General features: G+C 42.7%; 32 protein-coding genes, 1 long non-coding RNA gene and 14 other non-coding genes across 70 annotated transcripts in view; 16 read left to right on the top strand and 31 right to left on the bottom strand.

Moving 5' to 3' along the window:
* Positions 1 to 108355, top strand: part of cdh4 (cadherin 4, type 1, R-cadherin (retinal)) — a 192765-nt gene extending 84410 nt beyond the window's left edge. For 2 of the 3 annotated variants that reach the window (XM_085776206.1, XM_085776208.1), the window contains 14 exons: positions 30619 to 30845; positions 38629 to 38811; positions 57009 to 57164; positions 61696 to 61840; positions 78939 to 79111; positions 89521 to 89658; positions 94520 to 94705; positions 95024 to 95277; positions 98502 to 98653; positions 101799 to 102035; positions 102815 to 103048; positions 103206 to 103345; positions 105761 to 105925; positions 106421 to 108355. In XM_085776206.1, the coding sequence (XP_085632332.1) occupies positions 30619 to 30845; positions 38629 to 38811; positions 57009 to 57164; positions 61696 to 61840; positions 78939 to 79111; positions 89521 to 89658; positions 94520 to 94705; positions 95024 to 95277; positions 98502 to 98653; positions 101799 to 102035; positions 102815 to 103048; positions 103206 to 103345; positions 105761 to 105925; positions 106421 to 106627 (2597 nt within the window). In that variant the 3' untranslated portion in view covers positions 106628 to 108355. The remainder of the gene's footprint in view (positions 1 to 30618; positions 30846 to 38628; positions 38812 to 57008; positions 57165 to 61695; positions 61841 to 78938; positions 79112 to 89520; positions 89659 to 94519; positions 94706 to 95023; positions 95278 to 98501; positions 98654 to 101798; positions 102036 to 102814; positions 103049 to 103205; positions 103346 to 105760; positions 105926 to 106420) is intronic. The other variant, XM_085776207.1, reaches the window with a different exon arrangement.
* Positions 108356 to 114790: 6435 nt separating this feature from the next.
* On the bottom strand, positions 114791 to 126107 carry taf4a (TAF4A RNA polymerase II, TATA box binding protein (TBP)-associated factor). Its single transcript, XM_085776209.1, has 15 exons — positions 124822 to 126107; positions 124299 to 124432; positions 123875 to 123991; positions 122361 to 122450; positions 122041 to 122163; positions 121799 to 121888; positions 120734 to 120964; positions 120458 to 120599; positions 120263 to 120365; positions 119922 to 120091; positions 119697 to 119827; positions 119365 to 119490; positions 118380 to 118436; positions 118145 to 118267; positions 114791 to 116208 (listed from the first exon to the last, which is right to left on the bottom strand). The coding sequence occupies exons 1-15, from the start codon at positions 125642 to 125644 to the stop codon at positions 116044 to 116046; spliced, it is 2625 nt and encodes an 874-aa protein (XP_085632335.1). The 5' UTR covers positions 125645 to 126107; the 3' UTR covers positions 114791 to 116043.
* Positions 126108 to 128919: 2812 nt separating this feature from the next.
* LOC146987179 (protein LSM14 homolog B-like) lies at positions 128920 to 130915 on the top strand. Its single transcript, XM_085776218.1, has 8 exons — positions 128920 to 129083; positions 129197 to 129360; positions 129433 to 129562; positions 129649 to 129840; positions 129953 to 130030; positions 130207 to 130347; positions 130440 to 130572; positions 130676 to 130915. Exons 1-8 carry the CDS (start codon positions 128957 to 128959, stop codon positions 130830 to 130832), a joined length of 1122 nt encoding a protein of 373 aa, XP_085632344.1. The 5' UTR covers positions 128920 to 128956; the 3' UTR covers positions 130833 to 130915.
* A 51-nt stretch (positions 130916 to 130966) lies between these two features.
* LOC146987178 (cadherin-like protein 26) lies at positions 130967 to 137923 on the bottom strand. Its single transcript, XM_085777893.1, has 16 exons — positions 137649 to 137923; positions 137233 to 137382; positions 135983 to 136124; positions 135727 to 135890; positions 135046 to 135177; positions 134474 to 134656; positions 133949 to 134259; positions 133722 to 133864; positions 133394 to 133618; positions 133066 to 133287; positions 132864 to 132982; positions 132637 to 132750; positions 132120 to 132203; positions 131993 to 132037; positions 131806 to 131886; positions 130967 to 131659 (listed from the first exon to the last, which is right to left on the bottom strand). The coding sequence occupies exons 1-16, from the start codon at positions 137793 to 137795 to the stop codon at positions 131453 to 131455; spliced, it is 2469 nt and encodes an 822-aa protein (XP_085634019.1). The 5' UTR covers positions 137796 to 137923; the 3' UTR covers positions 130967 to 131452.
* Positions 137924 to 139784: 1861 nt separating this feature from the next.
* Positions 139785 to 152326, bottom strand: LOC146987177 (dysbindin-like). The gene is made up of 4 exons (XM_085776205.1): positions 152044 to 152326; positions 141340 to 141492; positions 140413 to 140556; positions 139785 to 140329 (listed from the first exon to the last, which is right to left on the bottom strand). Exons 1-4 carry the CDS (start codon positions 152084 to 152086, stop codon positions 140067 to 140069), a joined length of 603 nt encoding a protein of 200 aa, XP_085632331.1. The 5' UTR covers positions 152087 to 152326; the 3' UTR covers positions 139785 to 140066.
* Positions 152327 to 154236: 1910 nt separating this feature from the next.
* LOC146987176 (uncharacterized) lies at positions 154237 to 159872 on the top strand. 2 transcript variants are annotated; one of them, XM_085776204.1, is made up of 4 exons: positions 154237 to 154631; positions 155026 to 155153; positions 156706 to 157918; positions 159381 to 159872. In XM_085776204.1, exons 3-4 carry the CDS (start codon positions 156845 to 156847, stop codon positions 159795 to 159797), a joined length of 1491 nt encoding a protein of 496 aa, XP_085632330.1. In that variant the 5' UTR covers positions 154237 to 154631; positions 155026 to 155153; positions 156706 to 156844; the 3' UTR covers positions 159798 to 159872. The 2 variants fall into 2 exon arrangements, with proteins under 2 accessions (XP_085632330.1, XP_085632329.1); XM_085776203.1 differs by lacking the exon at positions 154237 to 154631 and adding an exon at positions 154682 to 154796.
* A 2056-nt stretch (positions 159873 to 161928) lies between these two features.
* On the bottom strand, positions 161929 to 171299 carry LOC146987175 (bone morphogenetic protein 7-like). The gene is made up of 7 exons (XM_085776202.1): positions 170696 to 171299; positions 166152 to 166341; positions 163313 to 163461; positions 162823 to 163029; positions 162649 to 162722; positions 162449 to 162559; positions 161929 to 162345 (listed from the first exon to the last, which is right to left on the bottom strand). The coding sequence occupies exons 1-7, from the start codon at positions 171099 to 171101 to the stop codon at positions 162196 to 162198; spliced, it is 1287 nt and encodes a 428-aa protein (XP_085632328.1). The 5' UTR covers positions 171102 to 171299; the 3' UTR covers positions 161929 to 162195.
* A 2124-nt stretch (positions 171300 to 173423) lies between these two features.
* On the top strand, positions 173424 to 179527 carry rae1 (ribonucleic acid export 1). Of its 5 annotated transcripts, none has more exons than XM_085776200.1 (13): positions 173424 to 173551; positions 174129 to 174248; positions 174740 to 174844; positions 175014 to 175106; positions 175206 to 175292; positions 175389 to 175475; positions 175612 to 175683; positions 175783 to 175890; positions 176015 to 176121; positions 176249 to 176324; positions 177490 to 177684; positions 178427 to 178512; positions 179147 to 179527. In XM_085776200.1, coding segments are annotated over exons 2-13 (1107 nt in total). In that variant the 5' UTR covers positions 173424 to 173551; positions 174129 to 174158; the 3' UTR covers positions 179148 to 179527. The 5 variants fall into 5 exon arrangements, with proteins under 5 accessions (XP_085632326.1, XP_085632322.1, XP_085632323.1 ...); XM_085776196.1 differs by having other exon boundaries at positions 174129 to 174257; XM_085776197.1 differs by having other exon boundaries at positions 173424 to 173565; positions 174144 to 174257.
* A 1769-nt stretch (positions 179528 to 181296) lies between these two features.
* Positions 181297 to 393783, top strand: LOC146987151 (RNA-binding protein 38-like). 2 transcript variants are annotated; one of them, XM_085776221.1, is made up of 5 exons: positions 181297 to 181749; positions 184149 to 184272; positions 184788 to 184842; positions 189791 to 190167; positions 393766 to 393783. In XM_085776221.1, the coding sequence occupies exons 1-4, from the start codon at positions 181537 to 181539 to the stop codon at positions 190131 to 190133; spliced, it is 735 nt and encodes a 244-aa protein (XP_085632347.1). In that variant the 5' UTR covers positions 181297 to 181536; the 3' UTR covers positions 190134 to 190167; positions 393766 to 393783. The 2 variants fall into 2 exon arrangements, with proteins under 2 accessions (XP_085632347.1, XP_085632346.1); XM_085776220.1 differs by lacking the exon at positions 393766 to 393783 and having other exon boundaries at positions 189791 to 191707.
* Positions 206041 to 210164, bottom strand: tada3l (transcriptional adaptor 3 (NGG1 homolog, yeast)-like). Of its 2 annotated transcripts, none has more exons than XM_085776216.1 (9): positions 209931 to 210164; positions 209318 to 209566; positions 208908 to 209155; positions 208693 to 208798; positions 208447 to 208582; positions 208253 to 208356; positions 208001 to 208107; positions 206689 to 206880; positions 206041 to 206594 (listed from the first exon to the last, which is right to left on the bottom strand). In XM_085776216.1, exons 2-9 carry the CDS (start codon positions 209525 to 209527, stop codon positions 206402 to 206404), a joined length of 1296 nt encoding a protein of 431 aa, XP_085632342.1. In that variant the 5' UTR covers positions 209528 to 209566; positions 209931 to 210164; the 3' UTR covers positions 206041 to 206401. The 2 variants fall into 2 exon arrangements, with proteins under 2 accessions (XP_085632342.1, XP_085632343.1); XM_085776217.1 differs by having other exon boundaries at positions 209318 to 209569; positions 209931 to 210070.
* LOC146987172 (actin-related protein 2/3 complex subunit 4) lies at positions 210536 to 213244 on the top strand. Its single transcript, XM_085776222.1, has 6 exons — positions 210536 to 210573; positions 211339 to 211457; positions 211785 to 211896; positions 211999 to 212094; positions 212391 to 212561; positions 212708 to 213244. The coding sequence occupies exons 1-6, from the start codon at positions 210571 to 210573 to the stop codon at positions 212711 to 212713; spliced, it is 507 nt and encodes a 168-aa protein (XP_085632348.1). The 5' UTR covers positions 210536 to 210570; the 3' UTR covers positions 212714 to 213244.
* pfkfb4a (6-phosphofructo-2-kinase/fructose-2,6-biphosphatase 4a) lies at positions 214194 to 227728 on the bottom strand. Of its 4 annotated transcripts, none has more exons than XM_085776214.1 (14): positions 227592 to 227728; positions 222385 to 222501; positions 222209 to 222305; positions 222043 to 222109; positions 221872 to 221946; positions 221718 to 221774; positions 221504 to 221625; positions 220744 to 220951; positions 220491 to 220637; positions 220295 to 220399; positions 219217 to 219346; positions 218320 to 218382; positions 218138 to 218202; positions 214194 to 215102 (listed from the first exon to the last, which is right to left on the bottom strand). In XM_085776214.1, the coding sequence occupies exons 1-14, from the start codon at positions 227644 to 227646 to the stop codon at positions 215043 to 215045; spliced, it is 1368 nt and encodes a 455-aa protein (XP_085632340.1). In that variant the 5' UTR covers positions 227647 to 227728; the 3' UTR covers positions 214194 to 215042. The 4 variants fall into 4 exon arrangements, with proteins under 4 accessions (XP_085632340.1, XP_085632338.1, XP_085632339.1 ...); XM_085776212.1 differs by lacking the exon at positions 227592 to 227728 and adding an exon at positions 224001 to 224255 and having other exon boundaries at positions 214980 to 215102; XM_085776213.1 differs by lacking the exon at positions 214194 to 215102 and adding an exon at positions 216048 to 216885.
* Positions 230727 to 246244, bottom strand: mapkapk3 (MAPK activated protein kinase 3). Its single transcript, XM_085776215.1, has 10 exons — positions 245533 to 246244; positions 239309 to 239448; positions 236150 to 236214; positions 235936 to 236015; positions 235713 to 235839; positions 235496 to 235571; positions 235272 to 235396; positions 233699 to 233784; positions 233501 to 233581; positions 230727 to 231459 (listed from the first exon to the last, which is right to left on the bottom strand). Exons 1-10 carry the CDS (start codon positions 245893 to 245895, stop codon positions 231304 to 231306), a joined length of 1299 nt encoding a protein of 432 aa, XP_085632341.1. The 5' UTR covers positions 245896 to 246244; the 3' UTR covers positions 230727 to 231303.
* On the bottom strand, positions 250302 to 254081 carry LOC146987169 (uncharacterized). Its single transcript, XR_015035916.1, has 3 exons — positions 253903 to 254081; positions 252076 to 252182; positions 250302 to 250459 (listed from the first exon to the last, which is right to left on the bottom strand). It is a non-coding gene; the product is annotated as an uncharacterized LOC146987169 (long non-coding RNA).
* On the top strand, positions 266749 to 273114 carry LOC146987168 (netrin-4). Its single transcript, XM_085776195.1, has 10 exons — positions 266749 to 267337; positions 268003 to 268538; positions 268971 to 269294; positions 269576 to 269702; positions 270380 to 270568; positions 270714 to 270930; positions 271696 to 271823; positions 271922 to 271990; positions 272117 to 272287; positions 272572 to 273114. Exons 1-10 carry the CDS (start codon positions 267241 to 267243, stop codon positions 272706 to 272708), a joined length of 1995 nt encoding a protein of 664 aa, XP_085632321.1. The 5' UTR covers positions 266749 to 267240; the 3' UTR covers positions 272709 to 273114.
* On the bottom strand, positions 273672 to 276653 carry chchd4a (coiled-coil-helix-coiled-coil-helix domain containing 4a). The gene is made up of 3 exons (XM_085776194.1): positions 276478 to 276653; positions 275359 to 275457; positions 273672 to 274906 (listed from the first exon to the last, which is right to left on the bottom strand). The coding sequence occupies exons 1-3, from the start codon at positions 276497 to 276499 to the stop codon at positions 274542 to 274544; spliced, it is 486 nt and encodes a 161-aa protein (XP_085632320.1). The 5' UTR covers positions 276500 to 276653; the 3' UTR covers positions 273672 to 274541.
* LOC146987166 (protein transport protein Sec61 subunit alpha-like 1) lies at positions 278152 to 283078 on the bottom strand. The gene is made up of 12 exons (XM_085776193.1): positions 282974 to 283078; positions 282000 to 282067; positions 281830 to 281895; positions 281642 to 281720; positions 281281 to 281412; positions 280983 to 281092; positions 280481 to 280634; positions 280220 to 280380; positions 279833 to 280030; positions 279518 to 279709; positions 279022 to 279098; positions 278152 to 278932 (listed from the first exon to the last, which is right to left on the bottom strand). The coding sequence occupies exons 1-12, from the start codon at positions 282978 to 282980 to the stop codon at positions 278746 to 278748; spliced, it is 1431 nt and encodes a 476-aa protein (XP_085632319.1). The 5' UTR covers positions 282981 to 283078; the 3' UTR covers positions 278152 to 278745.
* Positions 283981 to 284053, bottom strand: trnaf-gaa (transfer RNA phenylalanine (anticodon GAA)). The gene has a single exon. It is a non-coding gene; the product is annotated as a tRNA-Phe (tRNA).
* On the bottom strand, positions 293383 to 316602 carry LOC146987164 (inositol hexakisphosphate kinase 2-like). Of its 3 annotated transcripts, XM_085776190.1 has the most exons (8): positions 316515 to 316602; positions 312721 to 312781; positions 310672 to 310811; positions 298342 to 298848; positions 296295 to 296529; positions 295642 to 295820; positions 295115 to 295290; positions 293383 to 294992 (listed from the first exon to the last, which is right to left on the bottom strand). In XM_085776190.1, exons 4-8 carry the CDS (start codon positions 298613 to 298615, stop codon positions 294243 to 294245), a joined length of 1614 nt encoding a protein of 537 aa, XP_085632316.1. In that variant the 5' UTR covers positions 298616 to 298848; positions 310672 to 310811; positions 312721 to 312781; positions 316515 to 316602; the 3' UTR covers positions 293383 to 294242. The 3 variants fall into 3 exon arrangements, with proteins under 3 accessions (XP_085632316.1, XP_085632317.1, XP_085632315.1); XM_085776191.1 differs by lacking the exon at positions 310672 to 310811 and having other exon boundaries at positions 316515 to 316571; XM_085776189.1 differs by lacking the exons at positions 310672 to 310811; positions 312721 to 312781; positions 316515 to 316602 and having other exon boundaries at positions 298342 to 299089.
* On the bottom strand, positions 321812 to 321884 carry trnaf-gaa (transfer RNA phenylalanine (anticodon GAA)). Its single transcript has one exon. It is a non-coding gene; the product is annotated as a tRNA-Phe (tRNA).
* Positions 322467 to 322539, bottom strand: trnaf-gaa (transfer RNA phenylalanine (anticodon GAA)). The gene has a single exon. It is a non-coding gene; the product is annotated as a tRNA-Phe (tRNA).
* Positions 325303 to 339627, bottom strand: LOC146987161 (G protein-coupled receptor 22-like). The gene is made up of 2 exons (XM_085776188.1): positions 339401 to 339627; positions 325303 to 328966 (listed from the first exon to the last, which is right to left on the bottom strand). The coding sequence occupies exon 2, from the start codon at positions 328850 to 328852 to the stop codon at positions 327305 to 327307; it is 1548 nt and encodes a 515-aa protein (XP_085632314.1). The 5' UTR covers positions 328853 to 328966; positions 339401 to 339627; the 3' UTR covers positions 325303 to 327304.
* Positions 342602 to 345821, bottom strand: cidec (cell death inducing DFFA like effector c). Its single transcript, XM_085776187.1, has 5 exons — positions 345767 to 345821; positions 345490 to 345643; positions 344962 to 345111; positions 344101 to 344291; positions 342602 to 343043 (listed from the first exon to the last, which is right to left on the bottom strand). The coding sequence occupies exons 1-5, from the start codon at positions 345817 to 345819 to the stop codon at positions 342863 to 342865; spliced, it is 729 nt and encodes a 242-aa protein (XP_085632313.1). The 5' UTR covers positions 345820 to 345821; the 3' UTR covers positions 342602 to 342862.
* LOC146987159 (uncharacterized) lies at positions 350164 to 352537 on the bottom strand. Its single transcript, XM_085778009.1, has 2 exons — positions 351830 to 352537; positions 350164 to 351410 (listed from the first exon to the last, which is right to left on the bottom strand). The coding sequence occupies exon 2, from the start codon at positions 351408 to 351410 to the stop codon at positions 351021 to 351023; it is 390 nt and encodes a 129-aa protein (XP_085634135.1). The 5' UTR covers positions 351830 to 352537; the 3' UTR covers positions 350164 to 351020.
* uqcrc1 (ubiquinol-cytochrome c reductase core protein 1) lies at positions 355036 to 361320 on the bottom strand. The gene is made up of 13 exons (XM_085776186.1): positions 361239 to 361320; positions 359951 to 360091; positions 359749 to 359835; positions 359524 to 359653; positions 358745 to 358943; positions 357926 to 358005; positions 357713 to 357828; positions 357444 to 357587; positions 356781 to 356941; positions 356030 to 356115; positions 355846 to 355934; positions 355656 to 355731; positions 355036 to 355567 (listed from the first exon to the last, which is right to left on the bottom strand). The coding sequence occupies exons 1-13, from the start codon at positions 361299 to 361301 to the stop codon at positions 355503 to 355505; spliced, it is 1437 nt and encodes a 478-aa protein (XP_085632312.1). The 5' UTR covers positions 361302 to 361320; the 3' UTR covers positions 355036 to 355502.
* LOC146987158 (small nucleolar RNA SNORA26) lies at positions 359269 to 359394 on the bottom strand. The gene has a single exon (XR_015035954.1). It is a non-coding gene; the product is annotated as a small nucleolar RNA SNORA26 (small nucleolar RNA).
* LOC146987156 (tubulin monoglycylase TTLL3-like) lies at positions 362477 to 368013 on the bottom strand. 4 transcript variants are annotated; one of them, XM_085776181.1, is made up of 14 exons: positions 367851 to 368013; positions 367221 to 367307; positions 366951 to 367054; positions 366682 to 366856; positions 366550 to 366596; positions 366324 to 366452; positions 366116 to 366230; positions 365947 to 366039; positions 365657 to 365849; positions 365427 to 365575; positions 365115 to 365352; positions 364029 to 364288; positions 363765 to 363940; positions 362477 to 363089 (listed from the first exon to the last, which is right to left on the bottom strand). In XM_085776181.1, the coding sequence occupies exons 1-14, from the start codon at positions 367993 to 367995 to the stop codon at positions 362595 to 362597; spliced, it is 2406 nt and encodes an 801-aa protein (XP_085632307.1). In that variant the 5' UTR covers positions 367996 to 368013; the 3' UTR covers positions 362477 to 362594. The 4 variants fall into 4 exon arrangements, with proteins under 4 accessions (XP_085632307.1, XP_085632308.1, XP_085632311.1 ...); XM_085776182.1 differs by having other exon boundaries at positions 362767 to 363040; XM_085776185.1 differs by having other exon boundaries at positions 362947 to 363085.
* On the top strand, positions 369674 to 373059 carry hmces (5-hydroxymethylcytosine binding, ES cell specific). Of its 2 annotated transcripts, XR_015035837.1 has the most exons (7): positions 369674 to 369909; positions 371387 to 371530; positions 371623 to 371850; positions 372157 to 372311; positions 372403 to 372595; positions 372710 to 372986; positions 373029 to 373059. XR_015035837.1 is itself a non-coding variant. In XM_085776179.1 (6 exons), the coding sequence occupies exons 1-6, from the start codon at positions 369721 to 369723 to the stop codon at positions 372899 to 372901; spliced, it is 1101 nt and encodes a 366-aa protein (XP_085632305.1). In that variant the 5' UTR covers positions 369674 to 369720; the 3' UTR covers positions 372902 to 373059. The 2 variants fall into 2 exon arrangements, 1 of the variants encoding a protein (XP_085632305.1); XM_085776179.1 differs by having other exon boundaries at positions 372710 to 373059.
* Positions 373061 to 378526, bottom strand: LOC146987154 (ras-related protein rab7). Its single transcript, XM_085776180.1, has 6 exons — positions 378175 to 378526; positions 376300 to 376362; positions 375997 to 376123; positions 375159 to 375377; positions 374878 to 375006; positions 373061 to 374720 (listed from the first exon to the last, which is right to left on the bottom strand). Exons 2-6 carry the CDS (start codon positions 376350 to 376352, stop codon positions 374625 to 374627), a joined length of 624 nt encoding a protein of 207 aa, XP_085632306.1. The 5' UTR covers positions 376353 to 376362; positions 378175 to 378526; the 3' UTR covers positions 373061 to 374624.
* Positions 381798 to 381870, bottom strand: trnaf-gaa (transfer RNA phenylalanine (anticodon GAA)). The gene has a single exon. It is a non-coding gene; the product is annotated as a tRNA-Phe (tRNA).
* On the top strand, positions 382300 to 387844 carry rpn1 (ribophorin I). Its single transcript, XM_085776178.1, has 10 exons — positions 382300 to 382675; positions 383388 to 383452; positions 384091 to 384397; positions 384501 to 384710; positions 384801 to 384993; positions 385179 to 385278; positions 385383 to 385521; positions 386191 to 386310; positions 386480 to 386725; positions 386848 to 387844. The coding sequence occupies exons 1-10, from the start codon at positions 382436 to 382438 to the stop codon at positions 387028 to 387030; spliced, it is 1803 nt and encodes a 600-aa protein (XP_085632304.1). The 5' UTR covers positions 382300 to 382435; the 3' UTR covers positions 387031 to 387844.
* A 7546-nt stretch (positions 393784 to 401329) lies between the features above and the next one.
* gata2a (GATA binding protein 2a) lies at positions 401330 to 411212 on the top strand. Of its 3 annotated transcripts, XM_085776174.1 has the most exons (6): positions 401330 to 401431; positions 401695 to 402156; positions 403110 to 403679; positions 406433 to 406578; positions 409132 to 409257; positions 409909 to 411212. In XM_085776174.1, exons 2-6 carry the CDS (start codon positions 401928 to 401930, stop codon positions 410209 to 410211), a joined length of 1374 nt encoding a protein of 457 aa, XP_085632300.1. In that variant the 5' UTR covers positions 401330 to 401431; positions 401695 to 401927; the 3' UTR covers positions 410212 to 411212. The 3 variants fall into 3 exon arrangements, with proteins under 3 accessions (XP_085632300.1, XP_085632303.1, XP_085632302.1); XM_085776177.1 differs by lacking the exons at positions 401330 to 401431; positions 401695 to 402156 and adding an exon at positions 402572 to 402963; XM_085776176.1 differs by lacking the exons at positions 401330 to 401431; positions 401695 to 402156 and adding an exon at positions 402757 to 402963 and having other exon boundaries at positions 406421 to 406578.
* A 71233-nt stretch (positions 411213 to 482445) lies between these two features.
* LOC146987149 (inter-alpha-trypsin inhibitor heavy chain H3-like) lies at positions 482446 to 497209 on the bottom strand. 2 transcript variants are annotated; one of them, XM_085776164.1, is made up of 22 exons: positions 497016 to 497209; positions 495571 to 495606; positions 495438 to 495461; positions 490160 to 490317; positions 489866 to 489970; positions 489584 to 489746; positions 489321 to 489431; positions 489061 to 489189; positions 488863 to 488979; positions 488607 to 488775; positions 487760 to 487885; positions 487435 to 487616; positions 487164 to 487349; positions 486662 to 486801; positions 486394 to 486554; positions 486145 to 486174; positions 485970 to 486038; positions 483728 to 483841; positions 483448 to 483649; positions 483055 to 483230; positions 482825 to 482936; positions 482446 to 482732 (listed from the first exon to the last, which is right to left on the bottom strand). In XM_085776164.1, exons 1-22 carry the CDS (start codon positions 497154 to 497156, stop codon positions 482594 to 482596), a joined length of 2790 nt encoding a protein of 929 aa, XP_085632290.1. In that variant the 5' UTR covers positions 497157 to 497209; the 3' UTR covers positions 482446 to 482593. The 2 variants fall into 2 exon arrangements, with proteins under 2 accessions (XP_085632290.1, XP_085632288.1); XM_085776162.1 differs by having other exon boundaries at positions 485970 to 486041; positions 497016 to 497208.
* A 2608-nt stretch (positions 497210 to 499817) lies between these two features.
* On the bottom strand, positions 499818 to 506835 carry LOC146987148 (inter-alpha-trypsin inhibitor heavy chain H3-like). The gene is made up of 22 exons (XM_085776165.1): positions 506707 to 506835; positions 506413 to 506442; positions 506265 to 506288; positions 505386 to 505540; positions 505097 to 505201; positions 504812 to 504974; positions 504609 to 504719; positions 504375 to 504503; positions 504149 to 504265; positions 503615 to 503783; positions 503399 to 503524; positions 503121 to 503302; positions 502832 to 503017; positions 502579 to 502718; positions 502220 to 502380; positions 502051 to 502077; positions 501897 to 501956; positions 501409 to 501522; positions 501077 to 501278; positions 500782 to 500954; positions 500565 to 500676; positions 499818 to 500448 (listed from the first exon to the last, which is right to left on the bottom strand). Exons 1-22 carry the CDS (start codon positions 506818 to 506820, stop codon positions 500310 to 500312), a joined length of 2739 nt encoding a protein of 912 aa, XP_085632291.1. The 5' UTR covers positions 506821 to 506835; the 3' UTR covers positions 499818 to 500309.
* Positions 506836 to 508062: 1227 nt separating this feature from the next.
* On the bottom strand, positions 508063 to 510809 carry mustn1b (musculoskeletal, embryonic nuclear protein 1b). Its single transcript, XM_085776161.1, has 3 exons — positions 510618 to 510809; positions 510345 to 510468; positions 508063 to 508703 (listed from the first exon to the last, which is right to left on the bottom strand). Exons 1-3 carry the CDS (start codon positions 510624 to 510626, stop codon positions 508588 to 508590), a joined length of 249 nt encoding a protein of 82 aa, XP_085632287.1. The 5' UTR covers positions 510627 to 510809; the 3' UTR covers positions 508063 to 508587.
* On the top strand, positions 509589 to 509660 carry trnae-cuc (transfer RNA glutamic acid (anticodon CUC)). Its single transcript has one exon. It is a non-coding gene; the product is annotated as a tRNA-Glu (tRNA).
* Positions 510810 to 512777: 1968 nt separating the features above from the next.
* trnae-cuc (transfer RNA glutamic acid (anticodon CUC)) lies at positions 512778 to 512849 on the top strand. Its single transcript has one exon. It is a non-coding gene; the product is annotated as a tRNA-Glu (tRNA).
* Positions 512850 to 512936: 87 nt separating this feature from the next.
* On the bottom strand, positions 512937 to 527329 carry stimate (STIM activating enhance). Its single transcript, XM_085776160.1, has 8 exons — positions 526271 to 527329; positions 524007 to 524055; positions 523819 to 523914; positions 523512 to 523633; positions 523138 to 523250; positions 521015 to 521095; positions 520678 to 520821; positions 512937 to 515004 (listed from the first exon to the last, which is right to left on the bottom strand). The coding sequence occupies exons 1-8, from the start codon at positions 526503 to 526505 to the stop codon at positions 514891 to 514893; spliced, it is 954 nt and encodes a 317-aa protein (XP_085632286.1). The 5' UTR covers positions 526506 to 527329; the 3' UTR covers positions 512937 to 514890.
* trnar-acg (transfer RNA arginine (anticodon ACG)) lies at positions 515709 to 515781 on the bottom strand. Its single transcript has one exon. It is a non-coding gene; the product is annotated as a tRNA-Arg (tRNA).
* trnar-acg (transfer RNA arginine (anticodon ACG)) lies at positions 517783 to 517855 on the bottom strand. The gene has a single exon. It is a non-coding gene; the product is annotated as a tRNA-Arg (tRNA).
* trnar-acg (transfer RNA arginine (anticodon ACG)) lies at positions 518644 to 518716 on the bottom strand. The gene has a single exon. It is a non-coding gene; the product is annotated as a tRNA-Arg (tRNA).
* trnae-cuc (transfer RNA glutamic acid (anticodon CUC)) lies at positions 520225 to 520296 on the top strand. Its single transcript has one exon. It is a non-coding gene; the product is annotated as a tRNA-Glu (tRNA).
* On the top strand, positions 521570 to 521641 carry trnae-cuc (transfer RNA glutamic acid (anticodon CUC)). The gene has a single exon. It is a non-coding gene; the product is annotated as a tRNA-Glu (tRNA).
* On the top strand, positions 522276 to 522347 carry trnae-cuc (transfer RNA glutamic acid (anticodon CUC)). Its single transcript has one exon. It is a non-coding gene; the product is annotated as a tRNA-Glu (tRNA).
* A 488-nt stretch (positions 527330 to 527817) lies between the features above and the next one.
* Positions 527818 to 546964, bottom strand: sfmbt1 (Scm like with four mbt domains 1). 2 transcript variants are annotated; one of them, XM_085776158.1, is made up of 21 exons: positions 546752 to 546964; positions 542625 to 542682; positions 542429 to 542523; positions 541230 to 541473; positions 539873 to 539961; positions 538822 to 539074; positions 537667 to 537758; positions 537392 to 537493; positions 536910 to 537069; positions 536610 to 536692; positions 535895 to 536021; positions 533516 to 533629; positions 533287 to 533329; positions 533116 to 533183; positions 532871 to 533010; positions 532129 to 532238; positions 531603 to 531778; positions 530742 to 530920; positions 530396 to 530620; positions 529512 to 529640; positions 527818 to 529286 (listed from the first exon to the last, which is right to left on the bottom strand). In XM_085776158.1, the coding sequence occupies exons 2-21, from the start codon at positions 542647 to 542649 to the stop codon at positions 529146 to 529148; spliced, it is 2595 nt and encodes an 864-aa protein (XP_085632284.1). In that variant the 5' UTR covers positions 542650 to 542682; positions 546752 to 546964; the 3' UTR covers positions 527818 to 529145. The 2 variants fall into 2 exon arrangements, with proteins under 2 accessions (XP_085632284.1, XP_085632285.1); XM_085776159.1 differs by having other exon boundaries at positions 533116 to 533180.
* A 1728-nt stretch (positions 546965 to 548692) lies between these two features.
* LOC146987135 (protein kinase C delta type-like) lies at positions 548693 to 570229 on the bottom strand. 2 transcript variants are annotated; one of them, XM_085776156.1, is made up of 17 exons: positions 569942 to 570229; positions 560966 to 561096; positions 560444 to 560716; positions 557315 to 557483; positions 555532 to 555563; positions 555343 to 555428; positions 554761 to 554890; positions 554535 to 554635; positions 554300 to 554384; positions 553990 to 554129; positions 551920 to 552093; positions 551616 to 551707; positions 551248 to 551310; positions 550917 to 551055; positions 550488 to 550676; positions 550244 to 550372; positions 548693 to 550127 (listed from the first exon to the last, which is right to left on the bottom strand). In XM_085776156.1, the coding sequence occupies exons 2-17, from the start codon at positions 561072 to 561074 to the stop codon at positions 549969 to 549971; spliced, it is 2070 nt and encodes a 689-aa protein (XP_085632282.1). In that variant the 5' UTR covers positions 561075 to 561096; positions 569942 to 570229; the 3' UTR covers positions 548693 to 549968. The 2 variants fall into 2 exon arrangements, with proteins under 2 accessions (XP_085632282.1, XP_085632283.1); XM_085776157.1 differs by having other exon boundaries at positions 553990 to 554126; positions 569942 to 570184.
* trnae-cuc (transfer RNA glutamic acid (anticodon CUC)) lies at positions 560032 to 560103 on the top strand. Its single transcript has one exon. It is a non-coding gene; the product is annotated as a tRNA-Glu (tRNA).
* Positions 570230 to 572962: the final 2733 nt, after the last annotated feature.

Genomic DNA, 572962 nt, shown 5'->3' with positions numbered 1-572962 from the left:
CAGGCCTGGGCTGGCATGGCCGGTGCACTGGAGGTGGACGGCTGTGCCAGGGCATTCAGCGGTGGCAGGGCCAGGTCTGCTCTGCTTTGAAAGAGAACATGATCTGGAGAGAAGCACCGTTGGATGAGCTGGGCTGTTACGTTGACTGAATAGGACTCTGGTGTTATCGGAGAGGTAGGCAGTTGTGAGTGTATAGTGTCACATTTACAGTTGCTGATGTATGGCGTAAGAAAACACAATTAGAAAACAACGGTGTCATCAAAATCGAGAGGATCGCTCACTCACATGAAACCAAACGCAAGCTGTCCAATTTTTATTCAGTAAATGGGCAATACGATATGATGTATTCACATTTGGACTATTGTAATTGGACATAAATCTCACTAAATTGCTTCCATGGTGAGACTAAGTACCTCGATATGTGCAGACAGGCAGCTTTGAAGAGTTAGAGCTGAGTGGTTGTTCTTGGTATCCAGGGCACTGAGCGCAGCAGGAGTCATTCTTATTCTTAGTAGTGACATCAATAAAGGAGCAGGCCTGCACAAGGTGAGACACACAGACACTCTCTCCTGACAGTGTGTGTGAAGAGCAACCATCAGTGTCAGGCTGTGAAACAGACATTAATGAATGAGGGAAGAACGGGCTGTGTATCCATGTTCCCGGACCTGCTGCGGTGTGCGTATGTCTGTGTGTGTGTGTGTGTGAAAAGAGAGTGAAGATGAAGAGTGAGGAGCAGAGTCGGGGAGAGGAAGGAGAAGATTGGATGTATTTGTGTAGCTGGCTTTCACTCCTGCTCCTGTGACCTTGTGTGCAGCAGCAACAGTAAAGGTGTTGCATAGTGTGAAGTGGCTGATGATCCAGGATCACTCAGATTGTCACGCAATCCTGTTTCCCACATGGCTTTGCTCTTTGCCTCACCTTTTCCCTGAAGGCACTGCTGCTACAGTGTAGCTGGGTGAATACAGACCAGTGAAGCCTTTATTGTTTCCATGCATGTTTAATGGCTGTACTTGAATTACCAGGAATGGCACTCTCTGGCATGTGTCACCATTGTTCTGTGTTTCTACTGTCTTCCCTGCTTCATACAAATGGGTTCACTCTTGAACATAATGGGGAGCTGTGAACAGAGTTTTACACACTGAATATTTTAAATATAATCAACCAGCGGTGGTGGTGGTGGTGGTGTCACAGTTTCTCAGTCAGAGAGAGCACACAGAGCACAAATACAATTTCATGTTTATTTTAAGAAAACTCCCCCAAGGAGGTTGTCTTCTTCTCCTTCATCCCTGTCTTGCCTATGGAGCCTCATATATTTGTGGCCTTGGGGGGGATTCTCAGCGTGCAGCAGAAACAGGAAGTGTGTTGCCTGTGGCTAAAAGGTAGATACTTCTCCTAGAGTGTTACACAACACACATACACATATGTATACTTATCTCCAATGGGAGTGCTAATCCCCAAGAGATGAAAGGAGACTCCCACTGCTCTCTGATCCCTGTGTCCTGCTGTGACGGATCATTTGGTGCCTGGCGGAGAGAGACAGGACCTAGTTGATGCTCCCACACATGCCGTCCTTGACCAAATCACAGACATGACTTAGGCCGAGCCCCATGCTGATCCAGAAAGTTCCCTATTAGAAATCGATGTCTGTTTGACGCCCCTTTCATTCAAGCGCTCTTTGTGGTGTGTCTGCGTCACCATGGAGAAAGAAAAAAGAGGAGCAGAGAGTGAGAGGGCGAGAAGAAGAGAGGGAGCCTGTGTGTCAGCATGCATACTGAAGACCCCTTCACTCCTCCCTGAATCATGGTGTTTCCTCATGGGAAGCCAGGCGTTAATGCTAGATTAACTATCTCCTCTTCATTATAGGAAACAGAGTCCTCTGCTCAACCTTGGTGCTTTGAAGTGGTGCAAAAGTTCACTCAGAGTCCATTAACCATGTCTGCTTTTACTCTGAGTGTGTGTGTGTGTGGGGGGGTGCTCTGTAACACCTGCACAGGGATGCATATGTGCATTCATGTACAAGAAAATGCTTTAAGTATACACTTCACCGTCACTAAATTTGAAAGAAGGAGAGGGACTACTTCATAGCAGGAAGCTGCTTCAACTTCCATGAGGACACACTCAGTAATTGCCCCCACCCCGGTCCATCCCTGGCCATGCTGAGAGCTGCCGCTGCTGCTGCTGACTGATGTGGGTCTTAGTGGTAGTTCTTCCCCCATGTCATGAATTTTAAAGAACTGATAATAAACCCCGAGGGCTCTTATTCAGCACAACAGCACTTAATAAGGAAATTGCCAACCTATGTCCTCTACATTCAATCACAGATACAGTCCAGATGACTATCTTTCACTCCTTATTACGTCCTTAATTCTCTGCTTGACTGCTAGCCAAAATGGGAACCTCTCTTCAGAAAAAAGGAAATAAAAGAATCAGCAGTAAGGGATTTCTCAAGGTGTCTCTGTAAAGGTTTCTGCTTTTTCCTGCAGCTCAATCCCACACTCAAGCTTCCCTGGTTTTATGGAGCCAGAGGTGCATAAAGTCCTATAGCACAGTGTTTCTTGCGTGAGCACTTCTAGAGGAAAAAAAAAAACAGAGGAATGTCATTAGGAGAGTATATCCACTTTATAAATGTGCGGAAAAATGTTGTCAAAGTGTAAATGCATGTTAAAAATGAACCTCAACTTGTTATAATGGTTGTATGCACTTGTACGCCTGCACACTAATGTCTGCAACTAAATGTGGCATACTGAATTTAATGTGAACATAACGTAGCTACTGTCATTACAGTCAGGAAACAAGACCACGCTTGGCAGACTCTGTTTTTGTCAACCCATTTTCAGACACTGAGTTTAGAATTGCAGACAATATGCTGCATTGTTTTATGTGAAGATCATATTTTGGGTTTTTTCCTCTGCGTGTTAGTAAAAGCTCATGGTAGCAGTAATATTTTTGAGAAATACATTCATTCCCTTTCATGCTGAGAGTTAAAAGAGAAAGCTCGTACTCCTCTAACATCTGTACAGTAAATGTAGCTGGAGCCAGAGGTTGATGCCAAACTGCGAGCAGCTAACTCAAAAGCTCGTAGCCTAGTGCAGCCTAGTTTAAAACTTGTATCCCATTTTGCTGAGTAGGTTAGCTCCACTCACGCCCCTCTGGTTTCACCTTTGCAGAACACATTGCACTGTGCTTTAACCTGCTGCTAAAACAGGTGGCGCGTGGCCTCCCTGCAAAAGGACGCCTTTTGCCAGCTCATAAATAACAATGGTGAGCAGTAGGGCAGCATGGAAACACATGGGGTCACCTCCGCACAAGTAGGGCAGTGTTGTCCGTGGAGGATTGGGGCACATCCTCCCTCCGTCTATCTGCAAGTGGCTACCATCAGCAGGTTTAGAGCAGGAAGCGTCTGGTTAATATTTAGGACGGAGCACAGTGAACATTAGTTTTCCCCCAGGCTCTCCTTTCCTCTCTCTCTCTGGTGCCAGCTATGCGACAGGTGTCTTTTCAGCCCGGGATGTGATAAATGAAAGGCTGTTTGTCTGAGGCAGAAAATAAAATGCACCCTGTAGGGCAACAAATAAAAACAGGGATCGCAGACATCTCGCACTGGATTAATCAAACAATAAAAGGTGCTCTCTGGAGACCCAGTCTCTATTGTCATTTATGAAAACAACTCCTCTATTAGCCACTCATTAACAATATGATTGAGTACCACAACATCACCTTCCAGGACATGTGGAGTCTAGTATTTTACCTTTTCACCAGTGCTACTGAAGAGTTGCTGAAATGCTTCATTTAAACCAGTTTTTTTTTTTTTTGTCGAGTTCTCTCAACGAATAAACTTCATCATGATGCCTTTTAGTGTTGACACACAATGTAGCTTCACATTAATTGCACTGTCAACGCATAAAAATGTTGCTTAACCTCATTACAAGAGTGCATTTTTATCATCATTACTGTAGGAGTTAATGATGCTGAGAGAGAAGGGCAGTGCTCTGGGGCGGCTGGAGGGACAGGAGACATGTACCTGCCTTCTCCTGAGACACTCATTAAGCAGCACAGTGTTCACATCACATCACATCGCTTCCTGGGTCCACAGAGGGCTACATTAGCTGCTTATTTATATTTCATTGCATGCACATGCAAGTATTTGCCTCATGGGGCTCCAAAGCAGTTACCCAAATAGCCTTGTCAAAGAGATGTGGTGGTTCTGAGCTGGTGTAGCTTTGAAAAGTGAACAAAAGTTTTATCTTGAATCAGTCACCAGTCACAGCCTCTCATAGTTCCATCTGCCACTCGCCTGGAAGTGGAAAACAAGCTGCATCCAGGGTGACACAGTGTCAGGTCATCACACTGTGATATAAATAACGACTCAGTATTCAAATTGGACGACGATATGTTTATCGCTCACTCTGGGAAAAGTGCTCTCAATGTTCAAGTTGATGACATGTTATCAGCAGCTTCATGTAACATAACGCCAGCTCTCCACGGATTATTCCACTGTGGCCATGTTATTTTTTCTTTTAAAGGGTGGAAAATTATAATCGTGAAAATGTATTTTTGCATTTTCAGACTACATGCATCACGGTGCAGTCATACATACAAATGCACACGCTTGCACACACACACACACACACACACACACACACACACACACACACACACACACACACACACACACACACATGCGGATGCACATACACACAAATTCACCTCCTTATCCTGTCCACCCCCACACAAATTCACCTGGTAGAACAGAGTGACCTCGTTCTGCCAAAACCCTTCAGTCATCGTCAGTGCTCACACACACACACACACACACACTCACACAAGCTTGCGTCTCACTCAGTCATGCCGTGTGCAGCCTCCCAGTGTGCACGCTCCCTCAGCGGACCTGTTAAGTGATTAGCTCAACACTGCATACTGCCACACACAGCTCATATACACTCACAAGGCCAGCTAGGATCACACAACCTATAGAGTCATATACTGCTCTGATGAGTGAGAGATTACACATACATAGAAACAGCGGCTAATGATCCCATCACTGAGAGAAGTTAAAATGGGGGTATTTTCAGGACGGCTGCTGTTTGCTAAGAGGTCTGACAGCCTGTGGGGATTTGGAGGGCAGTAAAATATTTGGCTGCCTGGAAATGTTTGACTGAACAGGTCAGGATTCTGACATGAATTCATGATTGTTACATGTCGACAAAATTGCTTGATTGTGCAAAAGTGCATGAACATTCATGAGGTAGAGGACGTGTGCAGACATTTTAATGGGCTCTATTCAGAAAATACATAAAACACCTCCATCACTCCTCCTGATCTCCACCTGCACACACAAACCTACATCTGCACTTAGTCCGAGTAATTCCTGGAAGCAAGGACAACAAGAAGTAAAATATTTGTCCGTGAAAACATGCTCACTCCTTAAACAAAAGATACGGAGACAGAATACCTACTGCATAAGAGCTGGGTAAGAGCTGGTTGTTGTTATTGTAATCGTTAAGATTCATTTTATTTAGTAGTTGTTGATTTAAAACCAGCTGTTTAAGCTGCCTCTCTTCTATCTCTATTGCCCTCCAAACACACTGTGTCATAAACTTCATTACAACCATGACAACTAGCTTATTTTAGTATTTGGCAATGCAATATAGGACCATAATAAACTCGGACTCGTAAAGAAAATGGATAATCACTGAGAACAGTTTTGTATATTTGACATTTTAACAGTTTTCTTTTGTTTGTTTGTTTTTTGCGTATACATTTTTACAGCCATTTCAAGGCAACTATTGCTTTTCACCTTCAGTGTAGTTCTTCCATATTAAAGTTTCTTGCTAAACACACTGACTCCATTCAGTGCAGCGTCGCATTGCTTCACGCATTACAAGGGTTCCATTCTAACCACAGAGCTAAACATGTCGACATAGGGGGATACAACCACAAGCTAGTTAATTAGTAAGAACAATTAAATATAAAATGGTCATAAATAATAATCTCAACCACAGGCAAAAATAACAACACCCATAACTGCTAAGAAAATTACCCTCGTTATGATACACAATCACCTCCATTCTGTTTTATTTATTAATGTAGCTACTTAAGCCTTGCTCAGACTGGATTTATTTATTTCAACTCTGTAAAATTAAATTTGTGTGAAAAGGCAAATACTGCAGGTTTTTTTAAAGTTGTATTCAGAAATCAGCATGATGACCAGATAGAGATTAAATTGACCCAGCAGGTGACACTGGGTGCTACAATTACAGTAGATGCTGGTGTTCTCTTCTAAGACCTGTTTGTACCCCGCAGCATGATAGTTGACCTTTTGGCAAAGTGGCACCATTGCACGTCTGCAGAATTAGCTGTTAGCACCTCGGATTTGCCCCCATCGGTTTGTGCGTCTATTCGTCACGCTCTTGTCACTGTGACAACTCAGGGTCACGGAACTTGAAGGAATCTCTTCAGTTTTCTCTACATTTGACATTTGATTTGTGGACAGATGTTAACCAAGTTCATCCATGTAGAACCTGTCATTAGTTGTATTTGTAGCATCAGACATAGACAAATAAACATATGGATGAGTTTTCAGCAGCTCTTTGAAACTGTCCAAATACCTCAAGTTTATTGGGAGACTAATCCAAAGTTTAGGGGCAACTGACTGGAAAGTAAAATCTTTCCTACTATTTCAAGGCATCCAAAGTTCACACAGAAAGCCTCGGGTCGAGGATCTAAGAGCTCAGCTCATGGTGTGGGGCTGCAGAAGGTCCATAAAGTACTGTGGAGCCTGGCTCTGCAGGGCTCCACACAAGTGAGCAACATTTTCAAATAAATTGAAAGAGGAAACAGGAAGCCAGTGCAGACAGGTTAAAACAGGTAATAGGTGTAATATGTGACCAGCTTGGATCGTGTTCAAACTCCACCAGCAACATTTTGTACCTAAAGGAAACAAAAAGAGTGACGGAGACATGTGTCATCATGATAGTGCTTGTCACGCTGAATGATATCACTCCTGCTTTACTGCTTGTTAAAGTATTATTTTTGACTCAGACTCACCTCACCTTCAACTCCCCCAGCCTTTGGCTCGTTCTCTCGTGGCTTGTGTCCTGGGGCGTGTTCCTATTTCAGCCCATCCCGTAATTTCCTGGTGGTTTTGACGATGTCTACAGTAGCTGGAGTGAAGTTATCAAGAAGCACATTGAATAGTTAATTCCACCCCCCAGTGTAATCTGCAAAAGTAATTGTTATGCATTATTTCAGTTTGTTTCCATAGCATTTACAGGTGTGTGGCTATTACGATAGGGCAAGAATTTTGTGTGACTATCAGTTTTGTCATTAGATTTTGAGAAGCAGGTGAAGTTCAGTGTTCAAGCGAATGTTAGACTGCAGCTCTGTGAGCAGGAAGCAACAAATCATGACAGTCTGATGTACAAGGATACACACGTTGGAATGTTAACTATTTCACATTTCTTCTTTTTTCCAAGCGCTCTTTGAGCCAAGCTCTTTGCTCTCTGTATTCCACTGTAATGAGCTTCCTCTGTGTTTCATTCAGCTATGTGCTGCACATTTTCAAGCCTTTTTTGACTTGAATTGCTCACAGTAGGGCCTGTGGTGGTTGCACATTTAAAGTCACGCAGAAAAAGATTTAAAAAGAAAAAAAAAAGGCATGGAAGTGGAGATGAACTGGGTCCTTTCTGCTGTCAGTCATCAATGTCAACTCTCTGCCCATCAAGAGTGATGAGCTGGAGATTTTGGTGAAGTGGACTCAGAAAGTTGACATTTTTTCAGATCATTTACAATACTTGTGTACATCCCATCAACGGCGTTGCTGGGAGACAGGCCAAACATCCTGAGGCACTTCAATCATGTTTCCCTGATGGACTCACTGGGGGATGTGGTGGCACACTCAAAGTGCTCACACACAAAAGAAAAACTCTAGGAAGTAAAAATTGGGCAAATGTAAATAAAGAGTTTTGGGTTATTCATACCCGATTTGTATTTGAGCTTATATAATGCTCGCTATTTTATTCAGTGGTGCTTTGGTGCATTAGTAGCCACTCGGTGAACAATTTAGGTCTTGAAGTGCACATTTCACCATGACCATGAACATGACTTGCCTCTTCATCTATTTTTATCTGATCATAAGCTCCCTAGTGTGTGTGTGTGTGTGTGTGTGTGTGTGTGTTTATAATTTTCATGCTTTCCCCTTTCTGCTTTCCTTCTCTTCTTTCTGCTTCATTATTTTTTATCTTCGCAGATCTCTTTTATTAATCCTCCACGTCTTTCATTCTCCCATTTATTGTTGCCTCCAAAATGCTGTGACGTTGTGCACAGGCTGCAGCATTTTCTTGTGTTAATAACTCTGACCTATTAACTGACAGCAATGTCTCAGGGGAGAACCACTTGTCCTTAAATTATACACGATCTCTCTCTCTCAATTTGTTCTCTTCACTTGCTCTCCCTCTTTCTCTTTCATACACTCGCATGGTCTCTATTGAAATTCGCCAAATATCAGTTTTTCATAAGGTTATATGAAAGATAAATTAATGGGAGGGAAGGGAAGGAGGCATTTCTTGTGACCATGAAAAAAACAACAACCATATTTTAATTTTGATGTTATGTTCCTCTCAAATAAACAGACTGTATTTATTTTATATAGATCTTATGGATGTTATACATATATAGGTTTGAAAAGGTTATATGAAAGATGAAACAATGTTAAGAATGGAAATGAGGCATTTATTGTGATAATACATAAAAAAACATGTTTTCATTTTGATGTTATAAAGAAACAGACTTGATAAACATATTAACTCAAGCAGATTCTCATGGGACTGCCACAGAAAAGGCGCACAGAAAGGTTAAACAATTAAGTATTGAGATCAAACATTCATTTGCACCAATTACTTACATCTTCATATTTGCTGTGGTAACATGGCTTTAGATTTAATTAAATACTAAAATACACAGTATTAAAGTGGTTTACGTTGTTTAATTTAACAAAGAGCAGACTCACATTTCTTTTTTACTTAACCTTCAAATGAACAGTGTCGCCTTGGTTTACTCACATGCCACTCAGACACAAAGCTCACTGAAATTGTTTTTCACAGATGGTAGTTTTTTGTAAATGTGTTCTGTTCACAGCAGCAGCAACATTTTTACGCTTCCATTAACTTTGTACTTGTTTGACTGAATCAGTTCCACTCAGTACCATTACCTTCATCACTTACTGTACCACCACTCTCTGTAAACTTCAGTAGAAACATCCTTCCATGTTTCAGGGATGGTTGAAAATGAAATGTTGACCAGCTGCAAGTGATGGTGTGAGCAAATATCAAATCCTCCCACCATGAGCGGCTAACAAGGCAATGTTACACTTAATAATAATGCTGTGGCAAAGGAATGGTCACTCAGTCTGCACATCAGGCTGCTAATGTAGTCCTAATGCTGCTCTTAAATTATTAAATAACTGCTTCTGGGTCCTGCTCGTAGGCGTTTGACCCTGCACAAACTTTATTCTAATTAAAGGTTCATTATAGAGGTTTTGACCAACAGCAGTTCTGTAGAGCAATGCTTTTTAAGTGTGGGCCTGATGTTGTTTGTACAGTACACGCATCTGAGCATGAGAGTTAACATAACACATTATCTTGCCACAGTTTTCACACTCTTCTGCTGATCAACAGTTGGCAGAGGTAATGCACAACGAAGCAGTCACCAAAGGCAGGGAAGGTGTCAACGGAAGCAGGGAAGAAAATAGCAAACAAGTAAAGGATAAAAACAGTACAGCGGGGGAGGGAGTATTGGATACAAACATTTCATTATGGCCAGAAACAGTGGATGTAAACTTATTTTTGTCTTCACAAAATTACAAGGGCCTTTTAATATATTGTGCGTCCAATGTGTTAGATTTAATCCTATAATGAGAGAAAAGAAAATCCTCACAGCCCAGACTAATGTTGTCCTTTGATTACACACTCAGCTGCATGTCCAACAAACCTTTATTTGGTCAGCAGTGATTTTTATTTAATGGACATGGATATATTCAAATTGTCACCCTACCAGTGGTTTATTAATATGTCAGTGTTATAATTCTGTGCACATTCAATGTTCTTTTGCACAAAAAAATATGATTTTCAAAGATTTTATGGATGCTGGCTGCTTTCTTGCATCTGTAAAGGCCATTATATAGTAGTTCACATAACATGATGTCTTCAAGCACATGTGAGAGCAACTTCCAAGTAAATCAATAAGAGAGTTTTAACTTACTGTATGCCATTTGCATGCAAGCATAGTCTTTGAGGTTTGTAGTTTGTGTGGGTGTGTCTGTGCAGAATGAGCAGCAGCAGTAGCAGTAGCAAACATCGCCTCAGAAATTTCTCTGGCACAGGAACGTAGACCAAGGTGAAGTGAGAGCTCGATCGAACTCCACTGCTGGAAGCCATTTACACAAAAGCAAGATGAAACACAATTTATGTAAAGGTAATTTTACCTCTTTTCACCGAATCAATTTTTAGCCTCTGGCTTATGTGCATAAGTAGTCTGTCATACACCCACTGATGATGCTATTTCTGGGTATTTTATTTAACTTCCTCTGCATTAAAGACTCTGGAGCAGTCTGTAATTCCTAAGAATATTTTCCATCCATAGTATCAGTACTGAGAAGAACTTTTTGCTGCCAATTGGCAAGGGGGTCCTGGACTCACTTTTAGGGCTGGGGTGAGGAGCTCAGATACGCAGAGTCAGCTCACTATGGAGACCCAGCTGAGGTACTTTTGAGCTTTTAATCAGGACACCTTCCATATGCCTGTCTAAGGTGGTATTCAGGTGGTACAACCAACTGGGAGGACACTCCAGGGCAGACCCACAAAATGCTGAATGGACTGTATATCCCATCTGGTCTGGGAGGCCTTTGGGTTCCCCCAGGAGGAGCCAGAGGTTGTGGCTGAGTAAATGGATATTGTATCTGCACCGGTTTGTTTAGCCTGCTGCCGCCAAAACCCAGACTCAAATGAGTTGCAGAACTTGGATGATTAAGAAATGGGTGTCGGCTTGCAGAGAAAGAGTAAAAAGCCTGCACTTACACACATAAAATGTATTTTTCTGCTGCTAGGGTATTTCACAATCGAAACAATAACATTGATGTTGTGAATTAGCTGGATCATGGGAGTTGTCCTGGGAATGGTCATTAGGATTCCTTCATTGTCCATTGTTAAGGAGGTTTTCTTTTCTTTTTGGAAGAGCTCAATCAACCTATCGTGACAGACCTGTTAAACATTTGTTATAATGCAGGGAATCAAATTATTTTTAGAAGTTGGCAAGAGCTAAACTGCTAATTTTCTCCTAACGTTTTTGAGAAGTTTGTGAGACAGATATTGAGTATAAAGATGGCTCATATTCAAGACACATCCCAATAACTGTCCCAACAGGAAAATCTATAGACTCAGAGTTTGTAGTTGAGTATATGAAAGATTAGTTTGAATAATATTGGTGAAATGAGTCACTACAATTTAAAAGCAGGTATAAAAATGTGTCTGGATGCAACTCTTATTCATCAGTTGCGTCAGGACAGCACTCAGTCGCGCCCACTCCACCTGAGCAGCGTTAAGAGAACAGACTGCTGATAACTACACAAATGTTGAATGTTAAGTGCAGACAAAACCATCATTTGACCGTTTTCTTCTGTGGGTTTATAGAGGTGTCCTTGTGTATTCACTCTGAGACAGATCCTCTCTGTGCTTTTCATCATTTCAAGAGGTGAAAAGGTTGTTTTTTTTTTTTTCTTTTGCAAAGAACAGCATCAGCTATGTGATTTAGTTTTAACATTTTCGAAGCTAGAAAAAGCTAAGGATATTGAAAGGTGCATTGTGGGAGGTGAATCGCTCATTTAACTTACATTTCTGAACCGTGTTTGTACCTGGTAATTAACATGCTCACCAGGGAACTCTGCAGGCTGACAGAGCCCCACTCATGCTACCAATATTGCATGAATAGATTATTTTCAACCCACAGACTAGAAATACATTGACATGGAGCTTAAACAGCTTTATACTGAATTGCAAGACTCAGTGAGAATGACGCTGATGATGTATGTTCCATTAGAAGTCTTAACTGTGAAATAACAATGCGTAGTGGAAATTTGGATCTGTGATGCCACTAAATGACCAATGACTTTGCCTCATCTCTTTGAATAGTTCCAGCTTTCACTTAATTTACTGTTGCGCAGCAGTTAACCTTGATCTCAGGGGTTTGAATAGGATGTGAATGGTGAACAATGGCAAAATGAAATGAATAAGAAATGTCTTCTTTGCTCTGAATACATTATGGCCTTGCTCCCTCGTGGCCATTAATTCAGCGAATAATAGTATATGCTAACGGTGCAGGAAACATCGTCTTACTGCTTGAAAAGTGAAAATCTACAGCACATTCTGACAAAGAGGGAAGGTCTGTGTCTGTCTCTCTTTCTCTCTGAATAAATCTCTTGTCACAGCCATTTTTAGCCATGTCTAGACTTACATATCTCTTCAACTGTTGGATGGATTACAATGAAATTTAGTTCAAACATTCATGTTCTACTCAGGGTAAATTTTAATAACTTCTGACTTTTCATCTTGCTCCATCACCAGGTCAAACTGTGAGTGTTTCCAAGATCAACCTGCAAAACTAACACATTCTCATCAAGCGTCAGTTCACTTTGTGTTTAGCGCTATTTGGCATCCGTTAGCAGCATGCTGAAATGCTAAACTAATAGCATGTTAGCACTGTAAATATTTGTGTTTTAGCATGCAGACGTTACCATATGGCTCAAAGCACCTCTCTACCTTACCAAGCTGCTGACATGGCAGTCGACTCTTTTTGCTTTTCGCTGCTTTGAATAACAGAGAAACCCTTTATGTTGTTGTGCAACCACAGTGTTTTTAATCCCAAATGTCAGACTTTGCAGAGCCAGACGCGATTGTACAGATCAAAGCCACAGACAGTCCAGACATTTGCTGGGTGTCTCTCAGGCTGGCCAAAATGCAGACGTGTGCTTTTCATAGTAGAACAATGAATTTTTAATGAGCCTGTATCAACATTCAGCACCGAGGAGCAGAGCTGAAGCTGCTTAAGTCTAGTCCAATATTCCTGGATCACTGTCACTGCCATGTCCTCATCATATCTTCATTATCTGCCCGTCCTTCAGTTTATTTTTATCTATGAATAACCGAAAGACCAGTAAATGAAGAAAAAGGAGGAGGGGCGACTTCCTCCTTGCATCTTTGAGGAACAGAGGAGTTTGATGTGGAAAGCAGACAGGAGCGAGAGAAAATGCACATACTACAAATAGTGCTTCTTTTTGTTTACAGCAGCCAGAGATGGACTCATTCTTCCCTTTGCTCTCTGCGTCTAGCTTAAGGCAGGAGAGAATGGAGAGAGTTTGAAGAGCTGACACAATGAGTCAGAGCGAGGCGAGAGTGAGTGTGAGGGAGAGGGAAGGGCGGTAAAGGTTTAGGCGTCTGCACTGACAGCTTTCTCCTGCAGTCTGACAGAGCTTTGTTCAGGACCCGGGGTTTCAACGCTGTTGCCGCTCCAGGGTTTCACTGATGTTGCTGCAATAAGCACCCAGCCCTGACCTTTTCATGCCCACCGTACAAATATCCATCCTTCACACTGCGACTGTGTTTCTGCAACTTACCCCCGCGTGTCTGGTTCCACATTTATGGGAGGGAAAAGGAAGTTGGGAAGGGGATGTCATGTGTTGACAGATGGCCTTAGCTGTCAGAAAAAAAAAAAAAAACCTCATCACAGTAGACCACTTCTCCCATGAGGCGGGGGCTTGGCGGAGCAGCGGTGAGGATGGCCATTGCCATCCATGGCCCGGCAACAGATGTTGAGAACAATACAGAGGCCACATGTGTCACACCATGTTTCATACACAAAGCTGACTGTAATGCCCCGTGCAGGGTATTAGCCTGGGTGTGTCAGCACGGTGGACCTCGGCTGATGTTTTTCTTTTTTAGCTGCTTCATCCAACAAACTAACTCTGACATATTGGAGCTGTAAACCCCATTCTGTCTTTCTCATTTTTCTTCCCCTCTGCCTGACTCTCTGCCTGTCTGTCACTCCATCATGTCTATCTCTCTGTCTACTACGGTCCCTCCTCCTCTCCATCTTCCTGCCTGCCGTCTCTCTCGCTGTGCTGTGCTGCTCACCGGCTGCAGTTAACAGAGAGCATGAAAAAAGATGAGCAAACATGCCGGCTGCCTTGGATTTCATTTTCAAGCCCTATGTGCTCCCGGCTTCTCCCCATCACTTGCCTTCTCCTCCACCTGCAATATTCCTCCACTGCTGCTCCCACACAGGATTAGACTTAAATGAGAAATGTATTGTTTCCTTCATTCACTCAAGTCAAAGAGTAATTGAGTTAATCTGTCTGGCTTCTGTCTGTTGGGGAGCAGCAGAGATTAGGGCCTCTGTTGGCAGAGATGGAATCACAGCTTTAAAAGATGGAATAAAAATGTCACTGTGTCTTTAATGACAGCCGACTTGACATTTCCCAGCAAGCTTTTCATAGGAAATACTCATTCAGAACTTTTTATTTTTTTCTTTCAGTTCAATGGAGGGAAATGCCATGTCATTCCATTATTTCATTGGGAGATGTCTGTAAACTTTTATGAACACCTAAACCCTTTCAGCTAGAGCTCATCTAGTTCATAAGGCTATCAAATATTCGAAAGAAAAAAAAGATAATCAAAGTCATATGCAGGTAGTGACAGCAACGCAAAACTTTTGACATACAGACTTAAGGACTGTAGAGGCAGGTAAGCACCACTGCGTGCTGCACCTTTTCAGCCCAAAACAAGCTGACTTGATTACATTGACACATAAGTAGAGAGAGATGGATATTTGTCATCTCTATACATCTGACATCCCCGCAGATTTCCCTGTGTTTGCAAAAATTTGCTTATCCCACCTTAACAGTAACCATGCCAACATAGCAATTGTGTCTAATGGATTTCACTGCGGCATTATTGCTGAACTCACAAACAGTTATGGGGTGAATGAAAGCTTTTTTTCCTGTGCACAGCAGAAAGACAAAGTTCAGTTTTACAAGTCCCCACAGAATGATTGGATTTTATTATACGTCCGCTCTGGCCGTCCTGGCCGGCGTTCTCCTTTCTGTCCGTCTGTCCCACTCATGAACTAAGGAAACTTCCTAAACATGCTTGGACTCAAAGATAAACTAACTAGAATCTGTTAATTATAACAAAAATACACGTGATAGCTCATATTAAATTCTTTCACACTGTCATGTCATACATATGAGTCTGGAGAGACCTACAGTAGATTTTAACCGGGTGGTGGAGGCACAAAGCTGTAAGGGACCCTGATGACAAGACATCATCTACTAAAACCAGAAAATAGTTCAGCATTTCACCTATTAAATAACAAAGTATATCAATTTAGACTTCAGTTAAGATTAAACACGATATAACATGTGAACTAAAGAACTTCCTAGCAGTGTCAAAACATTGGTTTATGCTGCTGAATGTATTAAAAAAAAATCTTTTTTGTGTCTTTCTGTATAGTTGAAGAAACTCTAAAATGCAACACTCAGGCCCACGTTGCTTAAGTCTGTGCTTAACCTTGGCTGCCACATTCAGAATGACGCCTCAGGCTGAAAAGGACAAAGCGTTGCTCCAGTTTAGACATAGATGAATGAGGAGCATCTCCAAAAAAAACACCTCTGCCTTTTTGCTTTTCTCTCTGCCTGATTTTAAACATATATTTCCCAAACAGTGAGAAAATTATAAAGAAGTTCTTGGTGAATAGTTAGCCATTATTTAGCCTATCCTTCGCCACCTATCTGGTTTCAGACACATCAGCACTTTCTCCTCCTGTTCTCTGGCCCTTTTCTCCTGGGTTTCTGACAGTGATCAGGGGAGTTGGAGCAATGCTGAGCTGAACAGTGCTGACAAAGCCAAAAGGCTCTCCACTTCAGGCTCCAGAGTGGCTGGATCGATGTAGTATCATCACCGTGGCCTGGGGGAATGGCTGCCACCATCCTTCATACTGCTCTGAATGTCCTCATCTGCCTCCCTGTCACCTCTCTCCCTGCGGCACAACAGAGATTTATGCATAGCAGACAGCTCAAGTCCAAGCATACGTTGTGGATTAGCAAGCTATAGCGCATGACGCTAGCATAGCTGCTGGCTAGCTTAGATAGACTCAGTGTCTCAGTGTCTCAAACTCTCAACGTCTGGAGAGTTTAACTCCGGACAAAAGTTTTACACACATCCAATTTTGCAGTTTTTACTTAAATAATAAAAAAGACAGAACAAATGAATACGCCAGATTTCTGAAACCAAAAATTTGATCTGAAACTTTAACTCAGTCGGCAGCTGAACACACTTGTGATGTTCTTTGGAGAGTGGGAATTAAATATTGTTGAAAGTTCATCTCAGCACTGTTGCAAATGTTCCCATGGACCTGCTTCACTTTCAGTTTATTTTGCTTCTCCGTGTGCTTTAGAGACTCTTCCATCATATGAAGCTGAAATGTTTTGGCTCATTATCTTGATGTAGGATAAACCCCTGACCGCCCAGTCTCTCTTCCCCTTCCTCACCATTCTGATAACAATAAACAGCAGCGCCTCCTGCAGTATACTGTAGTAGTGTCATCCTAATAATGCATCAGAGGGTGGCTCAACATGCTGCTTCCCTTTGTACAGTCTGAGGTTTTCTAAGTAGGGGTTTTGGACACATGTAGGAATTGCCTGCATTCTGGGCTTCATTACTTCTTCTGCTGCAGGAAAGCTTTTTAGTCCATGGTGAAGCCCTATTTTCTATGACATTTACATGATTATTCAGTTTGGTGAAGCATCATTGGTGCTTTGGTACTTTCCTTTGTACCACACAAGGTCTTTGGACTTGAGCTGTTTAAATTTCAATAAAAAAAACTGGAAGAATTAGGCTGTTCTAAAATGTTTGACTCTGACAAATTGATGTTGGCAAGAAAGTCAAACTCGACTGTGGAGCTGGCATAGAAATAAGGCTCAGCAATTAATTTGATATTTCAAAGCCCAAAGCTGCTATCGCTTTAAGGCCGGCTCTGTTGAATGTGCTCCTATACTACAGACTTTGTTTACATTGTGATCTGTAGGTAGGCTATATATATTTTATTTTATGACTTGAAATTTTCACTTGCACAATACAGTATGTGTCTGCACCCTGGAGAAAGACCACTGAATTTCGACACCAACAATTTTATACATCTGGCACTTTGGATGCTTAGATTAACTACACACACACATCCAGCTGCTTTTTTTTCACATCTTTTCATCAACATTGTTGCTTTAAACTAAATAACTGAATCTCTCTTAAAGTCGCATTTCATTGAACACACATGGGCCATGTGTTTTTGCTTTATTTCATTAAATCGGAGGCTGTCTCAAGAAGAAGGATAATCATTTTAGTTGAATAAAGTAAAACCCAGAACCCTGAAACCTGACCATGGATGAAGTAAAAGAGCCATTGCGCCTTGTATTCAGTGCTGTTAAACTGGTAATTCAATAATCCAGCATTGGGAAACAGGCCCTTGGTGTGCTTTTGTGCGGAGCATTCAGGACTGTTATTTCTAGTTTTAGATCCTCAAGCTTTTGTTCCAGTAAAAAAAATTGTTAGCCAACCTCTCCTGGGCCTCAGACTAAATTTTAGAAGCGTTTTGCCAGGCTGGCAACCAGCCATCAGCTTTTTGTTGCCAAATCAACAGAATGGATGGTGTATTTTAATTGTTTGTAATGGGAGTGGGAGATAATGCTTCTGAGTAATTATAGCCTATATTAAATTAATGAAAAATGATACCAAGAATGATTAAACATATTTTACTGATTACAAATGACTTTGTGCTACTCTCGCTTCTCTTTTGGTTGTTGCAGAAAACGCACACACACAGTGAATCGTGAGTGTGTTCAGCTTTTCTGAAGTGAAAACAAAAAACACTCTAATTTTAGGCTGGGAATTATCCAAGAAGGGGAAATTGAAATAAATACCCGCTACACAGTCGATTAGATCTTAAGTTTATGTCCATGTTGGTCAGAAAAAAAGTCTTCTAATTTTTTTTTACAGTGTTAATAAACAGTGTTCATTATCTACACTACACGAAAGACTGTGACTGCCACAGTGTATACAGAGCAAAAATCTGATTGGTCAGCTTGGGCAGTTTGTTTTCTCCACCAAGGTCGAGATGTGAGTACAATGACAGCGAATACAACAGAAAGACTCTGTTGTTATCAGTCGTATGTATTTTATCTCTCAAACAAGCACTTGTGACAGAGCCACTCTTCCTGTAGTACATTCAGATCCAACCCAGATTAGTAAACTGTCACTTAATACCAATCCTGAACCAGATCAATGACAACTCAATGCGGTGAAGTCAACTTTGCTCCAAAAGACAACACACAAACCACTTTTACTACAGTATAGACACTCGCGTAAGAAGGGCAATTAAACCGATTCCCATTACTTGTGCGATAACACGCAACACCCATTCTCACCTGATAACCTAAACAGCCTGATTCTTTATAGATTAATGACTTGTCTCCAGCTAATGTATTTTTATCACAAGGTCATGAGTGATGTATTATCAGTTAATGAGAAATACAGAAATGTCTGGTGTGAGAGAGGCGGGAGGAGGTAAACACACACACTGAGAGACACACTCATTTGACCTTTCAGAAAGGTTTTGTCTGGCCTGCGGTAAGTTGTCCTGCAGTGATAAGAATAATGGTTTTGGCGCCACGGCCCGGGGAGACCGACCTCCCATTCCCTCCTGGTAGATAGTTGAGCAGAGAGGTACAGCCTCTCCTATTGTGCCTCCTACATCTATAGCAGACAATGAGGCTTAGTGCTGCCCACTTAAGGGACAGGCGTATGCTCGTATTAAGGACCACTGCAGATCTCTCTGATAGCCGTCACTAGGGGGACTTGAAGGCTGGAGGAAAAAAAAAAGACCCTTTCATCAGATTATTTATAAATCATACAACATAAAACTGTCTTTACAGGCCTGAAAGACAAAGAGGACATTCATGGCCCGATACTGTAGTACAGTATACCATTCATCTGTTTGGCTTTTGAGGCGTGTTGGATTTCTCTGTGCAGTGTTGTGCTAAAAGAGCACAGTAGGAGTCAACTGATATTCTTCATTATTTCATTTCATTTTAGGGTGCAGCTTCACTTGAAGCACTGAATGAGTGTAAGAGGGTTCTTGTCGAAATCCTCCCGTCCCTATCTCTGTGATCTCAGTATCTACTCAGCGTTAGGTAGTGGGGGACATCAAACACGCTAAAAAGGAAAAGTGGAGAATGTTAGGCGCAAATGTATTAGTCATGTTTTTAATTGATTTTCTGGAACAGGCCAGGGTGGCTTCAAAGCAAATAGCTGTTGAAAGAAACTCAGATTTGTTGCTATTAAGGGAGCGCTGCACTCTGAATGGCACTTTTTTTCCTTTTTAAAAAAAAATTCAAGTACCTGCACATATCCAAGCTCAAAGTGGGATTGTGTTAAGACTGATTCCACGGAATGAAATATTTTAGCTGCATTATGCCAGAGTTAACAAATGTTTTAAATCTAGTGTATGCTGTTATAAGCTGGACATACGCTGCTTACTAAATTCAGAATGTGACTTGAACTTAAAGTTGCACTAGTCAGTACGGTATGTATATATGAATAATAGATGAAATGCCCAGGTGCAGTGTGAGAGTGGTTGTTTGTAGTGATGAACTCACAGAAAAAGGTCACTCAACTCTGCAGTTCCCCATCTTTCACCTCATAGTTTTGGTTTTGTAGCCCACAAATTTACTGTTACTGGCTGGATATTTCTCTTAGAAGTTGATCAAGAGTAAAACTGACTTTAAAGAAGATTTAATTAATCATGTGACCAGACACAGCTTCAAATGAATGCTAATGTTGCTTCATGTCTGCTGGATGTGTGAACTGCGAAACTGCTCACACTGTAATATCAACTTCATAGAAGCTACTCTCCCCTGACACAAGTGACCATAATACTATCAGTTCATTTAACAAAAAAAAGAAAAAGAATAACACAGGTTTAACGATGCAGAGTTGTTAGGTTATTGATGTGAGGCGTGCTAATTATTTTATGCATGTACATAATTTTCCGTTCCTCTCTGCAGTCATGTGTTTCCTTTTGGCTTGTTCCTGGCAACTTTTTCGAACTCTGTTAAATGTTTTCTGTACAGCCTGCGGCACCGGGCATTGATTCGTGTTTTAATACTGTTCCTCGGCTGAAGAAGCAATTACCCTCATAATGACAACATCAGCACTCGCGTCACAACAATTTGTCCCTACGCTCAGTGTACCTGTGCTCCTCAGATGAACATCATGTGCTTTGCAGACTCGACTCGGCCCCTCTGGAGGAAGCAACCTAAAGCCACTTTTGTGTGCTCTGTGATAATAATGGCCCCCAATTACTTTCATTAGTTACTCTGCTGATTGATCGGTACAACGACCTTTATAGTTTCAGATGGCAGGGCTGCAACTGAACAATTACTTTGACTGCATGTTTTCATCTCAGAGTCCCCCTGTTTAGATCAGATGGAGCAGAAAGGCAAAGATCACCCTTTAAACAGCAAGTAAATGCCCGAATGTAGAGTCAAAAAAAAGAAGCAGTGAAACAATTATGAGTACTGTATGTGATGGCAGTTGGTGTAGCTGACCTCAGAGATGGCCTTGATCTCCTCCTAGGGAAAATACGGATGAGTGTTGTCCCTGGTCTCGGGGCCTATAGAGACTAATGGCTGGCCCTGGCCTATCGCTTGCCCCAGGGGGCTTTGGAGTCGAGACAGGATTAGAGAGAAACGGATGAGAGCAACGGATAATGAAGGAGATCTGTCTTAAGTCTAATCATTAGCTTTAGAAGACATAATCTGGGCTGCAGAGAGGGAGAGCGAGAGAAGATAAGAGGTATGTTTCTTGTTGTGATTACACCTTTTATCACGATTGAACATCCAATATGTTCCCATTGTCAGAGGCTCGGCGCGCTGCTTTATTCAGTTAAAGCAAACACCCCATTCATCGATTTACATAAATGTAGTGAAAGTGTACTTCCACTGGACTTGGATAAGGCACCTCATTATTGAGACGAAGTAGTACACCTTTTATCACGCAAATTTAGTGTTGCCTTTTCCTCTGGTCTCTATTCTCTTAAATTAGTCTGTCAGACGTAACAGATATTTCTGCTCCTCTCTAAGTGTATATTTGTAATGCTAATTAGAGCAATTGTGAAGAATCAAATCGAGATGCTGAACACAGCAGCTAAACAATCACCAGGGAGGGATGCACACACTTTTATGCTAATAACAGAAGAGGGAGAAAAGAAAAAAAGGAGAGAAAAATAGAAAAGTGGAGAGAAGAAAGGGACTGCAGGTCGGCTCAGTCAGTGAGTGAGGGTGATGGAAAGCGAGAGCTGAGAGGGAGAGAGATAAAGTGAGAGAATGTAAGAGGAGAAGGGGGAGAAAATTAAAAGCTGATTACCTTGTGAGTGAGTCTTTGGTTTCTCTGAGGACCGGGAGGAGGAGCAGGGGGAGGAAGCCTGTTTTTAGTCGTATAGTATTTATAAAGGCCAGTCCACAGGGTAATGAAGACCAGCTAAAAATAACCAGCTGCAGCCATAAACACTGGACACAGCCCGGGCACTGCCTCATGTACAGTAGCTGGACTCATTTACTCACTCAGCCAATATGTCTCTCCCGTTGGTGGAAGGTATTTCTGCACTGCGTCAATTTTCTTTCTTCTTTTTTTTACGATAAAAGTGTGACCATAATCTAAAACCTGATGTTTGTTTGCTCGTTGCACAATATGTTTAGCAGGGCCAATGTGATTCATCGCAGGAAAAAAATACTTACTTGAGAATAATGGGTTTTCATTACAGTCATTATACGGTCGAGTGAAAGTCATGGATATTTCCCAGAAGCCCCCTTTGTCCCCTGATCCTTGCCCTCAGTTTGCTCACATTCCCCTCTTTGTCACTTGGCCCAGCTGAGGTCCCATCACCTCGCTTTGGGCTATGTGAAATTATTATATTGTACTGGGAGATAACAGACAGTGTGTAGCCTTGAGGCAGTTTCTTTCGCTTCACCTCCTTAAAAAAGATATTGCTGTGATAAAGCGAGGCTCCTTCTCTGCTCATGCTAAATCGAAGGGGAAGCCTTGAAGGCAAGGTCTGGTGAGTGGGAGCCAGATGAAAGAAACAAAAGAAAGAACCGGTTGATATGTTTGTGCAGCTTGGTGCGTTTCAAAAAGGAACATTCTCATTAGCATGAGGCTCAGAGAAGGGCCACCAGCTCCATCGGGGGGAAGTTTGCTGCCTTGATGTGAGTTTTCTGCAAAGGGTGGATTGATGAGGAGCCAGATTTAACTGACTTGGCACAGTCTGAAATTAGTGGGTAGCTGCTGATGAGATGGTCAGTCAAAAGGCGAGAAAAACAAACCAGTGTGTGCCCGTTAAACTTTCCTACAATGCTGCCATGTGAACTTATCTAAACGTTGTACAGTTATGAGTCACTCCCATTTGACAATTCGAGGTGTATGGTCCATTCTTCCTCTTGATGTAGCAGGAAGCCTTTTTCAACTTGGACGTCAAGGGTCAAACGGGGACACATCATTTCTTCTAACCTGTTTGCTCAGGTCACCGGGAAAAGAGGAAGACCTTAAAAAAAGGTTAACCATGGCACACCTGGGGATAGCGCACATTGAGACACAGTTGTGCCCCCTAGCTGCAGTAGGCTTAAGAGATTACAAATTCACAAACAAAACCCCACACACACACACACTACACACACACCCACGCAGAGAGGAGAAAAGCTCCTGGGCTGAATGGTGGTGTATTAATCACACTGACGCCTGGCACTGCGATCTGTGACCCAGTCTTTTAATTGCATCCGCTCTGCTTTGCTCCCTCTCTCCCTCTTTATCTTGCCTCTTTCCCCTTTCTCATTCCTCAAGCCTCCTCATGCCAGTGCCCATGAGAGAAGGCTAATGCAGAGATAAGAGCAAAGGGCCGGGGATGTGCAAGACCCAAATTCTCTACCAGTAAGTGCCCCGGCCAAAACTCACAGGACAGCAAATGCAGCAGCACATTAACACACACAAGATTCGAGCTGTACTGTAATGTGGAGCGAAGCCTTACTGTGTAATGCGATGATGTGCAAGTGATGTGGTGTGCAGAGAAAAACAAATATCTGTGAGGAAATCTTCATAATCCACTGAAGTACCATGACAACCTTTGAAAAACCTCCCATAGAGCATGTGGCCCACACAACATCCTGTACGTGTGCGGTTACATTACACACAGATCTGCAGCATAAAGACTCTGTGGATCCTGACAGCGCTTGTATGGCTCCAACGCAGAGGGGCCCTCTTTCACCGCCGATCCTCCCTGCGTAGAGGAGCCGGAAGGTGACGGAGTGAAAACAAAGGTGGGATCGGGTGGGGGGGGGGTTAGGTCGGGGGTCGTGGGTGGATGTTGGCCACCTTGACTTGACAGTGCAGTAACAGTGTGACAAGTTTTCATTCACACACAACAACCGTGTGGTGTTTAAAAAGTGAAACATGAGCTCTGACGCACACAAATGCAGGTTGACAGCACCTTGTCTTCCCACGTACACACACACTGCTACGGCAACGCAGGGAGTCGATGACACCCATTCCCATTTATGCATTAGCTGTAATAATCGTATATGCAAAAAGCTTGTGTCACACACTCCCACTCCGATGTCCCTCTTCTCTCTCACTCTTTCTCTTTATGTCTCTCTCTCGCTCTCTCTCTCTGGCTCCCTTGCACGCAAAAGCACACATAGCAACACACACATACACTTGAGTCGCAGTGGTTTCCTTTTGTGAGAGCGAGCTGTCAGAGGGAACTGTGTGGGCTTTTGTTAAAACAGAAGTGCAGAGGCAGAGAAATTCATTTCCAACTGCGGCAAAAAAAAAAAAAAAAAAAAATCCTTTTCAGGAAAGTCACATTGTACCTGCAGTGTTTTAAAAACAGCAGCATGTAAATTGAATTAGTTATAAGCATTCCTGTGGGGACACAGTGGGCTGGATTTCAGGAGTTTCAAGGGATGTGGATATTCTGCACAGGGTGCGTCAGGTTTGGCTACACGGTTACAAGATGCTGCGCTTCATAGTAGTGATAAATCAAGACATCAGAAAATAGTTTTCACATCTTTCCGTGCCAATCACAACCATTCTGCTGCAGCTAATTCACCTCCCAGTGAAAGCTGGAAACTTTTTCTTATCTTCTCTTGTAGTTGGGGAGAATATTACTGAACTGAAATGTCTCTGGAAGCTGAACTTGAAGGTTTTTAGCTGTTGTAATGTAACTGCCTGGTGAAAACATAGCACCTTCAGTCTTCTTTCATGTTTAAACCTGCAGTGTAGGATTACATGCACCGTCATGAATCATTTTAGTTCATCAAAAATCTTTTCCCCAAAGAGAACACTTAAACTGAAAACAGGACTGTTTCTCTCAGGTCATGAAAAGCTCACATTTAAAAGATAAAGTACAGGTTTTTTTCACAGAACCTGGTTTATATTTTTATTTTATTTTTTTGATTCATTGTTATCAGCAGTGGATTTATTATGTGAAATTCAAAGGTCTTATTTCTTAGTCTAGTATTGAAGCTTTAGTATTTTGTTTAACAGAACAACATCTGATTAAGTTCAAGTGGGATGCTAAATTAATTCATCTTATTGTGAGTGACACTGAATAGCACAACTCTCAAAAACAAATGCTTGAATAAATAAGCTGCCACAATTTAACTGATATTTCACCTACTATTCTTAAAGCAGATAACAGCGGCACGGCCGTTTCGGCTATTGCTGTGTTCAAGGCAGGCTTTTGAAACCGTAAGTTACAGCTTCAAGTCACAACTACGACTTGGTAGCGTTCCAGGTAACCCGTAGCTCGTGTTTTTACCGTCCTGTTGTCTGTGAAAGTTCCCTATAACGGCCACTCGTAACTTCCGACCCGTGAACTCGTACCAGATCGAACTGGTATGACTTCACAGGAAGGAAAAACACAAAGTACGAGTTTCCTTGAACGCACCATGAGTTAGCAGCCCCCGCCCTTGTCAGGCATCAATTGGTCCTCGTGCTACGTCACCACATTCACGCGCATCCCTTGGCTGCACACACAGCCCTTCATGCTGTTCTCTCCCCTCATTGGATAACACTTGTATCCCACAAGGAAAATTTTCTCCTCGGGTTACAGCAGAGCAGAGTGACGGAGAGACTCGTGTTTAGGCTGAAATACTTCATGTAAGTGATTGCTGACGGAAAATAGGACTATTTAGGACTTATATTAACAAAAACATTCCACTGATATCTGCTTTAATAGTGTTGAGTGAAACACAGTCATTCAACATATTCATTGTGGACTTAACTTCTGAATATTAGCTCACTGATCATATTAAAAAGAGCAGATAATGATCAGTCATATTACTGCATGCTTATGTATCAGCATAGTGCAGCATTAAGCAGTCAGTGTCTTACGTACAATATGTTGTGTATTTCAGCAATGCACGGTTTCTTGTCAGTGGGCTCCGTGCTGCTGTCTATCACATCCTCAGCCTGGCAAAAATACTGTTATTTGCAAATTGAGTGGGTGGCGTTGATTTTCCTGTTGGCTTGAGGAAAGCAGTGGGGTACCAGAGGGAATGTTTATTTAGCACTGTGCCACAACTGCGATGAGCACCACCTTAACAAAAGCAGCTCCATATGCTCGGTCTGGACCTTTTTACCAGCTCCACTCGCAGCAAGTCATCACAGTGACGCTAACCCCACGTTTTTTTAAATTTCTTTTCATGTATGCTCTAGTTTGTCTATATTTAACTGTTTTAGCTGATGTCACAAACTTCATTCATAAATCCACCAAATCACAGGGGAAAAAAAGTATTTTACAGCTCATTAAAAACCGATCAAATCAGGAGGAGAGGCAGTAAATACAAGGTGAGACATTCAGAGTAAAAGCAAGAACTGTGAAAAAGAGGCTCCAGTAAGAGAGGCATTAAAGGTGAAAGAATTATCTGAATAAAATCAGATGTAAAATCACTTCTAAAACCAGCAACTGTGAAAATGTTAAAATCACACTGACTTGAACCTGACCCTTTTTTTGTGATGTCTTTTTTTGTGCCTCTTGTGGCTCCTTTGTGTCATTCTCTCAGCTCGCTTTAACAGTGGTAATAACTGACCCACCGGGGTGCCCATTTTTATGTCTGGCAGGGCTGGCGGCTCAGACTTGGCTGCCCCGGTTTGCATGGGAGAGAGAGAGAGAGAGTGCCTGAGTCTGAAGGGAATACAAGAGGAAGAGGTGGGAGAGGAGGATAGATGAGGGCAGGGGCGGAGGAGGAGGAGGGGGTTAAACAGGGGAGAAATAAGGACAGTGAGAGAAAGAGGATGGGGAGCTGTGACACTGGAGAACAGTGGAGCGGAGGAGACAGGGAGGCGATGGTGACAGGAAGAGGAGAGGGGAGGCGTGCATGGTCGACAGGTGAATGTGGTGTGGGCGGATGCAGAGGGATGAGGGAGGCATGCTCCATGTGGATGCACAAAGCAGCCAGTGCAGAGTTACAGTACTACCTGCCATCTGCATTATGCACATGTAATGTCTCTACACAAGGGCTGCGTTGGCCTCCTCTGGGGTATTGTCGAGGCTCTACAAGCAGGATGAGACAAAGAGCATAAGCGTGTCACTGCGTGTGTACTGTATGTGTGTGTGTGTGTGTGGAGGGCTCGGTGGTCGGTGGTCACGGCTGCTTGCCCGCTCTGTTTTAGGCGCGTCTGTGCTGCGCTCGCTGCTCTGTTGGACAGCGTGTTCTCTGCTGTACGAGTCCAGAGAAGAGCAGCGGAGCAGAATGACACCAGCCTGAGCAGCCTGCCAAACACCGCTGTGGATGGCAAGACGCACTAAAATATACAGGACACACACTGACGCACACAGACACACACAACAGAACACACAAAGTTGCCTGCACACTCGCATACACTCAAATAAGCTTACAGTACAAAGGGGCAGACCAGATCACATACACAAAGGTCCACACATCCAAACTACACGATAGACAAAGAACAGAATACATATAGGCTGTAAACACACATACACTCACACATACTTGACTGAGTGGTTTAGTATTCTTGATAGTTTCACTCTTTCATACACCTACAGTACGGAGGAATAGGGCAATTGATTCAGTAGATATTTTAGTCTGTGTCTGTTAAAAGCTAAGCACAACACTGTTCCTGTTTTTATACAGTGTCTGATCTGCTGACCTTGAAGCAGCACCGTCCACTATAATGCATTACCCACATCTGTGCACTTTCATCTACAGTATATGACATAGTACTATACAAAGATTTCCTTGTATTTCCTGTAGTTCATTCTTCAATTTATTTATTCACATTTAGTTCTTGTTGAAAGTAATATGTTGAAGGCTGCACTGACCGAGTGACACTCTTCACCCAGAGAGACGTACGATGAGCAAACAAGGCCACCCGGTGGCTGGAAATCATGACATCTCCTTTTAGATATTTTATTGTTCTTCCAATCAGACTAAAAGAGTTCATTTTGATGGACAGTCCGTGGGGAAGTCCCTGTCCCTACCCCAAATGCGACTCTGACTGTGACCCAGTTGAAAATAACAATATATTCATTATGTCCAGTGACAAACCATCAATTCATATTAACTTTCACAGTTATAAAAGATGGCAAATGAATGGAGCTGCTTGTCCAGTAAGTGTCTGACAGCAAAGTCTGGTGCCGTCATGTTAGTATCCGATTTTATCTTCAGATCTGAACATCTGTGGAAAAAAAGTGCACTGACAAATGGACGTAGAAGATACAAAGGGGTCAGGTAGTAACATAACTACATGTGGTGCATGTACAGCTCCCACATAGCCAGAGGCAGACCTACACTCAGTCCCGTCTGCCGCCTGATGCAGTTAAGTCCAGTGGTAGCATTGATTGAACCTGTGGTAAAATATGTATGGTTTTTTTAATATTATTATTAAGTTGTTGAAGGACTCACTGACCAGGAGGCCTTCATCTCAGAAAAACCCTGAAGCTACTTCTGTGTTAATTTATTTCAAATTCAATTTTTCATACTTAGGGATGTTCTTTTTTTCAAGGTTAAGATGAAAAAACAAATTACATGCACTAAAGAACAATGACAATGGATACATACAGGCTACTGTTTGCATTTACATCAATGTAACATCAGTTACTAAACTCCTTAGCATGGTTTGTGCGTTAACTTTCCTTGTCTTAAAACTAAGGCTGTGAAATTCGTTCCAATTAGGCTTTATTTTATAAATGTTCTTATATATCTCTATCTCTTTTTTATGTGTGCTACAGTATCTGCCACTTATCTCATGCCTTCCCTTTTTATCCTACCATCTCCCTCTCTCTTTATCTCTCTCTCTCTCTCACAGACACAGTCTCTCTATCAGTAGCTAGTCTCAGCGTTGTCTCTTTCTGCCGCTTTCATCTCCATTTAACAGCGTGGCAGATCAGATCCCACCACCTGATTTGAATGCGCTTTGTGAACAGGATTTTTAATGAATAGCAGAGCATTTATGAATATCTCCACACTAAGTAGATGTGTCAGGAATCAGGGTCACGGTCCCAGCCCCATGTGGGTAGGCGGTGAATGGTAAACCCAAGAGCCGGCGCTCTGCCCTTACAAAGAGCCTAAGACACTCCTCTGACAGAGCTGCACAATGGCAATGCCTTACAGACCACATTTCTGTTCCCATGCCAACTGGCACCACCGCAGGCAGCAGACAGACCCGCAGAGACCTTGCTGGTTTTATTGGAGAATTAACATCGAAATTAATATATGTAAGGACAGACATTCTCAAAGTAGCTGTACTTTGAACTTACTCCTACACATTATGAACACACACACACACACACACGCACGAGCATTCGTATGCAGCGTTTTGCAGTGCACGTGTCCTCGAGCCTTGTTTCTCCAGCTGCACCACAAGAGAGCTGTCTAAGTGACAACAATTAGCCTGCTCAGTTCAAGCTAATTGAAGTCATTTACATAATACATGCCTGCCATCACGATTCATCTGTGGACAATTCAAGCAGGTCTGTGTCATATTGTCACAACCTGATGTTAAATCAACCTCCCCCCGCCCCTCCCCACCGTGTCTTGATAAATGATCCCCAAAAGAAAGCCATAATTTCATACAAAGCTTATCACTCACATTAGGATGTTCTCCACTGGGTTGTAGTTTTTTTTAATGAAAATATGGATTGCATTTGCCAACATAGACAGATGTGCACATTGTCAAAACTGTGTTTACTATCCATCCCATTACGCATGCAATTACTCAGAGGCTGAAAACAAGCAGCCTCATTTGTGTGATGCTAAGCTGCAGTGGCTGTGGAGATCTAATGCTTTATTAGCCTGTTTGTTTGGGAGCTGCTTTTGACAGGAAACTGGGCGATGAATTAAATAGATGGGTTGATAAAGAGCTTGCTGTGCAGAATTCTTCATGCTGAATTTTGGGAAAAATCATGCTGCCATAGCTCTTAACAGCCGATCTGTTCCTTGGTTGATTTATGAAATCAATTTGTCTTGTTATCAGCCGCCAGAGTTTACAAGATAAGATCAGAGCACATGCATTTCAACTTGGGGGTAAAGGAAGATGAGTGATAGAATGGGTGTGTGTTGTGTGTGTATGTGTGTGTTTGCGCTCACAGTATCAGTCATATCGGGCCTTCATGTCGTTGTATCATGCTGTGAATCATGGGATAATGATGCACTGAGTGTTGATTAAATTTGGCAATGAAATGAAAGGATTTTCCAGATTGTTGAATCTGAGACTGTCGATTCCTCCTGTGTTTTGTGTGGTATAATGGCAGATTCATGTCAGCCGTCTCTGGAGAATCTCCTCTGATGCACTCAACAGTCCAACACCATCTCTCCCTGTCTATTTCGGTGTCTCATCTGTCCCAACTCTTTACTCATATGTGAAGTGGAAAAACTTCAAACGCCCCCTGTACCCAAACCCACCCGCCCATACACACGGTACTTTACCCTTGAAGCAGCGTGCGAGTGTGTACGTGTGTGTGTGCATATTCAAACACGAGAGTCCTTTCTTTTGTCTCAGTCAAGCAGCACAACCCTCCAAAATTCATTCAAGGCTGGGCTCCATGAGCTTAGCAGCAAAGGATGGAGCGCAATCGTCCCAGTCAGCCTGATGCGCCTTAGACCTTCTCTTCATGCTTTCCCAGGAGAAGCCAAGGGAAATGCTTTTTTGACATTGCCACCATCTAGTTTGGGGAGAGATTGATATGAAAAAGAATTAAGCCCCCCCCCTTCCACCCGTGTACTCCGGTTCAGGAACAGATAAGCAGTTTGTTTTGCCAAAGACGTCAAAGCAGGGAATCAGAGGTGACAGCAGTGGGGATGAGATATTTCAAGATACATCTTGATGGATGCGGGTTAATCTTAAGCCTGCCAGATGTGTCAAGGATTTGCAAATACCTCATGGAGTAAATCTCACTGTGCTGTTCTCTAATTCTGTATCCCCTTTCCCCTTTCCCTCTCTGTCTCTGCAGTGAAGTTTGAGGATTGCCAGCGTAACAGGGAGGTGGGCTTTATCAGCAGCGACCCCTATTTCAGTGTGAGGCCTGATGGGACGGTGTACACGGAGCAGGAAGTGGCCAACCTGACAGATCCCGTACAGTTCATGGTGACAGCCCGGGGGCTCCATGACGCACACATCTGGGAAACCACCGTTAAGCTGGCGTTGGCTGGACACCCCCATCCTCTACCACTTACTAAGGTAATTAGAAATACCATCTTGACAAATACAGAATCACAGGTATGCTGCCGGGAGTGCTGGAACTGTTTACTCTATGATTTAATTTGATTTAATTGCCAGTATTAATGATTATTCAAATAACTGAGTAGTGTAACTCACTGGTTAATATTAACTGGATGTCTACCACTAAAATCACTGTGTTTGCCATTGTTGGAAACCACTGATCACACTGTGCTGTATATAAATCTGGATGTAGCGTCAAATGTTTCTGAAAAGTTTTCAATCTCAGCGAGGGCTGCCCCTCTGTCACCATCTTGGGACAACAAGCCAAATTATTTATCTGACGTTGGTAGCCTATAAAAAAACATCCTCCACATAAACAACACAAAAACAGCACAAAGGTCATGTTCAGTGAATTAGCTGAGCTGATGCCGAGCAGAAAGCCAGCAGAATCTGATGGCACCAACCTTTCGCTCAAACTAGCAGCCCTGCCCTCAGCTGTGCGTGCCTTAACAAAACTGAAACAATTGAGTTGTAAAAATGTCACACACTTGCATACAGTAGAGACCAAAAACCATTTTGTACCAGGCTGTACGCATGTTTATTTCTGTTGTAAAAGCTGCACATTTCAGGAGTCTATGGGGATTGAGTTGCTTTAGGAGCCAGAACAAGAACCTGCAGTTTGTGGCACCTCAGTGTTGACTTCATTTTTCAGCTGTGTGGAAATGACCTTAACTCATATAGTGAAGTGAGAGGAAGTTTTGCCTCAGTGCTGATTTTATTTTTACTGCTACATTTTTGTTTAGTTGTTTTAGTGCGGGGTTATGATTTTACGATCTAGTTACCAAGTGGCAAAACACCACACTTATCAACCTCAGGGAAATCCTGTTATGATTTTTATACCTCCATGCTGGTGACGTCCAGAGCTGGGTGCATATTGGTTTTGGGTTGTCTCTCCATCTGCCGTATTCTTGTGGACTCCACTGTGGGACAAAACTTTAAACTTGCCACAAATATTCACTAGGAATAAATGATGAATTAATTCTTTTGGGTGTTAAAGGTCAAGGCTGTGATGACCTACAGTAATAAAAAACAGTTTTGGGCTGGACACAGTTTCGCTGTGAAGGAACTTTTTTGTCTGGCACAAATGTATGTTAAGACTAAAGCATTAACAGATTTGGGCAATCAAATATAAAGGTTATGGTCACTTGCCTTGTGAACACAATATTTATAACACCCAGACGGAATTGCTATACATTTGGAAAACCCATTCATCAATTAAACCCAAGTTATTTTCTATTGTTTGGTTCATTTGTTCTCAGCAGGTTTATACTGAGCCAGAGATAAAGATACCTGACTCTTCAATTAGATAAATGAGTTTATTAAGTCATCCGAATAATTTTGCATCAGGAGCTCAGTATTTGGAACGAGCAGATTTCATATTGCATCTTCTCCTGTTCACCTCATCTCAGATTATAGCTACAGGTTTTTGTGAATCACCTTGGAATCCAGTTAAAACTGTTTCTGCCTAATCAGCCAATAAACCATGGGTACAGATCTTTGTTTGAGTTATTTTCAACTTTAGTTAATTTTAAATGTCGAAAGCTAAACCTAATTATATTTGATAGAAAGAAAACACTGGAGGAGGATTTATATTTGATAAGAGGATTTGAAACTGGATTTAGTTTCAATAAAATGCTATTAAAACCCAGGCCTTGACTCTTTCTGTGTAGATATACTTCAGTGCTTGGTGCAGAAACTGTGAAGTGTCTATCTGATAAATGTTCCCATCAATCAGCAAAGAAGTTTACTGAACAAATAAAACATGAACGAGGTGAAATGTGAAACATACTTTAATGATCAGACCCATTCAGTCTTCCTTGCAAGGACACTTTGCCGTCTCCTTTTTGACCCTGTATGCACACACACTTCCTCATCATGTACATGGTCTTTGTGTTGTTCAGCTGTATCCAAGGTAACATTTTTATGAAAGAGTGCATGCACAGCAGTGAAGTAGCAGGACTGTTTTATATGTGACAAGTTGAGACATGACCCTATTTGCTACCAAGGCTCTATTAGCTAACGGAGACTGTAAAATTACACAGGGCCAAATGTAACCACTGTTACTGACTTCCACTGGGGCTGCACTTTGTTGAGTGACAAAGCCATTATCATTTCTCCTGCAGTACTTGTTGAACGCCATTGGGCTTAATGTTCAGTCATGTTTCTAATCATGACAAAAAGCCCAAGACTCATGTAGCTAAAATAATTGCGGAGTGGGGATTAAAATTCTGCCCACTCCTGGCAGTGCAATAATGGAGACTGGGAAATAATTGACATTGATTGAGCTAATGTTCCACTCAGGCGGAGTCTGCGAGGACCAGGTGATGTAGTTTCACTGTATAATTATGATCCCCACATAGTGGAGTTAGAGAAAGATTCAATAATTGAACAAGAAATATGTGTGTTTTTTTAAATTAAAAACACATTATATACGTACAGCTCAGTATGCGTTTTAGTGTCCTTACACATGTCCTTGTCATTTATTCATCAGGAACCACAGTTCGAATCTCCAGTCTCCTGAATGGAAAATTGCTGGTGTGCCCTGAGGAAAAATTAAAATAAATACTTGTTTCATCATGAGCACAGCCATAAAAGATGGAATTATTAAAATAAAGTGTGAGCTTGAGGAAAATATGTGACAGGAACATGGGTGACAAAATTTCTATTTAAGGGACTAAACAAATGAACAGTTTGGTTGGTGATTAATATGATGTTGTATATTTGCATATCTTTGTTGCTTCTTTCATACTGCACAGTGCAAGACTGTCATCTCTCATAGTTTCACATTGTTCCAGTGACATAGGATAAAGGACTTCATTGAAACAGTGAGTGACAACCTCCACAAGGCTGAAAAATCACCCTTTTTAGCAGTTTGTCGTTACCAACATCAACTATTTATGACTTGAGTGGGAAGGGTGACATTTATAAGTGATCACAGTTTTATGGTAGGCTTGTTCAGTCTGGTTGATTCATTTTGTGTTACATTCTGTACTCTCCAGAATTGAGCGTTTATTAAAATGCAACCGCCGTAATTTAACACGATGGCAGAAAATTTGTCCATAGTGGCAGAGTCCTGGGGCGTCACCAGACCCCTTTTACTGGGGCACAACCCCAGTATAAATGAGCTGTGCCCCAGTATAAATAAATGTCATATAGGCAGTACACTTTAATGCTTAAAGAATAAGCAAAGTCAGTTCAGACTGAGTTGTGCCCCAGTAGAGCTTAATGGGTGGCAACACCCCTGGTGGAGTCTGTGACCTGCTGTAATGTCAGGCAGCGCTGCGGACCAGACTCTGTGGGTGAGGTCATGTTGTGAAGTTGGTCAGGACTTCCTGTTCCCTGCAGCCATCCCTGGTCTGCCCCCTCACTATGAAAGTTTGCTCATTGATAAAATACAGTACATGTCTCACCAATCTAAAAGGCAAATCATACAGTACTTAGTAGTGTTTGTGTAGTGTTTACACGATTTGCTTGACAAAAGTTTAAACTTTTGTAAAGTATGAAACAGTACAGTAGAATAGCTGTCATTCTATGATAAACACAATCTTGCTTGTGTTTATTAGCCCTACTTTATATATCTGACAACAACAAATTACTCCAAGAAATTTTTTTTTTTTTAATTCAGACATGGAGGTGGATTTTCTATATTTGCAGAAATGAACCATTTATTTTGGACACTTCCCCAATAAACTATTGAAATGCAACTGTTTCCTAAACAGTTAAACTTTCTGATTTGTAGCAGTAACAGTAACACTGTGCTGTTTGCAGTTGCATTCAAGTTAAAACAGTAGAGTGCATTCCAGTGTTTCTGAACTGTGTTGCCCGTTTTCCTTTTCCAGTTCAGTTAACACAGAGATGAATAGTTGTTATCTGAGCCCATCTCTTTTTTTCTTTTTTCTGAAAGTCAATAGTTGTTTTAGAAAAGAGGTTATCATAATCGCATCAGCTAACCGCAACCTCTCTCGGCATAATCAACATGGCCACGGCAGCGGAGGAGAGAAGCAGCTCAGGATATCCTCTTCTGCCCAGTGGCAATTAAAAGACAGAGTGTGGAGAGACAAATAATGTGAGAGAGAGAAACGCTGCACTCTAACAAATCGCATGCATGGTTCAAATCTCCTCAGATGAACAGGCCTCAGTACACGATATACTCCTGCTTTGTTGTGCAGCACCAGTCACAGTGCATTGATTTGCTTTTAATAACTGGCTTGGTTTCTCTCTGTTCTGTTTTAGTAGCAGGAATTAGCATACTCGGAATGTGCTCCATGGACGACCAGCTCATTTTACTATTTAATTTTCCAGTGTACAATATACCACAGCAATTGAAGTGTAGAGCATCTTTGGCCTGAGAGCCCTTTCTACCGTGTTTATGTACTCAGGCTATCGCACCTCACACAGGTAGGGCCTCTCGTTGAGTGCTCTCCAACTCGTGCTGATTTCATGGCACATTGGTTTGCCTTCTCCACCAGCTTAGAGCCCATCAGTTATGCACCAGTGGATTTGGAGTCGACCGGTTGTCAGAGAAGGGTTTTAGTGCTTATTTGATTTGAATTTTTTTACCGCCTGCTCCCCAGACAGCCTCACCTGTTCAAGGTAGATTACAGCAAAGGCCAGCAGCTGGGTGGAACAGGGGAAGCTTGGTGTTGTTGAAAGGCAACCCTGGCATGTCGGATGGTTGCTCTTTTGCTCTGTGCTCTAACTCTGATTTTAGCTAGATTATATTGAAAATCCACACCAAAAATCTGCATGTCTCAATAGCGGCAACTAGAATTTCAATATTTTTGAATGCAGAGTTAGATTTCAAATTTATTTCTTTTTCATTTCTTCTTCAATCCAGTTGTTGAGAGAAGATCTCGTGGGAGAATGTTCTCACTGAAGACTACTGTAGCACTGGTCTTTTTTATTTTTTTATCAAAGTGAACCAGCAAACTGCAGCTCTAAAGACATAAAAAACATCAAAAGACCTGAATGAAATGTTTTCAGAGCCGCACTGAACAGAGAATGGGGAATGAGCACATGCTCTTTTTGTATTGTTCTGCCTGTTTGTCAGGCTGATAACCTCCAGATGTCAGCTCCAGGGCTCGGGGGTTGCAGGCCTGAAGAATGCTGCAGCAATGCGCAGGCTGCCTGGGAGCAGAGAGCTGCCAGCTGGCCCTTTCTGCCTCTGGGTTTCAGGAGCCCCAGGCGCATCACAGACACACTAACTGAATGCCTGTCATGTGTTGCACACTCACACACACACACACACACACACACACACACATGCATCCACACCCACACACTGGGACACACAAACACACAGACAAATACACCGGCACATATGTTCATGCATTATTTTTGCACATTCGTACGTGACACGTGCGTGCACACATGCTCATATCAAGGCCAGCACGTATGATTTCCCATATGTGCATAGAGGCATGTCGAACTCAATGCACTTGCACATGCTGTAGTATAGACATACACACACACATCCAGACAAACAAAAAAAAGAAATCCAAAAAATCTAATAAGCACCTACAGTAGCCTCCTGGCAGCCCACAGAAAGCATGTTCCAGTTTTTCCTTCTTCCCTTTGTTATTCTGGCATTGTCACGGTGCCAACGGCCTGTCAAATGCCTTGCTATTTGAAAGTGACAGTCACATGCAGCCACTGTGCTGATATCATCCACATGCAGCCTTACAATAAGGGATGTCTCCGTTTCATTGTTTCTCTCCGAGTCGGTCTCTCTGCCTGACCGTTTCTCTTCTTCATTTCTATTCTGGCAACACTGACAAAGGAATGTCGGGGCCTGATCAATCGGACGCTTCACCCCTGTTATCGTAAGGCCTGATGGGTTTGCCGCCGTCAGCAGGCTGATTGGTGGATGGAGTGACTAGTTATTCACTCTGTTTTTCCGCTGATAGCCAGAAAGGCGGATAAAGACTTTATCGTGGCAGCAGTGCACCAGAGTGAGCATTTATGAGGAGGAGGCCTCATACTGTACATGTTTTCTGTATTCATCGCTGCACATATGCACCGACACACAGACAGTCCTGATGACTCATCATCGTCTGCCAGAGAGGGTGTTGTTTATCCTCTGTTGCATGTTTGTTATTTTATATAGTGTTTGTTTTCCCTTTGTTTTTGTTTATTTGTTTCAAATGAGCATCTGCAAATATTCACACACACACACACACACACACACACACACACACACACACACACACAGCCACAACACACACATATTCACAGAGAGAGACTAATTCCACCCGCTGCCCACGTAGGAGACTGGCACGCTCTCTGTCTCACCCATGCCAGTTGGTACCTGTGCGTGTTTTGGATGAGCGAACCTGGAACGAGAGTTATCTTATCTGGGAAACACATCTGGTCCCCTCGTTCCTCTTTCTGTCCTCTAACCATCCACCCAGGTCGCTCCCATCCCTCTCCGTCAAGCTCATGCCCAGATAAACCAACAGACCTGGCCGTCCAGAGACCCGCACTGTGCTTGCAGTCCAGTCCTCTGAGCTGTGAATGCGTAAGGACTTAAAACAAAAGATGAAAAATATGCGCCGTGTTTGCTCAGGTGTAGCTTACGGTTTGCCTCGTTCACAGGCAAAGCAGGTGTGTGTTGATAGGATGAACCTCTGCTCTGTGTTTGGCAACGTGGCGCCGGTCACTCATGTGTACGCGCTGGTTGGTTGTTTGTGCCTGTGCGATGCGTTGTGTGTGTTCCAGGTGGGATAAGGAGGAGAATTTCCACTGTGCTTCAGGTGACAGCGGCACACTGCCAGTGAATGTGTGTGTGTGTGTGTGTGTGTGTGTGTACGCAGGGCGCACAGACAACAATAGGATTAGGTGGATTACAGCAATACAACCATCTTACACAGGAGGACACCATAGAGGATTGGGGGAAAACACTCTTCTTTTACACACCCTTCTAACCCTTATTTCACCTGGCAAGATGAGTAAGAACACAATCTTCTTTCTGCAGCTATAGCCAGGGGGAGTCCTCACAGGGGAAGGGTGTGTGTGTGTGTGTACACCCATACGTTCCCACATAGGAGTTGCCCATAATGCCATGGCTCTGTATGATCTTCAAAGAAGGCTCAACATCAAAAATAACAAGAAGCAACATACATACAAACCTGGGGAATAGAATTGTAGTCCAGGAGTCCACATACTATTTGTGCTTTCCACACTTTTTGAGGAAAATCATTGTTAGTCCATCTGGGCATGTTTTATTCAATGACAGACTTCTATCAGGGTTAAGTGTCAGATTTTTTGTCCTCAGCAGGGTCAGAGAAGGCAGGTACAAGCAGAAATAATGTTGTCTGCATAAGAATACAGTATGTGCAGGGTTGCAGACACAGCAAAGCATCTCTGAACAAAACCCAGCCACGTAAAGCCAGAGGTGGTCTCGCTTTCTTAGGCAGAAGCCGAGGGCGGGGGGTTGGCTCAGGTGTCTTGCCAAGGGCCTAATGAAATGTGATGCAGCAGCTCTCAAACAAAAAGAAAAGGTTTATTTATGTTTGCTTGTGTTTGCTTCTCTGCCACTCTCCCAAAATGGCTTTATTGTTTGTGTGACATCCAGTATTTTAGTTTCAATTTTAGCAGAGAGGGAAACTTGTCATTTCACAACACTTTACAGATTCATCTTCCAGCCTGTTGTGGCAAAATTGCATTCTTCAAATGATAACATGCGCAAGCTATTCAGTACGAGATGTGTGGTGATATGATATATTTGGCTTTTTCTTTGCAGGTTGGCATTGAAGAAATGTTGTCAAGAGTCTGGGAATCCCAGCCCAGAGTTATCAAGTTTGCTCGAAGACATCAGAGAGGCTCCTCTGTCAATGGGCTGAGGCGACAGAAGAGAGATTGGGTCATCCCACCTATCAATGTGCCTGAGAACTCCCGAGGACCCTTCCCCCACATGCTTGTCAGAGTGAGTGACAGTTTGTATAATTTCAGCAAATACCACACATCCTCTCCTGATGTGGAATGTCTTTCTTGTACTGCAGAACTTTTATGTAACTTGTCTTTGCAAAGAAGGTAAGATCTGAACAAAAAGCTAAGTAGACAACCTACATATTCTTTCTAAGTACTTGCTCAGACCAGCTAGAGAGAGGAGTGGGGAATATACTACGTATAATATCTCTTAGAAACAGTACAAGGCCAGGGCTCTCAGCATTCTGGTGTTTTCTTTCAAGCACGCCCAGCAGGTGAAAAGCACGACTCTGGTCTCCGATTTAGTCGTGATGTGGGCATTGTGTAGCACTGCCGCCGTCAAACTCCACACAGAAGGGCATGCAGGTTAGCTTAATTGGCAACTCTAAATTGCCTATAGGTGTCAGCTACAGTCCCAGGATGAGCAGTATACTGTAGAAGATGAATGAAAAAGATTATTATTTGACCAATATAACTGATCTAAGGTTAAGTTATGTGATGTTTCTTGCAGTTAATGTAACTGGTGGAGATTTTCTCACAAGTAAAAAAGTAAAAAAAAAAAAGAAACCGCTTGCATGATGATCGAAACTGTTGCACAATTGATCACGTCGCCTCAAGAGTACCCCCCCCCCCTTACCGGGAACTCCCACCTCCCACAGTGGAAACACGGCTATAATAGCAGATACAGCACAGTCTGTGTTTTCTGATGACATCCAAACGTTAAAGGAATGTTTCAAAAGCAGGAAGTTAGCATTTTTATTTAATCTGCTATGATATATGTTAATGATTCTGCAGATTTAATTTTTTCTGCGGAGGCACAGTTTTGCATCACCATGAAGTTGCAGACAAAGCTTTAAGATGTGCAAAGTCATTAATCATCTGCTCACTTGAATATTTATTCATTTAACATGTAATTTTAGGATTTTTAGATCATTTGTCTTGACGTTTTTGCCCTTACTCTTTCTTATTACAGTATGGGGAGACTTATAGAGAGAGTCATGAAGTTTTTGATATTCATGATTCTGTTTTGTAAATGTTGCTCATTGTGAAACTGCATGCTTTAATGAAGTCCTTTTATATGCCTATCTGTGTCTGTCCACCAGCCTCTCAATGAAAAGAGCAGCAAAGAAAAAGCCCAATTTCACAGAGCAACATTTTTGCTTAAATGAAATGAAATAATCAAACAAATGAAAATGCCGAAGCAGAAAAAAAAGAATAATTCAATGGGGCACACAGCCACCATTAGAAGAAATATTCATTATGATGTACATTGTACATTTGACAACCATCATTTAGATTCAGAAGTGCAGACTAAATAAAAAGGAAATATTGATGTGCAAACTGCCCTTATTTTCCCATCTCTACTTTTCCTCCACAACACATCTTAGAAAAAAGGTGTGGACAACTGCACAAGACTCACAACCACGACCACACGTCTTGTATCACTTATTGTGCATGTGTGTTGTTTATCTAAGATGCAGCAGGATGTACGTGATTCATATCTTTGCAGTTTAAAAGTTGTTAGATGTCTAAGTGAACATCTATGTAACAACTCCATTTTTTAAAACTGTTAAAACACAAATGACTATCAGAAGAAGAATCAAAAGTATGCTGGTCATGGAGGCATCGTAGTACGCTCAGACTCGGTGGTGGGCTGCTTCTTTAAACCCCTGTCATTCACTGCCTCTTATCAGTCTTTCAGACAGATGAGCAGCTTTCTGCCAGCATTTCTGACACACACGCACACACAAATACACACACACGCGCGTACATATACACACAAAGTCCCTTACGCCCATTTGTACAGCGAGGCTTACACCCCCGGATTACGGAAATCGCCTTTCACCAATGTGTTGCAAGAGGGCAGATTTTCCACCAAAGCATTTGAACACTCACCCTCCCAAGCACACACACAGCAGGGCTGTGGGGTGTCAGGGGAGGCACCAAATTGTGCTGCCCTGTTGGAGAAATGGACCCCGTTTTATCCCCTTTTCACATGTCAGGTGTTAGATGGTTGGATTAAACCTCAAGGGCCTCCTTTGTGTGTGTGGCCATGCGTGTGCTGAGGTTGGGTGTGTGTGTGTATGTGTGTTAAAAAGTGCATTTGTGTTTCGCAGGGAGACATCCTGCAGCTTACATTTGTTGTATGTGAACACAGTATAGATGCCTCAGCCCTCAGCCATTGCTAAAAGCAGTGCACCATGGGGGATGTGACTCTGTTGCTCCGTGAGCTCATCTGTCCCCGGCTCTCTCTGCAACACAACTCTCCATTCTGACAGGCAGCTGAGGAGAGGAACACTGGGGATTTTGTGCTTTATCTTGCCGGTCTCAGAAGTGGCTAAGCACAACCTTTAAAGCTTACACAGTCGATTTCAGGACACACCAGCTCTCCTGTGCTGCTCAAACTCTTTGAGTCTCAGCTTGTGTTTTCTCCACGCGAGCCTTCACATAGGCAAGTTCAGCAGGTTTAAAAAGACCAATTAACCTGCAGAATGTAATTACCACCTTGCAACCATCAAATAATGCAAATGACATGCCCAGAGAGGTGTGTAGTAGCCCGGTGGTGCTTTTCTTTTTCATTCAGCGAGAGGCCAATGAACAGGGAGTCTGCTGCTGTAGGTTATTTGATTAATCCCACTTACGCCAAGAGATCCAATTACACATACAAAACAAAGGCTTTGCTGTTTTAACTGTAAATAATAACTGATACAATCGTAACATTTTGAATAATTGATTCATAATTCACTGATTCACTCATTCTGTGATGTTTGCCATCATCAGCAGCAGCAGCCACACACACACCTAGCCATAGCTTCATTTTACTACTGGCCATTTTTACCTTGACATGTGCGATTCAGTCTCAGTTCAGTTGAGGCCCACGAGTGATGCAGCCATGATGGCATTGATTTACCATTGTACTCAAATGGAATACGCTTCCAAGGCTTTGCTGTCAAATAATTTGACATGACAGATGTAAGTGCAGAGGAAATGGGGGGGTTGCAAAACAGCTTGAGTGTTAAATGGATAGTGAGGTGGATGGCAAGAGCTCCTCCTTTTGAGAGACTGAACAGCAGTGAGGGTGGGAGACGGACGGGGAGAAAGGGAGACTAACTGAAATTGAAAGAAAAAATAGAAAGTCTTTCGAGAGTGCTGTAAATCTGCGGGGTGAGGGAGGCCAACATTAGTTTCAGGCCATTTGTGGCATTCTCATCTCAACCGTCTCCTGCAGCACCTATACTGGGGCCAATGAGGCAAAACTGATGGAAAGCGGTCTGAATATAGGAGAGAAAAGATCCTCCTTTCATTTAACCAGGCCTCAAACACTGGCTACCTTGCTGACCCACGCACAGGACAAGGAATCAAGGAAGGAGCTGGAAATAATTGAGCACATTGCGGACAGTTATTTTAATATTATGTGATTCCACAGCCAAGGGAAAGACTAAAGAGACACATCTGTGTTTGGTGTTTCTTTTGCTCTCTGTGTAACTCTGTGCTGTGTCCATGGAGCTGAATGAAACTGTAATGATATCTCTATCACTAATGATAGCCTTATCACACATTCACATCCGTGAAGAAAAATTAAGGTCTCAAGGTGAATAGGTGAACTGGATTATTGCGGGGCAAAATGATTTAGTTTACCTCATTATTTGGAATAGGCCATTATTGTGGCGCTCATGGCTAACACTGAATGAGTCACAGTCGGAAGAACTAGAAGCTGCTCATTTACCTGGATTTTATCAGAAGGAAACAAAAGCACACAAACAGAGTAAACTTTGCAGCAGAGAATTTGACTCTTACTTCAGAAACAGTTGGAGCGTATTGCTTTTTGTTGGTTTTCTAATCTGGTTTACTGGGCTCAACGCCTCGAATTTATGTGCTATACATACACATATAATATGCTTATATACGTGTGATTGTGTGTGTGGGAGCAACTTAGCTCAATGACATTGTAATGTCTGTTCTGCTGTTTGCTCAGTATCCGAAATGAAAACACAATGGTTTATTTACAACCTCATATTGCACAGCGTATTTCATTACAGCTCATAATGAGTTCATAATATGCTTTTTGGATCTGCTTGTTTTGTCTGCAGTTTTATTGCGTCCCCTGTGCATTCAAATACATTGTGTCCACTGTGTCTAGTTTGTGTGCATGTGTGTGTGTGTGTGTGTGTGTGTGTGTGTAGAGACATGGGTGCACGAGGTCGTACGACTGAACTACACCAATATTCTACATTATTCAAGACCAAATTTGTCTAAAAATAACACCTGACAGAAGTTTCCTCATCATTTATTTACTTGTTAATTATTTCTACAGCCTAGTTTCTAGATGGAAAGCACCTCACGCTTCCCTTTTGAAAAAAAAAAAGAGGCAGTGAGAGAGACTGTGGAGGGAACTTCAGTGAAACCAACTTTTCAAACCACTTACTTAATTATTGCACAATTAACTTCTTCCCCCAAATTATTTCCTATCTAGGACCACCTAATTGTGAGGGAGTCATAACTCACATCCTTGGCTACTCTCAGCTTCAGCTGGATATAGCCGGGGGCTTTAATTTCATTTTCTCTCTCCGATTTTTCAGCAGTACAGTACATCAAAACACTGCATTGTATTAGCATAGCATGTTATGACCGTGAGCTCTCTCTATACCGAAAGTGATAACAGCGGTTGTCAGCTTTCTCCAGGTTACACAGGACTTAATCCTAACCCTGGGGAGAGTCTCAAATATGACAAAATATTTTCTGTTAATGTCAGAGCTCACATTATATCTGTGCATCTTGTCACGTTGTCACACAGCAGCAGAGACTGTGCAAGAGCAGAAATGTGGAGGTGAACTGGGTCGGAGATCTTTAAATGCTGCATCAGTTCTGTTTTTAGTATTACTGTTGTTTTCCTATGACGCTACTTCCTAATACATTACAGTATGTACTGTGCTTCCTGTAACTTATTTATAGTTGAATGAAATAACATATACTGAAACTTCAGAGGTGTAAATGTGAGGTCACAGACTTTATACTGTAGCTGCTCTGTGCTAGACTACACCCACTATTATAAGCAAAGCAATTATCACTTGATATCGACAGCAGCAGGTAAAGATTATTGTCTAATTAACCTTAACAATTCCAGTTCTTCAAAATGTCTCCAATTCTGCCCGTAATTCCAGTTACAGCTAATGTCTGCAGAGCCATTAAATTTTGGTTCATACAGTCATAATGTCTCTACTTCCCACAGTTTTTTCAATCATCATCATCGCACACAGTTTAATTTTTCAAGTCTATCTGCAAAAGTCTGCCTGTGATAAAAATTCACTAGTTTCCTCAAGGAGCAGACAGAGTTTGTTGACATGTCTCGTTCTGGTTTAAAGGTTTCTAGGACACCCCTCAACCCCCCCTCTCTTTTTTTTTTCTTTCCCTGATGCGATCCTCAGAGAGCGTCCCAGAATCCAGCAGTTTCTTGGTGCTGAATCATTAACAATAACAGCAAGGTCTCCAGGAATAAAGTTCCTTTTAATCTTGTTCCACATACTTTACTTTTTCATGATGAGGATGTACTGTCTCACACCCCTCCTGCCTGCGAGAGATCTGCCAAAATACTTCTCTTGCTTCCATCACCTTCTTCCCCTATAGGTCTTACTTTTTGGAGGTGTCCAGAAAACACAGTTAAGGACTATTCACTTCCATTGTCGCTGTTGTAATTGGCCTGTCATTCATTGTCGCCAGTTCTTCACACAAGGCTGTTTGTCATTAACCTCACTTAGGATGATGTAGAGATCTGTCAAGGCACATACAGCAGTACATCTACATTTGGGCCATTCATGTGGAAAATCTTTTATCGTCATTTGAATCCAGCTTGTCAGTGTCTTGGCTGTGGACAAACAGAAGCTTTGCCAGATGGTTTGATAACATCTAATTTATTTCATTAGCTGTGCATTTATCTATTCATCCAATTAATGCCGCAAAGTTTTAATTTTATTTTGAGCATTAAATATATTCAGACAAAATGTGTCGAACCAGGTCTGATAAATGTATCACATGAATGGATGGATAGAAGGACTGTTTATGTGTATAAACGTTTGTGCACACTTTGGCTGGTTTGTGCTTGTGGGTGTGTGTGTGTGTGTGTGTGTGTGTGTCCATGTCACTGTGTTTGACTGCATGTGTTTGTGTGTTTGTCAGTCTCAGCATCTCCAATTGGACAATTAGAAGGTGACAGTCCCATTAGAGCCAATCCAGTTGTACAAAGACTGAGTGCTGTTGTGAGTGACACAGAGCTCAGCCTCTCACTAAATAACTGTCAGTCTGCCCTCGTCCACTCTGACCCCTCTGGCAGCCTCCCTCTGAGCCACTCGAGCTCCCCTCTGGACTCTCATTGGCAGCCTTAGCAGCTCACTGAGCCAAGCATGGTCCTCCTTTCAAGCCTGGCCTCTAACTGATTGGTTGGACCTCGGTAGCCTTAGGCATGCCAGAAGGGCTTTCAACCGGCCTCAGGGTGCAGCTGATTGGCCAGGCTGTCAGGGCTGCATGTCCCCTATGGGAGCGTGTGGCAGCAGCTTGGGTTGAAGGATGCAATTTGACAATAGCAGAAATGTGCAACAGCAGCAGAAAGCTCCACTCTGCCCCTCCCTCCATCTACAACTCTATCTATATCTATCTATCTATCTATCGCTGTGTACCCCGTTATTTCCCTTTAGTCAGCCTTCCAGCAGCCAACCATGTCTTCACTATAATTATCTGCTCATGGCAGACCTGTCGCATGGTTTACCTATTGTCCTTGTGTTGGGCAGCTCGGGAGAATGGAGCTTTTTAACGAGTTGAATCTCTCCAGGGTTCTGTGGCCTGTTTGGGGCGGGCAAGACGAGGACGTCAGCCTTTGCCACCTCCATTCCCATCGCAGAATTAGGGAATATGGCTGTCTTTATAAGAGAGACAGAATGGCTGCATTTGCTCTATTCTTCTCCCACACTGTGCATCAGGGGAATTAATGGCATTGTTAATGCACAGAGACCGCCGGTACATTTCAACAGGATTCTCGTCTCTTGCAGAGCTCATCTAAATTGCCTGGCTAATGCCATAATTGGGTTTGTGAGTCACTTCTTAACTTCCATTAATATTTGTTCTCCCTCTAATTGCCCCCCTTTTTTTTCCAAACCTACATTTCATTCCTCTGTCTGGTTAATGGTCTGAGGTGGAGGCAGTTACGTGCGTGTGCGTGTGCGCACTTGGGAAAGCGTTAAATCTATTTTTGAGCAGATACAAAATGTTAAAGCTGTGGGACTCCTTCTTCTCTTCTGGGTAATGATGACTGACATAGAGGAAGGAGATGGAGCGTATTTGAGTGTAAGAGAAAGATGTCAGAAAGGCTCACGGTCAAAATTTGAGGAACAACCTTCAGATATCTGTGATCCATATCAGCACAGGATGAAAAATGTATTTATTCTCCAAAGACTTCATATCTGTTTTTTAAAAGCGTGCCAAACACTTTCATTTGAAGGTTATGTATCGGGTATGCTGCCGGCGTTCAGAATGCTTTCTGCTCTTAATTAAAAGACATATTGCTTGACAATGCCTCTGCTTTCTCAGATGTTTCCTCTACGCTTCCTCCTTCTTTTCACATTCACCTGTAACTGGATTGTCTTTTCCTCTTATACATCACATTAAAACAGCTCCTCTGGAGGGAGAAAAACATTATTCCTAAAAGGTTTCAGTTTTGTTTCCCTAAATTGTCAAGCAAAAAAAAAAAAAAAATCTTACCCTGTTATCTTTAAACCTGGATCCACTTCATGGAAACATTACCTCAGGAAACCGTAGGAACTCAGAGGATTCAATTCAATTGACCGTGTTAGAAATTGGAGAGGAATGGCTGAATAACAGTGTCAGGACCAGAGTAGACCAGCTTTCCTCAGGTGGTGACTCTCACTCATTTGTATTGATGGGACTCTCACAGCTTTTTTCCCACTGGGAGAAATGGGAGGAGGGAGTGCATGAGAGTGAGAGACGGACAGAGACAGACAAACTGATATACCAGCACAATCACAGACAGAATGGGAGAGCACATAAAATGAAAAGGAGGTATATAAGGTTAAAAAAAACATATTTCATAGCTTCATGGAGCGTGCTTCATTTCCCATTCAGTTTCAGATCCATAATGGACCAGCCTCCCTGCCGCAGATGCAGCTGTTCATATGAGTATCAAGGATAACTGTATGCGACGGTGGCTGTCAGTGGCTCTCACTTGAGAGATATTAAACCTGAGCTTTCTGCAGCTTCTCTCTCACAGACCTCCTGTGTGACTATTTTTAAAACCATCCGCACCGTTCACTTCTCATGATGCCACTAAACTGACAGCTTTTACTGCTCTTTATCACCACACTCTTGTGTGTGAGGTTGCTATTATGCCCCTGTGCTGGCGACAGCCGTGGAGTTTCTGGGTTTTCCGTCCATCAATCTGTTTGTCCGTATGCGCGCACAGACAAACGTCTGTCTGTCTGGAATGCTGTGAGGGAATTTCCTCAAATTTGGCACAAAAGTGTCATTTATACTCACAGATGAACTGGCTTGACTTGAATGGCTTGACATGGTCAAAGTTCAAAGGTCAAGGTCACAAAACATGTTTTTGCCACTATTACAAAAAAACATTTTATACATTTTATTAAAATCCTCACCATGAGTGAGTCTGGACAGACATGGGTGTAAACAGCAGCTCGACTGGTTGGCAGAGGCACAGTCTTACAAGGTGGTAATTCTAGCTGTATGTTGCAGGAAGGGAAGTTTGAGGGCTGCCAAAAACTTGAGGTATCACATTTTTCCTAATTGGAAATTTTGTTTCCATTTTGTCAGCTCATCTCTCTGTTTCTTTCATCCTCCGCTTCCTCTTTCCTCCTATGTCATTTTACTGGATGTTTGTGTGGATGGGCTATCAGACTATTTGAATTCCTCTTACCCATCAAAAGTAGGGCACATCAGCTTTGAAGAGTGACAAGCACACAGCAGGAGGGATCAAAGCAATGCAAAACTGAAATTTAAGAGGAAGTTAAAAAGCATGTAGTTTTGCCATTTCCCTCATGTTCAACAAAGAGAAAACAGATACTGTATAACAGCAGGGAGAGATGAGACATTATCAAACACAGCGATTTTCAAGGATGCTTGTGTAGTCTTCAGATGCACAGATCCTTTTGATAATACTGTTTAACATAGCAATTCACCCATTCACAGTGACTCATATTAGCAACCATTCCAGCATCCCCACAAAAAGCAAAGGTTTACTCGCTGATCTGAATAGTTTAACCCCAGAAACTGTGAAGTCAGGTTGTCGCTCTACTCAGGATTGGAAAATCAGCTGTCTATTCCAGCATCACAGTCTCATTTTCTTTCTTTAAACCCACTCACTGAGGTGTCACACCTGATGTGAATATGTCATACAAACATTCAAGAAAAAAAAAAGAAAAAACTAACAGCATATTTTAAAAACCACTAAATAGTTTGCCAGCAATTCCCCCCAAGTTGACAGGCAGCAGTGTAAAAAGGAACAGTAAAGCAAATAGAAATGAGCTTTCAGTGAAATGACTGGAAATTCACACTACTTGAGGGAAATCTGAGCCATTTAAAGAGGGAGAAGTGAGCGCATCAGAAAGCAAATTAGATACGGTTATTTCTTAAAGCCAGTTTAAAAATGTCACAGATTTTCAGATTATTCTCTCATCAGGTGCTTAGAGAACAACATCTCACACTAATGCTGACTCGGAGCAGATATTTAAATTTTGGATGGTAACAAAATCACGCTTTAAGCTCCACTAAATGACCATATTATTATTATGTCTCATGTGCAGACAGTTCGCAGAGGGAGACAGTCTAAAAAGAGAACAGGCCTCTGAGTATATGAGGCATCCAGTCAGTAAGTAGTTTCTATTCAAGGCATCCAGATATTTGGCAGACGCTGTCTTAATTATCGTTGACAGCTATATGACAGCTAAAGCGTGACTGAGAGGCAGCCAGAAGGGTTCAGTCATAGCCTGTCTGTGCCCTGAGTAGTTGGCATCACTTCCTCCCATAATGCATCCCAGTATGGAGATGCTATTAATTTGCCTTTGTTGCATTTACCTGCTGCATATTCACCATACTTGACCATTCCTGTGTTGTCAGTGTTTTCCATGTGATCTTAAAGCAGAAGTAAGCGGAATGTTTGTGTTAATATACTGTAAGTCCTAATCACTTATAGTGTTTGGTCTGAAACACGGGTCTGTCAGTCACTCTGCTCTGCTGTAAGCCGAGGAGAAAACTTTCCTTGTATCCTACAACCTTTATCCAATGAGGAGAGAGAACAGCATAAAGGGGCGGTCCTCTGTGTGTGTGCAGCCAAGGGATGCGCGTGAATGTGGTGACGTAGGGACGAGGGCGGGGGCTGCTAACTCCATCGGCTGACAGGAAGTTAGCCAAAACGACCGGATCGCTTACTTCTGCTTTAAAGGAGCTATTGATAAGTTTTGATATTGCGACATAAACAGCATTAGCATTAAAAGCTGCTCACTCCCTGGTCTTTCCAAGGATTTAGCCATTTCTAAAACATGAAGTCCAGCTCTTACTTCATTCAGGGTAGACTGGACACAACAGTGACTTGACTGTGGAGCTGTTAGCAGACTAGTTTCAGTAGACTGGAGGAATTGTACTGATGGAAATAGAAAGGTTTCTCTCTGTATAGAGCTAATGTTGAGTAGAAGAATGAAGTTTGATGTTCATTTTGCAATAAGTAAGTAAACAGTTGTTGCTATGTATAGCTTAACATTGGTTATATATCAACAGCAAAACCCACAAATAGCTCTTTTGATATGCGCAGTAACATTGGAGTGTAAGAGAAAACAGAGAGACCGCAGCATAACCAACATAATATTGCTGGATGAGACAATAAATGTCACTGATAGCACCAGATGCCAAATATGGAAAACATTAACAACACAAGGATGGTTAATATGCAGTAAAGGCAAATTAATGGCATTTCCATGCTGGGATGCATTATGGGAGGAAGTGATGCCAACTACTCAGGGCACAGACAGGCCATGACTGAACCCTTCTGGCGGCCTCTCAGTCATGCTTTAGCTGTCATATTTGTCAACCATAATTAAGACAGCATCTGCCAAATATCTGGATAAAGTCGTGCTGCTCGGAGGGCGAATTATAACCTCATGCACTGTAAACCTAACGATGGCTGAAGCCCCTGATAAGACTGGTAAGTGAACAGCTGTTCTAACGTTGGCAAAACTTACAAAGAGCTCCATTAGACATATCTTAATTGTTTTAGGATTAAGAAGAAGAACACAGTTATAGAGCGGAAACACCAGAAATAGGACAATGATAACAATTGCATTAAATGTAAGCATATGCTATATGATCAGAGTACATCAGCTTTCTATATAGTGATATTTATGTAAGTTATTGTAACATTAAGTATGAATCACATGGTCTGCTCTGATTATATATCAGGCTTTGTACTCAACACCTAGGTTTTAAATGTTCAGGAGACACAGACTCAAACACACAGAATCTCCAACCAAAATTAAACATGTGCTGACAGCCGTGGCAGGAGGCACTATATGATCTGTCTGTTCCTACGTCCATCCTTTTATCACAAATATTTAAGAAATTCCATCAAATTTGGTACAAATGTCCTTCATTTGTACCAAATTTGATGGAGTTAAGCAAAAAAAGCAAAAAAGATGGAGAAGCACTACGTTATCTGGCAACACAATAGTTGTTGATGCTGTGTCCACAGTTCAATCAGTCTGCAATCAGTCATTTTTTTCTGCACACACTGTCCAGACATTACTCTGAGTCCACAAAGTCCCACACAGTCTGCTCTAAATCCAGCTTCTCTGCTCTTTCATTCTCAGTGCAAAACTCAGTCAGTCCAAGCAGCCCCTCTGGTCTCACTGAGCTCTGCAGTCACCGCACGGATGATGAAAAGCAGCAGAGAGGCGGTGAACACCTCACTGACAGTAGAAGTCAATGTAGAAGTCACAGCTGAAGAATCCAGCATCAGTAGCTCAGCTTTCAGCACTGAGCCAGACCGAAACATGCACCAGTCGGGGATGTTACCTGGCTGGTGTGTTTGATTTGAGACACTTGGTGTGGTCGCCAGGTCACGGGTGCAGTAAATCAGTGATTAAATGAGGAAGATCAGATGCAACCTTATTTTGACCGTTGTCAGTGACTACAGTATTTAGAGCAGCTTCAGTCAGCAGCTACTAGACCACGATGCTGCAGACTCACCAGACTTTTAATTTGTTCTCATTAATTTGTATTCTCACACGGTTAATCATAGCTGGCAAAGTGAGTGTTTAGAGTGAAATTACTGAGTTCACAAAAAAAACACTTTGTTACAGTAACAAGGGTAAATGTAACCCGTTATTTTCACCACAGTTGTTTTCTTAAATTTGGTAAACTCACATTTTTTCAGGCATCAGAGGAACATGTAATTCTGATTTAAACCAGCTTGAAATACTGACTAAGCACATAGGACTTCATTTTAGATTACAGAAAACAACTCATTGTGTAATCAACGTCAGACTTGTGCTTATGCTTCTAATGATTAAGTACACTGTAATCATAGAGTGCTTGAATGTAGAGGAAAAGCTCTACATATAATGTCAATGTTGATTCAACATGACATTCAAATTGACATTACTCAAATGCTTAAAGCAAACTGACATTTGTTTTCATAATGATGATTATTAATACAGACATAATATATTTCATTTATGTAACACTTTTCATAACGATGCTAACATGATCATAAAACATACTAAAGATATACAAGACAACAACATTATTACATATCAAAAGCAGTACAATGAGGTTTGAGGATTTGAACACGGACAGATTGGTGCATGTGTTTGGCAAGAGAGGTCCGGGGGGAGGAGGCAGCATAATACTTCATGATATTTTCTCACTGAAGCCTTTTCAGACAAACATTGACCAGAAACAGGAGACAAAGCAACAGTTCATATTTAAAGATCTGACCTTTTCATAGTGGCGTCACTGGACAGGATCTAGTCGAACTGGCTGTTTATTTGCAGTCATGAAGCTTCCTAGATGACTGTAAGTGCCCATACATACATATGTGACATTTTCACGTTTAACACTCAGTAGAGGGCACTTCTGTTTCCTGAGGCTTTTGATCAATTTAAAAAGTGACCATTAGTGGCAACAACAGGCAGCATTGTTCTCTTGATAATAGTGAGGTGAGTGTTTGTAAATTGCGAGAATCAATATGTGGTCTTGAACGATCTCCTGGATTGCTGGTGTGGCTCCTGTGTAACCTGTGGGGGGTGTTTGATGTGCCTTTAAGGCAAAGTGAGGTGGCCGAGCCCATAAAGAGCTATAAAATAGAGAGAGAGAGACGGAGAGAGAGAGAGGGAGAGTGTGAAGTCAAAGGACCACAACACAGGCCTGAACCACGGAGCACAGACAAGATATAAAAAGAGGCTATCAAAGAGTGTAAACCACAGATTCCCATTATTGTGTGACATTAGCCCATAGCACATAGTAACCCTTAATGATCCCATGGGTGCCTGCAGCACACTGTCCTTTAATAACTTCCTGGCTGAATGATTGTTGTTTCCTGGAAGCAGAATACTGCAGGGGAAAGAGAAGTACAGCTCCACACATGCTTGTCCTTTGCATGGAAGAGAGCTGCTTTGTTCATTATGCAGCATCGCTAGAAATAAGTCCAACATGAAACACATAGTGCCATCGCATAAACAGCAAATTAATCCCTGTTTATGTAGGCATCAGACTATTTATGCAGATAGGGTGATCATACAGGGTTGGATCAATTAAATGAGATTTGGACAGAGTGAAACTTCACAGTGCGCTAATTAGTCAGCCAACCGCTATGCTCAATAAATGGAAATGTATTCCTTTCCTTTCCGTTCCCTCTATCTGTTTGTGTGCCTTGCGTCACCCTGAGGAGATTTAACAGAACACTAATTCTTCATCTAATTTTCCCCAATTCCCCACTGTTTTCGATGCCTGTGTCTCCCTGCCTCCATCCCTCTCCATCTTTCTTCTCACGCTGATAGCTTGTCCCACAGGGTCCCAGCAGTTGTCAGTAATCAAGGAAATCACTCTCAAAGAGCTACAAATAGGTCACTTATCTGATGTCTGGTCTGATCTGACGGAGACAGACAGCCAGTTAAGTCCTTTGCATCTGCCTCTCCTCCGCTATTTTTAGTGTGATTAGTAGCCATTCTATCTGCCAGGAGCTACTAAAGCAAGCGGGAGACTGAAAGATGGCGATGGATATATAGAGAGGGAAAGGAGAAGGAAAGGGATCCCAGCTTTTATCATTAGCATTCAATTCAAATGGCTCAATTTAACAGTTGTCACTCACTGGATTCCCAAGACTCTAACAAGCCATGCTTCTTCATTTATTCAATTTATTGATATAAAGACTCTTCATTAAGAAGACACTGGTGAATGTGACATCAGGTCTCAGGTGGCCTTGATGTGGAATTTTAAACAGGCATCGAAGCACAGGCCGCATGACATTTTAGAGCTCCTTTGTCTCCTCTTGGGGCTATTACACCAACTACACATGGTCTGCTTTGAAGTTCTGGTGAAGAGACAGATTGCACACAAACACACACACACACATTCGGTTAGTGACTGAGCAGACGTCCTGATGCAGACGCAGAATCCCGTGGCAGGTGAGGATTTCATATGTGTGTTTTTCGCATGACGACCGACCTTGTGAATTATTGAACTGAGCTGGTCCTTTTGATCCGCGCTTTGGTGCACACATAGAGAATCTCTTACCTGTCCAACACTTCACTACACACACACACGCGTGCGAGTGGCCATGAGCAGACTTATATCCACCCAAGAAATTCTTACATGAAGAAATGGCAGATGTACTGTAGGGTGGTAGAGTTTTCTTTTTTCTTTTTCTTCTTCATCTTATGTTTTTTATTTTTTTGCATGCTCCTGCAGCTGAAGCAGATGGGACTCTTCATGGTGCGCCTCAGTTCATTTCTTCTTGTTTTGAACAGTGAAGCCTAAACATGTTTGTCTCCTTCACAGATAAAACAGAGGATTTCTCAAGCACGTTCTCATTACTGAAATGCATAATCCAGCTGTTCTGTTGCGCACTCCACACTGATGATGAGGGTGAATGATCAAATTACATTATTATTTATGCCACAGTTTCAACTGGCTTTGATTGACAGATGGTAGGTGTTGTGAATAATACATTTAATTAGTCTTACAGTAAAATCGTCATGCTTCGTGGTTCGATGTAAAGTACAGTGCACCACTGATTGATAGGAGTTATACAATACCGTACTTCTGGACCCACAGGATCCACATATGGATCCACATGGGTCCTGATCCGTGCTTCACAGACAGAAATAGGATCCACACAGTGAAGTGAGCTCAGGAAATGAAAATTGCGGCTGTGAAAGCTCACAGTGGAGTGCTACACTGTGGGTGTGGGAGGACCATGTTGGAAATTAAGAGAGAGGGTATCATGTTCAAACAGAGAGATGTTTTATGCAGAAGCCGCCGTCACTGCTGAACGGATGAAGTAATTTCATTTTCATGCATGATCTGCAGCCCCACAGACCAGGAAAATTGCATATGAGGGGAAGAGAAAGATAGAGAGAAAAAAAAGAGTCAAGCCTTTCCTTTTTCTCCATTTGACTCTGTGATTATTCACTCTGACTTGTAACCATAGTGATGGTTCAGTCCCCTAAAAAAAAAAAAAAAAAAAGTATCACTGTGATGGTTCAGAACCGGAGGGTGAAGTCCACAAAAAGGTGATGTGTAGATATGTGGCACTCAGCTCAGACTGCTCCATGATTCACAAGCCTTTTATGAACATGAGTGGCATCTAGAGTTTGTTTCATTTTATTCAACAAATGAAAATGTTTAATGGTCGTTAGCTCTCAGATCTGGAGACACAATACTTGTCATCATGCAGTAGCACCATGAATATAATTAGATAAGCAGTTTGAATAATGTCACATTTAGCTCTTGTTGAGTATAACCTCTTTATTATTTGGAAAACAAAAACAATCTATTGTGAAAATATTAACAGATCTATCTATTTTTCTGTATAACTAATTGCTGGTTGCTGTCTAATTTACTACAGCACAATCAATTACAGTATTAGGGGCATTTAACATAAGATATTAAGTTATTAACAAATGTCTTTGGAAAATGATTTTTCAGAAGTCAACAACAATTATTTAACAAATACTCAGTAGAGATACTCGGTCATGGGATGATAGGGGCAAGCATTTAAATCTGCCTCACACAATTATCTTTATTTGTTTGACTTTCTTCCAATTTTATCTGTTTTTATTGTGAAATAAAACGTATTTTCATGACTTCATGGCCCTAAATTATTTAGGCTAAACAGTCCAAACAGAGAGAATCACTGCTGAACTGCACAGCTCAAGACTCGCAGACATCTGTTGACATTGTTTAATACTGATCTCATCATAGTTAAATATTTAACAGGAGAGAAACATTTGTTATAGTTAATTTTATTTAGTATTTTATAGTGTCTCAATAATGCAGTAATTTAATGAGTGTTTTCCTGAAGTATTCACATTACGACTGCACGTAGGCAAGGCTTTAGCCCTGAATAGTCTTTTAGCCTCAGATCTTCTCCTCATTCTTTTTTCTCTGGTATTAATCTAGTCTCCATCTAATTACTGACTGAATGATCACTGGTGGTGTTTTGTGATTAAACAAACAAAATGAAAAATGCAGAAAAATGTACTATAATGTTAATTTGACTTGGCATGTGTGTATGTGTAAGTGCCAGCGTCTTGTATTTCTGCCTATGATCAAACTAACACCACTGAAATGACTTGGACCAGAATTCAGTGATCATTTAATTTGGTGGGCTGAAGGATTATATTTTATTTAATTACTGTGTATGCAAATATAAGCAAGTCTTTATTATTAATTTCTGCTGGAGCTTTAATTAATCAAAATGCTATCATATTTGTAATATGATAGTATGGTTGATCCAAACTGATGCCCCAGAGATGCTCTGGCCTACGCATTATATTCTCCAGCTGTAAAGGAACATACTGTTTGGTACAGTACGAGACTCTGTTATACCACATTTTCCTAAATAATCGCAGAAGGATTGACATTTTACACCAAGCTAAAGTAACCAGGTGCAGGCTGTTCAGTACTGTGGATGTGTAACCATGAGGTGTCAATCTTTTGATCTGACTCTCAATCAAATGCTAAAACCCTGTTTCCTTTTTACACCCACACAAATACTACAGTACGATGACTGAATAAATGACGGACTAAGCAGTACTGTACTCTGAAGTACCTAATATATCCAGCTGATTGATTATAAGTTAGATGCAGAGGTGAAATGCTTTGTGTGTCCACTTTGTGATGGCAACACTTTCAGACCCATAATTTCCACAAATGTTTAATTAATGTTGCTGCATTGTTTAATGACACAGTAGAATCCAATAGGAGCCCAGTGAAAATCAATGCGTCTGGATGAAATACTACAGTCCTTTTTGTCTTCTATTCCTCCTTTTGTCCTCTTTAAAGTCAACAAGGTGCTGAGTAAAAGTACTAATATTTTTACTGCTGTGGATGTGGGGGCGTTCATATTGAAACTTGTTCAAAGTCAATATATCACACTTTAAATGTCACATTTTGAATTGCGAGTGGAAAAAAAAAACAGCCAAGTGTTAAAAATGGAACAGGCGCGCTGAGATATTAAACCCCAGTCAGACATAGATGAGAAATCAGCTTCACATCATCCAGGCAGGTAGCTGACAGTAAGGTCCTTTTACACCTGTTCAAGGTCTACTGAGAAACTGTCATGAAGGTGAAATAAACCAGAAACTCAACAGGTCGGACAAAATCTTCTGACAGTGGATCCATTTCCCTCTCTGCACATTATGCAATTTTCGATTTCCACCTTTCATGCCGTACATTTTCAAGTGTCTGCAGCGGAAAAGTATCTATCAAACATCTAATGTACTTTCTGTCCAATTTTTTTGACTTTTCATTTCACAATGTGATTTTGATGATTTATGTAATTTACCATGCTCTGAACATTCTGTGTCTTTTGGTACAAATTCAGCAAAAGCAGGGGCTAAAAAAAGAAAAAAACAGATTTTCCTCTCTGTTGAACTTGTTTCTCTTTTTCTGTGTCTTCAGATCCGCTCCGATCAGGACAAAGATGTTGGCATCCGCTACAGCATCACAGGAGCAGGCGCTGATCAGCCCCCGAGTGGCATCTACAACATAGATCCCATTAGTGGCAACATGTTTGTCACCCAACCCCTGGACAGAGAAGAGAGAGCCTCCTTCCATGTAAGGACGAAACGACTGCCTGTCTTGTCTGTTTCTGTTTCTATTTCCCCTCTAACTCAATTTACGCTCCATTTATCCCTGTGGAAATGTGCCTTGCCTTTTCTCTTCTCCATCTACCTTTCATGCTCACACTAATGCTGTCTGTCAAATCGCAACCACATTGCGGAAGACCTGTTGTTCCGTTGGCCTCCGTGTGGTGGCTTCACACCAGCCTCTCCAGGCTCTGATTGATACGAAAGCCAGCAATGAAATGAAGAATGCCTTGAGGAAACACACAGCCACTTCAGCTGTCATGTAGATTGGGGTTTAGCTGCACACAGAGCAGCTCAGGATGTATAGAACAGAGAGGAGAGACGACCAAAGTGGAGTGCAGGAAAACTGTTGTCTTTGTTCTTACAATCAGAGCTAATGAGCAGGTGCAGCTTCGAGTGGCTGCATACGCTTGTGTGACCGCAAAGCTGCATATGTGTGTGTGTGTGTGTGTCTGTGTGTGTGTGTGCACATGGACCAAATCGAATGCTGATATACTGTAGGATGAGTGTTCATGTCAGGTCTCTCATTTCTCCACCCCTCACTCTGTGTGTTTGTGTGTGTTTCTTCCGTGTATTGCTGCCCTCTTGTAGCCCACCCCACCTCTCTCACACATTGTTGCACTCTCACCTCATGCACTCTGCAGCTGTGCTGTTCAAAGGTGTGGGCTGACAGCTGTATAGTTAGCCGGCTTATGGCCCATAGGATTTCTTTCTCGTTCTCTCTTTCTCTCTCTTACACACAAACACACACACACACACACACATACACACAGACAAGAAGAGGATTGAGACTGGTTCCTCTGAAACCTTGGGTTAAACAGCTCCGTGAATGTGTGAATTAAATATGCAGACCACATGAGACTTGTGTTAACAATAGGCCATTGGTTAATATACACACATTACAGGTTTCAGTGTATATCAGCAAAGACTAACACCTCGGCTCACAGTGAGCGCCGGTGTCAGACTCACAACACCTGCGTGACTGTCAGCATGATAGATTGCCGCGCTGCTGATAGAGCTAATTCAGAGGCATGCTCCTGTCTCGGAGGACGGGTAGAATAAAGGAGAGTGGATCTCTTCAGTGTCTGTCAGCGCATACACTCAGCAATATGCACTCATTATAAACACCAACACACAGAGTACGTGCAGTGACTGTAAACAAACACAAAGCTCTAAATGATTGTCTTCTTGATTGGCTCGTCTCGTACTCTTGTGCATGTGTTCCACTTAGTTTTAGATGAGTCTCCTGTTCCCTGATTCGCTACGTTCAGGCTCTGGACGCTGCTGCATTTGTGTTTGTTGTCTGTCCATACACTCAACCAGCAAACTGGGATCAATAGAGTAGATAGGCTATTGGTCCCTGGGAAAGGACAGCCACTCTGTAAACATGTCCTTTTTGACACTACCTGTAGTGGAAACGGCATGTTAGGTTGAGGGCACTTAAGGTTGAATGCTGCTGCCATTTAGGCTCCCGTGGACCCATGCTGCTTGTGATGTGATGTATGATTCAGTGTAGGAGAATGTAGGCAGTTTGACCCAGGGGAAATTTAGTCCAATGCTTACTTTCTTTCAACTTGACAAGAAGTTCCCAGAGCTGCTGTGCTCTCGCAGGCCAAACTTTGCTTGTTAGTTTTGGGTTCAAGTAAAAAGAGAGACGAGGCTGCTGTTTCTGTCAGACTAGCACCAGGGGGAAGTGATCTGTGAGGTGAGGAGAGTGGGTGTTAGCCTGAGCTTCGGTTTTGTCAGAGTGAGCTTCTGTGAGTCAGCAGGGCACGAGCAAAAATTGAACAAATATATATGAATGTCTGGGATTTTTTTTTCCCACGAGTTTGCATGAATCCATGTAATTCGGGGTGAAGTGAGCGAGTGTGTGTTTACACCGATGCACCGATCACAAGCCGCCAATAGTGCTGTTAGACGTTTAATTTCAATTGGCACAAGTATTCACCAATAAATACAGATGATTAAGAATGATAGAATAAGGGTATTGATTATTTCTACTCAGAAAGATTAAGAGGCCACTTGTGTAGGGCCTGTTCTTACAGCCACATTGTTGCTCTGAGCTAAATGCTAACATCAGTATGCAAACAAGATAATTCAAGTTGGATTTATTTGCATAATATCTACTATTTAGCATTCAAAACAAAGTGCAGACACTTTAGTACATCTGCTTATAAACAAAAGTATTGAACAAATGTTGAATTCAAAATCCATTATAGGACACGTCTGGGGATGATGTATTCTGCAATATTTTGTGCCAATTTATCCAGCAGGCATTTCAACACTAAATTGGTGTCAAATTTGATCTTCTGTTTGCACTAGGGAAAGATCAGGTGATCATTATCTTCTATCTGTCTTTATCTCTTTTTGTGGCAATCCATCCAGTAATGGTTAAAGTATTTCACTGGTTGAGTGTTGGGCCAAATGACTGACAGGCCATCGGTGCCATGCTGAGCCTGGCTAAAAAATATGAATAGTTATAGCAGCACATCTGGCACGTTTAATCAATCAAAATCCCTGTTGAAACCACTGAGTCACAGCATTTTGTGTGGAAAATGTCTGTAGTTTTACAGTATGCAGTAGCTAGGCAGTCAGGAACACCAGTGCTATGTGCAACATTTCAGCAGAGAAAAAAAAAAGAAAACTCCACAGACAATTGTGTGCAAAATTGTCAAGGGCCTCCTGGAAGTGTGGGACAAGTGGGGGTATATATATTGGGTAAGGAGATCAATGGGGCAAATACAAACTGTATTTCTCCTCTGTGGTTGGTCCAGTCATGCTAAAGCTCGCCCTGCAGAATACTGATGTCGGTTCACACACATGCATTCGTCTGTGCAGCACACACTTCTTCATGCACCTCGGGTCACATTTCTATTTCTTCCATTTCCATTGAGCTCACAAACACAAACATAGACATGCTCCAGCGCATGTGCTAGCACACACACACACACACACACACACACAAACACAAACACGTCTGAGACATACACATTGTTTATCTCAGTAAATAAATAAAATATTCAGGACAAAAATACCCACAGTTTAGCAAAAACTGAACTGCACAGTCATCATCACACACACATGCACGCACAGACACACTCAGTCACACATCCCTAAGTGTGCAACATTCACAGCTGAGAAAACAGATTGGGCTTGTTTGTTTATAGCGTCTCCTCTTCATGTTTGTTTGCTGTGCTTCAGCCAATGGAAAACTAGCATCTTGAGGATCATTAAGTGGCTAAAGAGGGCTCTTTTGATTGGCTGTGTGTGTTTCCCCAGTGTGTATTTGTGCACTTGTGTCAGTATCCATGTTGATATGCATAAACATGTGTCTGAATTGGTGTTTGGATGCCTGTGTGAATGCTCCAGCGGGCGTGTGTTTGGGTATGTTTTGATACATCCTTGACAGGCAAGCACAAAAGGAGACATGATTAGTTTTGTTGTGGCGAAGGCAGGTGCTGCCATTCAATCTTTCATGTCACCCCACAATACATCACGACTTCCTGTAAATGGGCTGGCAGGCAGATTCCCCCTCGTCTGTGTAGTGGCAGACAAAATATTTTGCTGCCAGCGTGTCAGTTTTAGCCAGAATAAGAGCCCTTCTCCTCTTACCAAGCCAGGCCGTGATTGAATAACATTTCTGCAGAGGATATGAATTTCTAGGCAATTGAATGAGAGTAATGTAAGTCACAGTGAACAGTGCCGGTTTGGTTCCAGGGCTATTACAAAGCTTTGCGTTATGTTAGATATCATTAGCGGGGATTGGTGGGGAGCAGAGGGTGTGTAACAGCAGCAGTGGAGATTAAGACATCCCACTGTAGATGATGATTGCTTTTGTCAGTCCTCCCTGTTCAATCCCCCACACCCTCACACTGCCTCTTTGTGTTTTCATCTCTCATTTACTTGCACAAGGCTCAGTCACTCTCCTCCTCTCCTTCCCATCTCATTCGACTTTTCCCCCCGCACCGCTTTTTTTCCCCCCGTCTCTTCAATCTCTCCGTCTTTTGCACTCTCTGTTCTCACACTGTGAATTGTCAAGGAACAGCTCATCATTCGGAGACATCCATCCAAATGGCTGGTTTTGTCAAAACAAATCGAGACAAACATTCTCCCCGAACAAAAAGAAGCCACAGCTTGAGCAGCAACACCTCTCTGATATTCCTTAGGCCTCTGGCTGTGCTAACAACAAAATAGGTGTTGTTTGTGTGTCTGGAACATTTCACTACTTTGCCCCTTTCTGTGTTGTTGTGGTCCTTGCCAAGATACCAACGGGACACTCATTGCCCCATTGGCAGGCAAGAAACAGAATATTTGCCAGTTGAATGAAGTTGCTAGTTAATAAAGTCAAGGCTGTGCCGTGTGCTCGAGTACACAGCAGACTGCAGAGTTTCATATCAATCAACCCCGCAGCCTCTTGTCAGCTGAGCTATATTTGGAGCTAATATTCACAGCATTCAGCGCTAATGATCCTTTCTTTGTGCTTTTGTGTATATTCACAGCTGCGAGCCCACGCAGTGGACATGAATGGCAACCAGGTTGAGAATCCAATTGACCTGTACATCTACGTGATTGACATGAACGACAACAGACCCGAGTTTCAGAATCAAGTGTACAACGGCTCTGTGGCTGAAGGCTCCAAACCAGGTAAGAGTTACAGTACTTCTACCATGACGGTTAAAGTCTGCACTCAAAGACACAAAAAAACAAAACAATTAGAGCTAAAACTGTGACTGTGAGCTCATGGAGGCAATTAAGATGCTTCTCCTCAGATTCATGATACACATATTTAGATTCAGTGAGACTTTCACCTTCCAGCGGTATCATTATCTTTGATGTCCATCATCATGTTTTTAAGTTTTCCTCAGTACAAAAATAACACATGGCAGTTCTCTGGATGCACCATATTTAATGTAAGAAATATAGACTAAGATGAGGCTCAAGTGGTAATTTATCCAAAGCAACCGAGAGGAGATGATGAGGGGTTTTAGAGGGGGTTGCAGTTGTCCTGATTTGGTTTAAGTGTCCACTGTGTGAGACTTTAAAAACCTGCTGCAGAGGAGTAAATCCATGGAACAAAGGAAAACTCTGTGAGGACATCACAAAGTTAATCATGAAGTGATCAGCACAAAGTAAATGATGGTGATTTGTATCTGGCTCTTTAATACTGGCTGATTATTGTCCTTCATATGTGCACAATCATCAGTCTTTTAATATTACATTCATGATTGTTACGACTCTAAATGGCATGAAAACAACAATCCACTTGGTGTTGGTCCACTGGATCCAAAAGCTCAGGTCCAAATTGAGGTTCACACCTCACAAGTGTGAAACCAACACTCAGTTCATGCAGATTAAAATGACCCAGTCTGTTCATTTCTTCCATTTTTGTAAACGTGTCACTCTGAGCTTTTCAGTGCAGCCTCCTCCTGCTCATTTTGCTCCCAATCATTAACACTGAACTAAACACATTATTATGCACTCCTCTCAAGTCACAGATACGTGTGCTGTGACTTTGACGTTGACATTCATTGGTTGTCATCATTTGCATAAAAATGTGAGATATGTTTCAGGTGACATCTGCACTAATTTGTTCAATGAAGGCCCTCAAAAGTGGTAAAACTGTCTTCATTAGCACCAGGAACTATGTTGAATCCCCAACAGATCCTATAGAAATAATAATATAACACAGTCCTTGGCTTCTACTGATATTTTTTGGCAGTTGGCAAACAGCTCATTGCATTATCACCACATTCTGGTGTGTGAGCAGCATTAACTCCACCGTGCTCATTTTTATTATATGAGATTAGATTAGATTAGTTAAGGTCATTTGACCACTCGTGAAAAATAGAGTGCTTTCAATCAAAAGCAATAATTTAGCATGTTCATCTTTTAATTTGAATATTATTAGAGGCCTGAAGCAGCCACAGCCTGAAGAAGTATTTGTGGTTAATATTTTGTGATGAGCAAAAGAAAAGTTTTGCATTTGCACGTAACAGATTCATCCTATACAAGCTCAGAACTTGTATTATGGCTGATGAAGTGAACAGGCAGTGTTGTTGCCTTCGGTTAGAGGAGCTCAAACTGCACTCTGATCACTTCCCATTGGCTGAGCCCTAAATACTTATAACTGTAAATGGGAGCATGAAATCCGCTTACAGTACATGACTCTTTTCGATTCATGAACAGATACAGTAAAAGGTTTTATTGTTAATAACTTTGACATTGCAGTTTTGCTTATGGTCGTTCACTTTGTTCTGATTCAGGGTCCGATACAATACAATTGTTGCATTTTTCTTTTGGGTCAACTGTGTTCACAAGGTAACAGCAAAGACGGCCCCAAGCAGTCTAAAATTGTAAATAAAAGCTGTGGTGGAAAATTTACTGTGATTGGTATTATCATTGTAATAAGTAGCAACATAGTCTTTGTAGAGGTTGTAGTAAAATCTTGTAGCAGTCCTGTTAACTCCATTTGTATACTGACCACAATAAACCTGGGGGCAGAGGAAGGACACTAGGATGACCCACGTACAACCTTGTTTACTAACTGATCTAGGTTGTAAATCCCTGCTACCTGCCATGTAGTTCTGTGTTCTGTCCCCTTCTCTATGGAGAAGGAGAATAAAGTTGGGTGCATGCTACCTCTCCAGTCTTGTTCTTTGACTCTCCACCGGCAGAACCAAAATTTCCACGACAATGCCATGCGTGAGCCAGCTGTTCTCTTATTGGTCAGAAATCTTGCCTGGAAGGAGGAGGAGTTTACCAAGGAAAAACACCAACCATGAAACAGTATGTGTGTCAGTTGTGTCAGCTGCTGAGTTGATTAAGTTTTCACTGCAAGCTAACCGCACTAGGGCTCCACGGAAGCGAGCTGAGACCAGACCACCCCTTTGAGGCGAATTCGGCCCATTTGTTTTATCCTGTATCCGATTGCCATTGCTGTGTTCACATCTGCCCAAACGCACCACCGCTGTTTGGGGTCAAACACTCCCTGTTTCGGAACAACTGCTCCAAACGAGCCAGGTCTGAATACACCCTTTCAGACCCTTTAAGTTTTTAGATGGTGTTTATCTGTGTACGTCGCCCCGTTGGCCTTGAGAGAATTTAGTCTCAGTTCAACCAATCACACTTTTTATTTTCTATCAGAAAACCTTTATTTTTCAATTAAGTAAACTCAGACCTGAACCAACATTTTGAGGTGTGAATTTGCCATAACTTGGATTTTTTTTTTTTATTATTTCCGTCGGTTCAGACAAGGGCAACCTCATGAGATATTTGTCCTACAGTATCTTGGCTGGATGCATCATTATCAGATTCTGCAGAGCATGGAGAGATGTAGACCTTCCCTCCAAATCAGGGAACAGAGTTGCGGTCAGTGCCAAGTGAGGCACAAGAGCAGAATGTGCAAGTAGCTCTCACGTCTCAACTGGAAGAACTCTTGTTCTAACAATCAGACCCCGAGGACCCGTGTTTGTCTTCACAGCACGCTGATATTGTTCTGTTACAATTTTATCTCAGGGGGATTTGTAAACAATATAGGAAAGCATGTTGCGGTGCACGTGTAAATGGATGAGCGAGTATGAGGTTTCTCTATGTGTGTGTGTGTAAGAGAGAGAGTGTGAGAGTGCACTGGTTACTCCTCAATGGAGCGTGGGTCTATATACAGAGCTCCTAATTAGTGAGGGCAACCAGAGATTCCAAAAGCTACTTTCTTGGTTTTTCACTCTGATGCTCTTTGTTTAGTTTAAAATGATAACATGCAACAACAAAAAGTATTTGAATCCTATTTTGTTTTCAACAGAAAAGGGATCTGTTGAATAGAATCCAATTACCAAGAGATATGCTCCAGGATATGCAATATAATTAATTATTCTTCATTAAGTAATCACTGCCAACTAACTTTTGTTTGTGGAAAACACGGTGTCAGATGCTGAGAGTTTGGTGTCAACAGAGCATATTGTTCATGTGGAGCTCAGTGATTGGTCTCTGAATTGCTGTGTTGGCCTAATTGCCTGTTTAGACAAAGAAAACATAAATAAGCCCAATTCATCTTTAATGTAGGTTCTAGAGACATTTTATACTTTTCTGGCCCATTTAAGCCTTTAATATATCTTCCGCTACTTAAACCCTTTACTCGATATTAATGAAGCCAGCCCAGACATCCAGTTAAACATTGCACGGTTTTGCTGAAGTAGATTTTTTTTTTTTTACATCCAGTTGCATTGATTCCCGCCCAGCAGTTAGAGAACGAGTCAGATATCCACCCGAGGTAATGTGTATAACTTTCTGACTTTGACTTAATTCAACTAGACACTAATACAGTATCACAACAAAAATGTTAACATTCACTGAATAATCTATCTAAAGGAAAACAGGGAAGAGAGTCGGAGATACTGGAGGGCATTCTCCATATTTTTTCATTAATGCCTCAGCAACTCTTTTATTTTTCGACACCTACTGAGTATTTTTTCTTTTCTTCAGTCTTATCTTTTGGTTGGTCTATTTGCCCTTAGGAGGAGAGAGACAAGAAATGCAAGATATTGAACTGATGGCCTGCTGCTCAGGTGTCATAAGGCGCTGTGGTATATTGATGTGTTGATGAAGAGAAGGGATCACCGCTGACACGTCTTTTCTTGCATTCAAAAAGAGTTTATTACAAGAAGAAGAACAGTGTACAAAAATGCCGAATCGTGGAGCATCTCTGGTGCCAAGAATTGAGATGACTCTCTCTTGGCCTAAAGCTCTAACCTTATATACGTTTTCTAAAACTCCACCTTCTCCCACAGAAGGATATAACTGACCAGGATGGTCAGACAAAGACAGGATCTAAAAACAGAATCTAACCTATGCTTTCTGACATTTAACCTCTTGACCAAGCTAACTTAAGAATAGATAGTGTCGAGTATCCCCAAAAACTATGACCCACAGAGATGGGTAGATGACAAGAAACACAATTCTCAGGGTACATTCCACACTACTACTAGACACCTAATCTAAACATCTTGCTGTAAATGTATGTGTGTGCCTTTTCTCTTGTAACATCTGAATTTATTCATATTTATTCCATTTAACTTAACTTTTAGGCTAAGAAAACACCATGAAAAACATAAGATAATTGAAGATATTAAAGCAAAAATGTTCAGGTGGAAAATACACTACATATTCCCCCCTTCGAGGCTCGTAGAGTCTCGAAAAATGAAAACAGCACTGTCATGTTTACTAGTATGAAATAACAGCATAATGTTTAACAATACAACAAATTTATGGAGTGTGAGAGTGAAAACCTGTCAGACAGCCATCTTTCTTAAAAATCCCTCATTCAATCAAGACAGGAAATTATCTCACGGTCCCTCACATTAGCACTCCAAACCAATTAGAAAAGAGTTACTAAGACTTTTACATAAAATAACCTAAGCAGATACATATGGATACCTCAGAGAAATAAAATCAAAACAACATCCAATTTCAGGCTGGTCAACCCATCGGATCCTCCATTGGACCTATCCCTGCCTAACTTCAATCTCCCTAAACGCCATAAAAAGAAAAGAAAAGAAAACATCTGAGGTCCCAATATATCCACATACTAACATGGACATTTCATGGACAATGACAAATTTTAATACATAAAAACATAAAATCACATTATCAAGACACTGCAGCTCCTTCGCAGCATCCGGTTCCCATTGTAGACTTCATTAGTTCACGTTCAGTCCATTCTTCATTGTCCACAATCAGATACATCTTTTCAGGAACTCAGGTTCCCTGAAGAATCACTCTTATGGTTGTCTTCCTCCAATATCATCCTAAGAGGACAGATGAAAAAACACAGCAGTATCTTTTGCGACAAACAACAGTTACTCATTAAAACATCAAACGCACATAAACACATTACACTTATATCTCTATTGTTACAAAATCAATTTTGCAATTTTATTCACAAACTCTCATCCATTGTCTAAGAATATTCAATCTAGAAGTCCTCATATGACTTCTCTAGACAAAAACTTTGACAAAAAATTTGACAAAACTTGGCGAACTTGGCAAGTGACTGAGCATTCACCTAGTTATAACCCAATCAACCTATTTAAGCAGATAAAATCCATACTCCTTCATAACCTCCCCCCTTGCAACATGGGCCAACCCATGTGCCTCTTGAATCGTCAGACCTAAGACGTCTGAGGGCGTTATTTTCAATCCTTCGTGATGCATGTTTTCTGGACATCCCTAAAATCTTGGCTCCAGATCCCTAAAAGGATTCACCAGTCCCCGGAATGTCATTGGTTGACCTCTAAAGCCTCCTCTTGGGGCTCCTCTGCAATTTCCCCTGAAATTTCTTCCTCCTATTTTGTTACACTCACGAGCAAAATGTCCAACCAATCCACAGACATGACACACTCCAGGAGCTTGTTGAAAATTTGGATTGAAATTACCTCTTCCTCTACCGAAAGTTCCTCGACCTCTTCCTCTCCATATTGGCTGCTGTGGACCAAAGGTCGGCTGTGTATTATAAGCAAAAGGTACCGTTGCATTAGGCTGTAGTGCCTGGAACTGATTCGGTTGTGGCTGCAGATGTGGCTGTGACTGTAGCTGTGGTTGCAAATGTGGCTGTGGTGTGAACTGATTTGTCTCAGGCTGATTCTGCATAACTAGTGCCTGCTTCTTCTCCTTCTTTTTGAGGATCTCCTGGTCTTGCTCCCTCCTGATTTTTCTATATAGCTCTACTTGGTGCACTATATGATCTATATAAACACTCTTTACCATGCTTCCAAGACCCTCTACTTCTGCCAGTATACTACTCACTGGTATGGGTAAACCCTTCTGTATCTTCATTCGCAGGACCAATTGCGCCATCAGACTCTCCTCTGGATCATTTCCTGTAACATTTCTCCATACCTGATGGGCTCTTGACACATAAGCTCTCGGATTTTCTTCTTGTCCCAATGGCTCGATAAGAATGTCGTCAGGGTGTACATCTGTTGGAAATGTATCTCTTAACGCGCTATACAGTCGACCCCTATTTGATGCAAACAGCTCTGAATCATGTACAGTAGATCCCACATATCGATTATATCCAGCTTTCTGTAAAATCTCTTCCATGGCTGGTACCCCAATAATGTTTACCAAAAGTCTCTTAAAGTCTCCCATGGTAGGGTTTGTTCCCACCATGATTTCTTCCAACTTTAAAATCCAAGGATGTGCTCCATCTTGAAGAATGGGTAATTGCTCAAATAAATCTTGCATAACTGTATCATCCCAAGGTTTATACACCAGATTCTGTCCTCTGATAACCACTGGACAGATCTCAGACTTATCTTCGTTCCTTGGTGATTTTTGGGAGAAGATTTTTAAGAACTTTTTCTTTTGAATTTGCAAGTTCTTTAACTGTTCCTCTAATAATCTCCGACCTTTTGGTGTGGTGTATTGGTCCAAATATTTAAGGCATTGATCTATGCTTTTATCAATCCTACTTAAGGTTTGTTGTTTCTCTTCTTCTTCCCTGGAAACAGGTTTTTTCTTGGCAGGACTCTCATTATCCATCTTTGCCCCTCTTTTTCAAGCAACTGGAAAATTCCAAGCTCTGTTTCTTTCTTCTCTTTATATATATATTTTTTTCCCCCAGTTTTATTTATTTTATTTTATTTATTTAATTTTTATTTAATTTTATTAACTTTTATTATTTTATTTTATTTTATTTTTTCGATCACCTTATATATGGACACCAGCAACTTTATTGTTTAAATTATATCTCTATTGAGGGTTTCTTCCACTGACTATGGTTAGTCAATTTCAGAGCAATGCTTATTAATTAAAGATTATTCCTCTACACTACTTCAACAGGAGTAATCACTTTCTGATTTTATAATGTATATCTTTAACACTGTAATGGCTCTTTTTTGTTCTCATATAAAGAAAAATCACAATGGCACAAGTTAACACTCAACACACAATTCATCAAATTACCAGAAAAAGTGTCCCCAACTCATCTTCAAGGAGAATAAACCCTAAACCTAAAACAGTTATAGCCCTTAACAGCATTTAAACCAAATGCTAATATTGTATTGATTGATCAGTCCATTGCCAAGTCTTCCTTCTAAATTACTACAGCATATAACTTACGGTTTTATACTGTACATGAGTAAATGCATGTAGCCTATTAATCCAAATCAAAAAATTGTCTTACTACCAATTCTTTTTAAATGTGTATCAACAACTATAACCAAATATATACACATTCATTAAAATGCAGATATTTTATTAAAAAGAGTTTGTGGATAGAATCACACTGGCCTTGTCACTGGTTTCAGATGCATGTGCTGTCATCAGCAAGTCTCAATCCATGTGACGCCAGCCAGCTGTCCTCTGTCCATCTCTAGACACACTCCTTGAGCTCTGGTCTCCTCCTTGAACTCTCTCTCCGCAAAAAGAAAAGACAGACAAACAGTTTATTAGGTTACTAGATGCAATAAACACCTCCCTACTGCAAGTCTTTCCTTTCTTTCAAAAATTCTCTATTATAACTCTAGAATGTTATAATTTTTCCTAAAAGATTCTCACTTTAAATAAGTGTTTTCCCAAAATTAATCAGGCTTCATCAAAAAATTCTCCACCACATAAAATCTCATATATTTTATGTTTTATCAAAAGTCCTTTTCAGGCTTATTAAGACAAAATATCTTATACATTAATATTCATGTATATAGTATTATCATTATTGTTATTATTATTATTATTATTATATCTCCTATTCTCAAGTTCTATTACCTCCTATACCTTATTCAACATCAAATCTATCACATTGGACACACACACAAAAATGGGGATCAACAAACAGACATAAACATTTGAATTTAAGTGCACCTACCTAATATCTGCAGTTACTTTCTACTTTTTTAACTTCTATTTCCTATTTCACTGTTATCCTTTTCTTATTTCTTTTTTAGTTTCCTAGTTATTCAACTTTCCCTTTATTTTGTCTTCTTTTTATCTTCTCTTTATCATTTAGATTATTATTTATTGTCCTCTTTTAATCCTTTTAAAGCCAATTTTCACATAGCGACCAAAAACACATGTCTTACTATTTAGGTGTACAGGCTCCTCTACTTAACTCTTTGTGTTTAGTAGTTAAAGGAAACCATATCTAACTCTTGCACGGTATCATTTCTTACAATGTCTTACTAAGTAGATCACAGACGCCGCCACCAATTTTTGCTGCTTTTTTTTTAGTTCAACTCATGTTACTAATTCAAGCTTTTTACTCTTATTTCTTCTTTTCCTATTTCTTCATTCTCTTATTCACTCTTATTTTTTAACTGTAGGCCTATTTTACTTCAAGTTTCCTATTTCCTTAGTTCCTTATTCTCTTTTTATCCTTAGTTCTCCATTTCCTTAATTCTCTATTTCCCCCCTTTTTGCGTTGTTCGCAATGCAAACAAAATCCTAAATTTAGATAAATGTAAAACGATAACCAACTTCTAATCATCAGAACAATCACCCACACAAGAATTCTTTTTAACGGTGTGACCCTCCTTCGAGCAAACCAGCGCAAAATATTGTGAAAAACTCACACTTTTCAGAAGCCTAGGTCGATGCAGGAGCCGGCTGGTAAAGCTGAAGAAAAATGCTGAAGGGACCACAAACACGTCCAAGTTCGTGACGCCAAAAATGTGGTATATTGATGTGTTGATGAAGAGAAGGGATCACCGCCGACACGTCTTTTCTTGCATTCAAAAAGAGTTTATTACAAGAAGAAGAACAGTGTACAAAAATGCCGAATCGTGGAGCATCTCTGGTGCCAAGAATTGAGATGACTCTCTCTTGGCCTAAAGCTCTAACCTTATACGTTTTCTAAAACTCCACCTTCTCCCACAGAAGGATATAACTGACCAGGATGGTCAGACAAAGACAGGATCTAAAAACAGAATCTAACCTATGCTTTCTGACATTTAACCTCTTGACCAAGCTAACTTAAGAATAGATAGTGTCGAGTATCCCCAAAAACTATGACCCACAGAGATGGGTAGATGACAAGAAACACAATTCTCAGGGTACATTCCACACTACTACTAGACACCTAATCTAAACATCTTGCTGTAAATGTATGTGTGTGCCTTTTCTCTTGTAACATCTGAATTTATTCATATTTATTCCATTTAACTATAAACTGTTACTTATTACAAATGAAGTTCCTATCCAAATGGTGACTTACTTCTAACCTATCCCTTAACTTTTAGGCTAAGAAAACACCATGAAAAACATAAGATAATTGAAGATATTAAAGCAAAAATGTTCAGGTGGAAAATACACTACAGCGCCCTTTCCACTCTACCATCAGGATCCTTCACTGCCACACTATTGTCCCCCCTGGATCACCCACTTGCTTCTTACAGTATTTACAATATAGATTTCTTCATTAAATGTTTTGACACATAAGCTGACTGACATTTTCAGTAATTATGAAAGGAGGTGTGGGTCGGATCAATGCAGAGCTTCTCAAATCCCCCAGTGTGTATCCTGCATTTGCATATGACAGAGATTATTCAGTGGAGATCACAAAGTGACCACAGAAATCCCTCGGGTGTTACCCCGGGAGACAGGCTCTCTCCATCCCTGCAACAGGTGGCGTGTTGGAACCTGTCACAGCAGTGCAGGTGGCAGGTGCTGCTCTCGGCAACGATGCTGCTGGAATACCTCGAGTATCAAGCTGTCCACAGAAAGTCTGACCAATGGCTGCACATCAAAGAATATTTAAATCTATTTATCCAATCTAACACATAATGATAAACCGAGCACAACATAGTCGTACTGTATGGCGTTTGTTTTAGTTTTTCCTTTTTTTTTTTAATGTAGCCATCTGCTACATGTGTTTGCTATCATAAAATGTTCTTTATGTTAAAGCAATCTCACTTACCTCTTTCTGTGAGGCACCACAAACTAAGTTTTCTCACTTTTTGTATGGGCACAGTGACAGTCTTAGAAGTGGAAATGACTAAAACCCTGGCAAAAAAGAAAAAAAGAAACTGGGAAATGATCCGCACTACTGCTAAATGTATTTTTGGTAACTTCGAAAAGGTTAAACTGTTCAGTTCCACTCGTTTTAATGGTAAAATGTGTGAATTTATTCAAATTCAAAAACTTCAGATAAATTAAATTCATGTGCTGATGGCACACGGTTAATTCAGCGCTCACGCTCCATCATCCCAGGCACCACTGTCTTAGAGAAAGATGAAATGTGACACATGAGATGGAGAGTTAATTATGAGCTTCTGTGCCACACCAGTGAGGAAGATGTTGAATACACCTATTCACAAAGGAGCGTCTACATTGTGCACAGTGAATAATCCAAGAAACTAGAGACTGTTCAACTGTTAGATGTTTGTAATATTTATAAAAAATCTGCATCATAGCAACAAACCTTTATAATCCAAGACTTGTATTTCTGTAAATGTCATGCAGAGAGGGAGATATGTATAAAGCTGCAACAGTATCACATTTTGTATCGACAGACCCAGATATCAAAGGTTCTCTGAAGCATTACAACACATCTTCACATCTAGCACTGTGTGAAAGCCATCAAAGAGTTAGACCTACAGGGAACCACCCTTATCACCGTCACCAGATGTCACATAGGCCCGAGATCCAGATCAAACTGTCAGTCAGGATCTGTTTGTAACGGCTTCATTTGTCACTCTGCGCCACCGGGTCCCCGCTCAGCACCAAGAACCTGTGACTAATAGAATTTAATTTGTGCTGGTAATCAAACCTAACAAAACAGTACATGACAAAATGAGTTGGCTGATCACATTCAGTTGTTGCTAATGAGGAATAAATGAGATTCAGTGTGAAACTAGGTGGATAATCATGGGGAAACATTATAAACCTGTTAAACGTGCGCAAGTAGGCCAAGACATATCATGAAAAAACACATGAAATACCACTGTGTTCTCATGTGAGGTCACCACAATGATCTAAAACTGTGTGAAATCTTCAAGACTGCGACATGAGACAGCCCTTGCGTTGTGTTAAGTGGCCTCAAATAAAGATTTTTCGACATGGCGTGACTCCTTCGGAGAGCTCTTATGCTCGTAGGCTGCAGTGTACTCAGAACATCAGCCCTGTGATGTTCTGTTCTTCTCCTTCCCTCCCCCACATCCCCGACTCTGACAGCAAGTTGTTCCCTTTTATGGACCATCTTTCTCAAAAAGGTCCTCTGAAATGAGAGTGTGAGATCAAAACCAGCAGCTGAGTGCCTTCTCTCACAGTCGATTTGCCTTCCCAAGGGGGGACAGGGGTGCTGCCTCTGTCTCTCTGTCTTTCTCCTTCGCTCCCTCTCCCCTCTCTCCTGAATAGTTTGCTAACGGTTTCCAAGAGAGATTTAAGAGACTTTCTCTCTCCGTCTTGCCTGCAGGGATAATTAGTGATTGGCATAGGAGGGGAGAGATGGGGTGATGGAGGGGGTGAGCAGAGGTGGAAGAGCACAACAGTGTTTGGACTTCATCTAGGGCAGCAGGTGTTTCTCACCATGTCTCGTACCCTAAGTCGATAAATGTGATGGAGCCAATGCAGACAATGTGCTCTATTTTCCCTTTTGTTCTTACAGGCAAGAAAATCAAATTAATTATGTATGTAGGTGTAAGTGTTGTAAAGGAAGGATCCCATACCCTCACTGGACCTTCATTCAGTGTTATAATCATAATCTTTTTAACAAAGTGTAGCTGATACATAGGTCCTCAATTCTTCCTCTCCTAGTAGTAGCTACCAGGATTCAGTTTCACATACACCCCCTTCACGTGTGTGCATTTGTTTTCGATGAAGCTGGCAAGATGGCAATCCGTGGACAATGTCTACCAAGGTTGTTAACGTTAACAACAGATTACAGATTACCGGCTGTGTTGTGTCGTAGTGTCGTAAAGCAGTGAGACAAGACAAAATCTGGGACACCGGGTCGGAGGCACTGATCTTGCAAGGTTGGTATTTGGCCAAGAGACCCTATAGGTGGGAGGCAGAGAGCCTCCATTCTCCCCATAACAAGTCATTTAACCATCACAATTACTCTGAAGCTGTTTAAATAAAGTGCATATCTTGCATCGTTCCTCTTTAAAGTCTACCTTTAGGTCTACCCACCCACACACATACCGCATGTCTACTCATCCCTTGCCTGAGATATAAAGTTATGACACTACCTCACCATGAAACTCTGATTAGATATACCACATTTCAAAGATTAACCAACAGCCAGCTAAATTATAGGCTACAATAAACTATTATACCACAGTATATTAAAATGATAAATGTGCAGTAAAAGTCAGCATTAAGCAGCACTTCCCCTTATTCAGCATCATCACCATGATATGTTCCCTTAACCAGCTTCTAAAGACAGTAAGAACATGCAACATCAAGGCTAAACCAAACCAGCAGCTGCAATAAATAATCAAAAAGCCACATGAGACATTAAAATGAAAACGTATTCCTGTCTGTTTGAAGGTCTATCATTCTGTATCTTGCAGAATGGATTTTGAATTAATTCAGATGTCATGATAGATGTTCATTAGTGCTCCACATCTTCACTGGGTAAACAGCACCAAACTCCTTGAACCGGTGCCACTGGTAGATACCAATTTATTTAATGCACAGAACCCAGAAACATGTTTTACCTTCTCCCTTTCTGAAACCGGCTGTTTAATGAGCTACTTAATGAGCTAGAGGTGCAGAGCCCACTTGCTTTTGTTGATTTCCATATTAAAATGAATGTTTTTTAATGATCCTGAATGTTCATCTAGATTGAAATGATTTCACAGCAATGTAGGTTCATGTTGTGGCCATCAGGCTGGAGCACACTGCTGAGGGTCGCTGGGGGTGTTTCCATGGCTGCTTTTCCATGTTTCCATGCTGCTGCTTTATTACACCTGGGCTTATAATGAGGGCGGTTGGGTGAACAAATCAGATTGCTTGATGCTCATATACAACATGACATTGTTCAGTTTTAGGATAAGTGTACACCTGCAGTCTTCTGTGATCTGTGGCTACCAAACCCACCTTCTCTTCATAGGCCATCAGAAAAGTGTCTTTGCAATATTCTGATTACAGTTGTAGCAAACTTTCTAATTTATTTTTCTCTTGACTTTGTTCTAATTTCATTAAAGAGACATTAGCTTCTCTTGTTGTCTATTCATAAAAATCGATTATTTTGTTCAAACGTGTATGTGTTTCATTAATTAGTAATTATCCCTGCATCAACAAACTAAAGTGTTCTGGTAAGCTTTGATTTTGCCATTCATGTATACATAGAGCTGGTATAAGCTCAGTGCTGGCTGCCATGTTGTGCCGCCATCTTTTGCGTTCAGTGGCAGCGGGACCGTAACCACAATAACACAGAATTCATAAACTCACCAGAGACACTGGAGCAGTCGGCTGTCGTGTGAGAAATGTGAGAAATGATGGGGCCACTGCAGCCAGCCACAATACAACACCGCCACGACAACATATTGTCACGTGTGTAGCGTTTTGCCTCGTGCCAACAGACCACTTGTTTAAATACGCGTTTGTTCATCCTGTTACGTGCAGCAGCTGTCGTCCGTCTGCCTTCTGCCCGATTCCACATGAATGCAGCATAAACAATACGATTGAGTTGGTTGCGATTGCTTTACACAATGTCCCTTTAACATTTAGAGAGGGAGGCAGAGTGATTGTAAAATTGACCTCTAGTCTGTAATGCAGTGGACAGCAATGCACCAGTTACAAAGGACTGAATACAAATGTTCCCTCAGGTCAGGTAGCTTCTAACATGACAAGTAAACGGATGTGTAAAATGGGAGTGAGAGAGCGTAAAGAACCTGACACATGCCAATGGAGCTGTTTATCTTTTGTGCTGGTGCTTCACCTGTCTGTCACCTGCCACTGTCTGTGGAGAAAATGATCTTGACTTTTACTGCGGCTGAAATGCTGGACATGAGAAATAACTTTCTTTCCCCACTTCACTCTGCACCCTGGTTCAGGCTTCAGCCCCGGTGATGCTGAATACTGTAGAAGTAAGAAGGTAAAGATCAGAGGAATGGCTATCATGCAACAATAGGGATCAAAGACATTTCCTGTGCATTTCATCCAGTATTTTTTCAGTTTTTTCAGATCCGTAGTGAACGGTTGTGAATGGTTTCAATTGTGTGACTGTCCTCAGAGAGCAGTGGCCTCCATTAGAGGGTTTTGTATGAACACTGCCCCCCTTCATCACTTCCACCCAGACTCACCAGGTTTCAGCCTTTTTTTTTTTTACCTCCTTTATACAGCTCAACCTCTAACTCTCCTTCTCTCTAGCTATCTACTGTACTACAGCCACTTTTTCTTTTCCTCTATCTCCCTCCACTGATGAGAGTTATTATCCTCTTATGCCTTCCACCCCCTGCCCTCTCACTCCCTGACTTCCCCTTGTACTTTTGCTTTTAGTGGTCTTTGTAAACCCTCACACCTATACTCTCATCTTGACTGTTTTTTTTTTTTTCAGCTTCGCAATTTCCTCCTCAGCTTCCTATCATTGCATCTGTGTGTGCCAATCTCCCTGTTCCTGCTCTATCGGTCCATCTACTACACCCGTCCTCTCTCCATCTTCTCTCTAATTGGCAGGCAGGTGTTGACTCTGGCTGACTAATGTTTAGGTAGCAGATAGACCTCACCGCTGATCTGCAGTCACGTGAGTAAGGTGGCCGACCACTGAAATTTTCAGCTCCGGTGATTTTGGTGGAAAAGCAATTAGGATTTGGAATTAGTGTTCAAATTAAAGCGGAATTAAACAGGCTCAGAGATTAACCCTTTCAGGCATGGCCTCGCTTTGGATCTCAAAGCACACCGTCATCATATCTCTGAATCCTCCTCACCGAAATGAAAAGGTAGAGCAGTGCCAGCGTGTGATTCAACATCACAACTTCTCCCTCGCCGTGCGACTGGAGAGGTTGATTATATATTGACGCTGTCCTCGGTGGAACAGCAGTAATTGTTTTTCTACTTCCTGTCTTTTCTTGGACTCTATTCCTTTGTTTGTTGGACAAAGTGACAAATCCGGCTTTGAAACTTAATGAAGTTTTAAATTGAAAATCGAGGCTACAATTATCCTGTCCACGCAGGCTGTCACAGGAATGATGGTGCCATCTAGACCCAATTATGGGGATGGAGACACCAGTAGCTGCTCAGACCCACAGGGAGACACAGCCAAAATCTGCCACGAATCCAGCGTCTCCTCTGCTTCGCCCGAGTTATTTACATTTATCATCTGAAAGGTGTTGGAGAAAACTTGACTTTCTTACTTCTGCTGCACCCTCAACGGTATAGGATTTATTTTTGTCGAACAATTTTGATTGCTTTTGACGTGATAATTGAACATTGTTAGTTTCATTCCTCCTCAGCGTAGCACCCACCACCTACTGTACCATCCGAGGTTGACATTAGTTTGCTGAGATTCTTTTCGGTTCCCACATTAAGACGGTGTTGTATTTTTAATATCCATCAGAACTTTTTTTTGTAAAAATTAGTTCCTAATTAATTTAGACAAGGCAATCTAACATGTAGGCGTTGTAATTACCAATTTCTTCTTTTTTCTGGTTCTCCGTCGCTTTTTTATGCTTGAGCTCTATCCTTATCTCCTTAAGTTTTCCTCCTCTCACAGTGTCTTCTTATTCAAGCATGTTCACGCGTTAGCTGTCTGCCGCTGCTGTCTCTGCTGTCCCCCTCCTGCGAGCTGACAGTCTTTTTCTCTCAGCAGCAGCAGCAGCAGTGGCGGCGGCGGCCTGTAAATGGCTGCCTGATGGAAAGTGACATTTTCACAGAACCCTGTGAGAGGGGCGAGGTTATCTCTGCTCTTTCCAGCACAAAGTGCTCCTAATTGCCTGATCGCATTTGTGAGCCCAGCTGACAAACTCGTGCAAATCAATAATTCTGCTTGGGGAAGATGCAGGGACACAGGGCCTGTCACCCTGATACGTGCTGCGAAGACACAAGCACATGCATACAGATGTGCACGCACACACCTGTAAGTAAATGCAGACATACTAACACTTTTTACCGACACACATACTCACACACACCCTCTGCCTTACCACCTCTGAGCTGCCTGCCTTAAATGGCAGTGTTTATCTGTGATTCTAAGACAAATAGGGAGAGAGCATGGGAGCATTAAGGGCAGCCACGGTGCCACTGAAGGCTGAAATAATGGATGGTGGAAATGGCAGCAGACCCAGCGCTGCTCATTACTAAATGGACTCTGCAGAGGTGGAAACTTTGCCCCACTAGCTTGGCTATATATGGAGGAGAAAACAGCACAGTTTAAAATAAGAGCTTATTTAACAGATTTTGTTTGTGTTTTCGTACTTTCCACTGTAATAGCACTCGCTCTCAAAGTTGTTTCCCAAAAAACAGAGAATGTCACGGCAATTTGCAAAGTCTGATTGACTTGTTTCTTGTTTATAAATGGGTTTGATGTTTTCCCTGAGACTTCGTCCTTCTGATATTTTCGACAAATTCATTAGCAGTAATGGGCTTACAAGAAAACTTCAGTACGCTGTATGTGTTTTCAAAATATACAGTATGTGTGTGTGTGTGGAGGACCTTGAAAACATGTCTCTGTACTATAATGAAAATTTCCTGCTTGTTTTTTTCTTCATGCTTTTTCCCGGCTTGACCTCCCCTTCTGCTGTTTGCACCATCAGCTTTTCAGATTATTCCACTGCACTTCTAAGCTAACTATACGCTTCTGTCTCCTCAGGTTCGTCTGTGATGCAGGTTACAGCCACTGACTCTGACGACTCCACCACAGCTAACGGCATGGTCCGCTACCGCATCCTCTCACAGTCGCCACACAGCCCCATCCCCAACATGTTCACCATCAACAGCGAGACCGGAGACATAGTGACGGTGGCAGCCGGTCTGGACAGAGAGGTCAGTGTCAACTGTGTGTCCCTGTTACTGTCATCATTTGATTATTCTGAGTCTAATTTGTGCCCCCACCCCCATCAATAAGATTAATCTTTACCCCAGAGCCAATGGTGCTGTAACATGTTGAAATATTATTGTTATAATAACCTTCTCATGAACTATCAAAAGGTGAAACACTTAAGTTGATATGTCAATTAGTCCAGAGTCAGAAAGAGACAAATCATTTCTGCCTTTATTGGACTGTGGTCGTCGAGTTGTATCAAAGGTTTCCAACTAGACGCAGACCAGCACCACTGCAGATGAGAAGTTGTTTCCCTTTGTTTCCAGTCTTTGTGCTAAGATTAACTCACAATAAATAAGAACATTCTCCAAAAAACTAAGCTGTTCCGTGGGTCTTCTGCTACCGGGACGGCCGCTCTGTATTTTTGACTTGATTCATTCTGGTAGCGACTTGCTCCCTCATGTCCCGCCCACTCAAAAACTAACTTGAAAGCAACACAGTTGTTCCACTCAGTCATTTATTATTTCACAAAGCGTCTCTGCAGGGACAATACCTTGCAACACATCTACCCACCCACACAGGCACAGTCAAGGATTGCTTCACTCCAGCTTGCGTCTCTTATGGTCAGAGAAATGTCCTTTTTTGTCAAATGCAGGTAAGCTGCAGTAGTATGATAGCATGTTAGGACTGATATCTTGATCTGGTTTGTCCATTTAAGCAAATTAACACATTAATTAATTACAATTATCAAAGAAAAGGCTATTTTCAACCAATTAGGATTTCAAATCAGATTTGCAGGTAAAGGCAAGTAAAGGCACTACGACAAAATGTCTTTTCTGTTCCTTGAATACAATTTTTCTGCAACACAATACTATGAAATTACAAAATAAATACCTCAACCTTAAGATTTCAGCTCACAAATTCTAATTTTATACATGGATGATACTAAAAAAAATCAGGAGAACTACAGTATCTGCAGCATTTTGTGTTAAAGTGAAATCAGAATAAACACACTAAGAACATAGTGGAAACATTTTTGTTATCTCATTGTGTAGAAACAGAATGAAATGTAACTCTGGACGTGAAGCAGATCAGATATACAGATATAACGACCACGTATGTCCAGCAGATCAAACTTTCTCATAGTTTTCTTTTGTCTCATCCACCGCCCAGATGTGTGTCTGTTGCTTGTTGGGCAACCCGCACACACCACCAACATCACCACAACACACATCCACACATGCACCATCCCTGCTCCATCTCCCATCTTACTCTACTAATGAGAGAGGTCACGCAGGGTCGACTTTGTTTATCCCAAGCTGGGTCAGGTGACTGTGGGCATTAGTGTTTCATGGCAGATTGTTGATCCTGCAGCTTTTGTCTTTCACACATTCACACATACACACATGCACACACGTGTATACACAAATCAAACCTTCCCTGATCTCCCTGTGGCACAAAACAAATACTACTGGCAAAATCCGGGAAACATTCAAATTCATATGCTGTCATTATGAGGATAATCCTCATCCTCATAACTTAGTTGGCTGATTTTAGTACCGACATAAAGGCACCGATGAGTGTGTCTCATAATGTTTATATTCTGAGAAGTCCCGCTGGTCGCTCTCGACACTAAACCCAGCCATGCAACACTTTGGAAATTTAAGCAGGATTTTACCAACAGTAAGGCGAGCGTATTTGGAGAATAATTAAAGTTAAAATCTCAAGAACAGAACCAGGTTTTGATAACAGAAGAATACAATACATCAATGCTCATTCCTTATCCAAATTTTATACGGCGCTGGCATGGCATGATAGCCTGATACATTTGTGGGACAATATAAATGAGTCTGGTGAATGCGGGCCAACTCTGTGTCCCTGTTTCCAGCTTGGCCCAGGCGGCAGCAGTAGCAGCTGATGTGAGTGAGGGAAAGCTCATTAATCTGGACACATCAAGCCAGGCTGAGTCCCACCTGCCTCTGATCCTCCCACCAAAACTGGGACACACCTGGGAGTTCACCCACCTGCTGTCAAGGTCATCAGCACAAACATAGCAACGTGTTCAGACACATGAGCACGTGTTTTGCGTACGCACTCCCATGCAGTGACGGTGGTGGTGTTGTAGATGCGGCAGCAAATATGATAAGCCTGATCCCAGGTGTCACACTCTGCAGCCACAGTTGTGTATACACATGCTGCTACACAAAAAAACATGAATATGTATACCCACTGTAGAGACACTGAATACCTGTCGCCTCTCCCATCTCTGTCTCTCACACTTAAACTAATCCTCATCCGCCATGCTGGTGTCTAATAGGAATATTCATGTGCTAATTAAGGGGTGAGGCAGGTTCTCTCGTGTTGAGGAGACCAGGGGCCACATGGAGGTTAGCCCAGTATCACTTACCTCTGACACCGCTGAATACCAATTATTCTCCGTCACTCTCCGCCCACAACCTCTTGCCACACATGACCTCACTCTTCCACATGCTCCTTCCCACAGGCTAACAAGCTGGGTCAAGTCGTGTACATGTGTGCTTGACTCTCTATATGCTCGATTCTGAGTATAACATGGTTATTGTGTATGTGTGTTTCTATTGCATTTAACTTCTTGGAGGACAAATTAGACTTGGGGTTACAGGAGGTGAAATCTTGAGGTTTTGTCTACATGATGATTATATTAAAATGATGTTTCTCCAGACTGAAAAAAAAAGTGCATTTGTAGCGAAGTACAACTCCCATGCAGCAGGTAGCAGAGTGAGAGATGTCAGGGTGCCACAGCTGGCGCGGTTGTTCTCCCTTTGTGCTCTTCCTCCGTGGCACCAGCTCCACTGGCAGGCAGAGCTGTTGTCTTTCATTACCCCAGGCTGTCTCAATCTCCCATGAGTCCTGGGTTGGAACAGTTTTGCCTGGGATGGTGTGGCGTGGCCGGGCGCCAGGCTGCCCACCGGGCTGATGCCAGCTTCGCATTGGACCGTCTCTCTGTCAATTAGGACATCGCCAAGACAGCCTCAAGGACATGAGTGCCCACAGCCTGGCTCTATTAGGTTCTGTCGAGCCTGACTGGGGACACAGGCTGAGAGCAGGCGTCCTAAATGGGCCTGGGGCTTTATTGTCTCTGAGATGTTGAGTTATGTTAACTCGCCGCCTCACACACGGGCTGCAGCAGCCAGACAGCAAAGCCTTCGGAGGATTGTGAGTGTGTTGCTGAATGAAGAGTATTGATGTGTATATATGTGAATGTTGACTGTTTATAACATTCAAATCAAGAAAATATCCATTCAATATCCATCCTATTACTGTATGTGCACCGAGTGAGGAATGAACTGGACTTACTTTGTCCCCAAAAGACTGAATTGTTCCACTTAAAGCCATTTTTCTTTTTGATGATACTTTTCTATTCTAATTTGGTCTGGATCAAATATTTGTCTCTTTTCAGCAGCACACCATTTTTACACTTGTTTAAAAAAAATATCAGTTCTTTTGTCTATTCAAGATTCCCTGGGTTTAATATTTTGCCCATGTACATATCCCTTGATGACTTTTTTGATTATGGCTCACTCTTAAGAGAAATCATTTTTAAGATCTTTGCTCTTTTGATTTTTACCTGGCGACACCCGTGGCTACTATTCTGAATGCTAAGAACAGTTTGATAGTAAAGGAACTAAGGCTCCATTCAAAATGACACATTTATTGATCAGTGACTGCAGGAAACACATTTTGTGCAGCTCCTTTGTCAGGAATACAATAAAAGAAGACTCACCCTTATGTTTATATTTCACTCAAACTGCAACTTGAGATAATCAACACATAACGCAATTAAGAAGAGAGAGTCAACAAGATGACAGCATAATTAAGTTACAATGTCTTGTCATCAGAATTTTGTCCCATCACGTCCTGTGAGTCCCTCGGGCCTGTGCACGCTTTCTGAATCTATTGACATAGAGAAACATAGTTAAGAAGGGTTTAATCTCATTAGGAGGAAATGTTTTCATGGCAGCAGGCCTCAGGAAGTCAGAGTTTGTTGGCCCAGCCCAACCCAGCCAATAAACTAACAATGCAAGAAGATGGACCTGCTTCTACCGCCGGTGTTGTGCCGGTTCTGCTCCGTTTGAAAGGCGAAGGAAGCCCGCATGTGGAAAAACGTCGCCTCCGAGATGTAGAATGTGTATTATAGAAGAGAAACAACATTTCAGGACCACTGACTCATATCATGTGCTGTGATTTTCAACCCCTTTAGGCTGCATACTGTACAATGCTGTGAAGTATTTGTCCCCTTCCTGATTTGTTACTTTTTTGCATATTTGTCACACTTGTTGCTTAAGATCATCAAACAACTTTTAATATTAGGCAAAGATGACCCAAGTAAATATAAAATGCAGTTTTTAAATGATGATTTCATTCAGGGAAAAAAAGTTATCCAAACCGACCTGGTCCTATGTGAAACTTGCGCCGGGGTGCACGAAACTTGCAAAATGCACCCGGCCACACCCGGTTGGCGCGGTCTACGAAATTAGAGCCCTGTATCTCATCTCTCTCTCAGGCAACACTGCCAGTCAAAATGAAGATCTGTTCCACAGTTCCACTCATAATGCACCACATCCACACACTATCTCATCTGTCATTTTCACTTTAGAGCACTGATTGCTCTGATATCCACACTCCACACCTTGTTATCGATGAGTTAAACCTCGGCATTTGTTGAATAATCTTCTACTTGAACCCTTCATGTAGTGTACCTCGCATTTATGGCGCAAGAATGTAGCCATTGCATTTATATGTATATATTTTCATAGATAGATAGTAGAATATGTATTGCATCTGTGACTATGCACTGACTTTGGGTTGTAAACAAGATTTGTAAACTATATTGGCATTGTACACCACGAGTTCAGGGTGAAGCTGCACATTAGTCAGTTTATATACTTTAAGTTGTAAAACGCCTGGTTGTTTTTCACCAAATGAACCTCAGAGATGTAGGTATTTTCAACAGACACATGAAGTAGATTTTACTTAGAAGAAGATAAATGTTTCCCAAAGGTAAACAACTTATTTATCATTTCGTTTTCCTTGTTTTTGTTGTTTGAATATTAAACAGTATAATAAATAAGAAAATGAGCAACTTCAGTGCCCAAAGCATTGATCAGAGTTTGGAACACTTTTATTCCATCTGAAAAGTATTGTTATTGTGTCGTTGATGTTATTAAAGAAGACCATAGGGATATTTGAAAAAACTGCAATTTGTTTTGCTGAATAGTGAATGTAGTGGGGGATAGGGATAAACTCTTCAAACACACTTCAAAGGCTTGTGCAGTTCCATGACGATTAATATAGATTGTATAATATGTTACATTTGCTGTACATAAAGGAGAAAAAAAATGAAAGCAAACATCTCTATAAAGTAAACCCGTATGTATTGTTTGAAATGCTGAAAGGGATTTTTCAACATTTGGCAAATTTGCCTATTGCCATAATCCCTATAGTCTCAGGGGTAGGTTCATTACCTTTAATTGTCGGTGCAAGCTGTTTTGAGATCGGCTGGGCAGAGACGTGAGCTGCTCAGCTAAAGCCCTCATCAAACTAAATACACAATCCAGCAAATCCAAAACGATCTCGTTGACAAGTTATGACCTGCACATTCACCATGCTATGAAATAATAATGTATGTAACATTACGACACATGAAGCAAATAGCCTACTCGGAACTGCTTTCGCTTTTGAAGTCACTCTGCTGAGCAGCCATGACGGGAATGTAGTTCCAGTTACCTCAAAAACAACTCTGTCTCGTAACGTTCCATTATTATTTCATAGCATGGTGAATGTGCAGGTCCCAACTTGTCCACGAGAGTGTTTTGGAGGGAAAGCCCGGAAATACAGTGCGCCGTGCAGAGCTCAAAACAGCTTGCACTGGCAATTAAAAGTAATCAACTGGCCCCTAGGAATTTGCCAAAATGTTAGATATCCCTTTAATATGGTCTCATATTGCAAAGACAGACTATGTGAGATAATTCAGTGTAAACCGCTGATGTTGGTGTGTATGTTTGTTTGTTTGTCGGTAGGATTATGCACCAGGCTTGGTTTAGGGATGGGTGGATGAGCCGGGGAAGAACCCATTACATTTTGGTGCTAGTCTGAGTAAAGAGGTTGATAAACAGAGGAGAGATTTTTTTTACTTTTTCACAAAGTTATCTTGCTTAAAAAAATGTATGTATTAAAAAAAAATCTGGTATTTATGGTATTGACATCTACCAACCATTTAATAATCTTCAGGCAGATGTTGGGCTGTTAGGTGTTAATGGAAATATACACTGTAGTGTACAATGTACGAATACATTGTGCAGGTGTTCAATCCCATAAACACCACTAGGATTAAAATACCATTGCCTATGGTTAAATATTCTGTGAGACATGCTCTTCTCCAATAGTAACTCATGTGCAGTATCTATCACACCAAACCCCCCCCTCCCTCATGTGATAGATGTCAACACTTCCCTGTAAAACCACACTGGCATATCCTTAAGTAACTAGCAGACAGAGATTATATCACTATATCAGATATAACTGGGGAAGTAGTTACTCCACACTCTCTTTCTCTATCCATATTATGTAGCGTTTGACACCTTATAGCAAGATAGTGGTGATGATGACATGACTAATTTAAAGCCCAAATACCTCAGCATGGAGATATTAGACTCCCACTCACATCTGCTCCTTGTACTTGTGATTTGACCAACTGCAGAACATGATGCTGGCTGAAATTTCCCCCTTTTTTTAATCTGGATTGTGAATTGTTTAAGACCTGGCCTGGTTTCTTAGTCTATTATTGTATTGTTCATGAGAAAGGTGATACTGATGTACCGTAGTAAAAGAGGTATCGCCTACTATTTGGCAAAACTTTTCATCATGCTCAGTCATGTCCTGCGCATTGTATTGCATTGCTCGGTTGGACGATTAACTAAACCCCTTGCCAGTGTGTCTGTTTTATTCCAGCAGCTTTATTCTTATGTGACTCACAGCCTTTATTTATCCAGAATGTGACTCTGAGCTGTTTGCGTAAATGTGGAGGCGTATCTAATCAAGTGGATTCAGAGTTTATATCTCATATTTACCTACGTATCCGAATGAATATCTCTACAATGGGACTCAGACAAGAGCTCTCGCAGAGCAGTGTGCTGCTTGCAGTAAGTTCCCGCTGGCTTGTGATGTCTTCAAACCAGTCTTGAGCTGTTTGTGTCCTCAACCCAGCCTGAGATATCCCTGCGAGGGATGAAGAAGGGGGGAGTGTGATGAAGATGGAAACAAAGCTGGCTTCTGTGTGTATTTTTGGTGCTGTGATGAAATATGAGAAAGTAGAAAATAACTTTGTAGATGTGTACTGTATCTCAGAGCCAGAACTCCCACATCTGGAGGTACTTGAACTCAACTAAACCAAAATAAATTGAACTGAATTGGACTGAACTAAAAATCTGATGAAATGGAATCGAATAGCATCAAATCAAATCCAGTAAATTTAATTGAAGTGATCTCGGCTGAAGTGAATTGAAGTTGTCAAGATGGGGTCACCGACACTGAGGGCCGGTGAGGTAGAGAGAGCGCGGAGTCGAGGAAACAGAAGCGAGTTGGTCTCCACAGTTTTAGCCACGAGTCTCAGTCCGTTTGAGACAGATTGTAAGTGACAAGCTAATGACTGTGGCCGGTCGGAGCCCGGCAGGCCGGAACACAATTCACAAACGGCACAAGTAAAGAGCCGGTCTCTCTCGCCTGGTTTCTCCCTCTTTACCCCTTTTTTGAGTAGTTCTGTACAGCACACCGAGTGAAAATGCACTCTCAGCTCAGGTATAATTAATTCACCACTGTACTCGTGTTGCCAGAAAACCACTCCTCTCCATTTTCTTGTTTGACATGGCCTTACTTGTTGAGACCATTATTTCCTTTACTGTGTTCTGTGCTAACAGAGTCTCTCTGGAGAACAACTCCATTTGCTTACAAACCAAGAACAGCCAGGTTTTCCCACCTGTCCTGTCTGCTGTTTGGCTTGACTTGTCGAGTACCTAACATTGATAGCCTTTTCCCATTTCTTTCTTTAGTCTCCTGGATGGTAAACTACCTAATTTGGTCCCCATGAAGAAAGGGATTGGCTTTTATTGTTGGCACAGCTCCGTGTACAGGTGTTTCTGTAGCCTCTGATGGCTTTCAGCTTCTGCAGATTAAGTCCGTGAGGCTTAAGGCCTGTGGGGGAGTCTGGGCTGTTGCTGTTGGTCGTGAGACAAGGAGCTGTATTTCCTGCCAGCAGCGGTCTCTAATCTAACAGAGAGATTTTCTGTTCAGCACTTCTATAGGACTCATTAGAGAGCCCTTTACAGGCTTGTTCGGGCAGCCACTTTTGGACAGCAGAGAGTACGCTTGGCTGTGTGTGTGTGTGTGTGTGTGTGTGTGTGTGTGTGTGTGTGTGTGTGTGTGTGTGTGTGTGTGTGTGTGTGTGTGTGTGTGTGTGTGTGTGTGTGTGTGTGTGTGTGTGTTTTTGTGTGTTTGGTTCGCCTATGCTCACATATACCCGGTGTGTGTGTGTGTGTAAGAGTCTGAGTGTCCCACCTGTTCCCACTCACTGGAGCGTTAGCGGATGTGCATGTGAGCACTAGAAGGGCCATAAACTTGCAACTACCCTCAGATGAGTGATATAACCCTGCAGGATAGGACGCATCAGCCACATCCCCTACTGTGTGAGAGCTCCACCTGCTGGCTCTGCTCCCGTCATTCCTCTTTTACCTGACCAAAGAAAAAAGCGTCCATCAAAGCTCAAGCCTATTAGCTTCCTGCAGCCATCTGGTGCTTTTTCTAGATTGATGTATGTGACCGGATCTAAATGAGCCTGTAGAGAGACACAATCATTGAGGTCTTTATTTACTAAAGCGCTCTATGAGGGGAGATGGTATTGATATTTCATTATGAGTCTAATAAAGGTCAGTCTGTATTGAGTTTTCATTAATAGGATTGGTTTGGTGCAGATTAACATGTCTGCGCACTTCATGATGACTTGGAGAGATGGTAAATGACTCCAGATGCTGGCCTCAATGGTTTGACTGATCTAACAATCAACTGCATCCTTCATGACTGAAAAGAGAGTGGGAGGGAACAAGGAGATATAAAGATACACACAGGGACTGGCAGAAGGACAGACAGAGAGATAGACAGATCGAGAACAGACAGGCGGAGAACACCGAGCAACCTAGATGTGATGAGAAAGATAGCGTCAGATCAAAAGAAGCACAGAATGTGAGTTAACAAAGAACACACAATAAACCAGAGGAGAAAAAAAAGAAGAAGAAAGGCACAACTCAAAGAAATGAAAAAGCAAAGACACTGCCATCCAACAGGATGAAACAACTCGCCGACTTTACCTACTAGACCTCTCGGCTAGGTTCGTTCTCATTCCTCCAGGCGGTCCCTGACACCAGTGCCACTGGCTGTCAAGTCCTCACAAAGCATGACCTCGCGGTGAATTTGACGAAACAAGTCTAGCAACAAACGAACATTAGGCTGACGACAGGACGCATTGTGGATGTTGAACAAAGCAGCAGGCCCTATGTGGCGAACACTGGCCTGTCCTTGACGTCCATTCTCTCTGGTTCCCTCACTTTCCTCTGATACAATGGAGGCCTGAGCCAAATGGATTAGTAGGAAGACGAAGAGACCACAAAGCGGAGAAGCTTATACTGTCATGATGGAAAGCACACACACACATGCACTGTGACTCTCTCCAGTGTGTAGTCTAGGGACAGATTGAACTTTCAGAACCATGGACAGCGTCATGATGTTGGAGCAGGGACTCACTGTTTCTTTTTCATCCAGTTGTGTCTAAACAAAGCCTAATGCTTTATGGTGTTTTTGTCATGGTCGTGTCATATTTCAGCGTGTGCTGCCTGGTGCTGCAGTGCGCTCTGGGACGACTCCCTTTCACTGTAACTTGACTAAATAAGGCCCATTCCCCCTCCCGGTATTATCTGCAGCACCATGGCGCATCTTTAAGTGGTGGTGCCTCCATTAAAATGAGTGATGATCCAGGTCTGTTCACACAGCGGAAAGCCAAGACTTTTAGGCAATAATGGATGGGCCTTTTACCAACACACCGCTTTGTCTCTGCAAGTTTGTGTGTGTGTGTTCGTGTGTGCGTATTGTGCTGTTTACCATCTGTTATTGAGCAAATCAGGTTCTCTAAAAGACCCCAGACAATGACTGTGGCTGGTATAGTAGCTAAGGGTTAGGGGATTTTTACTCATGCATTTACTATTTATTCATTTATATGTGTGTCAGTGTGTTCATGTCACATGGGTGAAATATTAATTTGTTGTTTCTTTCTTGTGTCCACACAATCCCTGAGCATGTTTTCTCTTGTTCTGGTTCTTTTTTGCAGAAAGTGTCTCAGTACACCATCATTGTCCAGGCCACAGACATGGAGGGCAACTTGAACTTTGGCTTGTCCAACACGGCCACAGCTCTGATCTCCATTACAGACATCAACGACAACCCCCCAGAACTGACAGTCAGGACGGTGAGTGCAAGACTTTCCCGTGGATATTTTCTTGTTCTGTGTAAGAAACCGTTAGAAAACTACCAGAAGGAGGAAGAACAGGGAGTCTTTTTCTATTGAATTCATGTCTTATGAGATTTATTGTGCAGGAAAAAATGATTCAGATCAAATCAATAATTCAATTAAAAAGATGGTGTTTGTTTGTGCTCCGGGTAATAAAGGTGCTTGTTGGCCATAGACAGAGGACAAAAGCTCTATCTCAGGATTACAGCTGTATTTGTTATTTATTATTTTTTTGCCTCTCTCGGTTGTTTTCCATCATCTTTGTTTGTCTTACTGCCCTTTATTAAAGGAAAATTACCATAAATATCTAATTTTAAGATAATGTGTCTCTAGTTGTTTTTCCATGTCAAGGGCAGGGTTCAAAATATTAATTTAGATAAATGCTGGATGAGGCGCTTCACGTTGAAAGAAGAGGTTTCCATGGAGTCACTAATAGAGAGTATGACTAATATGTCAAAACAGCATGGTCTGATCCTTATTTAGCCACTATGCCACTACACTGCCCCTGAGGTAATGTAGAATAGATTTCTCTTTATGGATACAGCCGACACTACCTGCACAACAACAATCATGTAATAAATGTGCGTTCAGAGGCTTCTGAGAAGAGGTGAATGCTAATACGACAGCTGACAAAGATGTAGAGTAAGAACGGATATGTAAAGAATATCAATTAACACAGAGGCTTATTATAAAAACACTGTCTGAGAACATCATGTGGAGAGACAGGAAGAGGTACTGTGACTGAGTGAGATCGAGAGCAGTTTTGGTGATGGGAGGTCCTCCCCTCCTTCTCTCTCCCCTCCCTCCCTCCCTTCCTCTGTGTTTTCCCTGCCAGCAGGGCCTCTGGTGGCCTGGGTTTGTCTGCAGGCATTTGGCCCTGTTCCCTGAAACCTCCGCACTCCTCTGACAGGAAGCCACTTTCCTATTGCAGTGTATGTGGAGTTGTTTGTTTTTTGAGGGGTTATTGATGAGGAAACAGCGGTTGACAGCAGAAGCTCTGAGCACAAGTGCTGCATACATATGCAACCTTTAAGTTTCTGTTTCTACAGTGCAGCTCCTAGTCTCTATTCTCAGCCTGGCCATAGAACAAAAATCCAACGCTGACCGCAGCCTGACAGACCTAGGCTGGATTATAGCTGCTCTTTATGTGAGCACTTGGATTTCTGAGATTCCAGAGAGAGACAGATGCTGTGTGCAACAGAGCTCAGGGGCAGAGCGAGCAGTGTGTCAGCGTCACACAGTGTGATCCCTGTCTCCTCGGCGGGGCCTTCGTCAGCGTGCATGCCAGTACAGTTCCAGCCGCATGCTCTGATAAGAGCTCCCCAGCTGTCAGGGGTAGAGCTCACCGAACAAGGCTGCCACTCTGCTCAGAACTGCTCTGTCCCCGTCTGTGGCTCTGGCGCCGTCACCGCTCTTCGCTGGGGAGAAGCTCTGGACCAGAGTCCTCCCGCCAGCCAGAAGCGGACATGCTGCGCTTCAACAGACATGAGGAAACACATTGTCCTTGACACACACAGTACACACTGACGAGGGTTGCACAATGCACATACATGTCTGCTTGTGTAGTCGATGAGAAATGTTTGTCATTTCTTCAGGACCTCATTACTTACTTTCTCTGCAACACTCCCATGTAAGAAAAGCAGGTTTGCCTCAGCTTGCCGGTAAAAGAGTGACTACAAAATCTGATGTGTGACTCAAAGATGATAATGAGTTAAAGTGAATAAATACATTTCCGTTCCGTATCTCCTGCACACTGACAACAACACGCTTTCACATGAACATCCCCTGCAAAGAATTGTTCTCCACAAGATGCTTTTTCCGCTGCTTTGTCAATCTCTACTTTTTGTTTTGCTTCCTGCACAAGCAACTAGATTTGTAGTAGTTCAGTAATTATTTGTGTATGACAGACTCGAAGAAAAATTCATTGCTCTCTACGGGTGGCACAGAGAAAATATAAGCACACTAATTAAGTGAAATTGCTTGCAGGCTGATATATTGCATCTAATTTGAAGAAAAAAAGCTAAATGTTTTATTCATCTCACCACATGGGCCTGAATGCACCATGTTAGTGTTATGTTCGCCATTATGTGATAAACAAAAAGACTGTGATACTTGCTACAATCTATCTAATCAAACTATTTAATCAAGTGTATAATACCTTTGCTGAAGTGCGCCCAGCGTCTGTCATTCACCAAACAATAATGAGGAGCAGCCGGAGTGTCGCTTGGAAGACTTGGGCTTGAAAAACTAAACTCCCAGACACACAGGCTGACAGATCTGAATAGAGGGCGGTTTTTAATTCACCTGTGGTGCTGCACACTATTATTGGCTTTCACTACATTTAAGCAGCAGACCACAAAAGAAAACAGCACGATACGTCTGTATAACTAGAACAATAAGGCAGAGGGTATAGATGCGTGTTGCCAGTAGCTGTATCTTTATTTCACAGCTGAAGACATAAGAGCCGTCTTAAGTGGACTGACGTCAGTCTGATATCACTAAGATGCTGTTTTGGAACATTTATTCAACCTAATGTCGTCATTAGCATTTGGTGTTGTTTTCAACGCCCCATGAACGAAGAGAAGATCACATTTAGTCTTGTTGAGCTCTAGCTCTGCCATCTAAAATGGGCCATTTTCATTCGCTGAGTCAGTTCTCAGTAAAAAGGCAGTAGATTTCTCCTGCTGTGCTCTGCACCTTTGATGCAGATTAATTTTTTTCAAAATGATTTTGGGTCTGTACAGCACTGGAGCATCACTAATTTCCCTCGTCTGCGCTGTAGCACAAACGTTTGATGCTAGATGTTTGCACAGTGTAAAACATGAGAGGCAATAAAAGGGTATGACCATGCATAAATGACCCAGTGCAACTGGGATTTGTTTAGAGTTTTGTTTTGTTCATTGATACATGTGAGACACATGGAGAGAGGTCTTTAAATTCTAGCATAAAGTGTCATATGCAAGCTAAAAGTCCTATTATCCCCTGGGAAACCTCTTGTTCACCTGAAATGTGTGCATGTGCTGTTAGTGCATTGACTGGTTAACTTCAGACAGTGACCATGAATCTCAAAACTGAACTTAGCAAAACATTTATGCTTTTGTATCTTACTGTAGCATTTTGGCAATGAAATGTTAGAATATACAAAGTTCTTAGAGGTTTTGTTTTGATCCTGCTCATCCATTTTGCAGACCTTCAGAAGATTTCTATTCAGCCAAGGCCCACACATTAACTAAGATTTGCCTCCAGTAAAACTTTCCTTATTGCTTGTTTACAACAGGCAGAGCACAGAAAGTTTGTATAGAAAGTTGTGTAAAGCCAGAATCTTTAATCCTGACAACACTTTTTGTGACATTACAAGTCAATTTGCCCTGCGTCTTTGTCCATCTTCTCTGTAACTATGAAATCCTTCAGAAATTTGTAGTCTGCGTCTCTAGTGGCTTATCAATACATCCACATTGCTTTGGCGAGAGAGTGGCCATTTTGAAAGCGCCCGCCCCTGCAGCCAGCACTATTGTGTATGCCTCAGAGAGAGCATGTTCCATTTAGCCGTCTCACAGTACGGCCAAACAAGCTTGGGAGGTTTGTGGTGGTGTTTGTGCTAAAGCTTTGGGGTGAAAATAAAATGGAGGAGCCCACACACCAGAGACTGAGAGTGCATATTTAATTTGTTCTGTGCTTATCAGCCTGGTTGTACTGCAGGGGATAGGAGGAGAGGAGGAGGAGAGGAAGAGGAGAGAGAGGAGAGGAGAGGAGAGGAGAGGAGAGGAGAGGAGAGGAGAGGAGAGGAGAGGAGAGGAGAGGAGAGGAGAGGAGAGGAGAGGAGAGGAGAGGAGAGGAGAGGAAAGGAGAGAAGAGAGGGAGAGAGGAAGAGAGGGGGAGAGGAGGGAGAGAGGAGAATCGGGTGGTTTGGACACGGCTTCAATCCCACGGTGATGAAGCCATTAAAGTGAACAGCAGCTGGCAGACACACACCATAAACAAGTTAACGCTTCACAAGAGGAAACACAGATTATCGTCTGACAATGAGAGCTTTTAGTGTGTGTGAGTGTGTATGTGTGTGTGTGTGAGTGTATGAGTGTGTGTGTGTCTACCTTTCAGTGCCCATCCCACTGTAGCCAGATAAATCCCTATAGAGAGAGAGACATGTATCCTATTCCGCTGTAAATTCTTCTCCGGGCTCTGCAGCTGTCACCAAGTTTCCTCCAGAGTTAGTTCAGAGGGGAGTTGTCTCAGATTGCAGTATAATGAAGATCATTACCCAAAGATTATTCCTATCGCTGCCTTAATTACAGTACTTATCTAATTGCTTATTAAAACCTAGATTTGGTGAATGCACAGAACCTAAATTAAATGGGTAAACACTTAATTGAACAAATCCATTAGTTCAGATAAAGAGTTTCATATGAGCAGACATGGCGTGGAATAAGAGACTGCATTAACATAATGCAAGCTATGATTCTCTATTATCCACAATTAAATAAATATGTCTCCTGGAGTCTTCTTCTCTTCCTCTCCTATCTTTCTAATTCCTCCTCCATTTGTTTTGCTACCACTGTTTTGTTGTAATGAGCATTATTGGCATGACCCTAAAAGCAGTTTGTTTTCCTAATCACAATTACACAAAACACTCAAAGATTAATGACGGCATCGGCAAATGTTTAAAATCTCTATAAATCACCTTATTAACATGCATTAGCCGACTGCTGGAACAACATCAGCCTAATGTTTTCCCTCCCACCCTTCCCCTTCACCGCCTCCACCTCCTCTCTCATCCACCTTCCCCCTCACCCTCCTCCTCCCCCTCCCACACTCGCTGTAGTTTTCTGGGGAAGTGCCAGAGAACAAGGTGAACGTGGTGGTGACCAACCTGACAGTGGTGGACAGAGATCAGCCCCACAGCCCCAACTGGAACGCCGTCTACCGCATCGTGAGCGGAGACCCCACCGGACACTTCACCATCCGCACCAACCCCATCACCAATGAGGGCATGCTGACGGTGGTCAAGGTAAAAAAAAAAAAAATGAAGCTGTTTGTTTTGCGTCTCTCTCTCTCTCTCTCTGCACCCATCCTAATTAGCTCTTTTAGTATCAAAGCAACAATTGCTCTCCATTGTTATTCAACGCTGCATCATGTTTCCACCTGCTATGAAGAGCCAGATGCTGATGACTTGAGTACTTTGGTTTCACAATGTTTTCAGAGAATTATGTCATTTCTCAAATTGGTGCACAGTTAGAAACAAATCTTGCAATCAGCTACACTAATTTTCCACCAATCGCTCATTATTTTCCTTTGTGTGTGCGTGTGTCTCTCTCCTCTCTTCTAGCCGGTGGATTTTGAGATGAACCGTGCCTTTATGCTGACGGTGGTGGTGTCCAACCAGGCCCACTTGGCCAGCGGCATTCAGTCCTCCCTGCAGTCCACGGCGGGAGTCACCATCTCAGTTCAGGATGTGAACGAGCCTCCCGTCTTCCCTGTCAACCCCAAGATGATTCGCTTTGAGGAGGGTGTGCCCGCAGGCACCACGCTCACAGTGTTCGCTGCCCAAGACCCCGACCACTTCATCCACCAGATTGTCAGGTACAGTTCTGACACAGCCACCTTCAAATGCTGAAATATATTTTTAAAAATGCAATAAAAACAGGCTGTAAACACCAGGTTTACATATGTATTATAAGTTGATGTGGTAAGTTTGTTCACAAAACAGTTATTATTATTTCCACATTCAGTTATTAGCAAATCCAGCAGATACAGTATGGAGCAACATTACCATTCTCCTCATGTATTATGTATTTCAAAAAGTTGAATATTTACTCTCGTTTTGCCCTTTTGGTCTACACCAACTGGTGAAATAAATGTCTTTTAGCTGCTTAATACCCCACTGTGGTCACCAGGTAACAGTAAAGTCAAGTCAGTAAAGGGTACTGAGAGTGAACCACAACCTTAAAAGTTGTAGGTTGTAAAAACCAACACAAGGGACTGAAATATACTAAAATGCTCCATTTAACAGAGAACTGGATGATAACTCTGTTGGTTTGTACCTAAAAGCCACTTCTCTCCCCTATGCAGGCTTTTGATCAATTGTTGACATGAAATGATGATTATAGCAGTTTTAAGGAGGTATTAAAACAGATTATTTTCCATTAACTCATATTGTATCTATTCAGTATTTCAGTATCTTATTCAATTCTATATTATTTCTTACCCAGTCTCAAGCTGCCTCTATATAAATCATAACTTCTGTAAATACATTCAACATCCAAGGATGCACAAGTGTCAAATGATAAAGAAAAACCTTACAAACAGACATCAAGTTCCTTTCATTCCCCCAGATTTGTTTTTTCATTTCTTTAGATGCTCATGCGACCTTCCCCTACAGTACATGCTTCAAGTTAACAAGTTGTTATGAATGTTTCCAGTGTATTTAGATGGAGATTTTTAGATATATCTCACAATTAAGGACTTGTGTGTGTCAGCTGTCCAAGAGAGGAGTGAAGCACATGCACTGTAGAGGGGTATTTTCCAATATTTTGTCCACCCCCGTCCCTCCCTCTGTCACCAATGTTTAATCAGTGCTGGACAGTTACTTCACAGTTTATGCCTCTTCCGTGACATTCTCCACTGACCCCCCACCCACATCCTGAGCTCCAGTTACCTCCCCGTTGCCAGGCGACTGGCGTGAAGAGGTCATCCTGTAATGAGTTGGACACTGTCTGCCTGCCCTCCTTAGATCCCTGTCTTCTCCTTCTCTTCCTCCTCATTGATCGCTCCCTCCATCCCTCCTAACTGGGATGACACACAGCGGGCATCGTGCCATCCCGGCATCGACCTTGTGCGACAGAAACTCCCACATGTCCACTAAGGTCCAGCGGCACCGTTCCGCTCCATCTGCCATCTCCAACGAGAGATAGATTTTTCTTAATGTCAGCGAGACGGCCTCTCTCACAGAGGAACCAGGAAAAATGTTACTGAATTGATAGCAATGGGGTTAGTTGGGGATGTACTCCTATATGCTCTGTACAGAGGACTGAGCAATATCCACATCCCAGGTGTCTTCTTCTGAAAGGACGTGTCATGCAAAGTAAAGGGGCTGAGCTCTTCTCTCCATTGAGAGAAGCGTCTCATCTTTTACTCCATTTTCTGTCATCCCTCCCTCCCTCTTGCCTCCTGCTAACCCCGTCCCTTCCTCTGTCAGTCTCTGTCTCTGTTATTTGATGGGAACTCAGAGCCGCTGTCTTCTCCGGCACAGCATGCCACGCAGACGTTCAGCTCATAGTCAGACAGCCTCATCTTTGTGGCTGTTGTATTTCTTTCTGGTGACCTTACTTGAACCCCGGGACAGTATTCGCACAAAAGACCCAGAAATGCACAAACGTAGACTCACAAACATGCACATAGGCTCGCACAGAGGAGGAGTGAAAGGCCTGTACTGTGTGTGAGCAGTAGATGGGACGGGAGCCAGTTTGTGTATTATTTTTATGTTTATAATGAGTTCCTTGCCTTTTCTCTCTCAGGAGCAAAGCAACAAGAAGATGATGTGACACTGAGCCTGTTTGCCAGCTGATTTCACTCTGAGATGTGATTTAAGTGGCAACAGGAGCAATTAACATGTGTTTGTTTGTATGTTTTAGCATTTCTTTCCTTGTTAGGGTGAGAAAATTAACCCTGGAATCTGAGGAAGATTTTTTTTTTTTCTTTCATAAACAGCCAAAGCAGTCCTCATGAGTATAGTAAGACACTGCACTCTGTCAGGTGCAGACACACTAACAACAGTGAGAGGTGACATCTTGTTGGCACAGGAAGGAGATGAGAGCACGTGACATGCCTTGTGAACACCACAATCTCAACTGCAGGGCAATTAACGCTTCATGACAACGTCTTGCATGAGAAATCATATTTATCACCATCTGTTTATTACGTTTTCTCAAAAAGGAAACTGTTTAAAATATCATAGATGGAGTTCGAGGTTCCTGTCTCCTTCTGTTGACTGTGTACCAGTGCAGAGGTGTGCATCTTTAGCCGGAGGTGGAATTAGTTTTCTCTGTGCCCGTGAGGCTCTGGCTAACTAGTGTCAGCCTCCAATGCGCTGCTTTCATTAAGCCCCGTATCCCACTCATCACGTTTTCCAGCGATTACTCTCACTTCTAGAAACGTGGCGATAAACTCCCTCATTTTTCTCACTCCCTCTGCCTGTCTCTCTCACCCCCACCGCCTGTCACCACAGTGACACGCTGACCATCTCGCTGCCGGTGAAACTTCTTGCTTGTCTACAATTAACCATTTCTAACTAGAGATGAGAGTTAGGCACTTCCTACGCTCCAGTCAGACGTAAAGACTCGTCATGGTTGTTAATGGGATATATGGACCTTAATTCCAGCTGTCACTTTCCACTCCGTTGATGTATCGACCGGTGACAGTGATGAGAGTTGCCGTGGCGGCTGTGTGGGTACAAAGAGCAGCGAAGTTGTTAAGAGCGTTGCCTGGCTGTTCTGCATATGGGTTCAGGTTTTCATCGGTCTTCATGCTAATGAGCTGCTGTTATGATAAGCTCGGTGAACATATGTTCCGCTCTCCATGTCACTGTAATATTTCAAAGGTGCTTGGCTGGTATTGCTTATTATGGTAATGAACATTGAACCTGATAATGGGCACTTCCACAAATAAAAGGCTCAGAGCTGCTGGAATTCAAGAAACAGTTTGGCTGCAAAAGTTCATTTCTGGACTATGTTGGTATTTAATGAACCTTCTGTCTTTTTGTGTCTGTGGGTCTGTCTGTGTGTGTGTGTGTGTGTGTGTGTGTGCAGGTACTCCAAGCTGTCAGACCCAGCAAACTGGCTGAAGATCAACAGGACCAATGGTCAGATCACCACCATGGCCCTGCTGGACCGAGAGTCCATGTACGTTAAAAACAACGTGTATGAGGCCACATTCCTAGCATTCGACAATGGTAAGTCTGGTAAGTCAGGATGAGTGTGTGTGTCGTTGTGACTTTGATTCAGAGAAATGGCCAATAGAGGCACATTTGCCACATTAATAACCAGTGTAACTATAGGGGCGGCAGTGTGTGTTGGTCCATCACTATGATACAGAGATGCCATGAAATTAGGTTCAGACATTCATTGTCCCCAGAAGATGCGGGTCCTAAAGGTCCCTCAACTTTTCCTGTAGTGGACACCGTGAAAGGTTTGGAGAAATATTGGATGGACTGATCCTGTAGGTGTTCTTTTGTGTGGGTTTGTGTGTGAGGTTCACATAAATAGCTGAGATAGATCCTGTTCAGCCGGGTCCCACTTAGGAGATTCACAGGAGACCAGCATGTGCACAGGGTCACCAGTAAAAATATATTTCTAATGCATTTTAAAAAACACCCACTAGACCAGAGCAGATGTTGTACTGTCACTTGTTTCCCTTGACATCAGAGTGTAGGTGTAAGCTTTTTCACTCGCCTCAGCACATCTCACCTCAACAGTAAAGAAATAATATAAAGTAAAGTAATAATTTATGTTGTTTTGTTGTCTGTCTTGTCACTTTATTTGGCGGAGGCTAATGCCTGTTTACACAAGTCTAATGGACGACGTGATTTAGCTCTAATAAACTCATTATGACAAAACAGAGGCTGATTTACTACCACATTATTGTTTTAAAATCCTATAAAGCAACATAAAAGCAGAACAAACAGATTTTTCACAGCCTGTGGAGTGGATGAGCCATAAGCATACACAGCGCACTGTATATAAGTAAGCACAGGCGGTCAGTGCCCTGTGTCCCTGTAGAAGATAAAACTCTCAGAATAAAACCTGTCAATGAGGGTCATGAGTATCATCCTAAGAACTGAGACAGTGTACGCAGCTAAAGAACTAAAGCACTACAAATAAATGTGCTTGCTCTCTGTGTAAGTAGGTGGGACCCAGGTGTTTTTACCCCGGTGAGAAATGAGGAATTGGTTGCCCCGAAGCACACCAACTTAAGTTGAAAGTGTTGACTGCCTATTGATTCTGGAGCCCAGTGTCAACAAGGGGATATATTCCACTTTGATTGAAATTCTCTTTACTTATTCTATTCAAGCGAAGCGTAAGAAGCAACAAAGCACCCAGCCAATCATAACCGACAAGACGGTCGATGGGCCTTGGGACCCAGGGCAACGGACCTTTACATAGTTGATGCACCAAGTTACTGTCTGATAGAGGGAAAGAAGTTGAAATCCAACACTGATGAGCAACTGTGGTGAACTATCTGTGCTGCACTGCATCAGTAATTTAGTCCAGCTAGCTGACAGTCTGTGTTCAGGGGGTTGTCAACTGAATATCACGGCCACAATATATCACTGCAGTCTGTTTGTTCAACAGAGCAGCACACATATTTTCTTCATCCGTAGTTTGGGGCTTGTAATGTTATTATGTTATGTTATGTATTAATTCAAGCGCAAGTGGAAACCTATAGTGACAAAATGAATAAACTGGCACTGAGGGAGAAGGAGGGTTAATGACTAAATGTGTGCATTTTAATCAAACAACTGACGTGTGAAGAGTTTGTCAGGTTTATTCAGTGGACCACAGCGTATTATATTGAACATTGGTTGTATGTGATTTTTTCAGGCATTGGACAAATATCATGATATTGATTTTACCCATATGACCTCATTCTGCTGCCTTAACTGGTTGCGTTGAGGCTAATTCTTCATATATTGCTTTGCACATGGCTGTAGGCACTACACCGTCCACTGGGACCGGCTCCAGTCCCCCGCAACCCTCAACAGGATCAGCAGCATAGCTCATGATTTAGATGGATATATACAGCACACTGTAACCTTACAACTCGTCATATATTAGAAGCAGCTATGTTGCGTGTGTAAAATCATAATCTTCAAAGTACCTTGTAGCTGTGGGGTAAATTATGTGTAGTGGATTCTTTTCTCCACATATGCCCATGTCAATTGTTACATCAAAGTGTGATTAGTGCATGAAAATCATGACATCACTTATTTCCAACTGATTCCCATTAAGTTTTAACCACTGAGCACGAACAGAACAGCAGGATTACATCACATATGAAATAACCCAAACAGCTGCTAAGTGTAACAAGCTGATTGTGAGGAAAAAAAGGGCCTTTCATCAACAAAAACATAAAGAAATTTAAAGAAATGTTCTCTTATCATTCCATCAGTCAGGGGTTTTAAACAGTCCAGACATTAAATATTTATATTTGCACTTTAGTTCAGCCCCATTACTAATGTTTTCACTGCTTTTGTTGGTCGGCCTCAACTTGCACTGACTCGTAACAATAACTTTGAGTTTGTGTTCCTTTTTGAAAACAACTTGAACGTGGTGCACTTAAAAAACAATGAGGCGCTTACTCCCAGCACCATGATGAACAGAATCAGCAGAAACAGCGGCTGAAAAACAATATTTATCAGTCAGTGTAAGTGCAGTTTATTTACTGTGTCTGCTGTAATCAAAGCACATTAGAGGTTTTGTTCTTAGTGCATAAAACATCACAAATGTTTCTCCCTGAACCCGATTCGGTTCTGTTCTGGTCATGAGTCATGGAAAAAACCTCTGAGTGTGTTATGATGAGCTTGTGTTGTTGGATTCAGCGAAGGGTTCGTGTCCGAGTCTGCTCCCAGTGGCTTTGCAGAGAGCAGATAACAGAAATCTTTATGTGAGCATTGTCCTCTCCAATATGAGTCGAGCCTCAGCCTTTTCAGAAAGCAGCCAGTTCTGAACACAAGGACTGAAACATTATGTCTTTTCATTTGTTCTGGCTGTTTTGTTTGGGTGCTCCACTACAAATGTATACGGTATTGTTCCTCCACTTTCAGCCTCTCTGTAAACAAAACATTTTTTATTCCCAGTTGTTTCTCTGCTTGTACGCCTCATTTTCTCTCTCCTACACATGAATCAGCTGGAAAAATGTCACAGACATGCAAGTATTGTTTTGTGGCCCTCTGAAGCTTTCTCATCACACTCCCTCTTCCTGCCTCCTGCTCCACCTCCACTTATTTCATCTTCCCTCTTCTACCTAACCATTATTCTTCCCTTTCCATCGTTAACATTATCTCACCATCTCCTCCTTCTCTCTATCCTCACCCCCCCTCCCTTCAGGTTCTCCTCAAGCCAGTGGGACAGGAACCCTCCAGATCTACCTGATCGATGTAAATGACAACGCTCCAGTGCTGATTCCCCGGGAGGCCCAAGTGTGCGAACGTGCACGCCCTAACTCCAGGGTCAACATCACTGCAGCAGACGCTGACGCTGACCCCAACGTGGGGCCCTTTGTCTTCGAGCTGCCATATTTTCCCTCCAGCGCTCGCCGCAACTGGACCATCTCCAGGCTGAGCGGTAACTAAGCGCTCTACGTTGTCTTTAACACAGCTAGAATTCAAGATGTGAACCCGTGTGGTGTAAAAAATGGGACGTACGGAGGAATGACATATGACCATTCAGCATCCTGAGGTGAATTAAACCATAAACTAAACAGATGTGATGCAAAACCCCTCTGCAGCATAACAGGGGCCATCAATCGGGGGACCGGGGCTCGCTCTAAGCTGTGAGAGAAGTCCAAGTTTAACAAAATGTCTCACAAAGCTCGCAGTGAGAGACACGGGTGCCATCCAGTGCTGACGTATCATCTCGGCTTTGTGATAAATGAGATCCATTCATCTCTCTGTCCCCCGAGCAACCGATCTGTCACCAAATCCACCCAGATGGATGTGTCACAGCAGTTGTCTTGAGGACAAATCTGATCATATACCTGGATTCCTCTCCCATCGAGGCTCTTGTCTTAGCTTGACTGAGTGATAGATGCTGAAGGTTACACACATTCCTTTTTCTTTTTAATGCCGCCTTGCATACATGCATGTCAGAATGATTGCTGACAGTTTGTTTGGTTGCAGCTTTTATTTTGTGTGTCATTCACTCATACCTACGCACGAGGACACGATATCCTGCAGTAAAGAAAATGTAATTTCTCTGCAGTACACTGTCTAATCTTGTTTTCCCCTTCTTCTTCCTCTCCTCCTTCTCTATGTCTTTTCCCCTCCCACTCACTGCTCTCCTTCTCTTAACGCTTCTTCTCGTTCCACTCTCCCCATCTCTGATGCTACCTCGCTCCCTCCCAGGTGACTATGCTCAGCTCAGGCTAAGGATTCCTTACCTGGACCCAGGTATGTACGAGATCCCCGTCATCGTGTCGGACTCGGGGAACCCTCCTCTGTCCAACCGCTCAGTGATCAGAGTCAAAGTTTGTCCCTGTGATGATAACGGGGACTGCAGCGCCACAGGAGCTGTAGCAGCAGCCGGCCTCGGCACCGGGGCCATCATCGCCATCCTCATCTGCATCATCGTGCTGCTCAGTGAGTACAACGCGGAGGAACAGTCGAAGCTAAACACGTCTACATGAGCTTATTTTCATCTGTTATACAACATGAAAGTGACAGAATTTAGTGCTGCTCATAAACCGAATCCTTCGTCAGCTTGTGTTTGCTATAATGTCATTTCTTTTTCCCACAGTTCTGGTTCTGCTGTTTGTGGTGTGGATGAAGCGCAGAGAGAAGGAGCGGCAGGCGAAGCCCCTGCTGATCGACCCCGAGGACGATGTCAGAGACAACATCCTCAAGTACGATGAGGAGGGAGGAGGAGAGGAGGACCAGGTACCCTTTGTAGCCAGTAAATATACTGTACCAAAGGCACAGTGAGCTGTGGCGTCTTGTGGTGTTTTCTCGCTCTTATACAGGGTATGGACTGACTAGATAGAAAAGATTAGATAACTAATGTCCACAAGGGTGAGAGTCACCCATATACTCTGTGAGGTGGCTCACAGTAACTCAGGAGTCTGTGGAGCTACTGTATAAATGAAAACAATACTTAGAGTGGTTATTGCTCCAATGTATGATTATTTCTTTATTATCAAACAATCTGCCAGTGATTGTCTTGATTTGTCATTGAAAATAGGGTTAGGGAATACATAAGATAAGATGTTCAAGATAAAGCATTGCCATTTACAGTTATTTGGGGATTACAACACAAATGTCAGAAACATGCTTCACATGTGAAGCACAGTAACTCCAAACTTCTAGATTTGTCTTCCTCCAAAACATCTTGGAAGTCAGACCTCTTATAGACTCAGATATATTAAAGATACCTTGGTCTGTGTGACCTTAGATACACAGCTTTAACATTTTCAGACCAGTTCAATTTTATGACAGTGTGAGGATAATTTCAAACTGCTAATTATTCCTGTAAATTGGTGTTCCTGCCTGTTTCTGCTTTCAAAGCTCAGTAATTAGCTCCTTCACGTTGATAAAATAAAATTCCACGAAAGTGAGACACAAAATTAGAGCATGTACCACAGTTTCAAAATTAGCCATGAACACGACTTGGCAAGCTGGACCGCAGAGTGGGAACATATTTTTCGCAAAGCGAGCGAGTGTGTTTTTCAGGCAACAATCTGCCCTCTGCCCTTCGACAAGTACTGGGGCTGAAACGCTGTTTGGCTTGAATTCCACAACTCTGCAGCTCTTTTTATATGATGAACCCTTTTTCTGCTCAGAAATGGATGTGAACAATTTTTTAGTTATAAATTAACTGTACACCACGCACCCTTATTTAATGTTTTTTTTACATAAATAAAAACAATGATTTTGAACGCCATCATCTTTGATTAATTTAGAGATGTAATTAATTATGCCCTTTTGGATACCTGCTGTTTTCCAACACCCACACACACATTAGGTATCTCGTACATCAACACACATTAACATCACATGGCTGCAGTGCATAAAAGCATATAATCGCTCTGAAGCATCTGGGTGAGGATTTAGTAGGTGTAGTGTAGTCATCAGCTGCAGGAGAGCTGCTCATCAACAACCTGCTCTACATATTAACAAAATACAGTTAAACTTCAACTCACTTCAACAGTTGTAAACAATAGATTTGTATTAACAGTGCTGTTTGTCTTTTATGTACCATTTAGTTTCAAAGTTGGCAATGAATGTAAATTGAACAGCGAGCACACTGTGCCGTCAGTATAATTTGCACATAAATATGAGCAGACTGATGCCGCCTGTGTGTGTCTGTGTGTGTGCGTGTGCGTGTGCGTGTGCGTGTGGGTTCCTGAGAGAGAGAGAGCGTTGACTAGTATTACAGACGGTGCAAGAGCTCCACATGCTTTCAAAGTAACAGAACAGTAAAGAACAAGGCTCCTGTTTCTCTTGATTTAATTTACTTCTATAAGAATCTAATAGTAACTTAAAGTATTCAGTAATATTTGATCTATTTCAGTGTTTTTTTTTATCATTTCAGACTGCTATAATGTTTTTCACATTTTTTCACACTATGGCTCGTGTCCTAGATCGATTTCCTAGTTCTAAGCGGGGGTAGGGTGTTCACACTGGGAAATGTACAAAACATATCAATACAGAAGTCAACTCAAAGCAGGCAGCCTGATGCATTAGATATGTACTGAAGGGTTGGTTTTTGTTTTTCAGTGTGTTTTTGATTAATCCACACTGAGACACATAAAGGAAATGGAGGATCTACTATAGGCTGAAAAATAGAAAGAACTCGGTTAAGTGGAAGTTTGACATCACCGATGTTTCAAATGTTGTGCTGTTTCCTGTCACTATGTCTAAATATTGGAACTTTACACTTTACTTTGTTACACTGTGACAAACCAATGTGAGTCTACATTGTCTAGAATAAGTATGTAACAAGGATTTGGGACCAGCTGAAGCCAGCAGCAGCAGTGCACATTTACAAAGGAGCTCAAAGGTTCCTCTTTTTTTTCTTTTTTTTTAGAAAGTCCTATCCAAAGATTTCACAGCAGGTCAGTGCTGAGCCTTCACACACTTTAGGAACACACATCAAAGTGTGAGCGACAGTGAGGGCGCACAATGAGACCTGACCGGGAAATAAAAGTTGAAAACTGAGCCTGATTACAGTCTCAACTCCTGCAGTTTAGAGAAACAGGTGTGAAACAGGAAATGTTTAGATAATGAGGATGATGATTTTTTTTTTTTTCACTATCAAACTGACTCTCAGTTTTTTCCTCCATGGCGTTCATCCAGGACTATGACCTGAGCCAGCTGCAGCAGCCCGAGTCTCTGGACCACATCATCAATAAGCCTGCGGGGGTGCGCAGGGTGGACGAGAGGCCTGTGATCACTGAGTCGCAGTATCCCGTCAGACCCAGTCTGCCCCACCCCGGAGACATCGGAGACTTCATCAACGATGTAAGACGGAGGATGGAGTTGGTGTTTCTTTAATGGTTTAATGGTTAACAGATTGATTATTTGTAAATATTCATAAAGGATAATAGGGATCAATCTTGTTTTCTCCACGACTGAATCCTTGTCACTGCTGGAAATACTGTATTTGGCCACTGAACGCAGCTCAATGTCTGGCTCAGAAACAGCATCCAGGGCATCATGGGACATTAAAAGCCTGAAGGGTGGATGAGCCAGATAGGAAGAAATTTACTGCAACATTTACAGTCTGGCACACAGCACCTGTTAGTTTGCGAAAAACAACACCTCCATTATATTGTTGGTGAAGCACAGCAGCTGGCCTCGATCCAGTCCGAAGACTATAGACCGTCCTGATACAGCGGGTCGGACCACACACACACACACACACACACAGAGCAGTAAGGGAGTATCCTACTGTGCTGTAACTCAGAGCAGAGGGGTTGAAGATCTTTTCTGCCTTTCTTGTCTTTGCCTCTCCAGGGTCTCAGGGCGGCAGACAACGACCCCACGGCTCCTCCCTACGACTCCCTGCTGGTGTTCGACTACGAGGGCAGCGGTTCAACTGCCGGCTCCGTCAGCTCGCTCAACTCCACCAGCTCAGGGGACCAGGACTACGACTACCTCAACGACTGGGGCCCTCGCTTCAAGAAGCTGGCCGACCTCTATGGAGGAGGAGACGACGACTGAGAGCGGAGCGGGGGGGCTGGGCTGGGCGGGGCTGCGGCGGGGGGTCGGGAGAGGCAGGGTCGGATGGATGGATGCTCCCGGTAACCACAGGCAGGGGCCGAGAACATGACGCGGGCTCCGTGGTAGACGACGTGTGAGGAACGGACCCTTAACATGGGCTGGTGTTAGTTTGCTCAAAGCAACCAAGCCTGCAAACATGAATTCTGCTGCAACGCAACTGTATTCTGGCTTTATATTTTTTAGTGGCGAGTTTGTAGTGTGATGTTTCTTTTTTTTTTTTTTTGTTCTCTCACCTTGCTGGACCTGGAGTCGTCTCGGGACAAATCAAGGAAGTCGTGAGAGACACGAGTAGTGAAGTTGTGCTTTGATTGATTGTTAAAACAAAACCATCTCTTGCTTTAGTCTCACACTGAAGAGAATGTTTTTTTGGGGAAGATGCTCTCTGACTCTCTCTTTCACTGTCAACTTGAATTTCCTTAGAACAGAAGCACTGTCATTTTATAAAGTGCCTTTTGTGGTGTGTTTTTGTATCAGACTCCTGCTATCTCAGGATCGGTTGCCATTCGTGCAGTACAGTGGAGGCAGGTTCTCTCGTCGGCCCCCCTGCGCTCCTCAGACCAGCCCTGCCTGTCGCTCTCCTCTCCCTCCCACAGTGGTGCAGACGAACAACCGCAGCAGCCAGTCCCAGGAGGGAAGGACACAACCAGGGCGGACTATTGGACATCATAACCCAATCAATTCTGGCCTAAAAGACGCTAATGAGAGTCGTTTTGGTCGAAAGGCAACCCTCTTCTCCAAGGACCTGCTCAGTTTGACTTTCACAAGCATCACCTGTTAACACAACTACAGCGACACACTGACATTGTGTGAGACCATTTTTATATATGTGGGGGTTTTCTAATTTAGTGGAGAATGCCTGCCTTTCCTCTGTGGACTCATGAGTTTAGGAGCCTTTATGTTGAGACGCTTGCCTGCCATGTACGGTTTTGTGTTGCTTTCTCCACAGTGTAAAGCTTATGTAGGCATGATCTGATTAGTCAGACAGTGTAAGAAAGTTGAACTGGAAATGACTAGGAACAAAGGCATTTGAGAGAGATTTTTTTTGTTTTTTGTCGCCTTGAACATTCCCGTTTTTTATAGGCCAACGAAACTATTAAAAGGTGCATGATTTTTTTTTTTCAAAAAAATGTTTTACTCAAAGCACTTGTTACTATGTGGTGAGAATGTGAAAATAGTCAGCAGAAACTATATGAATATACTCTGTATAAAGACACTGAGAAAATAAAAATACTGTAAGATACCTATTTTTGAAGTATTGATGACATAAACGTTGCTGCTCTCTTTCTCTGGCTCTTCATTGGGCCTAGGGGATTTTTTGGCCTGTTCATTTTTAATATGTGGATAGTTTTGTTTCTTTGTCTTTTGTTGAAGCATAATTCCATTTTTAAAATGCCTGCTTATTCATTTTTCAGTTCAGTTTTCCTTCTTTTTTTATTTCTAAAAATGCTGTTACACTCCTTTTATATATAAAACACAGCCTTCCCCTCTCACTCTGTATTGTCTGACGGATGTGTTCTTCCTGTTGGCCTCTGGCCCCAGGGCAGTGGAGGGTTCATTAGCCATGCCTGCTGATAGTTGTTATATTATTCAGTGTATTGAAATTCTTTTACTCATTCATCTAGATACTGGATGTGTGCTTTAGAAAATAAACAAGACATGTTTTGAAAACGTGCCATCTTTTTCTGAATGTTCCCTCCTCACATCGTGATCAGGTCGTGATCATGCCGCGTTGGTTCGGTGATTTCAAATATAACTCCGTGGTCATTATTCATCACTGACGTGTCCCAGATAACTTAAAGTTAAAGCCACTGTGTGTTGGATTTTAATATTTCTACCATTTGTGCACAGCATTGGCAATGCACCAAGTGTGGTCGACAGCAGCGCTGATGGTAAATGGGCCGAAAACAAGAGACAGTGCATCACTCTTCAAGTTGTTTTCCACAAACACTTACACCATCAGAATCATTTGAAATATGCTAAAATCACATTAAAATTCAACACACACTGGCTTCATATTCACTAGTTTTCCCTCTGTATTTGTTCATGAAATGACTGGTTTGTGTTTGTGCGCTGAGTCATTGTAGCGTCTTTGCTTTTTACCATGGAATAATTTATTTTTAAGTGTTAGAAAGGGCCGTGAAGCAGAACAGACTCCATTTGGATTTACACAGTTAATCTTTGACCCTATTGTTTGGCTACGGCTTCATTTTCTAATAAAACCAACTATTCCTTCTTTTATTGCATCTCAGACCAAGGAGCATTACAGCAGTGTATGGGGGTCAGGAACTATATTTGTGTCCAATCCTGTGATTTCAATTAGTCAGCTGAAGTGCCAAAAAACCCGCTGGGGACTTAAAGGGTTTTAATCCTCTCCGGCTGTGTGTCTATCAATTAGCCACACCATTAATCCCCACGGCGTAATCTCATTAGATAGAGCGCCTTTAATGAGACACCCAGAGAGAAAGCAGAGAGGCAGGCAGTAAGAGAGAGGAAGAAAAATGAGGCGGTGGCAAGATGCAGGTAGGCCGTGTGGAGAGGTGATTAGTAGGATGGAGGAGAGGGTCAGCAGAGGAAGTGAGATCCAAGCACAGCAGGGACAATGCATAACAATTATGAAATGCTTTTAGGAAAAAGATGTTAAATATGAGGAGGGAAAATAGAGCCATTATTAATCTTGGATTATTCACTACGGCCACAAATTTGAGGAGTGGTACAGAAGACAGCAGAGGTGAGCAGAGTTAATGGAGCTTGCCGGACTAGTTGGTGAGAGATGTTTTTGAGTCCCTTGTTAATCTCCACTGGAGTGTCCCAGTAATGAGAACATCCAGTAATAAACCTATGTTAACCTTTACAGTAGAACAATAATGAATTGTCCTGTGGACCCAAGTTAATAACAGAGTCATCAGAGGTTGGGCTGCACTGCTCTGAAATAATAATCAAGATGGTAAAAAGTCGTCTTGGTCGTAGCCACTCGGCTGATAAGGAGATTAACTTCAGGGAGGGTTTCTTTGAAGGGTTTAGTCGAAGTTCACTGGGTTTCCATGTGGCAGAACTGAAGTCGTCCCCTTGATAAACGGCGTATACGGACTGAGAGCTTTGCTGCTGGCTCGAAGCCAGTGGCTTGTGTGTTGTAAATAAAGTTCTCCTCTTCAAACATGTCCAAGCCTGGCTCCTTTCATTTCCACTCTCTCGTACTGTAGCTATAGTGGGTCTCTTGGGTCTCTGCTGGGAGCGGTCCAATCTGAAAAACACCAGCTGATGTTGATGTTCTGATGTTGGCTGCGTGATCAGCTGTTCACAGTTTAGTGTTGATGTCGCTCTGCAGCGGAGGCACCACCCAGGACAGGCTGCTGCTGCTGGCACCTCTCTGAACCTCCTGCTATTTCAGGACTCTAAAATGAGATCAAAGCAGCAGAATAAATTTGATGTTCTTGCTGCAAGGAGGAGGGGGGGGATACTGTTTAATGACCAGCCATTTATGATATGGATGGCCGGTCCAATGGAGACACTCTGCTATTATGAAGACAGGGTGCTCTCATCAGTCAGTGCTGAAACACTCTCTATGCCCTATCAAACAGCATTTAAAAAGAGCATTTCTTACACATCACTGGTGTTTTTTTCAGTGAGTCTTAAAAAAAGAAGCAGTGGTGGAATATTCAAAGGAATATATTGTACTTTTTATTTCTTTACATTTGTTTAATAATAGCCAACTAGTTATTTCCCTTAATTTTTTTATAAATGTTAAACATACCATAAATTGAGATAACCGAGTTCGCTGCTATACATTAAACCCATTAAGAGCCCAAGGCTCACTACGGCTATGTCCACACTGTTACATTTCCATTTTAAAACAGTGTCTTAAAATGAAGACAACTTCTATCAACATTAACACAGTCAAACACTACAAACATGAATGGATGTCAGTGTAGCTGGTGTCTGCAGGCTATGACTCAGTAGCTGATTGGACAACGCATTAAAATCAAAATGGCCCACTTCCTGTGGTATCCCACTTGATATACTAAAGTGAGGGTGGGGTACACCCTGGACAGTTCTCCAGTCTATCACAGGGGTGAAATATAGAGACAAACAACCTTCTGGATTTCAGAGCTTGAAATGAGGAACTCTCTGTAACTAAAACCTTCTTCCACCACTGATGACTGAACCGTTTAATCATGAGCTGTGACCCCGTCACAGTGAATGTTCACACAAATTCAGGGAACATGTGTGCCGTATTCAGGAACACCCGTAATATAATCAGAATGAATGATGCATCATGGGTTCTCCCTTGTGTTATTTGACATCCTTAAACAGAACATGAAACCTGTGCTGCTGCTGCTGCTGCTGCTGCTGCTGCTCTGCAGAGAGCAGCTTCTCTGTGTGATTACATGCTGAAGTGCAGTGGGAAACCAGAGCTGCATCCTCGAGCAGAGCTGCTGCTCTCATCAACTGGATGTTATTCCTCACTGCGGCCACAGGTTAAGTGCTTTCCCCGGGACACTGGCTACATCTCTAAATGGTAGAAGATGATTCCTTCACAGCCAAGTCGGTCTCTGGTGTCCTTTAGGGTACAATCAAGCTTCCATTCCCATCTGCCCCCCAATTCCCCTCTGTCAGCATCACTGCAGGAAGACAGACCAACATTTACTATGAATAATGAATGTACAGCACAGTCATTAGTATAAATAAATAATTGACTACCACACGTGTGCGGCAGCATTAGTCTTGTAAATGTAATGATGACATTATAGTAACATGACGGGGAGTCACGGCAGCCACACGCCCAGTCTAAGCTGATTAGTCGTACTTTTATGACTCTGATCTTATACGTGTGTCCTGTGTATTTAAAGTCCTTATTCCATCGAAAGAGCATGATTTACATACTTTATACTTCATGGTGAAGAGATTATACTTCTCATACATAATTCATTTGTGTCTTTCTGAATTTTAAAAAGTGTTTCTGGATCAGGTGAGAGCTTTGGCCTAAAGGTGTTTTGTGGTCATTCATATCCCTCTTGGTGTTTTTTCCTCCTCTGATTAAAAATGTGCAGATGTTTTATTCACTGTATATTTTTTCCATGGCGGCATTATGTGACCATGCCTGTGGTGCGGCTCTGGGGATGGCAGTGCTGATCTATTTGTTGGTCCAAGGCTGAAATATCCTAAAGATTTTTTTTATGGCTTGTCATGTTTTGTACAGATATTCATGGTGAATCATACCGACTTTCCCCGTGGTGTCAACATGAGCTAGATTTACCATGATTTTTTATGTTTCATTTTGGTGGAGTCACGGGGTCAAAATTTAAATTCCTCTAATACTATGACAGAATACCTGCAAACACTGACACGCTCACGTCTCAGCTCTACTTTGTGTTTAGTGCAAATGTTAGCATGCTACACAGAGATGGCAAACATGATACAGCGCTTATCTACAGCCTCCCCAGCTGCTCTCAATGCTGTGGACTCTTAGTGTTGCAATGTTTTTTTAATGTCTCCCGTCCTAAGTGTGCTGCCAGTATCTGCTGACATAGACTTACATTAGTCACGCAAGTATTTCAAGAGTCTGACCCCAATTTGAGAACAAGATAAAAGATCAGTGGGTTAAAATGCAAATGGCCGTTTTGACTTTCACATCAGCCTGTGTCATGTTGAGTCTCAGCTTATTTGTTTTTTTTGAGCTCGGGAACATCACATCACATCCCTGTGTGTGTGCACCACAGGTGTGTATGCTCAACACATTTTGGTGGCTGTATCGCCTCATAAAGGAGATGACTTTGTAAATGGAGATGTTCCTCTCCTGTGGGCTGACACTGCCTGCTGCCTGACCTGATTCAGCTCCATTAAAGAGGCCAACAGGCTATTAACCCCTGCGTCAATACCTCACAGGTTCAGCCGTGCTTACAAACCCATTTCAGCAGCAGTCATAAACACTGGCCTTATTATAGCATCTCCAGGCCAAAGCAGACTGCCCCGGTCGACCCCGTAACAAAAGAATCCTAAAGTCAGCATTAACCTGGGTGGAACAAGGGTGCAGAGGCACGTGAAATGGAGTCGCAAGGTGATGTAGACTAATGAACTAGTGTTGCATTTTATATGCCAGGGTTTGATTCCTCAGAAGAAGCTAAAAAAACACGCTCTTTCATTTTCAAGTATTATATAGGCCACCAGATTTGTGCATCCTAATGGATGATAAAGGGCAGCCACTGAATCACTCCATGCCACATCAATTCCCCCACATCCCACTCTCATGTCCCACCTAGGAGAGAGTTTTATTCATAAGCTCAAAACTTAATCAACACTATGCAAGGAGGCGTTGAAAAGGATAAAATTAATTAACTGTCTTTTAGTTTTTGCATTTGTCTCACAGCGTGAATACAGTGGGATTATGAGTGTAATTTCGAATTCATTGGTTTGCAAAGTAATGTCAATGAAAAAAATATCACAACCTTCCTATTCATCTAGCTATAGGGGTCTTACCTTAATAAAGGATTTCATAACCTTCCGATCCATGTAAGTAATGGGGGCCGGGGGAGCTTTCATCAGCCTCCAACCATCATTAAAACTGAGCCCCTCTGTGAGCGTAAACAAGCAAAGAAGCAGAGACCACAGACTTATCATAAAAGTGCAAGAGGAACACCAACTGTGAAGCTCTATCTGAGCAGTCAAACCCCATCTTAAGTACAAGATGAACAGTCACAGGCAGGTGTGTGTGCCCACAGACATGCAAACACACAAATAAACTTGCTTTAGATATGGTCTATTATATAATCTCACCCTGGGGTGAAAGAAAAAAATGACAACACTGAATGTAACAAATTAATAACAACCCCCTTTAATAAATGCCAAAGAAGGAAACAGTGGTGTTACTTATCCCTTCTTCCCTCTGGCAGGCTCAGGGTGTTTACCCAACACCCTCAGGTGCAGTGACTGAGACGTCGCTAGGCAACCGCACCATCCCTGTTGTTGCTCTGCCTCTGGCACTCAAGTGGGAGCTTATGTGGACTTAACTCTGAAAGAGCAGCAGTGTTGAGGAGTGGAAGAGGGATTACTAGGAAAAATATTGGATTGGGCCGAGGCACAAAGGGTGAGGCCTTACCTGAAACATCGCCGCCACCAGACAGAGACGCCATGAAGGAGTGTCGAGCCACGCTGATTCACGACAGAAAGCCGGGCTTTTATCAGACTCTGTGCTCTCACAGCAGCACTTCACTTTATTTCATCAACAATATAGACTGCTTCTTCAATCCTTGTTGTTGTGTGTGTGTCGCAAAGTGTACAGAGCGTCTGACAGCTTGGCCTTGTGGTCTGCAGTGTGGGTGTTGCGAACAGCACAAATAGCATAAATATGTGAACAATAGTCAACCAAATGCAACCAGGTAAAGGTAACTATAAAGAACCTGGAGATGCTGCCTCAGTCCATGTCAGCAGTGATGTGGTAAAATGAGCTATTGCCATCTAGTGGCCTCTGGATGTTCTTTCATTACGGGAAACGAATTTGTGGCTCATCACCACTGATGACTCCAAATACACACTTATTGCTCCTCTCTGGTCAACGCAGATACAAAAGCTGCTCCCAATCACTGTAACATCAGGCTACTGTCCCACTGGCAGAATGGCCTAATTATTTCCAGCCCGTGGCTGTGGTGAATGTTAGCAGCTGATGTGGCAGCTGTTGCCAATGCACTGTGTGTTGGGCTGATAATGGAGACGGACTCAAACAAGACAGCCCAACAAAGAACAGCACAGACTGGTAGCAGGCTGTGTGTGAGTGTGCGCTTTCATTTTGGGTTGAGAGCTGTGCGTTGTGCTCATGGGAGTTACTCAGTAGATGTCTGTATAGGCCCAGGGGAGACACGCTGTGTACTACATGTGGCTCCGCAGATGTTAGAGGATTACGTGGAATTATCTGTGAACAGGTAGAGTAAGAGGGAATTAAAGGCATTCAGCTCATTCATGTACAAAGCCTCACTCACTATCCTCTGTAGCACATGCATCACATGTCCAGATGTTCCAACAATGCAATGCTGCCCCCTAGTGCATCACAATAAAATTAAATAAAAATGATTATGACCCAAGGAAATCTCTATGAACGGCAACCCACAACAGTTACTGTAAAATCATTATTTATTCAAACTTTCAATAGAGAAAATGTGTTTTTCTTTATGCTGTATGGGTAAATTCTCAATTCTATACAAAACCGTGTGTAAAACCTTAGGTGTAACATTTACAAATATACAGGAAGAAACTCCAGTTTCTTAAGTTGTAGGTACTAAAAACCTAAGGAGCTGTCCAGTAGCACACAAAAATATAAGCAGGTAAGGAAAAGAGTGGAGGACGCTGTCAGTTACTATTGAAAGAGTAAAAATGTGAGTTGGTGGGCAACTACAAAAATAGAGATCAGTTTGTTTGGTATAGCAGTACAGGTTAAAAGCTTCTGAAACCTGTTGAAGTTTTAGAAATGAACACAGGTCAAACAAATTTTAAAAGAACAATTGAACAAAACAAATAACACACCTCTTCACACACTGAAATCTATACACCCCATAAAATATCCAAAAGTGATTTTTTTTAAATGCACATTTCTGTTTTGAATTTAAGCTACATGAAACAATTGAGGTGTCACATGAAATTAAATAAATAACTAAACATTAATTTAAGCTTGAGTTTAGTAAATAAATACGCTGGGAAATAAAATCAAGTAAAGTATCGGAGATGACAGATAGAGAGCGAGCTACTGCTTCATGTGATACAGCAGGGTTAATTGCTTCGGGATGGCTATATGGCTTATTCATAGTTAGGAAGGCAACTCAGTAGGTTATACAGTTTGGAGCTGAAACTAATTCAGTTGACAAACAAAAATAAAATAATCATTAATAAAATTAGTCGGTGGTCTAGTAAAACAAATGATTTTCATTGCTTTAAAGCCTAAATGTACATACAAATAATCAGAAAATAAACTGTACTGTGCTGCAGTGCATAATAGTACAATAAATCATTTGTTCATACAAAAACCCTTAATATAATCCTTTTTTTTTTTTTGCACCTTCTTCAAAAATAAATTCTACAGGTTAAATAAAGGGGCACAAGTCCAGGACTCCTCTGAAAGACAACAGGCGTTTTTGGAAGAGGGAGGTAGAGAGGCCAGCAAATGTAGCTACTGTTGTATTTCAGGTCATTAGGTACATTTGAAAAACCTTGAAATGTGCCAAGTTGCTGCTCTTCTCCTCTTCATTTCTAAGAGTCTCTCACGCTCTCCCTCTCTCTCTCTATGGTGGAAGCTGTTGGTCTCTCCACACACTTGTCATTTCCCCCCCTCTCACCTCTCCTCCTCTTCTCTTCTCTTCTCTCTGACATCAAGCCTATTTGAGAAAGCCCTTGTAGAGGAAATGGGAGCGACTGGTGAATCTCTCGTTCTCCAGACAGAAGAGCAGGTCCCTGAGATTGACGCGTGTGATGCGCTGCCGTGTGGGTCTGGAGCCCGACGAACCGGCCCCACCCGACAGAGAGGAACCTGTTCCTGATCCCTGCAGGATGAGAGGAGATGGCAGGGTGAAAAACAAACACCTCAAAACCTTGTTTATGCCTGCATGCACTTTTACCAACCTTGCATATCTTGTATATTTTTACATTTAAATTACTGATTTTGACCAACAAGGAGAAGAGAAATGGCTTAGTCTGCTGAATGTTTGAAAGCACCATCTGGCTCAGGCCTGTCTGTGCACAGTCTGCATGTTCTCTTGCAGGTAAATTCATAGAAAAGATTGTGAATTAGCATTAAGAAAAAATCACTTTGCTAAAAAAAATACACACACACACACTAAGATATCCACATTTTGAGTCAGCTGTAACATCTGATTATGATGCAGTTGACAGTGCATTAAAACTAGTAAATGAGTTAAGAGGTGTGGTGAGAGCTAATAGTCAAGATTAAAAGGTTAAAATAGGTAATGATAAAATACTGAAATTAAAAAATAGGCTAAGAGTAATTAATTCAATCACAAATTAAAAATGGATCACTAAAAGTAATGCATTCATTGTTCAGACATTAGAAAGAGATCGAGCTGATGAACTGGTTGAAACAGCTAAGAGCTGGAAACTCCTGCAGATTATTCATGAAGCTGCAGCTTCGGCCTTTGTTACTCATAAAACTACACGACTCAAAATCTCTCCCAGGTGTTGTGCTGTTTTATTTAACTGTTATTACCTGCTGTGACAGCAGAGCTGGTATTGCTTTTACCTTCAGAGTCTGTCTGCGTATGTGTGTCTATGTGTCATCGTGACAAAATGTGGCTCTGGAGACTCCTACTGTAAGAACTATCACAGATTTTCATATAAAGTCATGGATCACCCATTCTCAGTTTCAACCATTCCCATGCCCTCTAGAGGACTAGGTAAAACTCAGAGACATCTTTTTCCCTTGTATTTTCCAAGAAACAATAAAAACAAATCCACGGACTGAAAAACAGCACAACAGCAGCACCGCTGTGACTGGGGGCAGAAGAGGTGCACAAATAAACACTTCCTTTAAATAGTTACCTCAGCCAAAGTCAGTAAATGAAGGGAGATAAATTACACATCGTTTCCTTAACAATCGTTTATGTACCTTTTCCATTCAGAGACACTTAAATGAAACGGGCTCATTTATTTCAGCAACTGGCTTAACAGCTCTTTTGCAGAACAGGTCCTGCTCTTTTAGATGCTCCCCAGCGGGCCAAAACAAGAGGAAGAGTGGAGAGAAAGGGAAGCACAGTAACACTAAACAGAGGAGAACCCAACAAACATGTGAAAAGTAAACATGGAGAGGTGCATGGTGGCCGAGGGAGCCAAGAATCTGGAGGTGTGGTGGTGAAAAGAAAAATCAATAAACTCAACCAGCAACACTGATGTTGAGCCAAGCACAGCCAACAGCTGCAGCATGGTTGGTTAGCACATTACGAAGTCTGCCACATTGTATTGATTGAATGTAACTGGTGACTTGTTTAACTGCTCTGCCAGACTTAAGCAGAAGCTTTATTACATTTTCCATCTCCAGTCTGGCAACAGCGCAGACGCCTGACAGCAGGTGTCTGTCAAGGTAGTGTGGGTCTGTCAGTGACAGACTTTGTCAAACACTGTGTGACTGACACAGTCAATACAGAAAATAACATACAAAACAAACTGTTGATGGTAAACTATGTCTGTTGAAACTATTTTACACTCAAATAGAAGGTCGCTGCTGTTTTAACTCTGGTGAGTGTGAGTTATGAATGGCTTTCCATTCTGTCCAGGCCCAGTTTATTCCAACAGGCAATGTGAAGACATCTCCTCTACAGAGTGAGGATGGCAAGTGTTTATGAGTTAGGAGAGTATCAGACATAAACAATGTACAAAAGTACATGGGCACTTTACAACAGGACTTGACTTGACAGCTCTCCCGGGATAAACAACACTCTCTGGGAAACGCTCAGTGGTTAAAGTTACCTCAGCCACAGCAGAGGAAGACGGAGAGTCCAGAATCCTCCTTTTCTTTCTGGGGCCGATGGCTGCCAGTGCCGTCAGGTTGGCCTCCCTCTGTCTCATCTGAGCCAGCTCCTGCTGCTGCATCTGGACAAACACACACATGCCAACATGGAAGTCAGGCCTACAAGTGATTAAACATACAGAAACAGCCGACAGCTGACTGTAACCCCCCTCCCCACCCTTTCTCTCAGCGTACCTCTTTTGCCTTCTGTTTCAGACGCAGCTGCTCTGGGTCCTCTTGTCGAGCTCGAGACTGCAGAACCAAAAGGAGAGACATGTTAATGTTGGCAGAAGAAAGAGCCAAGATCATTAACTACTTATTTTGGCCGAGTCTGAAGTCTTCTGAATATTCCCACATCCATCAATATTTCGTTCAAAGCTGAAATGTTTTTTAGACTTTACATCAGCGGCACAAGATTGTTTTCACTTCTTTAACTTGCTGTGTAATGCCCACATGATTTATCAAAGCTATGTATCATTTTTATTCTTAATGTCATAGAGTTATTAGACTTAAATCTAATGTTATAAATTTATCCAAAGCGCCATCTGATAAACCACACTATAGATTTGTTAAAATCACTTTGAGTTACATCCTAACTGGCATCCTGAGGGTGAGTCAAAACCAATCACAGGTGGCCATTTGTCAAACTTCAGAGAATATTAATGTACCTCTGGAGAAGAGAAAAGCTGCATCCTACCCAAAACACTAAATGCACGCCAAGCAGATAACTATTCATTCCACACTTGCTATTATAAATACAAGGGCCTTGAATTCATCTAAGCATTAAAAAATAACAGACATCAGAGTTGGACAATAAAATAATAATAAAAGTGGATGCTTGTAGCTGCTGAAAGTCTGTCTGAACCTAGAGGACCATCAGTGACGTGCCTGCTGAATTTTAAACATCAAGGTAACAAAATGCATATCTTGAAGGTTGCATAAGCTGCTCTTTCAATCTCCGAAATAATCTTTTATCTATTCTCAACAGAAAGGTGTTTTCATCCAAATCTCACTGTCTATTCACACATTATTTCAAACACGCTATTTGAATGAACAGATTCTTCTTTATTCCTCACCACAAAGCTGCTGCGTTATGTTTTAATGTGATGGGGACTTTCTGTCATTTCAACAATAGCCTGTGGATGGATTATTTTGAAGTTTGACATTTGTGGTGCCGTACCTTAGCTGCCTTCAGGAGGATCTCTCTCTCCTGTTCCTCCTTTCGCTGTTTTTCTAACTGGTCCAGCTGCTCAAAGAACTTGAGCTGAGCCCGAACATCACTGTTCTGCTCGTGGTTGTCATCCTCCTGCAAACAGGCAACGTTGGAGAACTTACTGTATATACAGTATGTAGATGTAAAACACTGTAGAGATGCAGGTGTTATTTGCATGCTAAAACACATTGGACACATCATAGCATCAGTGCTGCTTCTCTGCAAGAGATTGATGCTGAATTTAAACCAGGATGGGAAAAGGTCACATTGTCATGTCCACAGTGCAGCTGTGAACAAACCTTTAAGTTGACATTTTTCTGCTGGGCCACTTGGGAAACTTTTTCAAGCAGGTTCTGGAGTCGCTGCTGTGTAGCATGAGAGACAAAGTTCACCACCTCAGCACCCAAGTCTGTCACACCATGCCTCCTGCCTGGAAGAGAACAGCCATGTATTTACTGCCTCTGGAAAAGGATGATTGGGTGAATAGATGGATGTTGTGTGTTGTTAATGTTAAAGTGTCTAACCTATCTCCAGCATTCTCCTTTGCAGCGTGACGCAGGAGAGGAAGGTCTCATCCTTACAGGAATGTGTCACCGCTCCTACTAGTCCAGAATTGGTTGCCAGGATATTAGCGCTTTCCTCTGATAGGTTCACTCCAGCCATGGAGGCCACGTCATTGATGTCATCATCATCCCTGCAAACATAAACGCAGTGAGATAAGCCTTAGACAAACATTAGCCTGATGATAATGAATCCACAAGAAATAGAGTATTTGTTAAGGGCTTTTTATTTATTCATTGGATTTGTATTATCCTTTATGTGACACCATCATAATGTTTGTGATGCTAAAATGATAAACTCTTACTTAAAAGTGCCACCCGCCTCCTTCAGCTTGTTCTTTTGAGCTGGAGTCAAGGCTGCAGCAGAGATTTGTTTAGAAGCAGATGGCACCTCTGGCCTCACAGGAACTGGGAGAGACACAAAAATCACAATATTAAAGGTCACTCAGAGAAAGACAGCCACATGCGCGGAGAGGTGGTTGTCAGATTCACATCCTCACCTGGTTGCAGCTCTTTCAGCTGGACCTGTTGCTGTCCCAGCATGATGCGGCCAGGGGCCTGATTCCTGAGAGTCACCATGGGGGTCGCTGGTAAGGTTACCTGAGGTCTCAACACTGCTCTCTGCTGCTGAGGCTGGAGAACCTGGCAAGGTTTCAAGTGCTGATTGTTACCACGGTGACACGTATGGATAATTTCATGTTCACTATATTTTGAAATAACTCAAAATTTTCAAGTTGAGTTGAGCTGACATCTGAGAAACCGAGCAGTGAGTTTACCAGTGGGGGGGTCTGTCCTGGCTTGCTGACAGCTGGCTGTAGCTGGGGCCTGCTGATTGGGCCAGTGAGGCGAGGGGCAGGGCTGCCCAGGACCACTGTGGTGGGGGTGGGGCTGGGGCTGGGGGTGGGTGAGGTGGAGGAGACTGGACTTGAGGCTGGCTGGGGGAGCTGACTCTGCTGGATGAATGCTGCCGAGTCTGGAGTGAGCTGCCTCAAAGCCGGCAGACTTCTCTACAGAAAACATACAAGTAGGTGAGCTCTTTAGAAATGCACTTAAAAGGCAAAGTCAACCTGGGGCTATAGTTTCCTATATTTTAGGTCTAAAAAGATTTGGATCGGAAGATTTCTCCTGTTATGCAGTAGTTCTTTCTGTCCCCGCATCACCATACCAGCATAATGGGAGCAAACAGATCTTAGGCTGTTTAGGCTATTTACATCCCACAAAACCTTTTTTTTTTTTTTTACGGACAACATCAGATGGCTATTCAAACATACACCGAGGGGTTTGTTTACACCAAGAAAGCAGACATGTTTGTAAACGTAGCTGTAATACAAAGTCTCATGATCTCGCAAAGTCTCACACAAGAGTCAAGCTGACGTGCTGCTCAGTGTGTTTATAGGTAGAATAAACAATAGCCAGATTTACTCTTACTGCTAAGAAAACTTTGCGAGATAGCGCAAGACTTCGTATTACAGCTCAGTTTACAATCATGTCCGCTTTCCTCGGTGTATGTTTGAATAGCCATCTGATGTTGTCTGTGAAAAAAAAATCGGTTTTATGGGATGTAAACAGCCTATACAGCCTAAGATCCGTCCACTCCCATTTTATGCTGGTGTGCCGATGCAGGGACAGGCATAACAGGAGACATTAAAAAGAAAATCTTCAGATCCATTCTTTTAGACCTAAAATATTAAGAAACTATAGCCCCAGGTTGAATTTGCCTGGATTTGTCCTTTAAATACGACATCAAGTTTCCCATGGTCCAGAGAGAATAAACCACGCCTTTAACTGCTGTTCTTTGGACGGCGTATCACTGACAATGACAGCAAGATATGTTTTCTCACCTTGAGGAAAGGCACAAGGTAAGGTTGGGGGGAGGAATTGAGCTCTTTGTACAATCTGCTGGTGAATTCCTCAGCTTCCAGTTTGCCCTCCTAGTACAAAATATAAACAAGATGAGGAGTGTGAGCTGTCAAGGGGGTTTTAAAATAAGTTCATATATAATTGTCCAAGACTTTGTCAAAAGTGGAAAACAACAAGGCATTTGACATGTTAGAGTCACTGTCAGTGTGTACAGCTCACTCACCAGCAGGTCCTTGACCAGCTCCCTCACACTGGCTGCAGTCTCTGTTGATTGCTTCCCAGTGGATGCCAGCTTTATCAACGTAGACAGGAAGTTCTTGCATTTCTTCACATTCTCCATGGTCTCCTGTCAGAAACACAAAACCAAGGAATGTCTCATTTGTGAATAACCATGACATAGACCAGAAAACACTTGGCCGTCTTTTATTTTTTACCATATTTGTTAGAAATACAGTTCAAGTTAAGTGTCTACATGAAGTACTTCACTTAACAGTACACATTTACAAACCCAGCATTCAATATTGGATCTCTTAACTCACTCACTTTGCTCACTGTTACTGAAGTAACTGTGGTCCCAGCTGTTTGGGTGACAGTCCTGGTGGTCATTCCTGGTACTGCTGCCCCAACAGAGCTCTGGTAATTGAGACATCACCATCATAACTTGTTATTTTAGTTGTTGAAAGGTTTTAAAACATGTTTGTCAAGTCTTTAATGGAGAGTGTGTGTTCTGGTGCAGTTTCAAATAGATTTCTGATAAGAAACAGTTGTGTGTTTTACTGAATTTCAATTCAGTATTCTTCAAAAAATAAATACAGTGTCTTTAGTTTCCTCAAAGGTACAAGCAAAAAGGTGGCAGTGGAATATGTTTATAATTTTGTGAGGATTGTATGTATTCACTTACTTACATAACCATTATGTTAATTAGCTATTAGTAATTAGTTAGTCCTTCCTCAGTCTGAAGCTAGATTGATCTTAGCGGTGCGATTGTCTAAATGAATTTGCTACCTTGTCTGGTACAGACACTTTGCCAATTTGGGCGACTGTGATGAAATGAAAAGAAATAAATGTCATTCAAGTGTCAGAAAAAAAAATTAAGTGTCAAAGTTCCCAAATTGGCAACTCTGGAAAGGCAAAGCTCCTGTGTACCAGTCAAGGGAGTAGTAGCACATATCCACCCAATCGATGGCACTGCTATAACCAATCCAGCTATGGACTGATGAAGGATGGCCTACTTAATTAACATACTGACACAGAAAGAAATATATGAAAAAATAAAAGTAGTAATATATAAACAAATTATGCAGATATATAATAAGAAAACATTTAGAAATGCATAATTATGCTTACTTATTTCCCACCCTCCCTTATCACACCACTTTGTTATAGTTATTTATAACTCTATAATAGCATTTGCATTAGACTGTGACATAGAAATCTGTGCATGCTTTGGTTTATTTTGGTCTTACTCTGGTCTTCCAGTCTCATTTATTTTGTACTTTTACGCATCACGTCCAGAGTCCAGCATATCCTCAGCTCTCTAGCTGAGAGCATTTATAGAATATTACTTAATAAAACAAGCACAATTCCTTCAAGTCTACGACTCAGCTCTGCCTTACTAAATCCAGGAAACAACATTCAGGACTGCCAATAAGTCCAGGTAAAATGAAAGACATTAATTCACACTATGCGCTTACTAACACATCTAGAAAATTAGAGTTTGTGTCCTTTTCAATGTGAGAAAATGCACTCATAATAGGATCCTTCTGGTGTCACTGGTGACACATTAACTGATAATATTATGGTGAATTATAATGCAATAACATGCTGACCCAATTTCAAACAGTTAATGAGACACTTTGTGTAAATGAGATAAATGTAACTCAGATATATTTGCTCTCTGTGGCTTAAGTGCTTAGTGACATAATGATTCTGTCATGGAACAATGGGTGAGAAAGGCTGCAGCTTATGCAAATAGTGGGCACAATCCAGTGTGTAACAAACTAAATGCATATTCTAAGAAATTATGTGATGTAATCCCCACAGTCAAACAGAGTTACCTGAAGAACAGGAGGCCTGTGAAGAGAAGTGGTCGCTGCGAGTGTCGTTGGAGCTGGACAGCCCGGTCGAATTATAGTGCTGGGAGCCACTTGCCTGCTGATGATGTTTCCTGGGGCCTAAAGGAGGCACAAAGTGAAATGTAATGTGCAACACTCCTTCATCAAACTAGAAAAGGAAACCTCCATTTATTAATTAAAAAAGAAAACACAGCCATATGTTGCATTAAATTGTGCAATACAACAGCACCGCTGTCCATATACCTACAAATGTGCTATAAACTAATTATACTCAACAGGTCACTCTCACAGCTGCAGGCAGGAAGTCAATCTGAGCATGAGCTGCAATAATGCCCTTGCCACTTAAGAAATTTGACGTAATTGACACTGATGTAAAGCTTTTGTTTGGCAGAGTGTGTGATCTTACCTGGCCTGGAGGCACATTTGTTGGTGTGGCAGCGCGGGGCGCCATGCCTCCTTGTGCCTGGGCCTGCATCTGGGCCAGAGTCTGCTGAGGAATCATCAGCAGCTGTCCGCTCTCGCTGCGCACAAGCACCATCCCTGAATCAGATCAGACAAAACATGAGGCAACCTGACCGTATATTGATGAGAAGAGACAACTTAAATATAATTTTATCAGCACCTACACTTGCTGAATAGAAACTTGTCACACCAGTGTTTTTGTCTGGATAAATACAACAGTGCACAGCTGATCCAGAGCAAATCTGATCAAAATCATAGAGTGGTCAGCATTAACCACAGCAGATCAGTGGTTCAGCCTGATTATCATAGGGAGTCTACAGGGACACACATTTGTTAAAGGCTTCTTGGATGAGAAGCAGTCAATAACAATATTATCACGTGCTTATTGAAATTAAAATTAAACATAATGAATTAGTGTGGGGAAATATGAGGAAATAAATTCCAGTGTAACTTCTGACTTGACTCACCCGGGGGGAGCTGGATGTTATGTATGCTGGGCTGTCCTGTGGAGGTCTGGGGGAGTCTTGGGGCCAACATCTGAGGCGTCATAGTCCGGATCCCGGCTGGACCAGAAGCTACCGGAGCCTGAGTCCGTGGGGCGCTGATGGCACCGGGAGTGAGAGCCGGCGACGACCGCGCCGATTGTATTATTGTTGTAGGTGGCTCTGCCTTGATAATGTGCGACCTACCGCTGCTGACAGACGCCGAGTTGGACGGCTGGCCATTGTTTACAAGCGGAGTTTGTATGCCAGCAATACCTGACTGCACCGTTGTATTGGCAACCACAGCAGCAGCAGCAGCAGCGCTCGTATTATTGTTCCCATTCAAAGTTGCACCCGACCCCGCGGTTTGCATAGGCGGCCTGACGAGTGTCACAGTGGGTCCTGTTGGCTGAGCTGCAGCGACAACACTCTGCGAGTTCATGAGAGGCGTCTGGATTACACTGTTGGACGAGGGGGGCATTATGGGACTGGCCAGCCCTTTAGACAACACTGGTCCACTGTTGACAGCTGCGACAGATACCGCAGAGACGCTGCTGTTACCAGTGCCACTTGTCACTGTCGCCCCCCCGAGAGGGGCAGCAGCAGCAGCAGCAGCAGCAGCAGCGCTTCCTGGAGTGTGAGAGTTCATAGTTTGGCTCCCATTGAAAGTCTGCGCTGAGTATGAGCCTACTTTCCCCTGGTGATTAGGGAGAGAAGTTGCACCGCCACTAACAACAACAAGTGTTTTGCCAGGAGGATCGTGTCCCGTGGTGGTGGAGGAGTCCGTGCTGGCCGTCGACGCGTCCATAGTTGAACCATGGGGACCTCGCTGTGATGAGACCCCCTGCGCTTCAACTTGTTTAGACGGAGCACAAACAATCTTGAATGTGAGGATGGGGCAAGAGACTCTGACACATCTACTGGATTCCTCTGACAGCTCCGGTGCTTGGTTTTCGTGTACTACTCTTTTCGAGACAAAGAGGAAAACAACATAAGTAGTTACCGCGTACCTGCTTTAGCAATCGTCTTGACCAAGTCCCCAGCTGGACATTAGCTCTCGCTACCCCCTTGTCCCGGAACTATAGCCATGTAATTACCGGCTGCTTCGTGCCTACCCCAGTGGTTGTTGTGACACAAAACCGATAGTTGTGACTCTACAAACCGGACAGGATGACAAACTACCGCTTTATTCACCTCTGTGTGTAAAAGCAGCTCATCCAGCGGGCCCGGGCGAACCGCCATCTTCACACTCCTGTGAGCTTGTGAGAAGTGAGGTACTTACCAACTGACATGCGCATGCGCACAACAAGTCGACGGGACTTCGGCGAGCTGTGATTGGCTGCTGCGCATTCTAAAAGGCGGTTCCAATGGCTTCAACTGTCATTCCAGGGGATGTACGAGACGGAACAACATCGTACCGGAGACGAAACTGTTTCCATCAAATGTTTCACCGTCGCCTCTGTGTTTACGGTGTCCCGATGACTATTTCGCCCCGGCGTCGTGCGGAGTGACTTTTGGTAGAACAATAACGTGGTTCGCAACAAGCTAACAAGCCAGATTCGAGAGTTTAGTTGGTCCCGATGCGCCGTGCAAGATGGCTGCACCGTTTTGGCCAGCGAGTGAAGTTGCTGTTGTAAAAGAGGCGTTTGAGGGCGCCCCACCCTTCTCTCACAGAGGAAATATTGTAATGTGCTGAGCTGTGCTGTCAGTTACGGGATGTAGTGCGGTCAAACCCCTCCGTGACCTGACTGAATCTTTGTGTTTTCTTTTACTTTCACTTATGCGTTGAAAAAAAAACTGCAAATATGCAGCATGCAATTTATTTCTATGGGCTGAATAGACGAAGGTTGCAACGATTGCAGCAAAATGGACAGGAGGACACTTATGTTTTGAACATGGCAGTGCACTTTTCATTTCAGCATAAATTTATGTAAAATGTGTTGTTTATTTTTTTATTTTTTTTTTCAAATATTTAAGTTTGGCCATTGGGCAAGCTCCAGTTTACACTGAGAATGAGCTTTTCTGCAAATGCTTAAGCACTGTCCCTACTATTTATTTTGTGAACTTTATACAATACAAAAAAATAAAACACTAGTAAATAAGAAGGCCTATAGACTTATCTATAGCTAACTAAAAGCCAATCTTCCTGCAGATCAATTTATGTTTTTTATGTATAGGCTATATAGCTCCCCTGGACCTATTCATTGCATATTTCAGTTTTTTTTTTTTATTGCTATTACTGCCGTATTTGCGATAATGCTACTTTAAGATCATCCACCATTTCTTATTTTTAATTTATTATAGCCTAGCTGTTATGCTAATATTTCTATTAGTAATGTATTTATTTCATGGATGTAGCCTATTATATTATAGGGTTGGGTTCTTATTATAGATCCATGATTTATTTATGCTATACTCTTATAATCTCTATTTCTTATCTCAAATTTAGGCTATTGCCTGCCAAATCTCATTGTAGCCTAAATGAAACAATGAAATGAAAACATAGATCATCAAAAAAGATCACTGACCAACTTTTAGACTGCAGGGACATTAAAAAAGTACCTTGTCTTTCGTACTTAAAAATTTGGAGATCGGATTGTTGTAGGTAGAAGCCAATGTCTTCTTAGGTTCACTTTGCCCACTCACTGTAAGACATTTGTTTCAAGAATTTGCTGCTATTTTGTTGAAACTATTATTCCCATTTCCAAGTGTTTCAAATTCCATCGGAATGCAATATATCAAGCTGAGATTTACATCATTTTATAGCCTCCTTTGCTGTGTAAGCATCAGATAATATCAGTTCCCCAGGGTTGTTGATTGCTACCACAAGGTTTGATGGGAATTCATCGTCAGCAAATGATTTCCTTTGACATGAGCCACTGGAGGGAGGCCAAGTGTTTTAAGCCTTAGGGTGCCCAGACTTTTGCACACATAAATGCTGTTCAATTATGTTTATTTATTAAATTCATTACTAACTTTTGTAGCTGTTCTTCAGATTTTATCTGTTCATATCTAATGGATCACCCTCAGCAGTGCAGTAAACTGACTGAAAACAAATTTGGTTTCTAGGAATTTTAATTTTAACAAAACCACCACATGCATAATATCGGGATAATATGCAATTTAAGCAAAGAATCATAAAATCTATTGATCTAAATGTTTTACTCATTCAGTGGTGATGTTCTTTATATGGAAATCAAATGTGGTTTCTCAACATCATGCAAGTTGGCTTAAGTTCACCTTTTCCCCATGGCATCAAATAACAGACGTTATCCCAAGGCATTCACACTCAGCGGGCCATATGATTATAACTACTCTTGTCGCCACGTTCCTTGTACCGTAGCCTACTTGTTTGTCTTGTTTTCACCTTAGTTGATCCTAAAATACTCAGATGAGTTTGAGTCAGGAGATTACTGCTCTTCTGTCACATGAAGCCACTTGACCTTTTTCCTTTTCTTTCTCAACCAACCTGTTATCCTTTTATCTATTCCTAAAATGTGGCAATAGTGTAGGTACAACCTCCTGAGGTTGTTGTTTTAATAAAGCAGATGTGTTGGTTGTTAAGAGTTTTATTTAAGCTTTGTTTTCATCTCAACAATGTCACAAACAGAAGTTGTGTAGGTCATAAGTAGGAAATGGCTTCAATTAACTGCTGTATATGAAAACTGAGAACTAACCAATTATCTGAAAAGGGCTGTTGTCTATGGTCCTTAAATACTGTTAAGAATAAGCTGGGCTATAGGTAATTAAATCTTTACATGTCTCATTGATTATTGCACATGAATGTAATTACACTACACACTAAAACAACAAACCAAAACAATCAAGCAATATTAGTTGATGCTTAGAGGTTGTAGGCTAATGCACCCCAGCACACCACCATCACCCACTAAAACTATCTAGTTGAACAGCTAACCTACACACCCACAGGACCCCTCCGCGTGCTCCTACCGCAGGTGACCCACGAGCCACAAGGAAGCGTCGAGGCCAATCTGCCAAAGCGCGCAGGTGTTGGCTGATTGCGCACATTGCTTATAAGTCGAGGCGTCGTGTTTGCTACGGTTTAATTGTCAGTGATTCATTTAGCGGCCGCTTCGTTTGAAGACTTTCTACTGCAGCCATGAGTGGAGGAGCTGGGACCCCGTATATCGGCAGCAAAATAAGTTTAATTTCAAAGGCACAGATTCGTTATGAGGGAATATTGTCCTCTGTCGACACGGACAGGTCGACGGTTGCTTTAGCCAAAGGTAGGTTGGTGAGACGCGTTTGTCTTTCTCCGTGTCTAATTCTCCTGCGCTAGTGTGAATTAAAGAAGCTGAGGGTTAAACTAACCTCACTTTTCAATTCATCTCCCCAACAGTTAAATCCTACGGGACAGAGGACCGACGCACAGACAGACCAGTGCCTCCAAAAGATGAAATTTATGAATACATAATATTCAGAGGAAGTGACATCAAAGATATCACTGTGTCAGAACCACCAAAACCTCACCATGGGCTGCCTCGTGACCCTGCAATTGTGCAGGTATGTTATTTAAAGGGATTTGTAGTTTAGGTGTGTGTACAAAAAGTCACTCTCAAACCTGCTTTATTTTAGTCGTCTCTTGGTGGCTCTGCTGCTGCATATCACCCACGGTGGAGTCCATACAGGGACATGATGCCCACCTACAACCAGCTGGCAGCTAGTTCTCTGCTCAACCAGCAGTACAATGCAGCACTGGGTCTAGGTACAGTCAGTGAATGTTGGACACGTCAGACATGTAAATTATAGTATATTATCCAGCTTCACCATGTTTGTTCCATTTGCCCTCAGTACCAGGACTTCATGGCATCCCAGCCAGAAGAGCCCCCATGGTTGAGCAGGCGGTCCAGACTATGCCATTAGCTGCTGGTGCCCAGAAAAGGGGAAAAGCAGCAGCCCAGCTGCAGAGCAGACAGCCCGTCCGCCCAACCCAGCGCTCTGGCCGGGATGGTTCGCAGCGACTGAAGGAGAATGTGCCCACCAGTAAGCAGACCAAACAATGGCATTTAAAATCCAGCAACTTTAATTTCTTACACCACCTTGTAATTCAACTTAAAGAAGCAGCAGCTCTAACATCAAATGTATCCATCTTTAGATCGGCCAACATCTCAGCCTGCTGCAGCTAAGATTCAAAGCCAGAGTACTGAGAACCAGAAGCAAAGGCAAAAACAAGGTATCAAAATAAAAAAAATTATATAAAACACAATTCAAGCTATTTTTTCTTTATGTGTAAGACAGAAGTGCAGTGGGAATGTAGTCTGTTTCCAAAAAAAAGGACTGAGGAGTATATTGTAGATCAGATTGACAAGTATCTGACTGAGCTTCTCTTTCTCTGGTGGTCGTGTCCAGGCAGTCGCAGATCCAGGAACCGAAGCAGAGGACAACTTCTCGCAAAAAACTCAAAGGCTACAACTTTGGAGTTTGAGTCAGATTTTGACTTTGAAACTGCAAACGCCCAGTTTAAAGATGATCTCACCAAGGGGGTTGTAGGTATGTTCAGATTATTCTTTAGAGTAGCTATCAGTGGAAATGATATAAATCACTTTTTAAAAGCTCTTGTGTACCCCCTTTTTTCCCTGTAGTTGAAAATGTGGATTCTGCAGAAGCCCCAGACAGTCAGGGTCTGGAGGAGGAGGAGGAGGAAACTCTTGGTGATAAGTACTATGACAAAACCAAATGCTTTTTTGACAACATCTCATCTGATCTAAAGCCCAGGTGACTATCCTTACCTTTCCCATTAGTTTTTGTCTCATCTGAGGAGTTTGCCATACTCTGCTTTTTGATTTTTTGATTTATTCCTTACTCTTGGCATCCTCAGGAGAACCACGTGGGCAGAGGAGAAAAAGTTGAACATGGAAACATTTGGAGTGCCCGGTCGTTTCCTGAGAGGCAGAGGATTCAGAGGCCGAGGGCAAAGAGGGCAGAGCACTGCCGAGCAGCGACCCCTCCCAAAAGTTGGTAGTGGGAGGGTGTGAAGTCTTTTTTTTTTTTCTTCCTTTTTCTTTTTTGATTTCTGTAAATAATAGATATTGTAGTTTTCTACTAATTTAAAAAACAAGGTACCTCCCTATTTTCCCACTTTTTGAAGCACTTGAAGCATTTTTTTTCTCCATTATCCCAAATGGATTGATATGAAATGGGAGAGCAATTTTATTTTAATCAGCAGCTGTGCACTAAAAGCAAACGTATTCATTGGTAGTTTGGAAGCATGCAATGTGGAAATTGTCATTTGTACAGGCCGGCCGGCAAGCATGCATTTTCTTTTTTTTTTCTTTTGCCAACTGTCTGAAATGTAATCAAATATGTCTACTTGACAGTACAAATGTAACTGCAAATTTGTCTGGGACTGTCTTAAAGTTGAATGGAAAGACAGCTGTACTTTTTTTTTTTTTTCCTATTTGTAAAATGAAAACTGGAGACAATGTGTAACAGTTGCAAATAAATAATGTGATTAACACACCGGCTTTCCCCAATACTTCTGTAAAAATTCCCTGAGAAGAGTTCAACATATTGCACCTTAAACCCCGTCAGGCAGTTTGCGTTAGTTTCCCTGCTCACCAAACACAAAATAGCAGGCTGGCTAAAGAACAAGAGTTCAGTCTTCAGTTTGTGGTGGCATGCAAATATAAGCCAGTTGCATGAATTTAGAGTCCAAGTCCTTGAGTGTTTTCTCGAGTGAATCCTCATCAGTAATGATGATGGAGTCCAGTTCTGAGATGCAGTCCGAGTCCCCCTCCTCTGCGTACAGGTGAGGCTCATAGTCCAGCTGCTCGTCCTCTGTACCCCGGAGGGAAGCAAGTCTCTGCCGACGACAGAAAATATCAACGTCAAACTAAACGCAGTGCCTTTTTTTTTTTTTTTTTTACTGTGACAGGCTCCCACATGTGTTTACGAGAAGACAAGTCACAGCAGTGCTTCTAAACTGAAAACTGTATTTAGACCACCAACCCAGTTTAGCAGAGAGAGAAGAGTCGCATCTGATGTATAGCTGTAGCTCCCTTTGTTCTGGAGATTCACTGAGCTCATGCTCTGAAATAGTCAAAAACAACAAAGATGTCACATTCAGATCAAGTCTCTTTATCTATCAGTTGCCAAAAAAGAAACATTAATCACAAACCAAACACATGCCACTCACCTGCTGGGTGTGGTGGTAGCTGCTCATGAAAGAATTCCTGGTTGACTGATATTGAAGAAAAGGTCAAGTAAGTATTTGCATACACAGTTGTTGTGACTATTATTTGTTTTCACTGATGCATATTTACTTGGTTAAAGTTGCTGGAGTACTGATGGTACTGGTTTTCACTTCTGTAACCCGACTTCTGAGTTGTGAAGTTTTGTTCCATGCCCTAGTTGAAAGAATGACAGGAGCAACTGAGATAGACAGCTTAATTATAGTACAGAAATGCCGTGTTCCAGGCAGGCTTTTGAACCCATAAGTCACGACTTCAAGTAACGACTTTGACTTTGTTTCAGGTAACCCGAAACTCGTGTTTTTCCAACCTGTTTCACAGGTCCGTGAAAATGCTCTGCAGTCAAACCCTACCTGTGAACCTCTACCAGATCGAACTACAAGTTCATGGGTCAGAAAAACAAGAGGGTTGCCTGGAAGGCACCATAAATTCACATATGCCTTACAGCAGTCGTCGTTTTTACAGTGTGAGAAAACTATGTGTGAGAAAAGTTGTCAAGAGACCAACATGCCAAAAACTGAAAAATGTTGCACAGATCCACTTTGATATTTGCAGTTTAACCAGTGAATAAAATTTTCTTTACAAATACCATCTTATTTGAAAAGGCTGCAACAGTTTTCTGGTCCGTTGTGCGGATCTGGTGCATAGATTGGCCATTAGAGTGCTTCTTTTCTGTTGACCCTCCCAGGATACTGTTAGGCACCTAAAAACAAAATGGAAGTGTAAGTATTTGTATGAAATTGCATCACTGTGTGATTAACCCTAACCCTAACCCTAACACGGTGTGTTTCTTTGTAGAGGTTTTTAAGCAGTGACCTTGCAGTCCGTTCCTGGTTCCTCTGTGTTTGTTGTGAGGAGGGATTCTCCAAATGCGTCTGTCTGTAAAGCGGTGAATTCTTCTTTGCAGGACAAGAAGATGGCCATCAACAGCAGGCCTGTCGGGGGGATTGAGATGACAAAGCTTTGAGTTGTCAGAACTGTAACATGCAGTTATACTATAACAAAAGCTGTTTCTTACCCAGGAGTAAGATCAATGCGACAAACACAAGAGCTATACCGCCAGGGGAAAGACTTGTAGTGGGCGGTGGGCGGATTCTGCAGTTGGGGTTTGTAGAGCAGTCACACACGAATACACTGAGGTTGTAAATGCCAGACTCCCCCTGCATGTCGGAGATCTTCAAGTCAATTGTGTATGTTCCAGCAAATGTACCGGACTCCCTCACCAGGTCTGCTGAATAACCTGTGAGAAACAATCACAAAATTAAATGGCTGTTTTTGCTTTTTTCTTTCTCTATTTTAAATTAAACTTTTCCTGTGATATTTAGGTACAAAGATGATCTCCCTACCATAGGATGGATCCAGTTTCCATTTTCCTTTGACGTCTCCCAGCAGTTCAAATGTGAAAGGCCCTCCGAAGGGAGTTCCATCCGGGTCAAAGGCTGTGATGTTGGTGGCGGTGGGGCTGTCAGACAAACACACATCCAACTCGTACACTGTCGGCTGAGGTAAATTGTCATTCTGGTCGGTCACGTGGATGTTCACTGTAGCTGTGCCTGTTTGAGGTGGACTTCCTGTTCGAGAATTGCAGAGGAAGGATGTATTAAGTGAAACATTCCTCCATCATAAACGATGAAATAATCGGCATGTGCCTATATCGAACCCTTGGAGCTTTACCGTTATCCACTGCATGCACTAAGATGGTGTAGACACCGTTTACAACATGAGAAGATTCTCTGTCCGGGGGTCTGATGGTTGTGATATCGCCTGTCTTGGGGTCCACGGTGAACCAGCCAGCAGGGTCATCTCCTATTTTGTACCTGTTGACAGAGAAAGAGATCACTCAGGAGATGACTCCAGATTTTAAAAAGCTCAAAAATGTCCAAAATAAACTTGCCACATACACAAAATCTTGTTGATGACTGGAGTCCGGATCCACCGCGATCACTTTCTCCACCCAGGTTCCGTTGGGCGCGTTCTCCTCCAGCATCGCCTCTTTTACTGTCACGATGAAGCCTGGGGGGTCGTTGACATCCTCCACTGTGATGATCACTTTCGTAGGGGTGTGAGTGGCTTCGTCATCCTTTGTGCTGGTGTCAATTTTCCAGAGGTCTGATCCTGGTGTCTTCTCCTTCACTTTGCAGGAGAAATATGGGACCTCGTTTTCCACAGAGATGGACAGTTCCCTCTGTGCTTCCTCCTCATAGTCTAACGCCTGAAATTACACAGCAGCTGTGTTTAAATTTGAATACATGATTTGTGTATCATGCAAAAAAAAACTAAACAAAAAAAATCCCAAATTCCATTGAAGCATTTTTAAAAACATGAACTTCAAGTAGGGCAGATGCATCTAATAGCCTAAAACATTACATGTCAGACAAGAGGTGGGTGTCACTGAAATGTCAAGTATGCAGCCAAACAACACTCACTTTAACGACTGTCAGGATTCCATCATTGGTATCTGGATCTGTTTCAATCTTAAAGTTACCGCCCTTGTCACCCTCTATGCTGTATACGGCTCTCCACGCCGGGCTGTGTGCGCTGTCTTTGTCAGTCACATGCATCCGCAGAGGAGACAACCCCTCCTCATCTTCTTTCACTTTGCCAGGGCCCTGTGGGCGATTAGTCAGAGCTCATTTTACTGTGGTATAGTGATTCATTGAGCTAATATGAGTTATCTATTATTCACATGAAATTCCTGGATAAACACCGGCATGATGTAGAAAATCTAGAATAAAGGTGAAACCAAAGACCGGAATTTTTGAAAAAAATAAAATAAAATTCAATAAAAAAGCATATTTGAGAAGCAGTTATGTTTTAACTGACCTGCATTTTTAGTTTATTGTTTGATTGACAACAATATGTGATGACTAATAATACTGTACGCACAGTTTGAACAAGCATTTGAACAACTGAAATACAATGTCATGTCAGGTCATCCATCCTGTGCCCTTGTACTGAATGGTGGTGGGTTGGGAGGTTATAACATGTCCATGCCTACCGTTTGACTGGTGATTACTGGGAAGTGGTTGTTCCCGTCCTGCACATGAACGATGACAGTGGTGGAACTGGACAGCTTGACTACGTCCCCGTGGTCTATGGCCTCCACCAGAATTGTGTACATTTCAGCCACCTTCAACATAATCAATTGACAGATTATTAGATAATATCAGATTATGTGATCTCTAACTACAGTCACTGAACCAGTCATATGATATGACTTGATAGTAGTGTACTGAATCCATTTCAGTGCAAAGCAGTTGGATAACTTTGCGCAAGGTCTGTTGTTTTCTTAGCATTGTTTTATTAACGATGGTAGCCTACACACCTTTTTTGTCAAAACCAAAACAATTAACTGTGTTGTTATGCAAATCCAAGAGTCACAAAGATAATAACAGATGCTGTAGTTTTTCGGCGTCTGTTTTTATGCTTGTGACTCACCCTGCGGTTTACACATGGCATTTTATCGTTTTGTTGGTTTGTTCTTTTACAAGCGGTTTAACTGTGTTTTGCTATAAGATATACTGTAGCCAACATTCTTTTATTAATAACGTGTGATATGTAACCTATGATTATGTGATGTGTTATTGTTAGTGCTAATGTCAGAGCAGACCTGAAATTGCTGTTTACAATTCAAGTTGTACCGCACATGTAACAACATGGTTGACACGGAAACTCTTACCTCATGATCCAGACATCCTTTAAATGAAATTGCTCCAAACTTATTCATGGTGAATTCGGTGTCTGGATGGTTTGGAGACACTGATTTTATCTTATAGTTGAAAGTGGAGTTTGGTGACCCTGGCTTGTCAAGGTCATAGGCCAGCACAGTCACAATACTGAAGCCTTTTGGGAAATGTAAAAGAGAGGAAGAAATAGGTGCATGTTACAAAGAGAAGAAAAACAAAGTAAACAAGAAAAAATGCTATAGTCTTTACCTTGTGTGGTTCTCTCATCGATGGTAACTTCATACAAATCTCTATCAAAGAGCGGTGGGTTGTCGTTGATGTCCAGTATGTTAATCTCAAGGCCTAATCTAGTGTCAGTTGATGCATCTGTCTTTTTGGCTTCAAATTTCAGCTGTGAATCGAAAGATATGACTCAATGTTAGTCACCAAATAAAGAAAATAGTACTAATAGTGGTGTGAAATGGGGAAAAACTAAGATTAAAATATACTACAGCTCCACTGGGTTTGCATTTTACATGCACTCTAATCATAGCCTCTGCTCGCAGCATTTCTAACATTTTCAGTTTTATATTTCCATGTTTTTTAACACCTGATGGCAAAAGCAACTATATTCTACACGTCTTTGCATCATGCTTTCACGCATGATGCATCAAGCTCCCTCATTTTCAATGTGACGGAGCTACAGACATAAAAAAAAAATCATTTCCATTGTATTAATTGTGTAAGCTCAGTCCATACCACCACTGACGGACTGTTTTCGCCTCATCAATGTGTAGACTTGCAACCGCCAGGAGGTCATTTTGACCTCCATTCATTGAAATGCAAAAATGGTAAATGGACTGCATTTATATAGCTATATATTATATAGCCAGCCAGAAACACAGCGCAAAACACTTCATAGTAATGCCTCACATTTATGCACACACACAAACACACACAGACACTTTACAAAAAATAACAATAGACGTTGATAGGCAACCAAGATAGAAAGCTATACTGTGAAAGTTCATTATGTCTGTATGTATGAATGTATGTATGTATGAATAATTAGTTTCCTTTTTTCTTTTTCAAGACAAGTAGTTTTGTCTCATACCTTCACGGTGACAGTTCTGATGAAGGCAGAAGAAAACGCCGAAACCGTCAACAAAAAGGTATGAGAAAAAACTACTTGTCTTGAAAAAGAAAAAAAGGAAACTAAGATAAAAAAAAAGCTCTTGGTTGGTTTATTTTTTAAATAGTGTGTCTATAAAAAAAATTTACCCAATTGAGTTTACAATCATTGTGATGGCAATTCTGGGCTAAAGAATTTTCATTTAGTTTTACTTTTTTTCACTCTCTTTTATGCTAGAATCGTCAAAACACATAAGATGATGTAGAACACACTTTTAGGAAAAGTCATCGACTAGGAGACTTAGGGTTTTTACACAAACAGAGTTACATGCATTTTAAGAAGCGAGAGAGGTTAAAAATGAGCTCACGGCGGTTATGTGTAATCTTACATTCAGAACCTTCGTCTCCTCATAGTCCACAGGCCCGTTGATAGACAGAATGCCAGAATCTTTATCAATAGAGATTAAGTTCTTTGGATCCTCATCCACTCCTTGCCCATAGAGATCAAAATATATTCGATGTGCCCGGTCAAGTGTGATCTACGACACAACATCAGATCCTTCACAGTCAGTATGAAGCAGGCTTAGACTCATCATTTGTAAATTTCAATGGTTAAAGAAGAAAAATATTTCAGGTGTCAAAATAAAATTCATTGTGGATAGATGAAAATGGGGGGAAAAAAGGGTTGTCTCAGATTGATTATAACCCACAGGTTTTTAAATTTTAATCTTTGAGTTTCCTTGTCAAACTAGTGACTTGTTGAAATAAAATTTGACCAGAATTTGTTACTTTGTGGTTTTCTAACCTTGCCCAGCTCATATGGGAAAGGTCCTGGATTCCCCTCCTCAATTGTGAAGGAGTCGATGATCCAATTCCTTTTGTGCCGACTCAGTAGCCCTGAGCCTGCTGCACTTGACACACAAACCTGAAAGACGGCCGTAGAAAAGTTCATAGTATGCAAAGCAGGGGTATTTGTTTAAAACAGGAGGCGGGGTCTTGCGATACATCAGCGGGACACAGTTGGAGATCAACATGACTTATTGTCCTCATAGTGGATAAACCAGTTTTCTGGGAAGTTTACACACACACAGGGAATATTACAGAAACAGCAACACCAGACCCTCCTCAGCATTGCTCTGACCATACACAATATTTTGGATGTCTTTGGATTTATAGACTGAGCGATATTAAATGGAAAAAATATATAGAAAATAGTTTGCTTATAATAAAACCCAAAACGTTTCAATCGAATGAGCTCATTTACTGTGTCATACTTCATTCTGTAAATAGAGAAAAAGACACAAACAAACTGACACTAACACTAGATTTTGCCAGAAATTAACAAATATCTATGAAGTTTAAGTAAATAAATGGATAAATGTATTAAAGCAATTCTAGCTAGAGAAAGGTTATTTATTGTCACCTACCAAGAGGAAGTAGCAGAGCATGATGCTCCTCCTGTAGATTCCAGCTCAGAGTGATCGAGAGCTGGCGTCTGTGATATTTGAGCACAGAAAGACAAGACCCAGCCCCCTCCTGTTTCACACACCCTCTCACAGTACACTGTAATGATATGTTACGGCCATGCGCGCATGAAGGTGTGTGCTTGCGCTCAGGTATGCTCTGTGGCCTTCATGCATGTCATGTTTTCTTATGGGGTTTTCTTAAGAACTGAACATGCTTGGTTTGAGTGCACATTTTGCAGTAATTGCAACATGATCCTCACACTTTCAACAGCACTTATTCCACCTGTAGATTTGGTCTTTCCATTGTCTTACCTTTGTTGCCTGCGATTTCAATCAGAGTCCCTCGCTGTAAACTCAGCCGTTTTAAGAATTCTTTTAACCCAACTTCCATCAAATTTCTTAACAATACTGCTTGAGTTTGTGCAATAATTCTTATAGTGCTCTTACTATGGTGAATTTATGAGGTGTATGCTATGTTATGGGATATGTGCAATGCTGTTATGTCTTGTGTTTGCTGGGTTAGTATGGCTGAGGTGTGTCATTTTTTGTCATTGTGGCCATCAAGGCATTTATGGGGCAGCTGAGTCCAAGATAAATTTCTCTGAATGGGACAATAAAGTTTATCGTAACCATGGTGTGTTTTGTTTGTTTTTTGAGGCTGCCCTGCCTTGTTTTGGCAGAGCCTCTGACCTTCCTTGGAAGCATATTTTAATCTTGACAGGAAGTATGCGCTTTATCATACGCAACGTGGCAGCTTGAAACACAAGAAAACTCACAAGAATTCAAGCTTGAAAACTGAGACTTTGCATTGCCAGGACAGGGTCGCTTTCAAAACAAGCACATTTAAAGGGACAACGAGGAGTTTCTATTTGGTTATAAAAAAGTCTCACGTTAATGTGGATGAATCTACGCTACCCACACTTGTTAATGGGCCCATTTTCGATAAATATATCGTTTTGTCTCTATCGTTATTTTGTTATTATTAGTGGTGGCAGAAATGCTGGTTGAGCCGACCAGCGTTTTTTACTTTCGGTTTCGCGGCGAGTTATGAGAATAACACCGCCGAATCGCTGTTTATGGTCGGAACTACGACGGTATGTGATCGTCTTCGAACCTCTGACTTTAATTCTTGATGAATGAAAACATGAGTCCGTCTTGCGCCGGTCAAAGAATTTCACGGTGCGCGGAGGCTCATAAATGTAGTGTGAAAACGCTTCGCTTTTCCAAAACTCCTCATTGTCCCTTTAAGATTCAGAAATCTTCATCAAAATGTGCCTTAAGTCACACCTCATTTGATTATTTTTTATTTTATTTTCATTTCTGTCATTGCTTTACAGCCCTTGATGTGTTAATACTGTACAAAATTCATCGTTCATCAGCTACAAATTGCATGAGGTCAGTAACAGAGGAACAAATATCATCCTTCAGACATGCCAAAACAGGAATGAAAACAGATGAGCAGTAATAGGAAGTCTTCATGGACCTATTTACAGTTCATGGCCACACCTCTACAACACACCAAACCCAACCCACAATTTATAAATCAAAGGTAAGCCAACTCACAATTCATAAGATCAAAGGTAAGCAAAACCACAACTCATGAACCAAACAAGGATTGAAAACAATGATAGGAGTCACTGAACGTGAGTGTGGAGGACACATGATTGACGCCTCTGTCAGTAACTGGCATCACAAAGGCCACGCTTAGGTCTTGGCTAGGGTGCTGCAGGCGGAGACGTATTGCAGGGATCTGCAGCCTAGGGAGACGAGGATGGAGGTTGAGTTTTCAGCTTCTCTTTCTCTGGAGGTGCAGCTCTCCTCTTGACTGTGCTGGCGTGCGTTTCTTCATCGTCTGACCCGACCACGGGGGTGTCTCCTCCGTTGGCATTGGTGGTCTGGCTGTCGGTGGAGGAGTTTGAGGACGTGGAGGACATGCGGGACTTGGCATCAAGACCCTCCAGGACGTGGCGAAAGAGTCCGTTACTAATGACTTCCTCGTTGTTGTTGTTGTTTCCCTGAACTGTAGGTCAGAAGGAAAATGTTGTCAGGGATGCAACTTTGCTGTTAAATTGCCTGTAATCTCTCTAAATCTGGTTTGCATACCTGGCAGTGGGGAAGCCAGAACTCCTTCCTCTCCTCCAGAGCTGAAGAAGACATCCAAAGCCTCCTGGTCAGAGATATCAATCAGCTCCATCTGGTCCAGCAGGTCCACATTCACCTCCATGGACGAGATGCTGCCAATGGGGGCTGCAGGAAGAGAAGAGGATAACAAACTGTTATCTGTCTGTCTGTGTGTCTGCATCTGTGAAAGTGCATGTGTTCACAGAGACTCTTTTCATCTCTGTTGTTCATCTGATGTCCACAGATACATCTGGATGATGATGATGACCTGATGAAGGGCTGAGAAGCCCGAAACGTTGTCAGTAAAATATTCTGGAGCAAAACGAGGTTGTGCGCGCTATTTCTTCTATTTTCTATTGTCCATTTGGCCCAGCACCCCAAGCAAGGGATGTGCGTATATTTTCACAATTTTTTCACAGATACATCTGTCACATTACCATAGCTGGTAATTTTTTATTTTTGTAACTGCGAATTACCATCGTTGGTATTACGTCTGCCACAGTTGCAACTCTTATGTTTTATTTTCACTTTTACCATATTTATTTTTATTATTATCATTACTATGCATAATCATGCTGCTATGAGCACTCTGCACTTTGCCTACCTCATACATGTTTTATTATTATTATTTATTATTATTTATTATTTTATTATTGTCTAAGCGTCGTCTATTGTGTCATTCTATGTATCACCTTTGTATAGTAGCTTGTGGTCTGTTAATTCTGTGTATTTTTAAATTTTTTATGTTATGTGTAGGGACTACAGATGGAAATTAGCTGTGAGCTAAATCTGGTGCAACCATCTCCTCATTGTCTTCTGCAAATGATTAATGTAATTGCACACTGTCCCTTAATAAACTAATAAACTAAACTAAACTAAACTAAACTAAACACCGCCAATCTAACTCACGTCTCTTGTAGTCTCTGATACAGAGGTGCGCCGAGGACAGGTAGGCGTCCACATCGTGCTGGAAGACCTCCTCGAAGAAACGCTGCCTCTCTCTCAGCTTGAGCTGCTGCGCTGCATCCACCTCCGTCAGCCTCTGGCCTCGCTCCGACTCCGCTGGCAAACACAACAGGGTGACAGGAAATCAGACACCGGCTCAGGTAAAGTTATACACCTGAAGCGTGCAGCCTGGAAACCAGAGATCACAGGAAAGTGCACCCCACTCAAGAGGTCAAATGGTGGCGTGACATTTGGGGTTATTTTACAGTAAAACAGGGGTTAAAGGATTTCAATATAATAGGAAATGAATATAATGAGATATGATAGGATTAATGTTGAAATAGCAAGCAGAAGTGACAAGTCAGTCACAAACTTATAAAAGGTAAACAATGTTATATAACTTTGTTCTGTGATTCTTCCCACGAACATGTGATGACACAACTTATCAGAACACTAATTAAACTGTCCTAAGCTTTCACTACACCATCATATTATGTAACCTCAGCTGTCAGCGCCTTTACAATGTTAATCTTGTTTTGCGATACCATGAAATCTCTTCTTTCCCTCATCAGCACCACTGCAGTCGAGCTAAGTGCAAGTTCAGTGTGTGAGTGGAGGAAGAGAAAGGAAACGTTGGACTCATATATCATTTATATACTATAAATTTACTATGAATTTAGTCTCAAGGAACAACGTCTGATCACTTTTCACGGCTGACAGTATTATATAAAGACTTGTTAAGCGTTGGAAACAGGGTGAGGCTCAGGGTGAGTCCTGATTGTAGTTTCATTTTAGCTTTATGGAGACATGAGAGTGTCTGTACACTGGTGGGGACAAATAAAACTCTTAATTTCCTGCATTTTGGTGATGAATTTATATCCACTGATGTTTGGCTTTTCTGCAATACTTTAAGGAGGAAATTTTGTATTATATTTATAGAAAGAAAACAAAAACTCCCTTCCCTCACTGGCCTTGATCATTCTGACTCATGTTTATTGACCTGCATGTGGAGCCAGAGTACAGGAGAGGAAGATGCTGCAGCAGCTGACTGAGTTCAGAACACAACAGATCTATGGAGAGTGTTTTTCATTAGAGCAAGACTGTGTGAACCTCTGCTGTAGATGTAGTTGACACATCACACATCACATGAATGCAGTGCAGTACATAAAATGACTGACTCATTTCCTTCTTTATGTTGCTCAATCATTACGGTAACGTTTGAGTTCTGAGGAGGTTGTGCAACCTGCAACCTGCAACCTGCAACCTGCGGGCAGGGATTGAGCTAATTGGATGAGGCTTAAAGCCATGTCTAAACTGGGAACAATGTGAAGATTATCTTGCCTGTGTTGAGAGCAGCAGTCACAGTAGCTCTGCAAATATACCATTAGGTGACGAAGAATGGAAAGATGTTTACAATACGAGGAAAAGTAATGATTCCAAGGATTCTCACTTGGCTCAGTCTCCATAATGAACTGAATATACAGTATAACTGCTCAGTCAGGGGTAAATCCACTATCACTTTAAATCAAAAAAAAAAAAAATGTAGATATCGGCTAAAATCATCAACAGGTTGCCTTAGTGCTGCATCAGCGCAGTCAGCCCCCCTGAGACATGCCCGGGCACATGTCTGTGGTGAAGGCAGGACAGGGGCCTGTCAGTGCAGCTCTGCTCTGTCCTGTTTGACAGCCTGTGTCCTGGGCACAGGGACCTCGCTTGCTCTGGGATCAGACAGGCAGACAACTTTGGACAGAGGGGAGGAAGAGGACAGCTCATCATGACCCAGGGCTGGAGAGGCTGACAGCACCGCAATAGCAGGTATACAGTATGTGAGCGTGGTTTTCCACAGGCTGAAAAACACTGAAATCTACAAGCATTTTACATGTTTGAGCATTTAATTGACTGGATGTCACATCTGAAAGCTCCATCTTCGTCACAGAAAGCAGGTGTCACTCTAAGCCCCCTATAGGAGATGTCAGTCAGTAAATGAGCGCAACTGCTCTTTCTTAGTTGCACTGCTTATATATTGAAAGGGCAAGCAAGCCATTACAAGTTGTCAGTCTTCGTGGCATTTTGTCTTTGTGCTGCCACTGACTTTGTGAAGATGCAGCTTGAGAGTGTGTGATGAACTGCTCATTGCGCTGCTACAAGTCTTACAGAAGCGAAGGGAGCAGCGCTGAGAAAGCAAGATGTCAAAACCTGCCTGTTTCACATGTGTGTTAAAATGAGAGACGATGTTGTTTACAGTAATGTGATCAGTTTCATATCAGACTAAACACTGACTCTTCTTACAGAGGGAGAGCAGACAGCCGTTAAATTGTGCATTCGTGCTGCGTTCCTCTCGAAGAAAATGATGCTTTTTATTACAGGCGACAGGTTTGAGCAAATTGCTTAACCCTGAGTTTTTTTTCCCCCCCTACTCACTTAAACAGTGATTGATCACATCATTGATTGTTGCTACTTAAATGCCGAGGCCCGTGGAGAGGTAAAGGTTAGCTACAGATGCATATCCTCGCATTGATTTTGCTTCCCTATCCAGTTGTTTTTTCCATTGGATCACCTTCATCAATATGGCTTCCCTGGCCGCGGACGACCCCGGCGACCTCTGTTTAGTGATCACACGGGAAAATCATCTGTCACAAGAAAAGCCCGACCACAGCGTCCACTGCTGATGAGCTCACAGGTCCAGACTGCTACAGCCCGACCACAGCCCAGAGTCTTCAGTTTCATGCCGCAAGATGTCTGGAGTGTCTGTGGCTGGCTGCTCTGGAGAGACGATGGAGAGATAAACAACATGAGCATGAGCTTTATGTGTTTTTTCTGGGGGTTTTTTTTATCTCTCTGTCCTTCTATAAGGGATAGTTCACCCAAAATTCACATTTCACTCATTATCTACTCACCCTCATGTCGACTAAGGGCTGGGAGAATTTTCAGAGTCCTCCGTGCCTTCTCGGAGTTACGGGGGGATCCGCGCAGCAGTATTTGTCCATATAATGGTTGTGAATGGTGCTCACTTTTCTTCGTCCAAAAAGACACACCAAAAAACATCCAAATACCTCCATGCTGCTCGTCTGTAATGTCCCTCTTGTATTGAAGCCCCGACATGAGAAATTGTTCCGCCGGTCTGTGCAAATCACGTGAGATTTGCACTGACAGGAAGAGCAGTGAACTGAGACACTGGGAGCTTAAAGCAGAAGTAAGTGGTCCGGTCGTTTTCGCTAATGCTGCGTTCCAGGCAGGCTTTTGAAATCGTAAATTACAGCTTCAAGTCACAGCTTACGACTTTGTAGCGTTCCAGGCAACCCACTCGTGTTTTTCAGACCTGTTTTACCTGTGAAAGTCACTATAACGGCCACTCGTAACTTCCGACCGGTGAACTCGTACCAGATCGAACTGGTACGACTTCACGGTCGGAAAAATACGAGTTTCCTTGAACGCACCATAACAGTCCTCGTCCCTACGTCACCACATTCACGGCGTCCCTTGGCTGCACACACAGCCCTGCATGCCGTTCTCTCTCCTCATTGGATAAAAACTGTAGGATACGATAAATGTTTTCTCCTCGGCTCAGAGCAGAGCAGAGGGACTGAGAGACCCGTGTTTCGGTCCAAACACTCTATGTAAGTGATTGCTGTCGGAAGATACAACTATTTAAGACTTAGGCTATATTAACACAAATATATCACTTACTTCTGCTTTAAAATATAGACTTTTTTCGGAACAATTTCTCATGTCGGGGGTTCAATACAAGAGGGACATTACAGACGAGCAGTATGGAGGTATTTGGATGTTTTTTGGTGTGTCTTTTTGGACGAAGAAAAGTGAGCACCATTCACAACCATTATATGGACAAATACTGCTGCGTGGACCCCCCCCCCAGGGTGAACTATCCCTTTAATGTCTTACTATCTTAACCAGTCTCCTCCTTTTTCTGTAGGCTACTTATTAAATATTTCACTTGTCTGTTTCTTCTGTCTCTCCTCCTGTGTTTTCCATCTCTCCTTCTGTCTTTCTCCATCCTCTCCTCCTTCCTCTGAGAGCTCTGGGACGTGAGGAAGTAGCTAAAGGTCATAGATCAGGACTCAGGACCAGCTGGATACGCAGAATGACTGGAACGGACAGAAAGATACAAAAAAAAAAAGGACGGAGTGGGCCGGATGTGTCTGCGTGCCACACTGCCTCCCCACATAAAGACAAACCCAGATCCTCCTCTCAGGGGGCAGAGAGAGAAAGAGCCCATTCAGAGCTGGACAAAAGCAGAGATGTACGGGAACAGGACTGGCCTGCACTCCTTCGACACAATGCGAGTTACTGGAAACCTTTTTTGGGGGGGGGTGTAGCAAAGGGAGCATAGACCTAAAGCCAGCCTCTCATTTGTTACATGGAGCTAATTTAGCTTTAAAATAAAATAGAAAACAGCCATCAGATTGTTCAATAAAATAAAGACACGGGTATACAGTGTCTAACTGTGAAAACAGGTTTCAGATGACCCAAACACGGCTGCCAGCAGATGTATGACAACATCATCAACATCACATGATGATACAGTGATCAGTCAATGCTCTTCTGTCTCTCTTTTAGACTATAGCTCCGTTACTAAACTGAGCGTATTTACTAAAGTCTCTCTCTTTGTGTCTGTTCATGATGTGCATGTCATGTGCTTTCCCTGCACTGCCCGGCCCCCTGACACATTTTCAAGGACAGGACCCTGAAAGGCTGCTGTATAGAAGCATCAACAGCAGAGGCAACACATTGATCTGGAGGCTTGATGAAAGGATAGGAGGGTTTGGTGTCATCTGCAGGCTGCCATTAGCCCATCACCGTGCTAAATGAAAGTGTGAGCTCACAGGCAGGGTCCCATGCGATGTGATGTGAGGGAGAGGGAAGGTCGGGGCAGCACAGAGCAAAGAAAACTGCCTGTCTGCATGATCCAGTTGTTTTTGGTTGTCGGAGCAGCATGGTCAAGGACCCCCTCAGCAAACAGTAGTTAAACAGAAACCCCAGTGGGAATCATCGCTTCCTCCTCTGCTTTCTTTACAGAACAGTTGCTCAAATTCTCAGTTTGATTTCATTGCTGGGAGCTGAGGCCTTTTTTTTTCTTCCTGAGAAGTAGTTTCCTCACACAACTGCATGAGGTCATCCCTGTTTAAGTGGCTCTAGTGGTGGTGCATACTTTCATGTGTTGCCACAGCTATTTAGCTTTATATAGCAGAAAGAGCATTAAGCACAAACTGCAACAAACATACAACACCAACAAACTGGCCTGGCAGCTTTTTGTGTGTTCCCTGTAAAGCAGCTTCAATATGGAGGAAAAACACAGACTTATTCAAGCTTAAATAAGTAGGCCTACATGAAGAAATACTGAAGAAAAATTGTACATGGCAGCAAATAAAGTCAAATGTCAAAAATCTAAATGTAAATAAATACTGAGATTATTACAGAGGTGATACAAGACAAATTCTTTGAATGTCTCAAATAATACAAAAATAGGTGCAAAATAAACTAATGTTTATAATAAATTAATTCTTCACTATTTTCCACATTTATTTATGCATTTTTACCCTACTTTTTTTCAAGTATCATAATATATAAATGCAGAAATACAGAGGATTGGTGTAGATTTGTAGGAAAGTTCAAATAAATTACCAATATTTACATATTTCCCATCTGTTCTATTTAATTGTGCTTTTCTTTAATTTTCTTTTATTTATGTGTATATTCATAGACTGATTGTTGCATGTGATAATACTGAATGGGTGACGTGACGTCTGCTCCTGCATGCCAGGACAGACCTAAAATTCTGAGGAAACATTTGTTTGGACTGATGCCAGCCGCGCTCTCCGGCAGACACTTTGTTTTCTCAGAGGGGGGAGATTTTGTTTCGCACAGACAGGTTCCCAACTGCGACAAGCAAGGGGTGGAGGGCCTGGGTGGTTAAACACACACAAAAAGGCATTAGGCGAAGGAGAGAGAGGAAGGAGAGGTCAGTGAGGACAGAAATATTTGCACCAAGGCCGAACATGAGGAGGAGGATGTCTTAAAAATCTACGGTATGATGGGCGAGAGAGGTTAACCAGAAGTGAGTCAACACAAGACTGTGGGTTGTGGACATGGAGAGGATAAGAGAGAGGGAATTCTGCACAAGCTCACTTGTTAAAGAGGATGTCTTGTTATCTTTAAGAGGAAGTCTCTTCCGTACCTTGCAGCGCAACATTGACCTCAGCAGCAGCAGGAGGCTGTTAACAGTCTACAGCCAGCCATTAGTGGATCAGTGTCTAAGACTGTCTCAGTAATTAATGGTGTCCTGGTGGTCATGAGGATGGTGGAGTGACTGGGAGTTATCCTGCTCTATAGCTGCACAAGCAGAGATGCAGCCATGAAATGCAGCACAAATGTATCTCTAACTTGAATAAATATATTATAAAGTCCTGGTCAGCACATCCTGAGGAGCTCTGTAAAGACCCTCCTGCTGTTTTATACTTTTCTATTTTCAGTGCCTGCAATTTAAAAAAAAAAATGTTGCTTTGCCTGTTTGTGTCCATTCTTCAAAACACAACATCCTATATGTGCTGAAGTAGAACAAGGTAGGCACGCTCTGCCACGCTGCAGCAACTTTGCAGACCATAAAGTTGTTTGTGTGTCTGTCTCACACCTTTATTTATCTTGGTTTCTCTTACTCCCTTTTTTCCTCCCATTCACTAGGCTCTGGTTGCAAGGACAGTAAATTATTTATGGCAGCTGTTGAAGTGTGTTTGTGTGTCTATTCTGTGCATGCGCGTTGCCTTCATTTGCATGATAGATCTGGCTGTTTACACTGGGACAAAGCAGTGTCCAGCACCATCAGCCCAGTTTGACAGAGCAACAATGACATCAGTGTTAACCCTCTCCTTCCTTCCCTCTTGCCTGGATTACAATGGATGACTGACAATGGGACTGTTTGTAGGTCAGTGTCATGTCCTACTGCCCTCCATAAGCCCACAAGCAGACTGTCATGAGTTCTGATCAACACAATAGGCTTTGCCAGCTGACAACGTACCGACATTTACAAATCCTCTTATCTAGAATGATCATTAATCAATGGTAGAACAAGGTTATTAACCATATACGACAGCCAATAAAGCACAAATCTCTGCCTTTAGGCCTAAAGAGTGGTAACACAGCCGATAAGTACAACACTGATGAGTTTATTCTGCTCATTGAAAGTAAAGAGCATTGAGTGCTTGTCAACAGACGGACAGAGGACAGGGCAACATAGTTAAGCTCAGAAAATCCCCTCACTTTTTTTTTTTTTTGATGATTAAATCTGTAACAGCTCTAAAAAAAAAAACAACTAAAAAAAAACATTGAATTACCCAGTGACAAGTGACCGAGAATGTCCTCTGTGTCTAATGGACAGGGTCCAGGCTGTCCCGCAGAGAGAGAGAGACAGAGAGAGGGAAACTGTTCTGTTTCCCCCCCAATTAAATCTTCACATGAGCTGACGTCATTAACTGCCACCACTTTAAGATTCACACCGCTCCTTGTTTTTCCTGAGAAAGCCACCCTGCCTCTCCCAGTGTTTGTGGAGGAGGTTGTACGATATTTTGACCACAGATGGAGAAATCTTTCTCAAGAAAGTCACGATGAGATGATTAATCTCAAGGCGCAGCCCCTTAATAACCTTTAGTAGATAGATACAGATCTTTTCTGTTATGTGAGCCAAACACTGGGTTTCATTTATTAAATGTGACTGTTTTCGCTGCACTGTAATGTCACAAAACTTGTTTTATTTATTTATTTATTTTCTATCAAACCCACTTTCCCCCGTCCTTTAAAACTTGCCCGGCACAGGCCTGTGGAAACAGGTGCTTTCACTCTTGACCCTGTACACCTGTTAAACCTGGGCAGGGCTCAGAGATCGTTAAACCGGCCTGCCGGTCCAATAGGCAGAAGTGAAAACACCTGTGTTGAATTGTCTGTGATTGGCGGTTGCCACAGATAAACTTGGCGCCACCAAGATAACAACTGAGATTAATTAATGTCACTAGTTGAGGCTTCTCGAGTGAAGTTTCAGGTGCAGGACCACACCTCAACCACACCTCTATCAATTCCATGAATACCAAACCTAACCCACTGCTTCTTTTCAACGCTTAGACTCTTCACCCCCCCTCGCCCCTATTCTCTCCACGCCTTTCGTCAGTCAACACTTAGGCCTATGTCAGATCTTTCATCTCCAGTCCATTTGCAATTATTTATTTGGCAGACTTATCCGTTTCCTCCCAGACAAATCAAATCTTATCATGAATATTTGAATTTGTGATACATGTATCGCACATCCGTGAAAAGTGTTCACTTGATGTTTCTGTGTGAACACTCAGTTTATGCCTGGAGGCGCTAGCTCTGCCTGTACATGGAACGACTCGTGATTTACTACAGACCTAATGAGGGGAGCTGGTCTTTGTCCCAAGGGGCTGCACTGCTGCATTGATGGGGACAGTATATAGCCTACATATACAGCCCTACGCATAGCTGTTAGATAATCACACACAAATATGGTAATTAACTTTGAAGTCTTTGAGTGACATTGGCATTGTTTGTGAAGAATTGCAGAGCTGTCCTCAACCTGGAAAAAATGACATAGGATTTTCTGTTATCCCTGAAAGCGCATGACAAAGTGTTGACATGCAACAATAATTGCTGGAAATGTGAGTGTTGATCAGCTTTGTTTTCAAAAAACTGTAGCCATCAGTATGTTTTTTGTGTTGCGAATGAATAAATTCCTGTTAGACACCAACTGATCGGTTTGCTCCAACAGTTAAACTTCTTGGATGACTGTTTTGTCATTACTCATTCTGTCATGTTCATGTTCTCCAGCTTTTGTTTTTGTGGGTTTGCAGTGATGAGGGACGTACACAATGGTGGTGGTGGTGGTGGTTGTCGCTAGGGAAAGTAAAAGTGAAATGCGTCATCATGCAAAACAGTATTTACAAACAGCATGCACAGCTGATTGACATATTGATGTTTTCATTCACATAAGCATTCATCCAAAAGCATGCACTGAGCTACTTCTCCGAAATGCCACAAGTAAAGTTCTGGTTGAGAAATAATGTAAATAAAGGTGGAAAAAAATCATCCAGATAAGAAACAAGTGGCAACGTGGCACCACAAGGCCACCCAAAAGTTGCACATTTAGGAGAAGAAGGATGTGACAATCAAACTAAAGTGTTCTGAAGAAATAGAAGTGGAGGAGGTAGAAATACAACCCACATGTTTTGGTTTAAACCTTCTTCAGGGCGTTTAGTTTGGTCCCATTTGTACTCATTCTATCTGAGACATTAAGCTCCAGTGATTTAGTAGCGGATACATACTGTGTGTATCCCTCAGAGTGTCATTAATTAAAGATACAGACAGTTCATGATATGGATTCTTACCCCTCTAATTTGCTCATTAAACAGCGTCTACCTCCTCAGTCTTAAGTGGGTCATGTCCAAGGGGACTGAGCTAAGAATACATGGAGAATATAAACTATTTCTCTTACAACCAATAGTCCACTGACTGTAACATGCTTTCAACAGCTGGTCCGTCCTTTACTCAGTTCTCAGTGCGACGATGTGCCTCTCTCTTCCTGGCACATTCCCACACGAACCAAAACGTGACACAATTGTCTACGAGGGCATTGAGGCCGGGGGGCTAAGCAACAGGTGGGAGGCGTCTTCTCTGAACTGGCAGCCCTGATCCTTTTTAGACTCATGAAATCACACACTGATCTCACTGGGACTAATTCAATTTCAGGTCCTATCTGGGTTGGTGTCTGCGTGGGACAGGCCGCCTGCAGACCTCGCTGCAGTCAGTCGACTCTGATGAGATCTGCAGGCACAATCCCATTAGAAATAAGAGATCTTTGTCTGGAGCTATACACGGTGGCCCCAATCCAAGCCTGCCTCAGTGTGTGTGTGTGTGTGTGTGAGTGTGAGTATGAGTGTGTGTAGGAATGCATCCAGAGCAGAGTGTGACCTATTCACTTGGTATTAGTGAACATTACTCAGGGTGATGATTCAACATTCCTGTCCGATTTTTGGCTTGCACAGCAGTCACTTCAGGCAACATCAACACAACGGCAGCTTTTTAACACAGTGGCTGAGCTGTCACACTATAATGCTTTCACATAATGTTTTCCTGACACACACACACACACACACACACACACACACACACACACACACACACACACACACACACACACACACACATATACATACATATAGCTTATACCTCAGGGGGATCATTTTAAATTCAGTGTCAATCAAAAAAAAAAACTTCCAAGACAGGATCTGGAACAAGTTCAGTTAGGCCTTTTAGTTTACATTAATGTGATGCTGTAACATGAGATTGACATTTAGAAAAGCTTTTCTGGCATCTGACAAGGTGCAACATGCTGTGGACAAAATCAAAAGTTCATATAAACGTGTGTGTGGGTGGATGTGTGGATGTGTGTGTGTGTGCTCTACTTCTAACAACCAAATATGGAGAAGGATTTTCCTCCACTCTAATGTTCTGTTCCACATCTGAAAATAAAAACTGTGTTACTGGAGCAAACCGGCTGTCACATCACATCACAACCTGTCCTGTCCTGAACAACACACACACACACACACAAAAAAAAGATGGAAGTTTTTTGAGAGAATTACTCACAGGGTAGGCGTTTGTTGTGCAGGTTGGATGATGAGGAGCTCATGTTGCTGGAGAATCGTGGGAAATGGAAACAAAATCAGTGTGTGATGATGGCCGGTCAGCCCTGTGAGAGTTCAGCAGAGAGGCTGCCGCTCATCTCCCACCCCCCTTTTTTCTCTCTCTCTCTCTCTCTCTCTCTCCCTCTCTTCTGACTGGAAACTGCTCCAAAGTGAGTGATGCTGCTGCCTTGCCGCCGCCGCTCCCCTTCCCTGCTGCCCTCTCTCCTCTCTCAGTGGACTCTGAGCCACTTAGATGAGGCGAGAACAAGTTTGTGGCTTTGTGGAGCCGACCGGCTGACCAATGACAGGGAGGAGGGAGGAGCAGCGGGAGAGAGTGAGGAAGGGATTGAGGAGAGGAGAGGGAAGGACGGATTTTATGTAACAGAGTGGAAAATACCAAGGAGAGACGGACTCATGCCTTTGTTATTTTTGTCTCCTTACACCCCCCTCCCTCCCCCTCCTCCTTCTCCTTCTCTGTCTCTTGTTCCCTGTCTCTTTTTTTGTTGCAGATTTAAACCCTCTCTGTTTAACCTTCAGGGTCAGTGTGGTGAACAGTTTCTTAACTCACACAGACAGAATATCTGTTCACTTGTATTATCATTTTCATGCCTGCTATTAAATTATGTTCAATAATAATGATAATATTTATTATTATCAGAGCAGTGATGATCTTAAGAATGTATTTGTTTTTCAGGTTTCTGATCCAGAATTTAATATTTTGAGTCGAGAGACATTTAAAAAAAAACACACACTTTATAATATTTTAATAAGATTTGAACAGAACATGCAACTAGCTGCTAAAAAATGCATCGTCTTGCCCTTCACTGCAATTCTTATATGTTTTAGTAAGAAGATGGAGCGTTAAAAATCAATCGTTGATTTAAAAATAGGCTAAATGTTTCACACTTTGGTAAAATAAATAAAAAAATAAATAAATGAATTGAATTAATTAAAAAATATATAAAAACAAAAGGAAAAACTCATATCTTTTCAATTATGAGTGGGGTAGCCTACTTACACTATGTGATGTGAACCAGAAACAAGAAATTGTCAGACCTCTGACTGAGAAGCTGTAGTATCTGAGAGTCTGTGTGTCCTGAACACCATCTAGTGGAGAAAAGATGTCAGTTCCACTTCCTCTAAGCTGGACCTGCTGGTTACACAATATTTGCATGCAGCAGCTTCACAAAACAGCATTACATCACTGCCTCCCTCCAAAACACTGCAATGTCATTTGAGAGAGCGTCTGGCATTGCAAGAAGGAGAATGTGTTTTGAATCTATACACGGGACTAACTTTTTGATTATGCACAGTAACCTTGATATTATATTCTTTAATAATATAAGATGAATTAGCTTCATTTCTAAAGCATTTTTTGCAAACAATAGTGCAAACTCCTCAACAAACCTCGATGTGCTTAAGTCAGCAGATGCATGGTTGCAGTGAAAGTTTCTCAAGGCAATGTTGCACCTGGCATCTGTGCCAAACTACGAAGCGAAACTGCAAAAGCGGGGCTGTCATGTAGCAGTTGGGAAGTGGTGGGAGTGATTGGCGATTTCAATCAATAAAAACACATACTTTGTAAATGTCAATGGTTGTGGTGGTTTTGCCGAAATGTACTCGTCGTGGCAAACACCAACCACACCGTGAACTTTCTCCAGCATGTGTGTGTGCGTGTGTGTGTTGAGAAGGTGTTAAAAAAACTGACAGAGAGAAAACAGAGAGAGAGTGGGCAGAGGAAGCATGAAGTGACTCAAAGTGAGAAATCCTCTTCACCTCAAACTCAATTATGTGTGGGCTTTTCTCATGACTGGGGGTTCACCTGCTGAGGCTCTGCAAGAATCAATAGCTATGGGACACAGTGTGCAAAAGCTCTGTCATCTTTTTTGTATTTTAAATGGAGATGAAAGAGATAGGCATGCAAGCATTCAGAAGAAAGTGAAGGGAAACATATAGACAGCAGACAAGGCAGGAGGTCATAGGTGACGGAAATTGTTTATGTTGTTAGCACGACTATAAAAATCCTATTTTTCCTGCAGAGGATTGGCTTTTGTACTTAATGTTGAACTTTGAGCTCTGTGGTCCAATGCAATTACAAGCCATTTCTAAGCAATCATTCGCAGTTTGCCGTTGCAGTCAGTCAGTCGGGGCGAAACATTATTCACATCTGCCCCCGAGGTGAGAGAAGCAGGAAGAATTAGTGATAAGTGAGATGAGGGTTGTTTTCTATTGCACTGCAGATGTGATAGCAAGATTTCTGATTTGCAATCCCTTTTATCTTGCGCGAGTGTGTCCAGGCTGGTCTAAAGCGAGCGCTTCCCGCCCTCACTACACCGGGCAGAACGCCAAAGCCATCAGGCAGTCATACGCCTACCATCAGCTGAGGAGTTGCACAGCAGTCTCATTTCTAATTATACACCCAACAACAGAGAGCTACATGGAGAAAAGGGAGAGAGTGTGTGTGTGTGTGTGTGGAATATGGAGAGAGGAAGAGGAGGGTGATTACAAATGGAAGAGGGGCTGAGAGTGCTACTCAGCAGCAAAGACAGGGTGAACAAGTTCAGACGTTGAAGGAAGGAAGAAAGAAAGAAAGAAAGACAGAGAGAAAGAAAGAAAGAAAGAAAGAAAGAAAGAAAGAAAGAAAGAAAGAAAGAAAGAAAGAAAGAAAGAAAGAAAGAAAGAAAGAAAGAAATGCATCAAATCTGGCTGAGAAAGGTTAACAGACTGACTGACTGACTGACTGACTGACTGACTGACTGAGTAGAGTGGGAGTGTAAAATGTAAAAGCGAGTAGGAGGGAAGAGAGAGAGGAGGAGAAGAGACAAGAAGAGGAAAGGAGGAGAGTGTGTGTGTATATGTGTGTATGTGTGTGTGTGTGTGTCTGACAAACAGTCTGTTGAGCTTGTCTGGATGTTTCTGCTCATTCTGCTCTTCTCTCCTGCAGCCTGGGAGGACGACACAAGGCAGACAGGTGTGTGTGGACCGTCTGTGTTCATGTTGTGAGCATGGACACACGCACTGTGTGAAGATGGACGCACAGAAGAAAGGATGGATGGATGGACGGAGGGACATGTGAGTAACAGTCTCCTCTCTGACATCCAGTTTGGCTTTGGATTAAGGTAGAAATTCTTTATAAAAAAATGTTGCCAGGTTTGACTTTAGTAAAGAAGCCAGTTATTAAACATGCATGCATTAGTCTAGGTCTGAATGTATGTGTGAGGAACTCTTCTCGGTCTGTGGGATTAAGTGCCAGATGTTAAATTTGATTGTGTGTTTCACTTCATACATAGAAACAAGCTGACTAAGTGTTACCACTGCCGCTATGCAAAATATCCTCACTCAGTACAGAATAATATCTTGATGCCTTCAAACACACTAAAAACCACTGTGTATACATTTCATTTCCATAGATTACCATGTAGTGAACTGTTCACCTCATAAGGTTATTATGGCTGGGTATCATCACATAACAGGCCTGTTTAGGTCATAGTCTAGATTATACCTGTGTGTCGGTCATTGTGAGTAAGTAAGAAGCCATTTGAATGAATTTAAATTTACACTGCAAGCATTGAACTGACAGATCTATTTATGTCTCACGGTTTGATGGTAAGTGCTCGCACAGGAATGTAAGTGTGAGGGTGTTGTCTGATCTCACACACACGTAACAGAGAAGCGGCTCATATTATCAGAGGCACGTCTGTCAGAAAGAGTCAAAGAGGTCCATTCAGCGGCAGCCTGGGCTGTGATGATGACATAATACAGAGCACTGAGACGGGCTTTGCATCGACGGGCTGTAAAAGTCCTCCTCTGCTCTTCACCTCCATGCATCGCTGTGTGTAAATAATGCGTCTGCACAGAGCCGTTGAAGGTTGAAGGAACTGTTGAGCTTGCGTGTGGCCACAAGGTGCTTATATTTAGCCCCTCTGAGTGTACTGACTCACTGTGCATGCACGTAAGGAGGATGAAGGGGTTTCAGTAGCTCGAGGTGTTGGAGATCACTTTCGTCCGACAAGAAAGAGAGAGACTGATGCTGCGGCTGTGTGTTGTTCAACGTCCTGAACTTAGCACACGCTCTCCTTTGTTTCTAGTGGAAAATGTTACACAAAAAGCTGATTTGAAAGAGATTATTAACCTCAAAGGAAGTCAATCGATAACAGCTAACCTCTAACTTTACACCCACCCCCAACCTTTTGCTTTGCCGTGTCCTCAATTTGCTCATTTCTACACCATCCACACTGAGCAGTACTTTGTTACCATAGTTACTTTTTTCTCTTTTTTTTTCTTACAAAGGAGTTGGTAGATGTCCATCAAACCAAACCACATCAGTAGAGATAGATTGGTGGTTGGAAAGCCTTCATTTGAAGCTGATGGTGCAGTTATTGTTGACATGTCTAGGGGATACTTACAGGCAGTGATCTCAGCAGGTGGCACATTCAGAGGAGGGGGTGGTGGTGGTGCTCTGTCATTTATTAACAATATTTTAAAGAAAGTGACAGATGGAGGAAGAGATGAGAGGATGAGTAAAGATGATTTGGAAAAAATTAAAGAATGATTTTCTTCAGCTTTGACACGTCATTTGTAAATTTGACTGTTTGTAAAAATGTTTGTTTCTTCTACTTTTCAGATCGTGACAACCTTGGACCTTAATATCTGCAACGCTTGCCAAGAGACTAATGGAGTCTGCATCACATGATCACAACACCTCCTCAGCTTCTGCAGGAGGCCACGCAGGGCCAGTGTGAGTGACCGTTCAGTGTGAGCCAATGAGCTTCACACAAAACCCGGTTCTGGGCCCGGACAGGGACAGCCTTCCGCTGAAAAAGAGGGACCAAAGGCCGAGCTCGCCATCACAGCAGCAGCAGCAGCAGCAGCAGCAGCAGTGTGATGATGCAACATTCAAGGCACCTTATCCTTACAAGAGCCACAGCGAGTTCAAGACAAAACACACCGGCCCATTTCAGCCAGTGCCGAGACGGGTCCCTGCACTCTACCAGCCCTGGATTCACACACACACATCCACCAGATCGAAGCCTTACGCGCTGTCTGCGTTCAGGGACCACCATGGCTGGGCACAGTCGAGAGAGTTTAACCCCCTGCACCCAGGATGGGGCTTTTCCCACCATCAGTATCAGCACCCTCTGTCCTGCACTCCTGTAGTTCACCCAGGTCCTCCGCACCACCCCTCCAGGTTCAGCCCTACCTCCCTGGTCTTTGACAGTTTCCACAGAGCGGGTGGAGGCTACAGCTGGGAGCAGCTCAAGACATTAAGGGACACAGACAGACAGAGCAGCAGCAGCGGCAGCAGCAGCAGGAGTAAAGGACCATACATGAGGAGAAAAGAGAGGAAATTTGAGTATTTTCCCAGGGTTGCAAAAGCAAGTCCTCCATCGTTGAGCACATGCCTACCTCATTCTCCACATGAGAACCGAGATGATTTGTTGCACAAACCAACAAACGTTGCCAGACATCCTGGGTCTGGACATTCCCTCCCTGTCGATAACTCAACCAGCTCATACACCTCCATGAAAGAGGACACAGTCAGACCTTCTGCTGTGCCTTCGTCTGAGCACTCCTCCTCCTCCTCTTCCTCAACCAACCCTTTCCCCTGGCTGCTCCCTCACTTTGTGGCCGGCTCTCTGATCGAGCTCAGAGACGGGCGTCTGAGGCGAGTGGAGCACCTGCAGACTGAGGACTTCCTGCTGGGATCACTGGCCTGTCCAGACCTGCGTCTGAGCTGCTGCACAGTGCAGAGCATCTCCCCCTCAGCCCTCTCCTCCTCCTCCTCCTCCTCCTCCATCTCACGCCTACTCATGCTGCTTCATGACCAGCAGTCGCAGGTAACGGAAAATCACTCTGTTTCACACATCATTCACAGCAGACCATTCACAAGTAGCTGACATTTTTCTCCTTAAGCGGTTTATTCAACAGACTTTGCATTCAGATCATATGAGAATGAGTATAAAGAATCTTTACATTGCATCGATTGAATGTGATAAAAATATCAAGCACAGATTCCTCCATCTTCCCAATGCCTTCAATAAGGCTTTAAGTGACAGGTTAATAAGGTTGGTACACTATTAAGCATTAGTTAAGCATTAATAAATACTGAATTCTTCATTTATAACGCATGAAAACTCATTAGTTAATGCTTATCAATGATGAGTAAAACATTTTAACCGTGTTTATAAGCTACATATTAATGAGTATTCATGTGTTATAAATGATGAATTCAGTATTTAATGCTTAACTATTGCTTAATAGTATGTACTTATTGTGTGTGTTACCAAAAGGTTTGATAATTTTCTACTGTGAACAAAACCAACCATGAACAACTGATCCCACCAACAGGTATTTCTTACATAATCACAGAAATCAATACCCACACTTGCCTGACTTCATAGGCTACATACATTCCCACGTTCACAATCCTGGCACCATAAAGTGCTAACACAGAAAGCATGTATTAATCCACAGCTGAAAATAGTCCCCAACAAATGCACCATTCTGTTTGAGTAACGTTTTCTAAAATCTGCACAGCCCCTTTTTAAAAAAAAATAGTATCTCAACAGTAAGTATTCAAAGGGAGCTAATGGGCATGTGGCTGACCTCCACAGAGAACAACTGAGAGACAGACTAGTCAGAAAGAAAGAAAGAAAGAAAGAAAGAAAGAAAGAAAGAAAGAAAGAAAGAAAGAAAGAAAGAAAGAAAGAGAGTTTGGCCACAACAAAGAAACATTATTGAGGAATTCTAGCCTGAAGGCCATGTCATGATTTCCAGACAGGTGCAGACTGCAGATGCAGATGCACTTCTTATTATACTACATCTGGGTGTACATTGTGTACACAGACACAGCTCATAAATGCACACACAGAAAACACGCAACCTCCTGACAGCAACAAGCAGAATTTCCTTCATTTGCTGTTTTTGGCCAAACAACTTTTTTTTTTTTAAGTTGCGAGAGACAATACTTTCTGCAACAGCTTAACAAGATAAATCCAAGGATGGGAAATAAACAGTAAAGACAAACAGTATGGGAGTCTGTACTCACACAAAGGACAGTCCACACAGGCTCTGGTTTTGGGCTGTTTGGAGGACACCCATGTCCTAACACCAATCTGAAATCATAAGACACTTCATAAAACACTGTAGTGTACTCACTGTAATCACTGTATGACATGAATTCAGCACAAACAGATTCTCCAAACAGAAACAACACCACCCCCTAGTGAACAAGCGTGCCCACTGCTTGTCTCTTGTGTCTCATCCTTACTGTTTTATCACCTGTGTCCCCTCCATCAGGAGTTGGTGGATGTGTATATGGAGTACCCGTTCTTTGTGCGTGGGCGGGGCTGGTCCTCCTGCAGCCCCCAGAGGACCGCCCGTCTTTGTGGCCTGCAGTGTCGCCAGCTCAGCGTGGGGGACGTCTGCCTGGCCCTCACACCCGTCTCAGCGTCACGGTCTGCACCAACAGCCGCCGTGGAGTCACCAAAAAGCTCACCAGGGAAGTCAGAGGGAGGAGGAGGAGGAGGAGGAGGGTGTTGTGAGCCCGTGAAGGTTTCCCCGGGGCCACAGGGGCCAGCAGGGGGGCAGAGGAAGGGGGCAGCAGACGCAGTGCGGAGGAGACACTATTCAGCCCCTGAGCTGAGAGGTTCAGGGACTAATTCTGGTGAAGAGGGTCAGTGGTTTATGGGCAGGGAGCAGGTCAGTCTCATTTAAGCTCTTCTACATTTTAGCCTATATTTGCTGTCTTTCTACCTCCTTTCTGTGCTTGACTGTCTTTTTCTACTTGTACCCATGGAGTAAAAAAAAAAAAAAAAGCTGAGGAAGAACAATAAGCTTGAGTCTCAGGATTCCCCAGAGGTTATATTATAGCACATACTTGTCAAGGTAAGTCAGGGATCACACACACTGATAATGTGAGCCGAATCAGAATTAAACATTACATCCTCTGTGCGCCCGATCTCTGCCAGGTCTCTCATAACACAGAATTAAACCTTATTCATGTGAGATGAAGAGAGTTTGAGAGCTAAAATGTAAAAAATGTGTCACTGCGGGAGGTGCTTCAGTGACAGAGGGAACCTGAGAAAGGTTTCGTAGGCTCAAAGAATATTGTTTTAGTTTTCAATCTGAGGTTTCGTTACTCTTTCAGAATCGGCTCATGTTCCTTGAAAAGCACATAAAAATAGTCCCTCAGGTCTTTCACAGACGATATCGTCATAAAGTTTTCTCTGCTTAACATTATGTAAGGGTTCTTCGTGCTCACAAACGATACAGTTTCAGAGGGAATTTCACACTGACAATCAACGCCATATATTTGATTGTACCAGTAGGATTTAGTTTTACGCTTCTACCTCTACCTATTTTCTATTTATGGTGACAGATGTAATTGTGTGTTTTTAACAGTGTGGGCTGTGATGTAAAACGCTTTGATGGGAGCATTCAGCTTCTAAGTGAATGTCATTATGAATGCCTTTAGTTGCCACATTATGTAAAGTACGTGCTTTGCCTTTTTGTACTAATGCGTATTTTAGTGGGGAGTGGAGACGCTTGTGCTATTCTGAGTACTTTAAAGGCACAATCTGTCAGTGTACGAACGGCATCATGTGTCTGCACAGCGTTGTTATTTTCCTCTGCGTTCACACAACTGAATGGGACTGAATTCAATTGCAAACTTCACGTCAACTATAACGTCACTGTGCAGACACGCTGCTGGGAACACGACAACAGATTAGGTCTTTAACCTGTGAAACTGTTTTCTCACTGTTAAATAAATATGTTGTCTAAAAGTCAGCTCCTATTTCTTAATGAGTTTTACATAAAAGTGACAACGTGTGAAAAAACACAAGGTAGCTGCTGCTCAGCCACTTTGGAAATATATATATAGCAATGGGAAGAGAGAGGGAGAGAAAGTGTGTGTGTGGTGGAAATATGATGGGATTAAAGGTTACAAAAACTTCCTCGGTCTAATGAGGAAGAAGCTTCAAAGCCGACGCTCAGTGAACCGCGTGAAGACGTTGTTTTGATAACTAATGTTTCCAAAGTCTCAGCATCAGGTGCTTTTTAATGCCACTGCGAGAAAAGAACATTACTGAGGCCAAACCAGGTAAAAACACATCTGATACTTGTTTGAAAATTTTCATTTATTCAACTACTTATATCTGACAAAATAAAATTACAGCCTCTGTTTGATCACCTGCAGCTCTGCTCCGACTCCAAGAAGGCAGCTGCGGTCGAGGGTGATGGTGCACACACCCTGATGTCCGTGTCATGAAGATGAATCACTGACATCTTGCAGACTGTATGCCTTTCACAGGCCTGGTGATATATGTCTGCACCAGGAAACTAGGCCCAACAGCCAGAGCTTTCAATCCCACACACTGTTATTAACAGTCTTGGCTGTCATTCTGCACTGAGCTCCTCTACATCAGCAACACACACAGACACACACACACACACATTAGCTGCCAGATGTCTTACACCTGGCCTGGTCCAACTGGCCTGCTGAACAACCACTTCAACACCAGTGAGGTTTGTTGCAGCACATTTTCTGATCAGGAAGTTCATCCAGCTGTTCCAAAAGACAAGGTGCAGTGGTTCAACAGGAAGGTGGAGATTTAAAGTTTTATGGACTGCTTAAGGCGTTATCAAATGCACATTTCTACCAAGGCAACATTTTATATTCCCGTGCCTGAAGTCACAAGAGAATTCGACTGGAGTTATGTGAGGTACATTATATGATCTCTGGAAAACAGGGAGAGTGGATGAAACTCTTTTGCATTACGTCTTTAGAAATCCATTTTTCTTTGAGCTTCTGAAGTCACTCTGTACTCCGAGACTTTTTAGTGCACTAGTCACACTAAAAGGAAACAAAGGAAATCCTTTGTTGGGTCTTTTTCTCTGTGACCAATAGTTCTGATCGGCCTGTGGTAGTGGTTAATACTGCATGGGCGGCTCAGCTGCCGGTCGTAAAAGCAGTCTCCCAGAATAAAGCTTATTCTGTGGCAGGAGCTCCCTGGTGACCAGGCAGTCAATCGTCTTGTCTCTGCTTCCTCCACCTCTGCCTTTTATAAGCTTCCCTCCAGATTTGCAAAAGTCAAAGGAAGAGGACAGGCGATCAGTGACAGCCACAGGCTCTGACCACCATGTTGCGGTACTTTTTGAGAATGACGTTGGAGCTGTCATCGAAGTAGAGCACCGAGATGCCGTGGAGCTGTGTCGGGGCGCAGCAGGGCTTGGGCACCGTCTCCGGGTTGATAAAGTGAACCTGTGGTTAGAAGAAAACATAAATCAGTTCTCACAGAAAGTGGAAAAAAGAAGGTGGTTGTAGTTAAAGTGCATGTCATCGAGCGGGGCTGTTTGGGACTTACCAGTGTTTGCACAATAGCGTGATTAGTAGCGTTCATGTAGGAGTTGAGAGGGAAAGCACATTCCCCTTCGCAGTAGTACGCTGCGTAGCCCTCTGGTGCTATGATCCAGTCCTGATCAGAGTGAAACCACAGGCAAATGTCATTTCAAGTGAAGTTAGATACAATTAAATCAGTGTTGAAAAAAAAGTTCAAAATCATACCTGCCATCCCAAATCTCTGAAGCTGACATAGAGTTCATGTTTTTTACATCCCTCTTTAGTGATGCCAAGGTTATCTGGAATAAATGAGCAGACACAAATGTATTAAAGGTTTACAAACATAGAGGTCAGTGTCATTTTAGTTATATGAAGGTGGGATTTTAAGCGTCCACACACCTGTTGCTGCCTCCACTGCCTTCACCGTATCCTGAACCGTCCTCTGAGGTTTGGAGCGGTTAGACTGGCGACCCTTGTGGCCGTGGGCAGAGCGGATGCTGCGGAAACGCACCTCGCTGGCTTTAAAGAAGACGACCATGAAGGGTTGCTTGTCCTGGGGCCCGCTGCCCGTCACCAGCCCCGCTAGTCGGGGATTCCTCCTCTGGCCTACAGGGGGAGACAGGGGAAACTAAAGTTAGAGGAGTCTCAACCGACCACTGAGTGCAACTATAACACACATGTGAGTTTTTAAACAACCATTTTGTTCATCTTAATACGACCACAACGACCACAATTGTAACTTAAACTCAAAGAGAGTTTAAGAAGTCGCTACATAGATTTACTCAATGTGTGGTGTTGCTTGTAACCACAGGAATAGACAGAGGCTGCAGTCTTTAGACTATTGTGGCTTCCCTGGATCCAAACTCATGAGTGTTCGGCAGCGACTGACCGTGGCCGTCCTCCAGGACCAGGTGGAGTCCGAGGTTCTGCTCGGGGTTCACCAGCCAGAGGTTACTGGTGGTGGTCAGGTCAAAAACCAGCCAGCCCTCCTCGGCAGCCCAAATCTCTCGCTGGTCCAGCAGCAACAGCTCCACTTCACTGGAAAGAGAATAAATACATTTATTTAATGTAAGGTCTTTGAACTCCTCCTATAAACAGGTGATTTTCTGATATGAGCTCAAATCATGATTCATTGAAGTTTCCTTGGCTGGAAGACTTTCAACAATCCCTGTTTTGCAAGTAGAGGTGATGAGAGATCCACTGTGATTAATCACCTACAGCATCTCTTGTTTTCAAGTTCCTGTGCACAGAATTTCAGTCTATAATAAAATTAATGGAATCCAATGTTTGTCTGGAAGTTATGAAAACAACCTGAAGGCATGTGATCTGCTTAGAAAAATAGGTAGCTGTCATACAAATGATCGAAAATTAGTATGTAATAGGCTGAGAATCCCAGACTACATGTGTGGTCCAGTAATATCTACACAGAGTAGAAAGAAAGTAACGGGACAACTTGTTTTATGTTGTTTTTGCTGAATACATCAGCAGGCTGGAAGTGAAACAACAACTTTGAGATTAAAGAACTTTCAGCCTTGTGTTTGAAGGTGTTTACATCCACACTGGAAAAACTGGGTAGCAATCATAACCATTTTATACACATTCCTCCAGTTTTCTGACAAAGCAGCGGGAAAATAATACATTAATGGCAACACAGGAGTTTTATGGCCAAACACTGGAAGTCAGGCGCCTGACCTCAGAGTGTGTTTCATTTACTCAAATCCAGACTGGAGGCAAAAAAAAAGGCTCCAAAAGGAGAACAAGACGTGAATATGGCTGCAGTTCAGGTCTGTAGAGCATCAACACAGAAAAGGTTTAAATATCTGTGGGCTGTAGACAACAATAAAACCAAATGTTAAACATTCATTTTGCTATTCAATTGTAGATCAAAAAGTGCAAAATAAAGATAAAACAAAGATGTAAGAAAGGATTTTCTGTCTCTTAGTATTAATTTTTCTTTGCTTTGTTTCATAAACTGATAATAAACTGATGGGGGAAAAAAACTAAAAGACAATCACCTCACATGGACCAGCTACTTAAACATTAAATACGATCAAATTTTGAGTCAGCTCTGCTAAAAAAAAAAAAAGTACAGCCATCTAAATGTGCAGAGTAAATTTTCTTAACAGCCTGAATCATGTCCAAGAAGTATTTTTTTAACTTTTAAGAAGAAAATTCTTCTCTGATGTGTCATCTTAAGGGCAGATTTCACAGACAATGGCTTTGTTTACACACCGACGTTCAGGCTCTCAGGCAGACGTCTGTCTTTTTGTCCTGCTGCCTGCCCGTCTGAATGGAGCGGCCTCTGCGTGTCTCTGTGAATGACAATGGTGTTGCCCTTAACACCATCGTCAGCCCCGCTGTCACCGATTAAAGACTTAAATCTACTGACTGAGGCTGAGGTGGATGGATGTGCTGCAGGGACTCTATCAAGTGGCTGGGTGGTGCAGCTTTGATTTATGAGCAAGAGGAGGAAGTGCCACCACTCTTCAGCAGGAGATCTGCCATGTTTCAGGTTTTCAGATGCGTTTTTGGAGACAATGTGAGAGAAACAAAACTGAGCTACAGACAGAAACATGCACTTGTGTAACAGAGTGAGGTGACATCTTGAGGCCTGCGAGTGTTAATTGTGGTCAGAGCTGCGTGTCGTAGCTGCAGGTCCCTGGGGGTCTTGTCCTGTTCGTTCTGACTGCGTGAGAATAAAGTTGCTCTGGAGAGAACCGCTGTGTTTCTGTCACTGACACTAATGTCTGTGTAAACAGCCACAGCGCTGACACTAGCATCAGCAGAAATAACCTGCGGGGAAATGTGTCTACAGACACGACAGATCTGTGTGCAGGCGCAGCAGCTTAACAAGCAGTTTTCACTGAAAAATACAGAGACACATAATCACTTTATTTAAACTCAACCGCGCTACTCGCACTGTCACTAACATAAGTGGATAATCATAGGAAGTAATGACACACACGGCTAGGCGAAGGCTTGGAAGATAATTTGAAGAGAGCTTTAAAGGGTCAGTTCGCCTGAATTACAAGACAACATATCCAGCCATATAGAGTTTATTTGTTCATTTTAAGCTGCTTTTAAATGCTCAGGTTTCAAATATCACATAGATAAATTAAAATATGGGAAAAAAATGTATGTGTTTAAGAGGCTAGTGCTATGCTAGCAACTCCATGAAGTTGCTAGTTTGCACAATAGTGCTTTAAGTTAAATCAGCATGCTAACATGTGATGTGATGGTTTTCATATTCACCACCCAAATTTAGCATGTCAGCATGTTAACATGTGCTAGCCCAGTACTCAACACAAATAAGAGCTGAGGATGATGGGAATATCATTCGTTTTGCAGAAATATTTGTTCATTTGTCACATCAACATCTTGGCGACAAATTAAAACATTGATTTCCTGGTGGTATTATATTTGTGGCAGTTCATCCAATAATGATTGAGATTTTATTTCAACCTGAACAAAGACGACATACAGTCACAACAATAGCATGGTTATAAATCCACCTTCAAGCAGGATAACCCACAAATCTCTCTGTGAACTAATTTTTACTTGTGAACGTCATTCTGTGATGCTGTGAGCACCATCACCAGTGAAATGAGAAAATATGTTTTCAAATCATTTGGTGAAATGACACTAAATGTCCCACAATGTAGAGGTGACACATGGAGCAAGATCGAGCAAATCAATGGAAAACAGAGGTGAAAATGAAAGACTCCGACCTGTTTGGAGGCTCCTGCAGGACCTGGTAGATGCTGACTCTGAACGTCTCGTTCTCGTGGTGTTCCTGGACGAAATCCTTGTAAACCCTGAACTCGGCGGCTGTGACGGCCTCTCCCTCTGGAAACCGGGACAGGTCGAAACGAAATTCCCGCTGGTGCCGCTGGTAGAGAAGATCCTGATCCTGATCAACTGCGATGAGAAGCGAGACAAGAGGATATAAACAGCAGATCTGAAGAACAGGTGGCTTCTGGCAGAGACGGAGGTCAGAGGCGGTAAATCAACATTTGATTGAGGCTTATGTTTCAACAAATCCTCCAACCGTTTGCTACCCAACTGTGATACGACTGTGATTAATGGTTGACTGTTTTCTCCCCAGCTGACACACACACACAGAGTAAAATAATATTTCCAAGCCTCACAGGGAAAGTTTGTATGCGTGGAAAAAGCAAACCGCTGAGTACAATCAGATGGTAAACCAGTCAGCGGCTGCAATATATGTCAAAACTGTCGCTGAGTCAAAGGATTCTCTGATGTGTGTCGCTCTGCCCACATCTCTGAAGCACCGGCAGGAACAGAAAAAAAAAATCCTGCTTCCGTGAGGGAAGTGATTGATCTAAACATCACTTCAGTGGAGTCTGCCATACATGCCAATGCGGGGGAGAAAAAGCGTACTTGGGGCTCAGTTTGGCTCCCTGTTTAAACTGCACACATGTGCTGACCACAAGAAAAGGCCTGTTAAGGCACTGCCCGGAAAACCACAGCAGCCAGTGTGTGCTTTTACAAACACACTCAACGTAAAGTATAGAGAGCCACACCAATTCATGTGCGACTTAACTACCAGAGCCTGTACCACCCACACGCCCCTGATCATTTTGCCATGTATTACTGTCCGGTGATTTCATTCTGATTGCAGAGGTTCTGAGAAGCAGCAGTAGCGGGTAGTGGCACGGTGGGGTTTCCACCCCGCCCTGATCCAGCTGAAGCTCCCAACACTCAGAGTTTCCAGAGGAACGCCGTTCAGAAAAGACCCCAAAGCTCCCTGAAGCTTTCCAGTGTCGTGTTTTTACAGCGTTAGTCAATGTGTTTGTCCTTGGAAAGAGCTAGTGGAGGTCTCTGGTGAAGGTGTGTGCAGAGCAGCGATTAGCCACTTTAAACACATCCTGCCCAGTGGCATACACCCTGACATCATCATGACATCACCCTGCCTTCCTCCTGATGGCCCACTATTGTTTGAGTGCACAGACAGCCATGTGCAGAGTACTCCAACGCCAGAAACATAACATTTTTTTGTTCACAAAAACCCTCTCTCTTACACACACACACACACACACACACACACACACACACACACACACACACACTCAAAGTCTTCTAAAAACACTCCTAACGACACAAAAACACACACAAGCCGTTCGTCGTTAAGAGCGGTGCATTCTGAACCCTGCGAGTCATTTGTTTGACCGCAATTAAATGCTGGAAGGGAACGAGGGGTGTTTTTATGAAAGCAATAATTGCTTGTAAGGACTTGGTGTGTTTACGTTAGAGACCATTAGCTGCAGAGATCAGACCTCAGATATGCAAAGTTCCTTCTGGGAGGCATTTCAACACTTGAGCTTTTTCTGACACTGCAGGGCCACACAGCCATGGAGCTATCATTAACCTACTGCAATTTTATAGTAAGGGAGAGCTGCTTTTTTTTTTTTTTTCAAATCAGTGTGGGTGGTTAGGATTCATCATTATGTCTGCAAAGAAAGAATAATAGTTGGTTTACGTTTTCAACATTATTGTGCATCTCTCTATTCATTTGTCATGTGAGCTTTTCAAGAGTGAATTAAAGTTTGCTCCATATTATACTCTGCCCTTTAGAATCAGAGTGTGTGCATATGTTGCCAAGTTAGTCAACATATTTTGTACTCTACGAGATGCTGCAATGCATGCAGGTTATTAAAATCTGCAAAAAAGTTTCCAAATGAATTTCATAAAACGGCAGCAGATTGCAGAGTAAAGGAGCTGCGGTGAAGGTTATCCCATCAAGGGACGGCGTGCAATTACAAGTAAAAAGAAAGCAATCATTTCGAACGTGGATGTACAAATAATGAGGAGGTTAATGAGATTTTCTGGCAGGGCAAAAGAAATTCTTCATGAGCTCCTTATGCTACCTACAGATCAGCTTAGCAGGACAAACACATTTCTTCCTGCTCGCTCTCAAAAACACAATACTGCCTCTGTTCTTCAGTGAAACGGTCATTCCTCCAACTGTTGGGAGAGCGTTTTGCACTCCTTCGTTTTTTTTTAGTTTTTTTTTTAATGAAAGCCTTTTTTTCTTTACCATTACTGGCCATTAAGCCCTTTCCCATGCTCTGCAGGTGTGCTGTAGTCAGTGCAAAACAAAAAAAAAGCCCATACTGAACGCATGTGTACCCATCTCCAGGCAAAGAGTTCAGCAGCGGTAAACAAGGAGGCCGATGTGAGGACAAGCAGAGCAGAGAGAGGGAGAGAGCTGCAGAACAGCTTCGACTGATAAGACTGACAGCAAAGTCAGACCTCAGCGGTGCGTTCAATCCCTTTTCTCCATAAACAAATGTACAATAGAAACTTGCAAATGCGCAGTGCAATAGCAGCTGTGTTGTGTAATGTTGCATGACAATGAGACTAATGCTTTTTCCTGTGATTCTGGAGCACAACCTGTGGTTTGGCATTCCAGCAGCAGTAAACATATGCAGCCGCGTACATGTATGAGCATGTGTGCAGTGATGTGATACACAGAACGTCTGTGTATAGACTCTACTACACAAATACATCAGATCTAAAAAAGACAATCTAACAAATTAAAATGAGGCGATAAATGCGTCCTTTAAATCGCCCTTGGACAATAATTAATTTCATTCAAAGACATTCAGTAAATGCGGTTGTTTTTATTCCAAACAAGGAACTTAAACCACTGTCCACCTGCACTGTCCACCTGGATTCACTGGGAGAAGGCACTGGGCAGAGATACAGCAACTCTCCCTCACACTGGAAGCTGTGGTCTGGAAAGGAAACAATCCAGTTCGGTCTTGAAGTGATCATCCAGAGACCACCAAGATAGATCCAGTCCAGCACAATGTGGGAGCATGAACTAAAAACTCTGCCAATCATCAGCACAGCAGGTCGTGGTGGCTTGAGAGAGAAATAAAACACACTCATTGTCCTTTTTTTTTTCCTCTTTCCTATTTATAATCAAAATCTTTAGATGTGCAACCACATAAATCTGTTATTGGTTCTCAGAAACAATGTTTCCAGATCTCATTAGTGAAACGCTGTCAGTAAGAAGTTCACGACTGAGGACATAAAATGTTATGTGATGCATTTTTTTTATAGTTTCCAAATGTTTAGTATTAAATGCACGTTTATAGGCTGATTGAAAAAACAACTCTAAATGGCTCCTCGTTTCAAGGGCCTCAGTTCAATTTCAATGGCAAACAAACAGATGGTTAAAGGTTTCTTGAGATGAACAAACTTCCTCTCCTCACGCTGACCTGTAGCCCCTCGTCCAAGCCCCGAGGCGGCAGGCAGCCGTAAAGAAGGCAAGGGTTGGTTTTGGATGTAACTACATCCGGATAAGAGCCACAGGCATCGTGCCATCTGCCTGTTTCACCATAGTGATATCAGAGCCGCCGTAGGATCTCCAAGGGAAACAAAGGCAGGAGTTTCATAAATTCAATAATGTCTGAGAGAGTCCAGACTCCCACCTGTGACCCCCGTGATTTACACCCTACAAAAAACAAACACACAAACACACAAACACACGTAGAAGCAGGAATGCACACGCACCTGCGATAACAGAGATTACTGCAGCAATAACATGAGTTTAGATGCAGTTTGTATCTTGATCTCAACTCAACTTGTCTCCTGCTCCCCAGGGGTTTAGAAATGCCTGTTCAATTCCTAGTCATGCGAAACAAAGCCATGCTAAAGCCTGCCCCCCAGAGCTTTGAAGGGATTCTGGTGCAATCGGATACAGGCATGTTGTCATAACATTTACAGCTCGGGAATGCATGATGCTTTATTTCGAGTGAAGAAAGTGACCTAAAAGCCACAATGACAGAGACACATGTAGACTTTCGCAATGACACATACACTTAATCAATGCACTCTGTTGTGGTGTGGTAGCTGTGATGGGCTTGATCACAAAGTAACAGGCATTTAAAACTGATCCTCACCGGGATTGACTCAGATAAGAAAAGATAAAACCGCCTCTGTAAGACACAATGTGATGAAGTCAGTCTTTGCCGTTGTGGACAGTTTGGCAAGAAAAATCTTTTTTAAATGTTACACATGTGGACCAGGCCTTATGGTATTATTTTTGTAGCCACAAGTGATAAAAGAGGAGCAGAGATTGATTTTGACACTCACATCACTTTATAAAAAGTCATAAAATATGATTTAATAATGCTTCTTAGCCTCCTCACATCTAGTATATCTATACACTTTAGACACACAATGTATTTAAATTTAAAAAAAGTAAATAAAAGGACCTCCAAAAGTCAGAAAGTTAACTTACCGAGGTTGACAAAGCTCATCACCATGTCGGCGTCATCTAGGAAGCGGCTGTCCTGCGGGGTCACAATAGGGGAGGCCTGGGTCGGTGCGACGGGCTTGTAGTAAGAGTATCCCTGCGGTCCGGTGTCCGTGGAGATGGTGTTGTACAGGTCCAGCATGAACATCGGGGCAGCGTTGTTGTGCTTGGTGTGGAAGTGCGGCCGCGGACGCTGCGGCAGCCCCAGGATGGACAGGATCTCCCGCTGCATGTCCCTGCGCTCCTGGCTCCGCAGCCGCCGCTGGATGAAGCTGGAGCGCACCTCGTTGTCCATGGAAAAGTTGGAGAAGGTGACCTGTGTGGACGACACGCAGTAACAGCAAGACAGCAGCAGGGCCACCACCACTGTCGCCAAAGCGCTTGTCAACATTTTATCCAAAAAAATTACGCGCGGCTCTAAAAAGTCGGAAGATGAGACTGGAGATGTGGTTGTTTTATAAAAGAGCCCTCCTTCATGTGGGGAAAGTAAAACACACTGTCCTCAGATCATCATTCCCTCATCATCTGCCGCTGCGCACTGTCTCATATAGCTACTCCTGTGCGCTCTTCTGGATGGCAACTTGGGAATGGATTTTATTGAGGCTGTGTCAGGGGAGGGGCAGGAAGGGTCCAGGATGGGATAAACCAAGACTGGGGCAGAGTGTGGGAGTAAGGCAATGGAAATTAGGGTGAGAATGGATCTTTGTCCTTTCATGAAGTGAATTTTCTTTATCTTGGTAAAAGGTGAACAGGGTCTCCAATCACTCAATCCTTTGTTTTGACATGGGGCTGTTTGGCCACTGATGAAAGGGAGACTAATTAATGGTAAGCACATCTTTTCCATGGCAGCCCTGCAGTTTCTCTCTGTTGCGACCATGCTTCTTCAATTCAAAGGTCATGTGTATTTTTAAATCTCAAACTTTTTTTTCTCTCTTTATAACAGACCTGGCTGGGTGGTTTAAATATATCAGCACTGAGCCTCCACTCTGTGCACATAGAGATACTTCAACACTAAATGATCAGTCTGAAGGTAAAAAGGGGGAAATCCACTAATCCCTTCTTCAACGCAGACACCTTTGAACTCAAACAATAAAATCTGGCCCACCCTAATTGTTGAGGGGAGTGATCGGCAGTAGCAGCCCAGGTACATGAAGGGACATGTCAATGGCCCCTATGATTTACTACAACAATGGGTGGGTACTCCACTGAGGCTGCTTTAATAGAGAGGTAATGGGGGTGGAGGGCAGGCGATGAATGACAAAGGAGGGATCACACAGGTACAGATAGATGCTTAACTCTGGTTTGAGGACAGCAGGGAGTGCACTAAACTCAAGGGAAGAGGTTAATGTGTCATAGCCACCAAACTGAAATACTACTGTGCTTTTCTATTTTTTACCTTCTATTTTCAATCTCTCTCTTTGTATAAAGGGGACCACTGAATAAACAAATTCATTCAAACTAAAATTATCCAACAAAAAGTCAATTCAAAGCCACCATATAGCTACCAGAAAAAAAAAAGTTTTTCCTAGCAGAAGACACTTAACATGACTCATCCCTTGAAACCATATAAACTCAGGAGTCCTCCCTGTCCACTACAAACATTTGTAAACCTTAATAGTAACTATTTAAGACTGTAAAACTCGGCTTTGCTCAAGGACTCTTCATGAGGGTCGTTGCATGTCAACATGTTCCCTAACTAACCTGCTTAAATGTATACACCACCTATCTGCTTAATGTTTACTGACTCAGTCCAATACGGATCATTCCTCACGTCCACACAGGCCGACAGCCACACTGTGTGTCATACAAATTTTAAGGCACAAAAAAGAAGCAGTGAATATAGTTGGTGTTATACTTACCGTATATAAGGGTGTGTTACAATGTGAAACCGTGAAACAGTGGTAAAAATCTTCCACAGGCCAAAGTCTGTATCCTCAACACAGCTGGTCTCATTTTTTATTGACCCCATTTTGCCTTTAAATAAAACTACATCATTTAATATATTGAATGTTTTGTATTCAAGCTCATTTTCAGTCATTATGTAGGTAAACATGCTGGCCCATACAGGCAGAATCTCAATGCATATAGGCCATAAAAGGACTTCATGCATAGACAATTGTTTTAAGTGTTGGAAAGTGCACAATGATTTGGATAATTATGCAAAGTGTTGAAGTCTATAGGCTGTTAATGTTGCTCTCTGTACTACTTCTTCTTTGCAGCTACACTGTGTCCGGTCCACTACTTTAGCTTCTACATTTCAGGTATAAATAGTCCTATACACCACTGTACTAAACTGAGAACTGCTACATAAAGTATAGCCCCATACTATCAATTAACTGCAGCTGTTTAGCTACTGCATCTGTAATAATGAAGGGAACTGAACTGAACTCCTCCACTAAGGTAGCCTACTTGGGGGAGACCAAGGGGACAAGTAGCATATTGCAGCTCAAATATGGAGGATAACTGTGTGTGTTTGTCCATAGAGACTCATGATAACCTACATTTTCTCTCCCTTTAGATCTGCTGGGGTAAGAAGGCAACAGGCAGAAACTAAAACTATAGGCTACATACCCCGCGGGCAGCTTCATCACACACACGCTCCCGACGAGCTGCTTTCAGCTTTCCACTGAACAACAGTACCATCTTTTGGTCGTGCACTGCCTCCAAGCGGCGTCTCCTCGTGCGCTTGGCTTTTTACCGGGTCTGCGACGTCACCAAACTGCGACGACGTAGTGGAGGAAACAAGCGCCACATTTTCTGCTGCGCCAAATAATAATAATTTTGGCGTTTATTTCGGCGTTTACCGCTTTTAGCTACAACCACAACCAAATCAAATCTGGGGTATGTGTATTCGTGTTGTTACGAGGCGGTGCTGGAAATGCTGCTTTATGTAGATTTAGTGTCGGAAAATTGATGCTGCGCCGGGAAACTGAGTTAGCTAACGTGAGCTAGCGCTAAATTATCCTCATTTTCTGATTCAGTTGGTGATTAAATTATGAGCACATGAGTTCCGATAGGTTTTTAAGATATAATACACGATTTAACTGCCCATATACACTTGTGTTAACCGATTAAATCAGAGGCTAGTTACAGAAATTGATGAAGTTATAGCGTAAACGTTAGCTCTGCAACCACGTCCTGTCAAGTGTCAATGCTTTGGTTTACGTTTCTGTTACCAAACTTACACAATTAGTGTGAAATTATGTAACTGAGAGCTATGACAAAGGTCTGGCAGTAACCATAATATAACAATATCGAAAACCTACTGCAGCATTACTTACATACACACCTTGCTACATCCAGGCGGTTTGTTTTTATAAAGTACTTCACGTTTCCTCTGAGCACGGTTCAAAAACGACAACGTGGTTTGCGTTTTTATTATTAAAATGTCACATCATTTGTCTGTCTTACTTCTCAGGTTGCACATTAGGAGTAACGTTAATGCACCATGAGCTTATTTGGGACGAGCGCCGGGTTTGGGACAGGAGGGACCGGTGTCTTTGGGAGCACAACGACAGACAGCCACAATCCCATGAAGGTAAGACAGGCGAGTACATGGAGAGCATTTTTTACTTTATACTTTACATTTACTAACTTCTAAATCTTATTAACTGTTATGGTGTTCAGGGCTCCAGAATGGCGCTAAATGGGGGGATTTTGCCCCTAAAATTTGAGCCAGTGCAAGTAAATGTTTCATCTACCTGCACTTGTGCAACCAGTAAGTTTGCTGCGTTTGTTAGTTTTTTACACTCAAACAATCTTGAATCTGTCATTATAGGTGGCAGGCCAAGGTGTGTGAGGATCATGAATGAAAAAGAAATACGAATATTTGCTTTGCACGTTGATTTGTGCCCCTAATTTTTCTGTTTGTGTTAAAATTTTAAGTTAGGGGCCACTTTGCTTATAGTAAAAAAAAAAAAAAAAAGTTTGTCTGGAGACCTGTTGTTTCACTGAAAACTTTGCCTTCCACTTCTTACTACAAGTGTTATGTTTCATCTTTATTGTTGGTTTTCCCTATTTGTCCCACAGGATGTTGAAGTGACCTCACCTCCAGATGACAGCATCAGCTGTCTGGCTTTCAGCCCACCCACCATGCCAGGGAACTTCCTCATTGGAGGATCCTGGGCCAATGATGTGAGTTATTTATGCAGCCATCAAATGATGTAGTGTGTATTTAGTGAAACAGGATGGATAACAAATTGTTATGTGGGATAGGAGTGAACGTAAAGGGAGCAACCTTCACCAGGCAGGTCCTCCACCCAGGACTACTTCACAGTAACCTGTTGTATCATCTGACTCTCAGGTTAGGTGCTGGGAGGTGCAAGACAATGGACAGACTGTCCCTAAAGCCCAGCAGATGCACACAGGTCCAGTGCTGGATGCATGCTGGAGTGATGTAAGTCTCATCATCATGCATCATGAGTAATTTCATCCCTGCAGAAGAGGCTGGCTGTTAGACCAGAGAAATGTATAATCTGCTGCTCTCTCCAACCAGGATGGGAGTAAAGTGTTCACTGCTTCCTGTGACAAGACAGCCAAGATGTGGGATCTTAACAGCAATCAAGCAATGCAGATTGCACAGGTTGGATGAAAGTCCCCAAATCAACCGAGTACTTTCACCATGGTCATAACGAGAGAAGTGCGGTCGGCTAAAACCTGTTAACATTTCTCTCCACAGCATGATGGTCCAATCAAAGCAATCCACTGGATAAAAGCTCCCAATTACAGCTGTATCATGACTGGCAGCTGGGACAAAACACTGAAGGTTTGTGCTTTTTGTGGCATTTAACATTTACAATCACTGCAGGGTCCCCAAAGACTTTCATCTTTATTCAGCACACAGCTCAATGTGAGGTTGTCAGTACTGAGGTAAAAGACAGCTTTTCTGTTTTCCTCTGTAGTTCTGGGACACACGCTCTCCCAACCCCATGATGTCTCTGCAGATGCCAGAGAGATGCTACTGTGCAGATGTTGTAAGTGTTTTTTAAGGGTTATGCGTTATATTTGAAATACTTGCTGATCAATTGATGGATTAAGGATATTTTTTTCATCTTCCTGACCCTGATGCATAGGTTTACCCCATGGCAGTGGTTGCCACAGCAGAGAGGGGTCTGATAGTGTATCAGCTGGAGAACCAGCCCTCTGAGTTTCGCAGAATAGACTCTCCTCTCAAACATCAGGTGAATACAAAATGCTATTATCTATCATCTTTTTGTTGTGTTTAGTTCAGCAGTGTACATCCAGATTTGTTGTCCTTTTTTGTTCATCGTTGTCTTTTGATCTACTGAACATTTTTTCCGGCAGCACCGTTGTGTCGCCATATTCAAGGACAAGCAGAACAAGCCCACAGGCTTTGCACTGGGAAGTATCGAGGGCCGAGTGGCCATCCACTACATCAACCCTCCAAACCCGTGAGTGGCTTAAAACAATCAATTTCTTACAGGGGAGCTTTAGTATCTGTCTCTCAGCAGCTGTTACTACCTTACTGTTAAAAGCCTGAGGAACAAAATTACATGTTTGTTTGTTGATTTCTCTCAGAGCCAAAGACAACTTCACCTTCAAGTGCCACAGGTCCAATGGAACCAACACAACCACCCCACAGGACATCTATGCTGTAAGTAGTTTTGACTTTCTGAGACAATGTTGATACTGTGAAATAAGCGTATTGTATTTGTTTTGTTTTTAGATTGAAGACAAAAATTTTTTTTACAAGTTTGTGGATTTTTATTGTTGTGACTTTTTGATTTAGATAGATTCTAGGGCTGTCCCGATTATCATATTTTGATCATTGAATATTCGCGGACATAAAATCGATCAAAATTGAAGCTTCGACGGCCGGGGGTGGGGCGATTGTAGCGGAAATAATGAAAGTAATGGCAAACAAACACTGCATATCTCCAAAATCAGGCAGGTTTGCAGGATGCCAAGTAGCCTACTCATTTTAATGTAACAATTGCTGATGAGAACTGGTGTCAAAAAGGAAAAATAAATAAATAAATCGATCACGGACTTCATGATCGATTACCATGGCAACGAACGAAGCTTCGATTTTTTGCTTTTTTGGGTCAGCCCTACATGATTCCCTCTTCTATTTCTGTTACGTAATATATACAGTGGGGAAAATAAGTCAATAGACTTGCATGGTGAGCATGCATAGATGCCATGGTGGTTGAGTGTATTAATCTTCATACTGCCATCAGTATGTCCTGCAACATACATTTCTGAAGGTCTTGAGAGATCTCTTTGCTTTCAACCATCTTGAGATGCCTCTTGGTGATGAGAAACCTTTTTATAGGCGTCAATTTGGCCTAAACCAGCTGATATTACTTTGCGTTGATTGGGGACAGGATGACTTTCTAAATACTGACAGACTCCAGCTGCGTTCTTGGCTTTCCAAACCTTTTTGCACCTCCTCCTTTTCTTCATGTGTTCAACACTTGTTCCCTGTGTCATTTCACTTTATTACACGTAACTTAATTTATGGACATAAATGTTTGGATTTCTTTGTATGTGTGCATTACTTGGGCTGTTGCCAACATCTGGTGAAAATTTTATGTCAATTGATCTATTACAAATATAATTTTTGAGGAAAATGTTGGTGTGTTCAATACTTATGTCCCCCGCTGTATATACTCTTTGTCAGTTTTCCAAACAGTTTAGTTCAGATCATCATGCAGCTGGACAGATTCAAAGATTATAATACAGTCACTGTGACATATTAACCAGCCTACATGTGATGTTCCTGTATATCTAACTTGCTAATTTCCATATTCTATCAGGTGAATGCTATCTCCTTCCATCCTGTCCATGGCACACTGGCTACTGTGGGCTCAGACGGGCGCTTCAGCTTCTGGGACAAAGACGCCCGCACCAAGCTGAAGACGTCAGAGCAGCTCGACCAGCCCATTACCGCCTGCTGCTTCAACCACAACGGCAACATCTTTGCATATGCTTCCAGTTATGACTGGTCAAAGGTAGGAGGTGTCAAAATCTTTACAGAAGTTGTCATTGTGTGTGTATGTTAGTACTCCAGGGCCTTGTCCACACGGAAACGGAGCCTCAACCAAAACAATCTTTTTCTTGTTCGTTTTGAAAAAAATCTCCCTAAACACGGCATTGTTTCAAGAAATATCTGCGTACACACGGATCCACTGAAAATGACTCAAAACGCTGTAGTGCATACTACACTGTAACGCTGCCACATATAAACACCAAAAACAGAAAAGATAAGGAGAGTTCCTCCACTCTATTCAAACTCCAAATATAAGTGGATTAAATGTTGACTGGGAGTCGTGTCAGTGTAAATATGACGATCGATAATGATTTAACGGACACCATTCAGCCGCAGTGTCCGAGGGACCGACAGTAGTCAGCCGCTATTGCTGTTGTTGTTACGTCCATAGACTATGTACTTAAGTTCAGGTTACAGGTGAGAGCGGTGGGGGGTATGACATCGTTTCACAAAAGATCTGTATATGAAAACGCTGGGGCACGTTTTCAAATGTTGCCACTCTGGGACCCGTTTTTTATTTACGCTGTTTTCGCCTGGACGAAACGCCGAAACGATAAAATACTTACGCAGATTCATTAAAACCGTATTTGTGTGGACGGGCTCTAGTTTTGAAAGCTTGCCTTTTCATTCTAGTCTCTACTCAAAATTGTGCATGGGAGTTACTTCTGTTCTCTAGTCACTGACCGACAAACTGAATCCCCCAGGGTCACGAGTACTACAACCCCCAGAAAAAGAACTACATCTTCCTGAGGAACGCTGCCGAGGAGCTGAAGCCTCGGAACAAGAAATGGTGAGAGAAGGGCAGCCACTGTCTGTAAACCTGGAGATCCTGGTCGTCGGGCAGGGCTGCCCCCACTTCCTCTGACCTTGTGACTCGCTCTGGGCCCTTTCAAGGCACCCTCCCTCGCATGCATGGATTTTGGGCAGTGAGGACAAGATTCAGATCTCAGTGCCGCTACAAGTAGCCACTGTGTATAGGATCGGTGCAGCACTGACTTGAGTGAAGTTACTTTGAAGGCTTGTGTGTTTTCTGCTGTAATAGTGTATACAAGCTACGCTAGCACCTCTACGGGGGAAATTGTTTTAGGAGATGAAGCCTACTGGCTTTTTACAGTATTTTGCCTGTTAGTGAGGAGTTTTTACTGTGACATAGATAAAGCTATTTTTTTAAGTTATTTATTTAGGTTATGGTGATAACTGTGATAACAAAAGTCAAGGGAATATTTAACATATGCAAGCACTTGTTAAAAATGCCTCAAGTGTCATTTGTAAGGATTTATTTTTGTCTGCTTAAGAGTGATTTTGTGCTGTTTATTCTGTGCAAAAAAGGGGCACACTAAGAACACCCTTTCAGAAATAAACAAACAAACAAAAACAACCCAAAAAAATGTTCTTTGTGACTGACTGCTCCCTCCTGTCTTTAGATTCGTCGTGCCAAGTCGCATCTCGTGAGGAAATGCGGAAGACCTGCTGCTTTAGTGTGTGTATGCGCTCGAGACAGACTCCTTCCTTTCGGCAAACACCTGGACCAATGCCATGGTGCTGTGTGTACTGTGCATGGACCAATCTGAGGGGCCTACGTTGATGACAGCAGCGTGACAATTGGTGTTAGAGGTCATCAAAGAACGGGAGGGCTTTATTTGTCATTCATCTTGATGTTTTTTTGTTTTCTTTCATGTGTCCAACTCATGTTTTTTTTTACAGCGTTCCAAAGACTTTTCATTCTCTTGATTTGCTGTTACTCCGTGGTTTAGCTCCATTAATTAAACTGGGATGTAAAAATAAATAACAAAGTGCATACTCTTTAGATTTGAACATGTTTATTCCAACCTGAGAGAGTGAATAGGTTTAAAGGTAACCTATGTTTGCTGTAAAATGTTTGTTGGGGATTAATTGACTTGTAATGTGCATGCAAAACCGTGACCACTATCTCATATTTCAGCTGTAAATCTCTCCATCATGTGGATCTCTGACAATGGAAACATGGCAAAATTAGAATGATAAACTTTGGACAGCATCTGTGTCACAATGACCCCCCTCCTCTGTCTGCTTGTTTTAATCCAAGTCAACCAGCAGGGTGAGCATTTTTGCCCCTCGGTTACCTGTAGATAAGACTGGGAGCTGCATGGTCTGGGAGCTAAGCAGGACAGATGAGATCAAAGCAGGGCAATGGGCTTGTTCATCCAGGTTAAGGTCTTTTGATACACTGGGATACACAGCTGGAAATGGGATTTATCAAGAGGATATGAATGAGGTTGCATGGGCAGCTACAAAGGCCACGTGTGAAAAGTGAACCAGTTCATAGAGGAGAGGGTGTGAATTAAATGCCTTTTATTGAGGTCATTAGACTATCACCTCACTGTTAGCCTGACCCTTGGTACTTAGCAGGGAAACTGCGAGGCACCGAGGGCGGGAAGATAAGCAGCTGCCACAATTCACCGGCTCCTCTCAACTCTCCTGGGGTGACACAGGTAGCACTCCTCTAGACCAGCGTCTCCTCTGCTGCTCCATTAGGCTGTGAGTAGCGTGTAGACAGAAAGTCCTCAGGTTGACTGAACTCCTTTACCTACTGTCTCCTATAATCACTAGGGGAGTAATATGTACCTATAATGTTCAGAAATCAGTGAACATGTTGGATTAACCTGTTGCACTGAAGCCTTGGATCAGTATCTCAACACAAAGAGATTATCAGTGTTTGTGAAGAGCCAACATTAACATGACTATGACAGTGGAAACCAAGCCAAGGCTCCACATGCAGTTATATTTGCTCCAATTACTGTAAATGTGCAATTATTTGTTCATATGATTGACTGGGTAATAAGAGGCAGCCTGTCATGGCCTGCCTGTTTATATATATGTCACTGAATTTCCATTAATAAGGAGCTTCAAAACACAGCTACTGTGGTATCAGTAGTTTGACTGTACATGGTATTTTGTGCAGTAATGATAGATAGATTTTTAATGTATTGAAGTCAAACCGGGAAATGATTGTAAGAGTAGCAAAAGGTAAAAGGGCCAAGGAATAAACACATATTCACATAGATAAAAGTAAAGTAATGTCTAATAGGAGTTTACGGTGTGATTTACACTGTCCTTTTGTTTCAGCTCAACTGTGGTTTTTAAAAAAAGACATTGTTCCTCGCTTTTTCAGGCTGTTTGTGCGACACGACGGTGAGCAAGTGAAGTGAGAGTTTAAAAAAAAAAAAGCGCAAACTTGAACCGCCGCTTATTAAATTTCACAAAGGTGCATTAGACCAGAAGATGAAGACAATTGCTCCCCCCCACTTCCTCCCTTTGCCATCAACGTTAACATTCACCATGTGGCTTTTTTTCTACCGTACAGTGCGCCTCTCTCTTTGTGTTGTAATGGACAAAAGCAGGTGCAGCAGCTCAGGCACCGAGGGGGGAAGGGGAGGACAGCCAATGGGAGACGCCGCTGCCCAAGTTGGCACTCGGCGGCCGCGCTGATTGGTCAAGAGTTAGTTTGTGGGCGGGGCTTCGCTCCTGGCGTATAAAACTCCCGGCACATTTTTCTCGCTTAGTCTGAAAGCGCGAGGCAGCAGCCGGTGTTGTTGTGAGGGCCTGAGCCGCGGAGTCAGCATAGCAACGCAGCGAAAGTCGTGGATGTCATCAGGTTGCTGCTGGGAAAAAACAAAAAAACTGAGCGAAGAAGGTCGCAAGGAGAAAGAGGAAGAAACAAAAGAAGAAAACTACAGGTGTTTTTGTTTCACTGATGCCGCGACGCTGTTAGGCATCATCAGCCCGCTTTTAGCTGAGCCTCCGGTCCGGGTCCGGTCCTCTCGTTTCTTGACCAATGCTTCTGCATCAGTTCATGAACGGAGCTCTGGAAGTCATGCATCCCACACCGCTGCAGAAAGACACCACTTTTACCAAGATCTTTGTGGGCGGGCTGCCGTACCACACCAACGACGCCTCTCTGAGAAAATACTTCGAGGCTTTCGGAGACATTGACGAGGCGGTGGTGATAACGGACAGACAGACCGGTAAATCCAGAGGATACGGCTTTGTAAGTACAAACAAGTGTGCAGCACACACATGCACACACACATGCACGCACATACACGCTGACCCCCCCACAGTCATTATATACTTTGTACTATTAAACCACAGCAGCACCAGCTCGCTTTATTTCCGCCGTGCAGCCTAGTTCCTGTTGATTGTCTTTTTTAAAAGCACGTTGAAAGTGTTTGCTTTCTGCATGACAATCACCCACTCACCCCTCCACTTTATGTGCCCCCCCTCCCCCCTTTATCTACATGCGTGCACGTATATGACTAAGTATAAATGCTGGTTATCTGCTGCTGCATGTAGTCATTGAGATACAAGTCAAAAGGAGAGCCCCCCTTCCTCCTCCTCCTCCTTCTCCTCTTCCTCCTCCTCTCTCCCCTCACTGAGGCTTAAACGCACAATTGCACAGCATCTCTGTTTTTTCCCCTGACTGGCTGTTATTTCAGCCTAATGAGGATGAGGGATCACACAAGTTGATGGGTAACTAAGAAGATTATATTTCAACATATGTCTGATGTCCACCACCACCCCCCTGCCCCCTCTAAACCTCCCAAATGAAGTCTCTCCCCCCCCCCCCTCTCTCAATCACCCTTGGCTTGAGCAGCCAAGTCTTATGGCTGTGTGTGTGTGTGTGTGTGTGTGTGTGTGAGAGAGAGAGAGAGAGAGAGAGAGACTGCACTCACATCTTGCTTGCTTTATATGGTTATTTTGGAGCAGTGGGGAGGTTGACCTTGCACACTCTGCCCTCCATTGTCACGGACTGGAGCACTTGGCTGTAGCACATGATTTATATCATATCTTGACTGCTGAGAGAGGAAAATCCAAAATCAACAAATGGCCTCTCTTCTCATCTGTGAATTTATGTTTAATTTTCTCTTTGATGTTTATTTATTTTTGATTTCTTTTAAGGCAGACGACAGTCACCACAGGCTGTAAACTCTTTTTAAAAAAAAACCCAGCTTGTTTATGATCTGTGAACTGCAGTCTGGTCTCAGTGAATGGGACAGACAGGGGGAATAAAGTCCATTTGTACATTAATCACAACTTGATCTTTGGCCACTGTGGCTGCAATGACAAATACCCCTCCCAAATCCCCTGTGATGTCTAATTTGAAGCTACACTAATAGATGACTTATCCCGTTCCAAGCAGATAAAGACTTCCATTCTCTCTTTGACACAAAGAACAGAAGCAGGACAAGAAATGCAAATATTTACCAGAACCTTGGAAAGACACATCAGCGCTAATGTTCTGCCGGGCCAAAGAAGGAATGGAAAACTGTCATGTCTGCATGTTTACTTCTAAAGGCTGAGTTGTAAGACAATTGCTCTTGGTGTTTACTCATCATCTCTCTCTAACCCAGAGGAAAGCGGTCCTGTGAGTCTAGCTGGTATCAAACGGCTGCGCACACACAGGACTGGTGTTTCAGGTTAAACAGGCTCAGGGCGATGTGGGTGCTGCTGCAACCGGGACAAAACATGGTTGAAAATAATCAGCACTTAATGCTCTTTTTTTTTTCTTTGGCGTGAGGCAACCTGCTAATTCTGTTTCCAAGTGTTTCAGTTGGATAGGTAGCTGGCAGCAGCAGCAGGAGGAGGGAGGGAGGGAGGGAGGGAGGTGCCCCAAAGCTGAGCTCACCTTTTTTTTTTTTTTTTCCTTATAAACACACTTCAGAGGTGGATTAGTAAACCCCCCCCCCCACCCACCCCACAGCAAGGCTCTTCACAGTGTAAACACAGCCTCGCTCCTTCCTGTGTGTTCACAACACAGGCCCTGGAGTGGGCTTTGTTCCGAATCCCTCCACTACGAAGAAACCTACTTGCTTTTCTTTTTTCAACGTCCTCTTAAAACAATGCAAGCCATGGCCTACATTCGCTGCTCGGAGGTGACTGAACCCTCCGAGTTGGCAGAACATGGCAATCAAAACAGAAGGACTCGTCTAATGCCAGGAGGGAGGGAGAAGAGGGAGGGCTAGACTAATACCAATCTCCTTAATATTTTGTCCCTAATTGGATAAGCTCCTTGTTGCTCTTCCCAGATCCATATTTCAGCAGCTCTGCCCGTGGCTGAGTGGCAGACAAGTGGCTGACTACTGCTGCTGTGGGCAGTTTTCAAAGCTTATCATTGTGCTTTGTTTGTACTTCCCTTTCTTCTTCTTCAGAGAAACAGAGTCTTAACAGTGGAAAGTCTGTGGGGGGAATTTTATGATAAGAACCAACTCGCTGAAGTCTGATTTATGTGTCAAGTGTTCTTGTTCACATCCTAAATGGTTAACGTGTAAAGAGCTGGGGGGGACGCGGCACTGCTTTTGTAATATGAGACGATGTTTTGGGTTTTTTTTTTTTTTAATGGTCCCGTTTGAGACCTTGTTGTGACTCTGTGCGACTCCGTCTCCCTAGGTGACGATGACGGACCGAGGAGCGGCCGAGAGAGCCTGCAAGGATCCCAACCCCATCATCGACGGCAGGAAGGCCAACGTGAACCTGGCCTACCTGGGCGCCAAGCCTCGCAGCATACAGACAGGTATAGATGATGGTAAATCATTTATTTTTTTTAAAGACGTGAAAATCTCGCTGCCTCCATCCTGCTCAACCTACAGTGAGGACCAGCGGAGCTTATCACGTCGCTGTGGGGAGAACGTCTCAGCCTGCTCAAGCGTACAAACAAATGTGCAATAAATCACCTCTTTTAAGCTCTGTTCAAACTTCTGCTTTTAACTGTTGTGTCACATTTAGGGATAAAAAAAACACAGTTTGCTATCATTTAATGTGAGTTACATACTGTAGTAGTTTGCCTTTCTCACACTAAGGCAATCCATACAGCAGATTGTATATTTACATATCAAATAGCATTAATTTTCCCTAGTTGCATACTTGTTTATACTGCTGTTTACTGCATTTTTGAAACTGTTGGTGCATTATGGGTAGGTTTGAAACAGACTCTGTCTCTCTCTCTCTCTGCCCTCTGTGTATTGTTCTCTGGTCCTCCTCTGTAAATGCAAATGCTGTGTGTCTGACAGCCGGCCTCCTATCTTCCAGGCATATCCATCGGAGTGCAGCCCATTCACCCAGCACTCATCCAGAGGCAGTATGGGTAAGTGAGCGGGGGAGTGGGCTCTTCTCGTTGTGTTCTCTAGTGTTACGCTCTGTGGAATCGCCACTAGGCCACTATTTCTTTGACAAACAGGGCCTCTGGAAAGTACATGTCAGTTTCTATGACCACATGCAATTCCACAAGTGGTCTGTTAGCATATTTGGGTTTTGTAGGGGGCCGGGAGATGATTCACGTATCTGTGATAATAGAAGAGCATTCCAGAGGTGAATGTGTGACTCCCTTGTTAACTTCTGTCAGACGGTCTCTTGACGCGTGTACCTGCCTCGGTCGGCCGTGTTACTGAGACGGCTTCCCTAGCAGTGGCCGTTGTTGTAGAAACAGCCGGGATGGAGTCGATGTGCTGCGGTCTGCCGAGCAGCTAATGAGCATTTCACGGGCGGTAATGATTCCCGTCACCCCCTGCAGCTCTCACATATCACGCCTGGAGCCATAGCCTCGCAGAACCATTCATATTTTACACACGAAAGCCTCAGATATGTTTGGGAGACTGAAATCCCTGTCACCCTTTTTTAAATCAGTTTGGAGAACATGTTTTGACACGCACAGCTCTCGGGGATACACACACTGATACAACTGACACATCTTGACTGCATCAGAAAGCACAATATCGAACCTTTAATTCTTAATTTCTTCCAGTCATATATTCACCAAACGTTGACGAGATTGAGCTTCATGAATATAAATTTTTTCCTTTTTGATATCAGTGTGGTTTGAATATTTTTGGGTTGTACATCGTTCAGATAAAACCTTGAGAATTTTAATGGACCTTGAGCAAATTGCAATATGCATTTTCACAGTTTTTCTGGCATTTTCTAAACTATGTGATGCATCGATTAGCCAGGAAATTGTTGCATGAAAGTGGTAAACCACCCAGATCCTCACTTATCTTATGATCAGTCTTACTGCTTAAACAGAAGACACTCCGTAATTGTGTGATATTTGTTTTGTGAAATAATAACACTGAAGGTTAATGTTTAACTTCATTAAAAAAAAAAAAAACCCTGCAGTAAGTCAACTTGCACATTAATAAATAATGAAAGCATCAGCAGATGCAGTTTAACACAGTCTGACGTGAATGTATTAGGCCGAGCTCCATGGAAATCCCAGGACGGTCCACAGGGACGGGGACGAAATAAGAAACATTCGGTGGTTTTGGAGGTCGCTGAACCCAAAAAGGGAACTGACGAGAAGCGTATGTTAACCATACCCCCTCTGTCGGATCACACTAAGTCTGAATGACAAGTCGGGGGGGGTCCACCGCCGCTAACATGTCCCATCATGTCCCAATGCCGAATGAACGAGGACGCCGGAAAGTCCCCTCTCGTGTCCACGCTCCTGCCGCCACACTGAGCCATGAATTGTACCAAAAAACCCGAGAGAGTTTGAAATGTTGAGCAGCACAGAGCAGCTTTGAGGCATGTGTCTGACAGGTGCTGGATCGAATTACAGCCTTTTACACCCCCCTTAATCTCCCATGACCACCGCCCTAGAGACCCAGAGAGGCGCACGCAGCACCTGTCCGCCTGCCTCTGAGATTTTTTCCCTCTGTATGGCGGGTGACAGACGCAGGCCTCCCTAAGATGCCAGGCGTACAAGTGGCTTTTCTTTCAGCCCCCACCCCATCCCCCCCCCAAAAAAACCTCTTCACAACATATGGTGTGAGGAGTAGGATTTTAAAACCGCGCTAGCATGTAGCTGTGGTACGCTGGTATGGACTCACTGCTGTCTGTGTGTGTGTGTGTGTGTGGCTGTGGTCAGCAGATGCTGAGGACTGTAAGGGCCAGAGGGGGTCACCGAGGCCGCGGACATTGTTTTGATGGGGAGGGGAAGAGTTGTCGTATAGCTTGCAGATTCATCTCCCCTCATGCGTCTCCTCCTCCGCTCCACACACAGACCTGTTTCCTTCCCACATCAATTCATCCTGTCTTTTTTTTTTTTTTTTTTTTAATTCCCCTTCAGTGTTTCTTACTTAAATTTCTCCTATTACAGTTCTGCCTCAGATGGAGAGAGAGACACTGAAAACTGACACCTCTGTGAGACTAGGAGGGAGGAGGTGGGGGGTTTAAAGAGGAGATTGAAGGAAGGGGGGGGGGGTGTTTTGGGACTAATGCTTAATGAGGCAGTGTGCTCCCTAGGAAACGCACCTCTACAGGTGTCAAACAAAACACCTTTTTTTTTTCTTTTTCCTCCTCTCGCTTTGAAAGAATATTCACAACCCTCCTTTTTAAACAAAGGAAGAAAATCAAGTCCTCATACAAGTTTTGTGAGGCGTCGTTTGATTCCTCCAGTCGGTCCTGCCCCCGTCTGTTTTCACACGTTGCGTTGCAGTGAGTCATCCACCGAAGGTCATTCGTGTTATCGCGTAGAAATATTTAGCTGCTCCGTGTGGTATCGTTCAGGCTTTTCACATCGGCTCAATAAGTGGCCTTCATTAATGATGGATACCGTCCTGAATTTTCGAATGTTTACCGGCGAGCCGGTGTTTTCGGGTGAGCGTGCCTGAGCCTACAGAGTGGCACGGTGTCAAACACACCAACCGACCGACCGACCGTCAGCACAAAAGCAGCTGACGTGTGACCCTCCGGCCGTCATCCGCATTCCCCCACCACCGCCACCACTGTCCCACAATCCACTTGGCATCTGGCATCTCTGTGGCCTGAGTGCAGGCGACTGTCCCTAAATCGCCTTTTTTTTTTTTTTCCTTTTTTCTTTTCCATCTCCATCTTTTTCTGTCACACCAAAGATATCATACAGGAAAGCTTCATCTCTCTTTGACTCGCTTCGGGCTCACAGCATTTACATTATTTTCTATTCCACTTTACAAGTACAAGGTCAGTGGATTTTAAGCCCAGGTTGAGGCAAAATGCCCCGTGGCCACAGAGAAGGCCGGCTCATTATACATGATGGCGAGTGAAAGCATATATGCCCCGTGGCATTAATGTATGGTCATCTTTGAAAGCTGTGTGTGAGAGTGAATGCCTCTTTGTGAGCAGCTCAATAGCACTGTGAGGGCAAAGTGTAGATTGCGCTCATGGTGGGGGTTGCCATCATTTGCCTATGCTTACATGGTTACATGCCGCTGTTATCTGTTTTTTTTTTATGTATGCGTTGGCCACTGAATCGCCACATGTCTCAGACTTGAGCCTCTGTTCTGAAAAGCACTTGTTTTGAAGTTTTAATCACAGATATGACTTTTTGCTTTCATTCCAACAGCGAGATTACAACCTTTTTCTTGCATCTTTGTATTGACACAATAGGACCTTTATGGTATTTGCTGACAATAATCATTGTGCCATGGTTGCTCTCTGCTGCCAGTTGACCAGTGCCCCAGCAGAGGATCAGAAGATGCCCACAGTACAGGACTAGTCCCGAGGAGGGGGTTTGACAGAAAATGTCTGCCCACCACCCGCCCCCATCCTCCTCCTCCCTCAGCCAGCCTCTCTCCAAGGTGCCAATAATGGCTTGAGAGTGCAGTGCGGTGTGCTGTGATGGATTGAAGTGCCTTTTTTATCTTTTTCCCCTCTTGTGTGATATGAACTGAAGAGCTTATGCTGATTGTGGTGTGACTCTTTCCCTATTATGGCATGGTTTGGGGTTTGCAGTGGTAACTGGTGTGTGGGTGGATGGGTGGGTGGGTGGAAGATTGGGGGGAGGAGGAGGAGGAGGAGGAGGGGTCAGGGAACTGGTGCGGGTGTGTTTTTGCGCGTGTGTGTGTGTGTTTGAGAGCGTGGTGACATCCCTATCCATGCATGCTTCCTTCCTTTGCTGTGTTGACTTCATGTCTGCTGCCTCTCACTGCTGGTCCTCGTCTTCTGATCTGGACTGAATCTAAAATTAAAAAAAAACATTAAATCCAGTTCACAAAAGGAAGATGTTATCGGCACTGAGATGCAGCTGAAGAGCAGAAGTCAGAGTGACATTTGTTGTGACAATCGTGTCTTTTTGTTTTGAGGTGTGTGTCTGTTTGTGTGGATATCCCCCCCCCCAAAAAAAAGAAGTGTAGTATCAGGAGTAAAGGCTCTCAAAACACAGCCAGTTACATCACCCTTTATATGTGTAATGATGTAAAGCCCCCCCTCCTCCTCTCTGTCTTCTTCTAGACAGCATCTCAGGAGAGGTACTTCAGCTCCTGAGTAAAAATAGACCCTTTCTCTTTCCCTTCCCCTTCCTGCATGGATAAAGTATAAGGCAGACAGAGAGGGGGAGATGGGAGAGTCCCCAGACCCCACAGCTCTAATCAGCTGCATCAGAGAGCCGACCCACGAGGCCTCGCCAGAGCCTGGCACCCAGCCCCGACCAGCTCCCCCGCCACCGCCACCGTTACCCCCCCCCCCCAGCAGCAAGCATCATCACCTGTGATAGTCTGTGTGAGATTTACACACAGAGTGAGAACTAGAGGAGACTGCAACTTCTGCACTGCCTTCATGCACTTCCCCTTTGTGTGTGTGTGTGTGTGTGTGTGTGTGTCTGTGTGTGTGTGTGTTCAGCGAGTGAAGAGCAGCAGCTGTTAAAACACTCCGCTGATGCCTGAACTTGAAAACCTGCCAGTAACGGCTGACTCTATCATTCACTCTCAACCACCACCCCTCCTCCTCCTCCTCCTCCTCCTCCCATCCACCTTTAGGAGGCCCTACCTAACAGGTTTTGTAGGTTTTTTTACTAACTGACACACAGACTGAGGGTTGAGTCACCTTCCCCTCCTGACCTCCTCTGCCTCTCGTCTATTTAGTCTTCAATAACAGAGGATCTGTGTGAGAACGCTCCAAGTCCAGGACACCTACAGAGAGTTTATATTCCCAACACGCTCACCCTCTGGGAGCAATGTAAACAATAGAAGCCAGGCCTTGGGATTTCTCTACTCTGCATCGCCTCTGTCTAACCGCCGCCCCCCCCTTCCTCTCTGTTGGGTCTTTGTGTCTGTGTGCAGGTTGGCCCAGCCGTACGTCTACCCACAAGCCTTTGTGCAGCCCAGCCTGGTGCTGCCCACTCAGGTCTCCACCTCCGTCAGCAGCAGCCCTTACCTGGACTACAGCACGGCCTACAGCCAGTACGCCCAGGCCGCCTTTGAGCAGCAGTACCCGTACGCCGCCTCCCCCGCCGGCTTCCTAGGCTACAGCTACGCCACCAGCCCCACGGCCACGGCCGGCCCGGCCCCCGCCGCCACGGCCCCCGCCACCGTCCACCCCACCCTGCCCTCCGCCGCCGGCCCGGGCCCGGCCTTCCTGCACTACGCCCCACAGCAGCACATCCAGCCAGACCGAATGCAGTGAGCTGGAGAGGAAGCAGGGAAGAGGGAGGAGGGGGGTGCAGGTGGAGGAAGATGAGGAGGAGTAAAAGGAGTTGCAGTCGCTGACCTTTGAGCAGAGGATGATGAACACCCTGTAGGGTGACCCTGCTGTCGTCAACAGGAGCTTTCAGGAAAAAGGGTGGGACAATTGCACTATACGATCAGGATGAGCCATTTGCTCATTGGTTAAGGGGTCAAAGGGGAGGGGGGGGGGGGCTTTGAGAGGACTGTCGATGTTCAGGTTGGGAAGCTAAAAAAGCATAAAGTATGTGGTTGCTTCCAAGGGCTTCCAGAAGCTGACACTTCATTTTTTTTATTATTATTATTATTATTATTATGATTATTATTATTATTATTGTTGTCATTTTTTATTGTCCTTTATTATTGTATTAATGTCATTGTCATGTTCTGTTTATATGCCATTATTATCAATGTTATCATTTGTTGGCTCAATCAGTGGATGTTATGTGTGTCCATGGTACATATCGATGTTTAGAGAGCTATCTGGGACATGTAACACCTCTTTCCTTCCAACTACATAGTATCTGGGGGAGGGAGGGAGGGAGGGGGGGGGGGGTATGAAGGGAGCTGCTGCTTTAGGACAATGGGGGGACGGTCTGAAACGGGGGTGCAAGGGTGATGATTGAGGAAGCACACGGCTTAGCCTCTCGACATATCTGTGGTCCCATCCTGGTGCTATTCACAGTGAGGCGACGCACCGCCTCACGAACAAACCTCCAGCGTTCAACGCCACCCAGGAGGACGACAAGGAGATTTCACCTCAAGGACAAAGCAGAGAGTTTCAGTATGAGACTGCAGGAGCTTCGATGTTTCTGAGAGATGTCAGGACTACACTTTTTTTTTTCATTTTTTAAAATTCTTTTTAATTAAAGAGGCCTTAATAAAGAAAGAACTTTTTTGAAACTCTTGATTCTTCAAGCGCTCGCCCCATCACAGAACCAAGTGCAGAAAGCCCTTTTGTAACTGGCCGTTTTTCAGCAGTCAGTCATATTAATCTTGCTTACTTGGGTCTTGATCATTTCAGATGGATGTAGATAATCACATGCAGTATGTGGGCGATGGAAACCAAGAAAGGTAGCCGACACTGAGCTCAAACACAGTGTATTTCTTTTTCTTTCTTCTTCTCTTCTCACTGAGATTGTCATAAACTGTTGCTCTCAAAAAGGACATTCATGTACAGCATTTTAAAATGTTTTCAGTACATTTACAATATTTATATGTAGGTATTTATAAGAGGTACTAAGTTAAAAAAAAATAGCTTCTTTTTTTTGTTACCATGAATATAGTTGTGGCACTGATGTCATTTAACCTGCAGATCCACAGGTGTTGTATTCATTTTGTTTTGTCCTGTCACCATGTCAGTGGGACGCCCGGTGCATGGAACTACAGTAGAAGCTCATTTGTAGATCCTTGACTGGTCGCAACAGAAATTCTCTAGGTTTTTTTTTTTTTTTTTTCAATAAAGATGTCTTTTACAGTCCCTTCAAAGAAGCCATATCCAAAAAATTAAATAAAAATAAATAATTTGTACTTTAAGGAGCCTCCTGGGTTGTTCTTTGTTTAAATAAAGCACCAAGAGGAGACAACAATCCTGTCGCCTCCTGCAGAATGTAAACCACTTGAGTTATTTGTGTTTACAGTTGTGTGTGTGTGTGTTATTGCAATGTCATTGTGCTCATAGCGACACTGAAATGCAGAGCCTGCTGAGATGATACTGTGAAAAGCCTGCGGGGTGAGAAAGTTCACTTAAAAGTGTGTGTGTGTGTGTGTACGCACTTGTTATCACGGCAGTGTGTGCTGGTAGATCCTGTACTACAGGGGGCCCGGACTTTTATCAATCCACAGCACCACCACCTGCCAGGGTTGCTGGGTGTTCCCTCGGCCAACACACTTGCGTTTGCGCTCTCTGTCTCTCTCTGAAAAGCGGTTTGAAGCCCCATTACCCCGAGCAGCAAGTAACCTTTTTTTTTCACTCTGCCAAACAAGCTCAGCTTGCTCTGTTTCCCAGCAGCGTCTCTACATGTTTGTGCTTACATCAGCTTCTTTTGAAGATGTGTCACTTCTAAACCCCACTTAGGCCCAGACAACAAAACACAGGCAAGGTTGTTAGAACACAAACACATCCATTATCTTTTCTGCTCCTACCCTGGGTGTCATTTATCTACCCAGCCATGATTTACAGCTTGGCCTTCATTTCAGTAGAGGCCTCAGTGGTGCTTTGTTTTGATGGAAATCCTTTCAGACCTTATTTACTCATGACATGCCTCACTTAATCACACAAACATCCTGCCCTGTTACCTGTCGGTTTCCATTCTGATCCCTTATAGCTGTGGAGTTTTTTTTTTGCAAACCATGTGTTTATCAAAGGGTTAAATTAAGATCAAGACAGTAGGACAAAACCAGCAGCTCTGTGAGGTTATACATGTATCCATAACAGGGCTGTAAGCTAAATGCTAACATCAACATGATAACATGAAATGACACTAACACTGACTATGCTATGCTTGTGTTCAGAAGGTTTCATTATAATAATCATTATCACCCTCTGTGGTCCCAAAAATTAGCACTAAACATAACCAAAGTGGATAGGAATGTCATTAGCTCTGTAGGTATTTAATCATAAACAAATGTGTTAGACAGACTTATATGTCCTTATCAAACTCCACAACAGTCTAGCCAATAGTTATTAAGGTATCAGTTTGGACCAACGCCTGAAGAGACAAACTTCAACAGAGTTTGTGTGTCGTCTCAGACAAACAACTTGGCTCAGTAAATTGTGAAGGAGTCACACTAAGCCTTTTTGATGAAGTTTCCCCATGTTTGGAAATCCTGCTTGTATGTGCTAATTATAGTGTAAAAAGGATCTGAGTCTCTAACCAAAACCCCCATGTTTTTTTCCCCCAGACTTTCCAGCAGGAGAGAACTGGATGTGATCAATAAAATTGACACTTCCCTTTTCTTAGATCCAGTAAATTTTTGTTTTTTTTTAATGGTGTATGAAAAAGTCCCATTGTTTTTCAGTGATGACAGCAGAGCTGGAGCTGTGTTGAGGGATGTCACGTGACTTTATAGCAAACAAGTGAGGAAACTTGATGAAAACCATGCAGTGTCTTCAGAGAGACCGCAGGAGATGACAACATAAAGAACAAGTTGCAGTTTTTATAGCCGAATCGCGTCACAGATTTTTAAACACACTTTGCGTTCAACTGAATTGATGTCTGTGCCTCTGCTGTGTTTACTGGTTGTTACAGCTCTGGTCCGTCTGTTCCCTTCACTTTGCCATGTTTATCTTTCACTATCTCCCTCTTCACAGTTTGTGATCTCCCTTGCACATTTATTTACTCAACTTTTCTGCTTGTTATGCGCCCCACACCCCCACCCAATATCTCTCCCTTTCTTCCTCACTTCAGCGCCTGTGGTGCTGTTTCTCCTCACATCCCACTGTGTCTTTCTCCCTCCCTTCTTCCCCCGTGTCTAACATCCCTTCGTTTTCTCTCCATCCTTTTCTCCTTCTTGCTTTTCTCCCTGTGAATCACACCAGAAAGGAGCAAAAACAGAGCCGGGTGTCAGCTTGATGAACGAGGTCATACAGGCCCAGCAGACCCTGTTGTGCTGAGTCATCATAAGGCCCCTCTCGCTCTCTCGCTCTCTTTCTCCCTCTCTCGCTCTGTCTCTCCCTCTCTTTCACTTTCACACGTACATACAAAGTAGACTCAGTCAAATCTCACTCCTAGCACACTTCTCACCCTGTTGTACAACTCTGACGTCAAGGGATTCCACAGAAGTGGCATAAAAACAGACTCACCTTATCAGACCTCAGCCTGACTTTTAATTGCAACCAGGCAAAGAAACCTTGCTCAACTGGCACTGACAGCTATAGGATACCTTGAAGTTGGCCTCATTTAGCATCATGTAAAAATGTGTTTGACTTGCATCATCAAGTTCGTGATGAGAAACATAATTTAAATGATTAGCTTAATGTACAACAAAAAGAAAATATTAAGTTACTTCTTATTTTTGATTAAACAGTGATCATAGACACAGAGACAAGAGATAATAATAATAATAATAATAATGAAAATCGTTATATGCTAACATACAGTACATACATAACAAACACTGTGCTACTAAGCAACATTAGTAAAAGTGATCGTTTAAGGCTTAAGTGAAAATGCAACACTACTAAGTAAGGGTGTTGTGGTACAGTTTTGTTTTGACTTGCTGTTTCGCCTGGATGCTCACTGTGTGCGTAATGTTAGCATTTGTGACAGCATGATTAATTGCATCTATACAAAGGAGTAATGCCATTTCATTTATCAACTCAAATGATATATGACATTTGTGAGCACTCGGGGAAGCCCCATTTGGAAGTTAATGCTATATAGAAAATTGCAAATAGTGAGTTTATGTGCTCATTATTTTGTCATGGCCTGTGATCAGGCATTAGTATTATTTCACGCAAATGTTCCCTCATTTGATGAATCCTTTTTTTTTATGCCTGACTGGCCCTATCTCTATATTCTCCTGCATGTGTCTGTTTGGCATGACAGACTCCTGATCCACATGGTCTAAGGCCTGGGGAGTGTCAGCGCTGTGGCTTCAGATAGGCCACTGATTCAAGTTATATTTACCCAGGCTCACAGAGGAAACGACCAGACCCCATGCAGAAACCCATCGCACACTCTCTCATGTGGCCTTTTTCTGCACCAATACCACATTTAGATACCATGGACAGGTCTGGGAGACAGTCAGTAGGTGGTGGCAGGGGGAGTGTAAAAGGATAAATAGGTGTAAATAGGATAGTCAGTGGTAAATGTAAGTTGAAGGGGGGGTCACGAATACCTGTTTAGAAACACTGTTGCATACAAATGTGTTCATATTTGGTGTATTAACGTTGTTTGTGTATTACACTCTCTGAGCTATGGGAAGTAGGACAGACAGGATTAACTGTAAGCAAGGGGAACAGCAGCTCAGAGCAACAGTCATTAATAGTAATAATAGAGTCATTAATACCAAATTTCCATACAGATGGGATATCTGTGAAGAACGCTATGCTCTGGTCGAGGTTAATACAAGCTTTTGTTGCCTCCACACAGTAGGGGAATGGTGCAATAGATGGTATTACTTTCATTGATGATTTATTGAAGGTTTAAATGTTACCAAAATTACAGTAGAAATGAAATGGAAACATGGGAGTGAAATAAAAATCACCAAATAGCAACGCCTTTTGTTACAACCCTGGACAAAGGGAGAAGAGTAATGAGGAAATATGGATTAAAAGCAGTTCAGATGAGTGTTAAGCTGCCAGTAAGTTCTCGCAAAGCTGAGCAACCTGATCATTCAGAGTAACAAGGAATTCAGCCAGTTCAGCCAGAAAGACTAGCCACGCTGCAGTCTGAAAACAACATACTTGTTTCACCTACATAAACATGTCCCTTTGTCCCTGTTAAATTGTGGTCTAGTCAGTTATTCAGGCTGTTAATGAGAAAAACATGGGCAAGCGGGGAAAATAAAGTTGTCCTAATGGTTTCTAAAGTGAACAGTAGGAACTTTGGTTGGACTCATGGGCTCAAACTAAACACTGACATGTTGTTAAATTCAACACGGTCTGATTTGTTATAACCATTTACTGTTTATTTAAATGGCGACATCATGGCAGCCCCCCAAAAGTGAAGCCAAAACATCTCAAGTGCCCCCTGTGGTAAACGCCACCCCTTCATGTTAGTGCACCCAAGTACACGCCAGATAAATGTCTCCCAAAAGTGGTTGGTGGTGTCAGTGTCAGTTCTTACCACACTGATGTATGTCAAAGCATTTTTTATGATAAGAAAAAGACACTGTGACATCATGATTGACAGCTGTGACTGATTTGTTATAGGCATATGAGGGGCAACGCCATTGGTCATCTTATCTAGTGTAAGATGCCAGTGTCTGTGTCCAGGATATTTCAGCTTGTTTATATACATGGTGCTAACATTAGGTAACATTAGCTGTTATCAGTTACTGGTTGAACCAGAAAAAAGGAGGAGTGGTGGCAAATACTTTGTCTGCATTGAATTCAATAAGATACATTTGGTTTCTTATTTATCCAGCTTTTCATTTGTAAGTGAATAAATCTATTCTCCAAGAGTCCCTTTAGTCCCTTTAGTTTTTCACACAACGAAGGGATAATATCTGCACTCACTTCTTGCCCACCATTCACTCCCCTACAGCAAAAATAAAAATAAACCTCTAAAGATTAATCAATCAGTAAATATTGATCTGAACGCTGTTGTTCTTCCAGAATTATGGTATACGTTTTTATTATACTTTGGGGATTTTGTGTTGCAATGAGCTTGGTAACTTTTGTAGGTCAATAAAAATGTTACTGGAAAGTAACTTGGAAAGTGTACAACCAGGACTGTGGAGCGTGGGCCCGATTAAAAACTGAGATATTTGTGGATCGCCGGTCTGAGTTCTCATGGCTCTCGCAGAAATAGGAGTTGCTTATCCAAAAACAGGCCTGCATCCTATCCCATACGGCCCTACATGCCAGTCTCACACCTCCGGCTCTTTCTGACACTTCCACTGAGGCTGGTGATAATGAGATGAGCCAGAGGAGATAGTGGCACCAAGAACTGATATCTGTGGTTAACTCTATCAGTGATTGGGAGTAAAGGGGGATTAATGACTTGGCCAGACAGAAAAACGCAGACACGGTGACACGACAGCTGGGACAGGTTCCACTCTGAGAAAGATGAAGTGATAAAGTGTCAGACAACGAACGAGGTATCTGTGAATGTGTGGGTTGTGGTTGTCTCCATCTTTCCCTCCAATCGTTTAAGCCTCCACTTCATGTAACATGATCTGAGTTTCTCTCCTGTTGTAATCACCAGCTCAGACCAGACACCCCCTAATGTCCCCTCGTCACCACAACGACCCCCATCCCATCCCGACAGGGCAGAGTTGAGGCGCCACAGACGCCTCCAGGTTCACATCCTCCACTCATGTCCACTTCACACCACACCGCACCACACCACACCACACCAGTCTGGCAGTGTCAGCAGCATGCACACACAGAAAATTATTTCACCCCCAAGCTTTTTTTTTTTACAGAGAGAGAGGCTGCTTGTTCTGTGTCATTCTGCATGTGAGCAACTAATGTAGCATGTGTAACACCCTGCGCGGGGTGAGACGGAGCGGTGGTAGAGTGTGAGTATACAAGAGAGGCGGTGAGAGGTTAAACCCTTGTTTATCATATAGAGAAGAGAAGCCATGACCGGCTCTAAACATCACAACAGGCCGTGCCTTGATCTTTAGCCAACATGTTGTTGACACATTTGTGTGTGTGTGTGTGTGTGTGTGTCGTATGTTCATATGTTCAGCCCAGAAGTGTGTCTGTGTATGTGTGTGTGTGTGTGTGTGTGTCTCTTTATGTGTGCCACATTTCCTTATCTCTGGCCACCATGCTTCGACTAACGAGCAGTGCCTCCACCTCCACCTTACAGCCAACCCCTGTTGGGGGGCAGAAAAGAGAAGGAGGGGGAGGGCGAGCGAGGTTAACTATGACAGGATCAGCAAAGAGAGAGAGAGAGGGAGAGGGAGAGAAAGAGAGAGGGAGAGGGAGAGAAAGAGGCCCAGCGGCTGACAACTACTGACAGCTGAGCTTCCTCTCTCAGTGGGGCTTTCACAACCACAAATTGACACAATCTCTCAGACAACCTCTCTCAGACACACACACACACACACACACACACACACACACACACACACACACACACAGATCAATCCACTTCATCTGTACGCATAGCAACTGAGTGGTCATGCACAAATTACACCCATTTTCTATCTCATGCTAAGTTTGACATTGACTCTGTCAGACTGCGCTGTGCAATTGTCTGTGTCGAGGAGAGAGAGGCTCTTATGTAACAAGTGCTGACGTTCAGTGTGTGAGTCTGTATAATGTGTGTGATGTTATTCAGGTTTTGCTTTTGCCTTTGGAGCACAATCACAGCTCAGACAGCCACAATGAAATCACTCTGTACGTGTGCACTGCATGTGTGTGTTTCCACAACTGTCTCAGTGTGACGACACAGACACACACACACACACACACACACACACACACAGCACGCCACAAGCAACGGTGAGCAACAGGTGTAAAAGAGGATGTTAAGATACACACAGTTGAACCGTTCTTCCTGCGCCTGAACTCTGAACTTTCGCTGTCACCGCTGGCGTACGAGGACAGCTGTGAAAATGACCTCTTGTTTGGCTCTCGGAGCAACAGCTACTGACCTGCTTCTGCATCTCCTCTTGACACACATATATATCTATCTGTGGTCTGTGTTAAAGAGCACATGACCTGTGTATCACCTAGATAGTTATTTAGCGAAAGGTAGGGGCTGGAAAGCAGCTGCTGGTGTCACACACACACACACACACACACACACACACACACACACACACACACACATACACACACAACGGCAGAAAACAGGCCATCGCTGATAACTGCGCTTCAGACGGACAGCAACAGTCTGTAGGACATGGGGGTAAATCACATTAGTCACTTACATTGATGATGCAGCTGTTTGGATTTTTGTTTATCCTCCAGAGGGGGAGGGGTGAGAATGAAGAGGTCACCTGTATGTTGCTCATGTTAGATAGTTTCACTTTAGTGCAGCCAGGAAACACAACTTCAGGTAAAGCAAAGTTGTTTAATTTAAAGGCCAATGCAGCATTAGTAATCTGGAAAATACACTTGTTTACTGAGAAGTAAATGAGAGGGTTATCTCATATCTGTAGATAAATACGAAGGTAGTCGGCAGCTGGTTGCCCTGTCCTACTGTAGCACAAAGACCAGAGACATGGGGGAAACAGGTCACCTGGCTCTGTCTCATTTACTTACATGTGATACCTACTTTTTTTTTTAAAGTTATATATAGTAAATTAGTGTGGTTAAAATCTGGTTTCATGTTGCCACCACTCAAATTTGTTTCAACTTGTGTTTTGTGTATTCACCACAAACTTTGACCTTTGACCACCAAACTCTGCTCGGTTCAAATTTGTGCAAAATTCAAATAACCTCTTTCATAGTGTTGCAGGGATATTGTTTACAAAGTCAAAATTGATTTGAGATGATGACTGGTGACCTCCACAGTCATCATTTACATAACATAGTTTGTGCAATACTTGTCGATCTATCTATCTATCTATCTAGCTTGTTACACTTTTTGCTACTGATATATAGTAAGTACATTAGACACTAGGTTGAGGTAATCTAACCTATCCGCTAGCTGCAATTTGATTTTTGGAAGACATGAGAGTGGAATCACAATCATCCAATCTTGTATAACGAATAACTTCTTTCAGACAGATCCAAGTTTAGAGTATCATAGAGCATAGTGACAGTACAGCACGCAAATAACATTCAAGTAGTTAGACTGAGTGAGAGCCAAACAGGGGCATCTTTTGGACAGAGGATGGATGCTGTGTTTATATTATATTCAAACATATAATCCATCCTCTGAGATTTTTTTGGCTATGAATTAATCTCCATCTCTAATCTTGAGAGGCAGGAACCCCCCTCCAACTTCACTTCACTCATTTCTTTTTGGAGGTTTCCTCAAACTTCTCCTATTTTAGTATGTTCCAACCAAACATGATTTGGCCCCACGTGGAAAAAAAACCCCCCACTAAGCTCCTTGTCCTCTGTCTCTCATAAAACAACGTAGTCCTGTGTGTATGTGTGTGTGTGTGTTTCCATGCACCAACAGTTATGTTCCTGATCCTGGAGGGAGTAATAAGCTCTCAGTGCAGAAAGGAGGATAGTCCACCCGGATTCACCAGCAGCTCTTTATAAGGACAAGGGGAAAAAGGCCCTGCTGCCTCTATATTTAGATGGACTTTATTGGGCCTCTTGTCTTCGTTTTTTCTCCCTTTCCCCTCCTCCTGTGCTGCTGCTGTTAGAAATCTCTCACCAAAGCCATGTGGGCGGTCAGCCCTCCTCTCCATCGCAGCGAGGGAGAGTGAGCCTGATAATGATCTGGGTGATAATAACAGAGCAGAGAAAACGAACCAGAGTTGGAAAGAGGACGGAGGAAGGATGACAGCGAAGTGGTGGGTGGTGAGAGAAGTGTTTTTTCATTGTGTCTCCTTTGCTCCTCAATGACTATTATCCACAGTGTCGGTGATGTCCTCTCTCTCTCTTCCCCACCATCCTCCGTCTCAGAGGAAGTCCTGAAAGGGACATGTTATCCATCTAGCCACACGGGGAGGAGACTAGCGGCCCTGTGATGTCTCAGAACCGCCGGCTGGGTCTCGTCCAGTACCTCCTGCTCCAGTTTACCCACTATATGTTGACGCTGAGGTGACAAACATTGTGTTACCATGTGGAAATCTGTGCATATGTCCATACATAGTCCTCCTGTGGGTCTCCTCTACATACCTCTGGTATCTGGCCTTATCTCCAAAGTGAGGCATATTTCTCAATAGCTTTGACCTCTGCTGTCCGGCGTTCCTGCCAATGACAAACAGCGCTCTAGCATGGCACCCTCTTATCCACCTATCTATGTGTCTCTTATCTTAGTTATTGCCTGGTGATTCTAACAAAGCGTAGTCAAACACTAATGGCATTGTGTCAGCACTTAGCAGATTTTGCCACTGAGGCAGAGGTGAAAAAGAGAAAAGGCTCTGGTACATATTAGCTTCAGATGGGGGATGGGTGGTAAATAAAGACTCATAAAACCTTAAGCAAACATGGGCTTTTGAATATTAATGGCACATTAAAGTGACTTGTCTTGTTCTGGGTGTAACAGCTGTCAGGCATCCACTCATCTTCAGTCTGACTTCATTCTGTTTTCACCAGACGTTATCAGTTGTCAGTGTCTCATTTCCTTCAAATATCATGAACATAATCACTTTCATTCTCATCCACTATATTGAGACCAACATTTAGTGGCTCTGGACAGTCCTGTGTGGATTTGAGCTAATATCAGTATGCTAACACATTCACAGTGGCCAGTGCTGTCATGCTGATAGTTATAGCATGTGTCATTTTCATTGTTTTCATCACAGGAAGTAGGCTAAACAAATAGAAGTACTAAGTGAGAAGGGGTAAGACTAAATACGCCAATGCTTCTTCCTACTCCTTTTCAAACATGCAAAGTTGTATAGACTAAAGTGCTTTAAATGTGTTAAATATTACTCACATGTTTGAAATAAAGTCTTCATTCATTCATTCATTCATTCATTCATTCATTCATTCATTCATTCATTTTGAGCATATTAGTTTAGTGTTTTGACATCCTACAGTATATTTTTCTGATTAGTACTGAGCACAAAGCACAAGAGAGGCTGATGGGAAAGTGAGTCATTTCATTTTCATTTTCATTTTTCAAAAACAAATTCTTAGTGGTACAAGACAAAAAGTCAGGTGATCACATGACTTGTGGTCTGGGAACCTTGAATGTTTGTACAAAATGTTATCTGAATCCATCTTATAGTTGTAAAGACATTTCTCATGAAACCAGAGATCCAGTGGTGGAGTAATCATCCAGAATCTACACGTAAATAAAAAAAAAAATAAAAAAAAAATAAATGAAATAGCCTATTATCATTTAAATCTACTCCAAGTGTGGCATAGGCCTAATTATATTGGTTCTGCCTTCAGGCTGAATCTTTTCTTTGTAGCGAAGTGTTGGATCATTTTGTTTTTCTGCACAAAAACCTGTTGAGAAGAAAAACATCTCCTGCTAACAGACACTGCTTTCTGTCAGGGGTGACTCACAAGCTAGATATGTGGGAAGCCACTGGTTTAATTTCAAACAGTGTCGTGTATTATTCTTATCATATGATCTTAATCCGAAAAGCAACTCCTAACTACAGCTGTCAGATGAATGTGGCGGAGGGAGAGGTAGGTACATTTTCCAGATATGATGTGGTAAAAATTTCACAAAGGTCAACTTCATGGACACATTATAGGAAAATGTCAGTGTCATCGAAATTAATTAGGGTTCATCCTCTAGGCACCATGAATACCTGGCCCAGTTTCTATAGCAACCTATCCAATAGTTGTTGGGATGTTTGACTAGAAGCCAGTATTGCCACCCTTCTCATTATACGTTGGTGTCATTAACTGGAGAACATGAATGTCTCTGCAGCCAAGGTAAAGCTAATCCATCCATATGTTTATTTCAGTCTGTGGTGGCCACTAGCATGGCTAATGCCTTTACAATGTAAAGACAATCCTGTGTCTGTCTGGGTCTCTAATACACTAAGCAAATGGCTTGTCTGTGACCGCACTTACCCTGTACAAATAACTTGCATTCGTGACAGACTGGGAAGGAGACCCAAGATGAGGGAAGCACAAGCCAGCAAGGTGAAGAGTGCAGCTGAGTGAGCCAAAAACATTTGATTTGCATATGAGCTGCCAAATCCAGGAGTCACACAAGAAAGGCATCAACTGCCATGCAAATGAGAGGCAAATGAGATTCAAAACAGGACCGGGGCAAAAAGGAGTGGCCAAAAAGGTGTGTTGTGTATGCAGCCTAGGCTACTACTCGGGACTATCTCAACATCCGTCCTTACAGTCGACTGTGCTCTGACTTCAGGCTAAAAGGTCTGTCAAAGTTTTACCACAACAGCAACAGCAGCCGCCGGGGAAGGACAAACCATGACATCAGAATAGTGGAAGCAGCACCGAAGACAATAGTTCTCTGTGCAGGAGAAGAGCCGAGGCGTAGCCTGGCTGGACAGAGGCTCTTGTCAGTGGACCAGCCGGCCTCAGCAGCTGTCTCAACCTCTGTCTGTATCTCTGTCACATACACTATTTCAATTCAGCATGAAAGCTGACATAGCATTAGGACAAAGGATCAACAGATTTATGTAAAATCCCTTTACCCCTATGTGTGTCTCCCCTCCACCCCATGTGTGTGTGTGTGTGTGTGTGTGTGTATGTGTGTGTGTGTGTGTGTCAGCCTCTCTCTGTCCTCGCTCAGTTCAAGCTCAGGAACGCAGGGACGGAGGTGGAGTAGGAGGAGAGCCCCGGCCGGAGAAAGAAACATTACAAACTGGCAAAACAAAGAGCCATTTGGACAAAGTAGCCCCCACTGACAGGAGATCTGGGGTGATAGTAGCAAAGTGTGTGCGTGCGTGTGTGTGGGGGGTCGACCCACACATTAGCACTACATTTACACATTGATTTCTTCTCATGACTGCCTTGAGTTGAGATATAGAGAAAAGTCTTCCCGACATGTTGCTGCTTCTCGTCTTGTGCCGGAGTACTTAAGTTCAAATTATTTACCCAGACCCTCCAGCTGAGAGCCCTCTTCTTCAAACAGCCGTAAAGGTTTACAGGCCATGACAGTGAGGAGTGAAGAAGCTCACCACGAAGCTGAATTTCACATGGGGAGAGGAGAGAGCTACGTGACCGCGGGGAGCTGTTAGAGCCTCACACAGCTCCCTCAGGGACGCACCACCTGGGCTGTCAAAAGGAGTCTGGCTGGCCTTTAAAAAACAGCTCAATATGAGATGTGCAAACAGCGGATGAGCATCATTGAGCATGTATCAGCAGTGTATCAACACAAAACCCACCTGCCCTTCAGTTTAGGCCTATTGACAACAAATGCAACAAAAGCCCTGTGTGATACGCCCAGCCTCGAGGGGCCGCCACAGCTATCTATTCAGCCTCCATTCACCTGCGAGGGCGATTCAATGGGTCTGTATGTTATTAAAAGCTTTCATACACAGGGGCATGATGGCATTATGAATTTGCGTAGAGGACACTGGCCTTTCCTTTTGTTGGATTGCTGAATGGCCACAAAAGTGATCCAAAATACTAACCTGCTTGAATATAAAATGAGTAGATATCCTTTGTGTTCTGCCTCTGACAAAACCTCGACTTCTGCCTGCTCAGAATATAAACAAGAAAGCTGATGAGGTGTAGTTCAGCACTGATGATGCTGCTGTAGTCTGTGTGCTGTCTAAACATCTCTATAGTCTCATGCTGCACTGTTTTGTCAAGCTCTGATAAACCTTTGTTATTTATTGATAAGGAAAAGATCAGTATCACTAACACAACACCTGAATTTCTTTCATGAAATTAAGTTCTATACACATCTATACATTATAATAAATATAAAAGAACCTTGGTAAAGTGTTACCTTTACTGTTTTGTCATGTATTTATACCAAATGTCTGTTATGAGTTACTGACATCCAGCATCTGGCCTGTGTGGATCAGTTTGTAAAAAGACTTATGATTTACCTCATCAAATTATATACTGTAGGTATATAGTATGTATTTATTTTCTTTACTAAAATCAATAAGGACAGGTCTCCTCACTCCTCGGTATGTCTCGATCCATATTCTACATCCCATGGTGCGGTGGTGGCTGCTTTGACCATGTGATGGTGTGGCGAGGGAGCACTGTGTGTCTGATTGTTGTGTCGTCCCTCTGCGCTGATCTGTCGCTCCACAGGATGAACTGGGCGACCTCTCGCACACAGCTGCACGCTGTGAGACAAACAGTCTCCTGCTTCATCCTGGGATCAACATCAGTGAGCACATCTTCAAATGAAGACAGGACACACACCACACTGACACACACTCTGTTCAGGCAGTTATCACCCACAGGCCCTTGGTTATGTAAATACTGTTGGTCTGGTCAGTCAAAAGAGGATGACTGCCACCTAGTGGTGCCTCTGTTCACAGGAGAGCTTTGCACAGCGTGAGATCATCTTTACCTGAAAGGTTTTCTCAGAAAGGGAAAGTGAACGTAATGAGGCCAAATGATCAAAGATAAGAATGAAGATAATTAAAAAGCATCACAAAGGGTCACACTTTGTAATAAGTACACACTATTAAGCATTAGTTAAGCATTAATAAATACTGAATTCTTCATTTATAATGCATGAATACTCATTAGTATGTAATTTATACATACAGTTAGTGCTTATCAGTGATGAGTAAAACATTTTTAACTGTGTTTATAAACTACCTACTAATGAGTATCCATGTGTTATAAATGATGAATTCAGTATTTAATGCTTAACTAATGTTAATAGTTAATAATTATTAAGTGTGTACTTATTATAAAGCCTTACCCATAAAAGTTGTGCAGCAATGCAGCACGGCCGACAGTGAGTTAGAGGCTAAATATCTTATGGTGTTTGGTTATATTTTCGGTTTAAATGTAAATAAGCATTGCAGTGAGGAAGAATGACCCTTTTTCTATGACCCTTATGTGAAAAGTGTCCCGGGCTACACCTCTGAGGATGGATATCTTCATCTTTTGGATTACGATAGATCGTGTGATGCCTCGGTTGTCTTCCTGAGAAAAATTAAAGTCAAATATGAGTAAGTATTGGGGCGGTGCGTGGCGCAGTGGTTAAAGCGGCCGCTCCATGTAGAGGCTACAGTCCTCAACGCAGGCGGCATCAGGCAGACCTTTCCTGCATGTCATTCCCCCTCCCTCTGCCTCCCCCTTTCCTGTCTATCTCACTGTGCTATCAAATAAAGGTGAAAAAGCCAAAAAATATATACTTAAAAAAAAAAAATATGAGTAAGTATAAATAAGAAGACAAATCATGGTGTTCATATTGTGTATGTTTCTGTCTTATTTAGTAAATGAGGTGAAAATGTCTTCCTGCCAGTGCACAGTGGTGGTAAAGAAATGTTGCAACATAAGGAGTCAGTATTGATCCACCAGTGTTAACTTTTGAATTCTTATCAACAGACTTTTAGATCTTCTGGTAATCTTGCCGGTGGCTGCTCATTATCAGGACTAAAGAAGACACTAAGACACTGCAGCATCCCTTCACCATCACATGTTCGGTACATACAATGTCTAATGTGTTTATCTGTTTCATAGACACACATAGGCCATGTTTACGTGGTAATGATTTATTCAAACATTCATATGAACTGTTTTCGCAACATTACAATGGTAAACAAAATAAAAAGCAACATTAAAAAAATTCCACCGACAAAGAAAAAAAAATCAACAAAAGGAGAAAAAGTCTCTGATGCATAACAAGTGTTTCTCTTTCTGCTGTACATGACATGAAAACTACAACAGAGATGTCCCTATTCCAATCATGTACACCTGCAGTAAACGGTATCATTCATCACAGGCACAGCTGTTCACTGATCATCGAACAGCTGCCACAGCTGTCCTAATATGTAGGGGGGAAACTGCTTCCAGCATGTAGTCTGGGTAAAAACCAGACACACATACCGTTGCCTCTTCTATCCGTCCAGTAGCTTGAGGATGCTCTCCCTCTCCTTCAGCGCTTTCCAGGCCTGGTCCTTCTCCTTCTTGGTCGGAGTGCGTTTCTTCTGCCGCGCTGCCATGATTCGCCGAAATCCCTCCATGACCTCATTGTCGGACACCCTGACCCTCTGCCTCAGCTCCTGCTTGCGCATCTCCTCTTTCGCCAACCTGTGAGAAATAAATAAATTACAAGTTCAGGTGGACAGTTGATCACAGGCAAGACAATTTACTAAATGTATCCACTGTTGGCCAAGATCCTCACCTGAGCAGCTCCTGCTTGCGAGCTCTGTTGTGAGCGCTCAGGGCTTTCAGCTCTGCTTGTCTCTTCTGCAGCTCTGCCAGGACCTCGTCCTCAGAGTCTCCTCCTGGTCCGGGTCGCTCCTCAGAGTCGAGCAGCCCCTGAGCCACCAGCTCCTCTTTGATCCGTGCCTCCAGGGAACGTGTGTGAGGAACGCTGCAGGAGGGACAGAAAGACAAAAGAAAGATTTGCAATGTGTGGCACAAATAGGTAGAAAAACATAGTATACAAATACAATACAAAAACTTCAAACTAAGAAGCAAAGCTGTGGACAGGAAACCTCAATGAGGGAAAAATTAATTTCTAGATAAATAAGGATCAGAACCAAATTGTACCAGCTCAATTCTTACATTTCATCATTTCCACCTTCCACATGTTGAGCAAAGAAACATGCATTCACATATGTACATGTATAATAACACATATATGCACAGACAAACATCCCAACATATACAGTGGCATGCAAAAGTTTGGGCTCCCCTGGTCAAAATTTCTGTTAATGTGAACAGTTCAGCAAATGTAAGACTACATGATCTCCAAAAGGCATAACGTTAAACATCAAACACTCTCTTGCAATATGTTACGCAACATCAGTGTATTATTTGTGTTTTCTACAATGTTAGAGTGAAAAATGGAAAGCAGCAGCCTGCAAAGAATGGGAAACCCAGGAGACTTGAGCTTTCAGATAACTTTGACCAAGGCATCAGACAAGCTATTATACTATTTACACAGGTGCTACTAGGTACCAACTATGCAGGGGGCCCAAACCTTTACTGCAGGCCCTTTTCCTTTTCTGTCATTTTGAAAATGTAAAAATATTACATAGTTTAAAATGTAAAGGGAATGTGTCACCTGTAACTTTGTGCCTTTTGGAAATAATTTCATCTTCCACTTGCTGAACTGTTCACATTAACAGAAATTTTGACCAGGGATGCCCAAACTTTTGCATGCCACCGTATACATACACACAAATAACGCTGCAGTAAATACATTTGTATGTGTTTATAAGCCTGAGTGTTTTGAATGAAATGGCCTGGTATTAAACCATTTAAGCAGTCTGCATTGAATGGCTCCATCATCATAGGCCGTTGATAAGAGGCCTTTATTGTCACTGCATTAAAATGCAATGAAATTGCAACTGCCCATCAAAGTGGTATTCTAGCACACACACTTAGAATCATTGCATATCATAAAAGCAAGAAACTCATAAAACAGAAAAGTAATCTTCAACATTGGACTTTGTGTGAGAAAATGCAGCAGGTTGCAACATAACTACCTAAAAGCTTTTCCTTGGCTTCGAGGAGACGTCCCTGCGCCATCGTTAGCATCCCTCCCTGAAATTTCTGGTATAGGAGAATCCTCCATGGGGGATATAATGTTCTCCTGAAAGTAAACAGGAAAAAATACACACATCTCAGTGATTTTACAATAATTAAGAACAGAAATATACTCGCATTTCAGTTATCCACTATACATTAATGAATTTTTTATTGGTGTTTATGCTGGATCACGAAATAATGAGTCAGACCTCTACAAGAGCCTGGAGCAGACGCTGTGTGAGAGGACCAAAGGGACAGCCGTCCTCCGGAGATTCATGTTGGGACTCTGACTTCTTCAGCAGCGAGTCGACATCTAGTTAAACAGTAGTTACACACAGAAATGAGTGTTGACGCGTAGTAAATACAGTCTGATATGAAGGCGGAGGCCGTAGTCTTCCCTCACCTTTTGCATCCAGTTCAGACAGCGGTCCTCCCATGAGGCTCTTCTTCTTGTCATTGGCTCGAGCTCCCTCCCTCTGCTCCTCCAGCAGATCCTCCTGAGCCCATCGCTGCGAGTAGTGTTTCCCCAGTGCTGGAATCTGCAGTTAACCCAGACAGACAGCACCAAAGCTCAACACACATTTAACACAATAAATACACAAAACTTCGATCATCATGGCCCTGAGTGAGGGCTGAGTTTTCGTCGTACCTTGAAATACTCAGCTTCATCCTCTGGTGGCTTCAGAAGCTCCTCTAGCAATCGTATCTCTTCATTTGTGATATCGGCACAATACGGCTCCACTGATGCCCAGAATCTGAAAATATAAAACATTTACATTTAAAAAATACCTCATCAGAAAATCATCTAAGTGAGGAAAATATAAACAGAGCTGAGAGATGTAATGAAGAGCAGCTGATGCTGACCTGTTTGGGGCATCATTCTTGGGAGTGCGGGGAATGTCTTGGGCATCGTCTGTAAATTCATACTCCTGGACTTTAGGCTGCAGGTTTTTGGATTTGGGTCTGCCAGGACCAGGACCTGGCCCGTGACCGCCTTTGCCATCCAACTTCTGTTTCTTTTGTTTGTGGCGTGGCGTGGCGGCAGGGTCTGGGTCCTTCCCCAGCTTCAGAAAACGCTTATCTCCCTTCTTGTCCTGCCAGTCTGTGAGGATCTGAAACACAAGCAGAGTTTAGACTCACCAAACAGCACCAGGCATGCAGTGAACAACATAAAGTAGCACATCTGAACCCCAGCTGGGGCTGACAATCTGATGGTACTGTGGGACCACACCTGTAAACAACATGCATGGGATTATTCCCATCATTCCCCTTACCTGGCGCTGCTCCTCCAGGGCCCGCAGGCGGCGACTGGCCGAGGACAGGAGTGTCTCCAGCTCCAGCTGCAGCGTGTCCAGCTCCTCGATACCGATGCCATCATCCTCTGAGCGGCCCAGCACCGCCGTGTAGCGGGGGCACACTTTGACATGCTCGACGGGCTTGAAGTCATAGTATTTCAGTGGAGGGCAGTCCTTCAGCTCACTCATGATGCTGTGAGAGAAGAGACCTGGCAGTACCCGGATGAACTGCTGGAGGTGGATGACACTGTGGTTAATAACATGATGAGATACACTGCGGCGGTTCTTCCTCTCTCGCACTGTTAGTGCATATCTGTCTATCACATACACACATTAAGTAGCTACACACTCAAACACACAAACACGCACCCAAACACACACACACGCGCGCGCTGCTTTGCTAAACACAGGGCGGCGCGCGCGGGGCCCAAACTGCCCAAATGACGCTTACATGTTAATATCGGCCGCTAATATTTCATAATTTTGCAAATTAACTTTTAACAACATGTTACTCTAACATTACAAGGGCTAAATGGTACAAACTTAATGTATAAATCTACATCTATGAATGTTTAAGAGCGACGATATATACCGTCAGTGAATGGCGTCCATGATGGAAAAAACCATAATAGCAGGAGAGGGGTCAGAAATATAGTCAAATAAAATTGTGGCCAATTTTCGACACAGTTATAATTCTAATAACGCAATTAAAATAGACCACCGTAACAAAAAATAAACGATATATTTTTTACATGTACAATCTAGTGAAACAAACGTGAAGAGATGTGTACATAATTAGCTTGATTTAGAGTAGTATCATCGGAGCAGACCATATTGTTTTAAGGGGGGAAATAACAAATCGTTAATTCGATATTTCAGCATTTAAAGCTGTTCTACATATATTTTACAACGCTGCTGTGTCATTTTATTTGATTGCAGGCTACAACGGGTCAAAATTGCTCATAAAATCAACGGTTGTTGAACAATTTCTCCCCTATCCACACAACAGAATGGACGCATCGAATGCTCGCTCGTTTCTTAGCAACGCATGGTCCAGGCGGGCGGTGATAAGCGTAACGCGAAGTGTTTTATGGCGAGCGGTTGAACCCCGCCTATTCAAACGAAGCGCTACGATTAAAACGAGCGCACCCTATCTGTTCTCGACGATGTAGGATTTACGGAAGAGGAGTCCCAGGCGTGGCTGAGGAACTTCCGTCTTTTACAGCACAAAAATGGTAAGTCTCCTCTTCTAAATCTCTCAAATATTTGTATTATTTCGCTGCGTATCTCTTCTAACTAATGCTACGTTCAAGGCGAGGTTAGCTAGCTAGCGCCGCGTTTGTCATAGGCGGCGTTGTTTTCAGGTCGGGCTGCAGGGAAATGGAAGAACGGGCATCCTTGACAGGGTTTGCAGAAACTTAAGTGATTGAGCTGAGCTGTCTTTTTCCTCTCGGCCTTTCTTGTTTCTCCTCGGTGCCGTGACTGACTGGTCGCTCCACCTCAGTAGCTCCTGTCAGCACACGACGGGGAAGCTGTGAATATGTCAATGACATAAATAGAGTGATGATAATAATGAAGCTAGATGAAAATGATTAGGATGAGATGAAATCTCGGTCATCTGAAGGCATCTCCTTCATTGACGGTAATGCAACTGAAATCATTCAGGCATTATTACACAGTCACTACCATTTGTTTAAAACCAGTTTTAACGACTAAACTGGCTTTTTATTGCTCTATTTTATTGATATAATGTTGGTATATGAGTGTCGTTATGTCATTACTGAGTTGTGGCCACTGCATCTCTGCACACAGATCATTTTAGTTCCTGATCACACACCTGACCTGCTATTTGACATGTTGAAGCACCCCAACTAGAGTGGGGGAGGTTTACTTTGCATGTACTGGGTCTGAATAACAAAAAACTTTGTTGTGATTTTTTTTCTTTCTTCTTTTTGTGTGTGTGCATTGATCCACATTGATGTTGTTCAACTTCTCCACAGACAGCGACTCTGCGCCCCTACCTAAACGCTGTGAGGGCCACCCTGCAGGCGGCTCTCTGCCTGGAGAACTTCTCCTCTCAGGTGGTGGAGCGTCACAACAAGCCAGAGGTGGAGGTCAGGTATGTTAAATAGCATAAAGGTTGGGGAACTGACAGCCCCCTCCCTCCCCATCCTCCCTTTGCTCTGCTTCCTCCTGTTTCTCATACCCTTAAGCTGTTTGAAGATCGTCACCTGCTGTCATACAAGTATAGACTTGTGCAAACTTGCATAAGAAAATCAAGGAGGGAAAAAAAATGACACAAGCATGGGCAAGGCCGGGGGCCACAGAGGGCTTGCTGCAGCCTGTTTTTCAGGGTCTGAGGCAAAATGATGATTTTTAATATTTTGACACCTGGTAAATGCAATAGTTTAGTTTAATCTGAAAATATGTTTTGCTGTGGTTACAGGAGCAGTAAGGAGCTTCTACTGCAGCCTGTGGTGATCAGTCGTAATGACAAGGAGAAGGTCCTCATCGAGGGATCCATCAACTCTGTCAGAGTCAGCATTGCTGTCAAACAGGTGACTGGTTTGTTTTATGAGTTGTTCACATCGCCACATTAGCCGCTGCAGTCTGGTGATGATGTGTATTAAAATAACAACCTCCGTTCTGACCGACTCTAGGCTGATGAGATCGAGAAGATCCTGTGCCACAAGTTCATGCGCTTCATGATGATGAGAGCTGAGAACTTCTTCATTCTGAGGAGGAAACCAGTAGAGGTAAGAGACTGAGTGGGGGAGGGGTTATCTGGGTCATATATATTGGGATGGAAAAGTGAGTGACATAAGAGGAATTACTGTACAATCAACAGGAAGAATAAAAATAAAATGAGGAAGAGTGCAAACTGTGTAGGTGGCTTTCGTCATATCGCTCTTATTGCACCGCTGTTAAAGAAACAGTATACAAATATAAAATAATACAATGGATATTTCTCATTAAATATTACACAAGATAATTATTTCAAACTCCCAACATGTTGACTCACTTTGTTTTCATTTCCTCTCTGTGATTTCAGGGATATGATATTAGCTTCTTGATTACCAACTTCCACACGGAGCAGATGTACAAACACAAGCTGGTGGACTTCGTCATCCACTTCATGGAGGAGATAGACAAAGAGATCAGTGAGATGAAACTTTCCGTTAACGCCAGGGCCCGTATCGTTGCCGAGGAATTCCTGAAAAATGTAAGAAACTTGGCTTGTTTTTGTTTTGTTTTTTTAAACTGGATGCAAATGTTGGACTGGTTGGTGTAATCGACAAATGTGTTTACATCTTTCTGTTGCTATGAAAGCAGAAAACAGAGAATAATTATGTTCTTTCTTCTCCACAGTTCTGATGAGTGTCTGTCTGTGGTCCCGCCACAAACCACGGGACACTGCAAGGACCAATCAGCACAAGAGTGGAGAACTGAAGGTGTGAACAGCCAATCACGAGGAGACAAGAGGAACGTGACCAATCTGGCGATGACATCCGTGTTGCACCCTTCTCGAGTATTTCCCTGTACTCATGAATATCAATGACTGTATATAATGAAATATTTACCAGTTTCATTTTCAGCCACTTAGAACAAATCCCCAATCAAAGGCGGGTCCTTAAAGTATTAATCGAGTTGATAGTCATGAGTACAGGGGTGTTGAGGATGTGCTGTTGCAAATAAAATGGCCAGGTTTTGTATTTTGTGTATGTGCGTCTGTATGTTCTGTCACTGTTGTTTCCAATTAAATCTCCAAAATTTCCCTGTTCAGGACGTTTGAGGAAATCGTCTGCGTGGTGTTACATCCCACACAGAACAAGAGCTGTCTGTAAAGAAGACACCAAAACCCATGTATGAAAAAAACTCAAAGATAATAAAACTCAGTTGTTTATACTTTTGTTGTTCAGTCATTCTGTGTGAGCAGCTCTGCTGTGGCCATACCTATAAATGGATTTGTTTTGCTTGTAAGGAACTTGTTTTTAGTCAGCACTTTGGCCACATCTCGTTCACAGTCACCTTGTTGTTTCAGCTGAGAGGAAGGGGAAGTAATACCTCTAAGCTGCAGACAGTGTGTGAACTATTTCTGTGTTTCTTCACATTCACAACTAAATTATAGTTTCAATTTTAAAAGTCATCTTCGTTTCCTCAGGGATACTTGTCTGAAATGTAACAAACCTGTTGCTCAAGGCCTGTAGGCAAATAGTCTTGCACAACTGCGCTGAAGAAATATTGGTTGAAGAACATTTTATATTTAACTCAACCACTACGACTAATCAGCCACTTTGGTTCAGATTCAGAGGAGGAATTACGTGATCAAACTTAATGCTTCACTTGTCTCCCATTATGTCAACACATCTCACCAGCAGCCACACAATCCACACAAAAAAAGTATCTTTGGTCTTAACAAACATCATGCCTTGGATTCCTAAAACTGTTTTCACTATTTTCTGACCAACCATTTCATAAACGGATACAAAAAACAGCAGATTAAGTGATTCTGAAAACAACAATCAGTTGAAACTCTAATAATTAAAGCCATTGAACACATCATTTGAAGGCAAAGACAGAATAGAAGATAGGTTTATAAAAATAACATCTTTATTACTGTGGAGTTGGGACATTGATTTTGAAATCATGACACACATCAGCATCAACAGCTTTGAGCTACTGTTGGATTTTCACATCTCCCAATTACTTTGTGTGCTCAGGGGTGTTCACAAAAAAGTAGTAAAGGCAGGTTTTTAAGTCATTGGAGGTCTGAGTGTAGAATAATCATTTAAATAGCACATCTATTCCAGGTGAGATCATACAGTTGCTGTGAATCACACAGCTACAGATAAACTTTGTTTTTACATAATCCATCCCCATGAACTTTAAAATTGAAGTGACTGTTTTCACCATAGAGAACATTAATATTGATAATTAGAATGGCAGAGTGCATTCATTCATACATTAATTCATTCATTAAATCACCACATTGTCCAATAGTATTAGTTCATAGAACAGTTTGGCGAGTAGGTTTGATAACCTTCAGATTGCACATCATCACTAAATACAACTTCGCGTGGAACAATAATTGCACAAAACAGTAACACGTCAAACAAATAGCAGGAAGTCACATGATCATTTGATGAAACCACATAATTAATACTTATATGATAAAATATGTTGCAGTAACCTTCAGTATAAATTCTACTGCTGCACAACATGTCAACACACTGAGACTGCAGTGAATATAATAACAAACAGACAAGAAACCGAAGTGACACCAGTGTTAAAAATTCCCTCTGTGCAAAAAGCTGTTTGAATCTGGGTTTTAACGCCATGTGGCTTTTAAATACGAGCAATGAGATCCAAACGTTGTGTTCAGGTTCCTTCAAATCCCAAACAAACAAACAAACAAAGAACAACAGAGTTTAAAAAGAGAGAGGTGTGTGTGTGTGTGTGTGTGGTAGAGGTGTTGAAGGAGGAGGAGGCACATTAGCCAGACAGATAGACAGCACTGTGAGCAGGTTGTGCAGATTAAAAAGGTGAAAAAAACAAACAACAAGGTTCATCACACAGGAGAGAGAAAGAAAGAAAGAAAGAAAGAAAGAGAGAGAGAAAGAAAGAAAGAAAGAAAGAAAGAAAGAAAGAAAGAAAGAAAGAAAGAAAGGTTCAACTTCATCCTCAGTGGATTGCAGCAGCAGTGTCAGAGGTGAGCAGGGACAGTCTGCAGGGCGTCTTGAGTCGTACGATGGACGTTCACGTTCTGCAAAGAGCGAGACAGCAGCGTCAGATCTCCTTCTGTGCACATACATGTAGGTCAAGTAAATATGGCAACACCAAATCTTTAGATCACACACTCACTGCAAAGGTGTGAGGCTGCATGTCACACTTGTTAACCCTTCATACTCTAGTGTACTCAATGTTACGCCCGTGGTGTTTGTGCAACTGTGCCGTCGGTGTCACTCAGAGCTCACCACGGATGGTGTTACCCTGGTTGTCTCATGTCACTTACAAAAAAACCTTAGATCATCTCTTATTTTTTGCTCACACACGTTTCCGACCAGCTGTCAACAATACGATCCAACTTTGATGCAGAAAATGTAATTTTGTTTGTAATAATTCAAGCACAGTTAATTATGTTTTTTATTCTGCTATTGAACATTTCAAAAAAATTTCCTTTGCAGACTTTTTTTCTGGATTAGTTTTATTTTTACAGTACAGCCAATATCATTTTTATTTCTAAGAGTGTTTTCTGCCCTTTAACAATGTGCAGTATTATATAAGAAGTGTACAGTTTGTAATCAGGCTTACTCAAGGCAGAAAGAAATCTGTGTGTGACACAGTGAGTGTTTTGTTCAGGCTGATGAATGGCAGCACTTTCTTATGCACCCCAGTGGAGTCTTTGCATATGAATGAATGGGGAAAATCTCTGAAGACTTCAGTTTGCACAGCAACATAAAAAGCAGGAAGGACACTGCCTTAACATCTCAGCTGTAGATATCACAGAAAGGAAGGAAATGACAGGGCAGGTTTGATCTCAGAGTAGCAGGAGTAAGAAATGTAAATCTCTGCAGTATTGATATACAGTATTTGATGTTACGGTATAACTTCAAGGTTGTGTTTACCAACCAAAGACCCTAACATTCACATATTCAAGAGGAGACGTGCTTTGATGCCAAGCTTTCTAAAATGAAGCACAAGAAGAGTGTGGGAGAGATACATGAAGTGGTGAAGTGGCGTTTATTCAGGGAACAGTAAACAGAAATATTTTCCTCTTGATTCTCATCAGTGATATGAACTTGATGTGACAACCTTCACATTATTGAACAAAAAAACAAACAAACAATAAAATTAAAGTATTTTTGTACTTCCAGGACCTTCATTAGACAGTTAGACATACTACAAAACTACCAAAGAGACTAAACAGATGATTCTTATGTGCAAAATGTAAAAAAGCACAGTTTTGTTTTGTGCTTGTGCCATATTATAAGGCTATGATTAGAGTGTTCTGACTCCCACCAACACAGATATAGTGATGAGACACTGGTAAAAATTAACATTAATCAACAGGCAAGAACAATGACAGAAGAAACTACACATGGATCAATGCTTCACGAGAAGGTGCTGCAGTTTCATTGCTTCACAGTTGGGATTTACAGCGTCCGTTCGAAAACACAGCCTTCGTCTGCTTTTCATTCATTCTCCAAAAATGGGAGAACATTCACGACACGAGAAGCGTGTCATAGGATTCGTAATGAAAAATTAGAAACTGGATTCCAGTCAATTACCAACATCATCACGTCTTTAAATATATAAGTGGAGGAAAAACAGAAGACGAAAGAGAAGAGAAATTCAATCAAGGGAAGGTGCAGAAAAAAAAAAAAAGATTTCTGAGTTTGGCAGGTACATTGTGCGTCAGAAGAGTATAGTGTGCATAATGAAGGGTAAAGTAGGGAAGGATAGGGGCGGGGGTGAGGGGCACTGCCTCATTGGTGAGCTGGCACTGTTAGCAAAGCCTCCTCTGACATCCGCGACACGTCTACGTTCTGTTTGTAAAAAACACAAACACAAAGAGGAGGAAGGGATCAAAACACACGGGAGACATGAAATTCACCACACACACACACACACACTGAGCGACAGACTTGGAAAGGCGCATTTAAGTTTACTACTTCACGTCTTTGTCCGTCTTTTGGCAGTGTTGTGTTAGCAGTGCCAGTCAGTAAGAAATTCAACCCCTGCACACTTAATCATTCGGTTAGCCTTTAATTTACAGGCCGTTAATTATGTGATAATGTCAAGAAATAGCCTATAAATAACAACTAATTGTGTCATAATGTCTAGAAATAGCCTATAAATAACAACTAATTGTGTCATAATGTCTAGAAATAGCCTAGAAGTAACGGTCAATTTCACTGTAATGAGAAAGAGAGAAATATAGGCAAGAAATAACGATTGATGGCGTCATAATGTCTAGAATGTTTCAGCTAAGCGAGTAATCTTGGCTCTCTCTCTCGCTCTCTCGTTTACTTTCTTTTTTATTCTAAATTTGTTTTAAATTGAGTGATTATTATTCCTTGTTTTGTTTTTATTTATTATAGTATTTATGATTAACTACCGGTATATTGTATTTTACAACTGTAAAGCACTTTGGTAGAAATGTGCTTTATAAATAAACTGTGACTTGACTAGAAATAGCCAAGAAATAACAGTCAATTTCATAGTAATGGCAAGATATAGTATAGGCAAGAAATAATGATTGACTGCGTAGAAATAGCCCAGAAATAACGGTCAGTTGCAAGGACTTGGTGGAGAAAAATTCTGGCTTTTCCCAAAAAATTCAAAGCATGAAAAGCATGTGTAGTCTTTTGCCTTTATAAAAAACGTGACATTATTATGAAATTGACTGTTATTTCTTGGCTATTTCTTGACATTGTCACGTAATCAATGGCCTGTAAACTAAAAGGTTACCAATCATTCTTTTACTTATTAGAAAATCAGGTGATTTCTCAGCTCCAACAACAAAACAAAAAACATCTTATATTTCATAACGAGCTCACTATTCCTTTAAGAATCTGTAACAGGGAGGTATATTTACCTAAAGGGTGTGTGAGTTCAAATGTGAAGCATTGGAAACATTAGTCATTGTTGGTTACGGTATGTTCTTTCATCCTGTAATACTCCAGGACAAAAACCTGCTTCCAGTTCATTAATATTCCACTGTGTGAAACTCACCCATCACCTGAAGCTATCTGTGACCTTGTGTGTGTGTCTGTATGTTTGTGTTGTTATACCCACCTCTGGTCTTTCTCTGTGTGTGTTGACTGCATCCACGTTTAAGCATATGGACTCCACTTTACAGCCTGAATACACAAGAAAGGCAACAATGTTAGTTCAGCAAACAGCAGAGTGCACTGTGGTATTGAACAGAAAACAGACTCGGTGAGAGTTGTGTGCTCTTGCTGGGAGAACAGTCCTACCGTAGGCCACTGGTGTTAGCTTCAGCACGGTGTGCAGCGGGCATTTCAGGTACGGCAGCTCCTCTGTGTGGAAAACAGATGCACAGACCAACAGTTCATGAGATTACCACAAAAACAGAGAAGTCTGATAATTGCTGTTCATTATTTCCACATTTGTCATATGTCATTTTATCATAAAATATTATTTAACAAGGTGGTAAGCTGTACTCTGCTCTCAGTCATGTGACCTGAAGCTCTGCGTTATGTTATACCGTTACAGTTAAAATTCTGAAAACACAAAAAGAGACTGAAGAAAAATAAATGATCGTTTTTAATTTGACACTTTTACTACACTACTCTGGTTTACAATATGAAAATCAGGTCAGTCAGCCAGGAGTGAGACATATTTCTCTATCTGAGCCCTATCGAAGTGTGTCACTGCTTCTCACAATAACTGTTACGTCTATCTTTTTCTGAACAGGGTGTAACTTTATTAAAAACATTACAGACATTCAACCACAGGAATTTTATTTGTGGCTACTAGCCAACACTGACCACTAGATTTTCTTTTAGCATTTCAAACTTCTTTCATTGTAGAGCTGTGTGTAGTGCATTGTTTTGCTCATTTGTCAGAAAGTACTTGGCATTAAAATATTTGCAGGGCAGCTCGAATGCACTCAACCGCCACAAATCGACCTTAATTCTGTCGTAATACTGCGGTGGTGACTGAGCTGTTATTTTAAGTTTATTAAGTACTATTTTTTCTGTTTTACAGTTCCCTCAAATGATTTTGGTGGCTTCTTTCTGGCTTCTCTTATGAAGAAGCGTGCAAAACAGGTGCTGTGCTTGTTTGTGGACATTGTGTCCTAAAGAAGCCAAAATACACACTCCTGCCTTAGGTTCAGCGTACGGACTAACCTGCTGTCTTATCCAGGAAATAGGCCAATAAGCAGCGCATGACGGCCTGATGACAGATGACCAACACGTTCTCCTGCCTCTCCAGCTCCATGATGACCGGCTCCAGTCGCTGCACCAGGTCCTCATAGGACTGAGGGAGAAGAGACATCAAATAAATCAGACAGATGGAGAGCAGGATGCAGCACTACTGGGAGAAGATTTCATTGCAGTAAGATGCTTTACTTTGAAACTGCTGACCGACAAATTATCATCACAAAACAGAGCCGGCATTATCCACATTTCTTTGTACTGAGGATATTTTGAGAACGTGTAAAAATGAACACACACTCAGAGGTCTGTTATTTTTAAACATGCAATTAATAGAGCTGGAAATCTTCATATTAAAATCCCAGTCAGTCGCCTTTTTCACACATTACACTGAATTATTAAATCAGGGATAAACAGAACAACATTTCAGCGAGTGGAAAAACTGATACAGTTTGTCTTAAACTAATTCTGGCTGGAACAAGATTCCCCCCAAAGCGCCACATCAGCCTGTCTGTGCAGACGACTAATGCCCACATCCATCTTCTCGCTTGAGATTAATGGAGAGGTAATGGGATGGACTAAAGGTGAGAACAGACCAGCGGGCATTCAGGCCCACAGTAAACACCCTGACCCAACATTTCTGGCACACACACACACACACACACACACACACAGATTAATGTGAAGTCTTTGTTTACTGTGATCTGGTGTAACGCCAAATCTGTCAGAGAGGCTGCTCATCCGAGCTAAGGCTCATTAGTAAGTGTATGTGGCCAGAAGCCATCTGGATACAATTTAATAGTCTGTGGTGTGTGTGTGTGTGTGTGTGTGTGTGTGTGTGTGTGTGTGTGTGTGTGTGTGTGTGTGTGGTTGCATGTGTGTGTGTGTGTGTGTGTGTTTATGAGAGAGAGCGAGTGTGTGTCATTATGTTCACAATGAAATTTTGAAATTCCAACATTCAAAACAGACACGCGGTCCAAGCTACGTCAAACACTGAATGACCACATTGTTTCTTTAGACAAAAACATAAGATGAAAGTTCAGCAGCTGACCTCTCCTTTGGGGTATCGATAGCGATATTTGTCCTGGTCCCTCAGAGCGAACTCCAGAGGATAGTTCCCCTGGATCTCCTCATACATCATCTCCTCGCACACACCCTGAAATAAATGACATCACACACACAGATTAAACTCCATTAACACTGCACTGATGTCGGCGCTTAGCATTCAAGAGCCTCCTACTACTTACTGCGTCAATCTCGTTCAGGACCTTCCACTGTTCGTAGGGCACGCTGAGCGCCTCGGCTGTCTGGATGGTTCTCTTCATCTGACTGGTCCACACCTTCAGGTCGCTGATGCCCTGAGCCTGGATGAACTGGCTCAGCTTCTTTGCAAACTGCGTGGAGGAAAGAAATAAAATCTACTTTTAGAAAACGTATCTAAAAGAAGAAATGTTTTCCTCTGAAAGAAGCAGCATCTTTTGTAGAAAAGGTTCGATTTACCTCCTTCCCTCTCGGAGTGAGGCCTGAGTCTCCTCCGATGCGCCCCTTCACATTGAGTTCGCTCTCGCCGTGGCGGCACAGGTAGATGGAGCGTGGCGTGATGTGGATGTTCATGAGGTAGTAGACGATGCGGCTCTGGATGTGGTCCAGTACTCGGTTCACCAGATAGCGCTGACCCACATCCATGATTTTAATGTAGGAGAGATCCCTGAGAGAAACCACAGATACATGAGTCACTGAGCCAAAAACAATGGATCTAATCACTGACCAGTCACAACAACCTTAGCAAATGCTTTACATTTTAAATTACTGAAATCATTTCCATCAGTGTTAAGGGATAGTTCAACATTTTGACAAACAGAGTTGTTTTTCGAGGCAAATGCAGAGACTGCTTGCCGAAAACTGCCCCCGAAGGAAACGTGCATCAGTGGTTTTACATGAATTTACCTCAAAAACAACTCTGTCTCGTAACATTCTGTTATTATCTCATAGCGTGGTGAATGTGCAGGTCACAACTTGTCCACGAGAGCGTTTTGGAGTTGTTGGATTGTGTATTTGATGAGGGAAACTAAGAAATCTCATGAGCCTCAGTAGCGTAGCTCTGAGCAGCTCGCGGCTCGGCTCTGCTCCGCCGGGATGGGACAATTATATGCCGATTAAAAATTTCAGCCGAGATAAGATATTAAAGTACAGCAGGAAGCAGAAGAAAATGCTAAAATGCTCCATGTGTTTGCTCTCTGTGCCTCAGCTTCCATCTCACCTGTCCAAAACTTCATCCAATGTCTCGTAGGAGTTTTCATAACACTTGATTCTCTTCATGAAATCCTCCACTGCTTCCTCTGTGTTACAGTTGGTGTAGTCAGGGCTGCCCAGTTTCACTTGCTGAGCGGAGAAACCACAGTGAGTGAGTTGAGTAAGAACATGAACAGCTATTCATTTTCCCCTGAGATAAAATAAACAAGACAAACACTCACCACAATGTTCTCCTGTATGACATCTGGGTCTTCACACACAGACTCCACAAAGAACACCTGAGACGGAAACGGGGAAGGACAACAAGTCAGGATTAGTATGAATGTCATATCAAGTAGTGATTAATGCCAGAGCAGTGATCCAACAACAGGTCACCTTAAAGCCGTTCTGCTCAGCAAAGTTGATGATGGTTTCTCTTCTTTCTCTGGTGGTGTTTGTTGCATCGAATACCTGAAACACACGGCAGGATATAAGACAAGTACAACAGCAAACGTTATACTTTATACAGTATTAAACATCAAATACAACAACCGAGATTTGACTTACAGCAACTTGGCCTCCTTCTTGTGTGAGGTATTGTCGCACATCGTTCAACGCTGCTGAGGCACATTGTCTGTTTGGAGAAAAAAGACAATGTTGGTCAATAATATCACACGGTTGGTGGTTTAATAAAATCAAATAAACAGTCAAAAAGGTCTGCAGCTGTTCTTACCGCCTGATCTTTAACCCTTCCTCATTGTCCGGACGGAAGAACTCAAAGGACTTGTAGATCTTGACACACTCTCTCCTGTACTGGCCAACATTGAACTCTGAGAAGAAAGATGGATGGGCGTCATTATAGATTATAGATGATTATCTCAATGAGCAAAACATCCCGTCGAGCCCTACCTCTGGTGGGCACCCCGATCCAGTTGAGATAGCGGGTCAGCTTCTTGGAGATATAGGTCTTCCCCCTGGCAGGAAGGCCCACGGTCACAATCAGGGTGGGACAGTTGGTCATACATACTGAAATGAGGGGGAGAAAAAAAAAAGCTTGAGTCATCATGTGCTGATACACATAACACAAATTATTCATGCAGCATGCGTAACGCCTCAGTGTGAGGATGACAAGTGACCTAAAGACGTTTTTCACTGTTGCTTCTGTCACCTTTAAAAATACAATCTTATACTATCTTGTATATGACATCATTTCATTATGATTCGACATTAACACTAAATAGATAGGTAATCCAGCGATATGAGCTACGAAGTCACATCACACCACTCTGAAAGCATTGTCACTGAGGAGCAGAGGTCACAGTGGGACCAGGACAGTTGTGAAACACTACACTTTAACTGCTCCAGACATCTGGAGAAAGCCGACAGCTGGTTTCCACACTCAGCCTCAGTGTGTGTGTGTGTGTGTGTGTGTGTGTGTGTGTGTGTGTGTGTGTGTGTGTGCACAGATGACTGGGTGAAGGAGCACAGCAGCAGTTTTTAAATGGGTGGTACTTCACTGTGTGAAATGTCTTGTTGTAAGATGCTGCTGCCCATCTGTGAAAATAGGCAAAAGGACTATAAAGTGTTAGAAATAACAAGGCTCCAGGCTAACTTTCTTTTACTAGGAGCACAGTGGCCCCTCACTTTAAATTTTTGGAGTGCAAACACAGAATCTAGGGGAAACCGATCGACTTGCAGAGCAAATATTCACTTTTCCTTTTCATTCATGATCCTCATACACCTTGGCCTGCCACCTGTATGACAGATTCCAGATTATGCAGCAACAGCAAATTGCGTGGTTGCATGTGTGCAAGTAGATGAAAAATGTACTTGCACCGTCTCAAATTTTAGGGGCAAAATGTCCCCATTTTGGAGCAGTCTGGAGCCCTGAATAAGGTGCAACGGTCTGTCCAACCTCAATAATTCACATTTTAGAGCAGCACACCATCATCAAACTCAATCACCGCCTATGCTTGTTATTTCAACTGCACTTTTGACTCAGTTGGTTCAACAATGCCTCCTCGGTAAGGAGAGAGAGAGGGGCCAAACAGAGGAGGGACCACCGGTGAACCGCAGCAGCAGTAGCACATCCACCACCCGGCACATCGCTCACATGACTGCGGGGATACAATCCCTGTTTACCAACACCTGCCTGGGGCTTGAGTTGGCACACACAGGAACAATGAGAGAGACAGACAGACAGACAGGCATCCCCCCTGTGCCAGTCCTGCAAGCAGCCTTCCCTGCACTGCATTATCATGTGAATCCTTACATAACTGTGAGGACCAGATGGCTAAAGCAGGAGCAGCAGCAGCAGCAGCGAGGCATCTCAACGGATATTGATTCAGACAGAGGAACAGGTTCGCGTTCATTAGTCAAGTCACCGCTGCTGGTTAACGCAGCAGCAGCAACAACAAACAAAAAAACCTCCCGGAAGACACGGAGTATCTATGAATATACACGGGTAAAGCGGCTGTACAACAAAAGACTATCTTGTCGCCACGTCGTCGTCCGTACGTACGCACCCTTCCTCTGAGAAATGTGTTTTTCTGGAAGGCCATTTTTGTACGGCATCCAGATCTTCTTCAGCGGGTTCTGGGTGAGTTCCCGCGGGTTCGACGGCGGCGTTTTGTCCTCCATCATGCCGTCTGGCGGTGAGGCGGAGGTGGAGGTGGCGGCGGCGGGAACACGGGCTCTTTTCCCGTGATGCTGCTCTGAAGGTGACCGGTGTTTCATCCGCGCTGCTGCTGCTCCTGCTGATGGACAGAGAGAGAGAGCGAGCGACTACGGCGCCGGCTAATCGCGCTGCTCGGTCGGTGCCTCTCTCTCCGTGCTCCTCCGCCGTGACGTCACCTGGCCACAGTCGAATTCACCAACGGTTACCGTGGTGACGACAGTACGGGCGCAACGACTATTCCGCCGCTCTACCGTAAGTAACGTAAACTGTGCGCACCAACAAAATACAAGAAATGAGCAATAAGGGCCCTTTTCCAGACAAAACAAGGCAGTTTTTTGTTGTTTATTCTTTCTTTTTTAGCGTAACAACTTAACAGACGCTGCATGGAAAGTGCAAGCCATATGTTTGTTAGTGTCGGGGTACCCACCTGCTCTGCTGTTCTGCGCAATCTGATGCACAGATTTATGTGTAGGGCGTCAGAATCAGAGAATGAATTTATTAATGTGTTGGTTAATCCTGTACGCAGTTCTGTAAGATTTTCGTCCAGACTGTGGAACCATTTTAGAACATGTTTGTATGCAAGCCTACACTGAATAGTGGGGAAAGCTCTGTACTCTGTATTTTGTGTTTTTTTTATTTATTCTGTCTTTGTTTTTATTATCTTATTCTGCTTTTATGGTGATATGGATCCCCTTGGGTCTGAAATAAAGATTTAATAAATAAATATGGGAATGCTAGGACTCTCACATATGAGATTAGATGAGATCAACTTTATTGTGCCCAAGGGGGAAATTTGTCTTGGGCGAAAGTGCATACAGCCACGTCTCCCGTCAGTTACAATAACAGACAATACAGCATTGCCATAATAACATTCACGTCTGCCAACTAAGTCATAATATTGCACCATCCTTGTCCTATAACAATAACAGACAAACCGACACATATGACACACTGACTGACATGTCCTAACAGGAAAATTAACACTAATGATGGCAACATGGAAATAAGAGCCATTGTCATCATATTGTACGACTCCTCAGCCAAATGCAGTATTAGTATACAGTATTAATTAACCTGTATTCTTTTATAGTAATAATTTTCAAGGAACAGAGATTCAGCATTATTATCATAATGAAGAGATAGTGAAAAGTGAGATAAAGTGTCACCAACATACTCACTTTATGATGCTGCTATGGGGAACATGTTAACAAAATGTTGTCTCTTTATTGATCTTAAAGTTGCCTACACCTATAATGGGTGGTTTGGAGACTCCACATTAAACCATATTGTTGTGTTATTTCAAGTAGACATAGCAGTCAGCCTTTCTGTATGAGCCTAATCACTCTTCTTGTTGCACGGACTTCATGTCATTTTCAGTGTAGCTCCGTCTAGGCTTCAACAACAGATGTCTAATCAGGAAGAATAATTCAAAACACCTGTGTGGGTGTGCATGGCCATTAAACCACTTTTAGCACCTCTTCATTGTTTCTGTATTGTTCGACCTTATTTAGCTGACAGAGTTGCTGTAATAATTGCTTAAGACTTGAGCCCTGGCTAAGTTTACCGGTTACACAGGACTGCGCTTGCAACACACAACATTAAACCGGAGGATCAGTGGAAACAGGTCTGTGTTTTTTACTCAAATGTGTCTAGAGCAGCGTTGTTAGATCCAAATCACCTGTATGGGGATCAGCCCTTTCTCTTGGCAGCGCGAGTTCTCACAGATAAAATCACAAATCACTCAATGACAAAAAAAATAAAACGTCTTAATCCTATTCTTATTATTACACATTACATGTGTTCTTTAACACATCAAATCAACTTTTAAATTGGCATTTAGCATTTACACTTACACAGAGGCTAAAACTGTAACTGCTTACAATCACCATCAGATGGCAGCGATAGCCTACTCTCTTCCTCTTTCCCTCTCTCCCTCTCCCTCTCCCTCTGACCCAGGCTTGTGAACTTCCAGTAAGTAAAACACCTGTGATGCTTGTCAGCTCTGAAATGAATCCTTTATTTCCTCAAGTTGTAATTCTTGTAATGTTCAGCAACACAGAAAGAAATCCACACTGCACTGACGAAGTGTCAACAAAAACTGGACATTTTAAGACACAGGATCACAATGCGCAGGTGTAATAAAGTGGAAAGTCACTGTATATTTTCAGGCGACCATACCTATCTGTTCATTTGTGTGTCATTGTGTGTGTGCTCCTTTTGGACCATCTGACACACTCTTTATATTGAGCTTTAGAGTCGGTCTTGGTGGTGGAGCAACAGGGCCTGTGACCTAAATATGATGAGAAGGAGGTTTTCTAATTAAATAGCTCCTACACTCTCTCAAATTCCCTGACTGCTAGTAGACCATAATATATGTCAGCTTCATCAGGTCCACAAATAAATGGCACACTAACCAACTAAAGCCTATATTTTTAGCCTTTTTCAAGGTAAAATAAACACACTGCAGTGCAGAGTTTTGACAGCTCCACACACACAAACAGTGTTTTAATGTAATCTACACAGAGCTTTTGGAGAAAGAAGCTGCAGACTATTAGTCATTCACATACGATCTGCATTGAATGAAATGTGCCAGATAGTTTCCAGTGGGGGTAAATGATTTATCTACCCATGCTGTAGGCTAATACACAACACTGGAACATGAACAGGAAACAGATCTGAGCTCCTCCTCCTCCTCCTGCCCCTAGCCACAGCTGCCAGGCTCTGATTGCAGCCTTCAGCCAGAACCGAGCTGGACAAGTCACTTCCCTGTATGGTCTGTTAACACTGCACTCACTCGGCAGTAAAGCAATGCCCCACTATGAGGGGAGACGTCTTACGCTCATGAACCCACCATCAGTGTTCAGAAATACATGGGTGATGTTGTGCGTGTGCGTGTTGTGCTGCAGAACAGGGGAAGCTGTGCAATCTCATCACAACAAACAGCCATAAAACGCAAAACACCGACCTCTGCAACAACATCCACATTATCATCAGTGTCGCCTATATGCAAAATGACAGTTGTAATAACACAGTGATAACCGAGCAGTCTGCCTTCCGTGTCTACACGAAGCCTGATTTGTTTTTATAAATTCCTCCAGCAATAAAAAGCCCACACATCTGCCTGTCTTCTCCCCCTGCGTGTGTGTTAACGCACAGCTGTTTCCCTCACGTATGCGACTGGGTTTCTATTAAATAACAAAACACAGAGTGTCGCCTGTTGTTGTAATGTGGGGTAAAGGTGACAGCTCCACAACACACCGACAACAGCACATCGACTCTTGTTTACGTCTTGTACGGCTGCACGTCCTGCCCGTCGCTGCTCGACTCTCTCTGCCATCCGCTCCTCCTCGGATGCACAATTAAAAAAACAAACAAAAAACCTCCAGTATGCACACATCTAAAAACCAAAAAAAAAGCCCGTAAAAGCGACTCGTCTCACCCGGTCCCTCCCGGTTGTGTGTAAGCTTGGGTCGGCTGGAGCAGCCTCTCATCATGGGCGTCTGTCTGATGGAGCGCAGTGCCTGGCGGTGCGTACGTGCGTCCAACAGGAGCCTGCCGACAGTTGCACTGATGCTCGCTGTGCACACACCCACCGTGTGTATGTAAGGACCTTGGGCCGGAAGGAAAGCTTTCTCCAAAACTGGATGTAATGAGGCAGCAGCTATACCTGCCCCCCTCGCACCCCTCCCTAGACCCCACCCACCATTTGACAGCTGAGAAATGTCCCAGTCAGTCTTTACAGTACTTGAGAAGTGCATGACATTGATGATTAAATTTAGGATACTGCATATTCTGAAGAAAACCTTACAATGTAGTAATACAGTTTCATCACAGGTTAATCAGTTATAGAATAGGAAGTCATACTTTCAGGTCAGTAGTTAAGATTGTATCTATGTTATTCATATTTCTTATGTACTGTACTGTACTGTACTCATGTCTTATTGTAAATGAGATCAGTGTGACTTCCTTTTCAAAAAAACAAGTACACACCTGACAGGATACTTCCCCGAATGACACAATGTTAAAGGTTTCACTTATTCACAATTTACTGTCTAGAGTTTAGTCCATGCAGGAAGAGAGTAGGAAGAGCTGCAGCGTTTCAGGAACTGTCCAACTTGCAGAACTTGTTTTGCTGTGATGTCTTTGCAAAGTATTCACTCCACTTTGTGTCTGACAAGTTTGCATCAGGATTAATTGGGCTATTGTGACGCAAATAAACCAAACACAGACTGACTGGTGTCATAATTGGAAAGAAATCAATCAACATGCACTCCTGTCTCGATGATTCATTGCAACCAAGCTGTCCAACACGGATCAATCAAGGTGTGTTAAGATGTGATACCTGATAAAGCCTCTGAAATCTCAGACATGTTTAGTGAGCGATACTGTACTAATCACAGTAGAAGTTAAGCACTTAATATACCCCAAAGTACAGGGATATGTCAGATGAGACAGATGTTAGTGATGGAAACATACAAAAGGTCTGTGAGTTAACGTTTCCCCTTCCTCTGTTGACAGAAGAGCCCAGAAGTGGAAAGTGTTTACACCCCAATATCAAAGAGTCATTGTCCCTTTAGTGTCTAAAACATAAAACATAAAAAGGCACATGTGGATGTGGGGCTCTATTTACTCCATTTAATACATTATTAAATGTTATATTACAACTTTGTAGGCCAGGATAATTACAAACACACATGCATGCACGCACACACACACACACACACACTAACCTGACAGCACTGTGACCCTCTGGAGATGATATGAGCACCATGTGACCCGTCTGTGAGGACTTGAGGCTATTTCAGTGGAAGTAATGATACCCTTAAAAGCAGCCTATGATAATACTGACACTAATTGTCAGCTAAGAGGTCTGCGACAGCACATCTGTGAATTAATGAGACAGTCTCACGCACAAACACACCTAAAATACAGTGTATATATCAGAAAGAAAGGCATCAGGTAATAGTTGGGGTCGATGCGAGACAGTGGGGAGCGAAAGGGAGAGGGGCGATTATGAGCTCAGATCAGTTCAGACAACACAGGCCGAGCGTGATAGAGAGGAAGAAACACTTGAAGGTCAGATGGCTCTTGACTGGCCTTCAACACATACCTCCCAAAAGGCCAAAGTGATTCCCTACCACCCTTACCCACCCCACCAAGGCTGCCATCCCCTTATACACCTCCCATTCATGCCTCAGGCAACACTCTGTGTGACAACACTGGTCAGACCTGTCTCACCGTGCTTTATCACAGGGCTTTGCGTAAGATAAGACATTTTAAACAGGCCTGTGCAGAAATAAACTTGAGGTCAACCAAAGTCTTCCACCAAATCAAATGGTACAGTGGCCTGTTTTACTCATTTCTCTCATTTCATATACAATCAGTCAATTACTTTCAAAACAATTAAGAGAATTTAACTAAACATAATGAAACTTGTCCTTTTTCCCTCCCTCCATGCTGTTGCTACACTGTCTGGTGTTTGCAAACCTCTGCACTGAAATCAGTCTCTTATGCGGAATAACACAAGAAGGAAGTATATGACACACTGTTATGTCAACATCATATCAGTGACACAATGCAGGCATCATGACTGGGCTTGTCTCAACAAAATGGCTGACTAACAAAAGAGAAATACACAAAACTGCCTCCAAAACAAGACATATTGCATGTGTAATACTCAGTAAAATTCCACCCACAAACACTTTTGTTTCATTATTAAAACTTTTAGGGTTTTTTTCTTTCTTTCAACAACACATAGCATCAAACGACAGCTGAGAGGTCATGCTCTATTTGGGCCTCAGCTAAGCATGGCTGACATCCCATATTTACAGCAGGGAAGCCAAGTCATTTTTTTATGATTAGCTTCCCCTTAATACTGCAGGGGGACCATGTGATCAAAGTGGGGGAAAGGTACTTACCATGTAATCTAAACATAATAACGTTGACCTTTACGAGTCACACACCAAGTTAAGATGGCTGCGTCCCAAATAACTACTCCACTGCTGCTATTAATAGCAGCCTCACAAAGCCTGAATGGCTCAAACGCAACAAAAAAAAACAAACAATAGGTCTAAGGTCGCCACTAAAATACATCCTCCACATGAATATTCCTGCTTTGCCTTCTAAGGTTTAATTCACAAATGCCGTCTGGTCTGTTGTTTTCCACTGCTCCGTTGCACAGCTGCACTGTCTGTTCATGATTTTAATGTGAAGCGAAACTGTAGCCACTATTTACAGGAAGTGTTTTACTCAACCTTCATAAACACACTCTTACACACACATGCACACGCACACACACACTAACACACTAACGGGCTTACTAAAGAAAAGTGTCACAACGGATCCATGTCGCATAACCATCCATTACCCCACTGCGGTCAACATAAAGCTCTCTGGTCGCACGTCGACAGGAAGTAGTCAGGCAGACTCTGTGCTGCCTCTCATATCCACATTTATAGGACATGATGTCGATCTGTAGCAGTGACACTTATAAATATAAATATAAGTCTTTGTAAGGTGTGTGAGACTGCGTTATTGTTGCGTCAATGGAAAAAAATACTCTCCCAGGTTGATCTGGAGGTCATCATGGAGGCTACGTTTTATTGACAAGACAGTCAGTGTCAGACATTGTTTTTAATCCCTGAAAGGAAACAGCAAAAGACAGACAATATTAAGACAACACAGGTAATATTGAGTGTTATAGTTTCACAGTCTGTCCACAGTTGTTTGTCTGTCTGAGCGTGTGATCTGCACACGAGTGCATAGTTACAAATGAGACCTCAAACAGGCAACCCAGCATTCAAATACACAAAATATAATCCCTACAAATACTTGATGACACTTTGCTGTCTGCAACCAGGATCTAAAAATTACATACATACATAAAGTAAAATAATTAAAAACAGATGGACGACCTGCAGTGAGCGGAGCTGTTGATTTCCACCACTGGCAGGCGACACAGGCGATATCATGTCTTCATAGGTCCTATAAATGTTCACTTCTGACGTTGCTGTTGTTCCTATGTTGTCCCTTTATATGTCCAGTTTCTGAAGAGTCCCGAGCAGCTCTCTCAGTGCCGCTCTCCTTTTCTGTCTCCTTCTCAGCTGCTTCTCTTCACCGTTGGCCGATGTGTCTGGATGTTCGTCTGCGTCTCACTGACTCTGGCACACCGTGGACCCGCTCTTGGCAGCCCTCGCAGCCTTCTTACGTCTCTTGTTGAGCAGGGGGTTGCTCGAAGTGTCGAGATCTTTGATCTTCACCTGGTCGTAGTCCACACGCATGGTGGCTAAAGCGCTGGTCATCTCCTCCTGTGAGAGACAAAGGCAGATGATCAGATATTCAAAGTGTTAGCTCAGTGAAGACGACACCAGTTATATGCTTCAATTGGCTCACAGCTCCACTACTTCCTGATCTTAAGCCAGCTCCTTTATTTCCTGTCTTACATTATTGGACAAACTAATTAATCCAGGTGTGTCTGACCATTGTTGTGAGGTCGTCAGACACACCTGGATTAATTAGTTTGTCCAATAATGTAAAACAGGAAATAAAGGAGCTGGCTAAAGTTCAGGAAGTAGTGGAGCTGTGCATAAAGCCTATTGGCAGAAATCGTACGATAGAGCACACCTGTAATAAATACTCCTTTACTGAATCCAATTCCAAATGATTAACGATACTACTTTTACCCCTGTTATCCAAGAAATGACAAAGTAGCAGCACTACTATATTACAAAATTAAATTTCAAGCATGTGTAAAGCCTAAACATTAAGATGTGTTGTATAATCTTTACTGCTTCTGGACATGAAACAGTCCAGCATGTCACTTTCTAATACAAAAAAAACAAGATGAGACTTATGTATTACTTAGTGAGATGGAGACATAAACCCTTTGACATATATCAGGTCTTTATGGCCTAAGCTAGGTCTATGCTATGCAACCAACTCTCTTGGTTCTTGCTCTTTACTCAATGTACAAACTCTCAACTCTTGCTAAGTAATTGATTTCCCAAAATGTCAAACTATTCCTTTAAGAGCTAAACCATTTGTCATGCAGAGAACAATAAACAAAGGTGACCAGGGCAGAGAAAAACCTGTCTGGGAAAAGTTGTGTGAACCCGGAGGAAAAGGTCAGGTCATCACAGCCCGAGGCCTGGAGCCAGAACAGGCTTCAGACCATGAGAAACGCACTAAAATGCCAGAGGGCCGGTCCGCAGAGTGGAGCTGCTCTATCCCTGAATATATTATGATTATGGCTGGAGGTCACTCGTCAGTCATGGTCTATCTATGTAGAAAGAGTATAACATCTTGTTTTTTTGTGCTTCTTGAGAAGCGGTAGTTCAGGAGTGCAATCTGTGAAATCTTTACGCAACGTTGCGTCGCCAATTGCAGAAGTGAACAGTGGCATAATTGTGTATTGTGTGCGTATCATTTTGGAATAAAAGTTCTTTTCATAAATTATCACTGGAGAGTCGCTCATTCAGCTCTTGTGAAGGAACGTGTCACTCTACTTTACAGCCACTGAAAAAATATATGATTGCCCAACTGAGACATTTTGCAGAGTGCTGCTGCAGAGGGGAGAGGTAACCCCACAGTGACTTGATGAGAGCAAACAGCCCTCTTGCTCTTTAAGCACATTTTTCTTTGTGTAAACTAGAGAAAGAGGCGAGAAGAGCAACACAGGGCAGTGTGCTCCTTTGTCCTCAGGTGTGTGTGTGTGAAGTGATAAACTGAAATAACTCCTAGATCAAGAGATTGTGACCACTGCTTCCCCCTGGTGGCAATCTAATCATCATTATGATGGTGATACCCAAAAAAGATTTTAATTATTTTCATCCTCACAAGGACGTAAAAAGCTTTTCTACTGATAATTCTGCTTTGCTGCCTTCCATGTTGTAATTATTACAATTATTAAAGATGTATCCCGTCGATTTTACATATTGACATCTGTAAAATTTACAAGTTACTGTGGCTGATGGCATAGTGATATCATTAGGTATATTAAAACATACATTATAACAGAAAGCCTTATAAACTGTGGCGCTTAAAGATATCAGCATGTATCAGGTGTGAAGCATCTAATGAAAGATGCTCTTGTGTTGTATTATGGGAAATGTAGGATTCAGTATTTTTAGAGCTTGCACCATACTGCAGAGTAAATGTTAGGATTATTTTGTCCTCTGCTGCTTTGGTTTGTTTCATCTGTCTCCTGTGAGTCTCTAGACTTAATGGAACAGCTGTAACACCAGCCGAGGCCAACCTAACACTGGCTTTACGTAATATAGCAATGGCTGCAGTAACAGGTTGTAATGCCAACATGTGGCCAGATGGGGTCAGTGTTACTCTGCTGCTGACCTTCACATCCTCCCACATCTCTCTGTCCTCAGCCAGGACCCGGGTCGTGTGGAGCGGAGTGGAGGGAACCACCATGGACTTCTGCAAGCAAGCAAACACACACACACACACACACACACACAGATGAAGATGTGAGCAAACAACTGCACACATAGACAAACAAGATGTTTAATCTGTAGTTGACACACAGACACTTACATTGATCCAGGGGTGGTTCATAAACTGAGTGATGGTCATTCTCTCATTAGGGTCTGTCTTCAGGAGCTGGTGGATCAGATCTTTTGCTGGAGGAGTAAAGGAAATGCAAAGATCATTATATTATTAGGAGCACGGCACACACACACACACACACACACTTGTGGTCTCAGGGACAGACTGGCCTATTTACACAGCAAGAGCGCGAATGAAGAGGGAGAAAATAGAAATATGACTCTGTGTGTGTGCGTCTCTGTGTATGTGTGGTTGTCACTGCTTAGGAGGAGGACACCAGGTGGCTGTTGACTCTGAGTTATCAGTAAGAGGAGTCTGGGCATGCTCATTTGTTATCGTCTGTGAACGGGTAAAACTCCAGGAAAAGCACCAGTTAATGGAGAAGATGAGTCACTTTAAACCATTGTTTACCTCAACACACTGAGTGCAGTCCCTGTGTTTACACAGACTTAGCTCAGGTAAGAACTAAAAAGGATTGAAGGCTGCAGCACCAAGATGTAAACGGAGGCTGTTTATTAAGAGCAGCACACTGCGGTGTTCCCCTGCCTACATGATGATGTTTTTGAGCAGCTGCAAATAAACAAGCACTGTGGTTTTCAATATGAGAATTTCTTTTAAGTACAGGCAGTGTACGTGTGTGCAGCATGTTTGTGCAGTCATCCTTCTCTCTCAGATGGGAAACAGAAAAACTGTGCATTGCCACCATCATGTGGTAAAGAGTTGGACTGATTCGACGGCCTACACTACTTTGACAAACACCTTAGTTACTGCACCAGCTCTCAGCGGGAAAAGTTTAGTTTTTTTAACCACATATTTTGTGTTGAATAAAGCTGAACACAAATGCGTGTTGTTACTGATATATCTATCTGTATGTGTTGTTGGACATGACATGGCTGAAAATAAACTAATGATGATATGTTGAAATGTGTGTGTCCACATTTTTACCAAGGTGAAAACAGTGTGCGTGTGTACTTGTACAGCTATACATGTGAGGACCAGTCTGAGTTTTAAACCATCAGAGTGAGGACATTTTGGCTGGTCCTCATTTTCTCTGACCCCTTCCAAGGGTTGTTTGAGGGATAAAATGGTAAATGGTAAATGGACTTGCACTAAAATAGCACTTTTCTAGTCACTTGGACCACTCAAAGCGCTTTACACTGTATCGTCACATTCACCCTTTCACACACACATTCATACGGCTCTGTACGCAGACTGTCTTGGAGGCTAATCATTTCGCACACATGCAAGTGTGGGTTCAGTGTTTTGCCCAAGGACATGCGGACTGGGGGAGCCGGGAATCGAACCACCGACCTTCCGGTTAATGGGCGACCCGCTCTAGCTCCTGAACCATAGCCAGATAAGACTTTATAATAATTAGGATATTATAATTAGGTTTAAGTTAGGTTAAGAGTAATGGTTAAGGTTAGGCATTTGTTTTGGATGGTTAAGGTTAGGGTAAGGTGCTAGGGAAAACATTATCTCAATGAAGGTCCTCACAAAGATAGCCATACAAACATGCATGTGTGTGTGTGTGTGTGTTGATTTGTCGGGGGATTCACACCTTCCTGTGACACCTCAGCCCACTCTGGGTTGGGGAACTCGTACTGGCCCATCCTGATCCTCCTCTTCATGCCGGGGGAAATGGCCTGGCCCGTGTTGGAGTAAAACGGAGGAAATCCACACAAGCTACAAGAGACAAACATGGCGGGTGAGATAGAGCAACTTTAAAACCTCACATTAGTTGTGACATTTACGGCTTCCCACCCAGCGACACGCGGTACTCACAGGATATACATGATGACACCCAGAGACCACATGTCACATGACTTGTCATATTTCTCCGGGCCCAAAACCTCAGGAGCTTATCAATGGTGATATAAGCACACAGAGACAATATACAAGTAGAGATTAGGTTTTATATTGCACAGGCAAAAAATGACTCAGCATACACACAGTTTAAACTTGAGAGCTGAATCATAGTAAATAACACAAAGCAACTTACCCACATAGTACGGTGTATAACAGGGGGTCTGTAGAGGGTTGTGTAGCGTGGTCTCCTTAGCAAAGCCAAAGTCTGTCAACTTGAGCACTGTGTTTCTTTCTGTAGTGGTGTACAGCAGGTTCTCTGGCTGGAGAAGGAGGCAGGAGGAGAAAATAAAGACGTCAAAACTTAAATTACCCAGAAAAGTTACAATGGGCTTTGTGAGCTGTTCATCTCTGCACACCTTGATGTCTCTGTGTGCAATGTTCATGTTGTGGAGATAATCGATGGCCGTGCCAATGTCCCTCATTATCTCAGATGCCTCTGGGAAGAAAAGAGGAAAACACGATCTCTCAAACCGGAAGCAATTCCAGTGTCGCACAACAAACTGCAAAGGTGCATGGTTTGTTCTTTCTCTCTGTTGTGTGAAATCCATCCATCCCACCATCAGTCCTCACCTTTCTCAGTGAAGGCCTGGTCTCCTCTGACCTGGATTCGGCTGAACAGCTCACCTCCCTCCATACTGGAAACACACACACAGATACATGCACAAACACACAATTACAGACTGCATACATGACAATAATCTACAGTATTGTTTGTGACATTATGGAGCATTTTCTACATTTGAATTCAAGTAATTTGTACTCATTTCGATCAAAGCAGTGATGAATAATAAAGTAAAGCAGAAAGAAAAATAGAAAGATCACCATATAAATGACATATTACTACAATATAAATAACATTCTAACATTATTCTACATCACTTTTTATATTAATTCATTTGGCAAATAAGCGAGGGACAATACTAAAGCAGTTGGAGACTCTAAAGTAAGAACCAAGCACTCAATATGTTCAATAACTGTGAGCTAAATCTGTTCACATGTTTTGCAGGAACTCTCACCCTAAATCTTTCAAACCTTTTATTCTTTCACTTTCAGAGTGAAATGATAAGTGAAATTGAAAATCTAAAAATACTGTATGAAAGTCACCCTCAGAAAAAATAAAACAGTAGACCAGGATCAAACAGGGAAGAAGGCAAAAGTACCAACATCTTCTTATTAAAAAGAACCAGCAGGATTTTTGAGAAATGATATAGTAGTGCAATATTTTTTTAATTTATGAAAAGTCTATCAGTAAGATGGCAACAATTCATCTCTGTTGTCTCATTCATTTATGCTTGTGACACAGTTTGGCCAAACAATATTATATAATAATAATATTTGATAATATAATTTCAATTATTATAGCTGAAGGCTGCAACATAGAGAGAGGGCAAAGGTGTCTGAATAGGCTACTCCCTGAATGCACTGTACAAATACAATGATACAACAGTGTTTTACGTATAAACACATCTACTCTGATCACATCTCATAACTGAGACCTGTGACTGACAGGTCCAGACGCCTCTGACCTTCAAACAGTTTCAGATTTAGATGTTTGTGTTTCACATTCCCCATGTTCACAGGTAAATATCAAACACCAGTCTCATGTCTGAAACTCCCCTTCCTGTTCCTCAGAAAAATCTTTGTTGTGCTCAGTGTGACGTGGTCGTGCTCCAAAAAGTGCATTAAGTAAGAACGTAGTTTTTGTGGTCCATGAGTGCACAGATGAACAGATAGCTAAGGCAGAAATGTGACTGTGACTTTGAGCTACAAACTGCACTGCAGTCCCACTCTGACCCACGCTCATATACAGGAAGCAGCACCCACACACACACACACACACACACACACACACACAAGGTCACTACACACATAACAACACAACCACTTGTTGAGTCAATAGATGTGACGGTGAGAGACGAGTCAGTCTTTGTTTAAAATTCCCACACTGACAAAGCAAAGTGTCACTCTGGTTTCTCTTCTCCTTTGAATAACTTAATTAAACTGTTTTTCCCCCTTTTTACAAGTGGAAAAGTGTGTAAAAGAAAAAAAAAAAAGTCCAGAGCTCAGCAACGTGTATGCACATCACAGACACACAGTCTTTTAGCCAGAGTCATATGGGGGTATTATTTTGAACAGCTTTCCATGACATGTGAGGCCCAGATGGGACTCTTTCTCTATCTCACCATGTCGACGTCTTCACTTTGTCAGGTCTTTTGTCTAAACTTTATCACGGGTGAATGTTCAGCTCTAAACACACACCAGAACCTTTATGACCCTGTTGGTACATATCAAAAGATTCCCTATATAATCCAAAGTCCTATTTGTAACATGAGCTTTATTTTGTTGACCATCTAGCTACATAATGACTTATGACAAACAGATGACCTTTGACCCCCATAACATGGTGGAAAAAAAACAAATGGTGTCAGCTGAAGGAAGCAAACCACACACTGAAGACATGTTTGCATTTAGCTGAGCATCCAAAGTCTGGCAGGAAATGGTCTTGAAATCTGGAGATATGAAGTCTTGTGTTTCCTCAGCAGTGTTCAAAAGCTGTTTCCCACATTGATTCAAACAGAAATACAGTGAAGCTGCAATTTCCCTAACAAAACATATGCAAATTAAATTTTTGTTTGTTTGGAGGTGATGAAATTTTACTGAAGAAAAAAAAAGTGTGTGTTTTAAGAATCCGTCACTACAGAGTTTCTACAGTACATGTGCATCTAAATAAATTAGAATATCATGGAAAAAGTTTATTTTTGTCAGTAATTAAATTCATAAAGTGAAACTAATACATTACATAGGTCCATTACAAACAGAGTGGAATATTTCATGTTTTTATTCATTTAATTTCTTTTAATTGTAATGATTATGGCTTACATTTAATGAAGGCCTTCAGTATCTAAAGCAATTTGAATATTACAAAAAACCAATTAAAAAAAACATGTTTAATATGGAAATGTTGGCCTTCTGAAAAGTATGTCCATCTACATGTACTCAATACTTGGTTGAGGCTATTTGACTTGTAAAAAATTTTAGAGAAACATGTAGAAACTGAGCAGAGTCACAAGTTTGGTAAGTTTCAGATTTCAATTCATAAATAACATCGATGGAGGGGGGCCCAACAAATACAGTCTGCCTAGTGTCGTCCATTTATTTAATCCGGCTCTGGTCACAACATAAACACAGTACATGTTTGCTGGTATTTGTTGACCTTTGTTCAAAATAGGTTTGTTAGAAACAGTTTATTTGATAAATTCACTTCACTTTTTAAGATCTGTGCTTTTTAGAGCTGTGACATATCTTTTGGCATTTTTGGCAGAGAGAGGGGGAATGAAATGTACTCTAGTAAAGGGCCGCCCAATGTGGGATTCTAACCCTAACCCTTACCCACTCAACGCCCCGACATCTCAAAATTTATATTCAGTGTGAGGTGCTCCACCAGTTTTGCGCACGATACTAAAATAGCAGAACTCAGCGGAAAATACTTGTCTAGTCATCTGAACTTTTCAATAAGTAAAAACAACAGCAGTTTTATGCTTTAAATAATTTCTTAAATCAAATTTAAATTATTTTTTTTTAGACATAGGAGAAATTCATTCTTCACCTTTAGCCAATAACTTCCATCAAAGACAAAGAGTAGAGTAGGGAAGCAGGTGGTTGCCAGGGGAAAGTATTTAGATGGATCAGGGTGTATAAACAGGTGAAGGGGTGAAATTTGAAACCTACCACTCCATGATGATGAGCAGGCATTTCTTCCCATGGTGCATGTTTTCGTACAGGTTTAGGATGCGAACGATGTACGGCCCTCCTGACACTCGCCAGTGAAGCTCCACTTCTCGTCTAGCTTTGGGGCTGTCGTACAGAATCTGGGTAGACACACACAGACACAAAGACAACGGGATAAACAAACAAAAAAAACACTTTTTACAACTTACAAACTCATGAATCTATGTCATTCAGTTATGCTCCAAAGTTATAGTTTATTCACTTTAAGATATATTATTGTATAAACAATTAATATATTCATTGGGAAAATAACCTTAGTTCAATTAATGATGATTGTTAGTTGCCCTAAAGTCTATATCAGAAGGGAAAATAATGACTAATATACCTATAATAATAATTTCCATATCACTGACACCTATTACATCATCTAAAAACAATGGCATCCACATCACCTAGTCAGATATCATTAAGTCAACAACTCCCTTTTTTGTGACCATTTATCATCCATGACAGGTTCATAGATAAAAAGAGAATATCTCAAACGTATATGTAGCTACATGACACTGCAGGGCCAGAAACTCACAGCGCTCAATGAGAAAACAACGAATACGCAGTGTCATAAGTGATCATTGTGTGAGCAAATTGAAATCAATCAATTTGATTTACTTTAGCACAGATTATCTCTGGCAAATAAGATTACAGTCACCTGTAGAGGGGGATCAAATCCAGAACTAGTACTTAGCACTGAGCTAACATGTTTTCACTTACAGCTGCAGTGAACTGAGGAATAACAACCAACAAAGGCCAAAACCAGGAAAGACGGCCTTACTCTGATCTGAACACTCAGAAACAGCAGCTTTCACACTCCCTGGAGGAGTAATGTGAAGCTTTTGACTAGTCAGTTGTTTTTTTGTTGTTGTTGAAAGGTGTCATAACCATATGAGCAGTTTAAATTTTAAGATTTAAAGATAAAAAGAAAACTTCAATCCTCATCAAGGGCGTTGAACAGGAACCAGACAAGGCTTGTGTAAGCCAGACAGTCTGCAAGTTGTTTCCCATCAAACGGCTTCAGCTATCACAACACTGCACTGATAACACAACCACCTTCTGCAGGGAGTGAACTTTTTTGGTTTGGTTAGCTCATGAGTGATGGGCTTGAACTGTGAACCCTTGTCTTACTGTTACACAGCAGCAGCACGCCCACTGGGAACCTGCTTGATAATGTTAAAGCAGAAGTAAGTGGTCCGGTCGTTTTCGCTAATGCTGCGTTCCAGGCAGGCTTTTGAAATCGTAAATTACAGCTTCAAGTCACAACTTACGACTTTGTAGCGTTCCAGGCAACCCACTCGTGTTTTTCCGACCTGTTTTACCGGTGAAAGTCACTATAACGGCCACTCGTAACTTCCGACCGGTGAACTCGTACCAGATCGAACTGGTACCACTTCACGGTCGGAAAAATACGAGTTTCCTTGAACGCACCATAACAGTCCTCGTCGCTACGTCACCACATTCACGGCGTTCCTTGGCTGCACACACAGCCCTGCATGCCGTTCTCTCTCCTCATTGGATAAAAACTGTAGGATACGATAAATGTTTTCTCTTCGGCTCAGAGCAGAGCAGAGGGACTGAGAGACCCGTGTTTCAGTCCAAACACTCTATGTAAGTGATTGCTGTCGGAAGATATAACTATTTAAGACTTATATTAACACAAATATATCACTTACTTCTGCTTTAAGTAAAGTAAAACTGCACAGATGTTGGACCAAAATTGTTAGAGTACATCCTCCAGAGCAGCTGAGCATGAGAATATACTACAGCGCGCTCACTCAGGCTTAAAATCAAGATCAACACCTCCACACTGTGATTCCTGTTGGTTAGATCTGGTCTAGAGAAAGGAAAAAAAAAAAAAAAACGCCCCACACACACACACAGAGGCTGATCATAAGACATCATGATGAAGACTCTGTGAAACTTTCCACTTTCCTGTGGCTTTAAACTATTTCCACAAGCATAAAACATATCACAACACCTGAGTGTAACTAACTACGCTAGTGCAGCTACTATAATAAAGTAAGTCGAGGACACGTATAGCCTATAGTTAGCCTGGTCACACGACAGGATGTGTGTTTGACATAAGCAGATGCACACACACTCACACGCACATGCACACACAGCAGGTGGTGGACCTTGACATAGCACACGTCTTCAGTCATGGTGTATTTTGGGGACATGACAGTGATGGAGCGATCTCCTTCTATCCTTCCCTTCGCAAGAGCAGCGGGGCGACGACAGTACACAACACACTGTCTGAGGCACTGACTGGCTCGATGACTCACGACAGACACGCAAACGTTAAATCTGTGCTGTGTGTGTGGTGTGGTGTGGTGTGGTGGCAGGTGATTTTGAAGCCATCAAAAATGTGAGGAGAATTATTTATAAACTCTTATGTAGTTATTGTGTGGGTGAGAATTACATTTCCTGGAAACTCCAAATGCCAGAAAAAAAAAAACACCTCAAAACTGTTACTGTTGTGTTTCAGCTCACTAATGTTGGAAAGAGGAAGTGAGGAGTTCAGAGCACAAACTGGGTGTTGAAAGTAGAAGTTGAGGGTTTCCGGTGACTTATATGTCTGATCTGCTACTATTTGTGTCCTACTTAATTCAACCTTGCCCACTGAACCTGACTTGAAACTAAACAGAGGGCAGCCTTATGTTTCTGCTGTGTCATTGTCTTTTTATGGCTTTAATCAAAGCAGACCGGTTGCCTTAATTTCCTGTAGTGACACAGAATTGGCTATAATAAAAAAGAGAAACGTGAGAATTAGACACGCATATAAAATAGACAGAGATCTGAAGACAAGGTTAATCCTCCGATGGACTCTGGATTCTTCTGTGAGGCAACATCATGGAGGGTGAACTGAACTGATCCTGCTCTAAACCAATCAACCACATCTCCATAAGCCCTGTAAACCAATCAGATCTCTGTTCAAAGACACTGCAACACACACACCAACATGTTCACACTCACTCACTCACTCGCTCACTCACGCTGGTCAGAGTGCTGTCAGTATATCTTGATGAAAGGCGTCTTATCTTTACAACAACTATAAAGTGCTGCTCATAAAGTCGACAGCAAAGTGATCTAGGAAGTGGAAAAAGAGTCGATCAATAATCAAAATGTATAGCAAGTTAATGACAACGCTAAAGTATTGATGTTGCCGTTTTGAGAAGCTGCTTTAACCACACTGTGCGTCAGCATCTTAGTTTAACTTGCCAATGTGCTACTAAAGGCCGATGATGCTGAAAAAGTCACATTTGACCAACAAGGTTTTGCTTAAACATTAATGTCTAAATTTAATTTTTCAGAAATCCACCTCATAGTTGTTTAGATAAAAAAAAACACAAAGGCCTAACACACATATATACGTGTCACCCTTTGGTTGTTGATATAAAATTTAATTGAAATAAGTTCAATAGTTGTCCAGTCTGGCCCAAAGTGGTGAGCAGACCACACAACATAGCCATCTGTGGAGCTGCTGATAACGTGGGTAAATATGATAAGAAACAAGGATGTTTTCCTAATAATTATTATGTACTTTGTTCAGTGTCAAAAAACAATTTAAAATCTTAAAAGAAAACCCAAATATCACAACCCCTACCCCACACCCTCCTACTAGATTTTGTATAATTTTCCATGACATTAACACACAGTGGTGCACTCAACACAAAACTTTGTGAGTAAAATCCCCATGAATCTCCCCACAGGACAATAAAAACATAAAGTTCCTCTGTGTTGATGAAGACAGAGCAGGAGTCATCTATTCTACACCAACACAACTTTCAGCTCGTTTGAATACTACAAAATCCCTCACAACCACCACAAAGGTTATTGAGGTTAAACACCCAAATCTGCTGCATTTTTATTCGCGATGACTTCTCAAAACTTCTGCAAAACGACGAGAGAGTCAACAAGCACATTAAGCCAAAAACCTCTGAGACTGATTAAGCTCCAGCTGCCTGACGTGAACCTGCGTGAGATCTGGGTGTTGGTTTTGCAGAATAGATCTGTTTTTCGAGCAGAGTCTGACTAAACAACTGAGAATTTCTCAATGGCATTTTTGGTGTCTGTGGCTCCCAGATGAAAGCCAGATGTGCCACCACCACCAGCAGCAGCAGCATGCCAGTGAACTCATCACAAAGGTGAACATACACAAACACACTGAATGAAAGTACGATTTTGGCTGTGAGTGGAGGAAGCCACACACACACGGACCTGTAGCTCGCCCGGCTTTCCATGCACTAAGCTGGAAGGCACTTCAGACGCTAAAATGGAACAATCTGCAGCCAAATTCATGCAGCTAAGTTAATGGCAGCGCTCAGGTTGACTAAGCTCTCTCTCTCAGGGCTCCGTCTCCTACCTGGAGTCAGACAAATCCAAGTTAAAAGAATCCTGATGAGTATAACTGAATTAGATTAAGCGGATGGCTCCCCCCCAGCTCTGCTGCAAAGTGGATTAAGCCTATACCCATTTATTATGTTTAGTGCTCAGAGCAACACTTAATTAAAAAGCCAGTGAGCTGCTCAGCTCTGCTCCTCCTGCCCCCTGCACGTCCAGCAGCTCCTGATTATTTCCTCTTGCTTTCTATTTGTCTCGAGATTTAAATATAATATCCAGAGAAAGTTGCAAATGGCAATAAGGTACAATAAATAGCTCCATCAGGTGCATTAAAAAAGCTGTCACTTGGTTTCAGTGCGATGCCATTTACAAGCAAACCAACAGAGACGCCAGTAAAAGCTCCAACAGAGACGGCAAAATGTGATTTTTTTTTTTAAGTGTTTCCCCCTGGCATCTCTAAAACCTCTTAACCGGTTCTTCAGAGAGCAGAGGAGGTTCAGAGGCTGAGTGCGGTGAGTTTGTGGTGTTTTCTCTAAGCTGGGGTCACCCTGACCTACTGGTAGCTTTCCTCTGGGGAGGCTGCATGAGGCCTGTCAGGTGCCGTTGTGGATGTCATGAGAGGTCACATGAACACACAGAAAAAGATTTCCCCAGATCAAAAGTTTCTCTTGTACAGATCAATGTTTTCTTATAAATTCCTCCTGTTATATTGGCTCCTCGGGTCAGGTATATAAAACAAAACTCCCTTAGGATTTCCACACGGGATACATTCTTTTTATTCTTTCCTCTGTTGGCATTTTGTAATTGTTTCCTCCCCTCCCTTTTCCCTCGTCCAATACGATGCTATCAACCATCCCATCCCTCCTGGCCTTTCATCATCTTACTATTTTCTGCTGCAGTTTATCTCTCTTTCTCATCTTCTGTTTCTTCTTTCTATCCCTGAGTCTACAGTTCTGCTTGTGACACCGCTGCTGCCGGGTTTGGCAGCTCAGCTCCAGATGGATTACTGTAAGCCACTAAATCTCCCTGAGTCTGTCGCCCGGTGGTGACAGGTGACAGCCTGATGACCTGGCCGTGCATTGCGTGCGTCTACGCCCGTGTGAAGGCGCGGCGAGTTTCCACTGCTCCCGGAATAAAAGGTGTCACCGCCAAAATGTATGTGTCTTCATGAAGCAGGGCGACATATCACAGCTATACCGTGCTCGCATTCAGCACGTGTAGAGCATGTGAGTGCAACATGTATGGTGCCAATGTGAGCAGCAGACACACACATGCAAACACAGCCTAGACATGTGTGTACTGTGTATAGGCTACACCAGACACTGCTGTTCAGAAATGTGTGTGTGTGTGCATGTATGTGGAGTAAAATATCAGTGTAGAGCAGTGCACCATGAGTGGAGAGCTATTCAGCATCACAAAGACTGGGTTTGTTTGTCACTTTCCACAACTCCTCTGCAAAGCTGAGCCCTGTTTATAACACAGAGAATAAAGGTCAAAGGTCTTTGAAGTTGGCACCATTGTCAACCTAGTTTCCAATTCTTATCTGATCTCAGACATAAAAAAAAAAAAAAAAGAAACCTGTTGTGATATCAAGATGAGTCAAGATCAAACGATAGCAGCTGCTCATAAATTCAAAACACAAACCAAAATACCTTCACACAGATTATTTGTGTTTGACCAGACAAGGAAAAGGTTTGATTATTTTTGGAAACATGAAACAACATGAAACAAAGCTGTTGTTAAGATACCATGAGTGGATAACTGAGTTTACTTGTCTTTCTTCTCTACTACAGCCTGGATATAACACAAGTGTCAGGTGACTTCAGTACCTTCAGTGCGCACTTCTCCCCTGTCTTCTTATTGAAGCACTGGAGGACTTTGCCATTGATCCCTAAGCCCAGAACCTGACCAGAGATTTTATAATCGTCCGTGACTGCGTTTCTTTTTATCTCCAGTTTGGGGTAGATGGGCAAGAGGAAGTGGGTGGGCTCGCTGTCCGCGTCCTTTCTGTCAGTTGTAGCCGACAGCTCCGGCTGCTGCTGCTGCTGCTGCTGCTGCTGCTCCGGCTCCTTCTGCTCCGGCTGCTGCGGCTGCTGCGGCTGCTTGGTCTCCCCGGCCGGGGAGTCCGGCTCCGCTTCAGCCATCGGTGCCTGCTGCTGCGGTTGCTCCTTTCCGTTCCCATTTTGAAGCATGTTCTCACCGGCTCGTTGTCACCAGCAGCGCTTCTCAGAAGAGGAAGGCGCGAGTGATTCACCAAAGTAATACGATGACTCCTGCTGCTGCCCTCCCGCCGGTAACTGCGTAAAGCTGCGGCGCGTCTGGCTGTCCCGCACACCGGAGCTCCAATGAGAACTCCCTCACAGCTGATTAAACCAAAAAAAAAAAAAAAAAGATTTAAACTACACAATTTATGTCTCTCAACTTCAACACCCGCCTTTTCCTCTCTCTCTTTCTCTCTCTCTTTGTTTTAAATTGCTCGGTCAGCGGTCACTGCTGTCCGCCCAAAGAAATCCCAACAATCCAGCGCCTCCTAAATGACCCAAGCACCAGGTCCGAGTCCGTCTCTCTGGTACGCTGCTGCTGTCCACTTGGCTGTGTTGATCTCCGTTTCCCGTTAGTCTGGAGCCCTTTGGTTGTAGCCTATTCACATGGCCAGTTACTGTCACTTTCCGTGTAAGCACCACCCACCTTCAGTTCAGTCATATTTCTCAACTGGCCCGATGTGACCGCCTTAAAGGAGCAGACCATAAATTTATACTCCAGAAAAGTTACAGTATTTTATCTTGAAAACCACTGGAGCTGAAACTGAAGCTGAAACATAAATGAAAATATCCCATTAATATTGTATTTTGGGACATTTTAAAAAAAAATCACAAACAACTGATTACGAGACCAACTAAATGGGAGTGGCAACTTTTTGGTAAAGTTTGATGCAGATACAGATAGAGAAAAAATATATGTTAATTATGTTTGTGAGCTTCAGACAGTGTATGAAGAACAATGACAAATGAAAATGTCTGTGTACGTTTCTATTCAGTAGTCCAGTGCAGTACTGACTCTCCAATCCCAAAGTTGGTGGGTCTCTGCTAAAGCACAAAAAATTAGTTGCTTGAATTATTTGTCTTTTTCCACGTCTGCACTTGTGTTTCCAAGCAGTTTGATATGGCAGCACAAGGCGTTGGCTACATGTTGTGAGTGGAAAATACAGAGCTGCACTTTCAAACGCTTCATGAAACAGGATACTAACTGGAGTCTATTTTGGGTGAGTAATAAAACCACTAAAAAGGAGATACACACAAACACATAGGGCAAACACCCAATCACCTATAGTCACACCAGTAAACACGGTGGTACATAACCTAAGCAACAGCCTCACAGACACAGACAGTGGCTAATCTCATTTCCTGGACTTTTGTTTTTTCCTTGAAGAAATGAAAAAAGAAAACTTTCAGAGAAGCACAAACTAAACTTCTGATTGTAGTATAGATCAATTCAACCATGTTCAGATACTGTGACTATACTGACCAGCACGTGACAGTAGCTGTTGGGTTTGGGGATCAGCCAGATGACGGCTATTTAAACGTCCTCAGGCCTGGACTGTGAGCTGCCCCGTTATCCCAGTGAGCCCTGTCCAGGAATAGACTGTGGATGTAGCAACCTGTGTTTGGTTTCTCTGTTATTTCTGACACTGACTTCACCATTACCTGTGGGAGGATATATTACAAAACAGACCGGAAAGAAACAGGTTCATAGTTAACAGAAACCAGACGTTATCCAACCTTGAAAATCTGTTTGTTTTTTTTAAGAAATGTGAGTTGACATCTATTCACTTATGAGGTAGAAACAGTGGCAGTGACTCATTCGATCAGACGTTACAGCTTATACAGTCTGACCCCCAAAGTCAAATCCAGTTGGGTTGATGGAGGGGCTGAAGCGACGGTTGTAATACTGGAGCTTCCAGAGAGAAATGCATGTGGGGAAAAAAGAAGCCGCTCATCCAGAAAACAGGTGGGATGCCAATATAGATCCATTCCTGTGCAGGACATTGATCCTCTGGGGCAGGTCTGACACTCAGAGATGGGTTGGGCCTGGAGGGAAAGAGATATGCAGCCGGTCGAAGAATGTTTGCATTCTTAGAAAGCAGAGTCTTGAATTATTAGAGCAGAAGAGAAATGTCATAAAAAGTCCATCTGATACGTTGTGCACAGAAATCACTCCCAAATGTCAAACGTCTAAGAGCCATGCCTCACTGCAAAGACTAAAACATGGATGAATGCCAGAATATTGGTTTGGTTCGAGGTATGTGTGTGTGGAGTTAGTGTGAGTTGAGTTAGTGTGTATTTCTATTTAAAATTAGCCAGGCTGTGCCATCAGTCCTGCAGCTAAATATAGAGATACATAAACATATGAGGTAGGTATAACCATTTAAATATCAGAGGGCATGTAGTTTAGAGGCTGAGACTTTCATCTAACCAGTGGTTCCTGGTGCTGATAAGGGAGGTCAGAGGGGTGATAACTGGTATGTGTCTGTGTGTGCCGCCTTGCCTCGACTCTCCACATACAGTATCAGGCACAGTGTTGTTGAACAGGCTGTTGGCCATTAGATCCAGCTGTGATGACGTCACCATTAAACCCCTCAGAGTCTTGACAACATCACTAAAGACTGAGACACAAAACACACAAGGACCAGTTACTGAGAGACTTTAAAATTTTAAATGAACCAATCTTAGATGATTGGGATTTTTAATCCATTTAAAAAAGATTTACAGTATGTGCATCACTATTGTTTATTCATGGGATCAGGTTATGCAAAAGCAAAAACCCAACCATTAAAAGTCATAAAAGAGATCCCTGATTGAGGTAAAATGAATGCCAAGGACAAAGATTTACACCCAACTCGGTCAAAATACATTCACATAGAAAAAAAGTTTTTAAAAAAAAATGCTGGCCACCAAAAACATTAGGACAATATCACATTAAGGAAAAAAAACATCAAAACAGTTTTATTACTGGTACATCTGTGAGAGCCTGATGCAACTGAACAGTGACTTACTGTCATTCCCAGCTCTGTGTTACAGCCGTGGAGTCGACAAACAGATGCAGACAAAGGTGAAGTCTAATGCCCCCCCACTCTTATCATGGTCTTTTAAATGCTCTCTGTTCTCCGGTATCTAACCTTGGCGTCCACATTTGTGTTTATCTGCAGGGAGACTCCAGACGAAGAGTAGACACGATCATCAGTGAGAGCAGCGGGACAATAGAAATCCTCCAGCACACTGAGCTGACATCGTCCGTCCCAATCATCTGTCACACAGTCGCCATAATTTATCTCCCCCCGCGGGGTATTTTAGCACCTGAGCAGGTGGAGGACGGAGAGAGAGGAGACAGACAGATGAACACAAACACATTGTCTGACTGAGAAAAACACTCATTGTTTCTCGTTAAAGGGCCTGTTTTCCTCTAAGCCTAAACCTTAAGCATCCATAATGACAAGAAACTGCTCACAGTAGAATAGCAATGGGACGTGAGTAATGCAGGACAGGTTATGGGGACTAAGGAGACATGAGCAGACTGATAAAAGAGCCACAAAACGGAAAGAGCAGCAGGAGAGAAAGAGACAAAACAAGAGAGAAAATAAGATCACGAATAATGGCTTTGCAACTACTGCTCCCAAGAGGCACTTTAACACAGACAGAAGCCTTCTCTCCCACACCTTGTATGGGACGACGTGCTGGTGTTCATCCAGGAACATTTTAAGTTGGCAAATGTTTAGGTCTCTCCATCTGTGAACTTGTAAGGAATGCTGGAGCTCAAAGGGCCAAACTTCCTTCGCTCCAAACCATTTACAGGGAGCAGACGGAGGTCAACCAATAAGGCAGATATATAACACCGGTGTACTGAAGCAGGAAAAAGCCACGAAAAAAAAGCACATTATTATGTGTCGACGCCGACAGTCCAGACAGTTCGGTCAGACCCAGAGGAGACAGTCAGCACGTGAGTGACGCAACACATTTTAATCACAATAAGCCCTTTTGTCCCTGCACGTCCAGTTGAAACGACCATAACAACGCAGGCAGTTCAGCTGCAGAAAGCTCCACTTCTGTGATACAGGACACAGTTCATTTTGTATATATTTTAGCAGGCATGAGTTTATATCAAACGCTATTTAAATACACATTATCCCAGGTACACAGTGGTGTTACTCTTACCTTCTGCAAGGAGATCAATAAGTGCGATGATAGACGATGTAGCCTGACTGCACGACTGGTGAAGGTGGATCAGGCATCAGTCACTACCCCAGCTGATGTTTATAGTTTATAAAACATCTTCTGGTCAAGAGCAGGACAGCGAGGCAAACATAAGGCCACAGCACTGCTCTAAAGTAGATGTAAAACAGAAGAGGCAGATCTTCAAATCAAAAGTAAATGATAGTGAGGTAAATTCAATGAGGAGGAACCAGCTGGGAGACAAGACAAACTTTAATGGAACAGAATAAGATCATTAGTGAGGTTTTCTGTAGTTGACTAATACAACAAACCGTATAAGACAACTCTCATAGGCATCTTTTTTTCAGTGTTTACAGTATGTAGTTTGCTCTTTTGTGTATGCCGATGTTCTGACTTTTACTGGGTTGATGTTTCCGATGAGTCTCTCCGACACAGGCGTCCGGCTGGGAACCAGGTGACAGATCTGGACAAAGCCCCACCGTCCTCTTTCCATGGAAGCAGCGAGCATCATGGTCTCAGCCCAGAGGCCCTGAATCAATCACACAAACCATGGCACAAGTATGGACAGATGTGATGGCAACAACAGTTGTGCCAAAAACAGCAAGCTTAACACGAGACTGTCATTCAAGAGACAACATTTACATTTCCCACAAGTCTGGCACTCGATTCAAAGTAAACAGAATTTGAGAACAGGGTGATGCAACAGCCCGGGGTTAGCCACAATTATAACTCACATAATTACAGCTAATGTGATAAACACATGCTGATACCAACTGAACAGCCACAGGGGGAGTATTTTACAGGGAAATGTTTGGCTGCTCACCAGGTTTTAGGTTTCTGTAAGATGAGTTTATCAATTCAATTCAATTCAGTTCAAAAAACTTTATTTATCCCCAGGGAAAAGTTAATAGCACATAGGCAGCGACATTGATATCAAGCAGGTGTAGGCCTATATATGTGTGGTGGCCTGGGAAAACCCTTCACATGGTGGGATTTTGACATTTTCATTTTTTGATATTTCCATAAACTAGACGTTTTCAGCCATTCATAACTGTTTGAATGACTGAGATAGCCCTCTCAGATCAAAAGTTATGAGCATTTTAATCTATTATGACCAAAAAACTGAAAAGTGAGAAAAATGGCTTTAACTAGAACGTTGCTGTTTTAACCCTCTAAAGACGAGTGTTTTACAAAACATTAAACAGCTTCTGAAACGTTAATATAATACATCCATGCTTCTGAACCGTTTATGATAGAGATTAGCTGTAAACTGTATCTGAATCGTGTGATTTTCTGCTTTCCGAGGGTCCTTGAATGGTGCCTCTGTGACAAGAAGGGACCGTATAGGGTGCGTGTGATCACGTGGTACGGGAACAGACGCTAACCTAGCGTAGCATCGATGCTAATCCGAACGTAGCATCGCCGCTAAACCGAACTCATCATCGGCACTTGCACAAGTTTTACAAAACATCAACAACCGTTTATGATAAAGATCAGCTGTAAAAAAGCATCTGAATCGCGGGATTCTCTGCTTTCCGAGGGTCTTTGAATGCTACATCTACAACAACAACGGACCTGTCTCCTCTAGCGCTGCTGCTGCGGCTCAGCTGTGCTGCGGCTCAGCTGGAAACGAAACGCCTTATACTCGCCACAAAAACAAAAAATAAGTATACTTTCCGTTTTGTTTTCTTAAAATATTTATTCACCACGATGTAGTAGGGAGTTCAAAGTACCAGAATCACACAAAATATCAAAATCGTGGAAATAGTACTTTTCCACCTATTTTGGCTATTTGCCACAATCGAACGTCCGCGACATCCGACGGGTTTTCCCAGGCCGCCACACATATTACAAAATGTAGAAAAACAATATAAAACTATAGAAAATAATAATAATGATGATACAAATTAGATGATGTTTGTGATTGTTTTTGTGAGCTCAATCTGGAATCTGACATCTGGTTAAGCAGTGCGGTCGGTTGTCCCGGCCAGAAATAGAGAAAACAATTAGCACTGAGGTGGCCATTCTTAACAAGACAAATGAGAATGGCCTCGTTCTGTGGGAAAGTGATTTATAAAGACTTTCCCCAGGGTCAGAGAAAGTGTACAAAGACAGAAAATTCCCAGAAATCCCTTTGGCCCTGGCCTCAGCGAGATGGCACTCACGGTCCGATTGAACTGCGTGACGTCAGGAAGCCTGCAGAGGTCGGCAGCAGGGTCAGTGCCAAAGGAAAGGGACAAAAGATGAGACATCTGTGGAAAGAGGAAATGGAGAGAGGAGGACTGGTGAGCTTTAAAAACTTATTATCTTTAACTGCCATAAATATTATTATTGTATGCTGTAATTTTATGTTTGTATAATATTTTATTTAAAGCCTTTTATTTTATGCATATTTAATTTCTTTATAATACATCAGCCTAAGAGGAAACTATTTATTTTATTTGTTTAACAACTAACTTGATTTAATGTGGCACTTCAGTCCACGGAAGTATTTTGTTGTAACACTCAAAGAAAGACAAAGAAGAAAAAGAAGAAGTTTGGCCTCATGGTGGACTGAACTCATTCCCTCAGGGGTGCAGCCAGAGAGGTATTTAATTTTCTTACTGTGTTATGCGTCCGTATATGTGAAACATGTTAATTGTGTGTTGTGTGTGTTCTTAGTTCGACGGTGGTGGTAGAATAAATCATCTGTAAAAACCAAGAGCTGCGTGGTCCATGCCTTCCTGACGGGAGTGATATTATCTGTACTCTAAACATTAATGAATGTTTGCACTGCTGCAGACCCAGCTAAAACAAATGAAGCATTTATTACCATGTTAATATTGCACACACTAAAGCCAAAGGGCCAGAAGTAGGACAGTGTGTCTCCCTGAAGTGCAAACATGTGGACATGCACACTTCATGAGATGTAAACAGCCTCAACATGTGCCTGTGAGGCTGGTTGATGTCAAAAAATCTTTTGATATCCTGCAGATGTTTGGTTAAACTCTGCCAGTTTGCTGAAGTTGTCCAGAGCGCTGAGGCTCAGGAATGTCCTGCCTGGGCTGGACAGACAGACAGACATCCACCCAGGTATAGGCAAGGCAATTTTATTTGTATAGCCCATTTTTCCAAACAGTTTGTCTCAAAGGGCTTTACATGACACCATAACAACATCCTCTGCCCTTAGACCCTCACATCGACTGAGGAAAAACTCCTGGGAGAACCCTTTTAATGGGGAAAAATTGGAGAAACCTCAGGGTGAGCAACGGAGGAGGGATCCCTCAGCCAGGCGCCATGTGCAATAGATGTTGCATACAGTCGGTTTATAATACAGAATATGGAAAACATAGAAATGTTAACAAAAGCTGATTAAGGCAGCAGGTAGCACCACTCAGCCTGACACAGATTTAATAAATGAAATTTGGATTAACTCAACTTGTGAATTTATGAGTCTCAGGGAAAGATTAAACAAAAAGGCAAACACTATAAAAAAAAAAATCTAAACTGTGTTCTCATTCATGCGAGTTCAGAGGAGGAGGGTGGACTTGAGTTTGTTCCTCTCACACAAACTGCAGCACACAGTGTTGTACAGGCTGAAGGTGAATGATTCATTGATGTTGTTGGCAACTCTTCTCCTTTACTGTGTCTGTGAGAAACGTGTCGAGAGAAAGTCAGTGGTAGGAAAACATTTTTTAATATATCTGCCGTCGCTGCCATAAATCAGTTCTCAGGAGTTTGTCCGCTGCAGAGGAATAATTCTCAGTGCAGTCTACCATAGTTTCTTCAGAGCTGGATTTCCTGCGAGGATGCCAGCCATGAGGATCCTATAACAAACCAGTCCAGGAAAATCTGGTACTTTGGGTCAACAATAAACAGGTCCAGTACGTAGATGATCTGCGTGTGCACAGCCACCTGCACATATATGATGAGTAATGCAGCTTTTGAATATGTATTTACACCCACACTCTCGCTGAGTCAGAGCCCACTCACAGTGAAGAGGCCCAGGTATGCTCGGTGTCCTGCAGACGGTCTGTGGACGTCACTTCCCACGTTCTGACCCTCGTTATCCAGATGTTACAGACTGTTTCCTTCCAGCACAGTTTTTCATCTGCCAGACAGTCGCCACTGAGATTACATAAAATGTTATTTGCAGCTACAGTAAAGTTTGAATGTGAACATGTATGTATATCACATATTAAATTCCAATGTATTACTGATATAATACTTATAATATATATTTATGTTATATTGATCATGTTTCAACAATTGTTAAACATTTCAACAATAGTTCAACATTTTGGCAAATTGGCCCATTGCCATAATCCCTAGTTTTAGGATTAGGTTCGTTACCTTTAATTGTTGGTGCAAGATAATTTTAGAACGGCGGAGCAGAGCTGCTCACAGTGGTCAGAGCTACGCTACGGAGGCTCATGGGATTTCTTGGTTTCCCTCATCAAACTCATCAAATACACAATCCAACAACTCCAAAACACTCTGGTGGACAAGTTGTGACCTGCACATTCACCACGCTTTGAGGAACGTTACGAGACAGACTTGTTTTCCAGGTAAATTCATGCAAAACCGCTGATGTTCCCATTGGGGGCGGTTTTTCAGCAAGCAGTCTCTGCATTTGTCTCGAAAAAAAACTCTGTCTTGTAACATTACGTCATTATCTCATAGCGTGGTGAATGTGCAGGTCACAACTTGTCCACGAGAGCGTTTTGGAGTTGTTGGATTGTGTATTGATTAGTTTGATGAGGGAAACCAAGAAATCCCATTAGCCTCCGTAGCGTAGCTCTGAGCTCAGCTTGGCCGTTCTAAAAATAGCTTGCACCGACAATTAAAGGTAACGAACCTACTGCTAAAACTATAGGGATTATGGCAATGGGACAATTTGCCAAAATGTTGAACTATCCCTTTAACATATTCTCAACTATGGTATCTACTAATTTTGCATTATGGGTTTTGCACATGCATTATACTTAAGCACACTAATTCAAATTCAGATAAGGATTTGAAACTTTTTTACTTATTTACTGTTCCTAAACAGTAACTGGTCTGTTCCTTGATCTGCTTGATGCTTCATTTGAATCCTGAGAAGTTTTATCTTATCTTATTATATCTTATCCGTCCTTCTGACCTTGTCTGTTGGGACAAGACAGGCCTCAGACGGTTGATACTTGTTGTCCGGCTCGTCATTCTCGGACAGGCAGTCCTGGTACTTGGCCTGTGAAGTCGGACTGTGGGAACACCACCCACCATTGTCCCTCTACGCCCACCTCAGTAACCAGCTTAACCTCCTGGGGCAGTCCCAATTTAACAGGAATCAGCAACATTCACCTCATATGATGTATGATACACTATATTTCCGATGATTGATCTTGACCAGTCATCATAAAAGTCCCTGACTTTATTGTGACATCATTCTTACTGAGTGACTTGAGGCTGCACTGACTCTCAGGTTTCCTCTCTGTGTCAACATAAAACACAGACTCAAGTTTGCAATTCTGAAAAAGATATAAGCTTTTTGTGTTGCTTTGAAATCTGTTAATACTGTTTTTTGTTATTTCGACGGTCGCCATGGTGATATCAGTTTCCCAAGCAGCGTCCTCCAAAAGAGATCTCATCCTCTTCAGTTTATACTCACATCAGCTAATGAGCTACATGACCACAGCAGAGTCATATTAAAGTGCAAATTCATAAACTACACTTTCATTCAGTTTATATAACATCAATATTGATTTTAAATGAGCCGCACAGTTCTTGTTTCTTTTGTTTCCAGTGAGATCTGGGAAGATTTAAAAAGTTCCACTTAGCTCATCGGTGTGACATATTTGTAGTGTGAAAGCTCGGCCTAGCGCTGTTCACACTTCCTGGCTTCCATCTGGTGGATCTTTACACACACATTGTTTGGAGAAGGAGAATCAATAAGAGAGAGATTTCATTGTGCTAAGTGAAAGTTATTTTTGTATTTTAGACTTTTTTTTTATTCAAAACATTTTTTATTTTTTCATTTTATTGTCAACTGGGATTACTGCCACTGGTCCTGCTGACAAACAGGCAGTGAGAGGTGAGACGTCACAACACTGAAGCTTGAAATACACTTGAAAATCTATTTTTCAAGGCCTTTAAGCGTCAGTGTCATTTCTTTTACAGGCCTTGAGCAACATTTTGCCCTGTAAATGTGCTGTTTACATAAGCCGACATGAAATGACAAGCACCTAAACCAGACATGTCCAAACTCTTCTTCCTCAAAGGGTTGTGTGGCTGCAGGTTTTTGTTCCAACCAACCAAGAGTACGCCACACAGTTTGACCAAATATATTCTCTGAAGACTGAGATCAGTGATTAAATGAGTCAATGAGTCAGGTCTGGCGTGCTGCTGCTGGGTTGAAACCAAAACCTGCAGCCACACAACCCTTTGAGGAATAGTTTGGACATGCCTGATCTAAACCATGTATCTTTATATATTACATCCGATGTATTCATTTAGACTGTTGTGACATTTTATATATTTATATATATTAGCCTATAATTAGCACCCCTTACTTGCTTCCCTCCCTTGTCTCCCTGACTTAACTTCCTGGTTCCTCATATTTCCATCTGAGAGACAACAAAGAAGATTGTGATCTTCTTTTTTATTTTTTGCTTAGTCATATGACGTAAACTATTATTACTGTAATCATGGTGAAACATAATAAAACAGTGTATAATTAGTACAAAAAGAGACTGCACCTCATTGTTCTCATCTTTCTTCTTCCTGTACCAGCCTGTGAGGTTCAACAGGAGGCTGAGCACCGAGCTCCCAACACTGCTGCATTTCAATCAGTGAGGTAGATAAAATACTGATATATTGGAGGAACACATTCACCATTTCAGCCTGACACAAGGACGCATTCGTCATTCAAATGGTGAGTCACAAATATACAGAATATATTGCTGTACTGTAAGTAATGTGTAGCTGTGTGGACAATTATTTATTGTAGATATTTACTTTACTGTTGATGTAATCTTGAGTCTGTATGGCTGAGGCAGAGGACATGAGGCAGTATGTGACGCATTCAGCAGGCAGTTTATCTAACATGGTCAGAGTCTCTCCTGTGCCAGGTGAGTACGTAAATGTTAAGTTTTAATTGTCAGATAATTAATAAGCCTTTCAATATAAAATGTTCTCGGTTAAGACTGATGGGTCTTTTTTTTTTATATCAAGCAAAATGTGTAAAGAACAATCAAATTACTCCCTGGTTTCTGATTAGTTAAAAGCATATCCATCAGGAGAGATGGATGAAATGTGTCAGGAGTGGGAATGATGACGTCAGCATAATTTGCCTCTGGGGGTGATTACATCGCTCTTTGCGTATTTCATCCAGCTGCCTCACTGAGCCAAGGGTACAGGCAAAAAGATGAATGGATCAATATGAGGGGAAAAATGGATCCGATAGTGTTAGCTGCTGCTGCTGCCCATAAATAATCTCTATTTACTTTTCTCTCCTCATCTTTATCATCTTCCTCCAAGTTATTAAACCCTGCATTATCAAACCTGTAGTCATAGACCAGACCATCTTCTGGAAAACATGATGTAATCTGAAGGACAAATATATTTATGCTGATTAAAATGTACCTCGGTTAAGATATAAACCAGCAATTGATACTTATTATATCTGAAATAGCTCATTACTGTTGTTGAAATGCTTTGTGATCTGACCTCCTCCTCTTCCATCTTGTTCTTGAGCTTAATAACGTCTCCTGTGGCTCCTACACTCTGCACCAGAGAAGACAGAAGAAGAACCAGGGCTCGATCAGAGATACAAAAGAACAGGAGAATGAGCTGAAACTGCATTTGCACAGAAATCAACATATTCCTGTGATGTGGAAAAGCAAAAACTGCACACACTTATTCTGTTATGTGAGTGATCTGATAGTTAATTGTGTGTGGAATCAAGACAGACAAGTAGGCCTAAATGCCATTAATAATTTTAAAAAAAACAGGTGCTATAAGTGTTTTCAGGACACTATCACTCTGTCTTACCTGGGAAGGAGCCTTGTTTTTTCTTCTACACAGAGGTGTGCTGCACTCCTTAGGTTGTCCAGTGTAGACAAGCACCTGCACTTAAAAACAGGAACATACATAAGTGGTCAACAAACATTTGGGCATCATTATTATCTGTTCCAAGCACTGTCATCTCCGTTATATTTGCCCCATGTGCTGGTAGTATCTATCTTTAATATCAAGTGGCAGCTGCTGGTTGATATCACCAGAGCTGAGGATAGACTCCATGTCAGATGCTCCTCCAGCACATCCTGCAAGCACCAGAAGAGGGCAGTAGCACAACATCATGTTATATCTGTGCCTGTGTGTGTTTGTACTTAAGTCACTCTGAGCTTCCTTTGCCAGGTGTTGATGTGGCTCTCTTGAAGGGACAGAAGCAGACGCTCTATGTCTTCACAGTGCTGTCATACAGTAACGAGGATGCTTCATCTTGGCTCCTCAGGATGTATCTGCCTGTCTCCTTGTAAGGCACCACTTTTACTCTGTCTTTTCCAGCACCTGGGGGAGAAGGTGTGATACAAAGGCAGCAGCCATGAGTTAATAAAATTGAGACATACTGAACTGAAAAGGTCACTCTATGTCACCATTTTATGGATGAAGCATGCCACTCAAGAGCTCAAACCTAGAAAAAAAAGGGCAGGTTTTGCATATTTTCTATATTGTACCATCATCCAGAAGTAAGAAAACCTGTAATCTGTATAGTGTGGCCAACTAGTATCAAAAAATATTAGCTGTGCTGGAGAAACTGGGGAAATACAATGTAGAAGGACACAATTGTCTAAAGAGCAGTTTTTTTCTTGCAAAGAAGGAGATGTAAAACAAATATAAAAGTTCATAGATGAGGGAGAGGAGTAAGGAAGCAAAGCAGGATGAAAGTTGTGAGTCTGTCAATGTAGAAAGTGACCATTTTCTCTTTTGTCAGTATGGGGTTTTAAAAGTATTGAGTGAAATCATTTCTCATTCAACAGACTCCCCTTAAAGGGATAGTTCAACATTTTGGCAAATTGGCCTATTGCCATAATCCCTATAGTCATAGCAGTAGGTTTGTTACCTTTATTGTCGGTGCAAGCTATTTTTAGAACGGTGGAGCAGAGCCGCGAGTTGCTCAGAGCTACGCTACGGAGGCTCATGGGATTTCTTGGTTTCCCTCATCAAACTCATCAAATACACAATCCAACAACTCCAAAACGCTCTCGTGGACAAGTTGTGACCTGCACATTCACCACGCTATGAGATAATAACGGAACGTTACGGAGTTGTTTTAGAGGTAAATTCATGCAAAACCGCTGATGCACGTTCCTGTCGGGGACAGTTTTTCAGCTAGCAGTCTCTGCATTTGTCTTGAAAACAACTCTGTCTCGTAACGCTCCGTTATTATCTTGAGTGTATAGTATAGTATATAGCATAGTATAGAGTGGTGAATGTGCAGGTCACAACTTGTCCACGAGAGCGTTTTGGAGTTGTTGGATTGTGTAGTAGGCTATTTGATGAGTTTGATGAGGGAAACCAAGAAATCCCATTAGCCTCTGTAGCATAGCTCTGAGCAGCTCGCGGCTCTGCTCCGCCGTTCTAAAAAATACCTTGCACCAACAAATAAAGGTAACAAACCTATACTACTATGACTATAGCGATTATGGCAATGGGCCAACCTGCCAAAATGTTGAACTATCCCTTTAAATCATCTTGCCGACTAATATGAACACCTGGAAAACCAGATAAACAGAAAGTTGGATACATAGGGGGGTACATATAACACCCCCATGTCTCAGATATGCTGAACATCTGGGACCGTGATTCTCAAAGCTAAACGTTTAGGTAACCAACCACAGAAATGTCCCATGACATCGCTCTCCACAGGTAAGCACCATAACACTCATATCCCATGCTGTTCCTGGTGAAGAAGGTGATGCTAATGGCAGTAATGATAATCTAATGGAATTTGATTGGAATGCACACCTTCCTGCGCTGCGCTTGAACCTGCGATCTCTTTCTTTCACACTCATGACAGCTCAAATGTGTCCATAAGGGGGGGAAACCCCATTGACCCGTGCGATCCCCACACTCCTGGGTCACAAGGGCATCATAACCTCGTCTGTTTCCCATGGTAGATCAGACGCATCATGCACTCCGGCCCCTGCTCCTGCCCCCGGCCTCTTCAGTTGAAACCCATCAGAGCAGCCTGACATTGGGTAGCCAAGCACAAACGAATAGTCTCATGTGCCCGAAGCACTCACGTGTCACTTGTAAAGGACATGCTGCCACGCTGTTAGGGATGATTTCGGGGTCGAAAGGGGAGCGGAGAGCAACTGAGGTGATGTGCGGAAAAAATCTGAGCGTACAGGACTTCTTGTGCTTTGGGACCATGAGTACAAAAGGGGCAGAGGTCACCTGTACTGTACTCAGCTCTGTGACAAAGTGCTTTAGAGTGAGGCCAAGGTGTCAGGATTTTCAGGAATTGCAGGACCCAAATGCAGACTCACAGGAACAGGTATATGAGAACAAAAAAAGGGCTTTATTTTACCAGACACAGACACACACCATGGAGCCAGTTACGACAAATGACAAATGAACCAACAAGAGACAATGGGAAACACAGAGGATAAGTAAACGAGGAAACGAGACTCAGGTGGCGCAATAATAGATAGGTGAGACACATGAGGTAATCAAACAGGCTGGAAACGTAACAGGAAGACAGGAGTTAGACAGACTTCAAAGTAAAACAGGAACATAACACAGGAACATAACAGGGAATGAAAGACATACTAAGACAAACAGGACGCAGAACTTCAAAATAACCCAGGAAATAACTACACAAACCATGACCGACACATAACTTCAAAATAATACAGAACTAAAGAAAACAAGAGTCCAAAACAATAGAAAACCGAGCCACTGAGTGGCGGCAGGCTCAGGGCCATGACACAAGGAGCAAAAGCCAAATACACAGAGTGACTTGATATGGATGTTATTGACGCTACATTTTGCACAGCACCGGATCTTTACTCAAGATTGAACTGTTTCGTAATATGCCCCCCCTTCTTCTACGCTTCATTGGCTTCTCCTCAATTGAGCTTAAAGCGATGACCTCATCCTATGAAGAAGCCTAAACCAAATGAAAGACTTCCCCAAAGGGACTGAAAAACCCACATCTAATAATGACATTATCATATCAGAGTGGGCTGAAATCATCCCGACCACAGCACTGTATTAATCACTCGCACATGTCTAATGCCACGGATTGAACCAGCGAGGAGATCCGGGGCCAGAGAGCTTCCAGTGAAAACCCACAGGAGAACCACAAGTCTCTGATGGGGTGGTGGTCTCTTACCAATGTTTGGTTGGCAGCACTGCAGCCATCACTGGAGCCAGCTAGCAGCCCACCATGGTGATGATGGGACTTGATTGGACAGATGTGGCCAGCAGCTCTGGGTGAGTGGAACTGATTAAACCCTAACAAGCTTTGTTGCAGCTTTGATCCACCCTGCGCTCCTCTGTCTCTCCCAGCATGCCTCACTTCGTTCTGGCCTCCAACAGTCCAGCAGCAGATAAATGCTGACATGAAAGATCTGGCTCAACATCAACCACTACAGAACATCAATATTAGTCATTTACATTCACCCAGATGTGTTATCCATCCTATCTCCTTCTCTCTCTCTCTCCTTCTCTACCTCTTTTACAGTGTTGGGATGTTGAGAGGGTCATGCTTTTGTGAATGTAACTCCCATTTTACAGTAATGACATCAGCATGTGCTGCTGCTAACTTTAGCTCCTCCTGAGGGCCAGATGTTGGCTGACGGGATCAAACACGTGCTATCTCCTTCTTACTGTCACATTGTTGGGCAAGCCAGGAGGTTTTAGCGGTCGCACATATTCCCACATTCCTCTTTTCTCCTGCAGAAGCCCATAAGCCAGCCACAAATGTGGGCACACCCTTACGTTACAGTGCGATTTTATTTTATTTTTTTGCATTTGCACACAGGACTGGAAACATTAAGGCAAGCTGTAGTTTCCTTCACCACCTCATTGCCATTTCTTGTATAACAATAAAAAATAAATAAGTAATAGGAAACATGCGGGAATCAATTGCTGCAGTGCTTTTGCTCTTTTAAACGCCATCTGATCTGAGTGCTACTGGTTTCAGTTCATAGATGAAACAGAGCCACCGTGAAGGCAGGATAAGTCATGTTGACATCACGGCGCCTTGTGGCCTTGTATTTTACAAGAGCAATGCAAAAAAAAAAAAAAAAAAACAGCAATAAATGTACAAGGCAGCTGCCGCGTAGATTTGATTTTTGACTTTGCCCGGTCATGTGACGTAGCCTATACTGCTGTTTAACTGTGACCCGAGTGTTTGGCCGTCATGGGTTGGGTGAATCACAGGTGGACTCTTGGCATGCCAGTAAAGGCGTGTTTAATGAGATGAGAAGGGCCTCAAAGCAACAAAGTAGCCAGACATGAGAGACAGACTGAAATCCCCCACCTCACCCCAACCTGTGGCCCGCGACTTCAAACAGCTGCATTTGATTTCTCCTCTCATTTGCTTCATTTCTCAATGTGACTTTTAGGAGACGAACCAAAGTAAGACAACACGGGTCATAAAAATAGTTAACAAAGTCGGAGAACCACTGTGTCTCAGCATTATCTGTTTGTCCACTTGTATTGAACTTGTGCTTATCTTCTAAAAGTGTCCAGTACTCATCCGTCATCTTATGAGGCTGACCTCTGACCAACAGCATCCCTGGTGTTAGTTAGTGTTGTTACTGATGTTTAGCTTTTATGACATTTTAATAAAGTGCCAAATCAACGGCCCCTTTGAATTTGAATCTGTTGATGTTCTTGGAGACATTTAAAATAAATTGTTATGCAAAACATATCATTGCTTTGTCTATGTGGGTGTGCAAATATAAGCTGGAAGAATAAAAGCATTGAGCTGAATCTGTAGCACATGTCTGTGTGTGTCTTTGTGGTACAAAGCCAGTGTGTGTCTGTGTGTCTGTGTGTCTGTCTGTGTGTGTGTGTGTGTGTGTGTGTGTGTGTGTGTGTGTGTGTGTGTGTGTGTGTGTGTGTGTGTGCTGGCATTCCAGTTTGTTTATGTGGGTGGGCGATGGAAAACCAAAGAAAGAGTTATCAGGAAATTGTGTTTGTGTTTGTGTGTGTGCATTTACATGCATGTGAGTGAGCACAGACAACATGTCAAACATCATATAAACAAGTCAGACTGGGACACGGGATTGAGGGAGCCACAACCGGGAGAGAGTGCGTGCGTGTGTGTGTGTTTGTTTCTGGGTACTGAACAGGAGTTTCATCTATAAATAAGTCATCACCACTCAAATGAAGCCTCCTCAAGAGAGCTACTCTTAAACATTCCTGACATTCCTCCTCATTAAGAATTAATAAAAACATAAATTGAAACAGTTCCGCATAATTTCCCCCGTCACATACACACATGTGAGAGTTTATGACCATAACTCTTCGCTGGACAAACACCCACAAATCCACACATAAGCTCACAGATGCACACGTTATTGGTTTGGCAATGAGCCTGAGTGCTTATAACGGAGGCCTTGATTTGTCATCTTGCCTCATCTGGCCTTTATCAGGTCCAGGTCTGACAGCTTAATCAGTGTCATTCATTCTCTCACATCAAAGAGCAGCCGTGCAATCTAAACCTAACACGCTATAGCACAGACGCGCGCACACACACACACACACACACACACACACACACCAACACACACAGGATGGATCTGCATGAGCACATGTGAACAGAACAACTTTAAACTGCCTCTTAACAAAAAGTCACAACAGGAAACATGAGCAGTGAACGGTGACGCTCAAAATAAATCCAAGAAACAAGCTAATTCAAACAAACCTATAGACAAATACAATCATCTTGCTTTTTAGTTTGTTTATTTATTGGACTTGAACTCTGGACCTTTGCATTTGACCTATAACCTTGACCTTTTAACCTCAAGCTATGTTAACTGTCAGCTTTAGTGAGGCTTACTTGTACGATCTTAAATCTAGATTTTCTTGGAAAGACAACAGGACTGTGTGTTTTTTATATTGTAGCTACATGTATCAGCCTTTTTCCAAAAAAATCAACAGGATAATTACCTGTGACTTCACTGCTTAGCTCAACCACAACCCATTAACCACAGCATTTACTGTTTTGCTCTTGCGGCCAGTGGACAACGTCATATGAGGCCCTACTTGTGTGTCACTCTAGCCTGTGTAACAAAAAAGAGATGGAGACTTTTAATTTAGACTGACGTAGGCTTGATTGTTCCAAATCCTCATGCCATGCCCGAAGACGTAGTATTTAGAGAAACAAAATCAAGGTCTGATCGCGATAGGCAATCAGGCCTTCGTGCAGTAAAGTCATGTAAGGAAGCAGCTTAATCCTCTTCATCCCTGAAGGAACATACGAGCTGACATGTGGAACTCAAAGAGACGAGAGGACACGAAGGGAAGGAGATGGAGAAGTGCAGAGTGACACCATGTGCTTGACACACGCATGTATGAGCAGCCTGGACAAACACGGAGGATTATAAGGGTTGGAAAGGGAGGGGAGGGGGTCTCTGTTCGTCTGAGCCCGACTCTCTAACCCCCGGCCCCCATTAAGCCCTGAAAATGAGAGAAAGAGGAGCAATTAGAGAGGCAGTCATGGGGCAGGTAGGAGATCCCCTGTGACCTTTCCTTGCTGGTATTTGACCTCTCACAGCTGGGGGCCATGATGAAGATATACCAAGAACATTGAGAGAATGGATTTGCTGAAAGGTACAACAGAGGATGGGGGTCGGACAGGGTTTTTTTTGCTCCTCTCAGTATTTTGAATGAAACATGTGTTGCCCTGTGGATTCTGTTGTTTGTCCTCTTTGATAAACAAGCACGTTATTGGCTGTGGGCGGCTCTGCATTCCTCGTATCATGGAAAATTACCCTTCATTACAATTTAGTGAATTAAGAATCCAACGTGTGTTTGGCTTATTGGAGCTAAAATGAGAAACCAAAACGCAGTTAACTTGCACTTGAAGCGGCTGCTCGTAAAAATGTTTTATGGCCCTGCTCTGCAAACCTTGACCTCAAACCTCAGTGGCTTATACGTTTACTGAAACTTACAATTTTGCCGCCTTTATTTCTTTTGCAAAAATGTGTCACATACAGTATAAACTTCCTCCAGACCAAGCCTGCTTTTGTCAATGAAGCCAAAACCACAGTTGGGCCACACTGACAGTGTGACTCTATGTTTTATCCATTACCCCCTTCCTTCTCAAACACACAAATGCACACAGGAACTTGGATGTGGATCTCATTTCCATGTGTCGGAGTGAGCCAGAACTGAGTCTAAACCGGCCAGAAGCCGTCTGTACGCCACTAACATTAATAGATAACGGCAAGTCCCTCATAAGTGGCATTACCCTAATCTTCCATGAAGCTGTTGTTAGCATATACGGCACCGCTGGAGTGAAACGAAAGGAGAAACTGAGATGCGTGAAGATGAAGGAGAGCCTCTGGGGTTTTATTGTGTGGAGGCCTGCCAGGCTGTATAGCTGGTGTTAGAGTGGAAAGCAGGAGGACAGAGAGATGAAAGGAAAGATGAGGAGGGGTGAGCAAAGACAAAAGTACAACAGATAAAGATGGAGTGATATATGAGGTGGGAAGCCAATAAAAAATAAAATAAACCACAGCGAGATCTTTTTAAAAACCGTTACAGATGGACAGATTTCACATTAACGAGGACTGATATCTGGGACAAAATGATGCAAGTAATCCACTGTTGGCTGCTCCTAAAATGACATCATATTATATTTTCTGTCAGCGCAAACACAACACAGATTATAATCATCAATGGTCCATATGCCTTTCCTTTATAATTCTGTCTTTCCTCTCCACTCCGGGGAAAAGAAAGCAGAGCAGGCAGGTCTGTAAACAATTTGTAAGGCATTAAAGACATTTATGGAAACCAATCCAATTCTGTGCATCTATTCCAATTTTCTGAGCCCCCTGTAATTGAAGTTGAGCCATAAAACTGAAGAGACATGGTGTTTATTCATCAATGCAGTGTGTGTGTGTGTGTGTGCTGGAGAGGGAAAATATATCAACTTCAGCAAAGGATTGTACTTTTCCTGATGTGTGTGTGTGTGTGTGGTTAAAAAGATTTATAAAAGAAAGACTGTCATGTATCAGACCATGTGTTTATTATAATAAAGACTGGCAGAGTAATCTCTCCAGTCAGGCAGACAGATGGGAGAAAGGCTCTTTTCTTGTCCGGCTCATTTGCATGAAACTCCAAGCTGTCAGATTCTTTCGGTGGCACAATGCGCCATCAAGCTGCAAATAACTGCACCGAGGACTATTTCTGTCTCCCTGCTCGGGTTTCCTTCTGCCAGACTTCAAAGAGACCTGTAACTTGGAATTACTGCAGCTGAAAAACAGGAGTGCAGAGGCAGATAAACTAATTTCCTCGACCTGCTACGAGGCCCTGGTTAGTGGAGGGACCTGGTGGAGCTGGTATGCGCTGTGCGGCTGGTTCACATTAACTGCGTTGACGAGCCCGTGAAAGTCGCACGCCTGCTCTCCTCTGCGCAGGATCTTGGACTGAGCGCTCATGGATGGATGTTTGCCAGACTGAAGAAAATATACATCTCAGCCTGTCCTGGGTTGTTTTGGCTTTTGGTGTTGTTGCAGTACCTCGCCATCACTGTGTATGTGTGTGCGTGTGTGTATGTGTGGGCGGGGGTGGACGGATCGTGGATAAATAGGGCGCACACTGCTGTGCGTAAACGTGTACAGCACCAGACCTGGCCGGGGCACGGAGCTCGCGGGTTGGCTGTGATTTGAAGGAAGTTATTTACATGAATGAATGATCACAGAAAATGGAAAATCAATTTATTCCCGTACACCACTAATGAGGAAAAATTATCAAATGGAAATTAGCAACATTTTGTTATTACGCCAAAGGTGGAGTATTAATTCTTGGACTCACCAGTGATTTTTTTTTTTTTTTTTGCTGCACCTAAGACGCACGTGCCCTACCTAGCTGTCCCGGAGGATGTTTTGAACTTCATTCAGATTTGTTTACAACACTCGCTCCTGAGGGAGGGGAGGAGGACGTCGAAGAAATATTCCTGAATTCATCCGGACGCTTTGCGCATTGCGTAATTCGCAAAGAAATGCGCATGTTCTTTAGACAGGCTACGCATAATTATGTTGGGACTCATCTCTTCTGGAAGGCGTTTATCGCAGCGTGTCCGTTGTAAACACAGAAGAAACGAGGATGATGAGAGTGTCTAGTATGCTTTGGAGAGGTCACCGTCAGATGCTGGTGGCGATCTGTTGTTGGCTGTGTGCGGTTGTGGCGCGGAGCGGAGCAGGTGAGGAGCATCACTGACTCATCCCCTCGCGTTTCTCCCGTTGTGCTTCGGCCGCATGCTACTGATTGAGCACAGTTGTGGTGATGATTATTATTATAGTTAAATGCCAATTAAATTGGTGGATCACTGATCTCGCGCTGTTTTCTGCCGTTGTGGTGTAGGCTATTATCCACAACTTAGGTTAGTTCAGGTCAATTCAAATCTGAAGGACAATAGGAACTTCATTTGTGATGATTGGCAGTTTATATTCAAATAGAATAAATATAAATAAATGCAGATGTTATAAGAGAGGGGGACACACACATACATTTACAGCATATATAAAGATGTTAGATTAGGAAAAGTCATACCTGTTGCAGATAGATTTGATAGTGTGTCTGTCTGCAGTGCATGGCGTCTTGGCTTTACATGTAACCTGAGAGTGTTAATGGTGCCCAGGGGAGAAAGGGCAGGATTGTGTGTCACATCAGAGCAGTAGCACAATGATCAGGTCGATTAAATATTTATGGAAAACACAATGAAGCAGACTTTACTATTGTCCACGACATCTTTTGGATGGTGCTCGATCTTTTTTTTGACTTTTCTGTCACTGGATATTTTAAAAAAAAAAGAAAAAAAGTCTCTAACTACTTGTCACTTTTTCTCTCCATCACCCACAGTGTCAGTTTCCAGATGTGCGGACCGTGCCTGCAGTCCCCCCATAGGGAACCTGGCCAGCGGCAGGAACCTCACCACCCTCTCAAGCTGCTGTGGGAACAGTTCCCTCCACCACCACCACTGCCCTTGCCACCGCCATCCTCCCGTGACCCCTGGCCTCCTCCACCCCGAGGACGTTCACCCACCTGCTCACATGACCGATGATCCTTTCCTGCATCCGGAGACCTGGTGGGCGTCAGGTGCGGGGACCATCCCCATGCAGGATGGTCAGCAGCAGCAGCAGCAGCAGCAGCAGCAGCAGGATGAGATCCGGTTGGACATGGAGACACAGTTCTGTCTGTCCCATGTGGTGCTGGTGTTCAGGTCCCCCCGTCCGGCTGCCATGGCCATCGAACGCTCGTCTGACTTTGGGAAGAGCTGGGAGGTTCTGAAGCTCTTTGCAAACAACTGCAGCTCAGAGTTTGGTTTGTCCGATGACTTCAGTCAGCCTGGGTCACTGTGCACATCTCGTTACACCAGTGCTACGCCCTGCAGTGGTGGTGAGGTGAGAGAATATGCATGAATTTATATATAACAGGTGCATCTCAATAAATTAGAACATCCTGGAAAAGTCCATTTGAGTAGTTCAAGTCAAATAGCCCTGACCAAGTTATGGTGTGCATATAAATGGACATACTTTTCATATTTCCATAACATTTCCATATTAAAAATGCTTTTTTTAATGTGTCTTTTGTAATATTCAGATATTTTGAGATACTGAATTTTAGGTCTTTATTAAATGTAAGCCATAATCATCAACAATTAAAATAAATGTAATAAAAAGAGTGTAATGGGTTGATATAATGTATAGGTTTTACTTTTTGAATTGAATTACTGACATAAATAAACTTTTCCATGATATTCTAATGCACCTGTATCTTTGAGCAGATCCACAATGTGTGATTCTTTGCTGACTAGTATATTTTCTCTTCCCCAGGTAATATTACGCACACTAGATCCCAACAGTGCTAAAACCCTGGACCCTTACAGTCCAGAGGCCCTGGCCCGCCTCACGCTCACTAACCTCCGCATCAGACTGCTGAAATCTCAGACCTGCTCTGCACCTGTGAGCCCCCCAACAGGACGGATGAGCCCCACAGCCTCGGCTCCGACCTCTACATCCGCTACAGAAAACTCAGCCTCAGCAGCACCTTATGCTATTTATACTTTACTGGCCAGAGGGACCTGCCTGTGCCACGGACACGCTGAGCACTGCGCTCCATACAGCAGCAGCCAAGACGCCAGACAGGAGAGCAACATGGTGAGAAGCTTTTTTTTTCCATGTGTGAAGGTGATTTCCAAAGTAAAAGAACAGTCAGAGCCTAGAGGGAAATATTGTAAAAGCGTAGAGCACAGGTGTCCAGATGTCAGGTTTAAATGTAAAACGTACTCAATGGTGGGAAAACTACCAGTTACAGAGCTTTGAATCGCTTAATTTACTCTTCACGCCACCTGTCTGGATCAATCTTTGAGCGGTCTCCAGAGAGCAGGTGTCTGTGAAGTGTGTAAGTGTAAGTGATCAGGCCCAGATGTGTCTTCCAGGTGCCGGGTAAGTGTCTGTGCGCTCACCACACGGCGGGGGATCACTGTGAGAAGTGCGCCCCGCTCTACAACGACCGTCCCTGGAGGCCAGCCAACGGGAGCAGCGGGGAGCCGAACCCGTGCCAGAGTGAGTGACCACCAACAGGATTGCATAACTATTAGGTCACCGTGTGTGTACACAGTCAGTTTTGCTGGTGAAGAAAAGCTAGACAGGAAATAATTATGAAAGTGTGGAGGGAGAAAAAGTGAAATGCTGTGAATTAAATACTGATAGTAGGTTTTAGTATGGCTTCATGTAAGTGTTTCGCTGGACTAGACTATTTTAAGTTTTCTTAGGAATTAATGCCTTTATTTCAATAGCACACTCAAGATCAATCAATTTGCACTGCCCTTAAATCTGCACTTTACTTATGTGATGTCTTTTACTTTTTAAAACAGCTTTTTTTAAAAATGATCTTAACCTAAGTTGGTGGATTTATATGGTTTTACGGTTTTTGTGTTCATCTCTCTATGTATTGTTGTTATTATCTTCGTAATTTTTGCTACCTATGCAAAACAAAATTCTTTCTGTGGGATAATAAAGCTGAACTGAGCCGAACTGAACTAAAGAGAGAGAGGGGTCAGCGTGTAGCAAAGGGCCACAGGTCAGATTCAAACCCATGGCTGCTGCATTTAGGACCAAGCCATGTTACGCCATCGACTAGATCGACTGAGACTAGAAATCTAACACTTCTTCTACTTTGTCTCTGATCCTTGTCCACTTTGTGTCTCCTCCACCTCCTCGTCTCCTCATCTCCTCCTCAGAGTGTGAGTGCCACGGTCACGCAGACAGCTGTCACTTCTCTCAGCGGGCGTGGCTCTCGTCCGGTGGCACCAGTGGGGGCGTTTGCGACGACTGCCGACACAACACCGTCGGGCGTCGGTGCCAGCGGTGTCGCCATGGCTACCACCGCCACCCATCCACGCCCCTCAACTCCCCCAACGCATGTGCACGTAAGAAACTGCCAAAACAAAGTGTTGAAGCTAAGATGCTTGTGAAGGACATTAAAGAGAACCACCAGTGTCTTATAGCTCCATCTACTGGTGCAAAACTAAATGTTTCAGCAGCAGCAAACAGACTTGTTTCTCTGTCTCTCAGGCTGCCGTTGTGATCCACAGGGCTCTTTGCCTCTTCGACCCGGGGAGGGGGGACCCTGGTGCCACCCCCGGAGCGGGCAGTGCCACTGTAAACCCGGTGTAGGAGGCACAAGCTGCAGCCACTGCCTCCCCGGCTACTGGGGCTTTGGGGACGAGGGCTGTGAACCCTGTGCCTGCCCCCTCAGCTGCGATCCAGCCACTGGGCAGTGTCTAGACAGGTAGCTGGAGGCGTTACCCCAAAACACCTGAAGGGATAGTTCAACATTTTGGCAAATTGGCCCATTGCCATAATCCCTATAGTTTTAGGAGTGGGTTCGTTACCTTTAATTCTCGGTGCAAGCTATTTTTAGAACAGTGGAGCAGAGCCGTGAGCTGCTCAGAGCTACGCTATGGAGGCTCATGGGATTTCTTGGTTTCCCTCATCAAACTCATCAAATACACAATCCAACAACTCCAAAACGCTCTTGTGGACAAGTTGTGACCTGCACATTCACCACGCTATGAGATACGGAACGTTACGAGACGGAGTTGTTTTTGAGGCAAATGCAGAGACTGTTTGCTGAAAAACTGCCCCCGACGGGAACGCGCATCAGCGGTTTTGCATGAATTTACTTTGAAAACAACTCTGTCTCGTAACATCCTGTTATCATCTCATAGCGTGGTGAATGTGCAGGTCACAACTTGTCCACAAGAGTGTTTTGGAGTTGTTGGATTGTGTATTTGATGAGTTTGATGAGGGAAACCAAGAAATCCCATGAGCCTCCGTAGCGTAGCTCTGAGCAGCTCACGGCTCTGCTCCGCTGTTCTAAAAATAGCTCGCACCGAGAATTAAAGGTAACGAACCCACTCCTAAAACTATAGGGATTATGGCAATGGGCCAATTTGCCAAAATGTTGAACTATCCCTTTAAGCAGCTGAATGTAACAGTAGCACAATAATGGCTAACAGAGAAGTTCTATTTGTGTTCTATTTTACTTCTGCAGCTACACAAATAATCAGGTGTTCAATGTGCCTGTTGGTGGAAAAATCCCTGATCTGGATCAGTTGTTCCCACTTGAAGAAGAGGTGCAGTGGTCAAAGGAGCTTGCAGTGTCTGCTCTGCATTACACAGGTGAGGTCATACGAGGTTAAACCTGTGGCATGCCCGCGTTTTTAAATTGTGTAATCAAATATAAAGAGATTACATCATACCCTGATGCCTGTACACAGGGAAGTGCAGCTGTAAGGAGAAGAAGCTGCGGAGTGTGTCTGACCTCTGTAAGACTAAACATGACTATGGTAAGAAATAAAACGTACAGTTCTCCCTATTTAAAAAAAAAAACTAAACAATGATCTATATAGTTCTTATTGCTTTAAAATGGCATCTCAGTGTTTGCTAACTCCACCTGTGTGGCCCCACGACAGTGATCAAGGCCAGTGTGCTGTCCGCTCATGACAAGGGTAGCCACGCAGAAGTTCAGGTCAAAATTCGCAAGGTCCTTCGATCAGGCCAGGTGACGCTGCACCAGGGGATCATCAGCATCTACCCGCTGTCCTGGACCAGCCGCGGCTGCACCTGCCCCATACTCAACCCAGGTAGGACAGAAAAGAAATTAGTAGCCTAGTACATGGACTGACGAAAGGAACACATGTCATCAGGGCGCTAAACATAACACACTATAAGGATTACCAATAAAATGTAAAATGTTTATACTTTTATCGACTGATCTGCTCGAATGTATCATGTGGTGTCTAAAGATCAGACTTTATAGGCCTATATAGCTTTATAGGATGATTTTATGTAGGCTAAACAGTTACTAGAACAGAGAGGGAGAACTCTGAATTAATGTACTATATACTGTATTTCCTTTTTAAACCAGGGATGGAGTACCTGCTCGCAGGACCAGAAGAAGCTGGAACGGGCCGTTTGATGGTCACCATGCAAAGTGTGGTGGCGCCCTGGACGCCTCGTCTGGGTCTGCTCATATCAGAGGGCCTGATGAACGGATGTCCGTGAGCAATATGATCCAAAGCTGTCGGAAACACTTCAGACTATTTCACAAAGACATTCATCAGTCGGTGGAGAATTCAGAAAAGGGACTGAAAGCGGCTGAACAACATGTTGTCATCAAGGTCAAATTATCCAAGAGGTCGATGTAGAGGAGAGGCGCTCACCATGAGTAGGTGTGTAACACAAAAAAACTCAAATGAGTCTGCAACAGTGAAAGTGTGATGTACCTAAAATTAAAGGCCTTGTCTAGATGCAACATTGGTTTCTCACTATATATACAGCAAAGCCAGATCTACTGTATGTTGCAAGAAGTTGGTAAGATATTTGGATTTGTCAGGTTGGCTCATTCATTTATCTTTTTTTTTTTAACCAACCAAGAGCTATTTTCATAAATCATAGTCATTTAGCTTTGGTGGGGGCCACCTGGGGTCAATCCCATGCAGAAGAACTTTCAAGTATTCGGGATATTTACCATCATGTCCTATCTCCAAATCATACAGAAAATATGTAACAAGTAAAACTTGTGTTTGTTTTTTGGCAAATTATGTTTCTTAAAAAGTATTCTTTTGTTATAAATGGTAAATATTGTATATTTAGAAAGCTACACCAAGAGGGATTTGATAAAATGCAACAGTATGTAACTATAACATTCAAGATAAGTGAAGTAAAGTAAGTAAAATACAACAGTGTTGTTGAAGGTCATTATGCACAACCACTCATTATAGGGACGCCTTGTTTTCTGCCAATTGCATTGTATTGGCAGAAAACAAGGCGTCCCTAATCCATAACTGATACCGATCGTTTCTGGCATGCTTTGCAGGTTGTCACGTATTTTTAACCCAAAAAACAAAAAAAAACAATAATGATCAGCGCCTGATCAATGGAGGCATCCCTAACTGATTAATATCTTCTAAACAATATTAGCTCACAAGACAAAGATCAAACATGTAACACAATGAAAAGTAGAAGTTGAGATTGTTGGACTATCATTTTAATCTTTGATACATACCATCAAGTCCTTTAAGGCCTGAATGACACTGAACAGTGACCACAGCGTCCAAACTGGAGACTACAGACAGTGTTGAGACAACAAAAACATTAACGCAGCGACAATTAAACGTGACGTACCACTTTGGTCTAGGCCAGATACTGAGTCAATTATCGTTCATTAGACAACACACGTAGCTGGAGACCCTGGTGTTTCTGCAGGATGTCTACAAACTGTTAAAAAAAACAACATTTGTGTTAATATCACCGTGATGCCCACTGCACAGAAACTGTAGCAGATGCCTTGTTTTCTTACAGATTTCCTGTGTTTTGGTCTCTCAACTGATGGAAAGTGAATGGATTCAACTGTCAAACTGTAAACTGCTCAGATCTCTGAACAATTAGTGATGAATCAGTGCTATGTAACAATCCTGATTAATCAGCATTAACAGGACAACACACATAATGAACTCTTCTGATTGACATTACAACACACAGCAAATGAATTTACCTATTGCATATAAAGTGAGTCTTTGAGCTAATGTCCCTGCAGCAAATAGCTTCGCCCGCCGTCAATAAATCATATCCTCCATTGATTTTTTTTTTGAGTGCTCAGCAAATAAAGCAGCCTATACTTTTGTACATATGCTACGTTGTTCTGCATTCACAAAGTCCACAAGTTCCTCCTCTGATGGCCTTTGAAAAGTACTGCCCGTGTGTGCCAGTCTAAGTCCGTTCTGTAGGCTGAAACAGGAGAAGAGACCAATCAGAGAGCTCCTCTTGGCGAGTCATTAACGCTGGGCAGTGTCTGCACACAGAGAACAAGAGCCTATTGACGATGAGTGATTGACCTTAGCTGGCAGCCTGACTGTCTGTAGATGACACAGTGTCAGATGAGAGACTCGAAGTGGACGGGGCGGGGTCAGTTTCGGGGGGTAAGGCAGCGCCCTCGGTCGAGGCGACGGGAGCAGAACCGGCGTCGGACTCTGCTTGGCTGGAGCTTTCTTTGTCTTCCTCCTGAGGGTAGAGCTCAGGGAACTTCTGCATGCACTCCTGCATGCCACGGAAGTAGTCGATGCACTCCGAGCCCTTCACCTCCTCCTTACTGTAGTGGAAGCAGGAAAAGGCGTCTTTGAACTGGGAGCCACAAGGTCCACTGGCCATGCCGCCCAGACACGGGCAGTTCCAGTTAATGTCTCCATTTGGCAAGATCAAGCCTGAGGAGGGTGAAAGAGAGAATCTGTTTAAATTATATATTTTGATACCGTCAACAAATCCGATCCAAAGTCAAAGTTTTCACTTAGAGGATGTTAAATCTTCAAGAATCTGCCAGAAGTAAAATGTTAATCTTTTACAGGGCTCAACCATTTCCTTCAACAGCTGAGCACTAACTCAATCAGGATTAAAATAGCATCTGTTGGGGACTTCTTTATTTGGTTCCTAAGCATTTCCAGGAACCAGAGAGTATGTGTATGATGATGTAAAAATAAACTACTTGCGTATTTTCATGACAATAAAGTGACCTGACATCGGTGTAGCTCCCAAATGTTTGTGAGTCGTATTGCTCAGTTGTTGGGTTTGGTTTTTATGGTGACATTTTCTGACATGTATTTTATCTTTAAGGGACCTTTAGAGGTCTGGTCCAGCTTTGACACAATAAATGACAAACCTTGCTCCTCATATGGATCGTCGGGGTCATCAGCGATCAGCTCGGCATTACTGGGCGCCTCGTGGTCTTCCTTGGTCACAAAGATGATGCGATCTTTGCCTTAAATAAGAGAAAACAGGGGTTACAATAAAATCCTGAGTGAAAATGAGGCCATCCTGGCATAATCCCATAATATAGGATTGATTAATCATTGAAACAACACACACACATAACACTTAGCCTACATGACAGTTGAAAAAAAAACGAATTATTGCCCTAACTGGACAACTGAAGTGCATGTTAACACGTTAGTCCGACTAATACTGGACCCGAAACCGACAAAAAATACATAAAACACCTGGGCTGATGCGTCAGCGCCGATTCAGTGCATTTCATACAGTGCAACCAGCGATACCATGGGTTTTATATTGTAATAAAAATTGTTTTTAAAAAGGTAGCCCGAGGTGATGATGACCCGACCTGACCATTTTTGGAGTATTTTCAGCCCTGGACCTGCTCGTCCGGTCGGCAACTGTAGTTGAGAAGTCTAAGTTATTTATTTTCAATGATTTACTAGTTGACAGACAAGTTAACATGGAAGGAAATCTGTCTGTATTAACCCGTTGAAGCGACGTAACGTTAGCTATATCGCCGCCTATGTTGAGGAGACAGACACCCTGAATTATTCAATGTTCCCTGTTGCCTCTAAACTGGGACATGAGCCAAATGCAGACGAGTCGCTCAACCTTAGCTATGCGTGTAAACATACCGACTGCTGAGATGTCTGGTTGCTGCTGACCCCTGTCTGTCGGTGGTTTTTTTCTGGAGTTAACCTGCCTCCGAGATCGCAGCTAACAGTCTCGATGCTCTCGCTAATTGTCACTTATCTTTTACACTAGGAGCTACAACAGCAGCCGCAGCAGCGAGTCTGTCTGTCTCACAGTTACAACACATAATAACAACAACAGGGTGATCCCACAACATGTAAGATGAACTCGGAGCTGGAGGTTTAATAGCTTCCCCTCGCAGTTAAACGGGTTATCTAACCACCGTTAGCTTAGCATGGTGGCTAACAACTCCGTGACATTGCTCCGCTGCGAGCTGAAGAAGGAAAATGAATGAAAACAGCGCCGACTTTACCCTCTTGTCTGCAGTGCGACATGTTTGCGGATGTTGTTTTTGTCCGTCGAGCCTCGTCCTCCTCGCTAAAAGATCACCAGTGTGGAAGAAGAAGAAGAAATTGGTCAACAACTGCGAGGAGGATTTCATTTGACAAGCTCCCAACCGGCGTCCGGCAGCGGCTCCGTTACCCCTGTGACCTGTCCACATGTGGGCGCGCTGTGATGGCGTCACACGGCCTTTTTTCAAGGAAAGAAAATAAATCGAAAAGTATTATATGTATGTAGCTTTTTTTTCTCCTTTTATTTAATTTATTTATTTAATTTTTTCATTGTTATTATTTTTCTATTATAATTTCTCCTTTTATGACCTTGTTTCGTATCTCTTTCTGTCTGAAAACATGATAGTTCCTTACTTGTCAATAAAGATGTAAAAAAAAATCAAAAAAAAAATCGAAAAGAAGTTTATATTTTACAAAATTAAAGGTAATAACCACACGATTAATAAAATATTAAAAATAAGTACAACAATTATGTACACACAATTATAGACTATTCAAATTTTTTATAAAGATATTGAGCTAATTCACTTGTATATATAAACAGTGCTTAATTTCGTTGCAAAGCTCCCCCTTTATTTTTTTACTATTTAAATTAAGTTAATATGAGCTCTGGGGGTTTTTACAGGAAAAATAATTAATTGATCAATAGAGAAGTTTATCACTATGCTTTTCTGTTGCTTTTGTTTGTTTTTTTGAAGCAACAGATGAACCAGCCAATTAATCTTTTTTTTCCATTATCATTAATTGAATAATAATTGAATATCCATCAGTGCAGATCCTCATAATTCATGAGTCAAGTGAAACTGGACTTCTGATTGGTCTTGGAAGATATCACCTTAGTGTTTCCATTGTCAAATTAAGGCCATGTGCAGTAAAGATCATATCCCAAATTGAGTCTTTTTTTTAAAAAACATACAGGACAAGAAGGTGATTATTCCTGTATGACTGAAGGCTCTCTGCACTAGACTGATAATAACTCATCACCCACCAGCTGACGTTAGCGTCATCAGGAGTTTGGGCCTTTTAATCACAAGACATTCCTCTGCTGAAACAAACACACCACAGGCTAAAACAGGACAGGGCTAAAAAAAAAAAATCATGATATGAATAATTAAGTTAACACACTATGTCAATGTTTGTTGCTCAAAATTGATTTTGTAACCACCATCGCCTTTACTAAACCGTTTTATTGCTATGCTACTATAATATTCATCATCTGCATTTTGTGGTGTTTTCAGAGGATGCCATGACACAGAACAACGACATGAATCAAAACACAACTTCCACATGATTTGGAAAAAAAATCCTGTTTTTTTTAATAACACAATTATGTTTGTTACATAAAGTAAAAACCAAAATGAAACCCCTTTTTCATCCCTATCAAACCCACCCTCATCCCGACCATCTCGGCAGTATTGTGCAGCGATTCAGTCTGGGAATAAAAGAGCATGACAACACACACACACACACACACACAAACAAACACTTTCCTCCGAGGAACCAGAGACAGAGGACAAACACTGTGCCCTACATAAGACCAGAGTGAATATAAACATAGTCCATCATTTAAAATATCAAAATAAAGATAAATGAAAAACCACCAACAGTTTGTCTGAGTTCACCAGAAATCTTACTAGGAGTGTAAGCACACTTTATACTTTTCACATCCTATAGTAGGGCCCTAGAAACCTCAAAGCATGGCTGTTACGTGATGTACATGATGACATGGCTTTCTTTCAACTCCCCCTGAAAAGTCCAGGCACAGTGCCTTCAGTGCCCAGCGTGAAATAAGCACTAACATGTTGTCGCTGTCTGAAGTGTCTAGTGTTCCTTTGTACATGCTGCAATGAACAATGCCTGAGGTAAGTCAGAGACAGCACCTCACACTTGTGTGTATTTTAGGCGATTCTTCTGCTGAGGAGACAGTCAGTGGGGGATTTAGGCAGCCTGCAGAGAGGTGGGTAGAAGCTCTGGAATAAAAGGACTGAAGAGACACGTTCTATGCTCAACCCTGGCAGTAACCCAAACGGTGTTCTCAGCATTGACATGCTAGAGACGTTATGGTGGGAACAAAGGTGGCAGAGAAAAGTTACCTATCCCAGCTGCAAAATGTACTGATTGTGCGAACTGCAAAAAAATGCATTATAAAAAAAAAAAAAAACAATGAGAGGGGTGGATGAACTGTGTCTGGTTGCTGTCAGACTGTTGGTATTTTGTTTTTGTTTTTTTTAGAAGAGCAGTGCTCCCATGCTGCCCACTTCGCTCTGCTCCTTCACAAAGATCTCAAAGTACTGGTAGATGATGGTCACAGCCAAGAGGATTCCCGTACCCGAACCAATGGCACCCAAGAAGTCGGCCATGACAGACAGCCCTCCTATGCACAGACCACCGAAGGCAGCAGCTGTGGGGATGTACCTGCAGATAAAAACATATATATATATATTAACACAAACACTCTGGAAATGTGAGATCTTGGAGTGCTATTCTCTCAGGTTGTATTGTACCTGTTCAGCTCATGCACCATAGAGGTCTCTCTGTGTCCCCTCATCACCATCTGCTGCTCCTTCAGCTGCTTTGCCACCTAAGACACACCAAAAGATATTAGGGGACAGTTTGATACGACACCTTTTAACAACATCAAATGTTACTCACACACACACACACACACACACAGTCACTGTGTTAATTTGTGGAATGAACTGCCGCTGCACATTACACAGGCCTCCTCACTGTCTAATTTTTAAACTCTTCTTAAAACCCACCTCTTTTCTTTGGCTTTTCACACTACATAAGTTGTTGATTTTATGTGCACAGATATTTTATCTGGGGTGGACAGTCTATTTATTTATTTATTTATTATGTTTTATTTTGTCTTTTATCTGTAGTATTTTGCCTTCTTAGTATGTTTTATGGTTTTTATTTTACTGTACAGCACTTTGGAAACCATTGTTTTTATTTAAAATTGTACTTTATAAATAAAATGGAGTGGTTTGGACTCACATCTTTGGCGGAGGATCCCGAGACCTCAATCCAGGTCTTGGAGAAGAAGGCACAGGAGCCGAGCATGAAGACGATATAGATGACAGCATGAACTGGGTCATCTAAAACAGAACCAAACGACTCTGGAGGCGAAAGGTAATAGCAGAGACCGCCCACTGGGTAGGCACGCGCTGGTCCTCCACTTGTGGTGTCCTAAAGAAAAAGATACGGTTTATATCTGAGACTGAGACTCCCTCATACAATCTCTTGGTCTTTGGTCTTTACACATGTTACAACGACAGAGTTTAAGTCCTGGAGCACTCATTATGTACTTACAGACCAGGTTCCTAGGAGGTTCACCAGGAAGTTCCCACTGAAACGTGTCGACAACATCTGGGAAATGACGTAGAGATTGGAGACGAGGGCAGACTGCAGGATGATGGGGATGTTGGAGGTGTAGAACAGTTTGATGGGGTAGGTGTTGTACTGGCCACGATAACGTGCCGACTTGATGGGCAGGTCGACTCTGAAGCCCTGATGAGGAAGCAAAGCACATGTGTTTATATGACAACAGAGCAGCAGCAAAAACATTCCTCAGTGTGTCTGCCTTTCTACATTTAATCAGTGTAGGAAATTCCCTGTACTCAAAATATGAGATTCCTTTAATGCAATAAAAGCAAATAAGACACTGCGCTGGATTTATTTGATGTTTCCCCAACTTACCTGGAAGTATATGACCACTGCAAACACGAAGACGGTGGCGATGAGGTTCATGAGGTTGGGCAGGTTCTGTCTGTAGAAGGCTTCTCTCAGGGCACGCACCTTGTCTGTGCGAGTGGCCAGGAGATGGAAGAGAGCAATGATGGCTCCCTCAAACTCAGTACCTGGATAAAACCAAAAACAATCACAGGGTTGGTCAGTACAACACAAGTTACTATGTTTCTCTTATTTTTGATTATTCAGCCATATAAAAGCTGCCATTACCTCTGCCGGTGTTGACGGTGGTGGGGCTGAAAGCCTTCCACACGATTGTCTCGCAGATGTTTGTTGCAATGAAGAGGGAGATTCCTGAGCCCAGACCGTAGCCCTTCTGGAGGAGCTCATCCAGCAGCAACACAATCAGACCGGCAACAAAGAGCTGTAGAAACAGGCGCAACGTTAGTACCAAGCAGCTGTAATGTACACCCAAACAATAATCCTAGAAATGGTGTTTTCCCCATTTAAACTTCACTTCATTACGTCTCGATTTGTCTGATTGGTGCAGAAAAGTAAGCATAAACAAACTACATAGCATAGATTTTACTAAATATAATTGACACAAGTGTTTACAGGAAATAAGAATGAATTGATCAATAGAAGTTAATCACTTTATGCTTTTCTGTTGCTTTTTCCTTTTCCTAAGCAACCGATGAACCAGCCAATGCTGCCATTTACAGGTACGGCAAATATCTCAAATCGGGAGTTAAAAATATATTATTATATTAACCTGGATGATGATGAGCAAGCATATCCCAGCACCCATCTCTGAAGGATCTCCATACATGCCAGTCATAACATATACAATGGCCTGTCCAATGGTGATGATCATTCCAAACACTGCAAAAGGACAGAGAAAATACATATTTGCAAGTGGAAACATAACAAGCAGAGATGCTGCAAAACAGACGCTTCCTATGAACAGTACCGAGTGAACAAGCTTCAAAGCATAAGACACATTCAGGGCTTCAAAGGTACGTGACAAGATCTAATAAAACAGAGCAGCTGCACTGAGTAATAAGACCTACATTTCTGAGCTCCATTGAAGAGGGCTCTGTCCTTGGGTGTGTCTCCAACCTCAATGATCTTGGCACCAGCCAGCAGCTGCATGATGAGACCTGAGGTGACGATGGGTGAGATACCCAGCTCCATCAGAGTACCTACAAGACAAAGTGGGCAGCATTTAGAGACAATCAGGCTCAGCTACTGCAAGAACAGCTACAGCACTAGAAAACAATGCAAGAAGAAGGCAAACAACTGTTGAACTTTGGCTAGTCACCTGTGATAAAGAGATTATCTCACGTCTGATAACAACACTGGAATTCAGTTATTTCTCCTTTCTGGATTAGTTTAGAGTGACAGCCGATTTAACATATACGATTCAAGTACCTCTGTTGGAAGCCAGGATTACTCTCATCCAGTAGAAGGGATCTGCTGAGTCTGACGACATGATGCCAAAGAGTGGAATCTGAATTAACAAGAAAAATAAAATATTAAGCTTACAGCAAACCACTGTCACCAATAACAGAACCAGTAGGATTGGTTGTCAGTAAGGTTTTTCATCAACAGATACCGACCTGGCAGCAGACCAGAAAGATGAATAGCGTGATGGCAGTCCATAGTACTTTTTCTCTAAACTGAATCTGTAGGGATTACAAAAAAGGATGTAAATGTCAATCATATCCAGTCAGACTTAGGTGCATGAATAATACAATTAAAACAAAAAAGACAACAACTGTGAACATACCTTTCTTTCTGGTTTCTGAATTTCTGGCAGGACTGCACAGAAAGGCTTGATGACTTCCAAAAATTTAACTGCAGAAAGGGAACAGCAGATTACAAAACATTACTAACATTGCATATGCAGTTTACTTCGAGGTTGGTCAATGTCCTTGCAGTTGTATCAACATTTGTGAAGCTTTAGGTGTGTTGTGCACTTCAAACTTGGTTAGCTTTGACGCAACGTCATCACTAACCAGCAGCTAAAACAGCTGGCAGCAAACCTGGACATGTCAGAGTGGACACCTGGACAGTTCACTGCTGGCTCTGTATTTCACAGCAACAACGAAATATACACATATACACTGGTATGGTTGAGATTAGCTCGTATCCAGTGCGTAATAATAATAATAATGTGTGTGTGCGATTTGCGGCTGCGCTGTTGAATGTTTAGTGTCGGCGTTGATCAGCTGTGTCAATCACTGCAAACTGACTATGACAGCAAATGATTTAACATACGCCCATAATGTTCGTTCGTTGTTACAGATTTGTCACAGCACTGATTCAAACAGGGAAAAATACGAGATTAGACCATAATCTCTTCTGCTCTTTCCGTGAAGTTATCCTACATGAACAAATCACACAGCTAACCAACGTTAGCATTGCGCTAACTAGCCTTCAATCACAAAAAACGACTGAGCGACCTCTTAAAATCAGGACACTTGTTTAAAAAATACACACAAAAGACGGTAGGAATCACCTCTGACTGTAAAACAAACCTATCTAATGTGATTTAAAGCCCGTAAAAACGAAGTGTGGCTGCGATACAAACTACAAATTAGCTCCCGTTATAACCTAACGTTAGCTCAAGGTTAGCCAATTAAGTTAGCTTCCTCACAAGCGCTTCGTGTCTCCCGTTACTTTACGAGATTAAAAATTTAAACAATAAAATCCAAAAAAAAGACAGCAGGTGTTTTATATCAACAGAAGAATGTCACGTACTCCCCATGGTTGTCCCGTAAGGCCGAGTCCCGGTGTGTTTCTGGCTCCAGTGAGAGTAGCTGCTCCCGGGTCAGTGTGGCTCCATCCAGCCGCTCCGTCAGAAAGAGCGAGGCGAGCAGCAGAGACACGTCACCAGCCCGGGCGCTGACACACGTCACTGCTCCGCTACACGACCACACTCACACTCACACTCACCGGGTTAACACACTGCACTGCACTGCACCACAGACCTGTCCTCTCACACAGGTTAACCAAAATGGTGAATAGATTGCATCAGTTTAGCAAAATGCACGATTTAGATTTTGCATCCTTTGTAATTTAATCGATTTTTTTTTTTCCAAGTCCACAGTGCTCCCATCCACCAGAGCGCGCTCTAGCCTGGACTCATCCGGTAAAGTTGACCACACACTCCTCCGGTGTGTGGTGTGTGTGTGTGTGACCCCTCCCCTCCCCTTGAACTGATGAGGTATCGATATAATGAATGAATGTTTTGATCAGCACAGTTTAACAGTAGGCTACATAACCTTCATCAAATGTTCAAGCAACCAGAAAGCGATTAAGACTGTCAATATATGTGAAAACTTGTAAATTCCCCCTGGCGTAGGCCTATACCATAGAAGTTGCATATTATTTTTGAAAACCTGTTTTGTAATGTGAAACCACAAAGTTTTGAATTTAAAAAAAGAAAAGAAAAGAAAAAAATCAGCACAGTTTTCAAACTAATCACGGAGGATAGGCTACTTGATTGATAATAGCTTATAGAAAAGTGTATAGATATGAGGATAGCTGCAGGATATCAATAATTTTCTTTTCTTTTTTCTTTAATCAGTATGCTCTTGTGTCTCTGGATTGGTTTTTACCACACCATCCGTGTTTTGCTCAAACATGGATATTTACTGTGTTTGTCTGGTTTGACACGTGTCTTTCCATACTACACACTATCATACGTGGCCTTTAACAGACTGTCCCGACTTTATTCTCGGTCCTTTTAAAAGCATCCTGCCTTCTGCCGAAACCCGGGATCGAACCAGGGACCTTTAGATCTTCAGTCTAACGCTCTCCCAACTGAGCTATTTCGGCGCCTGGTACACCGTAACGTGCTATTTTTCCCAGTGTCCACCAGAGGGCCTTCTAGCCCTTATCTGATGTTATTGACATGTCTATGTTCTTTCTTTCTTTCTTTTCTTTTTTTCTTTTTTTTTTTTTTAAATCTGCTGTCTTTAAGCTGTTTCTTTTGTTGGAGGGAGCAAATACCTTTACATTTCTATCTATATTCCATCACTAAACAACAGGTTTCTGATGCAGGCAAACAGAGCAATGGCTTTAAACTGCTCTTCACATGTAATATCAATCAAATTCGCAATCATTTGGAAAAAGCATTTATCTCTCTGTGATTATACAGATTAGGAATTTAGTTGTGATAGTGAGGGTATTCCCAACACGTGTCCAGACAGACAGACAGACAGAGGTAGGCTACAAGTGTGAGTGTACAGGAGAACAAAACATTAAACTGAGATGATGTAGATGTATTGAAGAGGCTCTAATCCAAAGTGTTTGTGGATAATGTCTGTATCGCTGTCAGATTCTGGGTCAGTGATCGCAGTGATGAATGGTGGCGAGCACCTTTGGCTGCGCAGTGCTGGTGGCACACTTAGCCACTGAATCATAATAATGAAACACAAGCAATGATGACAATGACTGGAGCATTCAGCCATCTGCTCATGCATGTGATCAGTCTAAACACTTTGGACCTACTGTACTGTCATCTCGTCCACCAGTTGATTTGTTGTGGGGCAGAAAACACGCACAGAAGTAACGGTTCTGGAGGACGGTTGAGAGATTTGCTCATCTCCCCCCAGTCCCCAGATAAAGAGATATTTGTTCATGTGGTTATATAATGACCACAGAGCTGTGAGCTAACACAGAGGTGAGGACAAGCAAATACCACACAGCCCCCCCTCCAGTCTCTGCTTTTCACAGCACTTTGAATAGCCTCTTATATCCTAGATCTGATGTGGAGATTTCACTGTCAGTCATGAGGGAAACACAGTTGATGTCAGCTTTATGTTGATGTTAAAACAGAAGTAATAACGGTGAGTTTATTTGACTTAGAATTAGATTCATGAAACTGGATGACCCTAGAAATTAAATTGTTAAATCTGCATGTGCTTTAATGATTTGAAAAAAGACAATAGTGTGATACACCACATGCAAAATGCACACTGCAAAATGACACAAACAAATATTCACTCCCTTTGTATGAAAAAGAAAATACTTGCAAATAAAACATTGAATTCTGATCACATTTTCTGATAACGTTTGCCCTGCAGCGACGGTTTACCTGCGTGTGTCCCCGTGGAGAACATTGTGTCTGCAACCTTCAATTATGTAAACGCTCCACCAGTGTCTCAGCATGTGTCTGAAACATTGAACCCCAGGACATAGAAACAGACCTGTGCTCCACTATTTACACCTTAAATTAGCATAGAGACTAACAGTAAGAGGACATGTGCTTCAGGCTCACACCCCTTATCTGTACCCAGGAATCAGCATGAATCAGCTGGGTTAGATAACGCTTTATAAACCCTTTGGGTACACGAACACAACAACATATGTGATCGATGACCTGGTGGTTGATCTCATGTGTGACCATTTCTAAGCGAATAATCATTATACTGTATGTGGGGTTATTGTAGCAATGTCACTATACAGATAATGGATATTAAGACATCCCAGTGTTATTAAACTATAACGGTGACCTTCTGTAAGTGAAACAAGCAGGGTCTCCCCAGTCGACGCCCCAGTTGCTGATAATTTTGTGTAATTAATCCAAGGAAATTTTTCATGGCATATTAATGGCAAGTGGGAAAAGTAAAGTTTGTTCTGTTTCACACATCAGTCTGAATAGAAGAGCAATTTAAAACCATCCTCATTTTATAAATACGAAGCAATAAAATTAACTTCTCATAAATGCACTAAAAAAATAAGTGCAAGTTTATTGTGTATTGGATTTTTGACTCATAAATAGACCCTGCATTAACAGCACAAGTGCCTGTTACATCGTTTTAGAGCTGCAAGAAGTGATTGACACAAAAATCCTTTTGATTAAAAAAAAAAAAAGAAACATCCTTCACCCAACCCAAACTGAAGTCTCTGCACGTTTTGTTTGACCAGCAAATCTATTATGCCGCTTGCTATCACTATGAATGAATCACAGAAACATTTTTCTGTTAACAAGGTGGAGTCAGCAGCACACCTTAGCTATCACTCAAACGGTGAAAGAGTTTCCAATTATTTTTCTGCTGAATGGAATAACTGACTAATCGTCCTTGTAGCAGAGCTCACTATTATTAGATTTTAGCTTCTTTCTTAATCGCGTCAGCAAAAGAAACAAAGCAAAGGTGTGGTAATTTCCACAACTAAATCCTCTCACTTTCTAAAGAAGAAGCTGAAGCAGACTCTCACTCGCTCTCTCTTGTGTTAATTGACCCGCTCTTAACACACACACACACACACACATAATGCTGCTTGCTGTCGTCATAAAACACATCACATATCATTATATCCAACCAAATGTCCTCTGCTCTGACGACAAGCAACAAACGCCACACATATGCCTCCACAGAGGTGTCGTGTCGTGCTCAGTGACACGGACATGAAGCAGTCTGCTGCCCGAGGTGTGGGAAGCTGAATACTGAACACACACACACACTAATCATGTCTGTACACGGCTAGTTTGGTAATTTGCGCTCTTCCAGATGAGTCAGAGTTTGTGTTCCTTATTCACAGAAGATGAGTCTATGTAAACAGTGAAGTGGAGGCGTGCGAGTCTGAGTTCTGGTTAGTCAGAGGACAGTTTTGTCGTCTGCAGATAATGGACGGCCATGACACCAGGCTACTCATGTCACAGCAACAACGGCACTCATAAATCCATAGGCTTCATCCAGACACACACACAAACACACAAACACAATGTTTTCGTCTCCTCGCTTCACCCTAAACAGTGGGTTTTCAGTGCTGAAACTGTCAGATAATCGTGTGTGTGCCATCAGAGGGTCAGAGGGTTACATCAGTCCTGAGCTTATAGAATTAGCACACATCATACATATGTTAGAATAAACACGCGAATACTATTTATGTATATGAGGGGCTTACATAAACCCACACATGAGCACAGAGACTAGTCCATAAGAAGAGACAGGGGACATTAGTAGGTAAAGACAAGCCCAGGACGGTTTAAAAGGATAGACAGAGCTGAGTTGTCTTCTTTGGTTGCAGTGTTTGATTTTCATTTTGTAATAACTTTGCCTTCATAACATGACGGAGCAGAGAGGTTGTGTTTGGCAGAGTACAGCTACTTATGTGAAGTGTTTCACAATGGTTTTATATATTCCCATTATTTATATATTTTTCCAACCAAAAGCCCCAAACTGCTGTAATCCCTGACTAATCCAATCGAGGCCTGGCACTGTAACGCGAGCCGCTGTAACACCCAGAGACTGATTCGAGGGGGCAGAAAGTCTCCCTTCGTTTGACCTTCATGGGCGAGCTTGAATAAAGAGTGTGTCTGGTGTTAATGTGAGCTTCAGATGGTTCATTATGGTAATTAAGAGGTCAGTGTAAACGAGTTTGACAGAGTGGACCGTCGAGGGTACGGCAGGAGCCTCGGGCCAGCTCGGGGCCCCGGACGGCTGGCAGACAGCGTCACGGCCACCGTTACGCAACACTCTAATTACATCTTGGCTCGATTTGGCCTTGACTCTTCTTCTCTTGCTGCTCTCTTTTTTTTTTCTTTTTCTTTTTTTTTGCTTTCCTCTGGTTCTGTGACTGTGTGGCCATTTGTCGTCGCTATAAACAGTCAGTTTGAAATTATGGTTAAAACCTGCTTGGCGTGGCTCATGGTGGTATTAGCAGGGTTTAACTGCAGGGGCTGCAGCCTGTAGCTACGTACGTGAGTGCAGGATCAAGTGAGAGTTGAATTGAATGATTTAGATGAGAAATGGGTTAGTGCACGGTTTATCTTCTTGTGATAAATAACCATTGGTTGCTGTTACATCATGTTGTGATATTTGTTCTGATTATTTCAAATCATTCCTGGTAGCATCATAATTTCATCATTCTTTTTAAAGAATTGTTGCTTTTTTTAATGTTTTATAATTCATGCCAGAGCTTGTTAAATTCAACCATTTTCAACTTTTTCTTCCAGTCTAGATGTTGACTGTTTCCTTCCAGAGCTCTCAACCCTGATAAATAAAACTGGATATCTCAGCTGTTGTAGTAACAATTCAGATCAGGGGATGGTCCTGCATGTTTTTGTCCACACTAGTGACTCGAGGATGCCAGTGTCAGATGGTCAGACCATCACAGCGGCTCAGACTGAAAATATCCCAATAATTTCTGGATGGATTGCAGAGACATTCAGTACAGACACTACACACATCTCTCCCAAGATGAACTGTGAGTGCTTTCATTGTCCCCTGATCTTTCATCTGATGCAACTGTCTGGTCAAAATTCAAATGTGTCCAAACTTTTGCTTTGTTAGGAAATCGCTTCTTCAATTCAAAAGCATGATTTGCATCATCATCACCCCTGTTTTTCCCTCACAGAAAACTGATGACGCACTCCCAACAAGCTGTACTTTGTGTGTTCACGACTTATTTGCAAATATTAACATTATTAACACACTAGAATAAGGTGATCTGTATGGTAAACATTAGCTGCAAAACGTCAGGAAGTTAACAAAGTCACTGTAAGCATAATTGAGCATGCTGACGTTAGCACTGAGCTGAGTTAACCTCACGGAGACGCTGTGACTGCAGACACATCGTTTCATCACACAAACTGGTAAAAGTAGATACATTTCAGTGTGTTGATAATTTCATCAGGAGAGAAAAGTGAAAACAAGAAAAGATCCTTTGAAAAAAAAAGAGGATATATACATTACATTGTCCTTATTTAACGTCTTTGAACACACAAACAGGAAAGAAAACCTAATTTCCTATAATTGAGCCGAGGAAGTATCTGCTGGCAGAGGATGAAGTAACAAAACTGAGTTGCACAATTGAATTCAAATCCCTTTATTTTCTATGAGGAAATTCATTTGTGCAAGAGACAAACAAGCAAGTTGAATAAATTACAGGGGAACCACAGTCCTACAGCACCTGTACAGTAAATAAGCACAGCACAGTAAGTATTTACAGCCTTTGAAGGGTTTTTTTTCTATAAGACACATCTAGTGCAGCCAGTTGGTTTTAGAAGTTACATAATGAGATGAGTTAAATGATCATCTGTGAATGATGTCCACTTTGACAGTTGCAGCTGAGTGTCAAAAGGTCACATTTACTCTAAATCTGATTGGACATTGTGAAGCAATAAAACCTGAAAACCTCAAAGAAGCATGAGTATGTATGTGGATCAAGCTGTGACAGGGACGGATCAAACTGGTATTCACATGTCAGCTGTCACCGACTGCATGAAGGGAGTGCATTGGATTTATTTGCAGCATATGTTGCTTCTGTCCCGCTGTCTCCTCATCGCACCATCCTGCGTGTCTTTAAAGCACGGCTGCCTAATCTCTACAAAATGACCTGAAAACTATAACTTCACAGAATCTGGACGAGCAGGTGTAGTCATCCACACACACATTTCAGCGGTGGCTCGGTTCTTATCACATCATATACAGATTTAAGCAGGTCAGCAGATTAATCCCACACAGCCATCATCATCTTAATCACAACAGTTTTCTTTTTTTATGCATAATCTTCAGGAATGTAGCAGAGGGTAGAAACTACACTCGATCTGTCTTTCTGCTTTTCATCTCCCCCTCATTACGTTATTGACCCATTTATGTAACGGCCTGTGTGTAGCTTGTCACCATCATGTAAGCTCAATTTAGCACCTGTCAAAACAGCCTTGGCCACGTTCCTGATTCATGCAGCTCTTGCTTTCAGTCTTTATGTCGGCGCAAATCTGCCACGTTTTCATAGTTTTCTACCTCATAATTAGATATAAATATCTTTTACAACATTGTCTCTGTAACTGCTCATCCTTGGATTCATGCATCACCCAATAGGCACTTAGTATTTTTAAAAACCTGGAGGTATATGTGGTGGGTTGTGGTGTAATGAAGCCAAACTAAAACCTTACGAACATTATTTAAAGGTAGAATTTATCACAAGTGTGGATGGAAATACTGCATGCATGCAGAGATGTTGCTGCTATGACTGATTGGTTTTTCCTATAAATAGAGAAAACTGGATAGCACCAGTGTACCTTGCCGGCTGCTTTCAACCCCCTACTCTGCTTTCACAGCCCGAGGCGGCAGCAGCAGCAGCAGCATCCACTACATGCTTGTACGCTAAACTGTGTGACGGACAATGGAGCATTTCTCATATGTGGTGGGGGCACATTGGGAGATTCTGCCGGGATCACATGAAGGATTCATTGGACAGTTCCTCTTCAAGTCATGCAGATTAGCTGACCAATTTCACCTTTGAATCACCCCAACACCACCACCACCACCAAAAAATAGATGCCCTGATATCCGTGTGTTGCTGTGCAAGACAGGATATGCACAACTTTATGCCAGAGGGAATTAGGCTTAAATTATGTGTCATCCATCAGGATTTCATGCAAATATTCACTGGTTGAGAACATTTTAAAAAGGGTTTACACAGGGTATGGAATACACAATTACACACAAACACACACACATAAACAAAAATGCAAACCACCAAATATAAAAATAGAGGTCTGCGGTGTTGTTTTTTCCCCCATGATGTTTGCGTGTCCTGTCAGATGTCTCTGTTTGAGAGACAGTCAAGGACGAGTCTCATAAACATCAAACGGCCAAGAGGGAAACTAGAGCTGAGGTAATGAAATACACACTTGGCCCGGCCTGTTCTGTCCTCCCTCCGCATGACAGAAACACTTTGAAATAGTTAAATGCATCGTGATGTGTGTGAGCCGGGGCTTCACACTTATTAGATAATGACTTGATGGTAGAGAACCACAGTGAGCGTGGGAGGGGATGATTGTTGTGTTTGAGGTGACACTCATTCAGCGACTGTTGGTCCTTAATTATCATCATCATCATCATCATCATGTCTGTGCGTGTAGTTCACCTTGACTGACATGACGTTGGATGTTGGAGCAGCTTTGTGATGAATGAACTCAGTCAGTAGTGATAGAGTATTAACATCTCAATGATGGGCGGAGGTTTGTGGTGTGGTGTGTGGTGTGTGGATCAAGTGGCCCAAAAAACTATGACACTATTTCATTCCCGGGAAAAAAAAAGGCTGCAGTTGCCATAGCGATTTTAACTGCTGTTATGCAACTGCTCTACTTGCAGTGGCAACCTTCAACAAAAGCAACGGGCCACGGACACGCACAGGCACAGGCACACGCACACACGTGTTTAAGAGCGGTAGAGGTTGGGTTTAAGACAGAGCTTAACAGTGAATCTATAGCAATGTAATGTAATGTACATATGCACACGATGACAGAATGGGATCAATTTGATGGTTAAAAGCAGCCCACTGACCCTGAAAATGTTACGCAATATTGACTACCATCCCCACCCACCCCCCCACCGCCACCTCTTCCCAGTAGAGTGGAGATGGAGGAGCTTATTTTCTCCATCTTTCCATCCTCTCATCTATCAATCTCTCTATCCTTGTGCACAGAAACATCACATGAATGTCCTGCGTGCTCGAGGACTGACTGCTGATCTCTGACAGTCTATTAAACATGGTAAATACTGGGGGTGTAAAGACAGTATGTGCTCATAAACCCCCCCTCCTCTTACCCGACCCTGACCTAGACTCTTAAAGATTAGTGTCTGTCTGCTTGGTCAAGCCTTTTACTGGGTTACAGTAAATAGTTTGACCTTTCATTGTACTGTCTTAAACCACCATGGGATTACACAGAATGAGCCAGGACCTAAATAACATGCAGTAGCTATATAAACAATAAGGACACGTACCCACACAGTAAACTAATGACACACTTGAGATAATCGCTACTGTGTTATTGTATTTTACTCAATTGTTCTCAACACATAAGCCACAGAAAACACCCAGTTTCCAATACATTGTCTGATTTCTCATACTAGCTCATTATAGGGGAGTGTGTCTGTGTCTGTGTGTGTGTGTGTATATGTAAGACCTCATCATCAGACAACCTATTCATGTCCAAAACCCTGCGAGCATGTGACAGATGGTGAAACGCAGGAGGTCACTATTTTCAGCATTAACTGAAACAAGCACACGGCCTTCACAATGTGATGTACTCTCTCACCAATATCTGCTGCGACAAGGACCCAGAATAAAACAGCCTCCGTGTGCGTTTAGATAGAAGTGATATTTAGATCTCACTGTAACAGAGTAATGTGAGTGTGTGGTTGGTTGTGTGTAAGAGTGTACAGCACACATTCAAAACAAAATGTCAAAACCAGGTCTGAACATATATAACTTGTGTGTGTGTGTGTGTTTTACATCAGAGCATCACTTGTGTGTCACAGTGATGTCCGTGCCCGTGGTGGTACAGTCAGTACATTCCTCAGACGGGACACACTCCAGTGGTAATGGCCCGTGTGCTCTGTTGACATAAGCCTGTGTCGGCCTAATAGCTTCTCTTCTCTAAGAAACCCACTGCTGCTGCTGCTGCTCTCAGACTCTCAGAGCACATGCCTCCGCCTGCTCCGTCTGCCTCAGACTGGTTGGAGATGACCAGGACTGGCTAAGGCCGCCAAAAAGGGTGCCGTCATCCCTCTCTCACAGCCGGACAACAACCTCCCCCCACACACACACACACACACTTTCCTCTCCCTCTCCTCCGATGTCTCTCTATTTTAACATCACTGCGTCCTGATACATTTTTTTTTGCAGATGTAGGGAAACAAATCTAAAGATACAGTGTTGGTTTGGGGACTCGTGTGTCTTTGGCTGCACTCCACAACATTACGGGATGGATGCTTCTACAGTACGACCTCAGGCCTCGGGCTCGGCATGCGCTCCGGTTATTTTTCTGCACAGCAGGTGGTGGGAGTGGGCAACATATTGAATTGCAATCCTATCATACTTTCCAGCATTATTAATTAATCTTTCATCATGTGCTTATACTGACTGGGTCGTAGAAAGAGGACATTTGCCTCAACATCACACACATGTACACACCCAGGAGCTGAGCTCACGTCCTGGGTATTTACATGACATTTTATTACTATTAAACTATCATTTACATTTTATGTAAACAGGAAATCTGTGGTTCCTTTCTTTGAAGCTCCTGAGCTTTATTCTGCACACTTGGTTCATCATTTATTTACACACTTTCTCGTTTGATGATGTCTGTGTGTGTATTTGTTTCATTGTTTCTTTTCTACAAGCAAATATAAAACCAGACGCAGACGTTAGCACAAACCAAAGTCTTTAATTTTCTCCTCCGACAAACTGTGGACAACACAGATATACAAGATAGAGGTATCCAAACATGTCAAATAACAATATTTATTAATATCATTATTGTAACATTAATAACATGGAATGTAGTACTCTCCATTCACATTCTTTTTTTTTACTTTTAGTTTATTTTATGAAACATGTCAAATAAATAAATAACTATATCATCTGTCTCTGATACCTATATGAATATATTCTCTGAGTGAAGATGAGCAAAGAAGGATGGCAGAATGAACAGGCTAAAGAGAAGAATGGAGGGTGTGAGCTTTCTACCTTCCTTCCCATCGACTCTGTCCTCGTACGCATTCGGCTCCCGCTCTCTCTAGCCCTGTCTCAGTCGAAAAACACACACTCGTTCAGCAGAATGTGTTCAAGTGCATGTTTGTGCGTGCAAAATGCTGACACTTTCTTTGGAATCGGACACAAGCAAAAAAAAAAAACATTTCTACCGTCTCTGACTTGAAACTGCTTTAATTTGCTGCCTACCCTTTCTCCTACGAGTGAAGTGGGTTAAAACAGAATGATGACAACAGGTAAATCACTGCATCAGTCACACAGATGGCTCTTTTTGTTATTTGCAGGTCGGTTTCATGTCTCGATGACAAGACACACACACACAAGACAGGAACATCAAGAAGCACCAACGGCAGGAAAAGGAGAAGGGGGTCCGCTGAAGGCCAGCTACTCCGAGGAGAGGAGAAACCTCCCCCCTCTTCTGTAGTCCTCCTCTTTTCCTCCACAGTTCATTGAAAGTGTTATTTTGTGCCACTGTGTCTGGATGTGTGTGTGTGTGCGTCGCGTTGTTTAGTCTTTAGGCTGTGCTGTGGTTCTCCAGCTCGGAGATGATGGTGATCAGGTTCTGGAGACCGAAGATGTAGCCGCTGTCCTGGCCCTCGTGCACCACGCTGTCCTCGCGGTAATGTCTGCAGGTGGTGTGGGCAAAGTCTATCATCCTCACGTCCACCACGGGGCTGCGGGGGTCCGAGCGCGACATACGAGTCTGACCGACACCTGAGCCCCCGCTGCTGCTGCTGCTGCTGGAGCTGCTGGAGCAACTGCTGCTGACGTCACTCGACGTGGAGGAGCTGTGATGGAAACCAAACGCACCTGCTACTTCACCCTCTCCTTCCTCCTCCTCCTCCTCCTCTTCTTCTTCCTCCTCTTCTTCCTCCTCCATTTCTGGTTCAACCTCTACCGCCTCCTCCTCCTCCTCCTCCTCCTCCTCTTCCTCGTCTTCTTCCTCCTCCTCCTCCTCCTCCTCCTCTTCTACTTCTTCTTCTTCAGACAGTCCGTCCTCAGTGCGTCGGCGTGTGTGTTTGCGGTGCGGCGCGCCGTCGTAGATGATGAGCAGCGAACTGGAGTAGAAGCGGTACGACTCGCAGGCTTCCAGGGCGGCCTGCATGTCTCTGAGTCTGCGCAGCACCGGGGAGAGGAGTTCACGTCGCAGGCGCTGTCCGCTGTGGAAGAACTGGTACAAAGCGTCCTTTAAGTCTTGCAGGGTCAGCTTGCGCCCGTGGTACTTGTTCATGAACATCAGCTGGCCCGTATCGGATTGATACACCTGGGGAGACGGAGAAACACAAAGAAGTTAGAACAATTGATTTTTGTGTCTTACTTGGCAGTGAAGGAAAAAAAAGTACAGACCCCCGCCACCAAATAATCAAACTGCTACCAGCGACCCACCTGCATGCCACAGAGACGGACTCCTATCGAAGCTGACGTGCTCTGCTGGCACTTGCGGATCTGCACAGCCTTCTTCTCCTCCGTGGCGTCATCTCCGTGCTGCCGTGTGCCCATCTTCAGGTCCAACACACATGGCACCGTGTGCCGCCATGTCAGGTTCTCAAGCAGGATGAATTCTGGGAAGTTCAGTCAAGGAAGAGAGTCGAAAAACCACGCCCTCCTCACACACTCATTACAGAATCTAAGCTTTTCTGTGCACTGACTTCTATCCTATGTCTATGCCGATGCACAGGCATGTCAATGTCGTAACAAGTAAGTGCTGTAGAAAAGCGACAAGACAAAGACACTCCTTTCTCACTAATGACTTAGTGTTGAGGTGTCCTGGTGGCAACTGGAACTGTGTCTGGCCTAAAACCCCTCAACAATTAATCCTCTCTCTGTCTATTGTGACTCTGAACATAGGCAAATAAAATAGTCTTCAAAAAGAAAAACAGCAACGGGGCATTTGTCCGTCAGTGAAAGGATACTGTACTGGTTGCGGTGTTTAGCGTTCTCCTTCATCCTCTGCAGTTGTTGCTGGTGACATTTGAGACTCCAGGGGTTGTGTTTGAGCTGCGGGACGGCGTTACTGTGACTGCGCTCCAGTCTGCAGTAGAGCACCTCAGCCTGCTGCAGCCACTCCAGCTCCACGTCCTCCTTGTGAACGCTGCAGACAGCAGAGAGGGAGAGATCCAGTTAGTTATGACTGTGAGTTAAAGTTGAGTATCTGTGTAGTCGCTGGTAAACTGTTACATAGGATGTGAAGTGGAGCCTGCACACGGACTTGCATCCTTTTGTTATGTAAACCTGAGACTGTGACCCTCCCTCTGACTGCCTAGGACAGGGTTCACTCGCTCGCTGTATTTAGAGACTGTTTTTCCCTCAGGCTGTATGTGTAAGACAACGTGTGCGTCATCAGTCGATTAATGTTCAGACAAGAGCTTTTACAATTCATGGAAAACTTGACATTGCTTTAAATATACTGTGGTTGTGTAACACTTCTGCATTGATCGATACATCATCTTCAGTTCAATAACGGTGTGGAAGTGACTCACTTTGCCCCCCCACCATCTACTTTATAATGGTAACAAGTCCCTGAGTGTTGCTGTTATCTGCGCTGGGACATGTCCCTGCATCTCACCTCTTGTCCTTGTCTTTGCGGGAGTGGCGGCTTCGGCCGTCTTTGCCGTAGTTTTCGGTTTCCACGAGCAGCGACGAGGTCACCATTTTGCCCCATTTGAGCATCTTGCTCTTGGGCTCGCAGTCGACCGAGGGGTCTTTGTTCTCCAGATCTGCTGCCGGGTCTCTGTGGAGCGGGTAGGCGATGAGGCACAGGTTCCCTTCTTCATCCTCCTCGAAGCTAACGGACACCACACCTGAGACAGGACACAGAGGACGGCAGAGAGACGCCTGTTAGACATCGGTGTCACGGAGCAGTGAAGAGAATGTGGTAATCAAAACAAGCACATCAGGCCTTATTCATATTCCTCCTTAACAGTTATATTTAGAGAGTGGCTTTTGTGTACGTCCCACATCTCTTCTGAGACATTCGCCCCCGAAAAAATACTTGAACAAAGTGACGAGAGAGAATGGGACTGAGCTCTCAGAGGCAACACAGAAATAGACAGAATGAAAGACCAAAAAAAGAAGAACAGAGGAGGAGCTTGTCTGATGGAAATACACAGAAACAAATCAATCTCTCTTGAGCAGGTCTAATTCTAACAAGCACACAATAAGGTTGGACAAATAATAGGCCAAACACAAATAGTGTGAGGATTCAAAACTTCAGCCAGAATTCTGTTTATTTATCACAGTTTTACCACACAAAAAAATGTGTTTTACATTGCAGAGTAGAGTACACATCATACAGACAAAATGAAGCATCACCCACATGTGCAGTGAAAAACGAATGATGTATGATGTAGGCAAGGTGCTCACTTCAGCAGACAAAGAACATGACAAACAAGCCAGAATAACAGCAAAAATTCAGCCAGCTTACATTACAATTACATTAACTCAAGCTAATTTTCAGTTTCCTCCTTCAGTATCATTAAGCCACACCCTTCCCTCCTCAGTTTGTCATAATTTGGCTGAAGGAGAAGCCATGATTAAGTGGAGGAGAAAAGGACAGAGAAAGCACAAGACAATCAAGATGAAGAGGTCGAAAAGCTGCCATGAAAAAAAAATCCTGGCACAGTGTAGAAAAGAGAGGGATGATAATCTATTTTAATATCACCCCATGATCTGATCACATGATTTATTTTTTTTTTGTTGTATCTCTGTGTTTCTGAGGTGAACTGAAGCAGGGCTTTTAGAACAATCAGAGGAAAGTGGCGGCCGTCTGTATCACCTTTCACTCCTCTGCTGGGGACACAAAGGAAACAGCTGAACCGGCCCGTGATAACATTAAAAGGGGACGTGCTGTGGTCGGAGGAGATGGAGAGCGATAAAGACACATTGCTAAGCTTCCTGGGACCCTGCAGATTCTTGTCTGTCCTCTATACGTCGGCCTTAACGATGCTACTCACCTCACTGCGGCCTTGAACCCTCACAAAACCTGTAGATCTTGTTGAAATATGTTTGACATGTATATGTGACATGAAAAACGAGTCTGTGTTTGCTAAAGTCACTGTGTGCGTTTCATTTTTGAAGAGGGTGTGGTGGCTTCAGTCAGGTTCGAGGACCAATCTGCAGAGATCCCAAGACATTGCAGAGCAGACCTGTGCCGATGATGACGTTTACAGCTGCGGCTCTGAATGAATTTCTGGATGGCAGCGACGGAGAATCTGACAATGTATAATTTTCAACCAGAAAACTAAAATGTCCTCACACCTGCTCGCCTCGACTTACCTGTGTTGGTGCAGCCCCTGCAAACAGGACACAGAGTTACCGTGGCCTGTTTGCAGAGGCCCACCTGCAGTCTCAGCAGCAGCACCCTCCTGTGGAGCAGTTTGGTACAGGCTGCTGGAGAGAACCCGTAAACAACACTGGAGCAGGTGTGGGGACCTCTGTTCCCTAACAATCCTATATTTACACTTTACGTAGAACCTGCAAAAATGCTAAGCGCGTTTGCAACACCTGTTTTCACTGACTTGTGCCAATGGTAATAAACAAGTAGAGAGATGCATAACAACACAACACGACACAACACGACACAACACTGGTTAGAAAAGGCAGGTTTTCTTTACCTCTGTACTGGGGGGTGAACTTCCTCATCGCGGCCGGCAGACTCTTGTAGAACTGATGCTCGCGGGGAATCAGGGGTTTGCAGATTGTCTGCTCCCCGAAGCGCAGGACGCAGGAATGTCCCCCCACCTGGTGCACAAAGGGCTCAAGCATCACCCCTTTCTCCATGTAGCACTGCTGGTGCTGCAGCTGATGCTGTAGCTGGTTCTGCTGCTGCTTTTGCTTTTGCTCTGCATTCATGGCCTCCTGGGCCTGAGCCTCCACGGCCGGACTCATCCTCCTCTGGCCCTGACCACACTACCGCGGGCATTAGCCTCCTAACGCACGCACACACAATGCGGTGGGGGCCCTATCTGGCAGGGACACGCTCACTCACGCACAACAGATCCGCAGAGGACTAGTCCTGGCGCCTTGCATGAATGCCGCAGGATTTTTGCAAGTTGTTCCCACAATGCCTTCACGGGTCTTTGTTGTTACGAAGATCTGCTTCGTCTGTGCTGTCAGGGATTCTGCTGATCGAAAACAAAGAACAGGAAGGAGGAAGCAGGGGAAAAACAGAACAAAAAACTGAGAGTTAGTGGGTGTTTATTCCTTTTCAACTCCTTGTCTGGTAGTTCTTGTAGCTGAGTAAAAAACAGAAAGTCCTTTTATGTCCTTAAAACGTTGAGGTTTGCACTAGTGCTGCAGCGGTGGATAAAGCAAACAGAGACAGATCCTGCCCGTGCCTCCGCTGCAGCCTGAATGCTCTCTAACAGCTGAGAGCTGGCTCATGACTGGTAAAGCTCTCACAAGCCTGACACTGGGCCCGCCCCGTCACAAGCAACCCACCAATCAGGAGCTTCCAAAGCAGGTTGTTGGGTGGTAACCCCTCGAGGGAGAGAAGCAAGCAAACAAAGATAGTGGTGGGAGGGGGGAGTCTGAGGGAAGGGGGAGAGGAAAGAAGAATAAAAACAAGGAGGGAGGGTGAAGCTGAACTCAGCTGTTTTTCTGTCTGTGTGACAACAGCGTTTAACAACCTGAAAGAACAGGCAGCAGAATTTCCTCTTGTGAAACGTGATGTGGAAGGAAAGGAATAGAAAAGGGGGAGGAAAGGAACACAGAGACTGTCATGCAATCCAAAGCACACTAACACACAGCTCACAACGGACTTGCTAACTATATAAAACCTAAGGCCTATGATACAAAGCAAGCTCAAAATTCCCTGAATATATTTTCATCTGGCTTCATTAAGCATAAAAACTGCAACCACACTGAGCTGTCACTCAGAAGAGGTCATCACCTCGATAAGTCAAACTAACAAAAAAATGCATTCGAAAAATGCAAAAACAAACAAACAGATAAACAGATCAGGATAAAAATAACAGAGCTGCAGCTGCCAAATGTAGGAAGGACAGACTGCATAAGTTAATAGGCTTATAATATCACTGCCCCATAATTAGGGCACAAGCAGCAGTTTTGACTATAATTAAATTTATGTTTTCCATTAAATCAATGTGTTATTTCCATGTCCTCTTCTAGCATGTTGGACAATTTTAGCCTCATTCTTTCAGCTAGAACCCGGGTGATGTAAAATAAACTGAAAATAAATATAAAAGCATTCAATGATTTAATGCTTCAATCAGTCTCTGTTAGACAGCACACAAATAGCAGCCAACAGGATTTTATTATATATAGCCGATAAATAATTACTCGATTTATGTTCAAAACTGTAGATCAACACAATATCCAGGGAACTTGGCAATATGCTTGACATACTATGCATTGATCTTTTAAATTTTTAACTGTGGGATAAAATGTTTTGTTATAATATTGTCTGCCTGTGTCTTGTTTTGTAATTGTCTATTGTATACGTTGTAGTTGTGAGGTTTTAAAGTCTTACTGCACTGTGTCTGTGTTGTGTAGGTACCTGCCTTGGGAATATGGATGAAGTAGAAGATGAAGATGTAAATAGGAGAGGTGTTATGAAGATGAGGTGGGGAGAGACGGGCTGACGTGAGAAGGATTGCTGAGAGCTCGTGCTGTGGCCAGACTGGAAACTATAATCCTCATCTTGCACCCTCCCGGCCCTTTTTGACACAGATTATAATAGCAGGCAGAATAACATCTGATTAAACCAGTCACTCGCTGCCGTCTACATTCATGTGAGTCCAACTTTAAACCACTAGTGGGGAAACTACAACTCTGACGAGTTTATGGTGTAAATTTATTATCACTAAAACACTAAAACATACTATCCTCCTGAGTTTTTTTTTTGTTTATATATGAGTGTGTGTGCACGACACGTACAAATGCGCATGTGTGCATGTGTACTGTACATTAAGTTGGTTATGCAGGGAACAGAGTCAGAAAGCCCAGCACTAATCTCTCTAATCCTGCCTCTTGGAACACAAGGGGAAAATAGGCCATGATGAGGAAGAAAGAAATAGCCGCAGTTATACTTAAATACATATACACATATGTTTTGTGTACATAAACATAAACAAAAACATAACCACAGCTTTGTTTTTTCATGGACAGAGAAGTGGGGTTGGGCCTTACAACTCCTCCAGGGCATCTCTAAACATGATGTCCCTGCTCTGAAATCTTTTTCAGTGAGCGTCTTCATTAATAGACCACTCTAACAAGAAAACAAGGGCTCAGCAGTGAAAGCTCCATCCTGTCACCTTTCATTCCCTGTGATCACTTATTTTTACTTCAGTCCAGGTGAACACAACAAACAACAGAGGTCTTGTCCCTAAAATATGCAATCACAGAGAGCTGTATAAGACAAATAGTTTGCAATGTAAAGAGACCAATTTTGAAAGTCAGGATAACATTTAAAACATTATAATGATACAGAGTTCGAGTGACGTAAGGGAGGAAAAACACAAATGAACTGCTCAGAACAGAACATGCAGAAAGGACTGTAATAATTTGCATCCACCTTGAAAAACAACACACGCTATTTGAAGCCGTAAGAGTTCAAGCGCTCATTACATCTCATCGACATCCACAAGCTCACAGTCCAGCTGGCACGGACAATAGGAATCATCATGAATGTAATAACTCAAACAAACAATAGATGATTTATGGTACGAGCAGTAAACCTTTGAATGACTGCGGAGGAATTTAACAGGCGCATGATGAACCGCTGTAGCTCACACTAGAGAAAGAGTCCAAAGGAAATGACATTGAGAAACAGAAAAAAGAACGGGGAGAGGGATGTGAAAGCCATGACCTTGAAAGAAATGGGCCACGTACGGCATGGGGCAGTTAGCATGGGGCTTTTCACAATGCCACTCTGGCGCATGCCAGTCGCAATCTCATGTGCGGCCAACAGAAAGTTGGAATCCAGCACAAGAGACGTGCAGAGAGGAACGCGGCTCCTGACAGGATCAGAGCTTTTCTAGCCTTGACAAAAGCAAGAGGACAGAATTTAATTAGTCTATCAAGACACATCAATGAAGCAAATTTGCCGATGAAACCAGTGAGAGTTTAGTCTCCTCTATGACAACAAGAAAGATTCAGGTCCAATTAGGAAACTAACACTGAGCTGGCTCCAGAAATGTCCATATTAAAAATGTATTATTAAGTATACTAGAGAGTCACAAGGACTGTTACCTTCAAAAAAACCTAGAGATGCTCACAGTTGAGGTCACTGATCCAATAATAGTTAATACATTTACAGAGCTGAGGACTGCTGCATTCTTACATACCAGCATCTCAGCTACCATTATTCAATGCTCATCTGCAGCTGTTGCCATGCAAATGTTATGAACAATAGTAAATGGACTGCATTTACATAACCCTTTTCTAGTCTTATTGACCTATAAAAGCACTTGACAATGTCACATTTATGCCAAATTCATAAACTGAAGGAACAGCCATCAGGACTAAATAGGGTTCAAGAACATTTGGATGAGCCACGGCCACCAATTACGATGCAGTAATTCTGATGGTTTAATAAATGACATGTAACTTGTTAGGAGGGAGAATACAGCGTCTCTTGGTTGAAAAACAACCTTGCGAGATTAGCGCCGACCAGCACCGTGACACAAGCGTGCCCTGTAACCCATGATCTCTTGTTTATGACAGATAAGACTACACAAATATACACATCGTAACGTCGTATATGAAATATAACGTTGTGTACCGCTCTATTGATTGTTTTCTCGCTGGCTTCGTTGTAAACAAATGCACATGGCCGGGAGGAGGGTTGGCAAAACAGCGGAAAAGCATAGTTCCCCTTTAAGGAAACAGCAGTTATCGCTAGATGAGCTAATTATCAGCAATTTATCGCCAATAAAATTGCTAATAAAGTCTTGCAGCGTCTATTTTTATAATAACACTTGGATCCATCTTTATCCTTGTAAACATGACTGAGTGCTAAACACTAAGCCTGCACATCACCTGCATTACAATAATACTCTACCTTAAATACCTTCCAACTGTGCAATATGATCTGCAATATATTTAGAGATTTATTCTGACTCACAAGTTATACAGACAACTGTCTCAACACCCTTGCCGTGATCAACACGTTCACTGACATCAAAGGGGTCACTTAGCAGATTTAATCTGTAAGCTTTTATCTGTCAACAACAACAACAGTTCGGCAAAGGGGCCGGAGTGAGAGCAGGTAAGTCACCGAGGTTATCAAGTGGGTCGATGTTATATTGAATGAAGGCCGCAGCAGCTCCAGAGGGCTTTGCAGCACGTTCAGGCGTCCTAGAAATGTAATTGGCAGCTAAATCTGTATTAAGACGACCTGCGAAGAGGGAGATGTTTGTTGGACGTGAGGGGAGTGCAGGAAGGAAGGGTGGGTACAATTTGTCTTTTGCCCTTGTGTGGCCATGGACATTGGAGGAGGAGACTAATATGGAGGTGTTGAGTGAATTTAGATGTAAAACGGAGTGGAGATATGGAGGCATTAGAGAGGTATGTGAAGGGCAAAGTAACAAAGAGCATGAGGGTGCACCTCCAGTAAACACCACAGAAACTTAAAATAACTTCATACATTCAGTAAATGTCTCCAACAGACATTGTGCATCTTCTCAATATTTTCCCTGGTTGTTTTGTTGTTGTTTTTGTGCTGTTGACCTTTTCTCCTGTGAGAGCCTTAGAAGATTTAGGGATGAGATGAATAATCTGAATGAGGTGGCACGAGTCTGGATTTACCTGTCTGATTTACGCAGTGGCCAAGGAGATACGTGCGTCGACTCATATTCATGTGCATATTCATGTGACATGCATATTCATGTGACATGCTCACAATTCATGAGCATCACACTCGCAGAAACAGAGCAACACATACGCAACAACAGCCACATACAAACACAGACAAACATCACCACCACCAGACATCAAAACAGCATCCTCACACAAAAACAAATTACTACGGTCACACACTAACACAGAAACACACCCCGCCCCCTGTTGGACCGGACACCTGGCGCGAGGTAAGTGGAAAAAGGCTGATCTTACCTGTGCGGTGATTTGCAGGGTCATTTTCCAGACGGATCACCTCACATCACGCCAGATAAACCCACTAACCAAATCCTCATGGGTCACCAAACACCTAAGCCCCCACTAAAAATACCACACGCTGTCTGCAATTCGGGCTGTGGAGTGGCTATTAATAAGCGCAGTGTGCCCCATGCCAAGTGAAAGAGACAAATAAACACAGGGGGGAAACAATTCGGTGGCTGCCACCATGTAAGTCACCGCTGAAGTCACATAGCTGCTGTCCAAACCCTGTTGACAGTTCCTGTCTATACCCTCAGCATTACAACAGCACATATGTGTCAATTCTGTCTCCACTGTGCACGTAAACACATCTAGAAACTTGTATGACAGAGATTTGATCAAATGCTGGCAATGATGATAATAATATGAATAAAAAATCTGTTTAGAATACTTATTTGATTGCATTAAAGCCTGTAGATTCATGCCATACATGGTATAACTTTGACCACTCAAGAAGGGGCAAGACTGCCTCGTGGTGTGACAACTGTGCATGCCTGCGTAATGGATGGGGGTTTCTGTATGAGGTCATCATCCCACCCGTATACACACACACACACACATACACACCTATCCTGGACCAGTTTCCTGTCTGACATCTCTAGTCAGTTCCTGCAGTGGGAGCATAAGATGTCAAAAGGACAAAGGAAAAGGAAACGGAAAAAGGTGGGGAGATAAGGAGAGACAGAGTGGATAATGATGAAGGGAGTACACCAGGTTTTTGGCCCAATCGCTGGCCTAATTAACTGGTAAATGAAGCGCACTTCTAAAAATATCCCAATGTCCTGAATAAATCAGTCTTTTACATGATTTAGTGAGCTATCCCTGTTACCAATATTGTTAAAAACCTGTCAATTAAACTTGATAACAATACTGAACATTTTCTATCTATCTATCTATCTATCTATCTATCTATCTATCTATCTATCTATCTATCTATCTATCTATCTATCTATCTATCTATCTATCTATCCATCCATCCATCCATCCATCCATCCATCCATCCATCCATCCATCCTACAGTCCTTACATATAACAAATCCAGATAGCTGTTCTGAAGAAAAAGGGAAAGTGCAAAAGGAAACTGGAATCTAAGATACTGGAGGTTCGTCATACAGAAGAAGGTGGAGTCTGTCTGAAACAAACTTTGGCAGGACACCAAAGATGAAGATAGATGATAAGGAAGATGGGTTGCAATTGAGAGCAATGTGATTTGGAGCAGGCTCGAAAATTGGGGGGAGGGTAGGATTGGAGCTGTGAGTGCTAAGAGGAAAGGGGACAGAGGACTTAATTAGCCAGTCATTTAGAGCAGACTGCCAAGAGCAAGGGGCGCTCTCCCACATGGTCTTTATATTCATGCTAAGGAGTTAGCTGGAGAAACCCTGTCTATATTGATCTTTATGAATTTAAAAAACAATACCGGCTTGACAAGAAAATAGGATCAACTATGCCTCTCAGACTATATAAGGACATCTTCCTTGCAACCCCTAATCCAGTCCTGCGCCAAAGTTTGTGACTGGATAGTGAGTCATTGAATTAAAGGAGTACTTATAAAGCTATAAGACTCAGCGACACTGTACAGGAAACAGGGATGTGGACGTCACGCACTTCCTGGATTTTAAGCTTTGTCACATACTTGAACTGTCCACACTTCTAAGAATCATTAGACAGAGACTCAGCTGACTTCGGTGACGGTCCATTGATACAATGCAGCTCTCGTCTGAAGCAAAACAGCTAAACCGGCTCTTACACTGCTGATGGAGTACAACACACCGTGGTTTAAATGCAGAAAGGAAATGTTCTCCATGGACTGACAGCAATGTGAGGCAGAAGAAGTACTGGATTGAATAAAATGAGGCCCCTGTAGTGTGATTTTTTTTCTGTTTTTGACACTAATGTGTATCAAATCGGAAAAGTGTACTGTACAGTCACGTCAAACCTTTAATTCTTATGTTGTTTTGGCTCTGTCGCTCTCCTTTTCCATGGCCATTTGGCCGTGTTCCCTCTCTGCAGCTGAGGAAGGTCAAAGACGATTGGCTCACCCCTACTCTTTAGTTCAGTTTCTTGGAAGTTACATAGATAGCACATGCAGAGCAGTCTCCTCTCCACCCTGACAGCACTATGGCGTGGTTGCAGAAAAACCTCTGGCTGACTGCCTCACACACACATACAGACCGTGCTCAAAATCACATCTGCAACTCTACTTTGAGGAAAACAACAAGTTATTCTCATCACAAAATGTGGCCAACAGTTGTGCAGACTATGAGAAGAGAGGAGTGAGTGGGTCTTTCCACGAAATCGCAGAGAACAAGAGGAGTGTCAGAAACAGAAACAATGTGATGTAATTGTTTCTGCTCTAAAATTGCTCTTGCTGATATCGCCAAACATCAGCCCATAAAACATGCAGTCAGTTTAGCGAGATAGTATGCACATGGATTCCTTCATGTCAGACTAGCCTGGACGAGGCAAGGCTGCGGGCAGGTAAAGGTTAGGTCAACCCAGATGCCTTTTAAAGTGTCCCTGTGACTGGCAGGGACTTGGGTTACATTGTGGGAGCAAGTGATACCTGTCAACATATCAGTATCACAAGCCCAGAGTCAGGCTCCTAACTCTGCTGTATTGGGGCCGAAGCCTGCGTTCTGTTAGCCCTGACCATAGGGCCCTTGACAAAGTTGCATGTCAACAATATTCAACACCTTGTCCACGGTTTAACATGTGACAGCAAGGAGGACACTTGAAAGCGTGCCAGCCCAGAGGAAAACACAACATGTTGCAGTGGCAAAGACCAAGGCCAGCGGTGGATGTGTTTGTTTTGAATACTGTGCCTTGTGGCTTGTCCATCCAGCAGTAATTGATTTTATGAATGGATAGTCCATAGCTTTCTCCCTACGTTTTACATCCCTAAAGATTACACAGCCAGCACTTTGCCATTATTAAATTTACTTTACTTTATTTGTTTATTTGACTGGGACAGTGCACATCAATGTACATATAAGAACATGTAAATGTGCCGGATTGTAGCATCGATGCTAATTTCCATCCGGAGTCCCAGAACATAAAAACAATACAGTAACAGGGGAACACAGTTATATACACGACATGACGAAGCAGACAACAAGGTAAAAAACAGGTCAGATAATCAGGCCAGCAATGGAACCTGGACAGTTTGGGAAATAAAGTGCAAGGTGCAAAGTGCTGGGCCAAAGTGACAGGTGCTAAAGTGCAGGAGTACATGGGTACCAAGTTGTATTGCACGGTGCCCTAAAGTGCACTCAGTTTAAAGTGCCAGGTGTATTGCATTGCATGGCGCATCGGATTAAAGTAAAAGTAAAATTAAAGAATGACATGGTATGTTATCTGCATATTATAGCAACTACACATTCTATCCATCCATGTTTCCAAATCCAATCACACTTCCATCATAAAAAGTATTATACTATTATTTTATTATCATAAAAATAAGGGACATACATAAAATGTGAGTGCAATATGGGATCGTGCAATTCAGCGGATTGAATGGTTGGGTTGGGTGTTTGTTTTTTACTCTGTTTTGTTAACATTATTTATTAGCTTGCTATTTTTTAATGTTCTTTTACAGTCCCTTTTGTATTTATCTTGATGTTTGCACCATCTTGTTTGGTATTTTTGAAATTTCGTTGTATGCGACAATGACAATAAAGGATATTCTATTCTAAAGATGTGTTTAATAATTGGTCAAACCTCCTTTGGCAGCAGTAACTTCAAACCATCCGTTCTGGTGGCTGCTACTCAGATCTGCACAATGTTTACGAGGACGTTTGGCCCGTTCTTCCTCCAGAGCTGCTTCAGCTCAGACAGTTTCTTAGGATGTTCGATGTGAGCGACTCTCTTCAAGTCATTCCACAGCTTATCTATTGGATTAAGGTCTGAACTGTGACTAGGTCATTCCAGCAGGTGGATTTTCTTTGTCTGGTCATTCTCACTACACTTTAGAGGTGTCCCACTAACCGTTAATCGCTGTTATACAACTGGTTGTAATTAAAGGAACAAACTATGCAAAGATTAATATATTTCCAGAAATAACAATTGATTTAAATGGTGCGTGGTTGTCAGAAGAGGATGAAGGGGTGGAGAGAGGCCTGGATACTGGTGATATAGGTGTAAACCTAAAGTAATGTCTGGACAAAGTAACGAATTAGTGTGCAGACCAGGTATATGTTTGTCTGTTGCTAAGCGACAGTTCCTTATTGGCTCCTGAAAACTTAGAGCTACCTGTTTGTGCATCCTGCCAGCCGTCAGTCAGGGGAGGATACTCCCATATCTTTGTTTACTAGACTGGATTGTTCTCATCTCAAGACTGTCACTTTGTGGGGACCAGTGATCTCTGTGTATTTGCTGAGACTATTTGCAAATGCTGCTGAATGAAAACCACAAAGATAGGCCTGAGTCTTTGTCTTTTTTGGATTTCTACAGCACCATGATCTGAAGAGAAAAGCAAATCAAGTCTCAAACAAGCACAGGAGGCTTTGTTACTTACTACACTGGTCTGACCTCCATGTGGATGAGGAGAAACTGCTCTTAAAGAAGAAGATAATAACATGTGTTGTGGAGGAACTGTTGCAGTGTTAGAGAAGCAGAGTAATCAAAACAGGGGGCTCTCTAGTCTACTTGACACCTCGAGCTGTCACGTTACAGGGTCTCATGCTCAAGTTGGTTAGTATGTGTGTGTTTGCACACTTGTTTGTGGAGGTTTGGTCATGTGTGTGCGTGCATCCTTTACATTTCTGTACCTCCAAAGTGTGTCAGCTTCCGTCATCCTGTCACCTCAGGTGAGGTGACCGATGGAGGGCTGCGCATATCCTTTAGCACGTTGACACATCTCTCACACCAAATATAACTACACACACCTCTGTCGCCATAAATAACAGCACTCATACACCTTATCACATACTATAAAAAGCTGGGCAATGACTGACTAAACACAATGGCATGCCCGGCTCCTCAGTGTAACTCTCCAAACCAAAGCTCTTTCCAGACACTCACATTGTTGTGCCTCGCCAAAACAGAATTTGGATGCAGTTATTTCTTACCCAAAAAGGACAGGCCACTGATAGCACTACACTGTCAAGGCCTGTGCATCTCTGTCTGTCTTTATAAGGATGGGACAAAGCCGTTCTCATAAAATAGCCAGGCGTTTCAGATAGCAAGCAAATATAAAGACAAAATGGTGTTTGAAAGGAAAACTGGATGGGCTAAGATCAGGAAAGGAACAAGGAAGAACGAGACCCACGTGGGACAGACTGGGAGAAATATGAACCCATGGGTTGAAACCTGACTTCATCATATTAGAAGAAATGTGATCATCATGGTGAGAAGACGAGCAACTACTTCGTCCAGGACACCTAATACTGTAAATCAACTCAGCATGCATGCAGAAGGCATACAGTCACAGCCTCAGTTGACTGCTACCCAGATAAATATTAATCCTTGGAAAAAGCCAGCGCACGTGCAAAAACATAATACGGTAATATAAGGCTCTAAGACAGCGTACAGTTACTGCAACTCAGAGGTTTGGTACTGACTGACCTCAAGTCCATGGACTCTTTGACACACACACAAACACTGTGCCACACACATGGATATGCACCTGAAAGTTAGAAAGTCTATTTATTGTGACAGGAAGAGGAGAAGCTCGGGGCTAGCAGGCACGAGTCGTGTGCTACTGTGGCACTCTGCTGACTGACTTGACTCTGCTGTTCACTCTGCTTGCAGGGCAGGCTGCATCTGAACTCAGCATCTCAGTAAGGAACGTAAACATTCATAAAAACACATTGGAAATAAGTCCTTCTCTGGGCTTGTGTTCAACAACACGTGTTAATTTGTGTTGATTTATCCCTTATTCAACCTGCTTTATATGGTAACTTTACAAAACTGAGGCACTAAAAATATATAATTTATCTTTTTTTAGAGCAAATACACAAAGAACCATTTCAATGATTAATGCAAAACTGCAAAAACTATAAGCAGATCATCAATGATTTGTGTAGTTAATGCAGCCACCCACTACTATCAAAATGCAGGATGACTCACCTCTAGTGTGGTGAAGTTTTTTGTGGCATTTCAGTGGGGCAGCAAAAGATGACTGGGACGACACATAGCTTCACTATAGCCCCCAGGTAGGAAAACAGTGAGGTGATTTATAGTGCGGTCTGTGATGAAATGCATGGTGTGTTTACTGTGTGTGTGTGTGTGTGTGTGTGTGTGTGTGTGTGTGTGTGTGTGTGTGTGTGTGGGCAGAGATGTTGGCAGCCGATACGGAGCCGAGTGGGCTGTGTTCGCAGCAGTGCAGCGTGTTTCTGTGCCATAGACAGCTCTGCACTGCAGTGCTTGTGTGTGCACGTGAGGAAGAGCGCACATGTCAGAGGATTACAGAGGAACCCATCCATATCCCCCTCTGAAGACCCCCCCCCCCACCCCCCCATCCCCCCTCCCTCAGACAAAATCTACACCCCTTGCTGCACTAATGCAGACCTCATTTCTATCCCTTTGTCAAGTGAACATCCAGACCTCAATCTTTCCCTAAATGGCAGCATTTATCCCCCATAATAACACTTCATCCTCTCAAACCAGTGGCATACACAGTAGTCAGATGTGATGTAGACAACATTCAGTCAACTACAGCTGATACGTAAAGAAGGAAAGTTTTCTGGACACAATTTGATCTCGTCATGTACTTTTTCCTCACAGTGTTTCTCCACTGCTGTACCCCGACTGACCTCTCTTTCCCCAGTTCCGTTAAAATTTAAATACCCTCGCTCTGTCTCTCATTCTCCTAAACTAGAGCTCTGTACCTGGATAGTGATCAGTGCAGGTGATAGACGAGCAGGGTGGTGGAGAGGTTGCAGAGACTGCTGGGGTTTGCGGTGGTAGTGCCTGGGGATGGTTTCCTGAGTGGGTGCTGATGGGTAAGCCTGGCCTGACTGAAGGGCACCTGAGGTGAGAAAAAGGAGAAAGCTAAATGGTATAGCCTGCAAGAGTGCTGAAGCTTCTTCAACTTAACACTGCCATAAAAAAAGTGCACACTTGCATGTAGAATATATAGACACACAGCCCCCCCCCCCCCCCCCCCCCCATGATTCATGGGCTAGACAAATAACAAGTGTTTTGGGAAAGCACAAGAATAAACTGCAACCAGATTACAACTTGGCCACTCCTGTTACAAGATTTACAGGAAAATTTGTTATCACAGAAAGAAAAAAAAGTAGCAAAGAAGGTTCTTCAAGGCCCTTGTGGTTACTAACACCAAGCAAAGGCCGACCTACATTGTGACATTGAACTGGTATGTGCACAAATGGGGGCGGTATGACACCTGAATTTTAAAAGGGATACTTCACCCAAAATAGATAATTCAACAATTTTCTACTCACCGTCATGCCAACGAAACGCTTTTGGGGGTCCGGTTGGCAACGGATTTTCATATAATGGCGTGACATGAAAAAGTTGTTCAGAAAATTTTTTATTTGATCTCTGTTTTTGGCCTTGTTGTAGCAGTAGCTCCTAGTGTTTACATCATACATCCAATGGTTTACAGCGACAAACGAACATCTCGCAGCAAATCTTGTGCATCTCACGTAGCCACTAAAAACAGAGATAAACATTTTTTACGAACAACTTTTTCATGTCGTGGCTTCAGGACAGTTGGGTCAGTACTGACGAGAAGTATGGAGGTATTTGGATGTTTCATAGTGTGTGTTTTGGCCGATTCAAAATTGAGCACTATCCGCCGCCATTACTATATGAAAATCTGTTGCCAGCCGCAGCAGCATGCACAAAAAGCCAGAGAAAAAAAACAAAAAGACACTGACTCGTGAGTTGTGAGCTGACGGTGAGATATTTAGTGTGGCAGCCGCCACCAAATTATCTATGCAGGAAAAACCCTGTACATATATGATTTTAAGAGAAAATACTATATCGTATGTATATCGTTATCAGGATATAAATTACCTATATCGGGATATAAAGTTTTGTCCAAATCGCACAGCACTACATGACGGTAAGTAGAAATTTGGTGAATTATTGATTTTGGGTGAAGTATCCCTTTAATATAACAATATAAGAAGCTTGCACTCTTTATTGAGGCCACACAAACCTCTTCTTTTAGTTCCTCTCTGACTTTAGCCCTCTACCACTGTAAACACCAAAACATTTTAAGTTTCTGCACTTATTATCAATTCATTACTCGATGTCATTAGTATTGAATAATAGTGCTAAGTAAGCCAAATGGCATCACAGGCTACAAAAATAACTCACTCAAATTGGCTCCACATGATATTACATTATTAGACTTGGACACGCAGGTGAAACTCAAACAGAGGGTTATATGCAAGTGATTCAGAATCAGACCCACAGTCTTTCCCCCTATTGACGTGTTTGTGAGGCGTTTATCTCAGCCATAAAACAGGGCATCCCGACTTTCTCTCGAATCCATCTGCAATGTCCCACTCACAGAGCCAGGATGATATCTGGCATCCAGATGCTTTCCTCACTGGCTGCCGGTGTTTAGTTACAACATAATAGAACAGCGGCTCACTTTAACACCCTAGTAGGGACGTTTGCAGAACAGCTACACATAGGACACAGTAGCAGGGCAGGCCGCTATATCTGATCTGGGATGCTGGCTGAACACTGCAGTCCAAACTGGATTTACGTAACTCTAATTTGACCTGGCCTAGTGACACCACACCTGAGACAGGGACAGAGACAGAGTGAGATGGTGGTATAGGTGGAGAATAAAACCCAGAGGGAAGACACCGGAAAGACTGATGGCAGAAAATAAAACACAAGTACATTCGCTGAGCGAGAAGACAGCCAAGTGAGGATTAAGTGGGGTCTTGTCCTACCCGAAGATGAACACTTCCGGCTTAGTGTGTTGAAGGACGACTCCCTGTGGGCTCCGTCCACCTGCAAAACATGCAGAATCACATGAAGACCATGAGAGTTATGACTGTCATATGTTGCTAAACAAAGGTCAACAGGATTAAACACATACTCAGGCACAAACAAAAACCAAAACCCAAAAATAGAAATGGCTGTTTCTATGCCACTGACCTCTTCCACCCTGACAGGCAGCGTTTCACCATGAAGGAGTTGCTAAAGTGCTCTTCTCCAGAGGCCAAACCCCAAAACTGCACTCTCAATGAGTCAGTAACAGATTAGAAATTCACTCTGCCAAACTCTCACATGCCCAGTGGGAAGGGAACAGTATGTTCCCCAAACACAGCAGCACACATAAATGAATAAATGTGTCAAACAAGGCATAAAAGGTGCCCGCGTGTGCATGATGTACACACACACACACATTGAGTGCAGTCACGCACAAGAATTTCAGAAAAATGTGATAACTACTAACAAGATGCAGCACATTAATGGGAACCCCCTGAAGTGGTAATTCTCTATTCAGGATGTGCACGTGAAAATGCAGCTGGAGACTCCACAGAGAGAAAATAGGTCCTACGAGGGCAGAAATAGATAATAGAAGACCAGAGTGGATAAAGCAGCACCCCAATTCTATTATAGAGCAAGAAAATAAATCCTCATAATACAGAGATATGAGAGAGAGAGAGAGGTTAAAAGTGTGCAGAGACACCGGAGGGATCAGACGCCAGATGGACACAGATATGGATTGTAAGTGAACTGGCAGCGCCAACAAGTGCTTCGACAGTCCACTGACAGAGGTTAAATATAAACTCAGTAATCCCTCAACAAAGGGGGCACTTAATGAGTCTGCCTGGATGGTAGGATGTGAGGTAGAGGGAGGAATGTAGATGGAAACAGGCCAGGGTTGTGCCACGGCAACTCATCAAGTGGAACGACTTCATACTTAGCGTCCTCTCAATGACAAATACCACACTCTCGTTCTCTACGCCCAACTGGTTTCCCTGGCACAGGCCGACCTATGGAGGCCGAGGAAACCATGCCTCTCTCTCAAACTGGGCCCAGAGCTACTACAAAGGCAAATTAAGATGGCGAGGAGATTATCATATGAAGTCTCAGGATTAAAACTCGTCACACTTTCCACGGCTGGGAGATGGTGACTAACTGGCAAGGTCCAGTCACGTAGCAGAGCGCTCGCTCGCCCCGACAGTCACCCTGCTGGATCAGGGTAAGTACCTGAATTATTCAGTAAGGTCAAAGAAGTGCAGCTGGCTCCAGGCCTACGCCACGCTTTGATACTTAGGCCTCAAATGAGGCGCCAGTGGGGTGTTACTTTCTCTGCACACCACATCCCTGATATGGTTTCATCTTATGCATATCCATGTCAAGTGTCTCTTTCTCTAGAGCTCATTGGGCCAACTACTCGTCGTCTCAGTGTGACCTCATACACTTGGAAGTCAAGGATGTGTCCATGTGTCTGTGATAATAAAAAGTGCATCCTATATACACAGTACACAAAATCACAAATCAGCCTGGATACATTAAAACCATGTCATTAAAAAAGCACCCTGTTTGGCTTTTTCAAGCTAAAGCCCCTAAATCCCAGTTAGCACAATGCCAGAAAAAATGGCAGTGTGTATGAGCATGTGTAATAAGAGCTCTCACATCAGACCTCCGGGAGATTAACAGGGGCTGAATGACTGAGTGCAAGAATCTGCATGCCATTAAGCAAGCAGACAGAGGGACATGCAAGCCGAAGCCCTACTGCAGCTCCAGTAAGGCAACAGAATAAGACGAGACACAACAAAGACAAGAACTGCTGCGATGCTGCTGACATTATGTGAAACTGGCAATAAGAAAGGTCAAATTTTGTTATGCAAAAATACAAATGACTGTGCCATCTCTTCAAATATTTAAAAGTGCATACAAGTCAATGCCTAACCTGCCAAGCACGCTCACGCTGTGTGCTTTGTTACCAAGCACAAATTCATCTTCCCAAAACAGAAACCCTGCAATAGCATAGGTATCGTATCACTTTAATGGGAACAGCATTTACAGCCTCTTTTCTCAAGTAAAGTACCATCCCGTCTCTTCTATTTTAATCGTTTTTATGTTTTAGAGTGTTTCTAATTGGTCTGTCAACCAGGACGAACTGCCAACAGCCTGATCAACATCATAATAGACAGGTTGTTTGCCTTTGTCGGTTTCAGCCAGAGGCTAAACAGAGCCCTGATACAAATAAACAACACACACACCACTACTGCTTTTAAAGAGTTAACTTTGTTTACCTTTTACTCTCCACCTCGGCATATGACCTCACCGGGGGTTATGCCAAAGAGGAAAAGAGCCACAGCAAGTTGGTAATCATTTTTAAATAAGCTTTATTTGCTCACTTGTGATGTTGATTATTAAAGACTTATTCAATAGAAAACAAAATGTTGTGATCTTAAAAAGCCATTGATTATTTATATTTCTCTTTTTTGACATTGACTCTGTATGTCTCTCTGTATTCAATCATACATACGATTAAACATTTTACAGTGAAGAAAGAAATTGTGCAACAGAAAATGAGAAGTGCCTGTGAAATATGTATTCCTAAAAATTTATTTTCAGTCAGAAGACAGCTTGTCATCGTTCATGCAACCACCTGGCTTAAGTTTCCAGTGACAGAGCACTATCACAGCAAGGGGGGAGGTCAGCCCAGCCCGTCAGAAGCCACTTGCGTGAGGGGGAATCCTCTCCATATCCAGTGTTATGTAAGTGCTAAAGAATAGTCCTAGCCATAAGAGGAGATCCCGGGGCTTTCAAAGGTCTCATGTGATGGGAGTATGTTCTCTAGCTGAGGTGAATTTTAATTTTTTTTTAAACTCCAGGATCCAAATTCAGCCTCTGTAAAAGCCACATGTAGCTAGTTTGTCATTTGAAACCCATTTAGTAGTAGTTACCCAACTTTTAAAAAAAAATCTGTAGTAAGAATATGCCAGTATGTAATAAAAGCTTGTCTAGAGCTGATGAAACAGTTAGTCAATTAGACAATGAGTTGATTAAAAAAATAAAAAAATGTTTAAAAGTAATTTTGTAAGCAAATTTTACAAACACTTAGTTTTCAGTTCCTGCAGTGTGATAACTTGCTGCTTTACTCGGTTTTGTGTGATTGTACTTTAATTTGTTTACAGTTAGGACTTTTCTTCTGACAAAAAGGTGGTTTGCCTTTGTTGTGTTAGGCACTGGGAAATTGTAATGGATGAACAGTTTTCTGTGTTTTTCAACTGGTAGCTTACTCAGTTACCATAGTAGTAAAATTGAGATTGTGATACAGACACTGATGATCCTCTGACAACAAAATAGAGTCTCATGTGAGCCCAGTAAAGACGTTATGTTTTAAAGATAAAGGTTTAACAAATAGCTCTCGCTCACACGTAAACAGTCTCTCCTCAATAAACAGTGTTTGACTTTGTATAACCACGCTCTGCCTGTTTGATAACCGTATTAATGTGTCTGTCTCTTCACGCAGCCCCTAGCATTAATTTAGACGGCAGCAGACTGCTCTTTAAAAGCACCGAGCCGTTGATGCTAACGTTATTCACAGCACCGTTAACACCGCTGGCTGGCTGGGTGACTGTTTCTCTTTCAACGACATCGCATTTCAACCGAGCCACCTGTCACCTTATCTCACAGGATAGTCGTGGTAAAGTACAGTTTAATTCTCTAAAAAATAAAAATGTGGCTGCAATATAAAAGTGTAATTTTCTTTAATTACCTCTTCTTCCACCTCCGCTTTTCGGCTTTTCAGTTGCCCACTTCGTTTTCAAGTGTGCATTTTCCGGTGTCGGTCGAGGACGCTGATTGGTCCGCTGTTGCGGAAGTAGCTGTTTGGATGTCATAGCAACAGCGGGGTGGTGTTGAGGGAGGGGGCTGCTGAACATGGATCTCTAGACTTCTACTGACACGAGTGAAAGTTGGTTTGGCTGTGTTGTACTTTTATAGACGTAAATATTTTTCAGTAATATACACTTTGGTATTTTCCTTTGTTTTCTGACATTTCACACATAAGGGGCTTAACAAAAGCTTTTCAAATTAGGTCTTTCCTCAAGACCAAAAGATGGAGAGTGGAAGCTAATTATGGAGGCCCATAATTCCAATAAGTAATTGAATTATCTACCTAAATGTGTAGTCAAGTTGCAGCATTTGAGCGACAGGGAGGCCTGGGGCCTCTGGGAGTTATTGGTTTATCCTTAGCTTTGATGATGTGGAACTTAATGAAGTAAATTTGCAACAAGCAAACTGCTCTTTAGTACAACTTGAAGGCCTATTTACTTTATTTAGTAGCCTACTACTGCATCCTGTACCTCTTAAAAACAATAAAATAACGCAGTGTTAATTTAATGATTCTTCTCCATTAAATTTGTAATTCAAAATGTATGGTGTACCTAACAGCCCCCAACATTGTGAAAAGGCCACCAGCTCTACCTGGACCATTTTTTTTTTTTACTTATAAATATTTTTGTTATAAATAAAGTTAAAAGCTTTTAAATGTATATATTATCATCACAGCATGACATCTGTGCAAAGCAATGGGGAAAATAACTTTCTTTTTGCAGTACAAAATGGTTGATTGGGTGTGATTACATGTTTTGTGAGAAAACGAAAAAGAAAATGCAATCATGCCCACAATAGGTGAGGAACAGGGTTATATAACAGGTCATGAACCTGAGTCTGCAGAGAGAGAGTGGGACGCACAAGCAGCCGGGCTCCAGACAGATATCAATAGACAAATGCTTCAGAGGGACACTCAATCCTGCCAGTAGGTTTTTCAGAATGTGTGTGTGTGTGTGTGTGTGTGTGTGTGTGTGTGTGTGTGTGTGTATGTGTGTGTGTGTGTGTGTGTGTGTGTGTGTGTGTGTGTGTGTGTGTAGGGGTGGGGGGGGGTCCTGAAGAGCTGGCTCTCAGCTGACCCAGCCATACAGTATTTCTCTCTTCGATGTATTACTCAGCTTCTATTTTCAATTTCCTCATTTATTAGGCCTTTGACAGATGGTGGGAAAGCCACAGATGCACCACCCTTGTGAGGAAAAACATACACATGCTCAAATACACACTGACAATGATTCTCATTCACACCCCAGAAGCAGGATGGCAAACACAACAATACTGTCATTGGAAAGTGTGACTGCTCGGCTGACACATGTCGGCATGGAACATTTCGTAACCTAAATAATTAACCTCTGTGACCTCTGTGACTCAAGGGGGAAAGTATATGAAATTGCAGAAGCGTAAGACCTGGTGAATGTGATGCGTGTGAGTTTTCAGACTTCGGAGGTTCACAAAGAGACAGCGCGTAAACTGTGGACTGGTCTGGTGCACCTGTGAGTGTCAGTCTCCAGTGGATCTCCAGTGATGTCAGTGATCTTCATCTGGTTTGGAGCATGCAGAGCAGGGGGTCAGTAAACTGTATACCCTCTCTGAACTACTTCCCGTATGTGAGAGGCAGTGAAAACAAGAATTAAGCTGTTGGAAAAGAACCAGCATGCACAGTCTACTTAGATTACTACATTTTTCAAGTTGCTTATCCTATAATTTACAGGCAGGATGAGTTTAATAGGTAAAACATTGTGATGATATCTGAAGTTATTGTCATTCCAAAAGGAATCAAAGTGCAGCAACGCTGTGCAGTGGAGAGAACAAAAGAGCAATGATTGCAGTCTTTACTCAGTTGCAGCTTCGATTTAATGATGGAGTTCATCGCCCAGGCATTTGTAAAGGTCAGCGCAGTGCAGAGGACGAACAACGGCAATCTGAACGACAACATCTACACTGATTAACACAGAGAAGTGAGCCTCCCCAGTCCCCACTGTCCTTGGAGCTTGTTCAAGGAACAGTGAGTGGGTTTTCTAGTTTCTCCTCAGTCTGAGAAGACAATGCCTCCTTTTTGTCTCAAAGGACAAAAGCGAGGTCATACTCCGTTCCCTTAGACAACCTTTCCTTGTCACATTTGGACTGTATGCATCATGGTGGGTTATGTCACAAGAGCTCCACAACAAAACCATCTTAGAAAAATGCTGGCATGCTTCTCCTCTGTGGGCCAGATCTCTCCAGTTTAGAGACAAGCGTCTTTGAGTTACTCAACAGCCAATGAATATCATTTGCCGTGTTCTCTATGATGACAGAAACGCGTCGAGCCACATTCATTTGCATGTTACGTGAGACGTGCAATTTGTATTCTTGTGTCAACAACTGAGCTCGTTCATCATCATGTTTGGCGACCCGGTGACGATGACAGTGGCTTGAGGCGTCCAAAAGCAGAGGAGGCCAGGAGACCTCTGATGAATTTCTGAACATGCTGTGCATAGTAAAAAGTGTCAACAGGATTTAAGTGCATGTGAAACACTGTTTATGGAGCATTTTCACAGCAGACCCTTTGATCTGTCAAAGTGAAAAAGGCAGAGGTGTAAATAAAAAGTGCAAACATTGATTAAGGGATAGTGTTAGGGTCATTTAAGTGTTCATAATCTGTCATGGCATTGACATACAATAGGGCCCTGGGACCAGTTCATATCATAGACTGTAAAAAAACAAGTGCAGTTACTATTGTTGTTATTAATATCAACTGTGCTTTTCCTGCTTTGACAAGTCAAAATGTCTGCTGTGAAAATAGTTCTTTATCACAGATGCATGATAAAATAGTCAAATATTCTGATTCAACCGATAATGTTACATACGGTAAACAGAGGGTGACATTAATATCTTTAATGTAGAAGGTGTTCGCAACAATAACGCCACCAACAATTACCAACTACTTTGTAATTTCACTGACTAACTAAACAGATGCTTTGTTGAGTGATGTGGTTGTCAACTTTACTCTCATTCTCAAAATTGTTTCGGGCTGCAGCAGTCTGCTGTTGCTGTCTGCAATGTATGGCTCTAAAGCAGCTGACCAAACCAGTACTGGGCTAACCATCAGCCTGTGGCATTGTGATTGTAACTACCTCACAAGATGGTTAATCTTACTACTCTATAAAAAGCTATTAATATAGGGTGGAAAAAGTCTCCATATGGTCTGGTAGTATTACATCAACAACTCTACTACTTGGAGCTCAGGCTGTTATGCAAATAGGGCAGAAACAGGGGTAAAGTTTGCTGGGTAGAAGTCACCACTGCTCCAGTTATGCAAGCCTTTAAGCAGTGCCAAATTGACTAGGACGTCTATGGGAGCTGCTTGGAAGTGGAACTAGACTGAATAGAGTTTTGATTAATTAGAGCAAAAACATCCTCTTCCCGCGTCCCCATCCATCCAGCCCGTTCTCTCGACTTCTCTCCACCTGTGGGCTCCATTCAACCACCAAACTGAATTGGTGCAGAGCTTGACTGGCATCTTCATGCATTCTTTGTGGCTCTCCAAGAGCAGCGGGAACAAAGGTACGAAGAAACCAAACTACCGCAGTGGAAACACAAAGTGCAAGCCACAATGAAAGGGAAAGCAACGGAGAGGTCTTACATAATTAGCGTCACAGGATATTACCAGACAATAAATAAAAAGCAGAATGTTCATCAGATCGGATGTATGGGGTGAGTGAAAGTTCACAAATGATGAAGTCTAGATTAAAGCCTGAACCCTAACCCCCTTAAACACATACACATTCAGTTTTACAAGCAGCAGACATACAATAAGACTTTATATAAGATTAATTTAAAATATAAGATACCTTGAAATAATGATCAACAAACTCATAGCTCATTCCCCCATAACTGCATGTGCATTGTGTCAAATGAACATGGCTTTGAACACATTCAATGAGAAATAAACATTACCATTACAAAACTCAGATTAAACAACACTGTGTTGTTTCTACACAAACAAGGTGAACTAGTCATCTCATGTGTCAGGAAGTTCTATTATTACTGCAGATTTCTATCAGGCCGGTGTCCAAATTAGTCCCATTACAATTTCTTAGTTCCCTTGTTATTTCTCTTCCTATCATTGTGGGCTTTTCTTGGCAACTGTCAGTCTGTGGACACTGAACACACTCTTACACACAGTTACCCTGCAGCGCTAGAACATATTGCACCTTTTCCGTCCCCTGCTCTCCATCTCCTGTGTTGTTAGTTCTCTGAACCACTTTCTGTCTGTTCATTATCAATGCCCTACTGATTAGCACATCACTACAGAGAGCCGGTCGGCCATTCATTCAGGTTTCAATGAGAATGACGCAAATCCCTGACCTGTTTGGTGCCCCGTGGCCTGGACCTGCTCTCTTGGACCGTGGCTCTCCTGCCTCTACACGCCGTGGGCTGGCATTCAGACAGGTTAGAACAGCTGAGAGAGGGCCAGAACCCCCAAATGTACCGTAGGAGGTCCCATAAACATCCCGCAGCCCCGCTGAGGCTCTCCTGGCACGAACTGGTGTCTGATGTGACCTAAATATGCAACACAAGTGGTGTTTGTTGCATAATTACTTATTTTGTGCCAAGGTTTTTTTTTCAGCTAGACCTGACTGGAAACCACTGAACCAAACTCTACTCTTCAGGGCTTGTTGCCGTCATCTCATGCTGAGTTTCCTTCATCTCTCTCTGTGGCTGCAGATCTTTAGGAGTTTTGTTGGCATTATATTAAACTCCCATAGCCTACATCTATCACATGGCAGAGGATGTTGTTATAATGCTGTGTAAAGCCCTTTAAGACAAACTGTTTGTAAAAATGATAGGCAAGACAAAGCAATTTTTTTTTTTTTTTTTTTTTTTACATTTTTACCATTTTTACAAACAGTTTGTCTTCAATGTAAGTGAAGTAAACAGTACATATAACATAGTTCAAAGACACTGGCATTTATTAAAAATATCATGCATGGCTATGTTTGCTTTGTTTTCTAAATATGAATAGAGGAGTCAATTTAAAACAAATAATTTTGTTTACAATAATTTATTCATGTATTAGTAGCAAGGACCGCGGCGTTGTGTAGTTAATTATATACCACAACGTCTCTCATTCGTTCACCCTTGTAAATAGTGGTTCGTACGGCAGCTGAACCTCCGCGTGCATGTAAAAGCGTACCCTTCGTCTGCCGAAACCCGGGATCGAACCAGGGACCTTTAGATCTTCAGTCTAACGCTCTCCCAACTGAGCTATTTCGGCACGATACATATCACTATGGCAACGGACACTAAGTTAGTGATTCCGGTGCTCTGAGTGCAGTTTCCGTTCCTCGCTTGAGATTCTGCCCTGCCACCTACTGCCCGGTAAGTGTAACCACATGTTATCTATCTATCTATCTATCTATCTATCTATCTATCTATCTATCTATCTATCTATCTATCTATCTATCTATCTATCTATCTATCTATCTATCTATCGCCCGTTCTTTCTTTCTTTCCTTCCTTCTTCTTTCTTCGCTCCTGAAGTCACAGTAGTGACTGTAAATAATGACACTTTTAGCGAGCAACTTGCATCAAAATTGAATAAATAAATAAATAATACCCATGAAATGAATCCCTATATTTGGAAATCTGGAAATAAATGTAGGTTATTTATTTAGGCTACTTAGTTATATATTTTTTTATTCCAGGGTCTTTTATTTTCTATTCCATAGTTATTTATTTCAACGGACTTATTTGCATTTGTGTGTGCGCGTGAGATTTACATGATGCCATTTGTCATTTGTTATAACCATAGAGGTTATAACCCAATCTCGTGTGTTTTTAAAAGTGTCCACCTTTCTGCCGAAACCCGGGATCGAACCAGGGACCTTTAGATCTTCAGTCTAACGCTCTCCCAACTGAGCTATTTCGGCTTGTGAAAACTACATCATGCTATTTCTGTATCTACCACCAGAGGGACCCCTGTGTGGTCCTATGTGGTATTGATTAAAATAAATTGAGGTAACTAAAGGTACAATAAATAAAGTCCAATATAATGCATTGTACATACAAAATATGACAACACCTTAAATTAACACCATAAACAGTAATGCAAACATATTCAGAGCTTCACCTCTGAGGGATCAATAATGAACCAGAAACGCACAGAAATCACAAACAAACCCTACAATGTCATTTTTATATTCTTCATTATTAGCAACAAATGTTTGAGCCATTTTAAACTTGTTTCTTTTGTTGGAGGCGGGAAATTAAGAAAATGCTGCCATAAATACAGGCAACAGGGAGTCCACAATGAAAGAGAAAGAGGTCATCATCAGGGATGCTGAGGCCTTTACAGATGCAGCACTTGTTGCAGATGTTGAATGGAGAAGAAGCGACATAAACCTCTAATGCACTTCAAGCTGTTTACTTCACAGCAGGGCTTCCTGCTTCCTCTCAGTACTACATGTTCCATTTTCCCATTCAGCTTGTGCAATACACAAGAAAGCCATGAATGCAAAAAAAAAAAACATGCGCCAGAACATTTGGTCCTCACAGCAACAACACACTGAGTGATCTGCAGCTATTGTACATATTTATGAAAAGAACATTTTGAATTAAATTGTAAAAATGTAAGTTACTATTCTAGTAATGCAACCATTATCTCTGACATATCAAAATGTGATATTTTGTCAGCTTTATTAAATCTTTAAGCTGACACTGAGATGTGTGGCACCAGAACGACCCCATGTTGAGCTCCAGTCTCAGAGCATTTTGCTTAGTGCATCAGTTCTTTAAATTCCTTGGAGTAAGCAGTTTATGTCAGCAAACACCTTACATGAACTCTTCCAGCACACTGTGTGCATATCTGATAATGTTGGCGACAGGATGCTGGTCTGACAGCTCTGCTGCACGTGTGTCCTTAGTGCTTATCACCCTGTTCTCCCGCTATCACTGTGATGAGATTGTGTGTTGTTGGTTTTTTTGTAGCCTACATCAAAATGCATAAATGTTTTTTTCAGTTTGCACAGACAGTATGTGGTTATTCGCTGTGTTGTCACTGATGAGTCATATGTGGAAAGCATAATTACTGTGTTCACCAAGAGTGTACAAGTCAAGTACATGATGTCTCAATAGCCTACCTTAAAAGCTGACCCCATGTCTGCCGAAACCCGGGATCGAACCAGGGACCCTTAGATCTATTTCGGCGTTGCATGCACCTCGTCCTCTGTCAACATCAGAGGGCGCCGTTGAGTCGTGGTCCATCGTCAATACTGTAATACATCTACATAAGCATCTTCTTGACACCCAAACATGTTTGGGATTTAAATATTGTTGTATTTCAATCAATACTTACATCAAAATGCAAAAACAAACAAAAAAAACATCATGTTCTCATGTTCTAGGTTTAAGTGCTGCTGAATTTCTTTGGCCTGCAGGCTCCATCCCACATACATGACCTTCTTTTTCCTATACTGCAGAGGTCTGGGGCGCCTCACACCCACGCAACACGAGGCCCACGCAAAGTTTTTAAACAGCATGCTGGCAGCTTTTGAACCAGCAGCATGCACAGTGTAACTCACTGGGAGGAGCATGACATGAACCAGTGCCAGGTAAGGGGTCAGCGCCTGCCCACTGAGGGCGCCCATACTGAAAACACGGACCATCCCACTGAAATAACAAAAGAACATGGATGATCAGAGCAGATACAGCTAGTTCAGTGGTTAAGTTAGATTTTTTTTTTACCACACAAACAGTGACAGAACAATGCTAAAATTAACACATACCAATAGCCAACACCAACCGCCTACTCACTATATAATTGGCTGCATTCTGATTGTTTTAAGTGAGCACATGCACAGTCGACTGTATCCTGCAAAAAAAAAAAAACACTCTTCAACACATACCACAGAATACTGTTCTTATTCAGGAAGATGCTATTTGCACCCAGTTATCTGTAGCCACCAATATTAATTGAATAGCTAGCCTACTGTGGCTATACACTCAGGTGCAAGCAGAAACTCCTTTTATTTATTGCAATAATTTATGGTTGAACTCTGGAGGATGTGATGTTCTCAAGCTCAGTCATATATCTATATGGACAGAGTTATATATACTTGTACTTTTATTTGTTTATTTTCACAGGGGCAGTGCACATTAATTAACATAACTGTAAATGTGTCAGTATTAGCTAAGTAGCTAGTTTTAAACTGTGGTCCATTATCTCTATGGTTTTTGTGTTTATCTCTCTATGTATTGTTGTTAATGTCTAGTGCTTTTCGTTACCTCTGCAAAACAAATTTCCCTCTGTGGGATAATAACGCTGAACTGGAATGAACTGAACTGAGGTGTTAAATGCCGGCCTGTAGAAAAACAACACAACAAAATAGCATTACATGCATTAGCTACATATTGTATACAAATTACATGGTATATGACTAAAATACTCTCTAAATCTTTGTCATCCTGTTCTTACTACAACAAGTTTCCTACAAAGTCAAATTCCTTGTGAGAAAAAATGTAATTATAGCAGCTTCACCCAAGATCAGGGATTACCACACTTTTTAGCACAGACAAACCCAGGGAATTAACGCTGGCCCCGGGCTCCTCTGTACCTTTCTGTAATTGATACAAGCCTCAGAGCAAACAAGTGTGTATGAATTCTTAAGTTGTGTGCAGAGAGTAAAAGGAGAACATTTTAGACCTTGATATTTCATATTTATTGATATAATTCAACTTTGCATGGTGGTACATTCACATAAAACAACACCATGAAGAAACCCTAGAAAGATAGCATATTCTTGGTGTACATACAGTAAAATATATAGGCTATTTATTTATTTTCATGTGTTTACATTCAGGAACACATCAAGTGTGTGCATGTGTGAAAGAAATCACATGGCCTTAACTGAGCCTCGGTGTGAGAACGGCTTTAGAGAAGTGAACACACAAGCAGGTACAACAAAGTCAACAGCAAACACTAGTCCTATTAATAATCCCACCGACCTGTCAGGGCTCGGCTATAGAGACAGTCACTTGTGTGTGTTGGCTGGATACTAAGGTTGAGTTGACCCATGGGACCTGATGTCTTTGTGCTGACAGAGACGAGCCAGCTGCAACTGAAACACCTCTCTAATCTAGAAAAGTCAGTTTATTACCACATACAGACCAACTGACTGGTACTGTGGACTTCACATAGCTTATAGTACATTCAGATCTCATCAATATTTACACGTCATTTACATGAGCGATATTTCAAAAGAGGACTGCATGAGTTAAGCATGTAAAACCGAGCCACAGGGACACCTCCAATATAATGCAATCCTGAAAAATACGATCAATACTATTGATTGTAACCAGTTTCTTTTATTCTTTATAGAGTGTGTCCGAGAGGTGTTTACTGAGAAGTTATTTGTCAAATTATAGTTTTTGGTTTTGCATTGGACTGCATTATATCAAAAAATATGCCTGTTATTGTCTGTTAGATGTCATCCCAACTAGCTACTTCAGCCAGTTGATTACCCATGGATCTTTTAACACTTGATAAATCATGAGATAAAATGTCAAAGTCAGTTAGACATCTTGGAAAATACATTTAATCACTTTCTTTCCAATAGTCAGAGAGGGAGATTGAAACCACGCCCATGTCGCCCATAAAAATATGAAACTATAACCAGCAGCAGGTTAGCTTAGCTTAGTTTAGACTGTGCACGGGGGGAAACAGATACAAAAATCCATCTATTAATACCTGTAAAATCTTCCCCCTCTATCTAATTTGTTCATCATATTCAAAGTGTAAAACTCTTCTTTTTTTTCTATTACTAATTTTGTTTAGGCAAGCTAGCTGTTCCCTCTGTTTCCAATGCTCGTGCTAAGTAAAGCTAATAAGCAAATGTTCATATTTCCTCTGCCTGCAGTAAATGCAAAACACCAACAAGATATTACGCCGTTTTATATAAACCGGGGGCGTAAAAGAGTTGCATTTATATCACAGAGCTTTGCCAGATTTTATTTAAACACTGAACATTTGAATATATAATATCTAAAGCTAAATCAAAACTGAATTTCATATTTCACACTTTAATTGTCTTTAGATGTTTGCCTCATCTGCTCTCTGTAGAAAACTCTCTCACCTTTTCATGGTGGTCCTTGTCTTGCTTTTTGTGCATGTTCCCTTTTTTTGATCAGACTACACAAGATACCATCGAGCCAAACTTCCAGAGCAGAATTAAGGCAGAGACAATATTAAGTACATTCAAAACAGTGTGTTTGAAGTGTATCAACATTTTTCAAAACTGCCTTGGAGCCTTCGAGGAGCAGGAGGCAGGTCAGATCGTCCGCAGGCCGAACACATTCTTTGGACATCAGCACCACTGTGATAATGATCTATCATACAACTCCATATGTAAACAGATTTCAGCATCGAACGGAGTGCAAATTATATACACATGTGTTTGTTGTTGTATGATCTCATTCACCTGCAATGGCTGTTTCCACTACAGTGATGACTGCATCTTAACTTCTCCTTCTGCCTGAGGTGAAAGTTAGCTGTGTTTAGCATGGGCTTGCTGCTGCTGCTGGTGGTTACATTTAAACATCTCCCAGAGGTGGAAATGTGTTTTTCACATTTCTTACACCGGCTTCACACACCACTGAGTTTCCTAATGAAACAACTCATGATTGCAAGTAATGTAAGTCTCACAGGGCCTCTGCCAGGCAACGGTCAGTACCTTCACTTGCTTCCAGCCGCACCTGCCGGCTGGTTTTTCTGTTTTCCACCCAGGAGTTGTGTATGACAGTGCCCCCTGGCGAAGGGTCCACCTGCAGCAGGGACACCACCCTCTTTTTAACCTTAGCACGGAGGGCGCGGCGCAGCTTCTGACGGGTGAAAGCGTAAAGCAGAGGGTGGGAGACGGTGGTGCCGTAAGCCAGGGCGAGGAACCAGAGGCGCAGGCTGACGAGGGCGTCGGTGGGACCGATGCCGAGGATCAGCACGTTGGTCACGGAGAGCGGCGCCCAGCAACCGAGGAAGGTGGTGATGATGATGAGGGACATCCTGAACACCCGCCTCTGGCGCTCTCTCCTGTCCCTGTGTCGTCGCACCGCCCTGCGCAAGGCGATGATGGCCGACACGGAGGCCTGAACGCCCATGGTGGCGGGCACAGGGGTGGCCGCGCCCGTGTCGGAGATGACCAGTGGGGCGGATGAAGACAAGGCAGGGGGGGAGGTCGCTGTAGGGGTTGGGGAAGGGGAAGGAATGAGGGGCGGGTGGCTGAGTTGTTTGGTACCATCTGTGGTGCACTGCTCCCCTCCTGCCTCCCCGCCGTCGACCGTCCTCGGCGCTGATTTCTTCTTTTTCTGTCTCTTGTGCTGCCCGCCGCTGCAGGAGGGGCCCCTGAACCGCTGGTTCTTCTTCATGTGGGAGCCGATGCGGATGTTTAAAGCCCTCAGTATTCTGGAGTAGGTGAACAGCATGACTGCCACGGTGGTGAAGAAGATCGGTATCTGCAGGATCAGATGGTAGTACATCCCCAGCCCTGTGTGAAAGCCCTGCCCGCCAACACACAGCAGTGTCCGGTTACGCCACGCTGGCACCACTGTGGCACCGGACAAAGGCAGCGGCGATACCTGACCTTTCTCATTTGATCTTTCCTCACCGGACCACTGCTCCTCCAAGAAGGGAATAAAAAACACAGCCACCGAGGTGACCCAAACAGCGACCAGAAGCAGCGCCGCTCTCCGCGTGGTGAGCAGCCTGTTGGCCGGCCGCACTGAAATGTCATATCTGTCCAGGCTGATGACCAGGATGTTGATGGCCGTGGCGATGCTGGCGAAGGTGACGCAGGCTTCGTGGAAGCAGCAGATCAGGGCCAGGTTCGGTCCGGGAGGCAGCAGCACGACCACGAGAGTGAGGGGCAGACACAGCACGCACACGGCCACGTCCAGCACGTGCAGATTGACGGTCACCATATTGCTCACCGAGTCCACTAAATTGGATTGAGAACAGTAGAGCACGAGCACGGTCAGGTTGCTGCTGAAACCCAACACCAGCTCCAGCATGAGGAAGGCTGTGAGCGACACCTGGAAGCCCAGCGAGTACGGCACGTACGAGGACGCCGGGCCGCCGGACAAACCCCCTCCTCCTCCTCCTCCCTGCTCCTGGGGGACGCCCATCCCCTCCAGGCCGGCCGCCGTCCCCGCCCAGTCTGCCGAGGCCGGGCCGAAGGTGTAGCTGTCAGTCTCCATGACGACTTCTCAGTCCTCCTCATATATTTTATCTGTCACGCCGTTGATGAGCTCCCATGATGCACCAGGCTGAGCCTCCATGATACAAATATGAATAACAGCTTGATGACAGCACTGGGGAGACAGGAACACAATGCAGACAAATGAGAAATGGACTCAGGAGGAGAGAATCAAAACACATTATTCTCTCTCATAGCAGTCAGACATCTGTGAAACAGAGATCTATCTATCTATCTATCTATCTATCTATCTATCTATCTATCTATCTATCTATCTATCTATCTATCTATCTATCTATCCATCTATCTATCTATCTATCTATCTATCTATCTATCTATCTATCTATCATCAAAAGAAAGATTTTGCTTTTAGAGTAGGCTACATAATGTACAGGAGGATGATCCGTCATAGATCTATCCATCTTTAAACAGTCTAAAAATGCTTTTATCTATTACTGCGGTTTTAAAGGGATAGTTCAACATTTTGGAAAATTGGCCCATTGCCATAATCCCTATAGTTTTAGGAATAGGTTTGTTACCTTTAATTGTCGGTGCAAGCTTATTTTTAGAACGGTGGAGCCAAGCCGCAAGCTGCTCAGAGCTACGCTACGGAGGCTCATGGGATTTCTTGGTTTTCCTCATCAAACTTATCAAATACACAATCCAACAACTCAAACGCTCTAGTGGACAAGTTGTGACCTGCACATTCACCACGCTATGAGATAATAATGGAATGTTACGAGACAGAGTTGTTTTAGAGGGAAATGCAGAAACGACTTGCCGAAAAACTGCCCCTGACGGAAACACACATCAGCAGTTTTGCATGAATTTTCCTCAAAAACAACTCTGTCTCGTAACGTTCCGTTATTATCTCATAGCGTGGTGAATGTGCAGGTCACGACTTGTCCAGGAGAGCATTTTGGAGTTGTTGGATTGTGTAGGTATGATGAGGGAAACCAAGAAATCCCATTAGCCTCTGTAGCGTAGCTCTGAGCAGCTTGTGGCTCTGCTCTGCCGTTCTAAAAACAGCTTGCACCGACAATTAAAGGTAACAAACCTACTGCTATGACTATAGGGATTATGGCAATGGGCCAATTTGCCAAAATGTTGAACTATCCCTTTACAGTAAAACAGGTGTTGCATTATGCATCATTCCAGCTTTCAATCTGTCTCCTATCAGTATCTCTGATTACCTGAGACCTGCAGCACACATGCTGTCAGAACCACAGGCCGCCACAATATCCCTAAAGTGTGCTGCTGGGGCTCAGGGGAATGGGCAAATTGAATGAACCTAAGTAATCAGACCCGTAGGCAATCAACTGCATGCCCTCTCAGTGGATCAGTAAAAAAAAAAAAAAAAAAAACTTGAGTCAGCATCTTACACAAAACTGGTCGTGATCTCTGACACATGATTTATTTAAACTATAGGCTACGTCCACTGTTTACGACCATTTTTCTCCGTGGCTTTCTCAGATCTGTCACATCAGAAACATCATTCTCACAACTTTCAGAGCAGATCTCAGAACAGTTCATCTTCCTTTCACGCATATTTCCGACTTCCATCATGTCCCCTTGTTATACATTTCTCGTTGTGTTGATGCATTACTCATCAGCTCACTTCGATATAGTTCTGCATTACATCAGTGTTTTCAACTAAAGCGCTTTAAACTTTCTTTGTATTTGTTTAAAAGAGCACACAACAAGCAACCGGCAAACCCACTGACAAACAGCTGGAGGGAGGAAAGATGCAGAAAATGTCGGACTTTATGATACTTTCTAATACGAGTGCTTGTCCTGTGAGTTTACAAAACTGAATAAATTGGGCTCATGGTAAATTAAAATTGAGTCTTTTAAATCATGCACATTCAATCCAAGCTAAAAAGGCAGAGCATGTCAATATTGACAAACGTTTCAGTATTTATATCTTTGCTATGCCGCTTCTTGCTCATGTGATCAGGTTACTGGCAACAAGGCAGTTAAACATGACAGATCCACAGTAATACTGCAGAGTGACGGGCTGTGAGGGCTGAGTCCCCCATTTGGCCACATTAAGTGTGAATTACAGAAATAACCATAGTGAAAATCAAGTGTCTAATTGTGCATGGTTTCTGAGGCAGTTCTCCGCAAAGTGCCAAGCTCACACTTTAATGTTCGGAGCAATGGAGGGAAGTAGAGTCTTCCATGATATTGAAAATAAGAAAACTCAATTTATAAGTTGTTTTGTGCTGTGTTATGCGGGTGGTGGTGCCCGGTTTGTAGGTGGGCAGCACCAGGGTTTTTCATTGACGTCAATAACTTCATAAAACGAAACAAAAAAAAGACTCTGTCATCTGTTTATCTGTGTCGTAAAAGCCACTCTGTCAAATTATAAAGTCCTGACTTCACTTTGATATCTGATTCAGTGGGTGAAGGTGTTATCCAGAGCTGCACCACTCACTGATGACTTGTATCATGTTTTTTTCTTTTTTTTTCTAGCTGTTCGACATAGCTTGTTGGGACTGGTTACACACACACACACACACACACACACACACACACACAGCATTTCCCTGTTGCAGTGACAACCACATGATTAAAGGCAGTGTGTAAAACACAAGTCCCTCGTCATTGATTAGAAGGCAGCTACTGATTTTTTGCACCAGCGGCAAATCGAGTGAATGATTAAATCTGCAGCTTCCTTTTCCCGCTGAATTCACCGGGAGGAGGAAATCTTCATCACCAGGTGTTTAAAACCCTCGGCGGTGAACTTACGAGTCAAGAGTGCAAGAAACGCAACTAATGAACTCTCAACTATGATCCTCTGCACAACTCCTATACTCTGGCAAACGAGACGTTCGGTTGAGTGATGGGCTCATTTTCTCCCTGCTACTGTTTCCACGGCAACCGCACTATAAGGGCCCAGATTAATGAGGGCACAGGTGCTGTAGTATCGAAGTGTGTGATACCGAGCTCTTTGGTGACAACCACGCTGGCGACAGCGAGACGCTGGAGTAGCAGGGTTACAAAATACCTCCAGATTACAACACAGAGAGATTGCTACATGTTTCAGTCCTGTGGAAACAAAAAAAAAGAAAAGATAAAGAAGACAAAAGAAAGTCAACAGACCGGTGCGCTATTGTTGGTCTATTGAGTTGTGAGGCAAAGTGTAAACAGAAAAGTGCAATGGTAAAACCTTCAGTTTCTGATATATTGCCCCCCTAGTTATCCATAATAAAATAGCCTACAGCTAGTTGTCTTGTTGCCTTTTATGTGTTGCTGTTCTCCCTGGGCATTGTAAACAGCAGTATGTGGGAAGAAATGGAAGTCCCCTAATAACAATATCACCCGTAAACTATTTTCAGTAATATAAGCAACTTCGTGGAAACAAGAGGAAAGGTTTTCTGCAACACTGTCAAATGGGGGCAGTTAGCAGATACAGATATGTGGCTTTGTTTAAGACAGTAAGGACAGAGATGTCTCTTGGGACGTCAGGGGAAATGAAAGAAAAGGACACTGGGGAAAGTAGAGTGAAAAAAAAAAAAAAAACAGGGTCAGAGAAAACAGCAAGTGAAGAATTGATGGTGTGCATGTGCAGTGTGCATGTTGACGGTTTCCAGTTGCTCTGAGCGTGAGCAGACTGTCTGACTGGCACCAGAGGCTGGGATCGGGGGGAAAGATAAGAGGAGGAGGTTTGCCTGGAAGCTGGAGAGAAACGGAAATGTAGATTTTATTTTGGAGAAGTAGTGGATTCTTGTTCACGAGCAGTGTCGGCGTCACCTGTAAGTAGGACATGTGAAACGGCTGCTGGTTGGAGAGCTGAGACAGATCACAGAAAATGGCAGAGTGAAGGGAAGGAAGTACAAAGGACGAGCGAGCCAGCAGTACTGGTAAACAAGATGTCCCAGGGAGCAGAGGTGGCAGCTTTTTTTCCACTCTAAAGTCTTACATCAGCCTTCCCCCTAACTGCTGCTGGTTTCCTGGTTGCCTCCGGTCCCCAGCAGACCGCTTCAGTCCCAAAAGACTTCGGTCGTGATTACCTGAGTGAAAAGCTGCATGATGGCTGCACAGGTTAGACGTTTAGCTCGGGAAAAGGTGGATAGCTATTGCCAATCTGGAAGTTGCAGCAGAAAAAAACAGCTCAGAGAAGCTGAGCTCTGTACGATACACTGCTTATAGTTTTAGGTGTAATTTTCACACCGTGCTTTTTCATTGTAGTTGTTAGTCCTCCTTGAAACTAATCGGCTACACAGGTTTCCTACACGTACCGCTGTTTAATCTCTGCATATTAAAAGCTCAAGTCAAAACGGGCATTCACATGAAGCAAAAAGGGTGAAAAATCAATCAATACGACCCTGCGTTGACCCACAGTGCCTCTTGTCTGACCCTGGAGAACAGTGCACTGTTTCCCACTGTCTGTTTTTTGTTTTAATCTATAAGCCTGTTATTGAAAATTTTATCCTTCATGAATGTGACTGATCTATTTAGGTTCGGTCAAATAGGATAGGATGACGCTCGGAGGGCGAAACCAGGCGCATTTTTTAAGATGGTTTCTTAATTAAGTCGCTTACGAGTGGGAGATGTTCACTAGAGAGAGAGAGAAAGTGTGTGTGTGTGTGTGTGTGTGTGTATGACCTTTTTCTATCCAAAGCAATAATCTCACTTGGACTCTGACGTACTGAGGAGCAGGAAAAGGTCACATAAAGGTGATGCATTTAGTGAGTGGATGTACGATCCCATCAACACCCCCGTCTTTTTAAACCTCCGACTGTATAATGAGGTTGAGTGAGAGTGAAAACACATTTTCGTCTCAATGTCTGGCGATGATGACGGCAAGAGCCAAAAAGTGTGCGAGTTTCCTGAAGTTGTAGAGCCCGAGGTTACAGGAATAGTTTTAACACTACGGACCAGGAGCAGAGGGAAACATCCAGGCCGACCTGTCCAAGACAATGTCAGCACCTCTGAAGCTCACTAATTAACATGTAATAGTTTTTAATTATAATTCTGCATAAAAACAGAGGTGTAGAAGGGAAAGTCATCATTTTATACCACCTATAAATAAAGATGGATACTTTTTCTTGAATCAAAAATGCACTGTCAACTTGTAGTCTTTTTGTCAGAGCTACAACATACTGTACTCTCACTTCTGAGCACAACCTTTTCTTTTATAATAAATGCATCTTTTTCCTGGTCATGTCTGCCGACTATTGATGCTTGATCTTTTCAGAAGAAGACACAGAAAATTCCCAGATACTGTATGTAAACATGAATTTTATTCTGCACACAGCACTCGACATAATATCTGGTTTTCTAATCCTTAATCCTTTGTTTTAGATTCAGACTGGACGAGTGTTTGTATTTTATTTTCTTTAAGCTCATTTTGAGCCTTATTTACATGTAAATATTTTCAATGTGTAATGGGCATTTTTTTTTATGTGACCTGTTTATGGTGAAAATCTTTTTCTTGAATTCTAAGTCAAAACATTTCAGCAATTTGAAGTTAAATGTTAGACATCAGGTTGTGCTGTGAGTAACGAAATGTTCTTTTAGTCCAAAATCTCTCTTTTATTTTTGCTCTGATTCCTCTGATCACTATTGGTTTTTCCACCTAAACCGTCAGACTTGAATGGTTTAGTGAATGAAATGACTAAAGCCTGCTATCTGGGGGATGTAGAAAGTGAATAGGAAATCAATACAGGTTGAGGGACAGTGTAATAAAATTTGTGACTCCCACCGAAATCACAAAACTATTCCCCAACACCACAGACAGATACATTTTTACTTTAACAGTGTATCAGTGGTTAAACAAAGGGGGTGAACCAACCTATTCCATATGGATCTAAGTGATGCTCTACCTCCGTTTCCTCACCGCTGTAGGAAGCCTTAAAGTGTGTGTGAGAGAGAGACTGTATGGCATGTATAATTGAACAGCGACACTCTGCTCCCAGAAGCAGCAGCACAGAGATTAAAAAGATGAATGGCAGTAAAGATAATCTTGCTATTCCCGTGAGACAAACTGATGTAACAGGTTGTCAAAATGATATATAGTGAGAAGACAGGGACGCAGAAGAAAAGTACATGAATAGTAATGGGGAATATGTCTTAATGTGGGAAATTAGATTTCTATCAACTGCATTACAGAAACTTTACAATGATTGAATCAGTCTGGTAGCAACATGTGTTGAATATGTTAATTTTTAGCTCCCAGTGGAAAGCTAAACTTCTAAAATGTGCTTTGTTAAGACTTAATTAAGTCACATGGGCAGCTCTGTGGTGCTGTACTTACCCTCTCGGCACAGAACGGTACATGTGTGCACAATGACAATGCTTTCGGATGGATGTTTAGCTGATATAATGTTAAACTGTCCTACTGTAAGTCAGGCGATCTCTCCACCATCAGGGGCTGATATCCCCGAAGCCATGTCATTAAGCTTAAAAATGCATTTCTTATCAAACGTATCCACATTTTTCTCTTCACCAAACACTTGAATGCATTGAACCGCATCTCAAAGCGTCTGAGCAGTTTGGAGAAAATCCGTTTTTCTTCATTAAGATGCAAAGTTATGCCGTATTTTACCTGAAAATCTAATCAGGCCGGCAAGAGAAGCTTGCAGAGAAAGTGTGACGTTTCTGTCATGGGCTATTGTTGACTGTGGTGGCCGGGCAGAGGAAAGACAATGATCATTTTGGGCATTTGATGATTTATCCTAAGGTACAGCATGTATCGTGAGATAATAATCCCATTACAGGTATTTTCAGGTGATCTCTTCAGTCGCTGCAGCAAGAGAGAGCTATTGAAAAACAGACATCTTTCTTCTGGCCATCAGGAGTCTGATCGTTCCTCCTCCTGTGCCAAAAAGGCAGCTTCAATCACTTGTCAAGACAATATCATCACACAGCTTGGCAGAGCCCTGATTCTCTCAAGACATTACTTTAGACAAAGCAGGGGACAAGAATAGAAATTACAGCATTCAAGCCAGAGAGACTGTAGTGTGAGGGGGTGAGTAACGACAAAACAGAAAGGCTGAAGCTATAAGAACGCAGAGCCCCCTATAGTACAGTCAACACCCACTTCCATGTGTTGTGTGTGTGCGTGCATGAGTGTATGTGCACGGGAGTAAATAGACTCCCTATTGAGACATCAAGCTGTTATTTGAGCGCTCTCTCCAGTCGCCGCGCCATGATGGAGACAAAATGTCATGTCAGAGCAAAACACTTGCAGGCCACTGCTCATCCTCAGCACAGTGGGCCTGAGAGACACACATATATATACAGTGCACTGACGCATGCACGCACACACACACACACAAATGTGCAACAGAACCCCTGCTGAGTCTAAGTGGTCTTGTAGCTGTGGTTGAATACTGAAAGGATGAAAGTCTGATCCGATGCAGCGGTGGACCATGTTACCGGGTGGTAAATGGAAGGAATTACTTCCACTTTCCACTAAATTATATGTAAAATAAACACAGGTCAGACAGAGAAGTCCGGATGGAAACTGGCCTCCAGCTGACCTCCTGACTTTCTGAACACACAAACACTTTTATTGCGCTAAACCTGTTCAGGCAGGACGTGACTCTGACCTTCAAATGTCAGGGCAACTACCATGTTTACTATTGTCTAGATCACTATCATCATGTCAAGCATTACCAAGTGCAGTGGACATGATAAATGTAAATAGATGGTTGTGGAAGGGAAAATATGTTTTCTACAGTCAACTGTTATAAAAAACAAAAATCTTGATACACGATTGCATCTGACCAGCATTAGATTGTGAATTGAAATGCTTTTAGTCATTTATGGGAATGGTTTGACCTTTACTTTATGACTTAAACATTATTTTTAGGTTTATGACTCACACAGCTCTTATTGATTATGAAAGCCAGAGCCCAAAACAAGCAGATAAGGTTCATATTATTGCTTTTTTATTATCATTAAGTATTTTGTTGTTCTTTGTTACTGAGATGTTGTTTAACTGCAATGTAATTTTGAAGCAGGTCAAGGGTCAACATGACCATAATGAGCTCGCTCACAGAGTTTGTTTTACTCCGACTGACTCTGTCCAGGACTTTTGCATCTTTAATTGTCACCGTTGTTAAAGCTGCATCGATAAATCTTATTATTAAAAATCTGATAATAAAAACTGTATAAATCTTGGCTCAGTTAATAATGGAGCTGAGAGGAATATATTTACTTGACAACTGAAGCATAACCTAAGAGGAAACTTATACAAAGAGTAAGAGAGTCGACATCTTGCCATTTTAGTCAGTAACCAGAAAACATTTGGTATTGGGAAACAAATCCATTATTTAGACAGACCCTCCAAATGGTAGATGGGCAAAGTATCCTGGCTCTCGCTGAGGGGCTTTGTGTTGTCCTGTTAACCTGAATTATTTATCGCTCAGCAGAAATATGGACCTGAAATAGCCAACCATTGAAAACCTAAGCTCAGAGAAGACGCAGAGAGAAGAAAAGAGTGGGGAAAGAAGAAAATGAGACAGAGTGAGAGAGAGAGAGAGAGAGAGAGAGAGAGAGAGAGAGAGAGACAAGAGAATGGTGCGTGATTGATGCTGAAGAGAATAAAGCGACTTGGTGAAAAATGATGAGGTTATTTCACTGCAGAGGGAGACAATTAGTAGACAATTAAACCATTTGTGTGTGAGAGACAGAGAAGGTAAGATGATGATGATGTATTGACACACACATGCTCATACATACACCGACACACACTCACACACACACACACTTCCTGACTTTGTGTGTCCAGTGGGATTCGGTTTCCCTTTCTTCATGTTCACAATCAAAGCCGTCCACAGCAGAACACGGGGACAGCAGGGTGGAGATAGAGCTCAGACTCAAACGCTTTTATCAAGTTGTCTTCCCTCTCTTTGCTTTCCTCCACCTCCACAATGCTGCAACCCCACCGCTCTCCTTCCAAGTAACCCCAGCCCTCCTTTACTCCTCATCTCACCTGCTGTTTTACTGCATTTAGTTTCACTTTCAAATTCTTCTTTGAACAACCCCCCTCTGATGTTTTGTTCTCTGTCAAACTGTTGCTCGTGCTGAACAGCTGAAATAGAAAACTGCACGATGCAGCATGTGGGTCATATGTGAGTATAAAGCTGATTTATGTGATTCTGTTTGGGTATGTTGCAGTAGTGAAACGCTGAGCAGTACAATGTCCCATGTGACAAAACTATAATGGAAACTGTTCATCTTACTGATTGTCTGACTGCACATGGTTTACAGAATACAACCCTGGCATAAATACTTAAATATTAATAGCAAAATGCATCAAATTATTATTGTCATTATGCTGATTATGAATGAATTTATCATTTGGTCTAGAAAGTGTCAGGTAGACAGTGAAAAATGCTCATCATGAAAAAAAAGATATTCAACTTGCATCCAGGTCTAAGAAATCCATTGACATTTGCAAAGCTCATTCTCTGCATTTTGTTTAAAACTTAATTTGAGTCATTAGGCGATTATAAAATAATTTTTGCAGAAGAATTGTCAATAATCTCAGCAATTTGATTCAATATTTGGGCAATTTAAGTCAAAAACAATGAGCAGTACACAAAATCCTTCAGGAATAGTAAGACATGACATGCCGTAACTGAACAGACCAATCCTAAAAACTCTTCAGTTGCCCTTCAATTAATGCAAATGGTTTAGCTGTCTACCTGAAGTTGCAGTGAGTTGTTATGTCCCTTACATTTTTAAGGAAGGAGAAATAGAGCCATAACTCAGCCACAAATCGACACTGACAGGCAGTGAGAGTGGATTATGAGCGGTATAAGGCATTTGAAAGATATTTAAGGCATGTTTGTCCCCTTGGCTATTGGCACACACAACAAAAACATAAATGCAAAACATGGCAAATGCAAACACCATCCAAACAGACATCCACACTTTGATGTAGCTACAGTATGCATGGTGAGATGTTTCCAGCGGACTGCAGCGAGGACTCCCTCAGGAGCGTGGGAGAAATGCACAGCCTCAGAGCCCGTAACTGTGTCAAGCACCTACTCCCACATACAGCCCGAGGTTTCTAATAAAACACGGATTCCTCTGCTAAATCGATATTTCGTGGAGATCCGTGTGCCAAACAGCGCAGGGTGGTGCGCTAATATGGGCTGCATGTCAGAGAGGCAAGTAGGCTACCAATCAACGGACTGAATAAAGTTGGATTTAAAAAAATGTATTACTGTAAGAAATGTACGAAATGTTTCTGGTTGAAAAAGATGTTGGTGAATATCCGCACGACAGGATAAATATCTGTAACCTGCATCAAACTGCGTAAAAGTTCAACTGAGAGCAAATAGAGGATGTGTGAACAATTAAATGCACGTTCCTATCGCGCCATAACAGTCTTGTTTAATTGGCAATTTAAGTTATTGCTGGTTTAGATTTATGTAGTACCAAGCGCTGTGCAATGCACACTCAAATGTTTCTATCAGATAAACGACTGCACGAATAGCCTAAGTGAGTTATTATTGATAAAAAGAAAGATCTGATAGAATTAACTAATTTACAAAAACAAAAAACAAAAAAAAACCTGCTCTCCTACCTGTGGTGTCGGAGTCGTGTTCTCAGCAGTCCGCGTCCACAACCTGTGAGCGTGTTGATGATGGGAAGCGTTTCTTCTGCCCTGTGGAGCACATGCTCAGCAGCAGCAGCATCGACTCCACTCCACCAGGCGCTGACAACACTACAGCTCCGTGGGACGGACAGACGGCGGCGGTGTCCACAGGAGGAGCTCAGACTCCTGCTGGATCCACTGAAGACCCTGCTGACGGGACGACTGGAGGGGGGGAGGGGGGGAGGGAGGGAGGGAGGTGCTACAGATGCTACAACCAAGGTCATTCACATCAAATCAGGTTTACATCTTCATACTTTCTGCCGTGTTTGTTGAGGCAAAACTTGGAGAAGATTAAGTTTGATATAAATGTACTGAACATTATAGGCTATTAAGGAATGGTGAGTTAAACTTTAAAGGAGAACTCCATCTATTTCACACACCAAAGTCTAGGGACAGATGTTGGGGCGGGGCCAACAACTGTAGCTATGTGAAAAACAGTAAATAAATAAAGATGGGCGTGGCCTCTGACGTCATCCATAGGTTAGGCCTACATGTCTTCTCCCTCTTTTGCTGTATTCACTTTCCCAGGCTGGTTAGTTTCCAGCCACTTCTCTCTGCGCTTCTGCAAATTCGCAGCACCTTCTCTCAGCATCATGCTAAGCCCTGAACTGACTTTATATTTAATGAAATCCTTGTAATGCTGTTTGGCTCCATTGAAGAGGAACTATGCAGGATTCTCACTTTAACTCTGCTAAATTTGCACCTTAATTAAACAGCTTCAGAGCAATTGTGATGGTTAAGTAACTTGTTACAAGGGAGAATGGAGGCTCTCTTCCTTTCACCTAGCGTGCATGGCTGAAAAACAACCTTGTAAGATCAGAGCCTCTGACTCTCTGTCACAGCTCTTGCCTCTGCAGCACCGTTTATGACATATAAGACTACACAAATATACACATCAGAACATCATATATGATAAATAATATTATCCACGCTCCATGGATTGATTTCTCACCAGCCTCGTTGTAAAAAAAAAAATGCACATGGCCGAGAGGAGGGTTAGCAAAACAGAGAAAAAGAGACCAGACTTGTAGCCTATAGTTCCCCTTTAAGTTTATTCCCTCCAAAGCAAATCATGTTTTTGGCAATTCCTGTGTAATTCTCGTGTTATGTCTGTGTAACAAATGCACATGGGCCGTGCGCTAGGCCACACTGTCCTTGGCGCTTGTGGTGGGACTTCATGGGTGGCCGCAATAATAACAAAATCTTCTTTGTCTTCGAACTCAATCCTCCTATAGTCCAAAGTGAATGCCATCATTCAAGCAGCTATCCAGCTAGATGTGTTGAGCCCTCAGCTCCACCATTATTATTACCTTAATTACACAGCCTCGAGAAATTGCCAACATAATTCATACAGTTGTAATAAGTAGGCAGATAGATAAGGTTTTTCGCATCAGGATGTAAACATGTTTATTCCTGATGTGAAGATTGGCATTGAAGGAGTCAGTGGGGATTGATCGACTCACTTTTGGAGAAAGATTTAAGTGGCCATTCAAGGAACTGCAGATTTTGGCATTAAAATATGTTGGCTTACATTTTTCGGCCCCAGAGACTGCTGCTTGGAAAGATATATGAAGCTCCGGAAGAAGCTGTGTGAAGTCTGATGAGTTAACTCAAATGATGTTACTTCAATCTGCATCAAACTTTACTAAAGAAGTTTGAAAATGAAAAGAAAATCTGGACTGTGGAGTTAGAAGAAAGACATGAGAGTACCAGACCATTGTAGGCTGCTCCTCGGCTCTGCTTGCTCATACATTGTGGGTAATAAGCAGCATGTTTTGATAAAGAATCATTTTTGGAATAAGAAAGATTTGGTCCAGTTGTATTGATTGTGATATTTTTTTTCCGGTTGTCCATTCATTGTGATTTTGCAAACAAAGCAGGGCTCCAAGGCCAAAACATTTAAGAATAAAACTGCATTTTCAACATGTTTCACTGTTTATCATCATAAGCTGGTTTTCCTGCTATGTAAACAAACTGATATTCATCAGAAAATACTGTGTTTTGTTGTCATGTTCCATCTTAGTTTTGTTTATCTTTATGTGTATTTGAGTGAATGGCTGAGCCTTCAATTGACCATGGAACATATTATTGAAAGCTCAAACCTTAAGGTCTCCCAAGACAACAACAGTAGGCTACATGGTTAGAAATGTGCAGCTGGAGCATCTGCACCCTGTGAAGGAAAACAAAAACAAACCAGCTGCCAAAAAACCCTGGTCAATACACTGGCAACTTGCTCACAATATAGAAATCAGCCTCACTGTAGATAATTGTATAGCTACACAACTGCCATTTTAGTAATGAGAACCAGTCAGCATGCACCTCATGACTCATTTGAGTCTAAACAAAGAAATGGAATATGACCAGTGTTCGTCTTTATGCATGTGGGCATGTAAATATGTATTCATGTGATGTACTGTAACTGATACAAAAGCCGACCAATAAAAAAACCCAAACATGTTAATGTTAATCTTCCCATGATTCATTAGCTCATTACATTTAAGCCAGATTCATGCCTTTCAATACATTAGAAAACAATGAAGCAGCTGGTACAATGCGGGGTACTTATTGTGTTTCATGCGTGGACATGGACAGAATCAGAAACAACCAGCTCTGGCTCATAATATTTTCTGAAGACAGAAAAGCTAGAAGGGAAAAAAAAGCAGCAAAAACCAACTGATAAGAAAAAAAGTTAATAGTTAAGACTCCTAACACTTGACCTACTGAATCTTCCCTTCCCACATTTCTTCTGCAGGACATCAGACAGCCAGTTTGGTTTAAGATCTGCCCGGCTTTTTGCTGCCACCTTACTCGAAATGATGGCCAAAGTGGCACTTGTGCCACCAGCTGAAGCCTCTCTCACTCTCAGTATAATGGTTTGCTTCCGTCCCCTCGCCCCTCGCAGCTGCTCGCTCTTTCCCCTTCTCTTCCTCTGGTTCTGAGGCAGAGCAGGCTGCTGCAGCTGACAGGACAGCGCAGGCCAGGGGACAATTAGAGAAGCGTGGGAGAGACAGCTGGACCTGTTGCCAATTACACTGGCTGACCAGGAACCACACACACACTGAAGCCTTCTGGTGAACTTCATGCAAGTTAACTTAAACGGACTTTCAGGAATGAAGAATAAAATTTAAAAAGGTTTAGTTTTATTTATTCATCTCCAAAAGAAAAAATGACATAGTGAGTAAAAGTGCTTTCTGAGGAACAACATGTAGTGTTTGCTCCTACGACCATGTGGGGCAATATAATGTAACAGAGCAACAAAGTGACCGCTGCAATTTCTGACATGTCTCCAAACATCACAGTTATCGGTGACATGATCAAGTAGTTTCATGCGTGTGGTAAATCCAAGATGGACAACGTGTCCACTCAACCATCGGGAGTTCAGATCAGTCATCAGTAGGAGATCTTTCCCAGCAGCATGCTCTGCAGCTGCCTGATCCGGCTTTCCTGGGGCAGCACCATGCTCTTCTCTGCTCGCTCCTCCTCCTCCAGCAGCTGCTCGATGTAGCAGGAGGAGCCCAGCAGGATGTGGCCTGTGGCCTGCATGGTGAAGATGGTCCATCGCAGAGCCTCTCTGGAAGCACAGCACAGACAGGGAGAGAGGAGGAAAGTATAAGAGAGTTGGCATTAATAGAAAATTCATGTTTCATGCCCTGTTTTGAAAGTATAGTTAATTGCATTGTCCCTAAATAAGTAAACTAAATACGATAGTGATGTGATGTTTAACCACCAAAATCTAATGAGTTCATCCTTGTGTCCTATTGAATATTTGTGCCAAATATGAAGAAGCTGCATCAAGGTGTTAGTGAGATACCGTGTCTGCGAGAAAGGGGCTTATGCAAGTATGTACAATCCAAAAACAATATGCCTCTGGCTCTGTCTGCTGCCAGCATGGAGGCATTATAACAATGACAAGTTATTTCTTGAGTAATTGTCACAGGAAACAATACAGACAAGCATGACCGACCACACAAGATGATTAGCAAAGTGCTGACAGGAAATATTCACAACCTCAGATAGAAATTTCACACATCAACTGCATGTCATGAAGCTGAAATCTAAGAAACAAACCTCCTCCAGCGCAGAGTGAGCACAAAAGCCTCATATATGACAAGTCTGCAAAATTTAATCCTCTCTGACTGAGGCGCTGTGTCAAAGCTGAAAACCAGCAAATCTCAGCAGCTGTGACATAACTCCTCCCAAAATTAATCTCTGTAAAATCTAGCCTTTGTTCTTCTGTGATCTGACCATTTAACTCTTCCACCCACACAGGTTGTACACACACAACACAATCTGACTTCATGCTCTACATGTCTGGAGCTGTGCAGAGGATATGTAACGTGTGTTGATATGTTATGAAAGTAGCCGACATGCTGTAGGAAACGGACCGGAAAATAGCTAAATCGTTAGTGGGTGGTGGGATAGCCAAAAGGTGATGAGCTGCTTGGAAATTTATGAAGCAGAAACTCATTTAAATGGATCAAATTGCATCTCTAACTGGATTAAACTATTACCAAGAATCCAGATAGCGCTTCAGTGAAGTCACCAAGGGAGACAAAACGGTTACATAAGAGTTCAACACAAAAGCATAAAAATATCAGAAGGTCTCACGTATTTGGCAGGAAACTCACTTCAACATGCTTTTGGCAGCGTAACAGCGCAGGTCATAGGACACAGAATAAGCACCGTACAGGGTCGCTTTGACGTTCAGGCAGCCAATGAAATCTTTGGGATTGTTCTTGTAGAGGTCAAATGTCACCTTGGCCACATCTGTCCGGCGCCGTGGCCGATGGTCACTGAGCTGATCTCTGGAGGGGCTGTTCTGCGAGGGGGACAGGAAGAGAAAACATGAGACGGGTCAAAAGGACACAGACACATTTCGTTGGTAAACACCAGCACACGATTGGATCTCAGACTGAAGCAGCTCCTGTTGATGATGATGATGATGATGATAGAGGAAAATGACCATGAGACAAGGTCCATGTCAGATCACCAGAGTAAATATTCAGACGGTGATTCAAATCATCGCATGCATCATTTTCTTCGGAAAATAATTGCTTTGGGGTGAACATAATTCATATTTGATGATACCCCTGGGTCTCATTAATATTCAAAACCAGCCTTTCATTTTTCCTCTCCAAATTATGAGGGAGGAAACTAATCTCTGGTGTTTGTCTGTGTTCTGCCTCTGCACAATAACTCATTCATTCATCTCGTGTCCAGTTTGAAGGATAAAATATTTGCCATTATTGAATGTCCCTAAATTGTCAATGCATTTCTAATCAGACCAAAGATCATGTCATGTAGCTTCCCCATGCATGGCTGCTTCATTAATGAAACAGACACTTCACAATCGGTTCAGTCATTACATGAAAGAAACACTGAGGGTGGATAAAAGAGACCACCAGTATTTTACAGTTTCCACTGTGCCACACAGCAAGGCATATGATCAAGGGTGACATCTAGTGGTTAATGTGAAAAAAGAGTCATACTGAATGTGGGAGCCACTTCTGCCCTTTGTCCAGGACCATGAGGACGGTGTTGTCGGGCAGCGTCTGGAAAAAATCCTCCGTGTCCACACCTGTGCCGTCTTCATCCAGCACCAATGCGCTGACACACGGTACGTTCAGAGAGTCAGTCACCTGAGGAAAAGAAACACACAGCAGCACGTTCATGAGTGGGCAAGTCATGCGTCATATGACCAGACAGTACACCAGACATTTTTCCTCTATATTAAGACATCACATAAAGACACAGAGACCTCATTCCTCAGCATGAGCTCAAACTGTTACGAGTGTCACAGACGGTGCAGCAGTAAGTGAGTCACAGGCCAGTAAGTCTGTGGTTATTTTAACATTTTAACACACCAGGGTGTCTCCCTGCTTCATCACTTGTGTCGTGTCTTTAATCTAACCTTTCTTTCAACTGACTCACTATTGCTCAATCATTCCCTCTTCTGCGTCACAATTCCTCCTTCCTCATCCTACACCTTACACCCCCTGCTCCTCCCCTCCCTTCACCTTGTTCATCAGGTCTTCTAGCGTGTCTGCCATGATGCCCTTTTTCACGCTACGGTCGTCATTTGTGACTCTGAAGGGCTTCAGCTGAGGAGCTCGACCCGACAGGAGCTGCTGGGTCATGGAAGCGGTGGTAGATACGCCAGCTGTCACACACCTGAGAAAAACACAAACACAGCCCGTTATTGTAGGTGAAGATCAAAAGTTCAAGCTTTCTATGAACTGGTGATAGTGCTGCCGAGTCGACCATCCCATCCAACTCAGGGAGCAGTGGTCTTACTTGGAGAGGGAAGATGGAGTCAAAAGGCTGAGAGACTTCATCGCATAATCCATCTGAGGGCGCCTGGACCTGTGATGGAAGTAGATCAGTTTAGCAACCAGACTTTAACTGTAAGGCAACAAAGTATCAGCAGCAAACAGTAAAATTACACACAGGTCTCACAGATACGTAGGAGCAAGTAAGTAGTAGTTTTGAGTGAACAATGCACCTTGTAAGTTAAATAAATAACATTATATCAAATAAAGGAAAACAATCAAAACTAAATTTGCTCTGTATCTGGGTTTCCAGACATTGCTTATCTGTAAAATAAACCCCTTTTTCTTAATAAACTACAAACATACCACAACAAGAAAGGAAATCTACATGTGAGAAATTAAAACTTACAGTGTCTGAGTTTTAAAAAGCTGACACTTCATCAGCTGTTGTCCCGACCGTATGTGAATATAATCCTCTCCCCTCCTGAAGAGCTCCTAACTCAGCTGCGACCGCTAAACCTGTGACAACACACGCTCTTGTTGCCGTTTCTTGCACCACTTGGTCAATGAACTTTGCGCTGATGACTGTTGAACTAGTTGTGAACCACCAAGCTTTATTGAGCAACTCTCCAGGAACACTCCTACTAACCCTCCCCACAAGATCCCTGGTCTGCAATTTGTTACAGATTAGAAATGCAATGACATCAACTGAACACCCTAAAGGGTCAGTTCATCAAAACACCATCTCTAATGGCATCTTACCACACAGACAATTTGGGATTAATGAATTGCTGTATTGAAGTGGCAGCAAACACTTCTGTCCACATGACTAAACGCAACAAATGTATCTTAGAGGTGCATCAACCAAGTGAATCTAATGTCACTTACACTATGATAATATTAAATAAATGTACAAGAAACAGATAGCTGCAATGATCTGGTTGGTTTCTTCCTTTAATGTTGAAAAAAAAATGATTAAAAGGCGGTGAACATGTAAAAAATACAGCTATTTGGGTGCTGTACTAATTTTTCAACTCAAACATTATTTTTTTAACAAGGGGGAAACCCCCTACTGGCCAACATATAGACCAACTATAGGGCTATGTGACGAAACGAGGCTAAATTAAACTTCCCACATTAGGTCATCGTTCAATGTTCGCCACGTTATCTAGCAGAGGTGTGACTAGACCTCTCAGTGTTATCACATGACGTCAGGTTACACAATCAAATCTATAGGCAGTCTGAGATCACCTGTTTACACGTATGACAACAGTTCACACCCAGCGATTGATATAAAAATGATGTGGTGGCAATCTTACCCAGGTACACAGCAACAGCTTTTATCATAAACAACATCCAACTAGTATTAATTTGAAAACATTTAAGGGTTGTCTTGGGCCAAGTGTGATCTCACGCACCTCCTGTAACAATACAGCCCAGCTAAAAGGCACAATCTGTTTTAATTTAGACTTAAGACCAAAGAACACTGCTATTCTATTACACAACTCATACGCCATAGCCAGTGGCTGTGTTTCACACCGTCTGTGAGCTTGAGACACAGCTGAGCAGCACATCATTCACACCCAGATGACCCCTGTACAACGTGGCATTGGGAGAGAAAATGAATCTTTTCACATCTGCAATGCACACACACAGACTCACATTCACACAGTTCTGACATTAAGTATATTGTTTGCTTACTGACAGGCTATAATCCTGTATTTGTGTTTTTTGTCACACCACTAAACAAAAGCTTTCTGTAAAAAAAAGAGAACGGAGGAGTCAAAACAGAGGAGATGACTCAAAATTTAAATGTAGGATTATCCGTGGAGTTCAGAGAAACACATGATGCAACTGCCAACTCAGAGATGAGGCATGGTCAGAAAACCAACTTCTTGTTTTCTTTGGTTTCTAAGATAATATATGCCGAGCATTGAGACAGATCTCAGGATAATAAAATCCATAAAGAGAGAACTAGATACTAGTACACCAACAAAATCTTTTGTACTTGAAGGTGGAATGGAGGTAGATTAAAGAGAGATGGAGGGAATAAACACTAGGCCTGATACAGAGAGCAGAAGAAAAAAAAGTCTCTTTAATCAAAGGCAGACTCCATCACCCCAGCTTCACCAATCCTTTCAGTAACTCCCATCAGACACTTCAAAGCATCACAGGCCGAAGACAGAGCCTCCAAAACCTTTTTTCATTTCTACTGCAACATCCATCTTAAAACAAGGCCAAATGGACCATCATCACTATTCTTAATGCAACCTTGCAGAACTTCTCATATTTATTTATGGACCTGTTGGGTTTAAATGCAATTTTAAGTGAAGCCTTCCAGGGGTGAGTCCCAAACCTAATACTTGTGAAATGTGTGACACCATGTTGTTTAACGTTCAATGCAATAAAGTTTAGAGTTCAGTGGGAAAACAGTAAAACAGTCAAACTTACCTTTCCCCTATATGTTCCTGCTGTAAAGTCAGTCCACGTCCACGAGTCCACCACCACTGCCTCAGCTCTAATTAACAACACCTGGATTAGACTAATTGGGTCACCTCCGCGCCATTTTGGCTCATTCTTTCTCTTCGAAATAAGAGACAAGGTAGACTGTAACTCTACCTATGTGATTCAAAATATGTGAGTTAGGAGACCCTGTGGTCCTTTCTAATCAGGGTCACCTGTTAAATTCGTCAATTAGCTACGGTGAGCGGTAATGGTAAGTGCAACGCTTAATTTATGCTCCATGCAGTGACGATATGTTGGATGAGCCAACACCTGCAACCGTCCGCCCAGTGTAGAAGTGGATTTAGGGAATATTCTGACTCGATCTGTTCATTTTTAACCAAAATTATGAAACAACATTCATAAAAGGATCATGGATCTCTCTCTCTCTCTCTCTCTCTCTCTCTCTCTCGCTCTCTCAAGGCACAGGTAGAAGAAAGAATGAGGACATCACGTGGACAAATGACGAACTACTAGTTCAGGCTTCCGCAGGCAGCAGGTAAAAAGAAAATGAGCTCACTCTAAATATCCTGAAACACTATGCAATCAGTTTCATTGTGTTGGACAGTGGTTGAAAAAAAAATGCTTTACGTTACCACTAAAGGTGTAGGGAATGGAAAATATACTGCAGTAAGTAAAATGTATAAATAGACGTAACTACAGGGAAAATGCACATTGTTTTTTTTGTTTTGTTTTTTTTTCATGTTATGCTATAGGCCTACATTTCAGACTACAGTCTAACTCTATTCTACTCCACAACATTAGATTTGACATAATTAAGAGATAGGGCCCACCATTAAAGATGACACAACAGAGTCCAGATTGAGATTTTCCAGTCTTAGATGGTTTTATTTGGGCCTATTGAGGCCGAATGGTCCAGTATTTCACACACAAAAAAAAAAACCTAAATTATCTCAGGACCACCAGAATTTATGACCCCTAGTTTGGGAGCCTATATCTTGAAGGACTAAATGCACAAACTGTAGGCCTATAAAGTAGTGAAAACTAGCTCCCTGACCAGCAACCACACAGAAATGCTGGTTATACACTGAGGCATTGGTATTAAATATAGGCCCACAGATGAAATATATGAATTAGCCACAGAACAATTATTTTTGTACATTCACAGATAATTGGCTGTGAATACTTCCATAACCAATGTAGAGATTTGTGCTTGTAATCACGCATTTGTAAAATTTAGACTTCTGACATCCTGAATCTGGTTATGTTTGAGAATAGTTATTGTATTTGTCAAACAAATGTTGAGTAAAGAGAACGATAGTTTCCTCTGAAATGTAGCAGAGTAAAATGTAAAATAGAAAAAAATGGAAATACTTCAACTAAAATATGGTGCCTGTCCTGGATATTATATCATTGGTGCAGCTTATTTTCCGTGTCATTAGCAACTACTGCAGCAGAACTACGTTTGTCCAGGCCGATCTATGAGATGACTTTCAACCCAAACTGAAAAGGCTAAATAAAGACTGTGGCGACTCAGAGGAATACACACATTGCATAAATTGCTTGAACGATAACTGCTGCAACAGAAGCCTGAGAAAACCTTTTAGTCCTCCTCAAATAGAACATGGTCACATTATTCTCATGGCAGTGTAAACATCGTCCTCCGTGTTGCCAGCGGGGCAACAACCAAACACTAATATATCTAAGTAATTGCTGAGTCATTCGTATATTTTCTGGGGTTAGATCATCTGTGTAGCTCAACAGAGCATTGGTGGTCTTATTGATTTATAATTATTATTATTTATTATTTATTGTATTCCAATCCCAATCACTGTGGCGACTTCTGTCTTTAAGTATAGTGCTTAGTTCATAAGTGCTCTACTCTGTTTGCACAGTATTTACGTTGTTTGGTAAAGCTTCGGTGGATTTAAGTGAATAAGTCAAGGTCATGACACCAGTGTAAAACAGAACGAACTCATGTAAATCAGATGAGCAGTTTATTTCACTCTGTTGCTTCACATTTCATGCCCACTGCAGGAGCACAGATGAATCATGCCACAGATATTAGTTTAATGCGGAGCAGATCGTGCATAGGACTTAAAATAGCTGCGACTCGTTTGGAAAATTTATCAAGTATTAGTGAACAAAGGGTCCATAGAAAGGGTCTGCTCCTCTTTCAGAGGTCAATATCCTGCCCATGTCTTTGTCCTGTTATCACACATCAGGCCCCACTGTTGATGGTGACGCATGCTTATTTGGCTCAGACCCATTTATTTGTGCTTTATGGGTTGCTGATGCTTGTAATTATACTAAGCGTGCGTGATATCAGTGCGTGAAATGAATTAGACTTGAGAAAAAAATATCATTATCATAATGGATTTAATTGAACAACCTTTTTCTTTGATTTCAAGATTACACATGCAAACACAAGAAACAGATTTGAGAACCTGATCACAGTTTCTGACCCACGGGTGAATAATCTTAGAGACAAAAGACCAGCTTCATCTTATATCCTTTGACTTTGTTTGCAGTGTCCTTTTGTGCGATTATGTTTTACATCCTTCCTTTTAATTATTAGTATTTCAAGAGTCCGTCCAAGGAGTGTTTGTGTATAATGAGGTAATAGAATAAATAATTTAATACAAATATAAAAGTAACGCAGATCTAAGCTCTAGAGGAAATATACTGACCGCAATGACTGTTTGCACCCAAACTAACATTGTTTCTAACCAAGTGCCAGTGCCACAATGTGTTAACTCCCCTACATGGTGAGATTTTTTTTCCATCGAGCCCCATCGACTGCTCCAAGGGACTTTTCATTTCCTCTTGCCTATTCGTGCCATAAGTTCTGCGTTCGCTGCAGCCTTGGTCCTCATGTCCTGGTTCTTGGCCAGGTCTATGAGGACACTGAGGATGCTGGTGGGAACATCGAGAGACAGGGCGAAGCGGGACCCCTGCTGGGCTCGCTTTGGCACCTGGGAGGCTGGGCGTGGGGCACGCGATCGCCTGAGCAGCGTGTGATGCTCTGACCGGAGCAAGGAGTTCAACACGCCACTGCGGTTTAGGATGTCGACAGCCAGCACGTCCGTCAGTGTGTCTTCATCCAGTTTGGCAAGAGCAGGGGCGCTTCTCTGACTCTGGACACACCAAGGCAACAGCAGAGCCAGGCAGAAACACACACGCGCACGTTTCATGGTCAGAGGCATCTGCAGGGAGAGAAGAGATCACACATCAACCAGTGGCTGAAAATCGCTCAGCTGTGACGCTGTAAAAGAGTTTGCTCAGTGATGGCATACAACAGGAATCTTTTTTCTCCATAGTTAATCGGACAGAAGACACAGCAAATATACTCGTATACTGATTCATGAATGAGGACAGTGATGAATTGTAGAATAATATAAGAAAGAAATAATAACATTCATCATCTGCAATATCCAAACCAAGATTTACATTTCAGGAATCCAAGTCAGTGCATAAAAGGAGATAAATGAGGTGAATAAACACAATTCAAATTTCAAAGTTTTAAATGCCTTGCAGAAAAAGTCACAAAAATCTTTAGTCACTTGTCCTATAAATCATTTAATTCTCTAATATATCAAGTGTAACAATCCTACTCCATACTTACGCAGTGACACCACGGTGAAATGTCAGTAACTTGGCAAAAAGGCACTTCTCCCTCCTCTGGGCTAAAGCCGGACTTTGGTCTTTGGCCGTCAGATCTTGTGTGAATGTATCTTCTGTCGCACAGCTGCTTCTTCTTCTTCTTTTTCTTCTTCTTTTTGCGCTACTGGAGGAGCGACCTGTGTGGCACGCAGTCGGACGTTCAACTGGACTTCTGCCTGCTCGTCCACGACTTTGTCTTCACCCCCATTTGTCTTTGTTGTGACACTGCCCTCTCCACTCTCTGTTTATCTTCTACATTTCTAGAGCCCACCGCCCTCCCCTCGTTTAATCTCATTTCCTCCACACTCATTGCTTGTCTTTCTGTGTCTAAAAATAACACAATGATAATCACAATAATGAATTAGATAGTTGTCTCGCTCTGCTGTCAAAGCACAACTCAGACTTACCACCTCCATTCAAAAGTTATGCTGCAAAAACAACATGCATCAGATTAACGTGGTTCACTTTCCTACGTGGGGGTTATTCATGTGCTGTCAGTCATCCATACAGAGCAGGGTGACACGTTAAAATCAGACACAGTAGTAATTCAAGCAGCATTGTGACTGAAGATGAACAATTTTATGGTGTTAGATGGGCCTGTGATTATCTTTTTGGTCTTTTGTGTGTGGTAGGTGGGTCTAATTCTGTCTTATTGATTTTCTTAAAACGTACTGAATAGAAAAGAAGAAGATTCAGATTTAAGTGTTGAAGCCTCATACAGTTAACACAACTATGATGCCTAATACAACAGTCAATTTGCAGTTTGTAAAGTGAATGGCAGTTAACAAAGATGTGTCATTAACGAAGCACAAAAACAGAGAGCGATTGCATCTCACGTCTCCACTGGATTTGCAGGCCGGTCTCGTCTCACAGCGTGAAGACACGACAGCACTGAACAAAAAGCAACTCACGTCATGATCGTCATACACAAAACATTGTTCTTGTGCATCTAGTTGGCTGCCCCTTGTAGTTTCATTAAAAGATTTACCAAGAAAATTTTCCTTTAACTCATTGGCCTACAGCCAAAACTTGTGGACCTACATCACACCTCATATCCACCATATTATTACTGTGACTGTTTAAACTGAACAGGATGCATTAAGTTGGGAGCAGAGAGAAAGAAACCACTGTGTTTCTTTCTTTATTTTTCTTTTTTTGTAAGTGATGTCAATACAAGACAATGGAAAACAACAGAAACATACAAAGACACAAAAACACGGGTTAGAAAAGACAAATAAACAAAGACGTGCTAGTGCTATACTGGTGCAAACAGTGCTGTGCATATACTATGTGCAAGTGCGTGTCTGTGAGCATGTGTATGTGTTGGTCTGTGCATGTGTATGAGCATGGATATATATGTGTTGGAAATAATGGAGATGAACTGAAACGGTTAGAACACGAGAAAAAGAAAGTATAAGCAAAGAAAAATACGTGCAAGATGGGAGAGAGAGAGAGAGAAACAAATAACAAAGATACAAAGTGTTTTCTTGCTAAGAAACGTTAAATTGCTTTTCTGTTGTCAGTTTTCAGGCTCGTGTGACAGGTGTCAGAGTTGTGTGTGGCAGCGTGAGATGCATTTCAGACACTGCTGGATGCTGCACATTGTTGCCACCTAATGGAACATATTGTATGAGTACATTTAGTCCTATTTAGAGAGCACAGTGCAGGAGGAGGAGGGGGGGGGGTAGACAGAGAAAGCCCTCTGGAGAGCAATAAGGAGGAAGAGGCTGTCAGGCTCAGGACGGCGACTCGCCAAGATGAAGCCTACCTCCATTTCCTGAGTCACCTCCAGTCCAGGCCATCAACTGATTCATCCTCATCTGACTAATGATATGAATATTACAAGTACGGCCCGATTATAATAGCCGGGCCCTCGGGGGCCCCCGGGATTATGAGCCGTCTGAGTTACCCTCAGATAAACAAACTTGGGTCACATAAATGTCACTCAGCAGCGAACAGAGATGTCCTGCGTCGGACCACTAGCATTATTGTCACAGCAGCATCATGACGCAGGATTACACATGAGTGTGAGATGATGTCATCTCTGTGATTCAACATATAGACTCTTTCATAGCAGGTCTCAGTTTATCCCTCATGCAGCTGACTTGACGTATGTTCTGTATTCGATAGACCTCATGTATCAGGGAGCATCTCGTCAGCTCCTCTGAGCAGTGACGTCAGCCACGTTGTCCATTTAAATTCATTCTGGTTTAATCTTACAGGAAAAAAGGAAAATGATCATGTAATAGCAGGAAGCACAGTGACTAAACCTAAAGAAGACGTTGCTGCAAAGGTGAAAAATGAGACAACTGAGAATTTGCCCACAACCTAGCATTACTGTACATCTCAAACTATTGATCACTGATTAGCCTTGATTATGTTCAGAAGACTGAATAGAGAGAAAATACAATTGCGGTGCTGGAAAAAATAAGATTTAAAGAACTGTGAGACTCATCAGTGTGTTATTCACCATGGAGGCCTCTGTCCCGCAGTGTTGAGGTCAACGAGCCACAACCTACAGTTTTCATCAAGACAAGCTGTCTTGAACATTTCATCTATGAACAGCCGTCTGCAGAGCGCAATACTGAAAACAGATATATTATTTAATATTCAATAAAGGAAGGTGAACAAAGTACACAGCTCAGTCTACTATGATCCAGCTGGTGAAACATTACACCAATAACGGTTGAAGTTTAATTTTATGGCAACTAATTGTTGTTGTTTGATATTTACAGAAGTAGCTTTTCATCCAAATTACTTTATTAGAGCAGTTGTATAAAACGAAATATACACTTTGTGCAGCCCGGTGTTGTGGTGGCAGGACAAATTGATGCAGATGTTTTCTGACTTTGTGTTTCGTCAGTTTGCATGTTTTAGGTGTTGAGTTGTAGTGCGTCGAGCTCTCGGGGCCACCAGAGATTTCAGCCCTGCAGGTGAGGTGTCCTCACCATGCGTCCAGTGCTCTCACACATTCAGGGGCCCTGAAGACATTCATTTCATTTTACTCTTTAGTGGTGTGACCGACTGTGCTTTCATGTATAGAAAACTGAATCAGCCAGAGGCAACTTTGCATTTTCATCATTCTTATAGGCTGCATTTTGTTTTCTTTTAAACTGTGTTGTGTACTTGATGACACTGCAGTCTCCCGGTGCAATGAGACAAAACAAATCATTGTTTTACAGTATTTTATTTTCATCGGAATGAGAGCTTCTGTTATGTACAATAGAGGACAGAAACAAATGTTACAGAAATTATAAATATACTCTTGCTCCGAACTGACTGTATTCATTATCGACCGTACTGTGCCCAGTAGATATTTTGAATTTAAGTCCGTCCTCTTTCCCCTCCCCTCTGCAAGTCAGTACCAGGTGATGAGGACCTGTGCAGTGAATTCAAGAGGTAAATCATGTGCACCATGTGCAGCCTAACTGCCCCCCTCATGACTAAGTGTGATCAGTGGGCGGGATAAGAGAGGGAGGCGGGGGAGAAGAAAGAGGATGGATGGCTGCCTGTGCCGTCGAGCCAACACGTGGACAATCCTCAGGTGTTCGCTCTTGTGGCGGTGACTGGAGGAAAGCGGGATGAGGAAGATGAGTAGCAAACGTGGGACACTTGGAGCAACATCACAACACATCTTAAAACCTGAGCCAGTACATGGCACTGCGCATTCTGTTGTAGTCGGGTAGCTGCTCGACGGGGCCTGGAAGAGACAGAGGAGAGACAGATGAGAGAAAATGATCACACCTCTGGCGTCGCCGCAGATGGATTAAAGCAACAGCAGAACTCACCGACGCCTGCCACAGCTGGACACTTGTCGTAGATGTATTTGGAGCAGGTGTCACGAATCATCCTGGGGGTCACAGCCTGAAAAGAGAGATGAGGAGGAAGTCAGGACTCTGATAATCCTGAGACAGACTAGAAAACTAAATTTTAGCAAGTTTTTTTCAAAGGCACTGCATCACAAAAGTGTCGACTCACCTCAATGCGAGCGTCCCACTCGGCCAGAGGAATACGACGTCCGTAGTTCAGGATGTGTCTGCCGATGTCGTCACAAATTGGAGTTGTTCCTAACCACCAACAAACAGTTACATGAATCAGTTATTAATAAGCTTCAAAGTGCACGTGCGTGTGTGTGTATACACTAGACAGACACGTGGCGTACCATTGAGCTGTCCGACCAGGCTGGCCTTCAGAGCGTTCTTGCCTCTGGCTACATCACTCTCTGTTACTGTGGTGCACAGGTTCATCCTGCAGGGAGAAGGAAGGGGGAGGAAATCAGACTTTATCTCTTTCTCTATTTATTCAATAATTATGTAAATTTGACAGATAATACAACAATGATAACTGAACAAACGAGGATGGTCGTGGTTCAAGAAAACTTAAAACTACAGAAATCATCTCACTATGTATGAAAAGCATTTGTGTTTGTTTGTACAGCGGAGAGTGGAGCTTCTTCCCTCACTATCCATCTCTGTTGGGTGTCAACAGCATGATGAGGGCACTAATTTAGGCCTGACGTCAAGTTACTGACAGAATCAACATTAATTAATGACAGCTGATACAATGTACCTCCGGTGCTGTTTGTATTTTTAACAAGTGGGAACAATTCTCAGTGGAGTCTCAGATCACAAGCTGCAGCCCAGTGTTTCGCTGACAATTATTAGCATCAGAGCTTAGGGAAGCTGTTGATGTTGATTGTTTTTACTTGATTTGGTGTATTCATTGAAACCTGTAGTCTACAATTCAAATGTTTTAATTGTGTAATTGCAACTTTATGACATTTAATAAGCTTCTGATTGAGCTTTGTAGTGATGGGCCATTGCAAGAAAGACAGAAACACTATAAAAGTGTATTAATTCAGTTGGCGCTGGTGTCTGTGTGAGCGTGTGTGTTTTTGAGTCTCTACTACTGACCAGGCGTTCTGGGACCAGTGCATCATGTCGTCGATGTTGTTTTTGTCAGTCACAAAGTAGATGCCCAGCAGGCCGGTGTCGCTGTAGGAGGAGTGGAAGGCCTGGAAGCTGTGACACAGGTTCTCCTCCGCTGCCAGACGAGCCAGACGGCTGCTCAGGTGCTGTATGCGAGAGGAAGGAATACATGCTGATATTTTTTTACTGTGTTTAAAGATGTGGTGCATCATCAAAGTGGGATTTTATCACATTATAATTAGATAAATATGACAAAACTGATTTTAAACCTAAAATAGAATACCGGTACACGTATAAAATAGAGTTTTTTTTACTTTACCAAGAGAAAACTGAGTATTTTTATGTGTTTTTAAGACCAAAGTAAATTAACCAAACTGCACAAAGTTATGCGCAGCCAAACATGGTAATTTTTACTGATATGTAATTCAGGTGATGTTCCTCCTAACAGGTCCAGAGGCAGGGATGAGACCCCTGACCCAGGTTACTGTAGAGGGAGGACCATGATCTACCCCTCCATAATGGCCACTTAAAGCATTAACAACCTCAAGTGGGCAAAGCTAAAAGGGGACAGCACTGAACTAAGAAAATTAGTTCAAAATCAGTGGTTCCTAAGCTGCAGACATCGCTATTAAAACATATTACACCAACCTTTCCACCACCAAAGGTGATGTCATAGCTGCCTATGATGGCGTTGGCCACCATGAGAGGCACGATGTCCGGGCTGGCAGCACTGGCACCCTCCACCGCGATGGCAACGTGTGCCAGAGGCAAAGCATCGTCACGCATAGTGATCTGAGGAGAGGCAGAAAGAGGAAGAGAGGAAATATTAATGGTGGGGGGAAAAAAACAGTAGGATGAGCTAAGATACCATGTAACCCTGCGTATATCTCCTGCGTAACAATATCAACACATCTCACCTCACTGCCAGTGAATCGGCATGGTGACAACAAGGGGACGGCATCTCCCTCGTACTCAAAAGACACTCCACTGAAGTGAGACTTGGCCAAAGAGACCAGCTCGTTGTGGCTCACACCTTTAAAAGGAAGCACAACACCAACGAGTCATTCCCCTGAAACTGAAAACTCACCCGTGTGTGTGTGTGTGTGTGTGTTAGGAGGGAGAGGACCTACCTCCTGCAGCAGCCAGCACCATGCGAGGAGCCTTGTAGTGGCTGTTGATATAATCCACTAGGTCCTGGCGGGTCAGAGTCCTGGAGGAATCGAACATGAGCATCACTATTAATATACAATTAAATATTATAGTGTTGGGCATGTTACTATGAAAAAGTAATTAGTCATAGTTACTAGTAACCTTCCCCAAAAAGTAATTGAGTTAGTGCCAATGAATAATTACAAGGAAAGTAACTATTACATTACTTCTTTATAAAATGTTCAAATATGTCAAATTACTTGGGCTTCCCTCCCTAACCCTCGTTTATCTAACTACTGCACTAAACCAACTCACTCAGTATCCCCGCGCTGTATCACTCCACGTCTTCCACACGCACTGATCTAAACAGCTGATAGGTGGAGTGATACAGCGCATCGTGGAGTTGGCAAACTAAAAATAATGTGTATATAACGTCCTACACTTAAACTGGTGTATTATTTTCTGATAGGACTTCTTGAGTCAAGTAACGGCGTGACGGCGCATTTTATTGTCAATAGCGATAACGGCGTTGTAACGGGGGAAACGGTAACTTTTTTGATTACTCGTTACTGAAAAAAGTAGCGCTGTTGGTAACAGCGTTATTCCATCACTGAATATTATACAGAATGGAAATATAAGTGGTGTGGTGGCTGTTTTACTTCTTTACTATATCATCATCACATCCCTGCATTGTTTTAACAGTAATGTGATTTTGAAAACCTTTGAGTTGTTCTGAGATAGTCACTTATATTTAAATGTTCTGTGTGTGTTTGTGTGTGTGTGTAAGCAGTTGCTCCTACCTGGCATTAGCAGAGGGTCCCAGTACGCTGTGTCCCAGAGGAGTGCCCTGGAAGGCCGTGGCATGCAGCAGGTCCAGGCAAACCTCCTGCAGGTTGCCCTCAACCTCCTCAAGCTCACGCAGCACGACGCTCCTCTGCTGCTCAATCTCAGCCTCACTCAGAGCGCAGCTCTGCACCACCTCCGACAGCAACTCCACAGCTGGGAAACAGAGGAATAATTTTTGCTCATAATGCCTTCATCTTCCAAGACGAAAAGGTTTTATTGTACAAGACGAGCCAGGCGGCTGCTCAGGTGCTTTATGAGAGACGAAGGAATACATGCTGATATTTGACTGTTTAACAATGTGGCGCATCATCAAAGTGGGATCTTATTACACTATAGTCAGATAAATGTGTCAAAACTGATTTTAAACCTAAAATATAATACACACTCAAAATGTCAAGTAAATTAAACAAACTGTACAAAGCTACAATGTGCAGCTATTTCATCAAAAGATGTTTTTTTCCCTGACATGTAATCCAGGTGATGTTGCTCCTGACAGGACCAGAGGCAGGGATGAGACCCCTGACCCAGGTTACTGTATAAGGGAGAACCATGATCTACCCCTCTATAATGGCCACTTAAAGCATTAACAACCTCAAGTGGGCAAAGCTAAAAGGGGACAGCATTGAACTAAGAAAATTAGGCAACTTTTATTTTAACTTTTATTATATATTTAAAAGGTTTTATTGTACAAGCAGCCTTTGAAATCAAATTACGGTTAAAAAGGTCATGTCACCTTTGGGCAGATCTTTAGACAAGGTCTTCATGTAGTAGGCGGTGTGCTCCCGAGACGTGTAGGCACTCAGATGAGCACCCATCGACTCCACCTCCTTCTCGAGGGCGGTTTGAGGGTACTTTTTCGTTCCCTGCGTGTGGAGAGACCAGAAAAGGGGGGATTTAAGTGACTGCGTTATGACGATGTGTTACAAACATGCAGGTCATTAAGTTTACTAATGTCTACCTTGAAAGCCATGTGCTCCAGGAAGAAGCCTGCTCCATTGTTCTTCTCACTCTCATAGCGGCTGCCGGTGCTGATCCACAGTCCAACCTGTGAAGGAGATAAGTGGAGCAGCTCTCACTCATGGTGTATCATTTAATTTAAGTGTAATAACAACCCTGTGAATGGTTGTAAAAAAAGGGACGCAGTATTGCTGTGTTCTTACAGTGCACGTGTCATGTCCGGTCTCCTCAGATGCAACCCTCAAACCGTTGTCCAGGGCGGTGAGGCGGGTCTCTGGAGCTCCCACCAGGCTCTGAGCATAGCTGACCGAGGCCTGCCCACGCCTCAAGGACAGCAGGATGGGCTACAAGAGTAGACATCCAACAAGAGTTATTTAAAATAAAATAAAATAACAGAGCTTGTGATTCACATTTAAGTTCTGATAGATGCACTTACATACATGAATATTAAATTACAGTCCCCTTACTAATCACCTGCCTCATGCAAGTTAAGTTAACAACTATCTTGCTGATGAAACAAGCTCAAAACACCAATAAGATAATGTAGCAGCTATTGTTTGTAGTCTATGTTGCTTTAAACCTACTCATGTTAATCCAACCATATGAAAGGCAAGAGCAGGAATATTTGGCACATGACAGCACTGAACCTTAAGGCATCTGACATTGAAGCCACCACCCCCCTCTGTGTGTCTCCCAGATGAAATGACTGCCAAAACAATCAGTATCAGTATATGGTCGGTGTTTTATATGAGGAAAATATTACATTTATGTCTAGCTTATTGCATTATGAAACGGGAGACAACATATTGTAGCTACTACACATTATTCACAGATGATTAGTCAAGATTTTAGATTGTTTCTGAGGCCACTTTATGTTCACATTGAGTATTTATTTTGAATTTCAAGCAGACATTACGAAACGTATTATTACAAAACCTGGAAGCGCTGGTCAAGAAAACACAGTTTCTGAGACGTGTGTAAGATATCCTTTATGTATGTCAATGAGCTTCTTTCACGTTATTTCCCCCACTTGCTTAAGACTTCTTCTCCAACAAACAAACAATCATATCATATTTGACGATGGATAAAACTACAGACTGTCACTGTCAGCGTCTGTCGACCCAAAGTCACCGTGCTAACGCCGTTAGCCAGGAAGCTTAGCTGCGGGGGGCAAGTGAGGACAACAGCTGCCTGCTGAGCCCTTAAATGATCAAACTACGACTAAAACGACGACAGACTAACGTAAATAACACAAACAAAGTCAACATTACATACCAAGTGGCCGCTACAACAGCCTCTGTCTCATTTGACGAGTGACCTTGCATGCACTGCTAGCGGGCTAATGCTAACCGGCTAGCTAGCCTCTTTCCGTGTCTGTGCTGCGGACAAACTGAGCCAGATGTTAGCCAGTGGTGGATAAACTCAAACCGGACTTCATATCCACGCTTAATTTTAAACTTTTCTGTTTGGTCTTTCAAATTTCATACTTACACTGCGGGTTTTAGCGAGGGCTCGACCCACGGTGCTCCCGACTCGGCACACGGACGCCGCCATTTTTTAGTTCGGTTACAGACAGAAGGCTGGAGGGAGAGTTTCTTCTTCCTCTACGTGGCCCGGTGGAAATGTTTAGGCTCGTGTGTTTCAACGCCACCAACTGTTCACAATGTGTTTGACTAGTTTACAAACAGTTAAAAAAAATAAAAAAAAATAAAATAAAGGAAATTAAATTGTTTCCATCAAACATGTGTAATTGAGATAGGACTCTACTCTAATTTCCCAATTTTTGCACGCCTTCAATATGTTCACATTTTCCATCTGAATGCTTATCAATTTTATGCAGTGTTTATGGTCCAGGGTCTCTGTTGTTGCCGTTTTATCAGTGTGCACAGCGCAGAATAGACTAGAGTCGACTCATTAGTCCACACATTTTGTGTTTTACCCTCCTGTTCATTTGTCGTTTTCCAAATTTGTAGCCTAATTCTTTGACATACATTTTTTTTAGTTCTTTTTTCTATATTGAAATATAGAAAAGAGTGCATACAAAAACAGTGAAAGGAAATCAAGACATGATAATCTTATTATTTGTGACTTTTATTATGAGGTAGGCAAAAAATCCCTGCAAAAACAAGGTGCAATCGGAAGGAGCATGTCAGGGCAGGGCAAGGGTCCGAGGCAATTCTGTTTACAGTCCTCAGCGGGACAACACACATGAACACAAAATGTTAAGTTCAAAGCTGTCAGTGGTATTGGCTACATCTGATAGTTGAAGGGAATGAGCTTGAGTAACATTAGTCTTCATAGTGGCGCCTTCCTGAAGGCATCAACACAAAATGACCCAACAAGATGTGGTTTATGTGGTCACGATAAAACCTTTTGCCTTAATTCCTGACAACCTGCTTCTTCCACATTGAAGCCAAGTCACTCAGCTGAAGTCCCAAGACCTTGGAGCAAACCTTGTGAAGTATTACCATGTGTTTGTATGTTTATTTAGCACATATTAAAATTATAAAAATTACCAGTGACAAGAGAACATTATGGAACAGACATGCAAGGAAGTCTGAAAAAAAAGAAAACCCTCAAGGGCTTTGGCAAGAGGACTTCCCTAGATAAGCATAAAGATGGACATAAATGCAAGACATTACACGAAACACATGCGCTGCAAACACACCCTCAGGAATAAAACACGCAGATGCACACTCACATCATCACACACACACATCAGGCTGTCACAAACTTCAAACATCTTATTTAGTTTTTTAACATTCAACATTAGCAATTGAAACATTATCAAACAGCACTGTTGTGAAATATCATCATGTGAATTATTTAAATGTTTTATCTTCTCATTTAGGCACTCAAGCTGCTGGCGACAGCTTGGTGAGGCGGTTTCGAGATGGTAATTTCTGGTGGGAATGATTGATCTTGGTCACAGGATTGTACTTTGTCCATGCAAACTTTTGATTCCTCTAGTCTCCTCTTCAACAAAGATAAAGAGGGAGACTGGGCACTAATAGGCAGGTGGGTGGACTTGTTTACAGTCATTGGCAGGCGAAGCGTGACAGTTTCAATAGGGATGGGCACAGGTGGCTCTGGGGGGAGTGGAGGAGGTGGCAAGACCCCACTGCTGGTGTTTCTGAGCTGAGTTTCTGTGCTGTTCAGTCGCATCTTGGGTGGAGGCTTTACTTTTTTTTCCACAGGCTTCTTCTTCTCCTTGACAGGGCTCGGCTGTTTGGATGCTGAAGTCTTGGAAGGCCTCAGAGTAGGAAGACGGTAGGGATTCTTGATCTTGATGCCTTGAACACATAGGTTCAGTCCTAAATACTGTGTCACTCTTACTGCTGCCTAGAGACCAGAGGGGACATCTGAAGTACAACACTCTCACAATGTGAGTCACTTAAAGGGATAGTTAAACATTTTGGCAAATTGGCCCATTGCCATAATCCCTATAGTTTTAGGCTCATGGGATTTCTTGGTTTCCCTCATCAAACTCATCAAATACACAATCCAACAACTCCAAAACGCTCTTGTGGACAAGTTGTGACCTGCACATTCACCACGCTATGAGATAATAATGGAACGTAATGAGACAGAGTTGTTTTCTAGGTAAATTTGTGCAAAACCACTAATGCGCGATCCCGTCGGGGGCAGTTTTTCGGCAAGCAGGCTTTACATTTGCCTCAAAAACAACTCTGTCTCGTAACATCCCGTTATCATCTCATAGCGTGGTGAATGTGCAGGTCACAACTTGTCCACGAGAGTGTTTTGGAGTTGTTGGATTGTGTATTTGATGAGTTTGATGAGGGAAACCAAGAAATCCCATGAGCCTCCGTAGCGTAGCTCTGAGCAGCTCGCGGCTCTGCTCTGCCTTTCTAAAAATAGCTCGCACCAACAATTAAAGGTAATGAACCTACTCCTAAAAACTATAGGGATTATGGCAATGGGCCAATTTGCCAAAATGTTGAACTATCCATTTAAAATGTACACTACTACCCGTGTTAGGGGATAATTTGTCCTTACCTGCCTATATATGAGCTGAAAGTCTCCAGTGTTTGTGTTGCGGCCACCTCTCCAGTCCAGGATGACTCGTAATGTGTCCTCCTGAACAGCACGACAGAGCCTGGCTGTGACACAGGTGGAGGGACCCATAGCGGGACTAGAATTGACTTCTATCAGCCATGGGTGCAGGTCGCCTCCTGTGCAACACAACACATAACTGATGACAATCTTTCTTCTATTTCATTTTCATAGAAAAGAAGCAGGCCACTGCCATTGTTATTGTACCTAACATGAAGTCAGCACCATAGAGCTCAAATGTGTTTTTGCGTGACTCTATTAGATCCTGTGTTGTCTGTAATACGTGAATGATTGTCCTCTTCATCCCTGGGACGACAACAGACTGCCACTGAGCTTCCCGGCCCTGGCTGGACAGAAAGGCCTTGAACTGGTCGTCTGTCCACATGTTTTCTGCTGGGAGGTCTGGATGTCGTTTTTTGGAGGGCCTCAGGTGCCTCTGGATGGAGTTATTGCACAGGTGCACAGAGCTGAGAGGACAGGGTGCAGGTAAATCAAGATGAGGAAAGCAGACAAAAGGATATGGGTGGCAGAGAGTTAGACATGAGGTGACAGGGCAGATACAGAAATCAGATAATTATTGTTAATATCAAATATGAAGTGAATTGGCTGCTATGCTTTCTAAAATATCACTTTTTTTTTGCTTAATACAGCTTATTCTTGTAATGGAAGTCTAGCAGGCTGCCCTGCACAGTAAAGTCAAGTCAAAATACCATTGTACCAAAATAATTTGCAACTTCTCTTGCATCCATACACACTCTGAATGAGTTGTTGGTTTCAGGAATCATGTTTCCAGCCCATAATGGCCCTGAATAGATTTCTCCCTGGTACTAATCCATTGTAAGAGGGGATAATCCTTGTTCTGTTCAAATATGCCTTTCAGAGTTATGTGAAAACTAATGTACCTCAGAAAAGAATAAGAAACACTGTATAGTTTTCTATATTTCCATATTTGTAAGGCCCATCTGGATGTTTGCTTATGATTTTCATGTAACCAGACCCACAAACATTCTTGATGAAAGCTGAGGAAGCAGCTTACACTTTGGAAATGACTTGAAGTTTGTCTTGCAGATGTCAAGGACATCAAATACACACTAATTTAAATATTCCCACAGGAGATACCTAACAGTTGTTCTCAGGCCATGCATGGACCTAAAATCAGATCTCCCGCCAAAATATATGCATAGTCACCGCACGGTCACAATCTATCTTGCCTTTCCAGTCTCTCACTTCTCCTTTTTTCTCATTTTAATGTTTGTGTGGTTTCACTTCCCTTTATCAGTATGACTGTCTTACCTGTCCAGTGTGTCTAGTGAGTATGGCTGTGTCGAAAAACGCAAATAGCACTTTTTATAGAACCACACAGTCAGAGGGTTCCAGTCGGTGACCAGGAACCACTGGCGCACATCAAACTTGGTGCCATGGACCAACAAGGGACGTTCCAGGTACTTCTGGATCACCCACTTGCTTTCGTGTAGGACTGTACCGTTCACCATTTTTAGGATCTTATCCAGACGTTTGACACATTTAATACCTGGGTGGCAGAGGAAACCAGTCAGCCTTCCAGTCAGACACAATGTGAACTCTTTTAAAGAGGTGACGTCTCACCTCTACCCCTGGACTGCGCTCCAGGTTTGATGATCCACATGTTGTATGTGCCGTCTATGTCCAGCTGTGGCCTGACCTCTCTCAGCCTCTGTAGCATGGCTTTGCAGCTTTTGATGAAAGTATCAATGCTCTCTATCTCTGCTCCACAACTGAGGAAGCAGAGGGAGCAGTGAGATACTGAAAAGCACTTTGATTTTATCTGTCACAGTCTTACGTGGAAGGCTACTCACTGAACGAGGAGGTAATAACTGTCGATGAACTGCGCCCACTCCTCTTTTGTCAATGTTTGTTGTGTCCCCAAGCTCCTGTCTATGTCACCATGATCCAGACTGTCCACGAAGTCCTGACATACTTTGAGTGCGCTGTCGATCATTTGTGAAAGGACTACGGGTCTAGATGGCTTTTTGTTACGTCTGCTCTTCTCTAAAGGTGGAGCAATTAAACCATGTCTCTCTTTAGCTAGCTGCTTTGAGACAGTATGCAGCCATGTGAGAAATAGCTTATATATTATCATACATACCTTCTACACGCCAAAAGTTGTAGCTCATACTCTCTTGCTCCCTCTCCACAATGAACTTCAGTAAACTGGTGCAGGCTGTTATCTTGTAGTCTTCTACAGAGAGCAGAGAGACAGAGAGATAAGCAATGCCAGATATAAAGGAGACATTGTTTAAGTGAAAGGATCTGACCAATGAAAGCCTGCTTCTCATCCTGGGATCCAAGTCTGTAACAGCGAGGGAAGAAGGTGTCTTTGTCAACCGAGTCAAACCAGTGCAGGTTCCTTAGGTTCAAACACAAGCCCACCTGTCAGAGAAATAACAAGTGGCGGGTGTGAGCCTGTGTGAACCTTTGATTTATGCTGTAAGAAACGACAGTAGAGTATACAGGTAAATGTACCTTGGTGGTGAAGCTGCCGGCTCTCGAGAAATGGTTGATGATCTGTTCTTTTTGCAAGGTTTTGTGATCAATGGCATCTCTGCGGTTCGTCCAGTGAAAATAAACCATTTCGTTTTGCACCATGCGAGACTATGGAAGAAGAAGAGAGATCGACTGAGGTTGATGAAACTGTCAAATAAATTTTGCCATCACAAATCTTAAATATCAAGCAAAGTTACTTTTTTACCATGAGATCTAAGAGGTCATCTGGATCCTGCCCTTTTTCAAAATCCTCTGAGAAGAAGGGACGATGTTCATCAATGGAGAAATACAAATAAAGTCAAGATAAAGAAGACGTATGATTTCTGGTCTCGCTTACTGTTGTCGTTGTCGCTGTCACTGGTATCATTAACATCGGTTCTTCTATCACCAGTGGGACACCGCTGGCGTCTATATTGGTTGGGCCGGTGTCGGCGCTGCTCTATCCAGCCTCTGGCCCACAGTGTCTGCCTGATGACAGGGTAAGGGCCCTGGACATGGAAGATCCTGTTCATCTGAAAGGAATAAAAGCAGGTGCTTCAATGTGGGATAACTTCAAGGAACAATCAGAAATGTATGTTTTGCGTTTATCGAGTCACGTTAACTCACCCTGACAGCTTTATCCACACGGGCCTTGGCAGTCTCCAGTTTTACTGGGTCAATACCAGGCAGGCGGACAAAAGTGTGGGGAACTTTGGGCTCTGGAGGTGTAGCTGATACACACGCAAGGTAAATGGAAAACATACCATGCATACAAGGCAGGTTATATTTCAAATTCTCTTGCTAAAGCTCATTAATGATGAAATTGTTCATGTTGTCCATGCGGTACCAAAGGAATAAGCAGACCGCATTCAGCGTGTTGGTTGTCAATGTACCTACTTGTTTGTCGGCTTTTGGCTTCATCTTGGTTACACTGTTGGATCAGAGCTGTGAACTTCTGAGGCTTGGGAAGACCTCTAGCGTTTGCTGCAACAATGGCAACACAAGATTATCATATATACAGTATATTAGTACGAAGGTTTGGGGGAAGAAGGCAGGAGAACATGTGGATAATGTTTTCTTCAAACATAGTGCAGAATGTACTGAAAATAAAGGTCCACAAATTGGTTGATTAAGAACTACAGCTAAATGCATAAAACCTACATCCAATTATAAACGATGTGCACCACATAGTAACCATAAAGACAATGTAACTGAATCTTTAGGGTGGACAAAATTCAGCTTGGCCAAAAAAGGCAAAGTCATGAAACTTTAATGCGCGGCTTCTGAGTTCAAACATGTTTCCACCTCTCCTGAGTGTGACCTCATGATTAATTCAGCATTTGTGATCTATAAGCCAACTGTATAAATATAAAGGCCAAGCCATACAGTAGTGACCTTTCACATTTCAGTTCATAAATGGCTCCCTTATAACAAAAGCTCAATCTGTAAAAAATAAAAAAAATGTTGTCTGGTCGTTTGGATAGTCAGACTCTGACAGTGTCGTCTTTGTTACTGTTTGTCTCTCACCACTGTCTGGACATGGTGTACCGTATCCATCAGTAACCGGGTGTCTCTTCTGGCCCAGTTGGACAAACTGTCTGGACCTTGTCGTGGCCTCCATAACGACATCTGCTCTCATTCTTTCCCAACCCCTCTCTTTGCTCTGCTTCATTATCAAACAAGGCTGAAGAGGAGACAGTCCAGCATTAATGGAGAAACAATCAAACAAAGTGCATAAATGTTACACAGATAATGTATTCATTTTCAGCTGGTAACTCTGTAAACAGCTACAAGTGCAGTGGACTGAGAAGTAGGTCAAGTTGGTGCGGAACAGCTCAATGGCTACACCTGTCAGGTACATGCTTCACACCCCACTTAACACGTGATACAGACTACTCTGTGTGATTTCCTTTTGTTACCATCTGAATAACAGACCCACAACTTACCCCAACAACAGAAATGTTTACTAAAATCACTCAGAAAGTAACTATAGTTTTTCCATGAAGACACCACAAGTTACAGGCTGCAGCATCATTGTCTCAAAGAAACTAATCCACAGACGGTCACACATTTTCAGTAACATTTTAACATACAGTAAGTACTCTCGGGTTACTGTTGGGACAGTTAAGTTTATTTTTATTCTACGCAGAGCTTTTACAATATGGCTTAATGTGTTTTCCTCTTACCTGCTGCCAGCAGAGCCCGTAGAATCTCACCGGAGGAATGAACGGTGCACCCGCCTCTCTACATATTTGGCGTTACCATGGCAACGAGTTTGTAGGTTGCAATGCAGAATGTTTTTAAAGGTTTCTATAGATACCAAAGGTTGGTTATAATATATCAAATCAAATGAAAACACATAATGTTCTCATTTTGTAATAAAATAATTGTTTATCGGAGATCAGTAAAAGTTACGTTTTTGATTAAAAGTCTCGCAGCTTGTGGTGGCTGATGTGTTCAGCAGCTTTGTGCTCTTGTAACGTTAGCCTACCTTGATGCAGATTTCTGTCAACATCTGGAATAAACTTACTGCAGAGAGGGTGAGGAGTTCATGGCCCTGCTGTTGCAACGTTTCCTTTATGTCCTGGACAGAGAGGAGTGATTCGCCGGTGATCTTCTCTCCACTACAATTTACACATTTTTTACAATTTTACACATGACCAATGAGTAACGTTACCTCAGCCTATTCAAGACTTTTCCCACATCTTTATCTTTACCCTGTTGCCTCTGTATGTAATATTCGACGACTCCCTTTTGGAGTTCATCATGTTCAGAGCGCTCTGATCATGTTTTTTTTGTTGAATGCATAAGTAACGTTAGCTGGGTAATCTTCATAAAATGATTTGTTTTTTAATTATCCACTTTTGACCATAATTTTGCGTTCGGCCACTCAAATATATCATTGAATGTGGTATTTTAAGTGTACGTTGTGGTAACTTTCACTAGCGAATAAAAAAAGGTTTTTTTTTTTTATTGTGGCACATTTGAACATTTTATTTTAACTTTTCTTTCGGATGCTGCGCTCGGCTCTGTCGCCATCTTGGCTCAGTGACGCAACACGCTCTGCAGAGGAGGGCGGGGCTTCTGTACGTCACGGGGTCACCAGGCAAATCCCCGCTCCAAAACACACATACATAACTGAACACACACGCGCACATTGTACTAACAACAACACACAGTAAGCGCAATTACACGACACAGATACAGCTGTGGATAACAGGTAAATAAGCCAGTGTTTTCAAACGGTACCTTTGCAGCTAGCGAAGAAGAACATTTCTTGAAATAACTTTTAGCTAACGTGCTAACTCTGTGAAACCTCATTGAGCTATTTTCCCACCTATATCTGAACCGTTTTGCCAGTGTGTGTGTGTGCGACAAAACACGTTGAAGTCGTGAAATGTGCGGAAGAACGGCTTGTACACTTGCTCCCGACGAGGTGAGCCGAGCCTGCTCCTACAGAGACCGGACAGGGCGGAGGAGACAGCCCCGCTGGAGAGATGGAGATGCAGACAAGTATCGGCCCTCCTACAACAAGAGCCCCCAGTCCATGAGTCCCGTCCTGCTGTCTCAGAGACACTTCGACCAGGTAAGAGGAGCCGGATCCTCCCGTACCAAACCTATACTAACACATTAAGTACCAAGAGACACTATGTAAAAGCCTTTGTAGAAAGATCTGAAGGATGGGTCTATCTACAGAGACGTGCGTTTTCTGTCCATAGAGTTTAGAGAAATATTATAAGCTTTGAAAACACATGCATTCCCATTTTTGAGGTAAAATTATATATTATTTGAACAATTAATCATCATTGAGCCATAATTTGGCAATATTTGTTTTTTAATCACTTGTAAAAGCAGGTGAGTGTTGTATACTAAACTCAGAAACTATTTTTTATGATGTAAATCATTCTTTAGTAAAGATTTGTAGCACTTATGGGCCTGTCAACCTTTATCTTTCACATGTAAAATGTTGATTTTTTTTCTCCTACTTTTTATGTTGTGAATTTCTGTATTATCTTTTCATGTTGCAGACCACCGCTGTTGTTTTTACATAGGGGAGGTATTTTCATAAGCGCTTTTTGGCTTCCACTTCTCCTGCACAATGTTTCTCCATGCACAACTAAACTAAACTGCAATAATGTATGCATATAACCATCAATTATATTCTGGAAAAGACATACAAAACCAAAAATGCTATACATATTGTTAAAAAAAATATATATATATATAAGTAGTGGTACCCTGAATTTATGTCACAGGTGTTACAAAACTCTCTACTGGTGAATATGATATGAAGATGGGCATGTTGTAAATCCACTGTTGTTGTTTTTTTGTTTAGTTTTTTTCAGTTTTCTAATTTATCTCATGATTTTATGTGAAGCTTTTGCTTGAAGCCACTGGTATGACCCACTCTATTATTAGTGAAAAGCCAAAAAAATATTAAGGAAAATAACTTGCAGTGCACCACGAGTGACATGTGGTTTGATGCCATTTAGTAAAATGCTTTGTTCTTTAAAATTGCCACTGGTGTTGCCAATGAGGAAGTGACGATATGTGACTCCAGATGTTCAGATGGACTCTATTTAAAGCTGTTACTTCTCTTGCATATAACATACATACCGTATACTGAAATGGTCATAGGTGCTGAAGCGACTGACAAAAATAAAGTAAAATAGTAAGGTCACACCGGTGATGAAATCATTAAGCTGTCCTTTATGTGTATTTATCGTCAGTTAAATAATTATGTGGCCTAAGTGTCAGAAAAACAAAAGACATTTTGATATTTCAAAAGTAGACTTTTCTATGGAATGACCCAAATAGTAAATATTATCAAGCTGTTCAATCACGGTAAAGGTATGTTAGCTCTTGTTAATTCACTTTTGGTAAACTTGTGCAACAGCAAGTTATCCTGTTAGCTAAAATAATCAATGGCATTCATATGTACATCTCTGTCACAGTCATTAGAACATGGTAAACATGGTAAAACTCAGAAAGCTAATGGGTCTGTATTGCAGTGCATTTTACTAGATGCTGATGTTGTGTCCACTCCTTGTGTGTGTCCTCAGGATGCTCCTGCAGATGAGTGTGTGTTGGCCTCGATGCGTTGGGGTCTTGTGCCTGCTTGGTTTAAGGAGAACGATCCCAGCAAGATGCACTACAGCACCAGCAACTGTCGCAGTGAGAATATTTTGGAGAAGAAATCCTACAAGGTGAGATGCTGCAGGCTGATAATCTGTTTACCTCTTACCAGCAGGTGTTGCATGCTGTGGTATCTTATCACTTCTTTTTCTTTTTCACACAGCATCCCATGACTAAAGGGCAGCGCTGCGTCATCCTGGCTGATGGTTTTTATGAGTGGAAGAAGCAGGAGAAAAACAAGCAGCCTTTCTTCATCTACTTCCCTCAAACTGGGATCCAGGGATCCAGTCAGAAAGCAGAGGATGAGGCTGACCCCACGGCCTCAGCTCGCAATAAGAAGAATTCAAACACAGCGTGCCCTGCAGAGAAGGCCTCCCTGCACTTGAAAGAGGTTCTTAGTGGGTTTTCTATAACAATATAAGCACCATGAAAATTGATAATGGATCTTTCATTTGGAGTAAAACCATAGAGAATGCAGCTATGGGGGAAATAACCATGGCTGAAAATTTCCTGTGTGCCAGAGGAGCTCAGGCAAAAATGTGCATGTGTCCACCAGGTGTTCCTTTAGCACTGGCACTTTTATGCAATATACCAGCAGCACCTGGTTTCATTTTAATGTTAGTGTCAAGATTGTTGACTGGAAAGTCACAAAATACCACTGATCAGACTCTTGTGCTCTTTGTGGTGTGTTATCCAGGGGGAAGGAGCAGCAGGTGAATGGACTGGATGGAAGTTGCTGACTATGGCCGGACTGTTTGACTGCTGGACTCCTCCAGATGGCGGGGAGCCCCTTTACTCTTACAGTATAATCACTGTGAATGCTTCCGCAAACATCCATGACATCCATGACAGGTAGAGTGCAGCTGGCGAGAAAACACTTATTTCATTTGTTTGTAAAATTGAAACTAAAATTGCATGTTCATTTCAATTTTTTACTCTTCAGGATGCCAGCAGTCCTGGATGGAGATGAAGAAGTGAGACGGTGGCTGAACTTTGGGGAGGTGAAATCTCTAGATGCCATGAAACTGCTCCAGTCTAAAAACATTTTAACTTATCATCCTGTTTCTTCGCTGGTCAACAACTCACGCAACAACTCTGCAGAGTGCCTTCAGCCAGTGGATCTTGGCAGCAAAAAGGTATCTGATTTACTGTGATTTCTTTCTTCTTTCTTTTTTTGGAAGATCTAGCAGCAGCTACAGTTTGGCAGATAGAGAGGTTTCAGCTGACAAATCTGACTCTTGACCCCCCAGGAGCCCAAGCCCACAGCCAGCAGCAAGAAGATGATGAGCTGGCTGATGAACGGTTCGCCGTCAAAGAGGAAGGAGTCCAGAACATGCGAGAGTAAAGAAGAGCGTGAAAACAACCAAATGTCCAAGCGCAAGTCTACAGGAGCTCTTCAGCAGTGGCTTCAGGGAGCCAGTAAGAAACCAAGAACCTCATGAAGATAGGGATTTTTGAAGATCATTTAGGCCTTATTTATTACACCTACCTGTGTTTATAGTCATGAAACAAATACTGTATGTTCAGGTTTTTGCTTGTATATGTCATGAAATATCTTAATAGTTGCAGATTTCATCAATAAATGTAAGAAATAAAGACAGTTTGCTTTATTCAAGATTTTTATTACCCTTATTACTTGAAACGCAGACATTTTGAAACAATGTAGATGCTATGCATTTATCATATTAATAATATAATAATGATGAATGCCAGTACTCCCACCCTCCCCCACACATTTTTTTTTCTCTTTTCAAAGTTACAGTATGTATGCTATCTTGTAATCTATAATGCATTTCAAAGTTTTAACATAATACGAACAGACAGTTAAAAATCTGATCGGTTAAAAGAAATATCAAGCACTTAAACTGTTCGCCAACACAAGCAACTGGCAGAGTCAGATATGGAGATTTACAGCACAACTTTTTTTTTGCCTTCCCCACACAATGATTGAGAGGTTTGCAAATGTCTTGCAATAGTTGACAGTAAAAAGAAGTGTACTAGCTAATAGTACTCTGTTCTGAGTGATATTGAGAAAGATCTCTCTCATCTCCAGGTCTGTCAGGTAGAATGACATGGCCGTCTTGATTTGGTTCATTCCCGTGTCAAATGTTGTATCAAGGAAAAATGGCAATCAAGATGAACCTTCATTTCTCCAATAAAGGAGCAGCAACATTATGCTAGGAACAGCACTTCTATCAACTGAGGCTGAATTCATACCAACAGGAGCTACAACTGCATGTTTAATGGCTCCAAAATGAGATGGCTGAGTCTTCAGTTATTGATTATAAAGGAAAAAAAAAAATCCGTACACTCTTTCCGATGGCCTTTTCATTCAACTGGATTTTCAGTTCTGTGCCAATTAACACCAACCAGCAGACAGCATACTAATATGATCCACACGTGCACCTTCACACATTTTGCTCTTTTCACTAATTCAGTTCTGACTCCCTGTTTATGTGTCAGAATTTCTTTTTTAAAGGTTGCATGAGGTAATGTGAAACTAGGGTACACATTTTTTTTTAACTGTGAAACAAATTTAAGCCACAACACAAATGAGTAAAATGGGGGGAGCAGTGTTTCCTCTTTTCATGCAACAGTGGTGGGCTGTGAAAGAAAGTAAACAACCACCACTGCGTAAGATACTGATTAAAAAATTTAAAAAAAGAAGAGAAAAAAAACAACAAAACAATAGTTTGTCCAATTTTACTCATAAACACAAACATGTAAAGAGATAATGCTTTGATTTACCACTGGAAGTATCCAAATAAAAGCAAAATTGGGTGTGAAAGCAGCACGATTGTACATGGAACTGAAAAAAACGAGATTAGCCCAAACCACCACCGCTATGAAAAAGAACATGGAGAAACACTGGGAAGTAATAAGCATCATACAAGTAAATGCCATGTTTCCTTCAGGTGTTCTTTGGGCTAGGAGACTCTTTATTTTATAGAAAATGTGTGTGTTTTGTTTACATAAAGAGGTGAGCGCAGCATGTCTGTGTGTGTGTGTAGTAGTATACTCTATGAGTGGGATGCTGCTTGTTTATTGGGCTTTAGGGATTAACACAGTGGGCCATGGGAAAGGGTTTTAGGGATATATAGACAAGGCAAGACAGGGTTGTGTACCCCCCACCCCCACGTTCCCCCCAGATGATCCTCAGTGTCCTCAGCAGCTGCAGGTCTCTGCTGACGGCTTGGCTCGCTCGTTCCTGTCCAGTTTTATCGGCTCAGGGAACTCGTTGTACAACTCCACTTCAGTCTCCTGAAAGCAGACAAATAATATAGTTGAGTGAGATGCTGGCCCTTCATCACCCTGCTTCCATGACAACGGATGTGTTCAGAAAAATGTTATTTATTTCACAACCCTGAGGACACCGGGTCAGGCTGCCTATCAGAATTTCTTGTTGGCTTCCCGTTACCTGTTTAAGAGCATTGCGTGCAATAGTCTGGAAGGCCTGTTCCACATTGATTGCCTCCTTGGCGCTGGTTTCGAAATATGGGATGTTGTTCTTGCTCTGACACCAAGCCTGTGCTCGCTTGGTTGTTACCTGGAACACCAAAGAGCTGAGGTTACACTCAGAAACACCAGACGCTCATCCAAGCTAATTAGAGAATTATTCCAAGTCAAATAACAACAACCATATATTTCCTAGAAAAAAAAGAAAGAAAAAAAGAGTGGAGCCCACTCATCTGGACCAACCTGTCTGTTCTCCAAGTCGATCTTGTTGCCCAGAACCACAAAGGGGAAATTCTCAGGGTCTCGGGGGCTGGCCTGGATCAAGAACTCGTCCCTCCAGCTGTCTAGAGTCTTGAAGGTGTTGGGTGCTGTCACGTCAAACACCAGGACGCAGCAGTCTGCGCCACGGTAGAACGCAACGCCTAAGGACTGGAATCTCTCCTGACCTGCTGTGTCCCAAATCTAGGATGCAAACAGAGACAGAAAGACGAAAAGTGAGCATCTAAGAAGACTTGGGGTTAGGGTGTTATTTACATGCACAAAATAATCTAATTAACCACATTTCCATAATATAGTTTTGCTGCAGCTTTAAAATAATTTGTAAATCTGACATCACTGTTAATGTTGCTGTCTTAATTAGGAAAATAAAACTCAGTCTATTGTCTTAATAGTCTGTGTGTACAGTAAAAAAACGTAGCTGTAACCCAAAGTAACAGTATAAAAACTGATGCGTTATCCTATGTTTATCAAAATTACTGGATTAGTTAAATACTACATGACTGAGGTCATGAAAATAAACATCCAAAGATAAATGCTGGTGGAGCCTAAGAGATCTCTTTGTTCGATGAATGCCAAAGCCTTTTGTGGGAAGCCATTAGTAATACCAAGTAACCTCGAGGCTATGCTTGAATAAACAATTTTCACAGAAAACTCAGAGACATGATGAATTTTCTCAGTGGTAAACCATTCAAACATTTGCTAGTCCATTAATACTACGAGTAATTAGAATCAGCATGTTGTTGTTTTCGCATCACAACAGTTTATTAGCCTTTTTGCACTCTGACAATTATTTCCTCATTACCTGCATTGTGACAAGTCTGTCATCAACCATGACTTCTTTTGTCAGGAAATCGGCGCCTATTGTTGCTTTGTACTGGTTACTGAACTTCTTATTCACATACTGGTTCATCAATGAGGTCTTCCCAACTCTAGAGAGAAAAAAAAAATCACAAGACAATAATCAAACCATACACTGGATGGAAACAAGCCAAATGTGAAATGTCACTGTGATTAACTGATTGGTGAAGCACAATGAGTATATTGCTGCTCTCAGATAAGATACAATGTCTGAACCAAAGAGTCTTCTTAAGCTTTGATCACTCACCCAGAGTCTCCAAGGATGATCACTTTGAGTAGTACTTTCTTCCTTGATGTCATTGTGCCACAGCTGTAAAGACAAAAACGTAGATTACAGGGGATTCAAAAGGTCCTGATAGGAGCACAGTAATGCTGAGGATGGGTACAGCCTTGCCCTGATTACATCCCTCTTGATATGGACCAACAGCTGTCACTGAAAGATGATGAGGACTGTGGGAATCTCAGAACTCACTCCGACTAAAAGGACACATTTTAGGAATGTACGATGTCTGCAATATCAGAGTTTCCCACATCTCGCAAACAAAGAAATAAATACAGTGATAGGATTATAACAATATACTGCACTCTGCTGTACCATGAGACATTACACGCCATTCTATTGGCAAACAATGCATGACTTTTTTTTGTGCAAAACATGTGGAACAATGCTGTGCTGGGTTTGTTGAACTGATCTGGCATCTGCTATTTTTGCCACGCCAGCTGGTCGCTATTGTTTTACTGTAAGGACACGATATGTATGCTTCTGCAAATCATTCAATGGGGAAAAAACGTTGTTGTTTTATTACTGAGCGACAAATCTTGTAGATCTATAAAGATGGACATTACATGATGCATCATAAAATGGAAAACTCTGTTAAATATATTACAACATACTGACCTGTGTTAATGATTACACATTGCAGGGTCAAGGTGATTTAATTATCACCTTGACCAAGATTTTTTTTTAAATATATTTTTAAGATGCAGCAAAGCAAAAAGGTCTCAGCTACCCTCAACTCTTCCTCTTCTAATCCTATATCTCCTTCCCCCATTTGACTAATTATATTTCCTTCATTTAAAATGATCCATGATCCATTATCAAAACCTCTCTCAGACAGTTCATCCCCGTAACTTTTCCATTGCCTCTACACAGTAATCTTTCATCAATGCAAAACACTTGAAACTGCATTCAGATTTTGAGAGTTAATAATCTCAGCACTGAATAGTTTGGGGCTAAAAAAAAAAAAATCCGCGTCTGATCAAACACTCAAGACATCACAAAGCGATTCTGACTTTGGCTGAGTGGGGCTTTGTAATTATAAACCAACTCATACAGCTGTAATGACCAAAGTCCAAACGCTATTACCGAAAGGCTTTAAATCATCATTTCAGTAAAAGTTAGACCTCGGAGAAAGCATTACAGGGAAAAAACAGTCTTTTCCACACATCGCCTAACATGTACAAGCCCTTAAGTGAACAAAAAGCCACTGGTTGAAGATCTATCAGTGCTATTGAGAGGCAAAAGTGGCATAAAGGCTATCGGTGCGGCTCTCATAATCTGCACCCCATGACACTGTGTCAGGGACTGATCACATGGTTTAAAAACACAGGACTAACGGAACCATGACTTGGCAAGCATGATTAGCACAGCGACCACAATAGTTAGATTCACCACACTTACCGGCAAAATCCATGAGCCAGATCAATTCGTTAACCTCTGATATATAGGTCGAAAAATTGCTATATAGAAAATCCTGTCTCGACATTTTTAGCTAACGATCACATACAGATATAAAAAAATAACACTTGCAAAAAGGGGCTAGCTAAGGAGAATGAGAGCCTTACATCTGGAGATCAAAAGCTAATGTCGCTGATGAGCAAACGTAAAGAAAGCACTAGGAAAGACAGCATTGTCATGAAATACAAAATCTTTTCAAAACGTATCGTTATAAATACCGTATATCCTCGCTGCACAGTGGTACTTCTTTATCTAAGCTAACATTTAGCTGTGCAGGGTGTTATTAACAAACGTGAAACTACGTTAACGACAACTATATCGTTAACGTATATGGTTAGTAAAGACAAAACCAAACAAAACAACTTGAAGTCACTACAAACCAACCTGGGCGACGATCCTGTGGTGTAAAAAAAAAATCTCAAAAGTGGACTTTTCCTCTGCCTCGGGTTGGGAGCGTCAGCTAACAGCGCAGGCTAAGTTAGCTAACAGGCTAACAGCTGCCGTGGACAAAACAACACGTCCTGAGCGTCGACAGCTAAATTATCTCAGACAGCTCGACTCGCAGCTAACTCTACCCTTCAGATTCAACACTGACACTGTCGAGCCCGTCTCGTCTCGCCCTTTTCGTGTTAACAGAAGCGTTGATTCCGTACGACGGTCCGTGTCGCCACCGTTTGTTTCCCCCTGTTGACGCTTCGCCTTTTTCCCCCGTCAAGCCGCCGTGCTAACAGCTAACTGCTAACAGCTCGAGCTCCGTCCACTTCCTCCAAAACAAGCTCTGTTGGTGAGCGCTGACGTCACGCGCAGGACACGCCTGGTTGCACACACAGGACCCCGAGAAGTCACACAAACAAATCTGTAACCGATTATATCAGGGCTACAGACTGTCCCTACATGGGGGGCATCATTGATTTTGCCCCTAAGATTTGAGACAGTGCAAGTACATTTTTCATCTAGCCTACTTTTTTTTTTTAATATTCTTTTTATTGCCAGGTGCACATTGGATAGAATACTTGTTAGGCTATTAACAGAGCAATCATAGTTTTACAAGTTTTTTGTAATAGACAACGATACGGCGGCAAAGTCGAACAAAAAAAAAAAGATTGGAAAAAACAATTTGACGGATTTCTACGCAATTTGGGCAGGCCTACTGTAGCTAAACAAAGAAAATGCAAGCCTGAGCTGGCAGCAAAAGCTAAAAATAAGCCATGTATCTAAATTTTTTATCTACTTGCATGTTCATGTGCAACTAGTAAATTTGTTGTTTGTTTTGTTTGTTTGTTTTTTTAAATACTGGGTATGGAAGGGGCGATCAGGTATCTGTCATGACAGGTGGCAGTCCAATGTCTGTGAGGATCATGAATGTAAAGGAAATGTGAATATTTGCTTTGAAAGACAATTTACAGTATGTGCCCATAGATTTTCGGCTTGCGCTCCTAAAAGTTTAAGTTATTTATTCACAGTACATGGTAGGCTATATGTGTGTGTGTGTGTGTGTGTGTTTTAATTACAATTTTTTTAAATTATTATTCATTAGTTTATTTAGCAGGGACAGTGTACACCATTAAACATTTACTGTAGATGTGCCAGAGTTAGCCAAAAAGGGCTATTCTTCATCTGTAGTCCCTGAACAGACGTTACAATGTCATCCTAAAACAGAATATAAGAGGAAGGAGGTACATAATACATGCAAACAATAAAGTGAGTCATAAAAACATTTATAAAATATAGACGAGGACAGCGTACAGTAGACAACAAACACTGAGCAGAGCAAAAGCACAGATGTAAAAAGCATGCGCGCACACACACAGCCCTCAGTTCCACTTCGTTATTATCATTCCACCATTAAAAATAATGTTGCTGTAATTAAAAACAAAACAAAAGCTGCTAATTTGATGATCATGTCATATCAATAGTGATCTGGGCCTGTTGCTGGTAATATGTGAGCATGGTGTAGTTTGGCCAGAATAATGTGACCTATTCCCATTTTCCCTTGCTGCTGTGATTGGTGCCACACTGCTTCACTCTCTGGTCCTTGTCAGCCATCTTTGCTGTCCTGCCAGTGGTGCCATCCTAAGCAGAGTTATTGTCTTGTCATGTCACAGTTCACTCTGCACATCTGGTCTGCAGCCCCAGTATCTGGGCAGCTGATCCCTGGGAGCCAGTTTACTCAGCTGTTCAGGGATGAGTTTGTAATAGGCTACTATTTGGGAATTTGATGATAATCACTGTGGGAAATGTATCGATGACTTTGATTGTGTTCTTTCTTTTTTCCATTTTTATTTTCTTTTATGTAAAATTAATCTATTCAACTATGTTCCTAACTAGGCCCACATCTTATGGACTCAACTGTATCTTACCATCGAGTGTTTTTTGTTTAGCACCGCATCTCATTTACACATGATTGTCAGCTAACCCTAACCCTGCACATAAAATACAATCCATCACCTTAATCCATATTCCAGCCCCCTTTTATTTTTGAGGGCAACCCCTCACTGCTATTAGTGACAACGACCGATAAAACATGGAGTAGCCTATAAGATGCTAGATAGACTGACAAATACGATGCTAGAGATAAACAAACAAATACAGCCCTAATTCTTGGACAAGCCTTGCCAAGGCAACAATACCCTGCTGGAATCCAGAGCATCCTAAATGGCATGGAAGAGGATACTATTTCACATAACTCAATAAAACAATTCAACACTGCATGCTATGTTACCACTATTTAAAAAAAAAAAAAAAAAAACGAATAGAGGGTACATCATTTTCCCCGGGACACGTCCCGTTCATTTGAACTTAGTGGCAAAACAAACCTCCTTCAACGTGGCGAAGGATAGCGGTAGACACAGCGAAACCCGATAAAATATGTAGTAGCTATCAAAACGAATTGATGTCAGAAGGACTCGACAATGATCCACCAGCATCGATTTTACATTTTGGCGGCTCTGTCACTCTTTTTGCCACTCAGTGGGCGTTCTGCAGCGACTTCTGAGTCTATAGTGTAGGAACAACAGATTTTCAACACAAATACAATAGATAGCGAGCAGGCCATGAAGAAATAGTCACTGTATGTCAACAAAGTCTATCAGATTAGAATTGCTTACTCTACCTTTAACCCATGACCAGTGTCCCTGGTAGAAATCAAACCAGACAAAGTATTTTCAGTACAGACATTGTACATGTGCTGTGTGACTGAGAAGAACCTGACGGTCATGTTGGCTTATTTGTCAGCTGTCAGTCCCAATGAGTTTCCCAATCAAATTCATTTATGTCAGACACAGCCTACTGTAGGTGACATGCAGTGATATATTTTTTTAGCACAAGATTTGTTTATAAAGATAATGGGGTGTCAAATTAACTATTTTAGTTTGTTATGTACCATTAGATGTGCTGCCAACTATCATGACACTGATATGTTGAATCTGAGTTGCAGATGTTTTGGTAAAAAAGAAAAAAAAAGAGAAGAAGGAGTGAGTTTTGCACATCGATATTTGATGTCTTATCAAACTATATTATTCATTTGACTTGTTTGGATATCAGTTGAGTGTTTTAATAGATAACATGAGTAGCTTGCAGCCCCCTAGCTCTCAGCCAAATCAAGGTTTAAGACCTCTGGGCTAGAACTTGACTGACTGACTGTGAGGTAACCCTAATGTAAAAATACCTAATAATAAAAATAATTAATAATAATGAATGTTTGTGTTAATATAAGTCTTAAATAGTTATATCTTCTGACAGCAATCACTTATATAGAGTGTTTGGTCCGAAACACGGGTCTGTCAGTCAAGCCGAGGAGAAAACTTTCCTTGTGTCCTACAACCTTCATCCAATGAGGAGAGGGAACGGCATAAAGGGGCGGTCCTCTCTGCGTGTGCACGTAGGAACGAGGGCGGGAACTGCTAACTCCATCGGCTGACAAGAAGTTAGCCTAAACGACCGGATCGCTTACTTCTGCTATACTGTAATAAAAAAAAGAAAAAGAAAAAAAAAAAGCTATACCACACTGCCGAAACCCGGGATCGAACCAGGGACCTTTAGATCTTCAGTCTAACGCTCTCCCAACTGAGCTATTTCGGCGAGATGCCATGCTATATGTACATGAAAGCACTGTATATGTACTGAAGAAGATGACGATGAATCGATTTATTGCGTGCCACTGCCAACGACGGACTGCCACGGGTGCCACTGCCAGGCCAGGCCAGCACGGGTCCATGTCATCGATATTGACGGTATTATGACACGGGTGCCACCATGAGGCCAGGAAAGGTCATTGACACTACTACCACCAACAATTCCTACTCAGACGGTAAAACATTAAACACAACGTAGCAATACAACGCTGAACTTGTTGTGTAAACCCGTTTTGTTTTAAATCTGTGGAAAAAAATTGTCATGCATTTCTGTCCAGCGGTTTCACAGTCGTTTGTTTCCGACCAGACCAGACGGCAGACGCACGGCACGTAATATGAGCGCGCCGTGACGTCATCGCGTCGTACCGAATGAGGCGTCATCCTTTTCTGATGTAGAGCGGCACGGCGGCCTTTCTTCGCTGCTCTACATTTCCCCTCAGTCTTTCCGCCTTTATCCCGGTATTTCAGTTCTTCATTTCTTTTTTTTTTTTTTTTTACAAAAAACAAAAACCATGGCTCTGAAGGCGCCGCTTCTCGCCGCATGCCTGCTGCTTGTAGCCGCCCTGGGCGCTCAAGTCTCGGCGGACGGTTTGGTGAACGAGGATGTGAAGAGGACAGTGGACCTGAGCACTCATCTGGCTAAGATCACCGCCGAGATCGTGCTGTCCAACCAGGGACACTCCGCCGCTCAGAGCTTCGTACTGGCGGTGGAGGCGGACCTGGCCCCTAACCTGGCTTACATTGGAGCCTCGGTGAGCAAATAAAACACCCGTGAATCGAAACAACAACGCCGCTAACTCTTGTTGCTTGTAGCCCGCTAGCCTGTTGTAGCCTGTTAGCTGGGCTAGACGCTCCTTAGCTTTTGCTAAATCCTGCAGCTCTCTACGTTTAATTGCTGTGCTTTGAAGTGACAACAGCAAAGGCGCAGCTGTTGTTATATACACGCTGCCATGAAATGTTACAACGTGCATATTGAATGCATTAAATCTGAGCTATCAACGGTGTGATTGACTGCGGGGCTCTGGAGGTAAAAAAGCCACCGATAATCAGAGGGAGGTAACGTTATTATCTGGAGACGTGTATACTGTCTGTGAAGTGCAATGTTTTCTCATCAGCTCAGTTGTTGTGAGCAGAAATGCATGTACAGAACATCTTTAATAAGACTTGATTCATTTTGAATGGCTGTGTGTGGATGTGAGTAAGGAGGAATCGTTAACTTCCGCAGCGCTGCACGCTCTCTCAGTGGCTGAATGACACGTATGCGCTGGGCAGCTCACTTCCGTGTCTGACTGCGCAGGCCTGCCCCCCTTCCCTTATGAATGACATGTAGCAATCTTCTGTTTGTTTCTGCACAACAACGAGCTACATATTTTTACATCAGGGGTGTGTTATGTATTGGATTGTGAAGCATTCACTCATTTTGCGCACGTATTTGCTCTAACAGCAGCACACATGTTTTCTCAGGTGAAGGGTGATGAGGAGGAGGATGGCATACTTGAACTCCAGCAGACAACAATCCAGGGCCAAAGGTGAGAGATCTATCTAAAATGTATGGAAACAGTGAGGTCTAGCAATGCATTTGTATCATGTTTTTTTTTTATTAGTGTGTCACAAGAGTATTGAACGGATTGTATTTTAAATTTGCGTACAATTATTTTAAGTCTTCCCTCTCATTTATCCTTAACCTTGGATATTATTTATTGAAAACACAAACAAACACATTGCTATCCCACTGTTTGTTTCAGTGGGATAACACATCAAGTTAAAGCAATGCATTTGTATCATCTTTTTTTTTGGTGTTACAAGCTAATTGAACTGGTTGTATTTTAAATTTGTGTAAAGGGAATTATTTTCAAAGTTCCCTCTCATTTATCCATAACATTGGATATTATTTATTAAAAAATTAACACATAAATCTGTTGTTATCCATTGTTAATGGATCAGATCTCACAACACAAACCTTCCTGTCAAATAGCTTTACATCACTTCTGTGGCTTTGTATTTAAAAGCAAATTAATTTTGTTACAAAATCATGCTTGACCAATTGTTTGATATTAATATAAATAAGGATTTAGTGCTATAGCCACTTCCTCCGTTAATAAAAGTAAATGTCCCATGTAGTGTTAAAAATAACCCATGCTCCTCTCTGTCATCTGTTTTCAAACAGTGGTGACTTTTACAAAGTGCAGCTTCCCTCCAGCCTGGCAGCCGGTGCTCAGCTGAAAGTGAAGGTGGAGATGACCTTCAGCCACGTCCTGAAGCCCTTCCCCACACAGATCACCCAGGCCGAGCGCCAGCTGGTGGTATTTCAGGGAAACCACTACCTGTACTCGCCGTACCCCACCCGCAGCCAGACCACACGCGTCCGCCTGGCCTCCAAGACCGTCGAGAGCTACACCAAGCTGGGCAACCCCACCAAGGCCGACGAGATCATCGAGTACGGACCTTTCCGTGACGTGTCCCCATTCAGTGAGGTACAGCTCCGACCTGATTTCACAATCTTCAAATGAAACTGTGAAGAAGTGGCTGGGGAAAAATAAACCTTATGTTGCGTGTGTGTGTTTTCTGTTGTTTCAGGATACACTGAAGATCCATTATGAAAACAACTCACCCTTCCTCACCATCAGCAGCATCACTCGCACCATTGAGGTGTCTCACTGGGGCAACATCGCTGTCGAAGAGACCATCGACCTGAGGCACACCGGGGCCGTACTGAAGGGCCCCTTCTCCCGTTACGATTACCAGCGTCAGTCAGACAGCGGCATCTCATCCGTCAAATCCTTCAAGGTCTTTCTATAAAACACAAACCATGTTGTCTGACTTGGTTTTTCTTTTTCTATAATGATGCTGAATATACGTCTTTTCTCTCTTCAACAGACCATCCTTCCCGCCTCGGCCCAGGATGTCTACTACAGAGATGAGATCGGGAACATCTCCACCTCCCACCTCCAGGTTCTGGATGACTCCGTGGAGGTGGAAGTCAGGCCTCGCTTCCCCTTGTTTGGAGGCTGGAAGACCCACTACATCATCGGTTATAATCTGCCAAGCTACGAGTACCTCTACACCCTGGGTGAGTTGATGGACGATAAGCCAAACAAAAGGATAACACTTGAGATTCCTGGGTTAGGTTACGTTTTCTAGTGTCACCTGGGTGGAGTGGACACTTGACATGAGCAAACAAATCCTTCTTGATTTAGGGACTGATCTCAAATCCCAGGTTGTGTTGCTAATGTGTTACATCTTTTTATCTCCTAGGTGACCAATATGCACTGAAGATGAGACTAGTTGACCATGTGTATGACGACCAGGTGATCGACTCCCTGACTGTGAGGATCATCCTGCCAGAGGGCGCCAGGTCAGTGTTTATGAGGAGCTCTATATCAGGTTGTGTTTTATATCTACAGCAGTTGACAATAATTCCCCACTCCCCATTTTTCCCCTTCTTCCTTTTCCAATCAGAAACATCCATGTGGACACACCTTACAAAATTGACCGTATGCCAAACCAGCTGCACTATACATACCTGGACACTTTTGGCCGACCTGTGCTGGTCGCCACCAAGAACAACCTGGTGGAGCACCACATTCAGGACGTTGTGGTAAGATGAATGATGACGACAGTCCATGTGAATTTAGTGCAGCTAGATTTCTCTGTAGAAGTTTATCAAAATGTGGTTTATTATATGTGTGCATCTCCAGACACAAAGAAATTTTAGCGTCAGTTTTCTTCACAGATTTTAGCAGGCTCTTGGTTTTATTCTGAAAAGCTGTCCGGTTATATACTGGACTAAAGTCGACTAATACTAATGTTAGTATTACCTACATAGCTTGACTGGGTTCTCACAATAAAATCTGAGAAGCTGTAACCAGCAAAGATTAGAGGATGTTTGTTTTTTTTATACTTGATGAATAAATAATTATAGTAGTAATTTCCTAAAGGGCTTTACAAATTTGCGCAGCACACACTGAGTCAGACTAATATCCTTACATGTTTGATCCGGACAAGCACAAATTTTGGAACAGATTGTATCGACACTACAAATTAGATCTGAAGCCGTCTCAAATGGCCGTCGGTGTATGTTTCAGTTTGGGGGGAAACTGTTTCTTATTATCAGTGCTTACACTCCTGCAATGAACTGAAGGAGGTTTTTTCTTCTTCTTTTTTAAGCTAAAGTGATGTGAAAATGTCAACCTCACTAGAATCACACAGCATGAACTATGAACAGGTCCTCAGACCCATATTGATATACTTCTTCCCCTGTGCTCAGGTTCACTATAACTTCAATAAGATCCTGATGCTGCAGGAGCCTCTGTTGGTCGTAGGGGCCTTCTACATCCTCTTCTTCACCGTCATCATCTACGTTCGCCTCGACTTTGCCATCACAAAGGTAAGATGGCGTTCATGTGTTCAAACCAAATCCTGGTTTCTGTTTGGATCTTGATCCTTTTCCCAGCTGCTTTTCCTGAACATATTTATCCTAATTTGTTTCTTTTTACTACTTTAATGAATGTGTTTTAAGTGTTTTAAGTGTTTACATGTACATCCTCTTTGTTCAGGACCCTGCTGCCGAGGTTCGTATGAAGGTGGCCTCCATCACGGAGCAGGTGCTGACTCTGGTTAACAAGCGTCTGGGTCTGTACAGACACATGGACGATGTGGTCAACCGTTACAAGCAGTCTCGCGACACCGGCGCGCTCAACAGCGGCCGGAAGACGCTCGAGGCGGACCATCGCACCCTCACCAATGAAATCAGCTCCCTGCAGGCCCGCCTCAAAGCCGAGGGCTCCGACTTGGCCGATAAGGTGAGAGAGATGCTTGTTTGATATATTATGTCTTGAATAAAAATGCGTGTGTGCAGTGAGTTTTACCTTTTCTCCTCCTCCTCCTCCTCCTCCTCCTCCTCCTCCTCCTCCCGTGTGGTCAGGTCGGAGAGGTGCAGAAGCTGGACGGCCAGGTGAAGGAGCTGGTGTGTCGTTCCTGCCTGGAGGCGGAGCGTCTGGTGGCGGGTAAGGTCAAGAAGGAGGCTTACATCGAGAGCGATAAGACTCTGACCAGCAGGAGGCAAGAGCTCGTCAGCCGCATCGACAGTTTGCTGGACGCCCTCTAAACTACTCCTGCCACACAAAAAACACAACATACAACCGACTGTCTGTATGTATGAGAATTAAAAAGAAATGTGACCCATTGCATAAACCTTTTTTTTTTTTTACCATCCTTGACATGGACTATTAACGTCTCATCCTACAGTAGTGAAGGTTTATCCAAACACTTGTGCCTTTGTGCCTTGTGATAAACTTAAGGTCACTGCATGTTCAGCTCTACAGCAGCTTCATCACAACGTTTTTTTGTTTGATTTTGACTTTGATGAACTTCACTCTGTCACACTCTGCTCTGACTTGACTCTTCATTTTCAAATCTGGACTCTACTTTTGTTTTCCATTCCTAAATGTGTACGGTTATGGGATTTTTTTTTTTTTTTTAATTAACAGCCGAGGGGCCCAAGTGTTTTCAGTCTCATGTCTTTACTCACATATGCCGTGATCTAAGATTGAATCATCTCTAGCTCTTAAGGATGAGGGTGATGACCTTTTCCAATCTTGGCTATCTTCTGCACTTACAACTTATTTTCTACTCAGCCCTGACTGATGTTTATATTTGACAAAAAAAAAAAATTGAAGCTCTGATTCTGTGTCACCTGAAATGCTTGTTTTTGATGTTCCTTGGTCATATTTTCTATATTTTGTATGACTTTGTTTTGTAAGTGGTATTTTTCTTTTTCTTTTTTTTTACCATGAGATTAGTGAATACATGAGATTTGGTTGTATGTGAGAAAAGACATGAGAAATGGGACACAAATGTTTGCGAAATGGGCAATGATTATGGAAAGTTGTTGAATTTGAAATAAAATATGGAGAAACTCATCATTTTGAATGGTTATTCAGAAAGGTGGCTGCATGGTCTGGTGTTATCAGTTCATTTGGAGAAGCAGTACCCTCAGTTAATCACAAGAGGGCGCACTTGTGTAAAAAAAAAAACATAATTATATTGGAGGCTTTTTTTCCACCCTCTCTCATCAACGATACCACCCTGCATTGAGACTCTTTGTCAATACCACTGAATACTCTGCTGACAAACACAGATAAAAAAATTAACAATGTCATCCTAACACCCCCCAAAATAAAAAATAAGCAGCCGTGACTGGTGTCCCTTTTAAAACTGGCACCTCGGAGGGGAATTTCCAGCACATTGTTGCATTCCTTGTTTCAGAGTAACCCCACCTATCACCAGCCGACCTGCCTCAATTACAGTCTGAGCTGAGGACAAACACAGGGGTCAGTCTGAGGTCATCGCTTTCCCTCTGAGGTCACCAGGGGTCCTGGCAGGTCATTTCCTGCTCCATAATAACAGGCCCCGTTCGCCTCACAATGATAATGTTAACATATTGTATGTGCTATACAATAATCATTCTGAAAATACACAGCAGGGGGAAAGCAAAGACAATGTCTGTTAGCGCTGATGCTCAGTGCTGGTGAAAGACCACACAATGACTTTTTTTTTTGTTTGTGTGTTTGTACTCGAGGAGACTTGGAGCAGCGCAGAGCCGTTCAGTCTCATTCTCACAGTGGGGCGCAGCTGGCGGACCGCCGCCGCTGCCCACTGCACACGTCCACCGCAACACAACCGACTGAGTCGACAAAACCACTGAGCTCACGTCTGCAAGTTTCAATCTTAGACTGGCAAGATGGAGAGATTAACTCGGGAGTGGGAAACGTGTGGATTTGATCAAACTGAATCAGACCTTTAAATGTTTCTGAAAATGAATTGATACAATTGGAAATACTTTTTCTTCAATCAAAAATTGTCAAAGATTCAGCTCTCCATCCCCAAATCCACATTTTAACAGACTTTTTAAAGTTATTTTGTTTACAAGAAATATATGTCAGAAAGAAGTTAATAATACAGATGTTAAAAAGTCTTAAGACAGATGTTTAAAATATTTATTTAAGCTTTTATCACTTTGACCACATCCCCAGTGTGTCAGAATACACTGTGTTAGTATTTGGTTATTGCCCTTAAATTGATTAATTTGGGTGAAATGCAAAGCAGCCAAACAACGTAACGCCTCCATATAGTATGTGTAATCCCTTGAGCTTTGAGTGTCAATACATCCCCCAAAATAGGCCTGTTTATCATTGACTGCTTAATTTTAACGGATCCTTTAAAATGACAACAGCATAAACAGTCACACAGCACTTCCCTTTGTTCTCAATAGAGCCTCAGTTCTTCATGTCTTCAACAACATTCAACAAGATCTCTGAGACTCCGCACCATGTTCACATGATAGCATCACATCATTTCTGTGGATCTGTCAGCTGCACACTGATGCTGCCAATCTCCTGATCTACCACATCCCAAAGATGTTCCACTGGATGCAGATCTGGTGATTGAGAAGACGACTGAAGTTCGCTTTCATTTCCACAATCATGAAACTGGTTTGAAAAGACCGTTGCTTTGTAGCACAGTGCTTTATTATACCAGACGTAGCCATTAGTAGATGGTAAATTGAGATCATATCGTGATGCACGTGGTCATCAACAATACTCAGATAGTCTATGGTATTCAAACAATAATTGATTACCGTAGTATTAATGAACCCAAAGTGACCCCAGAAAACAGTCTCCACTGCATAACACCAGCAGCAGCAGCAGCCTGAACTGTTGGTACGAGGCAGGTTTGGTCCATAGGTTCATGTTAACATTAACCTCTGACCTTCCCATCATTAATCCACTCTAATCAGACCAGGCTACACTGTTTCCATCTCCAACCACGCAGTTTTGATGAGTCTGTCTCGAGTGCAGCTTCAAATCTCTCTTACTGACCGACAGGAACTTGACGTGATGTTCTGCTGTTTAAAGGGATAGTTCAATAGCAACTGAACATTACGAGACATAGTTGTTTTAGAGGTAAATTCGTGCAAAATCGCTGATGCATGTTCCCGTCGGGGCAGTTTTTCAGCAAGCAGTCTCTGCATTTACCTCGAAAACAACTCTGTCTCGTAACATTATGTTATTACCTCACGGCGTGGTGAATGTGCAGGTCACAACTTGTCCACGAGAGAGTTTTGGAGTTGTTGGATTGTGTATTTGATGAGTTTGATGAGGGAAACCAAGAAATCCCATCAGCCTCTGTAGCGTAGTTCTGAGCAGCTCACGGCTCTGCTCTGCCATTCTAAAAATAGCTTGCGCCGACAATTAAAGGTAACGAAACTACTGCTAAGACTATAGGGATTATGGCAATGGGCCAAATTACCAAAATGTTGAACTATCCCTTTAAGCTCCTCCACCTTCAAGTTAAAAATGTTCATTCTGAGGTTTGTTTCTGCTCACCACATCAGTAAAGAGTCGTTATCTTTATTATCGTGGCCTTTTTATTAGCTCCTTTCTCACACAACTGCTTCTCACTGGAGATTTTTTTATAAGTCTACAGACTGTCGTGCATAAAAAAAACATGTTTCTCAACAATTTCCTGATTTGATCTGACCTATTTGACCTGTATCTGTAGGATTTTAAGCGTTGCATTGCTCCCACATGATTAGGTGTGTAGGCAGGTACTGTACAGGTACAGGTGTGCTCCTTGAATGTGTGTTTGAATGCTGCTGTTCTCCAGTTATCACACTACAGGACTATCACCTGTATCAATGTGACTGGACCTTTAGCACTTTATCATCCCTTCATCAGTTTATCTCTTGCATTTGCTTCCCCTAAGTGGCTGCTGCTGTATCACTGCTAAGACATTGTCACTGTCTTGTTGTGTGGTATTGGAGGCCGTTCAGCCTCTTCAGTTCCAGCCCCCCGCTCTCGGGCCGAGGGTGTGCGACTACCGGTCGCAAGAACAACTGCGGTTGATCTGTTGGCGTGAACCGAGCAGAATACTGTTTAAACCGGAATTCATGTGCAGCACTGTATCCTGATGTGGCAAACCGTGTGTGTGTTTGAGGTGGATGGTGGGGTATGTGCAGGGTGTTGGGACTGGTTGGGCCATGTGGTTGAGCTGTCATGATACCCCCCTCCCTCCTTCCCTCCCCCTTCTCCCCCCTCCATTTCAGGCATGAAGTTGATTATTATCTTCCTTTCCTGAAGTATAGTTATGATGCAGAGGATGTTCTTTCTTTATCTGCCAGAAAAATAATGAATATGCAAAAAAAACGTGGAGTCAAACTAGGTATCAGTTGAAGGGGTAATCCACCAAGCCCCGGGGCCTTGTGACGTGGTGGTGATTGATTACATTGAGGGCTCACCTGCAGCGCTCTTCCTCTTAATCTTTCTTGCTCTAAAATACACACACACAGTCACACACACACAAAGAGAGAGGCAGAAGTCACCAGTCAGGGAACAATATCCTGCTTAGAAGACCCTTCACAGCACACTCTCATAAATCACTGAGACAGAGCCACCACCCTCACTGTCAGCATGTTATTATGCGCGCACACACACACACACACACACACACACACACACACACACACTCACTCAGGTCCACGTTCCTCACAACGTACATTCATTCATTCGAGTCAATCCTGCTACCCAGCCATAAAAGGATGTCATCGAAAAGAAGAAATATGAGGCGAATCTAAACTCAAAACTCGGCCTCAAGCGCGCACACGTACACACACGCCTCACCTGCACTGATTCCCTCTGGCTCTGCTTAAAACACATATCTTTACAACAGCAGCTCTGTGTCCCTCTCTGCCCCGGCCATTCCTCAATGACAGGGTGCCAGGACGAGATGCTCTGGAGGGAGGGGAGAGGGGAGAGGGGCGGGGGAGAAGGGGCGGCAAGGTGAGGTGGTGGATGAAAGCCTCGAGGGCTCAGGTCCCGGGACCCCGCTGCGTCCTGTGCAGGTGGCAGGTGTGATCAGGCCGGTGTGCGGACGCGTGAGGGCGAGGAAGAGGAGGACAATGAAGGCGTCTGTGGTTCCCCCCCTTCGCCGCTTGCAGCTGCAGGAGGCGGAGAGGAGCGGGGGGGGGGGGGCTGACAGATAAGACGGTCAGACGGACGGACAGATGGAAGGAAGGGGAGGACAGCGTAGGGAGAGAGCAGAGATGCTGATGGGACTTCAAACGGAGGGATTGGGCCCTGGGTGCAGAGAGACGCATTCTTGTCTGGCACGGAGGAGGTGGGGGGACGGAAAGACGGACGGCATAAAGAGAAGGGCGAGCATCAAAGTCCACTGTCGTGCTCGTGTCGTGTGGATGTTTACATCACACGCACACTCTGCCCCTGCTCTGCCTATATCTGTGCATATTGATGTCAACCTCTCTCTCCGTATGGATTTGTATCGATGAGACAGTAATCCTCTTCCCTTGCTGCTCTTGTGTGCAACTGTCCACAGCTCCCACTAAGACCCACTGATCTCTGCCACATGGCGCTCCATCAAAGCACCGATGGTCATGCCTCTCAGGGCAAGTTTTTGCCAAAAAAAAAGCAAAAAAAAAGAAAAGAAAATGCACCCGCGTGGCTCATATATGTCCCTCAGTGCAGAGGATAAGCAGCAGATGAAGGTCTAACACTATACTTCAGACTTTGTATCGTCTTGGATCACATGAAGGCGAGTAAAACAAAGCTGCTCTCTGTTAAAAAAGCACTCTCCTCTGAGCGTGTACACACACACATACAGACACACACACACACACACACACACACACATTTCCTACTTTCTCTGTCGGACCTGATTAGAGTGACAGGGGCACTTCCCATTGGCTGTGAGAGTGGCCCTCTCCTTCCCAGGGCAGCCAATTTCCCCTACTCCAGAGCTGATAGGAAACTTTGATTGTCCACTGAGCTCAGGAGAGACAAAGAGATTTTTCCTCCTGCAATCCACATATCGCTCCATCACATCTCCACCTACAATCTCTCCCTCTCTACTTGCTCTCTCTCCTCTTGCCATCTCTCCCTCTTGAATTTTTCTTTGCCTTGGTTATTTCCATGATGAACCCCATACTATGGGCTTTTTTGTGTTTGTGGTTCTAGCAGATTGCCAGTCCATTAAAGTGGCACTGGCTGCTTTGATGGGCAGGAAGTTTCACTTTATGTGGTGACATCTGCATCCTGTGACACAATCCTGCCCCTGCGTACACACCAACTACTGGAATAGCCTTTCAGATCATTTAAATCCTGTGAGTGAGCACGGACGGACGCTGTTAAAAGCATTTTTTTTTTTTTTTTGTGGACTGGTATGTGCTGGCGTTGGGTGTGTGTGTGTGTGTGACGTGAACCCAGAAAGAGGAGGGGAGGCACTGCGAATAATCGAGGCGTCTAAACATGTGTGGAGGGCCAACAGGAAACATCTCCCTCTCTCTCTCTCTGCCCGGTGCTGAGGACTCACTTCCTGTCAGAGCTCCTCTAACTTCCTGTCCAGCCACTGGGAATCACAGCTGGAACATTCCAGCTGTGCACTTCGCCTCCCTCCCTCTCAGGGCTGCTTCATTATTACTGTTTCTTAGTTACTAAAGCCTTCAGAGACCCTCATGCACACACACATTCACACAGGGCTGCTGCAGCTCTGTCGGTGCTACTGCGGCTCCTGCTCGCTAGGGGTCGCTACATAACAGCACATTTCCCCCCTTCACTCAGTAGTGCGCCTCTCCTGCAGAGTGAAAGCCTCGCTCTGGGTCCTGGGGAGACTGCAGGGCTCCTGGAAACCCTTTGGAAAGACGCTCATTGATATTACTAGTGTTTTTTAGCACAGGAAAGGCGCTGAGTGCTATTAGTCTAATGGTATTAAATGAAACAGCGCATGCATGTTTATGATGTGCACTCTGTAGTGTAGAGAGAAGGAGCAGGAGGAGGAGGAGAGGGGGGGGGCTCACGTAGGGTGGAAAAAAAGCAGGTTTGGTGACTTTGTATATGACCTTTTCGGAAAGAGAGCTAATCCCGAGCTATAATAGACTCCGGGACCGATATGGAAAACTGCTGCACCGTTATCTCGGTTGTCTAGGAGACCATCAGAGCACCGGGGCCGGTGGAGATGCCACGGTATTAAAAGGGGAGTGTGTGCGCGCGCGCGTGTGTTGTGTGTGTGACTGTGTGTAGCCTACGTGTATGTATACTATGTGTGTATGTGTGTGATGGAAAATGTTTTCTTTTTTCTCATAAGTGTCACTCATAAATACTGCATTATATCTGCTGCTTGATTATGGACGTACAACCATTTTCCCTCCCTGCCACCTTTGTCCCGTGGCGTCATTAAACCTGTTTGGGCCTGTTGAATTTATAAATTCAATTTTTGCAGACATATAGGAAAAGGTCAGTGAAGTAGGAAGGTGGATGAGGGGGTTGGTGGTGGTGGGGGGTGGGGGCACACACGCTCGTTTGCTCGGCTTGTTCGTTAAATTAAACTGCACCGGCCTGACATCAATTATAAAATTTTAGTAGCTGCTCTGTGCACTAAATTATAGCTGACACAGCCCGTCGGATCAAATGCCACAGCAGTCTGTTGTTATGATAAGACGGGCCTGCGACGTGAGGCCTAGACTGACCGGACCAGAGCAAATCACAGGAAACTAACGGTGCGTGTTAAAGCGGTTTATTCTGCTGAGAAACTGGAGATAATGGTGTCATGTTTCGATGCGTTTATTAGGAGGGAAACACTTTCAACATGGACAATACACACGAACTGAAAATTGAGCTTATCTCTGATTTTCTGCAGTTAAGTTACACAGATAATCTAAAAGTTATTAAAATCATACTTTAAAAAAAACACACATCCTAACCAGCTGAAAGTTGTATAAGTTTGTAAATGGGTAACTGTGATTTTTCTTTCTTTCTTCTTTTTTTAATTTTAGGCTATATCACAGCACATGAGTTCCCCCCCCAAAAAAGGCGGCCTACATTTAAAAATGGCTTCATCTGTATCCTGGAGCAGTAAATGGGACTAATCAGACAGATAGGCATCACATCACAGTGATATATGTTTAATATAGCTTGTATTGATATGTAAAGTGTGTGTGTGTACCAGTGGTCTGGCCAGGAGACTCCCTCCAGTGCCAAATAGGAGCCTATATTGGCTGCACCGCTGCAGCGCGTAAAACGTGTAAATATTTCTCATTCCCTGCGCCTATCTGTCTCTATCAACCTGCGGGATCTCTCCCCCCGCCCGTACTCACCCCCCCACAAATGATGCATTAGATGCATTGAATGTATTTGTTGTGCAAGTTTGAAAAGGCGGCGATAATCTGGGAGTGAGAGATAAGGAACACCAATTTATTCAGCAGCACTTTGGACCCCGCTTCCAGCCTCGGTCGGTGCTGACACCCCCAGCAGTTTGCTGATAACGATTAGGCCATTTATTATCTTCACAGAGAACAAAGATTGCGTGGTGCCGATGAAATATTACCCCTGGTAATAATCAGAAGGAGAAGGGCCCTGGCATCTAATGCAGTGTGCATATAATATCGTCCCTGACTAAAACTGTGCGCACACACACACATAGTCTATACACGCGCGCACGCACACAGTCTCGTGCAGAACATACAGAAAATTGATTAACAAAACAAGTGCAAGTGGACACAAATATAATATTAAGCAATACTGTTGTGAATTTGATTCACTGATACAGATTATCAGTTTTTAAGAAGAATAAAAATAATATAGATGATGATGACAGTCTAAACGTGCTGGTTGTCATATTCCTACCGGGCAGTGGCTTCAATAAAACCAGCAACATAAAATGTGTAAAACACTTCATTATTTATTTGACCATCTGCTTTGAACCTGATTGATAACATAATCTGAAAGACAGATCACAAAGACCACACTGTCATCATTTCAAACTAATTAGATTCTTGTAACTAGTAATTTCAAAGGCTGTAAATGCTGACTCAAGTGCTTGCGTAATCTAATTATTTTAATAATAAATAAAATACTGTTGTAAACGTCAATAATAGCTACAGAAGTTACACTATTCATGCTGTTTTTGAAGAAAGCTTTTCCGCCATCTTTTCTATCCACACAATGAAATGTATTTAAAAAAAAATCTAAACATCTGTACGTGTAGGTTTGAGTCAGATTTTTTAATTTTTTAATTTTGGACAATCCCAGTGTTTCGCCTCCTCGTTAACAGTGTCAACTTAACCAGTGTTTCCGTGAACAACCATGTTGTGCCAAATATCGATATTTCCAGCCCTCACATCTCTGCTCTGGTGATTTTAAACACTGAAACAAATGTTATTAATTCAGTCAGACTTCGTTTCTTTTTCTCTTTCTGCCTTTTCTTTTCTTTTCTTTCTTTCTTTTTTGTGTGAGTGTGTGTCTGTGTGTACACTCTGGGGAGCACGAGCCCCCCGAGTTGCAGCCGGGGTCCTCGCGCCTCTTGCACCTGCCTGGATCTGCCTGCGCCAACGCACGAGCACAGGTCGCGTGCAGGAGATTTTAGGGGCTTTGCATGTTTTACAAAGTTGTTGTGAGTGTGTGGTGGGATATAAAGCACGAGGAGGTGGGGGAGGAGAAAAATCTCGGTAAGTCAATTAGCACCGAGTCCGTCAGACCTGCCCAAATTTTACAAACTGAGAGTGAGACAGACAAAAGGCAAATATTTAAGAACATGGAATATATATTGGCCTATATGATCCACTTACGAGGCAGTGATCAAATAACAGTGTCTACAAATGGAGATTTTACCCTTTTATCCAGCTAATAATGTAAAGCAAAAATGAGCCATTATTTAGCTTCTTTATTATTTTACTACCTGATAAAGAGAAAACAATGAGTTAACCCCTCATCTTTACCATTAACATGCACTATAGGCTACTTTTAGACTTTAAGTAGCCTATATAATGGTAATAAAAAATACTAACCAACAACATAAAGGCTATATGCTTGTAGGCTACACTTGATCAAAACAAAACAAAACCACGTTAAAAGGCTGGTGCTGTGGGTAAGGACTGGGTTACAGGGTATTGATCACCTCCTGGGAGCAGGTAGCAGGTATCCTCTCTACTGCTGCTGCTGCTGCCCAGTTTCTGTCTATTTAACCGGGACCCGGAAGACGAGCTGCTGCTGCTGCTGCTGCTGCTGCTGCTGCTGCTGGCTGACGTGCCATTACGTTGCTGTGTGGCTGGCTGCAGCCTCTCACACGGCCACAGAAGTTTGTGTTCACATTCACACAGAGGTTCGGATACAACGAGAGAGGAGGCGCGGACACACACTCACACTCACTGTTCACCCACTCACTCTCTCACACACATACACACCGCTGCTCTCTGCCAGGTGATGACACCACCGACACACACCTACTCCTTCACGCCGTCTCGACAGCAGCTTTAGAAGCGCAGAGGCTCCTCTTGTCCGTCTCTCTGGACACTTTTTTTTTTTTTTTTGCCCCATCGGTCGTTTTTCTCTTTGCGCCGTTATTTGTGGAGAGTCGCTCCGTGGCTGTCGCACCGAGCCGGATGGATCCACTCTGAAAGCGCAGCCTCATCTCATCTCACCGGAGCAGGTCAGTCAAAGTCAACTCCAACATTTTTTTACGCATTCGGATTTTACATTTTATGTAGATTTTTTTTTTCTTGTTTAAAAAATTATAAATAATAATCCAAGCTAATGAAAGATAAAGACATGTCAATTGGCTTACTGAAATAAAACCTACAACAGCAACAAAAGGTTATTTTTCTGCAACATTACTCGAGCTGGCTCCCATGAATGTCAAGGAAAGACGTCGGTTTTACGCTTTGTTAATGACATTTCCCTTCGTGGTGTGCGGATATTAACTGTATAAACTCCATAGCATCTGCAGCAGCAGCAGCGGCGCAATATTGAATTAACCGTGTGAAGCACATCAGTAAGCAGACTTATCTACTGTAAACAGGCGTTACTGAGCTCTGCTACTTTTGTTGTATAGGCTATTTATTCACACAATCTGATTTTCTATTCGTAATTTTAGATTAGTAACTTATTGTATTTTCTAAATGACCAAAGCAATGAAGAAATGTCCAAAAATAAATAACTAATGCATCAAAAATAAAGTCCTAAAATATTGTAGTTTCTCTTTTCACGTGAATACTATCGAGTTACAATCTTTTTTTTTTTTATTTAGTGATTTTTTTTTATGTGGCCCACTTTATGTTGCCGTGGGCAAGGTGCTGCTGTATTCCTGGAATAAACCCCTCGATCACGAAATGGATTAGTGTATCATCAGCATGATATTAGTGACGACAAAAGTATTCAATTGTCACGGCTTTAAAATGCATAATGACTGGAGCAATCCTCTTTCATCTGCAGAAAGAGCAATCACACCAGCACAATGGTGGAGCAGAGACAGGGGCGGGCTGGGGTCTCCACAGGCATGAAGGAGCTGGAGTCAGTACATGGCACCTTTTTAAAAAAAAAATATTATTATTACCAGCCTCTCTCTCTTTTATATATCTGTGCTGCTTTATAGACTGTGTGCTGATTCAAATGACACAGTGATTGTTGAGTGTAGCCAATAGGTGAAATCTGAATATGTTTAAAGAGATGAATTACTCAGTTGATGGATGAATTTTAACACGGCTGAGTGTGTGTGGAGGAGCTGGCCGTTTCTTATCAGACAGTTTTTCTATGTGGAACCATCTGGGCATTGTGGTGTGTGGAGAACCTCTCCATCTGATGTTCTGTATTTTATAGCAGGCCCAAGAAAGAGGTTCAGGCCATGAACCTAAGAATCATCTCATGCTCTGTAATCTCTTTTGTCGAGTGTGCAGAGCAGACCATGTGTGACGTCCTGACCTATTCTGAAATGTTATTATTCGGAGCTCTAACTGCTTAAATGGGAGTGAGTGCTGCTCTCATAGCAGCATCCAGGCCCCCTCTCTGTGCAGTTATATGGTCTTGTGTCTGGGTGCTTGTGTCTATAAAGCCCCCCGGTGCCCTGACTTGAACTAATTAGCCGTGAGTAAAGGGGACAATAATGCTTCAGCTGGTTTGTGTCATTCTCTTCTCTCTGGCTCTGCTTATCTTCACAAGCCCCACTGTGGCTCTTCACACACACACACTGAAACACACACACACAGTCAAGCACACACTCACATAGCCACACACCTCCACTCAGGATAATGATGGATGACCGTGCCCAATGGGAACAAACAGGTAGATAAAGCCAATCCCATTTAATAACAGCATGGATCGGAATGATAATCTTGTTGTTCATTAGCCACTGTGGCTGCACAGCCATGCAGTTGTTGCTTGCACACAGTTCTCAAACCAGCACACGAGGTGTTGTGAGGGGGGGGGTGTGAGGTAGTGTGGGATAGCATCCCTATAGGTGAAACAATACTGCTGTGTCCTTGAGAAAGACAAGAGGGAATGCACCACCACCACCACATCACCATCACCTCCCAGACCCACTTGCATCTTTTGTTCCAGCGCAGATACAAACAGGATTAATGAAGGTATAAATTACAGAGAGCTAAATCATGCTGAGTAATCCATTTGGCAAACATGCAAACAACAATGGGCACGCTGCAACTAGAGCCTGAGCCTGACCCACTCTCTGAGGCCCCATGGTTAACAACAGAGAACAACACAGGCTGCTGACCACTGTGGGCTATGATGACATGTTACAGTGTGAAGACATTTTTTTTTTTTTAAAGAGAAAAAAAGGCTCTTTCTAGCCTGAAGATCAAGAGCATCTCTGGTAATCCATTCAAGCTCAAACAGAGGGAGTCGTTGTTGTTGTTTCAGGTTCAAGTATGTGTGGCGGCGATTAATCTGTAGCATAAAATTGCATGTTTTCATTGGACATATTGTGCATTATTATCATTGACTGTGAGTTATAAACAGAGCATATTAATGTAAAGGTGAGCGTGCTCTCTCTCCACCTGCCCACTGCGGCGCTTCTCTCCACTGGAATGTCAGTTATTCAGGTAACCAGCCCTCTGCTGCCCCACATGCACTAATTTGTTGATTTAAGGAGTTGACAAGCTCAAAGGGCTCAGCTCATCAACTCATGGCCGCTGGCAACACGCCAGTGATTTAATGACTTATGACTGACACACACACACACACACACACACACACACACACACACACACACACACACACACACACACACACACACACACACACACATTCACTCTGCAGTAACAGCGTGAATTGTCGCCCTAATGACCAGCGCGGAGGAGTTTATTATAAGGGCTATTTGTTTTTTTTTGTTTTTTTTACCTGGAGACATTGGCCCAGGTATCAGCAGCCTCACGTGACGACCCATCGACCCCCGCTGCAGACTCCCACCCACTGTGATTCTGTGACGTCAGGTCTCGGCGTCGGCGTGGCGGCCAGTGTGTAGGCCCCGAGCACCCTCCAATTATTCCCTGTCAATCACACACATAAACACACACACACACACACACAGCAATAACATCAATGTACAATGCACTTCTTATGAGTATCAACTTTACTTAAAAAAAAAAACAAAAAAAACGTGACTCTCCATGTATGGTGGTGATGACAATGATGATGAAGTTTGCTGAATTAATGCGCCTCAGTTAAGACTTGTGATTTGTGTTTTCATTTGCATTGTGTGTCTCTGAATGAGGGCGTTAGCAGCCGCTTTGATGAGCACCAATTGGTTTTTTTCATATAGAAAATAGGTGAGGCCTCGCGCCCATCCCTGGTGCCGCCGTTAGAGACAAGAGACGCCGTTAGTATGCAAACTGCGCTGTCCAAGAGACAAAACCCTCTGTTTTCACAGGAGGAATGCCCTGCTACTAATTAAAGACAATTAGGCTCCGCGGACAATGGGGCCATCTTCAGGGTCATAAATCGACTCCTCCTCTGTTGGTTTAAGAGGCGCTGAAAACCGCTGTTTATTTACATAACAGCACTAAGAGAAAAAACAACACTAGGCTACAATTATTGATAGTGATGCAAACCGAGTTTGAAATGTTAAAAGGCAAATAAAAACAAATACAATACTCAGCTTGGAGCGAATTTAAAGTCGTTTCCAAATCAGAAAAATGTCCACAATAGTTTATATCTTTGTAGGACTCATACAGGTGGAGGCGACCTACAGCATGATTACATTTTTACATCACTATGTCGTAGCCTATATTGTGTAAAAAAGAAAAGAAAAAAAAAAGAATTCCCCTCTGTTAAGTGTCTGTCTTTATGCTGAGAACTGTCGCTAAAAAAAAGCAGATTATCAGGCACCGATTGTGCATTCAGTGTGATCTTCATGAGAGAGAAAGAGCCGGAGAAATTACACCGCTGATTGATAAGTCTTTTAGTTTTTTCGGTGCAGGGAAATGGAAATTGAAAGAAGGAGAGCAGGGATGCAGCGAGCCAATTGTGGCAGGGCTGACTGTGATTGGCTCAGAGCGAGGCCCCGCCTCATGTGGCTTGATATGGGAATTTACTGGCGCCAGCCGCATCAGTCTGCGCCACATCTCATTAATGAGCCTGAGCACTGCACGGATCAGGAGGTTTTACACATCCAAGCTGTATTTTCCGTCAGCTGATCGAAATTTGCAACAGGTACCCAGAGGAAACATGTCTTTTTTTCTCTCTCTCTCTCTGTCTGTATGCGGGACACGGGATGCATCGCCTCGACACTCACTTTGTGCACTTACTTTGTTTTCGACCTGTAATCACAAGGAGCCTTCAGTGTGCAGAGTTTATTTCACTTGTTAACTGCTATAGATAAAACATATATAAAGAATGCTTATTCTTTGCATGGAGGGGGAGGTGGAGCGGCCGCCGTGTCTGTGAATTAACATTTTGTTTTCGTCTCATTGCAGGTAGAGTCCTATATCTGAGGAGAAAGAAAGAAAGAAAAGAAGGAGACCGGGTTATTTAAGGATTTCTATTCCTGAAGTAAATAAACACAGCCAAGACTTTCACAGCTCAGGAACTATATTGTAAGGAGGATTTAACTGCAACTTGGAGGTAAACATAGCCTAAAAGTAGCCCCCCCGACACACAGAGACGCATTCAAAGGGGGAGAGAGGAGACGGCTCAGCTCAGCTCAGCCATGGAGGTCGCAGCGGCCGATCAGTCTCGGTGGATGGCGCACCATCACGCAGTGCTGAACGGCCAGCACCCGGACTCTCACCACCACAGTCTGAGCCACAACTACATGGAGCCCATGGCGCCTTTACTGCCCCAGGATGAAGTTGACATGTTTCTGAACCACTTGGACTCTCAAGGGAACCCCTACTACACCAACTCCCGGGCAAGGGTCACCTACAGCCAAGCACACGGTAAGAAGATGCTGCGGTTTTACCAACAACCTTCAATCTGACGAGTTGTGTGTGTGTGTGTGTGTGTGTGGACATGTGATGAAAGATTATAATTATGGTTTAAAAAAAAATTACATTTATTGAGGCATTGCTGAAGCTTTTCCCCCCCCCATATAATTAATCTGTGAACACAGTGTTTATTAGGCTATATGCATGCGATCTGAGTGTGTGTGTATGTGTGGAGAATGTGTGTGTTAATTTAGTGCAGTTAATATAAGCTCAACAATTCACACATTGTCCAGTTATTTGTTTTTAAAAAAAAAGAAAGAAAAGAAAAGTCCTTCTTGGTATTTCTGGGCCGATTCTCCCAACATAAAAGGAATTTCTAGCGAATGACAGCGAGAGGAAAGGGAAGTATGTCATTTAACCCCTCTGTGTTGGGGCAGGGGTTGTGGAGAGAGAGAGAGGGAGAGAGAGAGAGAAAAGCACTTCCCGGATATAAAATAAAAACCGCAAATTTACTTATAACAATCTTTAGTCCGCGGGCTGCAGCCGATGAAAAGATAGGGTCCTGACCAGGACACTTTTTGCTGTGTTTTTGTGCAGCCAGGCCCGAGTTACCTCTGTAGCTACTGGGCGACATGACTGAGCCTACTGTCACCTAACGGGAAATATATATATATTTTTTTCGTCGTTGTTGTTGGGATAACTGATCGGTTGTTGGAAAAATCTATTATTTTAAATCGACAATCCTTCCAGTATTTTATCATCATCAAGCCTACATCTGAAACTAAATGTCGGACTTGACTAATCTTGAACATTTGTCAGGTGAGAGCTTTCTGTTTCTGTTGTGTTTTGCAAACTAAAGACTGCTGGTGTGTTGTGTAGGAGGCATTCAAGTAGAATAAAAAAATAAATAAAATAAAATAAAAACACAGCAGGCGGTATTAAAAATAGATTATTTTCGATTTCAGCTCGTCTCACTGGGAACCAGGTTTGTCGACCACACCTCATCCACAGTCCCGGGATTCCCTGGCTGGACCCGGGGAAGGCAGCGCTGTCCGCCGCCCACCACCACAACGCATGGGCGGTCAGCCACTTCAGCAAACCCGGCCTGCACCCCACCGGCTCCGGCTACCCCTGCAGCAGCAACACCGGCACGGCCCCGGTGTCGTCGCTCACTCCGGCGTCCCACTCCAGCCCGCACCTCTACAGTTTCCCCCCCACCCCTCCGAAAGACGTGTCCCCGGACCCCGGCCCTACCTCCCCGACCTCCACCTCCACCAGGATGGACGAGAAGGAGTCGATCAAGTACCAGGTGCCGCTGACGGACGGCATGAAGATGGAGAGCTGTAGCCCCCTCCGCAGCGGCCTGGCCTCCATGAACAGCCAGGCCGCGGCCACTCATCACCCCATCCCCACCTACCCCTACTCGCTGCCCACTCACGACTACAGCGGCAGCCTCTTCCACCCCGGCAGCCTGCTCGGCGGGTCCTCCTCCAGCTTCACGCCCAAATGCAAGAGCAAAGCCAGATCGAGCTCAGGTGAGTCTCTATATGTGTGTTTGTCTTTCTCCCTCAGCTCAGATCAAAGATCAGACGGATAAGGCCTTATTATTAAATGGTTATGGTTTATTCTGCTGGGCAGTGGAGCATTATAGGACACTATCTGTCTATCATCAGGAGATCATGTCTTATTTGTAGCCTACTGTTATTACAGCCTGATACTGCCATATTGTTTGTATGTTTGTGTACGTGTGGGGACTGCCATACGGGGAATTTACCCAAGTATTATTATTAATTTTTTTTAAATTATTTTTTTGTCGTCTTGAATTTTTTTGCTGATGTCACTTCTGCATTGTTGCTGTGTGGTTCTAGATATAGCCTACATACTCACTCCTGTCCTGAGAAAACCTGCCCTGTCATATCTGATCTGTCGCCTAAATGTCTCACATTGAAACCCGTCAGACTAACAGGGGTCAACTGTTTACTAAATGTCCAGTTAAGGTCACTACGTGCGCGATTAGACGTTTCTGAAGTAGCTAGTCTGCTGTGGTGACTGAAGAGAAAAAGGAAGTGGGAATACATCTAATTAAACTAATTGATTTATTGTAAATATGTTGGGAAAAAATAAACGTACTATTCGCGTTTATTAAAGATAATTAAAAAAAAAAAAAAAAGAGCTCGTCTCTCACATCTCACAGTAACTTTACATCAACTTATCCAACTGTCTTCTGACTTGATAATGAAGCGGCCTCTTCTTCGCGCTGTGGGTTTGTTTTCTTTAAAATGTGGCGTTTATTGCACTTAGAAAATGAAGCAGTCACGACGCCCTGGCTCCTGCCATATCCTGTATACCTCCAAGTGAACAAATCACGACCTCCACCCCGCCCACCCGCTCTCCCCAGTACTAACAAAGCACAGGCTACAGAGCCCTGCTGTTTGTGTTTTTAAGCATGGCCTTGGCCCAGTGCACTGACACAAAGTGCAGGCAAAACCAAGTCCACAGTTGATCTGCTTTTATGTGTAGATGAGAGCATATTTAATAACACTGTCACTGTAGGTCTGGAGACCAGTGCACTGCAGTAATCCTGATTAAACATGCACATAATTGGTGTTCCTCTCTTACCTAAAATCCTCAAAGCCGGTCAAATTGTTTGCAATAAAACACACAGCCTATTTTCCTGACTGTCTGGACCAGCACCTGATTCAATATGCTGCATGTGTTGGGAGTAATATTTAGACTTTATGCCTGACATTAATGTGCAGACATTTGAAAAACAACTCAGTCTACTAATGGCTCTGTAATTTCCCTACATTGTTCCAGCTGTTGTACTTTGGATTAATGGACAAAAAGTAACAGCAGACGTCTTAAGACTGTCGACAAGTTGCTTTAAAATGCAGCTGTGTAATTATCATTATTGTCATCCATTGTCCCCATCCATAAGTGTTTTTTTTTTTTTAAATACACCTGAGGGACGCTCACTGGCTGTTAATCTGTGTGAATGTGAGCTGTTGTTGCAGAGAAATGTTATACGCTGACATTTAAAAAGAAGTTGGCGAGACTGTGCCTGAATCAGTAACACAAACATATCAGCCACGGCATTAAAAAGACTCTTATCTATCAAAGTCGATGTCCAGTGCCAGTAATGGTGATTGACTGTTGTACAAAATGCCACAATGACATTTCAGCTGTCAGCACACACACACACACACACACCTTACAGTAGCGTGGCTTCCTGTTGAACTAGCCTCAAACCAGAGTTGCCCCCCCCCCCACTTCTTATCCACCCTAACTTTTCTTATGTAGCTTTTCATCTTCCTTATTTGGTCTTATTTCAACACTATACATTGCTTAAGGCATAATTCAGCAGTCATTGGTGGTGAATAAGTAAAGCGTTAATGATCTTGCTTTAATGTGGTCGTTGGACTTACGAAACACTTAAGAGGAAGAAAAGGGAGGTACAAAAAAAAAAAGAAAAAGCGCCGAGGTGCATTTCAAAAGGAACATAGCTTTTTGCTAAGGTCAGATTCCATTGTCGAGCGAGGGTGGGACTTTGGGTGTCGCTAGCATTATAACAAGAATAATGAGAGGATGCTCTAGGGAGAGAGGGATACTTGAATTAAATGAATCGGTCGCTTTAGCAACAGGCTGTTTGAAGTCAGTCGAACCTGTATGGGAGAGGTGAAACGTGTGGGAATAAGTAAAAAAGCAGGTTTTTCTATGCAGGAATGCACATGAGAGGTCTCTGCCCCCCCCACCCCCCCCTCTCCCTCTCCCTCTCTGGTCCCAGTCCCAGTTTGAGAAGAATAGAAACGTCACCAAACTCACGTCAAGACTTAACACCTTTTCTATATTATTAATTGCAAACAACTGGCATGCAAGTGCAACACGGTCCGGCACATTTAATACCACCTCCGCACACGTATGTTTCCTCTCATGGGTCCCCACTGAGGTGATGAATAATGTAGTTTTAATTTGATGGTGTGTCTCATTCTTCTTGTTGGACACCTCTGGACATGTTCTGGCTGTCTGTGGCCTCCCCTCTCTGGATCGGTTTACATAGACGTGTCTGTGTCCATGACAGCCACGCACACTTTGATGCACCTCCTCGCTCATATGGACGTCGTCCCCGTCGCGAGGCAGACTCGGACTTCATATTACAGTACAGGGGCCATCTGGGGTCATGCAAGTGCTTGTGCGGTTGCCCGGTCGGGACAGCTGTTGCTTCTGACTGAGAGTGAATTTTTTAATTATATAAAATTCTCCTTGTCTCTTTCTCTTGAACTATATGCAGAGGGCCGTGAATGTGTGAACTGCGGCGCCACCTCCACCCCGCTGTGGCGACGGGATGGTACCGGCCACTACCTGTGCAACGCCTGCGGACTGTACCACAAGATGAACGGCCAGAACCGACCACTCATCAAGCCCAAACGCAGACTGGTGAGTTCTCACTCTGCTTGCTTTTACTCTGGGACAAGGCACCCAAATATGAGCACAAAGCAGATGCCGGCAGCACAATTCCAGGAAAGTTATATTTTCCCTATGATCTTCCTGGAATTGTGTGTCCCTCTCACCCCCCGATGATCCGCCTTCATGGCCTGTTACAATACTGCTACTATTGCCATTGTTCCTGCTATCATTATTGCTGGTACTTCTGATACTGTTACTGATACCAATGCCCATGCTGCTTTAGTTAACACCATGCTCGAGTAAATGAAAAGCAGCATGGACACACAACGTTGGAGTTGTTGTTGGTGTACCAACGCTCCACAGCAGCAACGCCACTCCTGAAGCTGGAGACTTTTCCATGTGGCACGATTTAGCCTATTTATTTTATGGCTTTAACATCTATCTATCTATCTATCTATCTATCTATCTATCTATCTATCTATCTATCTATCTATCTATCTATCTATCTATCTATCTATCTATCTATCTATCTATCTATCTATCTATCTATCTCGTCTTATCTCTCCTTATCTTTTCTTATCTTTTATCTTATCTCTTTGAATAGCCTCAATTTAAAAAATCACTTTTAAAGGTTATTATTTTTTACAGTAGCCTATCTTCTGTGCCTTTCATCGCTGAGCCAAAAAAGAAAGTTTTGTTTTACGTTTTTGCTCAAGTGTTGTTTTGACAGCAAACGGGGAGAAAAAATCAGGGTATTTTGTTTAGAAATATACAATAATATGTTTTAAAAAAAGATTAATTAACACTATTTTCTTTGTTCATTGTTTAGTGAATAAAGATAAGTATTCTACTTATACATTAATATTTGTTATTAATAAAATTAAATAGCATTGAGTTCATTTACTACCAGCCTAACTAATAAGGATCAAAATGATAAGGGGGAGAAAAAAACAATAAGGGGGAATTAATGTAAATCAATGTTATAAAATTAAATAATAAAAAGTTTGGCACTGGTTTAACCTTTTCACTTTAATTAAAAAGAGATCTGGGATTTTTCATTTACCCATGCAGGCTAATTATGAGTGCGGAGGCTGCAGCCTGGGTCTAATGGTCTTCATTAACATTAGCTGGTCATTTCACTTGCCTATAAATTGGCCGCTATCAGTCGATCGGTGAAGATGTTTCCAATATAATAATAATTTTTTAATTATTATTATCATCATCACCATCATCATTTTTTTTTTTTTTTGGTGGTGGTGTTCCTTGAACCACCTCCACTTCGTCTGTTCCTCCTCGTGAAAAAAGTCCATTACATTTTCCACTGGGTCGGCCCATGTGGCTGTAGCTTTTTGCATTTTCAGCTCAAGTGTTTTTCAGAGTTGTGTTCAAAGGGGGCATCCAGTTGTTTCCTATCCGGATATCTGCCCGGCCCAGATAAGGAAGTCAGGCTCCCGGCTGTTTCCGCCCTCAACCAGCGCGCTGCATTCTCTATGGCCAGACTGACATATACTGTAAAGAGATTATCACAACACTGGAGGAGCCGCTTATGTGTGAAGAGACAGACCGTGAGGGGCGGGGATTGGAAAATAAATGGATTTATGTTCCTCTCTTGTTTGTCTTTCTCAGTGGGCAGTGTAGGCTACAGTCTTATTACGCAGCGGCTTTTTTATTTTTTTTATTTTTTTTCCAAATTTTTTTTTTTTAGACATTTTATTTTGAAATATAGATTTAACATTTCATTTCGTATGAAATCACCGCAGTCATTGTTGTTGTGCAGGTCAATCGCAAAGAGTCCCACCTGAAATTAATTAAAAGAAAAGCCTGGATGCTGCTCGTGAAGCAAAGTGCCGCGGGGTTCTTGCGTGTAAAGCTAATGTTTCTTATTATGTGTGAAGAATTGATCCGCAATGGACGCAGGAGCACATTGCCAGACAGGACACCGGGTCTTACACGACTTGTAGCCCAGTTTCCCCGGATCAGGGTAAATAGAGGGTTTACACAAGGCCTCTATTATAACCTGTTAATACCAGCATACTTATTTTTAATTCCATAAATATGATAATTACCGACAGGCGTGCACAGTATAAGGCATTCTCTGGAAAAATGTCTCCATATCTTATTGCGCAAATTAGACAATTTGATCATGGTCGCAGCGGTCTGCATACATGCATTTTTAAAAAAAAAACAGAGTATTAAGTTTTGTTTTGTTTTGTTTTTTTTTCCAGTCCGATGTTGCTGCTTTTGATGCTTGTTTCTGCTCGTGGTTCTGTGGTTGATGCCGAAACCTCACGAAAATCCACGTGCCGCCGTTTAACTTTAGAAAAACTTTCTGTCTGTCGGTGACTTTGTGCTGAGGCAGTGAACCACCAGCTCGTTGCATGCGATGTCAGATGTCTAATATGGAGAATCGATGAGTGATAGCCAAGTCTGTGTGATACCGGAGTGTTGCTTGTTTTTCTTTGTTTTGTTTTTTGTTTTTGCAGCTCGGTGTGTCCGCACTGACCTCCGTGTAGCACCTACCTATGCTGCCACATGTGAATGGCTCATTATTCATGATGTATTTTTCTCTCTGCTTCCCCTCAGTCCGCTGCTCGACGTGCAGGCACCTGCTGCGCAAACTGCCAGACCACCACCACCACCCTGTGGAGGCGCAACGGGAACGGAGACCCGGTGTGCAACGCCTGCGGCCTTTACTTCAAACTGCACAATGTAAGTAGCCTGGCTGGAAAAAGGCGCAGAAACTGGGGAAAGGGGAGGGAGAGAAGGGGAGGGGGGAGAGACTGGTCGTTAACTGGTCAAGTGGGCGGACAGTTTGTATCGATTTAGGAGCAGAGAAACTGTGAGAGTGTGGAGGAGAAGCCTGCTCACCCTGTCGAGCAGAACCCACCGGTCGGTCTTTTTTTATTAATCCATCGTTGTTTCAATGGGGGGCGTTGCTCCCAGGAGAGGCTGCAGGGTGGGACTGTCATTCAGTGTAACGGCGTCGGTTACACTGATGAGGATTTGTCTGAGGCTGTTCCTTTCAGCCACCAGCCTGGTCCCTCATCCCCATGTATTCATATTGACCTGGACGGTTCTGTTGGGTTTTAAATGAGACAAAAGCTTAAAAACGCCCCTGACTCGCCTGATAATGGAGCTATATATGCAAAACAGCTGCTCATTATTTACAGCGTTTTTATTTCACACTGGTTTAAACACATGATATTAGACTACCATGAAAAATGTAGATGTAGCATGTAGATCCTATAATGTGACATATTCCTAAAAACGTTTTGGCTCATAAATTTGTAAAACACTCTGTTTACACATCAGTGCAGCTTTTGTCTGCCCCACATTGACCCGACATCCTGCTCTCCACAGGTTAACAGACCCCTGACCATGAAGAAAGAAGGGATCCAGACACGCAACCGCAAGATGTCGAGCAAGTCCAAGAGGAACAAGCGAGTGGGGGACGGCTTCGACGAGCTGTCCAAGTGCATGCAGGACAAGTCCTCTCCGTTCGGCGGCGCGCCCGGCCTCACCAGCCACATGGCCCACATGGGTCACCTGCCCCCGTTCAGCCACTCCGGACACATGCTGCCTACTCCCACGCCCATCCACCCGTCCTTCGCTCACCCCCACCACCACACCAATCGCTCGCCAGTGTGGGCCGAGCCCCACTGAGGGCCCCCCCCCCACCACATCCCTTCTCCAAGACCTGAACTCCTCGTGCCCGTAGTAGGAGCCACCGCCACATCGCCATTAACACTAAAATGGCCTTCACATCACGTCGAGAGCTGAGCAGACTTGTTGCGTCATGTACAGTGGTTCGAAAGTGGGGGGGGGGGGCGCGGGGGACTTTCGGTTGGACTTAATGGCTGAGGGTCACGCCATGCCTGACCTCACTGATGGGACGCTGCAGAGAGCAGGACTTAAGCGGACTCTGTGAAGAGCTAATGTGACGAGGGGCTTCTTAGTCCCGGGGTGACTGAGGCTTAAAGGAATGGAGTGAATGGAGATGCTTGTCATTCTTTTTGCTTATTTTTACTAAGTCACTTTGGTACCCACCTCTCCATGACCCTGTAACAGGAGACTCACGAGAGGTATTAAAAAGAACCGCTGTTCCCACCTCACGACCATCTCATTATATAAGTGAGAGACGTGCACCCCCGTCCCGTCCATCCCCAAGGCTGTCGGGCCACGACTGCTGTGGACAGACAGACAGACAGACGGACTCTTCAGCGCTGGAGGTCTGAAGACTGGCTGACAGCTACAACACACCCGTACGCCCTGTTACCGAGCAGCCAGGCCCAGACTACAATACCCATAAACCAGTGCTCTCCTCCTCACATGCTGGATTGTACACCACCACCACCACGACGCTCACCTGTTTTTAATAATGGACTTTTATGGAGAAAAAAAAAGACACAGTAAATAAAAGTGTTTATAAATGCTTAATTGCTATTATTGTTGTTATATTTGATGTTATAATTATTGCTACGATAATTTATTTTCACTCTTTAAGCTTTCGTCAAAGACACATGGAAACTTTTATGATTTTAATTTCATGGTTATTACGTAAAGAAAAACACTGACCTATCTTAGATTAAAAAAAAGTCCCTGAGCTGTATGTTTTTATCATTTTTCCATCTCACAAAAGTAAAGGAAATAAAGTTTAATACAGACGTACTGCCTCTTCAGTCGAGTCTCTTGTCTTGTCTTTTCTTCTACGCACGTTTACGCAAACATATAGCACTAACCTAAACTCTCCTTTTTAATGAAGACTGCTTGATTATTAAAATCATAAGTGATATCAGATGTATCAAGGAAAGCTCTGTGATCCCTAAAGCGTGGTAATGCTTTGGTCAGGCTCCTCCTCTATCTGTGATGGCGCGTTGTTAAGAGAAGGCCTCTTTGTGGAGCAGAGGCCCCAGGCTGGACCATTGTACCCAGACAGCAGGCTCCAGCGAAGGGCTCCGGAGTCACACACAGTCATACATATGCACATTATCACATGCTCACGCACACACATAGGGGGGGAAAAGACAACCAAAACAAAAAAAAAAAACACAAACTCAAATTCACACCCTTCTTTGACTAAATAACCTATGCAAGATCTCTTATTTAGCTTTTTAAAAATATAATAATGATTATATTTAAAAATCTGAATTCGTATGTGACAAATACTGAGTCATGAGTGTGGTTTGGTTCGGTGGGAGCCTGCCTCTGTCGGAGTAGCCCTCTCTCTTGGCTGCGGTGATTGGAGTGAGAGGAAGGACAGCGGGTCTTTAGTGGGAGAGAGAAGAGGAAGGAAAGGCAATCAGGCGACCTGAGCAAACACGTGGGGGTCTGCTCAGACCCTTTGCACACAGATGTGCACGCAGCTGAGGCTGCCAGGAAGCAGGCGTCGACTCAGTTTCTCCCTTATCTCGTCCTCTTTTTCTTTCTCTTTGTTTTGTTTATCTTTGTTCGTTCTCTCTCTCTCTCTTTATGCTCTCCCCATTTATTCTGTTTGTCTTTCGCCCTCCTTTACTCTCTCTTTTCTGTGTTGGTTATTCTGTCTCTCCCTCCCCATTTTGGACCATTACAGTGAAATAAAAGGGGTTGAAGAAACTTTGAACAGAGCCAGCCACTAATGAGTCTGCTCGATTAGGGCCAATTTGAGGTCATCATCACTGAGTTCAGCATGCCCTCACACACCCACAGCACACAACCATCCGATTAAACAGTCCAGGCTAAAAGTGGACCACTACCCCTCCCTGAACCCTCCACCCTGCTCACATCTGCTGGACTGCTGTGAAGGTTGGTCTGCTGGGTTTTTCCCCCCCAGCGGCTCGATCGGTTCAAATTGGAAATAATATTTATCATGTAGGTGCTGTTTTGCTATCCAGTGTTGCTGGAGCTGTCTGTTGTGCGACATCACAGCTCCGACTGGCTCCTCGCTCATGGATACAGCACTGGAGGACTGCATCTGGGTGTCTATTTTCAGAGTGGGGGGTGGGATCCCCCTGATCCACTTGCTGAACATCAGTGGAAATGTAATGCCTGACTGCCAGTAAGCAGTCTAGCCATCTGTGTGTAGCTCAGCGCTGTGGGTGCTGGGCCGTGTACAGGCCACAGCTCCAGCGAGTTGTGTGTGTGTGTGTGTGTCGTCTGCTGCTGCTGCTGCTGCTGCTGCTGCTGCTGCAGCCGGCGAGCCTGCTCGGCCGGGGCTTGGCCAAAGTCCCGGAGCCTGAGAGGGGGAGACGGAGAGAGCCAGCACTCTTCAATGAGGCCCTCCAGAGGGAAGGAGCAGCCCTCCCAAAAATAATACAGCAGCCTGCCAGGCCAGCGACTCCCAGAGCTGCCCTCGCTCGAACACACATATCCCCACACACACACTACACACACTCGCTGACAGGAGCATGTATTTGTACATATACATACTGGGACGATGTGTAACAAAGCCTCTGACGTAGATGTGGAGGCAGTGTTTGTGTTTGTGGGGAGCTGGGCCACAGGACGTCGAGTAGCGGGCGCATGACATGCACACTTGCCTCTTGCAACCAACTGCTTGTGGCACAGCGTTTTTGTTCGACACGATGAGAATTCATACGGCCTGCAAATCCGTGGGTTTGGTGTAGCTACTTCCTCCTCAACAATGGCTACGCTGAACGAGACGTCGCCCTCCCAACTCACATCATGAATTATGTGACATGAAAAGAGCCATAAAACAGGATGTTACTTATCTCCACTATCAGAGTGGCGTTGCATGGAGAAGATGAAGAGGGGGAGATCTCGGATGCGTCGGCGGGGTGAGCGTGGTGACCACCTAGATCAGAGCACGGAGAGGTTTACGACTTCAACCTGGAACTGGATGTTTCAACTCATCTCCACTCCCTACCTCCTTTTCTTTCCCCCCTGCGCTCTTCCGTTCCCCCCCCTCCCTCCTTCTCCACCTCCACCGCTGCTCCTTCCCTCTTACAACTCTCCATCTCTTCCCTCCCAACCCGACTTCCCCCCATCCACTACTACTCCCACTCTCTTCTTGTCTCCCACTCCCCCGGTGTATTTGTTTTTCCATCAAATTGAATTAGCAGAATCAAAAGGTATCCCGACCATCCCCTCGCAAAGTTGAGTTAGGGAGAGAGACACGTAGAAGATGAAAGGAAGTGGAGCGCAGTTCAGATGCAGGTCTCTTAGTGTGTGTGTGTTGCAGTGGGGGGTTGACCTTTGTCTGGGCCTAACTAAAAAAGCATCCCTCCTTCCTCAGACCCCTAGAAGGATATTAAGGCTGCAGGACGGGACAGTATTTAGATAACACAAACATGGGCCATGTATTCCTGCCTTTATTTGTAGTAAAGTTCTCTTAGTGAGTAGCTTGCTTGTCGTCCTTGAGCAAAAGGAGAACTAATGCCTCGCTATGATGAAGCATTAACTAAGTCTTTGAAATACAACAGCTACCAAGTCATAGTGATTGTGCTTTGAGGAGACCCACATGTGAACTTCCCTCTTTTCACGGATCAACAGAAATTCATAGAAATACCCCTCAGACTGGGCCTGACAGGAAAAGGTGTGGATGTTCAGTAAAACACCTGGTGACAACTTCAAACACATACACACCATCTGACTCTTCTAAAATTAATCAACCATAACATACTATAGCGATGATGTGATCAGAACGCTCTGGCAGGAAAAACTGTCACTCGCAAAAGGGAGCGAGAAGCTGACAGCAGATAATCACTGATGACCTCTGTTGACAGGAAACAACCGCATCCTGACCTGCCAGAACATCGAATCTCGCCGAGGATCTCTCCAAATGTCAGAAATTAGTCAGAAAAAGCCCAACCTGTTTTGATCTTGCATCATTTTTGCTGCCTTCCATGACCTCTATTGCCTGTCATACCTTTTCTTTTCCACTTCGGGCCCAAAATTGGATGGCTCCTACTAGCGAGTTACAGCTGCATACCAAGCATGACTTTTCAAAGCAGAGAGAGAGAGAAAAAAAAAAAGAAGGGAGAAAAACAGGAAGTGAGAAGTTCAAACAGGAAATACTTATGTTGTACTATTAGGGCCAATTAAGACCATAGAGTTCTGACAGGGACAGTAAGAAAGGGACTGTTTATGAGCAGCACTGTGTTTGTAATTCTCCGTACAGTTTGTATCCTGCAGTAAACATCATGTGTAAGTATGAGTAGCCGTGACTAAAACCAGTTTACAGATGGCTGTATTTGTTAATTACTCGGGCTTTTGAACTTTTCTTTTCCTCACAGACATTGCTAGAACACAAGAGCCGAACTTTGACAATGCTAATGTAACCTTGGGCTGACTGTTGGGGATTATGCCCATCAAACTAAATATAATTTACATATATTTTTATATTTCATCTAATAGTCCAAAAGATGTAACTCAGCATCAGTGGGATGTTGTGTTCATATGAAAGTAGAAGTGAAAGACATAAAGAAAGAGGGAGAGTGTTTCATATCATTCATCAGAAGCTGGAAATGTACCGTTTGCCAGACTGTGGTTTTAGAAAGGTTTCTGAATAAAGCTTTTTGACCAAATAAAAGACTCACAGATCTTTGTGGCTGTTTTGTCGCATTTTCCAGTGATTATAAACCGCCCTCTCTCTTTAACTCGGTGTCCACTTGCCTCCCACTGCGGTCTGGGATGCTACTGTCATGCTAATGCATTTCAGTTCCTGACTGTGTTTGCTGAACTGAGGCAGATATAAAAACACTGGCCCTGTTCTGTTTCACCGATCACACGAAAGTACAATATCTATAAATTGGCATCAGTCGTTTTTTTTTTGTGTGTGTGTTTTTTTTCCCCCCAACAGCAGCAGTCGAGTATAAAACAGTGGCTGTCGGAGGAAGGGTGTGGACATGCAGAGCACCCCTCCCACGACTCACCCTGAAAATGAGGTCAGTCTCCTCTCACCTGGGACAGGGAGCATTCAGGATGTTCACCTGGGACAGGTAGTGTTCGGGTCTCATTCATGCCGTGTTCTGCGGCGCTGAGGCCCTCCTGCTCACCTGCTCCACAGACAAATTCATCCCCACTGTCTGAGGACAAATGAGCCCATTCATCTGGAGGCTCCCATTGACAAACAGGGGGGCAAGTACAGTACTAATGCCTAGGAGGGCTCAGGGGAGTGGGCGTCTGGACCTGCCATCCTCTTCCGCGCCCATATAATGTCCCTCGCCATTCCCAGCCCTCAACCCCCCGCTCCACTCGCGTTTTTGCTTTCACTGGCAGGTAACTGGAGAAAGGCATGAGTAGGGGAGCTGAGGGCACGCTGGCTGGCGGCCAAGGAGCGAGAGGAAGGGACCCAGGTGCCTACCCCTGGATGGATCCTCTGGACACTCCCACAGGGACCGATGACCAGACAGAGAATGGGAGGACAGCGGAGGACAGTAGAAAACCCACAGAGACCTGTCGTGGCCCGCTCAGACTCCCAAGCTGTTCAGCGCGCTATTGTGGACGTAACGATGGCCAGCTTGTGTGGTGGATTAAGTGACAGAGCTGCTCTGTGGCTGATTCACTGTAAAGCCGACTTCCTTCTCATAGACCGATTTTGTCCTGAGAACACAGTGCAGCTCATGTACTGAGGTGAGATTAAAGTGCATCTAGATTTCTCGCTTGCATAATACAGTTGCTAAACACCAGCCTGCCTGTGTGCAAAGGTACACCAGAGAAAAAATGCTGACACGATTGCTCAATCTCCTCCTCCTCCTCCTCCGAAGACAGTCGGCTAGGCCTCATTTCATGTCAGCCCCGCTCATCTCGTCTCTCATGCACAAAAAGTGCACGAGGTGAGGGCATTCCTTGGAAATATTCTTCTCAGAACAAGATTTGGTTGTATCTGGTTTTGTTTTACCCAATACTGGTCTGGTTAGTGCTGATCGGAGGACACAAACAAACACAGACATATAAACAGGTCAGTTTTATGAGTGAATGATCAATGAAACACAGTGTGCTTCGTTTTAAAAGAGCATGATATGATTAAACCATTAAAGGACCACAGGGACATTTTGGAGAGGGATGAAAAAAGATGAAAGTGTTATTTCTAAGGGGCAAAATTGTGGATGCATTCAGAGTTTAGTAGATCCAAACAGCTGATAAACCAAGAAGAAAGAAAGTTTTGATATGACTCACTTGCACCAATGTTTTATTCTACCCTAGGAATAAACAAATGTTTAGCACTTTGTAATTGACACCTCTCATTTTTGATCAGCAGTGTCAATAAAACTGCAGCTTCTAAGTGTGTGTTTTACCTCGATGACCCGGACATGCACAGATCGGGCAGATCTTCAACTGTCCCTCCACACTCAACTTTTTGTTTTACTTTAAAGCAGTTTCTAGATAGATGTGTGCAGACCTGCAACCATTACACAGTACATGCCAGAAGTCAGTGGAGACAGAAATTATCAGTGGCATCACACGCGCACAAACTCACACATGCACTGCAGGCCTATCTGTTGAGGATCGGTATGAAAAAGGCATTGTGCTCACTCATTGGCTCAGTGGGATGTTGCAACCCCAGCACCTAACTGGTCCTTATCTCCCCTGAGCAGACTGCACAGCTTGATATGCATCTGTCATATTTGTCGGAAAGAAAGACACCACGGTGAGAGCATGATGAGTCAAAAAAACGGGCCCAGTGACATAAACTCACTTCCCTGCGGTTTCTGCATGATCGCGATCATTTCTTGTCTGTGTCGACTCCCTGGTTGAGAAGACGCTCAACACAAACACATCCAAACGCAGTTATGGATTCACGATGCTACTAAGCGCTCGTATTCACAGTTTTCTTGCATGTGGATGTTATTCACCTGATCGCCGACTGCTGCTGCTGCTTACATGCCTGCGCAGATGTGGCTGCGTTTTGGCAGTCGCGCCGTCATGTAAGAAAAACACGAAGCCGGGGGAACAGATTGTCATCATTCCATCGTGGCCATCACCATGACGACAGATAAGACCCTGTCCTCCTGTCGTCATAGCGGCCTTGCATCAGCTCCATCTTGCTGCTGTGGCTAGCTGAGCCTCTGACTGTGCGGGTATGAGTGTCTATCTGAGGGCTATCTGGCCTGATAAGAGCTGGAAAAGAGACAGAGCGACACGTTCACCACCGAGCTGCTGCTATATCTCAAAAAAAAAAATATATATATATAGACAAGAGTCCACGGTAAAAAAGGGTTTAAGTGTCATCGACAACTCCTCTACTGCTGCCGACACAAACGCACCCCTATATGTGTTTGTGCAGACAGACAACACCTCCCACTGTCCTCATCCTGCTGTGTCAGGTTGTTAAAGGGGCCAAAGGTCACAGGGGCTCGGTTTAATCTTATTTAAGTCGAGTCTCTTTCTCTGTGTTACGTTTATGCCACTGATTGACTTTTAGCTTGCCAAACCATCATTAATTGGCATCACACGCACACACACACACACACACTTACTTACACAATCACATTATACATACACGCGCGTTGATGCATGCACGCACACAAATACGGAGCATCTAATCCAGCTAATCCACCCTGCCAGTTGAACAACTGGTAACATGGTTAATCACCCATGTAAAAATAAAGACAAGACCAAATTGACTGATAGAATTATTCCATTTACCCGTCTGATTAAAACATGTCACCACTGCCATGGTTCACTGGAGATCATCTCAAAAGAATGAAAACAACACATGAAAATTAATTAAAAGTCAGTGGTGTAAACGGCTTCATTCAATATTGGTGCAAATAACAAGCTTCGTAGCATGATAACCGCCACGTACAGACACATCAAATTAGCTCGCAAAGAAAAATAGGTAATCAGGGAGCCACTTTGAAACTCTTTAAAAGGCCAGGACAGACTTGAAACAGGAGACACTTTCTCCAAACAAGGGAAGCACTCTCCTGAAAGAAAAGAATGAGCATTTTACGACACCCGTCCCAAACACAGAAGAAAAAAAAAAATCTTTCGCTGGACACGAGGCTCGTTTCGACCTCGGGTCACTTCCCAACAGCCCTTGCTTCTGGCGTGACATCATAGGCCGCGCGGGTCAAAAGTGAAGCGTGCTGAGACGGTGCACGGGGCGCAGGCCGAACTACGAGCCGGGGCAGAGGCAGAGACAGGCAAAGTGAGACAAAGGAAAAGTGTGGTGGCTGAGAGAGGGCTCTCTGATTCGTTTCCTTGGCAGGATGACAAAACTGTGCGGAATGCAGTGGAGAGGGGAAAGAGAAGTGATCAAGAGCTCAAGAACGAAAAGAGGGGGGAAAAAATAGACGACAGACGAGGGGAGAGAGGCCTTCTGAATAAGCCAGGATGGCAGGGCCTTCCATTGATTCATTTCCCCTTTCCCACCCCATTACCATTCTCTCCCCTGCCGTCCTCTGCACACCCATTAGCTACATGCCGGCTGCTCCTGTCAGGATTTAAAGGGCATCTTTGTGGCCTGATGGAGGGAACGAAAATGAAGGTGAGCCGCTCGATCCCGGCGTATATTCTCTGTGCACCGAAGACACAGGCGATGCGTACGGCTCCGACTTATTCAATAAAACCTACAATTAATTGAGACTTGACATACAAAACATGCACGCTCATGCACAGACACAACAGACTACACATACACACACAAAATTACAGTGCAGCAGGCAACGGGCTGCCTGTCAGCCACATTTCACAGTGGCCTATCATGGCCTGGCGTACCCGGCCTGCGGCCAACCACTGCTTATGCACTGGGTAAACACTACCACCTCGTCCACATGGAGTCTCACACACTCTCTCAGAGTGCCATCCAACACGCAACCTCAGTCACACATACAGGCTGTGATTAATGGGGTGTGAGCATTAGATATGACAGCATTACTACGCTCTCTGTGATAAAGAGCCACACACACACACACACACACACACACACACAGCCACTCTGTTTTCGCTCAGCTGTTTTTTTTTTTTTTGGGTCCATCGCCTGTGTCCATCCTTTGTCCACTGACTCTGGACTCCTGTCAAGCCGGCTCGGGACATTTCGCCCACGAAACACTACCTTGGCATAATTTTTCGTTTTTAATTTGAGAGTGATGAAATGCTTCTGCCTCGGTAAAAGTATTTTTAATACCTCCATTATATTTTACAGGCTCCATAGTGAATACTGGCAACAGATCCAAGCTTTGAGGGCACACACACACGCACACAGAGAGAGAGAGAGTATCAAAGGACAGTGATAACATTAGCAAGTCCAAAAAGTCTCCAAAGTCCATGGCTCCCGGTGGGCATTAGATTTTTCATGGTATAAATGTGAAACTCACAAATTAATTCCGTTCTCCATGCTGACAGAAGTGTATCCTCCGATATGGCAGTTATAGCCGAAGACTGAACAGAAGCCCCATGTTTACACAAGGATAATTCAGGTCATGAGTCATTTGTGCAGTTATTCAACAGTTCGAATGTAGTTTGGCTTCATTATATGCCCATCATGTGACAGCAGTCAGCCAGAGTGCCCCCCCTCCGCGGCTCCATAGCTCCTCTCCTCTTCCCTCCTCGGCTGTCATGGTTTTGAATTTCAGTCTGCTTATTCATCCTTTGATTCATTCAGTGCAGTTGTTTGTGCTTACATGTTCTAATTCTGCCGTCACTTCAGACACGTCCCATTCACGGCTTGCCTTGCATTTCTCACCAGGAGAGTCACCTGACCTCCTCCTCCTCCTCCTCCTCCTCACCTGTTCCCCATTCACACATTGATGTCATAGTATATTAACTGGTCCATTTCCACTTTCTCTCTGCCTGGTTGTCTTTGTACCGTAGCTGTCCACCACTCTGTTCTCTTTTGATCCTCATTGTGTTTTTCGACCTTGCCTGTGTCTTTTGGATTTTGCCTCAGACCAATCCTTTGTACTTTGTTTTGCCTACTTAGATTTTTTTGTATCCTTGTTTTTTTCCCTAAGTAACGACTCTTTTACTTTTACATCTGCCTTCTGAGTCGTGCTCTCGGGTCCCTTTTCTGAGAACCGTGACATCTGCGTCTTCTCATGCCCGTCTCTTACCCCCACTCCCCCACCTTCTACTGGCGCCTGTACGGTTAGTTAGGGATTGCCACAGGACATCATGTGACAAACAAGCTAACACACACAAACACGATGCCATGTGCACACGCACACAGGCACGCACGCACGCACGCACACACACCAGCAGACATGTAAGCATGTAAACTAGAAGCACCAACACATTCGTCATTCTCCCTTCCATTGACTTCTTTCATGTGGGCGAACTTGAATGAGCAGTAGAGCCCTCCAACAATAGAATCCATTCTACTTTCAGCATCGAGGCTGCGTCCATGTGTATTAGTCCCAGCAGTGGCCAGACACACCTTGAGGCAAAATGTTATCAGTTACTTACTGTAGTTACAGCCTTGCCAAATTTAGGATTTGTTACTTGTTTTTTTATGTGACAAGTTAATTTACGCTGGTTATGAATCAGTGTTTCTAAAGTATTTATATGGTCTGTCCTTGACGACTCCGTTGCCATTAATATTTCTGAGAAAGAAGACAGTTTAAGCTTCGAGCGTTTTAATTTATTTGGGGGATTTCTCCATTTTGTGATGTATGGATGTCACAACAACAGGAAATATTAACATCTTGAAAAGAAGCCATTATGAGGATAACACCCTGGTGATCCCTACACTCATTACTCGCCCTCCTTCCTTACCTACGGTATCCAAACCCTCCTCCTCCCCCTCCTTCCTCACTTTCTCTCCTTGTCTGGCGGACCTCCAATGTCTGAAACTCTAGACGGCGCTGGTTCTGCCCTTTCTACAAAATTTAGGAAGCCATTAGCAACATCAAATCATTACTTCAGGAAAAGGGAGAGAGAGCGATGCGTGGGGGTTGGAGTGGTAAAGAACGAGGAAAAGACAAGAGTAAGAACAAGAGACAGAATCAGAGAGAGAAGGAGAGATCGGTTTTCAGTCACTCCACTAGAATAATGTGCAGGGACCTATTTTATTAATGCAAACTGGAATGATCCCCTGTAATAATGAGCAAATCTAATAACCGACCGCGCTATCTGACTGTTCTGTTAGTAGGATTTGCAAGTTTACAAGCAAATAAGTTCATGGATCTTAGAAATGCGATTGTCATGTGAGACAAACTGGGCAAAATATAAACAACTAGCTGTGATGTAGTATGTCTTAATTCGCACTTTATTTGGTCTTTCCCACCTTTCTCACCTTCAGGGTTTGTAAAAAGCACGTTTTTAGTGGTGGAAACAGGCATTACACAAAGATCTGTTTTATCTGGCTTGGGCAAGGTTTTTTATAATATGGCTTTTTTTTATTAACAGGTATTTAGCTGTTGTACCACAGTGTTTTGTGATCGCAGCGCAAGCAGTGCTCTGTCAATCTTCAGTTTATTATTTAACGTAAGCAGCTCCGTTAGCAAGTCAGTCACAAAGTCCAGAGTGTTTTTACTTTCCCCTTATTGAGAGACGACTGATTTCAGAGCTACTGTTGCTTCAAGCTCTGGTCAAACAGTGGCCGAGGAGGTCGCCAGAGTTAAAAAAAAAAATCCAGTATATTGGAAATATTGTAACCCCGGTGGGCGTAACTTCTTTAAATTAACTTTAAACTAACTTTCTTGGCTTATCTTCTAAAGCTCTGCATGGAGCGAACCGTCGGCTTTTATAACCAAGTCTCCAAGTCCGCCTGAAGGACAGAGCTTTATTGGGATCTATGTATGCTTAAGCATTGTATTTGTTTATTTTAAATTTTCGGGCCAATTTTTTGATCAGATTTGTGGATTACAAGAGACAGCGGTGCTCTTAAGTAGGTTGGCGTACTATGAGTTGTATTGTAATTTACCGTTACGCCTCCGATGAATAGCGCCGCGACCACATTTGGCGACTTAAAACTGCACGTTTCTCAAAGGGAAGTCCAGATTCCTCTTTTCATGACCCCCAATACTTCTGCTTTTCCCCGACTCTTACTTTCAGTCACTCTCTCTTTCGTTACTGCACTGTCATCCCAACACTAATCCAGTTCAAATGTAAACAGGCTTAGGTCTTCATTCCTCACTTAAACCGTATCAAATGTATCAAAGCGGAGGCTCAGTGGTGTCCCTGGCTACAGAGGGGTCAGCGCGGGGCCACACGGGGCCACACACTCTACTCAATTAGCCAGAGAGCCAGTTAGTCTGTCTGACCAACACCGTGTGCGTTTCTGCTTGTGTGCGTGCCAGACGGAAACAGTCGCTGGGTGTACGTGCACGTCCATGGCGTTGTCTGTGTACACAGCGCGCTACATGAGTGTGTAATCATATGTGAGTGTGTGTGAGTGAATGTAAATGGCGCTGTGTACTGGGTTAATAGGTCAGTTCACGGTTATAAGGGGCATGAGCATGTGTATATAACTCTGTTTGTGTGTGTGTGTGTGTGTGTGTGTGACTGTGTGTGTGTGTGTGTCTAGCAGAGACATGGAGTCTCAAAGCTCCATCAACCAAAAGGGAAAAAATGTGAAAGGTTGTCTGCAGGCTAAGGACAATAATGCAGTCTGTGTCTGCAGCAACATTATTTCTCTGGTTAAGTCGGTAGCCCTGGAGGAGTCCTCGATGGCCTTGAGAGGGCATTGGCTTTTTTTTTTTTTCCCGCAACCCTGAATATCCTCTTTTTTTCCCCCCAATATGACACAGAATACAATCCCCCTCTCAGATGAGACGCATTATGAATTTGCAAGTTGGTTAAAGCTACTGCTGCCTTTAATTTCTGAGATATCTGACGTCCAAAGTAATTTAAACTATGAGCAAATTTACCAAACAGAAGCAGTTCACAAAACTGCTTCTGTTTGCTGATCAAAATCTACAATTAGTGCATAAAAAAAAAGAAAAAGATAATTCAGCCATCTCATCTTTTTTTTTTTTTTTTCCCCCAGGGGGATATGGTCACTTCTCACATGTGGTGGTTTTCAATAGATAAAATGCTTGAAACCTTTGATCCTTGACATGTTGGTGCATCCATGGTTGGTTTATATGTGGGAATCAACCGCAACTCAAGCTCCCATTATCAAACTATCTTATCGTATCGTGGAACAGGAGGAGGAGGAGGAGGAGGAGGAGGAGGACGAAGGGTCCCCCGAGACCTTAATTAGGGCCCGAGCCTGTGTCAACGACCCAGGGAGGTCCCTATTGTTATTCGACATGCACATTAGTCAACGTGCCAGCCGACGAGTAACAACAAGTAACCAACCAAGTAATCAAGTACTCAAGTGACCTGGCAGGAAAAAACGCTACCTTGAAATGCAAATGTTTATTCTTATTATTAGGCCCGAGCGGCGAGTAGCACTCGCCCGGCGAAGGCCTATTGAAATTGTGCTGTTTATTATTCTTATTATTATTCCGTCGCCTTCATGCCCCAATTTGGCCCCTTTCCCGACTTCGAAAATGCGTGAACTTTTGCCCGGACGTCCGGCCTGATCCGAAATTCGATATTTTGGTGGTGCCGCACATGGGCGGCGCAAAATGACCGAATAGCGCCCCCTACAAACACGTGTCAATGGCATCGCCATCGTCTTACTTTGTCGTACACACACAAAATTCGGTACACATATGTATTATACCCAGATATACAAAAAATCCTCTTGACCTCATGACCTCAACCGAACAGGAAGTCGGCCATTTTGGTTTTGATTTTTCCCGCCTAAACTTAACTCCTCCCACAGCATTCGCCCGATCAAGTTGAAATTAGGTACACCACATCTCCAGACCTAGCTGAGCTTATCTTGTGCTCCGTGAGTCCGTAGGTCAAAGGGCGTGGCTGCCAGCGCTCAACAGACTTTGACGTTCTCGCCATGTCCATACGAGTGGCTCTCACGCCCAGATACTTCATCCAATCAACTTCAAACTTGCTGGACATGATGATGGCTCCGCCCTGAACGTCCCGATATATTAACTTCCCACGTAACTCATAGCGCCCCCCGGTGGGAACAGGAAGTGAACTAAAATTTGGAAAATGTACATACTTTGCCCCATCAACTTCATTCCACTTCTAAAACATGCAGAACCAGTTGGTGAAGCTACATTATGAAGACTGTGAAGCTACGAGTAATGGCGTCCCTGTGGGGGCGTGGCTAACATTCCTCGCTATGATAATACGTTTGCCCTTTGGATGGCTTTATTGAACTCGTATTAACATGAAAATTGGTACACAGGTCCAGGGTCACGACCTCAACGTTTCCATATGCTCGTAGACAATCTCACTCATTCGCCCCCTAGTGGAAACAGGAAGTGCCATATTTTACATCAACATTGTCCGATTTCCACGAAACTTCACATGTGTGATGAGGGGCTGACCCTGAACACACCTGCACGCATCCCATTACTGCCCCCTGGTGGACGAACCTTTAACTGCTCATAATTCCTTCATGCTTTGTCCGATTCACTCCAAACTTCACATGAGTGATGAGGGGCCGCCCCTGAACGCACCACACCACATGCGGTGACTGCCCCCTGGTGGATGAACGAAACATTGCATTTTTGGCCTCCTTCCAGGTTTTTTCTCCCTTTCACCTTCGCGCCACGGCCCCCGCACGCCTCAGGCCCCCGCGGTCGCATGGGTCGAGCGAGGGCCGATCATCGCCGCTTGCGGCTTTAATTATTAGGGCCCGAGCCTGTGTCAACGACCCAGGGAGGTCCCTATTGTTATTCGACATCCACATTAGTCGACGTGCCAGCCGACGAGTAACAACAAGTAAGCAAGCAAGTAATCAAGTACTCCACTGACCTGGCGCAAAATTCCCCGAAATGCAAGTGTTTATTTTTATTATTATTATTATTATTTTTCCGCGACTTTGAACCTCGATTTGACCCCTTTGCCAAGCCGAGAAACGGACGAAATTTGGGACACACGTCGGGACCTGAAAAAATTTCGATCTGATACTATCGCCGTTTGTGGGCGGGGCAAATTGGCACAACAGCGCCCCCTTGAACTTTTGACCCCCGGCCATAGGGACCAAAATTTTTTTTCTCGCAGGCTGCCCAAACTTGGTACACATATGTATCATACCCAGACATGAAAAAAATTTGTTTCGTGCGAAGCCCAAAAACCAACAGGAAGTCGGCCATTTTGGTTAGCATTTATTTTACGCAAAACGAACTCCTCCGAGGGGTTACGCCCGATCGGCTCCAAATTGGGTCCAGAACATCGTCAGACCTAGCTGAGCTTATCTTGTGCTCCGCAGGTCTGTAGCTCAAAGGGGTTGGCCTCTGGCGTGCCCCGAAGTTTGGCGACTGTTTCGGTGCTCGCCATGTAAATACGAACGGCTCTCATGCCCTCATACTTGATCGTAGACGCTTCAAACTTGGTGCAAAAATCTATGGAGAGACCCTGAACAATCCGACATATTATTTGCCGACGTCGCTCATAGCGCCCCCCGGTGGTAACAGGAAACGTACAAAAATTCGTTAAAAATACGTAGTTGACCAAATCGACTTCGTTACACTTCTAGTACATGCAGACCCGGATGGTGAAGCTACATCATGAACGCTTTGACCCTACGAGCAACGGCGTCCGTGTGCCGCCGCGGCGAATGTGTATCATCCCAATTTAAATTTCGTTTGCCTTTCACGCGCACATACTTCGTCGTAGCCACTTGAAATTCAAAGGACATGACGATGGCTCCTCCCTGAACGTTTTGATGTATCGACTTCCTGCCTGGCTCATAGCGCCCCCCCGGTGGTAACAGGAAGTACGCAAAAATTCATTAAAAATCCATACTTCACCCGATCAACTTCATTCCACTTCTAATACATGCAGAACCAGTTGCTGAAGCTACATTATGAACGCTGTGAAGATACGACGAACGGCGTCCGTGTGCCGCCGCGGCGACTGACGATTTTTTATCGTACAATTACGTTTGCCTTTTTCGCGGCTTTAACGAAGTCGTGTCCTCACGAAATTTCATCCACGGGTCAAGAATGGCGAACTCTTTCAGCGGATAGAGTCGTTTCCCATGGGCGTGGCTAAATGCCTCAATAGCGCCCCCTAGAAGTTTTTCCGAATTTCTCCATAGACAAATTTCGCTTACTTTGTCGTACACATACGAAACTCGACACACACGTGTATCATACCCAAACATACAGAAAATTGAATTGGAGCCATGCCCTAAACCCAACAGGAAGTCGGCCATTTTGGTTAGCATTTCTTTGACGCAAAACGAACTCCTCCGAGGGAGTTCACCCGATTGACTTCAAATTGGGCACGGAACATCTCCAGACTGAGCTGATTACGGCTTGTGCTCCGCAGGTGTGTAGGTCAAAGGGCGTGGCTACTAGGGCACGGCCAAGTTCCCGAATTCAGCTAAAAATGTTTAAATGCTATCACGCCCACAGATTTGATCGCAGCAGCTTCAAAATTGGTGCACATGATGAGGGCGTGACCCTGAACGATCCGACATATTATTTTCCTACGTCACTCATAGCGCCCCCCGGTGGTAACAGGAAGTGCGCTAAAATTCATTAAAAATACATCGTTGCCCCCATCAACTTCATTCCACTTCTAAAACATGCCGAACAAGTTGGTGAAGGTATTTCGTGAACGCTATGACGCTACGGCTAATGGCCCCCTTGTGGCGGCGACAGGAATAGCGCTCCACCGTGAACTGCCACCTCCCACGGATTTGCCCGATTGACTTCATATTCGCTACAGATCATCAGGAGACCGAGCTGGTCAAACACTATTAAAAGCTTTTCTCTACGTGAAACGGCGTGGCTGCTAGGGGGCGACAAAGTTGGTCAACTGCTCGTTTAGTCGCCATGCTATTACGTTTGCCTTCCACGCCCACATACTTGGTCGTAGTCACTTCAAAATTTCAGTACATGATCAGGGGCCCGCCCTCTACGCCTCCATTTGATCGTACGCTAGCTCGCTCAATACGCCCCCTTGTGGACACAGGAAATGTCGCGTTTTGCATCGACATTGTCCGATCGGCTCGAAACTTCACATGTGTGATGAGGTCACGACCCCGTACCCAACGGCCCACATCCCGTTACCGCCCCCTGGTGGACGAACCGTAAACCTGCCGTAACTCCATCGTACGTTGTCCGTTTTGCTCGAAACGTCACGTGTTCGACGAGGGGACCGCCCTCGACGCAGCCGCCCACGTCCGGTTGCGCGCGGGGGTTTTCGAAGAGCGGCCCGGGGGTAGCGGGGACGCCGAGTGGCGTGGAGCGAGGGCCCGTCATAGCCGCTTGCGGCTTTAATTAGGGCCCGAGCGGCGACTGCAAGTCGCCCAGCGAAAGCCCTATTGAAATCGCGCTGTTTATTATTATTATTATTCCCACACTCTTAAAACCCCAATTTCGCCCCTTTCCCAAAGGCGAAAATGCGTCTACTTTTGCATGGGTGTCCGGCCGGATCCGAAAAAACGATATTTTTGAGTGGTCGCACATGGTCGACGCGAAATGGCTAAATAGCGCCCCCTACAATTTTGCCAAAAACCCATAGGGAAAAAAATGACGTTAACGAAAGCGGACCAAAATCGGCACACATATTTATCAATGCGAGATGAACAAAAACTCCTCCTATAGCGAAGCCCGAAACCCAACAGGAAGTCGGCCATTTTGGTTCAAAGTTCGTTTACGCAAAACGAACTCGTCCGAGGGGTTACGCCCGATCGGCTCCAAATTGGGTCCAGAACATCATCAGACCTAGCTGAGCTTATCTTGTGCTCCGCAGGTCTGTAGCTCAAAGCGCTTGGCCTCTGGCGTGCCCCGAAGTTTGGCGACTGTTTCGGTGCTCGCCATGTAAATACGAATGGCTCTCATGCCCACATACTTGATCGTAGACGCTTCAAACTTGGTGCAAAAATCTATGGCGAGACCCTGAACGATCCGACATATTATTTGCCTACGTCGCTCATAGCGCCCCCCGGTGGTAACAGGAAACGTACAAAAATTCGTTAAAAATACGTAGTTCACTAAATCGACTTTGTTCCACTTCTAGTACATGCTGAACCAGTTGCTGAAGCTACATTATGAACGCTTTGAAGATACGACGAACGGCGTCCGTGTGCCGCCGCGGCGACTGACGATTTTTTGTCGTAAAATTACGTTTGCCTATTACGCGCACATACTTCGTCGTAGCCACTTGAAATTCAAAGGACATGACGTTGGCTCCGCCCTGAACGTTTTGATGTATCGACTTCCTGCCTGGCTCATAGCGCCCCCCGGTGGTAACAGGAAGTACGCAAAAATTCATTAAAAATCTATACTTCACCCGATCAACTTCATTCCACTTCTAATACATGCAGAACCAGTTGCTGAAGCTACATTATGAACGCTGTGAAGATACGACGAACGGCGTCCGTGTGCCGCCGCGGCGACTGACGATTTTTTATCGTACAATTACGTTTGCCTTTTTCGTGGCTTTAACGAAGTCGTGTCCTCACGAAATTTCATACACGGGTCAAGAATGGCGAGCTCTTTCAGCAGATAGAGTCGTTTCCTATGGGCGTGGCTAAATGCCTCAATAGCGCCCCCTTGAAGTTTTTCCGAAATTCTTCATAGACAAATTTCGCTTACTTTGTCGAACACATACAAAACTCGACACACACGTGTATCATACCCAAACATACAAAAAATTGAATTGGAGCCACGCCCTAAACCCAACAGGAAGTCGGCCATTTTGGTGTAGATTTTTCCCGCCTAAAATGAACTCCTCCCAGAGCGTTCGCCCGATCAAGTTCAAATTAGGTACACCACATCTCCAGACCTCGCTGAGCTTATCTTGTGCTCCGTGAGTCCGTAGGTCAAAGGGCGTGGCTGCCAGCGCTCAATTCACTTTGGCGTGCTCGCCATGTCCATACGAGTGGCTCTCACGCCCACATACTTCATCCAATCAACTTCAAACTTGCTGGACATGATGATGGCTCCGCCCTGAACGTCCCGATATATTAACTTCCCACGTAACTCATAGCGCCCCCCGGTGGTAACAGGAAGTGTACTAAAATTTGGAAAATGTACATACTTTGCCCCATCAACTTCATTCTACTTCTAAAACATGCAGAACCAGTTGGTGAAGCTACATTATGAAGACTGTGAAGCTACGAGTAATGGCGCCCGTGTGGCGACGCGGCGACCATTCCTCGCCATGACAATACGTTTGCCCTTTGGATGGCTTTATTGAACTCGTATCAACATGAAAATTGGTACACAGGTCCAGGGTCACGACCTCAACATTTCCATATGCTGGTAGGCGATCTCACTCATTTGCCCCCTAGTGGAAACAGGAAGTGGCATATTTTACATCAACATTGTCCGATTTCCACGAAACCTCACATGTGTGATGAGGGACTGACCCTGAACACACCTGCACGCATCCCATTACTGCCCCCTGGTGGACGAACCTTTAACTGCTCATAATTCCTTCATGCTTTGTCCGATTCACTCCAAACTTCACATGAGTGATGAGGGGCCGCCCCTGAACGCACCCACCCACAACTGCTTAGCGCCACCTGGTGGACGAACGAAGCATTGCAGCCCCGACATGCCTCAGGCCCCGCGGTGGCATGGGCGAGCGAGGGCCCGTCATCGCCGCTTGCGGCTTTAATTACAATCAGTTTTCTTGTCAAGTTCCAATTTCATCAGCTTCAAATATCTTGTTGCTTTACACACAAGCTTGAGTTGGATACAATCAAACTAATTAGCAAACAAGAAAGAACTCGTAGTTCTCGTTTGGTCCAGATTCCAGTTTAATGTGTCACCAGAGTGTTTTTCCCACTAATTAAGTAATCAGTATCGTTAGGGTAAACATATTTTGAAGGCTCTGGAGGTCCCTCATGGGCCCTTCAGCGTTAAGGGATCCTCCTCCCAATCTCAATCCCAAGCCCATCACTCTTCCTCAGGCACTCAACTGTCAATCTGACCCTGATCTGGGAACCCGGTCTTATCTGATCCCTCAGAGCTCCCTGGAGGACGGAGGGGTAGAGGTGGTGGGGCGTCCCAGCCAAGCCAAGCCAAGCCAAGCCACGTCTACATACCTCCCCATGAACGATGCAGCCAAACTTTCACCCAGTAGGTGAAACCCAACTGTGAGAATGCTTTAATAGAAATGTGTAAAATGCATTTAAATGAGGATTGGGAATATATTAGACATTGGCAGGTTGTCTGTTAACCATAAAATAAGTGAATGAAGGTATTTTAGGATTGTTTACACTATAAGAGGACAAGAAAATACTAAATATAATTTCCAATGGTGAATGTATTTAATCCTAAAAGATATCAAGTGGTGAAAAAACTTATCAGAATTAAATCATTGTTATAAAAATGATAATTATTAGGTCAGAGTGTTGTACTGGTCTATGATTAGTGCAGGTTTTACATACTGAAGCCCTAGTAAGCCCATTGAAAAGCTCACTTCTAGGCTAAGGTGGCATTGGTGCAATAGGCTGTATATTTTATAAAATGCACACTTTTCTTGTATTTTTTGTACTTTCTTTTCTTTTTACTATTTGTATTGTATGACGTGTGATATGGACCTGTGTCTGAAATAAAAGCTTATATTATACATACAGTACAAACAGGCTATTGTTTGTATCTTGTCTATTGGATTTGGTAGGCCACGGCCTTTAATGAGCAGAATTTTCTGGATGTATTAAAACATTGTAGTGGTTTATGGGATTGAACAGTATCAGCATTTTTAGCTGGTGAGCTAGTAGTGTCGCTGTCTGTCTTGAATATTGTAGATGGCTTTCGTTGATCACAGTGTAGTGTATCGCCACCAAGGCCTCACCAGGCTTAGGTTAGGTCATGTATGTATTTATACGTGGACCATAGACGATAAAAAAAACAAAAAACATACATACATAAATTTGACAAATGCCTTCGGTGCGGCCACCTAAATCCACCAACTCACACACCTGGTTCAATGAGTCACTTAATATGTCATCGAGTTGTTGAACCTTAAACACGACGTCATATTTTATAAGTAGCGGTACTTCTAAAATAGTAATGAAAGCTTTGTGTGTACGATCTTCATCTGCAAAGTGAAGCATGGGTGAACAGACACAAAGTCTGAATGTCAAATTGCCAGAGCATCACATTGTGTTTTTGTACAGTACTCGAGAGCTGTGTATCAGACTTTGCCAGTTAAGGAGAGAACAATTAAGTTTTGGATTTATCTCCATTGTCTGATAATGTGAGTAGAAATACTTAGACTGAGCCTTTCATCTGTAAACATAGATTTTACCTACATGACTGACAGTTTTACTGACTGTACCTGGTGCTTTAAAAGTGTGCATCAGTGACGACAGATGGGTCAAATTATGAAGACACGACAGCCTGGAGGAGCCTGGAGAAAACATTTCACCACAGGGTCCACGTAGCAACCGCTCTACAGATATCCAACTTAACAAATCCATGCCGACAAGTATGGCAACATTCAGACGTCAGCGCTAATGGTGGTCTAATTTCTGCACCGTCCTGTCAAAATTAACTTTATTCATATATCCAAAGTGAAACACAACACACCAGCGATCTTCCTCAGCAAAAGGAGCTTATGCTGGTCGTTACAGAAATGTAAAAAAAATAATAAAATAAAATAAAAAATGCTTTCCTGAGCATGTTGGCTGAATGCAGGTTATATACTGAATATTTGCGCTTCATTTTTATTTAAATAGCATGAACCAGTGTCGCAAACCAAAGCATTTGTGGACCAAGCGAATTCAATAAGGAATCCATGAAATCATATGTTATACAGATGTGTCTGTTAAAGAGATCTGATCTGTTTTGATGACGTGTATCTTGACATTTCACTCTCCACACATAAATTGTCTTTCTCAACTATGACAAAAATGCATAAAATCCTTAAAATAGAAGTAAGAGTCCTGTTCTAGAAATGATACTGACCTCTAAGGCAAAGAGTGAAAATAGTTTCTCCTTATGTCCTCAAAAATATCTAATGATGACATACACTCAGGCATTCACCTGAGAGTGCTTTGTCAGTGTTGTTTGTCTGCCTCTCTGTGTTTATGACGATGTATTTATGTGTTGACTCGTCTCCTTCCCTTTATCGACAGATTCCATCATGCAGAAATACGCTCTGCCAGGTCTTGTAGCTAATCGTCCCGAGGCTCGTCCATCAGACACAGATTCAATTGGAGCCTTTTAATTAATAATGCCGTTTATCGGGGGGGACATCAGGCGCTTTGGGGAGGGGGGACATTGGGAGCTTGTCTGTGTAATTGGGACGCCTGATTAGGCTCCGGAGGAAGCTTTTAAGTCAGCAAGGTTATCAGTGCTCCTCCCTCCGCCTGTCATCATCTTCTCAATGTGGGCTCCCGTTTTTCCTTCGCTCCTGTGATCATTTTTTTTTAATTTTATCATCTTTCCCTGCTGGTTCCTTTGTCTTTTTCCTGTTCTAATCTGCTCTTTGCTGCCTTCAACAGGTGTCGGACATGAGATTCCTTCAGAGAGCGGCCTGTAACAGCGTATTAAATATACTTTACTCATTTTACCATCTCCCTGGTGTCTCAGCCTGAGTCTGATTCAATGCAGCAGACACTGAGGCTCAGCACTCAGAGAGCTGGACAGCTCCTGTCCAGCCTGATGTGAATGGAGACTTATTGATCCCAGCAGGCTGTGGTCAGGGGGCCCTAATGCATTTACACCCGGCTATACTCCCTCTTCACATTCGGTTTGTTCCTCTTAATTACAACTACACCATAACGGATCCATGCAATTCCCCTGATACCCAATGACTTTCTCTGCCCTGTTTTTTTTTTTTTAACCCATCCTATTCCTCCCCATTTCCCCCCTTCTTTTCCCATTTGTCCTCCCACCCTCTGCCTCTCTGTCCCTCTGGGATCCCTGGGGTATTATCTCTAACGGCAGCATTTGTAAGACCAGTCTTGTGTTGACATGGCTGATGTATTTTGCTGTGCGATGATGGTATCTTTCGAAATGATTCAAATTAACCAATAGTGCATGACATGCAATATGGAAACACCCACAACTGTCAAACTAAGGTTTCTGTGCTGTTGTGGGCTACACATCGCTTTTTACATGGAAACAATTTCACAACATTAGATAACATAACTCATATGTACAGAATGAGCGGGCATTTTACATTGCAGTCGAATATCACGATTCACACATACTCTTTTCATTTTTAATCCTCCATTACTGTAGCTATATCGCTTATCCCTGTGGGTCACAAGATGCCGACATCCTAATTCACACTCACATTTACACTCTTGAGCAACTTTAGCATCACCAATTAAACTGAATGTGGACTATAAGAGGAAGCCAGACTACCCAGAGGAAACCTGCACAAGCAGAAGAAGAACATGCAAACTCTACCCAAAAGAGCTTCCGACAGAAACTTCTTGCTGTGAGGTGACAGTACTTTTTCCTCACTGATTCATTCTGGGACTTTACTGTTAATAAATATTTACAGGCTGTTGACTTCTTAAAAAACTGCGCTGGAGCTCAACGAGGAAATGAGGAGATTGATTTAGGAATTACGCTAAAAGCTATGGGGGAGATGAAACAGCGTTTAATTTTATTGTTGTGAATTACTGCATGTGACAGATCAAACAACATTTTTGTTAGTGCAGGACCAAAATGTGTCTTCCTTCTCCCTCCCTCAATCCCTGTCTTCCTCTCTCTCGGTATGCTGTGATCTCAGAGGAACGTCCCACCCTGTCTCTGTCTCAGACGCTTACCCCCACCTTTACCTCCTTAAAAACTTCAGCTTAAATTATATTCTTAAATTTCTGCACTGCCCTGACCTTGTGTTAACTCCCGACCCGTCGTTCTTCACATCACATAGGAGCAACGCGGTGGTTTTCACCGCAGCTAACTCAGCAAAATGAAAACATCAGGTACAATGTAGAGATTTTTTTTTTTTTTCTAAAGCCTGATAGTTTAATTTTGCTCTGCTTATGAAAGCAATAGCACACATTCAGATGACTAAGAGCAATAACAAATGAATCATTGTGGATAAAAACAAACCAAGTTTCTTTCCATGTAATAAAACACATTAATGTCCCATGTGACTAATATCTAACAGGGAGATAATGGTGTTAGGGGATGTGCCGGGTAGATCTGTGGTCTTTGTCTCCCTGTTTAGAAAAGACATGTAAATCATCAGAGAACAGTCTTAAAATGTGACACAAGAGAGAGACAGATAAGCAAAGCGAGGAGGGAGGGAGGGCCGGGGCGACGAGAGGAGTGCTCACATACCGCACCGTTTATGACAGTGATCATTCAAACACTTAATCTGACACGTTTTTTTATTCTTGTGGTAAATATTTTACAGATTGTGCTGGTACTAAATAATAAAGTTTTTGTAATAACCAAAAGTAAAAGTTGTGTGTTTTTCCAACTAACATAAACAAATAGAACAATCATGGTTGCTCTGAAATGTAAGCACTCCAGTAAAGTACAACGCTCGTCATAAATTTTTTTTAACATCTCAAAATAAACTCATGTGTTTCATTAACTAAAAATGTTATTGGCTACGTTCAAATGACTATAAATTTTGTTATATTTTTGTTTTGTTTTGTTTTGTCAATGAGGAGGAACAATGTGGGCCAGGTGTTCATTTCTGTGAGGATATTACACTGTGCTTTCCAGAAATCTGCTGCCATTAAATCAGTGTGTCATAACCTTTTTTTTTTTTTTTGTCTTTAGTTTTTGGCGCCACAGTCAGTGGATGAGTACATCACACACACACACACAATTAATTTTTAGTGCTCTTACAACCTATTTGCTCCACCTTTCTCTTAAATGACAAATGAGGAATGAAAATCTGCCATTAGTGTTCAATGTTCAGCCAGATTTAGAAATGTTTTATTTATTTCATGTTAAAAATTTCTAGATTTTTTCCCCAATGCTCTTCTCATTGGTTTGAATTAGGGAATTATTTCATACACTTAAAATGCACCAATAATCAGGATTTTGAATTGAACATGTGGTGGACTTGTTTATGTTGCCTATGATGTCAGATATTATCATTTGGTTATTAAACATTTGACCCAACCCTAACCATAAACTCTTATAATTAATCAGGATTATTCCTCATAACTTAACCTTTCACTTCATTGAGTCATGAATTTTGTTGTCTAGAAGAAACATTGACTAAGTTTTAAGACAATTTTAGGTCCTTCATCCACTTATCAGTGTTGGTGCACAATCACACACAAAATATCTCAGAAGATTAAAAACAAAAAAAACACAGAAAAGAAAAGAATAAAAATAATAATCTGGCAACTTTGACCTGAGTTGAGTTTTACCAAAAGTCCCAAGAGATATCAAGTATTTCCATGAACTCCAGGGAGATGTATGAGTTGGCGGCGATGAGTCATAGTACAATATTGATTCACTTTCTTTTAAGCAAACGCCTACTGCCTACTGGTTTCCTCACATCCAGCCCGGGTCTGTTTTGGTTTGGTGTGGTCTAAAGTGGTTGTACCAGGGGGTTCTGTCCCGCGGCCCATCCGTCGGCCGGTTCCTAATCCAGTTAGGGCTGAGAGGGTCTGGCGTTTCCCGTCTTGGCCGAGCAGGCTGTGCTAAATGAGGTTTTTACTTGCCCTGGGGAACCCAACTTTAATGGACCCTTTCAAATGAATACATAAGGAAGAGAGGCAGACCAGTGCGGGGAAAGGCTGGGCATATCAGAGGAGAAGGAAGGACAATGACAGTAATTAAACAGGTGAAGTAATCAGTCAATCAAATGATCAATCAAATAGAAATCCATCTCTTCTCTGATAATCAATGACACAGCTGCGTCTTAAGGTCACATAACAAACAAATTGTTAATGTCTACTGGCAGCCATGACATTAAATAAGTTAAGTAAGACTATTATAATGCTGTAAAGCTCTTAGTGAGTCAACATGAAGGCGACAGAGGTCTATACACTGGTCAGTGCACTTCCTCTCTCCCACTATTGCCAGAACACTATTGTGCGTATGAATGTATTTATAAGCTGCTGCTGCTGCCACCGCTCCGAGCCCTTTGCTACAGTCAGAAAATAGCTCCATCTATATCGCTGCTGTGCTTTCTTTCCCTCACACTATGCATAGAGGCTCACAAACAAACAGCCCCTCCACTCCACTCCACACCGCTCCACCCTTTCCCACTGGGTCCATGGGATGGGCAGTGGGCTCAGGGGAAATGAGGTAACACACCCACACCCATACACACACACACACACACACACACACACACACACATACATACGCACAAATACACAACGACACATAGAAAACACAGTGGCAGTGTAGCACCATTCAGGCTCCGCTCTGTTCTCCTCTGTCCATCAAAGCTGTCAATCTTAGGGGGCATGTCTCATTACTACCCCCCACTCCCCCCCCCAACTCCCCCCAACCCCTCCCCGCCTCAGACCTCGACCTGCACCTTTTAAGGCCTGGAATATTTGGTCCTGCCGGTTGCCACGGTAACCATCCAGATGTTGGACTCTGATTAGCTGGCGACGGTCAAATGAAATCAGAAGAGGTGTGATAAGATCGCGGGGCGACAGAGACTGGGAGAGTGGTGGCCGCGAGCAGCAGGAGGAGGGGGAGGAGAGTGGGGGGGGGGGGTCGTAGGAAGTCATAGAAAAGGGGGAAGGTGGGCTTTTGCAAGAGGTTTTTGCACACACACACACACACACACACACACACACACATTCAAACACTTGAATGCAATTCACCGGGGAGTGCTATTTTTCGCCCCAAACATTTCCATTTTCAGTCTGTGTGTGTAATCTTTGTCTTTCTGTTGCGGCCTGTAAAAAAAAAAAAAAAGCAGTTTTCACTCACTCAAAACCAAACAATCACACTCACTGTTTGTTTTCTGAATGAGAGTGTGTCCCGAACATTCGCACACTGAGTGACAACAGAGCACCTTTGACTCTTCTTCCCCCCCTCCCCAATCTTCTGGGAGAGTCGAAATAGAAACAAACGGATGTCGTGGCGCAGCCTGTTAATCCCACAGAGAGGTGGATGTTAAGTGACCTATATGCAACTCTGAATTTGCAGCGAGCGAGCGAGCGAACGAACGCCGTGTGCTTTTTTCACTCCCGATCACGCAAACGATTAGCCTACCGGGAGGCTACAGGCTACACATTCACATGGCTTTTAAACAAACTCCAAACAGCACTTCTCTCCTCCCCTACCTGTCCCGCAAGTACCTAATCGCATCCAAAGTCCCATTTCCTGTCAATGAAATTACATTAAACATCTCCCTTTAGGTCCTTGTCCAAAGTGACCCCAAACTCACAGTGACTGATAAGGGTGCTAACTAGGTAAAGGCTGAAGCACTTCCCAGTGTTCGCTCAATGAAAAAGGCTGCAGCGAAGGAGATGCTGGGGGGTGAGGGGGAGGGGGGTGGGGGGGCTCGGCCCTGCCCCTGCTCGCTCCATTTTTCCATTTTCCAATAAACTCCGGCAATCAGATCAGCGCTGCTTTAAATGGACGACTTGATGGCAGCAGGCTGCATTAGCCGCTGGTGTTCTCCCAATCCGATTAGACAGAGACAGTGACAGTTTCCAGCCAAAAGAGGCAGGTAACACACACACACACAAGCACACACACAAACACAAGATTTAATTTAGCAGAGTTAAAATATACAGAAGGTCACACACACACAATAACAGGTCTAATCTCAAGTTTGCAAAAAGGCAACAACTATAAAAGAAAAAGTATAAAATGAAGGAGTATGACAGTGACACATGGAGGCAGCACCTCTCGCTAATTGGATGTTGGGAGGCAGATGTCATTATTGTTGCGCAGTCAGCCACTTGATGTATCCAAGTTGTTGGGGCAGTCATTTGGGTGTATTAGCAGCTCTGTCAGGGCAGAGGTCATACCCCCAAGGTATGTGTGTGTGTGTGTAACTGTGTATGGTTGTTTGTGTGTGTGATTTATGCATGTAAAAACGACTCTCTCCCTCTAATGGCTCCCCCCCGCTTTGAGGAACGGCCTTTTACGGTCATATAATTACCCCTGATTGTTTTTATGCACACAATGGGGTACTTTTTCTTTTCTTTTCTTTTTTTTCCGCAGTGTGTGTGTGCCTGACATGTGAACCTGGCAACAAGCTGCTAAGTGCAACAGGCAGTGTCATAAAAATGGTTGCCATACCGCAGATAGCGAAACCCTCTTTTCAGGGGGGGGGGGGGGCAGTGTCTCTCCAAAACAGGACTCGCAGCAGAGAGAAAGGCCCCTCAGTGCGCTTATCAGGTAAAATAAACCTCAATGATGCAAAGTAAATGGCTGGGTTATATGAGAATGCACGTGTGAGGTAGAGACTAGGAAACTCTGCTCCTTATCACGGGGCTAGACGGAGAGGAGTGAGACTGTACTTAACAGATTTAGACGGTCAGTGAAGCCCAGCACCTGGACAGAGTGAAAAAGGGGAGGAGAGCCGGTATCTCAGGTTACGGTGGAGCCAGCCCAGCCTAAATACAGAGGATACAGGAGAAAAACCTCGACAGGTCGCCGCTGGTAAAAACTTTCAGAGATGAGGCAGACTGACCTGAGACGTTGTTGATATAATTTCAGTGATTCCTTTGCAATTAAATAACTTTAGCAGTTCCACAGTTTAGTCAAATGAAGTTTTTTTTCTTTTGGAGCATATGCCATAGAGTTCAAAACAAGCCTAGATGTAGATGGAAAGATCTTAAATGAGTTTACTCCTGCATAACTCTGTGAGCTGATAAAAGCAGACCACCGGCTGTTTTTTAGTGTTTTATGTTGGAAACACATTTGCGCAGCGCTGCGCTACCTGACGCCTTCTGATCATGTGGCTGATGATGGACTGCGGATCAGCCAGTTAATTTAGGCCAGATAAAAGCCTCTCATCTCCGCCGAGGTAGATTACTGTAATAGCAGCCTTTCTCATCTTTTGATCTTTTTTTACTGCTGCGTCGGTTCATTTGCATGTGTCAGAGATACAGCTTTATTTAGGGCGCTTATTAATGGGAACAGGAGGGATTCTAGATACTAAAACCTGAAGCAGATTAGCACTGACCCCCCTGGATCTTGCATCTGTTTCTTCACATACATTTACGAGAAATATTATCTATGTGTGCAGGTGCACGCTCGCACCCTATAACACTGAAAACACACACACGTATGCGTGAGCAAGGTGTACAAAAACACGTAATCTAATAACGCTGCATGCACACAAACGCCACACAGAGAAGAACACAAACTCACAAGGTGACGCTCAAACGCAAACACGGGGGGAATATTTAGAGATGCACGGATGGAGACGCACAACAACACACACACACTTAAGACAAACACAAACATTCCTTCATCCCTGCCCTCACTGACAGCACGTTGGACTTCTAAGCGTTCTCTCAGGCCTCGGCCTGTCATCCTCCTGTCTCTCCCCGGCTGCTTCACTGCGGCAGATATGGTCGATGTGGACGTGTACTTTGTCCAGATCATCCGTGAGATGAGATGAGAGGAAGTGGGAGGTATTGTTCTTCCTGTGGCGCTAAGCCCCTGGGCGATTACCCTGTCAGGAGGGAAAACTCAGCGCCGGCGCCGACTGCCACAAACCAGCGCTAAATCCCAACTGATCGCAAAAGAGGCCGATTTTACACTTTAGATTCCTCCCATCTCTTAATGCGGCCGATGAGGCAGAGGATCTTCGCCTCTCCCTCATCTTATCCGCTGCTGCTATCCTCCTCAGCCGGTGGCGTCAACCCCTAAGCTTGCGCTGCGGGGATAAGACTCAACGCCTTGTCAGGCCAGATCAATGTGATTTTACAATGCAGTCCGAGGGAGAGGCCCGTATAGCCGAGCGTGGCTAAACAACAGCACACAGGCCCTTCCACATGCCCAGCCGGCGCTCAGAAGTGACTCTCGCCACCTCCGTGTATCTAGCGCGCTCAAATGAGATACCGTAATCTAACAACAATCTTGTACACAAAACCTGCCAACTGCATCTCCTAAATCTGACTACCTCACACATACCTGTACTATCTCTCCCCTTTCCTCCTTTGGTTTATCAGTGAGGTTGATCTCTCTGAATACCTCATTGAACTCCTCCATCGCTTTATCTTATCTGTTTTCTCAGAAACACTCCTCGGGACAGTTCTTAAAATTCCTCCTCAAGTCATCAAAGCATTTCTTCTTCTTCTTCTTCTTTTTTTTCCCCTCGCAAGATCACCCAAGGATACATCCCCTGAAGATGACACTGTCGTCATGTGTGTGTGTATGTGACAGAGGATGTTTATGTTATAAAAGGAATTAACAATTATACAGCAATTATGGTTATTGCATAATGCAGTCAGTCATACAGTCGGTCTCCCTATCATTAGGGCTTTTTTATTGCATCCCCCCTCTGTGGAGGCTGAGGAAGAGAGAGGTGCAGCTGGCAGCGAGGCTCAGGGACAGATTGAGTGAAGGTGAAATGAGAAATAACCGAAATATCGTCGCCCATCAGAGCATCCAGCTGCATGATGACATCCCTCTCCCTGCCAAGTCCTCCGACTTATTTCCTGTTTGGGTTTGATTATCATATAGGGCCACACTAGTATATCATCTCCTCCCTCTGCTCCTCTCTCCTCTCCCCTTTAGTTTTACGAGTGACAGTTGGGAATAAAGAAGAGCGTAAATCTCTGGCAGTAATAAAGCTGCTCAGGCCAATGTTCCTTACTAATGCTGGTTCGTCTCTCCCTCATCACAAATTTGTGCGTTTCTTTTTTTTTTTTTTTACAAGACAAGCCCCTGACTGCCTTTCAATGGTCCCACTAAGTCATCCTCAAGTGTCAGCTCTCAATCCAGGTTTTAAGAGTATTGGGAGATCAACGGTCTGACACAAATACATCCCCGAGTGTGGCAACAAATGTTACGACGAACACAAATATAAATTTAAAGCGTGCACAGCTCGACACACACAGAAGTACCTCCAACAACTTTTAAACACACACACACATACAGTACGCGTGCACACACACAGCGTTCCCTCCGCCTGACCACATTCCTGTAAAGGCCGATCATGAATCTTCGGCAGGAATCTGAGCCCTGTGCTGGTAAAGCGGCCCGTGGCAGGGCAGCACTCCTCCGATCCCCCAATAAAGTCATCCCTCGCTCGGTGGGCAGGAGAACCCCGCACCTCCCTGACCTCCTCCATCCATCAGCCAGAGGGGAGTACTCGCCTCTGCTCACTGACTATAGGTCCCTAATCCATCTGCCGGCCTGCTGCACCAGCCTTCACACACACTACAAAACCACACACACACACACACACACAACTCACAATGAACGGCATCTAACTTGTTCAAGGCCCACAGGTGTCAAAACATGCACTTAAAGCTGCGAGCATACGGCCTACAACCATCTAATCAGTCAACTGTTAGATAATGCTGTCAAGTGGTGAGCGATTCAACCCCCTGACTTATCACTTAAAAATCCTTTTTCTACTCCTCATTTATATTCGTGCAAAGGGGAAAGTTGCCTTTAGTTTAGGGGAAAAAAAACCTGAAGATGATCACAAGAACGGCCTGTGAGTTGTCTCACAGTCGCAAAGCAAGAAAAACAATTATATTTAGCACAGAACATGCTGCTTCTTGACCCCTGGTGCCCCAGCATGTCTCTGCAGGCAGAGGCAGTGACCTCTGGTCGACAGGTGGAGGATCTGGGTGAGCGGCCCGCAGGTAGATCTAGGGGAACTGAAATAGGTCCCTAGATTTTCCTCAAACTGAAATTCATAGAAAACTACAGTCAGATGTGGTTTCACTTTATTCATACCTGTCACAAACACCGTCTCGGTCCAGTGTTTGGTACTGTACTAGTGTTTCTATGAAAATCAAGGATGACACATAATGTTCTTTTGTAATCTTCAAGTTTTGTGTCACTATGTAAGAGTGTATCAGCTTTTGGAAGATGATCATGTAACCATAAGACAATTTTCTGTTGCATCTTGTGTCATTAGTACAGGAATGACTTTGCCTCTGAACAGCAGGCAGCATTTATGAGTCACTATCCAATCAAATTTCTCAAAACATCTGATTAATGTGGCTCTTTCACGTTTATCTGATGTTAAGTTAAATCAAAAAGTGTGTAATCATAAACCCGGTAACTTTTACGTAAAACTTATGAAGGTGGGGAAATAAATTGAAACTGGCAACATTTCTGAATCACTTTCAAAAGATACTGAATGTTGACAGATTACTGTAACGTAGAGGTTCCCTCAACACAAGAGTAAGAGAGATTAAATGCTGATCTTGCAACATCAACACCTTAAGCGTTAATCTTTACCTAAAATAAATCTACAAAAACACATTTTGTACAAACACAGTGACGAGGTGACCCAAGGCCAACTGTGTGGACGAATAAATTAATGAATCAGCAAAACACTACACATACATACAGCATGCAGATGGGATTTAAAGGGATAGTTCAACATTTTGGCAAATTGGCCCATTGCCATAATCGCTATAGTCATAGCAGTAGGTTCGTTACCTTTATCTGTTGGTGCAAGCCATTTTTAGAACGGCGGAGCAGAGCCGCGAGCTGCTCAGAGCTACGCTACGGAAGCTAATGGGATTTCTTGGTTTCCCTCATCAAACTCATCAAATACACAATCCAACAACTCCAAAACGCTCTCGTGGACAAGTTGTGACCTGCACATTCACCACGCTATGAGATAATAACAGAACGTAACGACACAGAGTTGTTTTAGAGGCAAATTCATGCAAAACCGCTGATGCGCCTTCCCTTCAGGGACAGTTTTTCAGCAAGCAGTCTCTGTATTTACCTTGAAAACAACTGTCTCGTAACGTTCCGTTATTATCTCATAGCGTGGTGAATGTGCAGGTCACAACTTGTCCACGAGAGCGTTTTGGAGTTTTTGGATTGTGTATTTGATGAGTTTGATGAGGGAAACCAAGAAATCCCATCAGCTCGCGGCTGCGCTCTGTGGTTCTAAAAATAGCTTACACCGACAAATAAAGGTAACAAATCTACTGCTATGACTATAGCGATTATGGCAATGGGCCAATTTGCCAAAATGTTGAACTATCCCTTTAAACGCCCTGTCATCCAATACTGTAATGTCAGATATTATAAAAAGGTTTAATGAAACTGTATCTATCAGTGGATTCACTGTAAGAAGCCGAGATGAGCATCTCTCACACTGACCAGAGTCATCAATTTGGGCTTTAACGGCAAAATATGTTTTAAAATCAACCAGTTTGAGCCAGCCTTCGTATTTTCTGTCATAACATCTGTAACATCTGTACCCTTAAATCAGATTATATTCTCAAAATTATTCTTTCCCTTATTCAAAGTCTCTAAAAGGCAGCTCACACTTCACAAAACTGTGATAGCAGTTATACTGTGATGGATACTACCGCATCAATCACGTGACCCGACAGGAGTCTTTCAGTAAAAATGGTTCCCTGGAGCATACATTAAAAAAACAAACAAAAAAAAGTCATATGGTCATTTGTCCCGTTAGAACATGTTAGGTCAGACAAACACAGACCCAGAGGCTGCCACGGTGTCAAAGGCCAAAGCACGAGAGGCTCAGCAGTGTTCAGGAAAACCCTCCCACACGTAGTAGAAATACAATCTATAAACAACACAGCAACATACAAACATGGTTTTTCAATCAAATGTAGTAACATTGATGCCTCATACACACACGCATACACACACACACACACACACAGCGATGTCATCGGTCCCCCAGAGTCTGTTACTCACAGGGGTGGGTGTGTGGGAACCGTGCTGTCACTTCCTGTGCCCGCGGGCCTCGGCCAATCGTCATCAGATAAGAGCCGGGGCTCTGCCAATCAGAGCCGGTCCTCGGCTTCACACGAGGGCAGAGGGAACCCGATAAGGACATAACTTGCCAGGGAAAACGTCTTGATCTCAATTGTATCCCCTTCAACCCAACCCCACCTCCTCCTCCCCTCCCCCCTCCCCTCTCCTCCTCCCACCAAAATAGTTATTTGGAGACAAGGTTTCTTTTTGTCTTTTGCCCATAATTACGCTCCCTTTCATCTGCCCCCCTGTTCCCCTTGACCCCCTACTCTGGGGTCAGTGGCCAGGATATCCCACTCTCCTCGGGCCGATAATGTGCCTTTTAGGGTGGATGAAGAGGGGCATTCATGCCAGGGCAGACAGGAGAGCAGCGAGGAGAGTAATCACTCCATCACACTCTGCCCCCATCTGTCCCAGCTCCTGCCCAAACACCCAAACATCTCGCCTCGCTCCTCACATCAAAGACCCCGGACCCAGACGACGGCCTCGGCTTCAGCTCCATGCACCACAGAGGGCAACTGTGTCACCCATAAGGGAAAAAACTAAAGCACAGTAGTGATTCACCAATACAGTTGTGTCACCGACGTGGAAACCCCCTTGAGATTTTTTTTTTTTTTTTTTAAACAACCACATCTGGTGGAGATTCAAAGAATTTAACTCACAGGGAAGCACAACGTAGTAGCACATGCATATTAGAAGGACAAACACACACTGTCATCAAACAGAGCTTTAATAAATAGACCTGCACAATGAGTCATTAAGGAAGTGTGTGAATCGTGGGGGAATTTTCCATTAGCTAGACCTTGAGCCGTCGCACACAGACCTTACATACATTAGTATTGTTCCTGAGCAGCGATCACAGGTGGTGGTCCGGCTTATGAACTAGTCCCTGGACGCTGTCTGAGCTACACTAACCGTTGTCAGGTTATGTCAACAACATGAATGTATTTTAAAGTGCTGCACGCCAAAGGAGTGTCACAGCGTATCTACAGCATGTCTGTGTGTGTGTGTTTCTGTCTGTGTGTGTGCGTTTCTGCATATGTGTGTGTGTGTATCTGTCTGGTTTTACTTTACTATAAATGTCGGAGGGCCTCTCCTGACCCTGCAAAGAACAATAAGCCAAGTGTGGAGCAGTATCTTAAAACATTCCTCAAAAAGAGTTGAAGACTAACTGGAGCTCGGCCAAAAATCTCCCACTCTGTCAAACGTCCCGTGCCCTCACTCATACGCACGGAGCTAAATGTGCTGCAGCGGTACAGCATAAACTCAACCATCAGGTCTCGCACATGAAAGCGGTGGAAGCAAAAACAATATCCGACTCTGCTATTCTACTGGAAGTTTTCAATTTAGGAGATTTATTTATAAAAGACACTTAGAGGTTGTTGTTTTTGGTTTTTTTTATATTTTCAGTGTTGTTAAAATTTAAATTAAATACAAACAAAGAACCACAAAAAATGAACAACAGCGAGCGAGATGCGAGAGGCGAGATGCTCGGGCTTCGTCAGCGCGGCCCTCGTGCAGCCACCGGCCTGAATAGACCTCAACCAGTCTGCCTGCAGCCTCCCAGCCTTTAGAGTTTCACTGTGATCAATAGCTGGATTAATTACTGAAAGGGCGGGGGGGGGAGGGGGAAGGAGGAGGAGAAGGAGGAGAGGGGGGGAGGAGGAGGAGGAGAGCGAGGAGAAGGAGGAGGTAGGAGGTCGTCAGAGCCCCAGGCAGGGGTGGGTTTTAGAAGGTGGGGGTTAAGATGGTGCTGACAGGCAGGGAAAGCTGAGGGGATTTAAAAGGCGAGCGGAGAGAGGAGCTGGAGTTTGGAGCTGTAAGAGCTGGAGAGGGAGCAGCTTCTATACCTCCCTCCCTCCCTCCCCTCCCCTCCCTCCCTCCACCCTACCCCACCCCAGGTCACCTGGCAGCGTGCAGGGCGGCGGGCCGTCAGATTAGGATCTGAGAGGGGTAGATAACGAGTTTATTGCCCCCTGGACAGGGGCTGCTGGAGCCACAGAAGGAGGAGGGCAGGCCAAGCAGGCCGGGGATGGGGAGGGAGGCTGAATGGAGGAGGTGGTTTGTGTTTGTTTTAACCTGGGGAGATAGATGCAGCCAGGCAGGGTCTTTATGAAGGAGCAGCCCAGCGGGGCAGTAAAACACATAGGCAGCATGGTTAGAATACCAGCTCCAGGAACAGAGGCTCATCCATCACTGCCGCCACACTAACACAAACTTGCATATGCGCATGAGCTAGCAGACACACACACACACACACACACACACACACACACACACACTCATGCACAACTTCATAATCTCTGCACACGTGTCTGTGTTTTTCAGTGTGTTAGAAAGTAGCTGCACAAATTGACTGTCAAGTGCTCAGTGAGTAACTGATACTGCAAATAATTGTAACGGTTGCTGTTTCCAGCCACCAAACCCCCCCACCCCCCTAATTTGTGAGAGCTGGGTAAATTCATGTCTGCGGCCGGAGCATGTTAGGAATTCCACTTTCTCATTGATCAACATTGATGTGTACTTTCATGTTATCTCCTGAGTTATTGGAAATGGGATAAGCCCGACTCTATTACAAGCAAACACAGAATAACGTATGAAATCTATATGTATTTCATACCGCTGTGATCTTTGTTCACTGAATTCTGCGCACGTATCGGGAGCCTGTATTAGCTTTGCGTGTCTGGCCCAGGCACTGGAGGAGAGATAAGGGGAGCGGATATGAGAAATATGAAAAATAGCACTGTGATAGGATGATCAGTGAGAATGAGCAACACGGGGCTGCGGTGACAAATGGGACAGAGAGCCAAAGAGGAGAGCAATGCAAAACGGCTTCAGAGCCAAGGACAGAATGATTTTTTTTTTCCAGGAGGAGTGGAAATGAAGCATACCTTCTTAGAACAAACAGGTCAATAATAACCCCCCGATATCAGTCATTTAGTCACTTTCTATTTCATATTTTTTAAGGTACCAGTCATCTGTGAGGTGTTGTTTTCCCACTGAAACTGAAATTCATCCAGCAGCTGCATGCGCGGTTTGGTAACACTGTGTGAACAACAGTCCACAACATAACAAGAGTTAGACATAGAGGAATATGAGCTAAACTACTAGTTGCAACAGAAAATAACTCGTGCTAGTTTATTATGGCTCATCTTACAAAGATAAGATTAGATTACATGATACGTTTTTTGGTTTTAGCGAACAATCCAACCACACAATTGAGAAAATGAACAGACATCCGCAGCATCAAGGGAAGGAAGAAAAACGGGATGAATAGCACGGATCCTTCTCAAACACACAAACCCCCCACTTTCTCCTCGACACTCACACACTCAAAAAGGATTTTGGGGGCCCTGTGGAGCGGCACGTGAGCGGCCCTCTGTCAGCTGTGTTTGCAGTGAGGCAGGCGAGGGGCGCCCCTGCACCTCCGAAAAGAGAGTAGCGACCCAGCGAAATGTGCAGAAAGAGGAGGGGGGGCTGCTCTGTGGAAAAGGCCAAGGCCCAGGGAGAAGAAGAGAAAGGAGCAGGCACAAAACAGCTTTCCTCCAGAGAGAGAGAGACACACACAGACACACACACACACACTGAGGGAGAGAGAGAGAGGGTGAGGAGGGGGCTCTTGGAACAATGCCCCTTCAGCTGCAGGTGCAGTGGCTAAGGCCGTGTGTGTGTAGTGAGCACTTTCTTTTTTGTGTTAATTGAGCTGATCTGTTGTCTTTTCTCTGCTGCAAGTTTAACTCACAGCTGATTAACATGTGGCCTTTTGCAGCTCCTGTGTGTGTGTGTGTAGAGTGTGTGTGTGTGTGTAGAATAACAGAACGAGCCCCGCTGCCAGTGCGAGCAGCAGAGAAATGACACAGGCGCAGGGTGTGTGTAGACACTGGCTAACAGAGAGTGTTAACTCGATTTGCACTTGTATGGAACAGAGAGCAATGGTTAACACATCTGAATAAAGGCTTTATGTGCGACATGTCGTACAATAGGAAGTGCACAGAGGCGTCACTCAGCCACTAGGTTAAATAGCATACTCAGAGGATTACAGGCTTTACACCTAAGAACAGTAACAACCTAGGCTTTCAGCTCGCTTACAGTATCTACTACCAGAGTCATATTTCTTTAAAAAACGACACTGAGTCACTTCCAACGCGGACAAAAGTTCACCATGCAGTGACTTTGCTTTTCTTTACACAACCTCACAAACATGAAAAAAAACAAAAAACAGATCTTACCCAACAAGTTATTGTGTCACTGCAGGTTAAACAGAGAGCAACTTTAATAATGTTGAGTTTCACATCAAACACTTCGGTGTCGAAACTTAATGAGACCCGGGGTCCTGACGCCGAGGGTCTGTCCCTGACAGCTGCCCCCATGGCGAGAGATCCTGATGTTCAGACCGCGCCAGACTGGACGACCCTTGTTTGGACAACTGGTTCCTATCCTACAGTCACAAGAGAGGACCAAAACGGACCACAAGGAGGAAGGACAGCGCCGCAGCCCGAGGGCAACGCCGGGGCCGGGAGAGGTGCCCGAGTACCACCCACCCACCAGCCGTAAGAGGTGGTGGGCTTCTTCGGGAGCAGAATTTGTGAGCACAAACAGTGGAAACACGCCGTGTATACACATTTAAGGCACCTCAAAGTAAGAGCCCGAGGGCCGTCGGCGGGGTGCTCAGACGGCCCCAGTGAGGCAGAAACACAGAAACATGTGTAAGGCCTTAAAGAGAAGACACTCACTTCACAGAGGAGTGTGTGTCCCCCCCCCCCCCCCCTTATTCCACACCTCGGCCCATCCCTTTCATAGGAGATTATTGGGAGAGAGAGAGAGGAGCAGAGGGTAAAGATGGGGAACGGTGATATGGAGGAGAGCGAGCGAGGAAGATGAAGACAGAAACAGAGAGAGTTTGCTCTCCACCCCTCTCTGCAGATATTACTGCTTAATTAAAAGGGCAGCATGTGCTAAGTATTATTCCAGCTGAGATCTCTATCTTCAGCCTATGTAATAAGATCTTCAGCAGGCTTACAGCTAAATTTTCGAGCAAATTTCCTTCCTATTCTTTGCCCTTATTTCCTCATGGCCTATGTCTGTTTTGTGCTGTCGCTGCAATCTTTTTGCATGCCTGCATTGTGAGTGAGTGTGAACGTGAACGTGTGTGCGTGTGTGTGCATGAGCCGAGCGGGACTGTTTTGCATGTTAATTAATGTAATATTTTGTACACCACTCGGGAGCGTGTAAGTGTTCTCTTGAATGTGTTCCAATTAAGAAACATCCCTCGGGCACAAATTGGTTTGGACACACTGAAAATGTTCCCGTATTTTTTATTTATTTTATTTTTTTTACATATTTGGGAGAACACGAAGAACGTGAACAAAATGCAGAGTTTTACACGCCGTGCAAGTGTTGAAAAAAGACGTTTGGTTTCTCCGTGGAGTCTTTACAGAGTAGCCTCCTTCTCCCCTCACTGTCATTCCCCAAAGCCGTCTCTCTCTCTCCTTGTCTCCATCTGCTCTTATATCCCAACGATGATTCACGTCTGCTGCTAATGCTGCAAATCCAGAGATGGTGGCTGGGTTGAGGGTGTCAGGCTGCCTGCTTTTAACTCAACATCTCCAAAAAACATTAACAGTGCAACAGCATTTTTTTTTTAAAGCACCATTAAAACATGCAGCCAACACTGCAGAGCTAATATTACTGTATTTCTCCTTTGGTTCATCTTATATACAGTAGGTGAAGACGGTCTACAGATACAATGCACATTCACTACTCTGTGTTGTGCTGTGTGCAACTGTACACACGGTAAGCATGATTGCCAAGTCATTCATGTATCATGTCTTCTGGAGGTGGGGGGGAGTGGGGTGGCCATGAGCCCCCTTTTTGCATTTTTTTTTCCAAAAGAGTGGCTTTGGACTCACATTCAATCATCTGGTAAATTAGTTTAATCCTGCAGCAAATCTGTCCCTCTCCTGGGACATTTCCAGAGGTGTCAATCGGAGATAAGGCCTGTGTGACAATAAAGCCACCAAACCACAGGGGTGGGGGGTATGGGGGGGGGTGGGGGGGACACTGCTCTTTAACTCTCCCATACATTCGGAGCTATTTGATTTGATTTACGGGAACAGAGGGACAAGACAGCCATTTTCTTTTCCATTAAACTGTTAAAGAAAAGAAAGACGTGATGATGGGGACACTCAATGTGCTTGGGCGGAGGTGTTTAACGTTTAACGCAGCTTCTGAATGCAAGATTTCAGAGAGAATAACATAGATTATAGTAATAATACGCCTTAATTAAATAACACTTCGTTAATATCACTCCTATTAACGGCTGATGAAACTTTACTGTCCAGTATGAAAAGCTTTACCGGTGATGCAGGCATTAATCATAGATACTGTTTATGAAAACATATCGAAACCTAAACACAAAGCAGGATCACACTAACATGGCTATGTACACCTACACACACACACACACACACACACACACACACACACTTTTAACCCACACATTTGTAGACATAAACATGCAGTTTCTGAATATCTCTCTCTGTCTCCCTTCATATTGCACACAGGCCTCTGCAGACCACTTCTGCCCTCTATTGACTCTGAGTGGGACTGCAGCAGCAGCAGACACATGAAGTTACAGGACAGAATTAAAGATGGAAAGATTAACTTACCATTCAGCGCGGCTGTGTACAGAGGATTCACCGAGGCAAAGTACAAAGTCCGTGGCAGCTTTATTAGTGATGGACAACTGGTCGTGGGGAAAATGGTGAAAGAGGAAGAGAAAGAGAAAAATTTACATGATCTGAGTCATAACGATGACTTACAGCTTTGAGTCTATTTTTAGAAAATTAGGGCACTTAAGATAAACTCTTATCACCATTATTTGGATTTAAGATTCCCATGTTCACAACATAACCAACTGCCTCCAAAGAAATGAAACTTTAAGACGGCGATAAAATAAAACAATTAATGTGAGAAAAATAAAATAAGGATAATGAGTATAATGATAATAATAACATTCAGGTAATAGCTAAAATAAATTAAAATGAAATTATTTTAGAGGCTGTGTTTATTAATCATAACCAATTTCACAAAATTTTGTATTTAAAATTGCAACTCTAAAACCCTCCAGGTATTACACCGATGTTTTTCTTTTTAATTGGGTGAACTTAATTATAAAGTAAAAAATAATACCGGTTTTAAAAAATATTTAAGTTCTTTATCAGCCACTGTATTTGTGTCCTGTATTAAGAATTAATTTATGTATCTGTTTCTGTACTATTACTTTCAAATAAAAGGTGAATGCCTCTTCCTCCATTACTTTAAACTTTCTACTTTACACACACACACACGAGCCCACCTACACAACTGATATAGAGATTTTAAAACGTACTCTCTTGACCTATAAAAGTTTCCACAAACAGTGAGCAGGAGAGCTAATGTGTTGCAGAGTGGCATTAGTGAGTGGGGGAGACCCGGGTGATTTAATGTGAGTCATTTTAACATTAAAACAAGTGGGAGACAGAGGAAACAAAAAGAGCAAAAGAGGAAAGGAAACTTCAAAATGCTCTTTGAGGAAAATGAGATCACAGGCTGCAATTATATAATTCTTGTCAAGTGATGGTGGCGATAGCATGAGGAATGCGCACACACACACACACACACACACACACATAAACACACGTGCATGTGCTCACACAGTGGGATTAACTCCAATGGGAGAATAGGCTCCTTGACTGCATTTTAAAATGTTGGAAAGTTATGGGGGTCACACGGGGGTCAGGTACAGGAAGAGTATGCGAAGAGTGTGCGTCGGTCTGAGTGTACACGAGTGTGTGCGTGTGTGTGTGTGTCAGGCCCCTGAACACTGGGCCCCTGATAAAAGCACTTCTTCTGATTTCCTCCTTCGGTTTTTGTTTTTGTCCATTTGGTCGCTCTCTTTCTAGTTATGATGAAAGTCAAAAAGCCAAGCGTTCCCAAGTGTTCCCTGATGCCGAGCGCAGATTTGAGGAGGGAGCATGACTTATGATGCGTGTGTATTGTATACGTACGTGTGTGTATGTGAGTGTGTGAGTGTGTTTCAGTGTCTCCACCAGCTTTGAGAAACAGTCAATCTTGATATGGCTCCTACACATGGACTACAACACAACCGCATGAATAAAAACATATATGATGATGATGATGATGATGATGAATAAGTAACGGTGCAGAGCTGCTGCTGCTGCTGCTTCCAAGTCCAACGTTAAACAGAATAAACCGGGCATTCATACTGTGGCCTACATATCATGGAGGACGCTGCTACACATCTCCACATCTCCCAGTTTACAAAACCCATTTACAACACAGGGACTGGAACACAAAGGTTCCAGTCTGAGCTCTCGTCATCCATCCAAACACACACACACACACACACACACACACACACACACACACACACACACACACACACACACACACACACACACACACACACACACACACACACACACACACACACACACACACACACACACACAGGCTGGTGGTGGGGCCAGGGGGTCTGCTGCTAGGTTCCCAGGGAGCCTCACTGGTCTGATGGAGGCACTTTGTCTGAAGCCGGGGCAGACTACAGCAGACTCCAGAGGAGATGCCTATCAGCTACTGGCTATGCTACGGCCTGAAGGAGAGAGGGAGGGAGCCAGTGATATAAAGAGAGAAAGAGAGAAAGAGAGAGAGGGAGTGTGTGTATGTGTATGTGTGTGTGTGTCGGGGATAAGGGAGGTGGGGGGGGGGGACTACAATACAAGATGCTTAATGAAAATATGGTCAACATCAACATGGAAATCTGAAAAAGTAAATCGCTCACTAAAGACGGAAACAAAAACAAACAACTAACTAACTAAAAAAGAAAAGAGAAACCACCCCGGCCTGAAATGTTGAAGGGCCGCATCAGGTTAAGACAACCCCACAGGAAATAAACATTTCCTGTGGGGTTGCCAGATATTGACAACAGTGTTTTTTTTACAGCATCAGTCAAAAGATTGGGATAAATCCCTCAACGGGCGAATCAAGTTAAAGAGCCCGACTGCGCTGAGTCGCCACTGACAAAACTCTCCCTCTGGCATGTTACACTCTGCAGATAACGGTAGCAGCGGCGGCCATATGCAAGTGTTGACAGGCAGAGTGATGTATAGTGAAACTGAGGGAGAGGCAGGTCAGCGACACACCAAAGATCAACAAGGAGCGTGACCCCTCCAGGTGTGGCCTCCTCCTCCTCCTCCTCCTCTCAGCTCCGACACAAGCTCAGCCACCTTTTACACTTTCTTCATCCACTCCCTTTTCTTTTTTTTTCTCCTATCCTGGTAAATGATCTCTGACAGTTTAAAATTATATGCAATATACAGTTCATCTTTCACTCTGACAGGGACTCTGACAGGTATTGTAAGGTGCTGAGCAATGATAGGAACAACAAAAAGCGGATACGAGGATAAATGCAATTCCTTTCTGCCGTCTCCTTTCCTCTAATCTCTCTCTCTCTGATTACCGAGGCAGCGGCGCGGGGTTATGGACTGGGTGGGTTATAGCCGCCCGGCCCGGCCCGGCGCTCTGGTATAGACAGATCTAATGTGTGCTGTCTGCTGCATGGCGACTTCTTAGTTACAGCGTGGAGGGCACAGGGTAGGATGGAGGGAAAAGGGGGGGGGGTTTGGGCTGGAGGGACTCGCACCATGACCCAAGGATCTCCACGGCCTCTGTCAGCGGAAAATTAGATTACAACAGTCGGACCAGGAGGAGGGGAGGGGGTGACTGAGGAGGGGGCGTCAAGAAGTCTAAATATGGAGGGCTCAGTATGTCCATAATCACTTTATACAAGTTAGATGAACAAAAAAGACTTATCTCCTTCTCGCTGTCCAGATTGCGTATACTACGCTCGCTGGTGTCAAGCCTTATGTGTGTGTGTGTGTGTGTGTGTTGTGAAACCTCTCTGACACAAATCCTAGTCTGCAGTCATCGTGTGTATACCTCTGCTGCGGTGTCTTTTTACAGCGAACTGAGCAAAACAAAAAGAAAAAGAAGAAGAAGAAAGAAAAAAAAAACTACAGTGGAGTATAAATGTTAGTGATATGTTTGAATGGGGGGTTGGTTGGTTTTGACATAGTAGCAGCCAAAACAGAGAAATTCAGATGGTGCCATTCAGAATGTAGCTGTTCTCCGAAAACAGGGCCGAAAAACATCCAGTGGTAGGCTACGTCCGTTTGGATTAACATTCAAATAAATGGACTGATCAACCCAAGGTGGAAAATCAATTTAGCTTCTTTTTTTTTCCTCTTCAGCCTCAGAAACTTTTCCTTTTTTTCCTCTTCCCTCTTAGTCAAAGCATAGGATACATACAATTATGTGGCTACTTACAGGAAAGAAAGATTACAAACTTTTAATTTGATAGACATCAGTCAGGACTCTCAGAGAAAGAGGATTTAAAAAAAAAAAAAAAAAAGCCTGGTGGACTGACAGTGGCAGCGACTGTGGATGAACCGTGGCAGCAGCAGCAGCAGACGGCGGCGGTGACGAGAAGGGAAGGGGAAAAGAGCGGGGTGGGGTGTGGTGGTGGAGAGGGGGGGGTGATGGTCAGAGACAGAGCAGAAAATTGAAGTACATGTAACATGACACAAATGGACAAAAGTATTTAGCTAATGATTTATTATTAAACAGAGCAGGCAGCCCTCCCCGGCCTGATCCCCCAGCCATAGCCCAGGCCCCGGCCCTATTGTAGGGAGATGGAGAGGCAGATAAGCGCGACTGTAATGGTAGTCAGATGGCAGGTGGGCCGGCCGAATCCGGGGTTAATCACTGCTAAGTGCTGTGGAGAGGGGAGGACACAGGGGCCTGGCTGAAACACTGTATCCTGCAGGGCATTGGGAGGCCAGGTAAGTCAGCCCAGGTAACTCACCTTGACGGCTTCAGGGAGAGACAGCTGGACTCTCGCAACTGTTGTGGGCTAATGGTGTTAACTCAGGAGAGTCGCCACAATGATACGTTACATCAACACAATCCTCCCTGCCGTCTCACTCTCTGTCTAGTGCTTTCAAACCATGTTAGGTTCTTTTGTACGCGCTCCATCCTGCCTTATTGCTTGGAGCATTTCCGAGTCACACCAGTGATTTAATCTGTCTGAGAGGAAGGAGGGAGAGAACACAGTGTAACAGAGCGGCTTGTGGGCCTTTTTCAACCGAGCTCATCTGAAGCAAAACAAAACAGCTTAGTAATTCTGTAATTTCTTCTTTCAAAGACGCATGAAATAAAAGGGGATCATTACGCCTATTATTTTCCATCTAAAACACAATGATGATAACAAAAAAGCCCTGAGATTTCACATTCTGTGCGCAGACCAAGAACAACACCACAACCAACATGAATGAAAAATCAGTTTTTTCCCCCCTTTCTTCTTTCTATTCACTCATTTTTTTTTAGAGAGCCCCCTATTGGCGGCTGTTTCCGCACTGTCGATACATGGAAAAAAATGTAAAAAACCTCAACAAGCGGCCTCTCCTGCACCAGCATGAAAATCGGGCCGCTGCGCGTCTAAACAGCGGATGACAAACCCATAATGAAGGCGGTAATTGGAACAACATTTTCAGGTCCACTGTGCATGTCTCGCTCTGGTATCCCTGCCGCCATCAGGCCCTTCTCCCCAAATCATTCCCAAACGTCCGGCAAATCAAAACAAAACACGGGGGAAAGGAACACAACTTTACAGAGCAGTGACTTCTGATGGGCCATTTCTGCTGGAGACTCCAGTCTGCATGGAGGTGGGCCTTTTACTCAGCCCCCCCTTAACATGAAACAGGCTGTTACTCTGGGCTACGTTCTTGCCAGAGCCTGCAAAGGTGCAGTGCATTGGTGTATCAGTGAATTATTACCGCAACACACATAAGCTGTTGTGTTTGGAAAATAAAAATTTGCACAAAAAGGAGAAGGGGGGGGGGCGACCTGCACACAATCTGCTCTGTGATAACAACAATGTGAAGGAATAAACACACACATATGGACGTCCACTGTGACACACACACACACACAAAAACACCTTCATCTTAAAGCAGGCATAGAGACCTATCCCATCAGCCATACAGCCAGCTTATTCCCCTGCCTGATCCCATAAAATGGAGTCGTCGTAAACAACTGATGAAGTCATCTTGTTTTAGAAGAAGAAAAGAGGAGAGGTCAAGTTGAACAGAAAGCCTTAGTTAAATCATCTGCTTGTAGTAAACAGTTGAGAGGAACATCTATCAGCCCGGCACGTGCCACTGACAGTATAATAATAAGGTAGCGAGAGCCGGAGCGTGCGCTGAAAACAGATGAAGAGAGCCACTTCTCTCTCCAGAGACGGAGCGGACGAGCGAAAAAAGAGAGGACAAATAGAAAAGAGAGAAAAGTAGCTCATCACCTTTTCCATCAGCGTGGACGAGCGAGCGGCGCTGGTGTGACTGAACACAGTAACACTGCGCAGCCTGTTCATAATCACAAGGTTACTGTTCTTTGTTCAACGTGACCTGGAGGACATGAGTGACAAGGTGGGCAGCCGGCGCTGTGCTACTGTGCGGATAATTACCTCATGACGACAAAGTGAACTTTGATGTACAGTCTCCTGCGGTAATGCCTTAATGACCTTAGAGCTGGGATTTGTGCACATCGGTGTATATGTTTGTGTAGAAAATGCCCGCACGCGTACACAGACACTCATGAATAAGCACACTCTCTCTCTCATACACACACACACTTTCATACACACACACACGAGGCTTCAGCCAGCCAGTAGGCTTGATGTCAATCAAGTGGGTGTCTAATTAAAAGTAACAGGAGGAAGCTGCTGGGGACAGCAATCGCTATCAGACTCCCATTTTCATATGAATGGCCTTTTTTAATTAAACTCAACAGCTAATAAGCCTCAGTATCCAGACCATGTAGCAGTTTAACAGACAAAGAGCCACAAAGAAAACACACACACGTATACACACACACACACAAGCATAGAGGAGAATGAGGGATGAAAAGTAAAGACAGAGGGATGAATAATGAAGAGTCAGAAGCAGAGTGATGCATTGCCTTTGAACCTGTTGGCTCTCCTTTGTTTGTGCAGGCGCTTTGCCAGTAGCTATTGTTGTCAACAAAGTTTATGTAGCGTTGACGCTATTAAAGAGCAGAGTCCCACAGAATTTGCCTTTGCCATGAGACAGAGAGAAATGAAAGAGAAGTGAAAGAAAGCACACACGGAGCATTATCTCCTTCTCAGATGAAAAGGAGAGTCTAAAAAAACAATTTGGGCACGTGTGTGTGTGTTGTTCTGTCCCACAGCTAAAGGCTAATTATACATTTATTTGAGTTAGGGTGACTGGATCAAACATTAAAAAAAAGCAATAAAATGAAAGCAGCTGTCTTTATTTAAGGCAAGAAAGAGAAAACAATAAGAGTTTTTTTGTTTTGTCTTTTAACCAAATGATTTGGGATATCATAAAATGAAATAATTTACAAGTAAAATGTCACTGTAAAATCCAATCTCATTTCCATCAATGGATTTTTAGCAGCTACTGAAATAAAGTAAACAAAGCGTGACGGCATAATTCAGTGACATGAATTTAATGCTTAGCGGCGGCATGGTTATAAGATGTTCAGACTTGTACTGCCAAGCTCTAACAATGACATTTAGCAGCTCCAAAAAATTGCTTTGTTCATGAGCCAGACATAATTAATGTGTTGATCCTCCTCTATATGAAATTAGCAAGACACTCAAATCTGGTATTTTTTTTTGGGCGGGAAAAAAAACAAAACTAAACACAACAGATTTTCTTCTTCACCATCTCCTCCCTGTCATATCAACAGTGTGAAAACATACGTAATCACACCAGGTTGCCAAGATGTGTGTGGAGAGAGAATGGGGGACAAAAGGCTAAATAAATGGGACGTTATGATTCCCATACTGCTAAGATTTCTCTGTGGAAGAGATTATGCCTCCGTTCTAACAAACACGACAAATCTCCATTTTCCCCAACCTTTTACAGCAGATAAAGGGCCTTGGATCCCTTTTCCACACTAAATCCCAGATCATCTTCTCCTTAGCTATTCAAACCACCCAGCAGGTTGTTTCTAAAAGGCTTGAAAGTGAGCAGAGAGATAGCCAGCTCCGGCATCTCAAATGAGCTCTCCACGCCGCTGTGACACACGCTCGACTCGCTAATTCTCCCTCTTTCTCACTTCTTCAGAAACTTTTAACATCATGACCCCGAGAAACATTTGCAAACTATAACAATAAAATTAACTTGTAATGAGCAAAATAATTGCACATCAAACGCTGCTCGATGGTGGAGCGCAAGCTTGGAAGAAAGGGCCCAATTTACAGATTACATGGCTCATGACTACCGAAGTTCAAAACACAGAGAAATTGGTTGTGAAGTGAGAAAAAAGAGCCCTTCCAAAACGACTCTGAAGCATTCTTTAAACTTGTGTAATGGATACGCTGCGGGCAACTGGGCGAATTTACCATGCAAAGAATCTTCATTCTGCACGCAGCACTTCAAAGGCGAAAGGAACTGAGTTTCAGGGAGCCAGTGGGCACAGGGAGAGGGGGGAATGAACTCAGTGATGCACATTTGTCTCCCGGAGTGACAGAAATTGGCGGGGGGTGTTCAAAATGAGAGATTTAGCTGATCTAGGGCAGAGCAGTAGTTCAGTCAACACCACAGTGCTTCCTCAATCTTCAAAAACAGAGGAAAATCATAATACAGAAAGGAGAAATGCTGAGAAAGTTAAAATGGAAGACGACACACACACACACATACACACACACACACATCAAAACTGAAGAGGAGACTGGAAACATTTTTTCTCTCCTCTGCTGTGAAGTAAAATAGAGTAAGTTAAAGGCAGATAGAGAGATAGACGATAGGGAGATAGATGGCTGGAAAAGACTAGGCCAAGTTGTGTTATATTTTTCTCCATCCAGCAGCAGTCCTTTATTTATGTTGTGTTGGTAGAGGAAGTACAGGGCAGCCAGAGATTACATTAGCAATGATAAAGTGACCAATGCCATGCCGGTCTCCTGCCATCAGATACACACACACTCAAACACACACCATAGCAGATTATGTCAAAAAAAACAAAAAAAACCACCTAAAACCCAGCTCCACTGTCTGTGGACTGCAATGGACAGCTGATATCACCGCTGCAGCTCAGCATGCTGGGAAAACGTGGGATTTTACAGAATAAAAACCAGAGTGAAAGGCTACAGCTACACGGCAAGGAGAAAAAAAAAAGTAAAATTGTTGTTGACATGTTGCCTATTTGTGCTTTTTTTTAAAGCTGCTATCAGTTGTAAAACACCAGAACAAGGTAACAGAAATTTGATGCTAAAAAAAAAGAAAAAAAAGTCAGATAAAAAATGCTCCTCTAACAAATGTGTGGCTATTTATTTAGCTGTCTCAAAACATTCAAAAAGAGACATTTTCTTGGCCACGATGTTTTGTGCTCATTTCTCACATTGCCTCCGCTTTCACCCCCTCACTCATTCTGTCTCTCCTCCACCCCTCTCTGCCTCACAAGACCGTCTCCTTCTCCTGTTCTGGAGCCTTATCTGATGGGAGCGCTGCCACTGTTTGCATAAAACACTGTTTATAAGGGGTTGCATATGTTAAAACATTAAAACACACATTAAGAGTGCATGCACACACATGCACATGCTGCACACAGATGTGCACATACTGACAAGTTGAGCTGTTCTGACCTTACTAAAAAGCTTTGCAACTGACATGCAGTGGATTTGTTTAAATAAGGCTTCTCCTTTTATATTATCAAGGAAACAAGAAGGAGTACACTAAACACACGCACATTTAAGTTATTTGTGGTTTAATAACATGACATGCACATTAATAATATGATTTACAAAGCGTTCACGTTTAGATGAATGCTTTAACTGATTTACTCGTTTATTTCAGAAAGAGTAAAATTACACTAGCTAACATTTAACTTTCTAGTAAATGAGAATGTTACTATTAATACGGGCATGATGTAACTTTACAATTAAAATGACAAGTTAAGAGACACAGCAAATTAAGTGTTGGTACAATTACAGAAGCACCTACTCAGGTCAGCTGAATACTAATGATGATTTATGAGTCAGCTCATATGTGAGTCTCATAATAAACAAGCCAAACAATTAATGCAGCTAAAGGAGAGAGACTGAAACTGACAACTTTCATCACTGATCGACCATTTTAAATGTTTTAATTTCTTATTGGTTATTTTCTGCTCCTCCTTATAGTTTCAGTAAAATAAATTAGGTTTTTATTCATGCTGTGCATGCAAGTAGTTGTTTTGTAGATTCAGCCAAAACACAATTGGAAAATGGTTTTGTTGATGGCCTCATTAAGTTAAAGAACCAATCTCATTCAGGACCTGCAATACTCTGAGAAAGGCTCAACGTGCTCTCAAGGCCGAGAGCAGCCCCTGTGCCATTATCAGGTATTAAGTCATGTTTTGTGTATTTATTTTAATATACCAGCAGCTTTGTCCAATTCAAACTAAAATGACAAAAAAAAAAAAAAAAACCTCAGCCTGAACTATTTAAAAAAAACACTTTTTTCCACAATGTGTCCACCACACGACAAACCGACGGACATAATCACTTGTATAGGTGCACATTTGGGTGCATATGTTAGAGAGTGCCAGTGCTGAAGCGATGGGTTAACTGCAGCTACAATCTTGTGCCATGAGTTCAGTTGTGAAGTCTCTGCCGTCATTATCACATTATCTTTGTTTTGCTTGTTTCAACTTGATTAACTGCATTTCAGTTACTATCACTTTCATCGGTGAGAGTGAAGTGTGACTCCTGTCAGTCACGCGGTGACGTCAGTGCAGCAAACCACGTCGGAGCAAAAACTCACAAGACAAAGTCTCAACGATGCAGCGTTTGTTTTTTCCGCAACAATTGAATATTATTTTAGTTCCTTATTATTCATTGTGCTATGTCCTATGCACTAACACACATTATTTACAAAGTACAGGGCTGTGATAATTCCTGCAGCAGCAGCAGCAGCCTACACAAACCATTAGTCTTTCCATCATCTCGCTTCATTCTTCCCCTTCTGCCTGGTGAGTTGACCACTATTGTGTTCAATTAAAATTCCACCATTTGTTTTCTCTTAAAATTAAGTTACTTCTGCAAATTTACACTAATTTACTTAACTTGCGCCAACCTCAGGCTCCAGCCATTCAAAAGGCCCTGCTGTTTGTTTAACATGCAACTTGAACTCTGTGACTTTTATGTCAACCCTTCCTCCACCCATCGCCCCCCTCCTCCTCCTCTCTCTCTCCATCCATCTCTATTCTTAGATCCCCAGACATTGATCAACGTGGTCCACGTGGTTCAAGCCAGGGACACCTTTCCCTGTCTGGGATTAAAATTGTAAACCTAAGGGGCTTTAATCAGTGAGGTACATCAAGATGTGGTTTCGATTAGTCCACCACAGCACTTCCTGGGGGAAGTTTCCCCCCTCAGCTCGCACCCCTAGAGAACGGCTCCTTCATATCCCAACTGCCAACAATGGCTCTCTATGCTGCGGTCAGTCACGTCAACGTGTCTCTTCCTGTGTGGACAGAGCGCTTTAAAGTGAGCGGCCAAGGAGCGCCGGTTCCCAGGAGGTTGCGGAGTGAGAGTTGTGTATAGATTGGAAAGGGTGCTGTCAACAGAGACGAGCCTTTTGCCCTGACACATGACCTGACTTCTTCCGGGTCGTGTCGTGATATGGCTTCCTGAAGGTTGCTCAGAGTGCCGGTGGTGTTTCACATGACCTCCAACACATCGCATTCCTCAGCACTAATATCATGAAGCGCTTTTCCTCTCCGTCTATTTCTCATACACACACACACACTGGGACACACTCACACTTGCCGACTCAGACTGCTTGCATCATATCCGACCCTGTCAGTCCAACCACACAGACAGAGAAGTGTCGCTTGTGGCTGTTTGATGTGTGAACATTACACTGGGGTGGGGTTAGTGTCAACAGCTGAGTCACAGGGGTTAATAGACACGATGCCGAGCTCAGGGGTCTTAAATGCACCGCTCTCTTTTCTTCGGCCACGCGTGACTGAGGATCATCATCATCATTAGGGCTGATGGGATGCAGCTATGAGCTCATCATGAACTGATGATGGTGCTCGTTTGTCATGTCTATGAAAAGAAATAACTCATTCACTCAGGAAAAGTGTCAGCCTGTAAAACAGTGTCTGTGTAGAGGAGCCTGACTTTCATCGAGGGTAGAAAAAGGTAGTTTGCTCTACTCTTACACTCTGGGTTTGGACAATGCGTGCAAAATCTTCATCATGTTATAAAACAAAAGTTACCTTAATTTTTCTGGAGATATCAATAATAATCATGAACCTTTTTACTTTGTCCTTTCTTTCATATCCAAGTAAATATTAATATTTTTGTGTTTTTGAACTGCTGGTCAGACATAAAAGTTGTGATGGACACTTACTTTTGTAGACAAAATGATTAATTGTTTTATTGTAAATTTAAAAAATGGATAATTAAAACTACTTTTAGTTGTAGCCTTGTTTAAAAAACAAAAAATGTAAAATGTAATAAGAGTAAATAAATGCGAATATGATTTTTGTGAGGGTTTAGATTGTTAAAAATTGCTTTCTCTGTATTCACTGACATCTCAGATTATACTATATTTGCAAAATTAAATAGAGAAATCAGTAACACATGTGAAAGGCCTTATTTCTAACCAGATTAACAGTATAGTCTACTATCATATCACACAACCACTAGTTACATAATTTTGCGTTACATTAAAGCTAATCAAACACACATAATGCGACTATTTATGTTAATATGTGACCTTCGTCTTTCGTATTATTGCAACCATTATTTGTGTTTTAGTCTGACCCCAGACTTGCACTGGGCCTTTGAACCTCTCAGTGAACCCCGACTCGGTGCTCAACTCTCAGCGGACACTGGGAGTTGTGTAGGAAGGTGCAATTGATAGCTTTCATGTGACGTCACGGCCCGTATGGAACGCCCCCCCTGGCGGTCAAAACAATCCACTTCCCCGCTGTCTGCGGCTTAGGACAAGGCAGAAAAACACACACTGCTCCCTGCTGCTTCAAAAATACCGGTGTTATGGCCCAACTGGTGTCTGATTTAACTGGTTACCGTACCGAACAACAGCTGTGCTGCACTTCCGTCCGCAGATTTGTCACAAATTCACAAATCAAGCCGCAGTTCACATGTTACTGCAGCCATATGCTTCTGTGAGTGAACCTGTTCCTCCAATCTACAGTCAGTCAGCGCCACACTGCTCTCACTCTGCACAACACTGCACAGTACGACAAAGCCTGTCATGTTAAAGTTACGAAGTAATGGAAAACACTCTGAAAATACAATAACAACATCGTCCTCGCCGCGCCGCGGTCGGTCCCGACCCCCGTTACCGTGTCGCTGCCCCCGCGGGCGGTGCTGTTGCCGTGTCCGGTGGCGGGCGGTCCCGCCGGGTTACCATCGCCGCCGCCGCCGGTCCCGCTGCTGTCGGACCGCCGTCATCGTTGCCGTCGGTAGCGGTGCGTAGCAAAGCTCCGGGGGGTAAAGGGGGGGCAGCTGGTCACCGTGCAGCCCAGCTAAGGGCTCTGGTTTGTGGGTGAGAGGAGCAGGGAGCCTGGGCTCAGTGAGCTGGAGCTCAGACTGTGGAGCTCAGCGGAGCTGCGGTACCAGGACGGTGTTCCCACACAGGAAAGTTACAGGTACATTTCTACCACTTCAACGAGTTCAGAAACATTATTTTAAGATCAAAAAACTACAAAATGGGGCTTTTAATCAGAAACCAGTTGAGCCATAACACCGGAAATATTGGTTACAAGCGGTGGAGGATGATGGATTCTCCACCAGGTAAATGTAAACATCGCCCAACTCGAGCTTCGGCAGGGAACTGGTCATTTTAAACAGCTCGTATACAGCAGCTGGTGTTGAATATGGGTCACAAGTGCCCAAAACTTTCTTTCTCGGCTGCTGGCAGATGATTTAAGTCATTACTCGGGTGTTTGTCCATAGAAAGTCCATTGCGGGGCCACTTTGGAATGTTGCTTTTGACCGCCAGGTCCCTGGGAAGTGACGTCACTGAAAGCTATCAATTGGGTCACTTCAACGAGGACTAAACCCAAAAGAAACAACTGGAGCACTCGATGTAATGCAGAGATTTAATAAAGGTGCACAACACCTAACGTTTCGACGCAGTGCGTCTTCATCAGAGGTAAGCCGAACATAGGGTGACACAGCTGGTTATATAGTCACTACCTGGAGTTCACTCATTTCTGGTGACCAGAGTAACATCTTGGTCGGTCTTAAAAGAGTCCAGCAATGTCAGAATGTCTGTGGTGTCTCCTAAATAGAAAGGGAGCTGTACAACATGTTTTTTCAGAAAAAAATCAAGATATTGAGAAAGTGGTTCTGTGAGGCAACCAATGCTTGATACAATGGGTCTCAGAGGGGGATTCGTCAGAAATTTATGAATTCATAAATTTTATACATTCGTCAGTGATTTATGAATTTTATACATTCGTCAGTGATTTATGAATTTTGGGAAGCCCATTTTTATGGGCTTCCCAAAATTCATAAATCATAAATCAGTGACCCATTTTTATGGGCCTCCCAAAATTCATAAATAACTGACGAATCCCCCTCTGAGACCCATTGTATCAAGCATTGGTTGCCTCACAGAACCACTTCTCAATATCTGGATTTTTTTCTGAAAAAACATGTTGTACAGCTGGTTATATAGTCACTACCTGGAGTTCATTCATTTCATTGGCTTACGCCGTAAGCCAATGATGTTCTTACACTCACCAAATGGGCGATACTTGATCAAAGGGCAACTTAGGCCCACCCACCAAGAATAGGCTACACAAACAATGTACAAAATAGCCTATAATACAAACAATTAATTAGAGCGAAAAAGAGAGAGAGAGAAAAACATATGGAAATGGGAAAGAAATAGTTAGTCATCACATTCAGCAATATAATTCTAGAGGAAACATGATAAATTGAGTTCTTCGTTGAGTCCGTGCGGTTCCACTGTGTTGAGTGTGTAGATCCAGTGGGCTTCTCTTCTGAGGAGTTTCTTGATGATATCCCCCCCTCTCTGTGAGGGAGAGATTTTTTCGATGGCGCAGAAACGAAGGGAAGCACAGGAGCCATGATTAGCCGATACATAATAGCGTGCTATCGCATAGTCCATGTTGTTTGCGGATAGCAGCCTTATGTTCGGCTATTCTGGCTTTCAGGGGGCGTTTTGTCTGTCCCACATAAACTTTCCCACATGGACATTTCAAGCAATATACAATGTGGGTGGTACTACAGTTAATAAAATAATTAATTTTGTATTTCTTCTCGGTGTGGGGGTGACAAAAGTACTTAGAGTCTGAAGAATTTGAACAGTGAGTGCAGTGACCACATCTTTAAAAACCCGTAGGTGGAGGGGGCAACCAGGTGGTCTTGGGCGGGGGGGGGCTCATAACTGTATGAACCAGTCTGTCCCGTAAGGAGCGCGCCCGTCGAAAAGAGATCAACGGGTGTCCTCTTAAAAGAGTCCAGCAATGTCAGAATGTCTGTGGTGTCTCCTTAATAGGAAGGGAGCTGTACAACATGTTTTTTCAGAAAAAAATCCAGATATTGAGAAAGTGGTTCTGTGAGGCAACCAATGCTTGATACAATGGGTCTCAGAGGGGGATTCGTCAGTTATTTATGAATTTTGGGAGGCCCATAAAAATGGGTCACTGATTTATGATTTAAAATCACTGACGAATGTATACAATTCATAAATTTCTGACGAATCCCCCTCTGAGACCCATTGTATCAAGCATTGGTTGCCTCACAGAACCACTTTCTCAATATCTGGATTTTTTTCTGAAAAAACATGTTGTACAGCTCCCTTCCTATTTAGGAGACACCACAGACATTCTGACATTGCTGGACTCTTTTAAGACCGACCAAGATGTTACTCTGGTCACCAGAAATGAATGAACTCCAGGTAGTGACTATATAACCAGCTGTGTCACCCTATGTTCGGCTTACCTCTGATGAAGACGCACTGCGTCGAAACGTTAGGTGTTGTGCACCTTTATTAAATCTCTGCATTACATCGAGTGCTCCAGTTGTTTCTTTTGGGTTTAGTCCTCGTTGAAGTGACCCAATTGCACCTTCCTACTTACCGGTCCTGTCTGAGAGCACCGATTTACCGGCTGAAGCGCAAGAGCACCCCTCCTTTTGGACTGGGAGTTGTGTGTCGGTCCATTATGGCAGACTGGGGGTATTCAAAGGGTGGACTGAGGTCACGTGATGGGTTCCCACAGCTCCGAAACTCTTGCTTCCCTAAAGCTACGGCAGGAAGCAGAGTTTAGGGACAGACTAATGGACAATCATTATGCTTTCTGGCTCCGTTTACTCTCATTTGTTCCACTAGTGTGAGAACATGGAGCCTCGAGCCCCCCGGCGCAGAAGGACAGTGATATCTGCACTTTGTACATTATGGTGCACAAGTGATAGGCTATTTTCCCATTTCGTGGCTTTTATTCATTTTAATTCATCCTCTGCTTGAGCCATTTCCCCAGCTGCCCTGCTCTGCTCAGTCTCCAGGTCTCTATCTCTTAATTCCCCTCTGTTCCGAGGAACTGAATGAAGCACACAGGAATTAAAAAAGAAGAAAAAAAACTCCCATCTACAAACTTTCCCCTGCACCAAACCATCATTAAAAAAATCATATTCATTCTGCACTGCAGTAGGATGATGTTTAAAATGCATACCGTGGCGGTGGCACTGATGAAAGCAGCTAATCAAAGCATGTTTTTCTTCAAACTCAAGACAACTTTTACCTCCTCGGTTCCCTTTCTCCTTGGATAAGATAACCCAATATTGTTTGTTACAATGGCTGACAGCATTCTGTCTTCCTGTCTTCGCACCTGTCCAGTCCGACTTAAATGGGCCAGAACGGATAGAAGAAAGAATGGGACACAAGCAATATGGCTGCAATTGTTAAAGTGTGCTTGAGAGACAGCCAAAAGAGACAGAGCCACCAAACTGGGCCAAAAGAGAGCTCTCTGAATGGTGTGTGCATGACGTGTGTGTATTTAGGGGGCAGCAAGGATGGGAGATGTCAACATTTTTCCTTCAGTCTGCCCATCTCCATTTGCATAATTTCCATTCGCCACGAGCAACAAAGAAAAGGAACGAGATGCTCATACAAAAACCCAAATTGATGAGGGAACAATGTGGCCTGAAGGGTCATTTTGAGGGGGGCTTAAATTTCCTAAATCATCATTTAATATTTTGTCAGGCCAGTTTTGGAAAATACTATTTTGCCAAAGCTCAGTCACACCGTGGCTTTGTCTGATTTGACGAGCAAAATACATAAAAATGTGAATAGTTCTCGCGTAATCAAAAAAAAACCCCAAAACAAAACAAAACAAAACACAATGCCTTTCATTTTACTTGTCAGTGTCGCTGTGAGCCAAAAGTCAGCAGCAACAGATAACGGCACAGAGGATGGTGGACATATCAATGATTAATGTTCATCCTCCAAAAGTTGAGTTTGAGATGCATCATTTACTAAAGAGCACAACCCGACAACACAGAGTGGACAAACTCACAGTCCAAGAAACTACAACCGTACTACTACTAGTAGCTCAGAAGCACCACATGTGCATGGTCTGAGATGAGTGGAAAGCTTCACAAACTTGGCCAAAACATGAGGAGGGATGGTTGAAAACAGAAATGCAGATTGCTGTGGTTGTTGTAGTCAAAGTTTTGTGAAAAGTCTGATGGTAACCGGGCACACGGCGGGCAGAGGGGGCAGGTGTAGGGAGTGCAAGGGCTGGTGTGAGGGCGAATGAGCGTGCAGGCAGGCAGGCAAAGATGGATGATGGATGGTGTTGATACAGGAGGCAGCAGCCCTGCTTTATCTAGGCAGCACAAGCCAGACCTGCCCGGGTGATGGGTGGGCTGTCAGCCCTTTGTTTATGGACCACCACCCATCTCCCATCTCCTATATGCCCCAAAAGCGTAGATCACTCAAAAATAGCTACTACTTCACTGCTCTTTGTCCCTCCATCTCTGAATCTCTTCTTTTTTCATTTTCCTCTCTTACAAATGGGCGTTGCGTCTCCCCAAGTTTGTCTTTGAGCCATACAGTAGGAGAAGGAAGAGCTGTAAAATCGTCTGTCTCTCTCCACTAGGATAGATACTCGAACAAATTGTGGAAAAACAAACGTTACATTAACTGTAATAATTTCAGCTGTTGAGAATTTAACGTGTCTCCCAGACATTAACGTCCACGGAGGAGGAGAGAGAAGAAAGAGGAGGGGAAGAAGAGACAGAGAGCAAAGGGAAGAAGTGAACCTAATCCAACCATATCCCCACGAGTTGCACGCTTCCAATTAACGACTGGTTGGTTTATCAGTCTCCGACGGATGATTGCTGTTTTTAATCATTTTCTTTCTCTACACGGTTTCTTCCACTCTATCAGTTCTTCCCACTCTTATCATCTAACCCCCTCCTTGCGCTGTCTCGCTTTCCTCCCCATCTCTGTTCCAACGCTGCCTCCGTTTCATCATGTTTCCCACGCAGCCGCACTCTCACGCTGTGTCCAGCATTACAGCCTGGTCTGTATGTATGTAAAAAAAAAAAAAAAAAAAAAAAAACTTTGATGTGTGAGTTTAAAGATGTGCCTGTGGTTTTGCGCCGACCACTGACACAGCACCTTCCGCAATGAATTATCTGACAATACATTAAATCTCCAATACAATACAGAATAATAACTGATTAATAGAGACGCTACAGTCAAACCTAATCACGAGGCCGAGATTAAATCTGTACTGGAAGTTCAGTACAGTATAAAGTTTGAGTCTTTGGTTTCAAGGCAACAGAGGATACGTCCAGGGCCTTTTCCCCTGACTCATCCAGAAACACAGCTGTAGTCCTCTGAAAAAAAACAAACACCACTTCTTTCACCTGCCTTTGTTAGCGTGATTGATTTGGAGACCTGAAATGCGCCTGTCACATTGATCGATCTGTCCACTTGATGCGGGAGGAGGGGCTTTATCCATCCGCCTGTTGGCATGGTAATAAATGAGGGGTGACGGGCTGTTGACGGAGCAGCAGTTATGGCTTCTTTAATTTACCCAACGTCTCACACTGACAGAGACTCATAACAAGGTGACACGGTGCTATAATGGTTACGCTCAGTCACCTCTTGTCGGGCGGGGAAGAGAGAGAGAGGGAGTGGGGGTGGAGTTGTAGTATGATATGTGTGGATTTTAAAGTGTGTGTGTGTGTGTGTTTACAGGCTCACTGATTCGATGTTGCCTCTCCTCCCTCTGGTCAAGGTGTTATTGAGAGTGGGACTGTTATCTCTGTCCATGAGGTCACCCGCTGCCTCACTAACGGGGAGTGTACGCCGGCCTCTACCAATCCCAGGGAGCCGAGCGGCGCGTCCGGGTGGATCGTTTCTAGCCACATCCTCCTGGGTGGGCTATAACTCATCTCCAGATGGGGGAAAGGGCCTTATCTCAGTCCCCCTCCGCAGGCCTGCCCCTCGCCTGCTCTGTCTTAGGGAAAAGATTTTCTGGTGCCCCGGTGTGTGAGTTATGGTTGGGGTTAAGGGGACTGAATCCGCCTTGTCTGTTTGGGTTGTCTTCGATAATCTATGTCTGTGTGGGCAGAGGAATGTGAGGATGCATATGTGCGCATTTATACAGCGTGTGCCGTTGTCTGTGTAACTGAGATTTATTTAGCATGCAAAAAACAAAAGTAGTGTATACGCTCATTTTAATGTATCACATCCGCGTAAGGTGAAACGCTATTGTCATAAGTTATTTAATCATGTGAAGGGCATCGTTACAGTTGCATCTGAGCATTGCCCCCCCTTCACTTCTATGCACACGTACACACGCCCCCTCCACCCACCTACCCCATCCACGCCGCCTCTCTCTGTCATCTCAGCCTATCAATCAAAAATGTATTAAGTCCGGAGTCGGGCCGATCAAAGGCAGAATTCCTGGGAGGAGAGCAGATAAGCCCTATCTCATTAATAAGTGCTTTACCATTGCAGGGGCCCGCGCGCCTCGCCACACCCTGCCTGCCTCCCTTTGATATCTAATTATCCATCCGTTTCATTCTGTCAGAAGAGGGAGGAGAGGGACGACTCACAGTGTCATCACAAGCAAATACTCTTGCGTGTGTGCGTGTCTATGTGTATCAGGATCTGGGCAAGGGGCTGCATGAAAAAAAAACAAAAAACAACCAAAAAAAAAACATCATGACATGCAGCACATCCAAATGTGCAGAGAGTGGCACATGTAAACAAATGCAAATAAGACGTTCTTGCAAAAGGCAACTGGGCCCCTCCTGAAAAGCTGTCATGCAGATACAGCGTTGAGTCTGAGATGGAGAGAGGGGGAGATCTATTTTACAGAGTGTAACAGCCAACTGCAGCTTAGACGCTGAGGTGGCTTTCAAATCAACCTTTTAACAATCTGTAGGGCCAATGAGCGCCGAGAGAGAGAGAGAGAGAGCTGAATACGGATAAGATAGTAGCGAGGAGAGAAACAAGATATTAAAACATCAAGGTAAGATACTGAGGAGAGGGGGACAATGGAAGGAGAGCAAGGGGTTAAGAGGATTTTTTAAAGAAAACGCCGGGTAAAGACTGATGGACAAAAGGAGAAGAAGAAATGAAGAAGGAAGGGAGAGACAGACAGGAGAAATGAGAGAATGGGAAAAAGGAGGGAGAGAAAGAGCAGGGCATTCTTTTCCCTCCTCTCCTTGGTTTTCTGTAAGAGTAGCTCAGGAAGATAAGGCTAAAAGGTCCGTCAGTCTGTTGTGGAACAATCCGTTCTGTGTCTCTCCCCTTCCCCTCGCTCTCCCTCTCTCTCTCAAGATACTGCCTTTCTCTCTGTCTAATGGCACAACTCAGATTTCTAGTGATGCCTCTTGTGATATGGCTCATCTCTGGTGGCATGGTTTACTGACATCAGTTGTCCAATACAATATACTCACATCCCATAAAGAGAGAGCGAGCGAACACATAGCCTCAAGTCCAATGTGACAGAAACATTTTTCAAACACTTTGGGCTATTTCTCTTGAAAGAGCGAACCTTCAATACATCTAATATTCAAACCAGTGTCATTTATTGATATAAAAAGGCGACTATTCAAAGCTACAATAAAGGGCTGAAATTATGTCTTCATTTAACCAAGCTGTTCAAACCCTCGTCCCCTAATCGCTCAAAGCAGAGCTCGGAAACAAACACAAACCAAGGAGGATTTGGAAGAACAAAACCGACACAAAACACAGGCCCACATGCCTCACAAAGACTCCAAAGTCTGCCTCCCAATCCCATGTCCTCTTTTAAAAAGAGACCTTCATCTCTTGGCGTTCCTGTTATGAAGAGACTTTCTTCAAGAGGAGAAAGGAAGCATGTCAAAGACATGGGTCACAATGTTTACAAAGACGACTTTTAATCCAACCACAGCATCCCCCTGCTTTTATTTCCTGTTTCATGGGATTAAAATGAAATAAAACATAATAAAAAGCTAAATTAATTTATGGCTGAATAACTTATTTTCCTGTTTTAAAAGGGATGGGTTTTAAGACTGAGGGGGAATCTACAAAGGAAAATAATAGTAGTCAAAGAACCAAATTAGTTTCTTAGACTTTAAAATATATTTTGTGTTTTCTAAAGGAATTTTTTTTGATGCAAATCCAGCAAACAATGCTCAATAATCATTGAATATTATCCAAAAAGACTTCATAAAGTCTCAGTTCTTACTATTCAAAAGCAGTAGCCCACATCCCACAATCTGTAGTTAAGACAGCAGTTAATCAGTAAATAATCAGCTGCTCTCTCTCTCTCTCTCTCTGCCTCTCTTTCACTACCTCTCTCTTCAGCTTTCTCTGTTTCTGTCTCTGACCTGTTGTGAAGCTGCCTGAGGGTTTGAATAACTGTCTGGTGCCAGGCTGCCTCACCCCAAGGCCTTGTGGGAGATGAAGAAGAGGTCAGTAGAGGGTGGGGGTAGGGGGGCGCGTGTGTGTGAGTGTGTGAGTGTGTGTGTGTTCAGTTCTACGCCCTCGGCTGATGCTGTTCATCAGCCTTAACAGACGGTTACATGGAAAAAGAGGAGAAATTGGAAAAGTGCGTCTATGGAAAAACGTGGGAATAGGTGGAAAAAAAGACGAGTGTTTTGCAGTCATGAGACCCTGAAGACTCCACAATGGAGCGCAAACAGTAGCAGAGAAATCATGTGAAAAAGACGCCATGTTGGCTACAGGATTTATATTCAGGCGTTAATCCAGTATGAATCCAGTTTAGACTCCATCCATCATTAAAATGTAAAGCTAATTTTGCCATAAAAACAGTTTTGACAATTATACAACACGAAGCAAACGAAGAACGAGCAGTTGCAGCAGCTGTCAGCCAACCTCTTCACCTTGTTAATACCTTGGCCTTGCAGCACTACTGGGTGTGAGAGAACAACCTCAGGAACACAAGCAGATGAAAGAGAGGTCAACCTGCAGGAATGAACCTCTTCTAGGCGGCTGACCAGGGGGCTGGAGGGGGCTGCCTGGGTGGCACTGCCTACACACACACACACACACACACACACACACACACCCCAGATGAAGAAGGGGGTCTGGATGTGATTTGGTTCAGTAGACGGACGCTAAGACACAGAAGGCTCTTCCTTCGTTTTCTCTTTTGTTCCCAGGATGCCTTGGCTAACGTGGGCTGGGACGGGGTGACGGAGAGGTCAGGGGGGCTCCAGTTGACTGTGCCCTGAGGGGGAATCATGGGGAGGGATACTAGAGTGGTAGTTGAGAGAGAGAAAGAAGAGAGAGAGGAGGGGAGGACGGAGGGAGGGAGGGAGGGGGTATCCCTCAGGAGCTTGGCCCCTCCCAAATCAAAACAAACAAACAGAGTGGTCCTCTGATCTAATCTGCCTGCACTAAAGCCCTCCAAACAGACCGCTTCAAGCAGCTTCTACACTGAACTTTTATTTTTCCTTCAAAGAAACTCTGAGTAACTGTAACTACAATAACTACATTTGATTTTACAGTATCAATTATTAGGGATCGATGCATCATGCACAGGTTGATTTGCTGGTGGATCAGTATTAATGCCTCTAGTCACCGATCACCTGTGTGTAGGACTCGGGTGTTCACTGCTGAGGCAACAGACATTTTCACCTCACATCCAAATCACTCCATAGCTTTCAAGCAGTGAAAATGGAGACCCAGGAAACCCTGCTTTACTTGGAAAACTCCAGAGACCTTTGGAGATGATGATGTGGACACTCATCGTCCCTGATTGGGTCTAATCCAGGGGTGACAAACGCGTGGGCCGTGGGCCAAAACCGGCCCAGCAGAGGGTTCAATTCGGCCCTCAGGATGAATCTGCCACGTGTGAAAATTACATAGAGGACAGAAGGAGCATAATACTGTTGAAATTATACATATTTTTTATCAAGAAATTTCAGGTTGTTCATATTATGTTTTGTAACTGTAAACATCTTAATGTACTAAAACAAAGGGAAAAACTCTTCTTACTTATAGGTTATCATGCCATTATTTTACTGGTCAGGCCGACTTAACAGAGCCACTGGGAGCTACTACTACAACAAGGCTAAAAACAGAGATCAAATTCATTTTTTCAGAACAACTTTTTCATGTGGCGGCTTCAGGACACTTGGGTCAGTACAGACGAGCAGTATGGAGGTATTTGGATGTTTCATAGTGTGTGCTTTGGACGATTCAAAAGTGAGCTCTGTCCAACGCCATTATATGAAAATCTGTGCCCCCTGGAACTCCAAAAGCGTTTTGATGACTCTGAATGTTCTCCAAACCCTTCCTTGGCATAACGGTAAGTAGAAAATTGGTGAATTGTCGGTTTTGGGTGAAGTATCCCTTCAAGATCAAATTGCAATGTTTGTGGCCCCTGAACTAAAATGAGTTGGACACCCCTGGTCTAATCAGTCTCAATTACCAAATAGAAAGAAACACGAATAATGAATTACTACTGGTCCTGAATGTTGCCTTGTTGCTTTCAAACTTTTCTCAGTGTACGTGATTGCCCAGGTGTGTGAGGAGGAGATAAATCAGTTGTCTGGTTGGACAGAAGCTCTGCGTGCAGTGTGTAAAGTAAAGTAAAATATCCAGGTTTTACTGCGCCTGCCTCCGTGCAACAGGTCAACAAAACAAAACAACATTTTTACAAAGTGTAACGTACACCATCTGCAAAGCATGCCAGCAATGATCGGTATCAACTGTGTATCGGCCGATCTCATGATTATATCGGCATCCGCAGCAAAAATGATCGGGGCATCCCTATTATCTATCTGTTGCTGTGAGTCAGCACGGGTACAATCAGATGAAACCCATTTACATGAATACAGAGAAAGCACTCAGGGGGTTAGCGCCCTGCTTCTCCAGACTGGATGAAGACACAGTCAGGACACCATCGCTGTAAAAACAGATATGATATGTTATATATTTCCAGACATCCAGTCATGCTTGTGCACAGCGGAGGGGAACAGTACCAGGATTATTCTCGCGCTGGGCCCGGGGCAGCGAAACTTGTTTGGCTCTTTGAATTCGCACCCTAAACATTCCTTCTGTTTCTGTACTCTGTGGCTTTGCTATCTATGGCTTAAACAGTAGACTAAACTTCTCACTGGCTAACTGCTACCCCAACACAATGCTAAACAAATTCCTCTTCCTCAGCGGTGCACCCACCAATTGTAGTGCAGCCCTCTGTCAGCTGACCAGCGAGAGAAGATGAGGGTGAGATTAGACCAATCAGGGGTCAGGCTGAGGTTATCACAACCACTCCAAAACTAAAACAGATGGAGAGTGGAGTGCAGCACGACTCAACATCTACTGTTGGACTCATATCTTTAGGCCATGTATTCTCCTGCTCCACTGGACTGGAAGAATGTCAGACTTAGTTTTGGTTTTGAATTCTGGGTCATGTTGCTTTAACAAAATAGTGCGAGGATCAGTGAGTCCGAGGCGCATGATACGACACATGATAAGATGTGTAAATCTTACACAGGGGTTAAAGCTCTCTGTCCCTTAAGGGGGTGAATGTGACAGAGACAACAAAAGATGCTAAATTAAGCCCCCTGACACACACACACACAGACACACGCCCTGTTCAAATCCTTGCCAGTCATCAATATCACACAGACGCATTATCAAATAATTATAATCAGACACTTAAAACTATTACGGTTGTTTTAAAGTGCTATATAAATAAAGTTGAGTTGAGTTAAACTATTTTACTGTTCTAGCAGGAAGCAAGATCACCCACTTTTCTTTCTTTTCTTTTTCTTACATTGATATCAATATAATATAATACATACACTGCACACACAGTACCAAGGAACAAGAGTTTTTATAGATTAGAGATTTGGTCCTTTTTGACTGGAGGTTACTGAACGACATCGCTAGTCATAACTCTTTAAAAATGCATAGAAGTGGTGTGACAGTCTTAGCATCTTTGTTGCTAGATGAATCAACTTTCAAGCACCTAGTGACATGTAAATGAAGGAAAACTGCATATGTCGTAGGTACTTGAGTGCAAGCAGATCCAGCCATATACTAGTTTTTAACTTGTCTTAACTTTGTATAACCAAAACACAAAGCTTTAATCTCACACAGTGCAGACCTTTCTTAAACTGGCCTTTTGGGAGTACAAATTAAAACTTGTCGAGTTTGCCCCAAATATCATTCCTGTCGTCTGTCAGTCTGCTCTCTCTTTTCCCCCCACTTTGTCTATTTTTGTATAATTGTTTGCTTGTTTTCTTCATTATCTCTCCATCTGGAATTCAACTCCCTGCTGTGATAAACATTTAGGCCCCTCTCAGTCTCTTTCTCCTTCTTTCTCTCTCCAACTCCTTGCACCTAGATGAGATGTAATTGTGATTAACAGCGCCGTGACAGGAGGACACAAGACTTTCGTCATGATGGAAAAACAAACAAACAATAACGACAAGATAAAATGTTGGAAATATGCACAACATCTTATCACAGATGTTAATTGTTTCCGTGTGGGAGGGGAGGGTGGCAGAGGGGAGGAGCGGTTCACGTGAGGGAGGGAAAGAGGAACTTGAGAATATCCTCCTTCTGACTCTGGCCTGTGCCTGACTTTAGAGCTAAGCCCTCTCTCAAGAGAAGGTCAACACCAGGTTCAACTTTTCACCTCAGCTGCCTGAGAGAACACACTAAATACCGAGGATTACACCACGGTGCACTGCAATATCTCATAGCCTCCCTCTGCATTTCAGAGCAGACCTACACAGCAGCACGTTTCAAAACCACAAAATTCAATAAAGCACTTTTAATAGAAAGTAAATGCCACAACAATGTGTCCGTTGCCATAGAGTTCAACACACTTGGTATACATTAAACAAAAAAAATGTGAGTGCATGTGCTTGGAAAGCAAATGTATAAATTTGCCTTAATTTCATTACAAATAATTTGCAACAGCAGTAATTAAAAATTTCTGTAGGTTGCATTTTTTTAGTCAGATTATGTGCAAAATACATTTTGATTCAATTCTGGTAATATCCATGAATTCACAGCGAGTAAGCAGAACATCAAAGGCAGCAGTAAAGCCTCCTATACTGAAGAGACAAGAGCGGAGAACATAGTGGAAGGAGTTGGTGACCCTTAAATTGACACTGGGTACCATGTTGGGTATGGTCTTTAATTGTGTGTTTGATTTGTCAAGGAGTGTACATATTTCTATTTGTGCATGTGTCTGTGTGTGTGTGTGTGTGTGGGCATGGCGGTGTCAGTGCTGGTCAGGTGTAACTGAACAGACAGACAGACAGACAGGCAGGCGGCCGGCTGGCGTCAGCAGCCACACGCCTGTCACGACACACCACACGCCGAGGAGCCACATACCGCAGCACCCACACTGCGTACACACAATGAGCGCTCAGTCCCCCGCATCACGCACCAGCGGCAGCAGCAATGTGAAATATTCACACAGGGACAAAAGGTAGAGAGACGTGCGGGGGAGGGAGGGAGACCTGGGAGGTGAAGATGGAGGAAAGGGTTCAAGAAAGTGAAGCCGAGAAGGGGAAGTAATGACATGAAATCATTACTTTTGATCAACTGGAGAGTTCAAGCAAACGTCCCACTGCACAGCTGACTGAGAGCACAGAGAATCATTCAGCACATGCAGCTGTTTCAAAATGCAACATTCGTTTTTGAGATTTTCTTAGATGAAAATATTGAATAATCAGTGAAATGTAATCAGCCATAAACACACACTCTCTAAAGAAATTACAATTACTTTGAATTTCTACTCATCTATTGCAAGAATCATGACTAGAAAAGAAACAGTTGATTAGCTGACAGAGAAAATTAATCGTCACATTTCTTTATGCCTGAGAAACTGTTTTTAAATTGCATATAAAGAAAAGATTCTTTATTCTTAATCTCAAATATGATTATTTGCTGCTCCTGTGTTACCGCAAAACAAATTGCTGACAAGGCTGGACTAAGTCACTTTAGTTACGGATCCAGGTGTTTTACACTATTTTTTAAGGGTTTTTGTAAATAATTAAATTGATTTATCACAGTAAATTAAAATAAAAGAATGTATATAATCAATAATCTGATTAATGCTAAGTAGCAGAACTAATCACAACTTAAATTCAGTCGCTTCCTCAAAATATTGCAGCATTTTCTGTGTAACTTTTTAAGGTAAACAACCTTCTTTTAAAATGTAATTTAATACATTTATACAGAAGAAACACGTACAGTGTTTCTGTGTTTTAATCAACTAGAAAACTTGCATCGACTCTCGGGAAAAAAAAACTATTAACGTACAGTAGTGGCTCCTGACTGGGGGACCTGAGCTCAGGGATACTTGCAGATGTTTTACAGCTCTCTCACGCCCTCTGGTGGCGTTCAGCGAGACCTGCATTAACTCAACGCTTCTCTGCACAAACTCCTTATTAAACTTCCTTCGGCTCAGACTGACCTGATGTTTCAAACCATGTGGGGATCTGGGGAATGAGCAGCAGAGATATTAACTCTCAGCCATGTGTGAAGAAGTTGCTTGAGCATTTTCTACAAGCAGGGGCCGAATGGAGTACAGTGGGGCCCTCTCTCAAGTTTTTTTGCCGACACCCTGAGCCGCGCACATCTGGTGTTAATCAGCAAAGCTTACACAAACACACCATACACACACATACAAAGAGGCAGACACACACAGGCAAACACTTCTGCAAAGATCCCCTTAAGAAAATCCCTCTCAACTCCTGAACTTCCGACATGACTGGGGTCAACTCTCTTGCCCTGGATCTATTAGTACACATGCCACGGCCATGTAATAAGAGCCGCTGAGTTGTTACAGTACAAGGAGTTCTCACACACACACACACACACACACATACACACTGCATTTTAGGTTCACTGCATGGGGGCAAATACAGCACAGAACCACCCATGCGCACGCATTTAAATGAGGGTATAACAAGAGCAGAGAAAATGAAACAATGTGTTCAAATATCTGTTCACAATAAGAAGAATAAATATATCATACTGACTGAAAGACTCAACACTCCCAACGGGTTGAGCGAGCCCTTTGACTTTGACTGTTGTGCTTAATAAGAAAAACTACCACACAATATAATATAGTGCATTCATGGACTTCAACTAAAAGAATAAACTAAAAACAAATGGCCGTGAATGTCTCTTAACATAACAATCATATGGCAGTGACATAATTAGTTGGGAACCCTTAGGTGGATTTAATGACTAAATTAAAATGGGGCATCCCATGTCTTGATCTTTCGCAGTGATTATATGTTATTGTAATTTCATACTTTAGTATTATTCTGGTCTGTTGAATCTATATATCCTATAAATGTGTATGATGTGTTTAATACTGGCTGATCTTTAATTTATTCAGTGTCTGGCTAATTAGGCTTCAGCTCGGCTTGGAGTTTTAATAGAGCTATAAAGTGAATTATAATATGACACCATGCTCTTTCTCAGACAAGAATGACAAAGGTGTATTTCATCCAATATCCAGGTGAAACAAAGTAAATGAAAAAAGTGGGGAGGGGTCAATATGCATTTTTTTCACTGAAGACATTTTGGTATGTCACAGTAGAGAGAGAATTTGAAAAACATTAACGATTGCGACTCCATTGAGCAGCCCCACTTTTGGTGTCTTGGTATAATTAATGGTGACTCGCTGTCATGATTCACTAAGGATACTAGAACAGGACAGAGCCAACAGTAACATTATTAATAACACATGTGAACTTCCTACTATGACAAGTTGAAACGCCTGTTGTGAAGAATGTCTGTCAACCACAGCCTGCGCAGGCCAACAGAGTCCAGACATGTAATCATCCAGTCAAGTGAAATCACCTGTGTGGACGGGTGAACCATATGTGTTTTTAAAGGTTTTTAACGAAGGCCTTCAATTAAATTACACAGGCAGATTCGCTGCTTTCTGAGGATCAAATAACCACAAGAACAAATTCAGACAGATCCATCCTTTCTATTCTGCTCTACTGTCATTTTGGCTCAAATCATTTTGCTTAAACTATTAATAATATCACAGACCACATTAATTGAAAGAGAACAACTTAATATCTTTATGATTGGTGAGTGTTCAGTTGCATAATGTGGTTTCACTTTGGATAATGTGTCAATAAGGATTGCTCCATCTTCATTGACAGGGAAAGGACTTAGCCTATTATTCAACTACTAAACTGTACACGACTGTACTGCACACTTACTGTATGTGCAATAATTTGAGCTAGGGCTGTTATGCACTCTATATATTAAATACTATATTACAACCGCTTTCTCTGGGTTAAACCGTTGTACCTCTTTCATACTTTAATTTATTTTCATCTAGATATATTTCGACATCATTTTATTGTACGTAGGCTAACTTACATGTCTGTTTTGTGATCTCTGCACTGTCCACAGTGACCGTCCAACCTCGGTGCACTTTATGTAGTGTGTGACAATGAAGGCATTTGCATTGTATATTTACCTTAACGCAGCTTTGACACCTCTGTCCACTCGTTTATACGACTGATGTGAAAGATGCACTGGCTCCGTTGTTGCAGTCGAGCTGAGGAGAAGTTGCCTCTGGTTCAATGGGCGGTGACCTGTAAACAAACACTTGACTGACCCATGAGGACGCCCACGCACATCTGTCTACACTGTAACGTTACATCGGTGATGGCGTGTACAGATAAATATGAAGTTATAAATAGAGTATCTTTGGTTATACCATTACCACCACTATGAAGTATCGCGGTATCTTCATTTTTTTTTAGATAACTCGGCTTTGTTTTCCCGCTGGACTTTCAAACGTTAGCTAGCTACTTTGCGTATTTAGCGATAGGCTAGTTTTGGTTCGTGTTGCTTTTTTCATATAAGTTATAGGAAGTCCTGGCTGGCGGTTATTATTATTATTCCGCTTGTAAAGGTGAAACTTAGGAGAGGCACAAAAAAATGAATTAAAACATAGGCTAAATAAATCTTACCTTTCTATTTCTTGTTAAAGTATTTTTCCGACCACAGCGTCTTCTTTACTTCTGGTTATGCGCGCAACAAACGGTGAGCTCAGTGCTGCCCCCCCCGTGGCGGAAAAACAACCATCAGGTTCCTCTTCGCACGGTAGGCTACATCCATGCTTCGCACCCATAGTTGCTGGTTTATAGCTCTACTTACTGGTTGCACCCCAGTCACGACCTGTCAGGCATCTCAAGAGGTTATTAACATTTTTACACTTTTCTTTTATCTTCTCAGTGTGTTGCCTCCAGGTAAGCTTTTCACCTGCGCTTTTTTTCAGTCACCACATGAAAAAGTTAAAAGACTGCAAACAGTTACAGCTCAACTAATCTAAATATAGGCCTAGCCAAATACTATTAAAATACTGCATTTAAAACAGTAAGTAGGCCTACCTATAGCTATATTAGGCCACACACAGTCCATCCTCTTATGGCACTATTTCTCATTATGATTGATGATGGTAGGGCCTACACTGATATAGTGACAGTTGTGTTTTGGCCTCTGCAGCATTAACAATGGCTGCACCAGCTGGATTTTCTCACAGTGGACCACCTCCAAACTCAGCCTCATCCCCAGTGCTCAGTTCATTTTGCAGATCCACAGCTTCAAGAAGAAAAAGAGACATCTGGCAACTACCATAATGTCTGAGGAACAGAGATGTATGGTATCCAAAGAGGCAGGGCTGTGAGCTCAGGCTTTTTCTTTTACTTTCAGGCCTCATGCCCTGAATGGCTGAATTACCAGCCTGTAATCTTGAGGCAAACTGACTGCTCCACACTTGATGAATCTTTTCTTACACAACCTATTATTTACTTATTCAAAAGGCACATGAAGAACCAGTGTCAAAACGGGTATTTTTCATTTGACATGGGCAATATTTAAAATGAATATAGGCCTATTAAAATGATTGCTTTGCTGTCAGCTTTGACTCTTAATCCTCCTGTTTAACAACATCCGATGTAGTGGCTAGTAGTGTCTCAATTTGCTGTTGTTGTGAAGGAGGCTACATTATGCATTCATTCAACTTTTCTTTCTGACATAAACTAATTTTGAAATTGCCATTTAAAATATGTAAAATGAATCTTCAATGGACAATACTCATGGCATAAGAATTTCAACACAATATATGAGAGGACACTCTCACTGTAAGGAGAGTATCTAAAATATTAATGAGCTCCACTGCAGTAAATACCTAAACACACTTGATGCATAGAGTTTTTCTTTCAAGGAAAGGATGCAAACATTTCTTTACACCAAAATATTTATTTTTAATGTAAGGACATGTACAGAAGTGCATTTACCATGTGACCATGACTGCCAAATATCTGAAAGCTTTATTGACCATTTTATTTATATCATCAGTAAATTTAAGTAAACTTGAAATTAACTTTATTATAATCTAACTTTTGCACATTGTCATTGTTATTTCATTGAATTATGGGTAATGTCCAGGTGGGAATTTTAAAGTGAAGTAGTGCTCTGACATAGCCATACATTTATCACAAAATATCGCATTTTAATTGTTTTTTTGTTTTTTTAAAATAAAAATCTCAATATCATAGTTGTTTTTATTGTGTTTATTTGGTGACACATTGTAACTCGTTATAACCTATTTTCTTCCAATATACTAGACTGTCACCATAATGATGGACCCAGTGGCCCCAGTGCAAAGAGACATGTAGTTTTCCAGATTCAAATAGTTTCAAAAAGCCCAGACACAATGTAGTCTGAGGCTCTTCCATCGATGAGGCCTGATCCATCGTTGTCAACAAACCAGCAGGGAATGTTTTCTCCATCCTTTGGGTTTCTGCTGAAGTCCTTCTGCCAGTGTCTGTCGGGTAGAGAAGACCAGTGATGAGCTGTTTACAGTAAACGAGCAACACCCTTAATTCTTACGTGCAGTAAATTCACGATCGTGTGCACCTGGTCACGTTGACTGTTTGTCCCTTCACGTACATGGTGGCATCTAACTCCTCCTGGACTTCACCTGGGCGGAAATCTGTCACCTCATACTGAACCCCACGGTAGAACTGACCTGGAGTAAGAAAAAAAAAGCTTTTCTAATATCTTTTTGATTTATTTCAAACATAGAAACATCAAATAACATAAAAAACAGTGTCATAAGATGTGAATATTTTTCTTTCTGCTCCTACCTAACAGGCCATGAACTGAAGCAGACAGGTGGTGGCCGTCCAGGGTGTAGAAACCAAGGTAGTCTTGTTGATCGTGGTACTTCTTCCACATCTTTGTGTGTTTAATGACCGTAAATTTGATGGAGTGCCTCAGTGTTACTGTTAAGCTGCAGTTCTTTGTTAACTTGAGGTCCAAACTGGGGGAGAGAGAACAGAACAAACAAGAATTTCATTTGAAAAACTGAGCTATAAGTTATTTCATTGTGATTCACAGAAGCTAAATGGAGATTTTCAGTGTAGGTTTCATTGGTTACACTTGTAAGGTGACTGTGTAATTTCATTCATTTTTGTTGAATACATGATGTTGTCTATAGTAACTTAAGATGATATTTGCACAGCAGCAGCGTTACTCACTTGGTTTCTTTGATAGAGGCTGTATCGGACCACAGCAGCTTGACCTCTCCGCCATTGTAGAGGACTGAGATGTCCTGAGTGCTCACATCCAGCCTCACACCCAGCTTCTCATGGCTGATACCAAAACGCCCAAAGTAGGTGTTGACCTTACCCTCTGGAGCAAATTTCTTCTTGCCAATAATTTGGCCATTCACCACAAAGCCTGGAAATAATGATAAATTAGTTTTATTGTGCCTTTTTTTCCCCTTTTAACGGAGTGCGTCAGACGTATAGGACTGACCTGTTTGCGAGTCTCTGACCAGAGTGAAAATGGTTCCTTGTTTGTCGTTGATGTTGAAGCACAGAGCGTCGTCTCTGTCTGGCAGCTCTATCATGAAATGAGGATCTCCATCCACTGCAAGAGCATCATCAAAGTATTATGTGATGTAGAGAGCTCCAAATAATGGCTCTCACAGAAGTAATAGAGGAATTAACAAATTCAATAGATAACAAGGAGTATGCGAGTCTTCATTGACCTAAAGAAAGCTTTCGACACCATAAACCATGACATACTATTACAGAAATTAGAGAGATATGGAATCAGAGGAATAGGACTTAGTTGGATACGGAGCTACATACAAAACAGAAAACAATTTGTCCAAATAGGCGACTAGGTCATCATGTTTAAATATTTCCTGTGGAGTACCGCAAGGCTCTGTATTGGGTCCGAAATTATTTATTTTATACATCAACGATAATCATGGTATCTGACATACTTAAATATGTAGTCTTTGCGGACGATACCAATATTTTTTGCTCAGGTAAGGACATTCAGCAGTTGTTACGGTGGTTTGATAGTAATAAACTCTCATTAAACATAAGCAAATCTAAATTCATCCTATTTGGTAATAAGAAGGTAAATCCAAGCACTCAAGTAGAGTTAAGCATTGAAAATGTAAAACTTGAAAGAGTACAGTAGTATACTTTTCTGGGAGTCATAATCGATCAAAACCTGAGTTGGAAATCCCACATTAACCATGTCAGATCGAAAACGGCTAGGAGCTTAGGCATCCTAAGAAAAACAAGATACATATTAAATTTGAGATCTGTTTTTGATTTATTGTACCCTATTATTACCTTATTTAACGTATTGTGTTGAAACCTGGGGAACACGTACAAAACTAATCTGAATCCCCTCAGCACTATGCAAAAAAAGGCTATAAGAATCGTACATAATATGGGATATACACATCACACCAACAAATCGATTTTTAAATCGAACACATTGAAACTACTGGACATAGTTGAACTGAAAACGACTCAGATAGCTTACAAAGCAAGAAATAATCTGCTCCCTGGAAACCTACAGAAATTGTTTAAGGAAAGAGAAGGGAGATATGAATATAGACATGCACTAAACTTCCAGCAACCTAAGGTACGGACAACGCTGAAGAGTAGGGCTATGTGTATTTCAGTTCAGGGAGTAAAACTATGGAATGGATTACCAGATGAGATCAAAATAAGTAAGAATATTTATCATTTCAAAAAAATGTTTATAAAATCTAAACCTGAAGGATATGGACAAATCTTGGATGCATAGGGGCAGGGAAAGGGTCTTTGAAGGTTTATGTATTTCTATGAAGGTTTTGATGTTGGCTCGTAGCTTTAAGCCTTTGTGTGTTTTGTATATGATGATTGAATCAAATGTGTTCATGTAAATTTACTGTATTCACAGTTATTATAGACATTGGTGAAATTAAGTTAATCATTGTTCTTCCTTGTTTATGAAATTGCTTTAATAAGTTATAAGAAAGCTACCCCTCATTTCTCATAAAGTGTGAGGTATGAATTATGTATGAATTTTGCCAAAACAACCCATACTCATCGTCTGATTTTCTTATTTAACAATGTTTGCTTACTGAATCATGTCTTCAAACTTGTCTCTGTATTATATGTAAGTACCTTAGTGATATTGTCTCTACACCATGATTGATTGTAAATGTAACAGTTGCAAGGGGGTAGGTTCCTCATAAGCCTTTGGCTTCTTACCTATCCGTTTCGTATGTATGTATGTATGTATGTCATTCATACGAAATAAAACAATCAATCAATCAATAATCAGACTCAAGTATAACGGCTGTATCATGATTATGATTATGATATTTAGATATAAACAGTTATATCCTACAGTGTTGTGGCATAGAGCCGGCCATGATTTCTTCAGTATTAAATTCTTGATACACATGTGGTGAATCAAATAAGAACTGCAGTGACAGAAAATAAATAAAACTAGGCAATTAGATATCACAGGCATCATTGTGAAACTGGTTATGACGACTGGTCACTGCAATAATTTCATTCTTGTTTAAAAAAAAAAAAAATTACACATTCATTGTAAATTAATGAGTGAATTATTCTGTGCACCAAAAAGGCTTTCAATAGAAGAAAAAGATGTCAAAGGAAAAAGCAGAATAAAAGCAAAACAGAATAAACATGACAAAAATACATAATGGTGAAACTACTGCTGTATATGAGCATTTCACCATCTGCTTGGCTGTGGGAACCTCGAGCTGGGCTGGCACGGCTGGAACCTTGAACTTGGCTGGCGATGCCTGCTACGTTAATAATAAAATAATAAAATGACACATCATCAAAGTTGTTCAGCCAGAAAGAGGTTGTAAAATATGTTATACAATGAAGGTAAAGGAGATTTGGTACCATTCTTTCTCTCTGCTTTCTGTCGCTGATCTGCAAAACAACAGTTACGAAAACATAACACTGAAAATCAGTTGGATGCCTTCAGGAAATCCTACTCACTGTTTTTTAATAATCAAAGAATGTGTATATGCAAATAAAGAATACACTAGTTCACCAGATAACCTGTGCTCTTTCAATTGTACCTATTTGTATGATTTAAAATAAATCTATTGAGTTTAAGAAATTAAGGATTAAACAGTGATCCCTCACCCTCAGTCAGCTTGTCTGCAATGAGCGGGCTAGCTGGTCCGTCCTCAGTCTCAGGCTTGGTCACCACCATGGAGGTGAGAGGGGTAACGAAGCTGTACCGCAGAGACATGTCCAGTGCCCTGGCTGCCATGCTGTCTTTATCCTGTTGACTACCAATGTTACTAACAGACGAAAGACGCCATTAGTTGGTTGTTTGTTCAATTAGTGACGTATGACGCACATGTTATCAAATCCTTGTGTATCTACGGATAAAAGCTGATGAACAAACCTGTCGTCCAGTAGCTGCTGGGTGGTGAGGTAGGCCCACAAACGCTCTGTGAAATTCCCAAAGATGTACTCCTGTTCAGGGTAGATCACCTTCCAGTTTACCACCTGGGCCTTTTTCTGCTCTTGGAAGTCTCTCTCCGGCTGCAGAAAGAGGAGAGATTCAATGACTGATGCAGGGAGAGGATATTTGCAGTATGATTTGATAACTCAGAGGCAGCAGATTGTTGGGAATGTTATAAGTAAATCAAAGAATTTAAATACAAATTTTTTTTTAAATTGTGATGCATCTTGAGGAAAACTTAAAGTATCATAGGTTTGATTTATCCTGAGAGCGACTGTGTTTCTGATCTGAACTTGTTTTTGAACAGCGTTGGACTGACCATTAGTTTAAAAGAAGGGAAAAGGGAAATTTAATTTAAGGGATCATTATAATTATGATATGTCTAAAATGTTAAAACCATGCTATGTTTTATTCTTGGTATAACTGATGTCTTATCTCTCACCCCCTGCCCGAACACTTCCACCAAGAAGTTGTCCAGATCAACATCATTCAGTCGACCGGCCACCACGATCTCTGAGCCATTAAACAATTGGCTGAAGTGTTTTTTGGTCACAAAGTCCACGGCATTGTCTGGATAACGCAGGTCGACCTCCAAGAGCAAAGGGCTGGCCACTTCATTATAGAAACCCTGGGACAGAGATACACAACCCACATTACATAATCATCTGTTTAACAGTTGCACAGACCTTTAGTGTTTTCTCATTTCACCCCACCTGTAGTTGAAGAGCTGCATCTGAAGCTTCATAGATTCTGCGGGCCAGTCCCTTGTTTTGTCTGCACATCACATTCAGGAAGGAGTAATCCACGTCGTTGCCAAATCCCAGACAGAACAGAGACATGTTTCCTCCAATGGCAGAATGCACATTTTCCTGGATCTGTGGGAGACTGGACACTCCTGTACACATGCGTGCACACACACGTTATGTGAGATCACATGATGCTCTTGCTCTTCTTAAATGGAGATTCATATATTTTATGGTCTTGTCAACCATTTAAAACTTTCAAAGTATTAACATCTTCCAAATGAAGACATCTCACCGGTGTTTGGCATCCCATCAGTCAGTAAAATAATCATATCCACACTCCTCTCTGGGACCCTTTTATCTTTTCTTTCTTTCTCCAGCATTCGCACAGCCTTCAGCACGGCACTATTGATGTTAGTGGCTGAAAGGCAACAACACAGTCAGAAGATTAACATGTAAATATCATGAGATTACATTTATCAGACAGAAAAGGAAGTTGCAGTTACTTCAAGGGATAGTTCAACATTTTGGCAAATTGACCCATTGCCATAATCTCATCAAAACTCATCAAATACACAACCCAACAACTCCAAAACGCTCTGGAGAAGTTATGACCTGCACATTCACCACGCTGTGAGATAATAACGTAATGTTAAGAGACAGAGTTGTTTTCAAGGCAAATGCAGAGAAAAACTGTCCCCGACGGAAACGTGCATCAGCGGTTTTGCATGAATTTTCCTCGAAAACAACTTGGAGTTGTTGGATTGTGTATTTGATGAGTTTGATTAGGGAAACCAAGAAATCCCGTTAGCCTCCAGCGTAGCAGCTCGCGGCTCTGCTCCGCCATTCTAAAAATAGCTTGCACTGACAATTAAAGGTAACGAACCTACTCGACTATAGGGATTATGGCAATGGTCCAATTTGCCAAAATGTTGAACTATCCCTTTAATAGCTTTGGTTCTTTAGGAAGGAACAGTTAAGCATTTGGGGGAATATTAACATCTTTCTTTACAACTACAACTATAGGCGAAATCGTTTTTTGTTTTGTTTTTAACCTGAAATGTTAAATGTGATACAATTAAACAAGATTTCCAGTCATCTAAATAAGGCAATAAACAAAACATTAGGCACTGAAGTCATACCTCCTTTGTCTTCTAGTTTTCTGATGTAGGTGATGGCTTTGGCCACATTTTCCTTCGTTGCTTTGGTGAGATCGTCCTTCCAGGTGACGATGCTAGAATCAAACAGGATGAGAGCAAAGTGGTCGTCCTCATGGAGCTCTTGCAGAATGGCAACCATTGCCTCCCGGGTCTGCAGAGGTTCACAGTGAATGAAGATGTTTATGTACATACATCAGTGCAGAGATCATGGAGCTCACTCAAACAAGGAGTCTGTTACCTGTGCAATCTTTTTTCCTGCCATTGACCCACTCCTGTCAATGACAAACACCACATTCTTTGGGACCCTTTGCAGGTCAGGAGGAGCGAAGAAGTGCACAAAGTATCCATTCACAATCTGAGGACGGGCAAATAATTAGATTTAGAGTAACGTATATGATTCGTACGTGTTGCTGTCAAGTGTTGGCTGGCAGCTGACCTGAATTTCCCCTGGGCCCTCTTGTCGTTTCACGTCGTATTTGATGATGAAATCTCCATCAATTATAGTGCCTTCACATCCTGGACACTTCCTCTGCTGCTCCAGAGTTGGTGAGAAGGAGATGTGTGTCTATAAGGGACAGATAGAGCCATTTCAGTTGACAGCGGATATAGGACACATTCCTTATGATTAATAAATGATAATCCAAAAGTTTTTATAAGCCTGTGAACAGAGGCATGAAAGTCTTTGTAAACCTTTACCTCTGTGGCAGTGATAGTTTTCTCCACCAGGGGGAGCAGGTCATTGGTGAGGAAGGTTGCAGTGGCATCAACAAAGTCAATGCCCTGAGGTTCATAAATATCTGCCACAATCTGTGTCCACACACACACACACACACACACACACACACACACACACATGAGTACAATCACTGAGGCAGATCAAGTGATGCAAGGATTTAAAAATATGAATGCAAATATCCTCATACTTAAAGTTAAAAGTTAAAGAGGAGAATTAGTATAACCTGAAACTCCTGCACTGGTGCTTTGGGTTTAACTCGGTTTAAAATCTCATATTGGCCCATTTTCCTCTGAAGGAGCTCCTCGTAGGTCAGAATGAAAGTCACGTTGCTTTTGGCTGCTATGTTGACAGACACTAAAAACTTCTCCATCTTCCTCCCAGAGGCCCTGAAATAAAATAGAGACATAACTGATGGTTTCTATTGTTAAAACTATCAATTTATAGGATTGTTATCAAATCAACCCTGAACATGTGTTTTTGTTATTTTTCATACTGAGTGACTCACTTGACCAGTCCAGCTGTCTGTCCAGAGGAAACAGCCTTCTCATATTGTTTCTTGGCTTTTTCTTTCTCCTTCACCTCCCCAACATAAATCTGACCTTCAATTTCCCTGTGACGTGAAGCACAAAGATGGAAAACAACATGATGCCACATACTAAGTAAGGAATTTAACTGTATCATTGATTTGAAGCACAACTGTGGAAGGAAGCAGGGATTAATGTTGTCCCGCACACAGATGGTCATAACACATGCAGGAATGTGTCCAGAGTGGAAATGAAAGTGAAGGAGGAAGACTGACATGCTGAAGTTGGTGATGAAGGCCGTCTTGGGCAGCTCCACCTCGAAGAAGATTTCCTGGGAGACGTTTGCTGCGTTCAGGGCCTTGGAGGTCATGACGGTGTGGGCGAAACGAGACGTCACCGTGCAGCTCACTCTGACGCTGTGCACCTCCACCATCTGAAAAGATGCTTGTAATGTAAGATGTTTGGTTCATAGAGGGTCGGCATCAGTGAACCATAACCATGCAATTTATACAGCAACATGCCGTCATACTGCAAACAAGCAAGATCAGAGGTCAGGGGGACTTGTGGCCTCTCTAATGAAGCCCACTGGTATCTCAGGTGTCAGGAGACTTGTCACTGTCCTGTAAATAGTGGAGCAGATAAAAGCTAAATTTGAGAGGAATTGTGCAAAATATGATAGGCTACAAGCATGAAATTTGGTGTATTTGTTCTCGAGAGGCTTCTGGTCAAATTTGTCTGATTGGACATTTGAAAATCCAAGATGGCTGCCAAATTAGCCTCATAAATCACCATTTTTATATTAATGTGTGTAGTTTTTATTTTATTTTATTGATCTTGGTGTCAATTCCTATATTTTCAAGTCTGTTGAGTTGGATTTTGTGATTCTATACAGGGTAGTGCCCAACAAATTAATTTCGTAAAACAGTGTTTTTCAAACAGTGGGGCGCGCCTCCCCTTGGTGGGCGCGCCTCCCCTTGGCGGGCGCCAGAGCTTTTAAGGGGCGGCACGACGTGAGAAAAAAAGAACTGTAAACATTAAGGCGTATCCATGAGTTTCAAATGTAGTCCTACACCTGCCATGTTGGGGACCCACAGGTGTTTCAAACTAATTAATTAGTTCTACGCCAATCAGAAACACAACTGAAATTGAAACACCTGTGTTGGTCCCCAACATGGCAGGTGTAGGACTATATTTGAAACTCATGAATACATGCCGCCGAATCGGAGAACTCCGATATTAGTTGGACTAACGCATTTACATGAACTCAGTTGTCCAGTTATAGTTGGATAAGGCAATAATTTGGTTTTCTCAAGTGTCATGTAAACAGTGATGGGAATAACGCCGTTAAAATAAACGGCGTTACTAACGGCGTTATTTTTTTCAGTAACGAGTAATCTAACTAATTACTATTTCCACCGTTACCACGCCGTTACCGTTACCGTTACCGACAATTAAATGAGGCGCGTTACAAAATCACAGTAGCATATACTGATGTGTTGAACTTACAGGCTTGTTACTAAGTATGTATTAATTATCATGATAAATAAAACTCAACCTGTCACACAGCTCCATGTTGTCTCTGTGTGGTGTTCAGGGACAGGTCAGGACAGTCTGAGGACAGAGTTTATATTAATGCACCGTGACACTGTGGCAGGTCTCTGTCCGTCTTCACCACAGATCAGATGTTCAGCTGTAGGAGCGGAAAACTCAGCTGTTCTCTCCACCGCGATGTGCGCCTGGCGTTTTTTTTTTTTTTTTTTCCATATCAAGCTCCGGTAGCACAGCAGCTTCTTCATTAAATCCAAACAGTCCGACACAGCGACGCACTGCTCCTCTTTGACTCAAAAGTCTCTGTAGCTCATCAGCCTGGAACTCGCCGTCATGGACCAGAAGCGACGGCGGCGTTTGGTCCTCAGTGTCTCGGACTTCCAGGGCAGCTACAGTGCAGCGTTGTGACCTCAACCATGGTTGATGAGAGCAGAAATGTTGTTGTTGTTGTTGTTGTTGTTGTTGTGAAAATGGGCGAGCTCGTGAAGACGCGAATTTACACAAAATGGTCACGAGTCAAAACGAGCGATAAATCGCGTATCTCGCGTTTGGTCGCGCGTCAAAACTCGAGCGAAAAAAAAAGCGTTCCTCGTGTTTGGTGGGAACCCCCTTGTGGGTGTTCCCACCAAACACGATGAAATAGACGAAGGTGCGATGGTCCCGTCGCCAAAAATCGGGTGTATTGCGTCGCAAAAAAAAAATGTCGCGTTTACCGTGTCTCGCGCCTAATCGCGTCTTTGCGTTACGGCCTTTTACACCGTGGACGTAACGAATAAACGGTTACGGTGTGAACGAACAACATAGAACAGGACCAGACGTGGCGTTGTTTCCTCTTTTCACCGGCAGCTCCACTCTCCCTTAAGCACAGCATACACTGTGCGATTGTCGGCTCGTTTTGAGCCGATTTTCCAGTCGGGCGACTATTTTTTGGATCGGCCGAATTTCGACCCAATCGTGGGTCGTGCTTCGTGCAGTATACATGGGGTAACGACGAGAGATTAAAACCTCACGACGAACTCCCGATCACAAATCGTGTGCTCGCAAGAAAATCAAACTTGTTTGAAATCCTGGTCGCTCCTCGCACAGTAGAAGCAGTGCCACGACCCGATTTGCCTCATCCTCTCGCAGAGAGCATGCGCAATCTCTGATGTCACGTCAAAACACGGAGGAACATGGCGGCGCAGAGACTCATCTGGACCTTAACATTAGCTAATGCTAGCTAATTAAGGAGCTATTGTTTTTAGCCCCTGCTGCTGTCATTTCGTGTGTGTGTGTGTGTGTGTGTGTGTGTGTGTGACTGTTGTGACTGCTGTGTGTGTGTGTGACGGGTTCATCCTCTTCTTCTACTTCTTTTTGACGTTGCAGTTAGGGTATACAGAAGTCCGACGTGAGTATTATGAACGTATAGTGTGAGCAGTCAGGTCGCATCAGAGCATCGGGTCGTACAGTGTGAGATCATTACTCGTGGGCTGCGAACTTTTGAACTCAGCGATCTAGTCGTGCTGTTTGAGATGGGGCTGAATCAAACGATTTAAAATATCGCACAGTGTATGCCCGGCTTTACTTACACTAACTACTGTTATTGTTGAGGCCAGAGAATTGTGGGATTTGTAGTTTTTGACCAATCGCAGGTTGTGCTCTTTCTTTTTGTGATTTTCCCGGTTCACATGTTTGTTTGTTTTAGGGGCAAATGCGAGTGAAATGCTCGCCCATGGTGGGCATAAGAAAATGTAAGACCTGTCTAAAATTATTTAAGACTTGAACACAATAATTCAACAAATTTAAGACATTTTAACATGACATTTAACCTAAAATTTAGATTTTCACATTTTAGACTTTTTAAGACCCCGCGGATACCCTGTTATTTCATATAAAAGTGCATACATATTTTATGATGCTGTGTATTATATATTTAAGACCATCTTAGAATTTTCTAATAAATTTAATACTTTTTAAGGCCTTAATTTTAGATACATGAATTTAAGACTTTTTAAGGATCTGCGGATACCCTGAGAAGTTGTGCGCTCGCAGCAGGACAGATAATCAGATGGATAATCGGTAAAGTTAATAATTTCACTTAATGTGGCCATGAATAAATTAATTTTGATGTTTCGCCTGTTATTAAACGCAAATCTTGAATAGGTCTCCGCTGTTTTCACATTTAAAAAGGTCTTTGTTGTCTTTGTACAGAGACAATATGAGATTTGCTTGTAGCCACAGCACTTAAAAAACCCACTGTAACCTATTTTCATAGGCACACCAGCCTCGCTTTCAATAAAACACACACTCGCATTCCATAATTGCGATCAGTGAAATATATGAAAACAATAAAATACAATTTAAAAATGAGAGAAAAAAAATCCAAATTCTTCGACATATTTAAACTTAAAAAAAAGAAAGAAAAAGTAACACAATAGTTAGGCTACTTTCCCTGGTAACTAGTTACTATTATAGTGAAGTAGTGGAGTTACTAACTCAGTTACTTTTTGGGAGAAGTAATTAGTAACTATAACTAATTACTTTTTAAAAGTAACGTTCCCAACACTGCATGTAAACGTACTGAGTGTTACGTATTGTATGTTGGTCTCAGGCTCGGCTGAATGTAGCACTACTTTGGCTGTGGAATTATCGCAATTAAAAAAATAAGAGCGTCAGGTATACAGCAGCAGGACCAGTGGTACAGCGTCCTTCCGCATACATTTTAGCCCGGTTGTGCATTTAATTATTATAAACTTCAACCTGAAAGCTCTCTGTCCTCAGACTGTCCACTACCCAGGCCATCACACAGGTAGAGCATGTGTGGCTTGTGTCATGAGTGCGTTACAGAGTTCGATATGAATGTTCATTGTTCACATCAGTCTTATTGTCAGTGCTTTGTTATGTTGTCATGATAGTTAATATGCTGAGAAACAGGCTTGTAGCCTAAAATAAATCCTACAGGAAAGACCAGTTTATTTTTAATAAATCAAATGAAGAGTTCATTTGCAAAAGCAGATAACTCTGTTATATAAAAAATAATAAAATAAAATAATTATTTACACCAGGTGATATCAGTCAAACCAAAGTTGAGTGGCTTTGACCAAGGAGATGAGATGTACAAAAACAGATGTAATTCAAAAAAAATAAAGATTTATTGAAAACAACACTAAGAATAATTCAAAAGCATCAGCTCATTTTTTTCAAAATGGCACTTAAATGCTTTTGCAAATTAACTTTTCAAATATTGTTCGATAGCTTCAGCTGCATATATGTGACCAGTAGCAGCTAGAGGAACTTTTGTGTTTAGTGTGAAGTTACACAGTTATTGGTGTCCTTTTTCGTTACTTTTCCAATAAAGTTATATATTAATCTTTTTTTCTCCTTTTCCATTAATAATGTCATCTATGTGTCTATATACAAATACAATACAATGTATCACTTATGTCATTCAAATTAGTCAACTACACACATTTCTATGAACAAAAGGAACTTCGGGAGGCTAATTTGGCAGCCAGCTTGAAAAATGGACGCCATTTTGGATTTTCACATGTCCAATCAGACAGATTTCATCAGTAGGCCCTAGAGAACAACCAAACCAAATTTCATGCTTATATCATAATTTGCATGATTTTTCTGTTATTTACTCCACTAAAATATGATGTTAGATGAAACTTTTTTCTCATATTAAAACACAGATGTCTGATTCACTTCCAGTTTGTTTATTGTTTCCAGCAAAGAAAATAGCAAAGAAAAAATAAATTCATGCCAGTGGACACCATGGGGGGAAGTGGAATCTGGAAGTCATGAGTTTTATGGGAAACATGGGCTTAATTTCGCAACCAGCAACAATACTCCTACTGTGAGACAGAAACTAAGAGTAGAGGTATCATAACTGAAGACTCATGTGAATTATAATTCAGATTTGAGTTGATTTGTCAATGACACATTAACATGTAAGTGTTTTGCTGTTATTATTCATACCACAGTTTTGTTTTAGCTTTTTTACATCATGAAATGGTTCCTTACATTTGTCGAGACTGCGCTTCTTTTCTGCAGGAGAAAAAAATAAAAAAATTTCACAATCAACATTGTCTTGGGATAACGCTCTGCAAAATGCTGGTCTAAAGTTTTGCCTTTGTTTTGTCTTTAGTAGGTATACCTTTATTGACCTGGCACCCATGGCTGCTTCGGGTTCCTGGAAAAGAACATAAAATGATTGCATGATTATAGAGGAAGGAAAAACATTCTTCACATACACTGAAGGTGTCAAAGAACAAGTTTTTGACTAGCATGTGTGGAAAACAAAGGTGTGACCAAGTAACTATCTTAAGGCAGGCGTGGGAAAAGACTCATTGATATTTAAATGTCAGACAAGCAGATAATAGAAGATGTTTTGTTAATGTTGCGTCATCTCCCTGTGTTTGTGTCGGTTCTCTCTGGGTTCTCAAGCCTCCTCCCACAGTTCAGAGACATGCACATTAATACGTTATTTCGCAAAAATAAATTGGCTGAAGGTGGGAGGTGTATTGACCAAAGGAAAAAAAAAAAACTGCCTCACAATTTTGAGCCAAAATGATCACAATGTGGAAAAAAGGTATTACAATATTTTACATATTTTTAGAGTCAAACCCAGAAATTCAAAATTAATTTCACACCTCTCATCTGACTGAGACTGAGAGATTTGGACCAAGATTTTACTAAACCTGATCTCATACATGCAATAATCTCAGATGATCTCTGTTAATGCAGGTGACTTCAGTAGCACATGAGGACTTGTGAATTGACTTGGACGACACTGTTGTTGAACAAGAGTTAATTTATCTTAACTTGAACTTTCAAGTGGAGAAATGTTAAGTAAAAAAAAAGGGTTAGTAGTAGGCTACATAAGACAATAAAAGACAAGCCTTATGCAGCCTGCACCTTAAAATATTTAATAATTAGTATAAATGTTTAAAATGCTTTTGATATAACTTTGGTAAGAAAATGAAAACTTCCACATCATTTGAATAGTCAACTTGCTGAAATCCTTGAATCTTGACTTGCACTCTGACCACTGGGTGTATGTTTGATATTTTGAGATTTGACTTAAACATGCATCAAAACATTCAAACACAGTTCAGACCCCAAATCCTCTAATTTATCAGTCTGTTGAGTTTTGTTTAAAAAAAAAAAAAAGTTTAATTGGCTTTAAAATGCAGCAGTCATCCCTGATATGTAGCTACTCTAAATGACTTTTAATTATATTTCAGTGAGATGTCATTGCTGTAGTGTTCCTGGAGATGAGACAAGTCTCTTTTCTATCTTTTCTATCTTTTTTATTTGATTTTCTGTGGCGCCCTTCTGTTTTTGAGCATAGCTTTGGTAATTGTGTCCTCTAAACAGAGCTTCTTTTATTCTTTTTTTCAGAAAACAAAAACAACATGCAGAGCTCACCACTTCCTGCATGCCTGGGAATTATCCATGGGAAAGATTTACTCTTACTTCTGCAGATACAAGCTTTCATAAACAGTGTAGAGACTCATTACCAAAGACATATCAGCTGAACATAAGAAATCATGCATTGGTGTTCATGCATCTGTTGCACACATAGTTTCTGTTAAATACCTGCGACACAGCATCTCTCCTGGAAATGACCAGAGCTCCTCGGGCCTGTGCTGGAAGCCAGATGCAGAGACAAGCCCCCAGCAGCAGGGCTCTCCACGCCACTGTCATTCCTGTGAAAGAGAGCGGCTTCTCCTCCGGCATGACTGAAAACAAGTGTGTAAGGAATTCAAGGCATGCGGGGATCAAGTAAGAGTTATACTCCGCCCACTCTGTCCTGCAGGAGGATGGACCCTCCTTGTCACCGCCTCTTCTAGTATATTTCAGTCAGGCAGTGTACGTGATTTCCCATAAACTGGTGTGAATGGATGAGTTTGTGCAGGGGCAGCCATCAAGTCCAAACATGTCTCTCCAGTGCTTTATTTCTGCTGTGTAGCTTACTTGTTGTTTAGAGTTCAGCTTTTAGGTTCTATAAACAATTGGGCCTCATTCACCAATATCTTCTGAAGAATTCTTTCTTCAGTCATTCTTAAGAAAACTCTACATCAGATTCATCAACGTGGTCTTAAACCGCAGAATTACCTTTACCTTTACACTACAGGTGAATAGGGTAAAAATTTTAACTAACAGATATCACCATGAAACTTCCCAAGTTTATGACTTACATTAAGACGAATATTTTTTGTATTAAAAGTTTTGTCAAATGTTATGTTTAAATATGTAAATGAGGCAATATTTAAAGGGACAGTATGGGACTTTATTGGCTTTTTATTGACAAAAATCAAATATCGCTTTCATGAATAGGGTTAATTCAGGTATATTGGGACAATTTTTGTAAATTCATTTTCTGAGCCATTTTTTGTCATCAAGATTAATAAATAACCCAACAAATGAGATATGTCTGGATTCCTCTAGGTGTCTGCATTCTTTATGTGAAACAATTATGTGCGAAAATTATTTTGTGAGAGCACAGCACTCTATTTTAAAGGTTTTGACACAAAACTATTTTTTTGCAACTTGTTTGGTAAATTGGGACAGTAGGTTTGGTCATTTGGGACACGGGCTTGTGCAATGGGATATTGCATGGAGCTGCAATTACATTAAAAAAGACATGAATAGATTGCTTATTTATGTATATTAGGCCTATAGCCTATTATTTTTATGTTGTGTATTGTTTATAATCTTGTGATTTGTAACCAAATCAACCAAAAATATGAATTATTTCAACAAGCAGCAGATTCAATAGCCTAAAACATATTGTGAGCAGACTATTGACCTCAGGAGAAGCAAGCATGTTTTTAAAAATACATTTATTTTTATATTTTGTTAAATATAAATATATTAAATAAAGATAACTCATGACATAATAAGAGATAAAACAATCTGACCTATTTTTGAACGTCACTTCACATATTCAACATTAACCGCTGATTTGATATTCTGAAATGTACAAAGGTAGGCTACTTGTTTTCCCTATATGTGTAAGAATTTCTCACTTTTAAGCATGTAAGATATGACTACACTATTGAAATATTTCAATATAAACCCAGAAACACTGTCCCAAATAACCTGAACATGCTGTCCCAAGAAAATGTCCAAATTAAGAAAATGTAAACATCCTCACAAACCAATGTTTGTTTATTTTAGTGCACCAATGCATCACACATCTTAATATAACTTTCATACCTACAGTAAGTCATACAAATGTAATAGCCTTATATTAAATTCCAACAAAAGCACATGCCGTTTTGCTTACCTCCTGATGGGGTCAGCGTCCTGTTTGATGCTGACCACACCCCCCCTGTGTGATGTCACCCAAAATGTTTAATGTGACTTTTAATGTAGACATCCAAAGGAATGTATCAGCACCTTTAACTTTGCCATAGCCCATTCAAGGCAAGTGGAAGCAGTGTTTTTCCTTATCTGTCCCAAATTACCTGATGTCCCAATATACCTGAATTCACCCTACGTATTTCACTGAAGTGGAATCGCGCCCGCATACAAACGAGCGCTTTCTCGTACCTTAGAATGAGATGTTACAAGTCGTTACAAACATACAGGGGGGGGTTCACCGAACCTTCTCTGCCATGTTGAATCGCCATGTTTTACGTTCAGTGTCACCGTGGCCGTCAGTAACCACAAACTCGGGCCGCCGGAGCTTCTCGGCTCGGGGAGAAAGTTTTCCAGACAGCGCCTGTTAAAACTGTCACCACCGTGTAGCTAGTGTGAGGAAGGACGGAGGCACTGGTGTTGCCTTCAGGTGCAGTCAGACACCTGAATGACGCCGTGAGTGACGCCGTCGGCAAACCGACTGGATGTTATTTTACTCGACGAGAGAAAGCCGGTAAAACGTGGGTCAGGTAAACAATACGACATCACCATGACAACATATTGTCACGCCTGTATTGTTTTGCCTCGTGCTGGCGGACCGTTTGTTTACATAGAGGCTTGTTTATCCTGATAGGCTACATGCAGCGTGTGTTGTTTTTCTGACTTCTGCCCGAGTTTACGTAAACGCAACATCAAGAATACGTGCCGACATGCAACCGCACCGCTAGATGGGGGTAAATGTCCCATACTGTCCCTTTAATGAAATATGCGCTAATTTGCATACATTTCCAGAACTGAAATCTGTATGTTCCTGACTGTTCGTAGATTTTGTTCTAAGAAAACATTCATGAATGCCACATTCTTCGTAAAAACTTCGTAAGTAGGACTTAAGAACAAATTTGTTCTTACAGTAAGAACGGATCATGAATTAGGGCCATTATTTTCAACCAATCATCAGTGACTGTTTCTTGTGGATATTTCCTGCAATAGAATAACAGTGTTGTACAGAGAAACAATGAAGAAATGTTCCCTCTATTTGTTCCCACCAAGATGAAATTTATTAGGCCTCCTGTTGTTTCTACAGTAAAGCTCATATGAACGGTAAGAACTTCATCATCACTGTTGCACTGCTTAGAAACAGTATACATCCCACTTTACATCACATCAAGCACAGATATTAACATTAATTAGACACAAAGTCAGTAATGTGTTGAGGGAAAACCGGGGCAAGATGTGCACTAAACACCAAACAGACTTTTCTGTCCCAGTAGCATAACAATATTGGAAACAATTCATTTATTCCAATACAAATAAAGAGCTGAGTCTGTCTCCCAGTGCTTCTCACTATATTGGATTATGTTTTATAAATCCAGGAAATGTGCTCATGATGAGGACTGTTCGCCTTTAGATGTGTGATCTTGGATTACTCATGGTGTAAGTAGCCTACAGACAGATTTTAATGGTTATTCTGTGATTCTGTTGATTCTTCTGCAGTAGCCTAGACAATGATATGAGCGTGACCTGTTTTCAAACAGTTTTAAAAAGTCCTGACACGACGTAATCTCTTTCATCTCCGTCAACGAGGCCTGTCCCATTACTGTGAACGAACCAACAGGGGACGGTTTCTCCGTTCTTCACGTCCCTCCTGAAGTCTCTCTGCCAGCCCCTATGGACCGAGACACAGACGTCATGTACAGACCAAATGACACTTTAAGAGCACACACAAAGCGACAGTGACACATGTGACACCTCCACTCTGGTTTTCTGAGAAATGTGTTGTACCTGGTCACATTGAGCTGCTTTCCTTTCACAAACATGGTGGCGTCTGGTTTCTCCAGGACTTCTCCTGGACGCAGGTCTGTCACCTCGTACTCAATCCCATGGTAGAACTGACCTGTAGCAATGAAATATTATTATTTTTAATCATATAATGAGTCTGACTGTCTATCTCTTCTCTTCACCATCTTTGTTTGTCTGATATGAGCCTGACATGTGGTACCTAGCAGGCCGTGAACCGAGGAGGAGAGGAGGTGGCTGTCCAGGGTGTAGAAACCCAAGTAGTCCCGGTGATATGGATGCTTCTCCCACACTTTGTGAAGCAGGATCACAAACTTGACCGAATCTTTAAGAGTTACCATCAGGCTGCGATCTTTAGTCACTTGAAGATCCATGCTAAGGGAGGAGGAGGAGGAGGAGGAAGATGATGGTTCATTCATTCATTCATTCACAGCTGGACTTTACATCTTCTATGATTCATATTCTTTCACTGAGGGTGATGAGGTGCAGACACTCACTTGCGTCCTTTGAGAGAGGCCGTATCCGACCACAGCAGTTTGATCCTTTGGCCGTCCTGGAACACTACGATGTCCTGAGTGCTCACCTCCAACCTCACGCCCAGAGTCTTGTGGGTGATGCCAAACCGCCAGAAGTAGGTGTTGATTTTCCCATCAGGGGAAATTTTCTTGTCTCCGATTATCTGGCCATTGACCAAAATACCTGAGGAACCAATTGGATTCAGTCATTGTTTGACCGCAGGACAGGATTTATTGGCAAAAAAATAGATGTTGCATGTTGGTTCACATGGATCAACTGGTAAGAAAGGCTGTGATCAGGGCATGGGACAGACCTGATTCTGGGTCTTTGACCAGATTGAAAATGGTTCCCGGTTCGTCATTGATGTTGAAGCACAGAGAGTCCTCTCGGTCAGGAAGCTCTATCATGAAATGAGGATCTCCGTCCACTGTAGGTGACAAGAGAGGAAAACGTCAGAAATTACTATGATTTTATTTCTGATGCTGATGTAATGTTCACCTTTTTCACCATTTTTGTTTGGCAATTTATTAATATAGAATTTTGTAAAGGCAGTTTCAGAGCTAAGGGACTATATATCTGGTGAAATACTGACACATCACTTAAAACTAAAGATTTGAATTACAGGAAAAGTCATGTCCATTGGTTTCATCCTCTGAGGACCATGAATATTTGAACAGGTATTTGTATCAACTTGTGGGAGAAGGTTTTGGTGCTTCCTGGTGCTGTCAGGGGATCAGCAACATGAATGTTTGTACAAACGATCTGATAGTTGATACTGACAGTATTCAAAAGTGAACTTACCAAAATATGTGGGTGATGATTGCCGGGGATATGAGTACAGTGCAGGGGTTGCATATCTTGCTAGAAACAGGAACAATGAAATCCAAACAAATCAATACACTGACTTAAACCTACAAATCCTATTTATGCTTGATCATTCAAACGATAGTCTTACCCATTATTTCCGCCTGTTGTCTTTGCTCTTTAAAAAAAAAAGAAGAAGAAGAAAGAAAAAATAATACATATTTCACAGTTCAAACTGGAGCACTGGCCTCTGCTGGTGTTATTCAGTAAAGAAGAAATAAATAATATGCTCATGTTTTGAACCCTCTCTCTTCCCTTACCTTCAGTCAGCTTGTCCGCAATGAGTGGGCTCTCTGTACCGTCCTCAGTCTCAGGCCTGGTCACCACCATGGAGGTGAGTGGGGTTACAAAGCTGTACTGCAGAGACATGTCCAAGGCCTTGGCTGTGGCATTGCCTTTCTCCTCTGAAGAACCAATCTTACTGCAAGAAGGAGAAGATACTTACATGTATACCATTCAGATCACATCCAGAAAATCACAATGGAAGCTATGAATGGATATTACGGCATTTATCACAGGCTCTCCGTTGATCACTAATGAGGATCATTAAATAGGATTATCCTGAGACCAGTGGGAAATTAATATTTTTCAAACCAAAGCCATCCAGGTCCAAACTGACCCCTTCTCCAGGAGCTGCTGGATGGTGAGATAGGCCCAGAGACGCTCTGTGAAATCCCCAAAGATGTACTCCTCATCTGGGTATATGACATCCCAGTTAAGAGTACTGGCCTGGCCCTGCACGTTGAAGTCATTCTCAGACTACAGGGAAGAGGAAATGAGAGGAAACGCCGTTTAATTAACCCAGTCATAGATTGACGATCTTCTCTTTACCTCAGCGTTGTCTACGATGTCCCCTAGTTCCTCCTCCTTACCCCCTGCCCAAACACCTCCACCATGAAGTTGTCCAGGTCGTTGTCTATCAGCCGACCAGCCACCACGATCTCTGAGCCATTATACAACTGGCTGAAGTGGTTGGTGGTCAGGAGGTTCACTGCACTGTCAGGGTAACGCAGATCCACCTCTGACAGCAGGGGGCTGGCCACCTCATTATAGAAACCCTAGAATACATATGAATTTGTACAAAATGTGCTATGAAAATGGATTTTATTGTGTTATTTCATTTTTATTTGCGAAAGTGTCATCATGGTCTAAATCTATCACCTGGAGTTGAAGAGTTGCATCTGAGGCTTCGTATATTCTGCGGGCCACTCCATGATTTTCTTTGCTCATCACATCCAGGAAGGAGTACTCCACGTCATTTCCAAATCCCAAACAGAAAAGAGACATGTTTCCTCCAATAGCTTCACGCACATTCTGCTGGATTGTCGGGCGGTGGGCCTCTCCTTCAAGCACACAGACACAACATATCCATATTCAATGCAACACAGAATACATTTTGTAAAATAGAAACAGTAGATCCTAATGGCGTGCACTGTCACCTGAATTTGGTGATCCATCAGTCAATAAGATAATCATATCAACGTTCCTCTCTGGGACCCTGTTCTCCCGCTTGTCTGTGATCAGCATCTCCACACCTCTCAACACAGCATCATTGATATTGGTCCCTAGAAGAGAAGGGTATTCATCATCACAGGGTATTTCTATTGTTGAAGGAGTAGTAAAGACGAGTTTTGACAGGTTAGTTTTCTCTTAACCTCCCCGGGCAGTTAACTGTTTCACGTAGCCCATGGCTGCAGCCACATTTTCCTTGGTTGCTTTGCTCAGTGTGTCCCTCCATGCGCCGATCCGGTCATCAAACTCGACAAGGGCGAAGTAGTCCTCCTCGTACATGTCTTTGAGGATCTCCAGCAATGCCTCTCGCGTCTAAAATAATTACAAGGTCAGAGAGTTGTCTGTGCAAATTCTCATATGTCCAGGTCAAAGGCATCTCTAGTCAACTGGGCTTAGTATTTGTTTTGCTGACGTTATGCTTCTTATCCAAGTGGCTTCATCAGTTTGTGTAGAGTAGACAGGCTAGTCTGAAAAATGGTGGATGACTCAGGTATTTAAGCTCTGTGAGGGTGACATCCAAGTTTGCTGTGAGACTTGGGCTAAGGGGTGAAACGTCTTCAAAACAAAAACTAAGTCCAACTGACTTGATTCAATTGCCTAGAAAAAGGTCAGAGGTCAGATTTTGTGTATCTTGTCCCCTTACACATGCGCTGACACATTAGTACCAAGTGTCTAACCTGTGCCATCTTGGTTCCAGACATTGATCCGCTCCTGTCAATCACAAATATCACATTTTTGGGGACTCTCTGCAGGTCAGAGGGGGCGAAGAAGTGCACAAAGTATCCATTCACAATCTGAGGAGAAGGGAATCACAAATACCGAACACTTCAATAAGACAAATAAATAATACATATTGACAGTGTATAGTTTTGTATTGAGGTATGACATAATTGTGAGTCAGACCTGAATGTCCCCGAGGCCCTTTGCTCGATTTACATCGTAATTGATGATAAAATCTCCATCAATGATGGAAGCGTCACATCCTGGACACTTCCTTTGCTGCTCCAGTGTTGGTGAGAAGGAGATGTGTGCCTAAACCAGAGGATAAAAAAACATTAAATCCAGCTTATTCTTAATTACTGGGCTCAAACTGAATTTTGAAAGACCCAGGGCGGCATATACTGTACAGTAGCCTACCTTGTTGTCAGTGACAGTTTTCTCCACCAGGGGGAGCAGGTCATTGCTGAGGAAGGTTGCGTGGGCATCAGCAAAAGCAATGCCCTGAGGTTCATAGATGTTTGCCACAATCTGTCTCCACCCACATACACAAACACACACGCATTCAGTTAGGGTAAATGATACAACATTTATCACAATGCAATCATGAGGGTGAAGGTCACCTGGAACTCCTGCACTGGTGTTTTGGGTTTAACTCGGGTTAAAATCTCATATTGGCCCATTTTCCTCTGAAGGAGCTCCTCGTAGGTCAGAATGAATGTCACGTTGCTTTTGGCTGCGATGTTGACAGACACCGAAAACTTCTCCATCTTCCTCCCAGAGGCCCTGCAATAAAATAGAGACATAACTGATGGTTTCTATATGATCAATGTGTGTTTTTTATTAAATCAAAATGTGGAAGCTGCTCTCAACATGTGTTTTTGTTATTTTTCATATGAGTGACTCACTTGACCAGTCCAGCTGTCTGTCCAGAGGAAACAGCCTTCTCGTATTGTTTCTTGGCTTTTTCTTTCTCCTTCACGTCCCCAACATAAATCTGACCTTCAATTTCCCTGTGACGTAAAGCACAAAGATGGAAAACAACATGATGCCACATAAGCAAAAAACAAAAACAAACACAATTTGAAGCACAATTGTGGAAGGAAGCAGGGATTAATGTTGTCCCGCACACAGATGGTCATAACACATGCAGGAATGTGTCCAGAGTGGAAATGAAAGTGAAGGAGGAAGACTGACATGCTGAAGTTGGTGATGAAGGCCGTCTTGGGCAGCTCCACCTCGAAGAAGATTTCCTGGGAGACGTTTGCTGCGTTCAGGGCCTTGGAGGTCATGACGGTGTGGGCGAAACGAGACGTCACCGTGCACTCCACCGTCACACTGTACAGCTCCACCTGAGGCAGAAACAAAGGATCAGATGGAACCACACAGACATTATTGAATAAGGGAAACCCATCGCATATAGAATATTATAATTTGTCTTTGTAAAATGTTTTTCCCCATTGCTGAGTCCAGCTGACATTAAACTGAGTGCCAAATTATAACAGCTTGAAAAAAATGTTTTAAAAGACATTAGGTCATTGATTCCACTTTGGGAGTGTTGTGGTGAGGCTGTGTGAGTGAGTCAAGTTTGGGTGCTGCAACCAGGGATCATGTAAATATTTAAAGAAACAAGTCTTAGCCTGATGAACTTTTCTTTTGTTTCTGTCAGTGATGTGGAAAAACCAAAACAACCTGAACTGGGTTGTTTTGATCTGTTCAATGATTTCTGAACTCACCGAGATCAGGGTTCTTTATATAAACATAATAAACAATAAACATATTGAACCTTAGAGCACATCTTGTGTGAAGTTGCCTATTAAAGTTGTGGTCCAGTTCAGCCACATGACCTTAGCTTTAGATTGATTTCTTATTAATCTACTGTATGCATTTATCACCACTCCCAAATGTGGTATTCAAAATAGCTAATTTGTGATGAACAATGTTATCTTCTTTCTTCTGCTACCTATCGTGTGTGTGGCTGTTGATCTTCAAGCTGCTCACACAGACAGCAGCCCTACAACATCAATAAAGTTTTGGTGATAACCATGAGTGGATACAACCTGATCATTTTCTTACCGTGACTTCATTCGTGCTTCTTTTCTGTGACAAAAAGAACAAAGAAAAAAGAAATGAAAAAATTAAATGATGTTCTTTTGAAACATTTTAATTTAAAACTGACCACAAATTAACGCTAGCATGAAGTGTTTCTGTTTCTGCCGAATACCTGCACTGATCTGGCAGCTCCTCTTGTCTCCTGAAATACAAATACAGCAGGGTGAACGAACATGGTGCCAGGTATTAAAAACAAATAGTGGAACATTAACATATACGTGTATAAAAAGGGGTTAGAGCGAGTAAAATATATAAAACTGAACAGGATTAAAGCACCAAAGAACCCCAGTTTGGGTCGAAGAGAATATTCTTAAGCGAAGTGGCTACAACTACCAAATAAAATAAATAAACACTGGCAAATTAAAATTCAGAGGACATTCAAAATGTTTAAAATGTTGAATTTTACCTCTGGTGCATCATGGTCTTTGGAGATGAACAGAGCCCCCCAGGCCACAGCAGGCAGCCAGAGGCAGGCACAGCCCCACAGCAGCAGCCGTCGAACACCCAACAGCCCAGACATGACCGAACTTCCACTGAACACTGGCTGGTCTGACTGCTGAGAAAAAGCAGTGAGCCCAGGGAGGAGGGACAAAATGTGTGTGTGTTTGGTGTGTGCGTATGTGTGTGTGTGTGTGTGTGTGTGTGTGTGTGTGTTGTCCTGCAATTGACCAACAGACCTGAGAGCAGGAGACCTGTGGCAGAAATGCTGATTCTGGTAAAAAACTGAAAGAAAATGTCTGTGCACTGCCCACGCTCCAAGTACACTGAATCAAAATCAAACATTCACCAAAATTAGAAGCTACCAAGTCCTGATGATGAATGTTTATTGGTTTTCTCCTCAATCAGAGACTGGACTCTCTCACTCAACATGTTGTGCTGCTTCACTTGAAGTGTGTGTGTTTACATCATTTCCCCTAAAAGGAGCGTACAGTGGACCACTGTAAGGAAATCAGTAAGACTCTCTATGCTTTCTGGGAAATTATCAAACAGGGAACATGGTTCCTGGTTACTCACATAAACTTGGCTGTAAAGTGTCTATGAAAGTCGATTGTCCATTATTATACAAAGAAATGTGGTGACAACTCAGTTCAGTGCAAAATTATTTATTTGATAGAAATACAGGCAGAATAATCACACTAAAGACAGAGATGTTGGCTACAATTATAAGCTGCTGTAAAAGTGATGAGATGGTGAACTTAGACAATATCATTTTCATCATCAACAGTTTCGTCTTCGCTAAAACACATGAAAACTGACAATCATTTTAAATTCTCATTCATTTACTGACTTTGACCATTAAGAACAATAAATTACACTATTACATAAGAGTCAAACTTGCCTACACCATTAATAAGACAGTAACTACGGTAATCAATTAGTCAATGTATATACCAAGTATAAATAGATGCTATGCGCAGCATGCATTTAATTGTGACTGTTCTGTTGAAGATCCTCCAAACTAGATGACATTACCTGACAAAATTATTCTTCATCAGGCAAATTAAAGGTCCTATATTGTGTAAAGTGAGAGTCCCAAGTTTGGTTATCTTATGTTGCATTAAGCATCCAGCCGCTATATTAATACTATGAAAGTATCAAAGCGCCCATGCACTGAGCACAGAGAAATATGCCTCATCCATATTCAGAAACTGAAACTTAAAACGAGCCATCAGGACTTCCTTAACTTTGTGATGTCACAGCAGGACTCACCACCCTCAGCATGGCCCAAGCTTGGCAGGATCAATCTTATAATTGATACTTTTTTTTTTTTGATTGATCAGAAGAGAAGCTCAAGCCTTGTTTTTCTTTTTGCTATAGAGCTCCTCAGTAAAGCCCGAGAGAGATTTTAGTAACTAAGACTAGCCTATATCTTCTTATGGGGCCTTTAAAAAAAAAAAGCAAAACAAACAAAAAAAAGGGGGGAAGGTAAAATAATTTAAGTAAACGTAAATTTAAAAAATCACCCAAAAAACGTTTTAAAAAAAATATTTGTCAACACTGCTAGATAAATATTGCAACTCTTTCTTAGCTCACAAGCTATTTTAGAAACAGTCCAAGTGTGATGCACTGTTCAAACAGCAAAGTACATAGCTGCTTGCACAGCAGTAATGTCAACACACACTACAAGCACAGAATAAGCTCTTTGCCTCTCAGATTCCAGTTCACTTTGATTTATAGTGTGACAAAAAAAAGAGACACACTTTACCATCCAAAGCAGCCAAAGCAGTTAACACCACTGACAATGAAACCTAAGGACAACAAGTCGACTGTCTGTCCTGCAGTGTGACTATTTGCCAAACACACTGGCTCCAGGAGCTTTGGCATCTGCAGGCTTGTCCAGGGACGTCTCGGTTCCCGTCCTTACACCGCTGAAAACTGACGGAGCCACTTTGCCCATACGCTCTGAATAGAGAGACACAGACATGGACATATAGACAGGTTATTTCAACTAGGTTAAAAAAAATGCACCTGGGGGTCTTTGCAGAAGTAGGTGAGGACAAAATATCAGCAACAGCTGTTTCATAGTTTGTGTTTCAGCTCATAACTGAGCTGCTCTTGTGTTCAGTATTCAGCACCACACAAACAGCAGGTTCAGTCCAGATTCCCAGTGGAACAACTGGGATTTTGGGACTTCTCCATTTCAGCTCATGTGATCTCTTTTAATCATTCAGCTTTTTATATGCTTATGTTTTGTGATTTATCTCTTAAGATAAGTATACACATGTAAACATAAAATTCTTCCACTAACATGTGGGACACTTTTGGGCCTATACTGGTTAAGATGGATGTAATATTAAGTGTAGGCTATGTTTTTTGAGTTGTTACTACCCAGCTGTGATGTGAATAGATTATATAACTAGGTCACCCTGACAATGGGTGGGACTGACAGTGGGTGGGAGTTATTATGTAGCCTAAGTGTGTGTGTCTTGTTTGGTGTGTGTGGGATAGAAGGCCAACTGCAAACACAACCAAATACCCAAGGGCAGCTGCAGATTAGTCAGAAAATGAGCATGAAGTTAATTAAAAATGGATGAAACATTATAATACGGGCAAGAATTAACTTGCTGCACGCTAGCTGTTTTGATCGTGTGTGGAAAATACTTGCAGGCTTACTCACAACGGACACACAACACTCATTCAACAACAGCCAGACGTCCAAGTGGAGAGCGGTATAATTTAAACACACGTGGTCTTTACTGTGCTACTCTGTTACATACCGTATTACTTATAAACGACTCTCCTTGTTCGTAAAGTTATTTTATCATATGATTACTACGGCAGCATCCTTCCCTGGTGGTCTAGTGGTTAGGATTCGGCGCTCTCACCGCCGCGGCCCGGGTTCGATTCCCGGTCAGGGAACACGCTTTTAGATTTTTTTTTTTTTTTGCACGGAAGAGCAATCTGTTTGAAGTGTTTAAAAACACCAGAAATAAAAGATCACATTAGCAGACGGTAGGGCTTCAGTGATTCACAATGAAGATATAGCCTAGATATTTTGAAAATACATGTAAAAAAAAAAAATGTATTTAAATGTTTTATTATTAATTTAAAAAAATCTTAACTAAATAAATGTTCAACAATCACTTAGATACATAGATAATACATTTATAATTACCATTATGTAGGCCTATTATTTATTTATGTTTGTGTGGATTTCTTTTAGTGCATCTATTGTCACTTGATTGATTATTTCATGTGTTAGGCCTACTTTTTTTCTTTTTCATTTGTTTCATTCATGTAGCCTATTTGTTTACCAATGAATAAGTGTTTTTTGTTGTCTGTTGAGGAAACCAAACAACACTGTATGAGAGAGTGGCATATCCACCATGTGACCATAATCAGTCTTCAGTTATGTCAGATATCAAACTGTGAAGAAACGTGACACCTGACAGGTCCAGGCGGGAATGAACTCAGAGCATTTTGAAAGAACAGAAAGACAAAATATCTTTACGGCTGGTGTCGCTGACATCTGATCTGTTGTCACGTCATTTGTTCTGTGTTTCTGTGTCAGAGGAAATAACACGAATAAAGGGCTTAACTTACCACACTCCACCATGACCTCATAGGTCTTACTCTTGACCTCGCCCTTCAGTCCTAGTTTACTGCGGGCTCCCTTCAGGTCCTCCGCCTTCATCGGAGGACGCTTCTTCTTCTTCACCTCGACTGGCTGGAGTGAAGTGAAAAGAGAAGGAAAAATTGAGAAGGTTAGGCGACAAAAGTAGGAAAACATGTGATTTTGTAGCGAAGCCTGTGGCAATGTGACACTAAGGTTTAAAATAAAAAGTCCAAACCGTGTATTGAGTTGACTTGGCTTACCTGTGACATGGTGATATAACAAGGTGTATCGATCCAACAGAGTCTCTTTCCAATGAGACAAAGCCGCTGCTGTTTTTCTTGAGTGCGTCTTTGTCTCCTAGCAAGCCCACCACCATTATATATAGTCCTGGTCTGGACCCAGTGAGTCAGGCATACCCACTACCCTCTACCCCACTCGGTCTGTTGTCAGTGTGTATTATTAGGTGTGACGTGATAGATGGTACAGCTGGAATGGGTCTCCCATCTTTTACGATAAGCTTACAAGCCAACAGCTGATAATTCAGCCCACAACACAAGTGACTGTCGCGCCTCCACCTCCCCTCTCCAACCTGGCAGAGATACCTTCTGTTTTTTTGTGTGTTTTTTTTAATGCTGTTGTGGGTTTTGGCAATAAAATGGGGCCCTGAGAGTGGCCACCACCCACCCAGCAACACCTCCATGCAGCTCCAGGGGCTGGGACTCCATTGCTACAACTTGATTTAAGCCTTAGGGAATGTGTTTAGGCATTTCCAGACAGTTAACACATGAGCCGACTAAATGAGGGCTGAACCAGGAGGAGAGCTACAAAAAAAAGAGAACTTCCCAAATGTCTTGTCTGAGTCACGTCACAGAAAAGTCTTTTCTGAAAGGCTCATGTCAAATCCAAACCCTTGCAACATCTTGTGTTCCTGGGATAAGGCAGCCATAACATCACTTAGATTACACTTACCTGTACAGTAATAATCATGTTCAGTCAATTCAATCATCATTTATATAATTATTAGCTTACACATATCAAAATAGGTAGCTACAAAGAATCTTTGCACAACCCAGTATCCTAGCCTACTTAGTGTAATGTCTGTTGAAATTAATGTTAATTTAAAATTTCTAGGTTCATTTGATTGACATTAGATGATCTTTTGTTTACATTTTCTTTACCTTCACTGGTTCCTTGCCATGCCAAGGTAGATTTTAGACCTGAAATTTAGGGTTAGGGACTGAAGGTTAACAGTTTGGTCAACATCATAATCTGAAGTTGAGATGTTGACTGTATGGACAAACTGACTCACTACTTTAAAAAAGATAAACTCAAACACACATGGAGAATCCAGAGACCTACGATCCTGCACCCACATCATCAGCCAGAGGTCACAGTCACTATTTTAGCCAACTCGTGATTTGTCATAATACAAAGTACGTGTTTGTCCATCCGGACCAGGTGCTCACGAGGTCTTTAAAGGTCATGAGCATCTCTTTGCAAATGTGTATAGGAAAGCAAAATCCAAGAAGAGATCCCATTGTTGTATCTTTTATTTCTCCTAAACACAAATGAGCTATTTTTGATAAGACCAAAGGCTTTTTCTCCTGCTTCTCAACTTCAACTCAGGAGAAACAAGCAAGCACATATAATCTCATGCTTGATCAAAACAAGAGATCTCTATATGATCTCAAATAAATCTAATTTTAGTCTACTGAACACGAGACCATATGAGACCAAAGAAAGAGCTCAAAGAAAACTCAGCTATGACTCCCAAGATCTCATCATTTTCTCAAATGTCTCAGTTTTCTCATAGTGGCCTCAGGATTATAGCTCATCCGTGTCTCACTCTGATCAAAGGAAGAGATCTCTAAATTATATTACCATAGGCGACTTTCTCTCAACACTGACAACTGGATTGACAACCTATAGTTGGAGCTTCTTATGTGGCTACTAACTGTTTTTACACGCGGTCTTTGGGATGGAGAAAAGAAACACAACAAATTATATCATCGTGTGAGGAAGAAAGGCGTGAACTCGGCGCACAGTTAAAAGTGAGGCCTGGGCTGGGAAACAAAAGTGAAGCTGATCATGAGACAGGATGTTACACATGTGTTGAAGAAGAGCCTCTGACTCCTGATGCTAAATATGTGTCTGTGTGTTTCCTCGAGTAGGCCTATTTGTAAACTTTTATTAATAAGAAGGCGCTACGTCTATTCCTGGACACAAAATCAGGACTGCAGGTCCGCGAGCGCGAGCTCCAGTTACCACTAATCAGGCTTGGGCCGCGTGCGTCATGGCGCTAATTTACGTCTTCAACACACGCGCTTATTTTTACTCTCACACTCCTCTAAAAAACATCTCCGTCAATCGGGTGGCGTTACTTTGTTTATATTCTTATCCGCTGTTCGCACACAACGTCTTCCCTGGTGGTCTAGTGGTTAGGATTCGGCGCTCTCACCGCCGCGGCCCGGGTTCGATTCCCGGTCAGGGAACTCCCCTTTTTTTTTTTTTTTTTCGTTCACAATAATGTTAATGCACATTCACCATCAACCATCAAGAAATAAGTCTGGCTCTCAACATAGTGTATCAGATACTTTATTGGAAAAGCAGTTATGATAATTTACCTCCACCAGTTGCCTTTTTATAACTCATCTACTACTTTAACTTTGCAAAGTACTCAATGTCCTCTTTGTCCTGGTTGAGCTGAGCTGAGTTACCATGCCTGCATGCTGCTGCTGCTGCAAGATGGTGTGCTTTCGCCCCCCTCTCCAAAATGCTCGCTCATTTATTCCCTGCCAACATGCCAAAAACATCACGATGAACTCATCACCAGCAACGTAGTCATTGCAGTCACAGTTTATGTCACTCTCCATTAACTTTTAGGAGAACCAACCAACAGGCACACCAACTACACACACACACACATGCATTCAGCACATCCAGCCAGTGCACACAGGTATACTGTGTATATATATTTACTGGCATGTACACATAAAACACACACACACACCCTTTCTCTGGTCCGTCTGCTCTACAGTCACTTAACAGTTTAGAGGTCTATGCATGTCACATTCTTAACATCAGAGCCTGCTGAACGCTGCTTCTTGCCTGAAGATCTGGAGCTCTGGAAAAAAAACAAAACTTTGAAAAAAAAACAAACAAACACAAACTAAGAAACAAAAACCAAACAAAACACCTGCTGGTAATTTGACTCAGGCACATTATTGTAACAAAATAAACACACAAAACACAAAAGGAAAGATGAAAGCTATGATAAAATGGGAAATTGTGCAAGAAATGGTTCCCATATCTACTCTCCATGTTGGAGTGGAGGAATAAAGAACACTTTTGGAACGAGCATAGTCACCTTTTTGGCCCAAAAAACAACAGTAAAAACATCCACAAAAAAACCCCCCAACGACTGAAAATTAGACAAAAAAAACTACCGTATTCAAAGACAAGAACACACAGTCAGAGCACATCAGTAACACACACACATTCACACTGACAAAGAAACAAACTGCAGTCCTTTGTGTGTACAGACGTGACACCGACTGAGCTGATACGAGGATGCTGTAGTGTGGTACTTGCAGTCCTATTGGTTAAACAGTTGAAGGGACTCGACCAGCAGAAGATACAGTAAAAAAAAAAAAAGTAAAGTTGCTGCAAGCATAATTAATGTGCTCCCTCTGACATGAGTAATATTACATACAAGGTATACAGTAGTCAAGTGTGTAATTGTGCTGTAAAAGTGTTGGAGTCACATGAATACAGTGATTCAAACACTCTGACATTATGCTCCCTCTAAATTTGAGGTGTGTCTGACTGCACACACCCTCATACACTCATACTCATCCTCACACACGCACTCACTCACTCACTCACACATGCTAACACACTTGCAAACACAGGCCATGGTGGTGTGTGTCTGCATGAGAAAACAAAAAAGCACAATGTTTAACATGGAATCTACACTGGGTAATACAATCACTTCAGGGGACGTTGTTACAGTATAAAATGTCATCAACTGTGTGAACAGACTTGTTTGCATGATGTCTGGCTTTGTTGTTGCCATTTCACTTTGTCCAGCCCACTGAAGTCCACACAGAGTTAAACCAGTGTTACCTTCTTATTCTTTTTCCTACTGCACTCACATTTAGGATTTAACATCATTAACGTTCACGGTAGAATTCCTTTTTCCGTAACAGTGTCTTTAAATGCAGCACTCGCTACAGGAGTGCTATAATGCAACAACGATCCAAAGTACCAGGTTTACTGCAAAAAAAAAAATCTCTCAGTGTGTTAAATTAAATCCCAGGCTAAGCAGTTTATGCAATAGTCCCCCAGGTGACAAGTGTGAAGGGAATCCAAGGATAGCAACGTCTTCTGCCATCAAAGAGCATCCTATGTTTGAAAAGAGGTTGATACTTGAACCTGTGGATGAACCAACGGGGAATGTACGTATATGTGGGCCTCTATGGTGAAGAGCTACCAGAGGAAATTAGATCGGAGCACTTTATCGAGGCACGCGGGTCAGACTGGGATCCCCATGCGGAGCTTCTTCTTCTTCACAGTCTTCATGCCAGTTAAGCGACGAACATCGTCCTCATCCGACTCATCCATTTCATCATCTGCTGAGAAAAGGATCTAAGGAACAGGAAAGAGACAGAAATAGCAGAATATCACTGGATGGATTATATCTGACACACTGTAAAGGTTCCCCAGGGCTAACACGATCAGCGGCCGATCAATCGAGGCATTCTTATTAAATTATTATTGGAGTATCCTGCAGTTTCATACATGAATACAATCCAAAATATCTACCCAACCTGTGTAATATTCTGGGCGAATAGTCATTTGTAAATCATACCCAGCCAATTTGCAGTTCTCCTGCAAAGTTTGAAGGCACATATAAGTGTGGGAAGGCTCAGATCAGTCAATTAAAGCCATTTTGGCTACTGCAATTTCTTTTACGAGTCTCCCATGGAAAATGGTCTCATCTTAAACTATGTGATAGCAGGTGAGAAATTAAACTAGTTCGTTTGAATTTATGTATTTGTCCTGAGACTTGAGAGTTAAAATCTTGTTCAGTTATACTTCAGAGATACTCCATGACTAATCCTCAATTACACAAAACCAGAGAATACACTTCATAAATGTCCACTAAAATGTGTACAATGTCCATATAGTATCACATGGACTGTGCCTCTGCAAGTCAGGAAGTGAAAGAAACTTGCCAGTATGCCTGTTTTCCTCTCACTACAAACATGCTTTTCAGATACAGATACTGCTGCAGAAAAGGAAGTCACAGTCATTCCCCCATAAATACAGTGAGATTCACAAAAGATAGACGAGCTAGCCAGGAGTCGAACCTAGAATCTTCTGATCCGTAGTCAGACGCGTTATCCATTGCGCCACTAGCCCGCTGTGTAGAGCCACAGCTGCTGAAATGAATACGAGTGTAGCAGCGCAGCTAGGCCCATCCCCCACTGTCAGCAGTCTGCTGAAAGCATGCTCCGCCACGGCAGCTGCTGCCGCAACTAGGAAGTTAGACCATGAGGCTGTGCTTTGTCTGCACAACTTTGAGCATTAACATGTTTAAATGCCGTAAGAATCAGCTTTTCATTTCTTAAAGTGATCTAAAAACGTAGTAATATGTCAAATTGATGACATTCAACAGAATTAACAGTCTTGCTCTTTCTGCTTTCAGAAAACAAGTGAAAACTATTACATGTTCCCTGCAGCATAATCAACATTTAACATGGGTTTCCATTTCCCCCAATGTAAAATTGAATTTCATGAGTTGCCTGGACAAGGCTGAAGAAAGGAACATGTTAAATGAATCAAGGATTTAAACTTAATTTATGAATTAACATCTGTGACATTCATAAGCTCACATAATGTCTATCAGGTAAACTTCTCTCTCTTTCTTTTGCCTTGTGTCTCTAAGGACGTTCCCATTCTGCTGCACTGGTTCTTGTTTTATGTCAGTCAACAATTATAGTTTTGCAAGAGCTGTTTCCGTAGTGACGGTGACAGGGAAGGCTACAAAAACTAGGGATGTGGCAGAAAAAGCTAGGAACTGTCCGTTTTGATGCTTCAGATAAAAGATAAACCCAGTGTTCAGAGGAAGATTTACAGTCTATAGAGGGCTGCAATCAATAGCGAGGACAAACACGGATTATCATTGGTGTGGCTTATCCCCGTTTGTGAGTGTTGAGAAAAGAGGAAGGATGAAGGCAGACATCGTTGTTGCCTTGCTACTCTTAGAAAGGTTGGTATTTGTACAATATTTTGAGTAGGTTGCATAGCTTTTGTACATAATCTCTCCCTAAATATTTCATTATTGTCTTAAAACTGAGAATGGCTCTGTGCCTGTGTAATTACCAATTTAGCCAGTAGGGGGAGACAAAAGCTCAAAATCCAGATTTAAAGATGACTTTTTTTTATATGTGTTTTTGTCTTTCTTGCCTTTCTGGAGCTGAATGGGAAAATACCTTTTTCTCAGTTGTTCAGGCGGACATAGGAGAAACATGGATGTTCACTGTTTTTGTCAAATGTTCATTTTAAATCTCAGGACTCAAGGCATGTCACTATGAAGGCAACATAACATATGCATGTATGTAGTTTATATGGATGTATATAGTGTATATTTTATTATATCTGTGTTATATTGCTGTTTTTATGCCCTTATATGAATGTCTGCGCTACTGGATACTTGAATTTACTCTAACAACTACCTATCAGAGTTGTTATCAGCTCACAATCCTGGCCGACTGCTCAGGTCACAGAGTAGAGATAACCTCCATGTGCCCAGAGCTTTTACCAAATCAGGTGGCATGGCCTTCAGCATCTATGCACCTAAAGAGTGGAATAGTCTACCATATGATCTCAGAGATGCTCCGACGTTGTGCTCCTTCAAAGCCAAACTTAAGACTTTTCTGTTTAGCTGTGCATTTTCTTAAATGTCTTTGTGTGTGTGAATTTCTGTGTGTCTTAGTATCTATTGCTGTTTACTTTTTAATATCTCTATCTAAAGCACTCCGAACTGCTTCTGCATGATATGGTGCCATATGAATAAATATGAATTAACAATCTGCACACTTTATATTGGTATTTGCAAATGTTAAGGCTCTTTTACACCCTCTGCAAATGAAACCCTGTGTGAAGCCATACACCCTGACACACAGGCCGGCTGTTTATTCCTTTGTCTATTATACCTACTGGATTACCGTATGTCTCTGTAGTACAGACAGAAATGCTTTACACATACCATGTTGCAAGCCAGTAAGTGAAAGTAACTTGCAGCATGCTTGTCTTCCCCTCACCAGAAAACGTTATTCACTGTGATAACGTCTGTCTTCATAGTCAACGACAAATACTGCTCATTCCTCCGGTAATACAGTGAGATTTGGAAAAGTCAGACGAGCCAGCCAGGAGTCGAACCTAGAATCTTCTGATCCGTAGTCAGACGCGTTATCCATTGCGCCACTGGCCCACCGTGCTGCAGAGTGGATGCTTTGCTGCTTTTGTGCCTCTGCACAGCGCTGCCCCTCCCCCACCCATCGGCAGTCTGCTGAAAGCACGCTGCCGCAACTAGGAAGTTAAACAAACCATGAGGCTGACCTTTGTCTGCACAACTTTGACCATCCAGATGTTAAAATGCCTTAAGAATCAGCTTAACTTTGTTGTAGTGATCTAAAATCATAGTAATATCTGGCCAATTAATGAACTATAACTAGTGTTTATAACAGAATAATTTGAGCAGGACCTGCTTTCAGAAATCAAATCAAAACATCACTTAGATCAAGGTTTTCTGTTATAAAATGAACATTAATGAGTTCCCATTTCCCATGAGGTGATATTGAAATTCATATGTTTTTTCAAGGCTCATAATTTAATACGTAAAATGACTTATTAGCTACATCTACTGTTACTTGAGGAGTCAGTTGTGTTTCCACAAACTTTAGTACAAATTTGTCTTGACTGAAGGTTGTGGCCAAAATAGAAGATGTAAAATCCACTATTTATAAGGAGAGACTGTGGGAACAGGTATTAGGTTAGTACAAGGTTATTACTGAACTCAACATTATCTTAGATTTAACTAGACTGTGACAATCACTTGGTCATTTTAACCTCTGCAAAGTGAAACAGTTTACATGTACGTGGTCATGGGCAATGTTTAACTTTTTATCCTCTACACCCACTTACAATACAGACTAGTAAAACTGCATTTGAAGGGAATTTGAACCGATCAGTGGGTGAACACAAAAATATCAAAAGCAACGAGCCAGCCAGGAGTCGAACCTAGAATCTTCTGATCCGTAGTCAGACGCGTTATCCATTGCGCCACTGGCCCCGTGATGGTGCAGCCAAACTCAAACTGGACAGGAGCCACAAACTCAAATTGGACCAATACTTCCCTGCCTCATTACCCAAGAACAACATCACATGATTATAGCAGCAGTAAGGTCAAGTGAAACATGTATCTTCACTTCTAACAACTGAGACAACTCATGGTGACTAGAGATACCGATCCCTATCTCAAGTATTGAATCTGAACTTACTGCTTGTACGTTTTTATATTCCTAAATCGCTCATGTTAGAACAAGAAGACATGTTGAGAGTTCAATGTCAAACTTTATCCCTGCCCTCAAAGAGAGCTGTTTCCAGTGGAGGAAAGCTCTTCAGTTTATATAACCTCTTTTCTTCTATTGAAATAAGTAACCCTGACCAGATTGCTACTGAAAACACAATAAACTCTAAGTAAGTAAACAGCTGTTAATGCAAAACTTAGCTATGTAACAACAGCAAAAATTATAAACCAAAACCTATAGTACTGATAAGTATCCATCGTAGTCTGAAACACAAACAATGTAGCAATAAAAAGGCTAAGTTTATACTGTACATGTAACATCACTAGAAAAATCAACTGTGTCTCTTGAAGTGTTAAACTTCTTACAAGAATAACAAGGCCAAACAATCCTACAACTGACCTCTGATAATAAATAATTCAGATCTACACCAAACTGTGTCTGATTTTTTTTTTTCGAGAGACATCCATTATTTCCTCTGAAAATGAAAACTGATTGCCCCATCTTGCAATGGTTATAAAAGTTTGTTTTTTTAAAATCCAGGATCTTGCTGCCAGTCAACCAACCAATTCAATTATTACCTCCACTCTAACCTTCGACAGAGGTAATAACACATGGAAAAAAGAAAAAGTTCTACAATACCACAGTGTGCACTGTACATTGACCAGTGTGTGTAATATGGAAATGCCACAATAGAACAAAATAGTAGAGTTTTTTTGGATGATCACATTTTTTTTCTCCACAGTGTCACTATTTAAATTTTTAAATCTTCAACAACCCAAACATAAATCACTCATATAAATGTTTTTATGGTATTGAGTATGCAGCTGAGTGTTATTCTACCTATGTGTTGAATGTGCCGAGTCCTGTCTCTTGGTATGGTGTATTGGCCAACGTGATTGGTTTGTATGTCTATGTAATGTATGCTGTTTTAATTGCTTTTATTTACCAACATGTCTATTTCCATCTGGTGAAGGGACTGCCGATGAAAACTAGCCCTCAGCTAATTCGGGCACATTTACTTTCTATTCAGAAATGTTAATTAATGTGCACTGTCCATTTTTAAAAATAAAGACTTTGAATTTGAATAAACTATCACTAAATAATAAAACCAGTAATATTAATAGTGAGCCTTTTGTGCCACTATCAAGTAACCAGAAGGACCTTACAACTGGGCGACAATGACCCACTGTAGACCACAGTGGGTCCACCACCAGTAAACTAGTTAGAGTCAGACAATCCTGCAGAGGACACACCTTGGACATAACACAGATCCCTGGTGGTCTAGTGGTTAGGATTCGGCGCTCTCACCGCCGCGGCCCGGGTTCGATTCCCGGTCAGGGAACTAGTTATTGCATGTTGGGAAAGCTGAATCACACTCAGAATCATAGCAAGACTTGTATTATGTAGACTCAAGACTAGAGCACATTCAGTAACAGACACAGATTCCCTGCAGTTCAAGTCAATGATACAAAAAAATAATTCATACCCACTACAGTTATACAATTCCTCCCTCTGATATTTATTGTGTTTTATATTTAGGTATTTCCGTGTCTGTCTATCTATTTATCTGACTTGTGTTAATATGTCATGAGGTGGTGAGATATAAAGGGTAGGTGAGAAGCAGAGTTCTGCCTTTGAGTCATTTCCTTGACTTAATAAAAACCAATGATGTCTAGGCTGTGTCATTTTCTCATGCCAGTTACATTATCACAGTGACTCTTACCTCTGACTCTGAGTCATCATGGGATAGAGCTCGTCTGTAGCGCACCTTGCTGTTCCCCCGCGAGTCCTCCTCCCTCTCCTCCAGCTTTGCTTTCGTCCTGTGCTTCTTCATTAGAAAATTATCTACCACCCAGAACATGAGGGCCTGAAGGAAGCACAGAGGACAACACTGACGTGAACGACGATTCCTCACGAGGAATTAGAAGTGTTTTTCACCAAAATTATAAAGATTTTATAATATTCATACAAACACAAGACGATGGGCACTGAACTGAACTTGCACAAGACACATGTAGCACCGGTGTTGCATGTAAAACACTTTGGAGCAGCAGACTTACGTTGACGAAGAATGGAACGATGAGCATGACGATGGCCAGCTCCAGATTAGGATTCTCTATGGATTCTCTGAGGAGAGCCAGCTGCGACACACATAAACACACACAACAAACATACAAGCACAGACGTAAGCATACACAGCAGCACGGACAGCACAACTAACCTTTAAAGGTCCAAATTTTGAATGGGGCAGTCCCTGTCTATGCAAATGAGAGGGGAGTCCACTGGAGCAAACAGCACTACCACATGTGATGATTTACACAATTGTTAAAGAGAAACCCTTTGCCGTTTGGTTATTTACTCCAACGTTTCTGTAAGAGGCTTCAAGGTGCTGTACTGACCACAGTAATCTTATCGAGATAAGAATGACAACTGTAACACTACACTCATGGTTTGTGATAGTGTTGCTTCTTGGGTTTCTGTGAACCACTACGACTGTTTCAGGCAGGTTGTAGCACGATGACAGCTGCTGTCAAAAGACAGATAAAGTGACACACAGCAACACAGTAATTATAGAGATCGGTGATCACATCCTCTAGACGGGCCTGTTACAGACATCCCTGGTGGTCTAGTGGTTAGGATTCGGCGCTCTCACCGCCGCGGCCCGGGTTCGATTCCCGGTCAGGGAACGCTTTAGTTGGTGTCTTTCAGGAGAATGCAGTTAGCAAAGTATCAAAGGTCAGTGCCAAAAAGACCGACTGACAAACAGTTGCAATCCTGCCAATATCGATAATGAATGTGATGAATCGATCCACACTTGACATACTGAACTGTCCCATGATGCATTGTGGCTCTTGTTACAGTAGCTGCTCTCCCAATATCTTTGAAATCATTATACCAGATTTAGAAATAGCAGTAACTTCTAAAAACAGACTGAAAATTGTTACATGCTACATTTTTGCCATTACAAAGCTTTCTGCCTTCTTTAAAATCCCTGGTAGTCATTGCTGTTGAGAGGGAAGAATTAACTAGAAGTGTTAACTATTATCTACCAATCATGTATGAAAATCGTCTGATTAATCAGGGCATCCCTGGTGCAGGTCAGGAAAATGTTTTTGTTGCTTAGCAACAGCACAGTGCCGGTCCAGTTGGAGACAACAATGATCTACTGTCAAGGTTCATAGAAACAACCTGACCATCACTCTCATACTTCAACAGGACCTCTAACACCACTAGTGGTCAACTCTGGTACTTCACCCACTGATCTATTTAAAGGCTGGAGATTCCTCACAGCATGCCATGTACTGTCCACACCCACGGCTGTCCCTGGTGGTCTAGTGGTTAGGATTCGGCGCTCTCACCGCCGCGGCCCGGGTTCGATTCCCGGTCAGGGAACACAGTTTTTCATGAGGTTTAAATATCCTGCACTGGACACAGGGTTCACGTACGATACTTCAGTCAGTACATTCACATATAAACTGTACATAGTGTACTCAGCGTACAGGTAAGTGTCGTCCCAAATCATTTGAACCTTTTACTAGACAAATATGGAATTTAAGCTGCTGTAGGCTTCAAATCTGTTCTCACAAGTTTGAGAAAACTCTGGTGGTCCCTCCACTTTCAAAACATAACCAAGATGGCGAGTTTTCATTGTTCTAAACCTCATTTTTTGACGGCTTTGTGTACCATGAGACCGTCCTGCATGTTAGCACACTCATGTTGTACATACAGGAATTGAGACAGTGCATTAGCCTTGAGGCTGCAGCTGAGTTTTGATGATGAGTTTCGGTAATCAATCTGCCCTGACTTGCAATTTCTGCCCCTGTGGGACTCTCTAAGTGGTTGAGCAGGCTCTACCGTACCTATAAAAGCACTCCTAATGTTGTATTTATAAATCTAAACTGCCAGAATAATTTGCATGTTTGAAAGGCAAACACAAAACCCACCAAATATTTTCAAATTTAAGCAAGCAAGGCAAGAGTTGAGAGCATTAGAAATAGCACAGAGAACTGAGATTTTTTTTCTCCATTTTTTTTTAACCTGTCAGAATTAAAAGGGTTAATAATGGCTCTGGAGTGTCCTTCTGCCCTGTTAAATATTGAGAATTCATCTCTACTTGAAAAAGAAAAAGCAATATGAATTATGAATTATGAATTAAATTCAAAGTATCACAGTTTTTTCTGACCTTTTTCCACTGGGGAATGAGGAGGACCAGCATGATAAGGACTTTCTCAAAGATCATGATGAGGATGTAGAGGATACACTGGCCCAACCACGCTGTGCACTGCACTGGCTCTCCTATACACACACACAGGAAACAGGAGACACAACATTTTCGCTTAGGTAAGAAGAAACGTAGCACAGACCATTATTAGATTTCACTGCTTCAGTGATACATAAGCTGCATTTGGACAAAAAGAAAGCACCAGCAGTGTCAGACATGACATTGCAGCACTGCAGCACTCAGGGCAGTTAGTGCCCTCCGTTGGGCGTCACGGGCGTTTTAGGAATGTGCTGGAGCTTCCACTTTACCGCTCAGACATACAGTATGGTCCTCACCATATTCTCCAAAACGCAGAGAATCCCACTGCCTCCACTCTACGATCACACTGACGATTCTCACCCCAGCATAGATCAGCAACATGCCCAGGGAGGCATCTAACAGGAAATTAATGAGGTATCTGGAAGAGAAAGACAAGAGCATTTGAGGTTAGAGCTTTCCTGTCAGACATTATAGTGGTTCGGCTTCAAAACTTCGTGCCTAAAAAGCTGAATAATCCCGTTTTTCACATTCTCTTGTGATGTAGCTGTAACATTCAGAGTCACAAAGCTGAGGAGAGAAGAGTCAAACACATGACTGACTCACAGTGAGCAAGGGTCTTCCTCTGTCAGGTCAGACAAGTAGACATTAGCAAAGTGGATGAACAGCATCCCTATGGCCTGCTTTGAGGTATCCAGGAACCTGCAGAGACAGAGCAAAGATGTTAAGCGTCCGAGACACTCCATTTGATTCTTTTGCAGAGACATGGATTTCAGCTGGCTCAGCTGGCTCACCAGATCCTCCAGGGTCTCCTCTCATGTTTGGGCTCCCTGAAGCGTTTCACTGTGGAGGGAAGACAACACAATACAGATTGTTTACTACTGAACCAATCACTCATACAAACACAGAGATGCAGAGAATGAATTTAACAGATTTGCAAAAACTCTCTTTTGAACTGATAAATGACCAATTTTTTAATTAATTAATTAATTTATTACTGAAAAATCTAGTCTTGTACTGATATGTTTTGATTTCATTAATTGATTGATTTGGGATTAAGGTTGATGTCTCCTTTTAAGGCAGCTCAACTAGAAAGTGAGGCACTGAAAGTTTCTCATCTAGTCAACAGGAAGCTGAAGAGCAGCTACCTTAGCCTGAGTGAGACAGATTGCATGACACAGACTGAATCTATGTGTATGTGTGACTGGTTTGTTGGTCGCAGAGTCGCAGACTGAGAATTGAGCAAGGGGCAATATGTTGTTGGTCACAGAGGAAGCAGAACTTAAAACCTTCCCTCATATCATGTGGAGAGCAGCTGTGAAATTATGCATCAGATACACTTATTTTTACAAGTCACAGTGAACAGGAAAATAAAAAAAATAAAAAACTGGGTTGACAGTCGGACCATTTTAGAGATATGGCCGTAGTAACATTATGAAGATGAAGCTATTTGTCCAGATTGAAACTGAAAGCAAATAAGACCTGTTTGTGTGGCACTGCGTAGAAGTGGTGCAACCACTGTTCCCCTGGTAACAGTCTTTGCTACTACTAAATATAAGTGCAAGACAGTATCTATGGAGTTAAAGTTATGTGCTTTTAAGAAGTCATTAATTAATCCCTGTGTGTAAAGTGAGTCTGAGGGTTTTCTGCAAGAATGCTCATCACTGAAAGCAGTGAAATGCCCAACACAGATAAAGCTCTCGCTGTTCCACACAATAGCGGCTTGTTTTCCATGACACCCCCACAGAGGAGCATTATGACAGGGAAGCTTCAGTGTTATGACATGACCGATTTACTATCAGTCTTACATTTAATGCAGCGTTTCAACAGGACATTGACCGTCTTCATCAAACAACCTCAGCTCTGTAAAGTGCTGAGGCCAAACATTTACTGAGGGCTTTTTGTATTTTCATGTGGAGAAGTTTACACTAGAAAACATGACCTCACTTTCAGCTCTGAGTGCAAGCGTGACTTCAGGCTGAACACACCCTGCACACAGCTGGGTGTGATGTGAACACAGGCGGAGGGAGGCCTCAGCATGTACTCCTTCTGCTCATAGAGCTGCCTCCAGCTAAAAAAAATTAAAACAAAACAAAACAAAAAAACTCTAAATTGCTGGACATTCCTCCGTGCACTGAGGCTGCTCTCATTAGGTCACACAGCCATCAGTGCAGTGCCAGACACAGACAGATCTTCAGTATTTTTCTTTTCTTTAGTGGCAGTGTTTCCCTGTGTACCTGTAGGCCTGACTATGAGCTCTACTCTAACACCACATCTTGCACAGATAAGAAAAACAAACAAAGCAAAAACATATAAAGATGATTCACAGGGAGAAATTGAAATGAGCTTAGAGGGCGGCAGTTGTTCACACTGTTTCCACAGCAGAGTATCTATTTTAAATGCACATAACAGTTTACAGATCGAAAACACTCAAGAGGAATATCAATGATCTTTACTGTCAAATAGCTGCAGGGTGTATTGAATAACTGTCACCAGAGGTAGTGTACTTTCTACAGGTACTGTTCCTTCATATGCAAATCAGTGTTGCACAAGTAAATAGGAGCTGCAGGCTCTTATTCACAGTTTGAGTGTACTACCAACACACAGTTATTGATGTTTGCTGCAACACTACTTTAGTTTGCCACCTGCAAAACAACGTCCCTTTGTGTAGATCTGTTTCTTATGAGGTTTTTTTTTTTTATGAGGACTTAATCTTAAAATGAGGAACAAAGCAGATCCTATGCATCAGGACATGTCATACAGCAGGAAGTACCCTCATTAATTAACAATAGAGGAAGCTACAGGCTGTGGTGTCATGTTGATCCCTGCATCTAGTCTTTAAAAGCAAGAGAGAGAGAGAGAGGACATTTCTACCTCACAGTTGTTTCTCTACCTCTGTCCTGAACTCTGACGTGACCCTCTACTACTCCCAGCTGTGATCAATATGACATTTGATTAACTGAGTGATGCTATTGGATAATTGCTGGGTTACATCAACAGCTGGTGTCAGATATCAGAGACACAGGCAGCATGCGTCCTCCCTTTTGGTCATACTCACACATGAGCGTACTGAAGGCCATCATGGCGAGAAGTCCTTGCAGGAAAATCCCAAACGAGTCCATCAAGGCGCCATTAGCACACCCCCCGTTTTTAGTAGGACTTGGCGTCGGGCTGGAGGACACCGACGTGTTGGTTAAGGACACGGCGGGCAGCCCTGCTCCTCCGGGACCGGCCAGTGCCACGTCTCCGAGCTGGGACAGCATGTTGTTGTTGACCCCGCTAGAAGCAGCCATGGTGGGACATATAAGAGCTGATCGAGACTTTTAATTAAGAAAGACTATTTGATCTGATCTGAGGGGCTTCCCAACGCTGTCCTCAGTTTTTACGGTCAGCTAATCGATACACGGAGTAGGACAGTCTTCGGTGAAAGTCGGTGGCATCCTCTCCTTCGCAGGCGAGCTCTCATTCTCCTGTTTCAGACACCCATGAAGACATGGCTGGTTGTCATCTGAGAAGTAAACCGTGTTTTCTATAAGTTATAACAACGCGCTATGTAGCTCCACCTGGGTCCGACTAACACTTTAAAACCGAGCTGCTACATTTAAAAAAGAAAAATCAATATTTGGTGTGGAGCCTCCGTGCAGCAGAGAAAACCTTCCCCGGCTCGACCCCAGTATTTTCTAACCTGCGAGCTAGCATCGGTGACAGACACCCGAGTCACATAACTACTCAAACAGACAAAAGCAGGGGGATAACTTATCGGAAACGAGCTCCTCTGTGTGGGTCAACCCCGTCACAAGTGAATTTATATCCGCTTTTAAAAGGAAAAAAAATCCAGCGACTAAGACGCTGCTACTATCACACACCTAGCTAGCCGCCAAGCTAACTCATCACTCAGTTACATGAAGCCAACGCTGCTAAACTCCTACTTTTTTTTTTTTTTAACTAAAGGCATTCAACAAAACAGCTCCTGCACCGGTCGGCTGTGACTTTTCCTCCTGCATTAACAACTCCTCCGTGTTGGAAAAATTGACAAATAAAGGAATAAAATTGCAGGTCACGGTTCGGTTTTGCGTACATCCAGCTGCTTCCCTGCCCAGCAGTGCCCACTCATGTTGACAGACGTCTGGTCACGTGACCTGCGTATCCGAGCAAGGAATTCTGGGAATTGTAGGAAAAACTGTCGAGACGCCAGAAGTCGTTATTAATTCGTCGTTTTTTTTGTTTTGTTTTGTTTCTTTTTTATTGCAGTGTTCTCATTAAATAGCAGTAATAACCTTTTCAAACATGAGATAAAAATATGTTCCATTGCATTGAATTTTGCTGTAACTACAAGCAAATGAGTAAACAAAGAACCCACAGAGGTTGTTTTTTTTTCTCACACAAAATGAAGCACATTACAATGAATCGCACTACAGGAATGGGTAAAAAGAGGAACAACTGATTTACAAAAGTTTTTTTTTTTTTTAAGAGTATCCTCGTGCTTTAAAACTGCCCATTTATTAAGTTATTTTGATTAAAAAATAATGACTATTCAATGATATGAAATGGCTCATATCAATTGTAGCTGAAATTGTTTTAACCATACTCCCCCATGTTAGAGGTTTTAGGTTTATTCTGTGCAAATATACCGTTTATTTAGGCATTAGCTCATTGCTTATGCAGAAAGTTAATTGCTCAATAGATTTTCTTTCTAATCACCCTGTTGCACTAGAAGATATTTGATTATATACAATATATACAAACATGCACCGTCATATTTGCACACCACCTAACAGTACATGGTTTTGCTTGTGCTTGCATTACAGAATCCTTGCACTTGTAAACTGGTCTCTTTTATAGATGCTTGGATGAGAAAGCAAATTAATCTCTTGAGATGAAGGACCCTTTTACAGCTGTTATTAAGCAGACATCAGTTCTGTATGTGTGCAGTGTCCACATTGAAATCAAATTTCCTGTCTTGCAAAGCCTCGACTGTTCTTTAAAAATCTGCCATACTCAATACATGCAGTTTTATATAATTTCTAGATTTCAAGAAAGTTGGAAAGTGCATTGCTTGTATGTTTTTTTGTTGTTGTATGTTTCATTTACCTGTGTGAAAAGTTATTTTTGCCTTTTGTAAATGAACACATTTGAAACTAGAAACCATAAGAACCATGGTGCTCTAAGATACAGTTCAGAGCTGTTGAAGTGAGACAGATTTCATTTCTAAGTGCTTCGATGTTTAGTGGGCAGTCGTATCCTGTGTAGCCTCACCTGCACTAAAAAATATTGAACTCATCTTTTCAGTGAAATTAGACTTCAGTGTGAAATCACCAGAAACACAGAATTTCTGACTCCAGCAAAACAACAGCAGATGTTGACTAACAAATATCAAATATTCTGGGCCCATACTGTGACAAGTAAAAGCTGTGATTCAGCGCTGTTCCCCTTTTAGAGACATGAAGGCAGGCTCGAGGTCATGAATGGACACAACAGACAAATGGAAGTGTAGCACTGGCGCTCAGTCAGTCTTTGTCATGAAGAGAGAAGAAATTAGGAGGCGAATCCAAGGTACTCAGGAAACACAGAGAGCCTCATTAAAACATGCCCAGAAACCAGCAAGTTTAATCTAAAAGTATGTCCATGATGATGGTCAAAATGAGCTGGATTCAATTAAGGCGCTTACATTTATTTATGGCACAGAAGCACCTTGAATTGTTCTCTTTTGAGCCTTCCCAGTGAGCACCTGACCTGATTCAACCAATGCATCTGCTTTTTTTTCTTCTGTCAAGTACCAGGAAAATGTCACTTCATCCCTCTTATGTCCATATATGCAGGATTCTTAAAGATGTCCAGTGTACGAAAAGTCAAAATGGGAAATAGTGTTTTTTTTAAAAGGATTAATAACACAAAACAGGATGTAACCGTGTCCAAACTTCATTCCCCATCAGCTACGTAGCAAACTGTTGATAAAATGCCAGCTTGACCCTCTCAATGTGGTGGCACAGCTTGATGGCCGGTCCCAGCTTCAGGTCCATGCACTCCTGCACTGTTGGGAGGTTCAGCAGCAGCAGCGCTTGTCCGTCAATCTCCTACGAACACAGATACATTTAAGAGAAATGCATTTTATATAGATAGATGTTTTTTTTGTTGTTGTTTATTTGGCTCAACCTTCATAGCTGCTGAAATGTTTTGATGGACGTGTGACCGTGGATACCATACTGTGGATACCATAGAAGTGTGTAATTGCACTTTCTGCTGTCAAGTGCAGTGTGCTCTCATCTTGAGTGGCCATTAAGTCTGTGAACATTTCTCACCTGATCCAAGAAAATCCTTGCAAGAGGTGCACAGTCTGTGGTCCTGATGAAGCGAACCACATCAGTTACGCTCCACTCCAGGGGGCTGGTGTCCAAACACAACTTCTGAGGAGGCTCAGTCTTTGAGGTCTGTAAAGCACACAAGACGGGGGTGAGTCAGACAAGAGACTTAGTGATCTCCCAGCCGAAGTGGAAAGGCTCGCAGCTCATTTTAATGCTTACAGACTGAGAAGCGCGCTATCAGACCGAAACCTTTAATAAAAGAAGCACAGGCTGTTTCAAATCTTGTTGATTTGCATATAAGCTGTTCACAACCAAGACACTGGGTCACAGAGAAACAGCAGTGAAAAAGCATTTTTGGCCCCGTTCAGACCTGCTATTCACATGCGTCTTCAGCGATATGATCACAAGTGGTCCTCTCTGTTTCAGAGGATGTCAGCAGAGTAGACAGTCCTCCAGTATGATCAGGAGTCAGGACACATTTGTGTTCACACTGCAAAAACAATGTGTAAACATGCGGCCCAGGACACCTTCGAACGTGGTCTGAGTGATCGGATCTTGGATGCGTCCTGAATGCGTCTTGGGTGTGTTCACACCTGCATTTAGTGCTGACTACTTGTGATCTGATCACCTGAGATGGATGTTAATACCAGGTCTTTTTTCCTTGAAGCAGTAGGATAGAGTGAGTGGTGGAAAGATCATTACAGATGTTATTGAGCAAGGAGTATATTTAATGGAGCAGAGTGCAAAAACTGCAACTTATAAAGTATTCCTCACAGACACAGTGTTTGGAAACATTGATATAAAAATAGCAGAAGATTAATGTTTTGAAATGCTTGCAGAATTTATTGCAAAAGCCATTTTTCTTCATGAACTTTCATTACCTTTGGTGACGGAGGGCGGTTCTCATCATCAGAGAAAGAGGGCGAGCGGGGTTTCCGACGTCTGCGCGTGGGCCTGGGTGTCGCTGGAGGGGAGGGGGATGGTGTGGGGGGCTGAGACTTCCCAGCAGATTGTTCAGAATCATCCTGGAGATCATCCTGCAGTTCTGAGCCAGAGTCTTCACTCAGAGAGTCGTCTTCGTCTAAATCCTCTTCCTCTCCACTGCCCTGCGAGCCAAAGATAAGACCAAAAAAAATGTATCGGTGCAGATTCAAGATAACGATGTTCAGCAATGATGCAACTTGTGCACTGTTCAATGTGGTGCTTCATGAAGGAAGTGTGTGCTACCTGTGGAGAGCCAGCAGGTGTGTTGTCCACAGAAGCTGAGGAGCGTCTCTTCTTATGGACAAAGAGCTGCTTCCTCCTCTTCCTCCTCCTCCCTCTTCTCTTCACTCCACCCTCCAGATTGGTGTGGCCCCCAGGTGGACGGCCAACACGTTTACTCTTCTTCTTACCATAGTAATATGCTGGAGACAAGGCAACAGGCTTATTGTGCTGCATTTGACACAACTAGAGGAATTTGACACATTATTGACAGAGACAGGAATTTTAAAGTGGAGCCAAATCAATTGTGCAAAGAGAGTTTCATGTGCAACCTTCAATACATGTTTTCTCTATGGGAAATGTATTGTTAAATAGGCTGCTAAAGTGGCTCTTTGGAAAAGACATGCTGTCTGGATTGACATGAAAGTAATCATTTGTCTTGTTGCTATGACATTGCATCACTTTCTTAACCCTAAAACTATGGTGTTGCTGCAGTAAACGCATCAAATCATCCAAGACTTCTGTGATGAAAAAAATAGGAAAGATGTCAGCACTGACCAAACATACATGCTTATTCATCGCTTTGTAGACGTTTGTTTCAGTTTCTAAATGACAGATTCTGTCCTTTTGCTTCTCAGAATTTCAGTGCCCATTGATCATTTCTATTTATGACTGACACAACTGAAAAGTACCACACATTTCTTAACAAGGGGAAAATAATGAGCTTTTGTGTTGAATGATTGAGAGTGAGTCTGAATAATTCATAATTAAGGTCACAACTACTGACAAGCAACATTATCTGGTATGCTCACACGTGTTTTCATTGATTATCTAATAAATTATTTACAGGCCCAACTATCTGTGTGTACATGTTTAAACACTTACTGTATTTGGTCTTGGTGAGGACAGAGCAGTTCTCGGAGCAGCGCTCCAGTACCATGCGCGGTCCAAACAGGTTCGGGCAGCACTCTAGCTTGATGCAAGTTTTCCTGCAGAAGTCTGCCACGCGGTCTGCAGTGCGGACGATTTCGACAGTGGCCCGGTAACTCTTTCCCTTGTACCTTATGTTGAAGGAAAGTAATGTAGAACATAAAGTAAATATCCTTGAAAAAAGGAACGATGAGTCAGCCTTTAACTGACTCTTCCTATTATGTCCATGTTTGATCAAACAAGGTTGTTGCAATTATTCATAGAGGTAGTGCTTTAATCTAGTAGTATGAGGAACCTCCTCCCAGGTTCCAGTGTCCAGATATTAATAATAAACGTTTATTCTCATTTGTGTACTCAAGTACATTTTCAATCCAGCATGGGTCCTTAAATAGCCCAGCTGTGAACACTTGTGATATTTCTGCAGCTTTTCTAAAGAGCAGAGAATTCTGATTTGAGGATTAAAGTGTTTTTTTCTACTCACTTGGCTTTGAGTGTCTCTCCATGGCCTTGCCAGCGGCTCTCCTGGTCCAACTGCAGCTCTCTCAGCACACGGCTGGGCTTGTACGCTGAGTTTATCAGGTTACTCAATACCTTGATACAAGACATGCATAGGAAAGGACTATTTACAGACTGTGTGCGTGTTGGAGGTGTTTGTGTTTTTAATGACGCTATGTGGAGCATTTTAAAGAGGAACTATGCAGGATGTTTTAGCTTAAATATGCTACATTTTTACCTTAATCAAACAGCTTTGGTGTAATTGTGTGATGGTTTAATAAATGACATGTAACTTGTTACAGGGAGAATGGAGGCTCTCTGCCTTCAAAGCCTGAAAAACAACTTTGCAAGATCAGCACTGCCACCCTGGTATCCCAGCTCTTGTCTCTCTTGTCTCATAAATGCGCCCCATAACCCGTAATTTCTTGTTTATGACAAGTAAATCTACACAAATATACACGGCGTAACATCGTATGTGATATATAACGTTATGTACCAATCTATTGATTGATTTCTTTTGGGCTTTGTTGTAAACAAACGCACATGGCCGAGAGGAGGGTTAGCAAAACAGCGGAAAAGCGGCTAGACTTGCATACTAGATCCCCTTTAACACCACAAACTGAGAGAAAACCTTCATGATCCTTAACAAATGACACTGTTAATGGTAGCACGTCATTAACTCTTACTAGTATCTACATTGTTGTCAAAAGCTGAACAAGCCTTCTCACCTCTTTGAGCACGAGCACGCAGTTTCCAGGGCCGATGAACTGCGGCAGCTCTGCGATGCGTCCCTTGTTAAGGTACGGCCCTGAGAAGCAGCGATGGTTGAAGTAGATCTTGGGGCAGCAGTATTTCCCATTCCCCTGCCCTGCACATGGATGCAACATGAGACACAAATGATGAAACAGCCACACACAGTCAGGAGGTGTAATATATCACCGTCTGACATCCTCCACTGAGGCAGACCACTCACCTGTTTCTGACTGGTTGGCCATCTGCTGCTTGACAGCATCAGGTGATGAAGACTTTGGAGGAGTTCTGCTGTAAAGCGATGAAATCTGAGTTAGATGCTGAAAGGTGGTTAGACCCCATTAACTCAAACCAATAAACCAGTCAATGCTCCCACCCTTCCTCCTGTACTCACTGTTTCTCTGGCTGCACCACAGCGATCTTCCTCTCCTTCTCAACTGAAAAAAAAACAAAAACAAAAAAAACATGAATTCCCGGTCAAACTATTTCAGTGTGTCACTCATGTGGTGGTCAGGGTAAAGACTCCATTATGTCTTATTGCAGCATTAGTAACAGTCTTGTGGTGGCAGTTGTGTAAAGGCCACAAGAGTCCACTATGACGAGTCAGTCCAGACGCTGAATACCTGAGGGCTTGATGGGATGGACAAGTGGATATCCATTTGTCTCACACCAGCTCGCAGGGAAGATGTCAAGGGAGTCCACATGAACTATCAACTCTGGCATCGGCTGCTTCAGTCCTGCACAAACACACACACATACACACGTTAATTTCCTAGGAAATTCAATTAAATATACAGTGAGATTATCGGTGAGAAATGCCAAATTGCACATGAAAACAATAATGGATGATACATGCAAATATATACAGTTATGTTCATAATAATAGCAGTGTGTTTAAAAAGGTGAGTAAACCTCAAAATTCTTCAAATAAATTGTATTTTAAGGAACACAACTGCATTGGGGACACTGCACATTCTATTTCAAACCAAGAAAATTGGAAAAAGTAATTTAATTTGATAATATTTTACAGAAAGTCAAGAAATATAATGTTCAAAAAAATAGCAGTGTTGACATCTTTCTTTACACGCTTGCTGGTGTGTTTGGGGTCATTGTCTTGTTTGGGGTCATTTCCTCTTCAGTATACGGCAACATGACTACTTCCAGTATTCTGGTGTACTCAAACTGATCCATGATCCCTGGTATGCGATAAATAGGACCAACACCATAGTACGAGAAACATCCCCATATCATGATGCTTGCACCACCATCAAAGACGGTTTATAAACCAAGACCTTTCATGACGAGTCAGCTTCCTGTATGCATGTCACGTGGGCTTCTGCACGGCCACGCCCCTTTAGAGAGACCAGAGGCAGTTTGGAGTGTATTGATTCCTATGGGACAATTTAATGTGAACACCGATTATGATCGGGCCTTTCTCCCCACGGTCACTGAAGCAAATTTTGGACTCATTTTTCACAAGCCACATCTCTTCTGAACAGTTTGACACCAAAATGGTAATTTTCAGACGGAGAGATCCGGAGAAAATCCACTTTGTTCAAGACCTGTCTCTGTCTCTACGACACACTCTCGCGAGATTTGGCACAGATCTCCTAGGCAACGTCAAACAAACGGCCGCGAACTCCCGTGAAAATGATTTAAATTATTTTTGGCATGCTAAATATTACTGTTAGTAGTGTAAATATTTTATGTTATCATAAGAAAATATAAATATCTCACTTTCATCTACCTAAAAATTGTATAAATCCACACACACGTTCACAGACGAGGTGGGGTGACGGTTGGCCACGCCCATTTAGAGAGACAGGAAGTGTATACCATTTCATATCATTGGAGCAGCCGCTCATGGAGTATCTTTCCATTTATTGAATATCTTTGCCACCATGCTTCACCGTCTTCACTGTGTACTGTGGCTTGAATTCAGTGTTTGCAGGACGTCTGACAAACTGTCTGTGGCCCAAAAAGAAGAATCTTACTCTCATCAGTCCACAAAATATTACGCCATTTCTTTTTAGGCCAGTCAATGTGTTATTTGCCAAATTGTAACCGCTTCATTACATGTATTTTTTTTAACAATGGGACTTTGCGGGGGCTTCTTGGTGGTAGCTTGGCTTCACATAGACGTCGTCTGATTGTTACAGTACTCACAGGCAATCTTAGATCTTCTTTGATACTCCTGGAGCTGATCATTGGCTGAGCCTTTGCCATTTTGGTTATTCTCCGATCCCTTCGAATAGTCGTTTTTCTTTTTCTTCCTCGCCTTTCTGGTTTTGGCTGCGTTTGATATCATTTTAGCTGAACAGCCTATCATTTTCTGCACTTCTTTATAGGTTTTCCCCTCTTTTATTAATTTTCTTAATCAAAGAATGCTCTTCTTCTTAACAGTGTCTTGAACAACCCATTTTACTCTGTTTTTCAAGGACAAATGCACAGCCAGCATATGCAGCATCAGTTGCCTTGATCCTTGAATAAGGGCCACCTGTTTAACACCTATTTTTTTTCACATAATCAATGACCTCAATAATTGAACCTGGCACTGCTATTTTTTTGAACACGCCCCTTTCAGTAAATGATTCAGTTTCACAGAATCAGCAGCATGCACGTCATGCCTGTTGGGTCTGTTGGTTTTCTATACCTTTACCAAACCTTCTAGAAAAAGTTGAAAAAAAAAAGAGTTGAAATTCTAACAAAATCAGTGATTTATCTTGCAAGTGATGTCAGACTGCTATTATTTTGAACACAACTGTATATACAGTAGTATACTATATATATATATATTTTTTTAAATCTCTGTATCTAACATTTGTGTTTTCTCTGCTGGAGAGAGAATCGTCTGCTCAACCAGGAGGCTTAGATTAGAATCACACGGGAATACTCTACATGTTATACAAATGTGCAACTGGACTGCACTGAAGTGATACCTGTTAATCTTTATCTATTTCAATCTACTCAAATATGCACATTCTTTCACCATCCCATCTCACCTTCCAGGCTGAGCCAAATGTATTGCCCTTTGACCTTGGTGACTGTTGCCACATGAATGTTCTCAGGTGACAACGGGTTGACAGCCTCCAGTTTCATGGTCTCTTTGAAGATGTGGTCACACTCCTCCTGGCAGGTAAACAGAGAGGGGAAAAACCGTAAGAGCTATTTCACAGCAGTGGATGTTGTGTGCTCTGTGATTTTTATCCACTATGAAATCGCCACATATTCACTCTCTGATACAGGGGAGAGTGGGCCAGCTGTTTACACCCAATCACTGTGCAGAAACATGCTCTCTTCACAAGCATTTTATTTATCTGTCATTCAAATATGCAGTTTCATTTCCTTTCCTTCCTTTCCGTTTTTGGTTTTGCAGTATACTGTATAAAATACATATTTACTTTGTATAAAGCTGCAACTGCTCAAATTTGAGCCTGATCAATCCTGAAGTCTTACTGCACCAAACCTGGTGATTTGCGATGTGCATGCACCAAGCTGTGTACACTGGGAACTGCACATATTAGACATGAAAAATTAAAGGCTGCTGCAGTTCTTTTACAGGAAACATGTACATTTCTGACTTTTAAAAAAAGAACTACAGTACATGCTGGTTGATTTTTTCCCCATTACGTAACAAAAATGAGGTTGTAAATCCAGCAAGTTAAACATATGTACACATACATTCAGTATATATGGGTTAAACTCAGCTTGACTTACAGTTGGGAAGCATTGCTGAGGAGCAGCTTCAGCCTCACACTGTTTCAGATAATCTGCCCAGTCAAAGTCTGGACCCTGGTATCCTGCATGAGATGAAATAAATAAAGGAGGAGGACGAAGCAGACAGAAAGGGGGAAGCAAGAGTAAATGAAAGATACCAAATAAAATCAATAGGAGAGAGGCAAAGACAGACTGCCTGAGTGATCTAATCACTGTCATTTCTTACTTTCTGATATCCCAGATAATCAATCAAAGTAAATGGTTATCAAGGGACAATGTTTGAATGACAATGAAGCAGACCTGGCGGGGGGCTGAGAGGGAGCCCGTTTTTGAGGCTCCACTGCGCAGGGAAGATCCCGGCAGTGTCCCTGTGACACAGGAAGGACCGTCCTGTTCCCTCTGACTCCTCAATACCACAAAGGTCGTCCATCGTCACTAGGAAGTATTGCTCATTGAACACCTGAAAAAGAGAGGTCAGTTTAAGACACTTAAAGACATTCTTAACTGACAACCAACATCTGTTTTGTTAGTCCAATTAACATAATTGGGCAGTGTCCTGCTGACTGCAAAGTCAAGATCTGATTGGATAAATGGTGAAAAAGCAGAAATCATGATTCAACTGAATAGCGTCTCGGTCTTGCTGAGGCATGTGGGATAACAATTTCTTAACCACAAAGTAAAGACAGTTTGGTAGTGACGACAGTGAGGATAAACATTTAAAGCCAATAAATAGCAAAACATTGCAGCACAGCAGAGACAGATTTGATAGGAAAGTCTGTTACCTTGGTGACAGTGGCAGGCCTGATGGAAATAGGAGCAGCAGGGTCAACAGCCTCCAGTTTCATTCCTTCCTTGAAACAATGAGCAGCAATAGTGGGCTGATCCTAAGACAAACAACACATGTACAGAGTCATTTTCAAAAGTTGAACTCCTGGAAATATTGTATGACCCACTTCTGGAGGGGAACGTCACAACTTTTAATGTATATTTATCAAATCTGTACTAGAAGACCAACAGAGATACAGTATATACAAGATATAAGCATGCGTAGCAGTACCTGACAAAAGTCCACTTGATCATCCTGAGGCAGATCACTGATCCGCTGTTTCACCTCCTCCCACTCTTCCTCTGTCCGCAGTGCCAACAGGTCTGAAACAAGCAAACACACACACACATCAGCTGCTGCGGAGCAAGACCTGACTTCCTGATGACTGCAGCATCATTTGATCATCAATTACATATTTGAAAAAAAGAGAAGGTTAAATATAAAATATTCACCTAAATTTTACTCTGCAAACTTTCTGAATCAAACCTTTATATCTGAGTTTATATTTACTTATCTGCTTGATGTTAGTTACCCCTCCACTCCTCTGAGGACACCACAATTAAATAAATAAGCCAAAAACAAAATCATCCACAATTCGACCACAACCACAGCACATACAAACTTTTCAACATTTCATTTGATATAAAATGCGTAATACTTCCCCCACGATTTTATGCAATGAAAATACACACTATAAAATGGCTTACCTGAAGGTCTACCTTTAACGTTATGGTTTCTTCCAAATCACTTTTACTGCTCACTCTAATATATAATTAACTTTCAAAGGGAGGGTATCCGGTATATATATATATATATAAAAAAAAAACTCCACCATTTTAGCAATAAAAGCCTGGAATTAAACATCAAAAAGGTTTTAGCTGCTGTGCCAGGAAAGAGATACAGCCTGTGGTGCTTCTTACATCTTGCATATTAACAAACTTTATTCACTTGAAGAGTATTAGCAGATCACGGCCTTGAAAACAATGATCTATCTAATCCTACATGGAAAATCAATTTCAAGGTCTATTGGGATACCACTACATTTTAAATAATAGTGTCTGGTATATCCTCATGATGCACTTGTCAAAGTATTGAAGAATTTGAATATACCTGACATAATTTGAGTATATGCAATGGAATAATAAATCTGATTGAGAAAGTAGGATTTTTTTTTTTCAGATGTGCCTCTAGATAAAGGACACAGTGTAACAGGTAACAATAGGGCCCAAACTGCGTAACCCTTCTATGAGTGTGAATTTGTCTTGTGTCCTTCCATTCCAGAAACTATTACTCATGCCTGTTTTGGCAGTAAAGATCTAGCCACCATTTTCCCTTTCTTCCTTTTGTTTCTAAATATACAACCTGACCCGTGTCAGTGCCACTGACCTGAGGGAGGCCTGAGGGTGCAGCCATGCTCTTTGGCCCAGCCGGGTGGGTGGAGGCGTGGGTGGAGATAAAAGAGCCAGACGGTTGCGGGTGTATCTGGGAGGCCTTCGGTGCCTACCAGGCGCAGCTTCAGCCGCCCTCCCACATTCTCCTCCACCTCAGCAGCCCAGGCCAGACCCGAGTCAGCACTGTCCTGGAGCTCCACATAGCAGCCTGCACACAGCAGCTCTATTGGGTCTCTACCACGCTGAGGCTGTGGGGGTGGGGGTTGTGGGGTTGGAGGGGGGGGGGAGACAAAGCCAAATGAACACACACCTAGGCAAGACGACAAATTTGCACTGAGAGAGAATGCACCGCATGAGTAAGTGGCAGAACTGAAGCACAGTCACTGAAAGCAAACTAATGGCGCTAAAGAATTTCACAGACTGTTCCTAAAGTGAATTTGCTTTCGGCAGCACAGCCTTGGTGCTGTAAACAAAAGCCCAGAGCCTTGGGTTGTGTAGACTTCGGCCTGGGTATGCATGCCAGACTTCATAAGAGATATATTGTCATGTTCAGTTTTAAGTTCACATTTATTCCAATTGACATTTTAAGTGTTTGGTTTTTGCCCTGTCTGTGTGCCATTTTTTAAATGGAATTACAAACACTCTTCATGCTTTTAGATTTAAATCTAAAAGACACAGCAAACAACAGTAAAACATGACGTGACAGCTGTTCAGTGTGTGTGCATGTGCGTGCGTGTGTGTGTCACGAATCTGATCACCTGAGGCCAGAAACTGTCAACTTGGTGTTGTTCTGACGTCAGTTGTATTGACTGAACTTGGATAGTTAAAAAATGGACAGTTAAAAAATGATGGTGAAAGTTTGACTTAAGTTTGACTAACCTCAAATGTTTTATTTACAGCATTATGCGTTTTTAAAAGTTGTCAGATTCATCATATCGTTACAGATAGAGGAGAGTGTTTGAGGCACAACCAGAGACAAAAGCTAAAGCTGCACCCTGGGTGTGAATGTACTGAGGAAGGACAGCTGCTCTGTTCCTCTGCCTTACCAATTCCAGCAGGTTGGCAGGCACACCACACTCCTCAGCCAGGGCCTTTTCCAGCAGAGCTTCCCAGTCCTGGTGCTTCTCACGCACACCTGAGGTGGATCATATACATACAGCTTTTAGTTTATTCACAAAACAACCAGGTGGGCTCAGGATCACATGCTCCACACATCAACTAATAACAAAGTTAAACAAAAATAATAGAGATGTGTACTTGACATCAGCAATTTATCAATGTATAATATTAAAGGGATAGTTCAACATTTTGGCAAATTGGCCCATTGCCATAATCCCTATAGTCGTAGCAGTAGGTTTGTCGGTTATTTGTCGGTGTGAGCTATTTTTAGAACGGCAGAGCAGAGCCGCGAGCTGCTCAGAGCTATGCTACGGAGGCTAATGGGATTTCTTGGTTTCCCTCATCAAACTCATCAAATACACAATCCAACAACTCCAAAACGCTCTGGTGGACAAGTTGTGACCTGCACATTCACCACGCTATGAGATATTAACAGATCGTTACGAGACAGAGTTGTTTTTGAGGTAAATTCATGCAAAATCGCTGATGTGCGTTCCCATCGGGGGCAGTTTTTCGGCAAGCAGTCTCTGCATTTGCCTCAAAAACAACTCCGTCTCATATCATTCCGTTATTATCTCATAGCGTGGTGAATGTGCAGGTCACAACTTGTCCACCAGAGCGTTTTGGAGTTGTTGGATTGTGTATTTGATGAATTTGATGAGAGAAACCAAGAAATCCCATTAGCCTCCGTAGCATAGCTCTGAGCAGCTCGCGGCTCTGCTCTGCCGTTCTAAAAATAGCTTGCACCGACAATTAAACGTAACGAACCTACTAGGGCTGACCGGTTATCATATTTTGATAATCGAAGCTTCGCGGACATAGAATCGATTTTAATCGAAGCTTCGACGGTTGGTGGGGTGCGCGATCGTAACGGGGGGGGTCGTAGCGGAAATAATGAAAGTAATGGCAAACAAACACTGCATATCTCCAAAATCAGGCAGGTTTCCAGGATGCCAAGTCGCCTACTCATTTTAATGTAACAATTGCCGATGAATGTGTCAAAAAGGAAAAAAGTAAGAAAAAAACAATCGATCACAGACTTAAAGATCGATTACCATGGCAACGAACGAAGCTTCAATTTTTTTGGGTCAGCCCTAGAACCTACTTCTATGATATAGGGATTATGGCAATGGGCCAATTTGCAAAAATGTTTAACTATCCCTTTAAAATAATCACAATTTAACGATACAGGAAAGGCACTTTATAACTTTTCTGTCTCAATAGGCGAATTACATCTTATACATTGAATCTCTCAACAAAAAAACAACCCCAGCCATGCCTCACCTTCAGGGGCCCGCATGGTCTTGCCATGCTGGCGGCTCCAGCCCAGTGGGTGGAGGTCTGCCGTCATGATATCACACCAGAAATCCGCCCGCCGGTCATCCTGATATCCCTCATAACGTAGCAGCAGCAGCTGGCCACATGTAGTTATGATGTTGGCCACCCAGTAAGGGCTGTCAGCCTCTGAGCGCACACACACCTCCAGCTTCATGCCTGGTGTCAGTCCGGTCTGCAGGTCCTGGTCCACCTGAGACAGGGACAGCAGAACAGAGGAACAGGAAGTCATTCAATTAATTGAAAAGTTACGGTTAGTAACAAGTTTCATTTTTACAGTTTCTAGTTTCATTCTGGGTTTGTAATCATTTTACATACAAAACATCTAAGGAAAATGCACAAAGAAAAAACTAGAAATTACTTTACTTCCACTATTCCACTGCTACTGTTGACTTTTTTTCTTTCCAGTTAAACCAACTTTCTTAAATATTAAGTGTGAAAGGTCTCATATTTTACAGTTTTTCTCCTCTCACATTTCTATCTGGAGATTCAACAAGAACAAGATACAGTGTGTCTGTTTCTGAGCCCCTCTTCTGATTGTCTGACTGACTTTCTGAGTGATGCAGGACCAGGCCAACTACAGTACAGATTTGTAAAAAGTTTCTACTGAAATGAACTGAACAGGGGTTCAAGACTAAAAAGTTTCAGTATTTCAAAATTAATAAACTGACATCTATTACTGTCTGCAAGCTCTGCATTGACTTTCGAACATCTAATGATTGTGTGGTGTTTGACATTATTCTGTCTTGTAGCATGATAGCTAGCTGACCACTTAGGCTTGTATTGTTGATAGAGTTTATCTGTTATATAGCACATTCTCCAGGCACGGAAACCCCACTTTCAATAATAGTGGTCCTTTAAAACTGTTATTTGTAGAAGCTCTGTTACAAATGGTGATACTACAGTGACTCGTGTGTTTATGCTGTTGAATGCCTTATCACATGCTGCTGAAACCATTTCTGAGGAAGAACTTTATTTGCTGACAAATTCAATCGACATGAGTCATGGTTTCAGAATTAATAGTTTTGAAACTAACGACCATTTATTTGGTGAACCCTAACCCTTGGCACAGAAACTAAATAATCGATTATGAGTAGGTTTTTCCGGAGATGTGTGATGTGTGTGGTTGCTCAGAAGGCAGCACCCACATGTTTGAAGGCGTGATGGGGCACAGACACAGTCTCAGTCTCCTCCAGGTAGTCGTCCCAGTTGAAGTCACACACATCCTGAGCAGAGTCTCCATCTGAAACACACACATAGACAGAAAATGTTGCTCCTTTCCAACCTGCTTTCAAACATTTTATCTTACTCATTTCATGCAGCTGTTCACAGAGTAGTTCTTACCAGACTCCAGTGACTCCTGACTCATGCTGGTGCCCCCTCAAGGCCAAGACAAGGCGCTCTGAGGAGGAACAGAGGAGGATTATTATTATCCCCTGAGAGTAAATGAATGAGCACTGGTCCAAAACTGTGGTGACACAGAGAGAAGAACACATGGAAATGAAACAATTTCACTGAGCCACCCTCCAAACAGCCGTAAACCTCATCATTTATCAATGATCTCTGCGCTCACAACTGTTTTCAACAACTGTAAGATTAATGAGACAGGTGATACCGCTAGCTTGTAACAGCCCTCTCAGCACCTCCTCACAAGCCAAACTGTATCAGCGAGAAGTTACACGAACAACTGCAAATCACGGTCGAGACTTATTCTTGCTGGCTACGGCACCCACAATACACCACTTAAGATACATGAAATAGTTAAGTTATTGAAATACAAATAACAAAAAGTTCACATTCAAATAAATATGTGTAGCAGCAGTCTAGTAAAAAAAAACAACAACAACTTTAAACCAAGCCCTGGGCTCAGGAATGACAAAATTTAACTTGAGAGCCTTGTTTCAAGGCCAAAATGACAAGATTGTGTCTAAATTCCTCAGTCATTGTGAAATCAAGGTCCATTTTGATAATAGAGCTGTGCAGATACCAAAACTTTTGTGAAGCTACGACATCAATATTCAGAGGCATCTATCTGGCCCTGGCCTCAGTCAGTGCAAATCCGGAGAAGTGGTGAATAAAATCAAAAATTACATGCTGCATATTTGCCATTCATTAGGGCAGCGCAGGCTAGCACCTAAGTAACACACCAGATGGTATGTGATTGGGAAATATATTAAATTATGCTAATCTCATCCAGCCTCACCTCTACTTGTGAGACTCATTAGGGCTTAACACTTAAAAGCAGTAATCTAATACCATTTCCTGCCCAAATGTAAAGATTCAGACGGCGCCTTGACATGAATGTGGACACACACGCATCCAACTCTGACACATCAAACTGACCCGCGGCATTGTGGCAAAGCTGATGCAATAAGTTAATACAACAAGAGAGATGGCATGAATGAGAGAGAAGGGAGTGCTGGGCGTGAAGAGAGTGAACAGCGAAGAGAGCGGTGTATGGGATGCTGAAGATAGCTGCTCTGTCACGGCAGCTCCATTCAGCCGGCCTGTCAGGCTCGTCTTTGTCATGTCTGACGTCTCTATTAAAACCAGGGCCGGCATCAGAATCGACCCCCTCCCGACCACCGGACTGCCACCGCGACCCTCGTGCTCCGTTGGGATCAGCGCCGCCTTTCACCCCTCGACCCTGCCCCAGACTCCCTCTGTCTTTCTCCCCCCACCCTCCGACACATACATACACACACCAGAGGGCCTCATTGTCCCTGGGGGTCGCACTCCTAGCATGAGAGTGAAGAAAAAAAAGAAAGAAAGCTGAAGTAGAGAGGCTATATTCCAACACCTGATGCCAACATATTTTACAATTTTAGAATATTCATTTATTCAAGGTAAAAGTTGATTCCATTTCTATAAACGCAATTTCAGCTTTTAAGTTCCTGGGATGTTTTTTTTTTACAATCATTTTTGTGTTTTTTCTATGTTTGTGAACATTTTTGATGCAATTTAAAAATGATGAAAATGAATTCTCAAAAAGCAAAAAAATAAGGGTCTGTGTTTGGGTTCAGTGCCTTTCAGCGACACACTGATTGGAACATTTCTGACAACTATCAGTAACTAAAAAAAAAAAAAAAAGCTTTCAAGATTTGCTGTGACTTATTTGAGTAAGTAAGTTTCTGCAGCACTTAACTTTGCAGAACAGCACAGGAAGAAAAGCAACTTCCCCTCTTTCATACACAGTAAGTGGTCTGTGCAGGACCACAGCTATCAGCAGTCCGCCTGAATCTTTCTGCACCACCCCAGACTCTGACTGAACCTGAAAGAGAAAGGGCTAAATGTGCTCACACCCACTCAAACACACACACACAAATAAGCTCCCACAAACAACTGAGATCCACGCTGCATCCATATGCATCCACACAAGCACTTACTGAATCAGATTCTCATCAGCACTTAACATGCGATTGAGCATTTCTAAACAAGCCTTCCTGAACCTCTGAGGTCTCTGGGCAGGAAATGCAATCTGATAATAATATACACTCACACACACATTTTTACATGAAATAAAATCAAAGTCAGCTTTCAATAAAATGAAATCATCTACTGAAACATTTCCGCTAACACTGCTTAATGGCTCTCTGCTGATCACCAGTAGATGACTTTACATTGCGAGCAGTAATGTAGCAGAAAATTAGTACGTCCTACTGTTATTGTCCATACTCTAATGTATGCAAAACCTATTTTCATAAAAGGACCTATTTCTTTTCCTCAATATCATTTTTTCAGCTGTTATCATGAGGTGTGATATGAATTTGTAGTACAAAAAAAAACCTTCAAGAGATGGTTCACTTGCACCAGTTTCTATAACATTTAGATTGAGCTATAATACGTAGATTTGGCTTCATGGTTCCAGGTTTTGAGATAGCAGTTGCTGAGATTTTTGCATTTGGCACAACACAGGGGAAGTGAATATATTTCTGTTCTCACAGCACTGAAAATTGCATTAAAAAAATTCAGAGGAATCATGTCTTTCCAGAAACTCTGCCCGCTGAACTCTAAATTATCAACAGGCGTCGTTGTGAACTGTTTTCAGGAACTATTTCCTCAACTAGCTCCAATGATAACCGGTCACGGTAAAATGTAACGGGGAAATTGTTTCTGCTGTTGAATTTTTCAAATATGCAAGTGTATGCACTCACTGATAACTACACACATGGCACCATACAAACAAAGCCATAGGGCAGATGAGTCAATGGCCTGTAGGTTTTGTGTTTGTTTTTAGTGATTTGGTGAAATGATCTCTTGACAGCAGTTTTAAAGGGCTGCTTTTACACTGCATGTCACTTCTGCAAATTATGTGATAGAATTGAGAACCAAATTATAAGGCGGCACAGTGGGGGTTCCCATTACTTTCCCTGTTGACTGCCAAGGTAATTTAAACAACTTTAAATGCATCAATATGGACATTATGGGCGGTTGGCAACAAAGAGGGTTGCACTGAAACCTGACAAATAAGAGTTGACCTGCTTATTGGTAACCACCAGCTCTGCCTGCGCTACTACAACTTGAGAACAAACAGGATGCTGCACTGAAGAAGAAAAAAAACAACACTTTTCTTCCACAAAACACAAATAAATGACAACACAGTTACGATCAACTGCTCCATTCAGTTAAAAAAAATGCTTTTGGTTGCCATTGCATAGCGGCACGTCAACTGGAGCAGCGCTGCCAGCGGATCACTCAAGTTGCACAATAGGGAAGTTAAGAGCCAGAGGAAAAAAAAATAGGTTGCAATAAGACAACGTGGGACATGACAACAAAAATGACAACCTAAGTGTCATCCTGTTTTGTGTGACCTAAAAAGCCAACTAAAGCGGAAAAACCTTCATAAACAAACGAGTTTATTCAGCCCATTTATTTGGTGAGGGCTAGGCAGAAATACAAATCGGCTGAGGTCGTGCAACCTTCATTATATAAGACTTCGACATTATAAATATACTGAGTTATTCAAGGGCATATAACTGGAAATTTCCACACAATCCTTGAAGTGGAACTACCTTGAGGTTGCACTGCTTGTAGTACTATACAGACTAAACCCGCAGTATTCAGAAACAGAGATGGGCCATTAACGCAATGGCTTTGCAGGGAGACACTACAGCGCCGACGGTCTAACTTTCACACTGAGGAGAACATGACAGACAGCGATGAGGAGAATTATCAAATCGCTGTCCAATGAATAGACTTGCGGTTCCTAAATGCATAACGGTCGTGTGGGACTCATCGGACACATGGTAAAAAAATCGCCTGTGTCCGAGTCAAGTTACTGAACGTCACGGCTTGAGCAATAAGAGCAGGCTGACGAGCAATAAGGGCGCTTACACTCGACCGAACCCGACTCATCTTTTTGAGAGACGGGAAAAAAGACGAATGCGCCACCACAATACAAAACACCGTAAGGAATTTGTAACAAACAACACAGAGCATGTGAATATTTAGTCGCAAAATTCGCCTCTTACCGCTAAGTAGTTTTTCCAAGTCGGTTTTTTAGATGCCGTTCCTCTCCGCCTGCTCGCTGGCAGCAGCAATGTTGAGCCACCGTGAGTAAAAACCGAAAGCCCCGGTCGGAAGTTTCAAAATAAAAACCGTTATAAGAGCGGAACGTTGCGAACAGTCGTCCGGGCAACAGCGGGGGCTTTTCGTGCAGAGGGGGAAACCGCTCCACTTCCGGTGTCGCGGCGGCTGCAGCTCGCGAGCTTGACGCAGTTCTCGTTCACGACCTCATTCCAATATGGCACAAACGGCCACTGCGCATGTTCTGCCGCCTATATGCCTCTGAGCCCGGCTACATCACACTGACTTCCATCTTCACACACACAATAAAATATCACACAACCAGGACCAAGACTAATATCTGTATAAGACGAACAAAAGAAAATAATGTTAATAAAAAAATAAAAATAAAAACCCTGCGTGTTTATTAATTCTTACCAACATGGGCTGAAACTGATCAGTTGTTACATGTTTTTTTTTTTATATATATCCCCAGCAGAACCAACACTTAGTTCATGCTTAAACTGTAATTAATTGCACATAATCGACCTACTTTGTATAAGTGGAGTGTTTTTTGTCATGAAAAACCTGTTCTTTTAGTGGCAAAGTTATATTTCTATATTGTGTTAATAAAGATGACCTCGAGTTGTTTAATTTGTCTTCACTATAATATTTGTGAAGTAAATGAAACGTGTCACGATGCGCCATAAAGGCTGAATGGAGCACTACTTTTAAAATAAATCACAATAGCGTCCCGTCATAATGACTGGATGGAAACCCTGTGTGTCAGTGCTGCTACGGTACTTCTGCTGCACAGGGATCTCAAGTCGGGTTTTTTGGGGGAGAGAGAGAGAGAGAGGGCGGGAGAAACTGCTGGAAATATGCGTTGACACTGTGGCTGCAATGCTGAAAGTCAATCTATGTTGTATTATAAATGTGCTTTCTTTATGAAATAAGTGCATTCTCGTTTTAGGAAGCGTTTCAAGCCCGATGCGTTGTCTGAAACAGGTTTTGCCGCTCACTTGGACCATATAGGCTACTGCCTCAGATAATCCTCCACAATAGACCAACCCTTCGGATGCCTTTTATAACAAAAGAAAAAAAATACCCGCGGTTTGTACTCGTTGAGGTGGAAACAGTACTATAAATGTGGGTTACAGAAAAGCGATCGGATCTTGCATGAACAGTCGAAACAATCGGAGAGAGACATGAATAAATCAAAAGAGGGGGAGGCATTTACTCCCAAATTCAGTCATTGTATCTAAGTGTAGAGCTTCTCCCGCTGTGTGCTCTATAACAGAAAACTATTGAGAGGATTTTAGCTTTATCAAATATACCTATTGTTGGAAAAAATAAATATAAATGTTTTTCTTTTTGTATCCTGATTTTAATGTGCCAATTACGTGGAGTCATTTTATTTTTAAAGGGTCTACAACTTGAATGCTGGGGTTTTAAAGGCTGTTTGAATAAAGGCTAATTTCTGAACAACTTAAGCAGGTTTATCTCTTAGTGCAGGCTGCCGTTTCTTTCCTTATGTTTGGTATTTGTTCAGTGTCCATATCCTGCAGCAGGCGGTGGATTACTGCTGGGGACAGAGGACGAGGACAGGTCATAAGCCGTGCGCACTGCAGGAATGCCTTCCGTCCACACATTAAGGGGAGGGGTGTAACTACAACACCTGACCCCTAGATGGCAGTAAAGCCTGCCTGCTCTAATACTAAAATCCCCTGAGGCACTTGAAGATGTTGTGGGGTTCTCACCCCTCACACAGGACTTGTCATATTCTGTGATAACACCAAGAAAAGCAATTTCTGTGAGTCATTACAATAGGATTTCTGTACATAAATACACATTTTTTTTATTAAGCTTTGTGACATATACATCAAGAGATACATGTAAATGAAAAATTTAGTTTAAAGTATATTTATTTATAATCAGATGTAAAAGACAAGGAGGGTAAAAAAAAGTACAACCATAACTCAGAGATACCTTGGTTACATACATATCAGATTTCCATACACAGCACTATTATTTTTATATTAAAAATTCCTACATTCAAGTAATGCAACACATTTCAATGACCCCTATGCCTTCAGCGGGAAGGTCTCTCCCTCCCTCATCGTTCAACACAGCTACTTTAGATGTGCAGGTATAGTACCACGCGCCACTGCTGCAACTCTTTCCAGTGGCTCTGCTGACAGCCCAGAAAATGAACATGGTGTACTGAACAGCTGTTTGTGTTACGCTTCACTTTGATGTATAGCATGAGGTTTGACACCAGTGGCACACAAAAAGACAGGATGACTGCCATGTAGAAATTCCTGGTAATTAAAAAAACAAAAAAAAACAGATCAACCCTTTTGACGGTGAATGAGACAGTGCAATCATTAGGGGCTGGGGGGTGGGGAAGGGGGGGGGGGGGGTGGCTTGCTGATCAGAAATTTAGTCCTCCACATCTTTATGGTGCAATTATCTCTGTGATGTCCAAGAGAAATCGAGGATTCATTCACCAACAGATAATGTTAACAAGTCCAGTAGCACCATTTGCATTTAAGAAAATACCTGCACACACCCACACACACACTTGTATATGCGGGTGGTAACACACAAGCACACACAGATGGGATGTTCTAGGAGGCATACAGTAGGCAAAGCACACCGGGTGGAGAGTGAATACTGTATGTACCACTGAATCTTCCTGACTTGCATTTGAGATGTTGGCTGTGCGTATTTGTATTACTAAATAAGAGCCTCATGCTTGTGCCTGCGCATTTTAATTTCAAGATACAGTAGATTAGAGGATTATTACTGATTCATGATGTGATCACATGTAGAAATGATAGAGTGAAAGGAAAAATAAAAACATAATGAAGCAATCCCCCCCAGCATTGATTATGGTAACACTGGTTTCTTCAAAATTTCCCTTAATTTCCTGCAGCTTTATACTCTTTTTATACACCTATATAGTTTTATAGCTGAGACATGATTATTGTTTTTGATACCAGCACATCCTAGTATTACTTTATCTCATCCTTTGATAATGAAACAAAAATAGGTTTGGATCAAGCCCAAATCTTTCATGTTCTTGTTTTCCATCCAGTTAATAAGGTAGAGAGAACAGGATAAGAGTCTATCTTGACGCGCCGGACTAAGAGTGTGTTCCCTGAACAACCAGTGTCATTTTCATTTGCTTATGAATTTTTCTAGTCTAGGGTTGACGAAGGAAAATCCTGCAAATGCTGTCTGGTCCATGGAGTCGATGAGGTTCTTGTCTGCGTGGGAGAGGCGAGGCTTCTCATTCAGGAACTCTCGGTCAAAGTTGCTGCAGTCATTTGGGGATTTCTATGGGTGGAAGGTAGGGGGTATCAGTATGTTTAATATAACAAACCACACTGAAGATACACACTATTCCAGATACACGGAATAATATTTATACAAATGGAAACATAGGCCCATACCACTTTTGGCTTGAAAGGGGGCTCCACTTGTCTCTTCTCCAGTGCTGGCCAGTTGATGGCTTTGAAGAAGGAGTGTGCACGAATGTCTCCCACCACACCCAGTCTGCGAGTGGGATCTCGCTCAAACAACTGAAATAATGACAGGAGACAATTTAACTACATAAAAAGTGATTTGCATTCTAAAACATCCAGTGGTGCTTCATTTGCCTATACAGGACTAAATGCTCCTAATAAAACTACTCACCTGTTCAACCAGGCTCTTGGACTCCTTGGTGATCCACCGAGGGTAGTGAGGAGTGTCTGACCTGATGGATTCAAACAACTCGTCCTCATCGTCGCCTTGGAAAGGTGACTGACCAATCAGCATCTCATACACTAGCACACCAAAAGACCACCAGTCCACCGAGAAGGTGTACTTCTGTCCTAGCAGGATCTATGATGAGAGACACAACAAACGCGTAAGGAGAATAAGGACACAAAGTGATGTTTGGAGACTGAATCACTGTGATTTGACTGCATCTGTAGATGGCACACTGCCATGTCTCCTAATGACCACAAGGTGGCATATACACTGTGTATGTATTTGTACATACATACTGTATACAGTATACTGTATGTAGTGGATGGACAGAGAGTGTGCGATGTCCTAAGTCACACAGGTCTTCACACTCACCTCTGGTGCAATGTAGTCTGGCGTTCCACAAAATGTTGTGGCTCTGGCCTCTCCAAACACGTTCTCTTTACACATGCCAAAGTCTGCTATCTTTATGTGTCCATCCTTGTCCAGCATCACATTGTCCAGCTTCAGATCTCTGCAGAAAATCACAAAAAAAATATATGTAATGTACAACCATTTCTGCTATAAAACATGTTTGACATGTTGTAGTTTAGAAATGTAAAAAGCAATTTAGCTCCAGTCAGTCTACACTCGTGCAGTAACAGGTGTACTGTAATACAAAGATTGCAGACGGTGGTATAGTGACACAGTGGTAATTGGGTCTTACCTGTAGATGATGCCTCTCGTGTGGAGGAACTGTAGTCCCACAACTATCTCAGCACCGTAGAATCTGAAGGTTGAAATGTGCACAAAACACTGTGTCATTATTCACATCGTAATTAACAGGTTTCCCATATATTGATATATTTGTGGCCAGCACAGATTGACATTACTCCGTCTATCTCTGTCACACATACACACACTCAATGGGCACATTGGCTAAAAACATGCAAGTGTTTATTTACATAGAATCATGCGAAGTGAGATCTGATCACAAGTGGTCAGTCGACACGCATACCAGGTGTGAAAGGACTGAGATCAGATCACTGAAGACACATGTAAAAGCCAGACTGAACAGGGCCGCAGTGTACTCACGTTGCTCTGTTAATGTCGAAGCGGCCTTTGTCTTGAATGTGGAACATCAAGTCGCCTCCATTCAGGTACTCCATTACAAAGAAGAGATGCTCCTGTGCAAACACCACATTATTGTCAGCTCACAGTCGCAGACAAATGAGACATGAATAGAGCATGTGGGAGAATGGATATAGATAAGGGGGGGGGGGTTCTTATCAAGAACTGGGACTTGTTGCTTTTACCGCTGTGGCTCAGATTGCCTCTCTATCAGAGAACATGCTTTTTGTGCTTTCTCTGGTGAGATGTTTAGTATGTGTGTGCTTACTTTAGACTGGAATGTGGAGTAGAGCTGTGTGAGGAAGGGGTTCTCCCACGCCAGCGCCAGGACTCTCTTCTCCACCATGGTGCACTCCACATCGTCATCCATGAGAACCACGTCCTTCTTCAGAGCCTTCACAGCAAAGTACTGACCCTGTCCTTTCAGCTCTGCCAGCAGCACCTGGGGTGTCAGAGTCACTTAGGGTGAGTATTTCATCAGTGTGATCACGGAGATGTTTATATCTTCTCAATCTTACATGCTCATATCTCTATGAATCTCAGTGAGGACAATGGGCAGACACTGCACTGCCACCGGGCTACGGTGAACGTGGGTATACTATATAATACACTGCCTGTCCAAAACAAAAGTCACCAACTGGATTTAACTAAGCTAATAGGTAAGAGCCTCCCATTGGATAATTAGTGCATGGATGATTATGTTTCAGCTGCCTACAAGTTATTTAACCTTAACTGATGCAGTCTCATTTCTTTAACAACCATGTCGGAAGACACTTGTAGTCGTGGAAAAGATGTTAATCTGTTTCAGAGGGGTCAAATTATTGGCATGCACTAAGCAAATTAAACATCAAAGGAGATTTCTGAGACTACTAAAATTGAGTTAAAGCAGATATCAGTGGAATGTTTTTGTTAATATAAGTCCTAAATAGTCCTATTTTCCGTCAGCAATCACTTACATGAAGTATTTCAGCCTAAACACGAGTCTCTCCGTCACTCTGCTCTGCTGTAACCCGAGGAGAAAATTTTCCTTGTGGGATACAAGTGTTATCCAATGAGGGGAGAGAACGGCATGAAGGGCTGTGTGTGCAGCCAAGGGATGCGCGTGAATGTGGTGACGTAGCACGAGGACCAATTGATGCCTGACAAGGGCGGGGGCTGCTAACTCATGGTGCGTTCAAGGAAACTCGTACTTTGTGTTTTTCCTTCCTGTGAAGTCATACCAGTTCGATCTGGTACGAGTTCACGGGTCGGAAGTTACGAGTGGCCGTTATAGGGAACTTTCACAGACAACAGGACGGTAAAAACACGAGCTACGGGTTACCTGGAACGCTACCAAGTCGTAGTTGTGACTTGAAGCTGTAACTTACGGTTTCAAAAGCCTGCCTTGAACACAGCATTAGCCGAAACGGCCGTGCCACTGTTATCTGCTTTAAGAACTGTCCAGTGCATTATTACAAACTGGAAGGATGGTGGGGAAACATCTTCTTCAAGGAAGAAATGTAGTGACCACAGAGTCCAGACCTCAACCCCATTGACAGTTAAGTTAAAGTTAATGCAACTCTGGAGGGAAATAAATGTTGTGACTGCAGAAACTTATGGAAATGATGCCATAGAAAATGCATGCGGTAATCAAAGCTAAAGGCGGTCTAACAAAATATTGGAGCCTGCAACTACTTTTTTTGACATGCAGTGTATAGGCTTGGCCTCTCTGAATTCCTAAATTACATCAACCTCGACAGGCTGTGTGATTTGTCAAATCTATCTATAGTGGTATCTACAGTATATCTATAGTAATCTATAACAGGATCTATAGTGATGGAGTAACAGAGCTCTTTTCTCATCTGAAAAGCAACTCCCACTCCTGTTATGTGAGGGAAGCAATTTAACAAGCAGTGAAGGGATGTATTGATCTGCTAAGGTATAGCTAGTTTTCATCAAACCACGGCTGAGTTAGTGATAAATTGTAAAACAAAATCTTAACAAAGTGCTTCAAGGAAGGACAGTGACAGACTTAAATGACAGACTACACTGAAACATGATTATATGATAAGAATCTGTTTCCTGAAGATGTGTGGCCTTCATCCTGGTTTTTCTCAGTAATCTCCCCTTTAATGGATCCAAACTGCCTGAAACACGCAGATTTGTACCATCTCTATTTTATTTATGCCCTCTTTCACATTTGGCATATTTTTTAGGTTGTGCTCTTCTACAAAGATAATACATGTAAGAAAATTCAGGATGAGCATGATGCTGGTTTAAGTTTATAAAATCTTCAATCTTTGTGTCCAAACCATCATTAAATGTTAAATTTGGGAGAGTGTGTAGAAATGGCACATACCTTGCCAAAGCTGCCTTTACCCAGCACCTTGTGGAACACCAGGTGGTTGAGGGTGAGGTGTACCCGTGGGGCTTTAGTGGACGTTGGGGTTGGGTTCACGCTCTCACTCGCCTTGTCATTGCCACTGCCACTGCCAGCTGCTTTACAAACACACACATTTGTAGACATAGGATTAAGTACATATGCAAACCTGAATGCATGGGATTTGATAATACAAACATTAACAACAAAAATACCATACATGTTTTACCCTTAAACATGAAACCTGATTTGAATACATCTTATTTGTGCTACAGTGAGGACATCTTACCACTAGGGTCTACTATTGGCTTTTGGACATCTTGGTAGATCCCAATATCTGCTGCATCGGAGTTATCAGGCTTCTTCACAGACTTCTAAAGAGGAAAAAAAGTTGTACTGAAACATGATATTATGAATCCACAATTATTAACCTGTTCTTAATTTCTTAACAACCATGACTAGCATGGTTTTACACATGGCCAACACAAACGTAATGTTTGTTCATGTTTTGTTCCTTTGCTAACCTGATTGACTTGCGACAGAGCCTCTGCAAGTAGTTTCTGGTTGACTCCACACATATTCGCCACTTTCTTCTGACAGTAACTGTGTGCGTTCATGCCACAGTCTGGTCGGAGGAGGAAAAAAAATAATGTCAATATGTGAAAGAGAATAAAAGATAAAATGTCAGCTATAGAGCATATATAATATTTGACACAAAGGGGGAAAAAACAATGAATGCTTTGGAGTCACCTTCACATTTCAGGCCCTGTCTGTAGAGACCCCACAGCAGACTGCCACAGTGGTCACAGAAGGTTGGGCTCTTGTAGTTGTGGTACTTGAAGCGATGTGGCATATCAATCTTGAAGCGCTCTTTCTGGAACTATAAACAGACAGATTTCCAGTAAACAGATACACATAAACCATTTGATAATCAAATCAAGACAAATGTAGTACACTTTACTAATAACATCATAAATATTAGCTCCATGTCTCCATCAATTTTTTATGATGAATTTAATATGGATGCTTTCTGTTCACTGGGTTCTTCTGACCTTGTTTGGTTGGATCTATATTGAGCTGTATCAAAACATTGCATTTTTTATGTAAGAATAACACAATTACTAAATGAATGATTAATGGTCTATGTTGTTCCTTGCACGAGTCATAAAATAATAAAACAGGAGATACAAACTAAATTGTCATTGAACTATAGCTAGGAACGAGTAACACGAGACAATACTGTAAACCAAAATGCTATTCAGTGTCAGTGTCAGTTCCGAGTTGTAAGGTGTGACTTAAGCTATCAGGCTGGAGAACATGAACTTTGCTCACCATAGTGTCCCGACTGTTCGCTGCTGTTCCTGTGCATCTGCCAATGATTTTTTCGATGCATCTCTTGTGGATAGCTGCGTTGCATTCTGAGTGAAAAAAATAACCAAATATTGTAATAACTGTGAAAAAAGGTGTACAATGTGATAAAAAAAAATGCAGATGGCAGTTATACAAACAATAAACACTTACGCCTGCACTTGTAACCTTGCTTGTTGAGACCCCTAAGTATGAGGAAAGAAACAAGTTTAAAATGTGACATGAAACAAGAAAATAAGTAAAGTATGACGCCAATATCGGAGCAATGTTCTCAGGACTGGTTTCATTGATAAGATTGTTATTATGACAACGATGGCGAGTGAACAATATTTGTGAACCTGCATGTGAACTGTTCACAAATATTTCTTCAAAGTATTGTGAAGGTAAAAAAAATCAAACAGTAAACAAGTAAACTGAGAGAGACCTGTTGTTTAATTATGCGCAACAGTGACTCAGAGGTTTTATGATTGTCGTCACCAACACTGGAGGTCATCTTTTACATCTTAGATTAGGAGATTAAAACTTGTATGTGAGTAGCAGGTGGCCATAGAGTCTCACACACACACACACCACAGATGCGAGTAGATGTTTGTTTCACCGAGGGAAAAGATAACACTGCAATTTGAGACAGAGGAGGAGTTTGACTCACAGTTCGGCCTGCTGACATAGTAGGAACCCAACATGACAACCTTGTGGGATTTGCCTGGACAGTGACTCACTCTCACAATAGCAGCCCTGCTGTTGTTTCTACCATTACTAACCCCCCAGGACTGCTCCATTTAGGAACCTAGAACCGCTACTAATTGGTCTTTTGACAAACACCCATGGGGGGCTGGACTTTTCTTATTGGACAAAGAATGTTTTTGTTCCATTCGGTACCCAGAGAATAGACAGTAGGCGATAAATGGTCTGGAATTATGAAATCTCTGCCAGTGAATCAAAACATACAATGGTGATTATAGTACTGTAGAAAAACTACAATTACTGTCTTGTTGTTGTTTGCTTTCCGTTGTTGTTCATCTTTGAGTTAAAGTGTGAGTGAGTGATTGTGCCAGATGTAATGAAATTCCCTCTGGGGCCTTTCTGACATGCTGCATTCATGAGAATAGGACGAACGGGCAAACGGACAACCTGAAAACACGTCCCTCGCTCTGGCTGTCCCCAGTGCAGAGAAACAACAAACTTACAGGCAAATTAGCTGCTTCTGGTCATGTCCTAACAGAGTAGGATAAGGATTACTGCCATAGTTTCTCCCTGTGATCCAAACGTACTGCCATGTTTTCCTTCCTTAGGTATTTTTCCTTTTACTATTGGTAGTACTATTAGGCCATGTCTCTCTCTACAGGTCACGAACAGGTCCTTTACTGTAAGCAATGGTTCATTGTTAATTTCTAGTGTGCCTGATAGTACCCATTCCCCACTGACAGTTACCATAGCAACCAAGCACAGACCCTCAGAGATACTGGTGAATACTCATAGCCCCCTATACTCATAACTCCCCCCTCCCCCAGGATTATGATTTGCACACCTATTCACTAAGACGGCTGTGAGTGCTTAATAGTTACACCCAATGTGACTAGAATCTAAACGTGACTCTTTGTATAGAATTAGCTTCCCGGTGGATTCATGAAGAAGGATTTCATTTGCACATATAGAAAGTAATATGCAGCATAGGTCTAAATAAAACCATGCCGTTCAGAGCTGGGGTTTCATTACACAGTGCTACTACTTTTCTCTCTTTTCATTTAGTGATGCAGCTTCAGTAAACGCTTCTGCTTTAGACATCATCTGAGTTTCCAGATTCCAGTCTGGTCAGTATGAAATAAAGATCTCTGATGCTAAAACAGCTAAATTTCACAAACATAACAGTGTGATGGTATGTTGTTTGTAGTAATGACAGCTATCATGTGATAAAGGGCAGAACTTGGCATCTCACCAGAGGAACTCTCTGCAGACGGAGCAGAAGGTGGGCTGGCCGAAGAAAGTGGCAGTGAACTCATGGTTCCTGATGACGTGAACCTTGGGCTGCTTGAAAGCTCCTCTCCTCCTGTTGAGGGTTGTGAGTCCGTCCTCTGGAGCAGCCTTCACTGATGGTGTACTGGCCACTGAGGGAAGAGAGTTACAAAAGTTTATAGATCAAATTATTGTATTTCTGCTCAGGCCTACAGTCAAAGAGCACAGGGCCTACTTATTTGTCCAACAGCTTCATAGTGAAATATTATCCAAACCCACTTTTTATTGATTTCCAGTATATTTGACAAGGATGTGGGAGTCTTTTCTATTCATCTACCATCCTACTATTTTTTTTTTAACAATATACATAGCTGTTTGGCTTTGTTGATCTTGATGATCTAAGGACATGAAAGAGATTCACAGTTCACAGTCAGTTCTGATATAGCCGAGCCCTAGTTAGTCATAAAGGAGGGCCACAGGCGCTGCTGGTAAATAAGGATTTTGTACATTTTCTATCTTATTTATTTTTTCTTTTAATATTTGTTATGTTTGTTGGGTTAGGATCTTTTAAGGACATGACAGTTGTTAACAGTTCACAGTCAGTTCTGATAGCAAAAACTATATCTAAATACCACATCTGCATTTGCAGAAGTGTCCACCTGCTTGCTTCATTCAAGCTTGCTCCATTGAGAGATTTGTGGCATACACTTCCTCTAAACAATTCTTCTCAAGGGACAAGTCGCGTTCGTCTACCCCATTGACCATGTCTGTTTTATACATCTTAACACAACAATCAAATAGATATTAATCAATATGTAAATACAACTGTGTTTTTTCAATACAATAAAATGTTTGAGAGGTCAAGCAGGGAAACTTTGAAATAGCAAAATCTAATCTAATGCATGAAATGTAAACTGATCTCAAAGTATCATGTTATATTCAGCCAATTCCTGTGTTTTTAGTTTTGGGACACAACATTCAGTAAATCAGTGAACTGTCATATTTTCAACAGTAGCTAAGTAGCTGAAAGAGATTCACAATTCACGGTCAATTCTAATAGTTGAGCCCTATTTAGTCATAAAGGAGGACATAGGTGCTGCTGGTAAATTAAGATTTTATACATTCTCTATCTTATATCTATTATATATAAGATCTCTATCTCTTCTTTTTATATTTGTTATATTTGTTAGGTTAGGATCTTTTAAGGACATGACAGTGGTTCACAGTTCACAGTCAGTTCTGATAGCTGAGTCAGAGGACACAGGCGCTGCTGGTAAATGAAGGGCAAACACACCAAAATGTGGTCTTGGATAAACTGCTCAAGTTGAGGCAAATCAATGGGGTGGGGTCAAAAGTCAGAGAAGACAGCGTGAGAGAGGTAAACAAAGAAAGCAGAAACTCTGGAGGAGACAGGAGTGAATGTGGGTGGATGAGAGGGAGGGGTAAGAAAGAGGGACAATTCAAAAAAAAAAAAGGAGTTGCCTCAAAGAGACAACTGATAGACAGGGAAAAGTGGGAAGAGCGATGAGGTGAGGGAGATAAACTAATTTCCTCTCTGCCATTCTACTGACAGATGTTTATGTTTAGACCGAGCTTCAGTGAGCTGAGCTGAGAAAGTGGGAGCGAGAGACGGGGCAGGAGAAAGACGGACAGAGAAGGCAGACAGTGTTGAGGGCTGTTCACACATGCCTAAAAATACTCCAGGCTGCTTTTCAGGAAACCTGTGGAGTGTGTAGGAGGGAACTGATGGAGTTGGGAGCTCTTTCATAACAGGAGGCACACCTCTGTCTCATGACCCTGTCCAACCCTGAACAGTGAACCCTGACCGTGCTACTAACTCCCACACAAGAAACTCCCCCTCACACTCAAACAGTCTGTAAACCCCTCTGGGCCTGGGCTCCCCCCGTCTGGGCTACTAAGCCGGCAGCTGAAATCAGCATTTGCCAGCCTGCACTGCTCTGTTTCACTTCTGCTTCCGACAGCAGAAGCGAAAGTAAAATAGGCCTCCGGAGGCTCATAATGATAGTGGTAAGAACTCATGCAACTAATTGCGCTGCTGTTCACAATATTTACATGTAGATTTTACATAAAAAACCCAGCATCAATGCATAATTGAAATACTGGGATTTCAATTCCTAATTTCCATCAGTGTAGAAAAGGGAGATTTTACACTACAGAGATCTAAGGATAAAATAGACCAAATACACTCTCCATGTTTGTTTAACCCACATCCTAGTGAACACATTATTGGATCAGGAAAAATACCTGTTTACACTATTTGAGTGATATATTGAGTAAAGTACAAATATTTATGACCAGCTTCACTTTGGCAAAGGAAAGCACGGCCTCAGACCAAATTCCAACACCTTCCAGAAATGATCCAGTCACTGGCTGAACGGCCACACCTGTAATCACCTGACGAGCACAATGTGAGATATGTTACCGGCAGAGATTAACCCTTGACAGCCTGAAGTAGGCGGTTTATAACAGGGCAGTCGGCCTGGACGAGGATAACCTCACACTTTACACAGCGCTTTACTGTAACTAACGTGTTCAGCTGTGCTGTGTGAATAAAGTTCAGGGAATTGAATGTCTGAACAGGATCCCTACTGACAGTAGCGGGTATCACATATCAGCACAGCAGTGCAGTGACTTCCTGATGGGGGTGTCAGCAGACTTTTCTTTTCTACTGTGCACCACTCCCTGGTGGTCTAGTGGTTAGGATTCGGCGCTCTCACCGCCGCGGCCCGGGTTCGATTCCCGGTCAGGGAACATCTTTTCAAAGCCCTTACTGTCTGACTTAGGGTTTTGGGGCTCACAATGGCATACCGTTTTCTACTATAGACAGAAAGGGTTTTGCTGTTTCACCCGAGAGATTTCTGTTTTTCTGCTGGTTCAGACGGAATAGGGTGAATAAACAAACTTCAAATTAGGTTGCCTGGTTACATTCTGAGGTCACTGTCCATGAAATCTGTTAAAAGCACATCCACACAGTCCTGATGATGCAAATTATCCTTTGAAAATAATATTAATGGATGCTTTTGTTGAACTTGAACATATTCAACATACAGAAGAAAACATTTTCACAGGCTCCAAGATGTAGAGGTTTTACCTGCATCACTGTCCTCCAGGAAGAACTGTACGGCCATCTGGACCCTGCCTGAAGGATGAAGGTCCACCCAGAACTCGGTACGGCCGCTGGTTTTGGATTTTTTACAGCGCTCTGCCAGTACAGACACACCGACAGTGGCCTTGGCCAACGGTTCATCACTGCTCTGCATGAGGACCACCTCTAGGACACGCCCCTCATATATGTGAGCATCAAAAGTAGACTTCCATGCTGGGTACATGGTGGGCTTCCTCTGGACCAACGTCATTCCTCGTTCTGTGAAAGACCACAGGAATCATCCGTTGGAGGAAAACGCTGGTGTTTTTTTTCCATTCACAGTAAACTCACATCACGAGGAAGATGCAGCTTGAACTGAAGTTGGTACACAGCCAAATTGTTGTGGACTTTTGAGCCCAGCAGATGGTGACTGCTAAGACAGTTAAGCTGTCCCCCTGTTTACTGTACCACTCCTCTGTCTAGATGAAATTATGATGGCTCACATGTGTGTGTGCAATCTGCACATACCTGTGTTGAGAGACTCCTTCATCTTGATGGCACAGATGGGAGGGTCAGACGCAGGAGGGAGAGCGCCCACATCATACGCATTGAGCGTGATTCGCAGGAAGGGTGCCATGGTGACAGCTCACCTGAGCCTCCTAGAACAGAGAGACAAAGACACACAGTTACACGCAAACATACACCCTCATCTGTCATTTGGATTGCTCATGTTTCTACTGAAAATAAGGAGGAAGAAAGTTGGCGGCAATAGCCAAGTTTTCTGAGAAGAAGCAGAAGTTTCCAACTAAAGACACAACTTTGGAAACTACCTTCCAGTACCAAAGACGGAGGGAACAGAGGAACAGAGTGCTAAGCTAATCCTGAACTGAGAGCAGGTTGGGATACCGAAACAGAGTGACAGAAAGTTAAAAAGAACAACTTTCTAAAACAAACAGAAAGTATCAGTTTCATGCAAATGTCCACAGTTACGTAGTGAAGTTCCTATGCAACTTTGGATCTTTAAAAGAAATATGCAGAAACCTGCCAATACTTTTATCATCCTTGTACCTTTTTCTGTATTTCAGGATAAGTATTCCACTGTTCAACTATAATATACGTAGACTTGCACAAACGACCTCTAAATACCACATCTGCATTTGCAGAAGTGTCCACCTGCTTGCTTCATTCAAGCTTGCTCCATTGAGAGATTTGTGCCATACACTTCCTCTAAACAATTCTTTTCATGGGACAAGTCACGTTCATCTAAACCATTGACCGCGTCTGTTTTATACACAAAAATCAAATACGAATCAACTTAAAGGACATACTTAAAATCAAAAATATAAAGTGTAAACAGTGTTTTTTTTAAACAAGAAAATGTGTGAGAGGTTAAGCGGTGAAACTTTGAAATACCAAAATCTATCAAATCTAATGCATGAAATATAAACTGATCTCAAAGTATCATGTTATATTCAGCCAGTTTTAGGAGCAGTCAGTATCAGGAAGACACCACAGTACCAAGAGGACAGACACTTGTCCTGTGTTTTTAATTTTGGGACACAACATTTAGTAAATCAGTGAATAGCAGACTGTCATATTTTCAACAGTAGCTATAAAACTAGTGACATTTCCTTGAGGATGCCTTGTAATAACAGAGATTACAAGGATGAAATACTCTAAACTTAGGGGGCAGTCAGTCAAGCCTCATGGTGTACAAAGGAACTGTGCTAACAAACACTTTCTGAACCTTTGAAGTTATCAAAACTGCTTCACACCAAAGTCACACAAGCGCTACGTCACAGACTAGCAGGACCCAAAAGGCATATTAGCCTACAACCTAATTCCCAAAGCAGCAATAAAATCCCACGGAATTCCTCCAAGAATTTCTACACAGCACTTTTTTTTGTGAGCTTTTAAGTTCCTTAACTTGATCTCTTGAAGCTTTAGTTTCTTGCTCCATTAACATAATCTTGGTTTAATAGTCATTTCAGAGATATGGCACGCCTGTGGTTTGAGGCAAACGGCATCTTTTTTTTAAACTCACAATGATGTTTAGCCGCTCTATGAAATAACACTTCTGGGCAGTAATCTCTAAAAGCCAAATGCAGAGACATGTTATTCTCTTAAGCCTAAGCATGAATCCGTACATGAAAACCACAGGAATGTAGTGTGTCTTGTTTCTGCTTCAATACTTAATCATAGTTTTGTTTATGATTTTCATTCTGTGTGTTTTTCACAGTGTCATACATTATGAGGTCTCTAGCAACTGAACCAGTATCTGCATGATTTATACAGTATTCACATGTATTCTGCTCAGCCTATAAAGGTAGACTAGATGCTATTTTGAGTACTGGTTTGATCCAGATAACCCTTTAGTGTGCCCGCTGAATACCAATCTAATTTTAGAGAGCTGGCATTGGTTCTGAAGCATTTTCTTATTGTAGATTATTTCCTCATCCACTGTTTTTCTTAAATCCCCATTAAACCATTACTGTATCTGCAGTGAGCAGGTCTCAGGTGTGAATGTTTTAATGTGTATAATTATATGCAGCTGTGCATAATTCTCAACAAACTGAGTTACTCTTATCTTTCATAGGGAGGGGGTTGCAGCGCCAAACAGAGACGGGCTTGTGTGATCTGGAGGTTGCTGGTTTGATATGCCTGACAAGAAACAGAAATCAGATGAAGGGCAAACAGTGACTCAGGAGCCATCGCTGAGGTTTGAGCAACACGCTTCGCCCTTAACTCCCCCAAAAGTTACTCAGTAGCCAGCACACAGCTGTGAAAATGTAAATCCTTTAGTTAAGTTAAAAGCCAGATGGCTACCAAAATAGCATGTGACAAGCTTTTTGACTGACTGACATTCACTTTGGAATTGCTGATTGCAGCTGAGACACACAACATGCCTTTACACACTTAAGTTGGTGACGTGACGACACTCACTGTTTTGCTGTGGTATGATAAATCTTAACACAAGTTCTCATTCATCTCATTATTACATTGACATAACAAATCACTGCCCTGGTTCAAGTGGGATCAAGAGGGATAATACAGGAAAACTGCATGAAAAACATCATCACTACAGCTGACAGAGGTTACAGCAAAGTAAATACAGACCACCCAGGACCATGTCATCATTTGGCCAATGAGAAGACAATGTTTTCATGTGAAAACCATGTGCCTGAAAACATTTATCAGAATGTTTCTTGGCATGTTGAACTGTTGTGCACAGTGTAACTTCAGTAATTCAAACTACATCTTTTAGCTTCATCTCTACATCTCTTACATCTTTCCATGCTATATATTTTGGAGATATATTTCCAGCTGTCTGCCTCCACAATATGTTCACTGGGCTGAGAAAAACACATCTCTGTTGTTGTTGCTGCTAGAAGCTTTGTGTGACCCGGCCTGCAGGCCAGACCAGTATCTAAAGAGGATCTAAACAAGCCACTGTTTCTAAGTGAGGTCAGGAGGGTTGAGAAGTTGTTCATGCTCTCATAATACTGCCCACGCATACAGACAGAAACACAGACAAAAACAATATTAATCAATGTCATTGACTTTAACAAATGTATATACATTTTTACAGCCTGTTTCCAGTATCCTGTTGGCTTTACACACATGCTGCCTTATGTACACATACACTGCTGCATAGAAAAGGGAGCCTTGTTTCCCCAGAGAGAGTGGAAAAAATGAGACCAACGCAATTGGGGAAGGGGTGGGTAGAGGAAAAGAGCAAGGAGAGAAAAAAAAGATAACCAACAAGCCGGGCCAGTGGACATGAGGAGAAATCAGACTCAATGACAGAAGCAGATTTGCCTTCACTTGGATCCAGCAGTCAGCTTCCAGTGAAGTGAAAAGTGTGTTTGTGCACGTGTACATGTGGCCTCAAAGAGCTATTTAGTTACTCTTAGGTATGTCTTAAGCCTTTGTCCTTCACTGAAGGGTTTACAAAGAGCCAGTAAATGTAAAGCTGGGCCCCCTGCCAGTGGCTTAGGTGTTACCTTTGTGCAGCTAAAAAAGAATTCATCAATTATACACTACTGGAAGACAGCATGTTATGTTGATGCATAACAACATGACAAACATGACAAGGAAATAGCATTAAATGCTTCTTGACGTGACGGGAGGAAAATTCCTGTTGACCCTCATGTCTGCTATGAGGAAGTTTAAGTTTAATAGTTTAATACCCAGTATATCAGTGTAATGACAAAACAGCTGTTCAATGAAAACAGTTAATATTCAATCATTTTATTGTGTAACAATAAGGGCAGCAGGAGATCCAGGTCAACTATTATCCAGCAAAATGTGCGGTATGGACGGAGTGAATTAATGAACACTTAGTGAAGACAGAGAGGGGTGGTTACAGGTGACAGACTATCATTGCAGTCATGCCAATCAAAGCAAACACAAGTCAAAGGTTTAGTATGCACTTGGGTGACACAGGAAGAAGTGATCGAGCCGGTCTAGCAGGTTGGGGAGGTCTTGCCCGTCACCTTTTCACCAGCAGGTCTGAACAAAGACAGGTACAATAGCAGAGAACCAACAACAGTCTTTCTTACATGATTAACAAGAATCATAGCCCTCTGCAAATTAATTGAAGAGATGTTTTACCAGCCCCTGCGGGGAAAATTCTCTGCATTTGTTTGAGGACACAGCACTGATAAACAAAGAACCCTTTCTCAAACTAAAAACCATCTGATTGCCACACAGGAAGAACATGCATTGTGAGTGTTCGTATTCACTCCACAGTGCACGACTAGGCTATATGCATTTCTACTACATGTTAACCTGCAATTTCAGTACAATGCAGCAGAAGCAGAAATCTCAAAACAAAAACGTGTGTGTATGTAATAAAAAAAGACATCCAAATGTTTTTTTTAAATGGTAAAATAGTGGAATGGTCTCGTCTCTGTTTCTATTTAAAGTTTGATTGTCAATGTGCTTTTTTCATGTTAGAAATTTGAACATATCACAGATGGGAAGAAAAGAAAAAATAACAGCTGAATTACATTTAGCTGCTTTGGTCTGGTTCACTGAGACACTTGAGTTGTTGTTATTATTAACACCTGTGCTTTGCTCCTAAGACAACTGCAAGTGTCTGATGTGGAATAAACCTGAGAACAATTGATAATACTCACTTGGAAGAATTGTAGATGAATGTTTTAAAGATCAGCAGCTATACAGTTTCCTTTGACTAAGTATTTTAATAAGATAGCTGGTAGGGACTGATGGTTTGAGAATATAGCCCATCATTGCCATTACAATTTGCGTTGTAACTGCAACTCAGTATTTAAATTTAATCAATGTGAATAAATGTGATAAGGTTTATGCAACAATTAATTTACTGCCCTGAAATGTTTGACTTTGAAATCTATCTTTCTTTATGTGGTCTGAATTTCATTTAGAGAAATTTCTCAATTTCAAGTTGTGTAATTTCAAAAACTTTTTCTTTCACTTTAGATTTCAGATTCAGAAAATTCACATCTTGATTATTCAAATGTTGCTCAGTTTCAACTGAGTCAATCCTTGTTATGTCTCTGTCACCTCAGTCACAGAAGATGACCTCAAGCGATGAAAACTAGCCTGACAGGATGCTAAATAAAGCCAGAAGTAAAGATTAAGTAGGACACAGCCAGGTAACAGACAAACCTGTTGTGAAGTCTCCAGTCTGGCTACTTAAATATGTGTCATAGCAGTTTCAACATTTTCTTTCATCATTAAAATAGACCTGCCAGCTGATATCAAACAAAGCTTTGTCAATACATCAGGTTTGGAGCTTCCTGGTTGACTTGATTCTGCCTTTAAAGTAATGTCAAGTGAAAAAAGAAGGTATTGTGACACATTCCTTAACTCAAAACCCACTATATATCTTTGATGGAAATAAGGGAATATGGATAAATGTTTGGATACATTTTTAACTTTAAGAAAAACCTGACTTCTGTCTCTGTGTTAGTTGTACTACACACAATGACAGAAAAAAGGTCAGGTGGGGTTTTGAATCAAAGACACAAAGGCCCACAACAGAGCCAGAACAGCATGGCTGGATGGAGCTGGGCCAGTTGGTGGCCTAGCAAATTAGAGCTCAACAAACATGCTTCACATGATTATAATGAACCTGAACAAGCAAGTATGGTCAGAGTCGGCAGGCCACACTGGCTCCTAAAGCTAACAAGCTGGTCCACAGTTGTGTGCGTAAACATCCACTGCATCATGAAACTGCTCTTTATGATGGCTCAAAGAGAAGCAATCCCGCCACAATGGAAATTAAACAGTGATTGTGGAAAAAGAATAATCACTGTTGATTGTACAGTGGACATCTGCTGCTCTTAGCTATATTGTTTTCTTAGCTTTACATACATTGACCAGAAACAGCCCTGAGAGTACACACTGTACCTCCGTCAAGTCTGTTTTCTTTTTCACTTAGAGTTTCAGCAAACAGATTCATGCACAACAGCATTAATCTCACAAAACTTCATTTAATCCACAAGTTTTACAACTCTTTCTAAGGCGTTATGGCATGTGTTATTACCGCATTAACCGTGTCTCAAAGGCACACACTGTAAGTGCACCTGGGTGTGCGCACACATCTACACACACTAATAACCTTGAACAAAGCAGCCTTTAATGAATTTCAGTGGAGAATGCCTTGCAGGAATCAAAGCCTTCGTTTCTTTCACTGACACAGACACACACACAGAGTGGGCAGCAAGAAGGACAAGAAAAAAAGGTGAGTGACAAGACCAGAGGTGAGGCTGCTGATTTAAGGTCAGAGTCAAGTGACAATGTGATGATGAGATACATCCACAGTGATACTGATGTAGCACCACAAGCTGTTATTAAGTTCCTATTGAATGTGAGGACTGGCATCAAACATGGACACAAACTTCCACCTAACTGTTTGTGGGGCTATGACTCTTGATGATTTTATTTTCCTCTTCCTGATAATCACAGGTGTCTTTGGCATGGTGTAAAACCTGCTATACCAGCATGGAATGAATCCTGCCGCTATGTGTGTGTGTGTGTGTGTGTGTGTGTGTGTATTCTCTCCACATGCATTTAGAGCGGTGTCCATTTCTGCCTTGCTCACAGTTCACAAAGCCTTGGTTAAGTCTGAGCGAGGCGAGCCAAGCAGGAGAGACCAAGGGCAAGACTGAGCTAAACTATCCTCTCTGCTGATTTAGCAAACTTGTGTCCAAAGTGGTTGTGTATTTCTGTTCTGAACAGCGGGTACCATAGTCTGTTTGGTACACTGGTTTGATGATGATGCCGGGGCTAAACAGTGTTGTTGACTTTTAAAATATTATTGTCACAATTAAATCTTAGTTTGATGGTGATACAAAACACAGCTGAAATAAACCTGGTTTCCTCATAACAAGGAGCAAATGCTTGCTAAAAAGTACAGAAGAATTTAAAAAAAGAAGAAGCTTAAACCACACAGTATAACATAAAATAAATAGCCTACCCTGGACTAGTCTTGCTCTCAGTACATTACTTTAGTGTTTTGGACTGTAAGTGGCAAGTTGGTTGTCATTTGCCATACCTACTCAAGCCTGCCAACTCAGGCATTTTGTGTCAAAATGAATAATTGATAATGATATGTACAAAAAACTCTTCGATATAATTTCAAACATGATCTCAACTGGTCTGTGTACGCTGTGTGTGCTGTACTATCGAGGGATCAGTGCTGCATGGGCGACTCCTGACTGAGCAGATGTCCCAGCTGTGTCCTCCAAGCCTCCAAGCAGCTCATGATGCCACAAGCCAATATTGACACACCAATAACTGCAGTCAGATAGTGTTACCTGCACTCAGAAAGCTGCACTGCCTTCACAAGATAACGACAGGATACAGAGTCTTGCCACAAATGCAGAATTGTGTTGCAGTGTGTGACACAAGACTTTCACAAGACATGGAGGGAATATTTCAAAAGAGGACGATGTTTAAATACCTAAAGGATCTGACAAATCATGCCAGATACTGTGGAGACGGGTGCATTGTTTAAAGCCACAAGAATTAAGGATAATCCTCAAACAGACACTTCCTTGACAATTAACACCGCCACAGCAATAGCCTACTCCCTGAGCATCCTTCAGCACCTTTTCTGGGTGAGGTCAGTGGTTGAGAAACAGGTGAGACATGTAAACATGTAAGACACAATACGAACCATGTACCTTTGGCAACAGAGAGAAGTAACATGTTGGTAGGATGATGACTAATTGCAACGCCAATTGCTAAACCTGAGTGCAATGAGGGGAGGACCTCTGATAGGCTAGGCTATTTGAGGCTCAAGATATCTCACTTGAGTAATGCAAACCGGTTCCCATACAGGTTAGACGACGCCAAGTTGCGTTGTTTATATTGTCCTGGTAATTACTCTGACACTGGCAGCTTTCTGTCAAACCAGGCCAGAAACCAGGCCAAGGCAAACCTGGGATTTAATGTAGGTGCAGTAGTCCACTAAAAACTCCTCTTATCCAGCCGTGTGCACAAAGAGGTCAGGGCTTTCATATAATGTGATGATTCATAATGAATGATCATGATGTCAACTTGATGTAATAGCAACTTAACAGGCTGACTGCATGGTATCAGCACAACTCAACACTGCCAGGGCTGCTTTAATTAACAGTTTAACTGCAGAGAACCACCAAACTAAACATAACTAAAGTTAACTTAACTAGCTTCAAAACACTAAACCTTCAGGTAAAATTGTATGTTTCCTATTTCACCCATTGATTTTAAAGAGATAGGCCTAATTAAGGTGTTTTTTGTTTTGTTTTGTCTTGTTTTGTTTTTTAATAAAGCTGCTGTGTAGGGGAAAAACGTTGTTTAATGGGTTTAAAACTACTTTCCTGAAAGCTTATCTGCCCGCTGGTTTTATTGGTGGTGGTGGTTGTTAACACCAACTCCACCTTCTAACTTTAGTGCAATTATAATTTCCCATCAAGTTAGCTAGCTACTGTAGCAACAGAGGCTCCACTGTTGCCATAGGATACAGCACTTCGCTCGAGGAATCCACCACGTCTCGCCGGTGTGGTGAAGCTGAAGCCTGTTTCTCCAAGGATCAGTGGAGACATGCAAAGTGTTTGTTTTTTACCCCACATTGACTGTACTATCTGTAAGTACCAACCTACTAAAAACTTGGCTCAGCTTAACTTACGTAACTATAAAGTGTACTCAAAGCGAGAGAGGGAGACATTCAGCGACAGCAACTCCTCTCATTCCCGGCGGGACAGACACACACACACACACACACACACACACACACACACACACACACACACACACACACACACACACACACACACATACACACACCGTGTTCGTGTACAGCTGATGTCAGTCGACAAAAGCCAAAAGCCAGGAGGTCAAAGCAAAGCAAAGCCAGGCGACTCTTGACCCCCAGGTATCCTGCAAACCAGCCGCCGAGCTCAAGTTTTTTTTTCTTTCTTTCCCCCCAACCCACGAACAAACAAACTTTCACATGAAACTGTGTCTTGTTACCTCTTCCGCCGTGCAGCACAACTGTCTTGTTAGTCGCCGAGTTGGTATCGGGTGAAGAACCCAAAGGCTTTGCTTTCCTGTAAGTCCCACTTCAGAAATGTTTAGTGGTGTTTAAGGAAGTGTTCAAGTCGGTCGGTTGCTGGCTTCTCTTGTGTCAAGTCGTCTCTTCTCTTCTGTTTCCCTCTCTACCACCAGTACCCGCCTGTCTGCCTGTCTGCCTGTCTACCCCGGCTCTGTGGTGCTGCTGCTCTGTGGCAGCGCGCGGTGCAGAGTAAAAGACTGTGTGACGTCAAACAGGTGAATTCCCCAACGCAGACACACACACACACACACACACACACACACACACACACACACACACACACACACACACACACAAAGAGAGAGAGAGAGAGAGAGATTCACTATCCCCGTGGGAAAAACTCATGACATAATTTATTCCTACACCCTTAGTCTCACCTTTACCTTCACAACTGAATGCCTAACCAATAAGAGCTAACGTCTAATAGGCTATCCTACAAGCCATATCCTTCAAAAGGCTGTAAGTTTTGTAAATGAAACATGACCCTTATTATTTTACTGTGTATTCAGGTATTCTGGTTGAAATAGGGATATACAAACTTGCTCACACACATGGTCTATGCAGAAACGCACACACAAAGAGAAGTGAAGTGAGACTACATGGTTGTGCGGTGTGACCGCAGTAGTCTAATTGCTCGTGATACAGTTATACAATAGACTCAAGGGTTATTGTTAAATGTTCTGTACATGTCAGGCACTGGCTGACCACACAGGGAACTTGATTTTAACATTGGAAATTAACTCCCCTCAGCCACCTTATCCCTAGTAATGATGTGTCTTTCCAGGATTTAGTTTGTTGTTATAAAAACCTGCCCTGAGCCTGACACTGAATGTGTAGTACACAACATATCAGTGTTGAAAAGCAAAACAAAGAAAGGAATGAGAGGTTTTTCAGTTACTCGTTGAGTGTTAATGTCTCCCAACTATTCTTCTCTCTCCAGTGAAAAATGTGTGTTTGGCAGGAGAACCAACAAACCAGGAAATCAAAGCAATGTGTATGCCCTGATACACAAGTGGTCTGGTTTATCTCTCTTTCCATGTGTCTCTGTCTCTCTCACACACATGCAGGTTGAGACTGAATTGTAGGCTGGTCCATGAATTTCCATACTGACCCTGCCCACTGCATGTCCACACTCCCACCTCCTCCACTCCTACAAAGCACAGAGATCCACGTGGTGCTGAGTCATCAGCCCCCACCCACCAATACTGTATGACTATAAGAGAAAATCTACCGGTAAATTTAGACAGTCTGTCCCAACTCCTATGGGATATTTTTAGCTCTAGAAAAGACCTTACAATGACGTATAGACCAAGGTTGAATGTTGATACTGAGTAAGCATGGAGTGACTCATCACCAACACAAACATTTGAAGAACTGAACAATAGATTTTGATACAAAATATTCCACTTAGAGGGAGCACTAGCACCAGGACACAAACTCGAGCCCAAACTCGTTTTATTTATTAATTTTAAGTCCTATTTAATCTACAATTTGTGGGTGGTTACAACAAAGAAAAGCATTACATCCCTATTATTTCTGTTAGCCAGATGCTCAGCATAGTCACTGCAATCTTATACACAGCCATAAAAAACTCTTATTACAGTCCAATAAAAGCCCTATGGCCTTCCTGGATGGCAATCTATCTTCATTGATGATCTCACGCTGCATCGGTGATTGTAAATATATAAAAATACCTAATTGATTTTGACATACTTTTGATCGCCCACTTCTGCCTCCCTCTCTGTGTTTTGTCCCGCCCAAGTGTTATGGTCCAACAGGAACTACATCAAATTGGGGAAGTAAGACTTTCTTCTTAACAACAGCAAGCAAAAAAACATTGTATCACCATCCCCTCATTCTGCCAGAAGAAATGTAGGTCAGAGGCAAGCCTCTGCCGTGGAGGGTACAAGTTGTGTGATGATGGGCATAATTTCTCGCTAACGCCCGGAGCTGCAGGAGTGCAAAGTTAGCCCTTGCAGAATTAAAGTTTAAAATTAGAGACAGTGTTGTTGACCAGAAGAATAACAGCTTGAGGTCCTATAAGTTTGTGTGCCTCCAAAGGGATAAACCTGGCTGTTGTGGAGTCTCTCTGGGTTATGTAAGAACACGAAAAGTCTGATATAGCATATACTCTACAGGGCGTCATATATTACTGTGTGGATAGAGTTGGATCTGGGCTTGGGACCCAGACACTTCCTGTTGTGATGGCCATTTCTGCCATCCCAGCAGCGCCAGGGCAAACATGAGAGTGAGTAATGAGAGGAGCAGACAGAGCGGGAGGGAGGGAGTGAGGGAGGGAGGGATGAAAAAACAATCCCTAAAAAAGGAGAGAAATGGTCCTTTCATCAAGAGACATGCCACAGACTAAAATTGCCTTATTCTATCTGTCCTCATTTCCTCCTCCCTGTCACTCTCCTCAGCTTTTTCAATCCTTTGCCTTACACGGCCTCTTGTCCCCTCCGCTTTGCTTTAGGCCTTTTTTATGCGTCAAAGCTGAGAACTGCACATTTGTAGACAAAAGACATGTTCAGCTGTTGCTTCCTTCAAATGGCCTTGAGGTAAACCAGTTTTTTTGACAAAGATGAGCTTGTCTGTGCCTTTACATACACCACATTCATGTTGCAAAATGTAACATGAGGTTGGTTAAACGTTGGGTTAGAGGTTGTGTTATCTCTAAAAGCACTGTAACCTTTATGTTACTGTTGTAACCACTGCTGAAGCGACTTTCCTCTCAAGCTGTGATGAAAACACTTAAAGCACATCCACAAAATGTTTCTTTTCTAGTCAACGCAGCTTGAATATCAACAAGGCTTTGATACGCTCTGCCGTGTATTCAGTTGCTTATTTTACAACATCAGTCATACTTAACTTCTGTTGTGTAATATTCAACATTAGTGCTTGTGAATAAGAGCATTACACAATAACAAAGATCAAATGGA

This window comes from Trachurus japonicus, chromosome 5, assembly GCF_045865225.1.
Source record: "Trachurus japonicus isolate A0001 chromosome 5, Traja_1.0".
NCBI classification, from domain to species: domain Eukaryota; kingdom Metazoa; phylum Chordata; class Actinopteri; order Carangiformes; family Carangidae; genus Trachurus; species Trachurus japonicus.
This window is presented reverse-complemented; position numbering and strand designations above follow the sequence as displayed.

Bases quoted from the DNA above. Each gene is read 5' to 3' on its own strand.
- gata2a (XM_085776174.1), top strand. From the start codon at position 401,928: ATGGAGGTCGCAGCGGCCGATCAGTCTCGGTGGATGGCGCACCATCAC. The intron at 403,680-406,432 runs GTGAGTCTCTAT...AACTATATGCAG, and splicing joins CAAAGCCAGATCGAGCTCAG to AGGGCCGTGAATGTGTGAAC. The intron at 409,258-409,908 runs GTAAGTAGCCTG...TGCTCTCCACAG, and splicing joins TTTACTTCAAACTGCACAAT to GTTAACAGACCCCTGACCAT.
- mapkapk3 (XM_085776215.1), bottom strand. From the start codon at position 245,895: ATGCTTCAAAATGGGAACGGAAAGGAGCAACCGCAGCAGCAGGCACCG. The intron at 236,016-236,149 runs GTGAGGACTGAT...TTTTCTTCCCAG, and splicing joins CCAGGCCTTCACTGAGAAAG to AGGCATCTGAGATAATGAGG. The intron at 233,785-235,271 runs GTGTGAATCCCC...TTACTCCTCCAG, and splicing joins GGCTGAGGTGTCACAGGAAG to CAAAAGATCTGATCCACCAG.
- LOC146987177 (XM_085776205.1), bottom strand. From the start codon at position 152,086: ATGAGCTCCTCATCATCCAACCTGCACAACAAACGCCTACCCT. The intron at 140,557-141,339 runs GTGAGTTAGATT...CTCTTCCTGCAG, and splicing joins TATCAGAGACTACAAGAGAC to CCCCCATTGGCAGCATCTCG. The intron at 140,330-140,412 runs GTATGCAAACCA...TCTGACCTACAG, and splicing joins TCTGGCTTCCCCACTGCCAG to TTCAGGGAAACAACAACAAC.
- LOC146987176 (XM_085776204.1), top strand. From the start codon at position 156,845: ATGAGCTTCACACAAAACCCGGTTCTGGGCCCGGACAGGGACAGCCTT. The intron at 157,919-159,380 runs GTAACGGAAAAT...CCCCTCCATCAG, and splicing joins TTCATGACCAGCAGTCGCAG to GAGTTGGTGGATGTGTATAT.
- LOC146987168 (XM_085776195.1), top strand. From the start codon at position 267,241: ATGATGAGAGTGTCTAGTATGCTTTGGAGAGGTCACCGTCAGATGCTG. The intron at 268,539-268,970 runs GTGAGAGAATAT...TCTCTTCCCCAG, and splicing joins CGCCCTGCAGTGGTGGTGAG to GTAATATTACGCACACTAGA. The intron at 269,703-270,379 runs GTGAGTGACCAC...TCTCCTCCTCAG, and splicing joins GGAGCCGAACCCGTGCCAGA to AGTGTGAGTGCCACGGTCAC.
- LOC146987154 (XM_085776180.1), bottom strand. From the start codon at position 376,352: ATGACATCAAGGAAGAAAGTACTACTCAAAGTGATCATCCTTGGAGAC. The intron at 376,124-376,299 runs GTGAGTGATCAA...TTTTCTCTCTAG, and splicing joins ATCATCCTTGGAGACTCTGG to AGTTGGGAAGACCTCATTGA. The intron at 375,378-375,996 runs GTAATGAGGAAA...TTTGCATCCTAG, and splicing joins ACAGACTTGTCACAATGCAG to ATTTGGGACACAGCAGGTCA.
- LOC146987166 (XM_085776193.1), bottom strand. The intron at 281,721-281,829 runs GTCGGTATCTGT...TTGTTAATTCAG, and splicing joins TCTTTCTGGTCTGCTGCCAG to ATTCCACTCTTTGGCATCAT. The intron at 280,635-280,982 runs GTTAATATAATA...CTGTTTCTACAG, and splicing joins GCTTGCTCATCATCATCCAG to CTCTTTGTTGCCGGTCTGAT.
- LOC146987148 (XM_085776165.1), bottom strand. From the start codon at position 506,820: ATGTCTGGGCTGTTGGGTGTTCGACGGCTGCTGCTGTGGGGCTGTGCC. The intron at 504,266-504,374 runs GTCTGACTCACA...CCTTCTCCTCAG, and splicing joins AGGGCCTCGGGGACATTCAG to ATTGTGAATGGATACTTTGT. The intron at 503,303-503,398 runs GTGACAGTGCAC...GTGTGCTTGAAG, and splicing joins TGATGGATCACCAAATTCAG to GAGAGGCCCACCGCCCGACA.
- taf4a (XM_085776209.1), bottom strand. From the start codon at position 125,644: ATGGACGCGTCGACGGCCAGCACGGACTCCTCCACCACCACGGGACAC. The intron at 119,828-119,921 runs GTTAGACACTTT...GTTCTCTTCCAG, and splicing joins AAGGAGAATGCTGGAGATAG to GCAGGAGGCATGGTGTGACA. The intron at 118,437-119,364 runs GTACGGCACCAC...TTGGTTCTGCAG, and splicing joins TCCTCCTGAAGGCAGCTAAG to TCTCGAGCTCGACAAGAGGA.
- tada3l (XM_085776216.1), bottom strand. From the start codon at position 209,527: ATGAGTGAGCTGAAGGACTGCCCTCCACTGAAATACTATGACTTCAAG. The intron at 208,799-208,907 runs GTCAGCATCAGC...TTATATTTTCAG, and splicing joins AAGAATGATGCCCCAAACAG to ATTCTGGGCATCAGTGGAGC. The intron at 206,595-206,688 runs GTGAGGATCTTG...TATTTCTCACAG, and splicing joins CGCAAGCAGGAGCTGCTCAG to GTTGGCGAAAGAGGAGATGC.
- stimate (XM_085776160.1), bottom strand. From the start codon at position 526,505: ATGGCTGCTTCTAGCGGGGTCAACAACAACATGCTGTCCCAGCTCGGA. The intron at 523,915-524,006 runs GTGAGCCAGCTG...CTGTCTCTGCAG, and splicing joins AGGAGACCCTGGAGGATCTG to GTTCCTGGATACCTCAAAGC. The intron at 523,634-523,818 runs GTGAGTCAGTCA...TTTCTCTTCCAG, and splicing joins GAGGAAGACCCTTGCTCACT to ATACCTCATTAATTTCCTGT.
- LOC146987161 (XM_085776188.1), bottom strand. From the start codon at position 328,852: ATGGAGACTGACAGCTACACCTTCGGCCCGGCCTCGGCAGACTGGGCG.
- rae1 (XM_085776196.1), top strand. From the start codon at position 174,159: ATGAGCTTATTTGGGACGAGCGCCGGGTTTGGGACAGGAGGGACCGGT. The intron at 175,476-175,611 runs GTTTGTGCTTTT...TTTCCTCTGTAG, and splicing joins GCTGGGACAAAACACTGAAG to TTCTGGGACACACGCTCTCC. The intron at 176,122-176,248 runs GTGAGTGGCTTA...GATTTCTCTCAG, and splicing joins TACATCAACCCTCCAAACCC to AGCCAAAGACAACTTCACCT.
- chchd4a (XM_085776194.1), bottom strand. From the start codon at position 276,499: ATGTCGCACTGCAGACAAGAGG. The intron at 275,458-276,477 runs GTAAAGTCGGCG...CTCTTATTTAAG, and splicing joins GTCGCACTGCAGACAAGAGG to GCAAAGATCGCATCATCTTT. The intron at 274,907-275,358 runs GTTTGTCATTTA...CACCCTCCTCAG, and splicing joins CGATCCATATGAGGAGCAAG to GCTTGATCTTGCCAAATGGA.
- rpn1 (XM_085776178.1), top strand. From the start codon at position 382,436: ATGGCTCTGAAGGCGCCGCTTCTCGCCGCATGCCTGCTGCTTGTAGCC. The intron at 384,711-384,800 runs GTCTTTCTATAA...TCTCTTCAACAG, and splicing joins CATCCGTCAAATCCTTCAAG to ACCATCCTTCCCGCCTCGGC. The intron at 384,994-385,178 runs GTGAGTTGATGG...TTTATCTCCTAG, and splicing joins CGAGTACCTCTACACCCTGG to GTGACCAATATGCACTGAAG.
- sfmbt1 (XM_085776158.1), bottom strand. From the start codon at position 542,649: ATGAGTCAGGAGTCACTGGAGTCTG. The intron at 530,921-531,602 runs GTAAGTGTTTAA...CCTTGTCTCCAG, and splicing joins CCTCACCAAGACCAAATACA to CATATTACTATGGTAAGAAG. The intron at 529,287-529,511 runs GTGAGAAATGTT...CTGTGTTCGTAG, and splicing joins CAAGGATTTTCTTGGATCAG to GAGATTGACGGACAAGCGCT.
- uqcrc1 (XM_085776186.1), bottom strand. From the start codon at position 361,301: ATGGCGGCGTCCGTGTGCCGAGTCGGGAGCACCGTGGGTCGAGCCCTC. The intron at 358,006-358,744 runs GTAGGAGCAACT...CGATTCCTCCAG, and splicing joins GGACCCTCTGCTAATGCCAG to GACTCTGACCCGCCAGGACC. The intron at 356,942-357,443 runs GTTGGTGTAATA...TCTCGCATACAG, and splicing joins TCACCTTTGGTGGTGGAAAG to CACCTGAGCAGCCGTCTGGC.
- LOC146987149 (XM_085776162.1), bottom strand. From the start codon at position 497,156: ATGCCGGAGGAGAAGCCGCTCTCTTTCACAGGAATGACAGTGGCGTGG. The intron at 488,776-488,862 runs GTAACAGACTCC...GAACCTCTGCAG, and splicing joins CAGGAAAAAAGATTGCACAG to ACCCGGGAGGCAATGGTTGC. The intron at 483,650-483,727 runs GTCAGTCCTATA...CATTATTTCCAG, and splicing joins GGTCAGAGACTCGCAAACAG to GCTTTGTGGTGAATGGCCAA.
- LOC146987172 (XM_085776222.1), top strand. The intron at 211,458-211,784 runs GTATGTTAAATA...CTGTGGTTACAG, and splicing joins AAGCCAGAGGTGGAGGTCAG to GAGCAGTAAGGAGCTTCTAC. The intron at 212,095-212,390 runs GTAAGAGACTGA...CTGTGATTTCAG, and splicing joins TGAGGAGGAAACCAGTAGAG to GGATATGATATTAGCTTCTT.
- LOC146987156 (XM_085776181.1), bottom strand. From the start codon at position 367,995: ATGAAGCAGAGCAAAGAGAGGGGTTGGGAAAGAATGAGAGCAGATGTC. The intron at 366,857-366,950 runs GTGAGTTAACGT...TATTCCTTTCAG, and splicing joins GTGTGGATAAAGCTGTCAGG to ATGAACAGGATCTTCCATGT. The intron at 366,453-366,549 runs GTAAAAAAGTAA...CTTCTTCCATAG, and splicing joins ATGACCTCTTAGATCTCATG to TCTCGCATGGTGCAAAACGA.
- LOC146987175 (XM_085776202.1), bottom strand. From the start codon at position 171,101: ATGTTGACAAGCGCTTTGGCGACAGTGGTGGTGGCCCTGCTGCTGTCT. The intron at 166,342-170,695 runs GTAAGTTAACTT...TTCTCATCGCAG, and splicing joins GATGAGCTTTGTCAACCTCG to TTGATCAGGATCAGGATCTT. The intron at 162,346-162,448 runs GTAAGTCCCAAA...TTCTAACCACAG, and splicing joins ACGCTATTGTGCAAACACTG to GTTCACTTTATCAACCCGGA.
- LOC146987178 (XM_085777893.1), bottom strand. From the start codon at position 137,795: ATGAACTTTTCTACGGCCGTCTTTCAGGTTTGTGTGTCAAGTGCAGCA. The intron at 133,288-133,393 runs GTAGGGAGATCA...TGTTTCTCACAG, and splicing joins GAAACTGGATCCATCCTATG to GTTATTCAGCAGACCTGGTG. The intron at 132,983-133,065 runs GTAAGAAACAGC...TCCCCCCGACAG, and splicing joins CGCATTGATCTTACTCCTGG to GCCTGCTGTTGATGGCCATC.
- LOC146987135 (XM_085776156.1), bottom strand. From the start codon at position 561,074: ATGGCACCCTTCCTGCGAATCACGCTCAATGCGTATGATGTGGGCGCT. The intron at 552,094-553,989 runs GTATGTGCCATT...CTGACACCCCAG, and splicing joins GTAAAGGCAGCTTTGGCAAG to GTGCTGCTGGCAGAGCTGAA. The intron at 550,128-550,243 runs GTATGGGCCTAT...TTCCACCCATAG, and splicing joins CCCCTTTCAAGCCAAAAGTG to AAATCCCCAAATGACTGCAG.
- LOC146987164 (XM_085776190.1), bottom strand. From the start codon at position 298,615: ATGAGTCCGGCCGTGGAGGCTCAGGCCCAGGAGGCCATGAATGCAGAG. The intron at 295,291-295,641 runs GTATCCTTTCAC...TGAACTTCCCAG, and splicing joins TAAACACCGCAACCAGTACA to AATTCATCCTGCTTGAGAAC. The intron at 294,993-295,114 runs GTGGGTCGCTGG...CCGTCTCCCCAG, and splicing joins TCCGTCTCTGTGGCATGCAG to GTGTATCAATCCGATACGGG.
- cidec (XM_085776187.1), bottom strand. From the start codon at position 345,819: ATGGATTATGCGATGAAGTCTCTCAGCCTTTTGACTCCATCTTCCCTC. The intron at 345,644-345,766 runs GTAAGACCACTG...TGTTTTTCTCAG, and splicing joins ACTCCATCTTCCCTCTCCAA to GTGTGTGACAGCTGGCGTAT. The intron at 345,112-345,489 runs GTGAAGGGAGGG...TCTTTTCCTCAG, and splicing joins TAGAAGACCTGATGAACAAG to GTGACTGACTCTCTGAACGT.
- pfkfb4a (XM_085776211.1), bottom strand. From the start codon at position 224,211: ATGAAACACCGGTCACCTTCAGAGCAGCATCACGGGAAAAGAGCCCGT. The intron at 222,306-222,384 runs GTAGGGCTCGAC...CTTTCTTCTCAG, and splicing joins GATCGGGGTGCCCACCAGAG to AGTTCAATGTTGGCCAGTAC. The intron at 222,110-222,208 runs GTAAGAACAGCT...TTCTCCAAACAG, and splicing joins GAAGGGTTAAAGATCAGGCG to ACAATGTGCCTCAGCAGCGT.
- LOC146987151 (XM_085776221.1), top strand. From the start codon at position 181,537: ATGCTTCTGCATCAGTTCATGAACGGAGCTCTGGAAGTCATGCATCCC. The intron at 181,750-184,148 runs GTAAGTACAAAC...CCGTCTCCCTAG, and splicing joins AATCCAGAGGATACGGCTTT to GTGACGATGACGGACCGAGG. The intron at 184,273-184,787 runs GTATAGATGATG...CCTATCTTCCAG, and splicing joins GCCTCGCAGCATACAGACAG to GCATATCCATCGGAGTGCAG.
- LOC146987159 (XM_085778009.1), bottom strand. From the start codon at position 351,410: ATGCCTCTGACCATGAAACGTGCGCGTGTGTGTTTCTGCCTGGCTCTG.
- hmces (XM_085776179.1), top strand. From the start codon at position 369,721: ATGTGCGGAAGAACGGCTTGTACACTTGCTCCCGACGAGGTGAGCCGA. The intron at 369,910-371,386 runs GTAAGAGGAGCC...GTGTGTCCTCAG, and splicing joins CTCAGAGACACTTCGACCAG to GATGCTCCTGCAGATGAGTG. The intron at 371,531-371,622 runs GTGAGATGCTGC...TTTTTCACACAG, and splicing joins TGGAGAAGAAATCCTACAAG to CATCCCATGACTAAAGGGCA.
- mustn1b (XM_085776161.1), bottom strand. The intron at 508,704-510,344 runs GTAAGTTAAGCC...CTCTCTATTCAG, and splicing joins TGAGGTCATGGTGGAGTGTG to AGCGTATGGGCAAAGTGGCT.
- LOC146987179 (XM_085776218.1), top strand. From the start codon at position 128,957: ATGAGTGGAGGAGCTGGGACCCCGTATATCGGCAGCAAAATAAGTTTA. The intron at 129,084-129,196 runs GTAGGTTGGTGA...TCTCCCCAACAG, and splicing joins GACGGTTGCTTTAGCCAAAG to TTAAATCCTACGGGACAGAG. The intron at 130,573-130,675 runs GTGACTATCCTT...TGGCATCCTCAG, and splicing joins TCATCTGATCTAAAGCCCAG to GAGAACCACGTGGGCAGAGG.